The 576,716-nt window shown below is 39.4% G+C and overlaps 2 protein-coding genes, 1 long non-coding RNA gene, 1 other non-coding gene and 1 pseudogene across 11 annotated transcripts; 3 read left to right on the plus strand and 2 right to left on the minus strand.

The window, feature by feature from the left end:
* Positions 1-21,991: 21,991 nt before the first annotated feature.
* On the plus strand, positions 21,992-68,173 carry PODXL (podocalyxin like). The gene is made up of 9 exons (XM_074367876.1): positions 21,992-22,009; positions 22,121-22,793; positions 57,372-57,944; positions 58,867-59,087; positions 59,381-59,452; positions 62,065-62,212; positions 62,433-62,494; positions 62,762-62,929; positions 64,084-68,173. Exons 1-9 carry the CDS (start codon positions 21,992-21,994, stop codon positions 64,279-64,281), a joined length of 2,133 nt encoding a protein of 710 aa, XP_074223977.1. The 3' UTR covers positions 64,282-68,173.
* An 11,363-nt stretch (positions 68,174-79,536) lies between these two features.
* Positions 79,537-391,883, minus strand: MKLN1 (muskelin 1). 5 transcript variants are annotated; one of them, XR_012508086.1, is made up of 22 exons: positions 391,745-391,883; positions 371,648-371,771; positions 248,820-249,215; positions 208,287-208,356; positions 191,764-191,906; positions 190,372-190,460; positions 177,150-177,259; positions 176,360-176,552; positions 163,415-163,492; positions 158,692-158,757; positions 143,986-144,098; positions 135,081-135,293; positions 128,418-128,639; positions 125,482-125,611; positions 106,051-106,198; positions 104,994-105,108; positions 103,404-103,543; positions 95,678-95,780; positions 87,916-87,970; positions 82,243-82,405; positions 81,317-81,469; positions 79,749-79,886 (listed from the first exon to the last, which is right to left on the minus strand). XR_012508086.1 is itself a non-coding variant. In XM_074367050.1 (20 exons), the coding sequence occupies exons 3-20, from the start codon at positions 248,915-248,917 to the stop codon at positions 79,765-79,767; spliced, it is 2,208 nt and encodes a 735-aa protein (XP_074223151.1). In that variant the 5' UTR covers positions 248,918-249,215; positions 371,648-371,771; positions 391,745-391,883; the 3' UTR covers positions 79,537-79,764. The 5 variants fall into 5 exon arrangements, 3 of the variants coding, with proteins under 3 accessions (XP_074223151.1, XP_074223153.1, XP_045367011.1); XR_012508085.1 differs by lacking the exon at positions 81,317-81,469 and having other exon boundaries at positions 79,747-79,886; XM_074367050.1 differs by lacking the exons at positions 81,317-81,469; positions 82,243-82,405 and having other exon boundaries at positions 79,537-79,886.
* On the plus strand, positions 249,088-360,332 carry LOC123614681 (uncharacterized). Of its 4 annotated transcripts, XR_012508089.1 has the most exons (5): positions 249,088-249,220; positions 306,109-306,217; positions 335,819-335,931; positions 344,491-344,671; positions 347,670-355,515. It is a non-coding gene; the product is annotated as an uncharacterized LOC123614681 (long non-coding RNA). The 4 variants fall into 4 exon arrangements; XR_006722141.2 differs by lacking the exons at positions 344,491-344,671; positions 347,670-355,515 and adding an exon at positions 355,524-360,332; XR_012508087.1 differs by lacking the exon at positions 344,491-344,671.
* LOC123614716 (U6 spliceosomal RNA) lies at positions 273,785-273,891 on the minus strand. The gene has a single exon (XR_006722199.1). It is a non-coding gene; the product is annotated as a U6 spliceosomal RNA (small nuclear RNA).
* On the plus strand, positions 347,542-347,656 carry LOC123614720 (U6 spliceosomal RNA; annotated as a pseudogene).
* Positions 391,884-576,716: the final 184,833 nt, after the last annotated feature.

Below are 576,716 nucleotides of genomic sequence, written 5' to 3' on the forward strand. Positions count from 1 at the left end.
GGAGGGAGGGAAGGGGGCTCAAAGGGCCAGAACTGAAACCTAAAGGCGTCCCGGGATGGGTTGAGACGTCTGGACCAGGCTCTGATGGAGCTGAGAGCCTCTGCCCCCTCAGGGTGATGACAGCTCCGCTGTGTTTTCAAGAGGATGGGGGATGGGGCGGGACCAGGAGCCTGTGTCCTCATCATTCTGTTCCACTCACACCATGAGCACGTGGACTACTCACACACCACACTCTCACATTTCTGTGTGCACACCACGTGCACACATGCAGCACCAACACACCACGCCCAAACCCACACTGTACACATCTACACCCCCTCCAGCTTACACGTACTACATCCACACACTCCACACACCACATGCAGTACACCCGTGCACCCCCTGCACTCACACTGGGTACACACACACCACATACGCATATATACTGCTCACACCCCCCAGATGCACATATACACACTGTACACACCCAGACCCACACATGTACTAGATCCACACACTCACCCCACACACATACATTACACCCACACATCACACACACAATCGCCAACCCCACACACACTGCACCCACATATATGCCACACCACACACATGCGCACACACGCTGCACAATATGGGGACTGTGTCCCCAGTAAATGCAGGCGGGCAACTGACTCAAACAACATGAGAAAGTAAAACATAAAAAGCCTGCAAACTACTCTGGGGCTGTTTCTGGGCATTCAGACCCAAATAAGGTCTGGAGCACCTGGGTTTAGGGTGACTTGAGGGAACTCCCTGTCTCCATTTCCCATCAGAACCAGAGGGCCTGATGTCTGCCACCCAGGGAGAGACACGACAGGGCAGTGAGATGCCCCCTCCCCAGCTGGTGTCACAGCCCCTGGTCTGGCTCCCGCCCCCTGTTCATCCTCTGAGGCACTTTGGCACCTTCCTGTCTCCGAGAACCCTGTCCCCAGAGGGCCCTCTCTTGCCTTTGCTCGGATAAGCCAGGTTATCTGTCCATCTGCTGGCCACTGACCTGTTTATCTTCTTAGGACTCTCTTCCTGAAATAACCTGGGGTTATCTTAGCTGCCAGAGCAGGCAGCCCTGCCTGACAACCCCTCCCAGGGCGGGTGGCTGCTCATCACTAGCAGCTTTAAACGCCTTTCATGTAGGCCCAAATTCCACACATTATTCGGCCAAACTGGAGACCTGACTGAGAAGGGCCGGCACCTCCACCCCCATTGGATCCCCCAGCTGCAGCCTGGGCTCACAGGAGTGCAGGCGGCCTCTCTCTCTCCCGTCCCGGGATGAGGTGGTCCTGTTGCTCCCCGGGTCTCTCGCCCCAGCAGCTGGACACATCTACATGCAAGCCTGGTCGTCTCCGCAGAATTGGCAGGCACAAAGCCAAGCTCTTCCTCTGCCTTATTCCAAACCTCCCACCTCTCTCCCGTTTCTATCCATTCAGCCGTGTCAAAACTTCCCTAGACTTGGATTAAAATCTCGGGCACAGTCCTGTCCCTTCCCATCCTGGTGGTGCCCCTCACCAGTACCACAGCCCAAGCCCTGGCCCCCGCCCTTCCAGGAGCAAGTCCTCTGACAGCTCCCCTGGTTCTGGATTCCAAGCCTTCTACACACAGCTGCCGGACTCGCAATCTTGCATTGGCATCTCACCCTGCTACTGCCCTGCTCAAGAACCATCCAAGGCTCTCTGTTAATGGCTGCTTCAAGTCTAAATGTATTTGTCTGGCTCGCAAGGTAGACTCCACTTACCTGACAGTACATTCCACTACTCCAGTTAGTATCATCTCTGCTCCAGGTCAGGCTGAGCCCCTCACAGCCCCTACACAAGCAGGCTCTTTTGGGCCTCCACGCCTCTGCTGGAGCTGACCTGCTGACCAGCAATGCCCTTCAGTATCTTTTTCCCCTTGGCAAGATCCCCGCCAAGTCCCAGTTTTGCTAAGTTTTCTTCAGTGCTTTCCAGTCATTCATTTGTTCAGCCAACGTTAACTGAGCACTTACTACGAACAAGGTTTTCACTGACCAGCCTCCTCTCTGCGCTCCAACAGCACAAGTAACATCTGCCTCACACCTTTACACAGAATCCATCCCTTAAGGTCTTGCAGTGTGTCACCATTACAGGTCCGTAGCCCTCAACCATGTCATAAACTCCTTGAAGGCAGCAGCCCAGTCTCCCGCCCCAGGGCCTGGGGCTCCTAGACTTGGGAACTTCACACTCTGCAGGTGGTGGTGGTTCTGTTCCTGTTTGTAGGGCTAACACAGGATTGTCAGCTTTTTGTTTCATCAAATAAAACCATTTTTCTAAACCATTTTTTAAATCCAAGTATAGCTATTTTACAATGCTATGTTAGTTTCAAGGGTACAGCGGAGTGATTCCGTTAAATATGTATTCTTCTTCAGAGTCTTTTCCATTATAGGTTATTATAAGATATTGAGCATAGTTACCTGTGCTGTACAGTAGGACCTTGTTGTTTATCAATTTTTATATAGTAATGTGTATCTGTTAATCTCAAATTCCTAATTTATCCCCCCCCAAAAAAAACCATTTTTTAATTTGATGTCATAAACAAAAGCACGCTCTAACACTAACAAAGTAGCTCAGAAAAGTAGGAAGAACATAATCCCAGAATAAAAGACAATCCTTGAAATTGAGTAAGTTTAGCAGTATGGAAAAATTCACCGTGTTTTTCTTCTTGTTCATTTCAGAGCATAATCTCAGAATAAAAGGGACAGGCCTTTCAAAGGAATCAATTTAGCAAGCTGGAAAACTCATGATGTTTTCCTTCAGTTTGCAGAAGACAGGTGACTGTCAGCGTCCATCCCAGTGTTTGGGAGCCTCTGTCTACGGCCTCTCACCAGGTGAGCACAGCTCAAGTGAGCTGAATGAGGAGTTGATGTCTTTGGTTGTTGCCTGGAGAAGCCATTGTGAGTCTCTTCTCATAAGATCCAGCCTGCAGCCAGGGACAAGGCTGGCCTGGCAGTGGTGACCCCAAGCCCAGACTCCTATCCCTTTAGCTCTGTCTCAGACACATGGCCTGATTTTTTTCTCCTCTGTAGGCAGGTGGCTATTCTTGACACGAATTGCATCCCATTCTTGAGCAGTGAAGTGCTGGAGCCTCAGGGTAGGCAGGTAGGTTGGGGGCCTCTGGGGATGTTGGGCAGGAGCAGAAAGCAAATAGGCCACAGAACAGACACCCCACCCAGTGTCCTCACGGCTCCCAGCTGGTCAGGAGCAGAGTGGGGTGAGACTTCAGAGCCTCCGTCCCCATCCCCCTGGGATTCTGCTCTCTCCCTGCCCTGTCTCAGCCCAACTTGAAGAGAGAAATGCAACTGAAACTTTCCATTTCTCAGCCCTGGAGAACCCCCACCCCCATCCCAGGCACTTCCATAAAAAGCCATTGCTGCCTGGAGGGGATGGGGGAGAGGATTTTTCCAAAGGATGCATGTGTGTATTGTTGGGAGCAGCAAGCATTTTGGTGAACTCCAGGTCACTGCACAGCCTGACAAATGGCAGGAAGTTTGGGACTTGGGCCTGACATTTTTTGCACAAAGGCCCTCCAGCCCAGCCAGGTGAGCCGGGCCTGGGGACAGACACAGGGCCACCACCCGGCACTTCCTGCCCTTTGTTGGCCCAAGTGACAGCCTTCCCGGCGCTCAAAACAGCCTTTCTTTTGTGCCTGACTCCTGTTCTTTATTTATGGAGAGGAGCTTCTCGATATAGAAACGGGTGGGCCCCTAGTCGGCAGCAGGATATGGGAACACAGACTGGCAGGGTGCCCACCGCCGGGGGCAGGAGCGCCGAGTTCAAATAATGCGCCGTATACTCCCAATAATGAGCCTGTGTGCTGTGTGTATGAGGTGCTCTCAGGCTCCGCTGGCCCGCTTCAGGGCGTCAGGAGCCTGCCCGGCCACGAGCCCTCCTGCTGGTACCCCCTTTTGGTTCTCTGGCCTGTCTGCCTTTGCTTGATGTGCCTCAGGTCTGCCTGGCCTGCCTCTCCAAGTCAGTATGGGCTCCTAGAAGGAGGGGACGCCTCCTCTCCCCACAGGAAAACCTTTGTTGTCCATTTCCTCAGGGTTAGACTCTGCTTCCAGGAGCTGGCGTGTGTGTCTGTGAGCATGGTGCCCGTCGGACCCCTTTAGGCTCCCAGTCTTTTCTTCTTTGTTATCATTTATGACAGAATTCTTTCTAAAAGGAATCATGCACACCTGATGTCTCAGATAAAAGATGTTGAACAGATTTTGAGCTTTTCTTGGGAACTTGGGGTGTTGGTTAGGATCCCTGTGTGAGCAGTAGGAAAGACCCTGGGCCAGGCAGGACCAGGAGATCTGGGTGTCATTCCTCACCCTGCCTGGCTAGCTGTGCAACCTTGAGCAAGTTCCTTCACTTCTCTGGCTCTCAGAGGTTGGCCTGATGACACCAAGTGGTCATTTTAATTCTCATGTTCTGTGGTTCCGTTTGTTTTGTACCATGTGGTCATAGAGTGATGTCAATACAGACATTGTTTGGTGCAGCCACTATGGAAAACAGTGTGGAGATTCCTCAAAAGACTAGGAATAGACTTACCATATGACCCAGGAATCCCACTCCTGGGCTTGTATCCAGAAGGAAATCTACTTCAGGATGACACCTGCACCCCAATGTTCATAGCAGCACTATTTACAATAGCCAAGACATGGAAACAGCCTAAATGTCCATCAACAGGTGACTGGATAAAGAAGATGTGGTATATTTATACAATGGAATACTACTCAGCCGTAAAAACCGACAACATAATGCCATTTGCAGCAACATGGATGCTCCTGGAGAATGTCATTCTAAGTGAAGTAAGCCAGAAAGAGAAAGAAAAATACCAAAATGAGATCGCTCATATGTGGAATCTAAAAAACAAAAACAAAAATAAACAAACAAACAAACAAAAACAAAGCGTAAATACAGGACAGAAATAGACTCACAGACAGAGAATACAGACTTGTGGTTACCAGGGGGGTGGAGGGTGGAGAGGGATAGACTGGGATTTCAAAATTGTAGAATAGATAAACAAGATTACACTGTATAGCACAGGGAAATATACACAAAATGTTATGATAACTCACAGAGAAAAAAATGTGACAATGAGTGTGTATATGTCCATGAATGACTGAAAAATTGTGCTGAACACTGGAATTTGACACAACATTGTAGAATGATTATAAATCAATAAAAAATGTTCAAAAAAAATACAGACATTGTTGAGGTACATAATGCACTGTCCCACACAAGGAATCACAGCTGACTTTGAGTTCTCATAAATATTTTTGGTGGATTTCTTTCTTGTCTACCTTGTTTTGTTTTGTTGTTTCTAAAAAGATAGCCTAATGGCTAATTTTAGACCAACCCACCCATAGTACCAACTCTCTTTCAAGTTTGTGACTTCTTAATCTGCTGGAACTATGTGCAAATGAAGAGTTCACAGACACAGAGTAAATATACAAATACACAGGTTTGTATGTGTACTGTATGGCATATTTCTGACAAACCAATGAATTTTTTTTTCCTTCCCTGACTCTATTCCAGACGGATGAATTTATCAGAAAGGTAAAATCTGGAACAGTGAGGTACTACTATGCCTATTCCATCTCTCCCTACGGTGCCTTCAGGAAACATAATAGAAAGTTACTAAATTATTGCTGAACCAGATAACCTCCCCTTCTACTCGAAATTCAACTAGAATAAACGTCTACCTCATCCAAGTTTATTTCTGAGCTCAGGTGTGGGGAGCAGTCTGTCCAGGCCTCTGTGTATGTTTGACAGAATCCTGCTCCTCCTCCTCCTGCTTCCTACAAGGCGCAGCGTTCCCTCTCTTCCTTGTGGCCGCCTCCTTCCTCTCACGTGGAGCTGGGTCCAGCACTCCCCCAGAAGGAGAGGGATGAGGCACTAATTAGATTCTCCCCCTCCTCAGAGTGAGACGTGGAAACTCTGGACATTTTTGGAGGCCATGCAACTCCTAGGGAGGCAGAGCTCTAAAAATAATAATAATTAACATTTGCATCAACTTCAACCTTTCCAGGGCAATCCCACAGACTATATTTCACTGAGTCAACCCTCTGATCCTGAGGTATCGCCTCCCATTGCCCGGGTAACCGAGACCAGCTATGGCTGAGTGGTTCTGCAGGCTTAATTAATCGGAAAGCTGGGGCTTTTCCCAGCGTATCCCACTTCTTAGCTGGAGGGGTGGCAGGGATGGTGAGAGTTGGCGTGGGGGGTCGCCTTCTTGCAGATACCTATCTTTGAGTAGAGAGGGAAAGTGAGGAGGAGGTGGGAGGGAGGGAGCACAAGGTCCGAAGTAAGGCATGAACTTCCTCGTTAGAATAAGGCAGTTTCTGGTGGGTTCGGCCTGTTTCTTCCTCCTCAGGGAACACTGGGAAGAACTCGATTTGGGATCAGAGGATCAGAAGACTTGGGCAGGACCTTGAACTCTCCCCATCCTGGGGAAAGTTAAATATTCCGAGCTCCCCAGCAGTTCTCTCCTCTGCAAAAGGAGAATGATCATAGTGACACCAACCATAGCAATAATGCAACAACAGCAAGAACACGTGCTCCCATCCCTCCTCATTGGGTGAATGTGAGAGCAGGCAAGCCAAGCTCATGGAGATGCTCTTAGGATGGAAACCATAATACCCTGGCGGGTTGTCGTTGCTTTCATTCATTCCACAGATGTTTACTGAACATCCGCCGTGCTCTGGGCACTGAGGTAGGCCCTGAGGGTTCAGCAGTGACAATAACATGGCACCCATGACGTGTAGTGTATTGTGGTGGGTCAGCTACTATACCCCCACTGCCCTCTGCTTCAGTCCCTTTTGGCGGTGGAGCAGTGCGGACCACCTCTTCAGGCATCAGGGTCCTTATCCATGTGACCATTGTTGTAGGAATTGAGCAACCTCAGTCATATGAAGCATCTACAGCTGACACCACGCCTGTCACAGAAGGAATGAACGCTCCATAATCATTCCCTCCAAAAGTGCCCTTTAATGACCCACCTCTCTCTGAACAAGGAGATAGGATTTCTGTGCCCTGAGCTTAGTCACTGGCTGAAAGACTTCTGTTCAGCCGCTTCCCCCCTTCCCCAGCCCATCAATGCAATGCAGATGAAGGCAGAGCTCCGAACTCTTATGCATTCATTCAGCCTTGGGTGGGTGTGTGTGTACGCGCGCGCACGCTTTGTGCCTTAGCTCTCCAAATAGAACACAGTTCCTGGCAGGTAAGGACTGACTCAGCCAATCCCTTCTCTCCTGGCTCCAAATGGGACAGGCAGGCCGTCCATCTTACCAAGCTGGTGAGAAATCCCTTACAGCTCTAGTTCTATTGATTTTCTTTCTGGCTCGCCACTGAAGTGTGAAGTGTTCTGACAGCACGGCGAGGAAGTGTCAGGAAGTGCCTATGACATTTAAGGTGAAGACAGGATAATTTAATAATCTCAGGAACATTCACTGTGTTGTTTTTGCAGACAAAACCAGTCTGGGGAAAAAAAAAAAGGGCCACAAAGACTATTTTAATAACTGCCAGTATTTTCCCGGCTCCCTGCTCCCCAGGCCCTGCCCTCCTGCAGTCCCAGCCTATAACTAGGGTGCGTGCCATGTAAGCATACAGCTCTCCAGTCTGGCCAGCAACATCCTGCCCACCAGCCATGGTACCGGCCCCAGTGGCACCCTTGTGCTAATTAGGAAAGGGGCCCTGGGGTTCTGGGCAAGCGTCGCCCATACCAGCTGAACCTCCCCCCAACTCACAGTATCCCTCCAGGTTCCTGCCATCATGGCTGCTACTCTGAGCTGTTGAAGCTGACACCTTCAGTGCTGCTCCCTGCCCTTGATGGCTTCTGGCCATCGCCGCCTGGACCACTGATGCTTCCTGCTCTCCTGGGGCCTAGCAGAGATGTTACTCAGGTGTTTCTTTTCGGTTTTATTTTCTCTGTAATTCAGCCTCCTCTGCATGGGAGCTGGGCCACAGCACAGCCTTGGAAACAGATAATTGCTGGCCTCAGAACTGCATCTTCTCTTTGGCCTTGGCCCGTTGTTCTAGAACCTGAGTGACGGACATGATTCTCTCCTTCCTTAGGACGAGCTTCCTGCCAGGAGGTTCCTGGACTCTCATGCAGATAGAGGACTCAGAGTCTCGAGGGCTTTAGTTTAGTTGCCTTCCAGGCCTGCAGGCCCACCTATAGAGCCTCTATTGAATCCTTTCAGTGATAGATAGGCCCTCCTGGGGCATCCATTGCTTTCATTGCTAGAAAGTTCTTTCCGTGTTCATCTGACAAATCTTTATAGAAGCTATTCCTAAGTCCCAGACCCGGCCCTCGGTTCTGGGGACAAGCCAGACAGGGTCCCTGCTCATAGGGAGCTTAGGTTTAAGTTGGGGGAGGTGGGGTAGATAACACTTTGTATACAAGTGATGAAGAGATGGCTGAAGAGAACAGCTTGACAGTGAGGAAGCTTCAAGAGGCAGAGGGTGGTGCTTCTGGGGCTTCTCTGAGGAGGTGATTTTTGGGGTGGAGACCTGGGGACCAGAGGGGTCAGCCATGGTGATGGTGAGGGCAGGGGCTCTGAGGGCAGAGGAGTGAGCCTGGGAAGGAAGGCCAGTGGGGCTGAAGCGGGCACTGGGGATGGACCTTTGCGTCCACTCCATAAAGGAGGTAGGAGAGGAGGAAGGAAAGAAATGGGGACCTCCACCAGCAACACAAACCTTCTGTCATCGCCCCAACTCCCTTATATGCAGCCACTTCTCACCTGCTCCTTCTGCCCAGCCTGCCCTCCACCCCCTCTTCTGGCCCTGGCAAACTCCTCCTTAACCACTGAGATCCAGCTCAAAATTTCTCTCCTCCGAGAAGCTTGCCCAGACTCCCGCCAGTGGGCAGAGGCGCTGCTCCTTTCTGTCCTCTGCAAGGTTCAGCCCCTCTGCCGGCACTTCTCCCCCTCCTCAAGGTGGCAACTAAGGGGGTGGGCGTGGGAGGCCGACTCAGCCTGGCTCCGCCTCGCCAGCTGTGTTATATGATGTGGGGAATTCATCTCCCGGGGCTGCTCCAACAAAGGACCACAAACTGGGTGACTTAAAATCACAGAAATTTGTTGTCTCTTAGTTCTAGAGACTGGAAGTCGGAAATCAGGGTCTTGGAAATGTTGATTCTTTCTGGGAACTCTAGGGAAAACCTGTCCATGCCTCTCAGCTAGCTTCTGGTGACGGCTGGTGGCCTTGGCTTTCGTTGGCTGGTTGAAACCTGCCTACAATCTCTGCATCTTCACATGCCATCTTCTCCCTGTGTGTCTGTCTTCATGTGATGCTCTCCTCTCTCTCTCTTCTTAAAAGGACACCAGCCAGATGGGATTAAGGGCCCATCCTAATCCAGCGTGAACTCAACTCACCTAATTACATCCGCAATGACCCTATTTCCCAGTAAGACTGCATTCTCAGATACCAAGGGTGAGGACTTCCACAAATCTTTTGGAGGAACACAATTCAACCCTGGGTAACTTTAAACTGTTTCCTCTTCTCTAAAACATGTTTTTAAAAAAATCTTCCTCATAACATGAAGGTTAAATGAGCTAATGGGTGTCTAGGGTGTCCCATGGTACTTAATAAACATTCAAAAAGGTAGATGCTAATGTTAGTGATATGGCCGGTCCATTATGAGTTCTAGGTAGAGACCACATCTTATTCCTTTTTCTTTTTAGTTTTCAGTGTCTAGTACAAAGTTTGTGCTCATTTTTGCTGTCTGAATGAGCTGCTTCTATCTTAAAGGCAATATTAAAGTCAGAGGAGTGATTTTGAACATCCCTGTCCCCATCAAAGAAAATGCATTGGGAGAAGAATTAGGAGGTGGTTCAAACTCTCTCGAACAAGTTTTTAATGCGCTCTGGATGCTTAAAAGGTATCTCAGAGTGTATTAAATCATGAAATCCAAAAATGCCTCCAAATTATTATCTCAAAGTATCTTCAAATTATTCTCAAAAAGCCTCTTTTAAGTTCTATGAGGGGCAAGGAGAAATATTGTTAATTAATCTTTTACTTAATGCTTATCATAAGCAATATATCAGTCCTAGGGAAAATTTACGAGGCGGCAATGCTGTATTTTTAATGTGCTGCCTGTACATTTTATGGTTCATCGGAGCCCTTTGTGTCATCAATATGATTGGTACATTTATGTACATTTGTAAAACACTTTGGAGCATACTTTTATTATTTTAAGTGATTATAAAGGTTTATAGTTCTTTGCTCTTATGACATCTCCAGTCATATCTGTGGTTTTTGGTGCCAAGTCCTTGCTTCAGAATGTAACCTCCAACTGCAGCATGATTTTTATGGAGAAAATATGATCTGCTTTACAATGACTCACTTCAGGGGTTAGTTTCCAGGGGCAAAAAGTAGAGAAAAGTGATTAATTCTCTTTTAAAACATAATTCCATCCCATCTCCTCTCACTTCCCTATTCCTCACTCTCTGCCCCATGCTGTCTCTGGGTGCAGGCCGAATTAACTGAAGTAGGATGCATCTCAACCCATCCTAAAAGTGGGAGCTCTTTGTAAGTAGGGTTCCAGTCTTCTGTTACGTTCGTCTTGAGGTCCAGTTTCTATCAAAGTTTGTGCATGTAGTGGGCTTAGTAAATGTTGGATTTTAATTGATGGCCTGTTATATTATTGAATATCCCAGGCAAAGTCAATCTTTAAAAAAAGGATATGTAATATTTGCTAAGCATACTACATATTTTGTCTATAATATATATAGCTAAAATATTTGTATAACATGTACATAATGTATGTATGCATATAAATGCAATATATGTTATAGCTAAAACATGTTACTTTTTCCTTGCATATACATAAACTGTCTCTGGAAGAATGCAAAAGAAATGAGTGGCATTGCTTGTTGGCGGGTGGGGTATGAGTGGCTGGGGGAGCCGGTGAGGGGAGTAGTCACTATATTCCATTTACACTTTTTTTCTTTTTTTTTTTAGACTTTTTTTCTTAATTTCTGTTTTTTAAAAAAATTTTTTTTGGGGGGAGGAGATAATTAGGTTTATGTGGTTTTGTTTATTTATTTATTTTGATGGAGGGGCTGGGGATTGAACCCAGGACCTCATATATGCAAAGCATGCTCTCTACCACTGAGCCATACCTTCCTCCCAGTTTAGACTTTTTGAATATGTGAATTGTTCATTCGTGTCTGTAAACCATATCTAGATATGCATTTTTTGCCATTGTTGATGCTTCTCTTCATAAAGCCATAGGCTGTGTTTTTCAAGGGTTCAAATACAACTTCCCAGTTATATCATACACTCTACAAGTCTAGGATTATCACTCTCATTCCTTCTTTATCCTCCAGGATCCCAACTAAATGTGATGCTTGCCTAGGTCCCCAGAGTTGCTTGAGACATAAGCCGCCACCTTAGTGTTCATCATTTTTTCAATCAGCAAACATTGGTGGAGCTTCTTCTAGAATCTGGGGAGCCGACAATGGATATAAGGTGACATCTCCCTCCAAAGCAAGGGCAGAGGTGGGGGCAGGGGTGGGACAGACTCAGGTGCCACCATTTATCATAGTATGGCAAGAACCTAAAGGGGACATGAATACAGTGCCACAGGGGAGAAAAACTCAGAACACACGCTTCACAGATGGGGCACTTTTGAGCTAATTCTTGACAAATGGACGACGCTCAGGTAGAAACAGCTTTCAGTGGAAGGGTGCGTTTCTTCCGGCTAGCTGGGAGGAATGGTTAAGAGCATGTGCATTTGACTGCTCTGGTTTTGAAGCCCAGCTCTGCCACTTACTAGCTATCTGCCTCTGGGCAAGTTATTAAAGTTGTTTTCTTAAATGTAAAATAGGGAGAAAATAGTTCCTTCCATACAAGTTTGTTATAAATATTAAATAAGAGAATGCTTGCAAAGGACTTCAAAGCCTGGCACAAGGTAAGTGCTCAGCAAACCTTAGCTATAGTTATTAAACTTACCTGGTACAGGAAGAAAAACATATCTTTTTTTCTCACTTTTTAAAAATTGAAGTATAGTTGATTTACAATATTGTGTTAGTTTCAGGTGTACAGCATATTGATTCAGTTATATATATATATTTTTTCAGTTCTTTTCCATGATAGGTTATTAACGAGATACTGAATATAGTTCCCTGTGCTACAAGTAAATTCTTGTTGTTGATCTGTTTTATATATAGTACTGGATATCTGTTAATCTCAAACTTCTAATTTATCCCTTCTCCCAACTTTCCCCTTTGGTAATCATAAATTTGTTTTCTATGTCTGTGAGTCTGTTTGTAAATAAATTCATTTGTATTATTTTTAGATTCCACACATAAGTGATGTCATATGATATTTGTTTTTGTCCATCTTACTTCACTTAGTATGATATTCTCTAGGTCTATCCAAATTGCTGCAAATGGCAATATTTCATTCTTTTTTGTGGCTGAGTAATATTCCATTGTGTGTGTGTATACACATGTATATGTGTGTGTGTATATATATAAACACACATATATATATAAACACACACATATATATATATACACACATACACAGACAAACACATAACTTCTTTATCCAGTCATCTGTTAATGGACACTTAGGTTGCTTCCAAGTCTTTTACCCACTGTAAATAGTGCTGCTATGAACATTAGGGTGCATGTATCTCTTTGATTTAGAGGTTTTTCATCTTTTCCAGATATATGCCCTGGAGTAGTATTGTTGGATCATAGGGTAACTCTATTTTTTGTTTTTTAAGGACGCTTCATACTGTTTTCTATAGTGGCTGCACCAATTTATATTCCAACAGTGTAGGAGGGTTCCCTTTTCTTCACACCCTCTCCAGCATTTATTATTTGTAGACTTTTTGATGATGGCCATTCTGACTGGTGTGAGGTGATAGCTTATTGTAGTTTTGATTTGCATTAAGAAGAACACATCTTCAAGGACTGAGTCCCAGGTTAGAAATCTGGGGAGTCTCAGGCTCACTGACTCTCTGTGGCCCGATGAGTCCCCTTGTGTTCAGTGCCCTACAGTTCCAAGTAAAACCTTGCTGCCACAGGTGGATTTTTGGTTTCAAAAGTGGAGGGGATGAGTTAGTGGAGGAAATGAGGAGAGTGGTCTTGGGGAATGGTCCTCAGTGTCGAAGCGTAGGGTTTGGGGGCGTGGGGCATCCAGCAGGTGGGGGAAGCCTAAGAGCCTAGGCCTGAGTATGTGGTCGGAATAGTCAGAACACGGTCCTCAACAGCCGCAGAGACAGTGCAGTCTTTTGACCTGCAGGAGGTGACTGCTATTACAAAGGCCACTTTAGTCGTCAGAAGGTGAAAGGGGTGCTTTTTGTGGGAAGTGGGCCCCAGGGAAACGTTCTGACTAATCCTGGGCCCAGGCTTTCTTCTGAAGAGTCTGAACTATTTTACCAAGTAAGCTCCCAGTCCGGATAGAAGAACTCGGATACAAGAACGCCTCGGACACAGTGACTGTTAGACCCGTCCTGAGAGGTGAAGCAAGCTGTGAAATTCACTCTCCTGGGGCTCCCTGTGAAAGCAGGGAAGAACACTGCCTCATTCAGAATGAACTAGGTGCAGTCCTACCTTAGGACAGAGGGGCAGACCTCCGGGTCTTGACCCTCATACCCTCCTACATGCGTCACCCTCTCTGGGTCTAGGGGGCAGATCCAGGGCTCCGCTAAAAACAGCACAGAGAATGCGTCTACAGACTGTCCCCCAGTGGTTTGAGGATTTACAACAACCTGGAGGTGCTCCATGGTAGAACATGGTGTGTTCGTCCCTGGAGTTAAAATGATTTGCCACATCAACCTGTGTGCAAAGTCTGAGAGAGACTGAGCACATGATGAATAGTAAGAATAATGGTAATTAGTAATAGCTGTAAAGAATGTATTTCTCAAAGGTTTTCAACAATGTTTGCCTCTGGAGTTTTGAAGCATCTCTGAATAGGAGTTAGGGCAGATATCCCCCCCCCCAGCCCCGCCTCATTTTGCTGATAAGGAAACACTTCCTGATCAGGGAGTTTCCCCATATCATGAGTTAGATGATGGTAAAACAAAGAATAGAAATACAACTTTTTGTTTTTAAATTATCCTTGGAGTTTGATTCATTTATCCAACCAGTATTTCTCGAGCACCTCCTATGGCCAGGCACGGTACTAGGCCCTGGGAATGGACGAGTGAACACAGAGAGAGGTCCGTGGCCTCCTGGACCTTTGAGTGCCATCAGGAGGCCAGAACTACACAGAGAGAAATCAATCTAGAAATGCATGAACCATCCCTGCTGTGAAGGAAGAGGTATCAGGAAAGAACTTCTGAAGCGCTCGGATTCTCTGAACCTGGGATTTCATTCAAGCCTCTGAAGCTACTTAATTGTCAGGATTCTTCCCAGTGTGAGCTGTGGGCTCTGCAGTGTCTCCTGCTGCACAGAGGCAGATCCTACCACCCCAGCTGTGCACTCTGAGTGTGTAAGTGTTATCAAAATGCCCTGGTGATGGGGGAAGAACAATGCTTCAGAGGTTAATGAAGTCATGGGAACCTCCAGTGCTGCGTCCCAGCCCCGCCCTGTAGCTGTCGTTCGTCCATATCTGGCCAGCTTGTTTATCTTTGCAGGTCTGCAGCCCTGTCCCTGTGGGTCCTGGCAGGGCTCCTGTAGCTTTACTCACCTCTGGAGCAAGGAACAAGGACACCTGGACTTGATCTTTCCCCTAGATGGAAGGCCCCCAAATGGAGTGCATCCACCGAAAACAAAAGGAAACACGGGGTCAGGTAAACCTGGGTTTTGCAAATCAAGCTACCAAGAAGAGTGAATAAAAACCTTTAACAAATACCAACCAGTTAAGGCAGTTTGGAAGATCTTTGGGAATGAGAAGGGGAGAGTTGGGGAGCAGTGGCATAAAAACACTGGGAGCGGTACAGCAATTCTGACTTTCGCAGAGGGAGTGGGCAGCCCGTAGATATGAGGGATCCGGTGATTAAATGAAAAGTTCTTACACATGTTTAACTTCAATGCAGGGCATGGTCTGTGGCTCATGTGTATCGTATAATGAGGTTTCAGTAGCAGAAAATTGTCAGGCTGAGGCTGTGTCAATTTTTATTTGAGTTGTTTGGGCTTCTTTGGGGAGACAGGGGTGCGGGTTTTGACAAGTGTAGGAGGGGTTGTGTGGGTAAACCAATCATTTCTTGAATTGAGAAAAACACTCATCGCCTGGTATGAACTCATTGTGTGTTTTAGCTTGCTCCTAGGGGCAGATATGTCATCTTAACCCTGTTCATGAGACACAACAGGCAAAATTACAGTACAAGGAGGATCCCTATTCATTCACACATTTATTCACTCTCTGAGTAGTATAATAATTTCAGGAGTCGGGCTGCTGGGTTCGAATCCTGACTCCACTAAATAGCTGTGTGATCTTAGGCCAGTTACTTAATTTCCGTAAAAGCCTCAGATTCTTTATTAATAAAATGGGATTAATAACTGCATCTCACGAGTTTGTTGAAAAGACTAAGTGAGGTGACGCATGTAAAAGCCTGAGATCCGTGCCAGCACACGTGGGAAGGATCAGCAAACTCTAGATATTATTCACATTGCTTTTATTATCAGATGCCAACTTCAGCCATGTTAAGTGTAGAATTAACACACAAATAAAGAAAGTGAGCTTCTTTCCCTCCAGGAAAGAACTCACAGTGTATTTGTATATAACTAACAAAAAAAATACGTGAACTCAGCGAGTTAAGGTACTAACCCGAGGCAAGGGGAACCCAGAGGAGGAGATGATTATGATCTGAGAGGTGGGGGCCAGATCCCAATAGGCTGTATCAAATCTGAGCCTTCAAACACTGACAGGTGGAAAGTAGGTTAATTCCAGGCACAAGGAGAAGCAAAGGCAAAGACAGATTTGAGAGCAAAAGTGAGCGTCGGAGTTGAATCTAAAGAGCCTTCTCCCTCTCAGTGGGAGAAGATGGAAATGTTAGTTGGGGCCAAAATTTGGAGGCCTTGAATGCTGGGTTCGGGAATTTGAGCAACAGGAGAGCAGCCAAGAGCTTGAGCAAGTGAGGGATGGGATCTGTTATATCTGATTCCAAGGACAACACTCTGGTGGCAGGTGGAGTGGAAGCAGGGGAGGAGGTGGAGAGGTTACAAGATGCTGAGCTGGGTACAGAGGGGACCTAGACACAGCCCTTTCCTCAAGGTGCTCAGAGGTCACGGGGGAAATTAGACACATGCATGTCAACATCCAGGGAGGAGGGCCACAAAATAAAGCGACACCTACCTTCAGCGGATGCAGGGACAAAAAGGTTTTATTTCCTCATCTGCAAAATGGATTAATGGTAATGTATTTCCACCTCCAGACTGTATGATGATTAAATCACTTTAGGAAAGTAGTGTTTAACACGTGCCCAGAATACAGGCAAAGCCCTACGCAGTCCTACTCAAGCACACATTTTGGCCCTGGTCAGCCTCCAGGGTGGAAGAAGCTAACTGTATGCTGTTTTACTGCACCAGGCAGAGGAATGGTGGGGGGCGGCAGGGAGGAGGATCAGGGGCTACGTGGGTGATGAGACTAGAGAGCAGGTTGGGCGTACCTATCAGGAAGACTGAGAGGAAGCAGGTGCCTTGGGCTTCTTTTATTTCCAGTTAATTTAGGAATTGATTCTTATCTCCCTCCCTTAGTCCCTTCTCCATGGTACATCTCCTTTTGCTCCTGCTATGTGACCTGTGACTTTCTGAGTTGAGAGATCCACAGACTGTGACCCAGATGAATGTCATGAATGTGGATAATTCATGCCCAGGCCATGGGCTACGTTACAACAGTGGCTGGAGTTCTAGACTGGTTCTGGAACCAGTGCTGCTTACCAGCTGTGTGAGGACAAGTCGGCTCAACTCTCCAGGCCCCAGTTTTTTCCTAAGTGATGATGGCGTTGGGCCATGACCTCTAACATCCACTGAGCCCCCAGGGTTTCCCTGAATTTGAAGTGTTCAGGAATTCTGAAGATTACAGTTAGGTGCCAGGCCGTGTGCTGGGCGCCCTGATACAAGCAGTCCCATTGCTTTTGATGAGGAGGGACAGCCTGGTTTTGCAACCCACAGCCCTGGCTTGCATGGATGCAACCACAGTGGGAAAACCTCTCCACCCGCCGCTCTGGGGCACGACCCGCTCTTGTGATCCAGAATGTAGAGCTTCTGGGAGGGAGAATGTCTGCAGAGGAGCAGCGACAGGAAAGAACACAGAGTAATTGCCCTGTTGCCCCTGCTCCTCACAGGAGTGAAAGCACTAGGAAAGATGCAAGCAGTGAAGCAGCTCTATTAACACAAGAATATTCCCTTCCATTTGTTAAGTGTCCGCTAGGCATCATGAACTCCCTCACTTTTTCACTGTGATTCTGCAAGATTCATGCTATTACTTATTTTACAGAGGAGGAGGCTCTGGCTCAGAGAGGCTAAGTAAAAGCCCAAGGTCACACAGCTATTAAATTGCAGAACAGAGATTCAAATTCCAGCTGACTCACTCCAAGGCCATTCCTCATCTGCCATGCAGATAGCATCCCAACCCCATACTTTCAGCAACAAAGTTCCTTTGCCTGAGTAGTCCTTCTATCTCTGCTTCACATCTCATCTCCTGTGGTTTCTCCCTTTCCACTGGCTTCTTCCTCTCAGCTTGTAATCGTGGGTACCTCTCCAATTTTACAATGAACCAGTGCACACAAACCTTTCCCTCGATCCCACGTTTTCCCTCCTTCCTTTCACATCCACGCTCAATGGCTCTGTTTCCTCAGCTCCACACACTCCCCCAAGTTATTGCATGTCACTGAAATCACTCAGGGTAAAATTCCCAGTGACCTCATTGCCAGATTCAGTTGGTAGATTTCAGTCTTTGCAGCAGGTGACACAAGACCGCCTTCTTCTTACTAAAACATTCTCCTCCCTCTGTTTCCATGGCACCCTTCTCTCTCGGTTACCTCCTAGGCAGCTCCTCATTCCCCATCTCCCCTTCCTCAGCCTGTTCTGTGAGTGTTGAAAGGGTCTGCTTCCAGCTTCTCCCCTTCTCACCGCAGAGCTTCCTGGGCTACAGGAAGCCTTGGCTACAACCCCTGCCTGTGCACTGTTTCCTGTCCTGACCTCAGACTGAGCTTCCATGTCACAGACAGAACTTCTAGACATGGCCCCTGAGTGCCCCATGGGTCTTCAGGGTCAACATGTTCAAAATGGGACTCATCACTTTCTACTCCCAAACTTAACTTTTCTTATCTTCTCCACCTTAGTTAGTGACATTCAACTGTGGCACTCAGATAATCCACCCAGTAACCCAAATGGGAAACCTAGACTCCCAGACTCCCTCCATGGCTTCACGCCCTCAGCACGCCACACACAGCGCATGACACACCACGTCCACACTGATGGGTGACTAAATTCTATCAGTTTTGCCCCCCAAACATCTCTGGCATCAGGCCCCTCCTCTTTCTCACCGCCACTGTCTGAGCTCAGGCCCTTCAGGGACAGGTGCGTCAGCCTCCCAAAGCGCTGTGCTCACCCCTAGTCTCGCACCTGCCCACTGAGCCTTCAGCCCACTACAGCTGGAAGGATCTTGTTCTGGAAGGCTGGTCTTGTCTCCTGCAGCTTATTACCCTTTGGGGATTCTCCGTTGTCTAAGAATCTCACCCCATCCATCTCTCCAGCCTCATCTTCCATCACTGCCCACAAACCCTGCTCTCTGCTTAAGGCAAAACACCTGTCTGCAGTTCTCAGGTCCCCTCTTCCCTTTCACACATTGCTTTACCTGCCTAAAGTGCCTTTGCTTTCACTCCTCCCCTGGTGAAGTCCTGCTCCTGCTCTAAGACCCTGCTCAGGAGCCGTCCCTGACCTCCCGAGGCAAAGCTGAGCCTGTCCTGCTCTCTGCTTCCCCCGTGTCTGCTGGACCTCAGCTCTGCTTGTGTACAGGTACTGCTTCTCTCCTGAGAGGGTGGAGGCTGTGCTGCCCGCATTTGCATTCTCAGCGCTGTGCACAGAACCTGCCATAGGATGCTGTTAGAGTAGATATTGCTGAAGAAGAATAGGCAAGTGTATGACTTTGGGGAGAAGGTGCCCATCTTGAACCTCAGCTAATATTCATAGAATCACACAACTTGGCAATCAGAGATAAAGCCTGGCCTCGGAGATAAAATGCAACCACTTCTTTATTTAGCCTTTGGAATTGAATGCCTTCTTGGGGGAGGGCACCACTGTACTATTTACTGGGATTTAAAGATGAATGAATTACCACTCTGCGTCCACAAGGGACACAGAGGTCAGGGATTAGAAAACTGAAGTAAAAGCATGCTTGGCACCTTCTGAACAGGTGCTGTGGCCCAAGGATGTGTGCTTTTATTTTTTATTGGGAGGTGTGGTGGCTGGAGGCTCTGTCCCACCCCAGATGCAGATGTGGTGACTGGAGATTAAAGTCATTTGGGATGAGGATCAAGAGGACTTTATCAAACCTGTGTTTAAGGAAGAGGTCAGCAACATCACCAAATCCCACATGGGGCCAAGAATCATGACCCCTAAATTTGACTGACAGGGACCATGGGAAAAACCATTTTAAACCTTGAGCCGTAGGTTCCTGTGTAATATCTACCAGTTGGCATTCATGTTTGCATTCCGTATCTGTATCTGTATCTGTACCTATGATGTGATGTGCTGTTCTGAGTGGTCTGAGGAAGCAGAAGAATAATAGAGACCCCACGTTAAGAGATTGAAAGCATGTGTCAACGTCATAAAAGTTAAAGACTGAGGAACAGTCTTTACTCCAATAAATTGGAGAAGAAATTGGATGTGAAAACTAGATGAAATGTAGCGTCCTGGATAAGTTCTTGGACCAGAAAAAGTATATTAGCAAAAAGGGTTACAAAATTTGATTGAGGTCTAAAACTAGCAAGTAGTATTGAATTGATGTTAATTTTCTTATTTTGGTCATTGTGCCGTAGTCCAAGTTTTTTTAGATCCGAACCTTAAAGGAAGCAATGTAAAGGGGATACTGGAATTCTTTGTCCTCTTCTTGCAAGTCTCCGTAAGTCTAAAATTATTTCAAAGTAATATGTTAATACATTTAATTGTCTAATGCCCCAAAAAAAAAGTTGAAAGTCTTGGGGAGCTAATGCATGCATACTATAACCAAAATGTAATAAATCTCAGAAGGATTATGGACTAGCATCTACAGAGTGCTTTGGCTTTTGACTGTGAGCTCAAGTATTCTGGGCCGGTGAACTAGCTAGTGGCAGCACTGTGTTAAAGGGGGCCAAGGGCTCAGGCCACGTACCTGGGGCAGTTCTGTTCACTCACTGTATGTGATCTCTAAGCCTGGCGAGCCTCATTCCTGAAGACCCCACCTGCATAAGGTGGGGGGAGGGGGCGCTGCTGGATACTGGGGAGGGTACGGTGCAATTCTGATTTTGCTGAGCCTTCGGCTGCAAAGAGCTGAAAGAGCTGCCCGTTTCCTACGCCTAGGTGTCTGCTCTCATTTTAATTCTGCATGATCTGGTAATGGGACCAATCCCAAATTGTGTGCATGTGAAGTAGACACTCTCCCTTTGCAAAGTTAACCTGCTCATGTCTAGGTTTTTGGAGCAATTGATTGAGTGCAAAACACTGTTTATGTCAGAGAGCACACACTAAGAAAATTTTAAATCTCATTTTAAAAAAAGTGTATTGCTTGGTTTCAGAAAGAGAAACAAGCCTTCTGTTGGCATGGATATTAGAACAGTACTAAAAAACATCAAAGATAGCCACACACAAACACATCCCACAGTATTTATAGGGAACACCCTCTGTCCTTCCCAGGGGCGTGGAAAACGGGGCCAGAACGATCCTGCAGAAACTTCCTGATGCAAACCGGCAGGCCAGCCATCCCCAAGTCTGAGCCTGCTGCCGCGGAACCCCTGCCAGGGCTTCAGCGCTTCCTTCGTGGCTCCAAAGATGCTGTGCCTTTTGGACAGCGCCTGCGTGCAGCCCGCTTGAGGTCCTCGAGGAGTCTACTGTCCTTGGCACCGGGCTGAGCCTGGGGATAACCCCTCTTCCCTCCCAGACCCCTCAGGCAGAAAGACTCCAAATTATCAACCCAGGAGTCACGTGAGCCAAATCCTAGCCCCCGCCCCCAGAGTTAATCACCCCTCCTTCTCTGGGTCTGCTTCCCCTCCCCCTCCCGACTCCCGCCCCGGCGCCACCGGTGCGCCTCCTCCTCAGGGGTTTCCAGGATCTGCATCCTTAAGGACCTTTCTTAAACACAAAACAAAACAAAACAAAAGGACCCCCCCCCAAAAAAAACGAGGGTTACTTCTTTGTTCTTTCTGCTTATGAAATTCAATTCCCATCTCCATCCCAGGTTTGCAAATTTCTCCTATGACATGGAGCGCGAGCCACTTCATTCCTGGAGACTAGGTTCCTCGCCTTGTGTTAAGCGCTCGTCCTGCATTTTATCTTATTTAAGTCTCTTAGCAACCCTATGAGGTGAGTTATCTCCATATTACAGATGGAAAGAACCGAAGCACATGGAGTAACTTGGCCAGGGTTTTACAACTAATAGCTAGGCGCAGCTGGGTTTTGAGCTCCAAGCCCTAAGTCTTTATTATCTTTATTATCACTAGCTAATACTTTTTGAGCAATTACTATATGCCAGGCACCGCGCAAACTATTTCTCCACACTAGTTTTAGAAGCAGGTCTGCCAGTTACCAGTTATGTGATTTCGAGCAAGTTTCTTAAACCTTTTTCATTCAATTCCCCGTCTGCAAAATGAGGCCAAAAACATGGCTGTTGCAAAGAGTAAATGAATTAATATATGCAAAGCATTTAGAACGCAAACTGACACATATTAATCCCTCAAAAATTTGTCTTTTGGGGGGGTTATTTATTTTTGCCATCACCTCTATTCCCAGGTGAGGTCGGCTTGAGAAGTAAAGCAACTAATTAGTCCAGATTGCCCCGCGCACACCTTACATCACAGACTTGCTCAGAAGTCTTACAGGATGTGCACCCGCCCGCAGGTGAGTTGCACCTGGCAAGTGGGCGACGTGCTTCTCGGGCTTTGCAGCAGAACGCGCTGCAGCCAGGAGGCCAGGAATGCTCCTTAGTGAACACACAGCCATTGGCCCTAGCTTCAGATCTGTTTGGACAAGGACCTCGGCAGTGTAGGGGGTCCCGCCGGACACCCTCAGAGGCACCTATGGCGACACCTGCGCGCCCGGTGGGCAGAGGGCTACCCCGCGCCCGGAGCCCCCGCCGCCTCCCCTCCCAGCTCACACGCTCACACCCCCGTCCGCTCCGGGGCCGCCCGCCCGGAGCCCGGAGCCCGCCGTGCTCCCCCGCCCGCCGCGCGCCAGGGCGGAGTTTCCTCCTCTGCTCATTGTTCACTGCCCAGCGCCGCCCCGCCCCGCCCGCGCGCTCCTGGAGGAGGGGACGGGGCGGGTGCCGGCGCGGACGGGACCGGAGTCGCCGCAGTCGCCGGCCTGGCCGCAGCCGCGCAGATACCGCCGGTGACACAGCCACCCGCCGCTCCTCTGCCGCCTGGCTCTGCGCCTCAGCCGGTTTCTGCTGCAGCGGCCTCGAGGAGGGGCAGCCGGAGCGCGACTCGGGAGTCCCGGGTCACCGCCCGGCCGCCGAATCTACGGCCAGGCCTCCCCGAGAGGCGCCCACGCTCCCGCCGCCCGGCCGCCCGGCCCCTCAGCCAAGTCCGCAGCCACCTGCTCTGGGCCGGAGGCCAGGACACCATGCGCTCCGCGCCGGTGCTCTCGGCGTTGCTGCTGCTGCTCCCGTCGCTCTGGCAAAATGGTGAGTGGTGGCCCGAGCTCCGCCGGGACCCCCATCATGCTGGTGTGCCCCGGCGGGGCGGGCTGCTGGGAAACCTGCCGCGCCTCGTGGCAGGACCCGGAGCAGTCCCTCCGCGCACCACTAGCTGGGGCCATACGTGGATCTCTGATCTTGCACCATCCAAGCCCTTTCCCACCCCGAGAACGCCGCAGGTGTCGGGCCCCGAGCGGAGATTGTCCCGGTGTCCATCTGGGTGGAGCGGTGGTGGATTGTGCTGGGGCAAACAGAGGAGCGCCGGCGCTGAATGGGTTTGCCGGGAAAGGGTGGGCACTGTGGGTCTCCACGCTTCCGCGGGACCCCCAGAGTATGATCACCCTTTTTCTCCGTGTTGGAGTGGGTATGGGACGGTATTGTGTAGTCGTTAATTCTAGGCAAGGCGGCAGGCTGGAAGCTCATGAGGAAGTCCCTGAAGCAGGTGACCAACCTCCTCTAACGGCCCACGAGGGCTGCGTGTTTCGCATTCGGAGAGTTTTTTTTCCCTAGCAGCATGTGCGGACTTAGCCCATCTGAGCCCTTGTTGGGCTAGGTGGAGGGGGGTTGGAAGTAAGTGGACCTTCCACAGTCCCAGACTCACTTGAGTGGGCCCCTGCCTCCATTGCCACCAAAGGAACAGCACCCTTTTCAGTGCATGGCCAGGAAGGTGAAATTTCCCTCCAACCCCTTGGTAGAAACAGAACCTTCTCTCTCATGAAGCAGGCTTGGGCTGTGCCTTAGGAACAGTTTCTGTATTTTTTCTAAAGGTCAAAATCCGGGGCAACGGGTGGTGTCCCAAAGCCTCTAAGAAGAGCTGAGATGCATTTCTTTCTTGCCCGCCTGAGCAGGTGTCTTCGGGGAGAAAGAGTGATGTTCCCACTCTAGGACAGGAGGGCTGTGGTGACAGCCCAGACAAGGAAGGGACCCTGCTGCTGGCCAGTGCTGGCGTTTGGGACTAAACTCTTAGGGGGAGGATGGGATGGAATGGCAGTACAGTGTCTTCTCTACACCACAGGGAGCTCTGGTGGTGGGAAGGGGCTGGCGCTCAGAGAACAAGTAGGCTTGGTCATCCTCCGGTGGGCGGCCCTGACTCCACAGCCCGGCCTGAGAGGGACTGGCACAGCCAGTGGGTGAAGGGTGTGCACCCCTGGAGGAGGGATTGCAGTATGAGGAAAGATCAGAACAGCTCTGAGGATGGCAGTCACCGCAGTTGTTCACAACCTGCAGGGCTGAGAAGATGCTGGAATGTGGCTGCTGTCCTCAGCCCTGCTCCCTGGAGGGCAGTCAGACTTCAGTGTGGGCCCCCCATGCACCCTTTCTGCAAGGAGCCTCTTAGCAGCACCCAGAAGGGAGGTGGGCTGTTTCAGGAAGGTTGGGCTAGTCCCAGTGCTGCTGAGCTTACAGAGGCTGAGCTGGGAGGAGAGGGTGGGGGCTGTGGGATGACACCCTCCGGGTGTCCTGCCCTAAGAGAGGCTCTGGAAGAAAAGCCCCAAGCCCAGCTCACTGCCGGCTTCAAGGCTGGGACTGTCTTCCCTGGCGTCTGGGCACTGCCCAGAAACCCTGTCTCTTCCAGGAAGCTTTCCTCAGGCCTAGCACGGGGCAGGGCACATGGCAGGAGCTTGATGTGTGGTACATAAATGTAGTGAAGAAGGAAACAAATTTAACCCAGCAAATCACCTGGCCTTTCTTAGTCCGGGTGACTAATCCCTAAAACGCTATTACAATATGTGGTGAGAAAGGGAAGTGCTTTGAAAAGTTAAACTGGCAAAGGAAAACTACTAGGAAACTAACACTACTACTATTATTATTATGTTCATATGTCGAGGCCAGAAAAGGCTGAGAGGTGCAAGCTTGGTGTTTAGTGGCTGTGGTGGATTTTACACCCTCCTGTCGGGACTCAGGACTGCTCCATCTCTGCCTTTCTGAAGGTACAGCCGACTGGGAGGTAGTCACCTGGGATGGCAGACCCCAAACTGCTGGAATCCTGTGATTCAATTCTAAGCAAGGTTTATAGTGGAAGGAAGGAGTTATCCCCGACAGGGCCCTGGGAGCTTACATTCCCATATAGGTGGATCACACAGCCTGTGGCGTCAACAGCATTGAACCCAGGGCTGATGACCCATTAGATCCCTTTTTGGCACTTTTTGGTTTGATATCACTTGGTTGAACCACATGGCGAGTTGCACCTCTGAGCCTCAGTTTCCTTACCTGTAAGATAGAATGAAAGAGCAGAAGGGCCCGTAATTTAACCGTTAAAACATTTCTGGGCTTCTGCCAAAAGGACAGGCTGACTTAGTAGTCTCTTGGTCTGATCAAGTCATTTGATGGGTGAATCCTGGGCAGGGGAAAGGCAGCCCTTTCCCAAGGTGGTAGAAAACCCTCAAACTTTGGATCAGACAGACCTGCGTGCCTGTAGACCAGCTCGTGAGCCTCTTTGAGCCTCCATGAAATGGTAACAAATCTCCATGTTGCAAGTTGCTCTGAAGATAAGAGATAACATGTTAATGAGTTTGCTGTTGTGGTCAGAGCTTTAAAAAATCTTAGCAATTTTGATAAATAAAGCATGCATATTGAGTGCTTGATAGGTTTAAGGCGCCCCCCAGCATCACGATTCTGCCCTGTTTGTGGGTCAGTTGCTAAGTAGTCATAAAAACTAAAGCTTAAGTGCCACATGGTGTGGGAAAGGGAGGTGTATGTGAAAAAGCAGTACGGTTTGGGAAGGGGTGAGCCGGGCAGAGCTTCCTGTAGGAGGCAGTGAGGGGTGGTTATACATGGATTTTAAAGTAGAAGGGTCAGCATGGAGTGGGAGACCGTTCCTAGGGTGGCTGAGGCTGAATGCACTGCAGGATGTAGTGAAGACACAGCCCAGAAGCTGGGGGCATGGTGGGGGTTCTTGAAGTGGGGTCAGGGAGCTGCCGGGAGGCTTTGAGGAGGAGGTGAACTTAAAGAGCATTCCCTGGGATGGGGTTGGGGGTTGGTGGGTGTTCCTAGCCTGGCTCTACTTGGGCATGGCTTTGAGGCAGAAGTGAACAAGACATGGGTGGGGGCTACTGGGAGGAGACTGGTTTAAGCAGACTGAGAAGAGGAGGGATTGAGGAAGACGTTGGGAAGGGGTGAGGGTCAGGGCTGCAGGGTGTGGCCCCCGAGGGAGAGGCAGAGGAGTGGAGCCTGGCTTGCTCAGGAGGGTCCTCTGGGCCTCGCCCTGGACCTAGAGGAGGCAGGGTACCGAGATGGGGGAGAGGCACCTCCCACCCTGCATCTGCATTTTCCTCAGGAATCCAAGTTTAAAGGGAGAGGAGGGGCTCCTGCTGAGAGGTTTTGATACCTTTGCCCTTCAAAAGTTGAGAGCAGAGGGGACTCCACCTTGTTCGAATTCCTGGAGAGTTAACCCTCTCCATCCTCAGATACCAGCTCTGCTGAGAAGCCTTCCCTGGTTTCCTAGATGGAACACAGTTATGTTTCAGGGTCTTTGTGGGTGACTCCCCCACCACGGGGTGACCCCTTCAGGGCTGGGCCAGCAGCATAGTCATCTCTGTCCAGGGCCCGGTGCAGCACTGGGCACTGAGCAGTCGCTCAGGAAATGTTATCTGGACCGTGGACCTGAGGGGAACTGGTCCTAGCCCCTGGCTTCAGGCTCTCTGGAAGTGGTGAGCCTGAGGCCGCCTTACACCTTGGCGGTGATGTCAGCTATTGGGCTCTTTCTGCAGCAGCCAGAGTTTGGTGGGAGCCACCGTAGAGCGTCGGGGCTTCCAGGCTTGGGAATCCGGACCAGACCGGTGGCTCCTGTGAGGACAGCTCAGCTCCAGGCCCTCCGCTCCTAAGGGGAATGGGAGGAACCCTCTGGACTGCTCACTGCACTTTGAGCTGCATTTCTTGGGAGGGGTGTTAGGATTTAGATTGCCCCTTCCCTGGGAAGGGCTGGCTTCTTCACTCCTCGGGGGCCCTCTGCAGGTCTGCTGAGTGCAGGCCGAATGCACATCCTCCCAGATTACTGAAGGAAGGTGACCTTCCTCTGCCCTCCCCCTGTGCACTGGCCCAAGCCCGCCTGGGGCCTTCATCAGAGGCCGAGAGCTCTTTCCTCAGCTCACTTCCTATTTGTGCCCCACCAAGGTGTGATGCTCCACTGGGTGTGTGTGGTGGGGTTTTTCCTATCTCGACCTGTTCCCAGGGACACCAGTGAGGCTGTGGCGGTCTCTCTGCTTGTCGTGTGTCCTGTCCACTTTGTGGGGCTGTTAGGAGATCAGATGAGGTGGCAGATCTGGGATTGCGACTCTTCGGGCCTCATGGACTATAGGTAATCTCTTTAAGCAAAGCCTTCAAGAAAATCTACACGAAAGATATATTACGAGGAGCCTCTTTATATCTGCCACAATGTTGACCATAAGATTCTTTCAAGTAGGCAGCCCGTTGGATGTTCAAAATAGAATTCAGTTGGCAAATACTTCTAAATAACCTGGAAAATTATAGAACACAGAATTCTAGAGCTGGGAGCCTTCTGGAAATCATCTTCTACACCCCCTCATTTTTCAGATGAGGGGATGCAGACCAGGGGGAGTGTTCACTCACTCAAGTTCCTGGGTTCTCCGCATGACGGCTTCCCAGGGACAGGAGTGCAAGTGTATGCAGTAATAGGTACTAGTAACTGGACTCTGCCTCAGGGCTCACTCTCCCTTGGGCCCTGGAGAAACTCACTAAAACCCTGTTGAGAAATGGCTGCATGATGGTGACAACTTTGTACTGTGCTCAGGTTCTCTCCACACCCCTCCACCATCAGGGTCAACTGAGGCTTGGAGTCACTTTATTATGCAAGAGTTAAGCTCCATGTGTCGTGACTGTATGTATGTCTCCCGTTGCCTGTGAGCTTCTGTGGTGTCCACAGCCTGCAATCAGAAACTGGAGCAAAGAGATGGTGAGAAATGATTGTTTGAGGACCGGTGCACGAATAGAGCATCATTTGCAGATTCAGGAGAGGCCCCTCCCCACATGTCTCTACCCAATCCCTGTGTTGGCTCCAAGCCCCACCCTGGACCACCCTAGCAGTGGCCAGTACAGACCCCCGGCTTAGCTCAGCCACCTATCTTCCCGCTGTCCCCACCCCTTTCCCCGACACACACCAACACCACCCTCTCTTCCTTTGTAGCCTTATCCCCCACGGGTCAGCCACCTCCAACTTCCCTAGGGCCAGGGTGCAGGGTGGCACCCCGTCCGCCAATTGTCATGGCCGGAAGGCTGTGGGCCTCAGCCCAGGGGCAGAGAATGCTGAGGAATGGCTGAGCAAGGCTCGCCACGCAGCTCCAGGTTGGGGTGCGGGGGGCCCTCCCAGAGCCAGGCCCTGGGAGATGCACGGGCCTACCCGGGAGCCTCCAGTTGCCTGACCTCTAACCTTCCAGCTCCCAGACCCAGGTCAGCCTACAAGGGACACTTTGTAATCCTTCAACTAAGTGTAATAGGTGTGAGGCCGAAGCCACACCCCCTTCATAGAAAAAGTTCACGGAGCTCTATCCAGAGGGGTCCCTCTGTCCCCATCCAGTCTGACTCCTGTGCTAACCTGCTCTGAACGTGCTGCCTGGAGCTAGTCTCCAGCTAGGATAGCATGAGGTTGCATTAAACAGCTTCTGTCTCACAGATCATTCCATTTGGGGGAAACTGAGGCCCAGGCACCAGGGATCCAAGTAGATCACACAAGCAGCTCTTCTCCTAAAAGTCCACATGCCTCACTTGTGTGTTTCTCTCAGCTCTTTGCTGGAATGCTGCCTTTTCAGAGAGGCTTTCTGGACCCCTACACCCTGGTCTTCTCACCCCCAGTTATTTTCCCCAGACGGGCACTCATTTCTTTGTCGGTCTCTCCCCTGAGTAGACTGTAAGTTCTACGTGGGCAGGGACTTCTGTTGGTCAGTGCTGTCTGTAGCTGCAGCACCTGGATGTGGTAGACGGTCAGCAAGTATCTGCTGAATGAGCAAGGGAGTAGTGGGTAGGTGGCAGAGCTAACTAGCTCGGCTTGGCTGCCAGTTCTCTGTCTCCAACTGCAAGGATGGTAACCTGATTCCAGAAGAGAGGCAAGTGGCGGGAGGGGCTGGCCCCGCCCATGGAGGAATGGACACAAAGGCAGACGGGGAGCAGGGACTCTCTGAAGGAAGAGAGGTGTGGGAGGTGCGGTAGCCTCATGTCTGATTCTGTCCACAACCCTCCCCTTCAGGTGAAGGCTAGTGGGCTAAACAAGGCAAGTTATATCTCTGTCGTATAATAGAAGTTCAGAGGGCTGGTTTGGTGGTTCTGCCACTGTTTGCATGTTGCCTTATGGTCCAAGGTGGCTACTCAGGCTCCAGCTGTCGGGGAAGAAAGAACAAGAAGCCTGCAGCTCCTCTTTTGAGATTCCCTGCCAGAAACCCACACACACTACTTCCAGTTACATTCTATTTTCTAGAACTTAGTCCTGTGGCCACATGTAGCTGCAAGGGAAGCAGGAAAGAGCACTTTCCTAAGGGAAGAGTGAGTTTTATTTCAGGAACTCATATGCCTAACCAAAGTGGTTCGGTTATGAAGAGGTAAAGAATGGATATTGGAATTGGTCACTGGCAAATGCTACTGTAGACCTTCCCTGGTTTTCTCTGCAGGTGCCCTCAGTCCTTACCTTGCCAGTCAGATCAACTTAGCATCTGCACGAGTGAAAGAAACACTTGTGCTCCATGGCCTGAGGCTCTGCCACCTTCTGGCTCAGCTATTCCAGCTTGGCCCTTGTTTTCTGTGGCTCCAGCCTTTTGGTGCTGATGGAGCAGTTCCTTGTAATGCTCAGGGAAACCCGACTCCCTCCGTCTCCGATCCCTCAGTTTTGAGCTGCACCAGTGAGCCAGGTGCTCTGGGGACCTCCCATGATCAGGGCCTCAGCCAGGGCAGGTATGGAGCTCTATCCCTGGTTGGGGAAGAAGAATTTCTGTACCGCACCCTCCCCTTCCCACCTCAGCAGGGCAAGTACGGGGCAGAGGGAGATAGTAGGAGATACTGTTCTTAGGAGTTTGGTCGGATGGACACTTGTGAGAGCAGCAGTTGGAGGCCAGTGGCTTTTAAACCCAATGGAGATGTTCTGTGAGCTGTCTTAGGGGCCACTGAGAACTTGGGGTGCACACCTGGAGGGGAAAACTAAGAGTAGGCCAATCTGGAGAGTCCAATTCACATCCCACTCACTTCATGCAGCTCTGCTTTTATCTGTTCTGTATGGTCAGTCTCCCATAAGAATGCTTTTGAGAGAAGAGTTCTGCTGTCAAAGAGGATAGGCGTAAAGTTAATCTCCCGGCGTGATGCCCCAAGTCCCAGGCTTCGACTTTAGAAGCTTGGGTTTTGGTCTGAGCTCTGTCGGTTACAAGCCTTGTGATTTCAGACTCGTTCCTGGGCCTTTGTTTCCCCAGCTACAAAATGGGTATCACGCCTCCTTCAACAGTGAGGGTTAAATGCGATCATGTAAGTGGTGTGCCTGACACAGTTTAATTTTATTTCTTTAATTGGCTTCCACTCTAGCCCAGTGTGGGGTGTGATGAGACAGACCCTGCTACTGCCCCTCCCAAGCTGGCGCGTTCGCTGTGGCCTTGCTGGGCCGAGCCTTCTCCACTGTGGCCCTTTCCCATTAGTGACTGCCCCAAGCCAGGTCACTCAGGATGAAGGCCCCAGTTCTGGGGGTTAGTTCTAGACCATAGTCCCAGATGAGGGTGTCCAGGGTGGGCTTGACTAAGAAGGGGCTCCAATGGCCAGCCCCCACCTTCCTAGTTCCCACCCAGGTGCTTTTCATCCCAGCCCGAGGGGGCACTGCCCTTTACTTCTGGGCTTCAAGTCAAAACAGGCTTTCCCAAAGCCCTCCAGACCCTGGTCCTGGCTGCCCCCGAGGGTCTGCCCATCACACTGTGAAATGGAGTCTCCCGCCCCACAGCTCTTGTTCTTTCCTTTTTGTTTTTAATTTATTTAAATATAGTTGATTTATAATACTGTGTTAGTTTCAGGTATGCAGCTTCAGATTCTTTTCCATTACAGGTTATTACAAGATACTGAGTATAGTTCCCTGTGCTGTACAGAAGGACCTTGTTTATCTGTTTTATCTATAGTAGTTTGTATCTGCTAAGCCCAAACCCTTAATTTATCCCTCCACCCTGTTCTCCTTTGGCAACCAGAAGTTTGTTTTTTGTCTGTGAGCCTATTTCTGTTTTGTAAATAAGTTGATTTGTATTATTTTTTAAGATTCCACATGTAAGTAATTTCATATGATATTTGTCTTTCTCTTCTTGACACTTCTTTCAGTATGATAACCTCTACGTTCATCCATGTTGCTGCAAATAGCAATATTTCATTCTTTTTAATGGCTGAGTAGTATTCCTGTGTGTGTGTGTGTGTGTGTGTGTGTGTGTGTGTGTGTGTGTGTGTGTGTGTGTGTGTGTGTAATGCGATATATAGACCACATCTTCTTTATGCATTCGTCTGTTGGTGGACATTTGGATTGCTTCCATGTCTTGGCTATTGTGAATGGTCTGCGTTCTTTTTTCACTTGGATAAAGCTCCTCTGGCCGCCCCTGCTATACTACTCCTGTCCAGCATGTGGCTCTGAGTCTCTCCCTCTATAGCTTCCTCTCTCCTTGTCCAACCTCACCTGACTCTTGTACCAAATTCCCAGTGACACCGTCCAAGCCAGGCAATGAAGCATGATGTTAGTCTTTCTACAGCCAGCTCTACATTTTCCTTCTCCGAGAAGGGAAGGGAGGAGGGGAGGCCCATGGGGTAACAATCCAGCATCTAAGGTAAACCAGGAAACCAAATACTTCCTCACAAAGTGAGATTTGGGAGGAAGCTGGGAACTCCTCACAGAGCCGCATTCAGGCTTCTGCACAATAAACCCCAGCAGAGCATTGCCCTGTGCCTTGGTTTACCGAAATGGTAAATCCAGGCTAGCACTATATTGGCTTTTTTTTTTTTTTTTACAATTCAGTAAAACGAACTGTGTCCCAAACTCCAAAGAGAACACTAGCAGTCCTCAAGATATTAATAGTTATGTTCAATAAATGTTTGACAAGTGAGTAAAAAGTTGTTTTGTGAGTAAAAGAGAATGTTTGGGAAATGCTGTTCCCCTTCCTAGAAAGTCAATACGTATTAGGATCTCAAATGATCTAAGATGGCCCTTGTTACCTTTGTCTGACCCTGCGTTCCCCAAGCATACTTTAATCGTGGCACCCTTTTCTCCTTCCTCTTTTCCGCAGAACGTCCACTGGGGAGATACCGATGTGAAGGTAGTGACCAACTGTCCCAGTTTGCCCGGGACAGAGAGATCCTGGGATATGCAACTGTCAGAGCTAAAACCCAGACGGTCCTATGTAAAGACCCGGACCAGGTGGAAAAAGCATCAAACATAGAAACACACCTGGCGGCGTCTGGGGGGCGTTGCTAAGCAGGACCTTGATGTGACTAGCAGGCCCTCCTTCCTTGGGGGCTTTGTAGGAAACTGCCAGGAAGGTTGTGGCCACTAGGAGGGCTGCTTGTCCCTGAGTCTGTGCATGAGTGAGTGGCATTCGAGGCTAGTGACCCCTCCTTAGTGCTTAATGATGGTGGCGTTTCTTAGAAGTTGGAGGCATGATGAAGAGAACCTTGGCTTTGCATGTTTTTGACGTTTGGTCTCTCTGCTCCAATGGGGGCAGACGTGGTTTGCCGGTTACTTCTGGCTTCTTTCCTCTTGTGCCTCTGCCCCTGCTGCTTTGAGCCCCTGATCCTGATGGCATTGCATCTCTGTTTTTAATCCCGTCTGAGTCTGTCGCCCTGTCATCCTGCCCAGGCCTCAGAGGAGGGGACTCCAGAGGGTATTCTGAGAGCCAGCACCCGTGGAGGCTCACCAGATGCAGCGGTGCTCAGGGCTTTCTCCTCAGTGCTGGTTAAGCAGGGCGCGCTGAGATATGTGGATCTCATCCACCCTCAGGCTGTTGTTTTTCCGGGATTCAGGGGAGCCAAGCCCACTGGAGAGGGGCTGCATCTTGTTTGTTGGGTCACCAGCTTGCCTGTGCTTCCCAAGCTGCCTAAAGCACCCCTTCCCAGGTGAGTCAGTGATGGGCAGGGTCCCCTTGCTCAGGCATATGTACTCCTTTACCCCAGCTCTAGGGGATGCTGCTGAGTGGAGTGTGGCTGCATCCCTGCTGTCAGCCCACTCCCCAGCTCTCCCCTTCTCCTGAAGACCCCCAGGGAGCCACATAAAGTTGCTTCCTGCCCTGAGGTCACTCAGGTGTCAACTTCTCTGTGGTTATAGTGGGCCAGGACACTAGAGAGCTTGTGCCGTGGACAGCTGGGTCTGGGGAGAGGCAGGTGGGAACTGGTCCACGGGCTCTTGTTCCCCCTTGGCATCCTGGGAGGTTGCACGTAGGCGGGGAAACATTTTGGCTTTGCTCCTGAGCCTGGGGGGCATCTGGAAGTCTGGTCCTGACCACACACAGTCACATCTCTGAATTCCATGGGCACTTCGAGCAATTGGGTCAATACACCAGCTGTAACTGCCCCCGGGGTCTCCTGATAATTAAGCTGTGGGTATCTGTGTGTATGTGTGTGGGTGGGTGGCAGCGAGCATGAGGCAGATACCCAGGAGGGTCTGAGTTGGGTGCTGAATGAAGAGCAGGGAAGAAAAGAAAAAATGGCAGATGCTCTATCTGCCTGGGCCAGGCATCCTCCCTGGGGGCCTGTTTTCTCATCTGTGAGTGAGGGGCGGCTACTTAGTATTTCTCCGTGGTCTGAAAGGCCTGACTTGCCTGATGATCTTGGACCCCGAACTGCTGGCATAATGGGACTGGATTCAAGTGTGCAGGTCCAGCCAGGGGAGACTGGGGGGAGCCTAGACTTGATAGCACAATTTGAGCCACTGGGGGTGGCTGGAGATGGGGGAGGCTGTTCTCATCACAGTTGGTTGCTGGTGACAGCCAGCCAGTGACACTTCCGTAGAAAATGTATGCCTGTGTCCCATGGTGTCCCGGAGGCTTTCAGATTCTTGCTGGCCTAGCCCCTCTCTCCTCTTCACCTTACCACCTCAGATGCCTCCCCTCCCCACCCAATGGCCAGGATGGGGAGCAGGAGCTGGAGCCAGGAGCATATGGGCATATTTGCCCTCAGGATAGCCCACACTGGGAGTTGGACCACAGAGTTCTTGATACCAAGGGAGGTGTAACCTGCTGCCCAGCACTCTGACCATCTGTCTGCCCATCTCTCCTTTGTTGGAGTGGGATCTGTGATGTCTAGGGTGCCTCTGGCTCTGACATTATGACCCAGGGATGCAGAGAAAAATGATGTCTGCATGGCTTCTACAGCAGGGAACATACCCGGAGTAGTCGTGGAGGGCTGTGTCCTGACCCACAGCGGGCCCTGGCTTGGCTGTTCAGTAGCTCTCTGCCTCTCTCTGGCCCCTGCTTCCCCAGCCTGAGGGGTGAGTTTCAGCTCCTCTGCCGGTGGCATCTTTAGGTGTGATGCTACCACTATAAAAGCAGAGACCAGTGTATAAGGGACCAGCATCTCTGAAATCCCATGTTCCTGGGTGTGCCACACTCCAGAGCATTGCACCGATTTTCCAGATGGGAAATCCAAGTCAGGAGAATTATGGTGATTTACCCAGAGTCTAGTCTTGAGGCTTCAAGGAGCCCCTTCCACTTGAGAGATGCCTTAGTGCCTGGGGCCCCAGACATATTGGCATCTTGGCTTCTGCACCCACCTTGGAGCGGGTGGGTAGTGAGACTAGCAGTGAAGAGAATGTGGAAAGGTAGGGCCAGGGGTAAGTGAGGCCATGGACTTAAGGTGATGCCTCCCCTTCTCCACCCCTTTTGGAGCCCCAGGTCTGACTTCAGCATCAATCTTGTGTGATCCAAGCAAACCTAACCCCCTTTCCTAACCTGCAGAACCTCAGAGGGGAACATTTCATTTTGCTCCCAGTTTCTTCTGAAAACAGCTGTGAAATCACTGTGTGTGTGTGTGTGTGTGTGTGTGTGTGTGTGTGTGTGTGTGTGTGTGTGTGTGTTTTCACACCTTACATCCCCCCTTCTTGTCACATGGAGCCTCTTGGACTACTTCTGGAGGATGACTCTTTGGCCATTTGGACACCTGGCTCCAGCCCGGGATTCCTGATTCACTTCCCTAGGCGGAGCCCGTAGGAAACTGAGCTTCCTCCACCAGCTCTAAGGTCTCAAACACAGGAGCACGTCTTGGCTTTGTTTAAAAGGAACACTGGCTTTTAACTTGCCCTGCAGGCCTTGGGCGGGGGACATGGGAGCCAGCCCTCAGTTGTCTGGCCATATTCATTTAGGAGGTTTGTTTGTTCTTTTTAAGCAACACCCCCAACAGACCACCCCTTCCCCACTGGCAAGCAGAGCTCCTCTGCCTTCACACAGACCCTGAGAAATACAGATTCTGTGCCCTTCAGGGAGTGGTCTGCTTTCCCCCACTACCTCTCGGGGCCGCGCACAGAGTCTCGGGTGAAGGAGTTTGGGGCTTTACTTCACCCACTTTGTAGAGTCAGTGGGGCTTCAGATGGGAGCAGACTGACAGCCTCACTCCTCCCCCGCCCCCGAGCGCACACATTTCATCTAGAGACTGTGTGCTAACGTGGATTATGCTGCAGCAAGAAGGTTGCAGGTGTTATTCCTGGAAGGGGAGACTTCTCTCCAGGACAGGGGAAAAAAAAAAAGGGTATGGAAATCTGGAAAGCTACGCCTGCAGCCTTAACCTTCAGCTTCCAGCAGGCGGAAACCGGTCATTCCCTGGGAAAATCACAGGCCCCATTTCACAGCTTTCTCACTCGGCCATCCCACCGTCTGTGCGGGACTTCCCTCTGGCTCCTGGCCCTTGTTTGTTTTTGGCCAGGAGTGGAGACTGGTCCCTGGCGGAGGTTTCCAGGAGCGGCTGAGAAACCCGTACACATCTGGTTATTTTCACGGCTTTGGGAGGGGGAAGGTGGCGTGGGAATGACAACGTGCTCCGTCGGAAAAATATTTACTGAGGTTGTTTTTGAACTGACTGCTAAGGGAAGAGTTGGATGCCAAATGTGCTCCCGCTTTGGCTGTGGAAGCGTGTGCACCTCAGGACTTACTGAGCAGGGGTGCGCCTGGGGGAGAGAGGGCCCGCTGAGAGGCTGTGCTGGCAGGTGCCAACCCTGTGCGATGGTTTGTGGTTGTTGCGGGAGGAGAGGACCCCCACCCCCAAAGTCCTGCTCCTGCCCCCCAGCCTGCATCTCTTCCACAAGGAACATGATGAGGGCCCCTCCCCAGAGGGTGCGGGAGACCTAAATGGGATCCCCGGTAAGGCTGGCAGCTCACTCTGTCCCACACAACAGGCCTCGTCAGTGCTACTTACACGCTTACGAGTGATGAGGATACACTGTGTCTGATGGTGGCTGGTAGGAAATTTCTCCAGTTGAGGAGAGGACACACGTGTGCACCTGTGCCCTGGGCCTCAGACCTGACAGGCGCCTGCCCTCCTTTCCAGAGCTCTCGGCCCGAAAGGTTGTGTCTCCAGTGCACAGCAGGGTGTTGTCAGCTCACTTTCCCATCCAGCCAGACCTACCCTACCCCTCTGTAGATTTGGAGTGTTTTAACATTTCCCCCAATGCTTATATATTAAAAAAAAAAAAGTTCATTTTTTTCCAAGGTAGGTAGTTCTCTCTCTCCCTTGACCGACAAGGAGACCAAGGCCCCAGGAGGCCCCAGGCTCCTGCCCCAAGAGCTCGATCTTCCTGTGGAGGCTGCACGGACATCACACACATGGTCCTTGAAACTGATCTTAAAGATGAGCTGATGGCTCTCTGCCTCCCCCCGGGGTGCTGTCCTGTCATCCTGACCTTCATGTGGTAGCCCTTCCTGGCAGGTGATGTGAGCGCGGCCACCCGGGCATTGCCCCCACCCGCCCGCAGGCCAGTGGGTTGGCTGCTGCTGGGCCCGTTGCCCGCTCAGACAGATCTGGATTCACATGGTCGGCAGCAGGCGAAGGGATTAGGAGGCCCCGGGAAGGGTGTTGTTTTAAGGAAGTTAGTCTGTCTTTCCAGTACAGGAAGAGCCCCTTCCCTGGACAGGTTGGCCGCCCCCACACGAAGCCTGACACCTATCCCCAACCTCCTGTCAGTGTGCACACCCCTCTCATTAGGAAGAGCCGTGACAGGTGGCTCAGAGGCAGGAGTCTGGCCCCGGGCAGCCCCTCCATGTGGGTGGGGAGGGGAAGCAGAGCAGGGGCCTGGGGGCTCAGGTGGAGGCAGGGCAGGGATCTTGGGTGGCACAGTGGATGAATTCCAAGCTCTCCTCCTAGCCCTCTGCCTTCAGCATCAGAATTATAATAATGAGTAATCCAAAGAATGTGCTTAGAAGCTTCCTGTTACAGGGTGGGGGCGGGGTTGTGCCCTCTGACCCCACCTGGAGAGCTTCTGATGGGGGCGGGTAGGGGTGTGCAGCCAGCTCTGGCCTGAGCTTGTTGCTGGGAGGGCTTGCAGAGCTCCCTGGAGCCCCCTCTCTGTGAAGCGCCCTGTGCTGGCATGCAGGGCGAGGGTGTGGGGGTGTGGTGAGCGCAGCGCCATTTTACAGAGGGCCTCCTGGCTGCACACTCTGCTCCTGCCCCTCCACCTCTTCCCATCTGCTGGCACCGAAAGCTCACACCTGAGTGACAGCTAGCCAGCTGGGCAGTGGGTCTGGGATGACAGAGCTGAGGGGAGTGGCCCACACGGGGAGGGCCTGAGATTCTGCCTGGGTGTGGGACCTGGGCAGGGAGGAGGATACTCAGGAGATGGGCCTTGGGGGTCGCCCTCCTGTCACCTCCCTCCCCTCGCTCCGTGGGACCGGCCGCAGCAGCCCTGTCCACGCAGCTCCATGTGCAGGCTATGTCCCCCAGGGGTGTGAGCGGCGGTGTCCGAGCAACCCAGTGCCCATCAGCGGTAGGACGGATACAATACTGCAGTGAGCGGACAGTCCACAACAACATACACCCCACTAGGAATCACACAAACAGACTGCCAGGGGTATGAAGCCAGACCCAAAAGTCATACTGTGGGATTCCACTGACACAATTCAAAATGCTGCAAAACTAACCTGTAATATTTAACTCAGAGGAGAGGTGACCTTGAAGATGGGGAGTGACTGGAAGTGACCACAGGGAGGGCTTTGAGATGCGGTATTCTGATCCCATAATCCAAGCGTTGGTTACATGGCTGTGCTCCATCCACACCTGCGATGTGTGCAGTTTTTTGAGTGTGTAATTCTTCAGTGAAATGTTAAAATAATGAGGGAAGGGACTGTTCTCTGAGGACTTCCCGGTGGGACACAGCAGGAGCTACTGTGAACTCATGGCAGGAGACAGTCACCAGAGCCCCAGGCAGACAGTTCAGGTGGGCTGCCCAGAGAGAGGCTCTGTGGATGGGAGCAGTCAGCCCCCTGAGAAGAGGGTGGGAACTAAGTTAGGTGCACTGACCTGAGCGTCTGCTGTCCGTCTTGTACCCCGGCCCTGCTCCTGCCCCAAGCTGTCATGGGCCATTCTCTTGAGGGGCAGAGGGAGTACCACACCAGGTGGCCGCATCCCTGGGAGAGAGTCCACTGGTGCCCTGGTGCCATGCAGGTTCCAGGGCACGAGAGGCTGGCTGTGGTCCCTCCCCCAACGTCACTAGTAAATGGTCCCAGCCATAGGAAGAGGGGAGGGCACCTCTGTGTGACTGCCAGCCACACTCACCTCTCTGCTGTCTGTCATTGGACTGTGGTGCTCTTAGGTTTTTAAATCTATTCTTACTTTTAATTTGTTTTTTGAATAGGTAAGAATTTGGGCATATCCTCTTGCTTGTAATCTGAGTAGCAAATATTTTTCCCAGTTTGGTCTCTCGCCACTGGGTTTCTGAGAGCAGGCCAGTACAAGTTGGGCTCTTCAGGGACATTGCTGTTTAGAATAGGGTCCACAGCTGGATAAAAACCTAGGCTTCTAGCCCCAATCCCCGGAGGGATCATGTCCATCAGGGGTGGGCCAACCACAGCTCAGCCAGACTGCAGCCCGGCAGCCTGTGTCTGTGCATACAGTGTCATTGGGACACCTGGCAGCCTGTGTCTGTGCATACAGTGTCACTGGGACACAGACATGCCTGTTCATTCACACGCTGACTGTGGTTGCCTTCGGGCTACAATGCAGTTGAGTAGCTGGGAAAGAGACTGGTCTGCAAAGGTCTAAAATATTTACAGAAAATGTTTGCCAACCTCTGTTATACGTACCACGTCACAAGGTCATTATTCTACGAATGGGCAGCAAGGCTCACGACTTGTAGGCGTCTCGCCAAGTCGTAGTCCCCCGCCGAGAGCCAGCCCCTCTCCTGCTGTTCCTCCTCAGCTCCCCGCCCTGCAAAGGAGGCCACTTCTTAGTCAGACCAGTCCCCGCTCCCCCCACACCACTTGCCATGGTGTTGAACAGGTCAGATACAGTTTTCCACCTCAGTTTCTTAAGAACAGAAACTTGCAGAATTTTCCAACATGAATTGAGATCCCACAGAGGCACCCTGGCCCCCAGGTGATGGTCAGTGCATTTGAGTATGTGAGTGTCCCCACCTTCTTCAGCCAGAGTCAGACACTTAGAGACTCTTCCGTCTTCACCCACAGCCCTTAGGATGGGATGGGGACGCAGGCAGAAGTGAGGTAGCTTTGTTTCACCAAGGAGGAAGCCCAGGCTGAGAGAGAGGGGTGCGCCCAGCATTCTCCCCCTGGTCCCCTGCCCCCACCATGTGGCCCCTAACACTGGGCACTGGTCCTGAGGCCCAGCCGGCCTTAAACAGCCCTCCTAGAAGGGAGGCTCAGGCTGTCCAGGTTTTCCCTGCCAAGACTGGGGCTTGAGGTCACTGTCAGGCAGGACCCGAGGTCGCCAGCAGTAAGCTTCCCACTCCCTCACCTCTGCTCCAACTCTCTCCCAGGCTCCTCTGAGTTGGTGAGGAAACACTTCCTGGAGCCGGGCTTCACCCAGGCCTCCAGGTTGTCCTCCTTCCCCACGAAGATTCTGGTTTAACCCCTTGTCTGGAAACTCCCTTGACCACAGCCACCCAGGTGCTGTCATCTCCTCCACCCTCCCCTACATGTCTGGGCCTCACTGGGAAACTGGGGAAGAGCCTTGTGTCCACCGTCCCCAGTGTCAAGCCTGTACAGACGTGAGCATCCCAGAGGGAGAAGCCTGTTTTAGCATGGCTCTTTGGCAAGGGAAGATATGGCAGGGTCATGACTTGTGGCAAGTGGAGGCACCTTTCCCCTGTCCCTTGGAGGGTCGTCCTAGGTGACATTAGCTGAGCACTTTCCACGTGCACTCACTGCTCGCAGTGCTTAAAGGTGTGCGCCAGTTACTGTTATTACCGCCTGTTCACTTGTGAGGGCAGGGGAAACTGAGAAACAGAGCTAAGACACTTGCCCGGCACATAGCCAGTCCTGCGGTGGGACGGAACCTGAACCCTGGTATCTAGGCGGTCAGGCTTCCAAGTGCGTGCTCTTAACCATCACCCTGTCCTGCTTTCTTGGAGAAGGAAGAGGGGAAGAAGGGATCACACTGTGTGACTGGGCAGGGATGTGTGCATGTCGGAGCCGGGGACCCTTGGGCTCTGGGCCACACTCCGGGGTAGGGGACTGGAAGAAGGAGGAACTGATGGAGAAGAAGTGGGATGAGGGTCTCTGGCCACAGTGCCCTCCCCTGCAGGGAAAAGGTACCCAAGTGAAGCCTGCCTTTCTCCATGGCTGGGAGACACCACGCTGGACAGTGGCAGCCCTCTCCTGCCAGGGAAACGGCCAGACAGGGCCCCACCCTGGGAGCAAGGGTCAGGCAGGCCGGCTGAAACAAGCTGATAAGGGCAGAACAATTCCAGATTTGAAGAATGACCGGAACTATCTCCCCCGAGGGGGCAGCTCTGGGCCCCTCCAGAGCGTGATGCTGAGGAGCCAGGCCTGATAACCCCCTGGGGTGCCCTTCTGCTGGCCAGAGGCACCAGGAGGGCAGAGCTGCCAGGGCCCTGGGGAGGCGACAGGGCGGGTGGAGCGTGATCAGCCGTGGCCGCACTTGTCTGCCCGGCCGCTCGGCCTGACGGGGGCGATGGGGGCAGGTTGGGACGCTGCCATCAGGCGGACGTGGAAGGGTCCTCCCTGCTGTTTCTCGTCTCCTTGTTGACCCCCACCCAAGCCCCTCGGCTTAGTCAGCTCGAGCTGTCACAACAGGAAACAGACTGGGTGGTCTGGTCTACACAGCCGACGTTCTCGTCTCACCGCTCCAGAGGCGGGGAGTTCCCAGATCAGGGTGGCAGCATGGTTGGTTTCTGGTGAGGCCTCTCTTCCTGGCCGGTAGACGGCCACCTTCTGGCATGTCCTCATGTGGCAGAAAGAAGCAGTTCTGGTGACTTCCTCTTCTAAGGATATTAATCCCATCATGGGGCATCTAAATCTAGCTAGCCCCCAAGGCCCCACATCCTAAAACCATGGCATGGTGGGGGAGGGCTTCATGAATGGGCGGAGGGGTATAAGCCTTCAGTCCATAACACCCCTTATGCCAAGAAAGTTGACCAGGAGCATCTCTGGGGCCTAAGCAGGGTTCATTTGGAGGCATATAGAGAGCAGTCCCAGAGGTCATCATCCCCATTTTTCAGGTGGGGACCACTCCCCCTAAGAAATACGCACAGCAAATCCCTGGAACTGTGATTATCACCTTAGTTGGACAATGAGCCTTTGCAAACATAATTAAGCTAAGGACCTTGAGATGAGGTCATCCTGGATTATCTGGATGGGCCCTAAATTCCATGACGAGTTTCCTCATAAGAGACAGAGAGGAGGAGGCAGCAACGTGACCCAGTGGCAGAGATTGGAGCGAAGCTGCCAGCTAAAGAATGCCAACAGCTGCCAGAAGCTGGAAGCGGCAAGAAGGGTCCCCTTGGAGCCTCCAGACGGTGTAGTCCTGCCCACTCCTTGATTTCAGACTTCTGGCCTCCAGAGCTGTGAGAGAACAGATTTCTGTTGTTTTAAGCCACTCATTTTTGGGTAATTTGTTATGGCAGCCTGAGGAAACTGACATAGGACCCAAGGCCCAGAGAGAGTCTAGGCTTTCCCTGAGCCAAGGGAGGGTGGAGGTGAGGCAAGTACCCTCCCTGCTCCCCTCCCCAGGCGCCCAGCCCGGAGCTCTGACCCCCTCTCCCAGCTGCCGGCCTCTGTCCACAACTCCTGCTGATGCTGTTCATCCAGCTCAGGCTCCCCCACCCTCCCTGCCCCCTATCAGTGCCTACTTAGGACTTTTTTTGGGGGGAGTGGGATGAGGACTGGCTTCTTAAAGCTGCAGAGGACGAGCAATTATAAGGGTGCGTATAGAACTAATGAGATGCCCAGAGCAGAACACCAGGGCAGACAGCCTCCAAGGACAGGCCCCGCATTGAGGCAGAGGTGTGGGTCCAGAAGGACCTCTTGGTGGAAGGCAGGGAGTGCTCAGCTAAGCAAGAGGGAGGTTGCGGGATAGAGGGGGTGACCAGACTCTGCCAGACTTGTAAAGACCCACCTGGAATGAGGGGTGCTGACTTAAACCCCAGAAGCACAGAGGTGGGGACATAACATGGAGAGGGGAGCATCAAGTCTTTCAAAATGAGGGGGAAGTGGAGAGGGAGGGGAGCTGAATGCAGTGTAAAGAAAGGACATCTGATATAGTGGCCCTGGGGAGAAGTCCTGGCCAGGCCAGCAGTGGGCCTGGAGCCCCTCTTAGCTCCTAGGGCGGCCCCAGGTCTCTTACAGACCCAGGAGTTTGGGGTCTGCATCCTACCAAAGCTCCCCGCGTCCCACCCTATCCCTCTGTGGTCTCCTGCTACCACCCAGAAGGCTGGCAATAGATGTGCCAATCTCAGGTGGGCAGCAGGGTTTGGGGGCTGAGAAGGGTGGGCCCTAGAGAGCTGGGAGGGGCTCAGGTTTCCACCAGGCTGACCCCGAGGCAGCGTCACACCACACTAGCAGTGCCAGTCCAGGGCCTGCTCCTCCGAGGGAACGGGCTCAAGGAGCAGAGGTCACATGCTGGGAAAATGAGTTTCAGGGTCAGTCAGCTCTTAGCTGACTTGGAAAGGGAGACCCAAGGAAAGGCCTCCAAAGTGGCTGGCCCTGTTGTCACCACAAAAGCAGATTTACTGACGCACACGGTGTTGCGCTTGGGGAAGTGCCCGTGCGTCCTCGGGAACCTTAGAAATCACTTAGCCCGTGTCACAGATGTGCTGTCTGAGCCGAGGGAATCAGAGGCGGAACCAGGACTAGAAGGCTCGGTTCTGCCTTCCTCTGTGACGCCAATCCACGAAGGCATCAGCTTATCCTGCCTGGTTTTTGCCTTTGCGCTGTCCAACCCGCACCTTCCCTCCCCCCGAGAGCTTTTTGGTTTTATTTCTCTGGAGATAACTGACTTAGGGGTGGTGAGTGGAGGTAACAGAAGAAGAGGTGGACTCTGGGTGTCCAGGCTTGGATCCTCCCGTCTCTTTGCCTTCCTTCCATACGCCCTCTTCCTGGGGCATTCTTTAGAGTTTCCTTTCTCACTATTAATAGTCCAGAGTCAAGATGCCTCTCAAGGTCTGAAAACGGCCAGGAACAGGAGGAAGCAGGCCCTCGCTGAAGGCTGAGATCAGTGTTGAGAGCAGTGTTCTCCTCACCCCAGGGGAGAAGACTGAAGTCTGCCTTCTCCTCCCGCACCTGCCCCACCCCCTCCCTGGCCTCCGTTTTTCTTGACTTTTTCCAGCTCTGCGTCATCTAGTTATCCCTGTTTAACACCCTGAACTTGATCACCCCCATGCCGTGCACCACCTTTGCAGTCTAAGCATTTCATTCTTTGATCGTTATTTCTCCACCTTCCAATTCATTTGCTCAGGCACACCTAGACCATAATGCTTGAGCCCAGCGCAGCCAGGCTGATGAGCCCTGACTGCTTCATTGTCTGTCTGCCCCCGTCTGACTCTCTCCATCCTGTATTAATTACTCCCCCACTATAATCCCTACCTTACAGATGTCCTCAAGTCTCTTGCACCCTATCCTGCCATCACACTCATCTAGCAAAACCCATTCCCAGGTGAACTCCGCCTCCGCTTTTTCCTCGCCTACGCACAGGTAGCGGACCACTACTAGGGTAAAATCACACACTGGCCGATTGGATTAATTTTAAACTCATGATTACTGGCCCAGCTTGGCACCAAGTACTGCTTTGTAGTCTCCTTACTTCTCCAGTAGCGTGGTTCTCAAAATGTGGGCCTTAGGCTGGCAGCATCAGAATCATTTGGGAACTTGTTAACAGTGCAGATTCTCATGCTGCATCCCAGACCTGCTGAACCGGTATTTTAACAAGCCCCCCAGGTGATTCTGACGCTTGCTGGAGTTTGAAAACCACTTTTCTAGTAGGCTCACTTTCCCATTTTCAAGATGTATTCCATACTTTGTCTGTTCACGTAACTCCTCCTCCTCTCTTATGTCATCTAAGTCGATATAGCTGATCTCATCTAGACTTGGCTGAGAAAACTAAAGGTGCCAAATGGAAATGTGTGTTCCCATTAGCAACATTACCAGTGTGCTCATGTCTGTATCCATCTTCTTCCTTCCTTTTTCAAAGTCAGAAGTATCCAACCATCTGATGAAGGCTCGGTCCTCCGCAGGGGTGGGGGGTGGGCTGGAGGGTTGTGCCCTCTGGATCAACATTTGGGTATCTCCCTCTGCATCTTTTTTTTTTTTTTCCTTTTGGCTGTTCAATTTACTTATTTATTTATTATTTAACTGTAGTTGATTTACAATGATGTGTTAGTTTTTTTGCTTTTTTTTTTTTTTACAAATCCACATTTTTATTTATTTACTTTTCAATAAGTTTAAATCCTTGAGGGGTACAGCATCATACAGATTCTTGGCTGGAAGGTTGTTTCGGAATTTGGCGGGAACCATGCCACTGTTTCCATGAGCGAGAGTTACCTTTCCCCAGATTACTCTGGTTTTGTTCAGTTTGCCCCCAGGAGTTACTCTATTTTTCTTTGCTTTGTACACAAGCACATCTCTTGCCTAGATAGAATTGTTTCATGTCGAGCATAAACACTTTCAAATTTTAAGAAGAGCTATGTGTTCCCTCTGGTTCCAGAGATGGCCTTGGACCACAGCCTTCCAGACGTATTTGTTGTTTTAGAAGTCCTGTTTCCAGCAGGCGTCCACAGGCTCCAAGTGGCTCTGTGTTAGTTTCTGGTGTATAACGTAGTGATTCAGTTATACATAGAATTCTTTTTCATGATAGGTTGTTACAAGCTATTGAATATAAGTTCCCTGTGCTATGCAGTACGACCTTGTTGTTTACCTATTTTTTAAAAAAAATTTTTTATTGACGTGTAGTTGATTTTCAGTGTTAGTTTCAGGTGTCCAGCAAAGTGATTCAGTTATACATACATATACACACATATTTTCTTTTCATATTCTTTTCTATTATATGTTATTACAAGAAATTAAATATAGTTCCCTGTGCCATACGTATCTATTTTGTATATAGTAGTTTGTATCCCTCTGCATCTTAAGGAGAGGGAACAAAAGAAGCATTCTTATCAGCTCTCGGATCTTCTACCTTCCAAAAGAAAAGCAAAACTTTCTTGCCTATCCAGCTCCCTCCAGCAACTGCTGTGTTTCTCTGCTCCTTTTCGTAACTAACGTCTGATAAAAGGTTATCTACACACACAAGCTTTTTCCCTACCACTCACTCTTCAGTCAGCTTGTAGACTGGAAGATACGTGCATGTTTTATTTTTACCTGGTGACACCATACTCTTTTCTAACTTGTTTGTACCAATTGACGCGACTCCCTATTTTTGCTACGCCTTTTTATTATCTGACTTAAAAAATCTCGCCAGTCTCGTGGATATGAAATAATTCTTACTTGATTTTGCATTTCCCTAATTACTAACATTTTCAGAGGTCAATGGGCTATTTGTGCTACTTTTTCTGTGAAATACCTGTTTATTCTTTTGTCTTCTTTTGTGTTGGGTTATTATTTTCTTACATATAGAAGTTTTTTAGAAGTATGTTTTAGGTACTAATCTTTTATGACTACATAATGTTGCAATTGTCTTCTCTCAATTCTTTTTTGTTTCCCTTTTGGTTTCTTTTTTTTTTTTTCAAGTCTTTTATTTAAAAATAATTTTAGATTCACAGAAAAGTTGCAAAGATGATGAAGAGTTCCATATACCTTTCCTTCATCTTCTAATATGAACATCTTACATACCCATGTTACATTTATCACAACTAAGAAATTAACACTGGTACAATACTATTACCTAAACTACAGACTTCATTCATATTTTACCAGTATTTCTACTAGTGGTCTTTTTTTGTTCCAGAATACCACATTGCACTTAATCATTATATCTGTCTCATCTCTCCCAAATTATGGCAGTATCTCAGTTTTTTGGTTTGCTTGTTTGGTTGGTTCATAAGCTTGATGGTTTTTTAAGAGCACTAGCTGAGTATTTTGTAGAATGCCCTTCAGTTTGGGTGTGTCTGATGATTTTCATGGTTAGACGGGAGTTATGTATTTTTAGAAAGAAGATGACAGAGGCGAAGGGCCCTTTTCATCACATCTTATCCGGGGAAGTGATGACTGATCACTGGTCATGACTTACTGTCGTGATGTTAACCTTGATTATTTGGTTAAGATGATGTGTCTTCTAGGTTTCTCCGTTGTAACGTTACTCTTTGTCCCTTTCCATCCTAAGAGTCACTGAGACCAGCCCTGGTCAGAGAGGGGTGGGGGAGAATACCTCCTTCGTGGAGGTGGGAAGGGTATCTATGATTTCTTGAAATTTTTCTGTAAGGGTGATTTGTTCCTCTCCTCCATTTATTTATTAATCATTTGCCAGCATGGACTCATGGAGATTTATTTTATTCTTTGGTTTCCAATCCAATATTTCTAATTTTGTTGCTCAGATTGTACCAGGTTTGGCCTTTCAGGCTGGTTCCCACATCTTTTGGACATGCCCACTTTCTGTTTGTTTTCCTTTTTGTTTTTCTGAGCACTTCCTTACTTTCGGACATTGTAAGGTTTTCCAGGCTCATTTGGCATTTTCCCTGTGTCGGCCCTGGCATCATCTCTCCCAGGAGCTTGGGTTCGTTTTATTGGAGAATGGCTGGGTGTACTTGATGCTACTGGACTGTGGCTGTTTCCAGACCCTCCAGCGGACAGAGCTAGGAAGTACATGTTTGCATACTAACCCGCGCATGCTCACGAATCTGTATATTTCTTTATCTCAGTCTACAAATATAAAACATGAATTCATACTGGCATCTCTTGCTAATTAAGCATCACAGGGTTCATTTAGCCTCCTCCCCACCCACCTTGCTTATTTGTAACAAGATTCTTTCTCCAACAGTGAGAACTCTGGCTCGTGTTATTTATAATTTATTTACTTATTTGACCAACCCTAAAACACAAGTAAAGTAGGTTTAAAATTGATAACCCATACCCTCGTGAGAAACAGTTGTACCATTTAGAGCACGCTGTTTATTACATATAGTTCTTTGTCATTGCCCGTGCAGTATGCAGTCAAAAAACTATTTTCTAGTTACTTTGGTGAACTTGTTTCCCTCATCCCTCTAGTGAAGTTATGTTATACATTTGTAACATAGTTGAATTTATTTTCATAGTCCTCATTATATCCTGGGATTTTCTGAACATTTCAGTTAATTTTTTTTTTATTCCTTCTGAATTTGCACAAATTAAAGTTAATTCTTTAGGGGGTACTACAGGTTTCAACAAATCACCCCAGCACCATATGTGACAGTTCCATTGTCTTAAAAGTCACTTCTTCCCTGCTCCCTCAACTCCTGGTAACCACTGATTGGTTTTCTATCCCTATAGTTTTGCCTTTTCCATAAAATCATATAAATGAAATCAAAAACTGTAGGTAGCCTTTTGCCTTTGGTCACTTACAGTGTCTTTAAGATTCATCCATATTATGTGAACAGTGTCTTTAAGATTCATCCATATTATGTGAATCAATTCCTTTTTATTGCTAACTAGTCATTTTTTGGATGTATCACTTTGTTTATCCATCTACTTGTTGAAGGTTATCTTGTTTGTTTCCAGTTTTGGGCAATTATGAATAAAGCTGTTACAGACATTTGCATCTAGATTTTTGTGTGACCACAAGGTTTCAGTTCTTTTGGGTAAACACACAAGAATGGAATTGCTGGGTCACATGGTAGCTGTTTGCTTAACTTTAAAAGGAACTGCTAAACTATTTTCTGAAGTGGCTATACTGTTTTACATTCCAGCTAGCAATGTGTGAGTCTCTGTTTAGCATTTGCTGGGGTCAGTTTGTTTTTGGCCATTCTAATAAGTGCATTGCATTGTAGCTTTAATTTGCATTTACCTAATGACTAAAGATGTTGACATCATTTCATATGCTTTTTAGCCATTTGGCAATTTTTCCCTGTAGATATCTTGCCCATTTTAACAAACTGGGTTATCTTTTTGTTACTGAGTTTTAAGAAATGTTTTTTCTCTCCATTGTTAAACTGGCTAGAACTTCTAGTACAGTGTGCAGTAGAAGTGGTAAGAGAGGACATCCTTGTTGTGTTCTCAAATTTAAGGGCAAAGCATTCAATCTCTGTTAAGTATGATGTTAGCTGTAGGTTTATTTGGAGATACCAGTTATTAGGTTAGGAAAGTACTCTTGCATTCTTAGTTTGCTGAGAACTTTTTTTTTTATCATGAATGAATGATGAATTTTGTCAAATGATTTTTGTGCATATATTGAGATGATCATATGGTTTTTCTTATTTCATGGTTATTAAGATGAATTGCATCGATTGATCTTCAGATACTGAACTAGCCATGAGACAAACCTCACTTGATCACAATGTATTCTTCTAAAATATTTTACATATATATATATATATATATATATATATATATATATATATATATATATATATATATTTGATTAGTCATTAGGGAAATACAAATTAAAAGCACAATGAGATACTTCATACTTACTAAATGACTATGATGACAAAGACCATTACAATTGTTGGGGAGGATGTGGAGAAACTGGAACCCTCATACATTGCTGGTAGGTGTGTAATAATGGTGCAGCCACTTTGGAAAACAGTTCGACGGTTCCTAAAAATGCTACAGTTACCACGTGACCCAGAAATTCCCCTCCCAGGTATAACCCAAGACAGAAACCTGTGCAGAAACTTATACACAAATATTCATAACACTGTTTATAGTAGCCAAAAAGTGGAAACAACCCAAATGTTCAACTGATGAATGGTTAAACCAAATGTGGTCTATCCCTACAATGGACTAACATTCAGCAGTAAAAAGAAATAAAGAACTGACCCATGCTACAACGTGAGTGAACCGTAAAAACGTTATACTGAGTGAGAGAAGCCAGTCATGAAAAACACACACTGTGTGATGCCATTTATGTGAAATGTTCAGAAGAGGCAAACTCCACACAGAGACGGAGAGTAGTTGAGTGGTCATGTAAAGCATGGCTTTTCTTCTGCTCTGTCTTCAGTGTGAGGGTTTGTGCTAATCTAGTCAGGAGTTGGGCTGGGTTTCAACCTCGATGTACCCGAAGGCTGCACATTCCTCAGGTGACTGCTCTGCTTATCTCTCTGCTTGCCTGTGGGTCTTCCCTTTTTGCTGCTCCCAGTGAGTCTGTTTTTGGCAGCTCCCTGCAGCTATAATCCACTTATTTTTACCTCACACTTGCTAGCATTTTGAGTTAGTGGCAGAGTAAAAGGACATTCCCTGATGTTTTCCCAGGCACTGGGACCTGGGGCTTGCGGGTGTGGCCTTCACCAGTGTTCCTGTCTCTTTCCTACAAGTTACACTGGCCTTAGCACGCATTCCTGCCCTCTCCCAGGGGTAAAGAGCTTTTTTATTTTCTTGTTCCCTTTCCCAGCCGCAGTGGATTTCCACCACTTCCTTCAGGCTGTCCTTTTTTTACCTTTCTCCTGCAGTTGAATGCTTTTGTTTCCTAGCAGAAGTAGGGAGATGAATCTGGGCAGTGTTTCACTGATTGGCCATTTTCCTCCCCACTGTGGTGCGTTTCCCCAGCGCCCTCTGCCTATACGTTTTGCTGAGTTCTCCTGAAAAGTAAGGCTTTTTTTCCCACAAGGGATATGGGAGTATCTAGCGTTTCAGCAGTCAGTATTGTTTCTTCCCTCAGCCAGCCCCGCAGGGCAACTTTCTCAAGGTTCTCCCTGGGCATCCTTTTCCCTGGGCATCCTTTTCCCCGGGCATCCTTTTCCCCGGGCATCCTTCATAGCCACTGGTGGGGTTCTTGGTGGGGAGCAGGGGGGGCAGGGGGAGCCTACACGAAGGTGTGAACCTTTCAATGTCTGCAGCTCTCAGGTCTTCACACTTTCACACCAGAGCATGCTCAGCCTTTAGCAATTTATTAAACATTTTTACTCACAGACATAGAAAACAAACTTGTAATTACCAAGGGAGGAAGAGGGTGGGAAGGAATAAATTGGGAGTTTGAGATTTGCAGATACTAACTACTATATATAAAATAGATAAACAGCAAGTTTATGCTGTATAACACAGGAAACTACATTCAATATCTTGTGTTAACCTGTAATGAAAAAGAATATGAAAATGAATATATGCATGAATATGTATGACTAAAAATTATGCTGTACACCAGAAATTGACACAACATTGTAAACTGACTGTACTTCAATTTTTTTTTTTTTTGCTTTTGCTTTAATCTTCTTACTAAACTCAGCCCCACATGTCAAATGCTTGAGTCCAGGTTCTCCCAGGGGTTGCCTGTCTCCACTTTTCAGGCTAGTTGTTTGCCCATGACCTCACTTCTTCAATGGGTTCAAGAAAAGTCATTAATTTTCCCTGTTTCTCCAGCTTTTTTCTTGTTTAAGGGGAGGAGCAAAGTTCTTTCCAACTCTTTATTCTCATTGGCTTAAATGAAGTCCTATGGTTTCTTTTGATAAACAGATTATTCATTTTTGTGTGTATTCGGGAAGGGGGTGTAATTAGGTTTATTTATTTTTAGAGGAGGTACTGGGGATTGAACCCAGGACCTCATACATGCTAAGCATGCGCTCTACAACTTGAACTTTACCCTCCCCCAGGTTCTTCATTTTGATGAAGCCAAATCTATCCATCTTTTTCTTTGGTTTGTACTTTTCATGTTTTGTTGATTGACAATTGCATGTGCACTAATTCTTTTTACAGACACATGTTATGGCAGAACAGACTATGCCATAGAAAAGTTCACGAAGAGCTAGAATTATTTGATCCTTGAATCCACATTTGGAGTTTCTTTATGAGAAAAATAGTAACTTACCAATTCAGTTTCTTTATGAATATGGGACAAATTATCATTTCTATTTCTTCTTGAGTCACTCTGGTAAGTTGTATTTTCTTAGGAATCTTGTCTCTCATCTGCTTCAAATTTATTAGCATTTGCTCATAATGGCGTATACTATAAATATGTTATTGTTTTTATATCTCATATGTTACATTTAGGCTTTCTGGGTAATTTTTCCCTTTGGTCAACCTCAAGCCTGTACTATTTTATTAGCCTTTCAAAAAAATCCAATTTTTGACTTTGTTGATATTTGCTGTTGTCCTTTGGTTTCTCTTTCCTTGATTTCTGCTTTTATCTTATCTCATTTTTCCTATTTTTCTTTGGGTTTATTTTGCAGCTTTCCATGATCAAGTTGAAGAGTATATACAGGACCAGATCTGAGCAGGCCCTAAAGAAAGATGCATGTAAATTGCAGTGTGGCTCGCACCCCAGCACTCCTGTTCCCGCCACACCATCATCTTTCCCCCAACTCACACCTAAGGGCTCAAAGAGAGTTTTCTGTGATCAATTGTCTGAGGAATGAAGAAGCTAAGTTATGTTTATGTGTATAACGTGCTAGAGCCAGGCCAGAGTGGACTGCGTGGGGCAATGGCCCTTTTTAGAGGAGACCCTGAAGGATGGTGTAGAAAGAAATTTCTTCCAATGGGTACAACTTTGAAGAGTACATTTCATGGTTGTTTGTTTGTTTGCTTTTTGTTTTTGGTGGGGGGAGTGGGGAAGATGAGCTACACTGAGGTGAGGGTCTGACCAGATTCTTAGGCAGCAACTAATGATTTTAGGTAGATGGTTAGGAACTTAGAAGGAACAAGAATGGAGGATCAGTGCAAGGAATTTTATGCAAGAGGCATGTGTTTGGACTTCTTGTGATAGATCTGGAGTGTCAGAATTTTTGTCTCTCTCATTAGTCAGATGGACAAGGTGACCTTTTGTGCCTGTCAGTTAGTTTCTGTCTCCATCCACCTAGTGATTGCTCTGTGGGCTCCTGAGCAAGTGGCCACGATGTAGGTAGGCAACAAAACAGATGCACTCTGGGTCTGAATGTGTTTTCTCCACTTCCGTGATCTGTCAGCAGCATTGTCCCTGGACTTACAGAATGCATTATGTATCATCATGATATTTCAGAGAGCACAGGGCTTCACCAAGGAACTCATTCTAAGGCAAAATAAGTCGAGCATTAACCTTCTGAGATTTACTCCTGTTACTGTGATTCCTACATGCTGCTACATAATGAAGCAGAGAGGGAAATGGATGGAACCTGGGGATTCCCTGGGGTGCCTCCTAGTCCTCTTGTGTCTAGTCATAAAAGTAACTGGACAGACTTCTTACTGACAGCATCCCTAAAGACTCAGATCTTTCAGAAATGAAATCCGGTATCCAGTACTAATGGGGTCAGTGCTGCAATCTGAAGCAGCCTCTGCTCAGCAGTGGTGGGAGGGATGCTCAGCAGAGGAATTCAGGAAAAGAGTTCTGGGCACGGTTTCTGACTTATGCGTGATTCTCTAGCCATCTCAAGTGATTTTTATTAGCTAACTAATTATCTTTTTAATAAATTCACTTTGTGTTTAAAGCAGACAGGATTGATTTTAGTAGTTGAAATGAAGGATCCTGATTTTCATAGCGAAATAAGTGAAGGGGGAGGAACAGATTATGAGGTGACTGTGTCCTCCTCAAAATATATGTTCAAGTCCTGTTCCCTAATACCTGGTACTTGTGAATGTGACCTTATTTGGAAATAGGTCTTTGCAGATGTGGTCAAGTTACGAAGAGATCATACTGGATTAGGATGGGCCCTAAATGCAAGGGCTGGTGTTCCTGTAAGAGGAGAGACACAGAGGCCCAGGGAGGAAGGCCATGTGATGATGGAGCCAGAGATCGGCATGATCATCACTAAAAGCCAAGGAACCCTGAAGATTGCTAGGAAGAAGCAAGTAAAGATTCTCCCCTAGTGCCTTCAGGAGGAGTATGGCTCTGATGGTTTTAGATTTCTAGCCTCCAGAACCATGAGGGAATACATTGTTTTAAGCCACTGCGTTTTTTAAGCCACTCAGTTTGTGGTCATTTGTCACAGCCGCCTTGGGAAAGTACTCACACTTCATTCAGGGTGCCCTGAGTCTGTGAAAAGATTCAGTTCTGGGAACTGGACGTGTTCTCCACTGTGGTGACTCAACACAGGTCTCAGTTTGCTGGGCCTGGAGGTAGGACTTTAGTGGGCTGCCCATCCATTCTGATCCTAAAAAGCCACAAGGTTTTTAGCCGCTGTCCAGAATCCCCTTCATTAGACTATGCAGGTGACCCAGCTGGTCCTGCCGCCCACTGGTCCCCATCCCCAGTGAAAGCAGCAGCATCTCCTCCTAGCACACCTGGGTGATGGAGAGCAACCAGAACAGTCTCTCAGAACCTGCTACTAGTCCCCTCAACAAGGTCCCAGATTCAATCGAACTCCGCAACACCAGCAAGGATCAGATGCACTGGTATTTTATGAACCACTAAGGGGAAAAGAACACTGTCAAAGTATGACCTACAGTGATTTATAGTACATCCTCATCTCAGAGACATGAAAAGATGTGCATCTTAGAACTCACGAAATGTATTTCTCCGAGCCTTGGTGAAGGGCGTGTCATTTGTGCTCTCTTAAGGACCAAAGTGAGAGTGTGAGTGAGCAGATCACACGGGATAAACCACTCTAACACGTAACACGTCCGTCTCCCTAAGATTTTAGATTTCTTCCTGTTCATTATACCAGGGAATTTCTGGTACCTTTACTTAATATGTGGAGTACCACTGAGTCCGGGTTTCAGTCAGCCACCTAAGAAAACAACTAGAATGGCTAGCTGCTTGAGTGAGCATATTGATCCAGAATCCCTGGCAGGCCTACCCATATGGATAAATTCAGCTTGATACCAAATTGTGAGTATATCCCTTTGGAGTAGCGCCCCCATGTTGTGTAACCAGACATGTTTGCTGGAGCCTTTGCAGGCATTTTTTAGTGGGTACGTCTTTGTCTGGGTCAGACTCTGTATTTGTCTTTCTTGGCCTGTCTCGGACTGTCACTACAGGTTTGGAAAAAAATGAACAGTGGTGGAGATGCTGAGGGGATATGGCTCTCTGTGCCAGGGAGCTCAAGGCAGGTTACGGAGGGTTTTCAGGCTGGGTAGGAACGGCATCTCCAGACAGGAGAAGAGTGGTGGAGTCTTCTGACAAGTGAGTTCCACTGCAGATTGAGATTCATGGATGCTCCGATTGATTCATCTGCATCCTGTCACCATTCCACTTCTCAAGGTCCAATTTTTACATAAAAGACCTGCTTCAAAGTATGAATTAAAGTAACCCGGTAATTTGGCAACTCATGGGATCAAACCTGTGAGTTTGTCTTGTGGTCTCAGCTTTTCCGCTGCAAGCAGTTAAGAGATTCCTTTACTGGAACCACAGAAAAATCTCTGATTTTCAGTCTGTGCTTTGATAGGAGGATTTAGGAGTTAGAATTTGTCCTTCCCTTTCTTTAAGCCAGTAATTTTCAATGGTGGTGATTTTGTCTCCCCCAGAGGACATTTGGCAATATCTGGAGACATTCTTGGTTGTCACAGCTGGGGAGGGACATGTGTCATACTTGCACCTGGGGATAGAGACCAGGGATGCTGTTAAACAGCATGTGATGCGTAAGACAATCTCTCGTAACACAGAAGAATCCAGCCCCAGATGTCAACCATTTGGGGGTTGAGAAACCCTGTTTTAAACTATTCATCAGAGTAAGAGGTAACCACTGCGCTCCATATCCCTTAATTTTTCAAAAATGCTGATATTCCTCTCTGCAAACTGTTTTTTTTTTTTTGCCAGAATGATACTATGACATGATCAATTATAAGAAGTAGTTTTTTTTTATTGTTTCATGAACTACTAAGAAAGAAAAACCAGGGACAAAACATAACACTACATTGATTTTTTTTTTTAACATGCCATTTTTTTTTTAATGTGTGCCCTGCATGTCCTCCTGTGGCGACTCAACCCTGCCAGAGCCACTTTATGGGCACTTCATTCTAGGTAATAGGTGACAATGTGACTGCTTCCCCATAAGATGCCAGGGTAGTAAAGTCACGTCCCTTCATACTTGCAGAATTCCGATTGCCTTTAACCCCAGGAGGAAGGCCCAATAACTAATCCTTGAATTTCTGTTGCCTGCAACCACTCCTGATACAAGTTTCTGATTCTCAGTAGCAAAGTGTGTGTGTGTGCGTGCACGCTCACACATGTGAAAGATACTGGATATTGTCTAGCTTCTGGAGGAGCTGGGATTGCTGGAGACCACATTTAGGGCTACCTTTGGCATCATCCAGGTCAGGCTTATAGAATTTGTCTGAAGAGACCAGCACTGCTCACCAAGGCCAGCCACTGGGTGCCATGGCTTTGGCTGTGGACACTCGCTGTAGCATCACCTTCCCCCCGGCTCACCCTGGAGCGCGTGATCCCCCCGCGGCTGCCATCAGAGTCCTTGGAGTCTGCTGCCTCTTCACTCGCTGGCTGCTGATTCCTGGCACCTGAGTGCACGCTTGTGCTCTGGCCCCAGGGGAGGCTGGAAAAGCAAATATCTGGCATTTTCAGCATCTGTAATACGAGGCAAACCGTGCTTGCATCTGTCTTGCTGTGCGGGGAATTCCCCCAGCATAGGCAGATGTCCATCCTGACTGGCCCCGAAGAGTGGCAAGCATCTGCGAGGCCGGCTCCCGGCAGCTCTCCCTTCTGCTCATTCTGAAAACTGGGAATCTCTTCCCCTGTCTGAGTGCTTCAGCAAGTGGTTGATTCTCCAGATACAGTCTCGAATCCATCCTCTTTGGCTCTTGTGTCGATGACTTAATACCACCAACTGTTCATCCGTTTCATCTGGATGACTGTACAGCCTCTTTGCTTCCCGTCTCCACGCTCTTCCCCCTCCTAATCTCTGCTCCGCAAAGCAGCAGGAGGTACGTTTGTCAGTCACCCTATAAACGTCTTTCCTAAAAGGCCTTCAATGGCTTTTGGGGGGGGGTTAGAACAAAATCCCAAATCGTTATTTTTGGTATAAGGAGGGTGGTCTTATGTCTCGTTTCACCTAGGTACGATTTTTTAAGAGGGCTTCCTTTTATTCTCAAGAATGTGTGGTTTGGACCACACGTTACCGTCAGTTTACCGATAAGGCCCTGCATTTTCTGAGCTCTGCTTCCCGCCCGCCTCCCTTGTGAAACTGCTCTGGTGCTTGTCCTCTCTGAGCTCTTCTCCCTCCCTTGGGGACTTGCGGGTTCTTCCCTTCTGCCTGGTACACTTTTCCTCACACTTAACCACAGCCCTGTTGCGTGTAACCACCCCTTCCACGTCTTAATCGGTGTCTCTGAGATACCTTTCCTTACCTCCGCATCTGAACGGCCCCTCCCCCTGCTCTCTGTATCATTTCCTTGTTTATTTCCTCCATGGAGTCACCAGGATTTGACATTTAATTGTCTGTCTGTTGTTTAATCTCTGTCTCAGGCCCTAAGAACGTAAGCTCCCTGAGGGTATGGATTATATGTTTTACTTACCATTGTGTCCCAGGGCCACTTAACAGTGGCCCTCAGTCCATCACTAAAAGGTCTTCCTTCCTGATCCCTTGACAAGGTTAAGCTCCCATGCTAGACACAGTGAAAGCACTCCATGCTTTTCTTCCTTAGCACGTCCCACAATTGTTCTTAAATAGTAATTTGTGTAATTTCCCTTTGTCAGTTTCTCCTTCTAGATATACTTCGAGGAGAACAGAGGCATGTCCCTCTCAGGATGCTTAGAACAGGGCAGTTCAATACATGTTGAGTCTGAGTATTCTGCAAAAGCATGTGTCTGGGAGCTAGGGAGGAGGGGGCAGAGGTGATCTCGTCGGCCTCGCTCTGTGGTGGGTTGTGGAAGCTGCAAGGCGTGTTCCTGGTGGGGCGGGCGGGGAGGGCAGAGAGGCCACTGCAGCATCCCTCATGCAGCCAGACTAGTGGCTTAGTCCTCCTCTTCGGTGGGGTTTCCCTTGACTTCCTCTGCTTCCTTCTCAGCCTCCCTCTTAGAGGCTTCTTGAAGCCCAGAAAGATCTGGGCACATTGAGGACCAAGACCTTCAGCCAAGACAGATGGCAGGGGTGGGAGCCAGGCCTCTGGATCCTAGGGACGAGCTGGAGAAGTGTAGCGAGAACTTTCAGCTAATAACCCTAACTTGATTCGGTGTTATCTTTGTGAACAGCCTTGTCCAGTGATAATGGAGAAGTATCCCAAACAGATTCAGCATCCAGTGAGGGTCTAACCAAAACCGAAGGAGATAAAGTTTCATCATCCGTCGAAAAACCGCTGAATTTATCAGAGGCCAGTGGAAGCGTACCTGTAACATCCAACACCTCAGTCCAGCAACAGACGACTACAACAGCTAGTGACAAAGCAGACTCAGACAACACTACTAAATCCAAAACAACCACTGTCTCTATGAAGCCTGAAAACATAAGCAGCCAGAATGGAATTTCAATTGACACAACTGGATCTGGAACCCAGAGTAACCACAGTGTGACCACAAGCAGCATGACCACTAAGGAAGGAACTCAGACAGCCTCTGAACCTCAAAATCTAAGTAAACCCTCAGACACCACTACTGCTGTCACTTCCTTGACCACCCCTGCAAGCACTCCCCAGTCTAACATGGTCCCTGTGCCTTCGAAGCCCTCAGGGAACTCCTCCGAGGGACCGAAGGAAATTACTACAGCTGCTAGTTCAGGCCCAGTGGCGGGTCCCACCGTCACAACTCAGGGGATGCTGACCACATCAGGTAAGTAATGCCTTTTTTTTTTTTTTCAAGCAGAAAAACTTTCAAATACTTATGTTCTATATGGTTGCTCAGCTAGAAGATGGAGATTCACCCTGTGGGTTAAGTATCATGAACACGCGCCACCTACACTTAGCCTGTTTCCCGTTTCAGCGATGAGCAAAGGCAAGAGGGCTGTGTGTTCTGATGTGAGCTCAGTGTTTTGACTTGTCCAGTTGAACGTTTACTTTTCTTAAGTGCTGGTCTTAATCCTGTAAATTAATTTCAAAAGTCACTGATGGATCGTGTGCCTCAAGATCATGAGCCATGTCAGGTCTGTTGAGTCAGACTTTCTGGCGTGAACCTGAGAATCTGCATTGTGAGGCACTCCACAGGTAGTTTGGGTGCATGCTGGGTCAGCAGACGGCCACACTGGAAGAGCATGGTCATATCCTGCAGTAAGAGGAAGGGCTCCAAGTTGGATAAACCTGGATTCAGATCCCTGTTCTGTTGCTTGTTAGCACGTGATGTCAGGCAGTTCATCGAGCTCCTCTGAGCCTCAGTTTCCTTGTTTATAAAATAGGGATAATTATGGTACCTTCCTCATAGGGTTGTTGTGAGGATTAAGAAAGAAAGTAACCTTTGAAGCACTTAGGACCCTCACAAGAAGTAAGCGCTCAGTTAATGCCAGCTTCTGCTGCTGACATCATCATTCCTCTTCTTACTTCTCCCTTGCACTGGCTCATCCAGTCTGCGCCTCCTGTGAGATGCTACGGGACTGGCTTCATGTCTGCCTGTTCTTCCTCATAGCCTGCCTCCTTCAGCTGGTGGTCTAGGTAGGGGATAAGACTAAAGAACCTCAGAAAACTAAGAACGAGAGAGACTCTCCTTTTCTGTTAAAGGCACCACTCACCTTTTCTCATAACCTTCATTTTCCCAATTACAGTACCACAGGTTTCCTCACCCGGCACTCAGCACACCTCCAGCAACATGCCAGCTGTCACTGGGAGCTCTGCGGCTCTGCAGCCTACAGGCTCTTCACTGGGACCTGCGACCTCATCACCTGTCGCGGGACCCACAAGCTCCAACGCTCCGTTGATGCCAACTGCCTCACAAGGCTCCAGCACCCCTTCCATTGTCTCAGTAGTTTCAGTACGTGGGGCAAAGGTAAGAGAGCCCAGCCTGGGAGAGAAGGGACTCCGGGAAGAGCATTTATACTCCTCCCTTCCCAGGGTCCCTGGCGGGGCTGTGAGGAGCTATCGTCATTCACCCCTTGTCTCTGGCTTAGACAGTGGGATAGCCAATAACACACCTGGCTCAGAAACTCCAGCTGGCCACGCCCACAGCTTGCCCGGATCTCCCAGGGGAGGCAGGGAGGGAGGGAGAGAGGGAGGAGTCAAAGACAAGATCTAGTCAGGCTGAGCCTGACCATTAATATTAATCCCAGTGGCTTCTTGCAGATACAGTGCGAGTCTCCTGAAGCGCCAAAAGAGAAGATGCTCATCCTGAACCTCTCGACACCCATTAGCTGTGTGAGTACCGTGCTCATCTGAGCCCCACCCTGATGTACACCCCAAAATGTGCTTTAGCAGCAGGGTCACAGAAGGTAGAAGGGAATGAAGTGTTCTTTCTAGAAAGGAGCAGAGAGATGTGTTCATTTTCCTGCCATTGTTTTTTCCTAGTAGGACGTAGTCCCTTTCCATCTTCATGAGGGACAAAGCAAGGTTCAGACTTCACTAAGGGAAGCCCCGCCCACAGGGCTGCTGCAGGGCCAGAAGTACCAGCTCTCCTGGGCTTCCACGTCACAGTGTCTGAGAGCCTGGAGACCCCAGTCCTGGTTCGTGTTTGCTTCTAGCTCCGGGTGTGCCTTTGTTAAGTCGATCTCTTTGAGCTTCAGGGGCCTCAATTGAAAATGAAAGGCTTAGTCTGCCTAGCTCTCCCTGTTCTAATAGTCTGTGGTTTTATATATTTTTATATTTCCTGGTCCATGTTTTATATGATGGCCTCCCTCTAATCTGGGGGAACCATTGTCAACAGTTTCTTCTTCCAGGCAGGGTGATACGTGTTTGTACTGTTTGGGGGAGATGGTGTCAGCACGTGTGTGAATACATTTGCATAAAAGAAAGAGTAGCAGTGTGTCCACTGCCTTGAGACTGCCAGTCTCCCTAGGATTAAGGGCTTTAGTCCCAGGATGTCTGCTGCAGTGCTTAGTAAATAGCTGAGAGCGGAGTGCTGGTAATGGATGGCTCACTGCTGCCCTCTTCTGGTCAGTGGTTATTTTAGCAAACACCCCTAGAATTAGGACAGGATATGGTTTCTAAAGGATGGTGAACTTGGGTTTATAATTCTTTGAGGCCACGTGTAATTTCTGCAGTTGTTTTGAGTGTCCATCATGCTGGAATTTTCCATGTGAACTATAGAAAAGCATGCATTTAGACTGGGGTTTTAACATATGACCCAGTAATCCTGCTCCTGGGCATATATCCAGAAGGAACCCTACTTCAAAAAGACACCTGCACCCCAGTGTTCATAGCAGCAGTATTTACAATAGTCAAGACATGGAAACAGCCTAAATGTCCATCAACAGATGACTGGATAAAGAAGATGTGGTATATTTATGCAATGGAATACTATTCAGCCATAAAAACCAACAACATAACGCCATTTGCAGTAACATGGATGTTCCTGGAGAAAGTCATTCTAAGTGAAGTAAGCCAGAAAGAGAAAGAAAAATACCATATGAGATTGCTCATATGTGGAATCTAAAAAAAAAAAAACACACAAATACAAAACAGAAACACTCATAGACATAGAATACAAACTTGTGGTTGCCAAGGGGGCGGGGGGTGGGAAGGGACAGACTGGGAGTTCAAAATTTGTAGATACTGACAGACGTATGTAGACTAGATAAACAAGATTGTACAGGGAAATATATACAAGATCTTGTGGTAGCTCACAGCGAAAAAAAGTGACAGTGAATATATGTATGTTCATGTATAACTGAAATTGTGCTCTGCACTGGAATTTGACACAACATTGTAAAATGACTATAACTCAATTAGAAAATGTTTAAAAATAAAAATAGACTGGGGTGTTAAAAGGGAGCAGTGTTCCCCTGGGGTTGGGCTTATTGGACAAGGCAGGAATCAAATTGATGCTTGCCCAGGCTTTCCTCTGGCTCTCTTTTTGGCTGAAACTTGGCAGGGGTGTGTTTGGTCATGAGAAGCTTTTTTTTTTTTTTTTCATTTGTTATAAATGGAAAGAGGAAATCCCTGGCTCTTTACCTGATATCAGGCTGCGAAATTAGTAAGCCTAAGGAAATTCCAGGTAGAAACCCAAGGAATAGTTTGTGGGGCAGGCCATACCAAGAGTTCTTTTCTTCATCCTGGTATCCTTAACTCCAAAACTGGTCAGAGAAACATCAGTTTGGGGTGCCTCTGGATGACGTGGCAGGACTGGGTAAAAGCAGCCTGCACTTTGCTTCCTCACTCTCAGCCTTAAAGCCATGTCAGCCAGGCCATTTCTGTTTAGAAATGTAGAAAGCTTCCTTCTAAGATATTCTCATGTGCATCTTCAAGGTACTCCCAAGTTCCCCTCTTCAGTGATGGCCTCGCTTTTCTCCCTGTCAGCCTGTTTATGGTTTCAGTGTCTTAGCCCAGGGAACGGGTACACCTTTCAACTTTGGGATAGATAAACTTGATCTGAGAGTCAGGGCTACCCACCCCACCCCCATGAGGTTTCTGAACTCAGCACCAAAGGCTGGTGAATGGCAGGTTCAGGTGGGACTGGTGTCTTCCCCACTGGCAGTGCCTCCTCAGGGAGAGGTGGTAACAGGCAATCAGGTCATGATCCTTAAAGAGATTTGAGGGAGAAAGAAGCACTAGGGCGAATGGTATTGTTCAACCACGGACGAGATAAACGGTGGGAGGAGACCTGGGGATGAGATCGGCAAGGGGCAGAGGAGGCAGGGGCTGGCCCAGGAGGACAGCACATCACTCGCCACTCTGGCAGGCCTGGGACTGGCACCAGTTGAGGCTAGAGCAGGGAATATGTTCACATCTGACCTTAGCTGCGAAGGGCAGCCCCACAAGCCTTGGCTAATGTCATGATCCTTGAGAAATCACCTGTGGTCTCCCCACAACAGGAGGCAAGCCCTTTCAATGAGAAATTGGTCACACTTCTGTGCCAAGCGGCAAATGCCACCTTCAGCCTAGTTCAAGATGAGTGCTGTGTTCGGCTGGCACCTGTTATAGACTTCCCAGGAGTGCAAATCAAAGAAGTCACTATTCGCAGTGAGTTGAGGGCAAGGTGGGGATTGAGGCCAATGTGGGGTGGGAATAGGGCAGAGGGTGGCTGCTCAGGAGCCACAAGGATGGGTCAGTTGTCAACTCCCAGCCACCTGAGAGAGAGACACCACTCAGGAGATTGAGATACAGTATGTCCTCCTCTGTCCCTTACCATGTCACTCTGAGCTAGACCACTGAAGCCGCATCTCTCCCTCTCCCCCCTCAGAAAGATTCTCTCCCAAGGATGTGTATGAACTGCTGCACAATAAATGGGATGCGCTAAAAGGGGTAAGTGGATGCCCCACTGTGCTGGGACAGACTGAGTTAGGAGCCTGTCCCTCTGAAGTCCCTGGTTACCTTGCTCGACCGTCTCTCTCATTGTCAAGGAACCTCCAGTTTGCAAGTATCTAGAAGGTAGGAGGATAAGGGGGCAGCAGGGTGGTGGAACAGGCCCCACCAAACCCCAAGCAGAAGAGCTCAGACATGAATGGTAGTTCTGAGAGAGGGTGCCCCAGAACCTGTTCTCTGCCACGTAACTTTCTCCTCCTCGGCCAGGTGGGAGTTACTAACATGGCGTTGGGGGATCGAGGACCACCAGAAGAGACTGAGGACCGGTTCAGCATGCCCCTCATCATCACCATTGTCTGCATGGCATCCTTCTTGCTTCTGGTTGCGGCCCTCTATGGCTGCTGCCACCAGCGCCTCTCCCAGAGGAAGGACCAGGTGAGGACTTATTCCCCTGGCCAGGGAGCAGTCCGGGTCACTAGATGATGCTCACCCCATTGTTCCCATATTAGAGAGAAGTGAATGGGCCACGGACTCTTTCTGATAGGCATAGGCCGTCCCTTATAGGTAATGGAAACTTACATGGAAAATTAAAGAGGCAGCATTGTGGATGGGAAGAACGTGGGCTTTGGAGTCAGGAAGACCTGGTTTAAGCCCTAGCTCTGCCTCCTGTTATCTGGGTGGCCTTGAGCAAATCATATGGTCTCCGAGCTTCAGGTTTCTCATCTGCATAATGGGGATTATACCCACCTTGCAGAGCTGCTCTGAGGACCCACTGATAGAAATGGGCCTGAGCATGCCTGTCTGACCAGAAGTTCTTTCACTTCCCTCATTACAATTCCACGCAGACCCATGGTTCTACCCTGGCTGTACACTGGTGAGCTTGATGCTTAGCTTCCTCGCACACCAATTGAAACTGACTCTCTGGATTAGTATATTTGTTAAAACCTTCCCGGGGACTCTACTGTGCAACCCAGGTTGTATCTTGGGTAAAGATGGAGAGGAAGCACTATCTCCGGCAGCTCCTGTCTGCAGCAGAGATGGCTGTAGGTTCTGCTGTACCCATCTTGCTCAGGCTTAGGGAGGTCCTCAGTTACATGGCCTGATGAAAGTAATTTTCTTAAAGTTCTTCCCAATTCAATGCAGTGGGGTAAGGCAGGGGCCTGGAGTGTAAAGTTTGGTGGGAAGGTATGGAGGCAAGAGGAGAGTGGAGGACTGTGGAGAACAAACTCCATTTTCACTGACCTCATGGATTTGCCACCCGGGCAAAGGCAAGGTGCGCTGGGAATTTTAGGATGTTGGGCGAGTTCATAGACTAGCCCTGAGGCTGGCCAGTCATCAGGATGGCCTCTGGGAGCACCTACTACTCACATTAACCAAATTGGAGTTCCTGGATTATAGGTACAGCTGTTATATTAAAGCTATATTCCAGCTGCGGCCCTCTATGGCTGCTGTCACTAGCACCTCTCCCAGAGGAAGGACTAGGTGAGGACTTACTCACCTAGCCAGGGAGCAGTCCAGGTCACTAGATGACTCTCACTCCATTATTCCCTCAAAAATTACTCGTTTTTTCCTTGGGTCATCTCCTATAGCAACGACTAACAGAGGAGCTACAGACAGTGGAGAATGGTTACCATGACAATCCAACATTGGAAGTGATGGAGACCTCATCAGAGATGCAGGAGAAAAAGGTCGTCAACCTTAATGGGGAGCTGGGGGACAGCTGGATCGTCCCTCTGGACAACCTGACCAAGGATGACCTAGATGAGGAGGAAGACACACACCTCTAATCAGGTCTGCGGGCGGCCTCCAGCAGTGCACAGAGCTCCAGCTGAAGCACCTCAAGTGCCATTTGGATAGGGGAGGAAATCCTTCCCCTTTGAGGGAAAGACTGGGGAGGAGACAAGACTTGGAGGACTCCCTCCTTCCAGTCCCACAGGCCTTATTTTTCAAGTTGAACACATTCTGTCTAGAATCCTTCCGTAAAATAATCCACTAGTGCCTGAGCTCAGTGCTGCTGGGGGATCAGGAAAGAGCCATATTTAGAGATGAGCTAGTAGAATTCCTTCATTTCACAGACTGGCCTAAAGAGGGTAAAGTCAAGGTCACCCAGCCACTGGGTGACAAGAGTTAGGATGAAAACAAAGATTCCTTCGTTCGGTCCAGTGCTCATTCCCACCATGCCATGCTCTTGCAGTCACCTGTGCCCTCCCTCCAGAGCTGCCCTGGGCAGGGGGTGAAGCTGCCAGTCAGTGGATAGGATGGAGGGGAGAGCAGGGCCAGATCCTGTCTCAGTGGGATCTGATACTTGAAGGGATTGGTCCCCTTTTCTGTCTCCTATGCCAGCCTCGTCTGCCAGTGTCCCATCCTCTTTCTTCTCCATGCTCCCTTCGCTCAGTTTTTATTCCCACTCTGTCCCAGAGCCCCTGGGACGAACACAGGTCATTCATGACCTTGAACCCATTGTTCTGGATTCTAGTTTCCTGGCATTTGCTTAATGAGTTTAGGACTGAACCCCCCCCCCCCCAACACCAGTGTGAACAGGTCTCCCCAAGGGTCCATCTACAGGTGAAGAGAGAAGGGGACACCCTTAGTCCCAGGAAGGGCCCTGGCAAACCCCCCCAAGGCACTCCTTGAAGAGGCTCCCTGAGTGCTGCTTTGGCCTCCCGTTCCCAGCAGGGGCTAACATCCACAGGCAGCTACTGAAGGCAAAGTTTTGTTGTCACTGCTTAGCTGATACACTGGGGGTGAAGACCCAAGCTAGGGCATCCCCTTGAGATCCGGTGTGAAAGAGCAGCTTTAGGGCAGAGGTTCTTGGGGCCCAGTCAGCAGAGAGGTATCTTAACAGACAATCGATTAAAACAGCAGGAAGGAGAGGCTTTACTCTCCACTTCGTAGGGAACTCAGGGGCTTTGCAGGTCGCTGAGAGTGTTGTTGTTTTTAATCCAGCCTCTACTGCCAAAGGCCAAAGCTCAGTGTTGGGAGGCTTTTGGGTAGATTCCCATGTACCTGTGCCACAAGGTAAGACAGGCCTAGAACAGTGGTGCGTTAGGGGCAGCCCGAGGGGCTGGCCTTCCATTCCCAGCAACCTCTCACCGTCTGGGGACAGAGCTACGCCTTGCTGTGTCCCTTCCTCTGTATTCCCAGCGGGGCTGCCCAGTGCTCCTTCAGGTTCTGGTGGCATCTCAGGGAAACAAAATGCTGATGCTGCCCGGTGGAGGGGTTTTGAGGGCGCTCAGCAGGTAAACGGCACCTGAAGACTGGGCATAGTGAGATTTCCTCCAATTTTCTGAGAAGAGGGAATCCTGTATGGAATTTTGAACTTTGCCCATGGTCTCTATTGTTCTTGGACATAAATTCCCTAGAACCAACTACGAAGATAGGGAGAACTGCTTAGGAAAATGAAAATGGTCATTTCAGGGCAAAAAGCCAGATACTCCCCCCCCCCCCCCGCCCCAAATTTCATGACAGGCCCAGGCTGCAGTAGTTCTGATAAAATAGGCTATCTGCTTTGGGATAGGTTATTTTTTCAAAGGGGAGGAGCTTAGAGGGAAGACCAATGTCTATGTCCTTCCTTGGCCACCTGATTCCCTATTCGTAGCCTTTAGCCATTTGGTATCCAGGGGGAAAGGAAGGCCAGGGGTTCAAGTAGGGCCCCAGTGAGCGTCCCAAGAGCTGGGAAGATGCTAAGCTAAAAAGGGTCTAAAAGTATCTGCCCTGATTCTCTAGTCTCTAGTATTTGGAGGTTGGCAAGATGGAGTAATGCCAGTTTGGGGAAAAATAGAGGAAACCTTGTTTAACTGGGAAAAGATCTGTTTGCTTCTTTCTTACACACTGTTTGGGTCTTTCTAGCCAGTGGGATCATGGCCACGGTGGCAGAGGCCAGACTGGATTGTTACTCCTTTGCTGATTCTGGGTCACATTTCACCTGCCAGCTTTAGACAGACATGAACTGTGTCTCTGCAAACCAATCAAAGGCTGCAACCCCCAGGCCTCTCGGGGAGAGAGAGAAGACTGGCAAAGACAGAGAGTAAACACTGTGTTTGGTCCAGAGGAGTGACTGTGTCCCTGTCCAACGACAACCTTGAGAAGCTTTGGGCCAGTTCAGAGGTTCTTTTGGTATATCCGAATTATATTGCTCTAGCCTTTTAGGGCACCTTGCCTTGGCTTGCTTTTGCCACTAGACATCTGTGTCAAAGGCCACACAGCCACGTACCTGTCAAGGTCATCTTCCCACATCTTTACTGGGCTCTAATACTGTCTGGCAGTTCACACTAGGGCTGAGAGGAGAGAAGAGGAACACCGTCAGGAACTCAGCATGACTCAAACAGGTTGTGCCAAAGAGAGATGATAAAGTCTTTATTCCAGTCCCTGAACTGCATGAGAGGCCAGAAACCATGAGCCTGATGATTGGACAAAATCCAGCGGGAAGCACGCTGTCGTGAGTGGGGAGAGATGCAGCTGTGAAGAGGGTACAGAATAGTCTCTGCATCATAGGACAGGATATGGGTTTAATCTGGTCTGGACACAAGATTCTTCTTTCCCCTCTTAAAGAAAGCTAGCAGAAAGTTTATTTAAGCCACTTCAGGAGCTTTATCTTTTTGACAATATACTGGAGAAACTTTGAAAAACACATTCATGCTGAAATATATATATATTTTGATAATGCAAATACAACAGCCACATGTTAATCCACCCTGCACTTCTTTGAATATACTCTGGAGCAAGCTGAGAGATGGGTTTTTTTTCCCTCTAAACAGGAATGTAAATGTCTGTTTTACTAGAAATGACAAGTTTTTGTTTTTCTTTGTTGAAAAACGAAATACAAGAAAGGCTGATGATCACAGATATTTTAAATACAATCCTCACCTCTCCCCAGTAAAGTCCCATCACATTACAGTAAGGGTTGGAGTCCATATGCAGTGGTTGGAAAGTGACACTCTAGTCGTAGGGAGAGGGTTTTAGAACCTAATCTTTTTTTTTTTTTAACAGGAAAAGAACCTGAAGCCCAGAAAGATACAGTGACTTGGCCAAAATCACATGTTTAGTGACAGAAACAGGATTACAACCTGGGTTGGAAGACTGTCCAAATGCTGTGTGCCTCAGGAAAAATCAAGAAATTAAGGACTGTTAATGGAGGACAGGCACCAGAATGACACAAAGGCCAGAATTCCCTTCTCAGATCTCCTGCAGCAAGGCTAGGGAGAGCATGAAGCCAAGAATAGGCACCCTACTGGTCTCCTACGCTTCTGAGTTATTTAGGTCTAAGACTTAAATGAACAATTGTTTTCTACCAAGAAATAGTTTTGAATGAGCTTTTACCTATAGATTGTCTATTAATAGGACTAAGGATCAAAGGGAACAAGACAGGAAGGCAGAGGGGATGAGAGCAAAGCAGTGGCATATCTTTCATCACTGCCATTAGCTGATTCACTCAGGTTTGGTGAAAACCCAATACTGAGTGAAAGGAGGGGATTAGTATTTGCTGTGGGTCTTTTAAAAACTAGTGAATGTTAAAGAATTTGCCCAGGACACTGGGGAAGCATGTGTGTTAGTGGACAGGGGTCTAAAGTACACTGGAATTGAGAAACCTGTTTATAAAGACTACTTAATTGTTGACATTTTCTTACAAAAATATATTTTGTGAAATTGTTTACTATCAATTAAAGTGCTTTTGTGTAAGCTGGTTCAAGCTCTAGTATTTTGCTCTGACTGGGTTACATTCTTCACTTGTGCGCAAGGCTTGTCACTTGAAGCCCCTGAAGACATCAAGCGCTCCGGTGAGCGCAGTAACCCCTGCTGTTGTTACTCCTGCTTAACTGTGCAGGCCCAGAGGGTACAAGAGAAGCACGGAAGCTGAAAGGAAGGAAACAGGATCCTCAAGGTGATGATAGTTCTCCAGATTATATCCGGCTGCTCTGGTGAACATAAGTCAGAGGCTCTCATTTTCCCTCACAACTCTGTTTTATCAGTATTTTACCCTCTTCCTTCCCTCTGCTTCTGCCTCAGATACAACTATGAATCACCCACCACCAAAGATCCCAAGGGGGCTGCTGAAGCCTGATCAGGTATGAAAACACTGGCACAAAGACAATACAAAAATATAAGATATAAGCGAAGGATTCTTTTCTGCCCATAAAAGGATATTTACTTGTCAGAAGCCGCCTCTGCCTGTCCCGTCTAGACACACAGTGGAGATGAAGGAGGTTCAGGAAAGGTGATTCTGATTCTTTTCATGTCCTGAGGTGGTATCATCTACCTGTGTGTTTCTTCAGTGCTAGGGGAAAGCTTCCTCACGGCCAGCTCGCAGAAGGGCAACTGACAGGCGAATCTGGCCCACATTCATGGTTGCTGTACAGCTATCTCTTCTATTTGCCTGGCCTCTTAACAGTTTACAAAACATTTTTACACATTTTATTTAGGAATTGTCACCACTGTACCAATTGGGTAGAGAGATTAAGGATTCTCTTTGGGATCACACAGCTATTTAAATGGTACTGCTAGGCCTTGAATCTGTATCTTTTCTCTCTTCAGTCCTACATTCTTTTCTCAATACCACATTAATGCTTGAGTTCCAGTACTAACAAAGTACACTTCTAGCATGTAACTACTGTTAGAATATGATTTTCCCTTCATTCTGAAAGGCAGTGAACACCCTTAAGGGTGGGCCAGAGTTGGGCCACGGGTATTTTGAGGTTAGCTTCGAGAGCGTGCCGAGGGTACAGAAAGGAGCACAAGTGCTAGGAACTCAGGCAGGCCCCTGGCCACACTGTTCTAAGAGAGGGACTCATATTTACCATGACCACAAAGACCCAAGACTCCATTTCTCTTCCTGAATAGGTCATTCCCTCTGCTCCCTGCTCTGCCAACCCAAAGGCACTCTCAGTTGTCATGTTTAATTTGTACACCTCTGTCACTCATAGCCCCCCATCCTACAAGCTCCCTCCCAAACCACGTATTTCTTTTGTACCCCAAGGGAAAAAAGTAAATAAAGAATAAGACTGGGTACTATAATTAGCAGTACTGATAAATACTGAGATAACTAGTATTTTTCAACAACCTTGCATTTTATAGATTAAAAAGTTGGGATCCTAGCAAACAGGATCTGCTGCCAAGATTTACTTACAAGATGGAGAAAGTGAGGCAAGGGAGTCGAGACTGTCCAGTGCTTCACAGAAGTCACTGGCGAATCTGGAAATAAACCTAGGATTCCTGACTCCTGCCCTCTCCTTCAGAGGGCAGGTGTATAAAACATGCTATAGAGATTACCAAGTGTCCTAAACTCCCCTCTTGGGTTTTATCAACTATCAAAATTTCCTAGCACAGCAGTGGACAGATCCACAGATCACTTCTGTGGTCTTTAACTTCTGTAACTTTTCTCTTGTTCTTCCCTGTAATAAGAATGTTTCTGGAAAGGATGTAACTAGCCACCTTTGCTTTTCCTAGGTGGGAGAAGAGTCCCCGGTAGGTCTCCACACTCATTTGACGTGGGAGCAGCTGGCATCTCAACTGTGTTAAACACAAAGGCCTCTTTACTTACTGCCACCTTCCCACCAGATGACAAAGATAGCCAGGAGAGGAGGTGGTGATCCACATTTAGATCCTTTTGAGTTAATTCTCTGGAGGATTAACCCAGGAAAGGCCAATTCCTTACCTTATCACTGCACATCATGCTTTCCTGTTGTGAAAACAGAAATGTTACTTAGGAGCCATGCTCAAAGCACCTCTAGAAATGAAAGCTACGCAGTGAGATGGATTATTTCACCTGGAGAATGAGAAAACATAATCCTTATTTTGAATAAAATCAGTTGACAACTAATTCGCTGTAGAATGCAGGATCACATACAGAGCCAGCAAAGCGTGAGCCAGATCAGGAGATGGAAAGGGCCAGAAGGAGGGCTCCTTGTTACCGAGAGTCTATCTGCAAAGCTCACACAACTCAACCCTAACAGCCCATTATCTTCAGCATACTTCTGAATTCATTTTCTTTTCAAGGTTCAGCCCTTTCCCTTTCTTTGGGGACAGGGACCCACAATTTTCTGAAACTCTGCAACATCTCCAGATTCTCTCTACTATCTCTTCTACAATTAATTTCAGTTCAGTCTTTTCTTCTAGTTCCTAACCTGTAAGTATGTCCCCCTTAAAGAAAACCTGGGAAACACAAGTCCAAATTTACAAGACAGATAAAACAGGGCTGGTCAATAACAGTAGATTAAAAAAAAAAAACACTATCATTTAAAGAAATAACTTACCAGAGTCCTTTAAAAATGGAAACCTGCCCAGAAACTTTAAGATCCACTAGAACTTCTTTATTTTAGCACTGCTTCAGAGGAAAACAAGGCCCTTCTCCATGTATCATTTTCTGTCTTTGGAAGCCTGAATAAAACTCACCTTCCTGAGAGAAAAATACTAATTGCAAAGTATGTAAACATTTAAAAAGTTGACTTCAAAAGCAGTTTTATCAAACACAAGAGATATCTTGTATTGTCCATATATAACTTTTTATTAAGAAAATGAACAAAATACATTCTTTCTCCATATGTACATTACATACAACATAATTCTACAACTGCAATTGTTTAGCAGATCACTCATTTATTCACAAAGCAGTGTTAACACAGTCACCAAACCTGCGATCAGAACATTACTTTTACTGAAAAACAAAACCCTAAAAAGTCCACACAGACTAAAAAAATAAGATAAAACAGGATCATGAGGGGAATGGGGAAGACTGCAGAACACACTCAACATAGCCCAACAATAACTTAGAACAATGATGTCAGGAGATACCTGATGCCCCAAAGCACTTCTGTTTAACAGCTCCTACTAGGTCACGCCAGCTGTTCCAGACTTCCCTCATGATTTCCATTTCTGATTTAGGGACTTTGAGGATACAGCCCCAATCCCATTTTGCTACAGAAGAGGAGGGTAAAGGAAGCAGTAGAACCCTGAAAGGTTGCAGCTTTTCCTCTCACATTAAGAAAAGGACTCTCATGAAATAAAAAAACTCCTGAATCTTAGCTGGAAACCAGAGAAATACACTGTTTTGGAGAGACATTTGCTAAGCATGGTAAGGGAACCCTTGTTTCAAGGACTTATTTATATTTACGTTCATTTAGTCGGTTTCTCTTTTGCTTTTCTCTGCTTTTCCTTTGTCCTTTTTGGGTATGGATTTAATTATGGTTATATTAAAAAGTCCATCTAAACAGAAAGCTCTTCATGGGTATGAATATGCTCCCAATGTCCATAATGGTGCATAAAGGGCTTAAAAATTAAAATCAGTCTTAGAGATAAAATTGCCAATGACCTGAACTCCCTACAGCTTTTGGGTAATATCTTACACTGCAGTTAAGACTTAAAAGACACATACTAACAGAATTATTTTCAGATTGTTTGTCTAGAAAAGGGCAATGCTCTAAAGGAATACAGTAAGGGTAGGCACAATTGCTTGCACCCCAGTCTTCCACACTTGTGGTAAAAGACAATGAGGAATGGCTGTGTCAATTTTTTAAAAAAGCTTTTTCTGGCTTTGTGTTGGATAACAGAAGGAAGTCAGGAAAAATAAATGAGTCTCATCGGTTAAATAATAGTGGCTTTCCTTCTTTAGACTTAATAATTTCCTATATTTCTATGTTAAACATTTTTATAATCATATAACGAGTAAATGTTATTATTTAAAAGTCTTATAAAAGATGTTTAACTGAAAGTCTCTGACTTTCAGATGAGCTGGCTGCTATGTCATATTTCCAGTCCAGGAGATGTTCTAAGACAGAGAAGGAGCTATCCATAGCATTAATAAGCAGACCCAGAAAGACAGATTTTATTGACTTTGGATAGAACTGTATCTTCCCTCTCAATCTAATTTCCAGTCCAACTTTGGTTTTGAGGATCTATCTCTACCTAAAGGGATCTTAATTTCTGGCCAATGAGTACTAGTTATCTGTAAAAGAGTTGACTTGAAAAAAATTCTAACATTTTCCCCAAACTGCATACACACACACACCCACCTACCATCTTTCCATTGAAAAGATGGATTAGTGTTAGCAAAACCAACACAAGAAAAGGAGGCCCTAAAAGCTTTCCTGTACTCTCTTTCTGAGGCTGCAGATTCAGCTACACATAGATTTTGAAGTGGTGACATGGAATAAATCTTTGAAAAGAAAAACCTATCTCCATAAAAGGATCTGTTCACAGAAAAATGTCTCATTATTTTGCAATTCTAAATTGAGCTGAAGACTATACATAAAGGAAAATTAATACTATACTATCTAATCTGTTCAATTCAAACAACATTTTACACAAGTCAAAAAAGCAATAACACAACCATAGCCTCTCTTGGCCAGGCTAAATGTAATGCTTAAGAAAGTAAGTCCACTGTGATTTCTCTAAATGTTTGGTTTACAACTGAGGGAGAAAACAATTTACAACTGTCATCAAAATCATTTTTCTGGGAAAGGAAAATATCTCAAAAAGGAGACCAAGTGCATGATTTTTAAAAACACCTATCTTCCCTACAGAAGACTACTTATATTTAAAATTTTGGACTTTGATATCCTACTATCAAATTTGGGGTTGGGCACACAAGTACTTTGCATTCAGTGCTCTTACAAGTATAGCTAATCTGTATGTGTAAATTTAAGCTAAGCCTTTACAAAGGTGCAAGTACCCTAAAACTTCTAAAGTAGGCAATTAAAAAAATGTTAAATTGTACAACCCTGTCCTCAGTTGCCCCCTTTATCTTAAGGAGGTAAATACAACAACTATACGGCAACATGCTGAAACAGTCACTTGCCAAAATCTGATGGTATGGCCCTGATGGTATAAAATCCTCTTCTTTGTTGCCAAATGAATTTATAAAGCTCTACCAGTTGCAATGGAATTAAACTAATTCTAGATACCTTCTCTAATTTAATTAATCACCTTACCAGATGTGGAGGAAACCTAAAGAATAAATCAAAACTATTAAATTCTTCTAATGCCAAGCCCAGAACTCATGTAGTTCTTGGCAAAGTAGAATAAACAGAGACCCTTCGGATTATGTATAATTAATTTATTTTAAAACATGGAAACTAAATTTGATGTCAGTTCAATTCTGTATGGGTTAGAAGTTAAACACAAGATGACAATTTTTCTTCCATTATAAAGGGCTAGAAAATGAACACCAACCAAATGACACTAGCTAAACTGTAACAAAGGCTTTCTTGAGATTTGTTAACAAAGAAGGTAAGCTCAAAATTGGCTACTTGAGCAATTCCTTAATCAAGCACAGAGGCCTGTTCAGTATGTCACACAGTATTTTTCCTTCCTGCAAATTAACCTGGCATTCATTAAGCACTGAGTGAAACTGAAGAATGATGATCTTCTTAGGCTGGTATTCGTGTGGCAGACCACTCAGGTTATCAAAAACTAACTGCTGCGAATGCTAGCATCCCAGATGGTACAGAGCTGTGTTGCAAGAGCTTAAACCCGATGAAAAAGCAAGTCCCCTGGAGTCTAAAAACTGCAAGTAAAACTGTTTTATTGCTGGTTTTCCCTCTGGATCTGCATCAAGGAATTGGCTGTATGTAAGAAGCTGTTGAGGATCCAGAGCCCATTACACTGGGCTGCCTGTTTCAAGATCTCTATCAGCTATTTGGGAGACGGTGAGAAAAGCAACCAAGCAAGAAATGTTGCTTTCCAAAGACTATTCAGAATAACTGAGCTTTGATCCCTTTTGATAGTCTTCTCAGCACTGGATTAAATTAATTTAGGGTTAGAAATGAAGAGCTTTCTTCCTCATTGAGATTTGTGGACCTTCAAATCCATGAGCAAAAAGCACCTATTTTTTCTTCTCTGCCATACACTCAATTGTCCTGTCTAGCTCTGTTCCTGAGGTTCAATATCTGCAAGTGAGAATGCCACAGACAGGCAAGATAGGATACTGCATACAAATGTTTAATAGTTCATTGAGATTGTTTGAAGAGCAGATAAAAAGGAAGACAAAGTATTTTGTCATTCCAAATGATACTTTACAACTGGTCTACTTCCCTACTAAACACTCTCCCCTTCTTTTGTTCTTGACCCATAGCTCTCAGATAACATCCATATAACATTCTGTTTTCTATCAAGCTAGGCAGTGTTAGAAGACATGATAGTATATTTGTAAAACTTCTTTCTAAATAATGACTCTACTGTGGAAGATAAACTAGAACTAACCTTGATTTTCATGTTTTTAAGTTGACTTGGAATCCAGTTCAAGACCTGTAACTTTAAAGTACTACCTAATAGAGAAAGACATGGAGTGACACGATCTCCCACAAGGGCATTTCTCTCTGCACCACCAGAAAATCTGACTTACTATAGCCTCCAATGACTCCTTAGGTTAGGGCTATAAAATCTATCGTCAAAGGATTGTCTGGGAATAAGATTCAGTCATTCAGAATCTGAGCTAAATTCACATTCTTAAGGGGAAGAGACATTTATTAGACGGCACTATTTTTACTTAAGAAAAAAAAACGAATGAATACCAGCAATTTTATAGCAATCAAAGCTATTCCTGATGTTTTATCTCAGAAATTGAAAGTCAATTCTTAACACAAATTCCAACTTTAGTAGAAAATCAATGCTACTCAGAGGAGGTGGGAGTAGGAAAAAAAAAATCTAAAAAACAGAGAGAAAAGACAATAGGCAAATGAAAATTCTGGTGACATGCTGAATTTCATAAGCTCTACTATGAAACTTGCACATTATCAACAGTTTTATGACTGTACTTAGTGCCAGGGAAAGCAGCCAACACTGGCTCCTCCATTAAAGCTGCTACAGCCATATTACTATTCCTCTAATTAAAATGATTCAAGTAGTTTTATAGCAGTCTCTAAAGGTTGTAAATTCTTTAATAATGCACAATTTTTAATTTCACTAATCTGTTGTCATAAACAAAGATAAAAGAGTATGTTTGCCTTAGAATGATTTTGACCTTTTCTTTGCAAGCATTACAGCACTTGTAAGCAATGCCACACAAAAACCTAGGAAGGGTAGGGCTAAAAAAAAGCCCAGAATAAAGTCAGATTAGCTAAGAAAAATAATGGAAACACAATTCATAGTATTTGGTGGGTAGGAAGAAATCAAGGCATTATATGTAATTTAAAAATAATCTATAAATAAAATCTCTTAAGATAGCATTTTTGGGGAAAAATAAAAGAGCATTTGGTGGAGAAATCAATAAACTACAATAATAAGTCCTCTCCAACAAAACAAACACCGGTGACTTCATTCAGCTGGTCTACTTGGCTCCTAATTAATTATTTCAACAAACTTTGAAACTCCCACCTTCAAATGAAATACCTCTAGACTAGAAGCTTTGCATAGCCATATCATTTCATCATTAATCCACATCACAGGGAAATATAGGCCATAGTAAAAAATCACAAAAGAATAATGTTATTTGACTAAGAAGGACTACAAACCTTTTGCCCGAAAGAACCCAAAGATCTAATCTACAACTATGGTCTCATGCAGACCCTCTATATTACTCTGCTAATAACTATAAACTTCTTGTGAGGGAGCCTGACATCTCAGATCAAGGACTATTTCAAGAATTTAAAACTTAATGAAAGTTCAGGTCAATTTCTACAAAAGGATGAAACTGCGTCAGAACATGTATTTTTAAGAAAAGAAGGTTTACAAAAGATTTTTTTTTATAGTTACATAACTTTGTTTAGAGTACACATCGTAATGATCCCCTCCCATAGAAATCACTTCAAACCATAATTCTCACTTGCTTTGCAACATTCAGCCAGCTAAAGAGTTAACACAACATTCACCCAGGAAATAATCAAATGACCCACAATTACCCAATGAATTTCATATAGTGTTAAGAATAATTATAGGGTAACATCTTCATGTAATTACCAGGAAATTGAGTATAATTCAGAGAATAAAATCAGGAACATACTCCAATCTAACTGCTCTTTGATTCATTAAGCATCATTCTCAATCTCTTACCAAATGATTAAGTGCCTCAAACAAGTTTCTGTTTGTAAATTAGATTTTAAAACTGTTTTATTACATGAAACTCTATTAATGTATCTCTAAATAGTGCTTTTTTTTTTTTTAAATAGCACTTTTAAGGCAGATGTGAAGAAATCCACTGGAAAGATAAGCTGGCAAACCATTTATACTCAAAAGATGTATTTCACCAAAGAATGTAGTTTTATGATCTTAAACAAATCACCGAACTCTAAACCTAACAAGCCTTTCCATGGTAAATCAGTGAATTAACTTTCCAATGTTTTCTATCACTTTTTAATTAGACACAGACAAGTCAGTTTTAATGAAAACCAGGTCTAAAAAGACAATCTTGCTAAAGATCAATACTGTCAGCTTTACCATAGAGTTAGGCACCCAAGTCTGAATTCCTTTGCTTCATAAGAGATTGATATGTTTGAATTAATCAAGCTGGCCACAAGAGGTCTCTGTCATTCCACAAAATGCAAATACAGTTTAGAGGTATCTTGTAAATCAGATAATTTCTCATTAGGTACAAGCACTGAAAATAATGTTAGAGATCTAGTGTATTTCTAGTTTAAATGATTTCTAGTTTGATATTCTGGAATAATATATTCCATCAGGAAAAAGAAATGGGAATGAACTTGAAGCTAGGGATAATGAAATCGAGCAAATGGTATCCCACTAATACATCTAAGACCAAGTGTTTCAATCTGGGACTCACTAAACTAGAGTGAAAGAATATTTAAGTAGTAAAGCATAGCTACTTGGCTACCTACCAACAAGGCATCTAAATACCAAATTAGATTATTTAGATTATAATATACTGCTAGAATAGAATACTTGGAAATACATGTAGATTCTCACTAAATATATAAACAAGTTTCAAATCAGCGTTCTGATGTGAAATGTGAGTTAATGTTTCAGTATTGGTCTTGGATATAATGAAGCCCTACATTCTCCTGTAATCATAACCAGCAGTGCCCCATTAAAGCTCCACGGTACAAATTCCGACTTACTGTGTCAATAACCTCTTAAATACAGTCTATGTCACTTAAGCAATACTAAATGGTTTGCTATGACTCAACGCCATTTAAACATGTTAGTGAAAAAAAATTCTGTAAGTGAAGAAAAGGGGAAAAGTTCCACTTAAAGTGAGGAAAGATGAAATTAGAACAAACATATGTTTAGAAAACAACTAGTGGAGAGTCAGGGAAAAATAAAAACAAGCAAAATTATTGAGGTAAAGAACAGAGTTTCCTCCAAATATGGAGCCTAAGGAACGAACGAAAAAATGACCCAAAAAAGCACTATAAAAATAAATGTTGGAGGGCAGCACAAGTCCATTTGGTTATTGTTTTTAAAGTGCCAGAATTCACAGTAAGCAACACTAGAGATTTTACATTTAGAAACTCTTACCAAGTTCTTCCCTCTCGATTCTATGATTTGAACCTGTTTCCATAAAATGAGATTCAATAGGCTACAATATTAGCAATATTACTATTTTTTGTTCTTGACTGTCATTCAGGGAAGCCTTTTTATGAAACTATATGTATGTAATTAGATTCTACTTACTTGTAAAGTCAATTGGTTATTCTGCAGCTACACAGTTTGGTACTAATTGTATTATATACTATATCTTTCACAAGGTAATGAACATATCTATTTGTTTAATAAATCACTACTGATTGCTTTGGGATGCCTGGAAAGACAAGGAGCCCAAGATTCAAGCCTAGAACTAGGACAGATATATTTCTATCCATCCCCAAATATCATGAAACCATGCAATAAGGACAGACTGAAGAGGGATCTCAAAGTCTCATTCCTATACACGAGATGTTTCCAAAGTGCAAAGCAATTTCTTCTTTCTTTGGTGAGGCCTAATCTTGCTACTTTAAATTCTCTAAAGTCATTCACTTGTAAGAGTCACTGGACTGATGGACGTTTATTATACTTATTCTGTTTTAAGCATGGTGGGTATCAGTTGCATACAGCACACTTTTTGACCAAATGTAAGCACTGGTCAGGAATAGGTTTCCTATGTGACATTCCACAGCATCACATGTAATGATACATATTTTCATCCTTCAAAAACACAAAACAAAACGGAACGGTGGAAAAGCTCATCTGCCTTTTAGTTTAATTAAAAAAAAATACTTGCACCATTATTTTTTTTTTTTTCCATTAAAAAGAGCCTGGTCTGTGTGCTTAATGAAATGCCTGTCAGTTGTATTCCCCTGGACAACTTAGAAACCATTATTCTTTAAAATACAGAAGCAGATGTAGGGAGCCAACGTACATAGAAATAAACAAACGCATCGCTCTGGAAATCCATCCTCCCAAATGAAAATGCTACAAAGAGCTAGCACAAGGAAGAAATGGAAGCCCTGGTTCTGCACAGCCCTACCAGGGGAAAGAGTCATTTTCTTCCAAAATTGCTACAAAGATATCAAAGAACATATTAATCACTACTAAAATCGTCCTGCTGGTAATTTTGAGAATGGCTCTTAAAGGTTCTGAACTATATTCTCTCCTCAGTTTAAGGTTTCTGTGACTCAAAGCTTTGAATATCCACTATAAAATATACCATTACAGAAATACTATATACCAATCTCAGACGAGTGCCTGGATCAATCTTGGGTTTCACTTTTTAGTTCTATGACAAGAAGCATAAATTTGAGCCCTCTGTTCCTCCTATTGTTTAATGTAACACAAGACTCTAGTCAACAAAGACACATGTATCACTTAAACATATATTAATTGCCCTATAGAACTATATAGAATGAAGGAAAGAGGTAAACAAATGATACATACCACTTACAAGCAGTTGTGTGATGCGAGGTAAAGTGAAATGGGAAGGAAGGAGAAAGAAGAAAGGCCAAACAACCCAACAACAACAAAATCACAACTCCTGTAGCACTGAGTCTGTGAACAGTGCTTACCTGCCCCAATTTTATAAAAATGAAATAAGAATCAGAAAAGGGTATACTGCCTGATTATTCTTTTATACTCATGAATTCTTAAAAGTTAAAGTAAGAAAAAATATATATATATTTAAATGGAAAGTATATCAATTCACTTTATTAGCCTAATTTAGGAATGGGATGAGGACTACAGGGTTGAGGTCAGGTATGAAGGAAGAGGGTTAAAATTTGTGACAGCAAAGATCCCTTCAGAATTCTGGTGCAGTCCTTGTTCACTGCAGCCTAATTGTCAATTAACAGAGTTGAAATCCAAAATACTGAAAGCAGACTCCTGTGCTCCATTTCTGTCCACAGACTCTTCAGTCACAGTGTGATGAGGTCCACCAGGTTGCCTTTAGGAGGAGTCATGCTGTCAGGAAAGAAATTTACTAAGGTGTCAAAGAGCTGAGTTCTTTGAGCATAGGTGTGATCCACATCCGAAAAGCCTGGTGAAGGAGAGATACAAAGAAACTCATCTACTGTGTTTAAAACCCAACATGTAACAGAAAAGCTACCTGAGAAAACCAGCAATGTATAATGGTAAAACCAAAAACAAATCAGGCTTTAAAACCAGATAAACATGGGTCCTGATCCCAGTTTTACTATCCAGCAATAGTCTTAGGTAAGGGAATCAGCCTTTCTGCAACTTTTTCTTCAACTGTAAATCTGTGGTAATCCTGTTTACATCATAGGTTTATCGTGCAAATTAAATGCAATTATGTGAAAACTATCAAGGAGAGTGACTATTAACTTTAGTTACTTTAGTAATTAATATTGATTTCTGTTCTCTTCCCTACAAGCATTTCCCTCTTCTAGTATATTGAGGAACTTTCATTCCTCTCTTCTGACTTTTTAATGCTTTGATCACTAAAATTTTTTTAATAATAAAAATATAATCAAAATGAAAGAGGTCTTTAGAAAGTAGTGTAAAGTCATTAGGGCTCTGAGAGCTGGAAGTGGTTTCAGAGAACTGAGTGAAAACATACATGCTTGAGGTTAAGAAATATACTTATACGTAGAATGGTACCTGGCACATAGTAGATCCCCTATTTACAGTACTATGCATCAGGCTCTATGCTAGGCACACATGTGAAAAATAGAGCACAAAGAACTCCTTTTATCTAGATGAATATCAGACAGTGAAAGATACTCTTAAAAGGTGAAGACCGCTGAACTAAAGGATTTTTTTCCCCTTTAACCTCTAGTAAACACTTAATTTTCAAGTTCACCCCAGCCAAGGAAATATTCTGGGAGATACCTCTTTCCTTTAGTCATCTGGCATATTGCTCCCAGCACAAATGAAGAATGAAAATGAACAAACAAAAGTCCTTTTTTGATTTTCTCCATTCCTGAAATGGCTGAGGCATAAAGCCATATTGAGTGCCACCAGAGACAAATAGTGCCAGAAAGTTGTATATGCCATGATACTCAGTGAAGGCTATTTCAAATTGGACAATTTTCATTCAACTTAGAATACAGTTTTAGATGCAATCTGCCTTTTTAATCTTGTAAAGAACATGAACAGAAAAGAACGATGCCAAGGATACCAGTTTCCTGAAAGGAAAATAAACAATGCCTCAAGAAAGGTACATTCCTATTAATTAAAAAATATATATATTATTTTAAGTGTGAGGGCAAGTGTTTACTCCTTTGAGACTTAAGGTTTTAACAAAGCCTGCTATCATATCATAGAATTCGAAACACTCCAAAATGTAAACAAAGGTGACCTCTGAATGATGACATTATATTCTTTTCCTATTTTATGTTTTTCTGAGTTTTCTAAATTGTTTTATTTTCAACTTACTTTGAAAAATTTCAAACTCACAGTAAAGTTTCAAGATTAGTACAACAAACATTCATATACATACACCCTTACCTAGATTAGTCAACTGTTAACATTTGCCACATATGTTCTCATTTTCTCTTGCTCTCTATGTGTGTATATATGCCCCACTCATACTTTTTCTGTGGAACTATCCGGGACTAAATTGTAGACATCTTCACCCCTAAATATTTGAGTTCATTTCACCTATGAATAAGAACAGTCACTTAAATAACCACTATATATTCAATTTAAGAAATTTAACATATATGCACTAATCTTTTTTTAGTCATTTTCCCCACTAATCTGAAATTCAACCCATGATCACTGTCTTTTTAGTCTGGAATAGTTCCTCAGCCTCTCTTTGCTTTTTTTTGTTTTTTTTTTTTTTGTTTTTGTTTTTTTAAATGACACTGATATTTTCAAAGAGTACAGAACAGTTATGTTGTAGAATGTGTTAAATTGGGGTGTCTGATTGCTTCCTCACAATCAGATTCAGTTTATGCAGTTCTGGCAAGGATACTACGTAAGTGATGCTGTGTCCTTCCTAATGCATCATCTTAGGAGGCACATGGTATGAGTGTGCCCTAATACTGAAGATGTTAACTTTGATCATCTGGTTAAGCTGGTGTACGCCAGGTTTCTCCAGTGTAAATGTGTTCTTTTCTATCTTTGCAATTAATAGAATATTGATGAGAAGATAGTCCAAAGCTGTGGAAGATAGTCCTTTTCTCTAAAAGATCTGCACTCAATGATTTTAGCATTAACTGATGATTCTTGTTAAAACAATTATTATTTATGTGATGCTGATTTTCTAACTCTACAATTACTTCTAGATTTATTGGATGACATTAATTGTAAAGAAGAGCTTTTCCTTTTCCTCCCTTCATTTTATTTCTGTTTGTGTTAGTATGTATTCATGAATCCTTTTCTTGTTTCAAAAGGTTATATTCATTCCTGTCATTCATTTTAATACTCACATGGTGTCCCAGATTTGAGGGCTCTTTTGAGCTGGCTTCTATGTCTTTTTGAAATGTCCCCATTACTTTTTGAGTACTTCCTTCCTTTCTGGCACAAGTAAGATATCCAAGCTCATCTTTACACAACTCTGGAATCAGCCATTTTCCCCAGGAGCCCTAATTCCTTTCAGTGGTGAACAATATTTAGAAACCAAGATCAGTTGTGCTAATTGCCAGAGGTGGTGGTGTTTCTAGGCCTATACATATATGTATGCATATTATATACAAAATAAAATAATTAGTCTATGCTTTTATTGCTAATTCAATTTTTTAAAGAAACTCACAGGATTCTTCCTCTCTCTATCCCATTCCTTATTCATATCTCCTTTCTCCTACTAGGAAAACCAACTCCCAGCAATCTCATATTAATTCATTTGCTCAACCTAAAATACACACAAAACAAGTTCTAGAATTACTATACCCAAACCACTACCAACAAAACTCAAGATTTCCTTGCTTTTATGGTCATTAGAGTATATTTCACTGAGAACATATAGTCTAAGCTGTGCTTAAAGAGGTTTAATTCTCCTTTTCCTCCTACTATGTGAGCATGTTACTAATTTGATAAACATGTTTGTTTCTGTTTGTATTCAACTTTAGAGCTTTTCCCTTGTCTTATTTTATTTGTAAAAATGTCACGGTACATTATATTTTTAAGATAAAATATGGATTCTGTGATAGTACTCTATGAAAATAATTTCTTCATGAGATCAAATGATTTAGGAGGGAAGGAAACAAACACAGAATCCCTACTACTCACTAGGTTTTTTATGTGTATGACCACATTTCACTGTCACAGAGAACAACGAAGCAATTATCACAAACTCTAATTTAATGAGACAACTTAGAGAGATTCAGTAATTTAATAAGGTATCACAGTGAGTGAAGGAAGAGAATGGAGTGTGAGCCCATGTCTGTCTGACTCCAAAGGCCATTTATTTATTCTCATTAACTAATATTCATTGAGTGCTTATTAAATTGTATACAATGTGCTAAGTTCATTTAACCCTCAAGAAAACATCTATTTTTATTCACCATTTACCAATGAGGAACTTGAAATTTATACTATCCTTAGATGAATAGTTAAATTATGGTAGATCCTTACTATGAAATACTGTGTATCATTTAAGAATACAATAAATCTAGTACAGTTTCATGCAAACATCTCTAAGCCACATCATTAAATTTTAAAAAGTTATGTGGAGAATACATGTTTTTATACTACATAATGAATAAAACCAGAGCACACAAAAACATACATCTGAGCATGTGCATATATACAGTCTATCCTCATTATTCAGATTCTGTATGTATGCATTTGCCCACTCACTAAAATCTGTAACTTCAAAATCAGTATCTGTGGCACTTTTGTGGTCACTCAAATACATGCACAGAGTGGCAAAAAACTTGAGTCACCACATGCATATGTTCTCAACTGAGGTCAAACTAGGTAATGCTCTGCCTTCTTGTTTCAGCTCTCATACCAGAAACAAGCATCCTTTTCACAGTCTATTTGGTGTCATGTTCTTCACATCTTGTGCTTTTTGTTGGTGACTTCACTGCTTTAAATGACCCCCAAGTATAGTGCTGAAGTGCTGGCTAGTGTTCCTAAGTGCAAGAAGGTTGTGATGTCCCTTATGAAGAAAATACACGTGTTAGATAAGCTTTGTTCAGGAATGAGTTACAGGGCTGTTGGTTGTGAGTTCAATGTTGATGAATCAACAATATATAAATAAGGTGTCTTTCCACTTATATGTTGATCGGTTGACAAAAAGGCTGTGACAAGAGTCTCACAGGAATCTAATTCTGTATCTTCATAGGAGCTATGGGTCAGTATTTACCAACTTAGTGTTACAGGTGACTATACGGAATATTACTGTGAATAATGAGAGTCAACTGAATCTGTATGTCTGTGTGCATGGTTGTGTGTGTGTGTGTGTGTGTGTGTAAAGATCTTCCAGATGAGTGGTTACACTTGAGGGAAAGGGACAGAGATTGAGGGAAGTTATTCAAAGAGAATCTTAAACTTTATCTATTGTCAGTGTTTTTAAAAATATACATTAAAAATGGGTGGGGCTCCAGGAAACTCATCAACAGCAACATGACTACTTAAATGATAGAGCTAGGACAAAGAAGGTCATACTGATTCTAAACCTCATGTTCCTAATCACTGTTTCCCTCACTTCATTTTCAACATACAGCTGAACGAGGAACTTGTCACTCAGTAATGCAAACTGGTGAAGCTCCATGACAGGTAGTATAGTTAGTGATTAAGAGAATGAGCTCTGAAGCCATACTACTAAGCTGTGAATCTTGGTTTTGTTACTCACATAGCACTGTTCCTGGGCAAATTACTTTAGCCTCTCTGCATTCCAGTTTCTTCATATATAAAAGGTCATACTAGTGCTACTCCATAGGGTTACTATGGAGATTAAATGAGTTATAACATGTAGTGTTTAGAATAGTACCTGGCCCCTCAGTGAGTGCTCAATAAATATTAGCTATCACTTTATCACTACTACTATGACTAAAGACAATGACTGTTCTAAAAGAAAGTGACCTATTAGGAATATACTTTTAAGTTAACATCCTACACAGATTAGGTAGCTTTTCCTATTTATGGTAAAGAAGAAATAGCAAGAATTCTCATTTTCTTCCTAGACAGAAGTTTCTTTGTTTATTTCTAAAATAAACTCTATTACATAAAAAACACCTGTAAACATGTGACCTACAGACAGGAGTTTGAAGAAAGTATCTTGCTGAAATCTAAGTTTGGCAGATTAAGCAAAAGAATAAAAGCTAAAAGGGGACAGTGAATGATGTGAAATTCGTAAGGCTCCTCATTCACAAATGTCAACACAGTACCAAAGAGCACTGAACTTTAGACTTAAAATATTTTAAACATTTGTCTGAATTTATACTTGCACATCACACTGGACTATAAAACTTCTAAGGAGAGGTGTGAAGATCAAAAAAGGCATTATGTTTCTACAGACCAGATTTTCCCTGTCACATACCTTGCTGAAAATGTCCTCTTAAAATTAGCAAAATGTCTGAGTTCAAGTTAAAAAGTGCTGACAACCACCAGAAGCTCTAGGCTAAACATCCCCAAAGGTTATTTTTCTCTAAAGTCAGTCATTTTTCAAAACTAAGATGATATCAGCTGTTTATAAATCAGTTTCCATCTTTCTAATTCTTTAAATTACATATAACATTAGTAAATAATTTTATTCAATTTTACAAGATTAAGATAAACTGGGTTAATCCCAAAGGGCGTCCGAAAGTTTGGCTGAAGCAATTTTTTGGAATGAATAATTTATAAAATGAAATATTCAGTTATCTGTACATGAAGGGTGTATACATCTATACATAAAGTAACCTATTAGATTTCAGGGTGGGGTGGGTGTATAGCTCAATGGTAGAGCATATGCTTTTGGCATGTATGAGGTCCCAGTAGCTCCAACAAAAAAGAAAAAAAGATTAAAAAAAATAACCTATTAGATTTCAATTCTAAATGAAGTAAAGATAAAACAATCAGAAAATGAATGAGAATAAGATCCAGGTACTCTAAACAGGCATGAAACCTTGTGAAAAGTACTTTTTGCTTGTAAGTAATATATCAAATTTTTCCTTATAAAAAGAGTAATCAACCTGAATTTGTTCATTATCCAAATTCACCAAAGTTAGAAAGAAGATTACATTTTAAGGCAAGTAGTAACAGTAGTACCCTGTTGAACGGAGCACTTACTGAGGATTTTATTTTGCTGTCTTTCATAATTATTTAATTTTCTCAACAACTTGAGGTAAGTACTCTCATTACCTCCATTTTATAGGTGAGGAAGTAAATGATTAGAAAGGTGACTTGTTCTAAATCACTTTTAAAACTGGCAAGTAGCAGAGCTAGTATATGAACCTGGATTCTGATTCTTAACCACTATATTACACTCATCTCTTAATTACTAAACAAACTGCCTCTCTTTAGACAAGGCAGGAAACAAAATCCCACAGAAATTTTTCCCTTTTTATATTTTTTCTATTGTGTTTGTACTGATCTCAGTGTATCTGAGGTTTGTTTAGAATCCAAGTAAAACAAACTGTTCCTGAAAAATATATTACTAATAGTGAATAGGGCAAAAAAAGAAAGGAATTAAACTAAAGGTAAACTATTTGCTGACACCAGTCTAACATATTTAAATGACTGCCAAGAAATTCTTGTTCTAAAGCCTAAATATAAGTCAGCCAGAGACATTTTAGTCCTGTTCACCAATAAAATAGAAACAATGGCTCTGGATTGCAGTATCCACACACCTATCAAGGCACACAGTCATTCAAATGAATGTCTATGTGCAAGTTCCCAATTCATGTATCACTAAGTCTCTGTTTCAAATGGACAAAATTCAAAATGGTATGAACTTTCTAAAATAATTCTTATACCTAGATTCTCAACCTCAGGGTTGAGATTTTTAACAACCTGAAAATATTTTTTAAAAGCCTTTGAGTTTATGGAATAGTGGTAAACAATTATGTAAATTTTTAGGAGAACCTATCAGAGTTTTGTTTTATAGCACTCCACTCAGTCCTGCCCTGTGGAATCCTACACATTCTGGAATTAGAACTCAGGACTGGAGTTGCCTTGATCACTAGAGACATCTCAGTTACTTACTTACTACAGAAAAAGAAAGGGCAAGACCCCAAGAAACACTGCTAGTCTTTCCCATACCAGTGAAAAACACCAGAATTATATATCTGTTATTTTTCCTTTCAGGTATGCTTCACCTTTAAGAGACAAAAGGACAAACAATGAAAAAAATTAAACCGATATTCCAAAGTGTTATTTTATTTCAAAGATATAAGTATTACATTACATATGCTGGAAAATTTCAATACTGTTGCTCAGCTCCAAGGCAAGTAACAGTCCCAGCATTAATAAGATTAATAAGCAGTCACTATGTAACTGCATTTTATAAGGACAAGAGGAAAGCTGTAAATTCCCAAACTTCTGACTAAAGCTCCATATTCTGGAACTTCTACAGACTCCCTACTTTATTACAGTCTAGTTTAACTATTTTAATAATTCATTAATACTAAATGAGAGTACTACTAAGTGAACACTGATGCCCATATCTGGAATGTCTGAGTAACAGTTGAACAATTGATATCAACATACAAAAATTACCATCTTCAGGAAAGAGATAATTCATTTCTCTGCTCCCAAACATTCATTTCATTGCCCACCCCACCACCATTCTGTTGACACCACACAATTCCACAAAGAACAAACTAAGAGGAAAACAGTTCAACCAACAAGTGTTATCTCATGGTAAGTGTGTATCAGTAATACAGCTTGCATTACAATGCTATACAATTTTATTAACTTTGATCAGGCTCCTATTGCCATCAGTTTGCATAGTAACCCAGCAATTGGTGTAACGGGAACTGCAAACTGACTCAAACTGGTGACTGATGCTTGGAAAATAACCCTGTAGCAGGTTATCAGAAATTTTGCATTCTACCTTGAAACTTGCTTCATCTGTTTGGATGACATCTCATCTGATGTTTTATTTAAAAGAAATCAAAAGCCAACCTCCCGAATGCTAGGGCATATGGCCCAATAAACTACACAAGAATACTTACCTAGAGCTGTGAAATCTGAACCAGATTTGAACAGAGCTGAAGCTAGGAGCTGAAACTGTAAAAGAAAAATAGAAGCAAATTAGCTAGGTAAGCACATTGGAGAAAAATAATTTCTGTAATTTTGAACATTTATTAGCCACTGGATGTCTCTACATGTGTTGTGTAAGTTTATTCACCAGAAAGTGGCAAGAAGAACACAGTATCTAGATTAAAGAACATGCTGACTATTTTTCTGGACTACTATTACCATTTTCCAAAATACTAGACCAAGTCCCGGAATTATTTTATTTTAAAGATATATTAAAATACGTATTTATTAAGGAGTAACAGGTCAACTGAAATAAAAAATTTACTATCAACTGACCCAGCAATTCCACTCCTGAGTATACATCCAAAGAAAATGAAAACACTAATTTGAAAGATACATGCACCTCAATAGTCTCAGCAGCATTATTTATAAAGCTTGATATGGAAGCAAACTAAGTGTCTATCAACAGATGAATGGATAAAGATGTGGTGTATATATATATATATATATATAATGGGATACTATTTAGCCATAAAAAATGATGGAATTCTGCCATTTGCAACAAATGGATCAATCTGGAGGGTATTAAGCTTAGTGAAGTCAGACAGAGAAAGAAAAACACTGCATGCTATCATTTACAAGTGGGACCTAAAAAATAAACAAAAGAATGACTATAACAAAACAGAAACAGACTCACAGATACAGAGAACTAGGGGTTACCAGTGGGAAAGTGGAAGGGGGGAGGGGCAATATAAGGATAGGGGATTAAGAGGCACCAATTATAAAATAAACAAGTTACAAGGATACATTGTACAGTACAGGGAATTTAGCCAATATTTTATAATAACTTTAAATAAAGTATAACCTATAAAAATACTGAATCACTATGCTGTACATCTGAAACTAATATATTATAAATCAACTATACTTCAATTAAAAAAAAAAAGAAAAATAAAATAACTCATTTAGGCCTCTATCATGTACAGACTGGTGCCCTGTAAACAGTTACTGAACTTTTAGTAGATATGCATTCTCACTTCAAAAATAAGTATATGCTACTGTAAGATACCTGACATCTCTGCTGTACAAATCAAACTCTGAGGAAAAAGCATGGTTATTACATATAAGTCATTTCTAAATTACAACTTAGATTGGTATTCCACATGTACATGTCATGTATAATTATACTATTATATAATTATAAGGGCTTACCTTCATCACACTGAAAAAAATGTAATAAATGTTGATTAGATTCCCACGCTAGCCAGTTAGTTTAAGTTAGACAATGTAAATGAACAATAACAAAATAAAACAGGACAAAACTATTGCATTGCTGGTACTTAACAAATTGGTAAAAATATAAAAATTTAGGAGAACTATTTATATTTATCTTGAACGAGGATTCTGGAAAACAGGCAAGTTAAAGGAAGGAATAAGAATAGACAAAAGACTGTATAGCACAGGGAACGATGTTCAATATCTTGTAATAACCTTTAATGAAAAAGAACATGAAAATGAAAAACGTATGTATACGCATGACTGGGACACTGTGCTGTACACCAGAAACTGACACATTGTAACTGACAATACTTCAATTAAAAAAAAAAAAAAACAAATGAACAGAATCTCAGTGGAATTACTTGGCATTTTGCAAGGCTTGAGCGGTTGATACCACTGATTTCTCAGGATTTATTTTACACCTATGCTTGTAGTGTTTAAAATTTCAGGTATAAATCACCTGACTAATGATCCTTTGAATGTCAGAAACTGGACCAATATCAGTTAGAAGTAACTAAGTAAGAGTTAGAAAAAAAGGAAATGAAAGGAAGAGTTAAAAACATAATGGAAGTTCTTCATACATTCTGTATCAGTCTTCTGTCAGATATATCTACTGCAAATATTATTTAATCTGTGGCTTGCCTATTTTTTTTACAATGTCTTTTAATGAGTAGAAATTTTTTGCTAAAGTCCAATTTGTTAAGTTTTTTCTTTTATGATATGTGTCTTTTGTGTCATGTCCAAGAAAGCTTTGCTTATTCTGAGGTTGTAAAGATAATCTGTTTTCTTCTTAAAGCTTTATTGTTCTGGGTTTTATATTTAGATCCATAATCCAGATTAAGTTAATTTTTATGTAAAGAGTGAGACAGAGGTTGACATATCCAGTTATTTAGCACCATTGTTAAAAAGACTTTCTTTTCCCCATTAGATTTGGCATTCTGGTCAAAAAAGCCGACTGATGGCACATATGTGAGTCTATTTCTAAACTCTGTTCTGTTTTATTGATCTATTTGTATATTCTTAAGGCAGTACCACAGCACCTTGATTACTATGGCTTTATACAGAGTCCTGAAATCAGGTAATAAGTATGAAAACTCCAACTTTTTCTTTTTTCAAGATTGTTCTGGGTAGTCCAGAGCCTTCTGCATTTCCACTAAATTTTAGAATTAGTTTATTTCCTCAACAACAACAAAGAATCTGAAACTGGCTAGGATATTAACAGGAACTGCATTAAATTAAAAACCAATTTAAGGGGAAGGGGCATTTAAACAATTTTTAGTCTTTTAATTCATAAATGTGATTTATCTCTCCATTTATTTAGGTACTGTTTAATTTATTTCAATATACTTATTACTGCATATTTGATTATTTTTTGATAATATAAAGAAGTTTCAAAATTTCATTTTCTAAGTGTTCATTGCTAGTATAAAAATAATTGCTTTTTTACCCTATTGACTTTGTATTCTGCAACCTTGTTAAGTTCAATTATCTTAGTAATATTGTTTCATACACTGCATGGGATTTTCTATGTACACAATAATGTCATCTAAAGACACAAACAATTTTACTTCCTCTCTTCAAATTTATATGCTGTTTATTTCTTTTTCTTACCTTACTGCACTAGCTAGAACTTCTGGCACAATGCTGAACAGAGGTGTTGACAGCAGGTACCCTTTCCTTGTCATAATCTTAGGGAAAGAGTTTAATGTTTTACAGTTAAGTATGGTACTAGTTGTATGTTTTTCATAATGTCCTTTATGAAATTTCTTTATTTTTGCTTTAAGAATTTTTATCACGGGGGGAGGGTGTAGATCAGTGGTAGAGCACATACTTAGCATGCACGAGGTCCTGGGTTCAATCCCCAGTATCTCCATTAAAATAAATAAGTAAATAGATAAAGCTAAATACCTCCCCCGACCAAAACCAAAATAATAAATAAATAAAATTAAAAATACTATTTAAAAAAAAAAAGAATTTTTATCATGAATGGATATTACATCCTGCCACAAGCTTTTCATTACTTATTGAGATGATCTGTGATTTTTTTCCTTCATTCTGTCAATGTGGTGAATTATACTGATTTTCAAATGTTAAAGCAAACTTGTACTCCTAGGATAAACCCTCTCTTGGCCACTGTGCATTAATTAACCTTTTTATATATTGCTGGATTCAATTAGCTAAAATTTTCTTAAGAATTTCGTATCTGCATTCATGAGGCGTATTGGCCTATAATTTTTTTGCCTGTAATGTCTTTTTTGGGTTACTATATCAGAGTCAAGCTGTTTCATAAAAGGATTTAGAAAGTGTTCTATCTTCCTCTGATTTCTAAGAATCTATACAGAATTGGTATTTTATTTTCTTCCTTAAAGGGTTGACAGAATTTCCTGAAATAGCCATCCAGGCCTAAGAGTTTTCTTTGAAAGTTTTCCATCAAAAATTCAATCCCTGTCTGTAATTGATATGCAGTTTCTTAAGATTTCCAAATTCCTCTTGTGTCAGTTTTGGTACATTGCATCTTTCAAGAAATTTTTCCATTTTATCAAGTTTCTGAATTTGTTGACAAAATTGCTCATATCTTTGTGGTACCCTTTTAATGTATGTAGGGTCTGTAATTATTTTCCCTTTTCATTTGTGATATTGATAGTTTATGTTTTTTTAAGTCTTGCTAGAGGTTGACCAATTTTAGTCACCTTTTCAAAGAATTAACTTTTCACATTTTATATTTTTTTCTATTGTTTCCTATTTCACGAATTCCTATCTTCTACTATTTAGGATTTATTTGTTCCTCTTTTCTAACTTCTAAGATGAAAGATAAACTTTATTGGCTCTACATACAGAAGGATGGGGAGAAAACAATTGAATTTTAACAATCTAATTAAGTAAATAGCACTGATATGTACCAATCTAGAATTTTAACAGTTACTAAGTGATAGCACACAATCTGAATAAAATCAGACCTCTTCCCCAAACTTTAGACTTGAATATCCAACTATCACCTCAACACCTCAAGTTGGCGTTTCACAGGCATCTAAAACTAAACATATGCACAGCTAAACTCCTAATTCCAGTCAGGAGTCCCCACCTTCTCATTTCAGTTGATGGTAACTTCATCCTTCTAGTTTTTCAGGCTCAAAACTTTGGAGTCATTTCTTTCAAACCATTCATCCAATCTGTCATAAAATTCTATTCTACCTTTAAAATATATTGAGAATCTGATCTGTTTTACTTCTCATCATTTCTACTGCTACTACTTTGGGCTGAACGACAATCCCTCTTGCTTAGATTTCTACAACCTCCCTCATAGGTCTTTCTGCCTCCATCCTTGCTCCCTAGTCTATTCTCAATACAGTACTCAGAGTGATCTAAAATATATTGCAGATCATATCACTCCTCCGCATGCACAATAACCTGTATCAGCTCCTATTCAGTCAGAGTAAAGCCCAAAGTCCTAACAATGCTTATGAAGTCATTAACAATTTGTTCTGTCAACACCTACACTTACCTCTCTAACCTCATCTCTGACTACTCTCATTCTCCTTACTCTCTACTCCAGCCACAGTGGCTTCTGTGCTCTTCTAAACAAAGTCAAATGCTCCCATCCTAGGGTCTCTATTCTAGCCCTCCCTTTGCTAGGGATTATCTTCTCCAAATTATCTACTTAGATCACTCTCTCAAATCCTTCAAGTCTTAGTGCAAATCAGATTTCTAAATGAGGTCTATTATGATTATCCTATTTAATACTGTAACTGCCTGATTCTTACCCCTTATATTTCTTTATTCTTAATTTTCCTATAATTTAATTAATTCTAACATACTATATACTTTGCTTTTTAATTTTCCTATAATACTTATCAAATGCTAATGTACTACATAATTTGCTCATTTAATATGCTTATTGTTTCCACCCACTAGTACATAAGTATTTCCTGAGCAGGTATCTTCATTTAGTTCACTAATGTATCTCTCGCACCTAGAAGAATGCCTGGCATATTGTAGGGACTCAACACACGTCTGTTAAATAAATGACACCAGTACTATGGAAGCTCAGCAGAAAGAGAATTAATATAAAATGTGTAATACTGGCTGAAAACTTGTTTTTCTTGTTCTTTCTTTATTACAGAATCCACTTTGAAAATGGTAGAATTGGTTTAGGCATCCTCTTCCTGGCCCTTTTCTAGGAAAAAATATCATTTTCACAAGCTTTATTATAGGCTTATCACCAATTTAGAACCCATGTTCTGGAGACTGGAGGAAAGCAAAGAATTATTTGGCATATAGCTGATAGTCCACAATCATGTCCCCACTAACAGGGATAATGATAAAGATCATGATAACCACTCCCCTAAAAAAGAGGAGGAAAGTCTAAAAGCCACTTTAAGTTGCTGATAAAAATCATTGAATATAATTAAAATTTTGTAAAACATACATAGAGAATAAATAACAAGCCACTACAGAAAATAAGTATCAGTAAGACCTTTCTTGATAAGTGGAATGATTTCTTATAAGGAAAGCAAAGGCCTATATGTCTCATTAACAAATACTATAAGTAGATATATATACTAGAACTGTCACCAACAGATTTCTTTCCCAAAACAAAAGTGGTTCACACATTTTAAAACAAAATAAAAATCTTAAAGACCAGTAATTCTCAATTTTAGGTGTGTTTTCAGTTTTCTGTTATAAAAGAGCAGACAGAGAAGAATCTTAGAGTGACAATATTGTTTTGAAAAAGTTCTAAAGTGATTCTGATGTTGACATACACACACACAACATCATTTTTATTAACTTCTACTGAGGCTAAACAACTCTTGATATATTAAAGCTTTTAAGAAATGGAATGGAAGTCTGTGACATGTAAAATCATAAATTGATACTATTTAGAAAAGAGAAAATGAGAAAGTCACTACCAAAATTCTTCAAATGACTGAACTTGAGATACCTCTCTGCCCTGGTTTTTCCCATTAGCTTAGCTTTAAGAACAAACTGTCTGTTTTCTTTGGCCTATTTGCAGCTCACACAGCTGAAATTATTTACTCTGCAATACTTGTTTTGTTTTTAAAAAATAAGAGAAAAATGAGTGTTCTCCAATTACAGCAATTTTAGATAGACTATGGTGAAAACAAAAGAAAATCCATTTATAACTCTCAAACGCATAGTTTAACAAAATGAAAATTAATGGACTCTTCACAACTATGCTCAATTAATAAGCCATAACAGATTAAACCAAATATATTCTGCTACTTGGCAAACCTACGATAATTTTCCTTATTTTAGATAGTATCAAATTGACTGAAGACTCAATTCACGTCAAAAGACAATTAACTATCCCCTTTCAGGTGGTTTTCAAGTGTGTTCTGGTGATTCACTACCTAGTGAAGGATTGTAACCAATACTGAGTAAGAGAAACATGGCTTATTTTCATAGCAGGCAACTATGAAAGAGTATTTCTTTGTTTTGGTGCCAAGGACATGCAGGCTCTATTGCTTGAATGTAAAATGAACCTAGTGCCTGAAAGTCATTCAAAAATCTGAAACCTGTGTCAATGCTGAACAGAGAAAAACACTGCTTGAAGTTGCTATCACAAAGTCGAAGCAAAGCAACAGCTAACAGGGAAATAGATGTAAGGAATAGAACTACATATAATCACCAGTTCTGAGACTGTAAGGTAAAATGGATTGCAGTTCAGATGTTGCTAGATGAACTATGAACAAGAATAGTTGGCAAAAGGAAAAAATGACAAAAGGAATCTCAGAAGTTAGTAGGAAGAGAGGCTGTAAGACCATAAAACTCACTGCAGGTGTATTTACACACTGTGGCTAAGCAAATATGCCCTGGGAATATTAAATCTTCATTAACAGTTGCTTCCATCCCATGTTATGTAACAACAACAACAAACCCTGAAAAATAATGATTGATTACTAATTTCTCAAGCTTAGGGACTACTGATGAATAAAGTTAGCAGCCTATGGTCAAACCATACCACTGCAAAATTCATATAAACTAAGTTATCAAACCACCAAGGATTCTACTCCCACCAATCTCTCCTCACTTTCTCCTTACAAAAAAAGGAGTGTTCTTTCTTTTCTTTTAGGGGATTTTGGTGTATCGATAGAAAAAGTGTATGTAATCCTTAAGTAAAAAAAGCACAGTACTATGGAAGAAGTGAAAATTTCAATTTCCTTCCCAGTACAAAAACTAACATCTAAGTTAAAACTTTGTATCTAAGAATCCTTTTCTGAATGGATCATGGGTTCTTGTGAGACCTGAATCTTACAGAATTACATAGAAATATGTCCATTCAATTTTTATTTCATCTGCTCTGTACCATTTTTAAGATTTTAAGTGTTATACTTTCCTCATTCTCTTTTAAACACCCAACAGCAAAATCAACAAATGTAAGTTAGAAAGACATTGTAAAAAAAATGTTCAATTTCTGAAGTTTATTACCACATTTACCTCTTTTGTCTCTTCTGGGTCTGAATGATCCACAGTTATATAAAGATCGTTTTGTAAATATTTCAGAGCACTAAGGGGATCCATTTGGGCCTTTTCTTCAAACCTAGAAAATGTAAACAAGAATAATAATTGTCTGGAGTCATGAGAAAACATCAGAAATGTCTTTCAGACTTGGAGTGAAATACTGTGTCTGAGGAGATACCGTGGCTATCTAAAAAACCCTGTGTTTAAGAATCCATAAGTAAGAATACACATATATAGATAGTATACATGCAGAGCTCCCGGGGATGTAATGGCAATGCCTGTGGTGGTGTTAGAGACTGGATAAGAGCACTTCCCATCTTCCTGTTAAAACTATAAGCTAAGATTAAGTCAACTACAAAACATACTGAGTATGTCAAATATTTTACATAACAGAACTGCAAAAGAGCCAAATGTCTTTCATAAAAAAACAAGTAGACAGAATTAAAATACTTTCTTAGATTTGCATAATATACTTTCCACTGGAGGTACTTAACACTTTAGAAACCAAAATGAGTATGGTTTCTTCCAATGAGTATCACTTAACACTGATTAGCTATTTTAATGAGATTATTTTCCTGTTTCAGTCAGTAATAACAATAACAAAAACAACTGTAGCAGTCACTTATCATTTGTTATACGCTAGACACTGTATCAAGTATCTTACATATAACACTTCATTTACCCTCACAGTAACTCTAAGCTGACAAGTTTTATTATCATTTAAAAAAAAGCAATGAAGTTGGCCAAGATAAGACCTAGTAAGTGGGAGAAGCAGAATTAAACACAGGTCTCTCTGATTCCAAAGCTGAAAAGGAAACAAGTTTTCTTAAATTAAAAAAGTCTGCTTGGGATGATTTACCTATTTAAATAAAATAATTTCCTTTGTTATAGCATAATTACATATGGATTTATTTCTGATAAATTGGTATGCTTTTCAAAATATTATATAGAAAGAAAGAGAAGAAGGTATTTGATTTCATTTGGGAAAGGAAAATAGTGAAGAGCCTTTCACAATGGAGTTCAGCTGATGGCATCAATAATTTCCTATCTTTAGAACTAATCTCAGTGACAGGGTAACTGCAGGTGCAAAGACTAGCAAAAATTACAGTTTTCTTGTACCAGGTAGTACCCCTGATTGTCAGCCAACCTTACAATCCTCAGATGAGAGTCTCTTAGGTCATGTTATTCTACCATCACATCTACAATGGATTATATCAGAGTTTTGGCACCTGAGCCAAAAGCAATTGTCTCAAGCTTGATCAGCAATTTATAAAGTGGCCTGGCAGAATTCTTTCCAACAGAGATACTCTCTCTAGGGAATCCTCTCTAAGAAGATATTCCTTTAGAGAATCTGAATGTGAGATACAAATAAAAAGCATACAAACACAAAGACAGTAAGCAGAAGACATGAGATGGTAGATTTCTTCCTTTCCTATCCTTCTCTCCCTTCCTTCCTTCCTACCTAGCTACCTACTGAAGCCATGAGGGAAAGCAGAGTCAGGAAATAAGCAGTACAACAGGAGGAGAAGACAGAAGCAGAGAAAGGCTCGATTACAAGGAAAGCTACTACAGTAGCTCCAAGCTATCAGACTTGTTTCAGTACCCTAAACAATTCTCCATTATGCCTCACTGTTCAAGTGCTGAGGAAGTACCTTAATTCTCTGGATATTCTCATAATAAATTCTTTTTCACTGAGATATCCTAAGTATGTCTTTATCCTTCATAACCTGATAACTAACATACACCTACTCCTATTAAATAAGTCCAGCAAAGAGATCCATTTTCCTGGAAATTGTTTTCTCTTTCGTTTTTCTAAGCTTTTTTTTGGCCTGCAAACACATTACTGGACCTGTGCCTGTGGTCTAGAATTACATTTCAGCCAACAATTCTGCCCTCTACCTAAAGGAATAGGTAATAATCTAATAATCCTGTTAGATTTTTCTCCTTTTGCCCATTTCTACCCACCAAATCATCAATAAGTTCGGAAACCTCAATGCTATAGGAAAAAACAATGGCATTTTATTTACTGCATATAGCACCATTAAGAACAAAGACACTCTCTTGGCATCCAGTATACTTCTCTCCTTCCAAATTTATACTTTAGGTAAACAGTAGCAAATTTGGTGTTTTGCCCTTGAAATTAAAAGCATGCCATAATATTTCAGATTCCCAAAAACTGTCATTTCACCTGCCCACTAATATATTTTTAAAGGAGAAAAACAACTGCCAAAGATCAAAAATAATAATACTTCTCAGAATAGCTTGGCTATGGGAAAATGAATAATTCTATTTACTTCCAGAAGGAATGAAAATTAACTTTCTGGAGGGCAACTTATAATCCATCAATTCTACTGTTATCCTACAGGATTTTTGGATAGGGGTGTATATAGAAGTACATAATAATATTAACTACAGTGTTATTTACAATAGCAAATAAATTGGAAATAGTCTAAATATTGTAAAAAAAAAAAAGGATACTATTTACATAAATTACACAGAGCACAACACTATGCAGCCATTGTAATTGATTTGTACTTGCATTTATTAACACGGCAATATGTTTATAATACATCACTCACTAAATGAAATCAAATTCCAAGCAGGATAATCTCTATTTTTCAGGTAACAAACAAAAACTTATTTGTGTCCATATAGTTTGAAGGATATACACCAAAATATTGTTATTATTTCTAAGTGGTGGGATGAGGAATGATTCAATTCTTCTTGGTGGGGAGAGAGGCTTTTTTTTCTTTATTAATCATGCATTACTTTCCCAATTAAAAGTCGGAGGACGGGGGTGGGTATAGTTTAGTGGTAGAGTGCATGCTTAGCATGCACGAGGTCTTGGGTTCAATCCCCAGTACCTTCATTAAAAAAGTAACAATTAGAGCTTCCACTTAAGATGGCAGAGTGGTAGGAAGATGAGCTCACCTCTCCTCCCGACTACGATGAAACTACAACCGAATGCTGAACAACCATCGAGGAAAAGACTGGAACCTAGCAAAAAAAAGATCTTCTGCAACTGGAAACATAAAGAGGGAACCACAGCACGACGGTAGGAGGGGCATGCTCGTGATATAATTGGGCCCCATACTCCCTGGGTGGGCAACCCACAAGCTGAAGAACAGTTAAATCGCAGAGGTCCTCCCACAGGAGTGAGAGTTCTAAGCCCCATGTCAGGCTCCCCAGCCCAGGGTTCTGGCATTGGGAGGAGACCCCAGGACATCTGGTTTTGAAGGCTAGTGGGGCTTGGTGCCAGGAGCCCCCCAGGACTGGGGAAAACGGAGACTCCATTCGCTTGGGAAGTGTACGCGGAAACTTACGTGCACCAGGTCCAAGGACAGAGGCAGTGATTTCATAGGAACCTGCGCCAGGCCTGCCTGCCTTTTTTGGAGGGTCTCCTGGGGATGTACGGGAAGGCTATGGCTCACCCAGGGGACATAAAAGCTGATGGCCAACATTCCTGGAGTGTTAATCTACATGAGCTTTCCTGGAGGGCTGACATCTTGATTGGATCATTAGCATAAGACCTAGATCCACCCGACAGCCTGCAGGGAAGCCTCAGGCCAAACAACATACAGGGTGGGAACACAGCTACACTTCTCAGCAGACTTGCTAAGCCACAAAGGCCTCTAGACACGGCCTTACCCACCAGAGGTCCAGGACCAAGCTTCACCCAGCAGTGGGCAGGCACTGGCTCCTCCAGCCAGGAAACCTGCATAAGCCTCTAGTTCAGCCTCATCCACCAGGGGCAGATACTAGAAACAAGAAAACAACAATCCCAAAGCCTGTGGAAGGAATCCACAAAGACAGGCCATATTCTACACTGGGACTGGCTGGATCCTGACCCTTGGGTGACAAGAGGGGAGTGTACCACCAGGATGCATAGGACATCTCCCACAGAGGGCCACCTCTCCAAGGTCGGGAAACGTAACTAACTTACTTAAAAATAAGAACAAAAAGATAGACGATATGAGGCGGCAAAGGAGTATCTCCTAGGCCAAGGCACAAGATAAAATCCCAAAAGAAGAAATAAGTGATGAGGAGATAGGCAGTTTATCTCAGAAAGAGTTTAAAGTAATGATGGCCGAGATGTTCAGAGAACTCAAGAGGAGTACAGATGCATGAGCGAAGTCTTTAGCAAACAGTTGGAAAATACAAAGAATACCCAAACAGAGTTGAAGAATAAAATCACTTAAATGAAAAACACACTAGAAGAAACCAAGAATAGACTAAATGAGGCAGAAGAACGAATCAGTAAGCTAGAAGACAGATTAGTGGAAATCACTACTGCAGAACAGAAAAAAGAAAAAAGAATGAAAACAAAAGAGGATAATTTAACACAACTCTGGGACAACATGAAATGCACTAATATTTGCATTATAAGGGGTCCCAGAAAGAGAAGAGAGAGAGAAGGGACCTGAGAAAATTTTTCGAGAGATGATCACCGAAAACTTCCCCAACTTGGAAAAGGAAACAGTCACCCAAGTCCAGGAAGCTCAGACAGTACCACACAGGATTAACCCAAAGAGGAACACAGTCATCACATTGACAAAAATTAAGGATAGGTAGAAAATATTAAGATTAGCAAGAGAAAAGCAACGAATAACATACAAGGGAACTCCCATAAGGTTATCAGCTGATTTTTCAGCAGAAACTCTAAAGGCCAGAGAGGAGTGGCACGATATATTTAAAGTGATGAAAGAGGAAAACTTACAACCAAGAATACTCTATCCAGCAAAGCTCTTGTTCAGATTTGAGGGAGAAATCAAAAGCTTCACAGGTAAACAAAAGCTAAAAGAACTCAGCACCACCAAACCAGATTTACAACAAATGTTAAAGGACCTTCTCTAGTCATCAAACCATAAGAAAAGAGAACAAAAACAAGAAAGAGAGAGAAAAAAAAAAAGACTTATAAAAGATTACTTTGGCTGTTCGGGGTCTTTTGTGGTTCCTTATAAGTTTGGAATTGTTTGTTCTAGTTCTGTGAGGAATGTCGTATTTTGACAGGGGTTGCACTGGAACTGTGGATTGCTTTGGGTAGTGTGGCCATTTTGATAGTGTTGATTCTTCCAATCGAAGACCACAAGAAATCTTTCCATTTCTTTGTGTCATTTTGGTATTCGGAGTATAGATAACCTCCTTGGTTAAGTTTATATCTAGGTACTTTGTTGTTTTTAATGCAATGGAAACATTTATTCCAGTTATAAAATTCTGGTTTTTGAAGTGAAAAAAAAAGTGACTGAAGGGCCACAAATGGCAAGATATACTTCTTTCTTATGGGTGAGTTGTATTCCATTACATATACATATGCTGCATCTTCTTTATCTATTCAGCTATTGATGTGCACTTAGGATGCTTCCATATCTTGGCATTGTAAATAATGTTGCTGTTAATAGCACGGTTTATGTATCTTTTTGAGTTAATTCTTATTTTGTGGTTGGCTTTATTCCTTTGATAAGTATGAAAGTTTAAAAAGCTAAAGCTCTAAACGTTCTTAAAAACAATGAACAGTACATATATGTAAATTTTAAAATATACATGTAGTTAAAAAAAAAGAAAAAAAAAAAAGAAATGAGCTATCAAGCCATGAAAGAAACTTAAAAGACATATTACTAAATGAAAAAGAAGCCAGTGTGAAAAGGTTACAAACTGTATGATTCCAACCAAATGACATCCTGGAAAAGGCAAAGCTACAGAAACAATAAAAAGATCATGGTTTCCAGGGGCTTGGGGAGAGGGAGGGAGGAATGAATAGACGGAGCAAAAGGGATTTTTAGGGCAATGAAATTATTCTGTATGATACTATAGTGGTGGCTACATGTTATTATGCATTTGTCAAAACCCATAGAATGTGCAACATCAAGCGTGAACCCTAATGTAAACTATGGACTTTGGTTAATAATAATGCATCCATGTTGGTTCATCGATTTTACAAAATACGTCACACTGATGATGGATGTTGAGGGCAGGGGAGTATATAATGTGTGTGAGGGGGAGGGCTGTGTGCAAACTCTGTATTTTCTGCTCAATTCTGCTGTGAACCTGAAACTGCTCTAAAAAAATAAAGCCTACTAATAAAAAAAGAAAAAAGAATAATAATTTTTTAAAAAGAGGGGTGGGTATAGCTCAGCAGTAGAGCATGTGTTAGTATGCTCAAGATCCTGCATTCAATCTCCAGTACTTCCATAAAAAAAAAAGTCAGAGGAAAGCATTTGTAAGTTAAGTTTCAATTCTTAAACAGTCTCCTTTAATCTCTAATGGGCTTTTGGTCAGAAAAATTTTTTTAAAAGCACAACTTAATATTCCAACTACAGCTATTCTATCTGAAGGAAGGGAAAAAAAAACACTATGATTTCCCCAAATTTGTCTTAGCCTTTTAAAAAACAAAGTTTAACATTAAGTAAAGTACCAAGAAATAAAATTTTAGCAATATAAATATTAGCTGAAGGTACCTTAAATCTTGTTAATAAAAAGGAATTTATCTCTAGCCATCCAGCCAATGTGAAGATTCACACCCTTTCTTCTAAAGATTCTATAGGAAATACTCTTAATTATTCATAGTAATGCCAAAGTAACAGAAGTAACTAGCTTCTGTTATCAATACATCTCTCAAGCACAACTTGTAAAAGCAGAGTAAGAAATAAGTAAACATGATATGATAAAGAAACACAAATCTAGTTATACCTACACACAGATTTTAATGTATTTATATTTTGTATAAAATACAATTATATAATAAACATATAAACATACATATGTATGTATGCATGCATGCATGTGTGTGTGTGTGAGGTGGAGGTGGTGGTGGTGGTGGTGGTGGTGCAGTGGTAAACTTTGGAGTCAGAATCCTCAGGATCAAATCCTGTCTCTGTCATTTATGGTCGAGTGATGCTAGATGAGTTATACAACCCATTTAAAAATGTCTCCATTTCTTCTTTTATAAAAGAGATAATAATAGTATCTACCCCACTGGCTTATTGTGAGGATAACATACAGGATCTAGTACACAAAAATTGCTCAGTAAATGGTAGTTATTATCATCATTAAAAGCTAACCTTCCCTTTCTCCAAATTAAGTTTTTATTATAATCTATCAGTAACCAAGGGGACAGAGGTATTTTTCTACATTTTTCAGTAGCTTATCACCTGCTAAGGCTAAAAAGCAAACAGTGACCCAGGAGATGTATGAAAATGTTTGAGTATGTGATTTTGCAATTAAATGGCAAAGGTAATGATGTAAAACCATAACCATATTTGAAGTTGTATTCTGAAACATAAATTATAAAGGTATTATTTAGTCAACTGGATCGTCACATTCACTGTTAAGAGAGTCATCAACAGGCCAGGCATATGTAAGCAGTCTAAAACTGACACAATTTGTAGTGGTTAGGCCTTGAATCACTTGAAGGTAGGTTCATCAGCTTCAGAGAAATTTTTTTTATTATTTTAACAGTTGCAAAATTTCCTTGCTCTATCTTTAGTAATTTTTAGCATCAAGATCTATCTTCATTTTGTACTTCCCTTTGAAAGAAGAAAGCAAAAACAAAAATAACAAGACATTTACAAAAGTCATTATCTTCACAGTATTTACACTGTCATGTCACTAAATTTCCAAAGACAGTCATATCTCCAAAGTTTAGGTAATACCAACAATAGTTGACAATGCTAAATAAAAGTTCTCAGTGAACTATTTTTTATACCTGTGTTTTCTTATGAGGTACTTGCAATGCCTCAGTAAGTAATCTTTTGAAGGCCTACACAATTTCAGTGACCAGAAGTCATCTAATCTCATCTTTGGGGAGCAAGATTTTCCTGGATTTCCACCAAATAAATAATGAACCTATAATAAATAAAAGAAATCAGATTTTAAAAAATGTATGCATACTCAAGAAACTACAGAAGCCATAGTAAAATTCTTCATTCTGGTAGTAGTGTGTAATAAGTAACTTCTTTAGCTTTACCCATATTAAAAAAAACTAAAACATAATTACATTTCTAGCAAAGGCTTCTTCTGATTTTTCTCAAGTTTCCATTTTACTTTAAAGTAATGTGGCTACTTCCTTAGGTTACATCGTATATTAAAATAAATTGATTATCAAGGTTACACTGACAATGGAAGACATGAAACAAAAGCAATCATAGTTAAGAAGCTATTTCAAGATACAGAGTTTGCTTAGGACAACAAATAATGGGGATTATCAAATTAATCAAGTATTGATCATAATAACAAATGATATCTTTAAAAAAATTCACAAGTTGAATCACTGAAGGTCAACAATAACTAGAAACTTTAAAAATTTTAGCATCTTAATTTTGCTTTAGCCTTAAGGCCAAATATTAAGTGGCACATGTGATTTGTGAAGTAACTTTTTAAATATTATTCTATTATTCATTACCAAATAAGAAACATGAAAGGAATGCAATAATGATTTCACTATATTAATTATTGTTTTACTGATATTCTGTACTCGAAGTGTTAAAGCATTTCCTGAAATTTTGAAAACATTTATAATCAGTACTGTTATATAACATATGTATTATTTCCATTCTATAGACGGAAATTCATTTGTCCTTTAATTTGGGAGACTTTCAGAGAAAGGGCTTTCATTTATTCCGATGGTGTCTTTTACTTAAAGTTCTCAAATGACAGAGATCAAATAATCATGTATGGCCTAAACAGAAAGAATAAAGAATACAGGTTATATCAGTAATTTACTACATAATCTGAGCCTAATTATTAAACTATATGTAAAGTTTAAGGGAGAAATAGTTAAAGAAACCACTCTTGAACACTTAGTGACACTAAAACTTCAGAATTCAGGACTGTTTTCACAAGGCTGATGGAAAAGATATGTCAGTCACAGATAGGAAAAATAAAGACAAAAGACCTCTCACACAATGGGAAAATCTAAAATCAGGAAGTTATATACACCTTTTCATATCATGGAAAAAGGTATCCAAATGCTGAAAACTGTACACCTACTTGAATGTTCATATTGTAGAAACAATAGGCCATGCTATACATCAGATTTATGCAGCTAAGAAGCAGCAGCCATTGACCATTTTCAAAAGAAGAAAAGTGCCAGGAATTATGGACTATGCAAAAATGATTAATCTCTTAGGGAATTTTAGGGATAATATTGAATGTCTGCTACATATTCTAGTAAATGTCTGTTATGTATTATAATTTTTTATTCAAATTACTTAAAAATAATCAGAAAAAGATATATTTTGGGATTCCTTCAGATTGTACGTCATGGAAAGTCTACAGGTCAGTGTAGTTAAGATACCTTGTGTAATTCATCATATACAAGCTGATGGGCAAATCTTGGACATGGTTCTTCCTCCTGAAGACTTTTACTTGGATTGTCCTTTGCAGCTTGATCATTCTTATAGACACAAGACCTGCAAGACACTGCTTTTTAAGGCATTCTATCCTAGAAAATTAGCAGCACACCTAATGTTAATACAATTGTAGCAAACAAATTAATTGCACACCTAATTAACAACAGAAGAATTATAAATTTGTTTACATCAAATCTTAAATTTCTTGTCACTCTCACAAAATAATCTGAATTTGTTACAACTGAGTTCTGAAGTTCTTTAATGCCCATCAAAAACCTCACTTAAGAACAATCTACTTCATGTTATGAAACAGGAACAGCATAATGAAGGCCTACACCAAAGGTTCAAAGAGATGATATCCCATTTATCTGTTCACAATAAAAAAGCTAATAACAGACTGTTCTCATTTTTACTGTAAATAAATGTCTTGTTTAGAAAATAATAAATTCCTTAGTTGATGAACATCACCCTCCATTACTGAATGGAGGAAGTTCTCTGAAGTGCTGGAGAATATTTACTTATGCAGTAGTCACAGAACATTAGAGCTGGATCCTCTAGGTCAGTGTCTTCCAAAGCAAAATGTACAGTTCTGTGAGATGCTCTGTGACAAAAGGGCCCTGGTTTGAAATGCTACATAATACCCCCTATCCTGGTCTAGTCAAATTGCTTCATTTTATAAAAACTAAGACCTAGGAACATTAAAAATATATTGTTCTCAAGTTCACACATCTACTTAGTAGCAAAAGCTAGGCTAAAATACAATTCTCTTGATTCTCAGACCGGGAAACATCTGCTAATTGAATAACTCAGAGGTAAAGTCCATTTGCTGAACATGACTGTATACACAGGCTCTGACACTGACTTTTCTGCTCCCCAATATGGAAATTAAAATGTATGACATAAAAAATTAACACAAGCCTTCCATCTCTCTCTTCTTTTGAATAAACCAACATCTCAAATATATGTTACACTGAAACCGCAGCACAGACAAGAGCATCTTACCAACTATTCCTCACAATGTCATAAATCCAGAAAGAATTTCTGACATTCTCTTCCCTTTTTTCCTTGTCTTTGCTGAGTCCAGATAAGACATGTATTTCATTCAGTTCTGGATCAATGGTTGCTCTCTGTGTGAATCCTGTCATCGGAACTACAAATTGAAAGAGAAAATAAGGTGACAATATTGACATTAATTAACAGTTAGTAACCTCTCTACAAAAGATTAATACATCCTTACCCTGCTCTACCTGTGTCCATAGCACTTATCTCCTAACATACTACATAAATTTTATATTAAACAATAAACAATTGTTTATTGCCTCCTCTCAACTCAAGAATATAAGCTCTACAGGGGCAGAGTTTGCTTAGTTTACTGTTTCTAGTGCCTAAAACAGTGCTTGGTATATAACAGTTACCCAAGTATCTGCTGAACAAATAAATGAATGCTAACTACCAGAATGGAGCTAGAGGAAGGGAAGAGGTAGAAAAAGGTATGCAATGTAATCATTTTTATTGCGGGGAGGGGCAATAGCTGATTTATTATCTAGGTCAGTCCTAATTTAATAGCAGAGATAAAATATTCAAATTTTGACCTGGAAAAACAAAAAACTTGACAAAAGTGAAACACAGTTTTGTTTAATAAGGTCAGAGTCATCTAAAATATCTGCTCATGAAATACAATGAAATGACACAGTTTCTAAGAAAAATAAAATAAAATATGTGGGGATAAAACACGCCATTTTGTTTTTCTGAGTGGCTCAAACTCGCCAGAGTTAATGTTTTATTTTTTCAGAAATCCATCAAATGAGTGACGGTCATTCTGCATTATCCAGTAATTTGTGAAACACTGATATGGCAAATGCCAAGCTTCTCATTATTGTTACTTGGAAATATTAGTTGAAATATAATTTTATGATTCACAACATACTTGCCATAGATCTAAAACAATGCCATTGTTTCAAAATTACATTTCTTTTATACATGAGCAATTATTATATACTCAAAAAGCTAAACAAACATCAGGTTGAAGTAAAACACTTCAGTCAATACAGAATACTATTGGAGGAGATGCTAACCATACTGATATTCATTCATCTTCATCTACATTAGCAGGGTCAAATAACACAGTATTTATTTTTTCCCTGTTCACCTTAAATTCATTCATATTTTACATTCAAATTCAATAAATTTGTTTGGGATATTTTACAGACTATCCAAATGTACCCCACAGTAAACATATTAAAAAATTACACACACATATATAACACAATATGCAATTTATATGCATCAATATACAAATAAATTTAAATTTATATATACACACACCTACATCAACCTAATCTTAATAGTAACCCAACATTCATGCTATACAGTCTTTAGTGGTTACGTAAATCCTGTATTCCCTTAATAAGCCTTGGTAAACTTTCAAAAGTGCCTAGGTTCTGACCTCCGTTCCTCAGATAACCTTGGAAGAAAGAAAAGCAGTATAGAAATAAAAATTATTTTCATTAGTGGTAGACATGGAGGACATAAATGCCTAAATTTATTGCACTTAAATGTCTTCATCCCACTTCATCTTTAATACTGAGCCTTTGGATTAAGAATTCTATAACATGGGTTGACACACGATGGCTTGATCTGACCTTCCTGGGGTCAAATTAGGCTCATCCATTCATTAATGTTTTGTCTGTGGCTGATTTCACCCATAATAGCAGGGATGCAACGGCAACAATTACATCTGGCTCTTCATAGACAACATTTTCTAACCCCAATTTCGTAATCTTTTAAAATGCAAGTATCAGAAATGTATGGCTTATAAACTAATGCAACAAACTTCTTACCTTAAATAAGGACCCACTGAAGAAATGGAAATTTCTGGGTGGAGTGGAAATCAGTCAAGAGGAAAAGAAATTTTGAATTCTATAAAATGGAGCTGGAGTCACCAAGAGGAAATTAGGGGAATTTAAGTATTGGGTCGGGGGAGGCATGCAAAAATGTGGAAGAATTTAAGACCAAATTTTATAGGCTTCCTCTTCCATACTGTTACGTTTTGTCTAGAAGCAGCTTTGTAGCAGAAGAGAAAAATGACAAGCATTGCTTCTCAAAAACAAAAGCAGTAAGCAGGTTTACGATATTTAGGGAGGTAAGACTACCATGTTTATAAAATTTGTACTGTAAGAGTTATAAAAAATTACTTTGATTATAAAGCATACTAGAAAATATGTGCTTCACATTTCTTCGATCTTTCATATATAATATGCCTTTTATTCTGCATAATGTTGATTTTTGCCCCAAAGTTATACATTTAAATCTATTATTGGCTTTTAAAACAGCTTTACAAAATATCACTCACAAACCATACAATTCACCTATTTAAAGTATACAGCCTAATTTTTTTTTAGTATATTCACTGAAAAATCATCATCACAATCTAATTTTAGAACATTTTCATAACTCCAAAAAGGAACTCTATACTCATTAGCAGTCCGTCATTCCCCAACCCTCTTCATGTCTCCCCACAGGGCGGCTGCATCATTTAACATGACTGCCAGCAACTAGTGTGCAGTATGGATAGGCAAAGTGAGAGGCTCTTGAGATACACAGATCAAATGGGAGGCTGTTATGAGTGCAATGGGGTGGACTGGAAAAAAGTAGTAGGGAAATATCAATAAAGAAGCATTATTTCCATGAAATGGGTATCATCAGCACAGAAAATTATGTCATAAGTACTAAAAAAAAGTCTCTACACTAACTTAATAGAGACCAAGCTTGGAAAAGAAACTTGTGAAAAATAAGAATAAAAATGTTTCAATAAATTTTTTTTGGAGGTATCCAAATATTTTACTCTAAGAATATTCAAACATAAAATCTCTCAAGAACAACATTCCTATTAATCCTGAAGTTTACAGGCCTTTACAAATAAAGGTTTTATTGCATACTAAAGACAAGGAAAATGTCTATATACAAAATATATGTGTGTATGTAAATAGAAAAAATACGAGATATGAAAGAATACCAAATTGTAAATAATAGTTTCGGGGGTGGGGTGGGAGTTAGGATACTTTAACTTTCAATTACACAATATAAAAATTTCCAATATATATTGCCTTTATAGTTCTAAGAAGAAAAATCCAAACCAAAATATAGAAAAAAAAAATATCTGGGTATAAATACTGGAGACTTTTACTATTAAGTGAAACATTTTCACATACCTTTCCAAATTTCTCACAAACAAAATTCTACATTAATATTTGGAAGTTGTTAGATGGGAAGGGATTTCAGGTTTCAAAAGACAATTTTACTGGCACTAAAAAAAAAGCTTTAAAACTATTTTGCTGGCGTAATTATAAAACTAAAACTAAGTATTAAAAAGTATTTTTGATACTTTCTCTAAAAAATAAAAATGAGAACTTATATCTGAAGAGTTCCTAAAGATCAGGGAGTTAATTCAAACTTAAACTGAATATATCTATGTTAATGGCCTTTTGCTTAAATTTTACAAATTGTACTTAAGCATAATTCCTACTTCCACTCCATTCCACATACAGTAACAATTCAAAAAACATTTCAATAGAAAACGAACAAAAATAAAGTTTTTCATTATCTAACTTCAAAAGCAGTCTGAATTTCCCCAAGAAACTATTAAAAATGTCCATTTCTGTAATACTTTAAATTTGATTTATCTCCTTTGTAAACAGAAGGAAAAAACCCTATTTTTTATCTTAAATGAAGATTTTACACATTTTTACTAAAAAATTAAAATGTAAAAAATTACATATAATTACATATACTTAAAAGAATTATGGCCTAGCCCTAGTATGCATTCTAGAATTGAATTTTTACTACAAACAGAAGCTGCTTATGAAATCTAAGGTTGGGACTTTCTGTTTCAGATAGCAAACTAAACATTAACTACATTATCCCTCCTTTCCATAACCCCACTTGAATTGGCAAAAACAACACTATAGCAAAAAGAAAAATAAAAGCCAAAGAATAGGACTAGAAAAGAGGAAATTATGTCAAGAACATCAAGAGGTAAGAAATTTTCTGGAATCTTGGAAGATAGCAGTTGGGATTGTACTGACAGAAATCACAGCCAAGAAAAAGAGAACCCAACTCATCAGAGATAAAAGATGGAAAATTTCCAAATAAGTCATCAAATACAAAAAGTTGTAGACAATGAGAATGACTGCTGTGGAGAGCTTCTAATAAGGACACAGGGGCTTGAGTAAGAATAAGCGCAGAGCTTAAAGTAACTGCAAATCTTCACCACAGACATTAGGGGAGGATATAGGAGACAAAGCAGCTGTGCTTTGTTTTGATAATCATGTATGTCCCAACTTGCCTGCCTAGATTCAGTTTATTCACCCTATTAGAAAGCCTGCATGTACTATGCATTCATACAGAACCCTTGGTCAGTGTTTGATTTAAGGGAAAAATAGAAAAATAGACCTATACAATGCACAGGAAACCACTGTCAAAACTTTCTTAACTGATACAGTCCTTTATTCATAAATTTTAATGTTAAGACAGGAATCACACAACATATGAGGAAAAAAATTAGCAATCTAAAGAGAGGGGCCTGGATGAACAAATAGAACGGGGAAAGATAAATCACGGAAAGGAACAGAACTTAGAAGAAAAAACCCAAACTCACTATCCTTGTAGAGAGTAAAGAAAAACGTGTAAAACAAGAATAAGTTTTCATAAAAAGAAGCAGAGTATGAAAAGATGTTAAAAAGTAAAACTATGATTTAAAAAATCAAATGACAGAATGAAAACAAAATGGGCATAGTTAAAAACAAAGTCAGTGGTCTCAAGACAAAGTTGATAAATTATCAGAATATATAGCAAAAAGATATAGAAATTATGATAGCAAAGGGACACAGATAATAAAGCCATTGAAGTAAAAAAAAAAATTGTCTGAAAAGAACCCCAGAAGGCGAGGTGAAACAATGTAGAAGAAAAAAAAAAGAAAGAAAGAAAGAAAGAAAGAAAGAAAGAAAGAAAGAAAGAAAGAAAGAAAGAAAGAAAGAAAGAAAGAAAGAAAGAAAGAAAATTTCCCTGAACAGAAAAATAAGTAGGTATCCTGTTTGAAAGCGCCTTGGGCGCTAAGCATGGTTGTTGTTGTTGTTTTTAAGATTACATTTCTGTCTCTCTCTCTCTCTCTCTCTCTCTCTCTCTCTCTAAATATAGCTCCTAGTGAAACTTCAAAACATCAGGAATAAAAAAAAATTCTAAAAGCTTCTAGAGAGGGAAAAAGCAGGTTATTATCTACAGAGGAGTAAGTATCAAACTAACATTAGGCCTTTTATCAGTAACAAAGAATGCTAGAATACAATGGAGTAACAACTTCAAACTTCCTTGGAATATAAAAAGATATGGAACTAAAATTCTATTTCCAGTTAAACTAGCAATCTCAACAATGAGGGCAAAATAAAGGAATCTTTGGATTAGCAGAAATAATAAATAACATCAGTGACTGCATCTGAAAAAGTTCTTCGAGGAGCTATTCCAACAAAACAAGGAAGAGCCCTCAGGTTGATGGTGAAGTCTAGGAACAAAGGATCAATTTATCACTTCCATTTACTATCACCCTTCTATGCAAGGGTTTCTTAGCTTTAAACCCTTTGGCGGAAGTGAAAGGCAGTTTCCCTGGACTTGGAGGGGAGGGGAGGAAGAAATGAATTATTGAGAGTAGATGGTCAGTCCACATCTATTTTCATCAATTCTTAACTCCACTGGGGTTTCTGCACTGCCATAATGTTGTTCTTTTGATTCTGGCACTAGTGGTATGGGCTACTACTGCTAGTTTCTACAGTGAAGGAGCAAGAATTAACTCAAGGAGAGATAGCTTGTGTCTCATTTAAAGAGTTCCTGTAGGCCAGGGATGATTTCAGGGAAAGGAATCAGCAACCTGTGTTAAGTTTGCCACTTTGACAGAAAAACTTTTCATTTCATAGCATTTTACACTGTTTGAACTCTGCTTTATTGATTATGCACATTGCATTACTTCTGTAATAATTTCATAAAAATAAAAAATGGCTGAACAAAAATGGCATTATCAAAAACTGAAAAGGCTTAAAGGTCAAAACCAAGAAAGAAGCTTTCATTCTAACATATCATAACTATTAATACAGTCTTATGTATTAAATATCTTTCTAAGAAGAAAACAAGGCTATCTTTCAATTTAATAACCTCTAATGGGTAGTAGCTGTGGTGGGGGAAAGAATAAAAGATTTGCAACATATAATATTTTAACAGGCTTTAGAGTCAACTGCCAAAAAGCTTGACTGAATGCCAGGAGTCTTCACCAGGTTTTATAAAAACTGACTCACAAAGAAAAGTTAATCAAACAGATCAATAAACAAGATCATGTTAATCATAAACACAGTTTTAAAGGACACCTACTTGAGAAAACAGAGAATAAGAATTGTACAATAAACAACTATTACTGTCAACCTGTTATTTTTACAGTTTTTCCGGGAAACTACAATGATAATTGTTCAACTCTCCTGTTTTTTTCTTTAGCATCTTTAATACATGAAATAGGACAGCTAAAAGGGAAATCAAGTGAAATATTTTATCTGACAGTCTGAATCACATTTTTTTCTCTTTCTTTGATTTACATAAAAGGAGATTACCAAAATGTGTAACATAAGGGAACCCTATTGGGAGAATAAAAAGCTAACAAAAATATTTTTGAAATCATTTCAATTCCTGAGGAAGATACCTTTTTACCTTTTTGTACTGATTCATGAACTAATTTTTGCTTCATGACCCAATGCACACACATATCCTTTATTAATTACTTAAGACACAGAAAACAATTTTCAGAACTGCCACAGACCCTGTTTGGGGGAAGCATCCTAGGAACTTGTTTGGAAAACCCAGGAATTTTTGAAGAAAGCACTAACCATTCTGTCTCTGGACTGCTGTTCTAATCCCCAGATCCTGTACTTGAGCTGCAACATTTCCTGCCTCCAGCCAGCGCTGCTTGCTTCAGACTGGCCCCCACAATCCCAACTGGCAAGAGCCAATTCCTTAATATCCTGTTACTACTGTTTGTCCTGAACTCAGTGGTCTTTGTTTACTGACAGACTCCTTGGTTTGTCTCCAGCCTGAAGTCAAGTGGAGATTTTGTCAGCAACCAAGGACCACCCTGAATGGGCTTTTCCTCAAATTGCAGGGCTTGTCCCTATACTTGTTTACATATAGATATACACAACGCACCCCCCCGATTTTTTTTTCTGATTGTTGAATATATTGTGCAGTGTTTAATACACTGAACCCTTAAAAGCTGTCCATTTATCTTAATTTCAAAAATTTGAACTTCAGGCCAGCATATACTTGAGCTAAGTATTTGGTGAAATTTAAATGTGAATAAATAGCATAACTCCCCCCAACAACAATGCCACAGAAATAAAAAATTTAATAAAAAGTTTTCCACAAATACTCTATTTGTTGGGATACTTTTCAGCTTCAAGTAACAGAAAACCTGAATAATGATAGATTAAGCAGCTCATATAACAAATTTTTGCAGGTAGACACCTACAGGATAGCTCAGCAATTCAACCAAATCATGGTGCTAGATTAATGACCCTACAATTCTCCTGGCCTTCCACTCATCTCTGAAAGTTGCTAGTACCAGCTCTAAGGATCACATCCTTTTACAGGGCATTCAAACCAGGGAAAGAAATAACTCTTTCAGCATCTGTTTTCTTAGGGAAGATACTTTCCCCAAATGTCTTCCAGGAGACTTTCCTTATATCTCATTGGCCATAACTGTGTCACATGGGAGGCAGGGAAAGTGAAGTAATCTGGCAAAGGATAACAATGACTGTTTACTGTTTTAGGCTAATCACAATTCAACCCCTGGGCAACTTGGCATTAAACAAAATCATGACTTGGTTAATAAGAAAGGGCTGATGATTACAGGGTAGCAACCAACAATGTCTGCCACATTCTTAAATTCTAAATATGGAAAATGAGAACGTCTATTATGTATTTTTACTGAAGTATAGTTGATTTACAACATTGTATTACTTTCAGGTGTACAGCATGATTTGCGTTTTTTTGCAGATTATATTCCATCATAGGTCATTATATGACATTAGGTACAATATCCTGTGCTCTACAGTAAATTCTTGTTGCTTATCTATTATATATGTACGGTAGTTTGTATCTATTACTCCTATATTCCTGATTTATCCTTCCCCATTTCCCTATGCCTTTAAGTAACCATAAGTTTGTTTTCTACATTTGAGTCTGTTTCTGTTTTGTATATAGATTTGTATTATTTTTTAGATTTCACATACAAGCGACATCATATGATGTTTGTCTTTCCCTGTGTGACTTATTTCAGTACGCATTATATTCCCTAGGTCCATTCATGTCACTGCAAATGGTAATATTTCATTCTCTTTTTATGGCTGAGTAGTAATATTCCTTTGTGTATTGTACACACATTGTATGTATGTGTGTATACACACACACACACACACACACACACACACAGACACCTGCCATATCTTCTTAAGCCAATTATCTGTTGATGAGCACTTGGGTTGCTTCTATGTCTTGGCTATTGTAAATAGTGCTGCTATGAACATTGGGGTGCATGTATCTTTTTGAATTGAAGCTTTGTTTTTTCCAGACATATACCCAGGAGTGGAAATGCTGGACCATATGATAGTTCTGTTTTTAGTTTTTTAAGGAACCTCCATACTAGCTTACATGGATGGGTGGCTGCACCAATCTACATTCCCACCAACAGTATACGAGGGTTCTCTTTTCTCTAAATCCTCTCCAACATTTGTTATTTGTAGACTTTTTGATGATAGCCATTCTGACAGGTGAGAAGTGATATCTCATTGTGATTTACATTTCTCTAATAATTAGCAATGTTGAGCATCTTTTCATGTGCTTGTTAGCCATCTGAAATCTTCTTTGGAAAAATGTCTATTTAGGTCTACTCATTTTTTAATTGGTTTTATTATTTTTTTGATATTGAGTTGTATGAGTTGTTTGTATATTTTGAATATCAATCCCTTGTCAGTTGCATCATTTGTAAATATTTTTTCCCATTCTGTAGGTTGTCTTTTTGTTTTGTTGATGGTTTCCTTTGTTGTGTAAAAGCTTTTACATTTGATTAGGTCATATTTTTGTTTATTTTTGCTTTTATTTCTTTTGCCTTAATTGACCATAGGTGTGTGGGTTTACTTCTGGGCTCTGTTCCATTTAACTGTGTGTTTGTTTTTCTGAAAATACCATGCTGTTTTGATTAATGCAGCTTTGTAGTACAGACTGAAGTCTAGAAGAGTTGTTCTTCCAGCTTTGTTTTTTTTTCTCAGGATTGCTTTGGCAATTCTGGGTCTTTTGTGGTTCCATATAAATTTTAGAATTATTTTAGAACTTCTATCACTTTAACTGAACCCAGATTTCTACTACTCATTATTTACTTTTTGTAAAATTCCAACTAGGTTTTGACACTCAATAATATAGTATTTATTGATCTATCTCAGTTGTATTAAGTTACAAAGAATTAGTATCACTGAATAGATCAACCATAATTTATTTAACCAGTTACCTACTGGTGGATAATTAAAGTTGTTTCCAGATTTCTGAACTCTTGCAAACAATACTGCAATAAGTATCTCTGTACAGCTTATTTTTATGCATCTGCACAACTGTGTGAGTAGGATAAATTCCTGGGAAAAAAATGCTTGGTCAAAGAGTATATGTATTTAATACTTTAATAGATATCAACATTCAGTGAATGATCTTTTACTTTATATTTTAAAAATTATGAATGAAGCTGAACATCTATACAGAAGTAAATTTATCAGCTTTTTGAATTGTTTATTTTCTTTGAACTATCTATTCATATTGCTTGTCATTTTTCTACTAAACAATCATTCCTCTTTTAGTGATTTTTAGTCTTTTGTTTATACAGTAGGATATTAACCTTTGTCTTAGTTGCTAGTTTGTCATTTATTATTTAAGTATTTTTCCATAAGTAATTTTTTAATTTGCAAAGAAATCAAACTAAATCTTTTCCTTTATAACTTCTGGGTTTTGCACCATGTTTGGAAAGGTCTTCCAATTCTAAATTATTAAGAACAATTAGACATGTATTTTTATTTCTTAAGTATAAAACCTGAGTCTACTTAGAATTTTTTGTGATATACAGACATCAGAGTCCCAGATTTTACTTTTTGCTTATTGCCAAGTCTTAGGTAACATTTCAGTGTCATTTATCACATAATCTATTTTGCTTCTCTGATTGGAAGTGCCACTTTACCATATACTAAATTCTCACATGTACTTGGGGATATTCTACACTATCTGTTCTATTCCATCCCTTTAATCTGTACAGAACTGCAGCTTTATAAATATCTGGTAGTATTAATATTATTTCATTACCTTTCATTTTCAAAACAGCCTTTAGTGTTCTTGAATGCTTGTTTTTACAGGTGAACTTTTAATTTACATTTACTATCAAATGACCTAAATTTTATATTAAAAATATGAAATACTTTTATAAGTTTTTAACCAGCAAAAACACTCCTCCAAAGGTAAAAGGGGGAAGTTATAGAAAGTTACTATTACCAGTAATGTTGAGAAGAAAAAGAAGTACATAATCCAATTTTATCTGAATAATAGTATACCAAATATAAAATGCTAAATAGAAAGCAATGAATCCTAGTTACATTGAAAATAAGCAGTACCATTTCCTAGCTCAGTAGCTAATCTATTTTAATGATAGGAAATCATTAGCTTCAGAATGTTCTCTATACTGCTGAATTGGCCTTATTTAGTTAATTGGTAAAAGTCTAAAAGGGTCAAAAACATAAGGACTCATCACACACACATACATACTTGATTAAAAAAACAAACAGTATCAGTAAGCACAATAAGCACATTCCCAGGGTTGAAATGAAAATCAGTAAGATTTTGCTTTTAAGATTTTCATGAAATTATGTTTACAGACACACCAGATCTTGCAGACATAACTAATACAGCTCATATTTGTTATTTTCACAGCCTGATAAAAGCAGAAAGGAATGAAATTTAACCGTCAAAATTCTGGAGCTAGATGAAGCCTTAAAATCATCTGGTCAAATTAAATAACATTCATTAGTTCAAAGATCAACTGGTCAAATCCCCTCATTTTCAGGTGGATAGTCAAGTCCAGAGAAGTTATATAATTCTGGCAAAGTTACAGAAGGATAAGTGGCAGACCCTGATGAACAGAGCTGTTGATTCTGAATTCACTATTCTTTCAATTATACCAATCTGCCACTATGGTTAGAACAGAAGGGAATAAACAGTGGCAGATGTGGGAAAATACAGTTGATAGAATTTAAGGAACAAAACAAGTATACACACTTCTACTACAGAAGAGGGATTAGGTTGTGAGAGCTCTGTGTCATCAAGGCCCAACTTCGTACCTGGCAAATGGTGAAGACACAATATGTGTTTGTTACCTTGAATAATACAGATATGAGAAAGTAATTCCATTATAATAAACTGAATTTCTATGGTAAACTGTAAGTTCTGCTGGTGTGACAGGACTTCTAAACATAATTTTCAATTAGTGTTAAATTCAGAGTTTACATATGGGGAGTCTGCTAAGCTCCTTGTGTTCACAGACTTACTTCCAAAAGTTACTCAGAAAAAACCCCCAAATTTTAGATGTGCTGAATTTGGATGTAATTATGTATGTGTTAGACACAATACTAATAAATCCCTTCTTCCTCAACAGCTGCCAATTCACTGATTTAAATTATAATTTCCTTCTGAGGGAGACATAAAACTGTTATACTGTAGTTAAGAAATAAGAACTAATGTTTCTTTAGATCTTAAAATGTTAAATCTGAGTAATTTATTTAAGTAACTATAAATAGTAACCATTTAAGATTTTATAGTATCTGACACAATAAAAATTTACAAGAAGCAGCAATTTTACAATTAGATATACCATCTCTAATTAGTGATCTCACTAGTTCACACAAATTTCTTCTATGATTTCAAACAATCCAATTTGAAACTCACATAAAAGCAGTTTTAATCAAATAACCCACATTACTGAATCACAGATAAACATAGTAATTATATATTAAGTCCATCTTCAATTACAGTAATTAACCATAATAAAACAGCTTTTGAAGAACAGTTAATAAATAGAATGTTTAAATGAGCTACAGAGCATCCATGTAATGTAATAAAATTGGTGCTTTCTAAGAATATTTAATAATTTAGAAATTTAAATAGTACTGTTTTGTCCTTCAAAGGATTTTTAATGGCTTACAAAATAATTAACAATCTAGTAAGATAAAATTTAAATGGACTTTAAAAAAATCAAGTAAAAGTAATTCTACAGGAGGATAATACATATACCATAGTTCCAACATGAGGTTTTCTGATTGGACTAACTTAATCCAGTGGGGAAATTTTTAGGAGATCTAGGATACTGAAAAGACTGAATGCTCTTTAAGAAATCCTAAATAAAGTCTGAGCTTTTACAGGTTTTGAAAAGCAAAGTCAAGATTATACTGCCAGGTGAATACCTAGAATTGTGTTAACAATTAAAGATAGAACCATATGCTCTAATTCCTAACCTGGGTTTGAGGAATTAAAGAATTTCAGGAGACAATGATCTATAAGCCAAGATCTGAATGATGAGCCCAAGTACACTACATTTTGGAGGTGGGAGGAAAGAGTGATTCACGTAGGGAGAAGAATATGGGCAAAACTCCAAAGGCAAGAAAAAGTATACTATCAATGAAGAGTTAATATTTGGTGGTCATGAAACAAAGAATTGGTGGATACCAAGAATGGAGAACTAACGATGCTGAAGCATATCATAAAGGAATCTGTGAGTCAGGATGAATTTTAGATTTAATTGTGAGGGCAAAGAGAAACAGTAAAAAGATTTTAAGCAAGGAAGAAAAATCAGGGTTTAAAAAAGATTTTTTTAAAGATATTTTCTTATCTTATTAGTACTAATTAAAAGATAAGGTTGTCAATCTACTACTTTTTCCTCCCTATGTGCAACTATAAGCTTCATGAAGATAGAGCCCTTATTCACAGTTGTATCTCTAGTCCTTAGATCATTTTCTAGCACCTAGTAGTTACCAATAAAAAATCTTTTGAATAAATGTTAAAGTGTACGGTTCTGCACTTAACTGGTAACACAGAACAGCTGCATTCTGCTTGAAGTGTGAAGAATGGGTTGGGGGAGGGATGGGATACCCAGGAAGAAGACTAGAAACAAGGCCAAACAGGTATTGACAGCCCAAACTAGTGAAGTAGCAATGGGAAGAGAGAAAAGACAGGTAAAACTGACTTGATTTGATTACTGAATAGATCAGTGAACCTGTAGGTAGTATTGACATACTCTTGTGAAAACTGAGGTATCCGACAATACCAGCCCAGAGAGTCAATCCATTTCTACTCCTAGAGTAGCCATGAGTAGGAATACTATTTTCCTTAAAGTATAATTTGGATCACTTAAACACGTGCAAACTAAAGCTGAAGACATTAGGTAACTTGCCCAGGGAACTAAGGTTAGGGTCTGAAGAACCAGAACAGTGGGTCTCAATCCTCACCACTTATCAGAAACCCCTGGGGTAGGGGCAGGGGCTGGGCAAGGAAGATAGACAGAAACTGAAAAGGGGACTTAAGGAGGGGAGTACAAAAGAAGAAAAGGGGGGGATGGGAAAGAAGAGAGAGAAATGAGGAGCAGGAGGAAGTGACAGAAGTGAAGGAGGGAGTGAGGGAGATGGAAAAAAATAAGAAAAATAGAAAAATGAAAGTATTTCAGCTTCACTCTAATATGCCAATAGAGCTACTGAGAATTTCACAATTTCAAGTAATAACAGCAACAGTTTTAGGCAAGAAAAATTTCCAAGTAGTTCTAACCAGATTCTCAACTCTGGCATAAAAAATCCTCAGTTGAAGCACCTGATGCACATACAGCCTTTGGACAATGCAACTTACAGGCATATAGTCAAAATTAACCACTTGGAAAATGCACATTTAGACAAAACTTTAATCAGATTACGACCCTGGCATTAAATCTTTCAATAACTTCCTATTTAGGGAAAAAAAATCCAAATTTCCTCCATTTGTACAAGGCACTGAATGAATAATCAGATTCTCAACTATTTCTCTAACCTCATTTCACACCAACTTTCCCCATCCTCAGTCTGCACCAGTCCCTTCTGTTTCTGGAACACACTAGATTCTTTCCTGCTTTGAAATCTTTGTACATGTCTCTCTCTCAGTTCTCCACATGGTTCTTTCCTAACTCTTTACTTCTCATCTTGAAGTTTACCTCCTCAGAGCCAGTTTCCCAACCTACTCTATCTAAACGGGACCTCCTATGTTACTCATTTTTTTTCTTCACAGTACTTAGGAGACAACTGTAGGTCTCTCTTCACTAGAATGAGTCCTCTGGGAGCAGGAATCTTATCCCCTAGGCCCACAGCTATAGAACTAAACTTAATTGGCATACAGAAGGCACTGAAATATGTTGGGAGAAAGGAAGGGAGAAGGTCAAATTTAGATAGTAGTAGCTGATCAATAAATTATCAATGAACTTATTTGTGCTGTGGGATAATTCACCATAAATCAATTAAAAATTAAAGAACCCATAGTAAAATTACTGATTCTAATTTTATAAAAGTTGATTATAGCAGTGATTAAGGAATGAATTCAGTTGTCTTTTCTATTAATACCTCTAGTCCTTGGTAATAAAACCATAATGATAAAAAGAAAAACTACAATTTTGTGTAAGTTAAAAAACAGCAGAATATAAAATTATGCTAAATTTTAGAAAATAAATAATTTTAAAAAGATTAGAAGGAAATATATATATCAAAATGTTAATAGATTGTATTTGGATGGTTTGATATATATTCTTTTTTGCATGTTTCTATATTTTCCAAATTCTCTACAATGAGCATATTACTACTACCATAATCAAAACAAAACTGAACAAAAAGAACAATTATTATACTTTGCTGGCTCTAAAGCTAGTCATAACCATGAATGAAACATTATACTGACCAATTTTACAAATTACTAAATCATAACAACTCATTTTTTAAAACTTTCAAGTGATAGTCATTAAAGTTATTACTATCATGAACTTTTTGCTAAATCTTTACCACTATCACTCTGCCACTTTTTCCTTTTAATCTTGGGAAGTAGTATGGTGGGAAAAAATGCCTTCTTTGCACTAAAACTTCTAAATTCCAGCTCTGTCATTATCTAGTTGTGTATTACTGAATATAATACTTCACTGAGTTCAATTTTTCTAGGTAATAATACCACCAACCAGAGCTATTTATAAAGCTCCATGCTTAATGACTGGCATATAGTAGGGTCCAAATAAAGAGTAGCTACTATAATCCAACTGAGTGTCACCTACTAGCCAGATTATAAACACGTTGAGAGACCACGATCATCTGGTTCCACTGTATCCCTAGTCTAGCACTGAGCCAGCATGTAGTAGTTCTCAACACATACTTGTCAAACCAATTACTATCTTCACTAACTTTTCCAGGCAGAGCTGTGTTAGGATTGTAGGGAATTATTACTGCCCTCTTCCTAGTTATTTTAATGGGAAATTAGACTAAATCTTAAAAGCTAGAGGAAGCCACAGATTAAATCATATGGCAGTAGAAAATAAATGAGTAAACAAATAAGACAACTTTAGATAGGATAAGTAATGTTATTAGTCATTTCTTCTGATATTCCCTTCCATATTTTTACATAATGTGCTTAAGCTGCTACTTCTTGCTATAGTAGATGAAGAATTTTACTACATTGACACTATCCTCCCACTAAATTTTAACCCAGTTTTTAGTTAAATTGATTGTAGTTTTTGTATTATGATTAGGGAAATACTGCTTACTGTAGAGCCAAGAAAAATACTATGATGATGTCTCCTTTCCTAAAAAAATTTTTTTCCTATTATGTTCCTATCCTTAATCTTTTACAACAGACGTTATTTACTAATCAACATTTTTATTCCAAATGTTCAAATATAACTATTGCAGGATCCTCTTTTTCTCAGCATGTTTTCTTTCTAACTGCTTTTACTCCCTTTTGTCAGCATATATGATGTACTAATTTCCTAAAATATAGTCCTTAAAAGATCTATCATTTTTTAAATCTTCTGTGGCACATACTGTTGAATGCATGATCCAACAGCCATTTCCAAGCCACTTCCCCTGTGTACTAGATAAATGCTGGAAAAGCTAAATGCTTGCTTTTCTCAGACTCTCTTGAAGCCAGGTTTCATAGTCCTACTCAATGAAATATAAGTAGGGAGCTTTCTGGGTACATTTTATTCTCCTTCTTTTTTTCCTATCTGGAATGAAGGCATAGAGTTTCAGATGCTCCAGCCAACTTGCCACCATGAGGCTACAACCAGTTAAAAATAGAAAAACAAAAATTAAAAAGAACCTGAGGGCCTTCATGATATTTGAGTCACTACATCAGTCCCAGATTATCTACATCTGGATTTCTCGTGCTGTGAGAGAAAGTTTCCCTATTTAAGTCATTCTTCTCTGGGTTTTCTATTACTTGCAGACAAACACATACCATTGATAAACACAATACATTCTGAAAATAGAATTGTTTCCCTCTTGTTTCCTTGATGTTTTGGTTAGGAATAAATTTCAGGTTGATGATAATTTTCCCTCAGAATTTTTAAGACCTTGATTCCCTTTATAGTTTTCAAAGTTGCTTAGAATTTCTGTATCATTCTAAGACCTGTCACTTTGAATGTGACCTCATTTTACACTGGCAATTTTAAAAAATATTCCTTTTATGCCTGATAGGTGAAATTCCACAATGAACAATGATGTGCCTTCAGATTGAGAGGGTTTTTGTTTTTTTCTAAATTCAATGTATGGATTACCAAAGAGAGTCATTTACAATGTGAAGACCAATACTTCTCAGTTTGGGACTTTTCTGTTAATTCTTTGTTTTATAATCTAGTGTTCTCCGTTTTCCTTGTTCTCTATAGCTGGAGAAACTCTTATTGGTTCAGCATGGGATCTCCTGAGCTGATTTTCTAAGATCCTTATTTTCTCCACTTTCCCATCTCTCTTTGTCTACTTTTCAGGAGGTGTCTTATAACTCTTCTACTTTTTATTCTAACAAAATTTATTTTCCAAAAACTTTCTTAGTCTCTTATCTCTTACTACATCCTATTATTGTTTTATGTATGCAGTATCCTTTTCTATAACAAAAGTGATCTTGATCATTATTTTCATTTACTTGCATTCAGTGCACTAATCCAGATTTCTGTCTTCAAGTTTTTTTTTTGTTGTTGTTTTTTTTTTTTGGTCTCTCTCTTTCACGGTGAAGGTCCTAATACAGAAGAACTGATAGTTCACTAAGAGTGAAGAAATAAAATTTAATTTAAAACCCTATGTGTACAGTGGGTACCACTGTTGGGGGATTGGGCCAAGAAAGTAGCCACTGTATTGGGGACTAGGCAGTAAGATTAGACATTTTACTTTTGTGGGGGATATTCCCAAACAACAGTATCTGGAAATCTTTTCTCTAGGGCCACACATTTCCACCAGAGAATGTGATTCTAACCTTTTGCCAGGAGACATATGCCTAACGTCATGGGAGCAGGGAAATGGTTAGAAGTTCCACTATTCAGTATATAGACTTAATTCTCCTGTTTTCTACCCTGTTCCCTCTGCCTCTACAGAGCCTCTATCATTTCACTTCCCCAGAAAATAAAGCTCTGGCCTCTGCCTAGTAGGAAGTATGAGAGAAGGATCCTGAGGGTCAAACTACTTCACATGTACTTTTTTTTACTGTGGTGCTATCTTTTGTTTAAAAAGAAAAAACCTCCTAAATATAAACAACAATTAAAAAACATATATATGATCATTCAAAAGTCCACAAATGACAAATGCTGGAGAGGCTGTGAAGAAAAGGGAACCCTCCTACACTGCTGGTGGGAATGCAGTTTGGTGCAGCCACTGTGGAAAACAGGATGGAGATTCCTCAAAAGACTAGGAATAGACTTACCATATGACCCAGGAATCCCGCTCCTGGGCATATATCCAGAAGGAACCCTACTTCAAAAAGACACCTGCACCCCAATGTTCATAGCAGCACTATTTACAATAGCCAAGACATGGAAACAGCCTAAATGTCCAACAACAGATGACTGGATAAAGAAGATGTGGTATATTTATACAATGGAATACTATTCAGCCATAAAGACCGACAACATAATGCCATTTGCAGCAACATGGGTGTTCCTGGAGAATGTCATTCTAAGTGAAGCAAGCCAGAAAGAGAAAGAAAAATAACATATGAGATCGCTCATATGTGGAATCTTATAAAAAAGAACATAAATACAAAACAGAAACAGACTTATAGACATAGAATACAAACTTGTGGTTGCCAAAGGGGGGAGGTGGTGGTAAGGGATAGACTGGGAGTTCAAAATTTGTAGATATTGACAGGCATACACAGAATAGATAAACAAGATTATACTGCATAGCACAGGGAAATATATACAAGATCTTGTGGTAGCTCACAGAAAAAAAAAATGTCACAATGAATATATGTATGTTCATGTATAACTGAAAAATTGTGCTCTACACTGGAATTTGACACAAAATTATAAAATGACTATAACTCAATAAAAAAAAGTTTTAAAGAACATACATATGTGTATGCATACTTTTTTTTTTTTTTACATTATAGCTAAAAGGAAAAGCAAGCTGATCTGATTTCTGACTTTACTGCTCAAATTAGGTATTTTAAAACACTGGGCCTTAAAACAAATACCATTCTTCTGTGTATACTAATCACAGGCAAAGAGACTACTATATAGAGTAACTATGTAAATTATCACCCAAAATAAGACATTTTTGAGAGTGAGTGGGGCACTATTAATAATTATGGCAGGGCAATATGCATAAACTGGGATTATCTCAGACAAACTAGTCACCATATCATCAGGAGAATAACTTCTTGGATGCTGAGCTTGTAAACTCAAAGACATACTCTACTACACATGCCTAATATATATAAGTCACTATAGTGAAAACAGAAAGTGTAAAGGATCAGCAAATACAAGGTCATATAGTTTTTAAGATATTCATTTTTACAACCACCGCCAACAAGCACACATGTAAATAATTCCTTCTGAAATTCACATACTACTTTTCTCCTCAAAGAAATAATAATAATTCATATAGTATCTTTAAGTGGATAGAACTCAAAAATTTAGCTGGTAGAGTTTTCTCTCTCTTACTCAGAATTACTTCAATTAAACAAATGGGAAAAGGAAGTAGAACGGTTAGAAAGAAAAGAAAATGGACTATAGTCTTCTACCTAAAGTAAATAAGACATGTTAGAAGAATCACTAAATGCCTTTACCCATTCCAGAGTCTTTCTTGGTACCATCTGATATTATGTCTACATGATCAGAGTCCACATCATAACTAAAGAAATCATTCAAATAGGTCTTCGATCGCTGGCCACCAAACACGTATAAGCAACGATTTTTCTGAAAAACAAGATAAAAAGGGCAAGGAAGAAAAAAAGTAGTCATTTCCATGAATAATTCAGAATGATCATTTTAAAACTTAAATCTCTACAAAAGTAATTTTATGAGAGATTTCATGCAGTGGAGTACTACACTGGTGTAACGAGGAATGAGGAACCTCTACATACTGCAAGAGGTAATTGCAAGGATATCCTATTGAAACAGGAAAAAGCAAGGCATAGAATAATTGTTGCCTTTATGTAAGAAAGGAGAAAAAGAAAGATGTGTTGTGTTTGTTTCTTTCTTTAAAAAGAAACAAAGGAAATTAGTAAAAGACAGTTACATACATGGGAAGGAACAGAGCAGGAAGCCAGGGATAAAAACAAGATCTCTCTGAATGTATACTCACTTACGGTTCTGCCTTTAGATCTATGTGTATGTTTTTATTTAATTAGAAAACAAAATTAACTCAAAAGAAAAAAAAATGTCTGAAATTTGAAAAAAAAGTAAAACAAATAAACCTATCTGTATACCAAGACATGAGCACACAGAAAGACATGATCACACAGAGAGGTGGTATTTTTATTAATTTTAATTCTTGTTTTTTGTCTACCCATCCTTAGCAGGCTATATCCTAAACAAAACAATAATCAGAAAGCAATCTTAAACAGCATTCAGTGATTTTTTTTTTTTTTTTTTGGTTTGGTTTGCTATTCTGAAACTATTACAGGAAGTCAGAGCAAGTAGTATCATATCGTCATTAGGAAGCAGGATTTTAATCTTAAAAGATACATGAAAACAAAATCAAAGGTATTAAATTTCAGGGGATAAAAAAGAAAAATGATAGCACTGAGATTAAAGACATCAAATAATATAAAACAGATAAACAAATTTATACTGTATAGCACAGGGAACTATATTCAACATCTTGTGGTAACTTATGGCAAAAAAGAATATGAAAATGAATCTATGTATACTCATGTATGACTGAAGCATTGTGCTGTACACCAGAAATTGACACAACACTGTAAACTAACTATACTTCAATAAAAAAATATATATACTTAAAAAAATCAAATATATAAAAATCCATGAGTTCATAGTAATACTTAAAAAAAAAAACTAACTGGTAAACTTTGAAGCCTAAACCTATTAGTATGAAAAGGTGATAGAGGAAAAGAATCAAACATTTATATTATTATCCCATATGCTTTACATATTAGGATAGCTAATTAGTTAACAAATTAATTAGTTATAGTCCCTACTGAAATCTAAGCTATGACTCTCAGAGGCTGTTAAAGCCATTAGGTTAAAAGTTGACAGGAAAGTTTATAATTGATCAGTCAGGCTGATAACACTTAAACCCACTGGAACAATTTTAACATGACAACCATATATTAAATGCCTCTTGCTATTTTGCAGTCAGAACATCTGTAAAGTATTCTTACATCTCCTCTTTGGCCCTCCCAAAAAAGGAGAGTAAATCCAAAATCAAGCCTCTGGATGTAAGTATCAGCTCACAGGAAATATAGAGGACAGAGGATCATGTTAAATGACACTACGAGTATAAAATCAGCCGAACTGAGAATAAAGGAAATCCTAGAGCACACATGATTAACTGTCTTTAACAAATAAGTGCTACAGGGAACTACAGTTAATATCTTGTAATAACCTTTAATGGAAAAGAATATGAAAACGAATATATGTATATGCATGACTGGGACATTATATAGTACACCAGAAACTGACATATTGTAACTGATTGTACTTCAATTAAAAAAAAAAAACCCAAAACAAATCAGTGCTATACAGAGATCAAAAAATAGGAGAGGGGAGTACTGTTATGGATTAAAAGAAATTTAAGAGTAGTAACAACCAAATGCAATACACAGACCTTTTCTGGATTCTGGCTTGTATAAACCAACTATAAAAAGATATTTTTCAGTATTTCAAGAGACAAATGAATGCAGCATAAAATGAAAACAAACTGCTTTATTTTGGGCATCATAATGGTACTGTAATTATGTTTTTAAAAAGTCCTTACCTTTTAGTGATACACTATGGTATTTACAAGTGTAATGATATAATGTCTGGAATTTGCTTCAAAATACCCCAACACAATAAAATTAAAGAATAAACTTAAAAATCAAAGAAACATTAAAAAAAGAAATAAGATATAAATTGGTTAGAGACATGAAAAACGAATAGTGGAATAATGGTAACTGTTGAAACTGATAAATATGTATGTAGGAACTTATTATACTTTTCTTTCTACTTTGGCATATGTTAAAAATTATCCACAATAGATTTTTAAAGTTATGTTCACAGCAAGAAGCCCAAGTTTTCACTAAAACATTTGAGAAGGTTAAAGAAATATCTGTATGTTGGTTTTTGCTGATAAATTTTAATTCTAGTTCTATAAAGTCAATTCTTAATTCTCTGCACTTAATGGAGAGTACTAGAGGGGAAAATAAAAACAGATAAGAAAATTGATCTTACAGGTACTAAGAGAAAACAGTAAGTAGAAAGGTATAAGAAAGAGAAATAGCTACAATATCTATATAAACGGTGAAGTTAGTCATGAAAGTGCCTAGATTAGTATTAAGGTGATAACTACTTAAAAATTACTAGGTTGATAGGAAGAATCTTATAATTAGCAAACAGTTCACTGCTAAAGGTAGTTTTTATTGTTGTCTATCATTGCCAACACTAATCATTAATCTCTAACAAAAAATTCTGATCTTACTGAAGAATTGGATTTCACCACTTCTTTTCCTAGTGAGAGATCCATGACAAAATAACATAATTCAATGTACAATATTCTTACTGAGTGGAATAGCATGCAGTGTCCTATCCGAGACTGGATGTCCTCAGGCCCAGCATTACAGGAGTCTTCTCGAAGAAGTTTCCAGGTTTGGCACTGACAGTTGAAAGCAAATAACCCACTGAATTGTGGTTCACTGGCTCTGCTGTCGTCTACGCTGCCATTACAGGTTAAAATTCTACCACCAAAGGTGTAGATCATATGTTTTTCGGAGTCCATACACATCTATTAGAACAAGGCAACAGATTGAATAGTTTTAGATTGTTCCTATCATACGTGCTAAAATGAAACCAGTATGTGCATTTTTAGATTCTCAAAAAAAACTGACCATTTGTCTTAATAACACTAAACACCACCCCTGATTATGCACTCATATGTACTTATTAAAATACTGTTCACCACCTGTCAGAGATTCAGGATAGATATCTAAGGTTTCCATTTTTCCTAGTGAGAATAAAATACGTTAGGTTAAGGAGCTTTATGCTTTGTTTAAGCTGCATAACTCTAACCAAATCAACCAATAATACATTAGGTGCTGATTTATACCTTAGAGCGAATACTGATCATACTCTATGAGTAAACAGTAATCATACCCTCCTTATGAAAAAAAAAATTCTCTTCTTTCCATTCTAGGCAAGCATCCTATTCATCTTGCTACCATCTGATAGGATAGCAATATGTGAAGAAGAGTGATGCAGCTAAATTCATCCCCTTGCATTTATTTTACAAAATTCTTCACATTATGCTGCTACCAAATAGTAAAACAAACACACATTTGCAACAGCCTCACTTATGGAATGACGAATGTTGCCCCCTTTTAAAATGATACTATAAATTCAGTTTTCTTTGAGGTATATTATGCAATTCAAGTTCAAAAGCCAACCTTGATTCTTCCATTCTTTCAACTCACGGAGATTATTTTCACAAAAATATCTGAGAAAACAGCCATTTGTCACAAGACAATAAATAAGAATCAAAATCTATTTCAAAGAAAATGTTAAGTCCACTTTGGTAATTAGATGTTGAAACAAGTGTCATTTACATTTAAAGAATAAATCATGTACATAAAACATCTACTATTTTTTGCTAAAGCACAAATACTAGCCATTAAATGTTCCATTCTCTCCTCCCATCAGATTACTTCTTCTATTTATCTATCTTTTGTATTGTTTTTAATAAAAAACTATTTAAGTTATTATAAAGCTTATTTTAAAATTAATATTAAGTATTAAAAAGAAAGGATTCTAGCATCTCCTAATCTTTACCTACCACTAAAAAGTTCCACTCACTTGCCATGTCCCAGGTTTCTGGCAGGCTTCCAAAAATTAAGATGAAAATCTACAATTCCTTAAGGGTGAAATCTTAGGAAATATGATTGAAAAACCGAGTGACAAAGTTTTCATATCCCTGGTACTTGAAAGAAAAATGACTTTACTCTTTAATCTTACATGATTATATCATGAAAAGCAATCCATACATTGCTGAGGGACCCATACAATGTGAGTCTATTTACATTTTCATAAATTCACAGACTCATACTAACTTTGGCCAATATCTGTTATCCACCCCTATGGTTCTACTTCATATGGCTACAAAGGGAGTTTCTCTTTCTGTTGGGGGATATTTAAGTTTAATTTTGATAAGGCTATCCTCATTTATCATCAGGGATGAGGTATAAACATCTTTATCTTGGTAGCTCTTCCCAGCATACCAGACCAAATCAATTCAAAAAAGAAGGAAGATACTGTAGTAGTTTGATGATTCTTCCCTCATTTTAGAACAAACAGGACACAAAACAGAATCAATTTTATTTCTTCACTTTGTTTCTTCCCTGGGTAAGATATGCAGTTTCAATGAGGATCAATTATCAAATGGCAAGTTTTAATCACTCTAGGAAACCTTATGCTGTTCATCAGTTTATGGTTTCCTTTTAATTTTTAATCTCTGAAAAATGCTTCTGGAAATCCAGTAACTTAGCTAGGCTTAGGCTGGGTTCAAAATAATTTTCTCCTCACAAAATTTGAAGGTATGCCTATAAAGCCTTCTGAGCAGTGTTGCCCAACCCACCACCCTCCATCCTGCCAACTTCCAAAAATGCCTCATGCTACTCTGATCCCTGCTTACCTACAAAGATAATTAGTTCTCTCTCTGTGGCTTTCAGGATTTTCTCTTCTTCTTTGGTTCTGAAATTTTCATTAAGAAGTATCTAGGTAAGGATATTCTTTTCATTCATCCTGATCTGCACTTGGTATTTCTTTCATTCTGAAAACTATCTTCAGCTCTGGGAGTTTTCTTCATTTTCACCTGGAGTGATTTTTTGTTTGTTTTTTGGCCTCCATTCTCTTTCTAGAATTCCTATTAAGTAGATATCAGAACTTTAGGTCTTTTCCTCTGTTTCTTAACTCTTCTCTCATAATTTCCAGTCACTAATTTAGCAACCATTTAAGTTGAGTGTTTTAGAGCCACACTGCTTTTTAATCAATTTACTGAGATTTTTATTTTGCTATCAAATCTTTAATTTATAGCTTTTCTATATATTTCCTTTTCAGAGATGCTGAATTGCTCTAAAAATATCACTTAAATTTATCTTAAAAACTTCTTCAGTTCAAACTACTAGCTGTTTTCCTTCATTAATTCTTAATTCCTTGAGTTCAATATCTTATATCTCATAGTATTAACTATCTTCAAATATTTGGATTTTGGGGTTATTGTTTTAGCCTTCTTTGTATCTGAGAATCTCTATTCATCTGCCTCTTGCATATACGATAGTGTGCCTCACGGGGCTGGGTGGGGAGAGATGAGACAGGATGCGGTGAAGGGCTCTGTAGCAGCTCTCTAGCATCCCTTGAGTATGGCTCTATCTTTCCAGCTCCAATGTCCACACTCAACACTTGACCTGTGGACAGTTATCACAGTTCCCTGCTACTCAGTCAAACTGGAAAGTGCCCTGCTATTCTGTCTCCAATTAATCATCTAATGTTTGCCCCAGCTATACACTTTGAGACTAAAGTTGTTGCTACCTTATAGGCTGTGGTTGGATCTGATTCTATCTGCTTTCTACCTTACAGGAATTCTCCCAAATATTTTAAGTTCCCTAAGGGCATTAATGTATTCTCCTGTCCTTTCACAGGATGTGGGGCAGGAGGACAGTAAAAGTATATGTTTAGCCTGCCAATGATCCACGCTGACCCAGGGAGAAAGTCATTGAGCTGAGATCTCTAATCCTGTGACTAAAGTTTCTCCTGCCATGTCCTGACTAGCTCGTATCCCATTTTCTAGTAATTTCCTCAAAAAGTGTTTCTATTTGAAGGACAGTTTGGCTAGATATAAAATCCTTGGCTCACACTGTCTTTTCTTTGAATACCTTCTATATGTTACTCTACTGTCTCTTGGCGTTGAAGGCATTCGTATAAAAATCTGATATGAGTCCCATTTTACTTCTGGATCATTTTGTCTAGTTTCCCCCAAAATGGCCTCTTTATCTTTGAAATTCAATGTTACTATTATATATCTTAGAGTTCAACGCCTAGGTCAATTTTCCCTGAATATAGCATGTCATTTTGATATGTGGACTAGTCTTTTTTCAGGAAAGTTTTCTTGAATTTTATTTATAAATATTTGTTCTGCTCCACTGTTTTGGTTTTCTTCTTTAATGTTGCCAGCCAGTGATGTGTATGTTGACCCTCTTTTGCCTTTCTTCTCTATCTATAATTTTCTGGCTAATCCTTTTATCTTTATATCTGTTTTCTTCATCTGCTTTTCTTATTTCTATGCTATATGACCGTTATCTATTCTTCTTTATGCTCCTTGCAGCTTAGTCTTCATTTTTCAAAATGTTATTATATTTCTCTTCAATTTCTTTCCTGAGATTTACCAGGTCAAGTCTCACCTGTTCCTATTATTTGGCCATCTCATTTGCATTCTTTTTTTTTTTTTTGGTGGGGGCAGGTGGGAGGAGGCAATTAGGTTTATTTATCTATTTAATGGAGGTACCTGGGAACTTGTGCATGCCAAGCATGCACTGTACCACTTGAACTATACCCTCCCTCTCATCTGCATTCTTGAATTTATACCTTGTAGTTTTTTTCAGCATTTCAAACTTCATTTAGTCATTTAATTCACGTTAGAATACTTCTTTCATCTGCTGTTGCATGAAAGAAGTTTTTGCTATTTTTTTTCCTTTTATTGTTTTTATTTAGAGTACTTCTCTAAAGATCTGGTGTTTAGTGCTTCTTAGTTTTTCATATTTAAATGAGCTGAATTTCCCTGGACCAGTTAACACAAGGTTCCTATAGAATGATGACATTTATACTCAAGGAGTCCCTCCTCCGTTGCCACTAAACTGAATGGCTTCTTCAAAATACAGTGCTTCTGTGAAGCCATGTCTTCTCTAATTATGAACTTTATCTGGTTTAGGGGGCTTCTATCTTAAGCTTTGAGCATCCCTAGTCCCTTCAAAGGGCATGTAAAAGGAGCCACTGTCTCCATCCATCATGGTGTTTCCCTTAATTTTGGAAGATGGTGCTTTCTGACATCTACACCTATGGGCCTTGTGGGGCACTTTCCACATGTCATTTAACTTACTCCCCTCAGTGGTGCCCTGGGTTCAATTTCTGCTTTACTCATGACACTTCCCACTATGATGTATGTTTGCCAGGCTTTCTCTGCATTCCCAGTTCTCCCCCATTATACTGTTGTGTGCTTCAATACAGGTTCTGGGTATTACAGATGCTTTTGGCTAAATTTACAAGGAATCAGGTGTTGTGGGTTATCTTTGGCTCTTGGTTTTGCTGAATATGTAACTTGTGTTTTTTAAATCTTTTTGTTTGGTTCTCATTGCTCCTGAAAAAAATCACACAAAGCAACAAAATGGAAAGCTTCAGAACTAAGCTGCTACTATGTTCTGAGGAAATCCAGAAGTCCCTGAATTTTAATTTTTTAAATATGTTAAAATTCAAAATGGCAAAGTAACTTTTACATGCCTCTAGCTTTCTCATGTTCTTCTCAAATTTGAACGTAAACTGTCAAATCTTAAAGTGTCACAAACAATTCCAAGTAATTTCTGGAGTAAGTTCCAACTTCTATTTTTACTTGCAGTAAGTGGAATAAAATATGGAGACTTAAACAGACTGTGTTAATTGTTCAAGGTCACAGAAGTAGTTGTTGGCTGAAATAGTACTGAAAGTCTGGTTTCTTCACCCTTGTGTTCTGTTAATAACATCTAATGAATTGAACACCAAGCATTATTTAACAGAACCTAGGCTCCAAGGAACATTTTATCTTACCAAAGTCAAGAGAAACAAAGGCCACACACAAGAACAACTTATGTGCTGTACTCAGACTACCCCTAAGCTATTCTTTTTTCAATCTATAATAATAAAAACATAAACCTCTTTTGTAAAAGAAATTTGTAACCAGTTGGAAGCAAGAAAATAAACTGCTCCCCTAACAATGTTATCTGGTGATGTTCTGTTTTTAAAAGATCAGAACCATTTTAACTTTTTTGGAGCTATTTTCCACATGAACAACACTGAGGATGTAAACAGGGAAATGCAAAGCTTTGCAGAGCTCAGTTATGTAGAGCCAGCAGAAGTTCCAAATTCAATCTGCAGAGTACTTCAAAGCCTAATATTTTTGGTTTTCTACCCACTACTTACTTGATAGGCATGTAACTCACTTCTCTTTTCCCTACCTCTCCTATAAAACCCACTTAATATAAAGATGGCAGGAGGTTAGTCTTAAAGCAAAGAATTAACAAAAATTGGTAAAAAAACAATAAAAAAAGACTTCGGTTTTAACCCTAGATATTAGGCACAAGCTGGATTCTGTCATAATTCTAGCACCACCTCCCATTTGTCAAGTACTACATAATGCTTTGTTCATCAATACAGTGTTACAGATTTTTAAAGCTTTTTTCTTCCCTATACTCCAAAAAAACTCTGGACATGGGTTAAGCCAAGCAAAACTGCCTATAAAATTCAAAGTGGTTACTATTTTGTTTGAGATACTGACCTATACTGATACAAAATAAGTATTCAAAGACAAGTAACAATGATAATGACACCAGTGGGATGATGATGACAGCTATATGCATATTACAATCGTTTACAAGACTGCTAATATGTAGTCTCCTTGACTACAACATCATCATGTGACTTTTGTTGTACTTAAACTTCATCTAATATATGCCAAATTCTTATCTGTTTTATAGTGAGTTTGTGATTATATATAAAAGTAAATACATTTCACTTGTACTAGAAGAAAAGCTCTAGATTTCAAATTCTTGAACTCATTATAATTTTAAATCTTCCAGGAATGTAGAATAAAAATTTTTTAAAAGGGCAAGTTGTTATTATGATTTATGAATATCATAAAACAAAATTTGTTTTCCCTAATATATATTGCTCCATCTACTCTCTGAAGTTTTTATAAATTAACAACTGTGTTCTGAGATCTTAGTATTTTATCCTGCACCAAACAAGAGGAAAAAAAACTTAAGAATAACCTTATACCTACTGAAAACAACAATTCTTTTTATTATCTGTTACAGGTATTCACAGTGAAAATCACTAACAGACAACTCAGCATAACATGTAAAATAAACTCTAAGAGTAAGAGTCACTGAGCACTAATTAATTCCACCATATAGTTATCTGTGCACCAAACCTGATGATCAAACACCAATTTCGGTCCTCCATCAGCAGCAGTATCCTCACTGAGTAACATCCATGTGTTTGTGTCAATGTCATAACGATAGAAGTCACTTTTCAAAGATTTGCTGTTCCTCACAGAGGAATCCAAATAACGTCCCAATGTGTAGATTTGCCTTCGCTGAATGTCAATGCACATTTTATGACATGATCTAGCACTAGGACCATTCTGTGGAGAGCAAAAAAAAAAAGAGAGAGAGAGAGAGAGAGAAAATGGAAAAAAAATTCAAAGAATAAATAACAGAAACTAAAATTAAGTGCCCTCTTTCGTTGACTTCCACAAAAAGGTTTGCTCAAAAACTTATATCAAGTTTAATACTAGGCTTAAATCTCTAGTGGAAAATAAAATAAGCAGTAGGAGACACAAATGCTTAAATTCTACCAGGAAAGACGAGATGAACTATTCTGTACCTTATGACACTCTGTTTATAACAATATATGGATGCTACTGTATATTCCATTACATTTCAGTCATTTGTGCATAGAGCTTAATTCTTCCTCACATGTCAAGCTACTTAAAGACAGGTTTGGTCTTTCGAAATATTTTTGTATATCTCATCAGAATCTAGCATAAAATAGGCACTCCAGGAATATTTAAAATTTCATAATTGGAAGTAACCTTAAAAAATGTGTAGTTTAATGATCTCCTTTTTAAAATGAGATAATAAGCCCAGACAGGAGAGATATCCCCCTGAAAGCTAGTAAGCTAGTGACAGAAGCAGAGTGAGAGTCCAAGTCTTTCTGTTCTTCATCTACCCTTTACATTATATAAAACTGACTCTCCAGACAGAATAACTCAGCTACATTAAACAAGTAGGAAACAAAATGAAAAACATTATACTATCAACAAAAACTAATTAGTTGAGATCATTTGTATCACAGGAGTGAATAAAAGGTAAAAAAAATTGTAGTATAAGCCAAAAAAAGAGTTCATTAAAAAAAAAAAAAGGAATTCCAATTGGGTAGGACTGGATTAGTTAAAAGGGGGATAAAGAAAGGGAACTAATGTTTGTTAAATATCTCCTAAATTCTGTCTATATTATTACTATGTATGCATGTATGTATTTCAATTATCCTTGGAACAATTCTATAAGGAAATGTTATCACCATTTCACAGAGTCTAAGTAATTCTATAGTCACAAAACTAGGAAGTAAGATAGAGAATAAAAATAAGAATAGAGAGTAAGAGAAGTAAGCCCCAGTGTAATCAGGCCAAAAGCTATGCTCTTTCCACTATCCCAGATTGTTTTCTCCAGAAGGTAAGAGAAACAAAAGCAAAAATACACAAAATACAATGTGTGGGGTTATGACTGAGATGAAGAATTCCTGTTGCAGAAATAACAGAGTTGAAATATAAGGCAGAAATAGGAAGCCTGTGAATGACTGACAGAGGAGAACTAGATGTAATCTTGCAAGAAATACAGAACTATTACAGGTTTCTAGAGTAGAGTATCACATAAAAAAGTAGTATTACAGGAGGAGTAATCTAGCATTATTTAGATTAAATGAAGGAATAAAAATATTAGATAGGAAGAACAGTTTGACATTAGTGTTATTAATCCAGATATTAAGTTGCTTTGAATCTGTAATTTAGTATTCATACTATTATCTTAAAAATTATTTTAAAAGATTTTTGTGAAGGAAAATCTTTAGCAGATAGGGTAGAAATTTTATTTAAGGAAGTATTTACTCCATACTTAAATAATCTGAAAAATAAATATGGGGTAATATATATTAAATCTATGCCATATTTCCTAGAGTATGAAATCTGAAATTTTAATAGAATACCAGAACTTCTTGCTTCAGTTTAATTAGCACAAGTGCTATTAAAATGATGAGCAAATTATATCCTAAGAATAAAAAAGGGACAAGAATACAAAGCAAGAGAATAAAGCAGACAAAAGTAGAGAAAGTTAATAAAGTGTTTTTTGAAAGCTTAATAGATTATAAACCACTAGGTAAGACTAATTTTTTTAAAAGGGAGAGAAAATACAAATTACCAGTATCAGAAATGAAAGCAGTAGTATCATCACAAGCTTTCTAGATATTAAAAAGAAAACAAGGAACTACCATGAAAAACATAGGTAAAATTTGACTACATAGATAAAGTGGACATATTTCCTGAAAAAATTAAAACTCATTAAAATTGACACAAGATGAAAGAGAAAATCTGAGGTCATTATATCAGTTGAAAACTTGGATTTATAATTTAAAACCTTCCCACACAGAAAATGCCAGCTCCAGATATCTGAACTGGTAAATTTTATCAAATACTTATGGGAAAAATACTGTCAACTTTTTTCAGAAAACGGAGGAAGAAAAAGACCTCCATTTTTCATCTGTTTTGTAATCATTCCTAACTTACATACTTTATGAGGACAACATAGCAGTGAAGTGAAATATTACAGAGGAAGAGGAGAAACAATATATATGTAGTTAGTATACCTCATGAACAGACACAAAACTCGTCTTTAAAATATCAACTAGAATATGGCAATATATAAAAAGCATATTTCATAACTAAAGAGAGTTTATCTCAGAAATGCAAAGCCCATTTTACATTTGAAAACCAATCAAGGTAATTCACCACATTAAAAGACCAAAGGGAAAAAACATGATCTTATCAACATATATAGAAAAAACACTTGATAAAATTCAACAGATATTCATGAGGAAGAACTCACCAGACACTAGAAATAGAAATGAACTTCCTCAATCTGACAAACGATGTATGAAAATCCTAAATCTAATTTTTCACTTAATGGTGAAATCTGAAATGATTTCCTGCTAAGATCTGAAACAGAATAAGTATATCTATTCTCACCTCTCCTATTTAACATTTTACTGGAAATTCAATGTCAGTGCAATAAGGCATTAAAAAATAAAATAAAAAGTTATGATTAAAAAAAAGGTGGAAAGAAAGAAGTAAAACTGTCTCTATTCATAGATGACAGGACTGTTTAAAACATCTTAAGAAATCAACAAAGAACAGAACAGAAACTGTTAGAAATAATAAGCAGACTTAGAAAAGTGATGTGACACAAAGGCAATAATAAAGCACCAATTTACTTCAGTATATCAGCAACAAACAAATTGAAACTTTAAAAATTTTAAGTTTATAATACTGTGGAAAAACAAAATGCACTGGGATCCATTTAATGAAAACAAAAAAGACCTCTAACCTGCAAGCTCCATGTGCAGAGAGATAATGAATAAGACTGAAGTAAACGGAAATTTAACACTGTTCATGGATTAGAAGACTCACTATCATTAAGACATCAATTCTCTCCAAATTGATTTATAGATTCAACACCTTTCCAATCATAATTCCCACAGTTTCAGAAACTGACAATATGATTCTCAAATTTACATGAAGATGTAAAACACCTAGAAGAGTCAAAATAATTTTTAAACAGAAGAACAAAGAGGTGCTACATTACTTGACCTGAAGGAGTGACATACTGGAATATAAACAGACCAAAGGACAATGAAGCAGATTAGAGTGTGGAAAAAGAGACATATACTTATACGCTCAACTGATTTTTGACAAAGGTGCCAAAGCAATTCAACAGAGAAAGGAGATACAGAGCAACCAGAACTCTACACATTTCTGGAAGGTATACAAAATAGAACAACTACTTTGGGAGAAGTTTTAAAAATTTCTTCAGTGGATGCTAAAAGGGTGAAAGTTTGATGAGTAACAGAATATTTTCATAATCTCAAAATGTTTCCCTACAAATTACTTATTAATTATAGAGTGAGAAATCTGGTGAGCACCCTTCTTAACCAACTGATCAAAGCTAACATCAGACAAACTGACATAATGTGCAATCCTAATATGATAAACTGAGAAGGATCCAATGTCCTCCTCATGGCATTCTTGCTAAAAATGCTTCATCTATATATCCAATCCTAGGGAAACATCATAGACTCAGCTGAAGGATATTCTAGAAAACAACAGCCTTGCATTCTTCAAAAAATGTCAAGGTCAAGAAAGACAAGGAGAAGTCAAGGAACTGTTCCAAACTAAAGATGACTAAAGAAACATGATATTGAAGTGCAATGCATGAAAATGAATTGAGCCCTGGGTCAGGGATAGAGGTCAGGGGTAACAGTAAGACAACTATAAAGGACAGTACTGAGGCACAATTGGGATAACTGTCTATATGTGAATAGGGACTGTGGATTAAACTAAAGCAGCAGGTCTCAGTGCAGTCGGGTCTCTAAGACACTTCAGGGAATCCACAAAGTCAAGCTATTTTCAAAACAATACTAAGATAAAAAAAATTTATCTTTTCACTCTTATACTCTTATTCTCGTATGAGTATATTAATATCTTCCAGAGGGTACATGACTTTTGATATAGCAATAGACTGAATGTAGAAGCAGATATGAATCCAGCTGCCTTCTATTAAGTCACAGTTAAAGAGATTTAGGAAATCATAAAACAATGCTACTTGATAGTAGCTACTTGATGGTTGCCTCGAGAAAAAGCACCTATGCAATTGTTTGAGTTGCAAGCTGACCAAGCTGCATTTTTGATGAAATACTATGTTTATTTGAAAGAAAACTAACAATCCAAATATGGTTATTCAGACATTTTCTAAAAAATAAATGAACTAGACAAGGAAACCACCTAAAGGTCCACTGACAGATGACTGGATGAAGACGTGTGATATATGTGTGTGTGTGTGTGTATGTATGTATATGTGTGTGTGTGTGTGTTGTGTGTGTGTGTGTGTGTATACATATATATATATATATATAAAAAACTCAGCCATAAAAAAGGATGAAATAATGCCATTTTCAGCAATATGGATGAACATAGAGATTATCATATTGAGTTAAATAAGTCAGAGAGAGAAAGATAAACATCATATAATATCACTTTATATGCGGAATCTAAAAAAATGATACAAATTCTGTTTGCCAACCAAAAACAGACTCCCGGACATAGAAAACAAACTATGGTTACCAAAGGGGAAATGGCAGGGAGGGATAAATTAGTAGGAGTAGATAAACAACATGGACCTACTGTATAGCACAGGGAACTATATTTAATTTCTTCTAATAACATTTAATGGAAAAGACTCTGAAATGAAAAAATATGTATGTATATGTATAACTGAATCACTTTGTTGTACACCTGAAACTAACTAATGTAAATTAACTACATTTCAATTAAAAAAAAATGAAATGCGTTATCCTGAAGGAAAACAACTGACAAAATTTGTTGCCAATAATACAGGGCACATTTTTAAACAAAAATTAGAGTTGTAGAAAACTTCTACCTGCCACTGTGATCTTGACACTTTCCCAATACTTAAAAGACTTTTCTAATGAGATTGACAGTGATATTAATAAATGTGGTTTTGGGGGATAGTACATAATAAAATATGTCAGCAATTGGAAGATGTACATAACTCAGATATTTTTCAAGGGACCAATACATGAGTTAAAAAAAAAAAAAAAGCATGGGTAAAAGATACATTCAAAGAGCAACACAGACTAGTGGATTTTAATTTAACAGAATACAGAACATAAGCTGATAGGGCTTCAGAGTCTATAGTGCAATTACCTTTAAGAAACAAATACTTGTCAATTTGGGGGATAAGATCAAAAAAGAACATGTATTATCTAAAAAGGCTACTATCAAAATACTACTTTCTTTCCCAAGAATATCAATGTGAGGTCCAATTTTCTTCATATATTTCACACAAAACAACATGTTGCAAGAGATTAAATGCAAAAGCACATAAGAATCTAGCTGTCTTCTGTTAAGACACTGAAGAGATTTATAAAAATGCAAAATTAAAGAAAAATACAATTTGTTTTGAACCTACAAAAACGTATGTGCATGAACATTTAAAATAATTATTCTCTTTAAGAGCTGAGCCATTCTATTATCTTTCAATCTACTACATGTGCTATTAGATACATGTTTAATCTAAGTAAATTAATGTGAATTTTGCTTTTTTTTGTGATCAATATTTTTATAGATTATACTCCATTTAAAGTTATTACAAAAATAATGGTTATATTTTCCCATGCTGTATAATATATCCTTGTTGCTTATTTATTTTATACATAGTAATTTTGCCTTTTAATTGTATAGCATACTTTTAAAACATACGCACTGGGGTATCATCAAACAATAAAACTTGTACTTACTGGTACAGAAAACAAAATTAGATGTATGAAATTCTAACCGTTCAGTTTTGGAAGGAATGAGCATTTTGCTAGAGCCATATATTCCCATTCACTTCAATGATGGATCAACAAAAGGGTTTTAGATATTTAAATGAAGAAAGTAATAGTAAATTACAATAAATCTGAATTTCAGTACTGAATTACCACTTTACTTTATCTCTGTTGACTTCAAAATAATAAAAACAAAGTGTTCTCATCAAAATAACTTCTGTATTTTCCCAATACTAGTTTTAAATAATTATTAATTGCATTCTAGGTATTACTCACATGCAAATGGTAAAAAGGTAATAAATACCCATGCCCAGCTTCAAAAGTAGAACAATAATATTCAGCTTTGAGGCCCCCCTATAAACGATCTCCCTTTCCTGCCAAAGCAGCCACTCTCCTGAATTTTATATTTATCATTCCTTTGCTTTTCTCCAGTAGTAACTTTTCATTTAACTTACCTCACCTATTTACTCATTAAAGAGTAAGCATATGATTCATAACTTAAGGAATTCAGTCTCCACAGGGAAACAGAAATGTAAACCAATCACTACAGTAACCCATTCAAGGAATATAAGAGGTTAAGTGGACACACCAAAGGAAGCTTCTAATTCTGCATAGGGAAGTCAAGAAAGGTTTCATAGAGGAAGTAAAATCTGAACCGAGTTTTAAAGAATAAGTAGGCATTTACTAGGTAAAATCTGGGTGCATGGGAGGAGAAGCCTCCATTAATTCCATCAGGGAAAACACTATTCCAAAGAACACATATGAGAAAGTTGAATGATTCTAGCAACTGCATGTATGGCTAGCACATAAAGTCAAAAAAATGAGGCTAGAAAAACAGATGAGGACCAAATCATGATGAGAAATTTGAAGTTTTTACTTTAAGCAAAAGGAACTAAGGTAGATAAATTATTTTATTACTGTTGTTGTTGTTATTATTTACGCTTCCCTGTATCTATGCCTTTTGATAGTGCTGCCCATCACTCAATAGCTGCGGATTTGGTTACATGACTTCTTTTGGGAAAATGAGACAACAACAAATTTGATGGAGTGCTCATGTCTACTTTATCCCCCTTGTAGTCCAGCCCTGCATAAGAACAAGACTCAGCTAGCCAACAAGAAGGTGAAGGTGAGTGACCGACTATGTAGAACAGAGCCAAGTAGTCCCAGCTGAAGCTATCCTAGACTGGCTGACATCCAGCTGACTCCCAACACGAGTGAGCTCAGCCGAAACCAAAGAATCACCCAATCTATAGACTTGTGAGTAAAATAAATGCTTATTTTTACACGCCACTAAAATTTTGTAGGTGCTTGTCATGTAATATGTAAAATGCAGTAGATAACTGAAACAGGGACTGAAGCTAACCATAGGGTTTAAGCAAAGGTGTCATGTGGCCAGAATTTTTTTTAAGACTACTAATGAATGGAACTAGATCTGGAGATCAACAATGGAGGCAAAAAAGTTTAAGAAAGAAACCATTAAGTTGGAATTAGTGCCAAAAGGAATAGAGAAGAAGAGACATCTGAAATGCGATATTGGATGCTAGAATCAGTGGAACTTTGGCACCAATTAGATAAATTCAATAAAGAAAAGAGAAGATTTTAGGATGAATGCTAGGCTTCTTGTAAAAATAATTAGATACAATCAACCGAGATTTAAAATAGTTGAAGAGAAATGTTAGGTATCTTTTTAAGATTTGTCTTTATTTCTGTTGAGGATAGAAATGGTCATTTCAGAAAACAGTACTTTAATACTGAAGGGCAAAGGCCATTTTTACACGGATAATAAATAGAAATCAGAATTTTAAGATCTATTTGAAAAGATAAAAGCTACCTAAATGATTAATCACTAGAACACACTGAATAAGTAAGAATCCAGTTTTCTAAGATTAAAGATAAAGCCCTAGATTTACTGTGAAATGGCCTTCCTAGATTAAAATCAGTGGTTTTGAATTAGGTCTTTTCCACCCTTTTTCATTTGTGGCTACTACTGTTTTGTTATAGTTTATTTCTCACCTTGTAATGTGAAACTCCTTAGATGGAGAGAACAATAAAAATTTCTATAAAGATTTGAAAAAATAATATATGAACATGTTCCTTCTATCAGTGTATAATTATGCACTTATTTAATTCAAAGTTATAAATCCAAGCCATCCTATTCACTATGGAAATCCTTTATGTATATATGTATCAGTAGATTTACACAAGAATATGTACATACAATTTCAGTTAAAAATAAAATACATATTTTGTGAAAACTGATTAATATAGTCAAATAGTGAGGGGCCAAAATAGTGAGATAAGGAGGACACCAAAAGCACATTTTCCCAGAGAAATAAAAATAAGTGCTCAAAATAAGAGCAGAGTTTACAGGGACATGAGAAAAGACATAGTTACACAGTTATATTTTAACTAAAGTAGTTAAAAACTAAACTATATTAGATACCCATTCCTATTCATCTCTATAAAATAGATTTGTTCATGTATTAGTAGTTGATGAACCAGGTATAGAAGCTGGAATGCAAGAATACTTAACCTTGTTCACTACAAATCCTTCTATCACTGCTGACAGACATTAGAAAAGAATATAAATCATCCAGAAAAAGAAATGTATGTCCATAGCCTTATCATAATACAGGTGGATGAAAAGTCTGAGAACTTGCCTCTTTCTCAGTGTCTCTAGAGATACACGTCCACTGGTTCTCCTTCACACTGTATGCCCAGAAGTCAGCAAGATCTTGTGTTCCATCCCAGCCACCAAACAAATAAACGGTCTCTATGAAAATTAGAAAAATGTGTAAAAAATAAACTTAAGGACAAAATTTAATAATAGATAAGCAGATTTAGCCAGTTGCTTCTAAGATCATTTAAGAAGGTATATCTATCTAAGTAAACTTAAAAATGAGATTTTCAAACTAGTAACATTCCAAGATAAATACTACTATTTCCTAAACATGAGCATATGGAAAGGCTGCTGCTGGAGAAACACTATTTTGAGAGATTTATAAAAATAAAGATAAGTAGGAGGCATCCCCTATGATTCTGATTCCATAGGTCTTCAGTGGGTAAAAAGAGTTAGTACTTTTTAAACTGTCCACAGGGAATCCTGATGTGCAGCCAATTTAGTAGCTTCTATGTTACATCACAAAAAGTTTACATTTGCAGTTTCTTATCAATGCAACCTCAGATTGTTAAAAAAAAAAAAAAAGAAAGAAAAGGGAATCCCAGAGAAATATAGAGTGCAAAATAAAACATAAAGATGCCTAGCTATTTCTGGAAAAAAAAAACTTAAACATTAAAACCGTTTTCTATTACAATACCAAAAACAATGGTTAAAACTGGCTGTGAGTTAGAAAGTCAGATATCTTAAGAATAAAATGATGCGTAGCCTTGGTATTCCCATGGAAACTGGGGAAAATTTTTCCTAACATATTGTGGTAGGTTTAACTCCTAAGAAATCAACCTTTAAGTCATTCTAGGTATGTAAAGAATTTAGTTTCTTCTAACTCTTGGAATGTCTTTTATCTATCGACTTTATCACCATGACAAAACTTACTTTTTGCTCAGTGAGTAGTAAAAATCTTTATATATAACACTGGGTATCATCCACCTTTCTTTATAAAACAGCAGAGCCTTTCCTTTCTTCAAATATTTTCCCCTTTTGTAAATATCTTATGTCTACTGGTTGCACAAGTCTACCATTTTTTTTTTTAGTTAAACAAGACATTACAGGAAAACTGTTAAGCCATCTACTCACTAACTGAAATACCCTCGGCTACATATGTGGAGACTGTCATCTAAGTTATATCCTACCACGCAGGGTTAAAATTAAAAGTGCACCTGGAAATACCATAACACAATTTAAGAAAATTCTTGCCATTCATAGAGCTGTCCTATATGAGATTTTTGTTACATTTTCATATAATTTCAAACTCTAAGTGAATTTTCTAAGTAAAAGAACCTAAGGGAAATCAAAATAATGCTTCTGGGTAAGAACAGACTGGGTAATCATGTATAGGTTACTTAACTTCCCTGGGTCTTAGTTTTTTCATTTACAAAACTCACAGTGTTGTGGTGAAGTTCTTTAGATACAAGTTACATAAAAACATTCTGAAGACTATCAAGCATGAACAGCATTTCTACTTTTAAAATATATACACACATACGCAACTTTGCAGTTACTAAGTACCACAGATCCAGTAAAAACAGTATTACTGTATCTGTTTCCATGTCTAACTCAGCACCCAGGAAACTTTTGGCTCTGTACAAATAAGAAATAATGAAAATTATTTTAAACTATTAAAAACTGCCATATCTCAGACATATAAAATAATCCATTATCATTAGTTAAGTAACATTCTGTTTCCCAAATGGCACATGGTAATTAATGCCCAGATACTTAGAATTTTATATGAAAAAAATTAAAGAATTTTCATCTGGCTTAAAAATTATCTGCAAAGGTTTCACCATAAAGGCAATTAACACTGTTAAATTCTGAAGCCTGGAGTCGGACTGGGTATATAACTAAAATAGCAATTGACCTTTTGTTTTACAGTGTTTCTGGGCACCCTCTGGATAAGGTTACCCTGGTTCATTAACTTTAATAACCCTTCCTCTTGGGCTCTGGGTTCTCAATGTTCTTTCTGAAAAGCAGGTCTCTTTGTACACATAAATTCTCATAGCAAAGAAAACCCACATTTCCACAACAGCCTCATTGATAGCTGAGCAAAATAAAATCTGGCACAGAGCAAGCATCCCAGTGGAATTAATCCAAAATGTCATTCTTATTCGTGAATGCTTTCTGGTCCCAGCTAAAGTTTAGTAGTAAAACCGAATGAATCAGATGCAAACAGGACCTTTTACTATACCTGAATGAAATGCAAAAAAATTTAATTAAATCATCTAATTAAGTTAAATCATTCAGAGATAAAATATTATTTACAAACACCAGCAAAAATACTACTTAATGCATAAAGGATACTAAAAACTTTTAAAGATTATAGAAAATAATCAGAACTGTAGTGAGAAGAAAGCAGAAAAAAGAAAATGCTATTATTTACAACAGGGGAGCAGCTTGGTTTATGGGATGTCCATTCTCATGCTTATAGGTTATGTAACAATTCATGAACATCCCTGGGGCAGAACAATTGTCTTCAAGCATCACCCTTTTCTCCATATTTTCCTTTTAAAGGAGTATAGCTTATAGAGGGTATCTATTTCTCCCATACTCACAGGACTGTTCAGTCAGTATTTTTTGAGTACTAATATAAATTGCCAGGCACTTTAGAGAATAAAAAGAAAGAAGACATAGTCCCTGTCCTCAAGGGGCTTACAATCTAGCCAAAAATATAAAAGTACCTAAATCACCATAATGCAGTACAGACTAAGTGCTTTAGGGAAGGTAAAAAGCACCATGGGGACTCAAAAAAAGGAAGAGAATATACCAGACTGAGGGGATTCAGGAAAGACTTTATTGTGACAGTGGTACTGCACCTATGCATCAGAAGGTAGCTTTGTTGGCAGAATGAAGGACAGAGAAGAGGACTTTACAAGTAGAGTAAAAAGTATAACAAAGGTACAGAGACAGAAAGACACACAAGGGGTTTTAAAAGACACAGACTTAGATTTCCAGTCAAGATGGTGGAGTAGTACGACCACGAGCTCGCCTTTTTTCACAACTACAACAAAACCACAACTGACTGCTAAATAACCACTGGGGAAAAGAAGGCTAGAACCTAGCAGAAAAGATCTTCTTCAACTGGAAACATAAAGAGGAAACCTCAGCAGGATGGTAGGAAGGGCATGCTCATGATATAATCGGGTCCCATATCCCCTGGGTGTGCAACCCACAAGCTGAAGAATAATTAAGCCACAGAGGCCCTCATGTAGGAGTGAGAGTCTCGAGTCCCACATCAGGCTCCCCAGCCCGGGGTTCCACCATTGGAAGGAGGAGACCTCAGAACATCAGGTTTGGAGGCCGGGGAGGCTTAACCCCAGGAGCCCCAGGGGAAATACAGACTTCACTCTCTTGGGAAGCTTGCACAGAATCTCGCGTGCACCAGGGCCAAGGACAGAGGCAGTGACTTTATAGGACCTGGGCCAGATCTACCTCCTGGTTTTGGAAGGTTTCCTGGGGAGGCAGGGTCAGCTGTGGCTCACCCTGGGAACATAAGAGCTGGTGGTGGACATCTACAGGAGCTGGGAGTGTTCATCTACATGAGCTTTCCTGGAGGCTGGCATCTTGCTTGGGTCATTAGCACTAAGACCTAGCACCACCCAATAGCCTACAGGCTTAAGTGCTGGGAAGCCTAAGGTCAAACAAGATACTGGGTGGGAACACACAGCCCCACATGTCAACAGACTTCCTGAGCCACAGACTCCTCTAGACACGCCCTTAGATACCACCTTACCTACCAGAAGACCAGGACCAAGCTCCATGCAACAGTGGGCAGGCACAGATTCCTCTTGCCAGGAAACCTGGATAAGCCTCTAGTCCAGCCTCATCCACCAGGGGGCAGATACCAGAAGTAAGAAAACAACAATCCCAAAGCCTGCGGAAGGAATCCACAAACGCAGGCCAGACTCTACTCTGGAATCAGCTGGATCCTGGACCTTGGGTGAAAAGAGACCTTGGGTGACAAGAGAGGAGTGTACTGCTAGGATGTATAGGACATCTCCCTCAGAGATGTCCTACTTCTCCAAGGTCGAGAAATGTAACTAATCTACCTAAAAATACACACAGAAAGATAGACAGTATGAGTCGGCAGAGAAATATCTTCCTGACCAAGACACAGGATAAAGTTCCAGAAGAAGAAATAAATGATGAGGAGATAGGCAATCTATCTGAATTTAGGGTAATGATAGTGAAGATGTTCAGAGAACTCAGGAGGAGTATAGATACACAGAGCAAAGTTTTTAGCAAAAAGTTAGAAAATATAAAGAATACCCAAATGGAGTTGAAGAATACAATTACTGAAATGAATAACACACTAGAAGGAACCAAGAATATATCAAATGAGGCAGAAGAATGGATTACTGAGCTAGAAGACACATTAGTGGAAATCACTACTGCAGAACAGAAAGGAGAAAAAAGAATAAAGAGAAATGAGGATAGTTTAAGAAAACTCTGAGACAATATGAAGCACACTGATATTTGCATCATAGAGGTCCCAGAAAGAGAAGAGAGAGAGAAAGGGCTTGAGAAAATATTTGCAGAGATAATAGCCAAAAATTTCCCTAACCTGGAAATGAAAACAGTCACCCAAGTCCAGAAAGTGCAGAGAATTCTACACAGGATCAACCCAAAGAGGAACACACCAAGGCACACAGTTATCAAATTCACAAAAATTAAGGATAAGGAGAAAATATTAAAATCAACAAGAGAAAAGCAACCAATAGCATACAAGGGAACTCCTATAAGGTTATCAGCTGATTTTTCAGCAGAAATTCTACAGGCCTAAGAGGAGTGTCATGATATATTTTAAATGATGAAAGGGGAAAACTTACAACCAAGGATACGCTATCCAGCAAGGCTTTCATTCAGATTTGATGGAGAAATTAAAAGCTTCACAGATAAACAAAAGCTAAAAGAATTCAGCACCACCAAACCAGCTTTACAACAAATGTTAAAGGAACTTCTCTAGTCATCAAACCACAAGAAAAGAGATATGTACACCCCAATGTTCATAGCAGCACTATTGACAATAGTCAAGACATGGAAGCAACTTAAATGTCCATTAACAAATGACCAGATAAAGAAGTTGTGGTGTGTGTGTATATATACACACACACACACACACACAATGGAATACTACTTGGCATAAAAAAGGCTAAAATAATGCCGTTTGCAGCAACATGGATGGACCTGGAGATTGTCATACTAAGTAGGTCAGAAAGAGAAAGAAAAATACCACATGATAACACTTATACATAGAATCTAAAAAAAAAAAAGATGAATGAACTTATTTACAAAACAGAAACAGTCTCACAGACACAGAACACAAACTTCTGGTTACAGGATGGGGGAGGTGGTGGGGAAGGATAAATGGAGAGTTTGGGATTGCAGATACAAACTACCATATATAAAACAGATAAACAACAAAGACCTACCATATAGCACAGAGAACTATATACAATATCTTGCAGTAAACTCTAATGGGAAGGAATGTGAAAAGGAATGTATATATGTATAACTGAATCACTCTGCTATACATCAGAACTTAACACAATATTGTAAATAGACTACACTTCAATTTAATTAATTAATTAGTAAATAATAATAATAATAAAAGACATGGACTCTAAAATCAAGGAGATCTTGGATGGAACTGTCTCTTTATCACAACTGAGTGATCACTACCAAATTCCTTAACCACTGACTTCCAAAGCTCTAAAATGGCACACAGTGCCTATCTCACAAAGCTACTGTGAGAATTAAATAATGCATGCACAGCTGTGAAAATTGGGTGATGAATAAACACACTGTTTATTTTAAAAGAACAAAAAAGGTGGTGGAGTGGAGATAAGTTACAAAAATAGGTAGTGGCCAAATCACGGAGGGGGTTAAATGACAACAGAAAGGCTCTGACTTGACTTCACGGACAGTGTAGCAGCAAAAGATCTTACCTAGAGATGTGAAATGGTTAGATCTGAACTTGCAGCGTATAGGACTGACTAAAAAGGAGGAGCCAGAGAAAGAGAGGCACTGGAAGTAAAATAACCAATATCATAGTCTATGTTCAAGATGTCAAACCAATTTCATTCTAAGAGACTAAAGAAACAAATGATTGAGTCAATCAATCAGTCATTACTTAGGTCATGAAATTCAACCATATTCTTTGGTACAGGTCTTTTTTTGGTATCAATACTAAATAAACCCTACAACTACTTACTACCAGCAGTACTAATTTATACCTCTTATACACTTAAAAATGTAGAAATGTTAACATACCAGTGTCTTCATACCATTTTGCACAAAGCAGCAGTCTTTTTATTTTATGAGCTTGATTGCAGTATCTATCCTACTCTGATTCTTAAGGGAAAATCAGACTGTTCTGATTGTATAATCCTCCACAAGATGGCACACACATTTTTCCACATAGAAATAGTACAGAATGCATATACTATGTACTGACATAGCATGGGTCCAACCTCAGGTAAAATACATGTGTCAAAAAGAAGAGGCAGAAGAAGGGCTGTAAGTCTTGTAAAAGAGGTTAGCTTAATTCCTAGATTAATATAGACACCAAGGGAAAAACATGAAATTAAAAAAAAAACTTTTAAGAAACACAAACTTACATTCAGGATAAAAATGAAACTCTGTCACGATATTTAGTCTAGTCCTTCTGAAAGTGCAGTTAATAAGACCTTAGACTGACATGAGAAATTCTGAAGAGAGGGATAAATTAGAAGGGGAAAGATATTTTATGTGCTCTTTAACCTTACCTTCTTTAGCCATTTCCTTGAACTCTCATGACCCAGCAGATTATCAAATGGATTCATCTGTCTCTCTTTTTAAAAAGAGTTATATTCTTTTTAAAGCTCTACTTACAAAATTATCTAGAGACTGATCTTCTGGGTCAGTTCAACATATGGTTGTGCTTTCCCTGTTGTATATTCTGTGAGTATACTTTGTATTAGGGCTATATTTTAGAATTCTTTTCTGATAATTGTATGAAAGAAGAAGATTCATGTCATATGTAGCTGAAAAAATACAGTCATATGAATATATTTGTATTTAAAAACCAAAATCCATGTTTACCTTTCTTCAAAAGCTTATTTAAATAGTATCAAGGAAAACCATTAGGTACCATTAAAAAAATGAAAGCACTTACATATAATTGGTACAGAACAGTCAAAGGCTCAGATTTCCATAGAAGGGCTCTTTCAAGTTACAAGCAACTTCTTTTAGAGATACCAAATAATGGGATTTTGCCTGAGTCCTACCACCTATTCTGATTGAGAGAGCGGAAAAGGCTGGTACTGTAGGTTCTCAAAATTCACTGAGAGTTGCACAACTAAGAATTCTCTGATACAAAGGATATTTAAATTTTCACCTGGATAGACTTCCACCATGAAGCAAAATAGAAATGCCTTTTCTCTCTTTCTATTTGCCTCATTTTACCCAGAGTTGAAACCCAATTCAGAGTTGAAGAATCTAAGTGGAGAGGTGCCAGGTATAGGAACTATAATCAGTAAAACTGACATATTATCTAAGTAAGACAAAATTCTACATTCCTTCTCTACCATGGTATGAATGATAGAATCCACTTAAGATAGAAGAAAACTTTGAAAATCAAATAGTAAAATGTACGCCATCATGTACTTTTTAAAATGGTCATTCTATCCTTAGAGCTGTAGCAAAGTGAAAAAAAAAAACCTACAGACTGAAAAAGGAAAAGAAAATTTAGGGACTATTACATTTTTAATATTTAAGAAAACAAGATACATGAAATACTGGGAAACAATAATAGCTGTGAAATACAATACAGAAGCTGAAATGAACTCTATGAAGCTTTAGTCTAGTGAAGATGTTCTCAACTCCTTGAGGATCTGAATTTACGGATTCTATTCCAAAAAAATGTACATACAAACAAAATTTTGTATATAACTTTCACAGGTTAAGAGCCTTTGCTCAGGAAACCTTCAAAACGCATATTTAAAATAATGACTGGGCTTCTCTAAATCATATTTCACAACTTAACGCATCAACTTTATAAAGATGGAACTTCTAGGTTCTTTAAATTCTACTTGGGGAAAGTCACTCTACTACTAAACCTACCTAATCCTTATTGATAAAATTCTTAAAACGAATTAAAGTATTTTTTCTAAAAATTTAAGGTGTCCCTTCCTGTCCAAAACATCAATAAGGACAATATATATAAAAGATGAAACAAATATACCAAAATAATATTGGTTAGTTAGAATGAGGAATTGTGGGTGAGATTTCTTTTCCCCTCAACGCTGCTCTTCAACTTGTTTTAAACTGTTTTTCAAAAATTTTAAATTGTTTTAAAATATCTCCACCATGAGATTCTGTCAAAAACATAAACAAACAAAAACCAAAGATCTCTAGACTTACATAAAATTCTCTCAGTGGAACTAATCAGTATATATTTGTATATTAATATGCTGCATATAAAATATCTATTATATAAATAATATATACTGTACATATAAAAAACATAATTTCATTTAATTCTTAGAACAACTTAATGTATTGTTCCTATTTTTATCATTATTATAACTCATTCAAGATCAAACAAAAAGTCAGTGGTAAAGTCACATCCAGGTATGTCTAACACACACACACACACAAACACAATTCCTTCCCACAAACTCAACTTCCAACCACTGTATTTGATTGCTATATCAATAAGACTGGACTGGCAAGTTAACCTGATGGTAGCAGTTATAAGAAGGCATGATGAAATAAATACTTAAAGTATATGAAACCACCTTGGTAAATTATGCTATTAATAGTTTTACAATAGAAATAGAAGAATGTCTAGAGAAAAAATTCCAAAGATATCTAAGATTTTGCTCTTATACCCAAATTAAATTCAGAAAGCACCGTTACCCCCAAAATGCAAAGTCTATATTACATTTAATTTGCCTATGTAGATTCCAAGGTAATAATAACTACAGCTTTAAGGAAGTATAGTCTATACACTAGAAATGAACAAGCAGAATCACTAGAAAATTTAAATATATTAGAATATAACCAGTAATATTAATGCACCTCAGAAAAATACTGGCATTTTACAACAAATGACATCATGACTTGATCCATTCATCAAGGTTAAAGCAATATCAGAGTGCAGTTTCCAAGTAAATATTTTTCTTTCCACTTGAAGGAAAATGGATTTTAAAATTTTGACTCAATTTAACAATTATTTAGTACACACCTATTCCATACCAGGCTCTGGTACAATAAAAATAAATAACGCAAGATCCTCGTCTTTCCCCACCTCAATAAGACCATTGGGAATGGGAGGCAGAGAGGAGAAAGCTGAATAGAGAGGAATGGGATCCATAAAACCTACACAAGCAACTCTAAAACAACATGGAAATCATTGTAGTAAAAATAATAGTATAACACAGCGCTATGTAAATAGAGAGGAAAATGATTATTCTCCCTGGACCTGTCCTCTGAACCCTAAACTAATATATCTAATTTCTTACTTCCCATATCTACTTGGATGTCTAATTGGCATCTCAAACTTAACTGTCTAAAATCCAGTTGCTGAATAATCCACCATATTTAATCCTCTTGTTTTTATCCATCTTAGGGAATGGCTATACAAGTTTTCCAGCTAATCAGGTCAAAAGCTTGAGTCATCCTTTATTCCTTTCTCTAACACCTCATATCTAATCTAACAATAAATTCCATCAGCTTTATGTGACATCTTCAGAACACACCCAAAATCTGACCAATTTTCAATACTATGATTACCACCCTAGTAAAAGCCAATGCTCTATCACACTTCTCTAGTGAGCAACTGCTTCCTAAAAGGTCTCTCCACTTCTGCCCTTCATTCAATTTGTTTTGTTAAAATGCAATGTCAGTTCATAGCATTTCTCAGAATCTAGCAATATCCTCGATTATCTCACTCTGAAAAAAGGCCGAAAAGACTCAACACAATGGCTCCTCACACTTCTGACTTTATCGTCTACTACTCTCTCACCCACCTCAGATCTAGCAACAAATAGTCTGGGAAAAAACAAGAGTAGAAGAAAGGTAGGCAACAATTTACTTTATTACTTCAACAACAAATACCACTTACATAGAGCAAGTAATTTCATCTGAAATTTTATATGAATACCAGCAGTATTTACTAATCATGGAAAGTCAAAACTTAATAGAGAGATTTAACCAAAAAAAAAAAAATATATATATATATAGGTAATGAATCTTCCCAGTAAACTCCACAAAGGCAGACAGACAAGAATATTACACACCTTTTCAAGAATATCATGGGCCTCCTTAAAGCCTATTCATAAAGCCTCATTCAAGAAAACAAGGAAATACCAAAAGGATAGAGCACAGTGACAGAAAGAAAAGTAGATAGCAATGGTTAGCTGAAACAAAAGATTGGAAATGCCAGAGTACGAAAGTTATTTCATTTTTGAATGGTGTTTTAAAAAATTCTCTTGTTTTCTGTTGATATTGTAGATTCCTGGATTACCTATCCTTATAACCAGACACCTGTTTAAACTTAACCTAAACCACAGTTCGTGAGTCTTATGAAAGTTCAAAGCTTTTTCTGACTTGGTTAAGTTCTAGGGCATCCTTCCTTGTATTTCTCTCTGCTTCCAGACACCTGAATCCTCAGAAGCTGCACTTCTACTCCACCTCAATCTGGATCCCAAATCTAATTATATCACCTGTGTGCGTGCGTGTGTGTGTGTGTGTGCGTGTGTCTGTGTGTAAAGGAAGAATTCCGTAACAATAGGTTTTACACATCATCCATATTACTCATACAAAGGATCATCTGAATCTGCTTAAACCCTTTCAACTTTAATATTTTATGCAGTTACTACTGTTCCTACATTTTTAAGTGGTAATGACAACATACTGACAAAGCTCATTTGAGTTACAGACAACTTTATATTAACTGACTATCATGATTATTTAGTTTTATCAGACTTAAATTTTTCGTTCCTTTTAAAGGCTGAAAATCTAGTTTTATAATCACCCATGGGCCTAAATAAAGTTTGACCATCCAGCATTCAGAAAGTTTAGGGGTGGGGGGAAGCACTGAAACATACAAAATGGCTCTAAATTAAAAATCCCTCTACTGATGAATAAGTCCCTAAATTTCCTATGGTAGAAATATTTGCTTAAAAATATATTCACAAAGTACTTCTATTACTTTTTATAAACTAGTGCTCATACATTATCAAAAAAAAAAAACCAAACAGAATATACATTCTTTTCAAGTGCACATGGAACATTCTCTGGGACAGACCACATACTAGGACACAAAAACAAGCCTCAACAAATTTAAGAGGATAAAAATTATTTCAGGCAGCTTTTCTGACCACAATGGCATGAAATTAGAAATTAACCATGGAAAGAGGGATGAGAAAAAAACTAAACAACATGGAGACTAAACAACATGCTACGAAAAACCCAATGGGTCAATAATGAAATCAAAGAGGAAAGAATATACCACAGAAAAATCTCTTCAGCAAGTGGTGTTGGGAAAGCTGGACAGCTGCATATAAATCAATGAAGTCAGCATACTACCTCACATCATACACAAAAATAAACTCAAAATGGCCTCAAGACTTAAATATAATACAGGACACCATAAAACTCCTAGAAGGGAACATAAGCAAAACATTCTCTTACACAAATCACAGCAATGTTTTCCTAGGTCAGTCTCCCAAAGCAATAGAAACAAAAGCAAAACTAAACAAATGGGACCTAACCAAACTTACAAGCTTTTGAACAGGAAAGAGAATCACAAACAAAATGAAAAGACAGCCTACAGAATGGGAGAAAATATTTGCAGATGATGCAACTAACAAGGGATTAATTTCCAAAATATACGAACAACTCATACAACTCAGTAACAGAAAAATAAACAACTCATTCAAATAATGGACAGAAGACCCAAACAGACATTTCTCCAAAGAAGACATCCAGGTGACCAACAGGCACTTGAAAAAAGGCTCAACATCACTAATTATCAGAGAAATGCAAATAAAAAACTACAATGAGGTAACACCACATATTAGTCAGAAAGGCCATCAATAAAAAAATCTACAAATAATAAATGCTGGAGAGGGTGTGGAGAAAAGGGAACCCTACACTGTTGGTGGGAATGTATTTGGTGCAGCCACTATGGAAAACAGCATGGAGATTTCTTTAAGAAACAGAAATAGAGTTACCATGTGATCTAGCAATCCCACTCCTCGGCATATATTCAGAGAAATCTAATTCAAAAAGATACATGCACCCCAGTGCACACAGCAGCACTATTTACAACAGCCAAGACAGAAGCAACCTAAATGTCCACTGACAGATGAACGAAGATGATGTGGGGTGTGTGTGTGTACATATATATAAATATAGACATATAGATATAGATAGATCAGAGTACTACTCAGCCATAAAAAAGAATGAAATAATTCCACCTACAGCAATATGGATGGACCCAGAGATTATCATACTAAGTAAAGTAAATCAGACAGAAAAAGACAAATATCATATGATATCACTTATATGTACAATCTAAAGTGATACAAATGAATTTATATACAAAATAGAAACAGACTCACAGACATAGGAAACAAACCTATGGTTACCAAAGGGGAAACTGCAGGGAGGGATAAACTAGGACTTCGGGATTAGCAGATACAAACTACTATATATAAAATAAACCATGCTGTATACCAGAAACCAACACAACGTTGTAAATGAACTATACTTCAATAAAACACACGCACACAGACACATGCATAAAGATATTACAGAATAATATTTGGCCCTTTATCACTATATGCTGTAAATATTTTACTTCAAAGATCTCTAACCTGAAAAGCTAGATTTTAATCCTCAATAACTCTTTTCATACTAAGTTCTGTCAGGACATTTGCCTATCATTTGAATCTTTTTATTTTCCATTTTCAAATATCATGGATTACAAAAAAAGAGAAAAATTATTTTCTCTTTTCTTACACATGTACATTACCTTTCTTATATGGTCTATGTCCCATAATAAGCAACACATTAAGCACTATAAAAATTCCTTCTGCTCCCTGATAAGGTGAACTTTAAATGTAAAAGATAGCACATTATTTTCACATTTAAGGAAAATAGCATTTTGCCTAGAAAATTAAAGTAGTTTTTCAAACACTCTTCTTTGGTATTTTATTAGTAAATTAAAAAAAAAGAATTCAGTAAGATTTTCATTATGACTGAAAAGAAAATGAATGGCATTACTAATTCCACTGTATGTTCAAAAGAGGAAAAAAGCTACTACAATCTAAACACAAATTTTCATCTTTTTTCATACAGTATTTAACTTTTTTGGATTAAAAAAATCAATTTGCATATTTATCTGGTTCTTTAAGAAATAAGCATATGTGTATTTATTAAACCCTCAAGTAGAAAAAGATGCTTAAGACTACAACTGAGTCAAGCCTATTTCTGTGGGAAGGAAGGGGTTTGGGAGGAGGGGCTAAGATTAGGAAATCAAATTTCTCTGCCTTGAAATGAACCTTTTCCAAAGAGACTAATAATACTTCTAAACAAGCTCAAAGGTTATTATACAAACTTAGCAGTTAATTTTAAATAAAATAATACAATTTCTCTCATTACTTATAAAATATTTGTGAAAATACATTAATGGCTAGAAGATTATTACCTACATTGCAATAATTTTTATTAATTCTTTTATAATATGAGTCAAAAAACTATTCCTGAAACACTATTATAAACACAGTAATAGAATGAAGTTTTTATTATACTTGGAAAAAGTAAAATAATATTTGGATGGATACTGGCATTCTATGTGATAAAGTTTTCTAAAACCAAGCAATAAAATTATACTAAATTCTTGGTATTATCTGCTTTTCAAGATGGTAATTTGAAACCTATTATAATTTTATTATTACCCTCTAAATATAATGGTATTTAAGCTATTCTACGGTGTAGGAACCAAGGAAAATCTTTGGTATCAAGTTACAGAATAAAATTAAGAGGGCAGCAAAGGAAGACTAAAACAAATTATTTATAGGCTTGTGAATAGAATTAAGCAATTAATGGATCTACCAACACTTAGGCTACCTAATTTGAGAGTCTCTCCTTCTAAAAATACACCTTAATTCTCCTTTATTGCAACAATTCCCATATTACAACATTAAAATACAAATGCACTAAAATTCAGAAATACTGCACAAACACACATAAAACTACACACATACACAGCTATAAAGGGCTGCACATCACATTTCCTTTAGGTTATCTAATTTCGTTTGTGTAGCAGCCTCCCCTCCTCACATGTCATGGCATAGTTTAAGTTATATCTGTGGCAGATGCCCATTTTTTTTTGCTACTTGGTTATGGTTAGCAACATTTAACCTTCCTATGAATGGAAAGAAGTATATTTATGATTACCTGATATCTAAAGGTGTATAATTTTTCTTTAAATCACTTTTTGTTTTGTTTTGTTTTGTTTTGTTTTGTTTTTGGAGGGGGAGGCAATTAGGTTTATTTATTTATTTTTAACGGAGGTACTGGGGATTGAACTCAGGACCTCGTGCATGCTAAGCACGCACTCTACCACTGAGCCATACCCTCCCCTTTAAAGATGTATAATTTTTTAAATAATTTGCTTTCTATTGCAAGTATTCCTCACCTGTTTGAACATCAATAACCATTTGATGGCCTCCTCTCATTCCTGGTCGGTTATCTTCTCCATCACCTGAAGTAGAAACAATATTTTCTTTTTAAGGTAAAGCACAGAACAACTGCAAATCCAGAGTAATTTCATTCATAAGTCTGTAATGAGTAGTGAAAATAACACACTTATTTTTTCAATACTAAGAATAAGAGGACTCATAAAAGTAAAAATATGACATATAACTAAGTTTACAGCAATCATCTTATTCTTTTTTCTAATTGCAACTGGAAGCTATTTTCAATTTCTTTAGGACCAGTGCCATAAACTAGCAAAGACACAGGATATTTCAAAAAACATAAGATAAAAATCTCCACTAGGAGTGACAAAGTGAATATGGAAAATAAAAACAGAATTAGATCTCAGGTCTGTAATTCCAGGGATGGTTTATTAGTATAAAATGAGCAGTTTTAAAGTTCATAAAACTAGCTACTGAAAACTAAGATGCTATCAATTTTATATTAATGATAATTTCCTTACTGTATTAATTTTGTGACAATATTTCACAAATCAGTTCCCACATAATTTGCCAACTATTTTATTTGAGTACTGACTGACAAAATGTAAGATTCGCTTCTCTTTGATTCTTATTTACATCTTAAAGTTTAATAGAAAGAAGGTTTAAGTATAATCAGTGAAAAATTTAAACTTCTGTACAAGAAAAAAACTGTTCAACTTGTATCTAAACTAACTTTGTATCAAATCTTTCATAAATGAAGATATAACTTCATTTCAATGGTTCAACAGGTTACAGGATTTTTTTTTTTTTGAGTTGAGAATTTATTGAGTGCTTACTACGTCGGACACTGAACAAAGCTCTTTTTTTTTTTTTTTAAGATAGAATCTCTCTTTAATTCAGAATTAAAATAGATGCGTGCCTGGTATTATCAATAAATTTATCTAAGTGTTGCACATATTACCTTGACTTTTAACTTTTTTTAAAATTCCATCTGCTACTTTATTTTTTTTTACATTTTTTATTGAGTTATAGTCATTTTACAATGTTGTGTCAAATTCCAGTATAGAGCAATTTTTCAGTTATACATGAACATGCATATATTCATTGTAACATTTTTTTTCACTGTGAGCTACCACAAGATCTTGTATATATTTCCCTGTGCTATACAGTATAATCTTGTTTATCTAGTCCACATTTTGAAATCCCAGTCTGTCCCTTCCCACCCCCCGCCCCCTTGGCAACCACAAGTTTGTATTCTATGCCTATGAGTGTTTCTGTTTTGTATTTATGTTTTTTTTTTTTTTTAGATTCCACATATGAGTGATCTCATATGGTATTTTTCTTTCTCTTTCTGGCTTACTTCACTTAGAATGACATTCTCCAGAACACCCATGTTGCTGCAAATGGCATTATGTTGTCGGTCTTTATGGCTGAATAGTATTCCATTGTATAAATATACCACATCTTCTTTATCCAGTCATCTGTTGTTGGATATTTAGGCTGTTTCCATGTCTTGGCTATTGTAAATAATGCTGCTATGAACATTGGGGTGCAGGTGTCTTTTTGAAGTAGGGTTCCTTCTGGATATATGCCCAGGAGCAGGATTACTGGGTCATATGGTAAGTCTATTCCTAGTCTTTTGAGGAATCTCCATCCTGTTTTCCACAGTGGCTGCACCAAACTGCATTCCCACCAGCAGTGTAGGAGGGTTCCCTTTTCTCCACAGCCTCTCCAGCATTTGTCATTTGTGGACTTTTGAATGATGGCCATTCTGACTGGTGTGAGGTGATACCTCATTGTAGTTCTGATTTGCATTTCTATGATAATTAGTGATATTGAGCATTTTTTCATGTGCCTATTGATCATTTGTATTTCTTCATTGGAAATTGCTTGTTTAGGTCTTCTGCCCATTTTTGGATTGGGTTGTTTGTTTTTTTCTTATTAAGTCGTATGAGCTGCTTATATATTCTGGAGATCAAGACTTTGTAGGTTTCATTTGCAAAAATTTTCTCCCATTCCGTAGGTTGTCATTTTGTTTTACTTATGGTTTCCTTTGCTGGTTTATATAAAGTAAGTCATTAAATCCTGTAACCTGTTAAAAACTCTCACCAAAGTGGGTATAGAGGGAACATATCTTTTGTTTATTCTTGCTTTTATTTCTATTGCTTGGGCAGACTGCCCTAGGAGAATATTTTTGAGATGTATATCAGATAATGTTTTGCCTATGTTTTCTTCTAGGAGGTTTACTGTTATCTTGTCTTATGTTTAAGTCTTTGATCCATTTTGAGTTTATCTTTGTGTATGGTGTAAGGGCGTGTTCTAGCTTCACTGATTTACATGCTGCTGTCCAGTTTTCCCAACACCATTTGCTGAAGAGACTGTCCTTATTCCATTGTATATTCTCACCTCCTTTGTCGAAGATTAGTTGACCAAAAGTTTGTGGGTTCATTTCTGGGCTCTCTGTTCTGTTCCATTGGCCCATATGTCTGTTTTTGATTACTGTAGCTCTATAGTATTGTCTGAAGTCTGGGAGAGTTATTCCTCCAGCCTCTTTTTCTTCAGTAATGTTTTGGCAATTCTAGGTCTTTTGTGTTTCCATATAAATTTTATTATAATTTGTTCTAGTTCTGTGAAACATGTCCTGGGTAATTTGATAGGGACTGCATTAAATCTAGATTGCCTTGGGCAGTATGCCATTTTAACAATATTGATTCTTCTAATCCAGGAGCATGGGATATCTTTCCATTTTTTAAAGTCTTCTTTAATTTCCTTAATCAGTGTTTTATAGTTTTCCGTGTATAAGTCTTTCACCTCCTTGGTTAGATTTATTCCTAGGTATTTTATTACTTTGGGTGCTATTTTAAAGGGGATTGTTTCTTTACTTTCTTTTTCTGTTGATTCATCATTAGTGTAAAGAAATGAAACTAATTTTTGAACGTTAATCTTGTAACCTGCTACCTTGCTGAATTCTTCGATTATTTCTAGTAGTTTTTGTGGGGACTTTTTAGGGTTTTCTATATATAGTATCATGTCATCTGCATATAGTGACACTTTTACCTCTTCTTTTCCAATTTGGATCCCTTTTATTTCTCTCTCTTGCCTGACTGCTGTGGCTAGGACTTCCAAGACTATGTTGAATAGGAGTGGTGATAGTGGGCAGCCTTGTCTTGTTCCAGATTTTAGTGGGAAGCTTTTGAGTTTTTCACCGTTGAGTACTGTGCTGGTTGTAGGTTTGTCATATATAGCTTTTATTATGTTGAGATATGTTCCCTCTATACCCACTTTGGTGAGAGTTTTTAACAAGTTACAGGATTTAATGACTTCCTTGATATAAACCAGAAAACTTGAGGCTGTCTTTTTAAAAAATCTCCCATTAATTGAAATATATTACTTTAGCCACTAAGTTTTCCTGTATCAGTTTTCTCCTATATAAAATAGGGAACATCCAACTTTTTACTATTTCACATGGGTATTAGGAAAAAGACTGAAAAGTCAGTTTTTATATATAGTAAATAAGATGCAAAACTAAAGCTTTATTCAAGTGTTAATCTTTCAGAAGTTTCCTGCAAATTCTTTCTCCTATTTATTAGTTAGGTTTAGATTTTGCAGCTCATAATTGGTGAAGTTTCACCCTTTTCTTCCTTCTTCCCCTCAATCAATAAAGTCAGTACTGCCACTTCCAAGGACATACTAAGAAAACACTAAAATAAATTTATTGTCAATATGTTTGTATTTTATATTTTAATCTATTAGGTTTCAAATACAGAACTACAGTCTGTTTGCTACAACATACACTACTTTGAAGAAAATTACATCATGTGACTGATAAAATAGGAAAATGATCCTTATGTAACTCAGAGATTATGGAGGTTTCTAAGTAATTTTCTCCAGTATATTAATGTTTAAAACTATCAAAAGCAAGCTGTCTCACAATTAAAGAGAAGGCCTTAGCAATATATGAAGACCATAGGAAACAAGCTGAACATTCATAAAACTGCCTTCCTTTAGTACAAGTAGTTGCATTAAAGAATTGCTAACTTTCCACCATGTTAACCATCTTGTCAACAAAGCAGTGAGTGCAGATGAAGAAGTGACAGAAACTTCTCCTATATGAAAAAGTGGATTAATGAGGAATTTTACACCCCTGAATCAGATTTTACGTTCTGATAAAAATAGTCTTTATTAGAAGCAAATGTCCTCTAAGTCTATAGCTCAAAGAAAGAAGCATGAACCCTAGGGTTTAAGGCTCCAAAATCATTGTGATGCTCAATATAAATGCCTATAAAGATTTAACTGTACTAGTATTTATTTTTACTAGTATCTAGTTATAAAGTTCCACAGATTTAGAATGGTATGTCCCATTTCTACTTTTCTACTAAGCCTTATTAGCTTTAGTAAGCAATTTTGCAGAACTTAAGGTTTTTCAGGGACACATGTTTGGCATTACAAAAGCCTATAATTTTACAGTGTCTCTATATAAGCAGTTTATGATGGTATTCTGTGCAACAACTGCCCAGCCTTCTGATATAGCTATAAAGCAAAAAGGTTTAAAAGGAAGATTTAATATAATAAATTAACTCTGCCATCTAGTTGAGGAACCTATTCTCTGTTTTACACACCTGCTATTCATTAATAGAGTACTGTGAAACTTGAGCTACCTTGGAAAAAATGAAACTGGGACAATAAGGCAAAAGCACCCACAACCTAGAAAGTAGGACTCACCTTTGGTGCTTTTGGGAATGATTTGACTCCATCGTGGCTTATATTCCTGTTGACTGATATACTGATTGAACAAGCCATCTGCAAATATCAAAGAATGAGAAAGAATTATACCTTAACAGCTTACACTTTTAATATAGCAAAAAAGACCAAAATGTAGCAGCCTACATTAAAGATACTAGTATGTCACTAATATAATAGCACATTATCATAAAATACAGCATCACTTCAGCTTTCAAGCTGCCTCAAATATAAATAGCAAAGTACTAGCTGACACCATCATGTAGACAAATTGCTTGAGTGGCAGCTCATACTAAATCTACTAAGTTTTCCCCATTTTTGTCACTACTACATAAGAAAGCTAGAGAAGGATATCAGAGCTCCAACAACTTTGGTCTAGGCCTTTGTATCTTCAGGAAAAAGCAAAATTAATCCTTAAAAGTGAAAAATGCCATTTTTACAGTGTGAGTACAGAGATAAAAACTGGACAGAGATAAGAATACCAGTAATAGTTATATATTTACTGAATACTGAATGTTAGAATCTGTACTCTCTTATCTATCTGATTTAATTCTATAAATAACTTTATTAGGCATTATCACCTTCATTTTATAGATGTGGAAATGCCTATTTAGAGAAATTAATACATTTAACTCAAATCCCACAGCTCATAAGTGGTGGGGCTGGGACTCATCTCACTATGCTTTACTTATGCCTGAATCTGTTTCATCAATAAATTCATTATCTTCCTCTTAAGAGGAGTTGTTACACTACAGTAACTAGTTGTTACACTAGGAACTATGATGGTTATGGAGACTGAACTCCACACATAAATACATTCTACACTGAATTATTAAACCCTAATCCTGTGCCCCTCAACAAAGATTAGTTTAAGAATGGTGGGGAACCCAATTCTGGCTAATGAAACATGAGGATCTTCTGGGGGGACTTCAAGGAAATGTTTCCTTACTTTTAAATGGACGTACAGAGAAGAAAAATCTACTTATTCCTTTGGAAATTTTATTATTTGTATGTAATGTACACAACGGCTACAAGCCCTTTTGTAGAGGTATGAGAATAAAGTCAACTCTGTGATGATCAAAGGGCAGAGAGAGATACAGAAACTGGATCACTGAATTAACTAGCAATGAAATCTATCTTACCGCTGGACTTCTTGTTAAATGATATAATAAAATTTCCTTACTTTTCAAACTAGGGTTTTCCCTTACATGAGCCCAAACAGAGTATAATTTAGAGAGTTACTTTTACTGTAAATTCTGTCATTTGACTCTGATTTCAATCTGAACAAAGGATTCCCTATTGCTTCATTTAGTCACTGAAAGCAAATACTTTTCCAAAGAATTTATAAGTAAAACTGTATATTCTTTGTGACTTGTATTCTTGCCAGAGATTGTAATTTACAGAAACTTCTCTAATCTCTTTCTTTTCTGGGTAATTCGGAAGCTCAACTGTAACCATTTTCAAGTCTTTTCAGATAGCTTTAACTGAAAACCTCCATCCCATAAACTCATCTAGTTTCTTTTTTTAATTTGCCTGTGGGACTTTTAAAAATTATTGCAAAAAGAAAGTTCTAATATTCTTCTCCCCTTCTTAAATTAGCACTCATCAATTAGCATTTATATTTTAATTGTTAAATTAAGGGGAACAAGTATATTCACAACTTATTTTAGCGAGAGTGTTTCTATCAAATAATCTACTTTCCCATGGGCTTTTCTGACAATTCTTGCCCCATCCAGCCTTCTCTGGCCAATGTTCTTTTCTCATTACAAGAGATGGAATCCTTTTTTTTCCCCAGATAAAATATTGTGGGGCTCCTATTAGTAGAAATGATAAGATGATAGTAAAACTATTAATTGTAAATTTAGAATTATACAGAAATAAAACACAGAATTTAAATTTTATTACACTTGAGAAAGGCACATAAAACTTAATCTTTTTTTTAAAACCTTAAACAGAAAAGATTAAATTATTTAATATATACTGATTTTAAAACATTAATTATACATAATGGTTAACTGAAGAGGAGAGAGAAAGAAAACATAAAAGATGGGAATACACTGAGATGAGTAGAAAACTGAGGAAGACAGGCAAACTGCAGACATGAAAAATACAAAGCAAAAATAGAGAAAATTAGGCAAGTAATACATCTCACATTTTTAAAGAGTAAACAATTGCCACATTACTTAAGTCCCCTATACTAATTAGTCACACAAGTTTTTTGATAAGTCAAGTAAGTTCCTTGTCTGTCAAACTGGTGTTTAAGAGTTGGAAAGGGCCTGAGGTTCCTTCTAAATTTTGGCATACTAGGATCCCACCATTGTTAGAACCAATATATTTACTTAAACTGTGTGTGTCTGGCTGATTCTACCCTATTCATTTAGAAAAGTCTCCATCTCCTCTTTCCCCTTAAGTCTTCTGTGACTATTCTCAAAGAGGAATTACAATACACTGGAGGAAATTCTTTTAAGAGCTCCTAAGGTAGTCATCACAGGAACAATTAAAATCAGATGAAGAAGCCCCTCCTGGTATTAAAGCCATTCTAAACACTGGCGGTAAAATTAAATTCTGTAATTACTTCTTCAATCAATCTGATCCCCACTCTTAACTAACCTGAAAAGCTTACAAATACTCTACCCATCAAGATTTTTACAGTTTCTCTTCTATCAAACACAACTGTCCTATGAAAATACTGTCAGGAATTTTCTTTAAAAAAAAAAGCAAAACTCTTAAACATTATATAATTTTTGTAAAATCATTTTGTAAATACACACACAGACACACAGAGGGAAAAAATACAACACTGACTATATTAAAAAGTTAAAAGCGATTTTCCTTGGATGGCAGGATTAGGATAATCTTGATTTTTTTCTTTGAACTTATTTGTTTTCCCAATTTTTTTGCACTGAGTGCTACAGTTACCAGAAGAAAAGCCACAAAACAACTAGATACGTGGAACTCTTATCTACCTAAACTTTGGAAGAACTTTGTATCATACTGTTATTACTAATTTAAACTATTTTCATAGACTTTGTTACCCCTGAAATATCTCTTCACAGCTCACTAGACACATTTGCATTTTTATAAGCAGTGCTTTGTACACGGACATTAGCTTGTTTTAACAAGGACAAAGAGAGCTAAATATGCATAAGAGATTTACAATCAAGCACACAGAAGAAATTACTTCCAAAATTTAAAATATTAAGTACTACAAACTTAAAATATTAGAAATTATGATGATTTTACTCTAGATAGATAAAATTAATCCTCTTTTGAAGAGTGATAGTCAACAGCATAACATCAGACAGGCTCAATATATAATAAATGCTTAGAATGGAAAAAATGGCAGGAGGGTGGAGGGACTTTGCTAGCAACATGGTAGACATTTCCTTTGAGTCATCTTTATGTTACTAAGTTTCTCACATCAAAACAAACTGGGGGAGGGTATAGCTCAGTGGTAGAGTACATGCTTAGCATGCAGAATAAGGTCCTGGGTTCAATCCCCAGTACCTCCATTAAAATAAAAAAGTAAATTAAACAAACAAACAAACTGTTCCTAAAACTCCTACTTCCAATAAAGCATATTCCTAACACATAATGGCACCCTGACAAGTCATACTATTTAACAGAGTAGTCAAGCAAACATTAAAAAAAAATTTGAGGAATTTTTTAATCTGCCTCCCTCTGTATCAAATAAATTCCTTTTTCTTCAGTAGTCTAAAGTTCTCTTTGATATCTCTTACTCTTCCTTGGAGACTATTAGAAAACCTGAAGAGAGGGGTGGCAGGCAGGGTGGGGAGAAAGGAAAGAAAGAAAGAAAACCCAAAGAAAGTAACTCTTTAAAAATCTTACCAAAGAACAAAAGAGTTGACTTTCATTGTGTACCTACTATGTGCAAGACAACATAGAGGCTAACTCATTTACTCCTTAAAATAAATCTATGTAATGGTCATTATTAATTATAGCAAAGATGAGAAAATTAAGGTTCCGAGAAGTTAATAACATGTGCGGACTCTAAATAAAAAGGTATAGAGGAGGGGAGGGTATAGCTCAGTGGTAGAGTTTATGCCTAGCATGCAGGAGGTCCTGGGTTCAGTCCCCAGTACCTCCACTTAAAAAAAAAAAAAAAAGTATAAAGTCCAATTCCAAAGTTCAAAATCTTTTCTACTCTTCATAGACTGCACACGAATAAAGACTCACACATATAAATTACTAACACACAAATAATAATTTTTAAATTACAATCTAAAACACTATAGTAACAGACATGGCAAAATTTACCCGTTCAATAACACTTGAAAAAAAGCAAGACTCTGGGAAACAAAACTCATACCAGATCATTCTACTACAATAATGAAGAAATCCACTATGATAAAAGAGGCTAAAACTAAAGCAGTTGAAATATATCATTCATAATTTAAAGGAAAACATGTAATGCCTCTCTTAAATAAAGATCTACTGGCTACTATGGCTAAAGTTTACTTTCTATGTTTCATTTCTTCTCTAGAACACTGGTCTGCCACTACTCCAGATCACTTTCTTACTAGAGCGTTCCTGTCAGTTGGAAGTTGTTCCAGACAAGAAATGGCTCATTCGAGAAGTTAGCTGTTTAGCAAAAACCAAAATAAAACAAAACAGAACACCTGTTTCGGAGAAATCATGGCTTACCATAAGACACAAAAGCTAGAAACATAAATTCTAGTCCTCTCACATCTCTCTTACTACTTATTCAACTCTATTTAATTAACTTCTCAATATGCTTTCATTTATAATATTAAACCATCTAACAACTTCAAACAAAAAAGGACCTAAAGAAAAAACTATGTTGTACTTTGCAGAGAAACATGATAAATTAAAGATTAACCTCTATTATTATACATAGTACTGCCTCTTGCCAGGGAAAGTGGGTATCAATAAATAGCCCAGACCAGATCTGGAACAGGTTACATTTAGTAGCTATTTTCAATGAAATAACAAGTTTAAGAATCTTCTCTCATGCCTTCAAAAAGAAAAGTAATAATATAATGTTTTCTTGGTAAACACTAAGTTATTTCAAATCCATGAGACATGCTAAAAAAACTTAATTTTTTAATAGAACAAGTTAAATTTTTCAAAATCAGTCATAAGCTTGAAATCCTTGAGATGATCAGTAAAAATGCTACAAAACGTTAAAGCTGGGTAAAGGTTTTTCAACATACATTGCTTTCAGTATCTTGTTTTAATGTTAAAGAACTTCCTTAAACAAATCTAAAAACAAATGAAAAGGCAATACCTCTGCATCCCAAATAATTTTGCCATGTTCCTTATATTTCTAATTCTTGAAAGGTCTTGCCTTTTGTTTTGGTATACTTGCAGATATATTCTATATGATTCAGCAAAAAAAACAAAAACCAAAAACAAAAACCAAAACAAAACAAAACAAAAAAACCAGAGGGTTTCTACTGAAACAATGGCATTCTCATCTACAAAAACATGAGTACACCCATTACACTTTGAAAGTTTCAAAAACCAAGATGTAAGGCATTTAAACATGCCTGTGAACTACTTAAAGTTTAAAAAATTACTTCTGTATTTTAAGAAGTCCAACAGTTGCTAATATTTCTATATGTCTGTTTTTGACAAAAATCTAAAACAGGAAATCAGAAGGGTCTGACAAAGTACAACTATCCAAAAGAAATGAAAATATGACTTAAGAGAAAACACACGAAGACTTAGTTGCTAACAAATTTCAAACCATTTAAAGTCCTTAGGTCTAATACCATCTCATTTTCCCCCTATGATTATGACTATAATAAACAAACACATTTCATACAGTCCTAATTAGACACAAGCTGTTATTGTCTCTAATTGTGAATATTTTCTTTAAAAGTATATGATTTAAAAAAAAAAGGAAACTTAGGAAAGAAACTTTTATCAAAAGAAAAAAATAACGTTCAAACCTCATAAAAGATTTTTAAAAAGCAGATTGCAGTATTGCTGCCCATATCCAAACTTTTATCAACATCATTTCTCACGAAAGAGATTATATTGAAAGAAAAAAATTAAAAATTTATTTATAGGGATAGCATGAAAAAACTTTTGATAATTCAAGAATAATGGCTAGGTAAAACAGTTTAAAAAACTATATACCTGTGGTCTTATTTCTAGACTCATCATAAATAAAATATAAACACAGTGTGTTACTTCCAAATGAATAAATAAAAAAGTGAAAAAATTAAAAAGTAAAGAAAGGTAAGAGACAACAACCAAAAAGAAGAAATAAAGAACAGACATGACAAATAACATTAAGTAAAATGGTAGGTTTAAACCCATATATTTACCAGTAATTCAATCACGTAAATGCTATAAATGTTCAAATCAAAAGAAAGTAGATTTTAAGAAATTCCAGCTAAATTTACAGGGGATATTTCTTTGAAAAAAGGGTGCAGAAAATTTGAAAATAAAAGATGGAAAAAAGATACATTACATAAATACTTATCAAATGAAAGCAGATATATTAATGTAAGACAATCGATTTATGCCTTAAGGCTAAAAAAAATTCCTAGAGATAAAAACATACTTTAAGATAAAAGATTTCATTCAAAGTAAAAGAATTTAAATTTTGTATGCATCTAGAAACATTGCTTTAAGATACATAAAGCAAAAACTGACAGAACTATAAGAACAGAGAGACAATTCCATAATCATAGTAGGAAGCATTAACATAAGCATTTTCTTAGTAATTGAGAGAATCAGGCAGAAAATATTATTGGCAAAGCAGATTTATGCAACGTGATTAACAAACTGGACCAAACAGACATATATAATAAATTGCACCAACAATTAAAGAATTTGTTTTCTGTCCAAGTGCACCTGATATGTTTATAAAAACTGAACAGAGTGGGCCATATGGTCTTACCAAATTTCAAAGAACTGTAATGGTACAAAATATGTGCTCTGACCACTATGTGTTTATGTTAGAAATCAGTAACAAGGAAAAGAGCAAGAAAAATCTTTATGTATTTGGAAATTAAAAATTATATATTTCTATGTAACTATGCCTCACAAAAGAACTGCAGCATTTCATAATAAAATTACTGAACAAAAACAAAAATACTTCCTAGCACAACTAAAAAATAAGTAGAGACAAATTTATATACTTAAATGCAGTTATGGGAGAATAACAAAGTCTGAAAATTAATAAGCTAAGCATTCATCTCAATAAGTTATAAAAAGCACATTAACCTCAAAGAGATAAAGACAACATTAAACATTAAGTATAAATCAAGGACATAAAGTTTAACATGAAGAAACAAACCAGAAGTTGATTCCCTCAAAAGATCAGTGAACTTGATAAACTTACATGAAAGTGATGGGGGGGAAGAATTAATAAAAAACCAATATAAGAAATGAAAAAAGACATCACCAGAAATTCTACAAACATTAAACAGTTAATAAGCAAATATAAGGTATACTTTCATGGCCGTAAGTTTGAAATTTTAGATGAAACTGACAAATTACCAGAAAATGATAACTTGTTAAAGCTCAACCAACCAACCAAACTCTGAATAGTCCTACAACAAAGTTTAAAGAAATTCAATTGGTAGGCAAAGAATACTCCCCCAAGCAAATCCCAAGCAGCTAGTTCAATGGTAAATTCAACCAAGTATCTGAGAAAGAAATAATTCAAATCTTACATCTATTCAGAAAATTGGAAGAAAAAGTTAATTCCTCAACCCATTATGTGGACAGAGATACTAAACTTGAAGAACGTAAGAGAAAGAAATATTACAAGGTCAATCTTACTAATAATCATTGGAAGAATTCTAAGAAAACATTACTCAATCTAAATCCAAAATACGCCAAAAAATATATGACACAGTTAAGTATATATGAAGTATAACATCAGAAAATCAATTACTATGATTTCACATATTAGTAGAGTAGGAAAATCATATCATGAAAGGTAGATAAAAAGTGGCAAAATTCAGTATGTATTTATGGCATAAACTCTAAGCAATCTTGGAATCTGACATGGAATCTCCAAAGCCCCAGATCAAAGATATCTTTAACAATGAAATGCAGAAAGTATTTCTTTAGAGATCATGAACTACACAGGGGTATCCACTATAATTATGCCATGGCAAACTTTTATTAAATATTCTGGCTAAAAGATTAAACACAAGGGGGAAAGAGGTATCAGGGTTGGAAAGAAATATGTGTCATTACACTTAAGTACAGCTGACCCTTGAACAAGTTGGGTCTGAACTGTGCAGATCCACTTATACGTGGATTTTTTCCAATAAATATATTGGAAAATTTGGAAGAGATTTGTAACACTTTGAAAAAAACTCACAGAAGAACCATGTAGCCTAGAAATACAAAAAAAAAAAAAAAAAAACAAAAAAAAAACTAAGAAAGGGTTAGGTATGTCATGAATGCATCAAGTATACAGATACTAGTCTAGCCTTATATAGGTATAAGGTGAGTGCTATTTAGTAATAAAATTAATAATGTGTTAGTTTTCCTACTGTTTTATAACTCTGCTTTCAAAGAATTACATGACCATACAGTATGCCCACCCCTCTCCAGTATGCCTTCCTCTCTCTCTCAACTGCAGAAACTATGAGTCTATCGCCACAGGTTAATACTTTAAAAATGTAACAATGTTTCTAATACTGTATTATGAATATGATTAATACTGTATGCTATAAAAATTTTATAACCATTCATTAGCATATATGCTAAACTACTGTGACACAATTTTATCAATTACACTAGATTGTTATAAAGCATTCGTATTGCTGCTACTTCATTACCAACGCATGAATTGTTACACTAGTAAATAAAAATGAATTTTTTCACATTATCTCTTCATTTCTGATGTCCAGTGTTAGTACTACGTATAATACCCACATTTTGTGTCATTAAGACAATACTGATGTAGGTATTGATAATTTATCTTGTAAACAGACAATGTAAATTTATGATATCAATAAACACAGTATACAGTGTAAATGTATTTTCTCTTATGATTTTCTTAATAACACTTTTTTCTAGTTTATCATAGGAATATAGTCTATAATATATATAAAATACAAAACATGTGTTAATTGACTATGTTACCATTACCAGTAAGGCTTCCAGTTAATAGTAGGCTATTAGTAATTAAATTTTGGGGAAGTCAAAAGTTATATGTGGATTTTCAACTGCATAGTGGGTGGGTCAGGGGGGAGGAGAGGTTGGGGCCCCAACTCCCACGTTGTTCAAGAGTCAACTATATTTTAAACTGAATGAAAATGAAAACAACACAGCAAAATTTGTAAGATATAACTAAAGCAGTGCTTAAAGGGAAATTTTTAACACGAAATGCCTACATTAGAAAAGAAGAATCTCAAGTTAATGGCCTCAGCTCTTATACTAAGAAACTATGAAAAGAAGAGCAAATTAAAACCAAAGTATGTAGGAAAAAAAGGAAATAATAAAGATAAAGGCAGAAATCAATGAAATAGAGAGAAAAGACAAGAAAAAACAAAACAAAAAACTCGCAAGAGTTGTTTTCTTAAAATTGATAGATTTTTAGCCAGACTACTGAGAAATGAAAACAAAAATTACCAATATGAGGGAAAATGATATGACATAAGGTATTAGAAGGACAATAATGGAATACAAACAACTTTATGCCAATAAATTTACCAATTTAGACAAAATGGGCATATTCATAAAAAGACACAAACTACCAATACTTTTTCAAAAAGAAATACAGAATATAAATAGCCCGGTATCTATTAATACTAAATTTGTAGTTAAAAACCTTGCCACAAAGGTAACTCCAACAAGATTTGAGATCTCAAAAAAATTTTTTAAGGAGAGGGAATTAAGCCTACCATATAACTAACAACTACTGCATAAACCAAAGAATAGGAATAGGAAGGAAGAGGAAGGTAGAAGAGAAAAAAGAAAGAAGAGGAAAAGGGAAGAAGGGAGGAATGGAAACAAAGACCTCAAGTGTAAACTTTAGGACCACTTTATTAAACTTAATCCCTCCCTTTACCTCACACACAAAAAGCAAACTTTTATTTCATTAGCAAATAAGATAAATACTGCAAAAGGAGGTTTTCTTTAAGTATTTCCTGTTCTTAGGTGATTACTTTTGCCGATCATCACTGGAGTCTACCTTTTTCGCCTGGCATTGTCAGACAGGAAGCAGCAATGACTGGTTCAAGAATCACCTCTAATGAAATTAAATGTAAATGTAGGGATGTTTCTAGGCAAATAGGAAGCTTTAATAGGAGAAATAAGTACAGCCCAACACTTTCTCAAAATGTAGACCATACTTGAAGAAGGGCACACTAATATACCAAATATACTAAAAGTAGTTTTTGTTTCCTCCATTTATAAGAAACTTGGAAGATGCTTTTGATTCCCTAGACTTTCCTATATAACAGGCAGCTTTTTCTGCTATGCTTTCAATGGAGCAAAAGTCAAAGAACTCTGCAGTGTTTACTTCCTTATTTGTCCAACAAAATCATCATCAGTGAAGTCAGCAGCAAACCGAACAATCCTGGAAGGAATGTTTATTAACTAAACACTGTTCCAAGGCAGTGAGAAGTACAAAAAATATGAGTTGGCTGTAAGTCTCAAGAATAGGTAACACCAATTTCCTTAAACTCGGTTCCTTCCTAGAGTCAGAAGGATAACTCAAGTCTCTGCAGTAGCAGGGTTGCACATGATTTTAATAGCTTCTCTTTAATGAGTATATTGCTAAAGAGACAGTTTCAAAACCTAACAGTTTTTAATCTAACGATTATGTAAAGTTGCTAGTGGTTTTTGTTATTTTGTTGTTTACCTTAACAAAATATTAAATGTCTTGAAGATTTAAAACAAGACGCACAAAAAAAAAAAACCTCCATAAAATTACATGTGCCTTCTTTATCCTATAAGGTTAAAAAATACAGAATTCATTCTCAGAAACATACATACACACACATATATACTTTCACTAGTGGCATTTTGATGGTTTAGTAAGAGACTAATTATCCTATATGTTCCATGTGGGTATACTCCCAAGTATATTCTACTTCAAACATAGAAATCATTTATTTGCAAGTATCATCATCAATTAAGTAAGCAGTAATAATGTACAAGGCTGAGAGGTAGGTTTGTTATTATAACACAATGGATCTGGAAGCAATTAATTTTAAGTTAACTTTAAATTTATAAACTCAAGGAAAGTAGTACTTCAGTGGTAAAATAGTCAACCAACATAAAAAAATAAGAACCTAATAATAATGAACAATAGTAAAAGGGTTCAAATATATAAAAGCAGAGCACTGAGAAAGTTTATTATTCCTTATTTCTTTCTATAAAAAGAACAGAATTTCTATACACCTTGGTATCATTCCACAAGTTTCATATTGAGCATTAAGCTGCTTTCACTCATAATGCTTCTGACACCAAATGAATGGGTCTTCTCCTTACACCAAGCATTTCTCCTATTCCCTGACAAAAACTGGGCATCTAACAATTCAATTCTGATACTATCTACTTGGAGTTAGTGTCAGATCTCACAAGTTAAAAGGACTCAGTCCCACAAGACTATCACTTCAGATGCCAAATGCAAGTCCCAAGCCACTGTACTTCTGACCTACTGGCTATAAACTGGGAGTCTCCCCAACCCCCTCAGGTTTGATAATTTGCTATAGTAATCACAAAATTCAGAAAAGCACTTTACTTACTATCACTGGTTTATTATAAAGAATATAATTCAGGAACAGCCAAATAGAAGAAAGATGTAGGGCAAGGTACTGGGGGGGTGTGTATATGTGTGTGTGTATGTGGCTTCCATGCCTTCTGCAGGCATGCCATCCTCCCCTGCAACTTCATATGTTCACCAAACTGGAAGTTCTCTGAACTCCACTATTTAGGGATTTTTTTTGGAGGTTCCATTATGTAGGCATAATTGATTAAAACATTAGTTTATAGGTGATTGAATATCATCTCTGACTTTTCCCTCTCTCCAGAGGTCAGGAATGGGATTGGCAGTTTCAACCCTCTAATCACATCGTTTGGTCTTTCTGTAGATCTGAAGCTATCTAGGACCCCAGCCACCAGTCATCTCAGCATACAAAAGACCCTCCTACACTCCACAGATCCTGAGAGGTTTAGGAGCTATGTGCCAAGAAAAGAGAAAAGATTGAATTTTTTTTCTCATTACCACAAGCACCCATTCTGTCCTTTGTTACTATGAAAGTATAGGAAATTTTTTAAATGGATGCCATTCTACACAGCAACAACAGAGTTCCTTTTTTAAAAATAACATAACATACAAGACCTTAAAAATTCAATTGGTGTCATCCTCTAAAATATTTACTTTGGGAGATTATGTTATGTTCTAATATTGACATCTCTTTTGAAACCAGATTATAGGCCACCCAAGAAAATCAGCGATTATGTCACATCTACATCACACAGATGATATTTCCAATACAAATCTCCTCATTCATTGTAACAGTAAGCTAATAAAATTTTTTGGCTTATCCAATCACTCCCTACCTGCCCCAAAATTACACTATTTTTTAAAAATGACAATTTGCTATTAACAAAAATATGTAAAGGAGCATTAAAAGTCTTTTTCTAACATGGTTCAGTGACAGTCAATGTTAGCATTCCTAAGTGCATGATTTTCCAAGATGACAACTTAGATTTTGATATGTGAGTTCAAGTATGTTTGTTTTTTGTTTTTCAAGTCCCATTACATTATAGATCTGTCTTACATAAAAGCAGTGCCTAATTCAAGGAGCTAACATCTTTACAGAGTAAAAAGATGGGTAGAGGGATAGCGGGGAAGAAAGAAATAAACTAGTAACTGGCATTAACCTACATTCTTTAAAAAAAAAAAAAACTTTCTTGTATATACTTAAAATACAAATATACATGTTTATGACATACCATTTACAGCTTTTTCAATCAATTCTTCGCAAGCATCAAAATCACCCTTCAATACCAATTTATCGTGCAGATCTGTTAACATGGGATGCTCCAGGGCAATCTTGGTTTTCTTTTGCAGCGATTCAAAGGCCTCTGTATAGTTATGTTGTCTGAAGTGTTTTAGGCAAAGGCGAATGGCTTCCTGTTCACGGTACTACTGGAACACAAGAGAAGTTATGTAAAGAAGAGATTTGGTTAGTTACTACTGTAGGAAACAATAAGTGACAATTACTAACATTAAGTCAGTATTTACTAAGCATTAACTAAGCATACGAAGTATAATTAAGCATTGTACTAATGCTATTCATTAGTATCACGATTATTTCCATTATTAAATGGCAAAACTGAAGCTTAGTAAATTATGATAACTTGTCAAAGGTCACAAAGTATGTAGCAGAAAGATTTTAAAGAGATGAAGATATGAATTTACATACTATCTAGAGCACCTGATAACTTTTACAACTGTGGCCTCAGGTAAAATACTTAACCTCTCTGTGCTCCACTTCATCATATGTAAAATATGGATAATAATTGTACCTATCTCATAGAGTGGCAATGAGTAAATAAGTTAGAAAGGTGTTTAGAACTGACAAAACGTAAATGTTTAATAAGTGTTGATTAATCTTTATAATTATTATTACTACTGTTAATGTTTTAAGTTATTCTCAGTGAACACAATATATCGACACAATTCTCTCTTTAATGTATGCTACCTGAAACATAAAATCAGGATTTTAAAATACAGTCCTACCTTGCTATACCAGTTGAGACAAGGTTGTACTACATCGGGATCATCAATGCCACTAAGTTCAACATACCAGATGCTAAAGTTAAAGCTGGGTCCCCATGATAAGAGTGGAACTTTGAGGAGAAAAAGAGAAATAAAAAGGAAAAATTAACATAGTTCAAATAAATTTTTAGCGAAGTCAAGTCACTATTCAAGTCTATTAGGAGTCACTCAACAAATTTTCTGGATATCTTCTGTACACCCAGCACTGTACTATTAGGTTCTGGGGCTACAGTAGCAAAAAGAAACATGATTCAATGCCATCATGAGGTTGTTTTAATAATGAAAACACCAAAGATAAATTCAAACTGGGTCGTTTATCCTCCAAAAAACAGGCCTAGGAGACTAGAAAAATTTAGAAAGCAAATTTTACCAAATCCACAAGAAACAAATAATTACAAACAATATTAATTTAAACTATATTAGCATAGAAAGAGACTGAAAGTTCAATTACTTATCAAAGTGGCATAACCCTGAAAACAAAACCAGAAGAAAAAGGATTTAAGGCCAATCTCGGCTGAGTATATATTCAAAATTAAAAAAAAAAAAGTTGCAAAAAAATTCTACCAATTTATCACTGTAACTAAACAGTTCATTTGAGGAATGGAAGGACTGGTTCAGTAGAAGCAATATTAATGTAACTCACCATGTTAACAGAGGAACATATTTGATTACCTCAACAGATGCTAAGAGTAAACTAATAAAATTTACTTTAAAAAATCTCTTGTATTTCTGGTCAAGATAGTGGAGGAGTAGGACCAGAAGTTCGCCTCCTCTCAGGATCACAACAAAACCACAACTGACTGCTGAGTAACCATCAATAAAAAAAAGACAAAAAAGATCTTCAACTGGAAACATAAAGAGGAAACCTGGGATGAAAGGAGGGCATGCTCATGAGATAATAATAGGACCCCCTTACCCTGATGGGTGGGCAACCCACAAGCTGGAGAAAAATTACATTGCAGAGGCCCTCCCACAGGAGTGAGAGCTGTGAGCATCACGTCAGGCTCCCCAGCCTAGGGTTCTGAAACTGGGAGGAGGAGACCCCAGAACATCTGGTTTTGAAAGCCAGTGGGGCTTACTTGCAGAAGCTCCACAGTACAGAGACTTCACTTTCTTGGGAAGTGCACTAAGAATCTTGCATGCACCAGGACCAAAGGCAGAGGCACTGATTTCATAGGAACCCAGGCCAGACCTGCCTGCTGGTTTTGGAATGTCTCCTGGGGAGGTAGGGGGGCAGCTGCAGCTCATCCAGGGGACATAAAAGGCAGGGGTGGACATTCGAGGAATGTTCATTTACATGAGCTTTCCTGGAGACTGGCACCTTGCTTGGGTCACTGGTGCTAAGACATGGCCCCACTCAATAGTTTGTAGGTTTAAGTGCTGGGAAGCCTCAGGCCAAACAGTATACTCAGTGGGAATGCAGCCCCAACCATCAGCAGATTTCCTGAGCCCACAGCCACCTCTAGACACACCCCTAGACACAGCTCTGCCCACCAGAGGGCCAGGACCCAGCTCTATCCAGCAGTGGGCAGGTACCAACCCCTTCTGCCCGCTGCACAAGCCTCTCGTCCAGCCTTACCCACCAGAGGGAAGATACCAAAAGTAAGAAAAGAAAATTTCAACAGCCTGTGGAAGGAGCCTGCAAAGACAGGCCAGACTATCCTGGGATGAGCTGGACCCTGCCCCTTAGATGACAAATAGTGCCCTGCTGGAATGCATAAGAAGTCTCATACAACCTTGCTCTCCAAGGTTGAGCAACGAAACTAACCTACATAAAAATACAAATAGAAATTTAGACAAAATGAGATAGCAGAGGAATACATTCCAGGCAAAGGCACAAGATACAATCCCAGAAGAAAAAATAAATGATGAGGAGATAGGGAATCTATCCAAGAAAGAGTTTAGAGTAATGACTGTGCAGATCATCAGAGAACTCGGGAGAACAGATGAACAGAGTGAAGTTTTTAGCAAAAAGTAAGAAAATATAAAGAAGAACACCCAAAATAAGTTGAAGAATACAATTACTGAAATGAATAATACACTAGAAGGAGCCAAGAATAGACTACATGAGGCAGAAGAACAGATCAGTGAGCTAGAAGACAGAGTAGTTAAAATCACTACTGTAGAACAGAAAAAAGAAAAAAGAATGAAAAGAAATGAGGATGGTTTAAGAGACCTCTGGGACAACATGAAGCACACTAATATCTGCATTATAGAGATCCCAGAAAGAGAAGAGAGAGAGAAAAGACCTGAGAAAATATCTGAAGAGATAATAGCTGAAAACTTCCCTACATTGGGAAACAGTCACTCAAGTCCAGAAGTGCAGAGACCCATACAGGATTAACCTAAAGAGGAATATGCTGAGGCACACAGTAATCAAATTGACAATTAAAAATAAAGAGAAAATATTAAAATCAGCAAGAGAAAAGCAACAAATAACATACAGGAACTCCCATAAGATTATCAGCTGATTTTTCAGAAGAAACTCTACAGGCCAGAAAGGAGTGGCACAATATATTTAAAGTGATGAAAGAGAAAAACCTACAATCAAGAATATTCTACCCAGCAAGGTTTTCATTCAGATTTGATGGAGAAATCAAAAGCTTCACAGATAAGCAAAAGCTAAAGAATTCAGTACCACCAAACCACCTTTACAACAACTGTTAAAGGAACTTCTAGGTAGAAAAGAAAAGACCACAACTAGAAACAAGAAAATTACAAAATGGGAAAGCTCACTGGTAAAGGTAAACATTCAGTAAAGGTAGGAAATCATCCACACACAAACAGGGAAGTTGAAAGGCAAAAGTAGTAAAAATCATCTGTATATACAACAAGCAGTTAAAGGATACCTAAAACAATTAGATGTAAAATATGATATCAAAACCCATAATTGTGAGGGGAGGAGGGTATGAATCCAGGACATCTAAAATGCATTTGAAATTAAGAGATCAGCAACTTAAAACAATCATGTGTATATACAGACTTCTACACCAAAACCTCATGGTAACCCCAAATCAAAAATCTGTAATAGATATACACACAAAAAAGAAAGAGGAATCTAAATGTAAAGCTATAGTCATCAGACTACAAGAGAACAAAAAGAAGGAAAAAAGACCTACAAAAACAAATCTAAAACAACAAAATGGCAATAAGAACATACATATCAATAATTATCTTAAATTATTGGTAATTTAAGGTAAACCAACCAAAAGACAAATTACAGGCCAATATCACTTACGCATATAGATGCAAAAATCCTCAACAAAATACTAGTAAATTAACTCCAACAATGAATTAAAAGGATCATACACATGATCAAATGGGATTTATTCCAGGGATGTAAGGATTTTTCAATATCTGCAAATCAGTGTGATACACAACATTAACAAACTGAAGAATAAAAACCATATGATCATCTCATAGATGCAGAAAAAGCTTCTGATAAAATTCAACATGCATTTATGATAAAAATTCTCCAGAAAATGGGCACAGAGGAAACATACCTCAATATAATGAAGGCCATATATGACAAACCCACAGCTAACATCATACTTAATGGTGAAAAGATAAAAGCATTTCCTCTAAGATCAGGAACAAGACAAGGATGCCCACTCTTGTCACTTTTGTTCAACATAGTTTTGGAAGTGCTAGCCATAGCAATCAGAGAAGAAAAACAAATAAAAGGAATCCAAACTGGAAAAGAAGTAAAACTGTCACTGTCTGCAGATGAAATGATACTATATATAGAAAATCTTAAAGCTGCTACCAGAAAACTACTAGAGCTCATCAATGAATTTGGTAAAGTCCCAGGATATAAAGTTAATATATATAAATAAGCTGCATTTCTATATACCAACAAAATAGCAGGAAAAAAAATTAAGAAAATAACCCCACTTACCAACACATCAAAAAGAATAAAATACCTAGGAATAAACTTACCCAAGGAGGCAAAGGATCTGTACTCCGAAAACTGTAAGACAATGATGAAAGAAACTGAAGATGATACAAACAGATGGAAAGATACACCATGTTCTTGGACTGGAAATGTAAACATTGTTAAAACTGCCACACTACCCAGGGCAATATACAGACTCAATGCAATCCCTATCAAATTACCAATGGCACTTTTCAAAGAAGTAGAACAAAAAAATTTTTAATTTGTATGGAAACAGAAAAGACCTCAAATAGCCAAAATAATCTTGAGAAAGAAGAATGAAGCTGGGGGAATCATGCTCCCTGACTTCAGACTATACTACAAATCTTCAGTAATCAAAACAGTGTGATACTGGCACAAAAAAACAGACACACAGATCAATGGAACAGGGTAGAAAATCCAGAAATAAACTCATGCACCTATAGTTAATTAATCTATGACAAAGGAGATAAGAATACACAATGGAGAAAAGACAGCCTCTTCAATAAGTGATGCTGGGAAAACTGGACAGCTATGTGTTAAGAAAATGAAATTAGAACATTCTCTAATACTATTTACAAAAATAAACCCCAAATGGACTAAAGACCTAAATGTAAGACTGAATACTATAAAACTCCTAGAGGAAAACATGGGTAGAATACTCTTTGACATAAATCACAGCAATATTTTTTGGATCGGTCTCCTAGAGTAAAGGAAATAAAAGCAAAAATAAACAGGATGTAATTAAACTTACACTCTTTTGTACAGCAAAGTAAATCATAAACAAAATGAAAAGAAAACCTACAGAATGGGAGAAAATATTTGCAAATGACGTGACCAACAAGGGACTAATTTCCAAAATATACAAACAGCTCATACAGTTTAGTATCAAAACAAACAAACAAACAAACAACCCAAACAAAAAATGGGCACAAGACCTAAATAGACATTTCTCCAAAGAAGACACCCGGATGGCCAAAAGGCACATGAAAAGATGCTCAGTATCACTAATTATTAGAGAAATGCAATTCAAAACTACAATGAGGGATCACCTCACATTGGTCAGAAAGGCTATCATTAAAAAGTCCACAATAAATGCTGGAGAAGGTGTGGAGACAAAGGAACCCTCCTACACCACTGGTGGGAACGTAAATTGGTGCAGTCATTATGGAGGACAGTGTGGAAGTTCCTTAAAAAACTAAAGAGACTTACCATATTGTCCAGCAATCCCACTTCTGGGCATATATCCAGAGAAAACTCTAATTCGAAAAGACACATGCACCCCAATGCTCATAGCAGCATTATTTACAAAAGCCAAGGAAACAACCTAAATGTCCACTGACAGATGAATGGATAAAGAAGCTATGGTATATATACACAATGGAATACCACTCAGCCATCAAAAAAGAATAAAATAATGCCATTTGCAGCAACATGGATGGACATGGAGATTGTCATTTTAAGTGAAGTAAGCCAGAAAGAGGAAAAAATACCACATTACACCACTTATATGTTGAATCTAAAAAAAAGACACATGAACTTATTTACAAAACAGAAACAGATTCACAGATATAGAGAACAAACTTGTGGTGATCAGCAGGTAAAGGGGGTGGGAAAGGAGAAATTGCAAATTCAAGATTTGCAGATACTAACTACTATATATTAAATAGCAAGTTTATAGTGTACAGCAAAGGGAACTATATTCAGTATCCTGTGGTAACCTATAATGAAAAAGAATATCAAAATGAATATATGTATGTATATGTATGACTGAAACATTATGCTGTACACCAGAAATTGACACAACATTGTAAACTGACTACACTTCAATAAAAAAGAATGCAAACTTAAAAAACTCTTAATACATAAGAAATGAAGGCAAAAAAACCCCACTTCATTGCCTTGATTTTTTTTTTTTTTGGAAGTATGGTTGGTTGACTTATCATTATTGAGATATTAAGCATCAAAAATCTCAACAACAACAACAAAAACCCTAATGGAGAAACACTGAGTATTCCCATTGAAGTCAGGAACAAGATAAAGAGGCCCAATAATCTCTATTTAACAGTATATGGGAGATCTTAGCCAATGCAATAATGAAAAAAAAAAAGCAAATTAAGAAAAAATATTATCAAAGATGAAACAACTTATCTACCTAAAAAATTAAACAGATTTAACTGAAAAACTTTCAACGTCTGTATGCAAGGTAAGTATATGAAAATAACATTCCCTATACCTATAAAAACCAAGTAGAACATATAATGGAAAAAGTCTCCTTTATAATAGTAAAAAAAAGCTTAAAATATCTTCGAATAAACTTTAAAGTATGCAATATCTACTTAAGAAAATAAAAAATTTTACTTAAGAACTGAGTAAATGAAAGGTCCTAATAGTTTCTAGATGGGAAAACTCAATGTTGTAAACATGGTAATTCCCTTCAAATTAATTACAAATTTATTATAATCTCAAAATCCTTATGGTATATACCCTTTTTATTCTTGACATGTAGCTGGACAAGCTGATCTGAAAAAAAAATCAGAACAAGAATATCAAAAATTATAAAACAGTAAGAAAATAAACATACTAAAAAGATACAATAATTCTAAGTTTGATATTAGTGAAGGAAAAGGAAATAAAAATCACTGGAGCGGAAGAGTGTATCCAAAAAATCCCTCAAGGATCCAGAGGAATTCAACATAAGATGAAGATAACATTTCGTATTAGTAATGACAGGACAGAGTAGAAGTTTTTAATGTGTGATCCATGGGCTCCAGGGGAATCCTCACAACCATTTCAGGAGGTTCCATGTGGTCAAAACTATTTTTCATAATACAACTAGGACTTTATAACCTTTTTTTTCCCGACTGTACTGACATTTGCACTCATGGTGCCAAAGGTAAAACCGCTGACACCCTGGTAGCGCCACAAAAAGTAGTAGCATGCAGGTGTTCTCGTTTTCCTTAATATAGTATGAACTGAACTCTATTTCTCACCACCATATACCTGTAGTTAAAAAAAAAAAAAGGCAATTCATTTAAGAATGTCTCTGATGATATGTAAAATTAATTTTAATAAATCTCTATAATTAAGTACATATCTTTTCAATATTTTGCATGACAAAATAGAAAGGACACATAAAGCACTTCTGAAGCATACCAAAGTATGATGGCTGTCTCAAGATAAAGGACCTGTATAGCTGTCCGAGTTGTGAGCTGAAATAGGCATTGAGAGAGCCCAACAGGGTACTACTTTTTCTTAAAAGAAAGTCTGACAATCTATGATTATGTGGGAATTGGCCAGACATTTATTTGTCATTTCAAGGGTAACAAAATGAAGTATCTGCTGCCAAGGATAAAATTCAAGCTTCTGAGGAAAAACTAGAATTTCGGAAAATTGATATCCACCACAGTGAGCTTAACTACTTCCTAGTACTTAAGAGTTTTATGATGAGACTGGTGCTGAGATTAACAAGTGTAATTTTCTTTATATTATATAATGAAATGCCTCAACATTTGAAAGATCTGCATAACTCAGTGAACCATATTTTCTAAATGACCAATGAATGATATTACAAACTCATGCATGGCTAAAAGATTTGATTCAAAGTGCAAGACAGGCCAATAGATTCTAATATAACACTGACATGGTTCAGACTGAGTAATGCGACTATCATTAAGAAACTGACACTTTTCAAGCTTTGATTAAGTATCAAAACAGAATATTCACAATATCTGATATCAGGTCTACTGATTTCCAAGTCCACTGCTCTTTTCCAGCATATCAGACTCAATGAAGAGCTTTCCTATATTGTCATCTAAAGGAAAATACATGAATAAACACAGAAGCAGTATGAACCAGTCATTGGAATATATGAAGGACCTCTGCAATGTTTAATATGCCCTTCAGTTTACATATGCAAACAACAGAAATTTCAAAAGTTTTTTACCAACTAACACCAAATTATCATCACTATTTTGGTGTTGATTTCTTCAGTAGCAGTACCATTTAAAAAGTGTATCTCCTACATCACAGTAATACCCATCAAGTAGTAAAAAAGTCAGGATAAAACAGGATTTGAAACCCAAGGCCCCAAGAACACAGTCTTTAAGTGTAATCAGATGTATAATATTAGTTAAGAGATCTGAAATTTGTTCTCAAGTTCCAGGTCCAAGTTCAGTAAAATCAGGAGGAAAAAAAATCTTCCTATTGTATCTGTTCAAGTCTGTAAAATGTTTATTTATTAAATACCTTTAAGCAATTGTGGGAGGGAGATTAATTAGGAAGTCATCTCACAAGAACATCATATATTGGATGAATGAAGAGTATAGTTAATTTTTAACAGACTGAAGGCATATATACAGAATGAGCAGAATGATGCACAGTCATATGAAATTTTACCAATGATTTTTGGTGGCATTAACAACAATAATACTGCATATCAGACATACTCTGCATTATATGTCAGATATCTAAATGTGAATTGGAGTTCCAAAACTCCTAATACACATCCCAATGCTAAGAGTTTGTATCCTAGGATTCAACTACCACTTTTTCCCATGGGATAATCAGACAGATATGATCAGAATCAGTGCCTTTCATCCCTTTTCATAAAATGCCATGCATAGAAAATGATAAGACATTTAGTATACAAGAATACTGGGTTACAGGTTTCTGCTGCTCTAGGATTGAGGGGGATCAACATCTCCACACAATTAAACACATATGTGGTACATTCAATATGCTTTGGTGGCTCCTGCCTAGATGGCTAAACAGCCTCTTAGAAGATGCTAATAATTTTAAGATCAGGTTGTGGAAGATCTTAAAAAATTCAAGATTAACCATTCTGAAAGAGTGCAACTATTCTACTACAGAATTAATGAAATAAGTGCACAAAGCACTTACCACAGTAATTGGCACATGCTGAGTGCTCAATAAATGTTGGCTATTATTATGATCATTATTATTATTAGCTATTATTACTATATTAATTTCCTTCTTAACAACATACTTTTAAATGTCACCTTTCCACATGCTTTCATGAAGGGCCACCATCAGGGCACCTCCTCCGACCCCAAGACATGGTACTTATCCAGACTTCTAAATACTTCTGAGGATCCAGAATGCAGGCTGAATCTAGCCAAAGCTAAAGAATCTCTCTGAAGCTCCCACATCCATCCAAGGCTGCAAAAATTCAAAAAAATCCATAGAAATCTAAGCCATCCCATCTACCAAAACCCAAGACTACTCCAGAATCTAAGACTCAGTACCTCCTTTCTGCCTTCATGTCACCTAGATAATTTCCTGATACAACTGTTATCTTGCTATGAATCAAGACATAAACCTTTTTAGTTATCTATAACCAGTATCCTCATATATTACACTTTATGTTTTCAGTCATCTGATCTAATCTCCCACTAAAGAGATTTTCCCTTCCAAACCTTTAACTTCCTCTCTTGAATCTGATCTCCCAATTAACAACTCTCCTTCTTTACTAAATTTTCATTTTACTTATAGGCCTTACATGAAACCAAGTTTCTTCCTAAGGCCAACTCTCAACTTCCACACTAAGTCCTATCAAAGACCTCACTTCAACATGGGCTCCTTGGCTTCTTTTGTGTGGTGAACCCCTTCTGGCTCTTCAGTGAACCCTGTTATCCAACCCCTCTCAGATTTAAATGCAGAAAGGAAAATACAAAGGATCATAGAGCAAACCAATTGCATTGAAATACAGTTATACAAATAATGAAGAAACAGAATTATGATATAGAACATATATGCTTTTTAATTAACACATTAGACAAAAAGATCTAGTGGCAGGTCTAATAATTATCATAATTTCAAAGTTATATTTCCAGAGTATAAAGTGATGGGGGAAATTTATAACTTTTATCTGTGGCAAGTCACAGGTATTGCTAATATTACGGGTTATAGCGTATATTCATAATTGAAGGAAATGCTGAATACATTTGTTAGAGGTTAGAGAACATAAAGATGTTAACTTTTCCTCCATCAAGTTCACATAGCCACTGATTAATTCCTATAAACTCCTGTAAAATAAACTCAAAAAGTATATATACAATGTTTCTAATGAGGCAAGCAGTTTGCTTGGTGCTTCTGAAATTTGAGAAAACACAAGACAGAAACCCCTAGGGTTTCACAATCTACCTAAGGAAACAAAACTTACATATATCACATAGTAAGAGCACTGAACATTTGTAGAAAAACAGACTTAAATTTGTATCCCACCTCTACATTCTACTATAAGTAAGGACTTGGCCCAGTCATTTACATCTGCTTCTAAACTTCAGTTTCTTCATCTGTAAAGTAAGTATTATAATACCTGTTTCACAGAGTGTTAGGCAGATGGCTTCATAAACAATACCTATCATTATTACTTTAAAGCAATACAAGCACATATCCAAAAGCATATACCAAATGCTATGTCTTTGATGTATCACTTACTAGCTACACAGCCTGGGACACATCATTTGACTTCTACTCTCATTTTCCTCAACTAAAAGAGAAAAGATTTTTATCTTCCAGTATAATGTTCAAATGAGATACCACATGTAAAAGAACTTACAAACTATCGAAAACAATCAACACATAAGAAGTTGTAAATAATGACTGCTGAAATGACATGATGGTTCAAATTATATTTGTACATGTACTTTTTCTATAGTACTTAAAATACTACAGGTAAGAAGGCATGAAATCAAGAGCTTTATGAGTATAAGTAACAAAAAAGAGACATTCAAAATGAAATCATTTCTTTTATAAATATAATCTTAAATTAAAATTCAAAAGACTCATCCACAAACTACAAAAGAACTCAAGAAAATGTCCAATATAGTTACCTATCCTTAACAGAGAAGGTATTATCATACTCATTTTATACAAAAGGTAGCTTAAGAGGAAAGTAAAATTTACCTGTGCTATGGCACTATGGATTATACACAACAGATTTTAAAACCTAACCCCTGCAATCCAGTAAAAATGCAGACTTATTTTCCTTGTTAAGTTGTGAGCAAACTGACTTAACTTTGGCCGAAGCCAAATTTAATAAATAAGCTATATTCACTATAAATGAGAACGACCATATTTAGATGTCAGCGCATGATCTGGAGATTATCTGCTGGTGAGTTAAATCTTGCTTTTGTTCCCGTCCACTACTGTGAATGATTGAGGGCTGACTATATTTAGAAATTATGTTGTTTAAGGATAAACTTGTTTTTTAAATAAAGCAAGAGCTTTCAAATATATCACTGTAGAACATAAATGTAAAGTATTCAAATACATTTTTTCTTTTCAGAAGAATTCTAACAATTTATCCCAACCAGGTAAAGAAATATCTGTGCTGAATCACCACCAAAAGAAAGTTACACATCACTCAAGTGGTTTATTAAAATGATTTTTAAAGAAAATATCAAACTAAAAAAACTAAAGTTAACACAAGCTTTCAGTTTCAGTTTCCTTATATAATTTTTTTAAAAAGCTTATCAAGAAAATGCTGGGAAAAGGCTGGAAAATAAAAACACTGCAGAACACTATTTACATTTTTAACAGAAAAGTGAGAAATATGAATTTATCTGAATATTAATATCCTAAACATCAAATGAGTTAGTAAGTATCTTCAATCATTTGAAAAGCTCTAATTAACATTTTGCCTGAACGCCATAAAACTAACCCATGAGGGTCAAGTAAAAAAAAAACTTTACAATCAGAAGGCTGATGATAGAAAAGGCTGGAAAGAAGTGCAATTTCTTGTCTTCAGGCAGCTGAAATGTTTAACTGATCCATACGAGACCTCTGTTTTCTTCCAAATTTTTAAGGGAAGAAACCATTCAACTTCCTAACAGACTTTCATTCATACTTTTTCTAGTGAATAATACTAGAGGATTAAGAACTATAAAAGCAGTAGACATTTTCCTTCAAAGAAAATAATGACTATAGGAAATGCACCAAAAAGTTCAAATAAAAGAACTTTAAAGAGAGAGAATACTTCACTTTGCATGACTAAGCAATTAGAAGTTGAGTAAGTACTTTAAAACTATAAAATCTAAATTTATTGTATGAAAATATAAGGTATTTTCACTGCTTGTACATTTGAAATGTAAGATCACAGAATTGTTAAAGCTATGCAAGTCTGTAAGAAATGGGTGGTCTGCATACTGGGGAAAGAATTACTCATTAGTGCGAAAGAAGAAACAACCAAGAGTTAAATTTATTCAAAAAATTTGCTTGTTCATAAATTCTCATAGGTAAACAGGACATAGATTTTTATCTACAATTACTTATTATAGCAACAGAAACTATATTTATAAAAAGTAACATACCAAACAGCCCAATCCTACAACTAGTTTTCCCTCTTTCAGTAGTCTTCACTAAGACCTCAGATATTCTTTTTGCCTAGTGGAACTATTTGACTCAATGAAATGAACAGGCCAACTCTTAGACTGGTAAACAATGACAATGGAACTCTTCGTTCCAAAAGAGGAAGTTTTCTCCCAAATCAATACATGAGATTCTGGGTTTTATTATCATTCTTTAATCTTTAATCTCAATTTTAACATAATACTTTCAAAGGTATGAAATAAAGATGGAAATTAAAACCCAAGACTTCAACTTTCCTACCTTCTAAATAATACATCCTAAAGGAAAACAAATAACCTTAAAAACACTAGTTTTGAGGGGCATTACAAATACTTTAAGCTAAAACACTTGCTAAGTAAACAAATGCCTTAGGTAGCATTTTTCAAATAGTAGTTTGCAATCTATTAGCGGGTTATAAAATTAGTTTTATGTGTTTGACCAACATTTTCACACACACAAAATAAAATTTAAAGAAAAGAAAATAACCATAATATACTATCTTAAGTGATTCATCAGTATTTGGTTTTAGAATGTTACAACTTCAGAGCAACTGCTAACCCTTCCATAAAATAATCAAGGTAATCAAATCACTATATTTCATAACATTTTCTAAGAAACTTTCAAATGAGAAAATATTTAGAAATAATTGCCAATTATAGATTTATAAAGTAGGGGTCAAAGAGTAAACATTTTGGGTTTTATGGGCTCTGTGGTCTCTTTAACTACTCAACTTTGCCTTTGTAGTGCAAAAGCAGATACAGACATTACGCATGACAGTGTTCCCATAAAATTTTATTTAAAAAAAACGAGGACCTGCAAGATTTGGCCCACAGACTGTAGTTTGCTGATTGATGGTATAAAGGATTTATTTCTATTCCAGAAAGCTAAAAATCTTACCTATTTTAATGAATCGACAAGGAAACATCTGTTCATCAATTTTATGCTTCAAGGTAAATGTTTCTTTGTTATAATCATTCTTTAAGCCACTGTGGAAAAAAAATAAGGTTATCAAATTTAGTTTCATAATATAGCAAGCACACTAAAACAGAGATTAATATCATACTCAGATTTTAAGGTTCAATCAATGTTCAAAATATATGACAAAGACAAAGTAAAGAAGTAGTGAACATGAGAATATGGGATAAAACTTGTACATTCACATCAACTGCATTATAACTGTACTCTCTTAATTACATGAGGGTTAACGAAAAATGTTTGCTGTTCATTAAAGAGTGTGACTACAATGCATGAAAATGTGTGACAAGACTTAGTGTCCCTAATGTATAATTAAATATAACATAAAATATTCAAGCAGTAAGAAGAAAATTAAAAAACAATTCACACTCGTACGTTACAACTTAAGAGTCACTAAATATTGAATTTTTCAGAGAATTAACTTATTTAATTCTGACTGAGATGCCAATCTTCCTTTTATAGCTCAACAAATTTTCAGACAACCTTACTCTATTGGTTTAACAGCATCCACTTTATCTTATATAAAAATAAACCTATATAATCTCTCTATTTAAACAACTAGGACTGACACAAGTATTTATAGTGAAGTCACTTACCTTCAGGTTGCCTTATGTTCTGAAATACTTTCATGATTTAAATCAAATGCAGTCTAGATATAATATTTACTTATATAAAGTATTGTGCTAAAGGGACATACAATGTCACAAATACATTCTAAAATTACATGGCTTTATTTGTCCATTCTATTACCTATTTCCATTTTTTTATCATCTAGAGAGCAAATTAACACTTCTATTTCTGGTGGTCTATGCTGTCAAAACCCAAATTTACTGAGCACCTTCCAAGAGAAAGGCACTGTGCTAGGCATAATTACATACTTTCACTCTGTTTAGTCTCCAATTTATACTAAACTCCCAAAATAATACTTCTGGATTAGGGCAATCAATCAATGTTTTGGAAAGATTATATATTTTTATAGCAAAGGTTATAGCAAAGATTTTGATTATAACTTAGAAGTATCTCTGAAGTCATTAACAGTTCAAAAATAAGACTGAAAAACAAGAAGTAGAAAAATATCCCCAAATTTTACTCTTTCTTCTTTGGTAATAATATTAATTAGTATCTGGTGGATTATAAAAAGAGGGGAAAAAAGGTAATTCAAGCCACAATATTAAAAAATAAGGCACTAGAAATAAAATGGTAGAAATATTCTTTCTCTTTTGCAAGAAAAATCAAGTCAAGAAGATTTAGTTTAGTTTTAGTCTCTCTGTAGCTCTAAAGAAGACAACTCTTTCTCTCTTAATCATAACCCACCTGGACAATAGCTCTGTCATGTTTTCTTCATTCATTCCGCCAAAGACTTTAAATTTCTTCAAATTGCAGACATGAGTTTTCTCATATTTTCCAAATGTGATATTCTGGACAATAGCAGGCCTTTCAAGCTTCAGAATCAAGTACTACAAAAAGGAACAACCAAATTATACATTCCTCCATTTAAAACAAATGATTATGCAACTTTAGAAGTTAAAATTTGGTACAGTTAACAGAAGAATGTATAAGGTCATCCTGTCCATCCTATATATTTTTTTTTAATGCTAAAGGATAGTATGCAACAGCCAGGCTACCATTACATCACCACTTTTTCCCAGGAAATTATAACATCATGAACACTGCAGATGACAGAGGAAAGAAAGACTAGTGAGATAACTTCTAATCAAGGAATGGCATTCAATAAAAGATATACCAGACAATGAATAACCAAATGAAATAAAATTAGAATGAAAAAGTAACAATTACGTATTTTCACGGACTAAACTTCAATAACAAATTCAATGTTCGAAATCAGTGATAAAATTTTAAACCCAGGGAAAAAACCCAGAGATTTACTAATCACTCCTGCCAATTTTATACATTAAAAAACTCAGATCTACTATAGCTATGTCTAATGCAGCTCAGGTTCTTCTACTATGCACAGGAAAAAATGTTATCAGTTAGTCAGGGAACACATTTTACATTATGCAGAGTATTTTCAATTATAAAAATTAAGATTCAAACTACCACTGGTCAAATATATGGGGAAGAAGTTGTTAGGAAAACAACTCAGATATTATGTTGCAGTGGCTTCATGCTTCATAATAATGGGTAATACTCATGATAAAGGGAGACAGAATGAACTTGGTGGTCATGCTTCGTCCCATACACAAAAATTATCTCAAAAATGTATCAAAAGTAATCCAAAATCGATCCTTTATGATCAAATGTTAAGACGTAAACCTAAGAGCTAAAACCATAGAACTCTTAGACTAAAACAGAGGTAAATTTCCATGGCTCTGGATTTGACAATGAATTCTTAGATATGACTCCAAAAGTACAAGCAACAAAATATAAAATAAATTGGACTTCATCAAAATTAAGTTTTGTGCATCAAAGGACACTATCAAGAAAGTGAAAAGACAACCTACAGAATGGGAGAATATATTTGCAGATACATATTATATCTGATGAGAGTTTAGTATCCAGAATATACAATTCTTACAACTCAACAACAAAAAGACTGACAACTGAATTTAAAAGTGGACAAAGGACCTCAAGAGCCCTTTCTCCAAAGAGAAACAAATGGCCATTGGGCACATGAAAAGACATTCAACATCATTAGTCATCAGGAAAATGCAAACCAAAAACCACAGTGAAATACAACTTCACACATACCAGGATGGCTATTATCAAAACAAAAAAAATAACAAATGTTGTTAAGGAAACTGGAACTCTCATACATGGTGCAGACAATGTGGAATTAGTTTGGTGATTTCTCAAAAAAGTTAAACATAGAATTACTAAATGACCCAGAAGTTCTACTCCTAGTTATATAATAAAAAGAAGTGAGAAAGGTATTCAAACAAACACTTGTATATGAATGTTCAGAGCAGAACTATTCACAATGGCTAAAAGATAGAAACAACCCAAATGATCCATCAACTGATGAACTAGTGTCTACACAGTGAAATATTATTTAGCCATAAAAAGGAATGGAGTACTGATGCATGCTACAACATAGATGCACCTCAAAAACATGCTAAGTGAAAGTCAGACACAAAAGGTCATACATATATTGCATAATTCCACTTATATAAAATATTCAGAAGAGGTAAATCCATAGAGGCAGAAAGCAAATTAGTGGTTGTCAGGAACAAGGGTTAAGGGTAAAGGAGAGACTGCTTAATTGGTACCTGGTTTTATTATGGGGTGAAGAAAATATTCTGGAACTATGCAGAAGTGACAGTTGTACAATACTGTGAATATACTAAATGGCACTGAATTGTATACTTTAAAATGGTTAATTTTATGTTATCTCAATAAAAGAATGAAGTTGGTGGTGACATGAAAGATGATGATGATATAATCAGAGCTAATATCTTGTAGGTACTAACTCTCTTGTCTGGTACATTATTCAGATTTTTATGTGTATTACCTCATTTTAATAGGAGTGGGAGGAATAAGAGTAGTATTTTAACAATGGTAATTATCCTCATATTACAGATGAAGAAATTTTCGCTTAGAAAGGCTAAATAACTTACTATAGTTACACAGCTAAAATATGGCAGAGCTGAGATTAAAAATCATACAATCTGACTCTGGCTGACACTGTTGGCTGGCTGACTCAACTTCCATTCTCAATTCAATTGTTCCTAGCTACCTTCCAGGCAAGATTAGGTATATGGCAAAATTCTGGTCAATGAGATATGAGAAGTTTGTTGTGGGATAAGTTTTGCTTTTTGAAACAAATGCTAACTCTGTGCTATCTGAACAGTTATAGATGTAACATCCACCATGCAACAATGAAGAAAAAGATCAAGGGAATCGCAGAGACAGCCATCTGTGAGCCACTCAACTTTCACAAGCAAATCTAGTTTTCTTGTGGGTGACGGGAACAGAGACAGGGGTGGTGGGGGAGAAGAAACCCTATTTGTTTAACCCACTGTAATAGGACCTTCTATTATTTGAAACTAAAAGGATTCCTACTGATTCAGTGACTCCAAAATCAAAACTTCACTTAACCACGACACAATAACAACTGTCTAGGTTTATATAATGTTTACATTCTAAGTAGCTATTAAGATTTCTTTATTGTAGAAATTGCCATAGGAAAATTGAGACTGCTATTCTTAAGTTATTAATCCTTTTTATTCATATCAAATTAATAGGTGTGGTAATACAATTTTTGGTAATTCAAAGTTTCCTAAGAACACAGCTGTGTATTAGAGAACAAACTATACAGCTTGGCAAGGGAGTATTCACATCTCTTTGTCTTCCTCATTAACTCCCACTTCCTTCCATCTCTTTTTCTCTGTTGCAGTTTTTATTTTTTTAATTAATTTTTAATCAGTTTTTTTGGGGGAGGGAGGTAATTAAGTTTATTTATTTTTAATGGAGGTACTGGGGACTGAACCCAGGACCTTGTGCTTGTTAAGCATGTGTTCTACTGCTGAGTTCTTTCTATCCTCCCCTCATCTCTTTCTCGCTCTCATCTTTTTTTTTTTTAATTGCAGTACAGTCAGTTACAACGTTTCAATTTCTGGTGTGCAGCATAATGTCCCAGTCCTGCATATATATAACATATATTCACTTTCATATTCTTTTTCATTAAAGGTTATTATAAGATACTGAATATAGTTCCCTGCGCTATACAGAAGAAATTTGGGGGTTTTTTTTAATCTATTTTTATATATAGTGGCTAACATTTGTAAATCTCAAACTCCCAAATTTATTCCTTCCCACCCCCTTTCCTCCAATAATAATAAGATTGTTTACTACGTCTGCAAGTCTGTTTCTGTTCTGTAGATCGAGTTCATTGGTGTCCTCTTTTTTTTCTTTTTTTTAGATTTCACATATGTGTGATATCATACAGTATTTTTCTTTCTCTTTCTGGCTTACTTCACTTAGAATGACGATCTCTAGGTCTATCATGTTCCTGCAAATGGCATTATTTTATTCTTTTTAATGGCTGAGTAGTATTTCTGGTCATTCTTCGAATTCTGTTTAGAAGTTAGTTTTCCCTGACAACTGGTTAGTTAGGTATAGTGTTGTAACTAGTAAAAACAGGTCTTTTTAAAAATCTGTTGTACACCATCCATCACCCCATATATGACACCTCTAAATCCAACAGAAAGCATCTGTGTATGTATATATACAATCTTAATAGTAACCAAATAGGATTTTATTATTAAAATTTACACAAGCAAAACATAAACTCTCTAATCTGAAGTAAAGCACAATGATCTGATAAAAATACATCTTGAGTAAAAATTTTAATATTTAATCACATTATTGCTAAATTTTATAATTTCTATTTTTCAAACTCTTGTGCATCAATGCTGAGTAGTGTTACTATCAAACAGTGCTGTCCCATAGCTAAATACATTACCATTACTTTTAATTTGGAGAAATAACTGCTGTAGATTTAGTAATAACACTGTAAAAAAATTCATTAAGAATTAAGAATGAATATTTTAGAAAAACTATTTTAGAACCTCTACTATCAACCTTTAAATTCTATATACATGGGTATTAATATATTACTTTAAAAATAAAATGTAATAAACCACAATCTCTTTATCATACTAGGGGGTAGGGTCACAGAGGATCAAAGAACTATCTATCACACTTTTCTTAACTTAGCCACAGAACTAAGCAAACAATAAAAATTTTAATGTTCAAAACTTTTAACAATTTTAGCCTAGAGAGAATTTTCTCAATCTGAAAAACAATTTAAAAATCACTTCTAATCATATGAATATTGACAATTTATAGGAAATAAAGATGACATAAAGGAGAAAACATGATGGGAGAGCTAGTGATAGTAGGACTTGCTTTAGAGCTTTAGATGGGTCTATCAGTAAAAGTATCTCCAAGGAGCTGAGACTTACAGGATGGGGAAGAGTACATTAGATTCCTCAGGCTGCCATAATATAATACCACAAATTTGGTGGCTTAAAACAACAGAAATTTATTCTCTCACAGTTCTGGAGGCCAGAAGTCTGAAATCAAGATGTTAACAGGGCCATCTTCCCTCCTAAGACTTTGAGAGAAGTTTCTTCTTTGCCTCTACCAGTGACTAATAATTCCTGATATTCCTTGCTTATGGCAGCACAAATGCAATCTCTGCCTCCATCTTCACATGACCTTTTTCCTGTATCCCTTTTCATCTTCTCCTTTCCTGTGTCTAATAAAATTAGACACTTGTCATTGGATTTAGAGCTCAGTCTAATCTGGAATGATCTCATTCTGAGATTCTTAACTTTATCTGCTAAGACTTTTATTTCAGATAAGGTTACATTCTATGGTTACACATATCATTGGAGGGGAGGGGCACTATTAACCTACTAAACAGAGCCAGTAAGGCAAAAAGACTTACAAAAAAAGAGTCCTAGAAACTGTTAAAAGGCCCGCATGGTTGAAGCCTAGAAAGCAATGTGGAGAATGGTATTTGAGATTGAAGAGGCAGGCAGTCACTGTATCACGCATTATGAACACAATGGAATCTATTAAGCACAATGGAAAGCCAAGATTTAATTAACATCACACACACACACACACACACACACACACACACACACAGTCTGCTTTGTAGAGAATAAATTAGAGGAGCTGACAGGTCAGCTAGGATACAGTTACAATAATTCAGACAAGAAATGAGATGAAGGAGACTTGGACTAAGATGATGTAGAGATGGAGAGAATTAGACAGTTCTGACATATATTTTGGAGAAAGAATGAATGGAATTAAGTGATAGCAGGATATAGGGAGGGGAGGAGGTATCAAGGATGATGGTTTAGTTCCTGACTTGAATAACAGGGTAGATGAAATATCATTTATTCTAATGGGAAGAAATGACAAAGAACAGGCAACATGGAAATGATACTAGAAAAATCCAGATTATATATCTACATACATCTCAGGCTGTGTAATAAATCTCCCCAGTGTCCTAAAACAACAGTGAATTATAATTTCTCACGATTCTGTGGGTTCAAGGTCAGTAACATCTCCTGGACTCATTCATGCAGCTGCATCAGCTGGTGGGTTGGCTGAAGGACTGGACTTAGTTGAGGTGGTGGGTGGGGAGACTGGACTTAGCTAGGTTGTGCCTCTCTGTGTAACTTTTATTCTCAAGGAGCCTAGATGGGCTTTCTTCAGAGTAAGTAGTTTCAGAGTTCCAAGACAGAGAGAACAGAAGCTACAAGGCCCCTTGAGCCTTGCTTAGAAGTTGCAATAACATTTCTACAGAATTTTCCATTGGTTAAAACAAGTGACAAGACCAATCAAGATTTATAAGGCAGGGGAACAGACTTCACCTCCTACTGGGAGGAGCTGTAATGTATGAACATTATTAAGAAATTTGGCCTCTATTCTAGGAGAAGCAAAGAAACATAAAAGAGTTTTAAGATGTGGAACAACAATAATTCACAATATTCTTTCAGGATGACAAACTCTCAGAAAACTACAAATAGAAGAAAACTTTCTCAAACTGATATAAGATATCTATAAAATATCCATAGCTAGCATCATACTTAATGAAGATTCATAATTAATTGGGATATAAGAAAAGATGGAACTAAGGGGAGTCACAGAAGGAGAGAAAATATTTGCAAATCATGTATCTGATAAAGGACCTATATACATAACATATAAAGCCTATCAAAATTCAATAATAAGACAACCAAATACTAAAATGGACAAAACTTCTGAATAGACACTTCACCAAAGAAGATTTCGTGGGGCAAACAAACATGAAAAGATGGTCAATATCAATAATCATTTTTAAAATGCAAATTAAAACCACAAAGACCTGTACATTAATTTTCAATGTACCTTTATTTGTAATAGCCAAAAAACTGGAAAACAATTCAGTGCCCATCAACAGATAAGTACATAAACAAATTGTGATATGGCCATATGAGAGAATTCAGTTAGGCAACAAAAATGAACTACTGATGCAAACTATAGCATGGATGAATCTCAAAATAATCATTTTGAGTGAAATAAGTTAAACAAAAAATGCATACTGTATTTTTTCATTTAACATAATATCCTGGAAAATGCAACTGACTCTATAGTGAAAGAACAGTGGTTACCTTAAAGATGGGGGGTGGACATGAGTGGGAGGGATTAAAAGAAGACATGGAAAACTTTGGGGGTAGTAGATATGTTTAGTATTTTAAGAGTGTTGATATTTTCAAGAGTGTACATGTATGTCAAAATGTGTCAAATTGTACACTAAAAATATGAAGTTTATTGTATATCAATTATACCTTAACAGCTGTTTAAAAGTTGGCTTTAAAGAAAATGAATAAGCAAGTCACAGACTTGAAAATATTTGCAATACATAATTAACAAAGAACTTATATCTAGAATATATTATAAACAACTTCTACAACTCAGTAATAAAAAAGCAAACAAGCCCACTTTTTTAAATGAATAAAAGAATTCACAAAGAAGAGATAAACAAATAGCCAATAAACAAATGGAAAGAAGTGCTTAAAATCAAGAGTCATCAGGGAATTATAAATTAAAACCATTTCACACCAACAATAAGCACTAAAATTAAAATGTGTGTCAATGCCAAGTGTTGGTGAGGCTGTGAAGCAACTGGCAGTCTGATAATTTCATATAAAGTAACATACAGTTGACCCTTGAACGACATGTATTTGAACTGCAATGGGTCCGCTTACATGCAATTTTTTTCAATAAATATCTTGGAAATTTTTTTAAAGATTTGTGATCATTTGAAAAAACGTAGAAATCTGAAAAAACCTGAAAAACAGACAATTTGAAAAAAACCTAGAAATACCAGAAAAATTTATGTAAAAGATATACCATGAATGCATTAAATACACATAGATACTAGTCTATTTTATCATTTATTACCATAAAATATACACAAATTTATTATAAAAGTTAAAATTTATCAAAACTTACACACACAAACCCTTACAGACTATATACATGGCGCTATTTGCAGTTGAGAGAAATTTAAACAAATGTAAGGTTGCAGCATTAAAATTAACTATAGTATATACTATACAATAGTATTTATGAAATTATTATTATAATTTCATAGCCACCTCCTATTGCTATTGTAGTGAGCTCAAGTATTGAGATCATATGCTTAAAATATCATTTAATGCTAATCATCTCTATGTGAGCATCTCCAGTAAACTGCGTATCAGTAAAAAGTGATTTCTAGCGGTTCTCACATATTTTTTATTGTGTTTAGTGCAACACTGTAAACCTTGAATAAAACCATGAAACCCATACAAAGTGTCACTACTGATGCTGGAAGCACTTTCAAGAAGCGGAGAAAAATCAGGGCATTACATGAAAAAGGTGAATTGCTTGATTTGTACCGTAGATTGGGGTCTGCAGCTGCAGTTGCCCCCATTTCAAGATAAATGAATCTCACATAAGGACCATTATAAAAAAAAAAACCAGAAAAAGGAATCCCTGAAGCCGTCGCTACAGCTATGCCAGCAGGCACAAAAACCTTACAGTTTTTGTCAAATACCTTTTAATCTCATATCGAAAATGCAGCTTTTACGTGAGTGCAGGATTGCTAAAAGAAAGACACACCTATAGACTAATGATTTGAGAAAAAGCAAAGTCATTATATGACAATTCAAGGCAAAAGGAAGGTGAAAGATCTAAAGAACTGAATGCCAGGAAAGGATGGTTTGATAATTTCAGAAAGAGGTCTGGCTTCAAAAATGTCAAGTTAACAAGAGAAGCAGACTTCAGCCAACCAAAAGGCAGCAGATAAGTTCCCAGATGCCATTAAGAAATCATTGAGGCTTTTCTGCCTGAGCAGGTTTTTAATGCAGATGAATGTGTCATATTCTGGAAACAAAATGCCATGAAGGACATTTATTAGTGAGGAAGAGAAGTGAGCACAAGATTTAAGGCATGAAGGGATAGGTTAACTTTACTGTTCTGTGCAAATGCAGTGGGGTTTTATGATCAGGACTGCTTTTATCTATAAGGCTGCTAACCCTGAGCCTTGAAAGGGAAGGATAAACACCAGCTGCTCATTGTTTAGTTGTACAACAAGAAGACCTGGACAACGAGAACCCTTTTTCTAGATTAGTTCCATTGATGCTTTGTCACTGAAGACAGGAAGCACTTTGTCAGTAAGGGAGTGACTTTTAAAGTTCTTTTGATATTGGACAACACCTCTGGATATCCAGAACCTCATGCATGCAACATCAAAGGTGTCAAAGTGGTCTACCTGCTCCCAAACACAACGTCTCTAATTCAGCCTCTAGATCAAGGGGTCATAAGAACCTTTAAGGTTCATTACACACAGTCCTCTACTGAAAGGATTAGTAGCATTGTGGAAGAGAACCCTGATACAGAGAACATTATGAAAGTCTGAAAGGATTATGTGAAAGCCCTTAAGTCCAAAACAACACATTCTTGCTAGAGAAAACTGTGTCCAGATGTTATACATGATTTCACAGGATTTATGTCAGAGCCAATAAGGAAATCATGAAAAGATCATTGATATGGCAAAAAAGGTAGGGTGGAAGGTTTAAAACTATGGATCTTGGAGAAATACCACACAAGATGAATCAACAGAAGATGACTTGATGGAGTGTTTCCAAACCAGTGCCAGATGATGAGGAATAAGACACACAAGAACATGCAGGAGGTCCTGGGTTCAATCCCCAGTACCTCCATATAAATAAATAAACACAAACCTAATTACCTCCCCCTCTAAAATAAAAACAAACAAATAGAAGAAGCAGTGCCAAAAAACAAACTGACATTAGACAGTATGGGAAAAAGAAGGGTTCTGATTATTCAAGATTGCTTCAACTTCTTTTACAACATGAACCCTTCTATGTATGTATATGGACAGTGAAACTAAATCAAACAGTGGAAGAAGGACTGGTACTGTATAGAAACATTTTCAGAGAAATTTAAAAAGCAAAAAAGTCAGAAATTATGATGTCTTTGTGCCTGTCTCTCCTGCCTCCTCTTCCACCTTCTCCACCTCTTCCATCAAGGCCACTCTTGAGACAGCAAGACCAACTCCTCTCTCTCAGCCTACTCAACGTGCAGATGACAAGGATGAAGACCTTTATGATGATCCACTTCCATTTAATGAACAGTAAATAATCATCATGTTATACAATTAATAAATCTGTTGTATATGTGTGTCTTCGTGTGAAAATCTACTAAGTGTAAGCAAGAACTATGTAAGATGTTTTTGTGTTATCATCATCATTTAACTATTTATCATGTATAACATTATGTACAAGACTTGTATTAAGTGGATAGCCTATTCATACATAGGCTTAAGGTGAGTGACATTTTACATAAAATTAATGTGTTAGTCTTCTTACTGTTTTATAACTTTGCTTTCAAATAATTACATTACCATACAGTATGCCCCCCTCGCTCTTGTAACTGGAAAAACTGCCTATCAGTCTATCATCACAGGTGAGTGGTTTTTAAAAAAATGTTAACAGTGTTTCCAATACCATATTATGAATATGACTACAATAGTGTAAGCCATAAAAATTTAGTGACTCATTCATTAGTATATAGGGTAGGCTACCATGGAGCAACTGTATCAATTATACTAGGCCACCATAAAGCAATCATACTGTTGCTTCTTCATTACCACTGCATGAATAAACAAATATGAATTTCTTTTTCACATTTTGTCTTTTCATTTTTATGCCTAGTGTTAGTAATACATATAACATCTACAGTGTTTTGTATCATGTAAGACAACAATGATGTAGCTACTGATAGACAATTCATCCTGTAAACAAACAACATAAACATGATATTGATAAACTTAGTACAGTACCATAAATGTATTTTCTCTTCTTTATGATTTTCTTATTAACATTTTCTTTTGTAATTACCTATAATGGAAAAGAATCTGAAAAAGAATAGATTATATATATGTATAACTGAATCACTTTGCTGTACACCTAAAATGTTGTAAATCAACTATACTTGAATAAAAAAATAAAAATTAAAAAAAACATTTTCTTTCCTCTAGCTTACTTTATTGTAAGACTATAGTATATAATACATTAAACATACAAAATACATGTTAATCAACTGTTTATGTTATCAGTAATGCTTCTGATTAACAGTAGAAGATTAGTAATATTTTGGGGGAGTCAAAAGTTACTTACGGATTTTCAGCTGTGTGGGAGTTGGTACCCCTTCACGTTACTCACGGGTGAACTGCATCCCTACCTTATGATACAGTAATTCTATCTCTAGATATTTACCCCAAATAACTAAAAACGTGTTATTTTAAAAATTTTATAAAAGAATGTTTATGTAAGCTCTATTTATAATCACCAAAAACTGAAGCATTGCAAATGTCCATAAAAGTGAAAATGGATAAACAAACTTTGGTATATCCATAGAAAAGAATGTTACTCTGTAATGAGAAGAAATGAAATATTGATGCACACAATGGCATGGACAGACATTCAAAAAAATTCTGTGTATAAAAAGCCACATATAAAAGAATATAAAAATATATATTCTCACTCCATTTATATTAAATTTTAGAACTGGCAAAACTAACCTATGGCAAAAGAAATTCAAACAGCGGTTGTCTCTGAGTAGAGGGTGAGAGAGTTAAGGAGTCACTGGTAAGGAACAGAAAGGATCTTTCTGATGTGATAGAAATATTTTATATCTTGATAGGGGTATGAACTATATTGGTGTGTGCATTTTTCAAATGGATACTGTAAACTTAAGGTCCAGATATTTTACTACATGTAAATTACATTAAATAAAAATGTACTACTCAACACATAAAATGCTCTTTTCACAAACCTGGACAAAATAGCATAATGAAACTGGTATCCTGGTTCCACAGACTGAAATTACATTGAAATGCATATATTTTCTAAATGTTTCTTTGTCACTTTTCAACTAACTCTTATTCCTATAATATTCTTGTTATGGTTCATCAACAGAAAAGAATAACCTGAGTGCACTGCAAAAGTTATAACACACACATACACCCCAACTGTATTAAATAATCACTAAAGTTTCTTTGACCTGCTTAGATACAAAAGCAGAATGCCTGCTGTTTGTTAAACAACTTTAACTGCCCTTTCTAGCCCCAGAAAGCAAAGACTATTACTTAATATCATACTTTTGCTTAAATTACCTCAGAAGGAACTTATATATGATCTAATCTTTCTTAAAGCAATTATCAAGACATATTTAACCGCCTGTACATTTTAACCAACCCTGGGGTATTCCCCAGTCATCTTGAAAGACATGTTTTCTATGACAGTATCAGTAACTTCTGTAAAATATATGCGATGTGGGAGAAGGTTCAAATGAACGGATAAAAAGGCTGTGGTGTATATACATAATGGAATACCACTTAGCCATAAAAAAGAACAAAATAATGTCATTTGCAGCAACATGGATGGACCTGGAGACTGTCATTTTAAGCAAAAGTTAAGTCAGAGAAAGAGAAATATCATATGATATCACTTATATGTGGAATCTAAAAAAAGATACAAATTCTATTTACAAACCAAAACAGATGCAGAAAACAGAACTATGGTCAACAAAGGGGAAAGGTGGGGGAGGGATAAATTAGGAGTTTGGGATTAACAGATACAAACTACTATATATAAAATCGATAAACAACAAGGACCTACTGTATAGCAGAGGGAACTATATTCAGTTTCTTATAAAAACATATAATGGGAAAATATCTGAAAAGAAAAAATATATATGCATATATATATAACTGAATTACTCTGCTATACACCTGAAACTAACACTGTAAATCAACTACACTTCAATAATACAATATTTAAAAAAGAATCTTCAAATACTAAAAAAAACAAAATGAAAATGAGAATCAAAAGATAAAAGTATAATTTAAAATTTAAAAGAAATTTTTAAAATCACCTAAATTCCATTATCTTGCTGCAACCACCACCATTCTGATGATGATTCAGTTTAACTCTATGCACACACTCACAAAGACATACTTTACATAATTTGATATTACATCTGTTTTTTAAATAGGAATAACTTTTTTAAATGATTGTTTTATTTCTTTTTCCTCCTGCACCCCCTCCTCTCTTAAATAACTGATGCCAACAACCAGATGTGTATCCTTTCATATCTTTACCTGGGCTCATTGTTTCAAATACAAATATTCATATATACATACATACATATTGGTGAGGGAGGGAGAGTTGTTACTCAGGTAACAATAGTAGAATCTTATTACAGATGCTTCTCTGCATAATGTTTTTCTTGGAGGAATAGTGGAAATTCCTCCAAGTCAACTGGTATAAAGCCAGATTATTTTATTTAAATGACAGACAGTATTTCTTTATGTATTCCAACATTCTCCTATAGATGGGTACTCTTTTTCCCTCCTGAGCCAGAATCTGATTCAGTTACAGGGTAAGATAATAAATGTTTGTTCTTTAACTGCTAAGTTCTGTGATAATCTGCTATACAGCAATACATGACTTATACAGCATCCAAGGTCGAAAGGGCATCAACAGTTTTATTAATTAAGTAGTTAGGTCCAAGTAGTTAAGTCCTGAAACTTAGTAGTCATCTGAAAAAATAACCAACATATATTACAAGAAAAATATGTGTATTTCTACCTATCCCACTCATACTCCAATATGAGCTTTAGACAGTAGTGTTTAGGGTTCATTCACTCTAGGTGCCATTGTCAAAATATGCCATACATCTTAGGACCCATGCATACACATACAGTCCTTTCTCATTCTAGGAAAAAAAAGAGTAGCTGAGGGGCTTTGAGTTTGATTTCCACCTCTCTCTAGATAACTATACTAATAACTTCCTTATCTGCTTAAGCTGCATATACTAAATAGAATTAAAATTTCTTACTGACAAGTCATGTACTATAAGAATCAAATAGTATATCCTAACAACTGTGATGTCTTAGATTTGTGCAGTCTAATACACAGCCATTAGCCACCTGGGGCTACTTAATCTAAATTAAATTAAATAAAATTTAAAATTGCATTCCTCAGTTGCATTAGTTCAAGTACTCAATAACCACCTGTGGCTAGCAGCTGCCATATTTTACAATGCAGTTTACAGAATATTTTCATTACTGCAGAAAATTTACTGGAAACACTATCCTAGCGATTACTGAAATACAGAGTATTATCTACCTTTGCACTAAAAACGTCCTAAATGTTATACTTTGGCTTTCTATTTGTTGCTTAGATTTTTCTGTCCTCCCTCTCATGACACTTTGTCAGTTGTCAACCTGCTGTTAATGTGCCTATTTTTTAAGCTATGTCCACCATGCACAAAGCTGCTTCTGGTTGCTGAAACCAGAAGAAACAATTAACCAAACAGAATAACGCTATATCCAAAGCAGATTCTTAAGAAAAGGCCCTCAGGACCTAAAATTTCATCACAATGATTTTGATTTTTCAGAGTCCTCTTTTCCTTTCTTTCTAATCTTCAAAATATGGTAAATGAATTGGTAGTTACAGGACAGTTGTTCGTCATTATTCGTGGGTTCTGTACTTGAAAATTCACCTACTCACTAACATTTATTTGTAACATCAGAATCAATACTCGCAGTCATTCCTGGACGTGTACCAAGCAGTAAAAAATTTAAGTTGCCTGGTGCACATTCTCCTAGCTATGGTCAAACAAGGGACCCTGTACTTTCTTGTTTCAGCTCTCATAATAAAAATGTGTTCTTTTTGTGGTATATTTAGCACCACATTTTAAAATGTTTTTGTGCTTTCCTGTTGATATTTCACTGTCTAAAATGGTCCCCAGAGGCAATGAGTATATAGTTCAAGTCGTAGAGTACATGCTTAGTGTGCACAAGGTCCTAGGTTCAATCCCCAGTACTGACTCTAAAAATAAATAAATAAATAAACCTAATTACTTCCTCTCTCCCGCCCCACCAAAAAAGATTAAATGGTCCCCAAATTTAGTGTTAAAGTGCTGTCTAGTGTTTCTGAATGCAAGTTGTGATGTGCTTTACAGAGAAGGTAAGTGTATTATACACACTTCATTCAGGCAAGAGTTACAGTACTATTACTGGCTGTGAGTTCAATGCTAATGAATAAATGATACATTTAAAGTAAGGTATCTTTAAAACAGAAACACACATAAGGCAACATTATGTACTGACTGGTTGATGAAAATGTTGTGACAATATGCTTACAGGAACCTAATTTTATGAGTTACAATGAAAGATCCACGAGACTGACAAAATCTAAAAATCAGCCATAAAAATAATGGGGAGAGTACAATGCACAGCAACTTTCATACACTGCCAGTTAGAATATAAATTACACAGCCATTTAGTAAAAACAGTTTTGCATTACCAGATAAAAATTAAACATACATATCCTCTATGATCTGACAATTGTACACCTAGATATATACCCTAGAGAAACTCTTGTATGCGTGTACCAGGAAACAACCTACAAGAATGTTCACAGCACCCGGTTCCTAACAGCAAAAAAAAGTGATAAAAAAATCCAAAAGCCTACCAACTGAAAAGTGGATAAATATATTTCGGCATATTCATACACTGGAATACTAAACAGCAGTGAAAACTAACTGCAATTATACTCAGCAACATTATATCATAATGCTAAATAAACAAACAAAAGCTAGTCACAGAAGATGTATCATGGGTGATTCTATTTATATTTATATAAAGACAAAGTGATACAAAACTTAAATCACAGGGTATTTTATGAACATATACATATATAATACTGTGAGAATACATTTAACAAAATATGAAACAATAGGTAATGGGGTGGGATTAGAGGACAGATATAAGATGGGGCTCACAGGAAGCTTCAAAGGTTGTAGTAGTTTTCCATTTCTAAAGATGGTTGACAAGTAAATGGGTATTTGCTTTATTATTCTTTATATTATATATGTAAGTATATATCTTTGGATGTGTATTTTGCAATGAAACATTTAAAAACCAGGTGATCCAAAAAGGTTTATAAACAGCAAAACAAACAAGCAAACAAAAACAATTAAAAAGGAAAAATAAATACAGAGACTAGATTCCCAAGAATTACACTAGAATAAAAAAATTTTTTTATTTACCCATCTGCTTTCCCTATCAGAGCATTAACTTCCTCAAGGATATGGACACAATACATGTTAATGTTGAAATTATATAACTGAAAAATGATTATTTTTTAATTCAGATGACCTCAGACACCATTTGTCAAGGAAAAACTTGGCTCATGGTCCCAATGTCATTTAAATATACTACTTTAGTAAAATAACAAACTATATCAAGTTTGTTTCCCCTAAAAGGCAATTACTGAATCATTGGGTTAAAGTTCAATTTACCAACATCTCTTTAAACATTTACACAGTGACTTGAGTTTAGTGCAGTAAAAGTCACAACCTCTGCTCGGATCAGTACTCCGATCAGTTACTACTCAGAACACTAACAGCACCTTAACCCAGTTCTTTTTAGTTAACATTTTCCTCAGAACATATCAAGAAACAGTTTTGCATCATTAGTAATCCAGAAAACATATAACCTAGATTTTAAATGTTCCAGTAATCATAAGTATAGTCTATGCTGCATCAAATCCCACACTGTATTTGCCTATGAAATAAAAATTCTCCCAAAATTTAAACAAAGAGGAAATAAAAATTTATCTCACAATTTCAAAGAGTGAATAAACTATTAATGAACTCCAGATAACTGATATCAATTAAATGCCTGCCTATTTAAAATTTGACTTTTAAATGGTACCAGGAGCTATGCTTAATTTTACCTGGGGAGGGTAGTTGCTCTCTGACGACCACCTTGAAGATTGGTCATTTGGTTTATCCACTAAAATGTTCCTGAAATAAAGAAAAGGAAATTATAGTGATTAATTAAAGGAATAAGTGAACACAAATATGCAAAAAGAGGAATAATCTACTAGATGCTGAAATTAACACAAAGTTATATAATACCTGGAACTTGAACAAGAAGAGAAACAAAACAGAATAAAAAACATAGAAAATGCCTAGTAATTGTAAGATTTTAAAATATGATAAAGGTAGTATTTTAAACAACTGAGAAAAGCAAAAAATATATATACAGCTCTATTCACATCAAGTGAAAAAATGAACTACAGTTACATTTAGGAATTTGAGGTAAATAAAGTAATAAAATACCTAGTAGTAGATAAAATGCCATATAAATACATATAAAATCAATCTTTGGATCAAAAAGGTCTTTTAAGCCTAGTGTCAAAAGTAGAACTATGAGTGAAAAAAGGAACTGATATAAGTAACTTTGAAAGATGGTGCTTTCACTTGAAACTGTAAGACTAAAGACAAATAGAACCATCCATAAAAACTGTACTTTATTTGGTAAAGTTGTTTTTCAGAAGGATACAAGTTAATTCTGAAACACTTTATATGTATACCGGGGGTCGAACAATTAAGTAAATGGATGGTGGATGACAGGAGTTAAGCTTCTCACCGTGGAGTGGGAAGTTACAGAAAAGCAAAGAGAAGGAGGCTGGAATGAACCCAGTGGTTCTGAAACAGAGTCAGAGACATCAGTGTGAACTCATATTTAGCTTAATATAGATAGAAATAGATTCAGAAGTAATTATATGTGTGTGCATACACACACATGCACACTGACACAAATAATATTCCTAGTTCTGTTTACTTCCTAGCTCTGTTCACTACAGGGACTAGAAGCAGTGTTACCCCAGTAGCAGTGAGTACACCCAACACCAAATCTTGGTTTCTACACACCATAGTCCAGTAAAAGAAAACGGAGATTCTTGGAGAAGTAAATGATGCTAGGGTTAGAGCAGGGAATTCAGAAAATAAGCCTAGAGCATCTTGCAATGTTCAAAACAACAACAACAACAAAGGTAGGGGGCATGTCAAAGGGACACAGAGGAGCCAACATGAAAGAATGAAAGAATAAATGGGCAAGAATGAAGGAAGGAAAGGCCAAAACAATTTAAACAAAATAAATAATGTAGTATTGGATTAGAACCCAAAGTATAAACATCCCTGAATCCATACTGATATAACTGCAGTCTAACAATCAGAAAAACATCAGGCAAATTCAAATTAAGGACCAGTCAACAAAATATATGAGCAGTACTCCTCAAAACTCAATACAATGAAAAACAAGGAAAGACAAAAAATATTCATAGACCAGAGGAGAGTATGGAAGCAAGACAATTAAAAGTAATACCTTGGATGGAATCTTAGGTCAGAAAGAAGACATTACTGGGAAAACTAATGAAATCCAAACAAAAGGTGGAGTTTAGGTAATACTAATGTATCAGTGTTGGTATCCTGGTCATGACAAATGTACCATGGTCATATAAGATGTTAGCAGTAGGAGAAACTAGGTGAGGGGCATATGGGAACTCTGTACTACCTCAGCAATATTTCCGTAAATCTGAAATCAACCTAAAATTAAAAGGGTATTTTTAAAAAGTTGAATCTATACGTGTCACAGAAGAGGTACTTAATAAATGTCAAAAAGATAAGTGAATGAATTTCTTTTAAAGGCAGAACTAGAGGGGGTGGATATAGCTCAGTGATAGAGCGCACGCTTAGCATGCACGAGGTCCTGGATTCAATTCTCAATATGTCTATTAAATAAATAAATAAGTAAATAAGTAAACTTCCACACCACCCCCAACCAAAAGAAAAAAAAAAATCCATTGGCATAAACGCAGAACTAAAAGGAAAAGAATTACCTTTACACACACATCTCATAAAGGTAAAAACATTAATACATAAAATGACCTCAAACAAAAAAAGACAAACAACCAAATAGAAAAATATAGACAACATAAAACACAAAGGGTTAATTAAAATTTGAATATTTAAAGAGCACTTAAACATAAAAACCTCATATGAAAATGGGCAAAACCAAAACATTCAAAATGAGTAATAACCAAAATTAAGAGATTAAAACAAAAACATATATTAGCCCTATAAAATTGGACACTCTCAAAAAAAACATGTTTTAATCATAATCTCAGTTGTTGGCCAGAGCAGGTAAAATGGCACTCTCATATTTTGCTGGTAGAAATACAAATTGATATAACTTTTCATGAGATAATTCTGATATAATATATATCAAAAACATTTCAAGTATGTATATCATTTTAAGTAAAAAATGATAATGACAACAGCCATGACGACAACAATGATGTTGGCATCTAACATTTCTGAGCTTTTATGACATCCCAGACACTGGTCTAAGTGCTTTCCATATATAAACTATTATCTTCAACGTACAGATTAAGAAAATGAGAGAGATAAATGAATTTGCCTAAGTATACACACCTAAGAAGAATTTGACTAAGAAGTAAGGCAACCTGACTCCAAAGCCAATGTTCCTAATCACCACACTATACAGCCTTAGAATTATTCCACTTCTTGGAACTTAACCTAAAAAATAATCCAGGGGATGTAAATCATCCACATTCATCGTAGTACAATTTATAATAGCAAACCGTAAACAATCTAATTGTCTAACAACAAAGGATGCATTAAACAAATTAGGATATACCTGTGTTACAGAATACCACGTAATCATAATGTATTCTACAGCCTGACTTCGATGTTGTTGAAAATGTTCACTACATCGTGAGTGAAGGGAAAAAGTAGTTCACAAATACACATACAATGAATCAAGTGTTGTAAGTAATAATAATACCCATGCATGAGGAGAAAAGACAAAGAACATATACCAAATCGTTAGTGTTGTTTTCAATGGTGAGATTATGGTGACTTTTTTTCTCTTTGTGCTTTTTTGTACTTTTCAAATATTCTAAAATTAACTCATCTACATAATCAGAAAAAAGTGTGTTTCAGTAAGAATGAATTACCAAACAATAAAGATAAGAACTCTAAGTAAAGACTGCAGTACGGTTAAAAGCTAAAGCTAAAAAACTAAGGTTTAGTAAAAACAAAAAAACAAAAAAACAAAAAAAAACCACCTGACATTAATGTTATAAAGCATGAGATAAAATTTAATATATTGTTAACTATAATAAATTGGGACCACAAAAATCAAAAAGTGTAATAAATTTGGGGAGGGAGAGGTCAAATGACATATAGCTCCTAGTAATAATGTTCCTGAAATTGATTTAAAAAAAAGAGAGATTCAAGAATACAAAAGTTTAGAATAAAAACATACTACAGAAATTCTAAATTATCTGAGACAAAATATCAACAAAAAAAATAGCAAAAAGCAGGAAAAGATTAAATGAAAGCGGTACACATTAAAAACAGAAAATTTTAAATAAAATGACAATGTTAACCCCAAATTGAATACAGCCATACATATAAATGGCCTAAAATAACATAGTAATAAGATATCCTTTGGCCTGATTAAATAGTAGTAACATTACTATTACATGAAGGCAAACACACAATAACAAAGTGACTCATGACAGATAAAAGATATTTAAGGCATATGCAACCTTTGTAAAACTAGGGGGAATTTAAAGTATTAATGGGGATCAAAGAAGTCAACAGGTAAAGATTAAAACTAACAATTTAAAAAAAATATGAACTGGATGAAAACAGTAACTATAAAATAACAGAGTCCAAGCCATGACTGTGAGTTTTTAATGATTCTTTTTTTAAATGCAGTAAATATGGGAAGAAACTGACGAAAAGGGCAGATTAACATCTCTCAGCACCTAGAAAATAAACAAATATCTATATAATGTCAAAGTAATGATAAGGAATGATAGTATTATGAAGAAAAATAAGGCAAAGTAGGAGAGAAACACACCTGAATGACATGAGAGAGCTAGGCATGTCATAATCTAAAACATGACCAGATAGCTCACTAAATGCAAAGTCAAGGGAGCAAACAGTTGCAATATGTTGTGGTTTTGTGAATTCTGAAATGCCTATTAAATAGCCCATCAGAGATTCAGCAGTTGGATATCTGAGGCTGAAATTCAAGGGGAAATGCCAGGGTTGAAAACAATATATATTTAGAGACATCAGTATATCAAATACTAAAAAATTTAAAGCCATGACACTGTGTTAAATAACTCAGGGAGTAAAATGGAGCTAGAAGAGAAGCTGAATGACTGATTAAGCTCTGGGGGTCCATAATTTAGGGGGTCCAGAAGAGAAAGATCAAACAAAAGAGACTGAGAAGGGACAATGATGAAGAAAATGAAAACAGAGAAAGTGTATATGTGAAATGAAGAGAATATTTTAAGAACAAAGGAGTGAAAACCTATGTAAAATGCTTCTGAGAAGACAGAGACTGGGTGGTATTCATCCTCATATGCCTAACTTCAATCTTAAATGCTGCTAAACAGAAAGTGTTTAATAAATATTTGATAAATATGAACAAATAAACAACACTAAAAAGAAAAAGTTAATGTGGATCCATCAAAGCATAGAGTATATTAACCCTTATTTATTAACTGTAACTTGAAGCTTATACTAAGTTGGAATGAAGATAAGAGAAATATGTGCACCTGAAAATTATATAATGTTGTAAATCAACTATACTTAAAAACAAAAAGAAAAACAAAAACCAGCGAGAAAAGAAAAAAAAAATACAGACCAGAAATGGGATGAGGTCTAAGGGGATTTGAAAAGATAGAAGCTTGAAGATATTCTCGATGATTTCCAGTCCCAACATTAAGTCAACTATGAAGTACCTCTCCTAAGCCCAGAAAGTGACAAAAGGCCAGACCAGAACTTTAAGAATCATCACAAAGGCTTAGCCTTAGGAAGACCATGAGATCCATGGACGTCTCTTTCCCCAAGAGAAAGGCATCAACTCAATGAGCATTCCTATGACTATAATAGACTAGTCTCCCTGGCTCACAAAGAGCTTCAAGAGAGCTTTTATTCCTGAAGATGAGAATGTACCTGCCCTCTTAGCTGAGGACATCTAGTTGCTGAGAGGTGTCTCCTGGTGACCTACAGAGAACTAATGACATAGGAAATCGTATACCAAAAGCCACAAGACAAAGACTGCCAGACTGCCACACTGCCCACTATTTGAAGTAAGAGAAGCTTTACCCAATGAGTACACAATACAAAAAGTTTACATAAAAAAAATAAATGTACAAAAAGAACCAAGAAAGTTTATTTCAAAAAAAAAAAAAAAGAATAGTGAGGATAGATCATTTTATCAGCTTTTAAAACACTTTAAATCCTCTATAATTAAAAACAGTAGGGACTGGTATAGGAACAGACCAACAGCTGAGAAACAAAACCCGAGAAACTGAGCCTTGTTTAGATGAAATGAGCCTTGTTTGATGATGATGTTTTACTTCAATGGGAAATGATAGTTCACATTCAAATGATGCTTATATCCAACTGAATATTTGCAGGAAGAAAGTAAGTCAAGCCCTACCTAACATCATAAACAAAATTAATCCAAATTAAAGATTTACACATACATACATACATAAACACCTTAGGAAAAAAATTTAAGGGCCAATATGTACAACCAAAAGTGTTAGATCTTTTGGACAAGAAACACAGAAGCTGTAAAAGAAAAAAGTTACTTGATTATAAAAAAAACATTTAAATTTTGTACTGTAAAAAACACCATAATTAGATGAACAAAATGAAAAATGAGCAGAATGCATGTCAGTGAAAAGTCATTAAAATGGCTAGTAAACAACAACAAAAAATTTTTTTCTAAATCCCTGTATATGATTTGTGTCAGGGAAAACAATTAACATATCTTTTTTCACCCATCAAATTGAAATTAAATCCCCACTTAACAGGAAATCAAGGAGAAAATGTGAACATGTCCGTTACTCCAACCTTGATGGAAAGTCAATTTGCAACATCTATTAAAATTCTAAATGTACATATTCCTTCACCTAGCACTCTCAAAATCTAACCAATAAAACTAAAATCACCAATATACAAAATCTATGTATAGAGTCTCATACATGACACTGTTTAATGCAGCATATTTTTTGTAGTAGCAAGGAAATGATTAAATAAATTATAAAAATATATAACATGGAATATTATATTGCAATTATAAAGAATACTTCAGAACTACACCTGTTAACTTGGAGGATTTCTGAAATGTAAACTACAAAGAAGCATGTATGATTCTACTGTTGTAAAATCCCTATTATTTACATATATAAATATATTTTTATATATTAAATTAATAAGCATGTATGGTATGATCTAATATATATCAAATTATATAAAGCAAGCACAAATAAAAGCCAAAATGAAGCATAAATACCCTTCAGGGGTTTTACTTATTTTCTTACATTTGTCATATTCAGATATTTATAATAAACATTATTTATATAAACATTAAAAATTATTGTAAAAATATAATGGTTGAGATGACAACAAATTTTCCATACTTATGGCAAAATCACTACATTATCATCAGATGATCAAATGAGGCTCAAGTTCCCTTTTCTCTTTAAAGACAAAGGAGATGAAGAAGCAACTAATAAAGGCTTATTGCCTCTTAAAATTTTTAAGTGACAGATAATCCCTAAAAGCTTAAAGTCAACTGTAGATTGTTTCTAATTCTCCATCCTAGATGTTCCTTCCCACAACCCATTTCCACTCTCCTGCAAGGCAAAAGATAAACTAGTCGAGGGCAGTGACCATTAACATTAGCTCTTCATCAACAGTAGCACAGTCACTATGCTAGCATTCTACAAACATCCACAGCCTCTGCTGAAGGAGCAAACATAAGAGAGTGATATTTTGCACTTGTGACTCTCCCTTACAACTATCTCAAGGACAGCTAATCTAAGCTAGCTAGTGACCTATGATAGGGGGTAGAAAGGGTGAGTATGAAAATAAAATTATAAGAGAGAAAAATGTATAAGTGAACAGAATCAATGTAACAGAGAAAAGATATACAGAATAAGTATGAGATACAAGAGAAAGAAGTCAGTCAGTAGTAACATAAGAATGTAGCAGATATAAAATAGAAGAGATTCCAGGGAACAAGAGAGAATAGAAATCGATGGCTTTTCAGTTCTAGCTGCCAGGAGGTTCTGTTTCTGGCAACCAAACAATGTGATCAAAACACCCTTCTAGGTACTCCATGACTAATTTTAACATTTTAACTATTGTTGGGAAAAATAAATGACAAGCAAAAAAAAGGTTACAGAATACACAGTTTAGCATAGAAACTGTATGATCCAAATAATAGAGGATTAATCTACTAAGGTTAAGTTAAATATCTGCCATTCTAAAATATACATAAAATGCAAAATGCAGGTAACAACCAATGGAGAACTGGTCAAAAAGAACTAATAAGGGAGATGCACTGACAACTAAAATGGCCTCCTTTTTCCACCAGAGTTAATTTAATTTTAAAATGTACATTTTTAATTCCTATCAATGCAGAATGAAAACTGAAGATACTAAAAATGAGCCACATTAAGTCTCTTAGACATAGACTATAAAGGCAAAGTTGTAATTAAATTCTTCTACTAGGGCTATAAAAATTATAGTGAAACACATGGGCAATTGAAATATGGAATACAATGTTAAGTGTTTCCAAGCTATAGATCTCTATTTTGTAAATTTTTTACTGTATTATATCTATATATAATACCAATTAAATGTCAGGAGTAAACGATTCAAGTTCATCATGAGAAGATAATTTACTGGACATTTTAGGTTCAAGTCAGCAAATTAAAAAACCTTTTTTTGATTAAACATACTTAAATCCTAAGCCTGCTTGGCAGTACCTTTTAAACTGCTGTTCTTAAAAACAGTTAAAATAAACATAAAAAGCAGCACTTGGGCAAAAAAAAAAAAAAAAAAAAAAAAGAGCACTAAACATTTTTTTCTGCTAATGGATGCTCCAGATACTTACCAATAAATTCAGTTGATTTTAAAGCAAGAGTTTTGGATACTCAAAAGCTATCTCTAATTTTGATGTGAAGAAGTCAGTCAAGCAGAGTATGTACAAGAGCGTGGACGGATTCAACTTGGAAATATTTTCCTTTAGGTGGTTTTAAAACACGACTAAAACTTGTGCCCTTATGTTGAATGATGTAATAAAATGGATGTAGAAGAAATAAGCTTTGACTAGAAATCATTAAGACCATGGAGCTTGGAGACTATTTGGTTGGATAACATTAAGCACACTGCATAAACTCTCTGGGCTTTAATTCGTTTATCTGCAATGTGAAAGGAAAAGTTGAATTCCTTGGTGTCAAGTTTCTTCCAGCTCTAATTAGGGAAGTTGCATTGCACAACTCTATGAAACATCATTCATGAGGCCATGTTAACATTCTAGAATTCTATTAAAAGATTTCACATCCCTCATTCAAGGTATCATGTATAATCCTCCTCCTACACAGCAGTAGATAACAACACACAATCCATTGAGTATAACAGCGCTTCCATTATGTGTGAACACCCTGCTGGGGTAACACCATAAAAAAGTGCAAAAATAGGTGCCTGTGGCCAAGGAGATTACGATCTACTTTTTAATAAATAATAAATGTATACAGTTTAAAATTTAGGTGACACAAAAACATACAATAAAAAAACTAATTCAAAATGCAAAACAGAAATTAAGTAAATCAATTTTGAATATCCACAGCTGTAGAGCGTTAAAGAGTATACTACAAAAATTAGAGATCTTCCAAAAATCACTTGTACATACTGTAAAAGGTAAGACTAGCTTCCAAATACTTCCCAACTTTTACACCAAAAAGTCCCAATTTTTACACAAGAGCATGGTGAAGTGGGGGCCCTAACAATAAGCTGGAGTTAGTCAACAAATATTTACTGACCTCTATATGTCAGACATTGTGCTAGGCTCTGGAAATATAATGATATAAAAGATAGACAGGATCCCCACTTGTGATGCTAATGTTCAAATGAGAAGTAGCAGAAAGTAAGCAGATACAATTGTAAACAAGGTAATTAAAGACTGTGATAAATGCTATAAAATAGATAAACAGGAAGCTGCGCTAGGACAGGGGAGTTCTTTTACTTGGGGTGGTCCCCAAAATGCTAATTATGCTAATTATGCTAATTAGAAGGGTCCACTCATGTAAAAATGAAGGAAAGTTAATTCTTCACAAAGGAACTAACAAGTTCAAAATCATAGCAATAGGAAAGAATCTAACCATGTAAATCTGAGAACTGGATAGTCAGATAATGTCCTCACAGGCTATAAGGTAAATGCAAAGAAGGCAGGAAATCTCTAAGGGGGCCTGAGAACATTAATAAAATGCTGAGTTTAGACCCTAAGAGGATTTCAGAACAGTCCTACAAATATTCTCTTTTACAAAGACAGAAACGCAATCTGAACAGAAACTGCAGGGAACAGAAAATAAACTAAGCAAAGCATAAAGAATGACAACCCCTCAGGGAAGGTAAGATTCATATTCTACGTGGGCAGAGGTCCAAGCGACAGAACTCAAAGCTCAAAAACTACACTTGTCCATCCCTTCTGCCTACAGAAGTTCTTCCTTCCAAAACTACTGTAAAACAAAACTTGTTTAAGCACTAGAAACTTAAAATGAAAGCCCATACATATACATTTTAAAAGGATTAGCAAGGATAGACCAAGCAAATGCAAATAATAATAAAGCAGGGTTCAAGTTTAATTTCAGACAAGATGAAATTCAGAGCAAAATAAAACAGTACTTTGTAATAAAATATCATAGTTTACAATACACATTAATGCTAGATTTTACTAACAAAGTTTAAAAAGCACCAAAATACAAAACAAAACATCAGAATCAAAAAATAAGCCCCAAGTGAAAAGAATTCTATTAAACATTATTGGGTCAAAGGAGAAATACAAAACAAGTTGCAAAATTTCTACAAAATAATGCTAATAGCAATGTGATAGATGGTATAACAATATTTTCCAAGAGAACTTTATGTGATGACGAAAATTTTCTGTATCTGCATTGTCTAATACAAAAGCCACTAGACACATGTGGCTTACTGAGTATTTAACATGTGGCTAATGTGACTGAGAAACTGAATTTTTTAATTTAATTTAAAATCAATTTTAAGTTCCTATAAGCGTCTAGTAATACTGAATACTGCAGCTCTCAACAGTACAGCAAAAATTTATAAAGTGTATTAACTATGTCAATATAAAAGAAAAATCAACCATAAATACAGACAAAGATAGATGAAAAGTAGAGAAATAGAGAAAGACATACTGTGCTTTCAAAAAATAGCTGAAGAAGCTATATTAATATCAGGCAAAAGACTTAAGAACAAACAAAATCACCAGAAATAAGAAACGGCATTACATAATGAAAAGTGTGTCAGTTCTCTAAGACATAACAATCTTTAATTTGTCTGCACCCCCAAAAAGTGTCAAAATACTTGAGAGAAAAACTGACAGAAATGCAAGAAGAAAAAAACAAATCCACTATTATAACTGAAGACATCAACATCCTTCTATTAGTAATTGACAGATTCAGCAGGCAGAAACTCAGCAAGGATACAGTTGAATCTAACAGCACCATCAAAAAACTAGATCTAATTAATTATTATAGAAAATTTTATCCAAACAGCAGAATACACATTCTTCTCAAGCTTACACAGGAATATTCACCAAGAAAGACCATAAGACACACGTTAATAAATGTAAAAGAACAGGAAATTATACAAAGTATGCTCTCAGACCACAAAGGAATTAAACTTAATTAATTAAATTTAATCAGTAAATGAAACTTAATCAATAACAGAAAGGTGGAAAATCCCAAAATATCTGGAGTAAACAACACTCTTCTAAAAAAGATATGGGTCAAGGCACAATTTAAGTTTTAAGTTATATTGAATTAAATGAAAATTAAAACAAAACATCAAAATTTGAGTGATGCAGCCAAAGCAAAGCACTGAATATAGCACTGAATGCACATATTCGAAGAGAAGATAGATCTAAAATCAATCACCTAAGCTTCCACTTTAGGAGACTAAAGAAAGAAGAACAATTTAAGTATAAAGCAAACAGAGAAGATAAATAGTAAAAAAAAAAAAAAAAAAAAAAAAGCAAAAATCCATGAAACTGAAAATAGGAAATGAAAAGAGAAAATCAATGAAACCAAAAGCGGCCTATTTGAAAAACTAGTGAGTGACAAATTTCTAGCTATGCAATCAAGAAAAAAACCAGAAGACACAAATTATTAATATTAGAAATGAAACAGAGGTCATCACTACAAATCACTTGGATACTAAAAGGTTAATAAAATGTACTTAAATGATTACATTTCTATAAAACTGTAAGAGATGAAATGGACCAATTCCTTGAAAGACAAAACTACCAATACTCAAAGAGAAACAGATCTGAAAAGGCTGATAACTATTAACGAAATTAAATCAACAATTAATAATCCCCCCAAAAAGAAAGCACCAAACCCAGATGGTTTTACTAGTGAATTCTACTAAGCATTTAAAGAAAATGATACCAAGTCTCTATGATTTCTTCCAGAAACTAAAAGCAAAATGCAAAACGTCCTGTTGGTCAGGAAAGCATTACTCAACTACCAAAACCAGATAACATTACAAGAAAAACTCCAGCCCAATAACTTTTACAATATAGATACAAAAATTCTCAGAGGGGAGGGTATAGCTCAATTGATACAGTGCCTGCTTAGCATGCATGAGGCCCTGGGTTCAATCCCCAGTACCTCCATGAAAAAAACAAAACAAGAAAAAGAAGTAAATAAACCCAATTTCCACCCCCCAACAACAATAACAATAAACAAACAAACAAAAAACAATAAAACTAAAGTTCAAAAAAATATAAAAAATTCTCTCAAGAAAATCAAATCTAACAATGTATAAAAATAATTACACATCAAAATCAAATGGTATTTATTCCACATATGCAAGATTTATTCAACATTCAAAAATCAATTAATGAAATCCAGCACAACATGCTAAAGAAGAAAAGTTATATAATATCAACTAGATGCAGAAAAAGTATTTCAGAAAATCAACACCCATTCATAATTAAAAATCTCAGCAAATGAGAAGTAGAAAGGACCCTCCTCAAACCAATAAAGAACATCTAAAAACCTACAGCTAACATAATAGTGAGAAATTGTATTTTTCTCCCTAATATCAGGAACTAAGTGCTCTTATTCAACATCATTCTGGGAGTTTGAGCTAATGCAATGAGACTAAAAAAGGAAATAAAAGGTATACAGATTGAAAAGAAAGAGAAAACTGGCGTTGCTCACAGATGACATGATTGTCTATACAAAAAATCCCAAAGAATCAACAAAAATACTCCTGGAACTAATAAGCTATGATAGCAAGGCTGCAGGACAGAAGGTTAATACACAAAATATAGCTGCTTTCCTATATACCAGCAATAAACAATTATAATTTAAAAGTAAAAACACAATACCATTTATATTAGCACCTAAAAAATGAAGTCCTTGAGAATAAGTCTAACAAAATATGTATAAGATCTACATAAGGAAAATTGTAACCTCTAATAAAGAAATCAAAGAAAATCTAAATAAATAATGGAGAGATATTCTATTGTTCATGGATATACAGTTCAATATCGTTAACTGTCCCAACTTGATCTATACATTCAATCCAATCTCAAACAAATCCCAGAAAGCTATTTTGTGGATATGAACAAACTGATTCTAAAGTTTATATGGAAAGACAAAAGACCCAGAATAGCCAACACAATACAAAAGAAGCACAAAGTTAGAGAACTGACATTACCTGCCTTCAAGACTTATTTAGAGTTATACTGCTCAAGACAGTGTGGTAATGATGAAAGAACAGACATAGATCAATGGAAAATAATACAGACTTCAGAAAAACAGTCAAGTATCTTTGACAAAAGAGCATAGGGAATTCAATGGAGAAAAGACAATCCTTTTAACAAAAGGTGCTGTAACAACTGGGCATCCACATGGCAATAAATAAATAAATAAATAAATAAAGGCCATACACCTTTCACAAAACCTAATTCAAAACGAATCTTAAATCTAAATGTGAAACACAGAACTATAAAATTCCTAGAAGATAATATGGGAGAAAATTAGGTTACTTGGGTTTGATGATGACTTTAAGCACCAAAAGCACAATCCATGAAAGAAAAAAATTTATAAGCTGGACTTAATTAAAATTAAAAACTTCTACTGGGCAAGACATTGTTAAGAGAAACAAACAATAAGCCACAGATGAGGAGAAAATATTTGCAAAACACAGAAGTCTGTATCCAAACTCTACGAAGAACTCTTAAAAGTCAACAATAAGAAAACAAACAATCCAATTTAAAAACAGACAAAAATGTGAGCAGACACCCCAACTAAGAAGTATACTGATGGAAAATAAACATGTGAAAAGATGCTCAACATCACATATCATTAGAGAATTGCAAATTAAAACAGCAACGAGATATCACTACACACTCATTAGAATGGCTAAAATCCAAAAAACTGACAGTACCAAATAGAATTGAGGATTCAATTCCCATTGCTGGCAGGAATGCCAAAAGGTATAGTGATCATATCTCACTGTATGATCCAGCAAGCACACTTGTAGGTATTTACCCAAATGAACTGAAAACTTATGTCCAAACCAAAACTTTCACATGAATGTTTATAGCAGCTTTTATTCATAACTGCCAAAAACTGAAAGCAATCAATATGTCCTTCAACAGGTGAATGGATAAACTGTGATATATTCATATAATGGAATATTATTCAGAAATAAAAAGAAATAAGCCATCAAGTGATGGCATGACATGGAGGAATCTTACATGAAAGTTGTTAAATGAGAAAAAAAGTATATGAACATCTGGAAAAGACAAAACTATAGACAATAAAAAGATCAGGGTTTGCCAAGGGTTCAACAGAAGGAAAAGGAAGAACAGGTGAAACACAGGATTTTTAGGGTAGTGAAACTATTCTGCATAGTTCTATAACGGTGGATACATAATATTATGCATTTGTCAAAACCTATGAAACTCTACAACACTAAGAGTAAACCTTGAGGCATGCAAGTTAAAATTTTTTTCTTAGGAAGTTAAAGGCTTCCAAGAAAGAATGCAAACTGTGACAAAAGAATGTAACTATTACAAATTTTCAAACAACCCCACTGAAGGTAATGGGGGGTTTGACCTTTGTAAATAGATGGGAGTATATAAGACTAAAAGCAAAAGGAATTGTACATGAGTACTGTACTCTAGTTAACCAAGCTGAGTCCTACAAGATACAGATAAACAATTCTGATACCAGTATACATGTATCCTGTAACTGAACAATTAAAATGTTTGGCAAATAGTTACACCCAGGTTTCTAACTATTGGAGTGGAAATTTACAGATCACTGAGGGGAGGGGTCTAGAATTATCCATGTGGCAATGGATTAGATTAAGAGACATCAGTAGAAATTTATGTTTAATTTAATATAGACACTAATGGTTACAAATGGAAATGTTTATAGATATTTATAGATATGCATATATACAGGTAACTATACACAAATGTTTCTTTGCTTTGTCAGCTGAGAGGTATTAAAAGAAGCAAGGAGTATACCTAATAACCAGATCTTAGTTTCTTAATTGCTAATACCATTTTCCAATAAAAGGAACCAGGGTTCCATAAAGAAATGGGGCGGAAAATACACAAGATGAGTCTGGAGCAGCTTGTAGTACCAGAAAGTAAAGAAGTGCTTTAAAAAAAAGTCAGTTGGGTCCGGGAGAAGATGGCGGAGTAGAAGGACGCTCGCAGGTCACCCTCTCCCACAAATACACCAAGACCCACATCTACAGACCCACTCAGCCAACCAGAGCACCTGTGGAACTCCGACAGAACATCGCCCTCTTCAAAAGATAAAGACGCCAAAAATCTGGTAGGAGAAAAGGAAAAAAGAAAGAACAAAAGGCAAAGCAGTGCGGGACGGGACCCATGGGGAGGGAGCAGCAAAGGAGGACTGGCGCTCGCTCGCTGGGTCTCCCCTCTCCAACTGAGAGGCCAGCGGGACGGAGGGGGAGCCTCCGAGGCTCGGATCTGTACAGAGCAGCCCTTGACTAACAGAACTAAGTTAAACGGGCACAGAGCGTCCCCCCGACACCCAGCCTGAGACGCGGGCCGGCAGCCGCGGGCAGGGCCAGGCTGCCCAAGCCGGGCGGAGGACGGAAGTGGCTGCACAGAGGCAGCCCCGGGGGAACGCAAGGGGCTGCGCGCCTTGGCTGTGGGTGCACAGGGCAGAACAACCTGGGCCCTCCATAAAACAGCAAGGTTGATGTGCTCTCGGGGGAAGGGTGCACACCCCCATCTCTGAAAACCCGCGGAAAGTTTTCGGGGTAAGAGAGGCGGGGCTCAGGCACAACCGCCATATCCTCTGCGCTTAGCACTCAGGCGGGGGCGGGGGCAAAACCTGCATCCGCACTGAAGGGCTTAGCAGCCTCAAAGGCCAGACTGAGACTGGCCTGCAGCCGGGGGCAGATAGGATCCTTCCATCCTGGTCCCTCAGAGAACTTGCTCCACAAAGACAAACAAGGAGCTGGGTTCTGGCTTGGAGCAGGGACAAGGCTGTCCCTCGGTCTTCCCCGAGCCTACCTGTGGAGCGCCGACCAGGGCGGAGCGCGCAGCCACACAGAGAGCGGAACTACCGGCGGCTCAGGTAGAGGGAGAGCGGCCCCCCGCCCCCACCTTTCGGGCAGGAACACAGCCCCTGACCGAGGCGCTGGGAGGGGGCACGACCCGCCCTCCTACCTGGCCAGTCTGCAACATCTGACTGCGGCATCCGGAGGGGCAGCGACCCGCCCGCCCACAGCAGAGGAGAGCTACACCTGACCCAGAGTTAGGAAGAGGCGCGATCTGCTTGCTGACAGGTGCTGGGAGCAGCACAGAAGAGGGCGCCAACGGAGGGCCTCTGAAAACAGCAAGCTGAGCTTCCAAAACAGGACGAAGACAGAAAGACTTCACATTAAAAGCACACAGACTCCAGGAGAACACCGACAACCCCCCCCCCATTTTTTTTTAAATCTGTTTTTACCTGTTCTATTTTCTATTACTCTCTTAATCTTTACTTCTTAATTCATTTCTATTTCTCTTGGGTTTTGATGTCCTGCTATTGATTAGACACAAGTTTCAAATACATCTATTCATCTCCCCCCCCTTTTTTTGTAAAGGTTTTAAAAGGACGTCTCAACCCGATTAATACTCTGCTTCAACTCACTCTTCTATTATTCATTATACACTGTTTTCAAACCCTCTTTCTCCCTTCTTTTAAAATTCTTTCTCTCTCTCTCTTATTTTTTTTTCTTTTTTTCCTAAGTTCTATTCCTAAATAGGCATCAGATAGATAAAATCCTTAAGGACCAAAATAAACAACTGATACTCCATAAACCACAGTGCCAAAGAGGTATGAGCAAGATGAAGAAGCAGAAAAACCTTTCTCAATTAAAAGAACAAGAGAAATCCCCTGAAAGAAAGATCAACGAAATAGACATCGATAGCCTACTAGATCAAGATTTCAAAAAAGGAGTGATCGAATTTGCTGAAGGAATTAAAAGAGATAGTGTTTAGAGATATAAAATATGTCAAAAATGAAATTGAAGCTATAAAGAAGAGCCAAGTAGAATGGGTAAACTCATTGACAGAGATGAGGAATGATCTAATAGCTGTGCAAAGCCGACTAGATAATGCAGAGGAACGAATCAGTGATCTAGAAGACAGGGCAATAGAAAGCACCCATTCAGAAGAACTACAAGAGAAGCAAATAAAAAATAATGAAAATAGCATAAGGGACCTATGGGATAATATAAAGCGTCCCAATCTTCGCATAATAGGGGTCCCAGAAGGAGAAGAAAGATCAAAGGGGACTGAAAAGGTTTTTGAAGAAATCATGACTGAAAACTTCCCAAACTTAAAGAAGGAATCAGATATCCAAGTACAGGAAGCTCAGAGGGTCCCAAACAGGAAGAACCCAAATAGACCCACACCAAGACATATCATAATCAAGATGGCCAGAGTCAAGGATAAAGAAATGATTCTAAAGGCAGCAAGAGAAAAGCAAAGAGTAAGTTACAAGGGAACCCCCATAAGGTTCTCAGCTGATTTCTCTACACAAACACTACAGGCCAGAAGGGAGTGGCAAGATATATTCAAAGCCCTGAATGAAAAAAAAAGATGCAGCCTAGGATCCTTTATCCAGCAAGGCTATCCTTGAGGATAGAAGGAGAAATAAAGAGTTTCACAGACAAAAAAAAGCTGCAGGAGTTTAGCAACACTAAACCCATGCTAAAAGAAATACTGAAAGGGCTATTCTAAATAGAAAAGCGGCAGGATGCTACAGAAATGAGAAACACACAACTGGAAAGGTGGTAACTCATGAATTACAAATAAAGTAAACATGAAATTATAAAAGAAGACATACAAATCACTGAGAGTGGGAGAGGGAGGCAGGGAAATATAGAATATTTTTTTCTTTCTTTTTTAATTTTTTTTAACAGTAGGATGGGTTTGAGATCATGCTACTATCAGTTTAATAAAAACAGTTATAGTAATGGGTTGATAGATTTACAAAAAAGGGTAACCACAAGCCAAAAATTTACAAAGGAGTCACAAAAATTAAATAAAATCCATGATAATACAAAGGAAAATTACCAAACCACGAAAGGAAGAAGAAAGGAACAAAGAGGATATACCAATTCAACTGCAAAGATAAGTTCAAAATGGCAATAAACACACATCTATCATTAATTACTGTAAATGTTAATGGACTAAAAGCTCCAGTCAAAAGACACAGAGTGGCAGACTGGATAATAAAGCAAGAACCTTCAATATGCTGCATACAAGAAACCCACTTTAGGGAGAAGGACACATATAGATTGAGAGTGAAAGGATGGAAAAGGATATTCCACGCAAATGGAAAAGCCAAAAAAGCAGGTGTTGCAGTACTGATTTCAGACAAAATAGACTTTAAAACAAAGGCCATAAACAAAGATAAAGAAGGACATTTTATAATGATTAAAGGAGTGATACATGATGAGGATATTACACTCGTTAATATATATGCACCCAATATAGGAGCACCTAAGTACATACAAGAATTACTAACAGAGATAAAGGGGGATATTTATGGGAATACAATCATAGTTGGAGATTTTAACACTGCATTAACATCACTAGACACATCTTCCAGACAGAAGATAAACAAGGCAACAGAGAAATTAAATACTACAATAGAAAAACTAGATTTGGTGGATATTTTCAGAGCATTACACCCCAAAAAAATAGGATATACATTCTTTCAAGTGCACATGGAACATTTTCCAGGATTGATCATGTACTTGGGCACAAAAGAAACCTCAACAATTTTAAGAAGATAGAAATTATCTCAAGCATCTTTACTGACCACAATGCCATGAAACTGGAAATCAACAACAGAGAAACAAAGGAGAAAAAAAGGAAAGCATGGAGATTAAACAATATGTTATTGAAAAAACAATGGATCAATGAGGAAATCAAAGCTGAAATTAAAAAATACCTTGAGACAAATGATAATGAAAGCACAACCACTCAAAACCTATGGGACACAGCAAAGGCAGTGCTAAGAGGGAAGTTTATAGCGATACAGGCCTTCCTCAAAAAAGAAGAACAATCTCAAATAAACAATTTAACCCACCACCTGAATGAATTAGAAAAAGAAGAACAAAAAGCCCCAAAAAGCAGCAGAAGGAAGGAAATAATAAAGATCAGAGAGGAATTAAATACAATAGAGATTAACAAGACCATAGAAAAAAATCAACCAAACCAAAAGCTGGTTTTTTGAAAAAGTAAATAAAATCAACAAACCTCTGGCCAAACTCACAAAGAAGAAAAAAGAGAGAGCACAAATTAGCAAAATAAGAAAGGAAAATGGAGAAATTACAACAAACAAAATAGAAATACAGAATATCATACGAGAATATTATGACAAACTATATGGAACCAAACTGGATAACCTAGAGGAGATGGACAAGTTTCTGGAAACATACTGTCCACCAAAACTGAATCAAGAAGAATCTGAACACTTGAACAATCCGATCACTAGAAAGGAAATAGAAATAGCAATTAAAAACCTCCCTACAAATAAAAGTCCAGGACCGGACGGCTTCACCGGGGAATTCTACCAAACATACGAAGAAGAACTCATACCAGTCCTTCTCAAACTCTTCCAAACGATTGAAAAGGAGGGAATACTCCCAAACTCATTCTATGAAGCCACCATCACCCTGATACCAAAACCAGGCAAAGACACTACAAAAAAAGAGAATTATAGGCCAATATCACTGATGAACATAGACGCCAAAATCCTCACCAAAATTTTAGCAAATAGAATCCAACAACACATAAAAAAGATTATACATCATGACCAAGTGGGGTTCATCCCAGGGACACAAGGCTGGTTCAACATACGCAAATCAATCAGTGTAATACATCACATCAACAAGAGAAAGGACAAAAACCACATGATCATCTCAATCGATGCAGAAAAAGCATTTGATAAAATTCAACACCCATTTATGATAAAAACTCTCGCCAAAGTGGGTATAGAGGGAACATATCTCAACATCATAAAAGCTATATATGACAAACCTACAGCCAGCATAGTACTCAACGGTGAAAAACTCAAAAGCTTCCCACTAAAATCTGGGACAAGACAAGGATGCCCACTATCACCATTCCTATTCAACATAGTCCTGGAAGTCCTAGCCACAGCAGTCAGGCAAGAGAAAGAAATACAAGGGATCCAAATTGGAAAAGAAGAGGTAAAAGTGTCATTATATGCTGATGACATGTTACTATATATAGAAAACCCTAAAAGGTCCACACAAAAGCTACTAGAGCTGATTGAAGAATTCAGCAAGGTAGCAGGTTACAAAATTAATGTTCAAAAATCAGTTGCATTTCTTTACACTAACGATAAATCAACAGAAGAAGAAAGTAAAGAAACAATCCCCTTTAAAATAGCACCCAAAGTAATAAAAAACCTAGGAATAAATCTAACCAAGGAGGTGAAAGAATTATACACAGAAAACTATAAACCATTGAGGAAGGAAATTAAAGAAGACTTTAAAAAGTGGAAAGATATTCCATGCTCTTGGATTGGAAGAATCAATATTGTTAAAATGGTCACACTGCCCAAGGCAATCTACAGATTTAATGCAATCCCTATCCAATTACCCAGGACATATTTCACAGAACTAGAACAAATCATAATAAAATTCATATGGAACCATCAAAGACCTAGAATTGCCAAAGCATTACTGAAGAGAAAGAAAGAGGCTGGAGGAATAACTCTCCCAGACTTCAGACAATACTATAGAGCTACAGTCATCAAGACAGCATGGTATTGGTACCAAAACAGACATATAGACCAATGGAACAGAATAGAGAGCCCAGAAATGAACCCACAAACTTTTGGTCAACTCATCTTTGACAAAGGAGGCAAGAATATACATTGGAATAAAGACAGTCTCTTCAGCAAATGGTGTTGGGAAAACTGGACAGCAGCATGTAAAACAATGAAGCTAGAACACTCCCTTACACCATATACAAAAATCAACTCAAAATGGATTAAAGACTTAAACATAAGACAACATACAATAAACCTCCTAGAGGAAAACATAGGCAAAACATTATCTGACATACATCTCAAAAATTTTCTCCTAGAAGAAATAAAAGCAAGAATAAACAAATGGGACCTAATGAAACTTACAAGCTTCTGCACAGCAAAGGAAACCAGAAGTAAAACAAGAAGAAAACCTACGGAATATACAGTATAATCTTGTTTATCTAGTCCACATTTTGAAATCACAGTCTGTCCCTTCCCACCCCCCGCCCCCTTGGCAACCACAAGTTTGTATTCTATGCCTATGAGTGTTTCTGTTTTGTATTTATGTTTTTTTTTTTAGATTCCACATATGAGTGATCTCATATGGTATTTTTCTTTCTCTTTCTGGCTTACTTCACTTAGAATGACATTCTCCAGGAGCATCCATGTTGCTGCAAATGGCATTATGTTGTCGGTTTTTATGGCTGAGTAGTATTCCATTGTATAAATATACCACATCTTCTTTATCCAGTCACCTGTTGATGGACATTTAGGCTGTTTCCATGTCTTGCCTATTGTAAATAGTGCTGCTATGAACATTGGGGTGCAGGTGTCATCCTGAAGTAGATTTCCTTCTGGATACAAGCCCAGGAGTGGGATTCCTGGGTCATATGGTAAGTCTATTCCTAGTCTTTTGAGGAATCTCCACACTGTTTTCCATAGTGGCTGCACCAAACTGCATTCCCACCAGCAGTGTAGGAGGGTTCCCCTTTCTCCACAGCCTCTCCAGCATTTGTCATTTGTGGATTTTTGAATGACGGCCATTCTGACTGGTGTGAGGTGATACCTCATTGTAGTTTTGATTTGCATTTCTCTGATAATTAGTGATATTGAGCATTTTTTCATGTGCTTTTTGATCATTTGTATGTCTTCCTTGGAGAATTGCTTGTTTAGGTCTTCTGCCCATTTTTGGATTGAAAGAAACAGAAAGAAAAATACCAAAATGAGATCGCTCATATGTGGAATCTAAAAAACAAAAACAAAAACAAACAAACAAACAAAAACAAAGCGTAAATAAAGGACAGAAAGAGACTCACAGACAGAGAATACAGACTTGTGGTTACCAGGGGGGTGGAGTGTGGGAAGGGATAGACTGGGATTTCAAAATTGTAGAATAGACTACACTGTATAGCACAGGGAAATATACACAAAATGTTATGATAACTCACAGAGAAAAAAATGTGACAATGAGTGTGTATATGTCCATGAATAACTGAAAAATTGTGCTGAACACTGGAATTTGACACAACATTGTAAAATGATTATAAATCAATAAAAAATGTTAAAAAAAAAAAAAAGTCAGTTGATGGGAGTTATGTCAAAGAGGCACATAAGCCAAGGAAGAACTTTTAAAAACCAAAGCTGGAATAATTTGAGCAACAAAATAAACTAGTATTAGACTATAACCCAGAGAATAAACTTATATGTTAAACCCAAATTAATATAAATTATTGAATAAATTAATAAATGGGCAGAAGAATTCTGAATAAGTTATGTAGATATTCTACTCTAAAGGATGAGAGCATAATTCCTCAATCTATGTGTGGGCTCTATTGTGGGCTGCACATAGAAACTTCCTTCCAAAGAGTACAGTATGGAAAGAAGAAAAAGAAGTAACTTTATAGTAGAGAAACCTGACAAACACTACCTCAACCAGGTAATCAAGGTCAAAATCAACAGTGAAACATCATGCTTAATAGTATGTATGTAATGTGATGAAAATGGCACTTTATCTCTTCGATCTTTCCCCCAAACACCATAGTCTCTGCTTAATCATGTGTTTAAAATAAAAAAGAAAAACCACACACAAATTCCAAAAATACACACATATTCCACCCTGCAATATACCCGACGAGTACTCCGCAAATTGTCAAAGTCATCAAACAAAGAAAGGCAGAAAATGTCACAGCCAAGAGGAGCCTAGAAGACACGACATTAAATTTAAGTATGATAAGACCCTAGAATAGAAAAACCACATTAGATAAAAACTAAGATCTGAATAAACTATGAACGAGAGTAACAATAATGTATCAGTGTTGGTTCATTAACTGCAACAAATGTATCATACTAATATAATATGTAATTATATTAGTTATATAATTAATAATAGGAAAAGATGCTGGGGAGTATATGAGAACTCTCAGTACTATCTGCTCAGTATTTCTGTAAATCTAAAATTGCTCTAAAAAAATTAAGACTATGATTTAGGGAAAAAAGAAAGCAACTACAGTATACATATTAGAAAAGGAAAATTAAAAACTCTGAAGATGGTAAGATTACATAACCATAAAATGCCAAAGAATCAATGGAAAAAAATACTACAAAGAGGAGAATTTAACTGAAAAAAGTATATCAACTTAAAGCACAGAAATCAGAGCCTTCAAACTTAAAAGCACAAAGCAGTTAGATGATATAATGGAAGAAAAGACCCCACTTACTACAGCAACAAAATAAAATATTAGGCATACACTTAAAAAAGAAATGTGTAAAACCTATGAATAAAAATTTTAGACAATCCTAAAAGGCACATAAGTAAGCCTGAAATAAATGCAAAGGCATTACCATGTCCCTACATAGAAAGACTCATAAATATCATTATAAAGACATCAATTCTCTCCACGTTAATTTACAAATTTAATTATATCCAAAAATACGAACAACGTTTTTCCTGAAACTAGACAATAAAGGGGATAGAATTCACATAGATACTGAAGTTTATACAAAAAATTAAACCACCTCCAAAACCCTGAGAAAGTACAAAAGAGCAACAAGGGAGGACTAAACCCTACCAGATGTTAAAGCAAATTAGGAAGTCTATATGATTAAAACATTGGAGGATTCTATAAATAAATAGACATTTAGGAACAAAACAAATTATCAAAATAAAAATTCATAGAACTTAATAAATGATCAAGATAGCATCACAAATCAGCAGGAAAAATATGATATTTATAATAAGTGACAGTGAAATAACCAAATAGCCATTTAGAAACAACATGATTAGATTTATACCTCATTCAGTACACCAGGTTAAATTCCAAATGGATTAGAAAACTGGATTAGAATACTAAATTAAATACAAAAACATATAAACACTAGAAGAAAACACATGTAAATCTTTTACAACTTGACACTGAGAACACACTGCCTATATACAACTCAAAATCCAGGAAAAAAAAAATAAAACTTGACACATTCAACTAAATAGAAATAAAACTTTCAGAAAGAAAAAAATGAAACTGCCTCTATTTGCAGATGGCATGATTCGCCTACATGGAAAATCCAAAGGAATTTACCACAAACAAACAAATAAAAACTTCCCAGAACTTACGTTAGTTCAGCAATGTCACAGGATACAAGATAACACACAACAGACGATTGCAGAAGCAGAAACACAGATTTAGAGAACAAACTTGTGGTTGGGGGTTGGGGGGTGGTATAGGGGGTACAAACTATTGGGCGTAAGATAGGCTCAAGTATGTACTGTACAACATAGGGAATAGAGCCAATATTTAGTAACAACTGTAAGTGGAAAGCAACTTTTAAAAATTGTATTAGAAATTTTAAAAAAAAGTCAGTATCTTATATACATACTAACAATGAACAAGTGGAACTGAAAATTAAAACCACAAAACCATTTACAATGGCTTCAAAGGAAATAAAATAAATACAACAAAACATGTACAAGAGGCTTTCTGTCCTAAAATTACAAAAAGCTGATAAAAGAAATCAAAGACAACCTAAATCAATGGAAAGCCATATTATGTTCATGAATTGAAAGACTCAACATAGTAAAGATGACACAGGAAAAAATAATAGAATTGTAAAAGAACAGAAGCTACAATCTCATAAATCAAATATGAACTGGAAATAGTGGTATAAGCTCAAGATATTTTTTCTCTTAAAAAATATTTCCTAGTTAGTCGCCAAAAAGGGTCTAAAAGAAATGGCAATGCAGTAGTAATATGCATTCCTAGTTCCCAATTGTGAACTCTAAACATCATCCCTCATCGGGGCATGACAGACAGAGGACACTTTGCCAAGTCAAAAAGCATGAAAATAAGTAAAGATAAATGAGGTCATGTCAAAGGAACACAGGATGGGAAAGCCCCTAAAGAGGCTTCTATTTGCCAAAGATGGAACAATCTGGCATCAAAAAGAATGACTACTGAAATTTAAAAAAAAAAACAGAATGAATACATGAAAAGCCTAAGGTTCAAAAATGATTTTCTTTTTAAAAAAGAAAAAAATTAGACACCTCGAGGTGTCTAATATCAACCCATTACTCTGAAACTTGGTCATTAAAAGAAATTAAGCATTTATCATGTTTTTCCAACAAAACTTTATTTCAGAGCAACTAAAAAGCTCTAATATATGAGGAAGAATTCTACACACACAAAAAAATCCAGCTAACAAATGTGAAAGGAAGGACAGAATTAGAAAAATCCAGTATTGATACCTTTAACAAACTAGCTTATTTTACAGTTATCTTTGGAGATTAAAATCATTCATGAAAGGAGGGTAAGAAACTTTACAATAAAGATATCAGGTTGTCACCCCCAGACTTTGTGCCTCCTGAAGTGATACAATACAAAGTACATGGCACCACCTAGGGAGGAGTCTTAAAAAAAACAAAACAAAAAAAACCCCAAAAATTTAACCCAAATCTTTCCACATAACGCCCAATCCATACAAAATATGACAGAGAAATTAGTCAAATGCTATCACAAAGAAGTAACTAGACATATCCAGAATGCGGGAGCCTCTTCAGGATAAATAAAGTGATTTCTTCAACAAATCAATGGATGAAAGAAAAACAGCAGAACAGTAAGACTGTTTTTGATGAAAATAATTTTAAGGGCTATAACAACAAATACAATGAATGCTTGGATCTTGATTCAGACAAACTATAAGAAGGTAATTTTTTAACAAACAGAGAAAACTGAATATGAGCTGAGTATTACTAAAGAACTATGCTAAATCTGTTAGGTAAACCAATGGCATTGTGGTTATAAGAGAAATTGTCTCTAGCAGGGAAATTCAAAGATGGCCCCAAATGGCCCCTACCCTTCTGGTATTAATGCCCTTGTGTAATACCTCGTAACTTGCTTCTAACAAACAGAATATATAGTAAAAGTAATGGGATGTCATTTCTGGGACTAGGCCACAGAAAACTGTGACTTCAATCTGCTAGCATACTCTTCCTGCTTTCTCCATTGCTGGCTTGGATGAAGCAAAACACCATGTTGTGGAGGCCCACATGGCAACAAAAAGAGGGCAGCCTCTGGCCAACAGTTTTCAAGAAAAGGAGTTCTGCCAATACTCACACGAGCTTAAAAGCAGATTCTTCCCCACTCAAGACAACAGATGAAACCCCAGTCCTAGTCAACACTTTGATTTAGCTGCCTTAAAAGAAATCTAAAGTAGAGGTCCACCTAAGCTATTCCTGAAATCTTGACCTTATAAACTATGAAATAATAAATGTATTGCCTGAAGCTGCTAAGTTTGTGGTGATTGGTTATGGAGCAACCAATAACAAACACAATGCCCTCATCCAGATGCATACTGAAATATTAGAGTATAAAATAACTTACATTTATTGAAAAATACACCAGAAGAAAGAAAAAGAGGTGGTGGAAACAGACTGAAGGGGGGAAAAAAAAAGGCAGGCAAAATGTTGATAGTTGTTGGAAGTTGGAACATTAGTATTCATTTTTCTTTACTGCTGGATACAATGAGAAAATGTTTATTAAAAAGTTTCTGAAAGAATGAATGAATGACAGCAAATATACTCAACTCTTAGGAGTTTAGCTGTGTAGAGCAGCAGATAAATGGGAGATGTGTGGTTAAGGCAAAGATTTTTAAAGATTAATAAAAGTTGGTCTGATGGGCCCTGAATTGGGGGCGGGGGGGTCAAGGGTAAGAAACAAGTGGTTGATAATACAGGAAAGAAGAGTTAACAGAATGAACCAGATCCACATAGGATCTAAAGTATAAGAGTATAACTAATCTAAAATGATCTCTCCTATTTTAACACAAAAAAAGATAGAGGAAATAAACATCAATTTTACAGCACTTAAGTGTAACCTGGATATATAACAATTTTACTTTCATTGACAAAATGTTCATATTAAGTCTAAATGAACTCTAAAATTGTCTCACACTGTTAATGTGCTGTAGTCCTGTACAGAATATGACTGGATTTATAAAGATGTGGATTCTAAACTCAGTTCTAATGCTTACTTCATAAATGACCTTGATTAAGCTATTATACTCTTACTGGTCTCAGTCTGCTTTTGTAAGTTAATACTTACACGACACTTTGAAGAGTTGTTGTTGAGAATTATGGGATGTCAATGGCCTAGCAAATAGTAGGCCATCTACTTACCATCACCCAGAGCAAAACTCAATACAGCTTATATTACCAAGCACTTGAAAATGTTTAAGACTGTAGTAATTATCTCTAAGGACTCAAAGCACACTGGGAACATATATCTACATATACACTCCATACAAACAAAAGGCAGCAACTAGGGAAAAAAGAGAACGGCAAGAAAATAAACTAACATTCCTATATAGAAGAATGGTAAGAGAGAAAACTCTCACTAGCCAAAAACCAACTTGGAAAAAGCTAGCTAATGTGGTCTGGTGTCCCCCCAAAACAAAAAAAATCTGCTAAGACATTCATATAAAAATAGTTATCACTTGCTGAATATCTCAGAAGGTTTGAATCTTTTCTGGAATTAGACAATTAGCCCATTCAGAACATATTTCAAAACTAAGAATTGCCCCTAAAGCAAAGACTATAAAGTTGGACACAATTAGGGAAAGGTTTACTGCTGCTTAACATGCACTTTCTTCAAACCTCATACAAAATTACAATATATCCACAAAGGAATGAGAAAGATTTAAGATATCAAACTGTTTCCAAGCACCCTCAAAGGCTTCATTTATACTAAATAATTTTACAGAAATAATTACTACTATCTCCTGATTAAATCAAGTTATCAAAAAAATTCTTTGCTGGGCAGTAATTTAGCTTAATTCGAGTTACTGTATGCGTGATGAGGGGGGTGAGGGGGTATGTTTATTTTAAAAACCTGCTCTGTAATAACTCCATGCTATCCTGCACAAAAAAGACCTTAAGCATACAATCCCCTTGTTTGCATGAAAATAAATAAAAGGCTAGAGAAACTAAATGACTGATCCAAAATTACCAATTAATTGATGACAGAACTGGGACTATAGCCCAAATCTCCTTCCTTATGAGACATGAGGGAAGGGGGCAGGGCACAATCATTAAAAGAATGACACAGCAATTGAGGATAGGACATAAACTGGTTAGAACCAAGTTGGACCAAGATGGCAGAAGATTAGACTTCCAGTAGAACTTAAGCCTCATTAAAGGCTCTCTGTACTACATTAGCATGCTAAATGACACACCCACAGGTGCCATGACAGTTTCCAGACGACTATAAAAGGCCAAAAAGTGGGCAAAGGCCAAATTCCTAGAAATCCCCACCACTTCCACAAAACAGCTAGAATAATCCTCCCATTCATTCATACCCATAAAAACCAACCACCCCTACACCTCGTGGCCACACTTACCTTCTGAGACTGCCTGCACTCTGTCTATGGAGCGTGTATCTCCCTGAATAAATCCACTTTCACTTTACATTCTTTTCCGCACAAAGCAAGAACCTATATTCTCTGCCAACACTTGTTCAGCGTTCTCTTTATACTACAGTATTTCAATTTTTTTCATGTTTTCCTTTGTACCAGACCTAACTCCCCACCCCCCCACACCAGCTTAATGTAGCAATTTAAACTGTACCAAATGTGAGAGGTCAAACCAATATTAACTAATCCAAATCTGTTCATTTTGAGAGAATTCTCCTTTTATCCTCCTAACAGGTATCTCTGACCAAGGCCTAAGTTCTATGGCACAGTATTTTTCAAACTCTGTTTCTTACAGAGACTCCAGAAGATCTGAGTATAAAAAAAATTTTTTTTTTAATATTTTACACTAATCTTAAAATTATTTTAAAAATTAAAAAATATTATGGACCAAATATTACTACAACAGATACCACCCTCCAAAAAAACTTATTTACCTTGTTTTTATGCTAGCTTTGGAGTAAAATTTCTCCTGACGTTTATATGAACTTTTCAAAGTTTGTCACTGATTAATATACTATAATTACAAGCCAGTTTTTTTAAAAGTTCAGTTCTATATATGCCTGTTCATGTAAAATTCACAAATAGATTCACAGCTATAACATAATTAATAATTGGACATGGCTCTGAACTGTTTGGTTTTAATGTTCTACTCAAACATTAATAATACATCATATGGTAAGTCACATTTTGAATCACTGTAGCACAGAATTTAAATTTGAAGTGCTCATTACAGGAGATAATAAACTTTCCTCATTCAACATTTAGACCACCTACATTGTATCTTATACACCTAGAACTCTCAGTCTTTATCAAATTCAGAATGTTCATTGAGAATAGTTGATCCAATCAATAGTTCAAGCTATTGTGCCAACCAATATGCCACATGCCGACATGCCCCACATGCCAGCCAACATGTTTCCAAAGCACTGTCATCATTACAGTTCAGTGTCCATTTTTATAATCGTTAAAATATTTTATTGCATTTCTATCATTATAAGAATAGAAAATTAAAATACAAAAGCTTACTAGTAACATTAATTTAACTGAAACAATAATGGGCATCATCAGGTGATCCAAAAGAACATTTCAGACACTAAGTAGACTTAACTAGCTTAAACATAAATGAAATGGTGAGAAAAATAGTTAAAAGATAACATCAACAGCTCAAGTACAGGTGTGCCAATTATGGATTTATTCACTCTCACCTCCAAATTCACTCTTTTTGCCTACTCTTTGAAAATGAATTTGGGCCCTTTATTTTTCCTTTGCCAGCTGGCACAATGTTAAGCTTTGTCAGCAGAGAAGGGCAGGAGAGTCATCACAGGACATAGCGGGTATCTTTGCTTCCTCCCTAGTCAACTGAGTGGTGTTTTTGCTTCCTAGTTCAAGTATGCTTGCCCAAAAGGCTCCCACAGCACATGTAGCTTCTTCAGCTCTTAGCTCCCGCCGTACAGATGCTTCTCCTGTATCCTGCTTCTAGAGCATATGCGGCTCTCCCAAAGCCCAGCTCATGCCTGCATGCAAGTAGCTGCTCCAGGACCAAACTCTGATATCAGAATGTATTTTACTTGTGGGTACATTTTTTAGTCTTTTCACATTTAGCAGGCCTTTTCAAACTAATGACTTGAATCTTTCTTCAGCTCAGAAAATTTTTCTTCTTTTCTCTGGTATCTTTCTAGACCTATTAGGTAGAAGGCACTGAGCCACCACATCAAACTGTACTTTGCACAAAAAGATCCCACTGAGGAGTAAAAAGTGAAACCCAGCTTGAGTCCCACTTACCAAGTCCTGCATCCTGTTCAAAAAGCATCACTTTCTCATCAAACTATGTATTATGAAAATGAGAAAGAGGACTTTCTGGATCAAGGCAGGCTTCATGTCTCAAATTTTCACTATTTTCTTTATATTTTTCTTTTTGTTCTAGATTTCAGATCATTTGCTATGTGTATATATGTAGCTGTAAAACAAACAGATGTGTATGTACATAACTATGGAAAAATCATCATTTTTGTGGGAGCTCCATGATAAGTCTAGTATTTTGGATCTAGGTCCAAAAGAAGAGATTATTCTATGCCTGAGGGCATCAGGATTTTTAAAGGCTCCCCAAGTAATCTGAATGTTCAAACAAGATCGGGATCTCCTGCTGTCAGTTAATGGTACTCAGCTTTTTTGCTCAAACACTCCCTAAAATAACTTTGAAAATCTATGCATATTCTCACCATTTAAAATTGGCAAGCAAAATTCTTCATAGCTTATAATGATTGCAAAAGTTGTAATTTCCAGTGTACTTTAAATATTGTCAATTTAAATAAGGCTGTTATATATTTATTCTTTATATCACATCTATTTTTAAAAAGGTATAGGCTCAAAAATTTATATTATTCTTGCTTTTCCTTAAATTTCCCCCAGAGAATTTTAATTAATGTAATATTCCTTTATGCTACAGGGGTTTTTATATTTTATCCTATATGACTGCTCTGGAAAAAAAGAGTATAAATTAAACTTAACCTTTTTGGTTTTGATTATGAGACTCTAATTTTAAAACTTTCTTCTGGATACCATTATCAATATTATAAGTACACTACTGACCAAAACAATACAAATATATTACAAACTTTGACAGATAATAATTAACACATTTGCCCACTGTGGAACGGGTGCCCCTGAGGAAACACAACTGTCACTGAGATTTGGGTGACATGATGATCAATATGTTAAATACAGAGTAAAATGGTGTTAAAAATGATTCTCTGTTTTTTATAGTTATTTCATGCATATATGGATGAATATCACTGCTGGAATAAAATGGGATTTAGTATCAAGTTTATACCTATTTTTACTTTTATAGATGTATGCACTGAACATCTTACTTACATAAATTCATGGGAAGAGAAGGAATTTCTGTTAGTACTGTTAATTTTTTAACTACTTTCCAAATTATATGCCAAAAATCACATAATGAGTGATTATTAAAAATTATTTTTTATGATCTACCAACAGACAAGTTGATTAGGTCCTCCTTTTATTTTGTTTAAAAAAAAAGAATTGAGAGCCACCCATTTTACAAGAGGATTTTTCTAAGTCATTTGCTTTCTTAACTTCATTATGAACTTTTAAAACTGTCCTTTTGTTTGGCACTCTGGAGGTTTTTACACTCCACGGAATAGATGAGAAGCATGCCTCTTTTGCAATCATGAAACAGGATGTTGGAGGGCTAGAAGTCTTCAAAGTGCAGGCAAATCACCTGGGGTTCTTGTTAAAAATGCAGATTATACTCAGGAGGCCTGAGATCGGTCTGGGATTCTGTATTTCTAACAAGCACCTAGTAATGGCAATGCTGCTGGTGAGCAGGCCACACTTTTTGAGTAGCAAGGGTGTAAACCACAGGCAAATTCTCAGGCTGATCAATTTTTAAGAGAGAATACACAATAATAGTAAGACTCAGGAAACTGAATACCTTGAAACTATTTTGGCCTATGTAGCCCTTGAAGAGGCTACATGTACTCACGGAGATAAGCATGCTCCAATTTGAAGACTGCTGCTCAAATTAGACACTAAAAATTGAAATTACGGGCTTTTAAGAGTGTTTAAATTTTTAAATTTTAAACCATTGACTTTAGTCACATCATTTTTCTACTTAAAATTCTTTGATGGCTCCTCACTTTCCAAAAAATAAAATTCAAACTCACTGATGCGGGATTAAGATTCTTTGTGTTTATAATTGAACAAGCAAATCATATACACTCACATACAACCTCTACTTTTTTGTTTGTTTGTTTAAATGTAAAATGTAAAATTGTTAAAATAAAATAAAATTTAAAACTTTGGGCAATGTTCAAAGAAAAGGCATTTAAAAAATAAAAACCAACACAATCACTATATTACAGAAATAATCATTGTTAAGACTTTAGTAAATTTCTTTGCAGTGTTTTCCATATGCATAAGCATACAAATGGATGTGTCTGTTTATGTGTTTAAAGATAAATTGGAGCAAATCATTTAATAAGGCATTCTTTTTTTTTTTGACCTGGGGTTTTTTTTAATAGGCCACTGTATCTGAAGCATTTTCTCTGCAGCATTAAAAAATATTTTAAAACGTTTTCATGGCAACCTAACAGCCATCATAATTTAAGGATAGCTCAAAAAAAAAAAAAAAACTTGTATATTGAATCCAGTAAATCTCAGGGCAACATCTCTCTATCAATAATATTCGATACATGCTAGAAGATTAATTCGCAATTGATGCTTATCAAATATCACTGCCCTATATGCCCTGGAAAAGCAGGTAAGAATATCATAAAAATTTCAAAATTATCTTACGTTATTTTTTTAAAAGAATGAAATAAAATTTAAAGAGTTTTGTTTTCATTATACTTGAAATTTTTGCATAGAGTGGCAAGTTTCCTAAATGCACCTGTGTTTAAGTAAATACTTATTTTTCCTAATACGCAGAATGATAAAGGAAGTATAAGTAAATAGAGGGGAGGAGTTCACTGACATATAATGGGTAGAATAAATGTTAATTGTGCAGAGAGGAATATGGCAAGTGACTCTGGAACACTATCAGCCGAACTGCCTTCAATAAACAGTATCTTTCGTGACTGTAAATATGAAATAAATCTGAAAACTGAAAGATTTACTTAAAGCATTAAAAAGTGGTAAGTCTGGAGAGAAATATGCACAAGGATATGAGTCCACATATGTAATATCTAAGGAAGAAGTAAAATGACCCCAGTATCAAGTGCCTTGTATAACTATCTGGGAAAAGTCTACCTCCAAGCATCTTCCTGGTTCTAATATGCTACACTAATTCAACAAGTTCCATGTGTTAACCTAATTTCCCAAATAGGAGTTGCTGAATATGTACAAAGGTAAGGATAAATTCCTGAATTCAAGAAACTTGAAGAATGGTAAAGTAAATTAGATCTTACACAGAGGAAGTCATAGCTCATCTACCTCCTCAGGAAGACTCTCCTGAAGCCCAAGACAACAGTAAAAGCTCTGTCCTCCAAACCTCACTTCTAATTTCTGTTGCATTTACTGCTTTTATCATTCATCTGAACTTAGCTTTTACTACCCTCCACTGTAATAATATATTTATAAATAGTTCATCACCAGAAAATTCTCTTTCATAACTTCAAATAGGCCTGGTTATTATTCAGGAATTAGAGGCAGCCGACAATTTGTTTATGGCACACATAGCCAAAAATGTGAAAAGCCGTAATTGTGACTTAAATGCTACAATGTAATAATAAAAATATAAATAAAAAGCAAAGGTTTCTTTAACCTGCCACCGATAGTAGCGTTCTTGGTTGTAGAAAATGGAGATGTGATAGATGTCAGAGACAAACTTTCAGACTGAGATATTTGAATTTTCCAACGATCTGAAATTCTAAGGTCTAGAATAAACTATTCTGTCAAACCTGAAGTTATTTTCAGTTCTTTTAAAACCTATGCCTCAGTTTAATGAAAGACTTCATAAACAACTTGAGTTTCATAAATATCTCCTAGTCAATATTTTATATGCAAACAAACTATATAAACTTTAGGGAAAAAATACCAACTTTCAACCAACATCTCCACCACAAACTATCTAGCAAAGTGTGTGTGAACATAAGTATGTCTCCATGTGAGTACGTACACTGGAAGGTAGGATGATGGTAAAAGATGAAGACATGGAGCCAATCCATATACATGCATTCTGAACAAAACTAAAAGGAGATAAAGGACTAGCTCAGCTGTCATAGAAAGTTCTCAGAGTAACAGACTTGAAGTCAAGCGATCTGCTACCTAATTCCAGATGGTCAGTCTCCTTAAAGGGCTTCAATTCATATGCACTAATCAGTTTGACACTACTTCAATAACAGAGGGGGTGGGGGGAAATCAACCAACAATGCCTGGCAGTTCCTTAAACAGTTATACAGTTACCATACGTGACCTACAAATTCTACTCCTATGCATTTACCCAAGAGAAATGAAAATATATAACTAAACAAAAACTTGTACACAAATGTTTATAGCAGCATTATTCATAACAGACAAAAACATAGGTACAATCTAAATGTCCATTTTCTAATGATGGATAAACAAAATGTGGTACAGCTATACAACAGAAGACTATCTGCTGTAAAAAGGATGTAGTGCTGATACATGCTACAACATAAATGAACCTTGAAAACAGTATGCTAAATGAAAGAAGCCAATCACAAAAACTACATATTATATGATTTCATTTATATGAAATGCCTGGAATAGACAGATCTATAGAGATAGAAAGTAAATTCATGGTTGCTCAGAGATAGGAAAGTAAGTAGATAATAACAAAGGGTACAGTTGTTGAAATTACGAAAATGTTCTGAAAGTGACTCCAGTGATGGTTGCACACATCTGTGAACATGTTAAAAGCTACTAAATTGTACATTTTAAGTGGTTGAATGCGTGGAATGAGAATTACCAAACCAAAAAAATTATTATGTTAAAAAGTCAACTAACAAATACTTAAATTCAAGTAATTGGAGGAAATGACCCTTACCCTAAAATTAATCAAAGTACTGATACACTCTAGAACTATTAGCCAAATCAGATTCTGTAATAAACTAACCTTTAAAGTTCTCAAGGTCTCATCAGAACTGCCTATAACAATTTTAAATAACCTTAATAATAAACACTTCTTAAAATACCAAGATAGGTAGTAAGTTTTCTCTTCTTCCAAGTCCTTCCAGATGCAACATCCACACAGCAAGATAACTAATTTCACTTAAAATATTCTCTGAAATTGCTAAAAACTATGAAAACCATGAAAACTTACAGTATGGATTTAAAATTTACTGATTATTTAATATTTTGAACATGGCCAGTGTATGACTCCCTGTAGCTCCAGAACAAAACTGCATTAAAAAGAGAAAAATTGTCAAAAACGCTTCGTTGATTAACTTATCTATGCATTTAATAAACATCATGCTGGACTACAATGATGGGGGAAATTTCACAGTCTTTATGGAGCTAGTTGGTCTAGTTGCAGGAATAGGTATTAATCAAATAATTATACAAATAAATGCATAATTATAAACTGTATAAAGTGTTTTGTGAGAAGGGTATACATTTGTATGAAAGCATTTAACTGTAAGGGCAGGGGAAGTGGTGCCAGACTCATTGGGAGGACAGGGTAAGTCAGACTTTCCTATGAAAGTGACATTCTAGTTGACAGCTGAAGAATAAGTAGGAGTTAGGTTTTATTGCTCTTCTGATGAAACTACTTAAATCAAAAGGGAAAAAAGGGAACAAAGTGAGGAAGGGGAGAGAGGACATACTCAAGGATATTTAAAATAATTTAGCATTTCTATTTATATAAAACAACATGCCTCAACAACTATACTAAATATTGGTCACATTAAAGTAATATAAGGATATTTCTAAAGTATGAAATACTAATAATATTTACAAACCAAAAAATTTACATTAGCCCCAAGTATCTACCTTCTAAACAGTGTCTTCACGTAAATATTCCCATGAAAGTTTTTTAAAAAGGCAAATAATATAAAAATCACATTATAAGAAGGGAAAATAAATATATACTTATGGTAAAGATTAAACTTTCAATTTCCGTACCTCATAAACAAGTAAGCCTCAAAAGAGACAAAAAAACACTAAGCAAAATAATCTGGGGCTCAAGTGTTAAATCATGACACTAATATAACCTTGAGGAATTCATAAGCCTACAAAATATAACAGTCCATTCCATAAGAACTAAACACAGAAAGATTTCTGCTTCTGGATATGACAGAATAGCCTATAACAGACCAATATAACCTCCTACAACTAGAAAAGCTGTATAAAATACAAGCAAATGTTCTTAAGGTATCAGAGACTTTCTGAGGCAGCTAGGACTTGAGATGCTGAAGAACTTGTTAAAGAGAGCCCACATTCTGCGCAGCTTTCCCTCTCAGGACATTTCGCTTATTTCTTTAATGGGAAATAACAGGAAAAGTAACTGAGAAACTAGTAAAGGACAGTTAAGCAGAAAAGGCAGCAGAGCTTTTGGCAATTTCAAGGGGGTAGAGGGGCAAAACTTGGTAGCCAGGTCTTGCCATGACACTCAGGACCTGAGGGGTCAAGATCCTATAGAAAAAGGAGGTACAGAAGAACAAACCTGACACTGTGTACTGATTTTCCTCTAAAAGATTCTTAAACTGCACAGAGCAGGAGGCTAAAAAGACAAGCAAGGAGGAGCTTTTAGGATCCTCATGCTACTAGAAAGACAAAGCAGAAGAGGCCCTAGAAATATCCAGTATCTCATGTGGGTTCCCTGGCAGGCTACCAAAGTTATGAAAACTAGAGGTTTACAAAACCTAAAACCCAGCATCAAGTCAGTTCAGTTCTTGACTACTCAGGTGATCTGCCTCTATTTTATCTACCTGCCAGAAGATGGGTGAATCCTCTCTAAAGAAATGCTATATATCATTAGGCAACTAACTGTAATTTGTAATTGTACTTAAATTCTGATTATAATGTATGGTGTTTAATCAAAAGTTACTCCTCCAAATAATGGTAATAATAATAATAATTACCAGACACACCAAGATAAAATGTGTGATACAGACCTACAGATGATCCAGATATTGGAACTTACAGACACAGACTTTCAAGCAATTTGACTGATATGTTCTAGAAAATGGATAACAATATGGAGATTTTTCACCAGAGAATTAGAATTTATTTTTAGAAAGAGAGAATCAAATGAAAAGCCTAGCACTATACATTAGCTGCCATCAAGAATAAAATAGATGAGATTAAAAGTTGACTGAACATAGCTGAATAGAGAATTCATATACTGGAACACAGGGAAGTAAAACCTATCCAGAATTGAGAGAAACTGAGAGAAAAAAATTATTTAAAAAAGACACAAAAAAGCATAAAGGACATATGGGACAAGACAAAAGACATAATACAGATTTAACCAGAGTTGGAAAGAGAATTAGAAAAAGAAGAGGGTAGAAACAATATTTGAAGAATACCAAAATTTTTTCAGAACTGATGAAAGAGTCATGCTACAGATATGAGAGGAGCCAGAAACCCCGGAGTAAATACAAAGAAAATATACATTTTCAATACACAAAAAATACATTCTTTGGTGCTAATAGCTACATTTCTAAAATTAAAATCTAAAAAAACTCTCATATTTCCGAAGATGACTCCTGAATGACTGAAATAAAGCAGTCAGATCACCACAAACAGCTGAAATGTATCTTAGCTATATGTAGAACATCACAAAAGTTCCTGCATCAGTCCCCAAAAATCATTTATTAAAAACCTACTATATTCCCTAAAAGTTAATGCAAATAAGTTATTTTTCTATCTGCAAAAAAAAGAGAGAAATTTAAACATATTAAACCTTCCAGTATTTGATCAAGATAAGTATTTCTACATATAAGGAAACTGATGATGCTCAGACAAGAATCATACTTGCTAAAAGTCACAAAGATCCAATCCTAGAAGCCAGCTCTACAAATTCAATCTCTAGTCCTTCATCCACTTTCATGATACTTTTCCTCTAACTTGGCTATCTTTATTTTCCTAAAGTTCTAAGATTACCAGACTGAAAATATCAGAACTTTCAGTGGCCAGTAAGGTTTCCAAGTCAGGCCAGTGTCTAATCTCAGTTTAGGGAAAGGGAAAGAAAGGGAGGGATACAAAAAGCACTAGGGACCTTGTAATCAATAAATATTTGCTACTCCGTAGACAATTTCAACAAATGACTTTACTTAATATTAGACCTGCTTAAGAAGTACTTTAACATGATTGTCATTGCCAGTAAAGATACAGCAACTGCTGTTAGGATTTTAGGGCAAAGGTAAGGAAACTCAATTCCCTTCCTTACACTTCCTATCACACAAAGTTATAACATCTTTACTTGCTAACAGAAGTTCAGTGCCATCCTTACTTGCTAAAGGAAGTTCAGGCATGGCACACATCAATCCAGCAGACACAAAACTCTCAGACTCAAGCTCTGTAACACTCAGCTATACTCCTTCAAAAGAAAAAGTTCAGATTACTCTTCTATTATAATAGCTTAGTGCTTTAAAATAAAAACTATATCGCATAAATTAACATATTGATTAAGTATATTGTTAATGAAAGTGTCTGAAAGTTACATACACATTAAATACTAGTTTACAAATGTATTTGAGAAAATTGTAATAATAGATTTCTTCTATTTCAAATGGCTGCCTTCTAACTCCAAAACTAGTGCTCTTCAAATCTGGGTTCGGGAGACATAAGTCAAAGTTAAGTTGCCATCCCACTAGTCATTTTCTGCTTTTCTTACTTTTTTTTTTTTATCATAACTCAGATCCAAGTCTTATCCCTACAATATAAATTTAAGAAGTGAAATCCTGGAAGTAGTCTAACTTAAGGCCTGGAAAATGTCTCCACAGTTATTAGACCAAACAATGCCATTCCAATTCCCAACTATCTGTGATCCTAACTTGTGTACAGAAAAGCACTGATTATCTTCAGATTCAACAATCAGAAAATCAGAAGTCAAGTACCTAGGGCCACATTTCAACTCCAGCTGAAGGCTAGAATGTTTACCTGGCTCATTCTCACATTAAAAGTAGGATTCCAGCATCAAACAGGGACACAGCCATACAGCAGCCAACAATAGGCCACACTGGCCTGACCAGACCACAGGTCACTTGGCACCCTCACTGAACCAGATCCTACTGAAGGCCTGACTGTCAACCCTTGACCTGGAGAATAGGATAATGGGCTGGCAATCAAGAGAATTAGATTCTTCTAGTCACAGCTCCACTTTTAGATTTTTGACTGATTTGACTAGAGAATTTGATTTGACTAGAGAATAAAATTTGAGAAAATGTGAAGAATTTCTGAAACATAGGTGGAAAACTTTTGAGTATGCTTCATGTATCTAGCCACTTTATTTGTTGTTAACATAAAATATATTATTTGTAACTTGTTTTGTTTATAAATTCATTCCTGGACTTATAAGATGATGATCCAGGAGGACAACTAGAACTTTTCTTCAGGGTCTGCACAGATCTTAAAACTTTACTAAGCCCTTTCGTCTATCTGTATGTAACACTGGGGTTCGATCTGCTCCTTCTCTCAAAGATAAGACAAAAGATAGGTAAATACTGAATGAAAGTACTGTCAACCTTTCAGAAACAATTTGCCACAGAAAAACATACGGTAGTAAGGAAATGGAACTCTTTTTTAACACCTAAATGGGAATCCGGACCAAGCCTGTGTTGCAAGTCAAGTTCATTCAAGACAGACTACTCTGTTTATATTGGAGTTGCTGGGTCGGGAAACTGGTCTGCGTCTATATAAATCCATGTTCTGAGCCATGATATAATTGAATTCTTCTGTAATGTCCCTCCTGCCCACTCCCTATCTTTTTCAGCCGGAAAAAGATTACCCCCTGTAAATCCTAGAACGTCTCCCTAATTGCAAGGATTCAGACTCCACAACTTTCCAGCCTTCTGTGACTCACCAGTCCTCTGGAGCTCATCACTTTTAATGACCCGTCCAACGCCCCCCTTCCCTCAGGAACAGTCACTCTTCTTCTAAGCTTCACACTTTGTCCCGGCAGCAATCGACTAAACTGTCCCCCGTCTCCAGCCACCTCAGACGCCCTTAGACAGCTTCGCCAGTTTGCCTGCCGTCCGGACCCCGAAAGCTCGGGCTCCTGCCCCACCTCCCTGAGCCGCCCGCTCCCAAGCCCTCCTCAACCTCCAAATCCCGGCCGCAGCATCTCCCGGCTCCGGTTGTCCTACGTGCCGCGGCCCCGCCACACACCTCGCCCCTTCCCCCCAAGACCTCTCTCTCCGGACCCTAACCCCTCCCTGAGGCGGGGGCGGGCAACTCGCTCAGAGGCTGGAAGGAGACTCCGGAGGCCGCGCGTCCCCCTCACCAGGCCCCGCTTGGGCCTCTCGGCTCGGCTGCCCTCCACCGCCCCCCTGGCCCAGCCGTGTTTACACCGAAGAGTAGGGCAGCACGATCCCAGGGCCCGGCACTTACTCGGGAAGGTAGGTAGAGGAGAAGGAGCTCCACTTGTGTAGCGCGTAGGGCAAAAGCCGGCACTCGGGCGCCACAGCAACAGCCCCGCCAGCCGCCATCTTGTCAGCACCGTAGCGGCCGCCACCGACCGCCGGCCGCTCCGGGAGGAGGGGAGGGGCGTGGCTTGTTCTTAAAGGGCCCGCGGCCCTGCTTGGGCCGTCCGCTCTCCTCGTCTCGCATCGCTACCTCTGCTTGCAGCGGTGAGACGCGTGCGCGTCGGCGATTCTCCCTTGGGGGTCTTCGACGCTGAACTCTCCTGAATGACTGACCGGCCGCAACTCAGGCTGAAGTGTGAGCACCTGAGGGGTTCTCCCGAGGCGCTTGGAGAAGAGTGGCCGAAATAACTTTTCTTACAAGCTGAGGTAAGGAAAAGCCAAAAATATTATGAAAAGAAACAAACTGTAGTTATGGGCCAGGAAGGGAAAATGAGAAGACGAATTTGGAGAAGGGACGCCGTTGCGACTTTGGAAACCACTGCTCTCTCCAGTTTCTAAATTCTTTAAGGAAACAGCACTCAAGGGAATTGGAGTAGAATAGCTAATGACCTTTCCCTCTGGAGTTGTCCTGGTTTTAAATGTCTTGTCCCTTGTTCTAGAGCCACATGGCGACAGAAAAGGAAATGCTCATGTGTCCTCTCACCCTATTCAGTTTTCAGTCTGTGATGCCCTTCGTTGTAAGCATCTGTTATGAGCCCTCTCATACCATCTTGTGCAACTGATTTGCTCAGTGATGACATTTTCCCACAGACCAGAAAAATCCTTAAGGAGATGAGAAGTTGGGTGTCATCATTTTTCCAACTGGTAAATCTGCCCACTTTTAACTGACATATTTAGCCCAAAAGTTCTGAAAGAGTGAGAGACAGAGGGTTTGAAGAAAATGGCCACTGAGGGAGTAACAGCCCATGTGCTCTGAATGCCATATAGGCATCATATCAGCTTCTTATCAAAAAAGGAACACTTGCTCTAAACATCTAGCTGTTTTAGATAATGTTCCCATCACATACCTGTTGGTCAGGGTTGTGCATTTATTCCTCGGCTTAGCCACTGTACTACCAAAGTACACATCACTCATTGTCTAATAGGTTCTACCCCTGAAAGCCTGCACGGTATCTTCATCTCCCCTTGAGGGATAGAAAAACTCAAGCAAAGAGTTTCTCAGTGAATGACCAAGTGAATGGAAACACCACAGTACTATAATTGTATTCTTTTCCTGTTATAATCATTAACCAGCCCAAACTTCCTCACATCCTCTCCTGACTTCCTGTTTCCAAAGGGGAAAACTTAGTTGTGGCCTCCACTAGCATATCAGATCAAGAATGCCGAATAGGAAGTCCACAGTATTTAAACCTGTAAAATTACATGTGCTTTGTGTGTTGCAGCATGTTGGAAAATTATTTGTTTCTTGAGGGAATGCTATAATCCCAGTGACTCGAGTTGGGAGTCCAGAGACAGTGGGAGAGACTAGAGAAGATTACTTAGTCCCAAAGATGATTAGTGGTCATCTTTGGAGGTAAGAGTTACTTTTAAGGGGAGAAGATTAAAATGATGACTCAGTTCAATTAGTTTGGGGCTCTGAATTTGCTAATTACACCCTTTACCCTAAAATATGTCGAGTCCTTGTTCTTTTCCAAACATAGAGTTGTGGTCTCCGAGTCATCTTTTTTAAAAGTTCTTCCTAAGATGACTGTGACTTTCAGTGACTTTCTAAAACCTTTGAGTAACATTGAATGTCTTTAGCATAGGCCTTTCATATCTGGCCTTGATTACCTCTCCAACCTTCTCTCTCTTCTTTCGCCTTTGCACTTTATTCCAGCCACGCTAAACTAATACACTGAATTGGCTCCTATAAATTCTGTGCTCTCTCTCTGGTCTCCAAGGCTTAGTCTAAGCCAAGCCAGGAATACTATCCCCCCATTCTTCACCTGGCTAATTTCTACTCATTTTTTTTTTCCAGATTATTTCATTCTGGAAAATCAGTCCTCACCACCTATTTTGGGATTATGTGCCATTTTCTACATTTCCCTTGTCATCCTGAGTTTTCTTCCTTATCTTAGTAAGCATCGCCAATATATTTTAATTTCCTCTTTATTTCTCATTCTCTTTTTCTAAACTATAAGTCCCATGAAGATAGGAGTCATACATGTCTTGTTCACAGTTATATCCTTAGTCCTGTTAGAGCGCCCAGCATGTAGTAGATGTTCAATAAATGTTTATTGAAGGATGAGTGAATTGTGCTAAAAGAATACTTGAGTTGCAAAGGAAAAGAATGCCAGAACTTCTCAGACTGCAAAAATGTATCCCTGAGGTATGACTGCCATGGAAAATGTAAAGATGCAGGATAGCATGGCTTTCCTGCAGCACAGAGTTTACAAATGGGAAAATAATTTAAAGCGTTCACATATTAACATAAATACAAATAGATACGATACTGAGCCCAAAATTTGTGTAAATGTTAAGATAAAATAGAAGACTAAAGAAATTTCACAGTCTGCAAGAGTCTGCTAGCAGATCAGATCTCCTAAGGATACAATTTTACCTTCTCTCCTTTTGGGGCATTGCCTTAGGTGATGGGGTTTATTGTAACATACATGGGGGAAGACCTGGAAACTGTCAGCGGTCATTTAGTTCCTCATTTTCCCCCATACTTCAAAGATTAGGACATACTGATGGCCTCAGAGGGAACTGCACAAAGTATCATCATTATTCAGGGATCACTAGCTCTAGTAACCCAGTTATTTTGTCATCTCCTAAAAGAAATCATCTTTTACTCTCTGATGACATTTCAAAATGCTTCTCATAGCAAATACTTCCCAGAAAGAGTAACTAATTATATTTGGTTTGTCACCATTCACTATCTTTTCCTGTAAAAAAAAAATTATTGAGGGGCTGTGATATGCCAGGCCCTGTTCTAGATGCTAGGGAGACAGGGATAAACAGACAAGCCAGATAAGGGCCCTGCTTTCATGGAGATTACATTCTGGCAAGGCAACATATAATAAATATAATAAATAAGTCAACTACATAATTTTAGTCTGTGAATTTTAGGTGCTAAGAAGAGACTCCACCAGAGTAATATTTAGATTGGATGGTAAAGGAAAGTGTCTCTAAGAAGATAATATTTGAGCTAATACCTGCACAGTGAGTAAGTGCCAGCTATGTGAAGGCTGGATAAAGAACATTCTAGGAAGAGATAATAAGCAAGTGCAATGGGCCTGAGGCAGGAAGGGGGTTGGTGTGTTAAAGAATAAAGAATGTGACAGGAGCATAGTGATAGAGGGGGAGACTGGAATCAGAACAAGTAGGGCCCCAACAGTCATGGTGAGGAGCCATGACATACAAATGTGAAGGGGAGACCCTTGCTGGGGATTCAAGCCAAGGAGTAGCGTGATCCATTTTACATTTTGTAAAGATCTATTTCTGCAGAACAGAAAATGGGTTGGGAAGAGGCAAGAATTGAAGTGAGGAGACTTGACAGGAGGTTATAGTAGCCAGGTAAGAAATGATGGTGGCTTGCACTGGCAGAGGAGATGAAGAGAAGTGGTTGAATTGGGATATATTTTGAAAGTAAAGCCAATTAGACATGCTGGTGAGGGATGGAAGGCAGGAAGAAGAGGAAAGAATCGAGAATGACTCCTGGGTTTTGTGTTTGCACCACTGAGTATTTAGTGATGCTTTTATCGAGAGGGGAAGGTTTGGGGTTGGAACAGCTTTGAGGTAGAAGGAATCAAGAATTCTGATTTCAGTGTACTATATAGGGGATGCCTATTAGATATCCAAGCACAGCTGCCAAGCCTCCAATGTGGGTTCCTATGTTGGTCAGAGTCTTACATCAAACCACCTCGTGAGCATTTGACCTTCTTCATTTTTAACCAACCAGTGCTTGCTTTTGGGGGGGCTTAGGCACTGATTCCTGGGTCAGTCAATTTTTCTCTAAATAACAGAGTTACCATAGCTCTGGCTATAGCAGCTCTCGAAAGAAGAAACCATCTGTGGCAGCCTTCTGCAGAAGGGGCTGAGGGGTACAGAATAATCTAGGGAAAGAAATCTGAAGTATACATAGAAAATCTTGTTTTCAGTCCAGTTCTACTACTTTTCTAGCTATGAGACCTTGGGAAAGTCACTTAACTTCTCAGAGTCTCATTTTCCACCACTGTAAATTGGCATTAATAAAATCTAACTTGTCTACTTCACAGGGAGGTTTTAAATATCAAGTGAAGGAAGGGGGCATAGCTCGTCTGCTATAAGTTCTCATTTAATTCTCACAGAAACTCTAGGAAATATTATTACTCTCTTTTTAACAGGTGAGAAAAATAAGACTCAGAAAGGTTAAATAATTGTTATCTTTGGTGTTCCCCTCCAGAGGTAGGGTAAGGAAGGGAGTGAGGTTGGGGTATTCCTTCCCCTGACTTCCTGCTTGAAGGTCACAGTGGGCTGACTGGCCCTTTCAACCAAAGGTCACAGGTCCTCCCAAGTGGCCTCTCCACATAGCTCTCTCTGGTTCTGGGTTCTAGTAGTCATCCCCTCCCCTTGCTTCCTGTTGTTTCCCAGTACGTTCTCACATCTTTATAAATAGTCGTTTTATTAAACCTCTCAAATCGTCCAATTGGAGAATGCCATCTGTTTACAGCTGAGACCCTAACTGTTACAGTTACTTATCCAAGGAAATATAGCTAGTCAGTGACAGAGCCAGAATCTCTTTGGTTCAAAAGCCCATCCTGTTTGAGTACATCCCACTCTGCTCAGGTGGCAAGAGACTTAGTAAACTGTACAGTGCTATTCAAATATAAGATAATGTCAAATAATAAAGACCACCAGAGTTAAAAAGCAAAATAAATCCAGCTGGTTTTACTTATTTCCAGGCATACCAATTGACTGAGAGGGGAAAGAAGGTGTTTTTAATTTTTAGGAGGCGTTGTCATGGTTTGCTACACTAATTAAAGATTAAAACAAATACTCTGAATAGGCTGGAATAAATCCACAGCTTTGTACATGATGGTTAAAACAAGCTCCATATTTCATTGGTCAGGAAAAAGAAATCTTCAGATAGGTCCAATAAGGGTCTTGCTTTAGCTTACCAGGATCATTCAAAGGTCATGGTCTCTTTAACAGCTTTCAGCTGGTTAGGAGAGTTGAAGCACAATGCAGTACTCAAATGTGTTATGTCCAGTCAGGCTCTACCGTAAAAGGAAGAATTTCCCTTCATGATATTATTATGCAACAGATGAAGAAACTAATACACAAATATGTTAGATGTCATGTGTAAGGTCATTTACACAACAGGGCTGTTTGCAGATCTGAATCCAGAACCCAAGTACCTAATTCTTAGTCACTTTTTTTCCTAATGTAATTAGTGGGCACATTTTAGATCTACACCTACATTACTCTTCTTTAAAACCTCTGTAACTAGTACATAGTAGATCCTCTAGAAATATTTCCTGAATTGAATCTCTTAGTTCCTCCTGAATTTCTTCTCACTAATTGTCTTAGTCAGTTCAGGCTGCTATAACAAAAATATCATAGACTTGGTGTCCTTAAACAGCAAACATTCATTTCTCACAATTCTGGCAGCTGGGAAGTCCAAGATCAAGACATCAGTAGATTTGGTATCTGGTGAGAGCCCTCTTTCTGGTCAACCAACTTCTTGCTTCCACCCCAGCCCCCAAAATGTATGTCCTCACAGACAAAATACATGCATTCCATCCCAATAGCCCCCAAACTCTTAATTTATTTAGCATCAACTCTAAAGTCGAGAGTCTCATCTAAATCAGATACGAGTGAGACTCATTCTGAGGCAGAATTCCTCTCCAGCTATGAACCCATGAAACCAAACAGACTAGGATAGACATTCCCATTCTAAAAGAGAAAGAAGAAAGCAGGAAGGGGTGATGAGTCCTAAGCAAGTCCAAAACTTAGCAAAGCAAACTCCATGAGATCTTAAGGCTAGAGAACAATTCCTTTGGCTTGACGCTCTGCCTGCTGGACCCCCCAGGAGTGGTCCTGCCCCAGATACTCTTCCAGGCCAGAGACACATTCACCCAGGGCTCTATCAGGTGGTAGTCATGGCTCGAAGGCTCTCATTTTTTGTAATATGAACAGGCTGGGAATTTTCTAAATCTTTAAGTTCTGGTTCCTTTTTGCTTAGCAGTTCCATCATCAACTCATTTCTGTCTTCTTACATTTTGCTATAAGCAGTCAGGAGGAACCAAGCTGTTCCTTCAATGTTTTCCTTAGGAATCTCCTCAGCTAGATATCCAGTTTCATCACTTGCAGTTTTTTTCCTTCTGCAAAATACTACAACATGAATATAATTCAGCCAAGTCTGTGGTACTTTATAACAAGGATCACCCTGCCTCCAGTTTCCAATAACATGTTCCTCTTTTCTGTCTGAAACCAGGATGACCTTTACTGTTCATATTTCTATCAACAGTCTGTTCATGATTATTTATATTCTCTAAGAAGATGGAAGCATTCTCTCCAGCTCTCCCCTTCTCTTCCTGAGAGCTCACCTCTAGGAGAGAATTGCCTCCAGGAGTCCTTTCATAGCAATATTGACTTTTTCTAGCAGGCACCTCAGAAATCTTTCAGTCTCTGCCCATTACCCAGTTCCAAAGCTGCTTCCATATTTTTAGGTATCTATTACAGCAGCACTGCCACTTTTGTGTACCAATTTCTGTCTTAGTCAGCTTGGGCTGCTATAACAAAAATATCATATACTGGGCAGCTTAAACAACAGACATTTATTTCTCATACTTGGGAGGCTGGAAAGTCCAAGATCGAGACGCCAGTAGACTTGGTGTCTGGTGAGAGCCCTATTCCTAGATTTCAAGTGGCTGCCTTCTTGCCGTATTCTCACATGCCCAAGAAAGAAGGGTTCTGGTCTCTTCATCCCCTTATAAGGGCATTAATCCCATCAGGGGGCTCCACCTTCATGACCTCATCTAAACTTAATTACCTCTCAAAGGCCCTAAGCACATTCGGAATTAGGGCATCAACATACGAATTGGGGGTGGGGCACAAACATTCAATCCATAGCAATAATTTATGGCTATATTTTTAAAAAATGAAATGAGTTAGCTTAGGGATCATCTGTAGACCAGAAGACTGGAAGGAATTAAAGGCATAGGAGCTATGAGTCAATCTCTGATCAGTAAATTAAGAAAATCACCATGGGGATTAGAGGAGTGAATTTGGCCAGATAAAAATCCCATTGAATTTACCAGGAACTTACATGTATTATCTCAATTAATCTTCACAATAACCCTGCAGGTAAACTCAGATTCTTGGAGTTAAAACTCATATGTTTCCTCTCTATTATGCAATACTCAGGTGTATGTACTCCTAACGTTACCCCAGGATTTAGGATTCAGAAGACCAAGAGAAAGAATCTGGGGGTATTCCTAAGTCTTAACTTCTGCTTTCCCATGGTTTCCATATTAACTCATTTCAGCTTTGTCATTGTCATTTGAAAACATTTCTTTCAGCGCAACACTACCAAAAAGGAATAGATGAAAGCAAATACTGATGTTTTGTTTCCTAAGTAAGGGGATATTCCCTTTCTTTTCTAGGACAAAGGAACTTCAGCCTGGCCCCAGTGGGGCCTTTGCCCAAGTCACAGGTGAACATTGAGACTAGCCTCAGGTATGAAGCTCCAGTCTATCTTCTCCCAGGAGGTGGCAGCAGCAGCAGCTGCAGCCTTAGCCTGCCAGAGAAATCAGACAGAATTCACCCTTTCCCCTGTTGGCATCGAAACTTAGAAATTCCTGGTTCCAGAGAGCACTTTATCCCACCATTGGTGTGCTGAGCTTGGTTGGAGCTGGGGCACATAGAGTGCAGGAACTGGCAATGATTCCTCTCATAAGTGTCTAGTTTTTTTGGTAGACAGTTGGGTCTGAGCTGTGACCTTGAAGCATGTGTAAACGAGGACCAGGAAGTCCCTAGCCAGGAAAAAGAGCTTCAAAGAGAAACAGATAGTGACTTAAACACTTATATCCACACCGGCATAAATCCAGGGGACCCTAGCTCACAGTTTGGTGCCACATGAAGAATATAGATTTTGGACCCTGCCTCCCAGCTACCAGCCAGTTGACCTTGCCATTGAATCTGTCAGAGCTGCAATTTCCTCTTCCACCCATTGTAGACTAGATGATCTTTAAGCACCTGCTAATTCTTAAAGTAAAAGTTGGTACACTTTTATTTTCTGAATCAAGTAGGTTTGGGCCTTCACCCTTTCAGAATTTTTTAAATCCCAGACACAACAAAGCACGACTAGGTTCCAAGTTAATCCCAGGTGAGCACATATTGTGGCGAACACTGCCAGCTGCCTAGGCAGTGGGCAGGAATCCCAGGAAATGTCTGAACATTGCATAGCTATGGATGAACTGTCAACTGCTGGGGGTTGCTTTGCAAATTACCACATCTGAATGAAGCTGACAAAATAATATTCCAAAAAGCAATTAACACTGATTCCTGGTGTTCTTGGAACCAAAAGGCCTTTTGGGAAAAGTGAGAGTGGCTCAGAAAAAAAGCATCCTAGCCCTCTGGGTAGAAATGTTTGAAGTTAGGGGGATTCTTAAGTCAGGACCTTTCAGTGCTTTTGTCCCATCACCACAGGCAGGGCTCAACTTGGTCTCGGTGAACGAGGAGACGGAACTGGCTCCTCTCATTTCCCCCCTGCTCCATCCAGCCTGCTCTCACTTTCATTGGCTGGACTGCTTAAACTTTCATTCGTTCATTCAGTAAACACTTGTTAGGCACCTACTATGTACCAGGTGCTGACATACACCTAGCTATTAAGGAGCTCACAGTCAAGTAGTCAGATATTTAAAAGGTTAATACACAAAGCATTCAGAAAGAAGCATCAAATAAAGTGTAAGTTAACAATGGTGGTCATTGTGGTGGTTAGCAGTAGCATTATCTCCATTAGGCCACAGGCCAAATATCATACTTTCTAATTAAAGCTATCTCCAAAATCATCAGGAGACAATCCCATAGGTCTGTCAGGGCAATATTTTCCTCCTATTCCACAAGAAAGTTATCATATTAGAATCCCCTCCTACGTTAGGAAGCTTTGGCTCCAGAGGCCACTATAAATGGAAATAAGTATATACTATGGGGCATGAAAAGATCGAGCTGATTTGGGACAGCTTCCTCCTCTACCTTTTCCCCCTAAGCATATAGGTGAGGGGCAGGTTAAGTTTCAGTGTTACTGAAACAGATGGAACTGGAGAGGGAAATGAGAAATGACAGAAATAGAAGATCATGGTGATAGCAAATTCTAGATGGCTCCGCAGTAGAAAAGAACCAAATCCAGCTTGGAGAGCAGGCCAGAAAGTACAGGAATGCAGGGATATCCAGTAGGACAAGGGACTGAACTGAGCTATATATATAGTACAACAAAGTGGAAAAGAAGCAAACTATGTCTCCTGGTTCCCCATCTCAGCTCCATCTGAGGACATCAACAGAAGTTTGTCTTCAAAGAGATGCCAGATGCCCTCATAATGTTGGAATCAGCTCAAATCATTTCTCAAATGTAAATTTTTAAGGAGACCTTTCTCAGTATGTTGATAGTTTTGATTCGTTTTCCTCATGTGTATTTCCAAATAAGTTTGAAATGATCTCCTCCCCTCACCTCTACAATTTTTAGCAATGCCAGTTGCTAAATATAGTAGAACAAAGTTTGAGAGCCTCTGGCCTTTGACCTAATTTTACCCAATTGAATGTTTGGATCACTGCTCTCATAGCCCCCCATAATAACCACCTTTATAACGGGATTCTCTGATGAGCATAGTGTGCAGCCAAGTTAAGAACTTTTCCCCCTGAAGTCTTAGGAGAGTGGAAGCTGCCATTAACTGACAGCTGAGCTCTCCTCCTTCCTTTGGAATTTCTCCTACGAAGTCAGCCTCAAGAAACCAGACACTGCCATGACAGCTAGCTTGGACATCCAGTTTGTAAGGTTTCCATTTCAACTTTCCCACCTTATCTGCCAGGTCCAAATTAAAATGATTTGAGTGCTTAGAGTTGTAAACAGTAGTTAATCAGTATTTCAAAGAGAGTTGGTAACAGGTGATGGTGGCATAAATGCCCCATTCTAGAGATCCCATGTTCATCTCAAAAACAAACCTAAATGCTTTTCTTGTAATTCCCCACACTACTCTGTTGCCTCCTCCTTCTTTATTCATGTTTCTGCTCCCCTTCCTCTCCCTTCCTACCCACCTGTCTCTACTTGTTCTCTCGCCCTATTACTCTGTCTTATTCCTCTTACTCCTTTATCTGTCTTTACTCTCAGCATCTTCCTACTCCTTCTGCATCTGACTTCATTTCTTTTACTCTGTATTGTCTCCCCTTACCCACAACACACACCTCTCCCTATTTCATCCTCTTTCTCACTTGCAGGTGACTCCTTAATTGACTGTACTATAGAACAAAACCATTGTCAGATATTTATCATTATTACATAAGATATCTTCTTGTTAATATTACAAGCAGATAAGTTCTGAAATGTTATATTTTTCTAAGAAGAAAAAAAGACTTGCTCATAGCACTCCTTAAATACTAACTATAACAATTATTTTTCTTATAACTTCCTGTATTGACCCCTAATTACTTTTTTCATATAGTTTAGTGACCTTCAGTGGAAAAACGGTTCTCTGTTCTTCAGTAAGCCTGACAACAACAGCTGACATCAATGTAAAAAGAAAAGCAAGCTAAAAACAGTAGTTGAGTATATGCACCTTGAATTGCATATTCAGTTGCAAAATCATCATCATCATTATTACTGTAATTGCAGAGGGGAGGCATTTAAATAATTGTTCAAAGTGTCTTCTTGAGGAAATAACTAAATCAGGGCCAGCTGTCACAAACCAACCTACAATAATAATCCCGTATGTGCATCTTCAGTATTCATAGCAACTCTTCAGTAACAAATTTAAGCATTCATCTAATGTCCTGAACAACCTAGAAAATAACAAACCAAGCTTGATCAGATCCAGGATCTCATTTGGTAGTGACCTGTGTTTTTAAGCAGTGTCCCAGAACAACCTTAGAATCGTAAACCACAAAACAAAAATTGCACCATCAGTTCAATGGCAAACTGGGGTGTGTGGACCAGCATCTACCTGCTATGTTATGACAACAAATCTAGGTACACAAGTAGAGTCTGGGAACCAGGTAGGTGTATCAGTAGACAATGAAAGAATTTAGAAGTATCCACAAAGGTAGACATGTTTTATTGACTTGAAATTTGTAAACAAATGGGAACTGTGAGAAAAGAGTTTTTAGTTTACTTGTGAAATTACCAAAAAGTATTAGCGATTTTCTCTTCCCAAGATACAGCTGCAAAACGACTAATAGAAGTTAAGTGAGCCTGCACCAGGAACTGAATGTACCACTTCACTGGGAACAGAAAATGTTCCCCTGATAGAGGCTGTCCTCTCGGATTAGTACCTTCGGTGTTTTAAAGAGACTCAGCCAGACACAAATTTGGTGCATTTATAAAGAGCAGGAATCATGCTAACGCCTTTGCAAATTTTGCCCATATCTCAGTGCTTTTGAATCAAGTTTATATCTTAACTTCCACATTCCTGAAGAAACTCAGGAGACAGTGAAAGAGAATAAGAAAAAAAATTTCCTGTCGCATTGTTTTTTTTCATACTATCTACTGTGGTTTCCAATAGGAGTCTCCATAAAGGCCTGACCTGAGCAATTTAAGAAAGGTGATTGACCTGAGACTGCTTAAGAAAGCTGATAACTGCTCTGATCCAGCCTAACTAGGTTCTGAAAATCATACACCTGGTTGCAGTGGCGCAAGACTATTTGCATCCCCAGCTAAAATTAATTTGCCCACACGCAACCTCATCCTGTTTCAGTAATTTAAATATTTTCCACAAAAGTATCAGAAAGGTCACTGATTGACATTTTAAAAGTTGTTTCAAGGCACAATCTGTGTATTTTTTTAAATTGTAAAACACCACCATAACAAAAATAAATTCAAACTTCAAAACAGCTTATAGTGGAAAGAAGAAAAATCTCCTTTTCACTCTTACCCCAAGGTAAGCACCGATAACTATTTCTTGTGTATTTTTTCCATAAAAGCATATAAAATATATAAACCATTTTCCCACAAAGCAGACCATACAATATATCTTACCCTAGTGTGAGATAATAGAAAATATACACATTGAACTGTACCCCAGTTCCAGGCACAGAGCCCCTAAAACCCTCGTAAATTCCTAAGTAATAAGAGCACTTGGAGCATCTTTTATTCTAATATTTGGTCTTTAAACCTGCTTCCTGGCACAGAGTTCCTAAAATCCCTTTGAATTTCCTGGGGGGTGGTCCCCAGAAGGACCAAGCCAGGATCAGAAGCTTAGAATTTTCAGCCCTACCCCCCATTCTCTAGAGAGGGAAGAAAGGACTAGAAATGGAGTTAATAATTGATCATGCCTATGTGGTGAAGCCTCTACAAAAATCCCAATATTATGGGATTTGGAGAACCTCCAGACAGGTGAACACATCCACCTAACAGGAGGGTGAAGCACCCCAAGTCCATAGGCTCCTGTACTCAGACCCTCCCAGACCTTACCCTGTGTATCTCTTCATCTGGCTGTTCATCTGTATCCTTTACATTACCCTTTATTGTACTGATCAACATAAGTGTTTCCTTGAGTTCTATGAGCTGTTCTAGCAAATAATTCACTCTCCAAAGTGTAGGAGGCAATGGGAACCTCCAATTTGTAGCCAAGTCAGACAGAAGTTATGGGTAACCTGGAGACATACTGCTTAAGACTGGCATCTGAAGTAGGGGTGGCAAAATTTTGTGGGACTGAGCCCTTAACGTTTGGGATCTGACTATCTCCAGGTAGTGTCAAGATTGAATTAAATTGTTAGACACCCAGCTGGTGTCATAGAGAATTGCTTGGTTTGGAGAAAACTCCCACATGGTTGGTGTCAGAAGTGTTGTAAGTCTGGTGGTGTGAGAGTAAAGGAGAGATATACAGGAGGAAGAATAAGTTTTCCCTAAACACCTGTACCTTGCTTTATTTGTGTAATAATATATCAGACATATTTCCATGTCAGCACATAAAGATCTTCTAAGATCTTTTAATCATTGGATGTGCCATAATTTACTTAACCATTGCCCCCATTGGTGAACATTTAAATCATTTCCACTTACTGTTATTCTAAACAATGTTTCCATGAATATCTTTATAGATACATCATTGGGAATTTGTATGGCTCAATCTGTAGGATTAACTCCTATAAATGGAATTGCTAGGTCAAGATATATGTGCATTTAAAATTGGGTTAGGTGTTTCCAAATTGTAACCCCCAAATAGTTGTTCCAATCCACACTTCCATCAACAGTGTAAGTTCATTTATACCCTTGTCAAAACTGAGTTTTATCAAACTTTCAACTTTTTGTCAATCTGATGGGTAAAAATGGTATCACATGTTTATGATTTACACTTTTCTAAGCACTAATGAAGTTGTATTTTTTCCAAGTAGTTTTTGCCATTCTTGTTTTCTTTGTGAAATATTCTTTGCCCATTTTCCTGTTCATTTTTTCCTTCTAAAACTTTAAGATCTCTTTATATAATAAAGAAAGAAACCCTTTTTCTGTTGGTAACAATTTTTTTTCTTCTGTGCCATTTGTCTTTTGGCTCAGTTTATGGTGTTTTCTTCTTGATGTTGTCATATTTGTTTTGGCCATTAAAAAGTTTTAGTTAAGTGTTTTACACTAAAGCATTTATCAACACTTTCCTTTTTGTTTTCTGAGTTTTGTCTATGTTTTAAATATTAGCTCTCTTGCAAGATGGGTCTTTTTGCAGTTGCCTAAACTTTAATGCACCAGGGCATGATTTAAATTCCACTGCATCACATGGTACAGGTTAAAAAATTAGATTTTACTGTGGAAAGAGGAAGCTTACAATGTCAATGTCAAGGTCAAGGTCTTTAAGAGAAGGAAGGGCCTAGAGAGCCCATCCTCTTATTTTCCCTGGCTGACCTGCTGGTCTCCCAGAATGGTTTGTGTTCCAGAGAAGGGAATTCTACCCCTCTTTTGCTCTCCTTCTTGTATAAAGGAAGTTTGAGAGTAGCCTTTATCAGTGAAAGAAATAATCAGACTGTCTTGGCATGAGGCAGCCTGGGTTTTGGTGCCAGCTGTTTACCACAGTTGTCTGGGAAACACACACAAGCTGCCCAGCACCTAGACTTTTGGTCCCGTGGGATGTTACACAAGAGAAAGGAAACCAGGGGTCCCATGAGAAGCAGAGCTGTGTACAGTTCCTCAGGCTGAGAAAAGCCCCCTTGCTCAGCTCCAAACCCCCCATACCTGGTTTGAGCTAGCTCATTGTCCAGGCAACATAGAATGAGCCCCCAGATTCATTTAGAACAAGCCTGCTCTTTGCATCATTTAAGTCAGTAAAGAGTCAGGCAGTGGAGATGAGACTAACTCTTTTTACCCCCAACTTTTTATTTTGAAAATGTTCAAACTCACAAAATTCCAAAGAACAATACAATAAATGCCCCTATTCTCTTCACCTAGATTCACCAGTTAACATTTTGTCACCTTCGCTTTATCTTTTTCTGTAAATATACATATTTATCCATTGAAGCATTTGAAAGTAAGTTGAATACTTTACGATGGTTCATTCAAAATAATCCAGCATACATCTCCTAAGAATAAAGGTATTCTCCTACACAATTGCAATACTGTTTTCAGACCTAGGAAAATTAATGTTTCAATATCTTTAATTCCACATTCAGACTCCTCTAATTGTCCAAAATGTCTTTTAAAATCATCTTTTTTTGTTTGATCCAAGCTCCTAACAGGGTCCTAACGTTGCATTTGATTCCATCTCTTTAGTCCATTGCCCCAAGGTGAACATTTAGCAGTGCCTAGAGATACTTTTGATTGTCACAACTAGGGGTGCTACTGGCATCTAGAAGACAGAGGCCAGGGATGCTGCTAAACATCATAAAATATACAGGACAACCCCCTACAACAATTATCTAGACCAAAATGTCAATTAGTGCTGAGATTGAAAAACCTTGTTCCAGTTTATCTAGAACAGTCTCCTCACTTTTTGTTGTTGCTTTTCCTGACACTGACTTGTATCCAGGCCAGTTGTCATGTAGAATGTCCCACACTGGATTTTTCTGATTCTTTCTTCATGATTAGTTTCCATTTAAACAAATTTGGCAAGGATGTTAAATAGATCATTGTAACAGTTAGTTATTCCTGCATAGCAACCCACCCCAAAACTCAATGGCATGATATTAATAACCATTGGCTAGGTAGTTCTGCTGATCTGTACTGGGCTGGGCTCAGCTGATTTTGGTTACAGACTCATTCATGGATCTGCAGGTATTTGACAGATCGACTGGGGGCTGATATGACTAGGCTCTGCCCCATTCATTTATCACACTTAAGCAGGCTGGCACTGGTCTGTTCTCATGGAAGAGGCAGGGGTATGAAAGAGAGTGGAAGCGTGTCTCATCTGGCTTAGAACCAGCACTCTGTCACTTCAGCGGCATTATGTTGACCACCCTACACTCAAGTGGTGGAGAAATAAACTCTACCTCTTGAGGAGAGTTGCTGCAAAGTCACATTGCAAGGGATGTGGATAAGGGAGAGAAATAATTTGGACCTATTGCCATCAGTCTATCAAATTGATATTGTGTACCTCTTACTGCATGATATCAGAAGGTACGTATGTCAGGTTGTGCCACTGTTAGTGATGTTAATTAAGTGGTAACCTATGGAGCTCTCCTTTGAAAAGCACTGTCTTTCATTATGTGAAAGGTGATACTTTCGTGCTCCTGTGTCTATCCTGTTTGCCATTGTTTTAGCTTCCTAAGGCTGCTGTAACAAAGTACCCACACATTGGCTGGCTTAAAACAACAGAAATTTATTGTCTCACAGTTCTGGAGACTAGAAGTATGGAAACAATGTGTTGATAGGCTCCCTCTGAAACCTTAGGAGGGAATCCTTCCTTTCTTCCAGCTTCTGGTAGCCCCAGACATTCCTTGGCGTGTAGCTGCAGCACTTCAATTCGACCTGCATCTTCACATGGCATTTTCCATGTGTCTCTGTGTCTTCACATGACCATCTTATAAGGACACCAGTCATATTGCATTAGGATCCCATCCTACCCCAGTATGACCTTATCTAATTATATATAACTAATTATACCTGCAAGAAACCTATTTCCAAATAAGATCACACCCTAGGGCGCCGGGGTTGAGAAACAGTTCAGTCCATGATGCCCATCAACCTGTCACCCAAAGGTTTTGTCTTCCACTGATATTCCTTGATTGAATCAGTCATTACATTGAGGACTGCCTAACAGTATTTTTAAGTCTCATCATTTCTTCAGCTTTTATTAGCTGTCATTTTTCTGTAAAGAAGGTTTTGTTTTCCTATTTCTCCTAATTGCTTCTTTCCTATTTCCCTCCATTTTTTAAGTCACCTTGAGTATATGTCTTTTTCTTTTTATACAACCATCGTTTTTATACAGCATACAAACAAAATTTTGGTGATCAAATTGTTTCAAATTTAGCTAGTTAGAGCCTATAAACTACTTAAGAGTCAACTCTAAATGGAGAAAAGTATAGTAAGTATTTAAACTTGTATTGAATTTAAAATTCTTCTTTTTAAGATGTGACTATTCCCACTAATCTATCCCATGGGACCTACTTCTGCTGTCCTGGTAAGTCAGAGCTCATATTTTTCTCCCTGGGGAGACTATGTGATTGTGGTCCATGGCAAAAGTCTTATCATCATTTCTAAACTATAGGCATTAAAAAAAAAGCTGTCACTTATTAAGTATTCTGCTTTGCATACGTTATTTTCATTGTCATAATAGCTGTGCCTTAGTAATGTTACCGCATATTATAAATGAGAAATCTAAGGCTCAAAGTGAGATACTGGAAAGAGCATGGATTTTGCAAACTGATAGTATGAATGCTGGCTCTGTTACCCATTAAGGTATGTGATTCGGGGCCTCTGTAGGCTTTGGTTTCTCTGTACTATGAGGATAATGAAATTTTCCTCACAGGTTTGACCCAGCAGCTTACCTAACCTAGAGTAGGGGTTTATTAGTTCTTTTCTTTCCACATCCTGATGACAGGCCATGACTTCTAGGTCATGTTGGATAAATGACAGGGACACAGAGTCCACTAGCAATTAATCAGGAGTTAATTTTATTAATTCAGAGTCTGCTCATTAAGAATTAAAGATAGCTTGTCCTAAGTTTCAGCTAAAGTTTACTTTTAAATATCTTTGGGGAAAAAGACCAGTTTGCTAATCAATTTCTTAAACAATATTATGGGAAAGAGACCATCTCTATTCAATTTAAGAGAAACAACTTTAGGGGAGATCTTTCGCACCTTACGTGCACATTAGGAATCTCATTTACAAATCAGTCTTTAAAATATGTAGACTTAACTTTCTTTACGTGAAAACAGTGTATTCATTCATTCCACAAATAGTATTGAGCACATACTACATCTTATGCAATGTTCGAGGCACTTGGAATTCATCAGAAAATAAAACAACTATTCCTGCCCTTGTTTGCCTTCCAGCTGGGGGAGACAGGTGAAAAACAAATAAATTGGAAAACTATGTAGAGTATTAGAAGTACGTAAGTGCTACTGAGAAACATAAAGCAGGGGTATGCAGGAGGGGATTGCTATTTTAAATAAGGTTCTCATCATTTAAAAGGTGGTATTTGAACTAAGACTTGAAGGAGGTGAGGAAATTGATCATGTGGCTATCTGGCAGAACAGCAAATATGAAGGTCCTGGGGCCGGAGTATGCTTGGCCCTCTGGAGACACAGCAGGGAGGCCAGTGTGGCTGCAGTGCTATGAATGAGGGAAGTGTTTTATTTATCTAATGTTTAAATAGCCCTTACTAGGAGCTATTACTTACTATTTTAAGCACTGAAAAATATTAATTAATCCTCCCAACAACCATGTGAAGGCAGTACTGTTTTTCTCTTTTCCAAATGAGGAAACTGAGGCACAGGAAGGTAAAATAACTGCCCCCAAGTCACATAGCTATCAAATGATAGAGCTGGAACCATGTCTAGAGACTCTGGGTGCTCTTAAGCATGCTGTCCTGCCTTCTCGTTTCTAAGAGATGAAGTCCAGTGACTAGATCATCCCATAGGTCCTTAGAGGCTGTTGGTAAGGATTTGGGTTTTTGTTCTGAGTGATATGGATTTTGACCAGAAGAGTGATATATTTGTTTGTGTTGCTGTTCCAGAAATTTCCAAAGAATATTTATATACTTTAGGTGTGTATTACTCCTAGCATTTAACATGCTTATGTAAAGTCAAAAGGATTTCAACTTACGGGAACAAAGAAATTTTGATATGTACAATTTAGAGATGATATCCCATCAAACACCATTTGTGTGAGAGAAACCTCTTCTGTTTTTAAAGTCTCACAAGAACCTCTTTATTGTGTGGATCTAGCAACCTCTGTGTACCTGGCTGTGCTTTTGGGGGGCACCAAGGCAAAGTATTAACCAAAAAAAAAAAAAAAACCACTTTATTTTCCTACTTTGAAAGGGAAAAAAATGTATAGGAGGAAATGGTTATTTAAGATGTGTCCTATCTACATACCAAAGGTTAGTAGTGCTGCCTTCTTCGGGCTCAATATGTCAGCACCCTGCAGGGGGCCATCCGCCTTCACTGGGGCTCCATGACCCAAGTGTGTCCTGATCCAAGGGCAACTGCCCCTGAGAGTAGCTAAAGGACTCAGGCTTAAGCCACACAGCCTGCTCAAGGAGAATTTAGGAGCAGTGTGTGCAGTGTCAGCCTGGAGAGAAGAAAGCACTGGGAAGATTACACAGTCATCCAAGATTGATACTAATGATCATAATTACCACAATTTATTTAGCATTTACTATATGCCTAGCATCATGCCAAATGCTTTACAAGCATAAGCTATACAGTATCATCATGCCCATGTTATTATTAAAGAAACTAACGCTTAAAGAGATTTAGTAAACTGCCTAAGATCATACACAGCTGTGACTTAAGCACAGCTCTGCCTGTCTCCAAAATCCATGTTCAGACTCGTTTATTCTATGCTGCCTAGAAACATACTTCTCTATTCCTTAGACCACTGTCTTCCAGGAGGCGGTTGCAGTTCTGAATTTCCAACTGTATGTTGGACATAAGCACGGGTTTCAGCTTTAATCTTTCTTCTTCTGTTCCATATATCAGACACATCTTCTGTGCCTCATCAGATTCTCTTATCATCTCTTGTCATCATCTCTCAAGTCCTCAGTTACGTATTCTGTCGCAGCCACTGCTGCAGCTGACTTGCTTTGTTTGTGCCTTTGTAGTCCTGTTACCTCGTGCTGGGGCTGATCTGCCACTTTCCCAGCCGGGCCCTCCCGCTCTGAATACCACTGAGCAACAAGGCTCACCAGCTACACACGGTGAATTTCTGGCTTCTCTCCCTACTCCCCAACCAGGATTAAAAGCCATACCATTGGCTGTGGCTGGCTAAGACACTAACAATGGGAACATATGACATAGCCTAGAGGTATGAGGAAAGAAACTCCTGTGTGGTAAATTTTGATCAGTGGGAAATAGGAGATGGGAGGGAACCATGAAGATGGATTCTTCTTCCTTTCTCCTTCCCAAGAACTTACCTGAGCATGCTTTCGCCATACTGCATGTCCGAGATATTCTGCGTGGACATGCAGGCGTACCTGCTGCCTCTGCAGATTGTTCAACATCATCTTTCTTTGCTTCTCGTCTTTCTCAGTCTCTCTTCCCTTTTTCTCTCACTCTTATTGCCTGGGATTATATCTCCTAAATAAAACGTTAGCGTTAATTCTTGGTTTGAGTTCTATTTTTCTAGAAAACACAAGCTAAGATATTCAGATCCAGTTTCCCTCAATGGAACCACCACTTCCTAAATTCTTTGGTCTCAAAGCCAAACTTCCAAAAATGTATTCCAAAAGATAATAGCTGATAATAATATTGTCAATATTACTAGTATACTTGATATATTTCATGTATTCCTCTAAAAAGGTGCTGTTTATTTGGAAGAAAATAAAAATAAGTAAAAGGATCTTTGGTGGTAAAGAGGTTCTGAATCTGTAGCTCAAAACTAGCCTCAACCCTAAATCCACTTATCCCCCGAGGTTCTCACAACTAGCTTTTCCTTCCTTTCCAGTCTTGTCCTGGTTTGGGTCCCCATTAGTCTCACTTAGACTATTATAACACTTTCCCAATTTGTCTTTCTATTTCCACATTTTCCTACTTTTGATGCAATCTGAATACCATTGCCATCAAATAAATAGCCCTAAAAGCTGATTTTATCTTGCTCTCTCATGTTCAGAAACCTTCAGTAACTTCTTAGTGCCCATAAAATAATGTCTAAAGTTCCTTCTAAGACAAATCTTCACTCAAGGCCCTCCACAAACTGTCATGACCTACATTTTCAGCTTTAATGTCAATGATAGCGTTTCTCTATTTGAATTACACCACCAGCTATTCTGGGCTGCTTGCTTTGCCCAAACATGTGTTGTGCTTTTCTGAGACCACCATGCCTCTGCTACTGAACTGGACAACAGAAGTAGTTGTGGGTTTTGATAACCCCCTGGGAAGCATCAGGATGCTTGCCACACTTCCCAGGGATTTCTAATAGACTGGACACCTAATTAGGTATCAAGTTATTCTGCCATTCCAAACAATATCATTTAGTGCAGGAGCAGGCACCTAACCTAGGGCAATAAACTTAATGCTGATGTGATGGCTTGTCAAGGAAGCTCTGCCCAACTGCCTGTACTCCATAGTGAGCAGCCAAACCAGTAGACCCTTTAGAGGAGTTGAATATGAAATACAGAGAGGGAGTCAACAGTTAGCAATGGGGAGAAACTAAAAGATTCGCAGAGGGAAGGAAGAAAGCTGAGGAAACGTAGCAGCAGAAACCATGAAGCAACAGAAGTTGCGAGATAGAGAAAAGAATAGAAAGTACTTAGTAGCAAGGGCAGCAGAAGCAGAGAGTCACAATAATAGCAGATAGAGTACAAAGCAACATATATTCACGGCTGGAGAGCCCACGAGAGAACGCAACTGCTACAGCTGTGTGGTGTGCTGAATCATCTTCCAGTCCTCACCGTTACTACTTAACCTTAGATGGAGGCAACCTGAGTCTATCTCTGTTCTGGAAATTAAATTTTTGCCTCTCGGTGTCTGTATCAGTCAAGATCATGGCTGGAAACTGAAGGTACACTCAGCTAGGATTTTGAAAATAATTTGATGAAGACTCTGTTTACAAGGATGTAAGCATGGTTTCTGGAACTTAAGAGGAATATAGAGGCACCCAAGGACTGGCAGGAGTGGAAGCCCAGGGCTGAAGAGACAGGGAAGGAAATGGTGTTACGGGAGTCCTGAAGGAACTGGAACCGTGAAGGGGCAGAGCTGCTGCCAGAACCATGGTGCTAAAGCAGGAGGAAAGAAGAAATACCTCAACCTCTTTTTACTTCCACCCTGTCATACTTGCTGATGCCTCCCATTGGCCAAACCCTACAGTAAGCCAGAGGGCAGTGGGGCCCAGGTGAGTCATCTGTGGATAACAGGCTCCCGGGGCACCTGGCAGGGCAGAGGAGGATAGGAGGCCATCGTGGGCTGACTAGTGGCACCTTAAAAAAAAAAAATACATCCACATGCTACTCCCTCGAACCTGAGAAAATTATATGGCAAAAAATGTGATTAAGTTCAGGATCCTGAGTGGAGGACCAGATCCTGGTTTATGTGGGTGGGCCCTAAATGCAGTCACATGTAGCCTGATAAAAGAGAAGCAGGGGGAGTTTTGAGAAAGAAGAGGAGGAAGCAATGTGTCCACAGAATCAGGATTGGAGTGAAGTGGCCACAAGCCTGAGAAAGCCTGGAGCCATCAGCTGGAAGAGACAAGGAACAGACTCACCCCTAGAAGCCTTCAGAGGGACCCTGGCCCTGCCAAAACCTTAATTTCAGACGGCTGGCCTCCAGAACTGGAAGAAAATAAAATTCTTTCTTTTAAGTCATCCAGTTTGGTAATTTGTTACAGCGGTCACAGGAAACTAATACAGAGACCAAATGGAAACGACCAGCACAAAATCTCTTCGCCTACCAGTGACATCCCTGATTACCTTGGCTGGAAATTCGTTTGCCAACTTTTTTTTTGGACAACTCATATAATTCAAATTAAATTTTATAGTTAGCTCCCAAGTTATAGTTACTTTTCCATACAGCTATCTTTTCCTCCTAGCCAGATTATAACATTCTCCTTTGGAACAAGAACCTTGTCTTGCACATCTTTGTATCCCATGAAAATCCTAGCACAGTACTTTGAACAGAGTGCACATTCTGTAATTGGTAAATGAGAAAGAAAGCTTCCATTTGTCCATCTGTAAGTGGAAAATAACAATTTCCACCGACTTGCCTTTCAGAGATAATAATGGCAGTGTTTCCTGGAAACAATTTCTGTACCTGTAACAGAATGATACACCTGAAACACCCATTCCTGCTGGAGCAATTTCTTTAAAATCTTTTTTTTTTTTTTTAAGTTTTAGCACGTCCTCTATTTCATGTGGAGCTGAAACTGCTTGCAGTTTGACCTCAAGGAAGAAAAGGCAGGGGATAATTAAGAAAGTATAAGAGCAGAGTATTGGTGTTTTCTCAGGAACTTTGATTCATCCAATAAATATTTATCGAAAGACTATTATGTTAAAGTACAGTCCGTAGGCCACACACACACACAAACACAATACGGCATAATTCCAAGTAAGTAGTTTGTCACACAACATGCTGAATGCTTTTTACAAGAACAAAATGCTGTGGGACCAGAAAGAAAGAAATGATTAACCCTATTGATGGAAGGTTCCACCAAAGAAAGTCACTTTCAAGCTGGTCTCTTAGGACTTCATCATGCAGAGCCAAGTCAAGCGTATTCAGGGACCAAGAGAAATAACTTTCCCTGAGCTGTTGCCAAGCAAACCACACCCTCAGCTCAGCCCTATTGTATCCACAAAGACCTATTTTTATTCATTATCCTCATAGCTACTTTTTACGAGGGGAAGAGAATGCTGAGTACTTCCATGTTTTACACCTAGGTATTTTACGTGTCAAAGAAAGGAGATTATCGAGAGGGAAAGCAGAGTTTGACTTCTGACAGGCCCGATGATGACAAGTCCAAATAGCCATCCAAAAGTGAGTTCATGAAAACTCTTACCTTTCCTGAGCTTCTGCCTCTTTTCTGAAAACCGAGGAAGGCTATCCAGTGAGAGTGTGTGATACAGGGCATGAACTGCCCCAAGAAAAGCAGGTGAGGCATGAGAGCTCCCCCTGGTCTCACTGCCCCAAACCAGGAGGCACTTCTTTGTGGCAAAACTCCCTTAAAAGGGAATTATGGCTGAAGCCCTTTGTCCTCCCCTAGGCTGACCTTCAGATCACTCCTTGAGGAACAGCTCTGTCTGGGGCACCGCCCATCTGCTCTCCCAGCCCAGCCCTGCTAGGCCTCTGAGACCAGAACTGTACTGCTTATGAGTGGGAGGGGAAAACTGAGGAAAGCAGCCAGGAGAAAGGGGAAGACTGGCTTAAACCCACCAAAGGGCAAATGGGTTCCCATCCTGACCCTGTAGCTTCCACTGGAAAATGGGGAAGCCAGGCAACCAGATTCCAGCCTGAAAGTACACATCACTTGTCTTTGTTTTCTCAAGAAACTTCTACCTTCCGGCCCCTGCCAGGGAGCCGGCGGCATTTTCATGAAGCAGTAATAACAAGGACAGAGCGTTCTAGCCTGCTAGAGCCTGCTGGCTGGTCACTCTTTCCACTGCCTTTTGTTTTCATGCATCATTCCCTCACTTGCTTCTCAGATTCCTCAGGGCTTTGAAAAAGCCACAAATGCTCCACACAGTGACACCACCCAGCGGGCTGGCAGACATCGCTGACACGCACCCTGCCGTAAGCGATGGCACGTATGTAAGCCCCGACAGCTGGCACCCAGCCATACACCTAGTAAGGGTCAAGACAGCTTCTAAAAAGTGAACACTGTCCCCCTTCAGCCCAGCTGGCAAAGGTGGGTCTTTAAGTACTAGCCAGTGGACTAGTAAATCACATACCCCTGTTTTATTCAAAATGCATCTGCAAGGTACATTGAGCAGTGGTACTTCTCCACCCTTTCCTCAAAGATCTAAATTCAGCCAACACAGATGTTACCAAACAGTGCTAGCTCACATACAGACACATTGGATTGTGTACATGTACATACACTGAGCTGATGCTCTCAATAATATTCATGTTTCAGTATCACCTATGGCCTGTTTCAAACCATACTCTGGAGCTACCCTATCAGAATCTATGAAACTAGGGCCCAGATATGTGTGTTTTTAAAAACCTGACAGTGTTGGTTAGAATGTGGGACAAGAGAAATTCTCATATATCATTGATGAGTATAAAAAGTAGTTCAGCTGCTGTGGAGAATAATCTAAAGGGCAACCTAGTAAAGTTGAGAATATGCATATTCTGTTCTCTAACAATTTCTGTTCTAGATATATTCCCTAGAAGAACTCTCACACATAAGCCCAAGGAGGCATATCCCAGGACATTAATTACATCATGATTTGAAATAACAAAAAATTAGACATAACAAGTATCCACCCATAGAATAGATTCTAGAATTTTTTTTTTTTTTTAGTGTCAGTTGTTATTTGCCATATTTTTGGCATTTTTTTTTCTGGTTCTTTTATTTTTTTCCTTTTTCAGTTTTATCAGGTAGAATTATTATAGTTCAACTGCACGTACACATTATATTGCATGTAAGTACACATATACAGTATACTGCACATTTTTTTTAGTTTACATATATGTACTGATTATTGTTTCTAAGAACCGATTAAAGCTTTAGCTTTTTAAACTTACAAAAATATGGAACACTTCACGAATTTGCATGTCATCCTTGCTCAGGGGCCATGCTAATCTTCTCTGTATTGTTCCGATTTTACTATATGTGCTGCTGAAATGAGCATTAGATTCTAGAATATTTATACAATGGGACTATATTGCAGTACTATGTAGTATAATATTTCTATATTATGAAGAATGGACTAGCTCTACAAGTATTGCATGGATAAATCTTAAAAACAGAATGTTGGAAAAACAAGTTTCAGAAAAATATGTACACTCTTTATATACATATTTAAACACCCAAAGCATATACATTGTGCAGTAAAAGTGTGAAAACATATATGGGAAGGATCCCCATCATCTTCAAGAGATTGGTTACCTCTGGGGAGAGATGGGATGGAAGAGCCTATTTTTGTAACTAAAATATTTTATTTATATTTTTAAAATATTAAGCAAATATGGTGAGTTGTTATAATTTAGTAAGTCTGTATAATGGTTATATGTTCCACTAGTAACTCTGAAGATCATCCACAGCAGAGGGATCTCTTGAGATTTTTAGGATTCTCAAACACTGAAATTAAAATTTGTTTGTGGGTATGTCTCATAGGAGTGAACCTTCTGATCCTTTCTACTCTGTTTTTTCCAGACCTTGCCAACTTCTGATTGTCTCTTCATCCCCTGACCTCTGCTAGAGCTCTAATTATCTCTAGTGTTCACTTGTCAATTATGTGCTTCCCTGTACATTGCTGAAATGGGCTATTATTTACTCAATAGGTATATGTCTTATTTCTTGAATTAGGCTATGAGCTTCTTCAGAATAGGGACCATATTGTGTTCACTGTTGTATTTTCTATAGTATCTAACACAATGCCTTGTACAGAATAAGCAATGAAGCATCATGATTAAGAGTGTAGGATAAAACGAGTTCAGGAAAGTGGCAGGATATAAGAGCAATATACGAAAATCAATTCTATTTCTATGCATTAGCAATGAACAATCAGAAAATGAATTTCAATGCAATCCTATCCAGATCCTAGCACCTTTTCCCTTTCCTTCTTTCTTTCCTTCTTCCTTCCTTCCTTCCTTGCTTTCTTGCTTGCTTGCTTGCTTGCTTTCTTTTTCTTTCTTTCTTTCTGCAGAAATTGACAAGTTAATGGCACATTTCATATGGAAATATAACTCAGAATAACCAAAACACTCTTGAAGAGGAAGAACAAATTTGGAAGATGCACATTTCCTAATTTCAGAGCCTACAACAAAAGTACAATAATCAAGGCATATGGCACAAGGATACATGTATAGATCAATGAATCAAGTATCAAGAAATAAACCCTCACATTTATGGTTAATTGATTTTTTGACAAGGGCCCCAAGACAATTCAATAGGGAAAGAGCAGTTTTTTTAATAAATGGTGCTGGGACAACTGGATGTCCATATTCAAAAGAATGTAGTTGGACTATACTTTACACCATACAAATAAGCACTTAAAATGGATCATAGACCTAAATGTATGAGCTAAAACTATAAAACTCCTAGAAGAAAACAAAGTAAATCTCTATGACCTTGGATTTGGCAATGGTTTCTTAGATATGTCACCAAAAGCAGACGTAACAAAAGAAAAAAATAGATAAATTGGACTTCAAAATTAAAAACTTTTGTGCTTCACAAGACACCATCAATAAAGTCAAAGGGCAACCCACAGAATGGGAGAAAACCTTTGCAGATTGTATATTTGAGAAGGAACTTATATCCAGAATATATAAAAATTTATTACAGCTCAATAATAAAGAGACAACCCAGTTAAAACATAGTCAAGGAATTTGAATAAACATTCCTCCAAAGAATATACACAAATTGCCAATATGCACTAGAAGAGATACTCAAAATCATTAGTCATTAGGGAAATGTAGATCAAAACCCACCCACAATGAGATACCTCTTCACACCCACAAGGAGATGGCTATAATAAAAACAGACAATAATAAGTGTTGGTAAGGATATAGAGAAATTGGAACCCTTATATATTGTTGGTGGGCATATAAAATGATGCAACCCCTTTGGAAAACCATTTGACATTTTCTCAAAATGCTAAAAGTGGAGTTACTTATCAATTCCATTCCTAGGCATAAAAAGAAAAATAAAAACATACCTCCATACAAAAGTTTATACATGAACATTCAAAGAAGTATTATTTACAGCAAGAGGACAGCCATATGCAAGCCAAGGAGAGAGACCTTAGGAAAAACCAGACCTGCTGACAACTTGGTCTTAGACTTCTGGCCTCCAGCACTGTGAGAAAATAAATTTCTGTTGTTTAAGCCACCCAGTCTGTGGTATTTCTGTTATGGCAGCCATAGCTAACTAATACAGTGGTTCATTTGAGTATGTAACAATGATGTGGTATGTAAGAAAGGCCTATGCTTTGAATTATTGTATTTTACAGGGTGGCGTCTTCTAATCACTCATGTCATCAATTTGTAGAAATATGAGAGCTCTCCAGAAGATCAAGTACTGTATAGTAGTTACCATGCACATGTTACATAGAGCCCTGGCCTTTGAGAATGCCCTGTTCACCAACCCCAAAGAAGGTAAATACTTAGAAGATCTCTCCAGACCCATGGGATTTTCATAAATTAGTAGAGACTTGATCCAGATGTGTTTAAAACCAGGGAAAATGTCGTTTAAAATGATATTTAATTACTGAGGACTTTTAATAACATGGGGAAATTATTATAATATTAAATTAAAAATTCAGCATGCAAAATTGACATGTATAGATAGAATCACATTATCTATTTAACAATATGAATAGAATAAAGGCTGAGTAGAAATATAGGCAGTTAACAGTTTTTCTTTGTGGTGAGAAAATGGGTTATTCTTGTGGGTTTTTTTTCTTTATACTGCTCTTATTTGTGAATTTTCCAAAGTGAGCATGTATTCATTTTATAATCACAAAATATGCATATATTTTAAAGATTAAATACTGAGGCAGAGGATATAACCCAATGCTAGGATTGAGAGTCATCTCCAGGAGATCCAGTTCTAGGACTCACAGGACAGATCTGTTGGATCCCTGATGCCTACCTGTCCTTTTGGGATTTGGCCATAGGGTGTTGCCCCGCGCCTAGAAATTGTGCTCCTGCAGCGCCCTCCTGTCTAGAATAGTCTCTAAACGCTGTTCAGATCTCTAACTCCTGACTCTGAACTTAGGCTTTTCTATCTGGATTTATGTGGCCACCCTTCTTTCTCTACCAATGACTCAACCTAGCCTCTCCCTTCCTCTCCCTCCCTTTCTCCCAACCTTTTATATTCTGAGCCTACCCACACTGACACACTGACAGCTGTGTCCTTCCTGAGCAGAGTGGTTTAAAAGTAACAGGCACAAAGTGAGAGGAGGGGGACAAGAGAAGGGAAATACTGAGGGAAGTGCCCTGAGGTTTCCTTCCTTGTGGAAGGTGACACTCCTGGCCTCTGTCTACTCTTGTTCCTCCTCCTTGGAGGGGCTTAGTCTGCTTGGTGAATTATGAAGTATGCAGGGCATGTTCACCTTAGCTCCTCCTTTTTTCTACATAGGTATCTACCTGCCTACAGAGAAGGTGTCACCTTAGTCTGCTTCTCTGGGGGCAGGGTCCCCTTCCTACTCCTTCTCCCACTCCCAGGGTGAGAAGGCCTGTCCTGGTCAAATGTTACTTGTAGCAAGGTGAACAAGTCTACCTAATTCTGAAACTCATTTACTATTTAGTATCCCATTATCTCTCATCATAAACAGGCCTTAGCAGCAATCAAGGTGATGTTTTGGTCTCACTCTTTTGTTTCATTTCACATCTTGACCAGAACCCAGGATAGGGGTTGGGGGAAAGAATGGGAACTTCTCAGAGACCTAAAAAGGAAATAATACTTGTTAAGAGCCAACTATGTGCCCAGCACCAAGAAAGGAGATTTACATATATGTTCATTTACTTAATTCCTACAACCACCTCCAATAGTTTGCATTCTTTTCCCATTTCACATGAAAGGAAACTGAGGCTCAGAGACGTTAAGAACTTGCCCAAGTTCTCACAGCTAGCGAGTGGGCTGATGTCTCTCAGAATTCAAAGCCCAAACACTTAACACTGCATAAGACATTGTCCTTGGGTGCCACCAAGGCACTCCTCCGGGACTGAGGCAGCAATTTCAGCTTCGTTAACACTTCATCCTAACCATCTAAACTATCAATTTGAGCAGCATGCAAGGAAGGAAATCATGATACAACCAAAGGACAAGGAGTGAGGTGATTATAAAACTCGAGACCACAAAATATCAAGGAATTAGTTTTTCCCCAGATTTCTTGGGGACTTTTGTCCCCAGTGACCTCTCCTGCTCCCCAACTTGTGCTCTGCCTTCCCCAGTTATAAAATAGTTCAATAATACCCAGTCCTCCTTAAGTCAGGCCACATGTCATGCTTCCCTGAGACTGGCCTCAGCACAGTTGTCCTTTTCCCCCACTTGCTATTAAAAAACAAATGGATGTTATGTTGCTTTGGGTAGCATATGGAGTAAAAATAATTATCATGAATAATGAATCGGCTTAACAGTATATGAAAACCAGAAGTAGGGAAGTGATGAACAGAAAATGATATTAAAATGCCAGCCATAGGGGCTGACCCTTTAAACAGACAAGCTGAAGAAGATGTTTTGATGTGACCCCTGAAGGGCAGTCAGCTGGCAGGCTGCACCACAGTCATAGTCACTGAGAGGGCCAACAACTCCCCAGATGCTGAGGGACCAGGAGCATTTCCAGGAGCTCAAACCACTGCTACTTTCTGTTCATCTTCCCAACAAAAGCTCAGCAAGTGCAAGGGCACCCCACAGACCACTAAGCACATTCCCAATTGTCCTCTAGGGAAATTTGATGCTGAAAAATGGACCTTTTCCAAAGTAGTGGTTCAAGCCAGATGAGGAATTACAGAGAAGACAGCCTTCCATGGGTAAATACCCTGCCTCCAAATCCCCAATGTCTTCATTAGGGAACTGAAAACACAGGCACACCAGCCGGTCTCAACTGCTTTGAAGCACTGTGGCACAGTGGAAAGAGCAATGCTGTAGGGCTGGCAACAAGAGACTAGTCTTCTAGTCCCCAGCTCTGCCAGGTTTTAGCTGGGTGACCTTGGCAAAGGTACTTAACTTCTCTGGGCCTCACTTTCCTCATTTGTTAAATGAGGTTTAATTAAACTATGATGTCTTCTGGTTCTGAAACCTTACCTTTCAGCTTTACATTTGCATCTTACATTTAAAGAAATTTAAAGGGGGTTCTTGGGTATTGTGTTTCTCAGAGATCTTGCCTTTTCAGTATTCTTCATTGGCTTTCCTTCCACAAGATTAAATCTAAAGTCTTCAGCATGACATTCAAGGTTCTTTGAGATCGACCCATGCCTATCTATCCAGCCACCCTCCTCTCACCCCTACCAATCATGTATTTTTATACTCTGGCAATACTGGACTATTTGTACTCCCCCATAATACTTGTCCTGCAATTTCAAATATTTATTGAGAACGTACTCTGTGCTAGACACTTACATCAGTAATCCTTTGCACACACTGTTCACTTTGCTTTTACTGCCTTATATTAAGGTAGAGTTTGCTGCTGTAACAAACGAGCTATGTAATATCAATAGATTAACACAATAGAAGGTTATTTGTTAGTCATATAACAGTTCAGTGTGGCAAGCCGCCTTCCATCCAGGGTTCTTCTATTTTGCAGCTCTGCCGTCCTCTGAACTTCAGAGTCCTTTACTTCCAGAGCTAACAGCTGGGAAAGAGAAGGGAAAAAAAGGCACACTACTTCTTAACCTGGTCCAGAAATGATGTACGCCACTTCTGCTCACATACCATTAGTGATAACTGGTCACCTGGTTCCACCTAGATGTACAGGGGGCTGGAAATTGGTTGGGGCACTTCCCGGAAAAAGCGGATGCTGTGGGAGGGGAGCATAAGTCTTTGATGGTCAACTAGACATCTCATACCCTTCCTTGATTTGTGTACTTGGCAAAGTCTTATTCATCCTTTAAACTTCAGTCCAAGTGCTACCTCCTTTGTGAAATCTTCTCTGACCTACGTAGGCAGATCTAGGTCCTCCTTTTCCTATGCCTCACTGCACTTTTCACATTTCTCCATTGTGACAATTAACATAATATACAGGGTGGGTTTGCATGCCAGTCTGCTCAGCTGGACTGTGAGCCTTGATGGCAAGAATATTCTCTTTCCATTTTTGTTTTTGGAAATCTTAACATAACCTGCTAAATAGTAGTTTTACGATGATATTTAATGAATTAGTGAATATTATCATTATAATAAAGTCATATAATAAATAAAGTCAATGAATGGACGAATACCCTAAGGAAAAGAAGCTGGTTTTTACAGAGGAACAAAGACCTCAGTTAAAAAAAGAAAGAAAGAAAGAAAACTACCGGTAATTTAAGATTATCCAAAATTCTAAAAGGAAAATAAGCTTTCTGTACAAATGTTATAATTATAATTTGTATTTTGCATTATTATTTACGTAGAATCTGTCTCTTTCCTAAGCTCCATGAGGGTAGGGACCATATACATACTGTTCTTTGCTCTGATTCCAGCATCTAGCACACTGGCACATAGCAAGTATTTCAGAAAGAATGAATACTCAGTAAATATTTCAGAAAGAATGAATGGATAAAGAAACAAGTGAAGACAGCACCCTTAATCCCATGAGCCATATAATAAAGTGTATAGCTTATATGACGAGGGACGTGTGGATGGGGCAGTGAAAACTTACACAACTAGAAAAACAGAACAGAGTGCACACCAGGACCTTACCATCATTACCTTGTACAATCCATGTCATCATCTTATATAAGAAGATGAACAAACGTTAGTGGAGGAAGCTAAAAGTCTCAATGGGAATAGTTGTCTGTGAGTAAATGAGGAGAAATGGATGTCTCTAAAATGGCTGCACTATGAAATCGCCTTTGTAAATTGGTTAATGAGAGAAGCAGGAAGCAAGAGTACAGACTATTACAGAGTAGTGACAACTGTGAAAAATACATTGATTCAGAAAAGACAAAAACTTGTTTTTCACAGTCTTTGAAGAGGTATGGAGACAGTTCTTCAAATGTTTATAACACATTTATTCTCCTCCTAGGTCCTATGTGACAAAATTTGGTTTAGATATGGCAGTTGATTTCCAGTGGATTATTTGCCAGACTTTGTCATGGGAACCATCTTACGAGAAGGGCAAAGTGCAAACGTGTAAGCAACTTCCAGTTAGAACCTCTGCATGGGCTTGGCCCAAGTATCTTGAAATGCTGAGAAGTCCTTAATATAAATAAGTAAGTGTGCAGCGTAGACTGATTTGTGGTGGTAACAAGGTTGATGCTGATGTTGACAGGTGGACTTTTTCCAGAAACTGACCAAGATGTTGATGGTAGGTCTAGGCATTAGGTGACCTGAAAATAGGACAGTTCATTTATTTTGCACATCCCTGATGATATGCAAGCATACAACTATTAGTCTGCCCTGAGGAGCTATCTGTCTCCCCTTGTGCCAGAACCTGCTATGAGCTGGGCATGCAGCTAGACTATACTTCCTAGCCTCTCTTAAAGTTCGGCAGAACCATGTGACAGAGTTCTGGCTAATATAACGTGGATGGAAGTGATGGGTACCAGTACCACGTCTGGCCCATAAAAAACCTCCTGTGCATTACTCGGCAGGCTCTTTCCCCTGCTGGCTAAATGGAGAGGATTTCGAGAACCTAGAGAAAGCTAGAGCCATGGGTTGGAAGAAGTCCCTGAATCTCTGCATAGGATTAACCACCACATTCTACACTTCTCCACCCCTACCAATCTATGTTGTACTATGACAAGAACAATATTATTTTTATTGGGCCAAACCACTGAGATTTTGAAGTCATTTGTAGTAACAATTAGCCTATCTTGACTAATACAACCCTATTTCCCAACTTCTCTCCTGGTCACAAGTAGAAGGAGAGACTAGGCTGAATTTCGGGAGTCTCAGTCCACAGCTTCAGAGGACTGAGACAAAGGAAGATATCAGAGACAAAGCTCAGAGTCAGGGAATATTGTGTTTAGTGGGATTCTGGAGTTAATTTTAAAGCTTAGACATTCCCATGGAGCTGAAGCCATGAATGCGAGCCTCTGCTTATCTAAACAGTCCCTTCTGGACATTTTCATACTCTTGGGAGAACAGTGAATAACCATCTCCCCACCACAGTTATCATATGAACTTCCAATATAGTCTGTTTGATTTAATATGCTTGGGGTCTAGTCAGATAGTAGCATATTTAAAACCTGTCTTGCTTTTGCTTTTGCTTTTTGCTAAACATGGTAATTAAGAAGAAGAAAAAATAAATTAGTAAGTAGCTCTGTGTTTAGAAGTATATTCTAAAAGAGATTGTGCAAGGTTTGGTTGAGCACAATACTAATGGACAATTATGGGGGAGCCAACCAAGCATTGTGGCAAAAAATGAGGTCTTTGGGTGCTTGCCTGAAGATGTTATTGGGAAACTTTTATTTACTTACCAGGCTTTGAAAATTAAATTCTTCTTCAAGTAGCCTCGGGTGTTAAGGACAATAAATAGAAATGTGCTGATTGAAAACATTTTTAAAAACGACTTGTTACAGCCTTTAAAATTACAAGGAATAAATACAGTTTAAAACAGGATATTCCAAATTTATTTGGCCTGCCTGACAGAAACACCAAGCTTAAAAGCTGGATTCTATAGGTCATCTTTGTACAGATGCTCTATCAAATGAAATTTGGCAGGGACTTGTGACAGCGGCCCTAGAAAATGCTAGATAGCTTCTTTCTGTAAACTTGAGCTCATTATAAGAAAGGGGAAATTGATCTCTCTATCTTGGGAATGCCAAGAGAAAGGGATGAACTCAGAGATAGTCAGGACCTAGGGGGAGGAAGAGGTAAGAGATTTAGGAGAAAGTCTCATTTTTTGGAAGAGTCCCTTAGGGCTGACATGAAAGAGGCAGTCTTTGTATAGTACTTTTCTCTTCAAGAAGTAAATTCTACTGCCCTGTTTTCAAGGGGTACAAACTAAGCCAAGATGATCCTCATCTCTTCCTAAATCTTCTATCCCCTTTCCCAAGGCATTCCATTCCTTTTTCTTCCCATCTAAAATCCCTGGCTACAATTAGATAGCCAGGTGTAGAACTGGTACCTCTTGAAGCTCATCACCAGAACTATGTCAAAATCAATAGAAATCCAGCAGCGGAACAGGTGGGCTTAAGGAAATGCTGCTAAGGTATGTTTAGGGAACTGAGTATCCCACAAGATAGGATCTATTGATCAACACAAAGGATGTGTGACCTTATATATCTGCTAACCCGAGCCCTCTGGATTTGACAGGGGTTCTTAAGCAGGGACTGGTGTGGCCATACAGAGCTATATTATGTGAGTGCTTCCCAACCCCTTTTCTCAATGATCAGATTCATTTTTCCCCCCCAAAGTTATATGCTTTGAAAGATTTTTATCTATTAAATAAGTCACATTTATAATGAAAATATATTAAGTATTTATTAGTTACCAGGTATTGTATTAATGAGTGCTTTACACATATTACCTAAAATCCTCAAGTAGTCTGAAAAAAAAACAAAACAAATGATTAGCCCCATTTTACAGGTCAGTAAACTGAGGCCCAGAAACACCAAGTAAATAGCCCAAGTCTTATTGCTAGAAATGAAATTCTGATTGGCCTTACCTCTACACCTACATTCTTTCTAGTAGACTTTCTCTACCCTATATAGACAACACGCAAATCAACCAAAACTTCTTATTGCAAAGATGGTCTTTACAATGAATTAGTGTGGCATAATCTCCCCTATCTTCCAGCCCCCTGTTTCTGCCAAAAAGAAAGATATTTTCCATTACTTAGTCAACCTGTTCAGTATTTATTGTAAGTAAATATACAATGTCTTCTAGGCTTTTTTAAAGTATTAGACATGGTTCAAGAAATTCTATTACTACCCTTATAGAATTCTGAGATCCCAGAAAACCCCAAAAGGAAACTGGAGCTGGCAGTTCAAAACAAATGGAAGTTGGACAGAGGGAGTTCAGAACACAAGTCCAGGCACAGACCTCCTCATCTGGGATTCTCCCAGCCCTTTGATTTATTGAGTATTCAGTGACATGCCATTGGCTGTCATGAGGCAAGGAATCCTTCAGGAACACAAAATGTGTTGGGAACAGAGGGAGTCATTGAAACATGCCAATCTAGGATGAGTGGTAAAAGAACCCCTTCTTTTAAAAAAAGGAAAATAAGTGAGGAGAGAGAGAGACATGGAGACAGGCAGAAGAAAGAGGAGGAAGGAAGAGGAAAGAAGAAAAAAAGGGAGGGTATATATAAAGAGGAGGGAAAAAAAGAAGAGAAAAGGAAAAGGATGTATGATCCTTTACACTGTTTGTTCTTGTAACTACTGGTAGGGTCGTCATCACCAAATACAGTGATCCTCAATGGAGGCAAGTTTAAGTATTGCTAGATTGGCTGGCAGTGTTATTGTTGAAGAACTATTTCCTCAAAGGGATCTTCCACCGCCTCCCTGATCCAACATGTAACTTGGAAGCCAGAATCTTTAAAAATTACAGAATAATTGGAGAAAAAGGATATTACTAATTACAATAGGAAAATGAAAATTGTTAGTCCAGTATCCCAAGGTTAAGTTCTGTCCTGCTATGCAGAAAATTCACAACTCCTCTGTCTTTGTGCTAGCTGAAAAACAAAATAACAAAAACAAACATAAAGAACAAGAAATAGTAACCAAAAAACCCCATCTGGTTATCCAGAGACCTTGAGCAGAGTTTAACTGACTTGGATATTTAATCATTGTAAAATAAAAATATTTATTTGGAGATTTAAAAATAATTCATTTTCCTTAGAAACCCAAATTTTTGCTTTTAATAATGAAATCCTTTAACCTAGTTGCCTATATTTTCAATGAATTAGTTATTTAGTTGATAGTAGCTAGAAGATAAGAGGTAAACATCAACTGAAGGAACAGATGCGTATTTATCCCTTACTCTAAAATTTAAATAGTACTCAAGAAGCAACTAAAATCTATCTATTCTGCATCCAAAGAAAATGTTCTTCCTTAATTGTTTATTCTAGAGTCTAAAGTGGTTTTGGTAGAGGGGGAGGAATGGAAAGTGAAGGGAGAGTTATTTTTAAATGCCATAAAAAGTCTTCTGTATCTGAACTCCCAAAGTGTTCTGACTGTCTTTAATAAGTGTTAGCAAAAAGATCTACTTATCCATAGTTAAATTCTGGCTAATGTCCAGTTTCAGAGTACCTTCTTCTGGGCCCAGAGAAAAAAAACAGTCTCTGCTAGACTTCATATTCCAGAATTTTCTGCCTTGATTGACCATCCTTAGGGATAAACTTGAACTCCTGCATCTACTCCATAAAGAGGATAAAGCCTCAGTCTTAATCCGCTTATCCTTTATGCAGGATAAAGGCTGTCTCCTAGGTGCCAGGCAACAACTCAGAGTGCCTTTATCTGAACATTCAAAGTAGAGATAATAATTTTAAAAGAGTGCAAGTAGTCAAGTTCCCATTTTTAAAAACTCATTTTTGAACAGGCTATCATCACCTTAACCCAATGATCAGTATTAGCTTCATTAGTAGTGCAACAACCAGACATTATACACAGCCTAATATGATATAGTAGGAAGTATATAGCATTACCCTATGAAGAAGTCTTACCAAAATGTTTAGCATGATTCCTATCAAGCCTTTAGATCTAACTTCAAGCTTACAAGAAATAACAGAGGACAGAAGAACAAGTTTAACAACACTATGAGAAAGCAATCAGACAAACCCAGCAGGTGGGACAGTCTGTAGGACAACTAGCCCAGAATTGTTAAGAAGTCAATGTCATGAAAATAAAATATTTGTGGGTGTGGTGTCAGGAGACAGGTCTAGATTGGGAGCCTTAAGAACATAACAACCAAATGAAATCTGTGGATCTTATTTCAATTAACCACCGTTAAAAGATTTTTGGTGGGGGTGTGAAATGGGGAGTTATTCTGAAAGTGTATAGAGTTTGTTTGGCATAATGAAGAAGTTCTGGAAATAGTGTTGGTAATTGCACAACATTGTGGATGTACTTAATGCCACTGAATTGGACACATAAAAATGGTAAATTTTACAATATTTTGTGTATTTTACCATGTGTTTTTTAAAAAGACATTATGCAAACAAACAGGAAATATTTGAATGTGAGTGGGTATTTAATGCTATTGAGAAATTATATAAATCATGTGAAGTGTGAAAATGGAATTGTTTACCTAACAAAGATGTATTTATTATTCAGAGATGAATGTTGTAATATTTAAGGGAGAAATGTATATATATATATGTATATATATATATGTATTCATAATTTGCTTTAAATTACTTCAGCAGAAAAAAAAGAAAAAGGAAAAATGGAGAATATATGGCAAAATTTTAGCAATTATTTGATCTAGGTGATGGACATTGGATGTTCATTATCCTATTCTGATTCCTGCCATATATATATATACATTAGAATTTTGCAGAGGAGAGAGGAATCGTGGACAAATCACCTTTCTGTAAAAATAATACTATGACCGGAGTTCTGAATTGGAAATATAAGTTACTGTGAGGTGATGCTCTCTGGAAGGCCAGACTTTCCAGGGTAAGCAGGTGGGTGGTGCATGATGAGTGTCAGTGGTTAGAATCATATAACTCTAACAGAGGCGTTGCTGCCAAAACACGGCCTCAGCAACCCACTTACAGATTTGAGACTCGAGGACAGAATTTTGGATGAAATAGAAAAGGCAGCTTTATTTCTTTGCCAGGCAAAGAAGGTCACAGTGGGCTAATGCCTCTAAGACTGTGAGCCTGCTGGGGAGAAAAGATAGGGAGTTTTACAGTAAAATTTCAAGAGCTCAGGGGGCAGAACTGTTTTCCATAGAGATCATATACAGGGTATCAAATTGTTGCAAAGTTCTTCTTGTTTTCCCTGTGCTGGATATGAAGTTTACCTCTGGCTTTGGGACTCTTCTAATATTCTTGCACCTGTAACAAAGGGTGCTTAGGAAGGGGATCTGTGGAAAGGTGCTCTTGAGGAAGAACTTGTGTAGTTCAAAGTCAGGTTGGTAAGTGCATCTAGCATTTCAAGCAGGCTGAGGCATGTGACTGCTTGCTGCAGGCTGAGACCTGTACTTTGAACAACAGAATACAAAGAAACCATAAGGGGCTAAAAATAACTGCAAACATATGCAGTTGGGTCAAGTTATGATCAACAAGATGCACAAAACATACAACTGCCATTTCTGAGGGTGTTGTGTCAAGAGGAGGGCTCTGGGGTCAAAAGCAGGGCATTGAGCATGATCCTTGCATGCAGCACCACAAGGGGGTTGGGCAGACCACCCAAGCCTCCCTCCTCTCCAGTCTAACCCTGGTCAGCAAGAGCATGAGAAAAACTCTTTAAACCATTATGCAGTTAAGCAGTTACAAACACCATTACCAATATCAAATGGTCACTGATGATTACAATAGGGTCCTGTTCCGTTACAGTGTTACATATAAAAAAGCAGCCAAAAAGAAAGTTCAAAACAGTGAAGAAAAAGTTTCAACCCCAAACCAGAGTGCCAGAATTCTTCACAGAGAATCATTGCTCTCAGCTATAACTGGCTCCCCAGCTCCCCCCACATCCTCCCTTGGGGTTTGGGCTGCTTAATTGCACTGAAAGTTCAAACCCTTGTAGTTCTGGTAGCTAAACAGAGAGAAAAAGAACTGTTTTCATCAAAGGCACCCTGTAGATCATTTCTCTTTTACAAATCAATGCACCAGAAAGCAAGTCGCTAGGTTGTGTCTCTTCTATATAGGTTTAAAGTTCATCTCCATCCTTATTCTTCTTTGTGAATAGAACTTTAGTGTACCCTGATTAGAAGTGCACTCGGAAGAGAAGGGAAGAAGACTTTGAAAAAAAGAACCACTCAAGGCACTAATACAGTTAAGCTCTGGGAATTAAAATGCATGGCTTCTCCTGTCCAAAATACCTGATAACATGTGCAAAGCACTTCATTTATACCAACCATTGTAATCTATAAAATGCAAATTGCTTAAATAATTCTGCAGTTTCTTTATGGGTCAAAAGCTTACTGGAAATCTTGAAATGAGCAGCTTCTTCTAATGGGTTTTGGGTTTGCAAGGAACTATAAAACATTCTTACTCACCAAGGCATTCGACTCAGGTTTGGGTTGACCCTTTCTTTTTGGCTACCCACATCTCTACTTATTGTTTGTTTTTATTTTTGTTTGGAGGGGAGGTAATTGGGTTCATTTATTTACTTATTTTAGTGGTGGTCGAGGGATTGAACCCAGGACCTCGTGTGTGCTATGCATGCGCTCTACCACTGAGCTGTGCTCTCCCTCGGCTACCTACATCTCTATATCTCTGAGAGGAATCTTCCTCCAACTACAGAGCATCAAGGAGAGAAACATCAACCCTCTCCCTAACCTCTCCCTCCTCTTCTGTAAGAGGAGACAGTACTCTGATTGCAGGCATAGATCCACACTTACAGTAAGTAGGGTCATTGGGCCTTCTGCCTCCCCCTTCCTCTCCCCACTCTCTCCCTTCCCTCTTCCCTTTCCTCCTTCGACGTATCCTCAGTGTTAGGAAGGCAGTTCTCCCACACACAATGAAGTTCAGCTATTTGGTTCTCCTCTATTCTTGCAAATGCTCTTGATTGCTTTATCATCACACCCAGAGAAAGGAATTAAAATTGCAAGACTCAGGTTTGGGCTTAGGGCAAGGAAAAATGCCCCCTTAAATCTTCTGTTTTGGCTGTGAGATCTAGACCAGTTTAACAGAGAGCTCTGCACCAATATTTTAGGTGCAATCTGATTAATAAAATGTTATAATACTATTGACTAATGTCAGGAGTAAGGGTGGTACCTGGGTTAAGCCTGGGTTTAGGCATTCTTCTATCCATTGGTCTAAAAATACTTTTCTTTCTTTCTTTCTGTCTGCCTGTCTATCTATCTATCTATCCATCCATCCATCCATTTGTACATCTACCTATCATCCACCTCTGTATGTATCTAACAGCTTTATTGAGATATATATCACATACTATACGAATCACCCACTTAAAATGTACAGCTCAACATTTTTAGTATATTTACAGTTGTGCAAACATAACCACAATCAATTTTAGAATATTTTATCACCCCCCCAAAGAAACATTGTACCCATTAGCAGTCACTCCCCCATTTCCTCCTAACCTCCTCCATCAAACCTCAGTGAATTGACAATTGCTACTCTATTTTCTGTCTGTATAGATTTACTTTCCTGGACATTGCATATAAACAGAATCAGGCTACTTTCATGTAGTATAGTGTTTTCAAAGTTTATCCATGTTGCAGTACTTCATTCCTTTTTATAATATCCAAATAATATCCGTTGTATGGATATGCCGTATTTTATTTAACCATTCATAAGCTGATAGACATTTGGGTTGCTTCTAAGTTTAGACTACTATGAATAATGCTGCTATGACCACTCGTGTAGTTTTTGTGTGGACATGTTTTCATTTATTTTGGTTGTAGATCTAGGAGTGGAGTTGCTGACTTATATTGCAACTCTCTGTATATGTTTAATCTTTTGAGAAGCTTTCAGACAGACATCCAAAGTGGTGTATCATTTTAAAATCCCACCAGCAACATATGAATATTCTCTCCACATCCTTACCAACCCTTATTGCTATCTGTCTTTTTGATTATAGCCATCTTAGGAGGTACCTCATTTTGATTTTGATTTACTTTTCCCTGATGGCGAATGATTTTGAGCATCTTTTCATATGCTTATTGGTTGGCCTTTTGTACATCTTCCTTGAAGGAATGTCTATGCAAATTTTTTGTCCATCTTAAAATTGGGTTGTCTTTTTATTGTTTAGTTGTAAGAGTTCTTTATATATTCTAGACACAATCTGTCTATTTTTTCTTTTGTTACCTATGCCTTTGGTATCATATCAAAGAAGTCATAGCCAAATCCAAAGTTGTGAAGCTTTGTCCTGTTTTCTTCTTAAAGTGTATAGTTATTTTTATATGTTGCTAGATTCAGTTTGCTAGTATAATGTTGAGAATGTTTTACATTTATATTCATAAGAAATTTTGTACTCTATTTTTTTCTGTGATGTTTGGCTTTGGTCTCAGTATAATACTGGCCTCAAAGAATGAGTTAGGAAGTATTACTTCCTCTTCTATTTTTTGAAAGAGTTTGTGAAGAATTTGTATTAATTCTTTAAATTCTGGTAAAACTCAACAGTTAATTCATCTGGGCCTGGGCTTTTCTTTTGGGAAGTTTTAAATTCCTAACTCAGTCACTTTGTTACAGGTTTATTATCATTTTCTTTTCCTTCATCAGTTTGAGTAGTTTTTGTCTTTCAAAGAATTGGTTGATTTTATCCAAGTTATCTAATTTATTGGCATTCAGTTGTTCATAGTATTCCTTTTCTTTTCTTTTCTTTTTTTTAAGTATAATTCCTTTTATTTCTGTAGGGTCTGTAGTAATGTTCCCCTTTAATTTTAGTAATTTGAGTCTTCTTCCTTTTGTTTCTTGGTCAGTTAACAAAAGGTTTGTCAATTTTGTTGATCTCTTTGAAGAGCCAGCTTTTGGGTTTGTTCATACCCTCTAGTGTTTTTCTTATCCTCTGTTTCATTACTTTCCACTCTAATCTACTATTTCCTTCCATCTGCTTGGTTTGGGTTTAGTTTACTCTTTTCCCCCTTTGTTTCTTAAAGTGGAAGGATAGGTTATTTATTTGAGAACTTTCTTTTCTTCTCTTTTTTCTGTAATAAAGGCATCTACAGCTATAAATTTCCTTCTAGGAACTGCTTTGGCACATTTCATAAATTTTGCTATATTTTATTTCCATTTTCATTCATCTTATAGCATTTTCTAATTTCCTTTGTAGTTTCTTATTTGACCTATTGGTTATTTAGGAGTGAATTGTTTAATATTCACATATTTTTTAATTTACCAAATTTCCTTATCTTATTGATTCTGATTTATTTCCATTGTGGTCAGAAGTCATGTTTTGTATAACTTCAAACCTTTTAAATTTATCAGGACTTGTTTTATAACCTAGGATATAGTCTATCCTGGAGAATAGTCTGTATTCATCTGTGAAGAATGTGTATTCTGCTGTTGGTGGTTGGAGTACTTTATTATAGATGTCTGTTAGTTCCAATTGGTTTATAGTTTTGTTACAAACTGAATAATACATTGTTATAATTATTAATTAATATAATTTTATGTCATTTTTAAAATTTGAGAAAAGAAAGGAGAGCAAGTTATATTTAGGATTTGCTATATCAAACCTCTTATTTACCAATTCTTGTTCCCTTCATTTGTTCCTGTAGATTTGAGTTACTATCTTCTATCTAACTCATTTCTTACTCTAACATAGCATTGTTCCCAATCACCTCTTTTGTGCTATCATTGACAAATACGTTGTTTTATACAATTGCTTTTTAGATCATTTCAAAGAAAAAGGAAAAGAAATATGCATTGATATAATGTCTTTTATAATTACATAATCATATTTCCCAATGTTCTTTGTTTTTCTGTGTGGAATTGAATTACTGACTGGGGTTACTTGTGTTCAGCTGGAATAACTTCCTTGTTTCTTGTTTCTTATAACTCAGTTATATAGCAATGGAGTCTCTCAGGTTTTGCTTATTTGGTAATGTCTTTATTGCACTTACATTTTTGAGAAGTAGTTTTACTGGATAAAATATTTTTAATTGACAAGAATTTTTGCCTCTAGTACTTTGAGTATGCCATCTCACTGCTTTCTAGTCACCATTATTTCTAGTGAGAAGTCAGCTGTTAGTGTTATTTGGGTTCCCTTGTATATGATGACTTGTTTTTTCCTTGCTGCTTTCAAGATTTTCTCTTTCAGCATTTTTACTATGATGTGTCTGAATGTAGATTTCTTTCTGTTTATTCTACTTGGGATTAGTTGACCTTCTTGGATGTGTACATTAATGTTTTTCATTAGATTTCAGAAGTTTTCAGCCATTATTTCTTCAAATATTTTTTTCTGCTCCTCTCTTTCTCTCTTATTCTGGTACTCCCGTTATGCATATGAGAATGTGCTTAATAGTATCTCACATTTCTCTGAGGTTCTGTTCATATTTCTTCATCCTTTCTCTTTGTTTTTGAGATTAAATAATATCTATCTGTCTGTCTGTCTGTCTGTCTGTCTATTTATCTATATTTCAAGTTTCCTGATTCTTTCTTCTGCCATTTGAAATATACTATTGAACCCCTCTAATGAATTTTTTTCTATTGCTCTTTTCAAGTTCAGAATACCCATTAGGTTCTTTTAAAAATAATGACAATCTCCATCTCTTTATTGATTATCTTATGAGAGATTATCATTATACCTTCTTGTGCTTCTTTAAGCATGATTTCCTTTAGTTCTTTGAATATATTTATAATAGCTTCTTTGAAGTCTTTGTCTGCTAAGCTGACTATCTGGGCCTTCTCACAGGGAGTTTCAGTTAACTGCTTTTTTCCTCCTGTATATGGGCCACATCACACTTTCTTGTTTCTTTACATATCTCATAAGTTTTTGGCTGAAAACTGAACATTCTAGATAATTTATTGTAGCAGTTTTGGATATTGGTCCCTTCAACCTTATTGTTTACTTTTGAACTTATAAGCTTATTGCTGTAGTTTGCATCTTTATTTCTTTAGTTACTTAGCTAGCCTATTAATAAAGTCTATTTCCCTGAAGTGTGAAACCTCTGATGTTGTTCCTCAGAAGGTGCATGTTTGGTCATGTGCACAGTCATCCTGGGATGACAGTGATTTTAACAGTTCTCGTTGACTGTCTCTATCCCTGATCTCTCTGCTAAGTTGTCTGTCTGTGTTGGTATGATCCCTAGATATTAGTCTCCATTAGTTGCTGGCAAATCACTATTGTTTTCAATAATGCCCTGTCGCATACATTGCTACACAGTCTGATCCAATTAATTTCAAGCCCCTTTACAGAGGTAGTTTTTGAGGCCAATCTTTGAGATTTGTTCTGGCCCTAGTGGGGCTCTTCTTAGCTATCTTTTTCTCTGGTTCTCTCTAGTAAATTAGCTAGTCTACAGTAAGTCTTGTTCTCATAGAGCTAGCAGCTTCCTCTTAATTGCTTATCATCAAAATCTCTGTTGTTTTCCAAGGTTCTTTTTAGCTTGAACTTCCCCAAGTTCTGTTCTGTTCAAAATAAAGTTTGTTCCCATGTAGAGAGCTTTTGAGTTCTCTGTTCTTATCACTTGCCTCTTCCCTTGGGCAAAATATGTAAGACTCTGCTCGTAAACTGAAGGGGGAGGGAGAGTGACCCACTTCTCTTGGGGTGATACCCTTCTTCTACAAGCAGGGCATTGGGTCGGAGTAGTAGCCTTTGATCTTCTTGGTGTTCATCTTTCTATATGGAACAATTTTACTAGCTTTATTTATTTTTTAATTCTTTGTTTGTTTATTTGGGGGGGAATAATTAGGTTTATTTATTTATTTTTTTAATGGAGGTACTGTACTGAGGATTGAACCCAGGACCTTGTGCATGCTAAGCATACACTACCACTGAGCTATACCCTCCCTCTGCATTAAACCTTTTCTTGACTGCTAACATTTTTCTAAACAGTTCAGAAATAAGAGCTAGGTAAAGACTAAATTGGAGGTGAATTTAGAGGTAAAGATACTGGTAGATCATCCCTGACCATTGTAGGAGGCTTTGAGAACCACTTCCCTTGCTCATTCCAAGCACAGAATACCAGCAGATACTGATAAAAATAAACTACTACACTAGGACACAAAGGTACTAAATCTTGGCCTTCATCCTGATTTTCTGGATGACCCAGAGTAAGCCAGTCAACCTTTTCTGAGCTCCAGTTCCCAGGAATAGCATATTGTGTTTATTTCAGCACTGGTTTCCAAATAGGGCATATAGTTTAGATTGTGTTTATGGTGGCATGATTTTCACTAAATCTTCCCCATTCTTTTTCCCTGATGTTTCTTGTGACTGACATTATGCATCTGGGAAATATCTGCCTGGGCTTTGAGAGTTATTGCTACTTTGGATTTGAAAACTCCAGACTGAGTCTCGTCCAATAAGCATCATATTCTAAACACCTAACTTGTTGGATTAAGAGAGGAAGTCAAGGCTTATCTCTATTATCACTAAATGTTTTAATTTGTGAAAGAAAAGGTGGTAGGAAACTTGGAATTTCCAGCTCTGATCTTCTGGTCATAGTCTACCGTTCCAAGCCAGAATTATGTCTCATCCTCCTCGGGCACTATCATTTTTGGTTACTTAAAATTTTTGTTGTTGTTGTTTTGGAGTTTTTTTTAGGGGGGGAATAATTAAGTTTTGTTATGTATTTTTAAAATTTATTTTTTATTTATTTTATTTTTAGTGGAGGTACTGGGGATTCAACCCAGGATCTTGTGCATGCTAAGCATACACTCTACCACTGAACAATACTCCTCCCATTTTTGTTTACTTAAAATGAAGTTGCTTCCTAGACAGTTCATCTCTCAGATATCCTTGGAACAAAGTTTGCCTCCAGTAGGAACTTTACAAGGGCCTGCGACCCTGACTTAATAAACACTGCCACAAGAAATATTCGAATACTTTGGAGATCAAGATTAATAAGTCCCATCAGTCATTAAGATGGTTAAAATCAGTCTCTCCAGAGATTAGGCTTAACAAGCTCACCCACAGGATGAGGACTCTTTGGCCAAAAAACCCCAGATCCAAAATGAGAGTGACTGGCCAAACCAAGATCGTGCCAGTTTTCTTACCTGCAGCAGCCAAACTTATTGTCCTGACTGGTAGGCAGAGTTTTCACAGTACAATAAAGTTGTTAAAAACATTTGGGGCCCAGTAGGGAGCCACTGCTTAATGGTTATAGAGTTTTTGTTTTGGTTGATGGTTAAGTTTTGGAAATAGATAGTGGTGATGATTACACACGATTATGAATATACTTAATGCTACTGAATTGTACATTTAAAAATTGTCAAAAAAGTCAACTTCATGTTATGTATATCCTAACACACACACACACACACACACACACACACACACACACACACACACAACACTTGGGGCTCTGCTGCTACTGGCTCTGTCCAGAATGTTCCTCAAATTGTTTAATAAAAATATCTAACCTGAGGCTTTGCCAGCACCCGAGTTTCCAAAAGATTTCTTGAGTATTACTGCCATCAGCATGGCAAATGGAAAAAAAAAATTAACTTCCCATATCTCTGCCTGTTTTCCCAGAAACTTGGAAATAATATGTAGCTACTGAGAGTCCGGGGGTGCAGAAAGGCTTAAGATGGGTGTATGTATACTTGGAGTTAGCCTGAGTTGGCATCTACTTTCATGTGCCCTTGTTAAGTGGTACCTGAAATAACTAGCAGGATCATTAAGTGGCTTACCCTAATCCTTCTAAATTGTTAGACTTAATCTAGAATTATGACGATACAACCCCAATTAACTGCCAATAGTTTTGAACATCCTTTTCTGATTGACTATGTATTTTTCCTGTTTATCTGTTAGCCTGCTGCAGCCTTGTGACCCAAGGCTCTGGAATGGATCAGCCCTCCTACTCACTCCCTCCTGCGCACACCACGTCTCCATGGAAACAGCTTGTCAGGCCCTGCTTGGCTGCAGGTTCTGAAGACCTCTCATCAGCAGCCTCAGTCCTGCACAGATTCAGTCGTAATAAGGCAGGCTTCTGAGTAGGAACTTGTATTAGGAGGCCCAATGTCTCTAGCTGGTAGGGTCTGGAATTGTCCTTAAGCCTCCTTTGGGGTGCACCTGGGGAGTCCCCAGTGCCACTGAGTTGCCCTGACCTCCCACCACCGGTATTCAGGCAAATGGCAGGGTTTCTGCATCAGCCTGAACTCGTGTCTCCTTACATTAAGTCTTCTCCACCCATCATCTTTCCCCACTCACCAAAACTGAGAGTCACTCTGAGCTCTTCAGGCCCCTCCTATGGCTGATCACCAAGGTCGGTGCAATGCTTTCATATCTCTCAGACTCATCTTTCCTGCTTACCTATTGCCTCTGCTACATTATTTCTTCTTCAGTTACTACAAGATCCTCCAACCTGATCTTCCAACTCCTATATTTGCTCTCCTTGCATCCAATCTCCACATTACAACCAGTGAGAAAACTTCCAAAAAACAGGTCTGACACATGCTTCCCCGACAGAAAATCAGGTAGTAGTTCCCATTGCCCTCATGATAGATTTCAAACACTCTTACATACACACAAGATTACTCCTTTACAATCTGACCCCTGCTTACCTCTCCAGAATCATCTCTTACCTCCTCTCCTGAAAATTCTGATCTTGGCCACACCAAACCACTTTATTTCTCCAATGAGCCACCTGTTCTCTCGTCCCTCCGTGACTTTGCACTGCTGCCCTTTCTACCTGGAGTGTCCTTTCTCCATGTGCCACCCTCCATGAGCCTTTCACATTCTTGGGGAAGCTTTCCCAATTCTCACATCTTATGTGCCTGTTCTAGGTTTTCCTAGAACTCCTATGCTTACTGCCTTTCTACTGAACTGTCAACTCCCTGAAGGCAAGGAGTGTGCCAACTGCTAGCTCAGTGCCTAATATATTCACTCAAATGTCTGTTGTATATGTGGAAGAATAAAGGATAAGCCTCTGGAGTAAAAATGTCGCTACATGCTAATTATAAGTACATCCTTTCCCCAGAGTCTTCTGTTGTTGGGCATTGTTCATCTACCAGATTGGACCAGGAGTTTGCTATTCCACCAGGACATTTTGACTTGAACCGCTGGCCATTGTCCTTGGGGATTCTTCTACAAATGAGTCGGTTGCCCCAGCTCAGCTCTGGCTAGTCCTGATTGCCTCCTTTTGTAAGTCACTGGTTAGGTCCTTGCCGGCCTCATGGCTGAACCCGTGTGGCCTCAGTTAGCAGCTGGATGGCAATTCCTAAGAACTGAGATAGTAACTCAGCCCTTCTCTCATTGCCCAGGGAAGATTCCTTTCTCATTGGTTATGCAATGTCACCCAGGCTATGTTTTCCTTAGTGGAGTCCAGTATTTGGAATCATAGTAAGAGAAGAAAATGGCAGTTAATCTCAGGAATAGATAAGATCTGTCATGTTTCTCCAGGAGAGGTCTGTCTGTCTTTCTTTCTTTCTTTCTTTCTTTTTTTTTTTTTTTTTGATGGGTAATGGGTAGGTGAGAGAAATGATAAGGAATCTGTATTCATATATAAAGAAATAAACCAAGGGAGGAGTTGGATGTATACGGATGATTTCTCCTGGAGAGTTCAATGGATTATCTGGGGAAGAAGCCAAAATACGAGGGCCCTCTTACCAGCAGTAGGTGCCCAACCATGTATGTAAAAGAGTGTTCAGCCTTCAGCCCTGTTCCATTCATTTTTTCCTAAAACAACACACTCTCATCTTCCAGAAATGAGAAACCAACCAACTTTTCACTGTGGACCTGGCTGAGATGAAAAAATAATGGATTTTGCCTTAAGCTGGGTTCCCTTGCTTCCAGTGTAAGGCTTAAACACACAGAGAGGAGTAAAGACTCCAGAAAGAGAAGGCAGCAAGGCAAAGGCACAATCTCACCTTCTCCCCTGCAGTAAGAAAGGAAAAGATCCATTAGATGAGAAAATGTATGTGAAAGCACTTAGCACAGTGCTTGGCAAGTGGATAGGATTCAATAGTATTGACTCTTTTTGTTTTATCTATGCTCAGTGTAGGGACTCATAAAGCAGATTTTGAGTGGGAAGAATATAGGGGGAACCAGTGGGAGTGAAAGAATATTCTCTACCTGGATGATAATTTTCCCATTAGAATTTCCTTCCTTTGACTGTATTGAAAAACAAACACCAATTAGAGGCAAAACACATTGTCTCCAGACATTTCTATTTTACTTTTAATAGTTGATTATATTCTTTCTTTTTTTTACTTCTTTCTTTCTTTCTTACAGGCAGTAATGGAGAGAACTTAAAGGCAATAAACATCACAGATGAGGGAGAAAGTACAAATTTTCTATTTCTCTAAGATAGACAAAAATCTACCAGTCTAAATTGGAATACTATCACTTGTAACTTCTACTATATAAATAAATAATTTTCACAAGCATAAGGTTCTAGTAGAGATGAGACAGCTAATATAGAGACCAAGGAACAACTTGGTCATTTGCCTCAGTACTGAAGTGGTTTCTTTATTTTTTTAAATCGTTTTTTATTGTAGTTGATTTACAATATTAGTTTCAGGTGTACAGCAAAGTGATTCAGTTATATATATACATGCATATGTATTTTTCCTTTCCAGATTCTTTTCCATTATATGTTATTACAAGAAATTGAATATAGTTCCTTGTGCTATACAATAGGTCCTTGTTATTTATCTACTTTATATATAGTAATGTGTGTCTGTTAATCCCCAACCCCTAATTTATCCCTCCCCGCCCTTACCCCTTGGGTAACCATAGTTTTGTTTTCTATGCCTGTGAGTCTGTTTTTGGTATGTAAATAGAATTTGTATCATTTTTTAAGATTCCACATATAAGTGATTTCTTATGATGTTTGTCTTTCTCTGTCTGACTTAACTTCACTCAATATGATAATCTCTAGGTCCATCCATGTTGCTGCAAATGACATTATTTCATTCTTTCTTATGGCTGAGTAATATTTCATTGTGTGTATATACCACATCTTCTTTATCTAATCATCTGCTGATGGACATTGAGGTTGTTTCCACGTCTTAGCTATTGTAAGTAGTGCTGCTGTGAACATTGAGGTGCATGTGTCTTTTCAAATTATAGTTTTCTCCAGATATATGCCTAGGAGTGGGGTTGCTGGATCATAGGGTAAGTCTCTTTTTAGTTTTTTAAGGAACCTTCATACTGTCCTCCTTAGTGGCTGCACCAATTTACATTCCGACCAACAGTGTAGGAGGGTTCCTTTTTCTCCACACCGTCTCCAGCATTTATTATTTATAGACTTTTTAATGATGGCAATTCTGACTGGTGTGAGGTGATAGTGAGGTGGTTTCTTAATTGGACGTGTTAGGAATGGTAGATCTCGTCTGTTGACAACATAGAAAGTGGCAGTTGAGGAGGCAAAGGGAAAACAGAAATCATAAGCATTTTTATACATTATAAAGTTCTTAATAGGCAGCTTCTAACTCTACTTTGTGTATGTTTCATACTACCAAACCTAGAACAGCACACATAGTATTTGTAAATGCTCAATAACTGGTTGTTTAAACAAAACCAAGCTAGAAGCAAAACATAATAAAACAAACAAAACTGGTACTTGAGGATCCAAAGAAGTTATTTTTTCAGGGGGGAAGGTAATTAGGTTTTTATTTATTCTTGTAAATTTTTTAAATGGAGGTACTGGGGATTGAACCCAGGACCTCATGTATACTAAGCAGGCGCTCTACCACTGAGCTAAACCATCCCCTCCAAAACTGGTACTTGTTAACACCAGTCAGCTATGTCCTATGCTAGGTTCAGTCCTTACTGCCTCTATTTTTAGGAACCATGTCACAACAGGTATAGGGGCTTGATCAGATTAGCAAGAAAATTAATGTTAACCTAGAGTCTAAGATTCCTAACTCCAAAATGAATAGACAAATTAAGATTAAAAAAGACTTTTATTAGGGCAAAGAGATTCTCTTTAATATTTTAATAAAGATCTTTTACAACTTAATAATTAAAACAGAAAGACCCCAATAGAAAAAAATGGCAAAGGATACAAACTAACAAATCATAAAAAGAGATCTCTGTCGCAATGGAAGAAATACTTGATCATTAATCAGGCTGTGCCTAAAATGCGGGTTCAGAGATCTCTGGTAAGATGGGCTAGACTAGACCTCAGAGCCAAGGTTAAAGATAAAAGAGCCTTTTCCTTGCCCTAATCCCAATATGAGTCTTGCAGTTTTAATACCCTCCACTGGGAGTGAAGTCATGAGAAAGCCAAGAGCACTGGGAAGAGTAGATCAGTGTTGTCTGGGCCTCACAGATAGTTTTCAGCAGCTGAGGAGGAGGAATGCATAGGGCAGCATCCCAGAGTTCCTCGGGGACAGAGTCAAGCTTTGTCTGGCTCTGTGCAGAGCCCCTGTTGTCTTGCTCCTCAAAGTGTGATTCGTGGGCAGCAGCAGGGACATCTCCAGGGAACTTATGAAAATGCAGAACCTCGAGCCCTGTTTCCAGGCCTCTTGAACCAGAATCTGCATTTTAGTAAGCTTCCCAGATGACATACACCCACAGTGAAGCTTGAGAAGCATTGCCTTTGGGGGGTGTCTGCCTCAGGGTCTGCTCATAGCAGGTGCTCAGTAAGTGCCTGCTGATTGAATGAAAGAATGGACACGGTGATCTCTGGGGTCCCTTGTAAAGTAAATCGTCTGACTTACTGAAAACCAGTCACTATCCAGTTGAGCAAAGTATCAACCATTTTACAAAAGGCTTTAAGTAAGATTAATGAATTAATAATGATGTTTTGGTGTTGAAATTTTCTACAGTGAACTTAGAGGTTCTTACTTGTATCATTAGTATCACTTCACGAGGCTTCTTTTTATATCTAGAAGGTACCAACAAGGCATAAATCCTTTTTTCCCCCTCTGTGGTCCACCTCTCACAAAAAGGAAAGAATTGGCAATGTAAAATCAGATAAGTAGAAATGAGAATAAGTCTGAAAATGCTGGAGAAAAGAGTGCCCACCAATGTAAGGACATTGCCCTTTTACTTGCCTTTCCAGAGAATTAAGGACCCCTGTGCTGTCCTACGAGCTGACACAGGCAAAGGTACAAAATCTGGCCATTAAAGTGCATCTGAAGCAACTGGGTGCACCACCACCATCATCTTTAGTTCTACTTGGTGTCTGTTACCTCTTTACTGAGCAGACCATCTTAATGGTGACGCAGTCCCTAGCTTCAAGATTGTCCCCAGACCTTGTGCTGCCAGAAAACCAGTTACAAGAAGGGAGACGAAAGGGATCCAGAGGATGGAGAAGCATTCTGTGTTCCACTAATGAGTGAGGTGACTCATGGCTGACTCAGACCAACGAAGACAAGCCTGGGAGAGGGGAGGCGGTGGGGGCAGATCTCAAAGGAGCCCTGCCAAAACGTTCAAATAGGAGCTAGGAGGCCAGGGACGCGGTGTTATTTAGAGAGCTGCCTGCAGCTCTGGCCTTGAAGGGAGGAGAGGATCCTGAAAACAGAGGAAGAAAATTGCATTTGAGGCCAAAATCTGAGTTGTGAATCTGTAGCTTTCTGTACTTTGACAAATACATAACATTCTCTGGTGACATTGACCTGCTCTTTGGCAAATCTCAGAGTACTAACTCAATAGGAATTAATTGTCATCAGGTTCCTGGGGAGTAGAGGTGAATCAGGTACCACCCTCTATTTTTCTAATGATCTCAATGAGGAAAATAAGCCTCTTTCTTTAGTATTTTACATTTGGAGAACACTGCTTATAGATAAATTAAAAAAAAACTTGAACATATGACTAAAGCATTGTCTCTCTTATTAATGGCTAATTGAGATTTTGAGTTTGGAGATTCCAAAGTCAAATATTGTTATGAAAGTTTATAACTGTATTATTGCATATGGACTGTACTGAAATGATATGTGCCACCACACACTATATCTAGGTCCCTTAAAGAGCATGCATTTATGAGATGGCTGGATGTAGGTATAGACTAATTGGGTGACATGGTTTTTCTCTGTGCTAAATAACCCACACAGAGATCAAACCCTTGATCTCAGCCTCATTAAGACAATGCAAACCAACTGAGCTATCTAAAAATAATCTTGGTTGATTACATATTTATATGTGATTTGATGACTATTGTCACAAATGTACTTCACCAGAATGGCACCATGATGGAAGAGACAGTGATTTTTAACAGCTTGGCCACCTGTGAACTTTAAGATGAAAAATAATTTGCTCCAAAAGCAAAATTTTTTAACTTTGCCTGCTCCCAACAGACAGCAATGGCATTGGACGTGGTTGTTTTAGTCTTGGCCAACTAGTTTTCTATTACTAGCAGCTTTACTGTATTTAATTTGGGGTGTTTTGCAACATTATTAAGCCCAGTATGTCAGACAATTGCAAAAGCAATGAGAATATTGAATGTGCTATTAAGAAGAGGTTTACGATTATGATGAAAATAAAAATGAAAATGAAAGAGATTAGCAAAATGAATGTTACGAATGGTAAGAAAAATCACCAGTGTTGCATGTGGGTAAAAGATGGATCATTAGTCAATAGGGGTGATTCTGAAAGACAAAGAGAGATTCAAAACGTGAAAACTGCTGGCTGGGTGTATGCAATGAACATCAATTAGCAAAAAATGAGGAAAAGTAATCAAAGAAATGGAAACAATTCGGAGTGTGTGATTAGAGACCTGGCATCAGTTTTGAATGCCTATAATCCAAATATTAATTCAGGTAAGGGCTAAAAATATATTCAAGTATTTAACAGCCAGGTGTAGTAAAAGTTCTCATCCTGGAACCTTTACTAAAAAGCAGTGGTACTTCCATAGATTCAAGATCTGTTAGATCTATGTAACATTAAATTCCCTGTGGAAACTGCTAAGAAGTTATTTATGTCACTTAGCAAAGCCCAGCAAAGGCTGCCTTGACCACCTCTTAGTTTATATGGACTGGTCTATTTTGGATAAGGATGCTCAGTAGAATGGATATTAGCAAGGAAATAAGAATGCTTCCCAGCTGTAAAGCTTTGAAGGACCATCAAACTCCTTTTTGATAGAAATGTATCTTTCTAAGCTTAAATCACTAGTAGCAGTTTTGTCTTATAGTCTCTTAGAATTTACCTTTTTTGTAAGGAATCTAAATGTGAATATCCATTCCTCTGTACATATTTTGGATCTTGCTTTTTTATTTAACATTGGATAGTGGGATTTTCCTTTAGTTTTTGGTTAATTCTTTAACGTTGTCTCTTAATGGCAGCTTGGTTATTCCATTTCCTTACTGTCATTTGATCCACCTTTTGCTGAACTCATAAGAATGCTATGATATTAATATCATTTGGCATAAACTTTTATGTTTCTCTGATTATTTCATTAGGATAATTAGTAGAATAAAGTTACTGGGCTACAGTGTTTTGAGCATGTATAATGTTCTAATATATTTCTAAATTTTTCTTCAAATTTTGCCAACTGATGACCCTTTCAGAAAAATACCAGTGTTCCTGTTTCCATGTATCTTTGTCAGTACTAGGTACTATTTTTCTTTTACCTCTACTCATTTTGAGGAGAAAAAAATATTTTTAATGTTTATCTGTTATTGATATCTCTTTCTATGATTTTTAATGCATGTCCTTCGCCAATTTTTCTAGGAATACTTTCCTTTTAATTATTGATTTGTAATCATTCTTTATATATTAAGGATAGTTCCCTCCCACTAATTTTTTATTAGCTTTTTAACTTTATTTATATCACCACCATTGTTTTTCATCTCTAAAGATAATATCAGTTATAGTTAATTCACAAGGCTGATGGAAAAACTAAATAAGAAAATACTTGTGAAAATGCTATAAAGCATAAAGCATTTATTTATCACATACATCCAATGTTGATGCTATCCAGAAGTCAAGAGGCTTGGCCTACAAGTCTAATATGAATTTGTAGACAAAGTCCTATTCTTGGCTCTGACAGTTCCTACAAAACAACAAATTATTTTCTATCTTTTGTACCATAGTTATTAGGAATGTTATATAGTAAAACAAAGATGGCAGATATAAAAGCACTCTGAGACTTTTAGATGAATCCATATAAAACCAAGCTGTTGCACTATTATTCATTTACTTTTTTTTTGGAAAAAGACAGGTAATTGAGTACAAGCCCATTATAACAGGAAAGACACCATATTCATCACTATTGTTACCTTGGGTTCATAAGTTATGCCCTGCTCACCTTCCCAAATAGGCATTTTCTCAAGTTTTTCTTTATTCGAAAACAAAAAGAAGTTCATTGGAGAAAAACTTTTCTCTAATAGAAAGTTTTTTCTATAGTTTTTTAATTAATTAATTAAACAATATTGAAATGCACATGAGGAGAAGTCTCCCTCCCAGTGATGTCTCCGTCCTTCCTCTGCTCCCACCCTGGTCCTTATGGTTTCTTGTGTATCCTTCCAGTGTTTCTGCATACATATGCAAGCAAATGCAAATAAACACTGTCATTACAATTCCTCTTTTCAGTCACAAAAATAGCATAGTATGTACATTATTTTCCACCTTGCTTTTTTAACCTAACAATATATTTTGAATGGGAGCCCTTCAATAAGAAGACATTTAATGTAAACAAGAGACATGTATTGGCATTCAACAAGAAAGTTTTAAAATTCCTGACTTGATTCTATCACCATAATAGAAGCTCAGAATTGGACAGTGTGGTAGAAGTTTTGCTAGTCAGTCATCAAACCCATTTCCTCTTTTTCCTGGGCATAGGACTGTATTTTAAGCCCCACTTGCAGACAGGTGTGGCCATGTGATTGAATTCTACTGGATAGAAAGCATATGAGCAGAGCTGACGTGTACATGTACCACTTCTAGGTCCAGCCCTTAAAAACCTCCTCCCTACCCCAATGGTCAGTTTAATACATTTCAACCAGCCTGAATTATTGGAGAATACTTATATGGGGCTAAAGCTTATCACCCTTTAACTTGTGCCAATTTGTGACTGTCATTCACAGTCACGCAAAATAAGTCTGAACCCTCTTCAAGATAGCCTTTCAGTTATTTGATGATACCTTTTTCTCATGCCCTCCAAGACAAACCCTCTGGTCTCTAAGCTAAACAGTCTAATGTTTTAAATTGGTCTTCTTAGGTTATAGTTACTAAAGCTCTTATCACCATTTTTACCTTCTCTGGGCACATTTGGGTCTGTCATTGTTCCCCATTCAATGGGTACTCAAGACAGAATGCCAAATTGTTGGCAACACTGACCAGCCCATGAGGGTACCAATTGCCTCTCTTAGTCAGGGCTCCCTGCTTCAATTAATGTAGCTGAATATTATCACAGCCTCTGAGGTGGCTATACCACCTATTGACTCATTTTGAGCTTGTGGTCAAGCATCCTACCCCTTTTCTCTCCTCTTCCTGGTCCCCAACGTACACGTTAATTTGCTAGATGACCTTAAACAAATCACTTCTCTGGGACTCATTTTTCATGTGAAAAATGAGGGGGTTGTACCGGATGATTTCTGAGCTGTTTTTCCTTCCCATTCTAATATTCTTAGAGTTTAAAACAGGAAGTCTGGGAGAGCTCACGTTGTACTTTTACGTAGATTCTTTCACCCATAACCAGTATGAGAGTGTAAATCTGCCTGGAAACATTAAGCCTGTCAAACAACTTGAAGCTCCACAGGTTAATTTTTCTCAGCTGTATTAAGCTTATTTTTACACATATGTGGATGTTGTGTGGTAGATTGTATATATACACTAAGGTGATGGTCTATGCTGATCTATAGAGGTCAAGGAGAGAGAAAATAAGGCAGAGGCAGAAATAAAACAGCGAGAGCATGAGGGGAATCAGGGTGTGATTTTCTCTGAAGGAACCCTCCATCACTATTTTAACCCAAGGGAGAGAGACCATGAAAAAGGAATATATATTTCACTCAGCAGAAAGCCTGGTTTGATGGCTTGTCAATTTCCTCATCTCACTTCACATACTGTCTAAATGTATATCTCCATACCCCTTGCCCTTGGCCACCTTCCTATAAAGCAGACATCTTAACATGATTTTAGCTGACTAATTCCTCCTGGTATTTCTGCCTGTTAGTCCTTGATCCATGCCTAAGGGGCTGGATCCTCTTCCCATCCTAGACCAAGATTCTACGCATTATTATTTGACCTCTTTTGAAAAACTCATTGCCAGCTTTATAACCCGATCTGGGCACACTCCCCATTGGGGCCCGCATTTCCTGTGGATGATGCATTGGTTTCCTAGGTGACGGCAGGAAGGAATAGACCTGTTAGCTTGCAGCTTCTGACTCACTCACTGCAATGGACGTCACAGGATCGTGGCTGAACAAGTGGATGCTGATAAAAGCATGTGCTTAAGCAGGGCACTGATGGTTAAAACCATCCTGTTGTACCAGCTCTCCCTCCCACCAAGCAAGCCGACAGACTGACATAAATACCAGATGTGGAAAAACGAGCAACAGATTTGAAACCTCTATGAACTATAGAAAGGCACAGTGGAGTCCTATTTACAACCCCAGTATTTTGTTCTTTTCCCTGTTTAGAATTTCTGGAATGTGGAAGTACCAGGATTCTGTAATGAAATGTCAGATGGAGGCTGAAGAAGAGTGGGTGGAGACAAGCCAAAAACTCGCCAGAAGACTGTTTACCAAGGTGACATCTCTTTTTAATCTTTTACATTTGTTCCCTGAGAGGAGTAAGTGAACTTACAATGGACTAACAAATTATCTGAGTCCACAAGGAAAAATGCATTCTGTTGGGCAAACTTCATGAAGCCTAGAAGCAAGGAGAGTGTCACACGCACTTACACACACACACACACACACACACACACACACACGAGAGAGAGAGAGAAAGAGAGAGAGAGAGAGAGAAAGAGAGAGAGAGAGAGAGAGAGAGAGAGAGAGAGAGAGAGAGATTAGCTTTACCTCTTCTGCTATTAACTGATCCCAGTAACGTACAAGTCAAAGAAGACTGCCTGGAATAAAAAACATGAAGAGCTCCTTTGTCCTTCACATCTGAACTACAGGAGACTGAATGGATTCTTTCGATTCTTGAATTCTTTAAATGACCAACAAACCTAAAGGTTCCCTACTGGAGATAATGCATCTTGTTTTCCACAGAGCCTTGAGGGATGCTTTAAATAGCATCAGCAAGCATCCGAATGAATTAGACAGCAAATGTAGGTTAGCTTTATTTAGACAGATAAAGACACGCAGAGAAAGTTGTCTGGTTCAAGGGCAGTGCAGCCTGACACAACAGCATTTCTCAGAGGAGGGGAAATTGCTTTGGGAGGGAGATGTATTTCGGGCAAAGAGTAAAGTTCCTTGGATCACCATGGGAATTGATGCTAAATTCTTCAGTACAGAGGAGCAGGAATTAGGAATGGCCTGCCACTCGGTGAAGGAAAGATCTATAGATTTAAAATGTAAAACAGAACTTGGCATCTTCTTTTCTCTTTCCCATTCCTTGGGCACACCATCAGGAAGGACATGCTTCCCAAAATGCAAGCTGAGGTAGGGAGTTTATGAGACTCCTCTAAGTGGGACTTGAATCCCTCAGCAAGTTCTGAATCAGGAAATACATCCAGATGGAGGTCCCCTGGAGCTGTGGAAGTCCAGAAAGCAGGGAAACTGGCAAATTTGGAGGCATTCATTCACTAAACAAAAATGTTGATGCTTGGGGGAAAGTTGCAGCCAGTAGCCATTATCTTGTAATAACTTTTAAAGAAAATAATCTGTAAAAATACTAAATCACAGTGCAGTACACCTAAAACTAATGTAATATTGTAAGTCAACTATATTTAATTTTTAAAAAAGTTGCAGTCAGTGAGTTTTTTTTTTTTATTTTACTCTCCCCCTCCCTGCAACTCTTAGATTATTTTCTGAAAATGATCTCCTTAAGGAAGGCAGTTGGTCTAGAAAAAATATACAACTTTCTGTGATGTTTATGGTTTCTTCTCTTTCTAGCTTTTTGCTGGTTTCTTCTCAATTGAAAAACCGAAATGATATTTGATGTCAGCTTTGTAACCCCATCAGTAATTCATTTGCAAAAGAAAAAACTATTTAATTAGTAAATTATATTATTTGAAATAAATTATATTTAAAATATGCAATGATTTTGTGAGTAAACCAATTCATACCTAATACGTTGTTATGTATTTATGTTCCTAAAGTAACACTGAATTTAGATTTGTTAAAAAAAATTCAGAAGATCTAAAAATTTAGATTTGCATTGATTTCCATTTCCCCCAAATCTAATTTTTTAAATGTTTTCTTTTTTAAGGATCTAATAACTTCCAAAAACTATACACCTCTATATATCCCCAAGGCAGGTATCATAGGGGAAGTATGTTATAAACCTGTCATGAAGCAAAATTTTAACTTCATTTTGAATTCAGTGTTTATGCCCATTTCTTCATACTTACCATTCATTGACTCTTCTCATTTCTTCCTTCCTTCAGCAATTATTACTGGGTACCTACTATGTGCAAACAGAGTGAGCATCAGACCTACTTGGTTCGCTTCTTCATTACCTGGTGCTTTCTCTCCCTTGTCAATTCCTCTCAACTCTTTCCACCCCAAGCCCATTCATGAATTACCTGGTAAATTAGCATATGGACTAATAATTCATCCAATTAGGAAGTACTGTTTTGCGTTGTAACCAACACCCACAAAACTTCCTTAATTCACTGCCCCAAACCCCATATGCTTTTTTTTTTTTGAGGTATAGTTGAAGTTCAATATTATGTAAGTTTCAGGTGTGTAATATGATTCACAAGTTTTAAAGATTATATTCCATTTATAGTTATTATAAAATGTTGGCTATATTCCTTGTATTATACAATATATCCTGGTAGCTTATTTATTTTATGCAAAGTAGTTTATACCTTCTCCATATGCTTTTAACTATTTGTGAGATCCGCAAATCAGTTAATCACTTGAAGCCATTATACTTCTAAGAATGTGATGGAAAGCCAATTCCTATATTTATAGATTCAAAAGACTCATACGAGAACCGATGCCAAGCTTATTTCAGTGTTACATTAACTTTTTATAAAACCCCCTCACCTAAAGTCAATCCTATACATTTTTTCATTTGTGTAGTTACAAGAACCTAATCAAAAGGAAAACTACTCTTTTACTTCCTTTTGATAAAGAGACTAATATTTCCACATGAATGGAAATGAAAAAACTTAATAACATACCTGGGATCTATATTTTTTGCTCTGACATCTTCAATCACTTCACTATCATTGAAGTATCTTTATCAAAATTTCTTGATTTGCACTAATAAGGAGACTTTTTAACTGTTCTTCAGTAAGTCAATTTCAGAACTTGTTTTTAGTATTTTTTAAGTGCAGGAGGTAAGAAACAACTTGTGCGTGGAGGTAGAAGGCAAAGTTATAATCAGTCACCGATCCAAATAAGATATGATGAATATAACTTTAAAAAATTACAGCAATTTTTTGTTTGTGTTTTTCTGCGTTCTCCATGTTTGCTGCAGTAAATATTATTTCAGTGATTTTAATGGTGCTGTAAAGAAGAAAATATTGTAATAGTGTTTAACCAAGTAAAATAAGAATCCCACATCTTATTTTATTTTGTGACATTTGTGGCTCTTCAGCATGACATTGGCATTCTTCCTCTTCTGATGTAACTTCCTTCTCTGTTTCATTCTGTTTTGGTCGAGGTTATTTCAACCTCTCCCTTCTCTGAGCAGTCTCGGCTTGTCTCTGAGATCCCAAGCTGTCACTTTGTTTCCTGAATATTCACTTCTGTTTTCTGCAGCAACACCTGCAGATAAATATCTAGCCGGCCATCCAAATGGACATACTCCCACACACTCTCAAACACGTACGTCCACAGACACAGGTATGCACACGCATGCTCAACTCCTCCACCCTCCCCAGGCAGCTCAAACCACTCCAGCTGTTTCCTGACCTTGGCCACAAAAGCAGCAGCAGAGCTTCTAATGTCAGTTCTCTGACGGGAACCGGCACTAATAATGCTGCTGCTGCCAAGGAAGAATTTAAGTCGCCTAGACTGAGGAGAAGACGGCTGTACAGAGTAAAGATGGTAGAGCCAGAGGCTTTGGGCTGCGTATAGTGATCAGAGTGGGAGCAACAACAGTCGGGGTTCCTTTACCTGGAGTGCCATGCCCTCACTGTCTGTTGACAGCCATGTACTGATATTTTAAGTCTAGGTTCAAGTATCTTTCTGAATCTTTTCTTAACAGGCTGACTGTCCCCTCCTCTGTGCCCATACCTCCACTGTTCCTTGTTTAGTCAGATGCTTATCTTTCCCCTGCAAACCCATTATATGGAAACTTTTAAAGGCATGACCTTGGCTGATTCATCTTTTATCTTAGCACCTAGCACATAGCAGGCATTCAGTACACGTTGGATGGAAGAATGGAATCCACCGCTTCCCACCCATGAGTGAAAGTGGCAAGTGACTTTTGGTGGAAGGGGAAGGAGAAGGGTGTCCTAATGGTATCCCTTCTCCTCTTTAAAGTTAACATTGGAAGTGAAGAGGCCAGTGTGATGGTGTGAGGATGACCCTCCACATGTGAAAATAATTTAGCAACAAGCAGAGCAGCTGCCTCGTCTTCTTCCCTATCCCTGGAATTTTTTCAGGTAACCTTTGAAAAACCTGCAAGTGTGAATGAGAAGAAACTGTTCTATCAAGGAAGGTTGTATCAGCAATGGAAAAATGTGGCGCATATATGTTAAACTGATGAGTACGATTAATGCTCCAGAGTGAAATGTTCCAATGTTTAAAATGTTTTAACATCAAGGGAGGGTAAGGATGAGACAGAACTGTGTTGGGTTCTTTACGTGCATGACCTCTTTTTAATTCTCACAAAGAGATCTTATCTTCATTTTGTAAGTGAAGAAAGTGAGGCTTGGAACGGATTAAAAATTGGGACTCCATCTTCGTACTAATACTCAGCAGAGCCTAAATTACAGCCCAAGTTTGTCAGACTCCAAAATCCTTTCTTCACTACTGTTGGTTCCTCTCAAGAGCTATTTTTAAAATATTGATATTAAGTTTTCAGAGAGGCTGAATATGTATTAAGCACTGATGATGGGCCACACGAGGCAGGGCTGCACGGGGGTAGGTGCTAAACCATCCACTATTCAAGGAGCTGAGTAGCTAGTGCAGGAAGCTGACACATAAATATGGAGGAGGAAATAAGGGCTACGGTGCAGGGCATGGTCATGGGCTGCTTGAGAACTGGGGCTTGGTCCTGGCTGTGCATGGAGGGCAAGGAATGTTCCACAGAACACAGGAAAATGGCATTTTGAGAAGACTTCTAGGAGCCTGAGGAGGGCTCAGCAGGAGTTAGGACCCTGCAGAATAAGGAAGAGAACATATTACAGAATCAGGGTGGAAAGTTCAGCGAGGTCAGTGTATGGTTGGAATAGTGGAGTGGAAAGGTGGGTTGGAGCCAGACTATGGAAGGCTTTGAACAGGAGTCTGAACTTGGAATGAGGAATTATTGAAGATTTTTGAGTAGGGGAAACATCTGAAAGTATTGCTGAATCCATCCTGACACCTAATCACCTAATCACAAGTACACAAAGCAGAAAGATACAGAAAATCAATGTTCTTAATCAAGACTCGGAAAAAAAAAAAAAAAAAAAGGCCCACTTACTTCTGAGGAAACAGCAAATGAAGGAATATGCGCCTGAATCGCCAGCTCAAACCCAACCTGCTCTCTGATGTGCTGGCCAAGAATTATCCCATTCACTTGATTTATAAGACTTCCTCATCAACAAAAAGACCTGGAGCACTAAATACAATCCCTCTCTCCCCTCAAAGAAAAAATACCTGCAGGGAAATGAAAATTCCCTTCACTTCCTTCCTTTCCTCTGAAGCCAGCCCCTGATGATTGCTTAACGGTTCTGTCACCCCAATACACCAGACAAACAGCCCAGAAATGGGAACTGGATCTTGATGGCTTAATTGAGTTAAAAGGAAAAGGGTAGATCATCTAAAAGCCTCTCAATGGTTTCAGAGTGGCTCTCACGTCTCTGAAAGCCCGGTGGCGGTTCTCAGTTTGTCGGAGAGGGAGGAGCTGAATGAATTTCCTAGCACAGAATTCAAAAGCCCTGGAAGTCAGCACTTCTGAGCGGCTGCAGAAAGGTCTTGTTTACATTTTTCTCTTGGGCTGAAACCCATCTATTTAAACTTTAACCAGAGGCAATTATAAAACCATGGTGAGCCAGAGATGGCAGCCTGCACAAGACGGGGAGACAGATGCCAACAGTCTGGCATTGAAGGAGGAAAGAGGGAATATTTTGAGAAGGGAAGAAATACAAAGAAGGTTTTGGAAACAAAAGGTGTCATCTAGGCAGCTGCTCTTCAGAAGACTAGGGAGAGAAGTAGTGGGAGAGGGTAAGAAAGAAGGCAGGAGAAGGGGGCGGGGAAGACAGACCCTCTGCTGGACTAGGTGGGTGGGGCTGGGGCTGTCACCAACCCACCAGTTCAAAAGTCCCACCTGTAAAAGCCGACTGCTGCAGCCCCTGCTCTTTACACCTTTTTTCCCTCTTGGGTCAAAAGTGCATTAATCCAGGGAGTCAGCGGCTCTGAGAGGCCTGCCTGGAGCAGACACACCCAGCTGCCAGGACACAGGCTGCCTTCCCCGAAGGCCAAGCCTCCTCTTCAGTTCAGGCTTTCCTGGCAAAGGCCCACTTTGGAGCTGATGAGCAGTCCAGTGACGTCAGAGGAAATACCCCACTTGACAAAGGACCCTGCACCAGTTGCCAAAAAACTGAACTCAGTAGCATGCCCTGATCTGGGTCCTAGGATTTGGTGAGTCCTAAGAACAAACTCCAAGAGAAATAGCTGTTGCTCCAAAGTACACATATTCATTCTGGATTTGAGATGTCCGTGGACCTGACATTGACATTAGGGCCAGTTTTATTTATTTATTTACCTTTTTAGGGCCAATTTTAGATTCATATACAAATGTGGGGAAATCAACAAGATACCAATGTGCCCCCCCCCCGGTCCTCCCCCTCATCTCTCTGTGGAAAGGAGCCTGACGTTCTACCACTAGATATTCATTCCTATGAGTTTCTTCACTTTTTGGTTTTGAATGTCCTTATTAAGATTCAAATGCAGTACGCAGAAGAGAGCCCTTGCCTCAGATGTAATCAGCTGATTTTTTAGCAGGAATTCACTTTCTATCATTTCCAACCAGATTAGAATTTAGGGCCCTGTGGGAGGAAGATCCAGGACCAGCAGAATCTTGCAGATAGAGAACGGGCAGAAGCCTTGGAAATTATGAGCGGGGAAGCCGGTGGGAGTCAGGGAAGAGGCCAGAGAGGACTGAAACCCGCCCCTCAACTTAAGTCAGGGTTCATGTAAGCAGCTGAAAGCCAAGCTCAGCCTAACTTTTTGTGAAACGTTCTTCTCTGCTAACCCAGCTCTTTCTTAGCAGGGAAGGCCATTTGGGGCACAGCCAGAGGGTGACAGGGAAAGTCAGAGAATTTGCAGATACTTGGGGCCATGGCCACGTCTCCCAGGGCAAAGAGGCCACGGTCTTGGGCTTCTCTCCAGACCAGTTTGCTACTCTCACCGGAAGATCTGTCCTACACCTCTGAACGGCACTCCCAAATCCAGCCAATCATCTAAAAAATTCATGATGCTGTTCATAAGGGCCTGGGTGGAGAATGTGGGGATGGCTCCCTGCAAACTCACCCTGATTAGGGACAGATCTCGGGATAATATAATTGCTTATGTGTGTGGGTGGGGGTGGGGGTAGAGGGCACTTTATAAGAGGAATATAACATAGTGTGACGTTTTATTTTTATTAAACATATGGTGAAATTTTATTTCTTAAGGTTTGTATGAGTAGAAATTACACCCTTACCGCTAGAGAGAGAGGTATGATTCTAATGTCTTCTGCAGGAAGTAGCCTGTGAACACACGACTGCTAGCAGATATCCCCAGAGCTGCACAGAAATTTCAAAGGGATACACACGTTTTCCAGCACCCACCAGAGGGTGTTATACCTCAAAGAAGATATTTTGTAAAATCACACATGAGATTTTCAAAGGAAATCGAGGGGGGACTGTACATAAACTAGACAGGAAGTATCATATAGTGGTTAAAAGCATGGGTCCAGGAGCCAGGCTTTCTGGGTTCAGATCCCAGTGCTACCACTTGTTAGCTGTGTGACCTTGAGCAAGTCACTTAACCTCTCTGGGCCTTAGTTTCCTCATCCATAAAATTCAGACACAAGTAGCTCTCAGTTCATAGGGTTATTGTAAGGATGAAATGAATTCATATTTAAAGGGTTAAATGAATTAATCTTTAAAAGCACTTAGAACAGTGTTTATCACAGTAAAAACTATTTGTTACATGTAAAAAGTTACATAATCAAATCTCCAGGCCTGGAAACCTCAGTTGGTTCTAGGATTGAGCCTGTCTCCAAGAAGGCCTTTGGTTGGCTCTTACCTGCACCTACCCTCCCACCATCCCAGCATGAGGAGACAGAAGAAAGATACCCTGGAACCCTTCTCGTCCAGGCTTTCCTTTGACCTCTAGGCTAGGCACTTCTCTTCCACCCTGAAGTCTTGCAGTGTGCATGCCTGGGGGCCAAGCCAGAACCAGTAATGGAGAGCCCTGTCCGGTGCTTGGCCAGAAATGGGAATTCCTCACTGCAAACCCCTCAGGCCCTTGGCAGGCTCTATGCTTGTGCTGTCACTAAAGGCTGCCCCAAGCCAGGTTGACAGAACACAAGGAAAAGCCCTAATTGAGAAAGGTAAGAATAGCAGAGAAACCAGCAGGTGGTAGGAAGAAGGAGCATGGCAAGAGGAAACCCAACACACAAGGGAAAAAGCAGAAAAGCTGAAGTGCAAGGAAACTTTTTTTTTTGTCTGTCTATTTTTGACCAAGGAAAAACACAAACACAAGAGAATAAACTAAGCAAGTAGAATCAGTCTGAGCCTGCAAAGGGAGGGAACAGGCAGCAGAACTGCAAATCCATGCTAATTCCTTCACCGTCCCTCCGGTGACCTGCAAGCGTGGCTCCAGGGCCATTTGTACCCTGGCCTAATAATGATTTCATTTCACAGACTTCCTTCCACTTTTTCTTTCTTAACAGAGTCCATCATAGCTCTGTTTTGGGAAGTAGAAACAGTATCTATCTTTAGGAAATTTAACTGCCAAAAAAGCTCCAGTAAATAATTGAGAAGTAAAGAATAGTCGGTGTGACCAGGACAAATATCAAATCACAAATACTTGAAATTCTTCCCTTTCCAGGCCCTAAGTAGAGAAGTGCCTTTGTTTGCTGAATTGGCTCACAGACGACTTGGCTTTTGGGTGTTGTGTAGGATGTTGAATGGGGAGGAAAAACCAGAGGAAGGTCGAATATTTGTTAAGTGCCTACTATGTAACAGGCATTCTGCTAGATGCTGGAAATTCAAGAGTGAACAAAACAGACAGGTCCCTATCCTCATAAAGTTAACACTTTTGGTTTTTTTACTTTTAAAAAATTGTAGTAAATTACACATAAAATAAAATTTGCCATCTTAACTATTTTTAAGTGTATAGTTCAACAGTGTTAAGTATGTTTACGCTGTGGTGCAAACAATCTCTAGAATTTTTCCATCTCTCAAAACTGAAACTCTATGCTCATTAAGCAACTCCCATTTCCCCTTCCTCTACGTCTGGGTGACCAACATTCTACTTTCTGTTTCTAAGAATCTGATTACTCTAGATTCCTCATATAAGTGGAATCATACAGTATTTGCCTTTTTGTGACCGGTTTATTTCCCTTAGCATGATATCCTCAAGGTTCACCCATGTTTAGCATGTGTTGACATTTCTTTCCTTTTCAAGGTGAATAATATTCCATTGTATTATAGACCACATTTTGTTTATCCATTCATCCACTGATGGACACTTGGGTTGATTCCATCTCTTGGCTATTGTGAATAATGCTGTTATGAACATGGCTGAAAAATATCTCTTTGAACCAATGCTCTTTCAAGGAGCTTATCCCATCATATTTGGATTATTTATTTACCCATTAGTTGGCCCAACTAGATGGTTAGCTGCACAGGGACCTATGTTATTAAGCACTGCATTCCAACTTCCTGTACAGTGCTGGCACATAGTAGGAACTCAATAAATATTTGTTGAACAAAATAATTTATTTTTACACTTCTTATTCACTACTGCTGCAGCTGGCTGTTTTACATATTTTAATAAATAAGTTTTGCAATTTTAATGAAGGCTATTTTCATTATATTTACATACTAAGCTAGTTTAGATAAGGTGGTTAGTATTAAAAAATCCAAATCTCAATCAAAATTCACTTTCTAGGTGAAATGCTATTGACAATTCCTTCCCACTCACTTTGCTTAGAATCAACCCTTGCTGCTCTTATCCCTCTCCTTCTTTTTCTTTCTTTTCATTAATTCATAGCACTGTGTAGATCTTGAAGACCTCATTACAGGTCTCCTCAACTCATGGGACATCCTGTCGAATAGAGCTAGGTATGAGCCTAGAGTTTGGTTTCCTCAGCTCAAAAACTTGCATTGAGAGGCATTTTGCATAAGGCACAGCATGAACTAAGCACAGCCCTACCTCTGGAGGAACTCTGTCTTGTAGTTCTGTTTGGTTATTCTTGGCCGTAATTAAGTAAGAGGCCTCAGTTTTCTCAGATGTAAAAAATGACATTTACCTCCATTCTCCATTATCCAAATGACAAACACAGACACAACTCTAACTTTTACAAAGTATGAGGAGCTGAAAGACATTGTGAAAATTCTGAGTAGTATTGTATTTGATGATAACTATATGTAGTACCAGCAGTTTTAGAAGCTAGTTCTGTAATCCTTTACACAATAGACACTTAGAATTACGATTTCTGGTCAAGGTTGCATTACTGTACATAAGTCTTTGAGGTACTTGCTGAGCTCCAAATGCAAAGCAATGGTTTTTTTAAAATGTACAAGAGAAAAATTAAAAGACATAGTTGGCCCCAAATATAAAGTTTTCTATAGACCAAAAATGCGAAGCAACGAATGGGACTGAAGACATGGGCCTGTTGGGTTCCAGGTCTGAAAGGAGGCAGAAAATGCTACAATGGGGCTTCTGCAGAGGAGAGGAGACTAAAAGTGATCTGCATGGAGTGAGGGAAGTGGGTGAGAACCAGATTAGATTCATTGCTTGAAACTGTGGACTAGATTGAGAACCCCCATCCCCATACAAACTGGCTTGTTAAAGAGGCTAAAAAAAAGGCTGACCACTGCCTAATGATGGGCTTTACATGAGGGAATGATGAGGCAGGAAGACAGGGCACAGGACAGGACATTGGAAATGACCTCTATGACTGACCCTAAGGCATCGCCATTATCACAGTAAGGGAAAAGAATAGATAAGCCCTCTTTGTTCAGATAATATGATTGTCTATAAAGAAAATCAAACAGACTATACTGAAAAAAATAGTAGAACTAAAAAGACAATTCAGCAAGGTTCCTGGGTATAAGATCAACATACAAAATTCAACTGCAATCCTGTATCTCAGTATTTACTCAAAATAACATGTAATAGCAAACAAAATACACCATTCTTAATGCCAATAAACAATAAAGTGCTTAGGAATAAATATAACCTAAGAGGTGGATTTTTATGTATAAATAAAATATGGATTTTATGCATAAAAGATTTTTATAGAAAAAGTTAACTAAGATTTGAATAAGTGGAGACATACCACATTCATGAGTTTGAATATTCATTATAATGAAGATGTCAGTTCTCCTAAAGTTAATGTTTAATTGAAATGCAAACCTAATTAAAAAAAATCCCAACCTGCTTATGTAACATGGGACAATGATCATGAAACTCATGTGGAAGAGTAAAGGGTCAAACTTATTATAGTAGTTGGGGATACCTTTGGCTGCAAGTAAAAGAATATAAAACTTAAAGTGGCTTAAATAATAAGAGGTTTATTATTTCACATCACAGGATGTCAACTGATAGGTGGAGCCCATATTTGTTAATTCAGCAGCACAGTGATATCATGGGACCTGGGACCTTTTCTTCTGTCTGCTTAGCCATTCTCAGCATGCTGGACTCCACTTGTCCCCTCAGAGTGGCAAGATGGCTGCCCCAGTTGCAGACATCATTTTTCTCCAAATCTATGTAAAGGTAGGAAGGGCAAGGCTTTTTCCTGTGTATCTTTTTAAGTGAGAAGAAAACTTACCTATCCCATCCCATCACTTCTCTAGCTCAATTCCACGCAGGTCTCAGTAGAAAGAGATGCAACACATGCTTATGGCTAAACCAATTCTAATGGAATAAAATTATTTTAATGGGCTTAGACTAATTATTATGGGATAAAGTTCATGACACCTGAAAACAATTTAGGTTCAAGTTAGAAAAGAGAAAGAGACAATATCCTTTGGTCAGGTAACCAATTGAAAAACTCAAGGCAATTTTGAAAGAAAAATCAGAGAGTTTGCCCTCCCAAATATCAAAATTTAAAATCAGAGGTGGCATAACAAATTAGGAGTGAAAAGATGAACTATTTAATAAATATGTGTTGGAATAATTATATGTGTATTTTCTATTTCATATCACAAGAAATTTAAGTTGGTTTAAAGATCTAAATGAGAATAGTCAAATTTTACACTTTTAGGAAAAATATGAGATTATTTTTATACCCTTGGGATAGAAACATGTATTAAATGAAGTACAAAATCATAAAACTTAAAGGAAAAGATTGATACATTTAACTAATTTAAAATTAAAAGAATTAATTAACAAAGTGAAAAGACAGTCTTAGACTGGGAGAAGATATTTTCCCAGACATAAAACCATCAAGGTATTAGTATTCAAAAATTATAAAGAACTCCTACACAGCGAAAAGGAAAAGAAACACCTTGAAAGAAAAATTGACAAAAGATACAAACAGGTCAATTTACAGAAGAGAAACTCTAATGACCAATAAATGTAAAAGAAGATGTGGAATCTAATTATAAATTAAGGGAGAATGAAATAAAATAATTAAAAGTTACTATTTCATAGCCATAACTAGGCAAATAATTTAAATTCTGAAAATATCAAAAGTTAGCTTGATGTGGGGAAACAAGACTCTTAGAAAGCAAAATGAGAATATATATTAGTATAAATCCTAAGACCCAGCAATTCTTCTCTTAGGTATACTGCCTAGATAAATGGTTTTCAACCAGGAGTGATTTTGCTCCCCACGAAACACATTTGAGGACATTTCTGGTTGTCATACCTGAGTGTGGGAGTTGGGGTGCTACTAGTAACTAGTAGGTAAAGGTGAGGGAAAAAGCTAAATATTCTACCCCACAACATAGAATTACCCAGTCCAACATGTCAATAATGCCAAAGTTGAGAAATCCTGGCCTAGAAAAACTTTCACATGGTGTAAACCAGGAGACTGGTATTTAAACGTTAATTGCAGCATCATTTGTTACAACAAACAAGAACAAGAACAAACTAAAAACAACCTACACATCAATAATGCAGGAGGATGCAAAAGTAACTTGAATATATTCAAACAAAGGAATAATGTACAACAGTTACAACTAATGAGTTCATTCTTCAGGTTGCAACATGAATAAATCTAAAAAATAATGACTAGAAAAGCATTGCAGAATGTATACAGTGTGATTTTGTATTTTCCATTTTACAAATACAAAGCAATACCATATTTGTTTATGAATATATACATATAATAAAAAAGTATAAAAACATGCATGGGAATGATTTATAGTAACTTGATGATAGTGATTACTTTTGGGAAAAGAGGAAAGGAGAAAAATAGAGAAATGAATGGGTTTTGGGCTAGGCAACAGGCTTCAAGTTGTACTTATAAGACTTCTTGCAAAAAAACAAAAACAAAACCAAAAAAAAGAAAAAACAAACCCCAAGGTCCTAAAGCAAATAAATCAGCAATTAAGATTTGTTGAGTGTTTTATACATAGATGTTTGTTCAATATGTTCAATATTTTTCTGTTTGTTGGAAATATTTTGTAATGGCAAGATTTTAAAATATTTTAAGAGCTGCATTTGCAAGAATGAGTATTTGTTCTATGTCTCAAGAGCATGGAGTTGGTGGAGGAAGCCAGTGTTTCCAGAAGAAACTGTGCCACTCCGAAGGAAAATCAGAGAAGGGGAAAGTGACCCCTGAATAAAGAGGAGTCTATTCATCAAAAGACCCTCTTCCAGGGACTCTTGGCAGGAAGAGAGTTGGCTTTCCTGCTGCGCCAGTGATTGGTAGGCTATACCTCTGTCCATGGTCCTATTCCTCTGCCTCAAACAAGCTTAGAAGAATTCAGAGGGAGGTTTAGATTTGCCTCGTAGGGAGGTATTGAAGTGTTCTAGCTAGAGCTGAGAAGCTGAGAGAAGAGAAAATATTGTGGGTACAGCAGGTCTTGAGTATTTGGAAAGAAGTTCTGACTGTCTGCAGTAGATGCTGCCAGCAGAGGGAATCCTACTGGACAGCTATTCTTTGTAATAATGATGAGAAGTGTCTTATCAGAGGAGTTAGCTCACTTGTGCTGAGGTCTGCTCCGTAAGAATGTTACTGTCATCTCCCTAACATTTCATATTTTTAAAGAAAGACTTTCTCATTTCTAAGGCTTTTCTAATTTCTTTCCAACACTCTTGTAAGACTAGTCAATATCTAGCTTCTGCTTTTACAGAGATGAGGAGAGACTAGCAGAATTTCTCCAAAAACAGATTCTTTCTATTAACCAATGTTTTTACTTAAGCCACTGGGGATAAATAAACAGTGAGAGTAGCTCAACCGAGAAAGATATTTTATGGGCATCCCAGAATAATCACCTATCTCTCTTTGAAAGAGAAACAACATTTCTTGAGATCCCAGGAGGTGTCTGGCACTACATGAAGTGATATGAGTATGAGAGTGCAGAACATAATGTTTGGGAACATAATGTTCCTCTGGGGACTTAAAAATTAATGCAGATACAAAACTGTTAAAAAATACAAGAGTTAGTTGTAATAAATTATGGGAAAACAAAATGAAAGGTGTAGGGGGCAAAAATCTCAAGCATAGTGATAAACTAGGGAACATGAAAGCAGAATATGATGAGCTAATTAACCTCAGGAGAACACAGGCTCGCACTGAGGGCAGAATACAAGATACCCTGTGAAGTCGATTTTGCAGGCTCAATTACTTGTCCACACACACACACAAAATCAATGGCTGTTTCTGATGGGCCAGTGGCAAAAAAATATTTACTCTTGTTTTCTACAGAAGGAGTCCAAACCATCCAGCATAAATAAAGTGTTTAGGAAAACATATATGGGTTGGCAAACTTTTAATCTACAAAACTAGAGATCTAGTTCTGAGTGATGGTTCTAATGGAAATAGATGCAACTGGGTTTGTAGATGCTGATTCTTATCAGCAACCAGAAATGGTGCTAAAAGCTCAATTTGGCCTACTTTAGGTTCCCTGGGTAAGTGAGTGGGGAAATTTTCATTAGGCTATTTGTTATATTCAGGAGAGGGTATAAAGCAATACAGGAACACCGTGATATGTAGGTAAGAAAATATCTTCATAGAAATATGTGGTCTAGCCTAGGACAACGTTTCTCCACCAAGGTGATGGAAAGTACTTGGATATGCAGAGACCTAACTGGTCCTCAAACTGAGCTTTCTCAATCACTACAGCTTTCCTGTTTTAACAGCTTCGACTTTGCTAACTTATTGACGCTAAGAGAGTGAGTTTTCTATACTGATGGCCAGCTTCTGATCTGAGCTCTCACATGGTCACTGCAACTTTGTTTACTTTTATACTTACCCTTTCATGTGTTCTAGTATTATGGTAATATAAAATGATAAAAACGTCTAGAAATTTTTATTTATTGTGTAAGGCAAAAAATTACACAGTCACTTCAACATGAATATCTAATAGACATCTCAACTTGAACATGGCCAAAAGAGAACTCTTGATTTTTTTCCCTTGACCTTTTTGTATCAAATAACAAGTAAACAAAGAGTGAACAGTGCTTTTCTCATAAACAAGATGTCTAGCAAGAGATGATTGCTGGTGTTGGTTCCGCTGCTCAACTATACCATCAAGGACCTAGGCAGTTTCTGGGTTTTTTGCTTTTTTTTTTTTTTTTTTTTTTTTTTTTTTTTTTTTTTTTGGTACTTCACCATTCTTAACATCATTGAGTCTTTTGTCTTGTACTCACAAGAAGTCTGCCATGACTCCAGGCATTGGGATGGTGTTCAAGATAGCCATATCTATCCCCAGAAGGATTTCACTTAGGTCTTATTAGCCAGAAATGAATCACCCCTAGCTGCAAAGAAGATGGGGAAATTGAATATCTAGCAAAAGAGAATGGAATTATTATGATTGAATTACACCACTCATGATTCATCACTTAGGTCCAGACATATTGTCAACCTCAACAAAGTCAAGGAGGAAGGAGGCAGAAAGGAATGGCTTTTGGGGGAAGGAATTAACACACTCTGCCACACTTGTTATCCCAGCCTTCACAGCTTATTCCCAGTCTCAGTAAATAGCATCACCATCCACCCAGTGCCTAAGCCAATAAGAGGAGAGAACTTTGATTCCCTTCTTTCTTGTATGTCCCACATACAAACCACCAGAAAGTTCTTGTTGACTTCACCTCCCATATATACCCCCCTCCAATCTATTCTCCCTTTCTTCGCTGCTGCTATCCTGGTCCAAGTCACCACTGTTCACCTGAGTTACTGCAGTTGTCTCCTGAAGATCTCTGTACTTTCATTCTTGCCCTCTGCAATTCATTGCCCAAACAGAAAATCACTTCCCTGCTTAAAACCTCCTATTGGCTTCCTGTCTCACCTAAAATCCAAATTCCTTCCTACGACTTTCCATGCCTAACAGATCTAGGCTCTCTCTACTTGTCCAACTTCATCTTGTACCACTTTTCTGTTTGCCACTGAGTTCCAGCCATCTAGACTTTCTTTCTCTTCCTCAAACTCAAATTTGTTACCATCTTGGGAACTTTTGGAACCATGTGTTCTCTCTATCTAGAATGCTCTTCATTTTAGTCTTTTCACAACCACCTCTTCCTTGTCATTTAGATTACTGTTCAAGTGTCTTCTCTTTAAAGAGGTCTTCCCTGGACCCAAATTAAAATAGCCACCTAGTCATTCATTTCATCCTATTTTGCTTCACTGATATGCACCTATCCCCATCTAACATTTTCTTGTTTACCTCCTTTTGTATTGTGTAATAAAATACAGCTATTTCTTTATTTTCTAACTCCTCCACACTAGAATATAAGCTTTATGAGAGCAGAAACCTTGTCTGTTGTCTTCACTGCTATATTCCTAGCGCCCAGATCAAGGCACATGGTAGACTCTCATCAACTATTTCTGAAAGAAAGAATAAATGAAGGGAAAGATTTTAAAGTAGAAACTTTAGTGATAAAAATAGCACCTGTGAAATATGATCAGCATCCTTTGAGTTATCCTTTATAGAACAAAATCACTTTGTTAAAGGATATAAAATGTGTTATGCTTTAAAGATATCACAATTAATAAGCAACACTAATTTATTCCATCAAGCCTCTTTCCTCCTGTGTCTTCTTTCCAAAGCTAAACACACCACATGTACTCTTTTTTTTTTTCCTGTTTGTTAACTTAAAAATCGGGTTTTTTAAATTGAAGTATGGTTGAACTAACAATGTTGTGTTACTTTTATAGTGATTCAGTTATACATAAACATATTCTTTTTCATTATAGGTTATTACAAGACACTGAATATAGCTCCCTGTGCTATACAGTTTATCTGAAGGTCCTTGTTGTTTATCTATTTTATATATAGTAATTTGTATCTGCTAATCCCAAACTCCTAAATATACTCTTAATCATAGAGCTCTATTAACACAGTTATTAAATGCCTTCTCCACTGACTTCTTTCCTTTTGCCTAATAGTATAATTATATTTTCTCACCATTTTCTGAAGGTCTGGGACTGTTGGAAAGAAACATTTGGGGAACATCTTCCTGTCCTTTAATTTTGGCCAGGATTTCAAGAAGGGAAAAACCCAATGTTCTTAGAAAAAGAGAAATTCTTAGCATCTGAAAACTTCTGTCTTATTTTTCTGATGGTTTTACACTTCTGTGTATGTTTTTTCTAAAGACTAAAACCATTTCCACTTGCTTCACCAGAAAACCAGATTTTTCATCAGGCTGTTTTCCAGGTAAAATGCTAAAATCAGAGAACTTCATATGCAGTCTTCCTTCATCTTCCTTTCTATGATCCACTCAGCCCTTTCCACACCATCTCAATCTTGAGGTGACCCTCTGCAGGCACAGGCTTCTGGATCAGCGACCGGCTAGGCCCATGGTTCAGCCTGCGTTCTAGACCTCCCATGCAACTGGCAGGCCATGGCCCACTGAAATTGTGCAAGGAAACTTTGCAGAGTTCACATTTACACTAGGGGCACAGCATCCTAGTGATGCTGATCCAGTATATTCCAAAATGTCCCCATGTTTAGAAACATCTTCAAATACTGCTCATAAATTACACTCAAAGAATCCCTGGGTTTTTGAACTTCCAGACTTGTCAACAGAAGATAACAAAAAGCTTCTCAGTTTCAAAGGTCTTCAGTGAATATATTAAAAACAAGAATAAACTGTTCCTCTGTATTCATCGCACTCTCAACCCCTCTTCCTTCCTCACCTGTCATCACCATCCTCCCTCTACACACACCCGTGTCCAGCTCTACGCCTACACATTACAATCTCCTGAACACTGACAGGCCTCTGAAACATAACATGGCCCAAAACAGCCTTGCAACATTTGTGTTCATGCATCAGTAAAAAATGTGGGGACCCAAAGTAGGTACATTAAAAAATAAACCAAGCTCTTATATATATTTTTTAAACAAAAAATAAATAAATAAAATAAAATAATAAATTCTTTGATTCAATACGGTTGGGAATCTATTTTCAGATCATATCTCAGGTTAACTGGGTAACTCTATTTCCTTATGGCTGTCTGAATTTTACAGATAGCTTCCCAAGATTACCAGCCCTGGTTATGCAAACACTAATCTAGGTACTGCTGCGAAGGGATTTTGCAAATGTGATTAAAGTCTCAAGTCAGTTTACTTCGAGTTATGGAGATGATCCAGGTGGGTTTGGCCTAATTGGGTGAGCCCTGTAAAAGAAGAGTTTTCCTCAGTTGGTAGCATAAGAGGAAGTCAGAGATTTGAAATGTGAGAAAGATTTCCAGGGTGATTGCTGGCTTGGAAGACAGAGAAGACCAGTGAGAAGGAATGTGTGAGGCCTCTAGAAGCCAGAAGGAAAACAGGGACCCAAGTGCTTCAGTCATAAGGAACTGGGATCTGCCAGCCATCTGAATGAGCTTGGAAGCAGTTCTTCCCTAGAGCCTCCAGATAAGAGGCCAGTCTGAATAACATCTTAATTTCTGCCTGTGGGACCTCAGGCCGAGAACCCAGCCAAACCTACCCAGTCTTCTGACCTACAGGACAGTGAGCTAATTGATAAAATGTTCTGACCCCCTAAATTTGTGGTAATTTGCTACAAAGCAGCAGAAAATTTAACAATGCATCCCTTTGGTTTTCACATCTCTAAATAAAAGTAACAATGTCTGGCTTGTCCAAGAAGCACTCAGAAAATAAATATTAAGATTACTTATTTAATATGCTTTAAGTTAAACAGAAGTATGTTAAATTATTTCCAAGAGGCTTTTTTTTTTTTTTTTTTTTTTACTAATTATAATACCCATTTAGGTTCAATCCAGGGTGGTTGGACTTTTTAATCCTAGTTAGTTTCATTCATTGCAGTTGCAGGACAGGGCTAACTTCAGAAGCTATGCCATATGGGTTTAGAGTGTGGAATTGTTGCTTCAGGGGGACGTGATTTAACCTGCAGTGTTTTCACTTCACAAAACAATGTACTGCATTTTATAGATGCTCTACTAGATACCACATCTACATGTCAAATATAGGGAATTTTTTTTTTCTTAGCTATAGTTTCCTCTCTAAAAATCTTGATCTTCACCTTGGCAAATATGTTGAAATTCGGCAAGCTATGTTCTGATCTTGAGAAAATGATGAGAGAAGAGGCAAAAACTGATCATACCTGTTTTAATAAATTGATCACTGAGATAAAATAAAACCAAAAAGTGGAGCAAGAACATTCCGACCACACAATCATTCCCTAAGTAAACAGAGATACGAATGGCGCTGAGCCTGCTAACCCAGATTTCTCCTCTTGAGAATGATAGGTAACCATGGAGTTTTCTGATGAGCACAACCCCAGGACCAGATCTAATTTAAACAAACTGATCTGGAGAAGAGGAAGAGAAAGGAGGTAATATTAAGTAAGAGAGAGGTTATATACTGGGTGCGGACATTCCACTTTGGGAGAGACTTTATATACAAAATGAGAAGTATAGCTTGGTAGTTAAAAGCTGGTATAGTGTGGTGGTTAAAAGCTGCACTACCCTAGGCAAGTTACTTAAATTCCCTGAGCCTCAGTTTCCTTGTGTCTAGATGCGGATAGTTTTTCAACGTTCTTAGCACCTGGCCTAAGACATGGAGTCCTTAATAAATGGTGGCTGCATTAGGATCATGTAAGCTCATCTTTCCGCCCTTGTGCAAGAATCCTGGATAATCATCTCTGTTCTAATGGATGCTAATAGCCGTGCTGGCTAGTCCGAGGCATCACGCTCAAAGAGAAAGAATACAGGCCAGTGTCCAGGCCAGAAGTCTAACACAAACACTTCCTAAGGGCAGGAAGAGACAGAGAGAGCAGGTCTGGCTAGGGGAAGCTGATTCCCCAGGCAAGGGCAGGGTACTTATTTGAGCCACGGAAGGAAGGACCTATAGGCAAAGATCCACAATAAAAATCTTTTTCTAAAACAATATAATATTCTGGTCCAATCAGTTGACAATGATTTGGTCATTGAAGATCATATTTTTCCAACAGGGTCCATTTTCTTGGCTTTCCTAAGTCATTAATTATGACCATGTTTTCCCAAATGTGGAAATTCCCCTTGCGCAGATGCCACTGCTGGCCAACCCTTCTTTCCTGACAAGTCTCCACAGCACAAAAATATTTTTGTTTTCCCCAATTGCCCACAGGGAAAATTTCCTCACTCTTTTTTTCCCCTCCTCCCTTAAAGCCCTCTGGCAATTTCCAGGAATCTAAGTAAACCAGAATCACTTAGATCACTGGAGGGCCTTTGAGATGTTCTACTTCTAACATAGCAAAAAAAAAAAAAATCCTGAGCTTTAAATTTAACATTATTAAAACAATCTTAAATTAAGAGGGCTTTTTTTTTTTTTAATAGCCAAAGGCAATGCCACTGAAGTCAAAATACCTCCCACTCAGGCCTGAGAATATGGCTCTGGGACTTGGGAGCTTAAATTATAAACAGAGGTGATCATCTTTGTATCTGGGTCAAATGCCATTATGTGAAATGTGCTTCATACACATTAAAACCCTACAGAAATGTAGGCATTTGGCACCAAAGTGGGTATACAATGTGAATAGGGAGTGATTATTCAAATCATAAAAATTTGTTAGACAATTTACCCTGGTTACCTGTTCATCTTCTAGGTTTACCAATGTGCTTTGTGTATGACTGACGACAGCATAGGTACCCCGGAGATATTTTGTTCTTTTCAGAACATTCATCAAGAAGTATTTCTGTGCCAGAAACTAAATTTAGTTGGTGGGAGAGGGCAGTAGAGTGATGAATCAGACTGGGTATCTGCCCTCAAGCTCTTTATAATCTAGTAAAGAAGGTATGATGTACGTACTAGCTCGGTGGTTCTCAGCCAGTGACAGTTTTGCTTCCCCTCCACCCCCGCTGTACTCCTGGGACATTTAGCAATGTCTGGAGACATTTTTGATTATCAGAACTAGAAGTGGGGGTGCTACTGGCATCTAATGGAAAGAGGCAAAAGATGCTGCTAAACATTCTACAATGCACAGGAGTACCTTGCACAAGAAGGACTATTTGATCCAAAATGCTAGCAGTACCAAGCTTGAGAAACTCTGTACCAGCTATATTACCTAGAAAAAAGGGCCAGTTGATTGATTGATTAACTGATTGATTGATAGACTGATTTGATGATTGTTGGTGTTGATCCACAAGGTAAATGACTTTCACCCTACAATCCTAGTCATTTTGAATTTGTGTGTATACCTAACCCATTATAACTGTTAAATGTCTTTTGAATGAAAGAGTAAATTTAGACAGGTGATGAATAAATCATGAGATAAAGCGTCACTAGGCAAAATGAATGATAATTTAGAGTGAATTGTTAACTTAAGAGGACAAACTTTTTCTAGCATGATGCCAAGCATATAGTAACTGCTCAGTGAATATGAACTGAATATATTCAGATAACCTTGCAATACTCATTTTTACTCATACTTAAAGTGCACAATATTCAAGAATCTTATCATTAAAGCAGTCCTAGCAGTAGCTTTTCTTCTTGGAAATACTTCACTACAGGTGGCTTGAGTGGCATTGTGTACCATAAAGGAATATGACTATATATTTTTATAATACAGCATTCAAAATTTTCACTAATTTAAATTGATCCTTTCTCTAATGTGCCTAATTAGCAAATGTTAATGACATATGAAACTTCAAACATCAAAACATAGAGCTGGCCACTTAATGAATTTAGGGAAGGAGGAAGAAGTGTTATGAAGTATAGCCTTGACTCCTTTACACAGAATGTGGCTCCTGCTCTTTATCTACAATAAAAGTAAAAACAAGTAGCTTAGGCATGAACTTTGAACCTACTGCTTGAGTTACAAGTATCAATAGTAAGAGAATAGTGAAGTGCCACTCACTCTCAATGAAATTATATCTTTAAATTAGAACATGTCAGTGGAAAAATATGATTTAATTTACTAAAATTATTTACACTATTTTTTGTATGGAAAAAGAATCAGGTGGTCTAATATTCCAGAGTTTATGAGATAAACAGAGCTTTCTTATTACATGAAAACTTTGTACTTGTGATTAAGCAATTACCTTCAGTTGTGATATGCAGGTTACCAAGGAAATATATTGGCTTGCCTCTTCCACCTATTTGACCTGCATTTTCTCAATGTAAGTTGGTGAGTAAGTCAGGAAATGGCATCTAATTTTGTATTAGCATTAGTCAAATGTAAGTAGGAGGGGAGTGCGAACATAAAAATTTTAAATAGAAATAACTGGTATAATCTGCCATTTGGATAATCAGTATCAATGCTCTCTGAATTTAATTCTCAGATAATGGAGACTGCAATATCCTCAACTTTTGCAACATAAAGGAGCAAAATTTCCTTTGAGTTTGAAATTTTCCAGCTAAGTCTTTGCCCAAGCGTGAGTTTAATGAGGTATGTTTAGGAGTAAGGGAGGGGATATTTTATATTTTCCTTTTCATAAAGAAACAATTGTAAAAAGTTACTTCACCTCTGCAAAAGAAAGAATCTTATGGGGATACGTTTAGTATTAAATAAATGAAGTTAAAAGTGACACTTTTTTTTAAAACATCAAATATTATAAAATTAAAAGACTAAACCTTGGCTCAGGGAAATATTTAGTATGCTCAGAAAAAGAGGCATAACCAGTAAAAATGGGCCTTGATGTGACATATAAAGGCCTCCCTATTATTCTATAGTTTTATTTATAATGAAAAACGATACCTTCTTTGTTCTTCCTGCAGGGGAAGTAGGTTTGGTTAAGCAAGAATAATGTTCTTAGGAGGGTTCTTGATCAAGATGGGAAGATAAACAACTAGAATAGCCAAACTAATTTGTACTAGTTAAATATCAACCCTGATTATTTTATATGGTCATGAGAGTCAGTGTAATATTGATTCATAGAACAAAAGCATTATGGAAACATATCTTGTTGTAATATGTTTTAGATGCAGCGGAATTGAGGGTAACATTGCAGATATGTAGAAGAATAAAAATATCTTCTAATTTCTACTGAACTCACATTCTTATAATTGCTTTTGGACTGATAATTCTTCCTCTCTTCACTTCCTTTCATCACTTTTCAGATGAACTATATATTTTTAAAAGTCGACTTTTGGGTCTCTTTAGGCCATCATCAATAAGACAATGTTTAGCTGTCTGAATGCAAGTTTTTGTTTTTAATTCTAAGATATCTGTTATTCTCATGTCTGGAATGATATTCTTGTAACATCTATGACAATTATTTTTAGGTGATGGGATGTGGGGTGGTTTTTATTTTCTTACTTGTATTTTTTTGTGTTGTTTGAATTTTTTCAATAGTTTTTTTTTTTACAATTCATTAAGATAATAATCATTTATTTAAAGAAACCTCTCCATTCTGTTTACTTAGCCAAAATTATAGGTCACAGTCTTCTATCCTCTCTATTAGCTAATTGACTTTCTAAATTTGCTTCCCCAAAACTCAACACTACTTTCATCATTACAAATCATCTTGAAAGAATCTCCCTTGCATGGAAACACAAAAGATCCCGAATAATCAAAACAGTCTTGAGAAAGAAGAACGGAGCTGGAGGAATCATGCTCCCTGACTTCAGACTATAATACAAAACTTCAGTAATCAAACAGTATGGTACTGAAACAAAGACAGACACATAGATCAATGGAACAGGATAGAAACTCCAGAAATAAACCCATGCACTTATGGTCAATTAATCTACAACAAAGAGGCAAGTATATACAATGGAGATAACACAGTCTCTTCAATAAGTGGTGCTGGGAAAACTGGACAGCTATGTGTAAAAGAATGAAATCAGAACATTGTCTAACACCATATACAAAAATTAATTCAAAATGGATTAAAGACCTAAATGTAAGAATGGACACTGTAAAACTCCTAGAGGAAAACATAGGCAGAACACTCTTTGACAGCAATATTTTTTGGATCTGTTTCCTAGAGTAATGGAACTAAAAGCAAAAATAAACAAATGGGACCTAATTAAACTTAAAAGCTTTTGCACAGCAAATGAAACCATAAACAAAACAAAAAGATAACCTACAGACTGGGAGAAAATATTTGCAAATGACGTGACCTACAAGGGACTAATTTCCAAAATATACAAACAGCTCATACAGCTTACTAAAAAATAAAATTAAAAAAGATCCAATCAAAAAGTGGGCAGAAGACCTAAATAGACATTTCTCCAAAGAAGACATCCAGATGGCCAACATGCACATGAATAGATGCTCAGTATCTCTAATTATTAGAGAAATGCAAATCAAAATTACAATGAGGTATCACCTCACACCATCATTAAAAAGTCTATAAATAATAAATGCTGGAGACTGTGTGGAGGAGGAACCTTCCTACACTACTGGTGGGAATGTAAATTGGTGCAGCCACTATGGAGGACAGTATGGAGGTTCCCTAAAAAACTAAAAAGAGACTTACTGTATGATCAAGCAATCCCACTCCTGGGCATATATCTGGAGAAAACTGTAATTTGAAAATACACATGCACCCCAATGTTCACATTAGCACTATTTACAATAGCCAAGACATGGAAACAACCTCAATGTCCATCGACAGATGAATGGATAAAGAAGATGTGGTACATATATACAATGGAATATTGTTAAGCCATAAAAAGAATGAAATAATGCTATTTGCAGCAACATGGATAGACCTTGAGATTATCATATTAAGTGAAGTAAGTCAGTCAGAGAATGACAAATATCATATGATATCATTTTTATGCAGAATCTTAAAAAAGATATGAATTTTACTTACAAAGCAGAAATAGATTCACAGACACAGGGAACAAATTATGGTCACCAAAGGGGAGAGATGGAGAAGGGATAAACTAGGTGTTTGGGATTAGAAGATACACACTACTATATATAAAATAGATAAACAACGAGGACCTACTGTAGAGCTGAGGGAATTCTATTCAATTTCTTGTAATAAGCTATAATGGAAAAGAATCTGAAAATAAATGTGTGTGTGTTTGTGTGTGTGTGTGTGTGTGTGTGTGTGTATACACATATATATATAACTGAATCACTATGCTGTACACCTGAAACTAACCTTATAAATCAACTACATTTCAATAAAATTAAAATTTTAAAAAAAATCTCCCATATGGCCAATGTGAAGAGGCAGGATATCTAACTGTTTCCACTAGGGACACTATCTTTGAAGGATTTTCTTGTTATTTTTGTCCTTTGTTTTGTCACACCTAGTTGTTTCAGAATACTGCTGAACTCTCCGATTTCCTTTGAAAGGAATGTCATTATATATACAATTTAGGCAACTTGGGAACACATTGCTCAATTTAGATAGTATTTGTAAATGTTGGAAAGATCCCTGGATAAGATAATCTCAGAAATTTTCTTTTGTTGTATGGATGTCAGATTGACAAAAGGGGATGAATTAGGAAGAGACCCAGGAAACACTGTGGTACTGAGGCTTATACATTCTTTACAGTTTCCCTTTTCAAGGTCTCTCATGGTGTGATTGATAACCATGGACCAATAAGCTCTCCAAAATGTCTTTAAGTCAAATGGTTCAGTCTCTTTACATTCCTCACGGACCTTAAAGGATTATATTTACTCGAGACTGGGAGATCCTGGATCGGTAGCAGAAATTCAAAAATAGTTGATATCTTAAAGAGTGGCAGAATTAGGAATAATTCTTTTTTCCTTTTTCCTTTTTGGCCTTGTGGTTTTAATGCTTTTTGTGCTCTAACTACTCATCTATCAGTTTAAAAGTGAAAAGAAGTAGGACGGTTTCCGTCACTGGAAAATTTCAAGGTCAGGCTGGATGACTATAAGATAGGTATGCTCTAGGAGAGACATACATTTAAAGAAAACTTGATTAATGTGACCTTTCAAGTTCCTTTCATTTTAAAATTCTGTGCTCTGAAGTTCACCCTCTAAACTTACAGTGGTGATGCACCATATTGCAAGAATAAAGAGTCTCTTCCGGCTACTTGGTCGTGAACTTGCAGCTTCTGTGTGAATTAAACAAGAGATAGAGTCGTTGGGAAAATATTCCTAGGAGACTCGGAGCTGTCCAGCAGTTGAAGTCCCAGCTAATGAGACTTACAGCAGTTTGGAGCAGAGATTCAGCTATGTGTTCATGTATTCAGTATGCTTACATGTATATAGAGGTATATGCTTACCCAGCCCCACCCCAAGGAGATTTTTCCTGCTTTCTGTATTGCTTTTAATTTTAAATGAGGTCAATGGTCTTTTAAATTATGTAGGAAAAAAGAAAATAATAATATACAGAGAGATAGAAGAGTTGAAGAAGAAGGAAGGTAAAAATAGGACTATTACACTGTACAAGCAGTCTTTCAGCTTGTTAATTTAAGCTTTTTAGACACACACACAATGTGTAAACATGCCCTATAAGTATATGGGTTCAATTCTATAGCAGCTTTATTATGTTTTGCAATCAGTAATACAGTCACTGTAGCACACCATTCAAAAAAAAAAAAAATGAATGTGTCAAGTTTTAGCTTACAAATACTTTCCAGAGTGTACAACTTAAAAAATTTTAAAGTAAACTTGGCCCTAAAAGGCTGCCGTCTTTTTCCCTTTGCAAGTGGCACTCACTTTGATGAATCCCCATTTGACTGAGGTTTTGAAGAATGATATAAAAATCTATAAGCATGTTTATAATTTTCTTACAAGTGGCTGGATACCATCTCTCTTTTTCTTATGTTTTCATCTAAAAGGGGGGGAAATCAATGTTTCTACAGACATCCTAGATTTGAGAAGAAAGGACATTGGGAAAACATCTCATCCAGTTCCCATGTGTTAGACAATTAAAAAGTAACCCAATTTTATAGGTGAAACAACTGAATGTGGAGAGTCTAGTTGCTCCATAATAATTTTTAATAATTTTTAAACTTACAGAGTAATACATTTTCATTGTAGAAGATTTCAGAAATACAAAAATATACACATAAAAAAAGAAAATCAAAGTTATCCTAGTGTAACCACTAACATTCTGATGTATAATCAAAATACATATGTATGATCATATACATATTTTATGCTCACTATTTCTTTAAGAAAAAAAGGGCAAGGTGAAAGAGCTGTTGGTCCATCGAATCCTAACCTGAAATTATAGTCCATGTATTTTAACCATCTTCTTAATGTCTCTTCTACCCCTGGGCTCAATCTGACAATAGATTATAAATGAAATGCCAGATTTCCTATTTAGAAAGTAGCAGAGGGTTGTAGGCAATTCTTTACCTTTCTTTTCCTGAAAAGAGACCCAAGAAATTGTAAGGGAAATATGAGACTGCAAAAAATGGCTTTATTTTTGTGAGGTAACATTGGAGGTCCCCACGTTGACAGCTGCAAAGGCAGTCACATGTTTAATGGAACCAAGAGCCCTACAAAGGAAGAAGTTAACTTTAGCTTAAAAAATCCTTTTATCCTCCATGATTTTGATGGCTTTAAATTTGTCACCTGAATGCGATATTAACATAATCGTCTGCATTTCAGCTAATGAATGCACCTGCTTCTAAGACTTTATTTTAGCAGTTTTAATGAGCTCTTCAAAAGAGTTTGCCTGGACTTACAGCATAGCTAGAGAAATAGCAGCTGTAAGCAACTAACAACACATTCAGTATTTGAATCAAGCTCTGTGAAGTTGTTAAACTTGAGAAGGAGTATCTATCCATCTGTCTGTGATAAGGGAAATGAAGCTGAGATGTAGGTGTGCCATTTGGAAAAAAACAATAGAGTAAGTGGGGTTGGCCAGAGATGGTTATTCCCTGCTTGGCTGTAATGTATGGAACTCAAGCAATTCACTTTAGCTTTCTAAATCCCAGTTTCTCATCTGTATGATAATGGTACTTGTCTTATAAGCTTGTTTTAAAGATCAAATGCCTCACTTGCTGTAAGCACATCATAATGTTAAATTTTATTATAATTATTATATTTTTTATTAAGTAGATGTGAACTTAAGGTAGATCAGGCCAATTCTATTTGATTGGCTGTTAAGTTGTAAGATGGCTCTTAGGCAAATAACTGCTCATTGGGACCTATTGTAAGAAAAAACCCAAACTAATCTCTCTTAGTTAAGTAATCATAAAGTCCATTTCAATGCTGAATCATCAACACCCTGGAATAAAGATGCCACAAATTTTGATCTCCCTCTCCCTCTCCCTCTCTCTCTCTCTCTCTCACTCTCTCTGTCTTTGTCTCTTTCTGGAAAACAGGGAGCGCAAAGGTGGGTGAGACAGCTGTTAAGAAAATGGAAAATTCTCCTATTCCTATTTTATTTTATTTTATTTTAATAAAAGTGAGACAATTACTCTGGCTGGGAGGGATGTAATTTATTCTCCAGATTTTCTTTTCCCCATTATACCCTTCTGGCCAACAGTATCCCCTCAATAATTGCAGCTAGTACCTGATAACTGCTTGCATCCCCACATTTCAAAAGATCCACTTTATCCAGACTTGCATGAAGCATCTTTCCAAAAGACATTCAGTTCTTTTCTTAGACCGTAGCTTCGTAATGTGAGAAAACAACCCCAAGGGAGCTCATTTCCAGCTGCCCTTTGACTGTACTTTGCTGCGGAAGGCAAGCTGGCCTCACACTGATGAGGACGTGTGGTCTATGGCCTGGCTACTCACAGAGTGGTCCTCCGAAGGGCACCACTGAAGGGCAGCATCAGCATCACCTGGGAACCAGTTGGAATTATAGAGTCTCAGGCCCCATCCTTCCTTGATCTACTGAATCAGAACCTACAGCTTAAACAGATTTCCAGGTGATTCATGTGCACATTTAGGTTAAGAAGCACTGGTTCAAGAGATCTGCCTGAGATTGCTTTTTTTCAGCAACAGAACTCACCATCTCCTGTTCCAAAGTTGTATCCATTCACTTTCCACTTCCAATCTCTAAACAGACTTCTCTGCAGTGCTCCTGGGCAAACTATCTCTGTTTTGGATGAGTTCCCAACCAGTGGGTCTTGTAGTGATCCGCATTTCTATGGTTCAGGTGGTCAAACATGTATATAGCACAGCCTCCCACTAGCCACACCATACCCATTCCCTTCCAAGTCATCTTGCCCTCCTTATTCCCACAGCTGTAGTGTTACCACGTTCATAAATTATTGTTAAAGAAGGAAATTAACCAAAAGAAAAAAATTGTCTCTATAAACCTGCATAGTTTAGAGCTAAAGAATATGTTAAAATTTTCCATTGTGGAAATTTCCCAGCTACTGGGCTCTTCAGATTTTTTTTTTTTTTCCAGAGCTGCAAGCAAAGAATGGAAATTTCCAATTGCAGCATCAAGGGCTGCTGTTCTGCTGACTGTCTTGCTCAGCCGGGGTCATCTGCTTCTCTAAGATATCAAGGAATGCCAAGGTAGGTCTGAGAGAACACACACACTTCCTCTGCAGGAAGGAAGGAATGTCTTTGTGCTGCCTGCAAGCTGTGATGAGGAGAGGGGTAGGAAAGGTGACATGCCCTGCTCCATCCACCTGAGTGTAAATTTTGTTGATTGGTAACCATCTATCAGCAGCTTATCCTATTTGACATCTTTCCAATGGCAGCTGGCTGGCAGGTCTTTTGTTTTTGAAGAAATCCCTAAGGTGGGTGGGAGATACAGAGAAAGGAAAGGAACCAACAGATGTTGCGATCTACTTTTCTAAGCATCCCACCAGGTATTTTATATGTTATATCACTTAAACCTTCTGTGGCCCACCCAGGGTTAAATTCTAATTTTCTGCACACCAAGTTTTTTTTTTTTTAGTACGGTCAGTTACAAGGTGTCAATTTCTGGTGTACAGCACAATGTCCCAGTCATGCGTATACATCTGCACACCAAATTTTGAAAGCTTCATTTGTCCTTCCTTAGGTAGCCTTACCTCTCCCCTACCCTCCCAGAAACTGGTCATCTGTAAGCATCCTCAAGGTTTTGCCCTCAGCTCTTCAATAATGTCAACAGCTTAGTTCTTCCCTTAGACTGTAGCTTTTTCACTGGATCTAAGTGAAGTAGATTTCCCTTCACAGCTGGTCCTGATGTCCAAGTCAACAGATGTCTGATAGTTCCCTGAATTCTGTCATGTTCCTCCCCATGCACTGCTGTTACTACGACACAAGTCTGATGATGGCAGCTCCATGGAAGGCCACGTGTAAATGTGTCAGCTTCTTGCAAACAAGGCCAAGCACCCTGACTGGCTCTAGGCCAGAATGTTCTCAAACCTAGGTTGTGTGGCTTTATCCAAAAGGTTTTGGAGTTTTGCTTTTGTTTTTAATGTTTTGCCTTTTTTTTTTTAAGTTTTGGGGGACTCTGAATAACTCTAAGGAGCAAGGGCTACTCATGTTTACTCTCTTCTTACTGACAGCCCATGGTACCATAAAAAGAACAGTTAAGGATTCCTGACATCATTGTTGCTATTTAATACTTAACATTATTTATTAGGGCAAGTTTGATAATAATGAAATAAATTTTTAAATTTTTTAAAATAAAAAATTTTTAAAGTAATAAAAGTAATAAATTTAAAAAAATCATCACATGGCTAGTGAGTTTTTAAGAGACTTTTTTCCATCTTTTCAATCACATCCATATCTATAGATAGCAATGTTGCCTTTGAAAACAGTGACCAATTTTAATACCACCTGATAATGGAAGTGGGAGTGGGAATGGTCAGCAAGAATATTATAGGTCTGTAGTTGCAGAGGCTAACATTTAGTTTAGGTTACTTCTATGATAGTGGTTTTCCTTATCCCCTTAACTCATTAAAACCAAGTCTGATGCCCTGGGGAAATTCATCAAGATAGTATTTTAATATGGGTCTGGGTCTCATCTGATATGCTGTCACATTTCTGACAGGCTTCCTTCCACTCCTCTGCATCTGTCATTAGCAAGAAGACATTGGTCCTCTTAGCTGAAGACAGTGATGATTCATATCTTTGGGTGGGGCTGAACAGACGTATGATGAATACTCCTTTCCACGTTAGGCCACTGAGACAACTTTGTTATTTTAAATTTATGGTTGGAATGCGTGCAGGTTTAGATGCTGATTGATTGATTTCAATCACAGCCCCAGTTCTCTCCCTCCTGGTTCCCTGCCCCCTTGTAATGTGACTTTGCAGCTTCTCCCCACCCTTGTTAGAGTCTGTCTCCCCCCGCTTTGAATCTGGGCTGGCCATTTGACTTGCTTTGGCCACTGGAATGTAACTCAAGCTGTGGTATACCAGTTCCAAGCCTAAGTCTCAAGTGCGTGCTTCCACTTTCTTGGAAACTGCCACTGCTATGTGAATAAGCTCCAGCTAGCCTCCTGGAGGATGAGAGATCGTGTGGCATAGAGATGAGTAATCCTAGCTGAGGCCAGCCCAGCCCAGCCCGCCCAGAGCTAACATACCAGCTGACCACAAATGCATGAGCAAACCCACCAAGATCAGCCAGGCCCAGGCTAGATTAACAGAACCATCTAGCCAACTCATGGTCCCATGAGAAACAGTAAATGGTAGTTATTTTAAACCACTAAGTTTTAAGCAATAATATTCATATAAGTTATGAAGCAATAAGTAACTAATACAGATAACCAATTCCATTCTTTGGTTTTTTCCCCCCTGGCTTTCAGGAAGCTCAGAGTCAAATTTGAAGTCCAGTCACAGAATCTGTGTTCATTCATTTATTCATGTTTATTGTACCTTTTATGGCTAACATATTTGTAATCTTCTCTCTCCTCGGTAGTGAATTTTAAAAATTTAATAACCTACTGTTTGCCATGTTGGTTCTAAAACCAAATCAACCCCCTGTTTTAAATATTTGGGTGGTTTTTACTTATCAGATTGGAAGAGATGACTCTAGAGCAAGACTGGCAAACATTTTCTATAAAGAGCCAACTAGTAAATATTTTAGGCTTTGCAGGCCATAGTCTCTGTCACAACTACTCAACTCCCCCACTGTAGTGCTAATGCAGCTCTAGACTGTGTGTAAACAAATGGGCATGGCTGTGTTCCCAAAAAGCCTAATTATAAAAACTGGCAGTGGATCAGATTTGGCCCTTAGGCCACAGTTTGCTAACCCCTGATCTAAAGCAATCTATGTTACTGTGCAAAAACATCTTCACCTATAACCACGATCCTATCAATGTTATTGTAATTCATCTCAATTACTTTGGAAAAAAAAAACAGATAAATTAAGTGAATTTATTTCCTCCATCAGAAAACAAGAAGGGACTGACTATAAAGCAATGCCATATAGACTAACAGAATTTGTACTAAGGCAAGTACTATAGTGAACAACTTAAAACTTCCTAGCCACTTATTCCATGACTCTGTATTTAGTTAATGCTAAAGGCCGGGGTGACACAAGTGATGTCTCATTTGTTTGTTTCATTTCCCAGCCTCTAATCTTAACTACTCATTTAACAAATGCATGCTGTCTGTCACAAGGAGGATGGGGCTCCTTTCGTACTTGCCTACTTGGAGCTCCCTGAATGTATTGTGCTATTTCACGCCTCTCTAGCTCTGCACACAATGTTCCTTCTGCCTGGAACACACTTAGCCCTCTTCTCTTACTGGCTAACGCCCACTCGCTGATCAGAACTCAGCTCAATGATACTGCCTCTTGGAAGACTTCCCTGAGTGCACCTCCACCTCCTCGCCCTCAGCCTCCATCCAGTCCACACACTCAGTCTCGCATTTATTCTACTAAGTTAATAATTAAAATTGTTAAAAATGCTTGTATGGTGCCAGGCACTTACTACATATCAGACAATATTAAATATAGCCATTTAACTGCAATTATCAGTATACTTGCCTGTTTCTCCAATCCAATCATACATTCAAAGATGTTTATCAAATACCTCACAACTCTTGTGCTAGGCAAAAAAGATAAATAAAACACAAGACTATACTACAGAGTATAAGCCCACTGAGGGCACATTGTGTCTTATTTGTCTTAACTTCTCAACATCTAGCATGTCCAGAGCAGAGATTTTAAATTAATATTAGATTAATGAATGAATGAAAATAGCTAGCACAGAGTACATAATATGTGCTTGGCAGTGTTCTAAGCTCTTTATACATCTAATCTCATTTAATTTTCATAACGACTTTCTGGGGTGGCTAGTATACTTATCATCATTTCATATATGGGGAATTGGAGGTGTAGAGAATTTTTAAGTAACTTGCCCAAGGTCACACCGCTAGGTGTGACAGAGCTGGTTCCAGAGCCCACGTTCACAACCACTGGATGAAATGAGAGCTTGAGTGACTCAGCATAAACCCATTGGCACTCTTGGAAAAATAATTCAAAAGATGCATCTTTGAGGACATGTGTGGTCTGGTGGTACCAGGTATGTGCTTGGACTAGGACTCAGAATCATGTTCACATTTGCCCTCAGATGCTCAGTATAAGCGACCAACGTTGTTAGAGATGTTGATAGTGCCTCCAAAGTGCACCTTCGCATTTACTCACACAACGTTACACAGCATTGGAACTCCAAGCTGATTTCTTCCACCACCTTCTCCTCCTCTCAAGTGGGTATGTCCCTTCCATACACAGCTGGTCCCTCTGAGTGTAGAACAAATGTGCCTAATCTCCTGCCTCCAGGCAGTTTTCTTCAGAATCCCTCTTTACTCCCTTTGCAATTAGGTAAATAAGAGGAGGCAAAAAGGCAACTTGATGGTGGCCTCCACCGATGGCTTAGAGGGCCTAACAAAGATGTGCCAGGGCCAGGACTAGTGCTCACAAGCCTCCAGTTCTCAGTTTGAGGCACAGCAGAGGCCTATAAGAATATTTGACGATTCAAGAATTGGCTCTTACAAGCAACCATGTGACACTGCTGAGCCGTGCGAGACTGTTCCTGCAAGACATGACATGGTATAAGAAGATCTTCTCTTCCCCTTTCTCCTCTACCGGCTCTCCTCCCAGTTAGAAATTAATCATGGGACTTTCCAGGAAAGCACTGATGGCCTGGCTGGAAGACTTGAGAAACATCCAGTTGACCAGTGTTCCTGGGCACCTACAAACACATTTTTCAGCACTTTGGTAGAATTTATAGCATCTTATTTTTTAATTAAGGGAATCCAGAGTTACTGTATTTATAGCCCATTTCATACAATTTAACACTTTGTTCTCTGCTTGTTTCCTTATATAAAACTTGTATTTTTCTAATCTAGATCATGAACACATGGAGGGCAGGGATCATGTCTTGACTTCTTTTGAATCCTCTGACCAAACACAGAATGGAAGAGTGCAATACCGGTGGTCAAAGGGGAATGACCACAGGAGGATATCTGAAGTCCTAGGTAGCTTCTCTGCCTCTGCCCCCTTCAGCTGGGAATAAGGGCTGAAGGAAGCACATAAGCCTCTGAAAAGCAATTTCCTCATCTTAAGACTGCCCCACTTACCTTACCAGTTTGTTGGGAGGATCAAATAAGATAACGTATGTGAAAGTATCTTGCAAATCAAGATTTGCTAGCTATTGAAATGTGAGAAATCTTCAGTAGAAGCACTTAGTAAATATCTGATTGATTTTTAACGATAAGTTACTATCTTTCCTTCTCCCCTCTATTCAGTTCCTTTAGGGGTTTTATTTCTTAGGATTTAATTTTATCTGAGTGGCAAAGCCACTCCACATCTTCTTGAAACTGTGTAAAATGTCCCCTAGTGTATTTCACCTGGTAGTTACTTTAAAATTTAATTGAAATCTAAGCAAACCAACCAAAAAGTCACAAAGCATGCCATGGTCACATCTATCACATAGGGCTCCTAGATCAATGCATTTGTAACCCCCTAGGATTTCAGAACCTTTCTGTGCTACATCAATGCCCTCAAATTGTACCCAAGGCAAGGATTACGTATGTTTCTCTATTCTAGCATGTGCTTCAGATATGAGAGTGACAGAGCATCACTCTAAGCCCAGGCCAGCTGAGAAGAAAATGAAAAACGTGACACCTTGTATGAGAAATTTTTACAAAGAGATGACACTATGAAACTGACTTTTAGAGTTATTCACTTATCTATATTCTTTCTTTTCTATTTGTTCTTAGCAGAGGAGATGATCCCTCTGCAGTAACAGAATTCTATATGATACATTAGAAAAATCTTTCAAACATGATTATTCCTCAAATGTTTCTGGAAGATATAGTTTAGTTGTAGATTTTTCTACTCACTTAACTGGAGAAAAAAAATGGAGACACTGAGACATAAAATGAGTTGTATATTCTGGGGATTAGCTTATAGAGATTTCTGACTTCTCATCTAATACTCTGGGTCTAACAACATGAAAGTAAAAATAACTAGAGAACTGATGACTTGTTTCTGGTAAGTATTGTCATCTCTTCCTGAAATTTTTCAATTTTAGTGTTTTCAATTAATTCATGAAAGCTATGCAAGCTGATTTTTTCCCCCAGGTTTAATTATACAGTGTCAACTGCAGGGTTGAAATATTTTGTTGGCATATTGAATCCAGACCAGTTTTGAACTCCATTGATGAAGATATTTATGATTCTCTTTTTATAGGCCATAAAAAGAGGAATCTCTTTTTCAGAATCAAGCAATGTAGAATAGTTTTCAGAAACTTCATTTACTTTCTTTTCAAAACTTAAAAAAAAAATTATTTTAATGGAAGTACTGGGGATTGAACCCAAACCTCATTCATGCTGAGCATGCACTCTACCACTGAGCTATAGACACACTCCCCCTCACCAACTTTTTGTTATAGAAAATGTCAAACATACCCCGCAGGAGAAAGAATAGTAAAAATGCACCCACCTTCCATTCTTATGAACCTGTCAGTCATCCAGCTTCAACATATGGTCAATCTTGTGAAGCCTGATATTTAATCAGCATTAGTAGCCAGTCAAATTAAATTCACACTAGATGCCTATAAATCTTAATGATCAAATGTGACAGCATGTTTATTGATATATATTTTCCTAAAATAATTTTATTTTCATCAGATACTTTTCTTTCTCAATCTCAAATCTCTCTCATTTCTCTGGGGCTGAAGTGAGCCCAGCTCCTTTTATGGTCAATACTAGAGGAAAAATACTTAAGAAGAGGAAGCAATAGTAGATTTTAAATTAATTAATCTGTTAATTATTCTCTTCCTATAACACTGTGCCTTGCTCTCTTTGCCTAAAATCTTACAGGCAAAGAGTTACCATGGGAAAGGAAACACTTCTAGCAACAGATCTGATACTTTGTCCCTTTGCCCCAACACTATGTAACAGGTGGCAGAATGAGAAGGTCACTCCATTCTTGATACTAAAGGCAGAGAGAGTCTCAGGGACAAATATTACAATCCAGATGTTTTAAGGTGGAGACTTTCTTGTATGTAATAGGTTAACTTATTTATGTGAATATATATATATATATATATATATATATATATATATATATATATATATATAAAGTTTTTGCAGAGTACAAATAGTTTGCTCTATAAAATTATTACTCTAAGATTTATCAAAATGTATACCAATTTGTAGCCAAATCATACCCACAGGAAATCTAAAATAATAATAATTTTTAAAAAGACATAAATTAGAATGATGAAATTGAGTAGAAGTTATATGGCTTTAACAAAACTTTGATTTCTTCTTTTATACAGTTCCCATGGTAAAAACAGTAAAATTCCTACCTAGATGTTAACACACAACCATTTGCTCAATTTTGGGATCCTTTGATTGCTCTTGGGAACAAACGTACTGCTGTGGCATGAGGTGGAAGGCATAATTTGGAGCCAGATGAGAGAAAAAAAGCTCCTTTAACAAGTAATATATTCATGTAAATGTAAAAGTATCAAAAAAAGGCTTAATAATTTCACCAAGTAATCTAAAGCTAAATTTCATAGGCAAGTTCCTTGCAGAACTGTCAAAAACTTTGTACAGCTCAAGCCCTCCAAAGAAAAAGGTTTTAAAACTTTTAAACCAAATGCATTGGGGATAGCAAGCCACAAAGTATAATGCAGTGTTACTCATTATTGTTATTTGCTTTATTATTCATGGTGACTTGTTTTGCATTCAGTAAAGACTCAGAGAAGTGTAATGGTGAATACTTTTCATAATTCATTCCCATGTGAACTTTTAGAGTCCAGGATAATAGCTTTCCTTTGTGCTTCAGTAGTTAGACTCTGAAAGGAATCTGGAAAGTGCTGCACACAGAGGTGGCGCTCAGTCAGAACTGGGCTCATCTCCAGCTCTGCTTAAGAGAGTTCCTTGCTATCTACGTGCTGTCTACGTGTGATATTGAAGGGAGTGAGGAAAAAACTTCCTTAATGAGTGCATTGTGCCAATGACCTTACTTCACTATGGAAGAAATAAATTGCATTTCTTCCTCAGCATGTTCACAATGAATCTCTGCGATACAGGGATATGGTTACTCAGTCAGAAAAAAAGCATGTATTTATTGAAGGGAAGTAAGCACTTTCAACGTAACAGATAGGGGGAAAAAACTTTTAAAAAAGGATCAAGCCAGTGAACCTAAGGAAAGCAAGGGGACGGGGAGGAGAAACAACAATAAGGTATAATAAGTTTTCTTATTCTTAATTAATAAAAAGGAATGAATAAAAATAAGTGTGTCACTAAAAATTTGAATGAGTTGCATTTCCCTTTCAAAAAACAAACTTTCAGATAACGCTCCAAACCCAAAATTAAGCTATGTATAAGAAACTTACTTCAAATAAAGTAACAAAGGAAGTTTGAAGATAAATAATTGGGCAGACATATGTCAGGCCAATCCAGAAACATAAATAGCAATATTAATATCAAATTCCAGGCCCAAAGCTAATATTACATAGGCACAAGAGGATGGAATGATTAAAGGCACTGTAGCAAAGATTGCTAAGATGCCTATGCAATGTCCATTCCTTGTCAGCCTTCCTAACAAAACCTCGATTTAATTTGTCATAGCAATGTATCCAGACACAAATTATTTTTCCCATCCTCTTTTACAATTAGGGGTGGACAATAAGTTGTAAGCAGAAGTTTGTGAGTGGGGCCTGTTGAAGTCTAATTCAGCTGGAAGCTATTCCTTTCTGCCTTCTTCTTTTTCCTTCTGACTGGGATATGTATGTGATGGCTGGAGCTGCAGGAACCATCTTGCAACCATGACTGGGAGAACAAACACCACTTACTAAAGGTAACAAAACAGAAAAACAAATGGAGCTTGTATTCCAGATGACCATGGAACCACTCTACCAGCCCTGAACTTCTTTTACTGTCATGTTTAAGAAAAATACATTTCTATTTATTTAAGCCACTATTATTTCAGTATCATTTTTATGCAGCCAGCTCAATTTCCTGTGGTATGGATATAAACATGAAAAAATATAATAGTTGTAAGCTATTAAGAACTAAAAAACAGTGCAAATTTTTTAACAAACCAAAACTACTAGAAAGACAAGCATAATTTGATAAAAATTACAGCCTTAGCAGTAGGTAGCCACCTCTTTCAAAATTTGATATATGAAGTCAAAAGCAAGTAAGACTAGAATGATATAATCTATAAGCTTATTATATATGCATGTATGTAAGAGTATATATGTGTGCTTAGTATATAGTATAAAAACCCATAAATTTATACCTTACAAAAAGAGAATATGCAATCTTTTTATATGTGTATGGAACACTTACAAAATCAATCATGTACTTGGCCATCAAAGTTGAAAGCATATTGTGGTTTGGGTACAGAAGAAAGGTGATGGAACCAGACAGTTTGTTCTCCAGCTTGCTGGCTGTGTGACCTTGGGCGAGTTACTTAACCTTTCTGGGCTTTGTGCTTTTGTCTCTAGAGTTAGGGTCATAACAGATAGAAAGTTATCTTTTATGAATATTATTATCCCTCTGGGCCTAGCATTTTCCAGCTTGATGTCCATTTACCTGCATAAAGCTGTTAATACCATTTGTAACTAACTCTAGGCAGAGGTGCCAGGCCATCAGATGGCTGTCACTGTTTCCGTTGGGAGGGTCAGGGCAGGATAGAAGGTTAACATTTCCCCGTTTGGCCTCCACTGAGCAGTGAACACAACGCCGTCTAGCACAGTATTCCAGAGCACCAAAAGAATGTTAAATGGATGAATTGTTACTTGCAGGAAAAGAAACAGGCACCATGTTTCCAATTATTCTTCATTTCAGACAACAACTAGCTGTTTCCGTTGGCTGGCACAGTAGCTGAATGGGGAACACTATTGAGTAAACTCTGCTGAAAAAGGATGAATGTGGGCCAGTGAATTTTTATGACACAGCCCCAGCTTTATTTTTGCCTATTGCTGGCAAGCTAATGAGAGGGACATTAGGAAACAATTGACAAGAATTTCATAAATAAGGCTTAAAGGACAAGAAGTATCTATGGTCCCCCAAATATAAACTTTTTGTACCAACAAGGATTATTTGTGACATAAGGCAGAACCTCTAAATTTAGCTATTGGATACAAAAAGAAAAAACATATCAATTTTTTTTAAAAAACCTCACAAAATAAAACATTTTTTAATCACAAAAGCAAAATATTGAAGTATTTATAGTATTTTTAAATAGGTCAAAAAAAGGATTTTCATGAGCAAGTACAGTAATATATGAAAATACATGACTATATTAATGGTATTATAAATACAACAGAAAATACAATTAATTGTATATTATAATAATTATTTCATATAAGTAAATTATAAACATACAGGCTATATAAATTATAAGTATTGAATATGTTTATATATTTTAATAAAATTAAATTTAATGGACATACTACATAAATGAGAGACTTAAAAGTTTTATCCCTGAACTTAGAGGGAAAGCAGAAATGAACTGAAGATAGTAAGTTTCTTAACACATTTCAGGTCACAAGCCATTGATAAACTATCTGATGTCAACTGGGAATGAACGGGGTATTCATTCCTTTGCTTTTGGGGACCTGTAATAGCATCAGCAGAGTAATATTTATGTGTTTGCATATTTTTCTATGGTTTTATCTCAAACATGTTGATGTACAGATAGGTAAACTGAGGGTGGTTAATTTTTTGGTCCAAAATATTTCCTACCTCTCTAGCTGTTGCTAATTTCTCTCAGCATTATCTTAGTGTATCAAATCTTCACCAGTCTTCACTCTTTGCTCTCTTGAAAAAAAGGTTTTGTGTGATTGCAAAATCAGCTCCCATTTTTCTGCTGAGAATGACCTTCTCGCCAACTTCTGCACTCATAAATATCCTTTCTCAGCTTTTGCTTAAGCTGTTGTCATTCACAGAAGCTCCATCTTCTTTCCATGTGTAAGAGAACATCAGACTCAGGAAGAAGTTTTTTTTCCAACTATGGGGGTTCAGACTTAGATACAATTCAAACCATGTATTGCTTCCCAAATGAAGATATATATAGGGTGCCCATTTATCATGGTGGAAGACAGACTGGGGAGGAGAGACAGAGAAACAAAAACAGAGAGGAGAGAAGCAGAGAACAGACTTCCTCTGTTTGAATTGTCCTAGAAGCTCAGAATCTGTACTCCTTCTGTAACCCGGTTGATTAGCACAATCCTATCAGGACTACATGAATTTTTTAAAAATTCAGCTTGAGATAGTAATATATATTTACTGGATGGAACTGAGAAAATCAGTGTTACGAACTACATTAAAATAATGTTTTTTTTTATTTTTTTGTGTTTTTTTTTGGTTTAGAAGATTTTTTTTAACAGAATTTTTTGGGAGAGTAATTAGATTTCATTTATTCATTTACTTTTTTCTTAATGGAGGTAATGGGGCTTAAATCCAGACTCTTGTGCATGCTAGGCATGTGCTCTACCACTGAGCTATACCCTCCCCCGGATAATTTTTTTGGTCCCCAAAATTGTCCTCCTAAAATGTATATGAGTCTATCTAATCATGTAAGCACAGGGTCATCTTGCATTCCTGCCTTCTCCCAACACATGGAAAACAGATAACTTTATGCTGCCCTCATCCCCGAGATAGGAAGAGATGCCACAAAGTAATTTTAAAAGATAGAGAAGGATTAAGAAAAACAAAGAAGTGCTCGCTTTGGTAGCACATGTACTAAAATTGGAAAGATACAGAGAAGAAGAGAAGATTAGCGTGGTCCCTTCATAAGGATGATATGCAAATTCGTGAAGTGTTCCATATTTTTCTTTTTACAATAGCCAAGACATGGAAAGAACCTAAATGTCCATCAGCAGATGACTGGATAAAGAAGATGTGGTATATTTATACAATGGAATACTATTCAGCCATAAAAAGAATGAAATAATGCCATTTGCAGCAAATGAATGTTCCTGGAGAATGTCATTCTAAGTGAAGTAAGCCAGAAAGAGAAAGAAAAATACCATATGAGATCGCTCACATGTGGAATTAAAAAAAAAAAAGAACATAAATACAAAACAGAAACAGACTCATAGACATAGAATACAAACTTGTGGTTGCCAAGGGGGCAGGGGGTGGGAAGGGACAGACTGGGATTTCAAAATTTGTAGATACTGACAGGCATATGTAGACTAGATAAACAAGATTATACTGTATAGCACAGAGAAATATATACAAGATCTTGTGGTATCTCACAGCAAAAAAAAAAAAAATGTGACATGAATACATTTATGTTCATGTATAACTGAAAAATTGTGCTCTACACTGGAATTTGACACAACATTGTAAAATGACTATAACTCAATAAAATAAATAAATAAATAAAAATAAACACACAGCATACAAAAAAAAAAAAGAAAAAAGGAAAAAGAAAAAGAAAACAAAGAAAGGGTTCTGAGGGAAATGCAACATATGAAATCAGGAATCTTTCTTTCCATGTAATTTATAAAGCTTTTGTTTTTTGGATCTTTCTTATCTCCTGATACTTGTTTTCTCTTCACCAGGCAAGGAAACCCAATTTTGCCTATTAAGAATGCCATCTGCCTCTCTGAAAAAAGATAGACAGGGTAGGGAGTGGTGATGAGGGGAAATATGGGAGATTAAAAATCTTTAAGTTTGAAGAAGAGGGAAAATGAAAACTGAAAAAAATAAATTTAATTGTCAGTTTCTTCCTCAAACATCACTTCAGGTTACGAGATAATTTGCAATAAAGACCATTTTTTTTTTTTTACAAACCTAATTCATATCATCATTCTAGACTCTGATGTGTCCCTCTTCCATTTATTGGTCAATAAAGAGATTCACCTCACCCAGAATCCAGTCATTTAAAATGAGTCACAATACATGACTCAAGATTAAATAGCAACAGTATATTTCATCATATTAAATTTAATGTTTCCTTCAAGATTGGCTTGTAGGTTAGTTTCTCCCCCAATCCCAGGCAGCTCAAGATTTTTGTTATACTCTATCTGTTGCATGATTACTCTGCTGCCTCTGTGTGTGTGTGTGTGTGTGTGTGTGAATAAAATATAATGTGTACACACACAGTGTTTGAATAGTGCTATAATTATAAGCAGAAGTTTAAAGAAAATATTGATTTCACCAATTCACCAAGGAAAAGACAAACTAACTAAAACAAATACCATATTACAGAATAATCTGACTTTCATTTTTAAAATCCAGTAAGTTTTACTCAAATTTTATAAATTTAACTCAGCCATTCCTCATATGCTAGGAGTTGAAATCTCCCTCATACATTTGAAATATTTATCATAGATGTCAAACATTACACAGAGATTTATGGTGAAACTAATACTGTGGATCAAATATAAGTGGCTGCTCCCCAATTGCATTTGACAGCATTTCTTTTAGTGGTTTCTGAAGAATCTTAACAACAGGTTTGCCTAAGTCAGAGTCTTTCTTGCCCCAGTTACTATAGGAGACATTTCTATGGCCATTTGTGGTGTTCAAGATAGGCAGACTTGAATTCATATTCTTTAACTTTGCTGGGTCATCAAGTATGCTCACTGATAAATTAATCCTTGTTCACCTATATTAATCAGCCCCAAAGCAAATCCTTTAACGGTTCTTCATTTCTTCCAGTCAAAGATGAAAGGCTCACAATCTTAGATCTTGCATTCATAGCCTTTCTCCACTGGTCCCAATTTACCCTTCTACCACATCCCTTCTGTGCTGGTCTCGCTTGCCTATTCATTGTTCCCCAAATGTACCCCGTACCTTTCTACCTTCAGGCATTGATGCAAGTTGTTCTTACCTGGAATATTTTCTTCCTTTTGCTTAACAAACCCAAGCCTACTCATTCTTTTTTGTAAAATTTGTATATTTTAATTAAACAAAATAATGCACGACTACATTCTCTTTAGGAAAGTATTCAAACAATATGGAAGTATATGTACAGCAAAAACTGAAAGTCCTTGTGAATTTTAGCCCTTCCCTCCCCTCCCCCACCACCTGCTGACCACACTCCCTCCTCCCATTTTGCTGGTATCTTTCCAACAATTTCTCTCTGCATTTAATATACACATATAGTTTTTGTTTGCTTCATTTTTAGATAAGTGGATTCAAACTACTCTGTTCTGTAGCTAGCTTCCTCCTCTTTAAGACCTATATAAAATCTCCTGTTCCCTGAAGGCCCCCCACCCCCACCCCACTGCTTTAGCATCCTCCTTGGTCTCTCATTACTCTGCTTTGAACTTTTAATTCTTGGTACCCATGGCACTCTATTGGCTTCTCATCCATCTCTTTATGGCATCGACTGTTTAAACTATATTATGTGTGAGTCTTATCACTGGAATGTAAAGTCTTTGAGGGCAGGAACTTATCTTCATCTTTTGTGGTGTTTAGAACTGTATTAGGCACAAAGTATGTATTCAAAACTATTTTATTGAGGTAAGTGAACTTCAGGGTCCCCATTTCCTGACCTAAGTGAGAAAGCTCCGCTTAAGTGGAGAGAAAAGTAAAAAATGTACTGTAATGAAGTACTTTACAGTTTTAATGGTCTCTCCTAAGAATTCTCCTAATCTGTTCTACATGATGGGTTGGCAGATTTCTACGAATCAACTGAGAAGCCCAGTAACTTTGTGAGAAGTCAGAGACCCCAGGCGAACTATTCCTTCTCTGATACCTCAGACCAAGGACAGCTCCACCAGTTAAAACACTCTTACAGCAAAGGGGCGTTTACAGCACAGGCTGATAGGGGAAGGAGTTGTGAGGGAAGCACAGACTAAGGAAAACACACTCTCTCAGACTTACGGTTTTAAAATTTCAACTCTCACTGGACCACTTCTCCACTGGAATTACTCACTGGCATAACAGCCACAACAATTCAAAAAGCCTTTCACTCCTCCTTTTAACATAAAAGCTGTAAAGTCACACTTGACATTCCTTTTAAAAATGTTATTCTCTCAGCTCACAGAGAAGGCGAAATAACTAGTAAAACATAGCTTCTGTTTCATTTTAAAACACTGTCTCTTCAACAAGTTACTTAATACCTTTGTGCCTCAGTTCCTTTATCTATAAAATGGATATAACAATAGTGCCTACTTTATTGGATACTGAGCATTAAAATGAGATAATCAAGTACAATAGGTAGCAAAGTCTGGCTTATAGTACGTTCTCAAAAATATTCGCTATGATGAGGATGATCATGTTATGACTTCTAACATCTATGTCAGGAGTTTCCTACAAGGAACTTCAGCCAAAGAAGGCAGACAAGAATACTGCTGAGATATGATAGTGGTGAACATTATGAGTGACATGTCTTGGAAAATTCTTTTCAACTCCTTCACTCTCATTACAACAAATTTGCTTAGAATCTTTATAAAACTGACTGTTGCTTGAAATAAATGGGTTATTAAATGGAAAATCTCTTTTTGTTAAAATTTCCTCTGAAATAGCATTAGTCATAACTGGATTTTACATTCCTTTTGACATCTTATATATCTTCTATTAATAGTCTCAATTCTTTAGTCCAAATAACCAGTTGAAAACATGTAACTTAATATTTAATAACTAAGGATTTGTTTTATCAAAAAAAGTTGCTCTTGGTTCCAAAGGAGAGCTTCTAAGTCCTTCAGTGGAGGCTGTTAATGAAGACAGGTAAAATTATTTCAGTTAATAAGTAAATACTTAGAATACTGCAGATATCCAAAATATTTAAAATACTTCAAATTGATAATTTCAAGGTCTCTAATAGTTATTGAGACACTGTGGAATACAGTGAGAAAATCTAAAGCGATGAGCTGGTTAATTCAGACACAAAGGCACTCGTCATCAATTAATTGAGAGTTTCAGGTTGAAATACTCAATTATTCAATTGCTTACTTCACCTGGGCAATGTCTACATAATAAATTAACCTAGTCTATCTTCATAATTAACATGTGTTCATCAGTGTAAAGGCTAAGGGTATAGGGCTTGAGACCAGAAAGATTCCAACTTGGTAACCTCCTAGATGCGTGAGCTTGGGCAAGTTGTTTAGCTTAAGCCTCAGTTTTTTCATTCCTAAAATACAAGTAACATTTATTTTGCTGATTTATAAGGATAAACTGAGGTAATACATATAAGGAGCTTACCTGACACTTAGTAGGTAGATATTGTATTATTTCTTTTTTTAACCACTTCAGTGTCTAAGCTGTGATAGTAAAACAAGTAAATACACACTGTATCAGATGGTGATAAGCACTGTGTAGAAAAGCAAAGTAAGAACCTTAAATGTCTACCAGTGGGGGAAGAGGTAGCTAAAATAAGAAAAAAAGGAAGGAAACATGGATAAGGAGGCTTAGCCTCACTCCGTGCATGTAAGTATCAAGAGGCACAGGGCAGACTGTGTTCTTTCTGCCGCTGTTGTTTCATGATTGTGACCATCACAACCAGGAGGACACAGTCTGAAATCATGCAGGCAAGTGGAGGAGTGGAAGCAGTCAGGAGTGAGGAGGTGGGGGAGCTAAGAAACTCAGAGTAACCGCTGATACCTGACCACGCAGTCCAGAGGATGAGCTCACTTGTACCAGCTCAGTTTCTTTTGATCGTTAAAAAATGATTATTTTAAAAAATAACATAGCCACATTACAGAAAGGATATAACCTAAATACAGAAAATCTGAAAGATTTAGAAAAAAAAATAAGCCTATAATCCCATTAGCCTAATGTATTTAATATCTGCACTTGGGTTCATTTCCTCATAGTCTTTTTTCGTTTGCATATTTAAAGATAGCTGAAATCATACTGTATACAATTGTGGCTCCTGTTCTCTTAAATATAACATTTCGTAAGCATTTTCCTTGTTGCTAACCAGCTTTTTATAACTATTCTTTTTTTTATAACTATTCTTTTAACAGTGAATAATATATCATTAAGTAAATGAACAGTAATTTACTTAATTTAACTCTCTTCTTATATTGTTAGATGTTTAGAATTTTTCCAATTTCTTGATATTACAAATATTATATCAATATGTATTTTCCTGTATATCTTGTTTTTCATAGTTTAGATTATCTTCTTAGAATTGATTTTCAGAATTTCCAAAACATAAAATGTTCCAGGACATCACCATTTTATGACTCTTCATATTTACTGCCAAATTGCTTTTTTCAAAGGGATTATATCAATTTACAGTCCCCAAGATGGTGGGGAAGAGAAACAAACCTCACTGCAACCCTTGAAAACACTGGATTATTTCATTATTAATCTGATTTTACTGCTTCAGTTTGCAGGCTGTGATGTAAACCAGTAAATACATAGTATATCAGAGGGTGATAAGTGGTTTGGTGAACAGCAAAGTGGGGAGAGAGAAAGTGCCAAAGAGGGGAGAAAGGTTGGTGGTTGCTGTTTTGTATAGGATGATCAGGAAAAGTCTTTCTAAAAAGGTGGTATTTAAGTAAAAGCTAAGAAAGTGAGGGAGTAAGATATGAGAATGGTCTGAGGAAAGAGGATTTCAGGCAGAGAAAACACCAAGAAAGGCTCTAAGTATTGGAGGAACAGCAAGAGGGCTAGTGCGGCTCCCATATACAGAGAATAGGGGGTCATGGAAGGAGATGAGATCAAAGGGAAAATAGGCAGCTAGGATACATATGGCTTTGTCCCACATTGTGAGGATTCCCACCCCCACCCCACCCCCAAGTAGGAAAGGGAGGCATTGAAGGGTTTTGGGAAGAGGTGAGTCAGGAACTGACTTGTGTTTTGTATGATTAGCTGATTGGTTCAGAATGGATTAAATATGCTCAAAATCAAACAGCACTTTCCCAGCAAACCTCCTCATTCTCAGCATCTCCATCAATGCTCTCACCCATCAATGCTCTCACTCATCAATGCTCTCACTCATCAGTGCTCAAAACCACAGTCATCTTTTGCATCTCAAAACTAGTCATCAACAACCCCTGTCAATTTTCCCTCCAAAATGTCTCTTGCATCTGCCTTCTCTAGCCACCATTCCCAGTACCAGAACCCTACAATGACCGTTTTCTAACTGATCCCCCAGCCTTCTTTTTTTTCTGCTCACCACTCATGCTACTCAGTGCCATCAGAGCAATAATTCTAGCAAAGCTGATCATTCATGGGTCTGCTCTTTATCTTTGCGGCCCCTTCGCCACCAAGTAAGGTCCAAATTCTTCAGAATGGAATTCAAGCTCTACCACAATCTGATTCTAATCTAGTGGTCAAAGTTTATCTACCATTATTATTCAGAATCAACTGTGCTTTCCTGTCTAACAAGTTTCCTGAACCAGCTCTGCATTTCCTTACCATACACCTTTGCTTACATTATCTTCCCTCTCCCTCCTCCCACCCCTCCCCAACCTCTCCATACCTTCTGTTTAGAACACCTTTCCTTTCCAGCCCCACCCAGAAATCCTACTCATAGTTCCAGGACCACCCCAACCATCACTTTCTTCACCCCGATCTTCTTGGCTGGAATTATGCTTATTTCCTCTGTGCTCCCATAAATTCTACTCCATTACCCATACATTCTATATCATATTATACCATAGTTTTGTGAATATGCTTTCTTTCCTACTAGATGATAAGTTCCTTGAGGATCCATGTCTTGCTTATTCTTGTAACGCCTACAGCTTATAAAATGCCTTGAACCTACTAGATATCCAGTAAATACCTGTGGAACTTAGATTCTTTAAGGCCTTGTTGCTAATTTGTTGTTGAAACAGAACTAGAATTCAGGTCATGTGATTCCCAGCTCCATATACCTTCCCCAATACCATTCTATCTTTCTGACTTCTTTCTGTGGCTCATTGTCATCCCATCTGAAGTACATTTGAAACAGCTAAGGAATTTTAAGGAAGGATGACTAAACAAAAAACAAATGCTGAAATTTATTTTTCATGTAGCTATTTAAGCCAAAGTGAACCTAATTTAAGGGCACTAAAATTTTGACTCTGAATTAAAAAATAAAAATTTAAAAAACATGGTATTTATAGGTCTAGAAACTTTTTGCTACTTAGCATTTGATTTTTGAGCTGAACTTAATCTTTTAGGAGTCAAATTGCTATGTTTCTTGGTATGCTGTAAACCTGTAGATTGGGGAAAAAAGAAAAAAAAAATGTGTGTGATTTTGCTTAACAGCAGGCAGCAATTTCTAGATCCTAAGAACATGAAAGGGTTTAAACATTTGGGATGAGACCCTGAGACAAAGCGTAGTTCCCAATTCTCCCAATTCTCCCCTGGCCTTCCCATCTTGGAAAAATAGCTCAAGGAGCTAGTGTTCTAAACTGGGATTCCCCTTTGATATTTTAAATTAAATAAGTAAATTATACTCATGATACATGTTATACATGAGTATATATAAAATGAGAATAAAACTGTTATAATATTTACAATATAGCAATAGCTAGTCTTAGTATGCACATATGAAAATTATTTTTGAGTGATGAACACTGATGCCTTAGGAAAAGCAAGATCTGACTGAGTTAAAACACATATTTTAGAGAATGACTTAAAGTAGTGGGGCGAGGGGGAGAAAAGGAATGACTTTCTCTCCTAAACTGTTTTGCTGCCTTCTCTTCATTGCAACTTAGAAGAGAGCAGCATTGCTGTAAAGAATGTCCCATTGAGGTTTTCACAAATTCAAATGAAATGGGATGAAATTAAAGCCTTACATTTTACAGGGAAAAAGAATGAAATGGAAGCACTCGTTCATCTCCCTCTGCTCCATCTCCCTCTGAGCATTACAGCAGTGACTGACCTGTGGATCTGACGTGAATTGTAATGTGGGATCATAGAAATGAAAGTAACCTCTGAAGTAGTTTCATCTACCTTCCATCTTTGGCAAGTAAGCCCCAAACTGTTACAAAGAGTTAGTATTTCAGAAACTTTCCCCTAGGCAATTTTCCCCAAATCCAACCTACATTCTACCTTACAGGATGGCAGGAACAATTTTTCTTGTGCGCTACAGTGGAGACGTGAAAACAGCTTTTTGCCATAGCTAATCATCATAACCATTTCTGCATCACATGGGTTATTTTTCTGGACTATGGGGAGACAGCCTAGAATAATAGGTAAGAATTCAGGCTTAGAGACAGACAGATTTGTGCTTAAGCCACAGCTGTATCATCACAGGCAATTTACTTAAGTTTCTCTAAGCCTCAATTTCCTCACCCATAATGTAGGGATGATAATACAGTCCAGCTGATCAAATTACTGTGAAGAATAGTCTAGAATAAGTGCTAGAATAAATCCAATAGAAATATAATGCAAGCCACAAATGTGAGTCGCATATGTAATGTAAAATTTTCTCGTAGCCCCATTAAGAAACATAAAAAGAAACAGGTGAAATTAATTTTAGTAATATATGTTACTCAACATATCCAAAACATCATTTCAACACGTAAAAAATATTAGTGAGATATTTTATGTTCTCTTTTTGGTACTAAGTCATCAAAATCCAATGTGTATTTTACACATATGGTTTGTTTCAACTCAAACTAACAACATTTAAGCACTTAATAAGCCACCTGTGGCCAGTGGTTACTGTAGTGGAGAGTCCAGGTTTTGACAAAAGCTATAAAGCATTTAGCATTATGCTAGGTGTGTAGTGAATGCTAAAAGGTTGGGGCTGCTATTATTTTTCTTAATATTATTCTTAGAGAACTCTGTAATCTTCTCAAAGCCTTCACTTCTCCAGACTGACCCTAGCTATGATGCTCTTAGGAGTACCTGGGGAGACTGGGTTACTCAAGCCAAGCACTTCAGTTACTTCAAAGGCAACTTCCTCATGGCTAATCCCCATCTATCATATGGAGGGGGTCACAAAAAGTGGCATCTGCATGGAGAATGACCTTCAATACTGACACATTAAACCCCAAGAAGTAGGCACCACCACTAATCTGCTACCTTCTCATACAAATAGTACAGGATAGGACATCTGCTAAAGCAACCACTTGTTCCTATGATTTTCCCCTTGTAAGTAGTGAGGTGCTATGCAGTACATTGTACTCAAAAGTTGATTTGCTAAGTTAAACATACAGTTAGAATATGATCCAGCAATTTCAGTGGTATAACCAAGAAAATTATAAGACTTATGTCTGTACAAAAACTTGTAAACAAATGTACACAGCAGCATTATTCATAATGGCAAAGAAGTGGAAACAACCCAGATGTCCATCAACTGATGAATGGATAAACAAAATGTGATAAATCCATACAATGGAATATTATTCAGTAATGAAAAGAAATGAAGTACTAATTCATGCTACAGCATGGACAAACCTTGAAACCACGTTGCTCAGTGAAAGAAGTCAGACACAAAAGGCCACATATTGTGTGATTCCATTTATGTGAAATATCCACCATGGGCAAATCCATAGAGAGAAAAAACAGATTCTTGGTTTCCAAGGGCTAGGGAGAGGGGAGAATTGAGAGTGACTGCTAACAGGTATAGAGTTTCTGTCCGGAGTGATGGAAATATTTTGGAATCAGATAATGGCAATGGTTGTACATCACTGTGAATATACTAAAAACCACTGAATCGCTAAAAAAAGAAAGTTGATTTGTTGTCCGAGGGAAGCATGGTCAGATACACAGTACTGCCAGAGCCCCAGAATAGAGAAGTATTTGTAAGACTTTAAAAATAGAAGAGATCACCCATGTCCAAAATATTATTTGATAGGATATCATTTTTAACTACAGCATGCATAATATCAAGCCCTTCTCACCTTTTCATAAATGTAAATTGTTTTACATTTTAACATTAAGCATATTAACTACTAAGAGGGCACAAACTTCAAGGACACACGCATATACATAAACATAAATGCATGTAAATGTGTCAGAACCTTCTGAAAGACTGTACCTGTCATTCTTTTGTTTGGAGCTCTCCCACCACTCCCATCTCACCCTCAGGATGGCCCCACACCCCCCAGTGCCACCTGCCTACTGTGTGGCAGCAGAGTACAACAGTGAAGGCATGGGCCAGACACAGCCAGACAGCCCCAGTTAAAGTCCAGGTCTCACTGCTCACTAGCTCTGTGACTTTGAGCACCCTTCCTAACTTTTCTGTGGCTCAGTTTCCCTTTACAACAGGGATGATAAGAGTGCCCAGGCTTGTTGCAAGGATTAACAGAATTAACATATAAAGTACTTAACAAGAATGCCTGGCCTGTATACTACTCAAAGCAATCTACAGATTTAATGTGATCCCTATCAAATTACCCAGGACATTTTTTCACAGAACTAGAATAAATAATTCTAAAATTTATATGAAATCAAAAAAGACCCAGAATTGCCAAAGTAATACTGAGGAAAAACAACAAAGCTAGAGGCATAACCCTCCCAGACTTCAGACACGCTACAAAGCTGCTGTAATCACAACAGCACAGTATTGGCACAAAACAGACAAAATGGCACAAAATGGATCAATGAAACAGAAAAGAGAGCTCAGAAAGAAACTGACACACCTACGGTCAATTAATCTTCAACAAAGGAGGCAAAAATATACAATGAAGAAAAAGTCTTTCTGACAAGTGGTATTGGGAAAGCTGGACAGCCATATGTAAATCAATAAAATTAGAATGCTCCCTCGCACCATACACAAAAATAAACTCAAAATGGCTTAAGACTTAAACATAAGACAAGACACTATAAACCTCCTAGAAGGGAACACAGGTAAAACATTCTCTAATATAAACTGTGGCAATGTTCTCCTAGGGCAGTCTACCGAGGCAATAGAAATAAAAGCAAAAATAAATAAATAGGACCTATTTGAACTTATAAGCTTTTGCACAGCAAAGGAAGTAATAAACAAAATGAAAAGATAACCTACAGAATGGGAGAAAATATTTGCAAATGATGTGACTGACATGGGTTTAATTTCCAGAATATACAAACAGCTCATAAAACTCAATAAAAAGAAACAAACAACCCAATCCAAAAATGGGCAGAAGACCTAAACAAACATTTCTCCAATGAAGAAATAGCCAATAGGCACATGAAAAAATGCTCAATATTCTAATTATCAGAGAAATGCAAATCAAAACTACAATGAGGTTATCACCTCACACTGGTCAGAATGGCCATCATTAAAAAGTTCACAAATGATAAGTGCTGGAGAGGGTGTGAAGAAAAGGGACTCTTCCTATGCTGTTGGTAGAAATGTAGTTTGGTGCAGCCATTATGGAAAACATTATGGAGAATCCTTAAAGAACTGAAAATAGATTTACCCTGTGATCCAGCAATCCCACTCCTGGGCATATATCCAGAGGGAACTCTAATTTGAAAAGATACATGCATCCCAATGTTCATAGCGGCACTGTTTACAATAGCCAAGACATGGAAACAAATATCCAACCACAGATGACTGGATAAAGAAGATGTGGTATATATACACAATGGAGTACTACTCAGCTGTAAAAAAAAGAATAAAATAATGCCATTTGTAGCAACATGGATGGACCTGGAGATTGTCATACTAAGTGAAGTAAGCCAGAAAGAGAAAAATACCATATGATATCACTTATATGTGGAATCTTAAAAAAATGGACACAAATGATCTTATTGACAAAACAGAGACAGACTCACAGACATAGAAAACAAACTTATGGTTACCACGGGGGAAGTGGGGTAGGGAGGGATAAATTGGGAGTTCAGGATTTGCAGATACTGACTACTATATATAAAACAGATAAACAACAAGGTCCTACTGTATAGCATTGAGAACTATATTCAGTATATATGTAATAGCTTATAATGAAAAAGAATATGAAAAGAAATATGTATATATGTGTAAGTGAATCACTATGCTGTACATCAAAAATTAATACAACATTGTAAATCGACTATACTTCAATAAAAATTAATTTTGAAAAGTGTGCCTGGTCTGTGGTAGATGCTTTATAAGTATTTTATAAATAAAAATAAATAAGTATTCTAAAATCCGTCCCCACAGCATGCCAGCCTTGCTTAAACATGCTTCCCCTCTGTCTGGAACACCCCACGATAGCTCCTCCCCTCTTTTCTTTCAGTACTTCATTCAAATATCATGTCAGCAACCCTGATCACTCTATCCTTGTCCCTTGCTTGTTTCTGTTTGTAGCACTGATCACTTTCTAAAATTCAATACGATAATTTGCTTTTGTATCTTTTTTGTGGTCCATCAACTCCTAATGGAATGCAGGAATCTTACCTGTTTGCTCTTCAGCCCTAAGCATCTAGGACAGTGTCTGCTGCAGAGAAGGCGCTCTACCATGTTTTCTGAATGAACGAAGGGACAATAGTTACTTCGGGGCAGTGGCCCTGGGGATGGGAATGAGGTATACTTTTCCTGAACACTTCTTTCACCATTTTATATTTTACCACGTGCTTATGTTCTTTTCATAACAATGAAAAGTGAGAAATAAAATACTGGAAATAAAAGAGGATGTGAACCCATAGCAAAAAAAGTAAGACTTCAGGCATCCATGACCAGAGGAGAATTCCACAGGAAAGTGTAAGGTTGCTCCTGCAAATCACCTCTAGACTTTAGCCCTGTGTAGAAAGTGGAATCACACCTCAGAAATGGCACACAGCGCTAACCTTGAAGCACAGCATGTACACAGGTTAGCAGAAAGTCTTAATAAGATCTTTTGTATTGTGCAATATGTGTTCTGTACCTATGGGTACAATGAGAAATTTTTCCATGACCAAAGGCCTGTTTCCAGGCACAGTAAACAGATGCATTTGCTGAAGGTTATTTGCCCTCTTCCACCCCTGCACCCCTGCCTGCACTGGACAGGCAGGTGGCCACAGTGTATGGGATCCCTTGGGCAGCGACAGACAGTCTGTCTCCACAGCCTGCGAATAGTGGTCTTCCTCATTCCCTCAGGCCTTCTGGAAACCCGATAAGGTTACAGGATCCCACATAAGAGTTGGACTTCAAGTGAACTGTTCTGTAAACTTATCCCAATCAGTTGGAGGTAAAACTGTCTTCAGGGTCCCCCGACTTCTCTATTCCATTTCTCCCTTTCCTCCCCCTGTGTTACCACCTCTCTGCTCTCTCCTATCAGGAGAAAAACAACTGATGAGTCATTAGCTTCTTGAATAATGTGTTACCTCTACCATGAAGTTTTGTATTTAAAAAGTAGTCAAGAGGGAAGAAATAATGATGATGATGTTCATAACGATATTAATAATACAATGATGATGATGTTAATGAGAGCTGATGATAGCAGATATTGCTTATTGAATATTACTGTTAGCCAGATATTCTGCTAAAAAGTGGATACAATTTACATCATTTAGTCCTCCAATAATCCAATGAGGTAGGTATTGTCATACCCACATTATAGATGAGGAATGAAAAGTCACATAATTAGTAAATGGCAGACAGAGAGTTTAGAAGAACTATCTAAAATTGTTTGCTCTAAGGAATTTCTACATATTATTCAAATGAATGGATTCTAAGGTGGAAACTTGACCCTGTAGGGAGGGAGCTGAGGAGAGTCAATGACAGCACCCTGCAATAGCAATGAAATTGACCTTTGAGGCTTGAAACTGCAAACTATTCACTGTATCTATGACTGCCTGGGTTCAAATCCTAACCCTGACACTCAAGATTACCTGAGGCAAGTCACATAATCTCTATGCTTAAGATACTTGTCAGAATTCAATAAGATGCGGGGGAGGGTATAGGTCAAGTGGTAGAGCACATGCTTAGCATACACAAGGTCCTGGGTTCAATCCCCAGTACCTCCTCCAAAAAATTAATTAAAAAAAAAAAAAGAATTCAATGAGATAATGTCAATGAAGTGCTTGCAATAGTATGAGTATATATATATGCACATACATGGAATTCCGATGGTGTATATTTTGATTGCTATACATTCCTGCAAGTGGAATAGTTTATTTCTAGCTTTCAAATAACAGAAGTGCTTGTTTACCTGATTTTATAATGTAGTTGTTGGTCTATCTTCTTCAGGCTTTTTCTTGAAAACATAGCATAATAATAGAATCTCAAAGGGAGATACCTCAAGTACCATTTCCCTAACACAACAATTATTTTTATCTTTGCATATTGCCTTCAAGTTTTGCTAATTCTGAGAAGCTACATGGAGAGGGAACTATATTGAATTAAATTTCGATTTTTATTTTGCTGTCACAAATTAGCTGTATGACCTCAGGGAAGTTACATAATTGCCCTTTGCCTTAGTTTCCCAAAGTATAAAGTGAAGAGATCAGACTAGATGGTCTTTAAGATCCTTCTAGCTCCAACAGTGTATGCTTTTATAATCCATAATCTACTTTCATTTTTGCTTTCATGGTTCATATGGTATTATTTATACAAAGTACATGTAAGTAATGTTTGCAAAGTTACTTAACTTTCCAAACTATGTCTGGGAAATAAGGCTTTGCATCTAATGAGTTCTGCAAAGGTAAGGTATGACTGAAACTCCCAGGAATTTCAAAAGTAGCTACCAAATTACCAAAAAGCTATAAAAATTAGTATCTTAATACATTCATTAAACGTATGTTTGCAACTGAAGTATATAGGCCATTCCACATATTAATGTGTAAGTAAGACGTTTAGTTTGATAAGGCCATTCTAATCTTTGTTGATACATAGTTATTAATTCATAATGTTAATTTTAAAATATGACATCAGTGTAGTTTTTCCATGTGGTATTCTTTTTTTTCTTTTTCTTTCCTTTTCTTTTATTTCTTTCCTTTATTGAAATATAGCCATGTGATATGCTTAATTTTTAAAGTTTCTCTAGAAGAAAATCAAAGAGGGGAAAACAAAGAAAAAAATAGGATTGACTCTGACTTAGATCGTATTGGCAGAAACACGTCATTATAAACGTCTCCAAGTATTAATGGGATGAAGCAGCCACTCTCCTGCACTGCTGCTTGGTGTGTAACCTGGTGTAACCTTTCTAGAGGCGATTTGACAATACTAATCAAGCTTAAATACGCTCCTACCCTCTGGCCAGGTAATTGCACTTACAGGAATTTGTACTAAAGAAATAACAAGTGCAAAAGGCTTTACTGCATAGTTATATATACCTATAAACAACTGAAACCAATCTAAATGTCCAGAAATAGAAGAATGGCTAAATAACTGATATTACACATATATTCAAGGTATGTATATATGACTATATGTAATTATGATATATATATATATATATATATACACACACACATATGTGCATAGACATTTTTTTCTGCCTCAGCCAGATCATAATACAGATACCAGGGCTGCTCATTGCTACTGGCTTAATCACTGTTTCCAGGTCTTTTCAGTGAACAGAGGAGCTGGGAATATGTCTATGTATAAACACATGGATCATAAGTTTATATCACTGACTTTCAATTCAAATTCGGAACTACAGGGTTTTTATCCAACCTCTTCTCTTTTACATCTATATCTCCTTCTTTTCATGCTGAGAGTCTTGATTCTCAAGGACACCGAGTGTGGTAGAATTAGAATATCCCATAATTAATATTTACTTATTCCATATTACTCAGAATACCAATGTTGACATTACCACCAATAATTCAATCACCAAAACCTGATAAAAGTGTTTTTGTAATTCATTTTGTCCTTAGAGTATATCCTACTAGGGAAATGTAGTCAAATTACTGTGTCTTAAAGTTGTTTGAAACAGTGCTCTGTATGCCAGCAACTGGATACAGTTAGGCTTTTCAAAAGTTAGAAATTATGTATTAAAAATTAATATTTTTATAACGATGTAAAATATTTAAAATATTCCAAAGTCAAATCTACAAAATGAGGTAAATTCAAAAAAATCTAGCTTCTATCCTCATCCCTTCCATTTTATTCCCTTCCCTCTCTTACAGGTAACTAATATTTTGTGCCATTTATCCTTCCATTGTTTGTTTTTCAATATAAGAGAATATATACGTATACATATATGTGTGTGTATGTATATATGCATGTGTATATATGTATGTAAATATACATTTATATTCATTTTTACATAATGGCAGCATCCTAGATTGAGTTTTCTCCCCCTTGCTATTTTACTTACAATATATCCTAGCTATTAACCCATTGAAATATTTCCTAAAGATCCCTAATACCATTTTATAAGTGCGAAGAATTCCATTGTGTGATTATACCATACTTTGTTCAATCAGTCCTCTATTAATGGACACTTGGGTTGTTTCCAGGCTTTTGATATTATAAATAATTTCTATCTTATGGTTTTATATTATATTTATATATACTCATCTTAAACATAACTAGATCTGAACTGTGTGGAATTCTACAAGATGAGCCTAGACCATCTTATTATACCAACTAGCTGAAGCACGATCAAAGACTACTAGGGTCATGTCAAAAGTCAGGAGCCAAACTGAAGATGCTAACACAGGCCAAATAAGGGATAATTTAAGTCTTAATAAGCATAATAAATGTGTTGAAACAAATTAAATGTTTCAATTAATAAGTCTGAATGACAATTAAAAACAAAAAAACATAAAAAGCAAAAAGCACAAAACATCTATTTGGCCAGTATTGGCACATGCCAGAAAATCAACTCAAGGAATAATAGGATTAAAATATCACGATTTTGAATCCTTAAGAAACAAATGATTCCAGGTAATATTATAAAAGAAGAGATCACAGGGAAATATACACAAAATGTTATGATAACTCACAGAGGAAAAAATGTGACAATGAGTGTGTATATGTCCATGAATGACTGAAAAATTGTGCTGAACACTGGAATTTGACACAACATTGTAAAATGATTATGGATCAATAAAAAATGTTAAAAAAAAAAAAGAAGAGATCATTACACATTATGCATCTCCTAATGGCAAAACACATCATTACCTATGAAGTAGTCTTGCAAAAAAAAATCTGAATCTGTTAAACCTGTAGATAGTTGCAGGAAATACAGAGGACAGAGAAGCATGTGAAACTATACATTGGGGATGCAATGAGAAAAATCCTAGGTTGTGGGCAAGTTCTATAGGACAAAACTTAGTTTCTTTAACAAATAAATCGCAAGAAAAAAAATTAAGTGGAAACCCATATATATTTAACAAGACTTAACAGACATGTCAACCAGGCTCATCATGTGAACCTTATTTGGATCCTGCTTCAAACAACCTATAAATTATGACATTTGTGAGATAACTGGAAATCTGAACAATGACTGAATTATTTCATTTTATTAAGGTATTCATTATTATAATTAGTTTGGATGTGATAATGGTTATGTTTTAATAGGCCTTGTCTTTTAAAAATCCATATTGAAGTATTTGTGGATGAGATGATACAATTTCTGGACTTGCTTTAAAATAAAATGAGTGAAGAAGAAGAAGAGGGAATTGATAAGTTGGTTGGTCATCAAGGTTGATGGGTACATAAGGTTCTTTATGCTCTCTGTCTACTTTTGTTTAAGTTTTAAATTTTCTATAATAAAACATTAATATACATTTGTACATAATGGGCTTGTGTGTGTGTATATGTGTAAACACTCATCATAAGGAATAAAACAAAATATTAATGGTGATTATCTCTGGATGATATAATTATGGGTGATTTGGTAATTTTTATTTTCTTGTTTTTACTGTACTGTATATTCTATATTTTTATACTGTACATATAGTCTATATAAATAGGAAAAATATTTTAAAAGGAAAATCTTTTAATGTTTAACAATACCATTTCACAACTCAACTAGAATTCACTTCTGACACAATAATAAAATAACTTTGTACTTTTAAAATATAATTAGGCAAGGCAAATTACTTAATATTTAATTATATTTAGTTTTGAATGGGTACAGATAATAGTTCATGAAAATACAATGCTAAGGTAAAGTTTAAAGTTTAAAAAAATTCTCTCATTTGGTATAACGGGGTAATCTTAAATTTATAGCTTAGGAGTAAGCGGTTAAATTTTTTTCCTCCTTCTTACATAACACAAAAACAACTGATTCAGTTTGGCACAAACTTTCTCCTCCAAAGTCACCTTTGTGCTGAAATTCAGCACCTTGAGTTTCAGTCAAATAACTTGCAGATGAGAAAAGTTTTCCTAATAAAATTTTCTTGTAACTTTACTACCATGTTAGTTCCTGGCAACTTGGGAGAGTCCTTTTTTCATAATTAAGTGCATCAGAAGAATGCGTCTCTCTCCTACTTTCTCCTATGCAGAGAGAGCAAACAGTTTAAATCATTCCTTTTGTGTCGCTGAAATGTAAGGCCATGACAGTAGATACAATTAAGAAAAAGACAGTTAATAGGTATTTTTAGCATATTAATAGTTAATACAAGGTACTGCAGGATTTGTCATTCAATTATGAGAAAATTAGTCTTTTGATATCAGGAAAAAATTTAAAAAACCAACTTATAAATAAAATTTTATTTTGTAATTACATATAGACATATTCTATGTTCTATAATCAGATAGCTGTCCCTTCTTCATTTATTTTGAAATAAAGACTTTCCATTTATCTAATTTTCTTCTTTTGTTCACAAGTAATTTTCTCTAAAGAAGCCATAGTCAGCTCCTGTTATGAAATACATGAACAGATTAGCACTTAAGAAACATTTTGTTCTGAATGTAGACTTTAAAGCAAAGTCATTGGTAGATGTAATTATTCATTTAGAAGTGAAATTTTCTGATTTAACAACTGATCACAGGCAGATAATGTCGATTTGGGTTCATTTGTCCATTGGAGGTTCCATGCGTAATTAATTATACACTTTATATAATTCAACCTTCACTTGCAACTATGTGCCAAGCTTTGTGCTAAGCATTTTCATAGTTAATCTTAATTATTTACTATGATAACCCTGTGAAATAGTTATTTTGGAAAGAGGTTAAGTTGCTTGCTCAAGATCACACGGTAATCTAATTGATTGTAAATCATGTGTTAACCACTTTTAAGTTACGAACACTGGTGACTGAGAACATGTGTAGCAGTCTTTGGTGCTTAGTGTGGAGCCTTGGTCTAGAAAGTAAGTCAAGTCAGCTCAAAGGCTGATATTTTTCTGCCTCATTGTGAAAACAGGGTTCTCTATCTCCCAGACACATTGGAAGATGTGCAGGAGGTGCAGTGTGCTTCATATCATTCAAACATGGAGCCAGCTAGGATGGACAAGGTCTCATGAAGAAGACGACTAAGAGGCATCAAGGAGAAGGGACAGGGCAACCTGTCCACAGCAGCAGAGCAGTACTAGCTTTCTGCCTTGATCTTTTAACAAATTTAAGAAGGCTCAGACATCTTTAAGCCTGGGAATAAATAGTCTTTCAATTTAGTGACCAACAAACTGAAGGTCAACCTGAGAAAGTTGATTCTTGACATATTTCCAACCAGGTTCACTCGTTTCATCCCAATGGATTCAAAATTAAGAATTAAAAACCTCAGCGTTAGTAAATCATATGTTCGAAATACTGACAGTTCTAGTTAGACGTACATCCCAAGTGCCAACAGAGCCCGCTTTATTTGTTTACTCTTAACTTCATGTAGAACTGTTTGTTCGGAATGTAGTCTTTTTAAAAGCCATTCACCTCCAGGCTTAGTTAAAGAACAGAATATGTGAGAAAAGAATTTTCCAACTTTTGTTGACTCAGTAATGAAGAGGAAAAATATGTTTATAAGAATTTGGCTACTTGGTGACTCAAAAAAATTGATCTAAGAAACTTGAAATTTCACATGTTAAATGCTAAATCCAATTATGAATTTCAAACCCAATTTTCCAAAGCATATCCTTGTTCTAGCTTATTAATACTACAGAATCATTCTGATTGGCATCCAATTATTAACTGTCTCTATAAGGTTGTACTAGAAGTTACTACTAGGAATGTTTTATTTGCGGATATGTAAATACAAGTTATGTAACACCTTATAAGTGGACGTGAACTAAAAGATCTTAAAAATAAATAGGAACAACAAAAATAAAACATGACTAACCCTCCTGCCACCATCAAAAAATTGTTTCCAAGGACATGAAGCCAAGAAAATAGAAATCTGTAAACACAAGGCCAAGATAATCAGTTGCATCTCCTAGGTCTCCATACATGACAAAATAAAGCATTAAAAACCAAACAGAACCAAAAAACCCCACCTGCTTTGAAGGAGAGAATGTCAAAGAACATGGATGGACCTTTTCTGCCCCTCCGCCTACCACAGAAATCCCTGCCAGTTGATGATTTTTAAATTACTGAATCTCCAAAAATTATGGGAGAAGGATGTCTTAAAAATGCAGTAGACTCAATCACATAGGTCATATCCACATTAGTTGAAGTCGTAATTATGGAAGGAAGAGTAATCTACTTCATTCATTTTAATAACCAATTCTTTCTCAGATTTACCACAGAGCCAACTCAACCTAATTATTAAGGTACAATAATAGTGGATTAAACTACTTTTCAATCCAAGAATTTTTATTATGGAGAGAAGGCTTGGACAATTTAAGCAATTATGTGCTTCATTTCTCCTTTTCTGTGTCTCCATTCTCACTTTTGTATCAAGTATTAAATTTAACTCACTTCATTCTTAATGTTTCACATCTTGTCATCTTCATTTAGAAAAACTCAAACTAAATTTTAAAAGGCTGCGGGGTAAGAGTTGGTGGCTAGTTTCTATGTGTAACAAACCATAATCTCTAGAGCCCAGACGGCTGACCTGGAGAACCAGAGACCAAATTCTGGTTGCCCTGAAAAACCTTGCACACACAACTAGTGCGTATTCTAGATTTTACCATACCTCTCCCAAAACACTTCACGGATGCCTGACCTACACAACCTCTCTTTGTATATAGGAACACACCATTTATTTTCATTTGGATGGAATATTGCTAAAGAACAAGGTCACTTGAAAGAAAGCTGAACTCAGAGTCAGAATTGAAGTGTGAGTTCCAGTTCTTCAGGGGACCTGTTAAAGGCGCTTTCGTGCAGTGGGTAAGTGTGTGCCTGCTGAGGCCAGAATGGGTAGGTGCAAATCCAGGTTTTTCCACTTTCTAGCTATGTGACCCCAGGCAAATTATTTAAGTCTTGTGCCTCAGTTTTCTCATTTGTAAAATGGTAATAATATTGATCATGACCTTATAGAGTTTTTGTGAAGGCTAAATATCTTAATGGGACTTAGAACAAGAGCCTCAGGTAGCCTAAGCACTCAAGAAATGTCGGCAATTATTATTACTTGCTGCGTGACCTTGGGGAATTCACCTAACCTCTATGATACTCTATTTCATCTTATGCTCAAAAGGGGATCACAACTTCATATGGTCTTTATGAAGACCAAATAAACTCATGCAATGTATGTGACAGTCATTTTGAAAACATAACAAGTATTGGACAACTCCTTCAACCAAGCTGAGTTAATTCCTTTTTGCTCTGTGCCCTGTAATACTTCACACACACACACACACACACACACACACACACCTGCTGTAGCACTTATCACATTGTATCATAAGAATTTGCTTATCTAACAGTGGACAGTGCATCCTCTGATTCACCTCTGCACCCTCAGCACATTAGATATACCTGGCACAGGACAGGTACTCAATAAATATTTATTTAAATGAATATTGTCCAAACAACTGAGCAGGAATTCTCAAGGCCTCTACCAGGAAGGACGGCTTATCATTTTTTGTCCTTAGTAGACCACCCAGAAATGTGCTTGTTTTTCCTCAGTCACAATGGATTGGGATTCTGTCATTTCAAATGCAGCTTGTGTGGTTGCATCCACTCATTCTTTTCCCTTAGTAAATAGTTATTGAGCACCTATTGTGTGCCAGGCCCTGTGCTGTACCACACGTGGCAAATGCCCAGGCTAATTTAGTGCCTGCATACTATACTGAAAGAACCTATTTACAATAGAATCATTTATGACTGGAGATAATAAGCTCCTTGATTTAATTACTTCATTAGAGTGGTAGAATCTCAAGGAAAGAATGATTTTCTAGTGGTGGGAATCCTTATAGAATAATAAGTTAAAGTCAGGGATTTGACTGCCTAAGTTAAAATCCTTGCTCTGCAAACAACGTATAAGACCTTGGGCAAGTTACTTAACTCCTCTAAGCCTCACTTTCCTTATCTCTAAGATGGAGTTAGCAGGATTGATGTGAGTATTACAAAAACCCAAATTAATCACTTATTTTGGGACTTGCCATATAGTAAGCATTCAATATGTGTTTGTTATTGTGATTTAACCCAACCCCTCACCCCAGTGTTTGAACTTCCATCACAAATGTATTCAGGACATGGGGCATGAATGCCCAGCTTCTGCTTGAATACCATCAGGGTTAGGGAAATTACAACATTCACCAGTTGTCCACTCAGTTACTGGGCAAATGTAATTGTTGATGAATTCTAATGGATTGTGATATACATGCTTACATCTTCCACTCACAGGTCTTCAGTCTGTCATTTGAGGTTACCCAGAAGAGATCTAACCTTTCCTCTGCAGGACAGCCCCTCTAACTTTGGAAGGTAACCACAAATGTTAGCTCTCCCCCTCCTCCTCACACACCCACACACAATCTTAGCTCCTTTAATCATTTCTGATACGACACTGATTACAAGACCCCATGTTATCTTTTTTTACTCTTCTTGAATACTCTTCTGTTTATCAATGTCTCTCTTAAAGACTGAAGATGAGAATTCATAAATAAGAACAAATCTGGTCTAATCACCAGAGAACTACTTCCCAACTTGAACACTATATTTCTATTAAAACAACAAAAGACTGATTTTTTTGGAAGTTACATCACACGTTTGACTCATCATCTACTCACAATCAACAGGAGACTCTAAATCTTCCTACGTGAGCAATTGTAAGTCACCTCGCCCCCAACCTGTACTTGTACAATTGAATTTTGGGATCTTTGAGTACTTTATATTTGTCCCCATTAAACTTTATGTTGTTAGATGTGATTCATTATTACATTTTGGATAAGATGGAAAGAGGGGAATTCTGATTGTATCATCCAACTTATTTGTTATCCTTTCTAGTTTTATGTCATCTGTACATTTGTTCAGCCTGCCATCCATGTAATCATCTTAGCCATCAATCAAAGTGTTAAGGGGGAGTTTGCACACCACACTTGTATTAGAATCCTAGAGGCCTGAGTGTGCATCAGCCTTATAAAATTTTTTAAAAAGATACCATTCATTCAATCAACAAATATTTATTGGGTGCCTAGCCTACCATGTACCAGTTACAATTCCAAGCGCTGAGCATATAGAGGTGAACAAAACAAATTCTTTGCACTCATGAAGCTTACATTCTAGTTTGGAGATAGATATTAAGCAAATAAGAAGATAAATAAGTAATAATTTTTTAAACGAAAAACTAAAGCAGGTGAGGGGCTAGGGAAGGTTGACGGTGGGAATGGGGGAAGGAGTTGCCCATGCTCAGTGTAGCTAAAGCAGAGCTGTTTTTGAAGTTTGACTGCACTGCTCACGCCCTGCAATCTTAGGGTGCATCAGGCCCCAAAGGTGTCCCAAAGTGGGCAACAAGTCTTTCTGACTTCTTAAGACTCACTTTTTCCTATGTGGAGTCATATAAGGAAACATTGAAAGAACAATGATGAAAAATTCAAATAGTCATGAAACAAAAAAGAACATTTGAAACGACATAATACCTCAAGAGACATCACAACATTCCTTCATATGCATAGGCTACTCAAACATTGTGAAATCAGCAAGACTAGCAGGGAAGCTGGTCTTCTGATGAAGACCCCAGAGAAAGAATTTTGAAATTAATGCTATAGAAGTATCATGTATGGTTAAAAATGAAATAATGGAGGAAAAAACGGAAAAGTGAGCACTTACCTTATTCCAATCCCCATGTTCTCAAGTATGGAGTGAGTTATGAATCCAGTATGTTGTGGAAAGTCAGGAGGATGGAATGCTTGGGTGACCCAAAACACAGCTCAGAGAGTCTGAATACTGAACTCTGGAAAATAAGCCCAGAAGGAACAGATTTGAAATCTACCTCTAGTAACTACTCTCTGCTCATGATTCTAATATTGATAAATTCTTCGAAATAGTTTTAGATAATTTTCAAGCCTCTTTGATGTTGAGGGACTTGGTAAATCTATGTTTTGTAAAATCCTAATTGCATTCCCTGATTGGAAATGTGTTTTATGTTCTTACGTTCTTATAGTGATACTATTTTTGTTCACTGAGCATCTATTTTGTACCAAATATTTTGTTGGTGCTAGGAATACAAAGGTCAATAGGATAAATATGGTTCCTGCTTACAGAGACCTTCCAGTAAAGCTTGCAGTAGAGGGCAAGAGATAAACAGGAAAGGCAGCTCTGATAAAGGAGTGTATTGGGGAGAGAACAATAGTGAGAGCTCTGGGAAGGACTCTTACCCAGACTTGGAGAATTGGAACTTAGGGACTGCTACACAGAGACTTACATGGTGTGAAGGAGTTTGTCAGATAAAGAGGTGGGGCAGGTGTGTTTCAGTGGAGGGCACAGAGGATGCACATTTTGAAGGTGACAGAAGTGGCTGAGTATCTGAGTGCTGAAACTAGTTCAGGATAGCTGAGACAGAATAGTCAGAGATGAGACTGGAAAAGTAAACAGGACCGATTTACACAGAGCTTTACAAGCCGTGCCGTAGAGGAAGCACAGCCTACTGAAATTCGTGGTGGCTTGAATGCTGGAGTTTTGAAGGGGCAGAAGTCAAAACTGCTGCTCAGATTTTTGGCTTGAACAGCTGTGGTGGACAGTGCTATTACTCCCTAAGAAAGCTAAAATCATTTTTGTATTTTGAGAGGAAAAGGGGAGGAGTCCAGCCTTGGTCGTGTTTGGTTTGGGATGTCTGGGGAACACTGACAGGATACAAGTAGGCAGTTTGATCTTGAAGTCTGAGAATACAGGTTCAGGAAGCATCAGGGTACAATCGGCAATGATAGAATCCACATGGATGAAAGAGATACACTGGGCCCTAGAGTGTCAGGGAAGTGAAAAAACAAAGGAGAGGACCCGGAGGAAACCCAAAGCTTAGAAGATGGGCAGAGAAACGATCCCTGGAAAAAAGAGAGAGGGAGAAGGTGAAGGCAGATGGCCAGAAGGAAAACAAGAAGTGTGAGGTATTGCAGAGGACACGGGAAAAGTACATTTCAACAAGGAGGTTAATGCTGTCATGAGATCAAGTAAGAAAAGAGTGAGAAGCACCATGGAGGGAGCACCAAGGAGGTGTTTGGCCAGTTCAGTGAGCGCAGCATCAGTGGAGGTAGAAGATAGGTCACAGCAAGTTGAGGAATAAATGGAACCAGTGAATGGAGACAACTGTTTCAAACAATTCGCCTTAAAAGTGGAAGATATAATCCCTAGATTTTCTTCCCAAAGGTAGGGAAATGGGCCACCGTGAAGACTCCCTCGCCACCTTGACATTAGCTCAGTTGACCACATGGTGATGGTCTGGGTAGGCATGGCCTGTGTGTGGGGGGCTGTGGTCTCTTAACCGGTGATGGGTGTAGCTAAAACTGTACAGTGAACTAAATCTGCCTTTCCTGCTCTCCTCCTAACTCTTCTCCCACACCTGACCCTTCCCTAAGCCTCTAAAGTACTTCCTGGGCCCAAGGCCACTGCGGTGCGTGAATGTACACCTGAACCCTCTGCACAGACCACCCATGAAATGACCTTCATAGGTAAAAACCTGATCAGACACAACCATCACACTCACCTATTGCCACAGCTCATGTACTGGGACCAGTCAGAGGGAGGGAGAGGAGTGTGGTCAACTTGGAGCCTGGAGCAGATTGCTGGCCCCACAGCTGGCCAGGCAGCTCTCTATGCAGGGGCCAGTCTCTGACCACAAAATCCAGAAGCCAAAATAAATGAGTCTGGTGGAAAACAGATGACCACAATGCAAGCAACACTGAAGATTGGTCCTAGGGAGTGAAGGTGCGTCAGGACATAACGGATGCGCACTGTAAGCGGTTTGGATGAGAGCGGAGGAGCAGGGAGCAGTCCAAGAACAGGCACCAAGGACTAGAAGTGGGCTGAAGCTGTCATACACACAGAGGCCAGGCACAGCCATGCTGGGCAGGCGGCTCTCTCACCACCCAATCTGTTATCCGGCGTCCTTCCACTGCGCTCATGTTTGCACACACTCATGACACGAAGTGAAGTTTCTGACATTCACAACAATTCTCAAAATCTTACTTCCTCAACCTTTCTTACAGTAACCTGTATTCCAAGAGGAAGCTAGGAACGCTCTGGCTTGGATGGTGCTAACGTGGGGTACAGAGGCCATGGCGGGAACTAACCTGAAAAGCTTGCAGGGATAGCGATCCCGAGCCTTGGGACCAGGAGCTGAAGTCAAGGTTTGATATAGTTCATTTAGGCCCTAAATCAATAGCAAAACTGACTGCATGGCTTGGGTAAATGAAACGTTATTTCTAAATTGCAATCATTCCAGGATATCTGTGTTCTCTAAAATCCTTCCAGGATATCTGTGTTCTCTAAAATGCACACGATGACTGAGCTGAAAGGCTTAACTGTCTTCAGTTTGTGATTACAGCACAGAGAGGAGAGAAAGAACAGTGGTAAACATCTCAGATGAAGACAGTATTTTTATCTGGTGCACAGGCTAGCTAAGCTGCACAAAGTGAGTTTTCAGCCGAAGATTTTTTTTTTTTTGCACTTTACTCCACTCAATAATCATTTACTCACTGGATATTGCTTAAGGGGCAGAGTTTTCATCTAATTCTCATTTAAAGAGATTGAAAAGGAAAAACTAACTAATAATACCTCATTTGTGTATAGTGCTTGTCTCTCAAAGAAGACATTGTAACCTGTTTTATACTGTCTAATTTGCAGCAACAACACTTTTATAATGTAAATACTACTAAGGGCTATTATCATCTTACAAATTATGCATGAAAGAAACCGAGGCATGCGGGAGAGAAATGACTAGTTCAATGTCACTTCCATTTTAGAGGTGTAGTAGCTGGTTTCGTTTTCTTTTTTTAAACAATGAAGCCATGCTTTAGATAAGCCTATTTATTAAGATGTACTTTGCCCTTAAATTTTAAGATGAAAAATACCTTGCTTAAAGGAAATCACAAAGACCAAAATGTTCACTCTGTTCTACAGATCGAATTTCTCTCCCAAATGTAGATGAAAACCAATCAGTTCCTGACAGCCACCTCTGATTTTAATCAGCACAGTTCTCACCATCTTATGCCACACATATTACGAGTTGTTTGTGATATGCATTATGCTGCAGCCATCTTGTCATCTCAACTGGATTTGGGAAGTACTATTACATGTGCTAATGCTGCATGTATGTAAAGTCACTGACACTTATATGTTTGTACTAGCTTCCATTCGGGGGTGGGTAACATTTTTCTGATCTTTTCATGTATTCATTTACTCACTCATTCATTTATTCACACTCTCAAGCATTCATCCATCGATCCAGCAAACACTGATTGAGTGCCCAAAATGTGCAAACACTACTCTGGATGTAAAAGATGAAAATAGGAAGAAGACAAAATCACTGATGTCAGGAAACTCCTAGCCCAATGAGGGAGCCAGAAGAGCAAACAACTGTAGTTCAGTGTGGTGGGTGTGGAGACGGAGGGCACATGGAAACAGTCTGGGGAGCACAGCGAGGGGACTGATCTCTATCTGAGAGAGTGAGGAAGGCCTCTTAGATCTGAGCACGCCAAGAAGAAGGGGATTTGGGTGTTGCAGGTAGAGGGTGCAGCATGAGCAAAAGCACATATAAGAGCACCTGATGCATCTGGCGAACTCCAGGGAACATGCTGTAACAGGAGGTTCTTCAATATTCCACAACTGGTTCTATTTCATAATTTGGCCCACCAATTAAAGAACCTCCCACTTTCTTGACAACAGAGGGGTGCTCATTACTTTACGCCTAGCTGATTTTGAGGCCCATAACATTCTCAGGGAGTCTGAGTATGCTGGGAAAAAGCTAGATGCCGATAATTTTGACACCCCATTACATTTTTGATCAGGACCCACTTCAGAAGCAAACTTCATGTCAGAAATCTTTGGTTATTAGAATCTTTATTACTCGTGATTTCATGACTGGTATACCTGCAGTCCCTGGCAATGAGATCCTTATAGAGGTTGTATTAAAGATGGTCACTGAGATTAAGAAGATTCCTGGTATTTCTCCAATTATGTATGATTTAACATCAAAAGCCCCCAGGAACTACTGAGTAGGAGTAATAAACTTCTTATTATACTAAAAAAATTTTTTTCATAATCCAGGTCCTGGATGTCACCATAAATAATTTTATAAAGGGAAATATGTGGTCCTTCGGTTGTCTTCAGTTATAGAAGTAAAAACACATTCTACCAAAGTACTTTTTGAAACTCTGACTATTTGAGGAATGTCACATAGGTTACAGCACAAAATCAAAGCTTTGGGTTGCTCTACTCAAAGTTTGTATTCTTTATATTTCATCTCCAGGGGGTGGCAGGTAAGAACAGCCTATCTACTCATCGAATATATGTAGTTGATTACTTAGTCCACCTCCAATATGGTCTTAGTATAAAATTTCTATATGGAAATACTTTCAAATACAGCATTTTCAAATGTACTACATGGGTTGGGTCAGATTTTTCCTGTTTACCTCTTCCCCACCATTCAGATTTAGTGCTGCCCAGCCTCCAAAAGCATGACAGCCAGCCTTATAGGCTTCTTACCAGCACCCCCACACACTGGCAAGATGTTTTTGGAAATAGTCTCTGAAAATCCTACACTCAAGTCCCTGCAGGGACAGATCTTCCCTGAAGCCTCTGAGAAATCCTGTGTGAAGGCCGTCATGAACCAGGTCAGCAATAGATAAAATGCAACCGCTACAGAGAACTCACATAGAACTTTCTCTAGACTAACCTTACTGCCTTGGTAATTCTACTCTCAACTCCCTCATTGCTTCAGAAAAGCTTTGCACCACCAAATCAAATCCTTGTTTCTATTTGGAGATTTTTAGGAGACTCTAAGGGTTCAAAATAACTAATCTATTACGGTTCCTGACCAACTATGGAGTCCTCTCTAAGACATCATTTCTTCATTCATCTACTACTTCACCCATTCAATGAACATCATTGAATGAGCTTCCTCATTTCTGTCTCCGATTCTTTCACTGAAAACACATCTGTGAAGACTGAGGTGACCTCTGTGTTGTCAAATCCAATGGTTAGCTGTCTACCCTCATCCTATTGACCTCTCAACAGTTTTTTGTCACTGGTGATCACTCTCTTTTGCTTTAAACATTTTCTTCACTTTGCTTCCATTACACCACACTGGCTTTCCTTCTACCTCCTTGTTTGTTCCCTCTTTTGCTGAGTCCTTCCTGATTTCTGAATGCTGGGAGCCCCCTTGGGCTTGGTCTACAATTGCTCATCCAGTCCATTGCTTTAAATACCATATCTCTTGCCCTAATGTCTGACTTAGAAGCTGAAGAGGGTTTCTTTTCCTAGAGGCACTGAAGGAGGAAATAAATTGACTGAGGAGAGAGGATCCTTAGGGGAATAGGATGGGAAGAGGCACCAAAGTGTGAAAGGCAAACTGTGTTCAGAGAAAAGAGGGAAGTCTGGTGTGGGCTGAAAATAACTAGTAAGGTAGGTTGTAGCCATGCCAAGAAGAACCTTGATTTATAGCTAAGGAGCCTGAGCTTTACACTGAAGATGGTAAGTAATTATCAGAGGTATCAGAGGTTCCTAAATAGGGAAGAGATGTGATCATTCATATTGAAAATATAAGTAAACTTTAGTAGCATGATGATGGCTGAACTAGAGTAAGGGGGAAACTGGAGCCAGGAGAGCCAATTAGAAAGTCACTGTAATAGTCTAAGGAAGGGATTATGGTCTGAATCACCATAGCAGCAGTGGGATGAAAAGTAGTGACAAATCCAAGGGAGATTTAGAAGTAGCATTGAGGACATAGCTATTGATTAGATAGGCATTTGGGAGTAGGGGAGAAAGGCCAAGGTTGAAGTGTAATTACGTTAAGCTAAACAGGAGAAGGAGAGCAAGAGTGGGGAGAGGGAATGATGAGGAGCATATTAAGTTTGCAGTGATTGTTGGGTATCCAATGGCAAATGAAAGACACGTCTGCAGATCAGGAGAGAAGTCTGAACTGAATATATAGGCTCAGAAGTCAGTGCCCAGGAGTAGCTAAGTCCTTAGAATGGATGGGACATCCTGAGGAGTGCAAACAGTGAGAAGAGTGCCAAGAACAAGAACCTGAAAAAAAAAAAAAAAAAAAAGAGAAAGCATGCAGGCAGCTGTCAGAGGAAGAGGAGCCAGTGAAGGAGACTAGGAAGGAGCAGGAAGATAGCATGAGAACGGGATAGAGGTCTGCAAGTAAAGGGAGAACAGACCTTCCAAGAGGAAATGATCAACAGTTCTCCCTAGGGTAGGATGAATGCTAAGATTAAGTTTGCTAATTTGATTTGATGAGCACAGCTTCTAGAGTGTTAGAAGTCAGAATGGAATGGATTGAGTGAAGACTCCCCTTGGAAGTTTGGCTGTGGGGGAAGAAGGTAATGGAAGGAAGAAAATGAAGTTGGGCAAGATGTAGAAATTTTTTTTTTTATGGGATAGAAGTTTTTAGTACAAGAGATGGCCAGCTAGTTTCTGCTTAAACATCTTTGTGAGCTCACTACCCAACAAAACAAACTCGTTGCATTTTTGACCAGCAGTTAGTCATACAATGAAGTTCAGCATATGTTTGTTGAGTGCCTGCTATGTCTAAAGCATTGGACTTGGTATTTCAGTGCCTAAAATGTTATGCAAGACATGGTCATGTTTATTGATGTGGATTTAAAATGTAGAAAACTCACAAAGAAGAAACTCAGTTTAAGTCCACTATTGAGATATTACCGCTATTAATCTTTTTCTGTGTAACTTTCCAGTCTTTTTTCTGAGCAAATATATTTAAAAAACAAATCACCAGCATTCTCTGATATCATGACATCTTCCATAATCTACTTTTTAGTGGATGCATATATTTTATCATAGAAATAGATTATAACTTGTAGGATACTTCTTTTTGGATACTTAGATTATCTCCAAGTGTTCAATATTATAAAGAAGACATGCTCTACTAAATATTCTTCTACATCAAAATTTGTGTTTCTGATTATTTTCTTAGCATAAAGTCTTAAAAATGAAATTACTATGTTAAAAGGTTTGCATATATTAAGTTATTTTTAATACACAATACCAAACTGTTCTCTAGAATGCTTGAACCAAATTACATGCCCAATATTCTATGAAGGTCCTATTTCCTGGAATCTTTATCAGTGCAAGTTATCATTTTAAAGTTCTTGACAATTTGTTAGGCACAAAGACGTCTGGTTTTACTTTATATTTCTTTGATTACTAATAAGACTAGACCTTCTTCATTGTAATTAACCAACTGAATTCTTTTTTTTCTTTTTGCGTTTCATGTCTTTACCCACACTTCTTTTGAGAAGTTGTATTTTTCTTACAAGTTTGTAAGAGCTCTTTATATATTAATGACACTACCAGTTATCATAGTATCTTTATATATCTATATGTATCTGTATAGCTGCAAAAATTCTAGAATCTCATTTATCTTTTAATTTTGTATGTGATACTGTTTTATCTACATAAACTACAAAGTTTTAAGTATTCAAATCTATAGTTTTTTTTAATAAACCATAAAACTTTACTTTCTTGCTCAGGTTTTTAATCTTCCTAAGGTCAAGAATACTTCTATCACTTTCATCTTTTCAACACATATCACTGGTCACTTTTCACATTTATCTCTTTAATCCATCTGATACTTTTCTACTCCTTCTTATTCATGTTTGTTCTATCCTTTTGAATCAGAGAGGATGCTTTGGTTTCAAGAAAAAGAATATTTAACTCAAATTGGCTTAAAAAAATATTGAATTTATTGGCTCCCATAAGTAGAAAAGTTCAAAGGCTTCAGGCCATGTTTGACCAGGTGGCTCACACAATGTGGAGAAGGCCTAATGTGGAGAGGACTTGATGGTTCCCTCTTCATTTCTTTGCTTTAGTCCCTGGTGATAGCTCCGTTCTCAGTAGAATCTCCCATTATGGTCCCAAGATGGTGTCCAAGAACTCCCAGGTTACATGCTTCTGCATTCACTTCCAGAGGAAGTGTCTTTGTCTTAGTATTCCCACAAAAGTCCTGACATTCTCACTCTTTGATTGGACTGATTTAGGTCACATGCTAATACATGCAGTCACTGGGGCCAAGGGAATGAAATTCACTGACTGACTTAGTCTGGACCACATATCCCACCAGCTGGAGATAAGAGTTGGAGTCAGCTTTCCCAAAACTACATGGATGTTGTAAAGAATGGAGCAGCTGGGAAAGGAGGATGCATGTGAGAAGACAACTAAGGTAAGGACTACATCTTTAAGTATCCAGATCATTGCTTTTTATTATTGATAAATCCTCTGCCATTTGAAAACATTTGTTCTACCACCATTCATGTGGTAGAAAGTAGTTAAAATTGTGAAAAGACGTAGTCCCTTCTTTAGGCACTAAACCTTTTACATTCAAGCTGCATAAGGACCACATGAGCACATCACTGTTTCTAAAAGTCTCATCATGCACGGTTGGAACAGTTTCCCCCATGACCAATTCATCTATAGGTTCTCTGAATTTCTTCTTTAAAACAGGTTCCATAGACCCAATAGAAATAGACCATAGCTCCAACTCTTCCCTTAATTCATTCTGGTAAAGTCTCTGTCTCCTGGATACTTTGTTTTCTGGTTACTTATTTGGACTATTTGTTTTCTTTCTTTTTTTTGTTTTTAACTAAAGATCTTACTTATACCAGTTTGCAATGTCTTTTCCTGGTTTGCAACCTGAGACCTATATCTTGACCTAGATGTCCCCTTAGAGGAGCCCTCCACAGGGTTAACTAGAGCTAACTAAGTTGGACCTTGGAGCACCTTGGTCACAGTGGTGATCCAGAAGAGACAGGACACAATAGTACCCACATGCTGTGTACCAGGCACAGTTCAAAAAGTCCCACCCAGGGCAAGCCATTATCTATCTGACCCTATGAATGGGATTAGTGCCCTTAGAAAAGATAGGAAAGATGATTTTCTCTCTCTGTGGATACAGCAAGAAGGTGGTCATCTGCACAAGATATCAAATCTGCTGGCACCTTGATCTTGGACTTACTAGCTTCCAGAAGTGAGAATTAAACATTTTTTAAGTCATCCAGTCTAGGGTATTAGTTATAGCAGCTCCAACTGACAAAGACATCATCCTTCCCCATTCTGTGACATTCCTGTACAGTGATTTGGATTCTGTGAGCGAGCAACTGTCTCATTTTACCCCTTCCTAGAGGTTTTGACCACAGTTTTCCTCTCTTGTCTCTGACCTGTCTCTAATGTTTGCTACTCTTCTGTCTTCAGTAGTGCTCATCCACTCACGACTGCTCCCTCTATAGGGCGACACACTTCTGGTTGTGGCCTCCAACTGCTTTCTGATTCTTTCCTACCTTTGGTCATCACCAGTAGCACTGCCACTTTCAGAACACAAAATGGACCCGATTGATAATGGCACAGCTAAGTGAATAAAATTCCACATTTTCTCTCTCCTGAGACCAATTTATAGTATGATACACCATCACTTAATTACTGTTTTTAGAGTCCTTCCCCCAAAACACTGCCATGTTAAATATATCTATTGAAGATACAGTCTGATTTTAGAATTATTAAAAATGTATGGGGAAAACCTTATACCTGAGCATCTAGGAAATGCTATAGTTGAATGATTCTGGTTTTTAGCTAACTGTTAACATTAGACATTCGGCCCCATTCAGTAGCACTACCCCTTCTTGTTATTCTTACTCTACACATAAGCAAAAAACATACAAAAAATGTTGTCTTCGATCCTTTTCCCAGAGCCTAGTTGTCTCTGGATGGTAAGCCCTCTGGCACTACTTTCACAGCTCTGAGTCCTTCCTTAGAGTGAGGCTTTGTTATAGTCCTCTCCTCTTAGCTTTTTCTGAACATGTCCTTTAAAAATATGAGCTTATCAGAACACTTCCTGAGCGTTGATCTTTTTCAGATGCCCCCTTTTCTTCACTGAAATCACTGGCTTTACGAAAATTTAAATTTCAAGTCCTTTTATTCCTTGGGAGCTTTCTTCCCTAGTTCCTGGTCAGATAGAGCCTCATGTCCATATTTTCTCTTAACCTTCTCAAGTCTTCTTTGTATCTGGTTAGGAAATGCAGAATTGCCTTCTCTGGGTACTACAAATTCAAGGATACTGTGGTCACTTACTTTAAGTTGTCTGTCACTTCCACTTCACTGACACATTCTTCTTAGCTGGTTAGAATTAAGCATAGAATAGTACCTCTTCAATAAGCAATTAGTTTGAATTTAAGTCATGCCAACTTTATTTGATGCTCACTTTTCAGTGGAATGAGCTTGTCAGTAGATGTTGAAGTACTCCATTCCCCCTATATTGTGCCCCTGTGCCATTAATTTTGTCATTTGTATTGGGAAAGCATTATTGATGTTGCCATAACAGGAGTACAAGGCCTGTTAGAACTAGCTGACAACACCAGTGGAGAAAGATCATGAGCCCAGACTGGAGTGGGGAGCCCTCCCCAGGGCATGGGCTTTGAATACAGAAGCTGGCTTGCATTAGGGCAGCTGGGCTGTGCAAGACCTGATATCTCTCACCAAGGTGAGGTTCAAGAAGTTATTAATACCAAAACGTCCAGCATTGGAGGGAAAGGTACAGGTGTACCATAGTTTAAGGAGATTACAGCAGGGGTGTGGACAAGGGAACAGAGCCCTCTAGGCAAGATGACTGGTCACTGATAAGCTAAACAAGACATCAGAATCATGGTCTAGAAGGAAAGGGTTTAGGAGAATAGCCCAAATCTATAGGGAGCCTAGATGCAAGGCAGAATGGTTGGAACTGAAGGTGTGGAGGTCAAGGTGGAAGGCCCAGAATTGGACAGACGCAGAGCAGGAGGCATAATGGGAGGGATCTACTGGTGTCCAAAGCTCACAGCTGACCTGACTGGAAGGAAGCAGGATGCTGGGGCTGACACTGATGACACACTTTCCCCCCAGTCAGAACTGGCATGTAAACTTTGGGGAGGGTGGAGAGCCAGACGGTCCAGCAGCTGGTCCCTAGGGAAGGCAAAGGCAGGACAACCAGCCAGCTGCCTTACTATAAGCTCCTGTGACAATGTCACTACTGCTTTTATTTTCACCCAAGTCTTCTCTACCAGGCATCAACCTCCAGGTTTGTGGGTTTTCATTTGTATTCATCAGTTCATGACTCACAGGGTTACTCTGCGTTGCGTTTAATTGTGTGCTTCTTTTTGAACAAATTATATACCTTCATATTGGTATAATACAACAGCTACTGTTTACTGACTGCTTGCCATGTGCAGGAACTCTGCGAACTGACTTACATATACTACATCTTGTTTAATTACCACAGCACCTCCGCAGGAGGTGGGAATTATTATGCCCATTTTAAAAAGAGGAAACTGAAGCTCGTATGGTTTATTTAATCAGCATAAAGTTACATACCTGAGACACAAAAGAGCTTGGATTTAAACTTAGTTTTGTCTAACTACCTATCTGTTGCTTAAATGACTCCATTTATACTGTAATATATCCAAACAATTCTAACACCTAGCAGCCATTATATATTTCATCTATCTTATCTATTTATTTTTCTATTCTCTTCTATCTCTAAATGCCTAACAGTACTGCACTATGTAAAAGTGATCATTAATAAATACTTACTAAATGAATTACTGCAGTTTTAAAATGTGATTAGAATTACGATGTCCTCTCTGGATTTGGATATTTATATAGTCCCTTAGCAAGAATTCTCCGGTTTGCTCTATAGAAACACCACATTCCTGCACATTCATTCATATTATGGACGAGAAAGGGCCAAATGTTAAATGAATACTGAACGAGGAGACATACTTTATTCCTAAATAAGTCAGATGTAAGCAAATGTATATTCAAATAAATTTGAGAACTTAAAATAAAGGATATTTATGAAACAGATTATTTTCTTTAGGAGTCCAAATCTGAAAAGCTTTCTCACGACATGATCTTCTTGTTTGTGTAAATCAGAGGTTGCCAAACTAGTGCCCATGGGCCAAATCCCTGTTTTTGCATGGTATGGGAGCTAAAAATGGCTTTCACATTGTTAAGTAGCTGAAAAAGATCAAAAGAAGAATGATATTTCATGACATGTGAAAATTATATGAAATTCAAATCTCATTTTCCAGAAATAAAGTTTAACTGGAAATACAGCCAAAGTCATTCATTTACGTATTGTCTGTGGCTGCTTTTGTACTACAATGGCTGAGCTAGTAGTTGGGACAGAGACCGTATGGCCCACAAAGCCTAAAATATTTCCCTTTACAGAAAAATTTGCTAGCCTCTGGTCTCACTAAATAATACAGGATGTCATAACATTTTAAATATTGTTTAACTGACATCTGTTATTTTGGTTTCTAACTCAAGGACACTGGACCAAGGGTCACAATGTCTCTTTTGGCATGTAGAAGGTTTCCATGGTCTCAGGACAAAGTCAAACCCTTTTCTCCCTTGGCATCCTCTACATTCTCTCCTCATAGCAGCAGCACCTTTCTGCAGAAACAAGAACAGACTGAGAGGCTGGTGGTTTCTCTAAGAGGTTTCTCTAATATCTCTTCCTGCCAAAAGTCATCTTTCTCTTTGATGGGGAAGCTGGGGCTGGGCATCCTTATGAGTGGTTACAGTGTATGACAGAACTGTAGTGGCACCGAAATGGGATCTCCAGACTCCATCAACTGATTCAAGGTGGTATGATGGGGTCACATAGGCGAGGAAAAGCAAATTGTTCTTTTTGTCATCACCCAGGACCTAAATAAAGACAAAAATGACTCAGAATGACGAGACACAGGTGAATATTACTTATCAAAATGTCTTCAGGAGGCAACGTGGCACTGTGAGAGCTCAATCAATGTGCTAGCTCAAGAGTAAGACCCAGGGAGTGGAACCTCCTTACTTCTCCTGAGATCAAGTTTGGTTTGAGGTCAAGTTCAAGGGAATATGCCTTATCTATATATTTTTTTGAAACACAAAAAATACATTCTATTGTCTTTCTGTATCTCCTCCTCTCTCTCTCTTCTGTATCTTTGACTGTCTCCAATTTAACAAAAATGTACTGATCATTGGTTATATGTGTGAAACACAATGCAAAGCCCTGTATACAAAAATAAGTCAAATAATCTCAACTCTCAAGGAGCTTAGAGTTTATGAGAGGAACAAGTTATAAGGATCTTCCTGGACCTTTTGGTAGCATTTAACATGAGTTGATCCTCCTTAATATCACATTCCGACCCATATCACATTCCTCTCTTGGTTTCTTTGGCCCCATAGTCTCCTGGTTTTATTATTCTGGTTTCTGATTCTTGGTCTCCATTGCCAGCTCTTTCTTTTCTATCCAGTCTCTAAAGGATCAGACTTTAGTCATGGGCCTGCTTGTCTTTTGATTATATCTGCCCTCCTTAGGCAATCTTCTCCCAAATTTATAAATCCTGTTCTTGCAACTCTTCTGGGCTTCCAACCCATATCACAAACCTGCAGTAGACATCTCCACTTAGACAGAACTTTGGATCTTCCCCTGAAATTTTGATACTGTCCAAGGATTCTCCATCTCAGTAACTGACACCTCTGTTAATTCACTGGATCCTGGAAGAAATCTTAAGTCAATTATGACACTATCTCCCTCTCCAAAACTTAACATTTCCATTTAATTGTCAAGTCCTTTAAAATAACTCAATTCTGATTATTTCTCTTCCTAAGCTTGCCACCACCCTAGACCAGGAAACCATCATCTCTTACATGAACCACTGAAATACCTTCCCAGCTGGTCTCTCCACATCTGCCCTTGCCCTGCTCTATTTTATCTTTTCACAGTTAGCGTTTTTCAGGCAAAAAAAAAAAAGTCTTTAAAAAGAAACACAATGCAAGCAAAATACACATGTTGTTCCTCTTCTTAATTTTTCTTTACTTAGTAACTTATCATGAAGATCTTTTCACATCAGTACACCTAGAACTGCCTCACAATGTTTAACAGCTGTCTACCATTCACTTGTATAACTATACCATAATTTATTTAACCATTTCTCTATTGATGGACATGTAGGCTGTTTTTGGTCTTTATCTACCATAAATAATGCTTCAGTGAAGATACTAGAAGAGTCATTCTTCAATACGTGTGAGTATATCTATTGGCTAAATGTAGAAACGTGGAGTTGCTAAATCAAAGGCTTTGTACTTTTAGAAATCTGAAAAATACTGCCAGGCTGCTCTCCTTAGAGGTTGTACCAATTTTCATCCTATTGACAATGTGAAAAAGTGCCCGCTCCCCAGCCTGGACAACCAAGTATGCTATTAAACTTATTGATTTGTGAACCTGATATGTAAAAAATACATCTCATTGCAGTTATAATTTGCATATCTCTTACTATGAGAAGGGTCAGCATTGTTACATATTTGAAGGATCCATTTCTATTTTCTTGACTGTGATCTATTTGTCATACCCTTTGCCCATTCTCCCAGAGTTCAGATGTTTTTCTTATTGATTTGTAGGAGTGCTTTGATTTTTTTCTTAAATAATCTAATTTCCAGATTCTTTAGAATCCTAGTATTTTTTAAAAGTCACAGTTTGGTCAATTTTTCCCTAATAATAAGTAATCCTCAAATGTTAACTCCTTGATAGGCGAGCCCACATGAAAAGCTCAATGTAGAGGTTATGAATTGATTTGCAGAAGTCCTGACTTCCTAAAAACAGGTTGACAAGACTGCCTTATACCTACACCTATACTATTTCACTTACTTTTCCTAACAGCCCTATGAGGCATGTATTATTATTATTAACCATAAAGTAAATCTCAGAGAACGTGAATGCCCAGGATCACATAGCTAATGACTCTTCCACTTCTGGAGGCTTAAAAGATTAATAATCCATCATCACTGGCCATTCCTCAACCACACCAGGCTTTGACCCTTGATGTCTCTAATTTTTAATAATCAATTGACCTTCTTTTTTGCCTTCTACAAACACTCAATGAAAACATTTTTAAGTACTTACCATGTTCCAGGAATTCTCACGGGGTTTACACTTTAGAGGAGTTCTCAATTATAAGCAACGCAATCAAACAGTAATAAAGTTTTACTACGATGAAAAAAATACATAGGATGGTTGGGAAGGTGAACAAGGAAGCATACTTTTGGCAGGGAGGTAAGAGAGGTCCTCTTTGAGGAGGTGACATTTAAGCAGAGATCAGAATAATCAAAAGTGTATTCCAGGAAAAGGAAATATCTGGGATAAGTCCTTTAAAAACTAGAGCAAATCCAATGTGTCTGAGGAATAGAAAAGAGGTCAGTGTGACTGGAGTTGGAGGAGAGTGGTTGGAGATGAGATTAATGAGATGGTCTGGGATGCCATATAAGGCTTTGTCGGTCATCAAAGGAGTCTGGACTTTATTTCAAGTGCAATCAGGAGACATGGAAGGATTCTAAGGTAGAAGCAAAATGATCTGATTTATGTTTTATGATTTATGTGATTCTAGCTGGGCTGTGGAGAATGGAGGCAAGGGTAGAAACAGGAAAACCAATTAGAAGCTATCACAGGAGTCCAGGAGATGGTGTTTGTATTAGGGTGATGGCAGTGGAGATTGAAAGAGACAGATTTTGGAAATGTTGACTTAGAAACTCTTCATAGAGTGGACATGAGAACTGAGGAAAAGCTCGCATGTCTATGAGCTTTTTGACTTGCGCATCTGTTGGGTAGTAATGCCATTCAATTTGAAGAAGGCGGAAAGAATCTAGAATTTTGTATTACTATATTATTGCCTTCTTTCCTTATGCATCCTTAACTTCAAAGACCATGATTTTCTCTTCCCAATACTTTTATTTTTCCTTCCCTACTTGGCCTTTAGTCCTTCTTATCAAAAAAAAAAAAAAATTTCCTCTAGCTACCACCTCTATTCCTATCCACTCCTCAATCCACTACAATCTGATTACTATCCCCATTATCCTAATAAACTTGCCAAAACACTACATTGACCTCCTTGTTGCTAAAACCAAGGACTTTCAGTCTATTTTTCTTGATCTTTCTCTAGCATTTAATACTGTTGACAGTTTCTCCCTTGACTTCTCTGAAACTACTTGTTCCTGGTCCTCCTACCTTTCTGGACGTTCTTTCCTGTATCTTTGTTTCCTCACCTTTTAAACGTTGTCATTTTCATAGGGTTCCAGAGTAGGTCTTTTCTCTTCTTACTCTATTTTTTCTCTTGGGAATTTCATCTACTTCTGTGGACTGTCACTTATTCTGATGATTCCAGCATAGATCTCTCTCTTGAGTTCTAGACTGCCCCGTTCTTTTATATAGTAGATAGTTTCACTTTGATATCCCATGGACACTTCAAACTCAGTGTGTTTCAAATTAAACTAATCACCTTCCCTCCTGAATTTATATTTGCTCCTGAAGTCCCCATCTTGGTGAATGATACCACTATCTTCTCATTTACCTGAGCCATAAATCTCCACCTATTCCTTCATCCTGCAGATATAATGAATAATAAAATTCAGTTGGTTCTATGTCCTTAATATTTCTTGAATCCTTCTCCTCCCTCCATTTCCTTTCTTGTTGCCTTAGCTTAGATGTCCATCATTTCTTTCCTATAATGCTAAAACAACCTCCAAACTAGTCTCCCTGCTTACTCACACTAATAAATTCTCCAAACTGGAGTGATCTTCATGCAATGGATATTTGGTCACCTCACTATGCTCCTTAAAATTAATCACCGGTTCTTGACTGGCCTTAGGATAAGGTGAAACTTCTTAGAAAGACATACAAGACTTTTCATAATACAAGACCTGCTGATCTTTCTGGGTTCTGCCATGCATTCATACAAGACAGAATCTACAACTTGCTGGGACTGTCCTTCACCTTCAACTCTCTGGGGGCACCTTTTTACCTCTAGGACTTTACACACAGTACTTTCTTTGCCTGGACTACATTTCTCTTTAACTTGCCCACTTGTCTGGATTCCTTCTCTTTTTATTCAGAACTCCTCTCTGAATTCGTCTTCTATAATTAGGGACCATGATTATGCCCAGTAAAGGTTAAGTACCCTTCCAATGACTTCCCCTGTTGACAACACCTCACTGTTCTGTGATCAACTGTGTACTCCTATATCTTCATTAAACCATGAGGTCCTTCCGAGAAGACTGTCTTATTCATCTTTGTACTCCCAGTTGCTAGCACAGAACCTGACACATAGCAGGCACTCAATAATGAATAAATAAAGTGGAAGAGTTGGGTTTCAAAGTCAGATCTTTTCTCTTTGGCACAAATCTCACATAGCTTCATGCTACTTCTTAACATCTTGAATCTGAAAATTTCAAAAATCTGTACCTATATTTTTGCCTGTCACTAATTAAAATATACGCAAATAGATGATTAACTCTATGAGGATTCAGTTGATCATTTATTTCTTGAATAGCCCTTCCTCAACATTTCATCGATTTGCTCAGCAAAGTACTTCGGCTTAACTAAATCTAAAATGACTGAAAGATATTTCGACACACTTTTATATCCTTTCTACTTCTTATCCTGTTGCTTCTGCAACACCACCAAGCAAGCAGAGAGTGAATACATTGGGAGTCTGGTCGATTTTATTTGATTGTCTGGGAACTGACACTAAAAAGTGATGTAGCAACAGCAAATCATTTCCCATTATCATTTCCTCCCAGGTCTCTATGGATAGGTATTAAAGTTTCAGTGTCAAAATTTATCATTGCAAAATTCAGCTAAAATTAAAATTTTTATGTAGTGAGTTCAATATAATCACAGAATTTTGTAAATGGAAGGAATCTTACAGATTCTTCAGCCCAGCACTTTTGTTAAGCTTCCACGAGGAAACAGACATCCAAAGACATCCAGTCTATAGCATTTCCTAGCTTTTAGTCAGCTGATCTTTCCTTAATGCCTTATATACCCTATTAATTTCCATCTATGCAAATTATCTACATCAGAACCTATCTATTCACATAGAGCTTATCTTATCTTTATGATACTGATTTTGTGATATCTTTGTTATAAAGAGGAAAGAACTGAAAGAAAAAAAAAAAAAAGCAAGGCTGTCTTATCCAGGGACAAAGGAGAATTGGTAAAACAGACAATCAGTACAAAGAGGTAGGCTCCTATTTGTAGTGTAGCCTCGTAATCATATTATTTTCTCTGAGTGCCCAGTGCTCACCCAAGTTTACTTGTGCTCCTGAGGCCTGGATTCCATTTAATTCTATGCCTTATTTAGTCTAAATGATTTCCCCAGCTTCAGTGTGTATTTTTTGAGTGATATTTTAGAAATATCAGACTTAAATCATCTCTCAACTTGAGTTTGTTTTAGTTCTAATGCTGAGGAATGAAGATTCTGGGTAAAAGAAATAAAGATGATGGGTTTTTCTAGGCTTTACATTTAAAGAATGGGTTTCTCAAATGGCAACTGGCAGTCTATTCTGTTCCTCAAATGATGACGTTTTCCATGGGAATTAGAATTTAATTGGGATAATTTGTTTTCACGGAAAGCACAGATTTCTTTCCAAGAGGATCAGTTTGATAATGTTTTACCAGCTAGAGCTACGAGACCAAATATAAACCAGTTTGGAGAAACAGGAAGTGAACCTGGCTGGTCTAGTCTGCATGTCCCTGGCTGTGACGCACATACAGAAATCAAATTAGGAAAACAAGATATGTGGGTGTGAGGCAATCGATAATAATCCAGGATGCTACAACACAAGCAAGAACGCCTTTAACCAAATGCCATTCATTTTAATAACACCCTGAGAAGTTTGATTTCCACATAACATGCTAGTGATTAGAGAGCAGGATGAGCTTGAGTTCCCTAGCAACAGCATGTGCTTTTGAGACAGTCATTAGCCTTTCAGTTAATCCCGCCAACCCCTTACTGCTAATGTACGACAGACATTAAAAAAAAAATGTTGCAGAAAGTGCTTTGAAATTTCCAGGAGTGAAATGGAGAAGAAGAATAATTTTTTAAGAAATTATCCCGGGAATTGCACTCAGGTAAAAGAAGTAATGTTCCTATGTGCCCAGCCTGTCTCTATGTTCATGGCTCTCAGTTCTGTTTCTGAATTCCCTCTGGGTAAAGGGCAGCAGAGGTGAAATTGTTCAGGGTTTAAGGCAGTCCCCTTCATCCAACATAAAATACAGTCTCAAAGTGGGGTGAATGGTGGGGTGGGCAGTTTTGTGTAGAGTGGAGGCTGACAGAGGGTAGGGTGGGAGGGACCCTAAGGCATAATTTTCTTTCTCCTTTAAGAAGAATAAATTACCCTGGTTGAAAGAGCTTGGGGAAGGAGGGTGGTGAAGCTATTTTCCCTATTGATTGTTTAATTGCACCAGAGGCTGTTTGTCCGAGGCCACTGGCCAAGAGCATTATTTTCGTGGCTAAAGTGAGATCGGGCAGGTTTCCATCCCCTTCCCTAGTTTTAAACAAGACAACCCAGAAAGCGCACCTAGGCTCTAGGACTGTGGTGTATGTTGACTCTCGCTATTCAGCGGTATCCTTAAATCTCCAGGGCTGATGGTTCTCAAACCCTGAATCATTGCTTCTAGCTCCGTCCTGGGTTCAGGATGCACATCTCCTGTGTGTAGCCTGGGTCAACTGCGGGGCGTTATTCGAATGGTAATTATTGCCGCTGGTCATCCTTGTTATGGCCTGGGTCCCTTTCAGCTGGACACTGGGCTCCTTCAGTTTGGCCGAGGTGATTCCTAGTTCTCCCCGCCTCCCCACCTAAACCCCCTGCGCGCTCCCTTCCCAAGGCGACCACCTGCGCCGCCCCACTTACCATCTGCCCCGCGGGGAGGGCCCCCGGGGTAGCGGAGCCCTCCCTGCTCCCGGGCGGCTCTGGGGTAACTCGGTGTTTGCCTCCAGCCCTTCGCTACCGGAGAGATCAGGTTCCTCCCCTCCTCCCCCTCCAGCTCCGGCCGCCGCCGCCGCCGCCTCCTTCTTGCATGACACAGCAGAACCGCAGCTGCTGCAGCAAGTCCCAATCATCCGCCCAGGAAGCGCCGCAACCGGGGCTCGGGAGGGGCGGAGGGGGAACCAAGCAGGGGCCACTGTCGAGGGGGATTCTTGCCCCCACTTTGCACCACACACTCCTTTCCCAGCCCAGGGGCACCGGAACAAAATCAGGTTAAAGCCGACCAGGCCGAGCCCTGGAGGAATGCTGGGGTCTGGCGTCAGAAGGGATGGGACCAGAGACAAGGGTGTTGGAGGAGACCCCAGTTGAGGCAGGACACTGCAGGTAAAGAAGGGGAAGAAGAGGCCGAGAAGTCGAGGGCCAGACTGTGAAGGAGAATAAAGGAGGTCAAAGAGAGGTAAGGAGGTTGAGTTGCTGAGAAGGGAGACCGAGCTGGGAAGGGGAGGAGGGGAAGGTGGAGTGGGAGGGAGTATTTGGGGAGGCCTGAGCTAAGAATTGGGAGGCAAGGACAGAAAGGGGGGAAAGGAATGGAAGAATTAGGTGTTAGATGGGAAGGTAAATATTGGGGGACATATTAAAGAATCAAAAGGGATGTAGTGTTGATCATGCATCATGGCTGATGAGGGAAACTGATGAGGTGGAAAGAGATACAGCCAAGGCAAAGCCAAAAGAAAGGATGATCTTCCGTCCCACTCTTCAGCTTCCTGTGAAGTTTTTCATAATTCAGCCAATCCAACAGGGAGTTCTCTTTATAAATAGAAAAACATGAACTAAGACATAGAACGTTTAGCTTAGATTTACAGGATAAATTCCATGGTCCACACAAACTTTAAGGCAGAGATTTGGGTTTGGGGGGTGGGATTCAATAGCACCACTCAAAACTGATGTTACAGTTTCCACACATCACTAGACTTGACTGAGTCTTTCAAAGTGTTTGTTAAATGCTTCAGTGAAATCCTAGAAATGATGGCACAATTAATGGTTCAAAATATAAAAAGGCACACACTTTTCACTTTTCATGCACAACGTATACATATATATATGTAAATCTATATGTAATTTCTAGTGTCTAGCACGTACACTGTGATTAAGGGGAAAATGTGTTTTTCTGATTATTTGATTTGCCATCAAACACAAGACTATGCATTTTACAGCAGATCAGCTGCTTCTTACCATTTGAAAGAATGTGGTCAGAAAAGTAATGCAAAAACTGCCACTTTGGTTTTGTCTGTACCTTCCAGGTCATATCTTCGTACCTCACTTCCTGACACAAACAAGTTTTTACTGTTGTCAGCAACAAAGCCCTAATATAGCTGCGGAAGAGAAAAACTGCATTGCATTTGCCTCCTGCAAGCATCATCAACACAGTTACCGGAGGAATGTAATTCCAGAAAAGCTTTAAAGCTGGTGTGATGGTAATTATGTATCAAATGCCTGATTCTATTTCTGTTATTATTGTTTTGTCATTTCTGATCTACCCAAGAGCTGGCTGAACTCGCAGAGGGATAAATCCAGTTTTTCTTTTTGCCTTGGTAAAATTTAATCAGACCTGATAGAAAACTCATTGCTCTTGGGGAAAATAAAGTAGGAGCCACGAAATGTCATTTTAACAGAGCGTGGGTTTTGTGACTGTAGGAAAGGATTTAAGGACGCTCCTTCTGTTCGCTTTCCTATGTCATGAGCAAAGGCTACACGCACGCACAGACGCCACATCTCCCGGATGCTGTGGCTCCCTTATCTGGGCTTCTGCAGCGCCAGAAGCCCCTCCGGGATGCTGCGAGGGGCTCTCGGTGGGTGGTGGTACGAACGCTGCGGCCGCCGCCGCCGCCGCCGCCAGTCCTGCCGCTGCTGTTGTTGCTGCTGCAGTCACGTGGGAGCCCCTTTAAGTTTCCATAGAGAGGCCTCTCCGGTGTCACATGATGGACATGATATAATGAAACAACATTGTGGAGAGGAAAGCATTAGGGGAGCCCACGGCTACAAAAACAAGTGAGTGAGAAGAGGTGGGAGGAAGAGAAACTACGCCACCTCCCCTGCAGCCGAGCCGCACGCAGCAGCAGCCCGCGGGAAGTGGTCGACGCCGGGGGGAAGGGAGACCGGGTCCCCAGCCCCAGCCGGGGGACCCCGCCGCCCACCGCCGAGAGAACAACTTTTAGCCGGCAGCCTCGGCCAGCCCTGCACCTGTCTCCGAAGCCTCCATCGCTCCTCGTGATGATCAAAGGGAAATTCTAGAAGAAATGCTCTACAAATATACATGCGCATCATTTTCCCCCTTGCGTCTCGCTCTGGAGGAGGAGAAAGGGATTTAAGCAGCAGCTTGTGTTCAGCCCCAAGGTAAGTTCTGGAGGGTGGGGAAAGCCGCCCCAGCAGGACTTTGGGATGGGAATTTTGTACTCCGTTTGGACCTCTCGAGGTGAACGAGGCGTCCCCTCCCTGCTGGCGAGGCGGAGGGCTCGATGGTCCAGCAGAAACATTTCCACTGTGGACTCTTGTTATTTCCTCTTTCGCACGCCCTGCGGTCCCACCCTGGGACTCCCCGGGGCCCCTCGCCTCCCCCCGGAAGGGGCGGCTGGTCCCGGCCGGGATGTTCGCGAGCCTGGCGAGGAAAGGTAGGGGTTGTGGCGTTACCCGGGAATGCCGAGGCGATTTCGCCATGTTTGTGTTGCTAAGAGCACTTTTTTCCCCTTTGAGGTGGCTTGATGCCACATGGCTCCTCCGGAGCTGCTGCCGGGTTGAGAGTGTGTATTTTTTTTTTTTCAATGTCCGCATTCCAGCTAATGTTGCGCAGATAAAATTCAAACTTGAGGTAAACAGAAGAGGAGGAGGAGGAGGAGGAGAGGAGGGAGGGAGAGGGGGGGAGACTGTTTCCATTTCGAGATCCCACCTCTTCACTCCGCGGAGAGTAACATCCCAAACCTTGAGAGCACTCGCTTCTTTCTCCCACCTACCCCACCTTTGCTGTCGACCAGAAATAAGGCGGCGGGGTAGGGGAGGTGCTCATAGAGGACACGGCGTCTGGGTTTTAAAGGAAAAACAGCCCCTGGCACCTAGGCCTTTGGCTACCTCCCCCGTTCCGCCAGGAGGGACGGAGGATGCCCGTGCTGTGTTCTGGAGCTAGGGAGCTGGAGGACCGCGCTCCCGGGCGGGGCCGGAGGTGCGTGTCCCCCTCTCACTCCCTTTTACTTTAAGGAACCGAATGGCACCGTTCCCACCCTACTCCAGGCGCAGGTTCCAGAAGGCGGGCTGGGTGGGTCTCCGGGTTTCCAGAGGGCAGGTTGCGTAGCAGGTGTGTGGTGGGCATTTCTGTTTTCTAAGTCTTGCATGTGGTGGGACGACGTGGGGAGTCTTACAGCGAGTGGATGGGCAGAGCTGCGTCTTTTTTGTTGTTTTTTTTTTTGTTTTGGATTAGGGAGAAAAGTCAAGACTTCCCTTTCCCCCCTCCCGCGCGCCCTCCGTTTTAAATATCTGATTCAGCTCGAAGCTAGGCTGAAGGGTGAGTGGGGATGTGTACGGGTGAGGGTGAGCTTCGTCATATGGAAAACTAAGCTTCTGACAGCTTGTGGCCACCCCCCTGCCGGGACGGAGGATGTGGGGTAGGGGGTCCGAGAGAGGTGACGTTCCACTCGGTGGGAGCAGCTCCAGGTCCCGAAGTGCGCAAGGGTCCCTGGCGGTGTCGCCTGGGCCGGGAGAAGGAGGCGGCCACGTGAGGAGGGTCTGCGGAAGCGCTGGAGCCGAGAGATGGGGGTGAAGTGCGTAGCGGAGTCGTGGCGGGGGCTGACACGCAGCAGCCGTGGGCGGCGGGCGGAGGAAGAGCGGAGACTCCCGTGGGCTCGACCCCAGGGCCGTGGCGACGATTTTATTCCGAGCGGCGACTGGAGCCTCCCACGCAGGGCCGGCGTCCCGGCCGCGGGTGGGTGCGCACGCCCGGGCCCTTTCCCGGGAGACTGTTTCCGGGCGGGGTCCCGGGCCCAGAGCGAGGGCTGTAAACAGGGTGGTGCCCTCTGCCCTCCCGGCCCCGGCTGGCCGGGACGTTTGGCCGCCGGCGCCCGGGGCGGCAGAGGCGCGGCCGCGGCGCTGGGCAGTGGCGGCGGGGGCGCGCTTGCTCCCCGCTGCCCCCGCGCGCCCCCGCCGCCGCCGGGCCGGCCGGCCCTCTCTGTTTTTGTTTTGATGGAACCCGCGTGCAGCTGGCGCGTGTCGAGTCACGTGCCGTGGGCGGGAGGGGGCTGGGGCGCGGGAGGCGAGGGCGCGGTGACGCACGCGTCCGGAGGGCCGGGCGCCCGAGGGGGCTGCCACCCCAGGGGCGAGGGAGCGTGTGCCCCAGACAGATCCCGATCGCGCCGGATGTCAAGGCCGCGTCTGGTGGGGTTCGTGGGAGTTGATCCTCGGTGAGCACTATACGGACGTGGGTGTAAATCCCACGGCACTTTGAGTTGGTCGTCACAGCATGTAGGCGAGCTTAGTCCATCCGGGCAGTGGGGAGGGGGCGGGGGGCGGGCCGGCTTGGGCTGGTTCGGTTAGAAATCGAACAGACTTTGTCGGCCTGTCTTATCTGTGGGCATATAGAGACCTATATATGTGGTTCTTAATTTTGGCTGCATGTTATAAGCAACGTCCGATGCCCGGCCCAACTCCAGACCAGTTGAACACAAATTCAAATAGGGCCTGAACATAGTGTATTTTTAAAAGACTTCCCTAAGTATTTTTGATGTACGGCGAGGGATAAGAGTTTATAGAAGTAACCAGCTTGCTGGAATAATTGTGAAGCCATCCATCTTTAGGTACAGAATAGCTGAAATGTCACTAGACAGGGTCACTATGTGCTGGCTTTGTGGTTACACAGACATGGAAATACTGGATGAAATATTGTTAACCCCCTACCCCCCCATTTTACAGTTGGCAATATTGAAGCTCAGGAAGTTGAGTAAGAGTTGGTCAGTGACAATCCTAAGTAGTACCCAGGGAGACTGACTCCAGAACCCGTTCTTTCAATCATTATGTATGCTGTGTTGGAAATCTGCCTTTACCTAAGGGCCACCACGTATTTGTGCCAATAGGAATAGTTTGTGTTTGCCTAAGGACCAGCCAGTTTATACACATGTATTTATATATGTTTTTTTATCTGGAGACTTTTGTTTATATCAAAGGGAGGAGAATCACTTGACGAAGTCTCTAAGGCCTACTTACATTTTCAAGAAGTTTACTGTGAAGAGAGGAGAGAGGATCCCAGTAATTTGAAGTAAGCTTATTCCATGGAAGTTTTTGTTTTTGTTTTGAGACTTGAACATATGTGTTAAGTGAAGGGAAGAGTCCAGAAGATGCACAGCGACAGAAGTCCTTAAGGTTGCTGGATATTATATAATTTGGGGGGGGGGAGTCATAGGCTAGGTGTAACAGAAAGTGCGAGACAATATACAGAGTAGCAGAAGTTCTACCATGAAAATGTAGGAGAAAAAAAAACTACTCTGGTCTGAAGTACAGAAGCCTTGCTTCTGCAACCCCCTTCTTCCTTTGATTTATTTCATTTGCCTCTCCTTCAGACAAACTCTCAGTGGGAATATTTAGATATAGGGGTAATCCATTTATTTTGAAAATGTAATCATTGATGTATTCGCTAAAGATATACCAAGTAAAACTCACAGGCAACTGAAGTTTTTTCCCTGAAAACAAAGGATTCCAATTACAATGTTTTCGTGACCAGTGCTTATTATTAAATGGTATTGTGTCACAAAGAAATGTTTTTGCTGCTAATGATTGCTATCTAATATTGCTATGGCAGATGTAGGCAAATTACTTACCAAGTTTTCGAGATTGTTTTTCATGTTGCTTACAGCTTTAGTGACGAAAGCTTATAGATCTATGAGGGCAAGGCTGACATAAGCTCTCTAGCCCCATCTCCTTCCCTCCACTGTCACCCTGTTGACCAGCAAAGATACTTCAATCCAGCATTGCCAAACCACTTGTGGTTCCTTTGCACACCTCTCTGCCTTCTCCTACGGTACCTTTTTCAGGAAATTTCTCTTGATTTCTCCTCGGAAGACGTTTAAAATGTCCTATGTCACCTCTACGTAGGCCTTGTACCTACTTGTCTTCACTGCATTTTTCACAGCGTACATTGTTTTTCTTTATACATTGGATGTCGCTACTAAATTGAGCTCATAAGAGGTGGGAATGGTGATTGTTTATTTGTGTATCACTGGCACACAGTAGGCGCTTAAGTTTATTGTGTTGGTCTAAACTGAATTTGAGTTGCATTATTTGTGTTGATCACTCATCTTCGTTCTTAACTGTCCTCACCTCTGCTGCTAGCTACTAGGCTAAAAGCACACATCTTTGCACAGAGAATACAGGGTACTACTAGCACTAATTTAGTACTAGTAAAAGAAATAGGAAGGAAGGGACAAAACGTAATCAGTCTCTCACTTGTTTCCCAATTTCATTCTCAATTGGCCAATTGGACAATGTTTATTTTCTTGGTTACTCACGTATGCTGGGAGAGATGCTCAGCATTATCATTTTTCAACTTACTTAAGAAGGAAGGAGTGGACCGATGAACGTACCTTTTATGTGTAGTAGCAGAGAACAGATGCATCATCACGTTTCTTTATGCTGTAATTTTCAGATTTAGTATTGCAGAGAGATTTGTAGAGCAGCACTGTCCCATAGAGCTTTCTGGGAGGAGAGAAATGATTTATAATATATTTATAATGACTTACGAGTGATATCCACTGGCCACTTGAGGCTAGTAAGCCCTTTGAATGTGGCTAGTGTGACATAGGAACTGAACTTCCAAATGATTTAAATGTAAATAGTGACGAGTGGCTGTTGGCCACTGCGTTGGACAGCACAGTTATAGAGGATTTGCTTATGTTTAAGTCTAGTATTTGATAGGTAAACATTAGATTGTGCTTTTAAAGGAAAAAATCTTGATTCATTTTTCTGGGGCTTACCACTACACTTCCTGTTCATAGGCTATAAAGTGTTTACAGGCTGATATTTTTGATCTATGTGAGGCCTTTATATTGTAGAGCATCTGTCTGTGTGTTCTGTGAGCTTTTCATGTAGTTCATGTGGTCTCCCACTTTAAGGAGCAGAGTGGAGTGATTATGAGTAATTACGACTTTGAGTAATTATTTTAAAAATCAAATGGATTTGATCCCTTGGTGCATAAACTAATTGGAAGCCCCACGAGCTTAATCAATATTTCTCTAAGATGTATTGTGAAGAGCAGGCGCCGTGTTCATCTTGTGGGCCATAGTATCCCCAGTGTCCTCGTATGGTACCTGACACATAGCAAGTGCTCAGAAATATTTGTCGTGTGAATGTTGAAATAATTTAACCCCTCTAATTCAGTTTCAGAGGGTGTGTTGTGGACCTGAAGAGAAAGCCAAGGGTCAGTAACTACACTGAATTTACAGTTCTTCTGAGGAATGCAATCTGTCTGCATTATCCTTAACTCCGTGAGTTTGATTTCTTTCCTGTAAGATACGTAGCAGGAATTATTACCCTTATTTGGTGACAGATTGAAAAATAAAGTCACAAGAAGATTTGGTGGTCAGGTCACACACGAGAGGTTGGAAGTGTAAATCGTATTGAAGTCGTTTCTGTTGCTTTGTGCACTTGTCTGATTCTCCTTCAGAGAAATAAAGTCATGCACTGAACTCTTTTAGTTAGAAAATTCAGCTTGCAAAATCGAAGGTAATTATGTATGTTAATAGAGTCTGAAAAGAGCACTGAAAATATCTCTCATATGGCATGACATTGAGAAAACAGCTTCTATAAGAGAAACAGGAATGGAAACGTTTATTTCTTAAACTTCTAAATCTCAGGCTGTGGTAATCCTAACACCCAAGTGATAAACTTCTCAAAGAGGGTATTTTAAAGTGTAAATAGAAACAGATGTTTAGTCATGCAGATAACCACTACTAGACTTTGAAATATTTATATAAAAAGGTATGAGATACATCAAACATCTGTTTAGAACCTGAGCCCTAAGGCTGAAAATTGTAGATTGCATTTCACGTGGTGGATCCTGTATGGGTGGGTTGATGACGCAGCCCCATATGTGGTCTGGTACTTACAGGAGATGATGCAGACTCTCCTGCCAGTGCTGTGCGTCAGACTTACCTAGTTTGTGGTGGTATGTGTGGCTGGATTATAGGTTTGTCCTCATTCCTAGGACACAGGCTAGCTTCCTGTCTTTCTGCCACGATGTGTTCCAGAAATGAAAACGAATTTTAAACTAGAGTAAGTAAAACATAATTGAAAGTATGAATCTGTTCTCTTTAAAAAAAAAATCATATAATACATTCCAAGATAAAATGTGAAGGTTTATTTTAGGGGGAGGAGTGGCGGTTACTTTCTTTTTTAGCAGTTTCTGGTCTCTTAGTCTTATGATCGTTTTCCAAATCCCTTTGGTGCGAACCTCTTTGGTGGTGGTGGTGGTGGTGAGCAGCCCCAAAACCAAAAACAAACTATCAGCCATGTGTCCCATAAATTCCTGCTGTTGCCCTCAAAACCGAACCAAAGACAATCATTACAAGACAAAACCAACCCTGCTGTCAGCAACAGAAGTTAACCCACCAGCCCACCCAGCCGAATAAGAAAGCCTATGAGATTTGAGTTGTTGCTTTTGTGGAGAGGTCAGTAATGTGAAGTCTTTTTTTAGGCACTAAATGTGAATTACTCGTAACAGAAAAATTTTACCTGCCTGTCTAACTATATTTATTGTGCAGTAGATCAAGATGTAATCAACCTAGAAGATCCTTGAAGGCTTGTTAAAACCCAGATTGCTGGACCCCACCCCACAGTTTCTGACTCCATACGTCTAGAGTGGGCCTAATAATCTGCATTTCTTGCAAGTTTCTAGGCAATGCTGATGTTGCTGGTCAGAGGACTGCATTTTGAGAACCATTGGATTTGATCATCTGAAGTTCTATAATTCTGTGCCTGTTTTCTTCCTCTTTTAAAGTTGCAGCACCTGTCCTTTGATTTCTGCAACATTATTTCATTTAAAGATTGCTCTATGGCAAACTGAGGTTTAAAGGTTAAAATGGATTGAATTAATTTTGAGAATTTCTTCAGAATTTCGTATATTTTGCAAAAAGTTTGAGTCTGTTAAAACTCAGATTGAAATTCTTACCCAATGGTAAAAGTCTCCAGGTAATATTTATTGAAGTATTTCTGATGTTATTAAATGGCAAAACTGTCTGCTGCTTCCTAAACCTAAATGTTGTATAAAATCTAAGTGCCTTTTAATACAGCTACAGGGTGTGATGCAGCACATTAGATAATTGTGAACTCACTAAATAAATGGTTTTTATGAGACATAGTTCTTTTCCTTGTTAAAACTGGTCTGTGGGTCCATAGTGGGTTCTGATAGCGTTGACCCGGGTGTTGTCCTCTGAAGATAACTGCCTCAAAGAAATCTCCTGGTTGCAGGAATGAGATGCCCATCAGGAGAGGAAGAGTAAGCTAGGGCAGGGCCATTCCCTATGTTGAGGACTTCGGGGAACAGTGGAGGCTCTGCACTTCATAAATGAAGAGGCTCTGGGGCTGAAATCTGGTAGGAAGGCAATGGAGATACCAGGAGGCATCTTAAAGCAGCCCTTGCAGAGTAAGCACACTGTTCTTACCCAGAGTGAATGTTTACTTTGCCAGGTTGGGGCCAGGAGTTGGGGAGAAGACTCAGGGAGGGGTTGATGGAGATGCCAAGGTCTTCTAACAGGTGGTGTTCTGAAAGCATTCCACATTAAACTTGACTCCCAGGTGCCAAGAGTGAGATGGACTCAAGGTTAAGGTGGGTTGAAGTGAGGTTTGACAGCACATTTTAATATGAGTGAATTCTTTGGATAAGAAAGAATAGTAAGATTTTGGGGGAAAATATAATCTTATCTGAAAACAAGGAAATAAAAAAAGAAATGGGTGAGGAGTAAGGAATGGGACGGTAAAATTAAAGATTGTAAGTATTTAATGGTCTAAAATGTTTTGTGGTTATGGCAAGATTAGTTAATAGTCCAGGCTTCTTTTGTTTGAAAATAAATTAATTAATGAATTTTCCTTTTTATTTCCAGTGAATCCTTCAGATCATCACCATATGCTATTATTTGACTTACATCAAATGCCTTTCCAAAGTTATGCCCAGAACTCATGCAGTGCTTACATTTTTAGATTGCTTTATGATCGTTAACTAGTTTAAATCAAATTCCTGGAAGGCACACTCAATGCTTATTACTGGATGTGTTTTATGGATTAGGAAACAAATCATTTGTGTAGCACAGGCCGCAAACCTGGGCTGAAGCCAAAAAAATCTCCCTGCTTTTCACATCTACTGGTTTTAATTTTATCTTGAAATTCTCCGTTTTCTAACTTCTTTTATAAAATGGTTGAACCTTAAATCCTAGGGTTGATTTAGCATCTGTAGAATTGATTTTAGACTGTATTTCATGGATATAGCCTTAGATTTTGATCCACTGTTGATTTCTTTGAAAAAAAGAACTATGTGTGATTTGCTACTCAGATCTGCAGTCACTTCTTGACTCAAATATCTGTGACATAATCTTCATAACTAAATCTGTGAAACTGTTTTGAATTCTTTAGACTTGACAATTTGAGGCTGGGGTTGGCAGTCTGGATGACAGGAGTGCTGGGGAAGGCCCATGGGCCAGTTTTCACTGAGCAGCTGGAGGGAAGGAGGTGCTGCTGTGTGATCGCCTCCCTCCGTCTTTCTTAGAGTTTGTCACCCCACCCCCCACCCCCAGTAACTTTAAAAAGCTTCCTGTGCTTTTGGGAGTTAAGGTACTTATATTTTTCTTTTGTTTAATCACACTGGCACTTGGTAACATCTGTCTCTGTCTTTGCCTTCCTGACTTCCAGCTTCTGACATTTCTGTTTCTCTGACAGCTAGGCGGCTGGCTTCTGATTGGCCAAAGCTCCCTGTGGATGTCCTTTGCAGTCCTCCCTCCACACTCTTCTTCCTTTTCCTGCTAGTTCTCTTTCTGTGCTATGGCCAATCTTACTTAGTTTGGTGGAAGGAATATTGAGGTAGAGTAATGTTAATATCTCTGATAACGATTGATGGGTACCTGCCTCTTTGCATGCTGTGCTGGAGACTCTATTTTTTTCACTGGATTTTAGTTCCCACTCGCTGTAGAACTGTGGGAGGGTCTCCAAGTCTGTGCTGTAGGCTGCTCATCTGTAAAATGAGGGTTTGTAGTAAGGTGTTTCTGGCTCTAATTTCGTGCTGCAATTGCATTTATTCACATTGTGGTACGGTTGGAAATCCTCACAGGAGTGCTTTAGCTTTTTGAAAGATATGTGAATTAAGACTGGTCTCAGTGTAGGGGTGTTGCTTCTGAGTCCCAGGATCAGGAGACCCAGGACTCCTTGGATCAGACTGTCTGCAGTATGTCTGGCCCTTTTTTCCCTCCAGGAGTTAGGGATGGGTGTCAGGTGCACCCTTCTCCGCCCGTGCGTGTTATCTACATCAGAAGCCTCGAGAACTAATTGAACCTGAACACTCCGCTTAAGAACACTCCACACCTCAGTTTGGAAGATTCTGCTGCTTCTCATCTCTGTGATAGAGGCACAGGGTGGTATTTAGACCACTAGGGGAGTTTCTGGGAACCTGCTTAATACTTCTATTAATTCTTGAACAACTCGTTAAAAGTTCTATCCCAGATCTCTCTCTTGCAAAATTGTACATAGTCTGTGACCTTGCGTGCTTGTTTCCTATTTCCAGGGGAATTTTTGTTAGTGCTGAGTCTTTTCGTAATGTTCACAGCTACGCCAAGCTACTTACCTGTTTGTTGTCAAGGCCATTGACAACTGTTTTGCTTTCTGCTTTTATACTGATGTATCATGCATTCATGGCACGTATCTGTCCATTTTCTAAAAATCTATGATGATCTTAATTTGTTTCTTTATGTTTCCAGAAAGATTAATCATTGCTATGCTAGGAACACTTAGTTGATCAGCTTTGTCCTTAGTACCACTAATATTCCTTCAGCTTTTCCTAACTTTTAGCTTTTCAAAATTGTGTAATACATACTTTTTATAGGCTCTTCCCAAAAGAGTTTATGATGACTTTGCAGTCTTTAGTGATTATTGCCTGAAAATACAGGTACTTGATAGCAACAAGTGGGAAGTATTTTTAAATATAATGCCATTCAGAGCCTTTCTTTGGATTTTATCTTTGAAATCTGTGGTCTACCTTTTGCTTTTTAATTAGTTGATGAAAAGTTACTGTACTTGCAGGCTTCTCTTCTTTTCATGGAAAAAGATATCAAAATCCCCCTTTGCTCCCACTTTTAAAGGATTCAGAATTAAGATTCTTTCTGCCATTAATTTAATTCTTCTGAAAAGGAACATAGGAGTTTGTTCTTTGCTGTGCGTATATCTTTGTTCCTATAACTAGCAGTTTGGAACAAGGACTTTATGAGCTTACTGCATCAAACCCTTTCATATCAGCTGCAGAAAATCTTTTCAAGATACATATTTTTCAGTAATAGGAGATCCTTTGAGATTCTAAACAAACAAATATTTCAACAACAGATTTGCTTTAAAAAGATTTCTGAGGCGATTGTCTGTCTGAGAAATCATGCCTTACATGTTAGCTGCAGAGCGTTTGCTTGTGTGTGGGGAACGTTTTGGTGGCATGATATCCTGGGCTCATTCTGTGTCCGTGGTCCCAGGCCCTTGACCGAGGAAGTCTCAAGTGGTTGAGGGACGACCACGGTGGCATCCTGAGGATCTGACTGGAAATGCCCTCCCTCTGACTGTATTTTGTTGTTGTCTTTGGACAGTACCAGTTGTTTGAAAGCACTGAATTGCATTTGTATAAATATACATACATAGTACTTGCTAAAACATCTTTTTGGATCATTGTGCTCTTTCAGAGTTAAGAGATCCAAGCTCTGGAAAGATGACTCACCAGGAACATGTCAGGTCCTGGACATTCCCGGTAAACAGTCTAGTGTATTTTGGATCATGGCTCTTTCTGTATTACTGTTCGTGCATTGGAATCCTCCTAATCCTCAACGTGGTGTCTAGGAGCAGGCACAAGTAAACACGTCCTCTCTGGACATACTTTCTGTCCAAAACTGAATGAAGGAAAACAAACAAGAACACTTAAAGGTATCTGCAGTCTGTCTGAAGGCTGTGGATGCTGGTGCCCTATGGCCTTGAGTTACTGACAAGCTATTCCTCTCCTTGTTTATTCTCCTTTCTTTCCATGTTCTTTACTCCCTCAAGTTCCTTCCTGTGCACCCTGCCCTGCACCCTGCCCTCCTCCCCACCCTGGAAAAACAAAACAAAACAGGTTCTTTTCTGTTTCTCCTGCTCTTCTTCCTTTCCCTTTTGCCTTTCCCATTCCTAGTATGGATACACCAGTCACACCCTACAGTTCCCACAGGCATTTTTTTATCCTGACAAATGGCAGCCCAGAGCCAGAGACAGGTTTTACTCTTGACAAGATTTCATGCTGATGCAGACTATTCCTAAAGAGTTTTGTATGTTTATATATCAGATGCCAAGCTGAATGGGAAATACATGTGAAATTCTTTCAGATATTTAAATAGGCATTCAAGAAGGTGTCAGATTGAAGTTTAAATTTTGTGCTAAAGGACATTCTGCTCAAATTTACATAAGAGTAATCATGCAGATAATAAATTTCAGGACTCTTTGTATTCATGACATTTTTGGTAAGCAAAGATGTGGTTTTGGTTACAATAATGTTTTTTAAATTGCTTAAGCTCTAGCAAAGTTTGGTATTAAAAGTGACAGAGTCAAATCTGTGCTAAACACACGACTATTACTTATGCCACTGTCAAGAATCAGAGTATTTTACACCTCTAAGGGGCTTCAGAGCTAACTTAATTTAATCTTTTTATTTTATAGATGAGACAGTTTACTTAATTTTAAACTCCTGGTTTGTGGCATAGCCAACCACAATTAGGTCTTCCACTTCCCTGTCCACTCTGCTTTTTTTTTTGAGGTGGGGGCAGAAAGTTAAATTTATGAAATTTAGAGGTAACAAGAGCAGAGAAGCCTGGAAAGAGTATGTGACTTCTAAACCTGGCTTGACTTTAATTCGCTAGTTATGAGGTGTTGGACTGGGGGTTAACCTCTCTGGATCTCACTTTTATGGAGGGTTGAACTTTAAGATCTCTTCCAGGTCTGTGACTTGTGATCAAGTGAGAAAAATGAAATAGATTTAGAATTTTCCTATTTTGCATTTGTGCAGTCTCAATCTGAGTGTTGTTTCAAGAAGAATCATTCCTACTTTTTAGTGGGTATCATTTGTATTTCTTCTTGTTAGTGAATCAGCTTTTCCAAAGTGTATTGTTAGACACCGCTTGTTGTTTTAGTCAACATGATAGATGCCTCTGGCATCACCTTGATTAACTGAAGTAAACACACGTTCAGAGGTCACTCCCCGCTAGTTTCAAACTGGTGGAAGAGTACCATGCAGGAATAGTCCAGAGACAGATGACTGAGAGGTGCTTTTTTTTTTTTTTCCAGATTGTTGACAGTTTCTTACAGTGTTCAAGAGTAACGTCATATAAATATAATGTAAGAGAATCGGCTATTCTGACTCCTAGAGTTGCCTTATTTTGGGATAGTGGAACAGGTTTTTCCGTTCTCAGTAGGATAATCTGCCATTGTTTGTGTCGGACAGTAGACAGTTGTGGCAATCTGGGAAGGGTAGGAAGGATGAGATGAGTTTAACATACTGGAGAAAAAGCTGAGGAGACCAGAGAAGCTTTTCTAAGACCAACTGAGCTTTGAGACCTTTGCCTCATTGCTTAGCAGAGGTTCCTATGCCCGTCTTTGTTTAAAGAAATCCATTCCTTCAGTAAACACTTTCTGAATACCCATCATGTGCATCGCATTGATCTGGGTGCTGTGGGAATTACAAAAGAATTATTCATCCAGAGCTTCTTCCTCTAGGTGTTTACTCTCTAACTAGGTCCCCAGTGGTTAGGTCATGAAATGATGCAGCAGGTGTCCGGGTACCCCAAAGAGTGGTCTAGACAAGGAGAGAGAAGGGAGGACTCAAGCTGTAGGAGAAGACCCCAGGGAGCCATGACACTTGAACAGTTTGAAGGAACAATAGTTAATAATAGCTGAAGAACTTGTTTTAATTTTCTCTTGGGAGAGAATACAAGGGATGCAGTTGGGTTGGGCTGGGACATAGGTCTGGGATTGGGAAATGACGATTGTATATTTTAAGGTGGCAAATGAGGGCCCTATGGAAGTACCAGAGCCCTTGTAATCTCTTTTTTTTGTTGTTGTTATTTAAAATTTCAAACCTTTAGAAAAGTACTATGAACATTTATATACCATCTCCTAGATTAATTTTGCCATACTTGTCTCATGCTCTGTGTTTGTATGTGTTTTGAATCAAATGTGGTATATATATTTGTATTACTTTGTTTAACCACTTGAATATAAATTGCAGATACTATGACATTTCACCTCTAAATACCTGCTAAAGAAGACTTTCTTCTGTGTAATTGCAATACAGTTATCACACCCAACAAATTTTGCATTGATATAATAACATGGTCTAGTATATAGATAATATTTAAATTTGGGATTGGGCTGTGTGTTTATTTTTTTAAATCAGGTGGACTTGTCTGGCACAATGTATGAATGGGTGGAGCAAGAGACTAGGGCCACGGAAACTAGTTTGTACATATTTAAAAAGTCATATATAGCCATAAAGATACAGGGAGCTCATTATAGTCTGATATGTTATAATCTTGAAGATACAATCTTAAATAAGAATGAGCATAGAAGAGTGTGGAAAAGAATTTATAAATAGTTGTGGATAGATAGATAGATAGAACGAACATCTCTGGAAGGATAAAAACCGAACTATAACATTTCATGCCTTTAAGAGAAGGAAGTAGGTAGCTGGGGGGCAGGGAGACTTTTCCCTGAATACTCGTTTTCACCTTTTGAATTTTGGACATAGAATTTCTTCAAAAATAAATAGTAAATAAGTAAGCATAGACTTACGTTGATGCTGTTATGAGCTTTGTAGGGTGTAGGACAATACTTCTCTTTATGTCCTAAAGAAATTTGGAGAATGAGACCTGAATCAAATGTGGAGGAAATGTTTTATCTTTTAAATTTTGAAGGGAAATTTAATGTTTGTGTCACTTAATGGAAAAGGATCTTCATGTTACAAGAAGGTACTTTTTTTTTTTTTTTTTTCCAGGAACTGCTGGTGTGGAGGGGAGGGACTTGATGGGGATTTGATATCCAGAAAGTTAGAATTCCATAGAGGAAAGCACAAAGGAAGATATGGTAGGAGTTTGCTTATTCCTCCTGGAGTAAAAGATAATTTTTTCTTCCTCTAAGAATGAGAAAGAAGAAGAGAGTTTTGTAGTTTGTTTCAGTAGAAAAGTATAAAAGATGGCAAATAGGACTCAGAATTTACATTGTGTGTATTCTTGTCTATCTTTGATGATAGAAGATAAGTACATTTAAAAGCTGCTAAGAGAAAATGAACATTTCAGGATAATGGCTGTCTGATCTTTAAAATACTAGAAATCTATGTAATTAGCAAATTATTTCCATTTGATAGTAATTTGGTCATTTTGTGGGATAATTTTTATGTGATTATATGGTGAACTTGTGTGATATTTATGCTTAAAAATTACTCTTTCGAAGTGTTTTGAGTATGTTGCAGGAGAGGTTAAAGTTAATTTCGGAGTTGACTCAGCTACGTTGTTTTCTTTCTGTTTTTGTATGATTAACATAAAGTTATTGATTGGTACTTAGTGCTGGTTCTCTTGAAGACCAGTGTTTATTAATCAGTGAGTGTTGAATTGCTCCCAGTGTCCATTAGGCATCCTGTGGTTAATGGAGACAGATGGTCTGCCCTTGATAGATGCTTCTGGAAAGTTAACATTTCAACAGTGCTCGTAAATTCCTGCCAGGGAGGGAAGCCACTGACTGCTCAGGCAAGCCTTCAGGAGGAGGGGAACCTGTGCTGTCTGAATGGGCATCTGGGGTGTGACTTGTAGGTGAAGAAATCTGATTTTATAAATTCATTCAGAGTTGAAGGGGGCTGTGAGACTGTATGATGATACCTGCGCTAAGCAAGCTTACAGGAGATTGCATATCCCGGTGAGGGAACTTGCAGTGGGAGATGTACTGGGGTCACTTGTAGACTGGTCGAAAGGATAAAATTTGGATCATAACCTTAATTGGTGAACATCGAAGTAAGGTAGGGAAGAATGGGATATTTTCACGTGATATTTTCATTAAGTCATAAGAATTTGATGGAGGACTTTTTTTTTTTTTTTTTTTTTTTTAACTCCAGGGGCTATTCTGCCTGAAAAACTGGGGCTTAAAAATTAGAGCATCTTCACTCTACAGTGTAGTGCTGGATAAGCATGATGAATTCTTCTCTGTTGTCTTTGTAATTAGTTACTAAAAGCCCCATTACCCTGTGGCAGGTATGTTACAATACAAAGGAGAAATAAATGTAATAATAATAATGAGTGCTTACCATGTGTTGGGCACTTTGCTAAATTTTTCTATTATCCCATTAGTCCCACAACAGCCCTAGGAAATGGATACTATTATCATTCCCTCTTTATAGAAAATCAAAACTTAGGAAAGCTCAGGGCTTGGAGCCCAAGTAGTGCCAGGTAGCCTGACTCTAGAGAAGCTTGTGTTCTTAGTGTGATAGAATTTCTTTTGCACATTTCAGCTTCTTTCCAGTTGTGTTTTCCTTAGGATATAGCCTGATCACTTTGAGACATCTTATCTCCCAAATGAACACTTAGAAAATACAGTTATTGTTAAATATTTAAGCACTAACTGTTAGCGTAGTTTCTTTTTGGAGATTGCTGATCTTAAGCTCTTTTATGGTGATTCTGAGTAGTACTTTCATTTAGAGGATGGACCGTTAAAAATGAAGAAAGTTGCAAAAAACTCAAGGGTAATGCAAAGGAAAACTATTTTTACTTAGATTCAGTTATTGTTTATATTTCCCCCATTTGCTTTATCATTTGTGCATGTTTTCTTGCTCTGTATTTATGTATGTATGTGTTTGTATATATATATTTTTTCTGAATCATTTGAGGATGTTCCATGTATTATGGCTCTTTACCCCTAAGTATTTTAGTGTGTTTCCTAAGAATGGGGATTTTCACTTACACAAGTTACTGTTTCATACATTTATATTGTTAAAATATTTTCATCTAATCTGCTACCTGTAATCGCAGTTTTGCCAGTTGACCTAATAAAGTCCTTTATAACGTTTTCCCGCCTGTGATATGAGATCCTGTATAGGGTTATATATCATTTATTTTTCATATCTGTTTAATACCCTTTCATCTGGATTATTTCTACAGTTTGTCTTTTATTAGATGGACTTTTTTGAAGAATGTACTGCCTTTTAAAAAAATAATAGAAAGTTCGTCATTTTGTGTTCGTCTGAAGTTGCCTCATCATTAGACGCAGGTTATACATTCTCAACCAGATCTTCCTTTTCCCCCTCCTTATTTATTAAGTTTATTCTCTTTCAAAGTCAGGAAATTACCACTGATACAATAGGATTATCTAAGTACAGACCTTAGTCAGATTCCATCAGTTATTCCCCAAGTGTCTTTATAGTCAGAAAATCCCGGGCCATACGTTACATCTGCTCTCCTTTCATCTGGAACTGTTTCTCCGTATTTCCTTGTGTTTCCTGGTACTGATCATTTTGAAGAGTGCTAGCCAGTTATTACTAGCATGTCCTTCACTTTTGATTTGTTTGAAGTTTCCTTATGTTCGGATTCAGATTTTGCACTTTGGGCAGAAATGCTGCACAGGGGACATTGTGTTCTTCTCAGTGCCCCATATTCAGTTCACCCCAGTGTCTGTTGGTCCCACTCCTTGGCATGCTGACTTTGATCCTTAGGTTATAGCTCAGTCTCCCAGATTTGATCAGTGTAAAGTTACTCTTCCCCCCTTTTTAGACAGTAACTATCTTGTGGAGTAATGTTTTTACTTGATAACCTATTACTTCTCAAACTTTTTACTTGTAGGCTTTAGAATCCATGGATGATTCTTGCCTGAATCAGTTAGTCTTGTGATGGTTGCCCAGTAGTGATTTAAAATTTCTCCATTCCCTCTTCATTTATTTATTGGCTTTTTTCTACAAAGAGTGTTCCCTTATCTCTTATTTGTTTTTTAAATACCAGCTTAGACTCATGGATTCTTACTTTATTCTTATCTTATTATCCTTTCTAATTTTGAAGCTCAGATTGTCCTAGATCTGGCCGATGGGAGCCTCTCCACGCCAGCTCCCACGTTCTTCTGGCACATCCCTGCTGTCTTCTGACACATCCTCACTTTCTGGCACAGAACGGTCCTCCTTGTGTATTTCTTGTGTCTCAGCCCTGGAAGTGGCCGTTTCCCCAAGGAGCTCTGTATGAAAGTGCCTATTTCTCCATATCCTGGCCGAGAGTGACTCTTCATTACTATTTAACTTTACCATCTGATAAGTGAGAAATAGCATCTCAATGTTGTTTTAATTTGTATTTCTTTTATTAGTGAAATTGAGCATCTTTTCATATGTTTAAGGGATATACATGTATCTATATATGTATATGTATGTATGTGTATATGTATGTCTGTGTATTCATGTCCTTTGCCCATTTTTCTGTCAAGTTACTAGGCTTTATTTCCTCAATTTTAAGTGCTCTTTGTGTGCTTTGGATATCAGCCCTTTATTTGTGATATGATGCAGATATTTTCTCTCATTTTATTTATTGTATTTGGTTAATGACTTTTTGCCATATAGAAAAATTTTGTTAATTTGATTACATAAAAATTTTTTATCAGTCTTTTCTTTTATTCTTCCTGATTCTGAGTCATAGTTAGCGCGCCCTTCCTTATATCAAGGTTAGAGGAGAATTCACCCAATAGTACTGGTAGGGCTTCATTACTTTACATTTAGATCCCTGATTGGAGTCTAAAGTATGGCTCTAATTATATCTGTTTCCAAATGGCTAATCAGTTGTTTCAACCATTTATTAAAAAGTCAGTTTTTGCCACAGTGATTTTTAGATGCCCCCTTTAGCATGTACAGTACTGTAAAGTTCTGTGTGTACTTTGGTCTGTTTTCGAACTTTCTGTACTACACTGACTTATCCATCTACTCATGGGCCAGTAGCACACTTCATTAAGAAGCTTTATTGTATAATCTAATGTCTGGGAGGACTAGTCTTCCACTCTACTGTTTGCTATTTTCCTGGCTGTTATTGCATGTGTATTTTTAATACGAGGTTCGGTATCAATTTTCTAGCTTCATTAAAAAGAATTACTCGTATATTTATGGGATTGCATTAAATTGATAAGCTAATTTACAGCAAACTGACATTTTTATGATGTTGGCTTGGTTCTTTTCCCCAATAAGAAATGTCTTTCTATTTGTTAAAGTCTTCACTCGTATTTTTTTAGGAATGTTTTAAAGTTATCCTCAGGTGGGTTTTACACATTTGTTGTTAAATTTATTCTTAAATATTGTACTTTCTTTGTGAAACTTACTTTTTTTTCATTTGTTATGGTGATCTGAACAGGTCAGTACATGTATGTCCATTGTTCAAAGACATTCAAAACTTTTGTTTTGTATTGTAAGTATCATAAAAATTAATTCTAAACAAAAAGTATATCCATGTGTCCATTAATACAGGGAATATAAAGATAGCAAAGTCATGATTTCTCCCTTAAATAACTTAAATATAGTTTTGGAAGTCAGCTATATGTTTATTTATATACGTTAGAAAATAAGAGAATTTCTTTGATAGGCAGATTCTGAATTGAGCCTAAAAGAAAAGTGTTGAATTTGTAGGGAGAATCAAAGAAGAACATTTCATGTGAGAAGAGCATAGGCTAAAGATGCAGGGTTTTACCACGTCGTGTGAGGTCAGTAAAGTAAGTGGCCTCAGATTGAAAAAGTGTGTTTGTATTTAAAGATAAAGTAAGCGCAGTTAGTGGAAGACCTTGAGGACCCAGAGATTTTAGATTTGATCCACTCGGCAGCAGGAAGGCCTTCTGCATGAGTAATCTATTGCTATGTAACAGATTACCCCCAAAATTTAGTGTTTTTGAACACCAATAAGCATTTAGAGTCTCTTAACAAGTAGGTCAGGGATTTGGGAACAGGGAACTCTTGCCACATTCTGTTTCTTAAAAGCAAGTGAGTAAATTCAGCACACATTCAAGGGGAGAAGGATTAGTTCCCACCAGGGAGTGTCAGAGGAAGGGAGTGTCCGAGAATCTGGGAACAGACTTTAAAACCACCATACTATTTGTGTTCTGAAGAAAAAGAGCGATAGTATGATTTTGAAAAGGAAAAATACCATGGCATCTAGCAGACGGTTAATCTGGTAGGAGTGTCAAAGATGAAGTGAAGAAAGGGAGAAATAGTAGGTAGATCCTAGTGAAATAATCCAGCAGCATAGTAGTGATGGAGTGAGTTGGGGGTCAGGATAGAGGAGGGGCAGGATGCATATGAGGGATGCAGCATCAGGGTGAGGGAGGAAGACATGAGTGAAAAAATGGTCTTGAGGTTTTCAGATCTGCAGAATGATCAGGCATTTCCATAATAACTGGAACAAGAAACCAATTTTGAGGAGATAAGGGTGCTCATTTGGCTTTAGACATTCAAGAGGAAATACCTGAGCAGTTGAAACATGAACCAGGGCTCATGTTGAAATGTCTCGTCCAAGAGGGAGATTTCACATTTGTCATCCCAGAAGTGAGGGTTAAATTCTTCATGGGACGAGTATGCAGAAAGGCCAGAACACTGAGGACCATGCCTCCGGGGGAAGCCGTGGATTGGAGTATGATTAGGAAAGCTAGATCCGTCGCATTAGAGAAAGAGCCAGCTGTGTTCCTGGCAGGAGCGACAAAGGTGGAGTGATCATGAGCTTCAGATATTGCAGAATTCGAAGGGAATAATGTTTGAAATGAATGCATTTGCCTGTAAGATTATTAAAGGTAACAGCAGTTTAAATGGAGTAGAACAATTTTGGAAATTGGATTATAACATTTAATTCGATGATTAACTTTTTTAAAAAAAAGTGCCTGAAGTGGGAGGATGAGTGGCTGGTGTGCCTTTCCTCACTTAGACTTTGAGATCTTACATCCTTCTTGCCTTCTTTTAGTACCACCAAGCCTCCCTGGGTTGGAACTTCTGCTCAGTGCTTGCACTGAGGGCTGGAGTAGGATTTTACCTCATTTGTGTTCAGGGACTCTCAACTGTGAGTGAAATCAACTTACTTCATGATTTTATTTTTACGTCACGTTCTGTTTTTAACTGTTCTTACCTATGTTCTTCCCCCTCCTCTCTTCCTTTCCCTCCGCCCGGTTAGTATGACTTCGAGATCAGGTCTGAGATGAGGGATCACTTGTTTTTCCGTTTCCTTACCGCCCAACTTCAAACACGATTCCATTATTTGTATGCTTTGTTAGTTGAACTTGCAGGGATGATTAGTAAATAGGATTAAAATAGTTACTGACAAATGTAAATACTAAATTGAAAGATGATTTTGTATTCTTTTATGTTGTGTATCTGTATTTAATCATTTTTCAAATTAGTAAAATAATTGTCAGTAAGATGGAGAAAAAATAACAAAATATTTTAAAAATTACTTTCTGTGAACTAATGCATTTCAAGATTTCTATAAGGATTTGAGATTAGATGAACCAAAGAATTATGTGGTAAAACACTGATAAAGGCAGAAATTAAATCTGAGTTTTCTGTATTACATGGTGTGATGATAATTATTTCTTTTTTTTTTTTCTGATAGGGTTATTTTTCTCTTAAGGATAAACTTCTAAAAACATAAAGAAACTAAACCAGTATATCAGTAGTAACTATGATTCCAAATTAAAGGGTAGTCTTTATGCTGTGAAAAAAAGAACTATTGCTAATAAATTCTTTTCAGCACAAAAAGATATGACTGCATTCGGTAACATCATCTCTGAATAACTAGGGCAGTGTTAAATGGTGTAGCCTAGTTCTGCCGTGTGCACAGAAGGTGGGCACAGGAAGAGCTGAAAGGGGTCAGGGGAGAGGAGAAGGACCAGCAGGAGGGAAGGAAGCTGAAGAGACTGGCGTGGAGAGCCCGGATACGAAGTGACTTGAAGGAGGCATGCAAAGGGAAGCACGGGCTCTAAACGTGTCAATTCTGCCATGATGTTTCTTCCATACGTTTTTCATTACATGTGTTAGGTTTTTATTGTGTCAGTCATGGTGAGAGAGTGAGAAGGAGTGTCTTAGGAGATTGCTGATTTTGTTGTTTGTCTTCACAATTAAATGCCTCCATATATTTGTGAGGATTGGTCTCATGACTTCTATTTGTACTTGGGCAGCTGACAAAAAGTTGATGTGGTTAATTGATGTATTTTCCTTTTCCTGTCTCCCACACGTCCTCTCCCCTCCTCTTTCCCTTATGTTCTGTGAGACTCACTTTGGGCACAATCAGCCCTAGAATCTTCCATCAGTGGCCTCTTCCATACCCAGTGCCCCGCAGTTGCTGGGTTGTCCTCCTCTGTGCCCCTCGACTCCAGAATGTCCTGGGAACCCCGCTATCACTGGGCTTCTCCAGTGTGTGTGGAAATGTCTGTTGATGTGTTTCTTTTCCCTACTGGATGGTGAACTCCTTAGCGGGAAGGGTCGAGTCCTACTCATCTGTGTATCCCCACTTCTAGTAAGTGTTAGTGGAATGAACAAATGAACGATTTCTCACACCTTGAAGTGGACACACTCACCATGGGCGGTCAGTGTTGCATTGGAGTCGTGGAGCTTTGCATTGGGAGATGTGGTGACTAGAGAGATAGACAGACCTCGTGAGTCTTAGAGCATCTGGGGTGGACTGGAAAATGGGGTAGAGTTCCTGGTCTTGAGTTGCTCCTCCGAGTAGGTGTCAGTGATGGCTTGGGAGCAGGAGCCTGGTGAGCAAGGCAATTACCAGATTGTGGCTTTTAACTTCAAATACTGTAGTCAGATTATTTGAATAGTATTTTGTTTTGTGAGATTCTTAAAAATGAATGGTTATATGTTTTTCATTTTTAAATACATGTTTTCTTTCTCCTTTCCTATTTATGATTAGGACTGAAACTATAAATTCAGTCAAAAGAAGTGTTTTCCTTCGGAAATCTATGCTATAAATCTGTCAACTTAGTTCTGTAAACTATCTCAGGTAAATTCTTAATTGGACAAATACACCAGATAACATTACGTGAATAACTATATTAATTCAATTAATTACACAAGTAATTCTCCACTTCTGGCAAATGCTTGATTCTGTTCTTAAAGGCTTAAATTCAAAACAGGAATAGTTTTATGTCATGAGGAACCTGGTACATTTGCTGAACACCAAGAAACCTTTTAAAAGCACATCTTCATTAAGTTCAAAGCAAAGAGATTTGACCCCTTTAGAATAATACAACTGGAGACAGAACTGCATAGAGGCTGAAGGGTTGTAAAAAGAGGGTGGAGTCTGGGATCAGGACGACCAGGATTTGAATCCTGGCTCAGTTACTTGCCAGCTGGGTGACCTTGCTCAAGCTGCTTAAGCCCTCTGAAATTCAGTTTCTTCAGCTATAGGATAACAGTAGCATCCACCTCACAGAGTTGTGAAGACTGAATGAGTCAGCTGAAGCATTTGCAACCAGTACAGCACCTGACACATGGCAACTATAATATATATTTTTTTAGCCTGTAAATGTTTTTCTGAATCCTTGAATCCTCTATCCTGTGCCAGTGAAAGACGTTTTTCTTTAAAGATCTGAGTGATGACAATGACATAACCGGGGTTGCTGAGTGGATGAGCCTGACAAAGTAAAAGAAGTCATTTACAGAATGGTTATTTCTAGAACTCGGGACCTTCATGGGAGTAAGCCCGTGGGCTTTGGTGGTGTTAGAAGGCCGTGCTTATCTCTGCATCTTTGTTCAGTGTTTTGATTTGAAAGCTCTGAGAGCATCACTGAATTTTTGAGTTCCATCTGCATTCTGTGACCAATTGTTAGAGAGACCCAAAGCCTGAAGTTTGTGTTGACTTTAGAAAGTCATTCTCTGAAGCCCTTTTTGGAATGAGTTTAAAGAAAGAAGAGTACCGAAAGCCAGGTTCAGTCTTACAGCGGATGCTTGGAAAAGGATAAGTGGTTCTCTGGGACCATTAAAGCGGATCAGATTACCTTCTAAAGTAATGATGAAAACAAAGAATAAATCAGAGGGACTATATAAAACACCCTAAATCCTTCCTTCAGGCAAATGATACCAAATTGTCAAGGTTAGATAATTATTTTCTTTTTTCTTTTTCCTTGAAGATTGACAGAATTAGAAACTTTGCAACCCCCATCAGTGGTACACTTAAGTGTTTAGTATCCAGGTGATTAGGAAGTGTGGAATCTCTTCAAGGCTCTCCTCTTGTTCTGACTGCATAAATTTAAATGCAACTAATTAATGTCTGTAGTGAAAATTTTCTCATTGTGAAAGTCATGGATAAAGCGGGCATTTGCCTACCTAGAGTCAGGGACTTAAGCTGTAATCTCATGTTTATGCCTTATTGTTTTGTTCAGATATAAAGGAGAGAACAATGCTCAAGATACGGCAAAGGTATTTTTAAAGTATACAATTTGTGTGACCCTTGCTGAGTCAGGTGAGTGGGTGATGCTGGGTAGTGAGAGCTATAGAAAAAACTGACGTCTAGTGAGGACCCATGCCAAACAGAGCAGGATGGGGCTGAGAATATGCTTGAGGGGAGGGCAGTCTCTGGAAAGGGGACATCCGCTTAATTAGGTGTTGAGTCCAGTGGCTGAGGAGAAAACTTTTGACCTGAGAGGACTAGGTCTGGGGCCCAGAGGGAAAAGGACTCACTCGCTTTACCTAGAGACTTGAGAGAAGAGCTCAGCCTGTGTCGGGAGTGGAGGTAGAGTGGCCTGACTGACTCCCAGGAATTCCCCCTCCGACCTGAGGGAAAATGAAATCGTGCAAGGCCTTAGGAGAGTCCTTTTAACGTTCCAGACCTACCATGAAATTGCGTACTGTGAGATTATTGTGCTTAAAACTTAAGTCAAACAGATAGCATTTGTATTGTATTCCCAAGACTCATGAGGAGTAAATATTTTTGATGTATTTGAACAGACTCTCAGTCTGTTATTCACTAAGGAGTACCAAGTAGGGGATTCTTGTTAGCAGACAAGAGAGAGCAGGATACGATGTCTTCACGGAACAGAACTCCGACGCATTTAATTCACATAAGGTGACAAAACCCAAGTGTGAGTTGGGATGGGGAGAATCCTTTTTTACACAGCATTTGATCCTTAAAGATTACCCTCTCTCATGTTGCCATCTCTCCGAACATGCCTGGATTTGGCCCACTTAAACTGCAGTAGGTCCAGGAAGGGCAGAGCCTGGAGTTCACTCATTCATTTGGGAAGGAAGCCCAGTAAAATCAGTAGAGTATAGAACCTGAAGGTATGATAGTATTATATGATAGTCCTTAGTGTATTGGAATCCTGAAGACTGGGATAGCTTTGAAGTATAGAGGCCACATGACTCTAGTTTAATTATTTTCTAGTTGTTGTCTTCATTTTCTGCACTTTTGTTAGGTTTTATAAAACTTAGAAGACCATTCGCTATTTTAAATTGGAGCAGGAATTATTTGATAGTAGGCAACACCTCAGCTAACTTTCTCATTCAGGATCTGTTTAGTCAACAGATAACTCTTGACACATACTAAATACAGTTGCACTGCACGCTTTGGGTGGATACTACAATGAAATCAGGGGTGGGCAGACATTATTCTCAAGTTGTCTGATCTAACAGGAGAGGAAGATGGACTGAGGGTTGGGAACTTGGGTTCTGCAGTCAGACCCAGCCTGGGTTCAGATTCTGGTTTTGACATGAACTAGATGTGTAACCTTAGAGAAAGTTGCTCAGTCTCTCTAAGCCAAACCTTCCAAGGTTATACATCTAGTACATGTCAACACCAGGATCTGTATAGTGGTACCTATTTCATAGGAGTGCTGCAGATAATGGTTGTAAACTTAGGAAGTCCTCTGTAAACATTGGCAAGGACACACAGATGAAGAGAATGCTGCCCTGTGAGTCTAGGACATTATGACTTTGATGGAAGTTCAGTGTTAGAGAAATGACTTGGGGAATTGATCTGTATGGAAGCAGTCACCCTGACAGTATGACACTGAATGACACTGCCAGAGGCAAACACAAGAAATAACAGGACAGACCACAGAATCTTATTTTTTAAGATCCACGAAAGTGGGCTAGCGATTATATTTCTTATTTTCTTTGCTGTTTTGTTTTATTACTTTGTGGTAACTCAGATGTTAAGGGAGTTGAATCAGACTGATACAAATATGAAGATAACCTATCAGTTCTTTTAATACACAGCCTGTTGTGTACACCAGTCATGGGTTCCAGCCCTAGGTCTACTTTTTCATTACTGAAAATAAAACAGACTGAGGAGCCATCTCAGTAGTTAGCTCTCAGACTCAGGGGTTTGGCTGACTAGGAAAGATAGATGGCTATAAATGTTGGAGGATTTTCACGCACAGTGAATGAAACTACTAAATATTAATTTGGTAAATGATAAAGAAGTGGTGGACATGGATTTTTTAGCCCACTGGATGTTCAGACATTATGATCTCAACTTACTTAAATATCTCTAAATGTTTAATATCACCGATTACCCTGTCATGTGCTTTATTCTTAAAAGAATTATCTAAATTTGATACATGCAAAAGGTTATATCATTCTATAAATGAATAGAGTATTATCAATACATTGAAGCTACTGTGTGAGGAGCAGCTTAACTGGTTTAACGCATTACTATAGCTTACTAAACATATATTGGTCAGTAATTAAATATTTCTTAAATATTAAAGGCCACTCTTTGTCTCCTGCCAAGCGTCTGGTGTGGGGTTGGGGCCTTTGTTGGCCAGTGGGTTCGATATTTGGGAAAAAGAGCTGAACACAGACCAGAGGGGCGTGAGGACGAACTGGAACTCGCCAGCATTGGTGTCTGTTCGGACATCTAACCAAGAAGAGAGAACCAACTGCTGCCTGCAGTCCCTCCTTCTCCATCTGAACTAAATTCCTCTTTTGCCCAACTCTGACCAGAGCTATTTCTGTCCGGGGATTCTGGGAAATGTAGTTTGGTCTCAGTCAAGTTGCTGCAGTACAAACCACCGTGTATTACGGTACTTGTTTGTCGTGTTGTGAACAAGAGAAACATTCAGAATTATTTCTGCTTGGAAGATGTCAGAGGAGTTATTTTAAGATAATCAGAATAGTTTAAAAATAGAATTGATTATATCACTGTTTTCTTTTCAGTTGAACCATATCTTTATTTTCAAAGCCATGAAATAACTTAAAACAGGAGTAGTATGAGCTTACCTTCTTCCATTGAGAGAGTATTCTTTTAATTTGATAAGTAAGTTGAAGCTTGAGCTAAAAAAACTTTTTTTGGAAAAAATTATCCAATACAGTGCCATTTACTGATAAGTAATTGACTTCCTGGTTGTTGAAGATCACTACTAAATTTTACTTATTGATAAGTCAAGAACTTCACTTTTAATCATGCCTAACTCATAAGACATATTACAGGGGGACTGTCTCTAAATCAAGTATTTGTAAAGAACCAAAAATAACTAGAAAGGAAAAAAAAGAGTCAGAAAAGATTTTTTTTTAATCCCTAGACTTTATTCTACATCTATATCTGCGTGTGTAATGAGTCACAATTTGTCCATTTACTGGATATCATTTGGAGGAGGAAAATTTTTTTATTTTTGAAAAGAATAGGATTATTTTAGAAATGTGATGGAATGAACATCGGCTTTAAAATCAGGCAAGCAGTGGTTTGTCTTTTGGGCCTATTTTTCTTATGATCTGCCAGGCAATGTCCAAAGAACTTTATATGTACTGAATCATTAAATATTCACGAAAACCTGATGAGGCATTTTGCAAATGAGGAAAGCAGGGCTCACAGAACAGTTAAGTGTTGGTGCTTATCTCGTTGTTTTTCAGTTGTTTATTTGTTTTTCTAATACAGAGTGACTCTTTGCAGGGAAGGCCTTATTCGTATGTGTTTTCCCAGCACCTGGTATAGGTTCATGTGCCTCCAATTCAGCTGGTGAATATGCGATTTATTGATTTTTTTTCCTTCTATGAAATGAAAAACAATAGCTACAACAAGAACAATAGAAAATTAACTTGTTTAGATAAAATATATTTTCTTTGAGTGAAAAAATTTGTAATTTAAGAAGAGTATTATACCGTGGGAAACCCAAGATTCTAGTCTCTACTTGGCCACTTTTAAATTTAATTTTAATCTCAGTTGTACATGCACAGAATTCAAAGAGTCTGGGAGTTGTACATGGGTTCTTACGAAACTCTGCCGTCTACCAGCCTTTACCACCACCCTAGTCTCTGGTCTGTGGACTTAAACTCTGAGACCTAACTTTTGTTATTTACCTTGAGATCTCTTAATAGTATGTTGCCTTTTTTTACAGTTTTTAATTTTTCAGTCTTAGGCATTACCTTTGACTTCTTACGGTAGAGGAAGAGGATTTATCTTTCTTATGCACGCACCCTCACTCTATGTGCAGAAACTCCCTCCGTTCTCATTATAATTAAATTTTGAGTAATAATCAGTGTTTACATTATTATGACTATGAAAACATTAATCACAGCTGAGGCTTTTAATCCATGGTTACTTCTTCTTTCCAGTGCAGCTTTTTGTTTTCCATAGTGTTAGTAATCATCTTTTTTAAAGACGATTTGTTTGCTTAGATTTTATGTATTTGTCACTTGTTCCGCCCTAAACTCTTCCCCAGATGTCTAAATATAGTTTGGATACATGGCCTTGGCTCAGTTGTTCAGCTTTTCTGCTAAAATATTTTGTCATTTATGGTATGAAAGGTCCAGATGACATGAAAACTTAATGCTACTTGTATCTCTAAAACCTTATTGTTGCATAAAATAGACATCTGGGTATTTTGTGCGGATCACATCCTCAGTGGACCGCGTGGCGGCCGGCACACAGCCTTCCTCTCCGACCCGGTGATCTTTTCTCGGGTTAGCTGAAGTGTCTCTGCTGCTTTCCAGAGTGGCCGTGGTCTCAGGGTCTGGCTGGAAGTGGAGCCCCACTTGTGTGTGACCAAGGCTGCTTGTCAGCAAGAGCTGTGTCAAGTTACATAATGAGCTAGCAGTACCCTCAGTCCAGCCAGATCAGAGATTCTTTGATTAGGGAAATTTACTTGAGTCTTTTGACAGGTTCATAGTGAATAGTCATGGAGAAGCAGAGTGGATGAAGTTGCTGGGGTGAAACAAAAACTAAATGGCATAGACGATATGAGCAAACATTAATTAAAATTTTTTTTGAAACAAAAATAAAATGGAAAAAATGCTCATCAGTAGCTTCTGAAGTTGTTATCAGAAATAATGTTGGAGACATAAGCATGAATGATCCAATGACTCGTAGCTTCGTAAATATTTTGTTTGCATCAGTCATAGACCTGGTATGCTTGTGATTAGTGTCATAGATGTTATTTTGGGGGATGTCATGATTACTTCATGGGTGTGTAGAAGGAAAGCTAGAGGACAGAAAGAGTCTGTCCTACTTTGATAATTTGCTACAGAAGCTGTCATTCTAGATGGCTAGCACTAGGAGGCCACAGAGACCACGATTCTGAGGGACTTAGGTTCTTGAATCTTTCCTCTTGGAGTTGAGAAAGAAACCGAGGGTAAACCAGTTGACATGCTGTAAAAACTTCTTAAAATTTAAGATCAGATAAAGTAAGTTAAGAATTAGTTATCCTGTTTTTCAAAATGCAGTAATAAATGAGTCTAAAACATGCACTACTACTTCTTTACACACTTGTGACATTGTCTGTAAATAAATAAGCAAACTATGTATACTTACATATATATTTTTAAAAATTGTATTTCTCTGGTGGTTAGTTCTTGAACCTCTGCATCCAGGCCCTGACTCCCTTAGGCTTGGATGATTTCAGTAGCTTCCTAAATGATCACATTTTTTGGTCTCATTTTCCTCCAGTCTATTCTATTTATTGAAAACAAGAGTTCAGAAATAGTTTAGGTCACATGTGTCCTCTGGCTAGAAACCTTTGGTAGTTTCAAGTGGTTATTTCAGATCCAGGCCTGTGTGTTCATTCATTCAACAGATACGTCTGGGCACCTTTATACAGCAAGACAGACACTCAGGGGTTCTGCCCTCACGGGCTTTATATTTGCTGTGCATTTTCTTAGCATTCTTCACAGAGTCTCTCTTGCAGCTAAACAAACATACCTATTCACTCCTGAAGTTTGACCCTTGAGCCTTTAAACATAATCAACTTCTCCATCATTTCATAATCCTCTTCTCTCAGAACTGCCTCTGGTTACTCAAATTTTCATCTCCCTCCATTACTCTGTCATCTCCCAGCCTTTGTGGCACTTTGTTCACAATGTATTAGTTCCATCTATTTTTAGTTTTTCTCTATTAAAGTTAAAAAGTTTAAATGTGTTTATGATGTTGATTAAGAACAAGGTGGTCTTTTATTTGTATTTCCTCTAGTGCTAAATATAATATTCTAAAAAAGGGAAATACTACCTTAATGACTGTAGCACATCCTGCTAATGACTTTCCCCGAGACCTCTCACCACTCTCTTCTCTTCTAACAAAACTTCACTTTTCTTCTCAAGAATCCACTCTTGTCTACATGTCCATGTGCTTTGGGGAAGGGGGGCTGGGGCCCCAGCCTCTAGCTGTCATGAAGGCTCTAGTCTTGCAGTCGGTTGGTTTGAGCATGAGCCTGTGACCTAGTTCTGGTCCCTGAGACAGAAGGGGAGTCTGGAGGCTTCAAGAAAGGTTTTCCTCCTTGAGAGAGAAGGGTTACGAGGGACGTTCTGTCACCTGTGGGTCGAGCACCAGCGGAGCTGGTCCAAGCCCCAGTTGCCACACCAAGGATGGAAGAGTAGAAAAGCAGGTGGAATTGTTCCTTGGCCGGCACGACTGAGCCATCCTTTTTTGGGATTGCTTGTTGTGTGAGGATAATAAAGCTTGGTAGTGTGAGGATTTTCTCTTATTTGCAGACAAGAGCATCTGGTTAACTCCTCCCCCTTCAATCTCGGATTAGACTCTCCAGTGACTTACAGTTCCCTGCACGTTTCCTGTCGTGGACTTGCCACACCAGTCGTGACGGACTGTTTACTTGTCGGTACCACAAGCTCTGTGAGAGCAGGAACTTTTTCTTCCTCACTGTTGTGCCCTTAGGAACTAGCCTGGTGCCTGGTAACTGATAAGTTTTTAATATCTATATTTATTCATATTATCCTGGAAGTAGACACAGGGTTTCTGGGGCGGGGACAGGTTATTACTTACATCAATAACCTAAGACAAGAAACTCCGAGTGTGTAACCTTGGAATGTTTCCACAACCCTGGTTTCATCATCCTTCTGAACAGAAACACATACCTCGGGGAAGATCAGTCTTTCATTATGTATTTAGTCCTATTTTAAGTTCTAAGGCCTTTTCTTTAACCCAGGTCCCAGTACATTTTCCCAGAAAGCTCTAACTGTGCAGAAGTACAAAAATGCTCGCGTCCTGACAGTGACAGAATAGGTGCTCAATAAACTACTTGTTAAATGTTGAACAAATTAAAAGAATAAATTTAACCCAGCTGGGGCAGGGATTAGGGGCTTTACTGGGGCAGTCGGGGGAAAGTGTAGCAGAATCATCTGGGGGAATTTTTCTCTCAACAGTATACTTCCCACCCCCAGACTCTGACCTGCTTCTGTTACTGTCATATTCCTTAGGCATTTGGATTTTTGTGGCCAGAAAGGAGGTGAGAACCTGGACATAGCCTGCCATGTGTTTGAATCCCCTCTGTAGCCTTTCTGATTAAAGTTAGTAATGGAACCTTTTGTCTCGACACCTGATACCAAGGCTGCCTTGTCAGCATTTATGTTCATTCCAAACGATTCTTTTGTTTTGTGTTTTTCACATGGATTTTGTGGGACTTTTTAAAGGGTGTTTCTTTTTTATTGATAGCTTGCCTTTTATTCAGAGAGTTTGAGGCAACTCTACAGCAAAAATACATAAAATGAAAAAGCATATAAACAGAAAATCAGAACTAAGAAAAAGATTGGAGACATGTTGATTGATTTAAATTCAGATTTAATTCTTTTCCTTTTGAGGTATCATTGACATATATTCTATCAACTCCAGGGGTTCACCATGATGACTCGATATTTATATATATTGGGTAATTAGCTTTATTTTTTTATTTTATGTTTAGAGGAGGTACTGTGGATTGAACCCAGACCTTGTGCATGCTAAGCACACGTTCTACCACTTGACCTATACCCTCCACTGATACTTGTATATATTGAGGAGTGATCATAACCATAAGTCTAGTTAACATCTGTCACTAGACAGTTAGATTTTTTTTCTTGCAATGAAAACTTTTAAGACTCATTCTCTTAGCAACTTCCAAATATGCATTACAGTATTACTAACTATAGTTGTCATGCTGTCAGTTACATCCCCAGAGCTTATTTATTTTATAACTGGAAGTTTGTACCTCTTGCCCACCCCCAGTGCCTCACCTGTGGTAACCACCAATCTGTTCTCTGTATCTATGAGCTTGGTTTTTGTTTTTGTTGTTAGATTCCACATATACGTGAGATCATATGGTGTTTGTTTTTCTCTGTCTGACTTACTTCACCGGTATGATGCCCTCAGGGTCCATCCATGTTGTCAGAAATGACAAAATTTCATTCTATTTTATGGCTGAATAATATTATGTTGTCTATATATACCACATTTTTTAATCCATTTATTCATCAGTGGACACTTAGGTTGTTTACATATCTTGGCTATTGCAGATAATGCTGCAGTGAACACAGGGTGCAGATATCTTTCTGAGTTAATGTTTTCATTTCCTTCAGATGAATACCCAGTGGCTCTCATTTTTGTTGTTGCCTGCTGGAAAATGGCAGACATCAGTTATGTTCATGGTTCTGAACATTTTCATTTAAGTCACAGACCCCTGTGATGAAATCCGTGCATCCTCTTCTGAGAAGAGTTGAACACACACACACAGATTCAACTTTGCTATAATTTTGGGCCCATCTTTCCCCCATGAAAACTTTTGTTATCAGAGAGGACAAACTATACCCATTTCTTAGGAAGGAAGAAAATATTCTTAGTACTAGTTTCTAAAAAAATGATTTCTATAATAAAATATTTCAAACACAGAAAAATAAACAGCAAATAAAAAATAAGTTATCGAATATTATCAGTTTTATAATATTTGCTTTAGTTTTGTTAAGTAATAAAATACCACAGACAAAATAGAAACTTCCTGTTTAGCATTTTTCACCTTATTCTCCTCTCTTCTTCCTTAGCAGAAACCACTATCTTGAATTTAGTTTTCTAACATTTCCACATGTATTTTATACTCAGTGCCTTTGTATACATCTGTAGCTTTAGAAATATATGTACACATACATATATACTTATATATAACATTACTTTTTATGATTTCAAATTTTATATGATTGTTTTACTGTCTGTGGTCTTCTGCAACTTTTTTTTTACCTAACATTTTTTTCTTTACTGTGGTAAAAAAAACACGTGAGATCTTCCTTCTGAACAAATTTTTAAGTGTATAAGCACAGCGTTGTACAGCAGATTTCTAGAACTTCTTCATCGTGCATGGCTGAAACTCTGTGCCCACTGAGTATCACCTCCTCCTTCCGCCTTCCCCCTAGTCCCTGGCAACCACTGTTGTACTTTCTCTGCTTCCATGAGTTTGAGTACTTTAGCCACCTTATTATATTAGTGGAATCATGCAGTATTTGTTGTTCTGCACCTGGCTTATTTCGCTTAACGTAATGTCCTCAGGGTTCATCCATGTCACATATGACAAGACTTCCTTCTTTTGTGGCTGGGTAATATTCCATTGTACGTATACACCCCATTTTCTTTATCCATTCATCCGTTGATGAACAGTTAGGTTGTTTCCACCTTTTGACTATTGTGAATAATGTCGCAGTGAACATGGGAGTACAGAGATATCTCTGTGAGATCTCGATTTCAATTCTTTTGAATGAATATCCAAAGGTAGGATTGCTGGATCACTTAATAAGTTCTATTTTTAACTTTTAAGGAGCCACCATATAGGTTTCCATAGGAATTGTACCATTTCACATACCCACCAGTCGCACACAAGGATTCCAGTTTACCCACATCCTTGCCAACCATTGTTAGTTCTGCTTTTTGAAATAATGGTCATCCTAACAGGTGTGAGGTGATACTTCATTGTGGCTTTGACTTACATTTCCCTCATTAGTAGTGTTGAACATTTTTTCATATACCTGTTGGCCATTTGTATGTCTTCTTTGAGGAAAAGTCTATTTAAATAAGTGGTTACTTGATTTTTTTTGCTACTGAGTTGTAGAAGATCCTTATTCATTTTGGATATTAACCTCTTATTGTATATATATTTGCAAATATTTTTTCTTATTCTGTGGATTTTCCATCTGTTGATTATTCCTTTGGCTGTACGGAAGCTAACATTGTTTTTTAAAAATAACAATTATTCATCTTTGGTACTTATAGCTGTCCTTGATTCTTTTAACTATATGTAGTATTTCATTATAAGACTATACCACCATATGTTTCTCCATTCTTCCCTTAATTCATGGTTGAGTTGTTTCCAGGTTTTTGCTGTTACAAACAATGCTAACAAATACTCTTAACACATGCCTCCTTGTGTACATGTGCCAGTTCTCAAGTGCACAAATTCAGAAGTGCAATTGCTTGGGAAGACATACTAGCTTTTTTATCTTTACGATATATTGCCAAATTGTTCTCCAAAGTGGCTGAATCTGTTAAAAAATCTTTTTATTATGATATGATATTTTGCCAGTCTGGTGTGAATCATCTCTTGTAGTGTTAAATTGCATTGTACTGAGTTTCGACATTTTGTGTTTATTTTCCACTCAGATTTCCTTTCCACTAATTGGCTATCCACAATTTTTTCTATTTTTAAAAATTAATCTGTTTATGTTTACTTCTTGATTTTTAGGAGTTTTTCATGTATTCTGTAAATTAACGATTTATTGGTTTTTAAACTATCTTTTCTCAGTCCGTGGCTTGATTTTTCATTTTGTTTAAAGACTCTTTTACTGTTTAGAATTTTTAAAAAATTTAACATAGTAATATTTATCAGTGTTTTACTTTATAATTACTCCTTTTAATATCTTATTTTTAAAAGCATTCATTATAGCAAGGATTTTTGTTTTTCTAAAAGTGTCTTTTTTTTTTTTTTACATTGAAGTCTTTAATTAGCCTGAAAATGTTTCTCTGTGGTGTGAAACATGGATTTAATTTTATTTCCTTACAGATGATCTATGTCTTACACCATTGTTCAATAGTCCATCCTTTTCCTGCCGATTTGTGGTACTACCGCTATTACATACCAAATTTCCAAACATATGTCTTTTTCTGGGTGTTCTATTGCTTTTGTTTGTCTGTACTATTTTACTTACTATGGTTTAATGTCTTGACATTTTGGAGAAGCATGTTGCCTGTTTTCTTCAAGTTTGTGAAGGCTATTCTTGACTTTCTTTTTCTTAAGAATTTTAGGACCAACTTATCATGGTCCATGAAAAACCCTGTGGAGAGTTTAATTAGAATCAAATTGAAATTTGATTTAAGGATATTTATTAGGTCTTCCATCCACAAACGTGTATTTTTTTCGTTTCCTCAACTCTGCTTTTCTCCATAAAGCTCTTGAAACTTTGTTAGATTTATTATTAGAAATTAATTATTAGAAAGCTTATAGCTAACTTTAGTTGTCTTCCTTCCCTCCCCTCCCCTTCCCTCCCCTTCCCTCCCTTTCCCTTCCCTTCCGTTCCTCCCTTCATTTTGATTTTTGTATATCTTGCAAAATGACCACAGTAGTTCAGTTCACATTCATCACCATACATACACAATTTTTTTCTTGTGATGAGAACTTTCCAGATCCATTCTGTTAGCTACTTTCAAATACACAATATAGTATTATTCACTATAGTGACCATGCTGTACATTATATCCTTATAATTTACTCATTTTATACCTGTAAATTTGTACCTTTTGATCCCCTTTACCTTTTGCCCACCCCCCATCTGTACCTCAGGCAACTAGCAATCTGTTTTCTTTATCCTGTGAACTGAGATTTTTTTTAAGTTGCCATTTTAAATGGTAGCTTTTCCTAATTAAATTACAAAGTGTTTTTTTTTTTTTTGACTTACAGGAATTATATTAATTTTTTTGTATATTGACCTTATATCCGTCAACACTGATAACTTGTTTTTGTATTACTTTTAATAGCTTGCCTTCATAATTCTTTATATAAATAATTATCACTTGGAGATAAGGACAATTTTGTCACTTTATTTAAAATTTTATATCTCATTTTAATTTCTTCTATTACATTGACTAGGACCTCTCCTCTGTGCTATTGAATAGAAATGCTGGTTATAGTCTTCTTGGTCTAATTTCCTGGATTTTGAAGGAAATATTTGTATCATTTAATCATTAAGTATGATTTTGTTGTAAGTTTTTGATGAAGCTAAGGAAGTTCTATTCTTTATATGCTAGGGTTATTATTATTTTTCAATCATGAAGTTTGGTCAAGAATTTTTAAAAAATATATTCATTCTCTAAGGACAAATCTGACCTTGGATGAACTTTCTACTTAGTTCCTATGAATCCTGATACAAGTGGAAAGTCAACCATATTACTAAGCAGCATTACTTATAGTAAAATCAACCTTTATTTGGTAAATGTATTTGGACTAGGAGGAACTATACCCAAACTCTTAAATTCTTGGTTAGAAGCAATAGTTTTGAGTTTCCCTGGGACCTCTTTTCAGAGATGGGTATGAACTTTGTGGGGACCCTGGAAGCTGTGGCTGGGACCATTATTTGAGGTATTGGGACATAAGGCTTCTAAGCTAGTGCGACTTTGCACCCACCCTGTGATTCTCGTTTCCTTGTACCTGAGCTGTCATCTGAACGCCTACGAGAATAGTTCCTGGTTGTCCATGTGGACTCCTGGGAGGACTCTTCCTATGAAAAGAGGCACCTGAAACCTCCCTACTGGCATGCTGTGTTTTCTTTTTATGCTTTCTGAGTAAATGGCTGCTATGTGTGCCCTTTGGTAATTGGGTAGCTTAGAATGTGTAGCTAGAAGTCCCACATGGGCAGTGCACAGGGCATTCAAACAAAATACAGAATTAAGTTTACTGGGGCTGACCTGAGTTTATAACTCTCACTTAGAACCTTCGATTTCTAGTTTTCACCTATTGGAAAACTCATATTTGCATTGATTATAAATTAATATTATAAATTTAAATTTATAATATATACTATATTGTTTAATTTTTTTTGTTTTAGATTTGGTGTATGTTTACCAACTCAAAAATGATTCTTCTACTAAAAAAAGTTTGATAACTAATGTTTTAGACCTGTATGGTTAAATGGGTAGGTATTTGCCCTTCTAATAGGGCTTTTAAAATTAAAATTAAATTAAAAATTCAGTTTCTTGGTTGCACTAGCCTCATTTCAAGTGCTCAGTAGTCACATGTGGCTGGTGGCTACCTTACTGGACAGTATAGATATAGAACATTTTCATCATCATAGAAAGTTATGTTAGACAGACTTCCTAGGCTTTATTTTTTATTTATCCAGATTATCTGTAAACTTTATATTTTTACTGTAAATGTTTATAGGCTTTAAGAAACTGCTGGATGAACCAATCAAGATATGACTCAGAGACAGTATTGAAAACCCCAGTGTGCTATCATAATAATCTGCTAGAGAAATGGTTCTCAGATTTGCATGACAGGACAAATTCTATTTCTCCTGAGACTTACCATTGCATCATGGCTATTGTGAATTTTGTAATTGATTGGTTTTCTCTTTTTGCTTTATCAACCAGTTAGTGTAAGGCCAAATTTATGGTTTAATTTAAGTAACCTCCTGGCCTACGTAATTGCATGCTGCTTTTTCTTGTTTGAATTTTATATTTATAAAATACAATTTTATTGTAATGTGTGCATTTTTATGTTGTATAAATTCTTTGAGAAAAGAGGTGGAGCATAAAAATAGTAATAAATAAGTACCTTCAAGATTTCGATTGATATGTCACTTACTACTTTATTCACTTATTAAGAGCCACTTATTACTGAACTTCATTGTTGAAAATAAGTGAAGGAGCTAAAAATAGTTCTTGGCTGATAGTGATTAATAATACCCATGCATGTGATCTGGGCTGCTTTACAAATGAAATGATTTAGAATGTACACCTGTCATAAACTGAGTTTAATTCATTTTTCTAAAGTGTTTTTATATTTCAAAATAATGTTTGAAGAATTGTCGTACCAAAATACCTTGTTAAAAATTTCATGCTTCTTAGTATTGTTAGGGAGGTTCAACCAAGAATCTATTTGAGTATTCAAACTGATTAACCGAGTTTAAACAGAGGGTAAAGTGCTATTTTGTTTCTTTATGGAATCTTCTGTATTTTTTGGATAACAGAGTTTAATTCTGGGCACTTATGCCTTCGCAGTGTACTTTTCTTTTAAATTTTTATTCTGGAACTTAGAAGCAGGCCAGCATTATATATGCCTCTTACATTCTGTAGCTTTCCTTGCTTCTGAAAACACTTAAAGCAACTTACCCATTTCAGCAAGTAACTTTATAAAAAATAAAACCAACCTCACCTAAAAGAAGTTGAAGAATTAAGTATTCCCATCTGTCAGTGTTGAGAGACTTGGGCAATATATTTGATTTCACGTTTTCTAGTTGCTCAAGTGAGAAAAAGAAACACGGAGTTATATAGTTGTCCTGTACCGACAACCGGAAGCATATAAACATCTGCAGAAACCAAACATTTCCTGGAACTAAACTCGAGCAGAAATTGATCACGTGAATCTTTGTTTAAAGAACCTTGTGAAAAATATCTTCAACCACAGTTATGTAAAAGACCCAGGAGTGCAGCTCACGTGGACCTACCTGGCTCCCCGGAGTCGGAGGAGTCTGCGGGAACCGGCCCGGGAGGCGCATGCGCCGGCGCGGGGCCGGGCGGGGGCGGGGGCTCCGGGAGCGCGGGGCCCCGCCCCGCTGCTGGGCGGAAACCCACTAAGGGGGCGGTGGGGGGAGGGTAGGGAGTCATACTGTTGGTAGCGCCGTCAGTTTTCCCTCTAAAGATTAGGCGCCGTCAGCGTGGCTTTTGTATCGGTGCTGAGTTTATTCTGTCCATGCTCAAGTTCTCTGACGAATACCTTGAGTGGAGATATTTTATTTTGTAGATTAATGTGAAGCTTTGAAGGACGCAAAGGCTTTTCATGGAATTTCAAGAGCTGGGCTTGTATTTTTCCCCATTCAGAAGTCTAGTTCATGTCAGGGTGAAGGACAACAATGGAATCTTTTTTTCCCCCCAAGGAGCTTATGCTCTTTAATTTAAGTTATCATAACAGAGTAACTTAAGACTTCACAACTTACGTGACATGGAAGGAATAACTTTGGCCTGAAGTATGTAAGGGCCAAATATAACAAACTATTCATCTTTTCCATGGAAAACTTCAGTATGGTCATCATAGCGGAGTTTCTTTAAAGAATACTTGTATCCCTTGGACCTGCTAGGGTGAGTTAACTTAAAAAAAAAAAAAAAGAATTTAGACCCTTTAGCTTGTCCTGTAGGCATAAATTGACCTTTATGTGTTTACCAGATACAACAGTTTTAATATAGGTGTTAATTAGCTGCTCATTTTGGTAAAAACTAACCACATGCTTCTTAAGATTGAGTCATACCTAGCCAGCATGTTAGAAGATGTGGGTACTGGGCTTTAGGAAGGCGTCTTGGGGGGTTTTGAAGTCTGATGATGTATACCTGTCATACAGGGTTATTACAAGAATTATGTCTGATAACATTGATAAAATGCCTGGAACACAGCAGGTTCTTAATAAATGTTCATCATCCTCTCATGTTATTGATAAAGGCCATATATACAGTTCTTTTAAAAATTTTATACTGGGTCATATAAATATATGCTTTTAGTCATGTTCAGATCTATCCTGTTGTTAGCAGTGTTGTTCTATATTGATACTTAAGAAAAGCACTAATAACATGTATTGAAAGTGTATAGTTTCTCATTAGATTGTAGGTTGATGATAATTCAAGAAATAATGCAAATGGTTTTGAATTTCTTTGTGAAACAAGACAAGGTTTAACACTGTTCAAGAGTAGAATAATTGTATCAGAATTCAGCTTGCTCCAGTTTTATCTGTGAAATTTAATTTATCCTATAAAGATACTGCATTGATAAAATATTCCTATTCAGCTTCCACTAAGAACCAAGTGGAGGCTTGGAGTCTGGGGATTAGGAGTAGAAGTGTGTGTTGGCTGGTGCAGCCTAGCCTGTAAGAATCATGGGACTCTTGGAAGACAGGCTTTACTCATGAAAAGGACCCTGGAAACATTTGGCTATAGGCTGAGAAATGTTTTTGGGAGCGTTAAAGCCTTGACAGATATACCTGAGAAGTTTAAAGAAGAACCTTGTAAAAAGAAAGCAGCCATAACTAGACCCACAGTCACTGTTCTTCCTACCATCCAGTTTAAGCCTCTGCATGGCTGCATGGTCTCCCTACAAACAGTGCAGCAAATAATGTTAACAGGAATAGCTCCAGAGCAACTGGCAAGACAGTGCTCCCAGGCAAGCATTAGTAAATAAACATATCTCTCCCCAAAGGAGGAAGCAGTTGGATAGTTGCAGTTTAAGTTGAGGGAGTTGGTATTGATAATTGAGACCCACGTGTCATATTTTAAAATATTTTACTTACTTTTTAAAATTAGTAACATTTCACATAATACAGGAAAACTAAAATTTCTAGGAAATATGACATCAATGATGAAATTACATTAAGACTTTTTGTGCAAGTTACTTTGCAGAATTTAATTGTAACTGCATGGTCCATGCTCTCCAGGAGCTTGCTGTTAAGAACAGTAGGATCTGGAGATTTAAACTGTCCACCCATGATATTATTTGCAGCCATTTTTTAGTTTAATAAATATGTATTAGAAATCTGTTATGTGCCAGGCACTGTCTTGCTACCAGAGTGATACAGTATTGAACAAAACAAGAAATTCTTCCCTGAAAGAGCTTAAATTCTATAAGGGGAAAGAGAGAAAGGAAAAAGAACAGTGACTTATACTCTGAATGATAAGGGAAAGCGTTGGTGAGTTTTGAGCAGAGGAGTGGCGTGATGTGATTTTGTTTTATCGATATGACTCTGGCCTTTTGGTCTGAAAATACTGTGCAGTGAGATAAGGCAAGAATCAACTGGGAGGCTCTTGGAGTAATCCAGATGGAGATGGAGGCTCAGATGACAGTAGTTGTGATGGAAGAAAGGAGACGTAGGCAGAATTTAGATACATTTTAAAAATAGAGCCAACAGGAGATGCTAATGGGTCGACGATGGGGTATGAGGGAAAGAGAAAAGTCATAGATGACTTCGAGTGTTGAACTGTCATTTGGCAACATGGGGAATGCTGTAGGAGCGTCAGTCTTAGGAGGGAACATCAGGAGTTTGTCATGGGGCGATGATAAGTGTGAAATGTCTATTAGACATCCAGAGGGAGTCAAGTAGGCAGCTGAAAATATGAGCCTGGAGTTCAGGGAAGAGGTTTAGGCTCTTACAGGTGGTATTTAAAGTGATGAGACCCACTGAGATGACCAAGGGGAGGGAGTACAGTTAGAATAGAATTCTGAGAACTCAGAGCCCTGGGTCACTCTAACATTAAGAGGCTGAGATCATGAGGAGAAGTCTAAGAAGAAATGGCCATGAAAGAGGAGGAGAGCCAGCAGTGTGGTGTCCTGGAAACCAAGCAAAGCATGTGTTTAAAGAAACAAGGGATCCTGTCTCTGGGGATAACAGTGGTACCTGCCTCTCAAAGGGTGATTGTGATGAACTGTTTAAGTGGATGAGATAAACTCATTAAAGTGCCCTGCCTCAGTGCCTGGCTGCTCGGTCGTTCAATGTGGAAGTCATTTGGTGGCTTAACAGCAGTTTCAGGGGAGCAGTGGGGACAAAAGCTGGGTTGGAATGAGTTCAGGTGAAAATGGGAAGAAAGAATTGGAGATAGTAGATACAGTCAGCTCTTTTGAGTATTTCTATGAAACTGGATTAGAGAAATGGAGAGTTAATTCATGGGAATGTGGGGTCAAGAGAAAGTGTGTGTGTGTATGTGTGTGTGCCTGTCTGTCTGTCTGTCTGTTTCTTTTAAATTAGGAGAATGTACAGGCTGTTTATAGGTTGATGAGATTCATCCTACGTAGAGGGGGAAATTGATGATGTTGTTGGATTTGGGATAATGAATTGTTTTGGTCACAGGTTGCCTGAAATAACTAGATTGTCCTTTGTCCCTTTATCCTCTCCTTCTCAGTCTTTCATTCATTCATCCATCACATATTTACTGAAGGTTCACAATGTGCCAAGGATCAAGCCAGGGGCTGAGTAAACGGGTGATCAAGGGGTGAATCAAACAGGAGCGATCCCTATGCTCTCTGGGGGAGCTTTTACCATCTGGTGGTAAAAACATCAGATAAATATATACAGATTTCAATGAATGCTTCGTAAGAAAAATATAGAGAAAATGTGTTGGTATAATTTAGATTAGGGGGAGAGTGCATTAGAAGACCTCTCACATAGGAAGGATGGTCATGACTGAGAAGGAAAGCATTCCAAGCAGAGGGAGCAGAGAATGCAAAGTCCTGGAGCAGGGGAGAACTTGATACTTTAGGGGATTTGAGGGGTGGCCATTGTGGCCCAAGAGGTAGGAAGGGACTGGGTCGTACAGAGCTTTGGAGACCTTTTAAGATTTTTATATACTAGGAGCAGTGGGAAGGCATTGATGAGCTTTTAGGTGAGAAGGGACATGGCAATTTTGCATTGGGGGAAAAACCCACCTGTGCTGCATTGAGTCATGGTAGATGGACTGGAGGGGTCAAGAGTGGAAAAGACCAGCAGTTTAGGCAAAAAGTGTCTGTAAAATAGTTGGAGAGATGTTTACATCTGAGATGTTTACAATTTTGTTTTAAGACAGAGTTGAGAATACCCTTTATTTAGCAAAATTTACTTTGAGCTTAGCAGGTTTCTCAGCACCTGCGAAGAGAGCCTTTTTTTTTTTTGTTAAAAATAGTATCAGTACAGAAAAGTCAGATGAAGATGTCAGTGATTTCAGATTATTTAACATAAAATAACACTTTAAAAAAGATTCTGGTACTTTGTGAAAAATTTGAAATAATAAACTTGTTTTCAAACTTTTTTCCAGAAAAAATACCAGTGACACAATATTTAGAGACAGACTCTTTAAGAAAATGGATTAAACTACATGAATATATACTGAGAATAATCAATATAATTATATTTTAAGTGTTCATATAATATAAAGAAACCTTCAAATTTTTGCCTTAATGTAGTGATTGTGCATTATTTTTAATTTTTAGAATAGAACCAATATAATAAAAACAGTTTATTCATTAGTAAATATTTCAAAAGTTCCCCTTTTCACTTTGAAAAATATCTTAAGTTTGTATGATAAATTATATGATCAGAGATAGAGGATCTCTGCCAGTTGAAGGCTCAGACTGGTAAAAAAGCGATCAAGTTACAGTACAGGATGCATATTTTATTGTGTTAATTTAGGCTTCCTCTTAAAGAGCTTTTTTAAAACAGAAGGGCAGTTGTAATACCAAGTATTGCTATATCAGGTCACCCACAACTCCAGGGCTGTGAATTAATTTCTGAGCCCTGACTTAAAAAAAAAAAAAAGAAAAGAAGAAACAGAAGTTACTTCCTACCTAGAGAGTCCACTCCTGAGAGTTCTATCTCGGTTGTAACTCCAGTTTTCCTTCTTACACTGGCATTTGATTTATACTTTTCAGGGTGAGAAGAGTTTGGATATTTCACCGTCTGGAGTTTCTCTGCCTCGCTGATGATTTAAGCTCAAGCCTGCCAGTTTATGGGAGATGATAGAAAACACCCTGTGACCTCTGAGTAAGTAGATGCTGCTGAGTTTTGTGTTTTACTGCTTTAAAAAAAAAAGGAAAATTTTATAACTCTAAAGTTTGTAATATTAGGCACTTTAATTGGGTTCTTTAAATTTTGTTGTTGAGTAATGATGGCAATTATTATAACTCCAATAAGTGAATATTTTGAAATAATGGGATTCTGGAAGAAATTAATCCCCTGATGATAAAAAAAAATTAATGAAAACATTTTCCATGCATATGTGTTAGTTTTTAAAAAAGAAACATATAGAGGACCTAACTGTATATATTAAAAATTTAAGAGCACTCTCCTTAGTGCTTTATTTCACTTTTATATTATGAATGTAAAAATACTGGTAGAGCAACTGTTAATGAAATTTTTAAATGCAGCTATATCTATACAAAAATTATGTTTTATCACAGAATGTATTTTGGTTAACTTGAAATAAATACTGGTTTGTTTCATGGAAATAGAATGTTAAAAATTCTTTCTATTTGAAAATAATGATTCCCCTGCCTCCCCGCAAATACAGGTGAGATCACAAAATCTCTCTGATTTAACTTTCTTAATTAAAGAGACTTAGAGAGAAGGGCATTCATCCTTTCTAATCAAAACTTCTGAGTGACATTTACAGAGTTGAGCCAGGTATTTTGATATAAATTGTTTTCCAAAATGAAAGCTACTGGTTATCTTGTTATATCCATTGAATCTGTTTTGACAAAACTAGGAAACTGTGAGGTTGTACCAGGGCCTTGTTTTGGAATACTAAGGTAAAAACAATTAATAAATATACAAGATGCTCCCCACTACAGTGGGGTTATTTAATTTTAGTCTATATCTGTGCTTTCCAGTTTGGTATCCAATGGCCACACATAGCTGTTGACATTTGAAATGTGGCTGGTCCCAGTTGGGATGTGCTGTGCATGAAATACACACCACATTTCAAAGACTTAGTATGAAAAAATGACTGTAAATATTTTATTAATAATTTTTATATGAATCATGTTGAAATAATATTTTAGATATATTGGGTGAAACAAAACATTATTAAAATTAATTTCACTTGTTTTCTTTCACTTTTTTTTTAATGTGGCTGCTAGACAAATGTAAATTACTTGTGGCTTATATTTGCAATGGACGGGACTAGCCTGTATCATACACAGTCAGCAGCTTAAGTCATATGTTACTCAATGTTCTGTAGGCCCGGAACCTTCTGGGTTGTGTATGGATCAATGAATATAAATCTGTATTGTTTCAAGAGTATGATTCTTTGATTCATCAGCTATTTACTGAGTACCTCCCATATGCCAGGCAGTATTCTAGGCACTGATGTTATGGTAGTGAACAAAAAACAAACTTCCTGCCTTCATGGAGTTAACGTTCTGTTAGAGAAATACAGACTGAAAATATGATTAAGTAAAATATATAATCTATTTGAAGGCAGTAAGCGCTTCGGAGAAAATGGAAGGATGGGGTTCAGTTGTAAATAGAGTGTTCAGGAAAGGCCTCAGGGAACAGGTGATATTTGAGCAAAGACTTGGAGAAAGTGAGAGAGAGAGCCCTGTACATATTTGAGGGAAGAGTGTTCTAGGCAGAGGGAATAGCAAATGTGAAGACCTTGAGGCAGGAGTGTGCCTGGCTTGTTTGAACGGTAGAAGGAGGCAGGTGACTGATCGTTTGGAGTGAAATGAGTAATGGAGAGAGAAGGAGATGGAAGGTGAGCAGTGTTGTTGCCTAGGCAGACACAGAGGTAACCCCTAGGGAACTGGGCCAGAAATAGAAATTTTAAAAACTAAGCAAAAACATCAGAGGCTACACTTCATGGGGGAAGACAGATTCTATACTTTAAGTTGAAGCAACTTAGAAAAGTGAGGTCTGTCACCTGATGACTAGCTGAATAAAATGTGATACATCCATGTAATGTAATACTATTTGGCAATGAAAATGAGGTGCTGGTAGATGCTACAACATGAGTGAACCTTGAAAACAGGCTAAGTGAAAAAAGACAATCGCAAAAGGTCACATATTGAATGATTCCATTTATATGAAATGCCAACAGTGTACAATTCCATTTATAGTAGCATCCGAAAGACCAAAATACTGTGGAATAAATTTAATGAGAGAAGTGTAAGTCCTATGTACTGAAAACTACAAAATTTTCTTGAGAGAAATGAAAGTCTACCTAAGTAAGTGGGAATATATATACCATGTTTATAGGTTGGAAGACTCAGTATTGTTAATGCGGCAGTTTTCTCCAGATTCATCTGGGGGTTCAACAAAGTCATTGCGAAAATCTCAGGCAGGACTTTTGTAGAAGAATATTTATTGGCAAACAGATTCTAAAACTTATATAGGAATGCAAAAAATCTAGAATGGTCAAAGTGACTTTAAAAAAGAAGAAATTTACAGGACTTACACTAACCTGTTTTCAAAACTTACCATAAAGCTACAGTAATAAAAAACAGCGTGAAACTTGCATATGGAAATACATATAAATCAGTGGAACAAAGTATCTAGAAATAGAAACATATGTGGTCAGTTACTTTTCAACAACGGTGCTAATAAGATAATCCAGTAAGGACAGCATAGTCTTTCAACAAACAGTGCTGCAACAGTCCACATGAAGTAAAGTACCTAGACTTTAACCTTACGACATACACAAAGATGAACTTAAAATAGATCACAGACCAACACGTAAAGAAGAAAACATAGCGGGAAGTCTTGTGTCTTGGGTTAGACAAAGATTTAGTTAATAGGATATAAAAAGCATAAGTATAAAAGAAAAAAAAATGATAAATTGGACTTCATCAGAATTGAAGTTTTGTTTTTCAAGAGAACACTGTTAAGAAAATGAAAAATCAGGCCACATACTATGAGAAAATATAAAACATATGTCTGATAAAGGATTTGTATGTAGAAAATACATAAAGAACTCTTGAAGCTCAATCATAGTATAGCAATCCAGTTTAAATTTTGGATAGAGATTTCACCAAAGAAGATGTATGAATGGGAAATAAACTCTTGAAAAGAGTTTTAACATCATTAGTCATTAGGGAAATGCAAATTAAAGTCATAATAAGATACTGCTGTGCATTCAGTGTAGTGGCTAAAAATTAAAGAGACTCTGATAGCCCATATGTTGACAAGGATGTGGAAAAACCAGAATCCTCACACATTGCTAATGGGAATATAAATGGTACAGCCCTGTTGAAAAACAGTTTGGCAGTTTCTTAAAAAGTTCAATCCAGCAATTCCATTCCTAAGTATGAAGTCAGGAGATATAACAGCATATGTCTAGACAAAGACTTGTATACAGTGTTCATAGTAACTTTTATTTGTGATTGCCAGAACCCAGAAATAATGTTGTGTCCATCAGCAGATGAATAGGTACACAAATTGTGGCAAATCCATACAATGGAATGCTACTTAGCAATCAAGAGGAATGGACTGTCATATATACAGTGGCATGGAAGAATCTCAAAATAATTATGCTGTAAGAAAAAAGCCAGATCTCCCCACCCCAAAGCACCATACTGTTAGATTCCATTTAATTGAAATTCTAGAAAATGCAAGCTAATCTATAGTGAAGAGAACAGATCCATGGTTGCCTGAGGATGGCTTGAGAGGAAGGAGGGAGAAATGGATTCCCAAGGGAGGGGCACAGTGAAACATTGGAGGTGATGTATTTATTTGTTATCTTGATTATGCACAATAGTTTCATGAGTGTATACTTATGTCAGAATTCAATACATTTTGTACTTCAAATATATGCAACTTCTTATATATCAGTTACACCTCAATAAGGTTGTAAAAAATTGTGTCCATTCAAAAACCAAGCATATGCTTGTAGCAGCTTATTCACAATAGATAAAAACTGGAAACAGTTCAAATCTATCAACTGGTGAATGCATAAATAAAATATGTGGTATCCATACGATAGAATATTATTCAGCCATGAAAAAGAACGAAGTCCTAATTCATGCTACATACTACAGGGATGAACCTCAGAAACATTATGCCAATTGAAAGAAGCCAGAAACAAAGGACTGTATATTGTACGCTACTATTTATATGAGATCTTTAGAAAAAGTGAAGTCATAGATCAGATCAGTAGTTGCCTGCAGCCAAAGTTGGGAGCAGAGATTGACTGTAAACAGGTACAAGGGATCTGTTGGGATGAAGGAAGTATTCTTGTTGATAGTTGTGCAGCTGTATATGTATAAATTTACTAAAACTCATCTAATTGTACAATTAAAATGGATGACTTTCATGGCATGTAAATTATATCTCAGTGAAACCACTAACAAATGGGTGGCCACTCAAAATTTTAAATTCTTTTTAAGAGGGCCGTTTAAGAAATGAGACAGTATTGCTGATTTCATTGTGCTATATTTCTTTGGAATACTTAGTGAGACCTATTTAATTAATTTCTATGTCAAATGTTCTTTGGATTCTAATTGTGGAACAGAAATCATTATTTGTCTTTCCCAGAATTTAGTGACCAATAGCAGCTTTTTTTCCCTTACACGTGAACATTGGTTTAGAATGATTGGTTTCATGTTTAATAATTATTAACACCCCCCCACTGGAAGAAATGGTAGTTTCTTAGATTGATAATCTGTTTGTGCACAGTAGTTCAAATGTGTAGCTTACCCTCCACCTCCTAGTTTTTCGGGAAGGAAATTGATCACAGCTCAAGATCTTTCCTTTTTTCAGATACAGAGAGGTATACCTGTCTAGGCCCTGGGTGCCTGCCCATCTGTTCCCAACCCCATATATATGGAGATGGCGGGTAATCTGGAATAAGGTCCTTGGGGTTGGGAGATAGAGTGCAACCGAGAGAAGTCCCTCTGGGGTCCCTCTCAGAGGGGTCCAGCCACGTTTTGCACAGGAATAGGGATCAGGATCTCTAGGGGCATGGGGCTTCATCCCTTTGCTCCTACAAGTCCTCATAGATAAAATAGGAGATTGAATTTTACCTCCTTAGATAAAAGAAGGTGTCTTTGAGGTAGAAAAATGACCAAATTTTAATGAAAAAAATTAAAACAACCCTAAAATATCTTGCCCATGATTCTGTCTAAGCCTATGCAAATAGAAAAAAAGTATTCTGGAAACTTTTTTTTTGCCTGAAATTCATTTCAGCCATTTTCCCAAATAAAGTACCAGCTGTTTAACCAAAAAAATTTTTTCTTTTTCTCCCCCTAAAGCAAGTCCTTTATTCAACAAAGATTTATGGGACACTCCTATTTGTCAGGCATGCCGAAGACAAGATGTACCTGCAAGGATAAAAGAAGCATGGGGTTTGGGGTTTGGGGGCTGATACCTGACCCGCCTCCTAGGGATGAGGGGCTTTCAGAGAGGGGTTGGGGAAGCTTTGGAGGGAGAATGAGAAAGCTGAGGTTTGAAGGATGAATAAGACTTGGCTGTTAGCCAGGTTGGGAGGAAGTTGGTGAGGACCTCAAAACTGTGTCATTGGGTTTAAAGAAGAAAGAGTAGGGTCAGGAGATGCAGTGTGTAGGAGTGATGTGACATTGTGACCGGCAGAATTTGAAGAATGTGGGAGAAAAAGGCATCAGGGATTAGCCCAACTTTGGTCTTGGCCATCTCAACAAGTGTGATACCATTCCCTGAGGTGGGAATGCAAGGCACCCAGGGGGTTTTATTGTGTTTTGCTTGTTGATTTGGGAAACCAAGAAGTCACTCCAGAGGTTTTATCAGAGGAGCGCAGCTATTTGCAAACACTTGGTTGAACTTTAAAGGTGACACTCTTTGACCCATTATCCATCCAGGAGAACATACACGAAGCGTTAGGAAGGAAAGTGAAAACAGATGTGGCCTTGGTGGTCTGTGTGTGTGCAGCATCTTCTCATTTACAGGTAAAATCACCGTTATAAACTTCAGGGCAATTATAGCGGGATAATTCTTACACATGAAAACCTATCACATCTAAGAATTTAGTAATTCCTTTTGATTACTTTTTTCTACTTGACCTCTTGTCTCCATATTTTTATTATTTATAAAGTACACTGTTTATACTTCTTTGGAACAAAGATTGAAAAGATAAATTTTAGAATAGACTGTCCAATTCTTCATACGTATTAGCTCATTTAACTTTTAAAATAATCCTGTAAATGAGATACTTTTAATCATATTACTTCATGATAAAGATTAATAATAAAGGTATTTGGAACTCATCAGGTTTAAAATTTTTTTTGATATCCCCTTAACACAAAGCATAGATTCTTATTCATATCTATTGACATTAGCAGGTAAATGAGGATGACAGTGTATTATTTTGGAAGTTCAAATGATTTCTGCCTTGACCTTTTGAAAGAAGTACACTGGTAACAAGTTGATCCATGATACACAAAATAATACCCTATTTTTATACTTTTTGAGAATATTGAAAAATTATGTGGAAAATAACTCCTCTGTCTTCTGAAAAATTTTGCCCATTATTCACTTTCCTGTCTTTTTATGTAATCATAAATATATTAAACCAAAAATACTGTAAACAGTTGCTTTCAAATTACGTCAAAATAGAAGTTAAAATTATGTTTTACCTAATGCTTCCAACTTACCTTTTAATAATATGTGATCAGATCATGCTTTAAATGTATTGTTTGTTGAGGTACCTTGAGGAAGTAAGTTGTTTAACCTCAGTTAGGCTGTTTCCTTGTCTGTAAAATGCAGACCACGAAGTATGTGTTCCAGTGCTGAAATAACTTCTTGGGTGTGAGTGCCAGTGCGAACAGGCAGTTTCCTTTTGTGCCACAAGAGGGCGTGCCTATGTTGTCGCTAACCTGAGGTGAGGTCTGAATTCGAAGATGTGGCTGAAAAGTTAGGGACAAGTGGATTGCTGGGAAAATGTGAAAGAAAAAGTTTTTTTTTGACAGTGTTAAGGGAAAGAGTTACTCGAAACATACAATGATGCAAAGGAAAGGATTGTGAATAAGATTCCTTTAAAATATGGGAGCTTTTGCCAACATAGACCATTATAGATTTCTATTCCCAGTCAACAACCTTTTTTTGGGGGGTGGGGGGTCTGTATCTGAGACTTCTATTTATTTGTTTGCCTCTTTCTTTACAACTGTGTCTATAAATCTTTTATATCAGACATAGAACCCAAAGTTTAGTTTCTTAGTAGTGGCCCTGAATAAATGATACTGGTTAAAGAGAAATTGGATTGTTTGTTCTCAGTGCCTTGGGTATGTACAAAATGTCTTTGCCCCAAGTTAGTAAATTAGGGAAATTTGAATTTTCCCATCCTGCCTTCATCCATGCACTTTTATTCCTCTGTTTGAGTTTCTGAATTCTTTGAAAATGTTTTGCTGTCATACATATCTCAGAAAGTTGGGAGGGGACAAGGAAGACCATTCTGTGAACCAACCCCAGGGATGTAGAACTAATTTTAATATACAGTGAAATTTAAAAATTTGACAAGAAAAGAGCTAAACAAATAGAGTGATGCTGGCACTGGTGGAGTTAGTCTGATAAATTTAGGGAAATTGTTTCAGCTCGGCTGTGTGAATTATTTCATGTGTTCTTTGATTTAAATTATCCAGGTAGTTCCTTTATTATGCTTGTATTTTTATTATAAATACAAAAATCACGAGCATGTTTTGTTTTACATCATTGTAATTATACTTTAACACTTTTTGGATTAGAAAATGTTCTGAATTTAGAAAGAACAATCCATAGGCATCTCCTTTTAACTCTGAATCCTACTTTGAGAAGTTTTCTCTGGGGTTTGTTCCTGCTGACACTGTCCACATTCACAGTCATACTGCCCTGGCTCAAATACCTGAATTTGGTATTTATCATTCTCATGAATGTTTTTTAACACTTTTACTAAATATCGATGTATTCCTAAACATAAAATTGTGGTACATTTTTTTACCCTCTTAACAAGTTTCTAAGTATACGTACGTTACTGTTAACTGGAAGCACACTGTTGTACAGCACATCTTTAGAGCTTTTTCATCTTGCACAACGGAAACTTCATGCACCTGAACAGTGAGTCCTCATTTTTCCCGACAACCGTCATCCTACTTCAAGCTTCTGTGAGTTTGTGTGTTGTAGATACCTCATGTAAATGGAAGTCACGTAGTATTTGTCTTTCTGTGATTGGCTTATTTCACTTAGCATAATGTCCTCAACATTCATCTGCGTTGTCCCATATGACAGGATTTCCCTCTTTTTGAAGGTCGATTAGTGTTCCATTGTAAGTATATATATACGTTTTCTTTATCCATCCATCCATCAGTGGACATTTAGGTTGTTTCCACTTCTTAGCTCCAGTAAATGTGAGTCCAAACATCTATGTGAGATCCTAATTTCAGTTGTTTGGGGTAAATATCCAGATGTGGAGTTGCTGGATCGTGTGATAGTTCCATTTTTAGTATTTTAAGGAACCTCCATACTGTTTTCCATAGTAGTTACCCCAGTTTACATCCCCACCAGTAGTACACAAGGGTTCCAGTTTATTCACATCCTTGCCAACACTTGTTTTGTGTGTGTGTGTGTGTTTAAATTTAATTTTATTGCCATTCTAACAGGTGTGAGGTGACATTTCGTTGTACATTTGCATTCTGATGATTAGTGATGTTGAGCATCTTTTCATGTACCTGTTGGCTGTGTGTATGTCTTCTTTGGGGAAAAGCCTATTCAAGTCCTTTGCCCATTTTTAATCATTTTACTTATTTATCTTTTTGAGTCTCTATTTATTTATTTATGGTATAGAGTTGTAGGGGTCCTTACATATAATGGTTATTAACACTTTATCACATATGTAGTTTGTAAATACTTTCTCTCATTCTGTAGATTTCCTTTTCACTCTGTTAGATGGTTGTCTTTGCTGTGCCTTAGCTTTTTAGTATAATGTACAGATACCTGTCCATTTTTGCTTTTGTTGAAAGACCATTGTCAGGAAGCTTTTCCCCTTTGTTTTCTTCTAGGAGTTTTAGTTTTGGGTCTTAACATTTAAGTTTTTAATCCGTCTTGAGTCAACTTTTGTACATGACGTAAGATAAGGTCCAAGGTCTTTTGCATGTAAATACCCAGTTTTCCCAACATTTGTTAAAGAGATTGTCCTTTCCTTCTTGCGTATTTTTAGCACCCTTATTGAAGCTCAGTTGACCACATATGTGTGGACTTTCTGGGCTTTCTCTTCTGTTCCATTGGTCTACATGTCTGTCTGTATGCCAGTACCAGTTTGAGAAGAGTTAGCTTTAATACTTTAGCTGTCCAGTATAATTCACCCGTTGGTCCTGTGCTTTTCTTTGTTGGGAAGTCAACCTCCTTACCACTCTGTTCAGATTTTCTATTCCTTTGGATTTGGTCTTGGTGGGTTGCATGTTTCTAGGAATATTTTTGTTTCTTCTGGGTTGTCCAGTTTGTTGATATGGAATTATTCATACGAGTCTCCTGTAATCCTTTTTGTTTCTGTGACATCGGTTGTTGTGTCTCCTCTTTCATTTCTGATTTTGAGTCTTTTTTCTTAGTCTAGCTAAATGTCAATGTTGCTGATTTTTTTTTTTTAAAAACCAGCTCTTAGTTTTGTTTTTTCCTATTGTTTTTCTGTTCTCTATTTTGTTTATTTCTGCTCTGATTTTTATTATTTCCTCCCTTCTGCCAACGTTGGGCTTAATTTGTTCTTCTTTTTCTAGTTCCTTGAGATGTAATGCTAGCTTGTGTATATGGAATCTTTCTTCTTTTTTAATGTGGGTGTTTACCATTATAATATATATTTTGCTGCATCCCATAAGTTTTGGTATGTTGTGTTTTTGTTTTTATTTGTCTCAAAATATTTTCTAATTTCCTTTTCAATTTCTTCTGTGACCATTGGATGTTCAAGACTGTTGTTTCATTTCCACACACTTGTGAATTCTCCAGTTTTCCTTCTGCTATTGACTAGAGTTTTGTTCCACTGTCGTCAGAAAAGATACTTGGTATGATTTCAGTCTTCTTAAATTTGTGTCATGCATGTTTTCAAACAAGATATAAATTGTGTCTGTTGAAACAGAGTTCCAGGGAAAGCCAACTCTGAGAAGGAGATTAACATGCAGAAGTTTATTAAGGAGATTTTAGGATTAACACCCGTGAAGAAGAAGGAAGCCGGATTGGGCAGAGAGAAAGTGGGCTGTAGTGTAGTCACGAGAAAGGCCTCAGCTGATCCCAGAGGAAACGTGGAAGGTGGGATAGCCCAGCCCTTCTGAATTGTCCTGGGTTGGGGTGAGGAGGGGCCAGGCGTTTGTGGTCTCACACTAACCAGTTGTTGGATGCAGGCTGCCCCAGTGAGGGGACCTGACTTTGGCCAGGTGACTCTTTTCAGCTGAGGGCCGTCAGCCTGCAGCAATCCCCAGAGATAGGGGAATAAACCCCAATAAGCTCAGGAGAGACCTGAGCAGCCCATCTCAGCATCGCTCAGTACATACTGAGCCTCATCAGAGCTTGCATTTTTGATCCAGTGTTATGTTTTCAAGATTTATTCACACTAATATCTATAGCCTTAGTCACCCATTTAAATTGTTTTTAGAATTTTATAAATATGTCATGTTTTAAAAATACATTTTACTATTGACATTTGAGTTTTGTAATTTTTCACTTTTGAAAAATGTAGCTGTGAGCATTTTCTTACATCTCCTTAGTGCACGTACTTAGTTCATCTGGGGTATCTAACCAGAAAAGTCCTGGGTCTTAGCATACGCACTACTTCAAACTGAGTAGTTGTGATGAAATTGCACTCTCAAGCGGGTGTACCTTGCTCCGTGTTCTCATAAACACGCGGCATTGTCAGACTTTAATTTTGTCAACTTGATAGTTAGGAAATGGTGTCTCATTGTGGATTTAATTAGGATTCTGTTGGTTACTAGTGAGTGTGAGAATTTATGTGTTTATTAGCTTCTTGGGTTTCTTCTGTGAAGTGCGTATCCCAGTTCTGTGCCCATTTTCGCTATTGGTTTCCTTTTCTTACTAATTTAAACAATCTTTGTATATTTTTCTTACCCATTCTGTATTATCTGTATGTGTACAGTTATCTTCTCCTGGTTTTGGGCTTGATTGTTCATGTTTTAAATAAAGTCTTCTGTTGAATCAGAGTTTCCTTTTGATGCAGTCAAGTTTAATCACCCCTTTCCTTTTGGCATTATTTGTGTCTTGGAAAAATTCTTTCTGAGGTCATATAAAAACATTCTCCTCTGTTTTCTACTAAAAGTTTTATTAAAGTTTTGCTTTTCACAGTTTCACCTGCAATCCATCTAAAACGGAGTTGTATGTATGTTGTGAGGTGCAGACCCTCATTTCACTTCCCCACGGACAGCCAGTTTCCCTAGCGGTATTAGTCACCAGTGCATCTTTTCTCCCCTGGTGTGCAGTCTCTTTCTGTCACAACAAGTTTCCATCTACATAGGTCAGTTTTGATTTTATATTTTTTTCCTACTTCATTTCTACACTTTATTAAGTCTTTATTTCTTTATTGTGTCTTCTTGTCTGGTAAGGTAAGTCCTCCCATCTCCGTGGTCTTTTTTAAAAATTGGCCCTTCCTTTGGCTTTTGCTCTAATATATGCATTTTAGAATTATATCCCGTAGATTGAGTTCATGCATTGACTTTATAGATTAATTTGAGGAAAATTTACTTCTCTGCAGAACAGATGTTTCCTGTCAGTGTCTTTTTTGGGGGGGGTAATTTGGTTTATTGATTTAATTTTTTTTAAATGGAGGTACTGGGGATTGAACCTGGGACATCATGCATACTAGACATGCTCTCTCTACCACTTGAGCTGTACCCTCCCCCTGATGTCTTCTTCAGTATCTGTGTTTAGGTATCTTTTCTGCAAACATAGTTTTTTATACCTTACCTTTTTACTAAATACTGACATTTTGCATGTTAATAAATACATTTCTTCAACCAGTTTTAAGGACTACGTAACCATCCATTACTTGGCTAGACAGCAGGGTACTTAACCATGCCCCGTTGACATTTAGATTAACACAGTTCACAGTGACTATTCTTGAACTAACATCTTTCCCATGACAAAATTATGTATAAATATTCACTTATGTTCTATTCTAGTAAAGCTAAGATACGTTACATAATTAAGCATTTATCCAGAATGGGTTCAGGTGTAAGATATGAGAAGAACGTCTGACAGTCTCCCCACACGACTGGCCAGTAGTCACACACTTTGTCCTTTTGGTCTGACTTTGCCATTTCCGTTTCACTTCAGGGAACTATCAGAGGTGCCCGTGCCTAGCAGGCCCTCAATAAATGTTTGAATAAGTGACCCAGTTTTTAATATTTGTTTTATTTTCAGATGTGTTCTTTCCATTGGTCTGTCTGTCAACTCCAGATCCACACAACACCATTTTAATTACTAGACCTGGTAGAACAGTGATCTGTCATCATTACTATTATTATTTTTCACATTCCCCCCAGGCTATTCCTGCATCATTTTTCTTTTAGATAAACTTTAAATAATAGGTCACTTTCCATCTGCAACTGTTAACGATTTTGATTGACAGCGTGTTAGTTTTCTAAAAAAAATCTAAAGGCATTTATATTTTAATTTTCTGGCCTAATGAGTACTGCATATTCATCTAACTTATGAATTCTGGAACTTTTTGGTTGGAGAGGATAAATCCCCAGATTTCTTTTTTGATTAAAATTCAAGGCAATTAAAGAAATCCACTGCAGCAGACAGAATCATGCCACATGTTTGTTCTGTAGACAAATGTTTTTCTACACGGAGCAGCAGGTCAGAGCCTTTGCATCCTCCTCCCTGCAGAACACAGCACATGTGTGCCCTGACCGGACAGAGTCTTGAAAATAGATAATATTTATGTAATCTTGGGTCAAAGAAGTCTTTCAATGGCCTTTCTCCCACAAATCCATAAAAGACTTCTGTGCCTTTATTTCTTCTCTGATTTAACCTTTATGGCAAGGAAATAGGGCACCGAGCCTGCAGGGCATGGTGGGGAAGTCTGCAGAACTCTCTTTCACACCTGCTTGGATGCTGGCAGTGCTGTTTGCGAAGTGAAGGTTGAAGGCTGGTTTGTCGTGTGTTTTCACAGAGCGCTGATGGCTCCAGGCCAACCCATTTAGTCTTTGTCTTTTTTCTTGCATAAAATGGCCTGTTTTTCACTTCCAGTGGGGGTGTTAGGCACTCAGAGAAGTCTGTTCCTGCTTCACATGCACACCATCTGTGGTCCTTGGCATCTCTGACAGGGTCCCAAATTGGCCAAAGAGTCTATGGGTCAGCATCCGGAATGGTCAGTGTCCTGTCCTGTGTTTGTGCCTGTTGGCCCCTGTGGCCAGTGCTGCAGTGCCCCCCTGCAGGACCCCACGTCGGTGCCGTGGACTGTGTTCTGAAGAGTTTAAATGAACTCTTCATCTAGAATACTTTTAGGAAAGGTGCAAAGATAGTACAGAGAGTTCCCGTAGGTCCCTCACCTGGTTACTCCAATTGCTAACTGTTACATTATCATGTTACATTTGTCACAGTTAAGGAGCACACATGGATTCATTACTATTAGCTAAAATCCACACTTTATTCACATTTCACTAGTTTTCCCCTAATATCCTTTTTCTTCCACCCAGCATATCACATTCCGTTTTGTTGTCATGTCTCCCTCATTTCCTCTGGCCTGTGACAGTTTCTTAGCTTTCCCTTGTTTTTGATGACACCCGTTTTGAGGAATACTGATCAGTTTTGTGAAACATTTGGATTTCTCTCATAGTTTTCCGGTTGTTCTCCCGGGGCTCTGGGTTTTTCAGAGGAAGAACCACTGAGGTGAAGTGACATGCTTATTACATGGTGTGCAGGGCGCATGCCCTGACCCTGACTGACCCCTCATGGTGCTGCCCTTGGTCACCTGGCCAGGGTGGGGCTTGCCAGCTTCCTCCACTGGAGATGTGTTTCCCTCCCTTCCATACTCAGCTCTTTGGAAGCAAGACAGTAAGCACAGTGTAGTCTCCATTTAAGAGATGCTTTTAGTTGTCTTATCTGTCTGGACCCTGTTATATTTAAAGCACGCCTATTATTATTATTTTTTTTGTACTCTGAATGTATAGATCTTGTGTTTAAAGCCTTGAAAATCAATAGAAGTTGCCTAGGCCTAAGAAGGATTTGAAGCGGTCAATAGCAGTCTGTCTTCCTGTCCTCACGTGTTTGGCTTATTGGTTTTATTTAAAAATCTTCATATCCTGTGTGCCACATCCTTGTGCTACACGGGCTGCTCCATTCTAACCTTAGGAATTCAGATTACAGATTGTTTGTTGTGTTGCTTGTGGGGTGAAATTCTCAATGAATTTGATTTTTTTGCCTGATTAGTCTTTTGCATTCACATGTCTTTACATTTTCACTTAAGTCCGTTTCTAAAGAAGAGTGAAGAATATTTTATTATTTTAGTGTATAATAGGAATGTTCTTGAAATTATATATATATATATAAACATTATGGTGTTTTGTTCATTAAATCATCACTGTATGTGTTCTTAGGGAACTTAGTGTTTCAAAAAAAAACCTTGTGATAACTTTGTGATGCTGAAAATGACCAATTTGGCACATCCACATCTGCAGACACTTAATGTCACCCACAGGTGCAAACGTTTCGTTAAGGTGAACTGGTTAAAGTATATTCGGAACGTTAGAATTTCATGTTCGTTCTTTCTTCTTATTGTGAACCTATTTAAGAAATTGTTTTCAGTGTGCTGGAGTATTTTGTCTTTTAAGTCCATCTCAGAATCCAGTACCAGAGGGGAAAGTTTGAAAAGTACACTTGAAGAGGGCTTTTGCTTAACTTCATGGTCACTCGGCATGACAGCTCAGAAGCAGAATAATGTTTTTAATCAACCGCAGGGGAAGTCCTTTCCCTGGCCCCAGTTCTACTTTCAGTCAGTCAGAAGAGTCTTCCATTGGTGCAGGGGATTCCCACATGGTCTATAATAAGTCTCCTTTGAAGCTTTCGTGTGTGTGTGTGTGTGTGTGTGTGTGTATGTGTGTGTGTGTGTGTGTGTGTGTGGAAGGGAGGACAGGACTGCATGCCTTTTCTGTCTCAGTTGCAAGTGCCAGTTCAGCATACCGCTACTTTGTTTTAATATTACTCATTCTTTTTTTCTGAGTATAGATGTGCAAGAATGAGAAAGGCTAATCTTTGTAAAATGAAATATAAAAAATTAATTTGTTCTCAGGTAGGTTAAAGGCCTATTAAATATAAGATCTTTGACTATATGCTGGCTCTTTTTTCTGCAATAAGTAAAGAAAATTCTGTACAGAGCATTGGAGACAGGAGGCCCCCCACCTCACCTGCCTTTCGCTGCCCCAGCCGGCCTTTCCCTGGTGAGCTGCGGGCCTCTTGTCCTTTGTGCTCAGGGTCAGGCTGATGTTCACTGCTTGGACCTGGCAGGCATGAGTCCTGCAGTTACTGTCAGGTCAAATTCTAAGGACGGGAAGTCACCTTCAAAAAGGTGATAAATATCGAGCCACTTTGGGGATGCTGTACCGGGATGAAGAGCCATGTCATAGCATGTTGTGATTCACACAGTGAATGTATCTTCATCTCTCTCTTGCCCGAGGCTAACATTCATTCATCCAGAAAACGTTCCATGCTCGTTTTGAGCCAGGCTCTGTGATGAGGTGGGGGCCTCATCACAGAAATAAAATACAGAAATAAAAAGGTCCAGCGCCGTCCTTAGTAAGCTTCCAGTCTAGTGAAATAAACAGTGCATTGTGGTAACATCCCTGATACAGAAGTGCCTGGGGAAGCCTGCAATCCAGACACTCAAGGCAGATCACTCTGGAGGAAGTGACAGATGACCTAGGTTTGGGAGGATGGATACAAGTAAACTGAGAGAGGATGGAGGTTGTGATACAGGAAGGAGAGAACGAGCCCGAGGGTATGTCGGGCTCTCGAGGTGCTCCTGGGGGAGGCTGCTGCCTATTCATTCAAAGCCTCTGGTGTCTAGAGACTGAAAACAAGCTGCAAACTGCAGGGTGTTAGGGCCTGCTTGAGGCTGGGGTTTGTTAAAGGAAACTTTCAGAGGGTTGAGTTATGAGCACTTGTGAGCATTTTATTACAGTTTGTAATGCAAGAGAAGAGGTCCCCGGTAGGTGAGATTCACTCTTGGCAGGAACATTTTACAGGAATATAGAATGATTAAATCATCATTGAAAAGAACGTCTGGTTAAAGATCCTTGGACTCTAAATAGTAGTTGACAGTCAACTCGGTGGGTTTTAGTTGAGTTCCCCAGGGCAAACCTCCATCTTCTTAAAGTTCATTAGAAAATTGCGTAGAAAAAAGCATTTTATCTGGAATACCATTGATGTCTTTCCACTAGGTTGTTGTGAGTGTTATAGTAGGCAACTTGGTTCCGTTCCAGACCAGGTTTGGGGCAGTTTTTATTATGGGTTCAGGGTCACAATGGAGTGCTATCAAGTTTTCTGCTGGTGAATAGATTTTGTAACCCAAGCTGAAGAGAATTTGGATTTTTATTCTAAGGGCAGGAGGGAGCCTCTGAGGTAGTGGAGGCTGGAGCAGCGGGGGTAGAAGTTAGAGGCACATTCTATCCAGGGGAATGACGATGAGAGCTTTGAGTTCAGTCTGTCTCTCCCTCCACCTGGAGCAGCTGAGACAGGAGCAGCGCTGGGGAGTGGAGGTGGGGACTGGTAGTTGCTTTTCCTCCAGAAGAGTCGGTTTTAACTTTGTAAATGTAAGTGATGATTGTTCTTACCGCAGTAGAAGAAAAGATAGTGGTGGTAAGATGATGAGAAAACATTAGAGGAAGAGCTCAGGGAAGGCGGGGAGTCGAGAACCCTCCTAGTGGGTGATGGGGCTGCTCTGTCTTCAGCCCTCTCCGTCCACAGGCTGGATCCCATCTCTGTCCTGAGACACCAGAAGCAGTTTCAGAGCCAGGGTATCCCCTTGGCCTCAAGGCTGTTCTCAGTATTTCTGCCCTAATTTGCTGTCATTGCATAAAATTCTGTCCTTCCTCAGAAATCCGCAGGCTGAACCTACTGCTTCCGCCTCCTTCAGTGGATCTGCTGTGGTTAAAACAGACCCTTCAGAGGTGCCCTTGCCCCAGGTGGCACACCTGTTGGCATGTGGTGATCTGTGCTGTGTTTCCTTGTCACTGGTTAAAGATGTCATGGTGTCATTCTGTGCATGGATATAGCGAGGTTGCAAGAACTGTCAGGGAACCTGAACTTGGGGTAGGTCTTGGTGGTTTGCAGGCTCAAGCCTGCGTTCTCCTTTGGCAAGTGTCTTTGTGTGGTCTTACTGTTCCAGTGCTTTCTCTGGTCTCTCATTGTAAAGTTTAATCACTATCATGTCAACATATTGCCATAAAAATAAAGCCTCCACAATTACCTGATACGGATTGTACGGGCGCATTTGAGAATGTGCATTTCTCTTCTAAACTTGATGTGACTAGGGCAACCTTAACTTTCATTCCTGTTAGAAACATAGATTCAAAATCAATAATTATTCCTTTTTTTAAAAATTGTCATCCAGGTTGCACAGATATCTGCCTCTAAGAACTGAGGAGGACCTACTTGGTGGGAGCAAGGGCTGTGAGTCATACCTGCAGGCTTGGCACCGAGCTCATTTGCGCCTCTTCATTCAGTCAGGAGGTTTCCTAGGCAACCGTTTATGCAGCAATTAAAAGATGAGGCGTTGAGAGGTATGTACTTGGACATTTTAATCCTCAGATGCAATCTCTGTCAGATTGAGACCTCAGTTTTCATTGCTTTCATTTAAAATAAGTAAATGAAAAAACTTAATAATTAATTATGGGAAAACACTGTTAAGCTTTATATATGTTTTGTGCTTTATCTTCTTAACACTCTTTCTCTGATGGGAATATTTGTACATATTTATGCTGGCTCGTTCGGGAAAGCAGAATGGAAGCTACTGCTTGAAGTGATTCCATTTAGCTACGAAGTTACTTGGAAAAACAGATTTCGTCTCACGTGCCTGTATCTGACTTTGTTGTGTTATCAGTAGGATTTCAGCAGTCTACTGATGAGCGGACACAGGAAGGGAAGTCTGTTAATCGTCTGTTCCTTCTTTCAGTGCTCACGCTTGAATTTCCATCTGTTCTGATGTTTTAGCTCCTTCAGTCAACCTTAGATTGTGCGGAAGTGCCCTGCTCTGTGGCTCGAGGGAAACGGCAAGGCGTGTCTGTGATTAGGAGTGAGGGGCTCTTTCAGCAACTAGATGCAACCTCGATCCCTCTAAGTCTTCACTCTCATCCTTTTTATGTTGGTTTCTCTGTGGATGTCCACGAGCATATGACAGACATTTCCTCTGTGAAACACTCCCAGACTTTGTTTAACGCGGACTTGCGTTAAATTCCATCGTAAGGAATAGGGTGGTTTCTTTTCATGCACCAGTGAAAGAGGAAAGTCCTACTACTTACGTGACAGACTCGTTTACAGTGGCATTCGAGGTATTTCAGCACCAGAATATTAAAGTATTAGTGGTGCTGATTTTGAGTAGGATTTTGCCATGATCCTAGATCAGGTGCCCTGTGGAAATGTTAAACCAAGGTACAGTGTAGAAATTGGCTTTTTGAGGGAAGTCACCTCCCTACTCAGCGCCTCTGGGCTTTATGAGCTTTTAGCCTCAATAACTGGAATTTTCCTTTGGCTGCCTCAGTTGATTCCCTTGTATCGCCAACAACACTGAGACTCTCCTCCTGCAGAAACGTGGCAGATTAAGTAGGGGAACTTTGTCAGTATGGTTTTTCACCTAGGTCTGTGGAAGAAATTATAACAAATCCTGGTCTAGAGCCCAGCCCCTGGGCTTTTTTTTTCTGCTGTAGCAAAAGTGAAAATTTACTAATTCTTAAGAGTGAATATGTATATGTTAGTTAATTCTTAAGTCCATTTTGACACGGACTTGGGACTGAGGATGCTGCTGTGCCCTTAATTTTAACTTCTTTCATTTACTCACATGTTTGAAATGGCAGGCTGTCATTTGTGAACTGCCTTAAGTTATTTTTAAAAAGGAGGGTTATAAACAAGATAATGCTTTGGCTTATTGTTTTTATTATTTTTTAATACCTACATTTTTACATTTTTTGTGAAATGAAAATTAATTTATTGATTGATTCATGCATTCATTTACTGAATGACTCCTACTTGCCAGTCACTGTACTAGGCACTGGAGATACACAGACTAGTCTTTTATATTAAAGGTGCTAACAAGTACAAGAGGAGAGACATGCAAATAAATACTGTTACAAGAATAACACATTTTTGGTTTTTTTAATTGAAGTGTAGTCAGTTTACAATGTTGTGTGAATTTCTGGTGCACAGTGTAATGTTTCAGTCATACCTATACATACATGTATTCCTTTTCATATTCTTTTTCATTGTAGGTTACTGTAAGATACTGAATATAGTTCCCTGTGCTGTGCAGTGGAAACATGTTGTTTGTCTATTTTGTATATAGTGGTCAGTATCTGCAAGTCTCAAACTCCCAATAGCACGTGCTTCTGTAGCACTTACTTGCATGACAGGCACTGTTCTGAGTGCATTCTAGGCATTAACTTTAACTCATGAATTGATACAAGGGTGACGTTTTTACTGTTATTTTCTCTGTTTTACGCATGGATAAGTGAGGGCTCAGAGAGGTTAAGTGCTTGTCCCCGGTCACAGAGCTTGTTCTGGTTGGCAGTCACATGTAGTCAGTGCGGTGACGGAGCTGTCCGTGGAGAGCTCTGGCAGAACAGGGGGCATCCGGTTGGGAAAACGGGGGATGGAGGTGTGGTATCAGTGACGTTTTCCCAAAGGAGGCAGTACCTGAACAAGTCTGCTCAGAGGAGCGGAAGAGCCAAATTTCTCCACCAGCTACTTCTTTAGTTACATAAAATTCTGCATCATAAATGAGTTCACAGGTTCAATCAGTGACAAAATACAGGAGGAGGAGATAGTAAAAATATACCAGATTCCCGCATCTTCAGTTTAAATGACAGGGAAAAAGATTTCCAATTTTGAGGCAAACCTTTCTTTCCAGTTGGTATAGGTATGGTAAAACTTGGTGTTTAAAAAACTAATAGAAATATTAATTTACTTATACCCTGTAAGCAAGTGGATTAAATGTGTGACCCCTTTGAATGTTCTAAAATGAATTCCCAATCACTGAAGATTTTATCTTGGGAAACCTGTGGTAATCTATAGAAATTGTCTACTACAAGAATCTATTTTGTATAAATGCAGGGCAAAGATTGGTTTACATCTTTCAGATTAAAGATTGGCAGGAACTACCTGATTGGGTTTATTAGTTTTATCATTACAGAGGTGGAAAACTACAGAAAGTGGGCTGCTGGCACTCACGCTGGCCCGGCTGCATTCAGTCTTGGCTCTTCCACCTTCCTGCCCATCCCTTACTCTTTTGAGCATCAGCTATGTGTATGACCTTCCTTCCCCTCCGCCTCCCCAGAACTCTGACCTGCTGACTTCCTCATTGCTCGCACGCGTCACTGATGACTGCCTCATCGTTCTCCACCCTGCCCCAGCTTCGCTGGGTGACTACCTCTTCCCTGACTGCATGGGTTTTGGGGCTTGTCACCAGTGATCATCTTCCCAACTCCCCACAACTCCCCACTTCTAGACCGTTACTCATGGCTCAGACCAGTGACTCAGAAATCTCCTCTTTGACCACACCCTCCTGTCCAGCCACCTTGTCCCACAGAGTTACACCCTATACCTCTCTTCTGATCTCACTGAGACCTCTGGGTGGCTGAGTCCTTTGCTCTGTACCCATTGCTAGTTTCTTCCTGTCTTTATTTCCCTCTTTATCCACTTAGAATTTAGAATCCAGGATTTAAATCACTTTCTGGCCAAAGGCTTCCGCTTCCTGACCTTTTTGTCCTTTTGCTTGCACCCGGGCTGCTGAGCAGTGTTGGAAAAAAATCATACAACGAGGTAGGTCAGTACCTGTTCACATAAATTCACGTGACTGCCCGGCACTGCCCAGCATTTGCAGTCTTGAGATTCTGGTTGGCGGTCATTATGATTCTTCATGGTACCTGTTCCTAAGTTAGTCCATTCTTCAAACTTACCTTACTTTTCCCTGCTTACTCTTGTCAGAGAATGCACTCCTGCAGCGGGGCTCTCTGTCCCTCCTGCCACTGAGCCTCCTCTGTCCCTTGGCACCCATGACTGGATGACCTCCTGGTTTTCCTTCTGCCTTTCATACCATCTCTGTTGGGTTCATTTCCATCAAACTGACTTCTGTCGTAAGGTGAGTACAGAAGTCTGTTTTCTCTCTTAAGTCCTGTAAAACATTTTGTGCTTCTGCTGGAGGAAACTGGAATTTACTGTAGGGCTGCAGGTCTCTAACTCTCTTGGGCTGTGTGTGACCACTCACGTGGCCACAGGACTTCACTCTGTGACCTCAGCCAGATGCAGTGCCAAGCTATATACGGTAAACCACCTACCTCCCTTGGCTGCTGAATGGTTCTGCACTTTGCAGAAATGGTCCCCTAGGGTTTATTCTGCGTATGTGCAAGGGTAATTTTGATTAGCATCTTTCAGATTAGAAATGGGCAAGAGTTTCTCAGATAGATCAGTTTTATTATTAGTGTTCTAAAAGCATTGTCTTTGGCGTAGCTCACCTTTGCAGATAATCGAGGTGCAGCGAGGTGTGAGTTTGGCCCCCACTTCCACCGAGTGAACCTCAGCCCTGTTCTCGTTCACACCCCCGTGTGCCGGTTCTCTAAGCCCCTGTTGGAGGGTTGCTGCCCACTCTCCTGCTGCTCCCCCGCGCTGCCTCTGTGCTGCTCCTCACTCCTCTCATCATTTATTCCCCCGTCCTCTTCTTTTGTGTCATCTCTTTGGTTGGCTTTCACATAAAAATAGGAACATTTGGTAGACATTATTATTGATTTATTAGTTATTTAGTTCCAGGGCTGGGCATTTGGGGATGCAGAGATTATGAGAATGACCTAGCGCTGCCCTTGTGGTGATCCTAGGGAGAGACACCTAAAAGTGCGATTCCAGGACATCGTAACAAAGACGGTTGAAGTCTGTGCTAAGCAATACATTTACATAATTTCACATAATCTGTCAAAAATCCTGTAAGGTTGCCGATACTCTCGTGATTCTACAGAGGCTCCAGGGATTGACGTCATTTGCTCAAGGTCGCTTCAACAGCAGGTCACATGCAAAGCCAAGCCGGAGCTTTGCTGCCCAAACAGAATCTAAGCGTGGGCTGCAACGCTCAGGCTTTTATTTAACTGTAAAGGCAGTTTTTCTGCTCTCCCACACTGTCTCTTTCAAAGGCTGACCATAAACAGTGGAATTCATGATTCAGTAATAGACTGTTTGCATAGTGAGTACTGGCTTTAAGTTCGTGGCGAGACGTTGGAGAACGAAGGAGCTGAACATCATGTGTAGGAGGGTTTTCTTCCTCCATCGGTTTCAGGACAGTTGCTCGATGGCAGAGTCCTTGCTCTGCCTGAAAATTATCCTCCCTTCATTCCGTTTACGGTGTGCTTGTTGTCACCGTGGTCCTCATGTGTAACACATACTCACCAAAAGTACTTTGCTTGCTCCTCTGTTACCTGCTCGTTGCCAGCGTCAGACTTCTGCCTTAACATACTTCACCAGAGGTTTGAAGTTTTAAGTGCCTTACATCTTAAAGAGATAAAAAGATAGATCATCTGTCATAGAGGGTAGACAGGAACCCTTTAAAGATCATGGTAGTGGATAATTTCGTCCAGTTTTATCTACTCAGTTAGCTGGAAATGAGCCCTTCTGCCTCCTTCTGAGGAGCCTGAGCTGCTCGTGTTCTGGGCTGGGCCCGGTGGTTCTCACATGCCCGGGCCTCCCTGCCTCCTGGAGAGCTCCTGTGTGCCGACGGTCAGGTCATAGCTCCTGCCTCTCTCCCCGCTTGACTTGTTTCGTTTTAGTTGTTTTACTCTTGAGAAGCAATTCACAGATTATTCTGAGAGACTGTTGTATAAGAACTGTGTATGAATTTGTTCAGTAGATGAGTACTGAGCATTACTGCCAGCCAGGCACTGCCCTGAGGGCCAGGGACGGAGCAGGGCACCAAGCACCACCTCTGCCCACTGGGAGCCTTTCTTCTGGGGTGGGAGGCACCCAGGGAACCGATGAACACGTGCTATGATGCCAGATGGTGGTGGATGCTGTGAAGGAAGTGAAGCCAGTAAAGGGTTGGGGGCGGGGGGTGACGCAGGCTTGCTGCTTTATTCGCCACGTCCCGGGCCTCTCTGAGGGAAGTGACAGTTAGCTAAGGGCAGAAGTGCCATAGGTGGGCGGCTTAATGACAGACATTTACTTCTTGCACTTCTGAAGGCCGGAAGTCTGAGATCAGGGTCAGGATGGGTAGGAGCTTGGTGAGGACTCTCTTCCTGGTTTCTGACGGCTGCCTTCTTGCTGTGTCCTTGCAGGACGGAGAGGAAGATCATTTCTCTTGTGTCTCTCTTTTTTTTTAAGGACACGAATCCCAATCCTGAGGGCTCCACCCTCATGACCTCATCACCACCTGCAGAAACCATCACAGTGGGGACTGGGGCTTCAGCATTTGAATCCTGGGGGACACAAACATTCAGTCCACAGCACTGAGTGAAGTGAGGAAGAGCATTCCAGACACAGGGGACTGTAAGTTCAAAGACACTGAGATGAAACTATGGTTGGCTTGTCAGAGGCAGCTCTGTCAGAGCAGAACAGGCAGCAGAGGAAAGAGCATTTGGAAATGAATTTGGAGAGGGACCAGGGTCCAGTCCACGTAAGGCTGATTAGTAGGCTGTGGTGGGCAATGTAGATTTGATTCCCAGGCACCAGGAGCCTTTCTGAACAGGGGAAAGATGTGTTAGGACTTTTAACTTCAAAAGGTCACTTTGGATGCTGTGAGGCTGAGGGTCAAAAGTAGAGGCTGCTGTGGTCCAGGTGAGAGGTGGTGCAGCTGCGACAGGCTGGGCGCTCAGTCTGGACTGGGGAAGAGGTGGTGGGACTGGGGACACTGAAGGTACAGCTGGTACCATTGTTCATAGATCATTTGTGGGGTGTGAACGAAAGAAGAGCCAAGGATAACTCTTGAGATTTTTCGACTGAGCAACTAGGTGAAGGAAGGTACCGTTCCCCGAGCTGGGGAGAATCAGGTTGGTGGGGCCCGATGCTGGTATGAGAAAAGATTTTATTGTCCAGTGTGTTTTGGAAACAGGCTCCTAGAGCATGAGTGGGACAACTGGAGTGAACATGGCAGAATACTGGAAAGGGGCTAAAGAAAATCATTCTTCTTTATTTCCCTATTTTTTTCCTCTTAACTACCAACATTCCCACCAAGGGTTACTGTAGGTTGGCATACCTAGAAAAAACAGTTAATTCAGTCCAGCCATTTGTCAGTTTATTCAAACAACTGGTTTGACACTTTAATTGACCACAATCATAGTGATTGCACTCATTGTTCAGATAGAGTCAACCAGCGGTTTGGTTGAAGCCAGAGCAATCAAGGGCGCAGACTTTCTGAGGAATTTTCTCACCACTGCAGAGCAGGAAGAAGGCGTTTGCCCTCAGTGCTAGATTCTGGTAGAATGCTAAGCAGGAGGTCCTTAGGGAATATGGGTAGGAAACAGCAGAACAAGATGAAGAAATACCAGCAGAAAATAACTTGAGAGCAGCGGGTAGATCAGCGGCCGAGTCGGAACACACAGCGCTGGACAGGACGCACATTCAGACTCTCCAGTGAGGCGGTTCTGTCGTGGGCCCTCCCAGGCTGTGGGGCAAATTCTGAAGCACCACTCAGGCTGGGTAGAGGACAGAGCTTAGTCAGGGACAAAGGAAAGGCTCACAGGGCCTGGTTGAGAAGAGTAGGAAGGAAGGGGGTCCACCAGGGCCCATCATCCCTCGGAGGGGTGTGCAGGGCCAGCGGAGGTCTGGGTGTGAGTGATGGTGTGCTGGCCCCTCCCTGCACCTGTCCTTAAGGTGAGAAGAGGGCTCCACTCCAATCACTCTATTTTAAAATAGATTTGGGTATTTTTTGTGGTTGTTTTTTGAGGTGAAGTGAAGTTCATAACATACAGTTAGCCATTTCAAAGTGAACAGTGGTGTTTAATACATGAATGTTGTGCAACCACCACCTCTGTCCAGTTCTGAAACATTTTCATCACCTCAAAAGAAGCCTCTGTGTCCGTTAAGCAGTCATTAAGCCCTGTTTCCTCTCTTCCTAGCCCTGGCGAGCACCTTCACCCTTTTTTTGTGGGGCACAAGGAACACAGCTTTGTTAGTGGGTGAATACACAAGCTGCCTCGGCCTAGGGAGTCTGGATTTGGGACGCTGTCTGTTCACAGGCATGGTGTGGGCACATCAGCTGCCCATGGCACTGGGGACCCAGGGGCCCGTGAAAGCTGCAGTGGTCCCCAGAACTCAGAGGAGGAAGCACTGGGCCTGAGGGAAAAGCGAGCGTGTTGAGATGACCCAGAGGGTTAACCCCACCTCAAGGCAGTTCTGTTCCTTCCAGTGCAGCTCTGAACAAGCCCAGCTGAAGGTACCATGCGGAATGTCACCTCCAGCGCCGCCATTCGGTTGTTGAGGGCATGGAGAAATTATGTAAAGGGATGAGAACGTTGAGTCATTAACGTGTTCTTTCAAACTGGAATCAGTAAGACCCGAAGGTCTTGAGACTTGGGCCATATCTCTTCTCAATTTAAAACGCCATTGTCCCAGCTGTACCAGAACCAGATGTCAAAAACCTCATAGTAACATTTCTAGGATACCTAGTGCGCTAAGTGAATGGAGTGGAGAAAGAGACATGAAGTAGAAGGGATTTTTTGTTCTTCCCTTTGTCGTTCTGCTGTGGACTGTTTGTTTGTGTCCCCCTCCCCCAAGTTCATGTATTGAAGCCCTCACCCCCAGTGTGATGGCATTTGGAGCTGGAGCCTTTGGAAGGCGGTTAGTTTAGACAAGGTCACGAGAGTGGTGTCCCTGCGAGGGATTAGTGTCCTTGTTAAGAAGAGGAAGAGAGACCAGAGCTTGCTCCCCAACCCTCACCCCCATGTGAGGGCACAGTGAAAAGGGGGTCATCCCCAAACTGGGAGGACAGCTCTCACCAGACCCAGCCACGCGGCACCCTGATCCTGGACTTACAGCCTCCAGAACTGTAAGAAAACAATTTCTGTTGTTTAAGCCACCCAGTCTGTGGAATTTGTTTGGAGGCTCAAGCTAAGAAGGCACCTTCCCTTCCTATTTATTTGTTTGATAAGCTATACATGCCAGTTGTACAAAACTGAGTAATTAAATCCAAACACTGCAGCTGCACATAGAGTTTAAGTAAAAGTCTCTCTTCTTCGCTCCAATTGTAAGACCTTTCTCTGAGGTAGCCTTCTAACAGTTTGAAGTTTATTCTTCCAGACCCATGCCATCTAATAAGGTGGCCATTTGCCACTTGTGGCTATTTAAATTTAAATTAATTATAATTAAATATAATTGAACATCCAGTTCCTCGGTCATACTGGCCGTCTTTCAAGTGCTCAGTGGCCATGTATGACTGGGTGCTACCATGTTGGACAGTGCAGGTGGAGAACATTCCAGTCATCGCAGAATGTACTGCTGAACCGTTTTAGGTAAATTCTGTTCATATACAAACACGTATATATACACATACACATATATATGTGCAGCTGGCATAATATTGTACATATGCTTCTGCAGTTTGTTTCCTCCACGCAACAGAGAAACTGTTAATTTAGTGTGATCCACACGTAACATCATGCCAGGAACTTTTAAAAACAGAGTGCATGATCAAACATAGACTTTTAGTAAATCAAAGCGATTTTAATTTCAGATTTTAAAGGTAGTTGCAACGTATCTTTAATGCTTGTTCCAACTTTAAAGAAATTATTTTTAGAAATAGTGCACTCCACCTTGGGTACACAAAGAAAGAAGACTCAGGAGAGGTAGCTTGAGTTTAATCTACCGTGCTTCGCCTATGTGCTCACACCACCCCTTGCCTTGTTCCTGTCTGATAGCAGGGGTTGTAATCTTCCTCTGTTTATCCACAATTCAGTGGCCCAGGACTGTCCAAAATGGTAGTTACTAGGCACATATGATTATTTTAAATTAAATTAAATGAAACTAAACTAAAAATTCAGTTTCTTCATTGTACCAGCCACGTTTCAGCTGTCTATTAGCCACATGTGGCTGGTATATGGGTGTTGGACAGTGTGGGTACTAAACAGTGCCATTTTGCAGCAGGTTCATTTGGGCAGCTCTGCACTAGAAGCTTTTTTCAAATAGCTTTCCTATAAATGCAGTGATTTTTCCACGGGTAATGGGTGGGGGACTCTACCTAAGAGGACATGCCAGAATTTCTGGGGGTAGGCGGAGAGCTTGGACTTTGATGCCCTCCCCACTCAAGATTTTAATCCTTTCCTTTGAAGACACATGTTCCTCTAGCTATTTGTTGAGAATCAGTGCTCCACAGGAAGTTGATTGTGGGAGAGAAAATTGGTACCAGGAGCTTGTCAAGGTTAGACTGTTACTTTGTGATAATTGGTGATGCACACACCCTGTTAAATAGCACCTGTGTATACAGTAAATGTCACTGTTTAATTTAGAATAGAAAGTGTTTAGTAAATTAGGTACAGTGAGTGCTGACAAAAATATGTTTAAGCTTTTTAAAATGGGAAAAGAATAGAATATTGGAAATGCGTCCATTTGTGAAAAACAGGATGTATTATGTTGACATTTAGAAAATACATAATCTGGACAAATTCACAGGAAACAGTAAGAATAGTTCCTTCTGGGAAGGGAAAAGGAATAAGGGAACAGAAATAGAACAAAGTAACTTTTCCACTATATACTGTTTTCTTTATGTACCTTGTAACTGTGCTTTTATTAGTTTAAAAAAAATCAGTCAGTGAAGTAATTAAGGAAAAAGTAAAACACATCCTTAAAATGTGCATAGATTGTTTAGGAGGTAAGGGTCATGTGGGATGGAAAGAATTAAACAGTTGAGTAAGAGCAGAGGGCTGGCCAGAGGTTTTAGGTGACCATCTGATGGCCCCACGTGAGGCCTCTTGGCACACCAGGACCCAGAGTTGGCACACCATTTCTTACAGGCTAGTTAAATTTTACAGCAATTAATTATTTTTATTACATTTAACTTAATACATTTTAGAAGAAAAAAGATTCCAAATACAGATTTTTTTTTCCGTGCAAGCTTTCTTAACACTTAGGGAACACACCTTAGGAAATGCTTATTTAAACTCTTGGAAATAATTAGCCCAGAATGATCTGGTCTAGGGCACTCTGCCTCAGCCCGTCTTTCAAGAAGATGAATATGGGTGTTAATTGTGTTTAATTTGAATAGTGATGCACTACAGTTTATTCAGCACATAGCACCCCACATAGAAGCCACATGTGGGCTGAGTATGGACTTAATAGTCCACGCTGTGCCTTCTGCTCCCCATTCTTTGCTTACAAATGCTGTCAGTGATCAAGAGGTGGCAAGTGACCAAGGGCCAGCAGTGTGGGGCATGGACAGTGGGGATAGAGCTGCTTTCTTCCGCCTTCAAGCCCCTGTCTTTCAGCTTCCAGGAGTCTACGACATCAAAAACAGAGCACCCATATAGTAAAAATCAAGTGCTGATTTTTGAAAACAGAACCCTGCAATTCAGCAAAATTGGTCTTTTTCTATTAAAGCAAGTTGCTAGGATCAGTGCTTTTTCAGGAAAGAAAACTAAGGGGAAAATAACTAGTTAGGGGAAAACTGCATCCTAAACTGCATATGTTACAAAGAAGATCTCATTTGTTGTGGAGTTTGAAGGCACAGCTTCCCAAGGGCAAGGGTAATTTTCAAAATACTGAACAGTCAGTACAGCCTAGGAATCCAGACATTCAGAGCGGATGCCAGTCTTAAATCACTGGTGCGGCTGCACAGGGCGGACGTGACTCCTGCCGAAAGAGGAAGCCTCTCGAGGTGGGAGACGAACGCTTCCTGGGTGTTGTGGCAGAGCCTGCCGGCTGTCCTCCAGTGTCCACAGCCCCCTCATTGTAGAATCACTGGAGCCCTCTTTCACGGCTGGGGTGTTTGGCAGCTCTATGGCCATGAGACTAAATTCTGGTGGGTGGGAAGTATGTTATCATGTGATCCTTTCTGGAACCTTCCTTAAGGAACAGCATGGGTCCCTCTTGCCCTTTCTTTATTTGTGCCTTTCCCAGTCTGCTCTCTGGAGCGTGGATGCCCCGTCTTGGACCATGAGGTCGGGTCCCTTGTGGCAGAGGAACAGAATAGATGGAGTCCCACACTTGCCTTCCTGGACTTTTTCCTGAGAAAGAAAGAAACTTCTCTGGTTTAAACCGCTGATACTTTGGGCTTCCTGTCACTCTCAGCCAAACCTAATTCTCACCAGTGTTGGTCCCTGATCTGCAAGGCAGATTCAGTTTTATCTTGTGTAAAACTTCCTAATCGTCCCGTGGGCTAGGTGTTCGTGTTCTCACTTAGTGGTTTAGGAGACTGAGGTTAAATAAAAATTAAGTGACTTGCCCAAAGACACCCAGCTAGAGCCAGCATTTGAACCCATGTCTGGTTTTTTCTGACATCAGATCACAAAAGCTTAATCCTTGCTTTAGTAACTAACACGAAACACAGAGAAGGGTATGTGGTGCATGGTTTTGTAACATTCACGCTTTGGCAGAGCCCCAATTTTGTGGATTTTTTAAAAAGACGTTAGGTTTTTCAGAGAAATTCATTTGTGGCTTTTTGAAAGTGACAAACATGTTAACTGTTTTTCAGTCAATAATACTTATCAGAAAAACTTTTTTTTTTAAATTTCAAAGAAACCTGTGTTGTTCCTCTAATTTGCAGTATTTGCTTAATTGTCATTTGCTCATTGGGACATTTCTATGAAAAGAGAATAGGTTATATCTATGTGGAGGAAAATCGGGGATTTTTTTTTTAAGCATTCTCTTTACTCTGCAACAACTCCCGACCATTCCCCATCCTTGTTGTGTGATAACAGAGAAATTAGGATGGTTGTGGAATGAAGTTTATGGGTTACTTGGATAGTCACCTGGGGGCAGCCTCTGCAGCCAGCAACTCTGCGGTGTGGACACAGAGCGGAAACCTGGGCTGTGCTGCTTGGGGCCAGGGTGGAATGGGCAGCCTGGCAGCTGATGCCTGGAGGGCAAGTGGGGCCCAGTAGGTCCAGGGAGTCTGGTGAACTGGGTCCAGTGCAAACATCCACTTGGCAGCAGAACCTGCAGTAGAGACAGGGATCTTGACCTGCTGCCCAGGCTCCTGTTGCTGCCCTGGGTGCCGCTTCAGGTCCACTCAGTCATTGCAGAACGGACGTTTAATTGGTTAGAGCAGTAGTCTCTGAGTGTATCACTGGAAACACTGGATCTGCATGTTTTGCTGTATAAGAAAGGATTCTGTGGCAAATGAGTTTGGGAAAATGCTGTGTTCTAATCGCTCTCCTGGGAATTCACAGTGCACACATAGCGTTATAAAAGTCTAAGATGTTAAGAAATGTATTTAACTTTATAAAACAGTTTCTGAAACTTACTTGAAAATAGAGGTTGTATCTTTTAAAAATTTAACGTCCTATGGAACTACTTTGTGATTCTTTTTAAGTTAATAATGGTTCTGGAAATTGCTGTCTGAGAAGATTGAGTTCCTGAGAAAATGCAAAATTTGAATCTAGCAACATGGGACTTTTCTTGGTGTCCTATTTGCTCTCATTTGCCAGGCCATATTCTTTAAAGTTCAGTGCATCTCTGCTTGTGTACATTCACAGGAGCTAAACCTTAAGGCTTGAAAGGCCCTTTGAGGTCATCTAATTTGGCTTTCTCCTTTGCTAGTTGAAGAAACAGGATTTAGAAAGATTAAGTCACTTGCCAAAGGCCACACAGCTGATACATGAGGACACCGGGGCCAAGATTTCTTCATGTGCCATTAGTCAGTTCCTGGTGGAAATTACTTGAGGAAGTTCCTTATTTTTAAGACTTTTTTTTAATGCTATCTCCAGGTTGGGCTGGGATAAGAGTAAAAGAGTAGATGCTTGATTCCCTGCCCAGGCTTTGGGAGAGGTAAAGAGAGCAGGTGAGAGAGCGCCCGCCGGAGCACAGGTGGCAGTCAGTAAAGGGAGTTCTGCAGAGGAAAGCCAGAGCCCGGGTCAGGATTGGGATCAGGATCAGGAATGTTCTGGAAAGTCATTCTGTTTGTGTGACTAAGAATGATAAGAGAAGCCTTCTTTTCGAGTCACTTCCTCATGGCTCCTACACAATGAACAAACGAACAACTCAACAGACAGTATTGTAGCCGTTGTGGTTTATAGAATGGCGGCTGCTTGAGCCCATTGGGAAGTGTCTGTGAGCTCAAAGGTAACACTCGTCTGCTTTTCATGGAGTTAAGGGTTTGGGAAGAAGGACTTCGAGGATTTTTTTTTTTTTTAACAAGGCCCAGGGTATTGACATCATTAGGGTCCAAATTATTTTGCTTTGATTGAGATTTTCTTTCTTTCATGGTGAAGTTGGTAGACCTCGCCCGTTGATTGCTCTGCAAAACTGGATCCTTTCGTTGTTGTGAGAGTTTCTTTTCCGATTTTGTTTATTAAGTGTCAGAATATCACCTGTCATAAACTTTTTGTGGAGTAATCTTGAGTATTTTTCTTATGTTTTATGAAATACTGTCTGTAGTCTTACAATGAAACAACTCTATTTATCTGTTATAACCAAAGCTTTCCGTTTGTGTGTCCCCTTTTGAAGGTGCTACATTCAGAGTGAAACCTGTACATCTGACCTCAACATGTAAAGATGTTAAGTTTTCTTTCTGATAGCCCAGAAGAAGAGAAAAATCATAAGGCTATATAGCATTGCTGTGTTTCTTTTAAGTAAGTCGGGAAAATTCCTATAATGCAAACTCTGGGACATCATTTCTAAACCCTGTTGTAGTGTCTCATCTCCTGTAAAGAATTGAAAAGATTTGCTGCAGTAAAAAGAGACACTAGCAACCAACGTTTACTGAAACTCTGAAACGTTAAATAAAACCAAACATGCAAAGATGACAGAATGAGTCTTATTTCTGAAAGTAGTAGTTTTCTTCGCATGGCTATGGACCTGATGGCTTTTAATAAGTAATAATGAGCATTTTTGATTTTACATATATATCTATATATATGCATTTATTTTTAGAGCAGTTTTAGGTACAGGGATGTCCCATCTACTCCCTTCCTTGCCCATCCCATCCTCCATCATCAACATCCCCCATCAGAGCTGGTACATTTGTTTCAGTTGGTGAACAGATCATAATCACCTAAAGTCTTGGTGTTGTACATTCTGTGGGTTTGGACCAATGTATAGTGATGTGTATCCATCATTACAGTATCATATAGAGGATTTTAACCATCCTAAAAATCCTCTGTGCTCCACCAGTTCATCCCCCTGACCTGCAGCTTTGGCAACCACTGATCTTTTAACAATATCCATAGTTGTGCCTTTTGCAGAATGTCATATAGTTGGAATCATATGATATGTAGGCAGTAGCTATATTTTGAGTCAGGCAATTTTTCTCTTATTTATGCCTCAGGGTCCAGCATTTTAGAGGCTTTTTTGAGGCAGAAAACTTGTTTGACTTTTGTCAAGTGATTTTTGTGAGAATTTTACAATTTGGATAGAAAAGTTGTTGTTGTTGTTGTTGTTTTTGTATTTGACTGTTAACTTTACTTCTGTTAAACTGGAGCCAGGGGTTGATGAACACACGGGGCTGCTTTTGCTGCTGCTTTTTCACAGGCTGGTCCCTCTGCCTGGTGTGCTCGCTCGCGCTCACGCGTGGAATGCCTCGTCAGCTCTCCTAGACATCTTTGAAAACCTTGTTGGGGCTATACCTGCTTGTGATTCCTTATTCCACCCATTTCTGTCCAGACAGACCTTCCTCTAGTGTCTTTGTCCACAGTTTAGTTATTGCACTTTTTGACTCCAGTGTAACTTTTGACTTACATGTCTGTGTCCCTTTCTAGACGCCGACTTCCTTGGGGACAGGGCTTGGGTCTTCATGTCTGGAACCTGGGTGGGGCTGAGCACGGGGTCTGGAACGTACTAGGTCTTTAGTGGTTACATAAACTGAACTGAACTTCTCTATGTAATAAAATTGTGTTTTAGAGGTTTTTTTTCATTATATCAAAGTGATTTTATCTTTTTGGATTAGAATGAACTTACTATCTGAATTGAAAAAATTCATGATAGTATTCTTCTGAATTACTTTTATGAGTCTAGCGGAGTCTTCGGTCATCACAAAAAGACCACTGATATTTTATTTTGGTATGTTATTGTATAAATATCTCTAGATTGTGTGTTGCTAATTCTGGGTTAAACCTGAGGCTCTAGAGTTTATTTATCTGTTGCTAGAAGATTTCAAAAGAAACTAAGTTGGGAATCTTCTGTGCTTTGTAAACATGTATCTTCAGGTCCTCAGGGTATGAGGTGTTTTCTTAGATTGAGGTCGCCTGGGAGAGGCGTGGATGCCTGTGCATGTAGTTTATTTGGAAGGTGAGAAAAACACTGGAAGCACTGATGGTGTGTTACCAAGCTCGTCACCACCATGGGCAGCTGGAGCCCTGCTCTGCTGGGACTATGGGAGGCAGTGTAGGGCATCTGCCTCAGTGGATCCCAGCAGAGGCTGTAGAAGCTGGGTCATTGACACATCACCTCTGGTCGGCCCCTGATTGAGGGCCAAAGGAGGGCACCGGCATTTATTTCTGATACCCTGCCTGCCCTGTGGGCCCCTGTCCGAGCCCGAGGCACAGCTCTATGGGCAGAGAGATGCAGCGACGACAGGCCTGGCCAGGGTAGCAGCAAGCCCAGAGACGAGCCTGGGAACGTGGATGGGGGCAGGTGGTGCCTGGTGCAGACAGGGCTGTGTGGCTACTTATTTGACAGTTCAGCCTTAGTGTTTTGAATCATGAAATGTCCAGATAGAGAGAAATAAGCACAATATTTTCCCCTGTTTGAACTAAGATCATTCCTCCTATGGAAGGGAGGTTTATGAAAGGTCATTTTGAGTAGGCTCTGCTTGAACTTTGTACCTGACTGCTCCTTCTGGCTTTGAATTGCCCTGTTATAAAGTTGTCCTTATACTGAGTAGATGTCTGCCTGCTGGTGACTTTGGCCAGTGTCCTGGATTTTGGAGCAAGGTGCAAACCCCACTGCATGTGCTGGTTTTGTACATTCTCACTCAGTCTTCATGACGAGCCTGGCAGGTGGGCGTCATGTCATCTTCCCTTTTACAGATAAGGTGGCTGAGAGTCAGAAACTGAAGGTCCTGAATGTTTTTAGAAACTAGATGATTTGCCAGAGTCATGACGTACCAAGTAGTGGCTGGCTGTGTCTCCAGTGGCCCTTCAGCGTGGGAAGGGGAGCAGGATGACACTTGATAGAACAAGATCCAGGACCCTCACTGCTTCACCTCCATTTGTTCAGCACAGGCCTCAAAGTCAGGTGGGAGGTAGGGACTTGTCATATGCATACCTGCTCCCTTACTCCACATATTGGAAAATGTCACCCTCAGATAGTGGTTTCTCATGGCAGCTGGTTAATTGTAATCTGTCAACTGGGGCCTCTTGGTGTATGGCACTCACTGAGTCTCTGTAGGGAAATCAAGTGACATTCAGACTCTGCAGACACACATGCTGGGTCTCTGTGCATCATGCAGAGTAAAGACTCAAAAAATATTTGTTGACTTTTGAAGCATCAGATGGTGACCTGTGAAGTCGAAAGATAGGGGGTAAGTGTTGGAGTGCCAGCCACACACCATGCACAGCCTGCACCTGGCTGAGGGGTCCTGAGGCGGGATTGGAGTGAGGCAGCACAGCCAGAGTCGAAACAGGTGATCAGTAATTGAAAGGGGGAGGCAAAGTCATATGGTAAAAGCCCGGTTGAGTGTTAAACATGAAGGACAAAACTATCAATGGGACACAGGGGTGAGGAGGTAAGGTCAGAGACCAGAAGGAATTGGAATTAAGAGTAGATTCCAATGCAAGAAGCCATTCTGGACGAGAGACACAGGATGGAGGCTGTATAGTAAGGTTTAACCTGAGCAAACCCCACACCTAGCTTTTCCACTTCCAGGTATATACCCTAGAGAAACTTTGGAACATGTGCATAAAGAGACAAGTGCAGGAAGACACCACGATTTAACTTTTGTGGATGCAGAAATAAGTGGTAAAAATAGGAAGACATCCATGGATAAACACTAAGTTTAGAACAATGGTTTGAGCTGATCACATTTTTTTCTCGTTAATACGTGATTCGATAGCCCCAAATCGTCTTCAGAGGTGGCACTATCTAGAATCCTATTCTCAGTAATAAATAACAGGTTTTGGGTTTTGAGCATATGTGTGCTAGTTGGGCTGATAGAAACTGGCTGGTAGGGCTGGAAGGACTTCTCTGCTTTGTGGACGATGTAGCTGAGAGGCAGGGACAGAAATCCAGGTAGCTAGTGATGGGACTGGGAGTAAGAATCAGGCTTTATTGGCTGCTTGCTCACTACTCCCTGCTCCCTAATGAAGGATCTTTTCTGTAAATTCATGTCACTGTCACTGGTGTCCTTAACCCTTTTCTGTATCCTCCATTACAGCACTTCAGAGAACTCTGGTACTTTAAGGTATAATTTCTAAACCATGGCAATTGCATAGATCACCAAATCTTAGTGAATTTTTCTTCTGTTAAAATATATTAGGGTCATTCCACATTTCTTTTCTTCCCTCCAAGATGTTTTTGTAAGTAAGCCCCAACATTATATGGATCAGATCACTTGCTCTGAAAAATCTTTGTAGGATAAATTCTTAAAAGTTGTCAATGATTAAATAATTTTAAATAGGAAAAGTTTTAATAATCCTGAGCCCTCAAGCTGACATTCATTTATACTAGCACAACACTAAGTTCAACTAGACACTGATACAAGTGCTTCAGGGAGTAGCATCATTACCATAACATGACATAAAAAGACACAGTGTTCTCTGGAATACCGCTCTTTGTCCACTTTTCTTGAGCTCTTTCCTAGCTATTGCACACACAGGGTTGAAGACCACAGTCAGAAACAAAACATCATGATTCCGTGACAAGATACCTCTTAAATTCTGTTTAATGCAAAGCAGTCAAATAGTATATAGACAAAATAAATCAATGGAAACAATGCAGTTTTGAAGGTTAAATGCCTGAAGTTATCAATGTGGTGAATTAACAAACCCCAAGCATTATGAAATGAGAACTTACATACAGCATGCTCCAGCTCTAAAACCACAGTGATGTCCACTGCGGACTCTTGTCCTTTGGTGTGTAGCTGGCCTTCTGGTGCTCCATACACAGATAGCAGTATTTCTTAAATGCTGAGAAATGCTGCATACCAAAAATTGGGGTATTGAAAGAAACTGCCTGTGAAGTTGAGCTCCCTTAACTCAGCTTGGGAGTACGGGTGTGTTTGAAATGGAAACAGGTTTGTGTGTGTGTTGGTCATGTTAATGGAAAAAAGAGAAAAGCAAATAAAAACAATTTCTTAAAGATATGCATGCAGGTAAATTCTTCTTTGCTTTTCTCCTGCCTTTCTCTTCAGCTCTGAGACTTACATAGTTTAATTTCATTCAAAACCACTGAGTTTAAAAAAATTAATTAATTTTTAAAAAATTGAAGTATAGTCAGTTACAATGTGTCAATTTTTGGTGTATAAGTATAATGTCCCAGTCATGCATGTATATACATATATTCATTTTCATTAAAGGTTATTACAAGATATTGAATATGGTTCCCTGTGCTATACAGAAGTTTTTTTTTATCTATTTTTGTATATAGTGGTTAACGTTTGCAGATCTCTAACTCCCAAATTTATCCCTTTCCACCTCCTTTCCTCGGTAACCATCAGATTGTTTACTATGTATGCGAGTCTGTTTCTGTTTTGTAGATGAGTTCATTTGTGTCCTCTTTTTTTTTTCTTTTTTCTTTTTCTTTTTTTTTAGATTCCACATATGAGTGATATCATATGGTATTTTTCTTTCTCTTTCTGGCTTACTTCTCTTAGAATGGTGATCTCTCGGTCCATCTATGTTGCTGCAAATAGCATTATTTTATTCTTTTTTATGGATGAATAGTATTCCATCGTATAAATATACCACAGCTTCTTTCTCCAGTCATCTGTCAATGGACATTTAGGTTGCTTCCATGACTTGGCTATTGTATATAGTGCTGCTAGGAACACTGGGGTGAGCTTTTACTTCTTATAAGTTATTATGCTTTTTGTCGCAAGAATGAGTGATCAGTAGATTACTTAGCTAGCTTATAATCAGTGGTAAATTATGTCCAACATCCTATTTGTGGATAATGAGCATCCTTTGGTATTCTGTAGTCTCCTGTTCTAGGTGTGCTTAAAACTTAGGTGACTACTTATAGCCAAAGAAATCATCCCTTAGCTGGCTCTGCCTGGATAAGTTGAAATATATCACTGGGATATTTCTAGTTGATTCAGTGTACTATTCCTCTGATGCCTAAACTAGTTTTGGGTATAATTCTGTCTGCACTTGGGGAATGGTGATCTATATAATTTGAATTAGTAGTAACAGTAATTTTCAGGACATAAACTTTACAAAAGTAAAAAAAATTATGCGACATATTTGATAGTAAAATTTTCTGTGTCATGAATAAGAATGGAAAACTGCGTTGACATTTTTTCAGTCACACTATCAGAAAGTGGTGTTCCCAAATTTCTTCTCCCCTTTTTTTCTCCCTTTTGTCAGCAGATGGCGTCTTACTGTTTCCTGTTTCTTTTCTGCTCTCTTTGCCTTTTTATTCCTTCCCTACCTCCTCCCCTCCACCGACATTTGTCACAAGAATAGATGCTGTTATTTAAAAAGTCTGATTGTGACATGTTGTCTTTTCAGAAGGACAAGAAGGAAATGAGGAAACAGGTTTTCATTGCCTAAGGCATAATACAACTGGTTAATTTTCTCTGCTAATATATTTGTTACAGGAACACCCGTTTTCCTTTAGAAGCAGATGTTAGGTTTTATTTTAACAGTTAAGTTTGCCTTTATATTTCTATCATGTTGCTTTGCATGTAGATGACTCCTTTTTTCTGTTTTAGGTAGATGGGCACTGTTTGTTAAGTTTTAGGTACCAGACTATATTCCAAAGAAAAATTCTTTGATGTACATACAAATAGATTAAAATACATTTTAGCTTATTTGGGAGTTAAACTGATGTGACAGTGCTCTAGACAGTGCGCTAGTCATCATGAACATGAAGTAAACATAAAGACTTAGTATCGGGTAAAGACAACTTAATGAAAGATTGTTAATGACTGGAACGGGGTTTAATTAATATGTATTGTAAAACCAGACTGCGTGTGGGACAGTGTGTTTGAGTTAATTAAATATTCTAAGGAATCCTGTGGACCCCACATGCCTTATCCCTTTTCCTAGCCTTTCTCCATCACTAAATATTTATTGCATGTTTCCAGAATGAGTATGACATAAACAAGTATATGAAACTGTCTCTGCTGTCAAGAATACACTCTTATTGAAAGCGATTTCCTGCTTTGGGAAGAATACTAGGGTGAGCCTGGTTAAGCTTTCTTATCTTATCTTATCTCTCATCTCTGCTTGTCTAAATCCAGGTTTCAACTCAGTGGTGTCTTCTTCATGATTATCTTAATTCTGCTTCCACCCCTCTCCACTCACCTGCCCCACCTCCAAAAAAAGTGACCTCAGCCTCCTCTGAACACCATTAGCATTTGTGTAAGCCCTTTTCTTGGCCTTGCCACTTACTGCTTTGGAGTCTGTACTTACAGTTGCTGAACTTAAAGCATCTGGATGCCCAGTAGTTCTCAGCCCAAAACCCTGCATAGAAGTGCTGTTCACTAATTTGTTGAATGCTTATTGGATATTAACTTTATAAGGGCGTGGGCTCTTAGAATCAGTCAGACCTGGGTTTGAGACTTAGCTCTGCTGTTTACTAGCTCTGTGATTTTGGCCAAGCCTTAACCTCTCTGAATTTCAGTTTTCTCATCTGCAAGCTGGGGGTGATAATGACTTACATGATAGAGATGCTGTTAAGATAAAAAGCAACAGTGTAGGTAAAACACAGTGTCTGGCACATGGTACCTGCTCAGTAAATCTTGGTGTGTCTCCACATGTCTTCCAAGGACACACACACATATATACATACACACATGGTGAGTGTACAAGATGCTGGACAGCAAAAGAAAGTCAGAACCACACAGGTCCTATGCCCATGTTGGTTAAAGAAGAGATAAAGCCATACAAGGTAGAAAAAAATGGTACTATTTAGACAATAGATATGGAGTGCCAGTGGAAGTTCACTTCTTTCTCCCAGAGGAAGAACGGCTGTGGTTTCCAAACCAAATGTAAAAAGTAGCAGTTGTGCACAAAGTAGAAGATGAGTAGGGTTGAATGGGTGGAGCTGAAGTCTAGAGAGGCAGATAGATATTTTTAAATGTTTGTCTTTTCAAAAGTCATTGTACAGTAGAACTTTCTGGTCAAAGACTGAGATTAGAGATGGATATCCCTACTGATCTGCTAAGTAGTTTTCTCAGAAACTTGCCAAGTGCCTAAATGTGTTCTCAGATGGCCTGCTCTGTTTGGCATAAGTGTGGTAGTTGCCAGCAGGAATGTTGGAAATGACAAAATAGCTTGGCAGCAACTTTACCAGCATTGGAATTTTGGTGGTTTATAGCATTGTATTGGGTATATTTCCCATGGATGTGGAGAAAAGGAAAACTAACTTGATAACTGTCCCTAAAGATGCCAGCAAGAAGCTTTTCAGCTTAATAGTGAAAGAATCACATACAATACAAAATAGCTCCCTAGTCCTTTCTGGGTATACAAATCTTCCTTAGTGCTTGGAAGCAGATAGGGAATAAAAGAGGAAAGTAATACTAGACCATGCCCCTGCCCCAAACCAAATGTTTTACGCTTGTTGAGCTTTGTATCATCCAAATTCAAGACCTGAATCTCCAGTCTACACTCTGTGACGTTAACATTAGTGATCCCAGTTGGCACAAAGATGTATTGCTCAGACTAGTGAATCAGTAAGTAATGGAATCAGCTTTTACTCTCCATTCATATTTTGAAAATCTTCACAATGAGGAAAGCTTCCAATACCCACAAATATCAATTTGTCTCTAAGTAGGTGCCACTGTGACTGCAAAGTGTCCTCAGGGAAGTTTATTTTTATTGAAGTATATTTGATTTACAATATTGTGTTAGTTTTCTGCTGTACAGCATAGTGGCTCAGACATATATATTCTTTGTCATATTCTTTTTCAGTATAGGTTATTACTAGATATTGAATATAGTTCCCTGTGCTATACAGTGGGACCTTGTTGTTTATCTATTTTATATGTAGTAGTTTGTATCTGCTAATCCCAACTCCTAATTTATCCCTCCCACTCCCTTTCCCTTTGGTAACCAAAGATTTGTTTCCTATGTCTGTGAGTCTATTTCTGTTTTGTAAATAAGTTCATTTGTATCATTTTTTAGATTCCACATATAAGTGATATTACATGGTATTTGTCTTTCTCTTTCTGATTTACTTCACCTAGTATGATAATCTCTAGTTCCATCCATCTTGCTGCAAATAGCATTATTTCACTGTTTTTTTTATGGCTGAGTAATATTCCATTGTTCTAAGAGTGGCTTGAGTGCAGTTGAGTTGCATAGTTCACCCCCTCCTTTCCTCAACCCCTGCTTAGCTCTGCTGCTCCAGGGAGAACCTACAGGAGCTGGAGAGGGTGCTGTGCTGTCAGTGGAGGGCAAGAGAGGATGCCAATCCCATCTACTCTAGAGCTATAAAATAGGTGAAAAATTTCTATATAGAAATACATTCAGCAGAAATTGCATTTGAGGACACGGACTTCTTTAGATTTGGGGGGTGGCTGATTTATCTTACAGTAATGAGGTTCTACTGATCTACTCGTGCTGTAGCCAGGAAGGAGCTAGTCTCTCCTGACCAGTCACCTCTCCTTCCCCACCTTCAAATGTTCTCCATTTCTTTTGCTGTTTAAATAGGAAATCAAGGTGCTGGAATCCCCTAGAATTATGGGCATAAAGGTTGTGAGTGTATGAATGGGTCAGGGCTTTGCTCTTCATGGAATCCTAACTCTGTCCCCTCCCGGTTTTGGAGAAATCAGCCCCAGCAGTTGATTGACTCCCACCAGCGCTCCCCCCCATCTATTTACAACTACTTCTGACATTTATGACGTGCTTACTTGGAGTGAGATGCTTTTCTAGAAGACCATTAAACGTCTTCATTTTAATTTGCCTAACAACCCTAGAAGGTATAACTCCCATTTTCACATCTGAGGAAATTGTGGCATATGGGGTTTGACCAAGAGCCTGCAGCTAGTGAGTGGAAGAATCTGAATGAGAACCTAAATTGTTGATGACTAAGCCCTGGAAGGTGGGTGCTGAGTTCTCACTTTGCCAATGCCTGTTTCCTCTTGGGTCTGTTTCTTAAATGTATTTCCTTCACCTGAAAAAAAAATCAGTGTAGACTATTGCAGTCCAGAGTATCCTTCCATCTAAAAAAACTCTGTGGTCCTACTCAAAAATGGTTTTGAAACTGTGGAGAGCGCAGAACGGCAGCAGTGCCCCGGGAAGTGTAGCTCCATGTGGGGAGATAGCCAGTGACCGCTCTTGTGAATGGCTGGTTCTCAGGCTCTCTACAGTTTGCTGAAGGGGCTTGCAAATATTTCAGAAGATCCTAGTGTTGAAGAAAATCATACAGAATTTAAAAGAGGTTGCAGACAGGAGGAAAGCAACCTTTGTACAAATTTTAAATAAAACAAGAGATTCTGGAAGCCAGATGAATGATTTGTGAGCTTTTATAAAACTATACAGTATTAGTAGGTCCAGTATGAATTCACTAAACAACAATGTAAAACTGACTTTGTTTCCTTTTGTGAAAGAGTTCACATATTAAGGTATACTGTTGACATATCTCGTCTTGATTTTACTAAAGTGTTTGACCAAGAATTCATAGAAGACAGTGATGGGTTGATTAGGTCAACACAGGCTTCCTTTTTTATCCCCGGCATCCCCTCCCCCCCATATTCTCACCCTTACTCCATACCTATTGGAAGGGAATTATTGAGAAAAGGGCCTAGGAAACCATATGTTAAAAAAGCTTCTCCAGGTCTCCTGCAGCTGTTCCATAGACTGGTGTTTGAGAAAAACTATCAGAAGTTTTCAAACTTTTTGTGGGGGCAAGAAATCCTTTCATCAAATGAAATGAACCTCTACCATATAAAACAGACTGTGACATTTACTAATACTGTAAATGTTTTTGGGCTTTACATTTACAGTGTTTACTGGAGAGTCAGTAAGAACAATGACGCTATTAAGATATAACGAAAAAAATCTAAATCAGATGTTGATAACAACGGTCTCATAGCTGTAGTCACATTATCAGCTGTGTTTAATAAACTTGAATACTTTGCTTTAAATGCATAATACTTAAAAAATCTATTCTCATAGATAATTACTTGCAAATTATAACAAGAGTGTTTCTGTTTCTGTTTTGTTTTTAAATAACTTGCCTTGGGATCCCAGGATGTTTTTCAGTTCAGCCCATTAAGGTAGAGGAATACTTGTTTCAAAACCATAACCCTGTAACTAAACTTACGGAAACAATTGCTCACATTCCTTATCATAAATCTAAAGTCATACAGGAAACATCTAATTCTTAGAATAAATATTTGCCTTCCCTCAAGTAGGGTATTATCAGAAGGACTTTCTACTGTGATGAAAGCAAGGCCATAGTGACACCCCCAGTGCCTCGCCCGCGTCTGATGACAACCCACACTGGGCAGGGTTTGTATTCATGTGCTTGCTTGAATGGCCCCTTGAGAGCAGACCCTGCACAGCGGTGTTTTTCCTGTGACCGGGCTGGAGGTTCAACTTCCCTTTCCAGTGTCACACTTACAAGAGGTCCATGTGTGCACCTAGCCGGGGAGCTTAAAACAGGGATCACCTGGATCTCCTAGGCAGGATCATGGGTGCACAACCCTGTGTATCCTCAGTGGGTGAAAAGTTTGCCTATAAACCATTTCAGTGTCATTTAAAAAAAACTATAGCTTTTAAAATGTCTAACATGTATTTGAACATTAGAAACAGATGGTGGTGTATCATTGGGGCACTTCCATAGGAGTCTTTTCAAAATCATTAGTCTGATATTGACTGGATGCTGGTTTATGTTGGGAGAAACGTTTGGTTCCCTGTGGAATACAGAGAGAGAGTTGGGGACAACTAGCTTGTGCAGAGGAGAAAAATACTACAATTCAGAAAGTGAGTTTGTGTGCACAAAGAACGAACGAAGTCACTTTGAATACAAATGGAAGCGGGGTGACCTTCTTTTGGCCAGGACAACAGGGAAGGCTTCCTGGAAGAGAAGACTTTTGGGGAGGTCCTTGAGGATGCATAAGACTTGGGCATGAGAATATTCGGGAGAAGTGATGATGTTCTAGGGCACTTCATCTTTTGGGAGAGTACAATTTTAGAGGAAAACAATGCAGACATCACTACCCTCAAACAGATTACCTTCATTAATGTATTGGCTCTATATACATTAAAAACATAATTCGTTCTTAATAAACTCAAAAAAGGATCATTTTCATTTATTTAAATATGCCTGGGGTTTCTTTTAAATCATTACTGTCAGACAGTGATTTACTTGTTCCTTAGACCTTTCCAGTGATACTTTGCCCAACTTGTCTGCCACTTTAAGACCCACCTGCAGCATAAATTTGCCCTAAAGCTGACACCTGTAAGAATTATAGCCACTCATTCATTCATTTGTTCACCCATGCCGGTATATTGAGCACCTATTTATGCCCAAGATCCTGGAGAGTTCTAGGCACCCAGCAGTGAACAAGTCCAAACTGGACAGGTGAATTAGATGCCTGGAAACCACCTGAAGTTCTTATCATTAAACTGTATGTAAAAAGATAACAGTGCAACTTTTTCTACAAACTGATAACAGCATAGTGTACACCTCCCAGAGCTTTTCCATTTTAACAGGGATCAAAGCTTTGCCTCGAACTGCTTCTAATCAGGCAGTATGTGAGGGGAACTGTGGTTTTAGCTTTGGGACTTTTCCAGCTTATGTGGTTTTTTAAGCAGCAGGGTTGGTACTGTCCCATCTGTACTTTAAGGTGGGGACTAGCTCTGATAATACTCTTCTCAGGAAAGTAGCTTAAAGAAAACCCTACTGCACAAGGAAAATCAATTCAAAAATCAATACGACAGAAAAGAGTTCTTGTTACAGTTTTGCCTTTTTGAGGGGCCAGAGAGCTGAGCGCAGAGAGAGGGAGTACAGCTTAGTGCAGGTGCACAGACAGAGCACCCCGCGCTTGGTCCTTGGGCAAGTCATTACCCTCTCCATGCAGCCTGTAAATAAGGATGAGGGTGACAATAGTACCCACCTCAAAGGATTGTTGAGGGTCAGATAAGTTAATATATTCAGAACATTTAAAATTGTTCCTGCCACAGAGGAAACATTGAAGTTGGCCATTATTGCCTGTACCTATGTGTGTTTGCGGTTTCTTGGTTTTCTGAGACTATATAGGAGATAAAAAGCAAGAGTGGACAAGAAGATAGTTCAAGCGAGGATGGCTGATTCCTTCTTTCCCTTCCTTACCCTTCCCACCCTCCCACCCCTACAGACCCGAGAGTTGTTTGTCTTGTAAGGCGGCAACATCATCTTTGAATGCATGACCTTGAAAATTTCTGATTAAGTCGTTCTGGGCAAAGCTCTAATGGTTGGAAAATGAATCAGGCCTCCCACACATACCTGCTCAGCCAAGAATTTGTTTGCCCCAGGAACCGTGGGTGGGCGGGAATGGAAGCGAGCACACACCCAGGCTTATGTGAACTCTCTGTTCTGGCTAGAGAGCGCGCTGTCACCCTTCTCCCTCCGCTCACCAGCGCTCTCCGGTCTTTTCATTCTCAATTCCAGAGACACGGATCTTTTTTACTTTTTAAAACATGCTTTTTCTCCCTCCTTTCCCCAACTCCAGGGTAACTTCTACCCACCCCTCTCGGTGTGTTTGTTCTCTAACGTTTGGCTGTTTATTTGTCCCTTGTTGCTGCACTTGGGCAAATTTCTCCCAGTCCCAGGAAGGCAGCATGCAGCATGAGATGATGAGCTGTAGGGCTCCCTGCATGGCTCCTGAGTTTTAGGGTCTCTGGCAAGGTCCTCTGGAAATGTCCTGGAATTTCCTGTTGGTCCTGGTAACCGGGGGTAGAGGCCCCCTCTCCTGCCTTTGCACTGGGGCGGATCACAGGTGCTGTCTACTGTCTGCATTCTGGGGAGACTGGTGAGGGGGTTCGGCACAGCACTGCAGAGGGGCTTGTTTTCCTGTTCCTGTGAAGTGTGCCAGCCCAGGACACGTGGTCTGCGGGACCTTCAGTCACTGGTTCACGGCTTGTTTCACATTTTTCTTTTTAGCCTATTTTACGTTTGATCCCATTGTCCTGGTACAGTCTTGTCATTAGAGCAGGTGTGTTCTTTTCTGAGTGTGGCAGCAAGTGAGTACTGGGTCCTCTTCTGTGGGAGGCTCTGGGATGGGGGTGGAAAGAAGCCTTCTCAGGCCCTGGGAAATCTTCTCTGTGAGAGCTAAGCTTAGAAAGTGACTTAAGCTCTCTGAGCCTGTGTACCCACGCCTCCCCTCCTTTTAGTTAAGTCTGCCCAGGGGTTGCTCTGGAGGTGAATGTGAGACTGCGTGGGACGTAGGGGACGTAGCCAGCTCTCTGCCACCACTCCTCTCCCTCTGCTTCCTCCTCGGATTGTGGAGCCCAGGCTTGTTGGAAAGACAGGAGGCACTGGGCAAATTCTTCCATTTCTAGCAAGCTGACTGGTATTTGGGGGCTTTTGCCGTCAGTCAGGATCTAGGTGGGTCTCCCCAAAAGAAGCACCCTTCCCCCTCGTGGCTGCTGGCTGAGGGATGTGGGGCAGCACAAACCCACTTTGAGTTTTGCCACTTTATTTCCCCTCCAGTTTGCTCACATGTAAGGAAGAATGGGCAAAATTAAAAATAAAAAAGATTCTGCTTTGAAAATTATACCCTATCTCCAAACAGCCTCAAATCAAGAGTAACCACCAGACATCCTGTTCCTCAGCGTGTTTGCTGGTCGAGCGTTGCTGTGCTCAGGGCTCTGCACGGGCATTTTTCACCTTGCAGCAGGCCCGTGTCCTCTGTCACTCAGCCCAGGACACCTCTTACTGCCGCTGTAAAGTTGTCGGAAAAAAGAAATCAGTTTTATCAAAGCTGCATCTGGCCAGTTTGCTGCCCCATCCTGCCCTTTTCCACTTTACAAATCTAGCAAATTTTTGGTAAAAAGATATGTTAATATAAGTTTATCTGATTGTATTACTGGATGTTAGGCCAGAAGACTTCTGTGAGCCCTCTGAAACATGTATCTCAAAGCTATTTTTTTAAGTCTCATGAAGTGCAGTTTAAAGGTCTTCATTTACTCCTGGCCTCTGCCGTTCTCACCGTGGAGAAGGTCCACTGTGCTTCCCTGTGTAGCAAGGAAACGGGCAGCTGCTCGTATGCAAATGCCTCGCCACCCACCGCAAGGGGGCCGGCCAGTGTCAGCCTGGTACACACCACCGGGATGGGCCAGGTTGTCGCCTGCAGAGCCCAGACCCGTTCTGTTGCCACCCGGGGCAGCAGCACAGGAAAGAAAGTGGGACTAAAGGAAGCGGGCTGTCAGGGGTGGGGGGCAAGCATGGGAATGTGTTCACAGTCATACGTGAGCGGAGAGGGGAGAGGGGAAGGCGTCAGGGCTGACTCAGAGCCAGGCTCTGCAGGACAGATTGCTGGTCTCAGGTGTGGGCTCACCTGTCGTTTGTTCTTTGGGAGAGGTACTGGGGTGCTTTATGGAAATCCTCCCAAATGGTAATTGATTACTGGCAATGGCTCTGTAGTTCCCAGATGTACTCACCTGTCTGTCACCCACCCTGGGATGTCCCAGTCAGAACGGCTTTCATGTAGTGACCAGAGCGCATATACTTGTCATGTTTTGAGAATTGCCAGTGGTGGGGTAAAAAGCAGGCTACTTGGGTATAGATTCTTAGGAAAATGAGAAGTAATGGTAAAGGCTTGCATGAAATAAGAGAAGACTGAGAACACAGTTCCCTTTCTAGAATGCAGAGTTTTAACTTAAAGGCTCACAGAGTATTGTTGGGGTGTCTGGTCCGTGGTGGGCCCTGTACTTGCTACTGTCACTAAAGTGATACACTTATTCCACACTTGAGGGAAATGCCACGGGCACATTTTCTGCAGGCTTCCCAGTAACCATGAAAGATTGATCTTTATATGCAAACTTTTGGCAAAATTATTTGTATTACTAAATAGCATATGTATATATGTGTATGTACATAAATGAAAGCAAAATATTGGGACTATTTCTAAACAGCTATTAACAATAATTAGATAAAAATTACACATAAAATGATAAACCCTAATGAATGCCACAGAAATTCGTGCCTTTCTACCTAGAACAGGGTTCATTCAAACTAAGTTCCCTTCCAGTGTCAGAATTCCTTGTACAACGTACATAAGAGGTAATGATTTAGGCATCACCCTCCTCTTCCTTCCTTCACTTTTCAGCTGATGTGTGCTCTGTCCAGTTCACCAAGGTAGCACTGTGAAAACACAGATAAGTACCATAGTTCTGCCCTCAGAGGCCCCCAGTCTAAGAACATGTACAGCAGAGTGAGGTGGTGCAGGGAAGGGGTGTGTGAAGTCACCTGGATGAGAGCAGGCTCTCAGCCTGTTCGGACAGACAGCGCAGAATTCACAGAGGAGGTTATGTGGAAGCTGAGACATCAGGTCCGAAGGGGTACCTAGAAATGAAAGCGCATCCTCGGCACGGCCCTTCTGCTGCGTGAGAGTCGTGAAGGCCTGTCTGGGGAATGGCATGCAGGCGGGCGTAGCTGGGTCTGATGCTGGGGAGGAGCAGGGTGGAGGATGAGGCTGTATCTCATAGTGAGGGGAGTTCACTACTTTGGGAAAAAAAGTTCTATGGCTGAGAAGTGTATTTTGTTACAGAATGTTTCCTTGTATTGTGCCAAGTGTGTCTCCTTTTCTGTTTCACCCTTGGGTTCAGGTTGCAGGAGCAGCACAGAGTGAGCCTCTCTGCTCCTGCCACCTGCCTTTATAGGTAGGTGGTTTTACTTTGAATCTTGCCCCAAGCTGTGTATATATTTGTTTACCCTTCTTAATAGGTTTTGGTTAGTAGTTTATTTCCTCACTACAACCCAGAGAGCATTCCAGTTGGCCCTTTCAGAGTCTACAGACAGTTGATTGTGATCTCCAGGATTGATCTCAGCTCTCCCAAGGAGCTGTACCCTCGTGTCTGTTGGCCTTCTTTCTGCCAAGTTCCTCTCTCCATGGTTTTACAGGATCCCAGGAGGCGGGGCAATTGGGGGTGGTAGGCCGGCGTGTCCTCTGCTTCTTTCCCATCACACCATCTCCTTCTAGTCATCTTAGGGCTTTAGAGAAGCAGAAAGTAGGCCCTTTTTACACACGTGCTGGGGATCCTTGTCCTTGTGGAACAGTGGAACAGTATTTTTTTCTTTTTTTTTTTTTTGTTTTACAATCTTATCACTATTGTCTCATACTTTAGAAGCAAACTAAAAAGAAATACATACATGTGAGATGTTAATAAAATGGGTTAGGATTGAACTAAAATAGCTCAGAAGGATTGAGAGAGGCATGTTACAGCTCAGGTCACATTTTCACATGAATTATCTGTAATTAGAAAATATCAGTTATGTTCTGAATGAGGGATCTGGCCATGTGTGTAGTGTGAGACCCCTGTCTGAAAGCACAGGGACTGAATGGGTCCTAGAGAGCAATTCTAGGCTAACTGTCGGTTGAAGCCAGTAATGTCGGTACCTTTAAGCAGTCATCAGTCGTCCACTCTTACCCCGGATAAAAATCCTGCGCTTTCCTAGCCAATGCCATGGTTGTCTATGGATCAGCCTCTTTACGAGAAAAGGATGGGATGGAAAAGGCTCAGTAATTTTGGTTCTCCCACACCCTCGCCTAATGCTGAAGCCAGGAGCTTACCTAGAGCTTTGTGGGGACCATTCTTCCACGTGGGGAGAACATGAGTGAAGGAAAGGGAGAGTGAAAAGAGAACCTTACGTGGTTCAGGTATAAGTGTCAGATCTAATGAGTTAGCTAAGGATGCCGCAGGAAAGACTGTTTATTGCTTGGATTTAATTATCCTACACCATGGAGGGCACTTTCTTATTTTCCACATGAGTAAAACAACTAGTCTTAAATGCACTTGTTTCAGTCTGTAGCAGTGGTACTTACAAAAGGGCTGGTGGGGAGAGGGGTAGGAGGGGGAGGTGATGAATGTTCTACCACCATTGTACTCAAATTGTGGTCCACAGACCAGCAGCATCAGCATCACCAGAGAGCCTACTAGAAATGCAGAATCTCAGGCCCCCACCCAGAGCATCTGGATCAGAATCTGCATTTTAACAACCCCCCTGGCAATCCCTGTGCACATTGCAGTTCGAAAAGGATGCTCTGGGCGATGACAGTACCGGATTCACCACGAGCGATTTGCCTCTCGGCACGCTTTAAGAAAAGCTGAACGAATGAGGTGTATCAGCCAGAAGTATTAAATGGTGAGAATCACAATTTAATTTTCTTTGTCACCGTTGGCTAAACAGCTACGTTCTGTTCGGGGAGGACAGGGTTCTGTTTACCACACAGATGACGTGCCCCATGGCCTGATGACAGCAGGTGAGGAGCTGCTTCCCTGCCCCAGGGTGAACAGGTTTCCATGGTGACAGTTATGTGCTGTGATCTCCCCGTATCCTCCGCCGCCCCCGTTATCCAACAGAGCAGAGAATAAAAAGAATTATTAGTAGAATTTATCATGTCCATTTTTGACTTTACGTTACGTTATCATCATGGGTTTCTCAGGGGGAAAGTCTGAGCAGAGAGGCGTGGCTTCCTTAGTGCTGTGCGACTATTCTTTCTGGGCTAAACTCAAACTGGCATAGCCGACAGATGTCAGGGTTGGACCCTAGTGGCCTAAGCCTGGTTTTAAGAAGAATACTTGTGTTTGGTGTTTATCCCATTGTACATCAGCAGATGTTCCAGCGGGAAATCTCTGTGTTAAGCAGTCATTAACTACCATGGCCACATGTATTCAGTGATCTTTCTCCTTACTTAGAGAAGCCTTCCATTTTCAGAGTAAATGAAAAATGCTCTTGGACAGTGGTGACCAGTATCACAGGTACTTGAATGTTCAACTCCTTTACAGTGTGATGCAGTGATTTTTTTTTGTCTGTTTGATCTTTTCCACCATCTGTGATGATCATATATGACTTCTAAAAACCTACTAATTTTCTTTTGTAACATTAATAACGGAAACAAACAACCAACCATTCAGTAATAAAAGGATTAAGACTGCTAAAATCAGCCGTTAGGGGAGTTAAGAGTTAAAAGCCACGCTTTTCTAGGGCATTTCCTTAAAGTTCCATGAAGAGTTCATCAGCTTTTTGGAAGCACTGCTGTGTGTTACTGCTACGCTCTAGTCCAAGCCCCTGTGATCCTTGTCTGGACTGTTTCAGGAGCGCAGTAAGTGGTCCTGCTGCTTCCTCCCTTGCTTTCTCTTCACTCTGTTCTCAGCGCAGCAGCCAGAGCATATCTGCCTCTGCCCCACACACCTTGGTTGTATTGCAGGGCACTCAGATTAAAAGCCAAAGGCTTTCTGGTGCCCTAAGAAGCCCGTTTTTTTACCTCCCTGACCCCACATCCTGCTACCATCTCCCATGCATACCCCACATCAGACAGGCCACACTTCTGTCTCAGGGCCTTTGCACTTCCTGATCCTTGTGTCTGGAGCTGTCTTTCCCAAGATGTCCACATGACTTTCTTTCCAGACGTCTCTCAGGTCTCTGCTCATATATCAACTTCTCAGTAAAGCTTTCCTTGACCACCCTATTTAAAATTTAACGCCCCTCCCCACGACATACTTTGTATTTTACAGGTGTGCCTCATTTTTATTGTGCTTTGCTTTATTGTGCCGTACTTCTCTGTGCTTTGCAGATACTGTGTTTTTACGAATTGAAGGTATGTGGCAATTCTGTGTTGTCAGATGATGGTTAGCATTTTTTAGCAATAAGTTATTTTTAAATTAAAATATGTATTTTTTGACATAATGTTACGGCACTGGAAGACTACAGTATAGTGTAAACATAACTTTTCTATGCACTGGGAAGCCAGAAAATGCGTGTGACTTACTTTATTGTGCTGGTGGTCTGGACCCAAACCCGCAGTGGCTCAGAGATAGGCCTGTACTTAATGTATCTTCATTGTTTGCCTCCTAGAATATTACCTCCTTGAGAAGTAAAGGTTTTGTCTTGTTCATGTGTAGTCCACAGCACCTGGACCATGCCTGGCTTATTCGAGGTGCACACTGTTTGTTGAATGCATGAGTGAAGTTGGCCCTCTCCAACCCCGTGACTAGATATGAGTTTAGAGTCAAGGATATTGGGAGACATCTTCCTACCAATTTTGTTCTCATTCTTGTTACATAAGAGGACTGAAATGTTAGGAGAACATCTTTAAAATGTTAACCACAGCTGTGAGCCATTTAAAACGTTCTACGCAGTGAGTTAGGAGATTCCAGTTAGTTGTTGATTTGTAAGGCAAATGGGAGGATAACACAGTCAGTACACACCAGGTCTCCTGTGTGCCAAGCAGGCATGCCCTGGGGGCAGGAGGAGGTGCAGTGCACGGGGCTTCCTTCAGGCAGCTTCACCTTTGCTTGCTGTCGGCCCCTTGTTCATGACAGCATCCCGCAGCAAACTCAGAGCCTTCTGTGCCCCGCTCCGAAGACCACCGCTTTGGGAATGTGTGCGCATGTGTGCGTGCATGTTTGTTTTCCAGCGTTGTCTCATCAAGGGCTTCCTTTGGCCGCGATTTATGTTTTCCTTTTTGTTTATAGCGTCTCTTAGTAACCCAGTGCCACAAGTCCTTTCTGCAGAGTTGCTACGCAAATGTATCTTGAACTTTGTGCCATTTCTCTTTTAGTATCTTAAGATTTATTTTGGCCACAGAAGTCTAGGAAACAATAAAGTTACAGAAGTGCCTATCTAATTATTGGCACCCCATGGGTCAGAGGCCACATGAGGGAGGGCGGAGCCCATTCAGTGGAGCCATATGGTCTGCCTGGCAGAATCATCCCTGTTTTGGTGATGGGTACAGGAGATTCTCTAATGGCCCAAAGTCATCGTGCATTCAATAAAATATCTCTTTGAGTGTCCACCCTTGTGGAAGGTGCTACTAAAATGAGCAGAGTGTTCACCCTTATGGAGCTTCTCACAGTCTAGTGAGAGAGATGACTATGAATTAAATAATCACAAAAATGTGTAGTTATAAACTGTGGTAAGTACTACAAAGGAGAAGATCAAGATGCTATGGGAGCTTAAAATAAAGGAATTTGTCTTAGTCTGGGGGTCACAAGACGTGTGAGTGAGGATCTGCAGGTCCTAGACAGCTGCGTGTGCTTTGAGTGGAAGGGCTGAGCTTGTGCGTTAACTTGCAGGTGAAGGAAACGAGGTGTGTAAAATCTGAGGCATTGAGGGATCTGTGCATCCAGAGAGTAAAAGGAGATCAGTGAGGCTGAAGTGTGAATGTGACAGGGAGGGTGAGCACGGAGGATGCTGGAGGGGTGAGCAGGGCCAGAGCAAGGCCTGAGAGTCCACACCCGGATACTTAATCAGAAGACCCAAGCAGAGCATTCAAGGAGTGGAAGTAGGTCTGGGCCATGACCTGTTTTCTATTTTCAAATGTTTACTCTGGACACTTGGTGGATCATGGACTGGAAGGGAGGAAGTGGAAGCTGGGAAAACAGCAGGAAGCGTTTTGTGTTTTGTCTAGGAGAATGATGTTAGCAGCTTGGACGAGGATGGTGGGAGTGGAGGAGACAGGAGAACATGTGTCTGGAGCCGAGAATATTGGAAGCCGTTAGCATCTGGATTGTGATTGCTCTGACATGCTCACTCAGCAGTCTTCTGCTTATTTGCCTTGATCTTTAACCTGCCTTATATATGGGATTTCAGGAAATTGGTCAAGCTAGATGGAGCAAGTGTCCAGGCTGTCTGACCATCATATTTTCCACTGGAAACGAATACATAGGCTTTGTGGTTTATGTATCAATCTCTTACGGTCTTTGTTGGCTTGAATTAGTATTGATAAACAAGACAATTCCTGGAACCTTAGTGACATAGACTTTTGGAGCCAGCAGAGTGAGGGACAGAACCTAGACAGTTGTGAATTCCTGGAGGTAAATGTCACCTGGTGGAGACTCTCTGAACAGCTACCTTTCCTAGGCAGCACCCTCTTTTTTTGATGAATGCTTTTCCATTACTATGTTTTTTTAATTTTAAATAAATCTATAATGGCTATATTCACCAATTGTTTCTATTTTTAGGATAGCAGTTGTTTTCACCCAGTGGGGAAAGGTGCTGCCACTGAGAAAAGAGTTTCAGAGGGAATGTAGTTTGAAAGGCATATTAAATGTGGACGGATTCAGACTTAAGGAGAATCTTAGTCTACATTGTTTGCCTATGCATCCACCTTTTTATTATGCCATGTTGATTTCTTTTGAAGTCATAAAATATTTGTTTTCCAAATCTCCTATTTTCGATACGTATAGTAGTATTGTTTTAATAATTCCATTCAGGAACTCAGTAAAAATTTAGGTAGCTGAGATAATTGACTAAGTTTAATGAAACCCTTCTGGTACTCTCAAGTCTGGAAGATGTCAGACAATGATATAAAACATATGGGTGCATTTGTGGCTACTCACTAACAGTATTTTTCTCTTCTTTTGCAGGAGAAAGTGGAAAAAACAGAGGTACTTTTAATGGAACAGAATAAACCACTGAACAGGTAACTGAAATTATTAGGGGTTGCGTGCACATTAATTAAACAAGTTAATGTTTATGAAGTCCTTAGAAGTTTACCTGACACATAGTAAATACAACGTAAGTGTTTGCTATCATTAAGTTCCTTTAAATGTACCTGAGCCCAAAACAAACCAGTCATACAGCCAAAAACTACCCAACAAAAACAAACCCTTTTGCTCCTAAAGCAAGTGTGAGCATCACTGGTAAGTTCTGACATGCTCTCTGTGTGATCTGTTGATAGTGGCCTGAGAAACTTAATTTCTTAATCTTTGAGCACCCTTAAGTATTTGGCTACCCATTCATTTTTGTTTTTTAGCACTCATTCATGATGACATATATATAAGCGTCATAATCAATTTCAATTTTGAAACAAAACAAGCTTCTTTAAAATTCTTGAAGATTTACTTCCTTTTCATTTGAGGAAATGGCTTAGTTTCCAGGTAGCCACTGAAATGACCTGTGGATAGTTAGTAAAGGTGGAGAGGGTGGGGTTAAGACCAGCACTCATGTTTTCTGGTGATGCCAGTTATTACTCGGAATAAGAACTTTCAAACTATTGACTCTTCCTATGCACTAACTTCACGTCATAAAACTGTCGGTATTACTAAGACCTAGTGACACATTCAGTGGACATTGATACGGGGCGTGTAATGTGCCAAGAACTGTGCGGGGCCTTGAGATGGCAGGGCTGAACATGTCGCCTGATTCCTTACCTTCACTGTTCTTAATGGGACTACAGAATGATAATTTAGTGAAGTACTGAACAAGCCAGGACCCATTCAGAACTTCTGGAAATGATAATTCACTCTTCTAAGATAGTTAAGAACTTAAGTTTTAAATGGTGTAGGTTTGCAGCTTGATTTGTTAGATGAGAGAGATACATTTGGTGCTGGTTTAAGTCTAGTACTGGAAAAACAAGAAGCTAAAATCTATTGCTTATCTGTTTTAAACCCCTAATCATAAAATACCATAGTGACTTCTGTGCAATGCTAGCAAAATTCTTGTTGATTTCGGAGGCAAGTTTATTTATAAAGTAATCATAATTATATACATCTAAGTCTACTCAGTATGTACAACGAATTTTGATGGTTGCAATGTGCAAAATGGTTCTTTTAAACAAAGATAAACCAATATTCACCTGTCTTTGAGGAATATTTCTAATGTTTATAGGCAATAAATGAGACAGCATAGCCTAGTTTTGTGTTAAAAAGATCTCATTTGAGTGGTCATAGAAGTTTTCTAAATATTTTGTACTGAAGCCGAGCCAAAGTTCATTTGGTTCTTTGAGTATGTTCTAATTTTAGTAATGATTAATGAAGCCTTTCTGTACAATTACGAATATAGCATATTTGGCAAAAACTTAGCCTGATATTATAGTATAGTATTATAATGCTTAACCAAGTATTATAGATGAACACATTCCTATATTTTACAATTACTTCAAATGCCATATAACACAATTTGGATTGCTTCGTTTCTTGTAGTACCTAGGGTTTGAAAATACCATGAGAAGAGAATGTAGCAGACTTTGACAGCTAAGTAGATGTTAAGGTGTATTTGTCAAAATCCTTTGAAAAAATCATTATCTAGGATTTTGTTTTGATTCCTCTTTCTTTCTTTCTTTTTTCTTTCTTTTTTTTTTTACTTTATAAGGCAATTTTAATTGAATCATAAAGTACTTTTTCCCATTAAGTAAACAGAACATGCACAATAATAAAATTCTCTGATGTTTTCTTCTTAGTCTTGAGTTAAGGGACACCGACTCCTTCCTGGACATTTGTCTGTTCCTCTGTTCTTCCTTCTTTTACTTACTAATTTCTTTGAAGATTAATTAAATCAGTGCAGTATTCTACAGCCACGTGCATTTATAGCATTTGGGTTAGGACACAGTTAATGCACTGTCTTTGCCTGGAGGCGGCCCTGGAGAGGTGCAGGTGATGCGGTGGTACTTCTCTGGCAGTCAGACTCTCCCAGCTCCCACCTCATGTTGCCGTCACGGCTGAGACTGCTCTAACCTTGACCTTGTATTTACCATTACAGCTGGTTCTTTTCATTCCTTTCCATTCTCTTTCCTCTTGCCTTTTGAGACATCTACTACTTGTTCTTACACCTCGCTGATTATTTCTTCCAAGGGTCCTGATTAGCGACCCTAGAGCTTTGGTGCGAGTCCTGGGTCTTCCCTCTGTCCTGCTCCATTCCTGGCTGTGAACTTGCAGCATTAGCACAGCATAGGCAGGGGCAGGTGCTTGGCAAGCAGTGTGAGAGAGGGTTCAAATAAATACTTCAAAACTACTTGACTTGAGTCTCTACTTTTTGAAAAAATTAAAAAACCATAAAAAGGCTTTAACTGGAATGTTTGTTGTTATTGTTATTTGGAAGGAATTCTAAGAGTGAATTCTAGTTCTTCCTAGCCTGCTCTTGTTTACCTCTGGTAACACAGTGCATGCCTGGAAGCCAGTAGAAAAACAGCAGAATGTGTCCGTCAGTCCCTTTGCTTTGAGAGTATTAACAGAAGTGGTACCTGAACCCTCACCCCCGCCACGGCTCCATTCATAGGCATTTGTCTCCCCCGCCCCATTTTGGAAGGTCAACCACAAATTATAGGACAAGATTGTACAGCTTCAGGAAATGGCAGAAATGAAAAGGATATTACTGATGGTTCAAGGGGACAAATTATGACAGAAATCTCGACAGTGTTTGGGAACATAAAATACTTGTGAGTTTAATAACCCCAAACAAGAATAACATGTATTTTTTAAAGTGTTTCATACTTGTCCAATTTTTCTGGCTGTTTCCCTTCATTCATTTTCGGTGAGAGGAGACTGAAGTGAAAATAGAAACTATTATTAGTCCTTTTTTTACGGCACCTGGATTGATTGTGAAAAGTGTGAGAAGTCACATCAGGCAGCCAAGCACTTCTTTTAAAAGCGTGGGTAAAAGGAAAAGAAGACGGCAAAAGTAAACAGCGCGCTGTGAGATAGTGCATTACGGGGTTGCTTGCTAGTTTTGATTTCAGAGCTTAACAGCACGAAAGTCGAAGTATTCACGTTGTCATGAAATAAGGTACGTGGAGTGCTTGGTTCAGTGTAGTGCTCAGGATGCGCGGCTGTTGTTGCTATGAACAGAGATACTCAATGGCACTCTCAAGAAATTCTTTTAGTCATGTTTCGTATCGTTCCGGATGGATTTGTTTTGACCTGTCCTGTTTTCTGTGTTATAATTTATACGGCAAAGGAAGCAGTGAGGTTAATAGCATTTATTGAGTATTTCCTTTGTGCTGAGCATTGGGTGAAGAGAGTCAGGGTAGATAACTGTCCTCATCCCAGTTTTACAGGACGTGTCTGATTAGAAGATTCTCGTCAATAGGTGGCAGAGACCACAGTCTCCCCAAAACCAAATGCTAGTTGTCTTTAAATAATCTTGCAACAATATTTAAAGGTTTGAAAAGCTTCTGGCTTTACATTGTTGATTAGCAGTGATAGCCATGCAAGGAAAATACTTCTTATTAAAAGAGGAGATTTTAACAGAATAAAAAAATAACTCAGTTTTTCCTGAGTTCATAGCATTACTTTAATCTTCTTGATGTTAAAGATTTTCAAGTAAGTATTTGCAATTTGCAGTCTACCGTTTAGTCCTTTTGGTAGAATTAGCGTAATATTTAAAAGGTTTTTGAGGTAATATTCCCTTTTAAAGTATGTGTAATCAATGTGCTTCATATATTTCCTTAATATTTGCTGCTTTCAGTTGTACATGATACATCCTGCTATTTCAGTAGGAAATGGATCTTTTAGGCAGAGAGATTCCAAAAGATTTCAGTATTTTGAATATGTCTAAGTCAATAATTGGAAGAAAATAAATCTAGTACCTCTGATTGAAGGGGCAAATAAATGTATATCCATAATCAATTTTCAGTTTACCACCTCAGTGGAAGGGAACATTAACATGGGTAATCAGAAGTTTTCAGCAACCAACTCAGCCAGCTTTTTTGGTTAAACAAAGAAATAAAGGCTTGCTTCTCTTAAAAAGTTTTCTTTTTGTGGCAACTTGCTTTTTTGTTCACTTTTGCTTTGGGTTCTATGTTTTCTGGTGCACAGCAGCCAGCAGTGGATTTGGAAATGGCTCAATATGTATTTGTGAAAGAGAGGGATACCCCCATATATTTTAAAATACATTATAAATGTTGTGAAAAGTTAGAATTAATACATGATTTTTATTATGAACTTTATTACATTTCCGTAGTATTACAATTCATTTGCCTATTCTTAAAGCTATAAATGTCCAGGATACATCAGGTTAACACTTGAATCTGTCTTAACAAGCCCTCCTGTCTACCATCCCCCACTATTTCCATTTTTTTTAAAGGTGGAATTAGTATAGAATGAAGATCAAAGATATTTGAAAGGGAAAAATAAGTCACAAAATAATAAATTTAAGCATTTGAATTTGGCACTGAAAAGAAGGTTAGAGGACATTTACTTTAACCGTTTAAACTTACAGAGAAGGAGACTGAGTTTCTGAGAGCTTATGGGACTTGAGTGAGGACACAGAGCTATTAAAGGGCAGAACCAACCCTGACAGGTGGATAGCACTTCTGCAGCCAGAACTTGCAGTTTTTTTCAGCTTCATTGAGGTATAATTGACAAATGATGTTATAAAGTGTTTAAAATGTACAACATGATGATTGATAAACCTACATGATGAAAGGATTCCCCTCACTTTAATAATTTTCAAAAATTAATATTAAGCCTCAGTCTGTTTTGTGTTTTGCTCTTTGTTTTTTAGACACACGACCTGGAAAGTGTGCGTCTTAGCAAAAGGTAGTGGAAAGCAAAGCCCACTCATACCAGGTGCACCGTTTTTTCCACTCGGCTACCCTGGGGGCAGCCTGCTGGGTGCAGAGAGGAAAGGAAGAGGCCCGGTCTTCACCTCAGTGAGAATGAAGGTTTTATGGGATAATTTTTAAACGTGGAACCACTTCCTTTTCTAACAATAGTTGCTCCCTGAGAAGTTCCCCGTGTCTCTCAGCTGCATGTACCCCTGTCCAACGCAGAGAACAATACCCCACATCCCTGTGTTCTAGGGGGCCTCTGGCAGATCCCCTCAATAAACACTCCTGTCTAGAATATTAGCGTCCACATGATTTTTTAGAAAAGCAGTTCTCGTGTTGTCCATTAACTTAGTAGTGCGCTGAGCTTGCTGCGGCCCCAGCTTTACGTTTGACTTCCTTCCCCAACCCCATAAATCGTTCGGCTTCACAATTTAAAAAATCTGATTCTCAGAAGCAGGTACTGCTTTCATCTGGATGAGACCAGATAAATGCTCTTGGTTCCAAGTACACTTCATGAAACAGGGTAGACAGGGCAGGAAAATAAGCATCATCACCAAAAAAAACCCCCATGTGTAATACCACTAGTAAAAAGTGTTATGTTTGTAAAGTGCAGACCTTACCACTCTTTTATCCAAAAGTATATCTTTCTTAGAAGCTGATTGACTGGGTTGGTAGATACTTGAATCATCTTTTTTTTCTAACTACTGAAAATGTACCCTCTAACCCATGTGAAAAGTATTGGTTTTAGACACTGTGAATACTTGGTAGGAGTAAACAGTTTACTCTGACCTGGAAAAACAGGAACCTAAATATACCTAAAAATAACCTAAAAATTATGGTAAATAGTAAAATCATATTTCTAGCTTCTAGTATGACATTGACACGGGCATATACACAGTTACTGTTCAGTTAGAAATTTTATTTTGGCAGCACTCCACCTTATATACATTTTTTAAAAAGAATGTTAAGCCATTGCCTTACTTTTGATGGACTCCTTGGAAGAATGTATGTGTAACAGAGTGTGGTGAAACACTGTGTCACATGTACTTAAGGCTCAGATTTTGTCTTAGTTACCTGAGTATTTCATTGCACTTTGAAGGAATCCTGAATTGTTCTAATAATTTAATCCTCCACATCACAATGTACGATGCTTCATTATGCATTAGTTTCTATAATTTTTAAACTTGAAAGATAATTATGTTTGTTTTGCCACAAGGCGCTTTCATGAGAACACTTTCAAATTGTGTAGCCAGGTGTAGTTGTCGGGCAAAGAAAGACTTACCTGTTTCCTTTTTGTTCCAGGATTCATTGGCACTGGCTGTTTTAATTCAGATTATATAAGAGGAGGAATAGTACTTTGTTCTTTCAATATGTGGAAGCTCGGCGTTTAAACAGCCCTGTATTAGTTCTTAGGTAACTAGGAAAGGTAACCGTGCTACCAAGAATAGTGCTGATTTTTACTTAATCATCTTACTGTATAACCTGAAGATGACGGTGGGAAGATTGGAGGAAAAGAAATCTTTGGTACATAGTTCTTTCGCATTTTTCTGGAATACAGTGGTTCACTTTTGCCACAGTGTGTATTACACTTGTGATTTCTTTAGATCCTATTTGAAACCAATGAGGAAAGTAACACAAGTGGGTACAGAGAAAGGGGGGGTACCCCTGTGAGCACTGTATCACCCAGACTCTCAGTGACCACTGAGCTGCAGGAGTCATTGGTTTGTGGAGATAGATGTGGAAGATGTGTCAGAAATGATTGGCTAATATAAAAGTTTAAGTTCATTCTCAGCACCTGAGAATGAATTCTTTTAAACTTTTAAATAAAAGGGGGTTAGATTCATTACAGAAAAGTATTCTTAATGTGTTTTCTAAGGAGGGGAGAAGGGATGAACTGATTTGCTGGGAAGCGTGCTGAGAAAGCGTCCAGGGTATCAACGTGTAAAAGAGGGGAACTGTCTCTGGCGTAGACTGTGGCTCGTCCTTTAGTAGCAGGAGAAATGAGGATAGACAGCAGAGCCTGGGCGTTGGTGTCAAGGGTGTAAATTTGCCCTTGGGTTCCAGTTTCCCTCGTGTGCGTGTTGCCGCCTTCCTCCGCGGTGCTGGTCTGGCTCTCCATTATGGATGACTGTGCCATTAACTGCTGAGGAAACGATACATTAAGAGTAAAGACTCTGGATCCAGACTTCCTGGGTTCAGATACCAGCTTTGCCTCTGAGGCAACTGACTTAATTTCTCAATTTCTTCATTTGTAAAACATGGATAATATTAGTGTTTGCCTTTATGGGGTTCTTGAGAGGCTCAGATGAGTTAATGGCAAGTGAAGTCATTACACTCTCAGGCACACAGTAAGCACTCAGTATCTGTTAGTTATTATTATAGTATGTGACCCTATTTAATTTTTTTTAAAAATAATTCCATCCTCTCTCCATAACCCATGTAGAGAGAATAGACATTTAACTGGATGAATGAGTGAATAGTGATTTGCACGGTGTCTTTAGAATTATTGATTGATCGGTAATGTAAATGCATCTTGGTTTGTGGGTACATTTCTAAGATAAGGCCATGTAAGCACAGCACTGATTAAATTACAGCCACGCATGCTCCTCCCACCTCATCTCAGACATGGTCCTTAATCTTCTTTCTAATAAACCATTTTTTTTCCTGGGACTCAGGGAAAGGATTGTGTTTTACATCCTGAAAAAGAACACACAACACACACATAAATGAAACAGTTACTTTATGGAACAATAGTTGTCCTAAATGCAGAGAGTCTTGTTTTCTGTTTTATTCTCTTGTTTCATTTTTGTAAAAGCACTGCTTGCTGTGCATTGAAATTATTTCACAACCCACTAATGAACCACCCTACAGTTTGAAAAACACCATGTTAAACCAGTTTGCCTCTTGTCCAGAACTAAAGTGAGTATACCTTTGATTATAACCAGTGTTCCTTTCCTTTTCATTCTCTTTCCTAACTTCCCTTGATGGTGGAACTGGGATTCAGCAGCTTTAAACACATACACACACACACTCACACACACTCTTAAATGCCACCAACCTATTTAATAAGGCCAGAGTTCGTGTGGTCATTTAAAGGGATTTTAAATATTACTACATTTCAGATTCACTTTTAGTACATTTGTAATATTAAAAATGAATAAAGCTCATATCACTATAAGATAGGATCCAATAATCATTTTCAGGAAACAGTCTAAGATTTAGGTATTATAATAGTAACAAATTTTTCAGATTGTGATACCTGACTTCCCCTCTGCCTCACTCCTCAGTTAAATAAGGCGATAAGAGTGCCATGCAGAAAAGTGCCTTTGTTGGTAGATCAGAACTCTGGACAGCTTTGGTATCCTGAGCTTGTCCGTAGACTTCAGTGTGTTCCTTCTTTGGCCAGCACCGTTTGTTGGGGACACTTACTGCCTAGAGCTGTTCATGCTCTGTGACCATGAAGCTGAGCCCTGATTCTGTTCTCATCAACTGAGTCACCAGCCAAACCAAATAACAACTTCTTTAAAAAGCTGACAACCAAATCCTGACCAAGTTTACCACACAAGACCTTCCCAGATTATAAACACTTGATCTGCACACATTCCAGTCCCACACACCACCAGTCGCTTGCCTTTGGTCAGCCTCCCACACCCCCTGCTCCACACAGCTGGCTTCTGTGCTGGCTTCAGTGCTGTGTCTAATCCAACCCCTTTTCCATCGAACTGGTAGAACTCTGAATATTAAACATTCTCTCCTTTTCCTGCCCTCCTCCCCCTTTCAGGTTGTAGTCTTTGTTAATTCCATATATACTTCTTTACCATATTTTCCCTGTATTTCAAGTCAATCCTTTTTTCTGAGCTTTCTTTCTCTCTTCCCTCTTTGTTCAGTTTTGGAGAGCCCCTAGTGGTGCTCGTCACAGCTGGTAAGTTAAGAGTAGGAATGCGATTATTATCAAGAGAAAAGAACACGGTATGTTTGGAGGTAAAGTAAGGCATAATAACCAGTGTCATCCACTTTCAGATTTCTTAGGTATCTTAGTCTGGTCCACTCTCTTCTGATTATACCTTCTTACACATCTGGGTATAGAAAAATAAAAATCATTTTTAGTTTATTTTATTCCTTATGTCATTGTTAGCACTGCAACAATTACAATATACATTTCATCTCAGATACATAGTGTTGTACTACAGATACGTTATGAGTGAAATAAGCTTTTGTGGAAAGACCTCTGGGTACAAACTGTCATTAGTATCATTCCTAAGGGAAAAGTGGCACCGGTTCTAACCCACCTGCATAAGTACATTTGGGGGATGTAACCAGGTACTTGAGGTCTACTTAATCATTATTTCTCTTAACCACGCTTCTGTTCATGGAAAAAAAGATTGGCTATCTTAAAATCATCTATGTACTACTAGAGTGCCTCCACAGTTAGTTTCAATAATAAATTAAAATGGAAATCATAGAAAAATTCAGAGTCTTCTGAAACTAAGAATATGCATAAGTAAGGATTTTGAAATGACAGATCGCTTTGATCACTTCTACGTTTATGACACGGTCTCGTACACAGAGTTCACTACTTTTAAACAGTATATTTATTCTGAGGGACAGCTGAATGCAGTGTTGAGGCCTTTCCCTGATTCAAGTTGGTGGTCCCATGTGACCCAGGACAGCCCCTTCACTCTGTCCGTTTTCTCACATGTACACTTGAAGAGTGATGGCTTTGGCTGGTGAAACATATTATCTGTCTTAAGAGTGGGAAACAGCAGTCAGAAAAATGTTTAAAAAGAAAAGGCTATTAGATTTTCCTGTTAGCAGAATTTTAGAAGTACTGGGTCTTCATGAAGTCATTTCAGTCTTCGTCCTCTGCTGACCTGGTGTTATATCTTTTTAAATAATGGTTATTTAATAACCCTTTAAATTCATTCCTCATTTATAATCTCAGGGTAATATCTCTTTTTGGCTTGAGTTTTAGTATGTAGTCTGAAACTTACTGTACCATAGATGGGAAGCTAAAGGCCGCTGGTAAGTGTGAAGTCATGGCAAGGGGTATTGTACGTCATGAGGATGTTCTTATTCATCTAAAATGCATTATCTTTTGACAATCACAAAACAATTTTGTGTTTATAAAATGACCTTGAACGTGCAGATATGGTAAGGGTATTGTTGCCAAAGAGATACAAATAGAGATTATAATTTTTCTATTAGGGTCCACGTATGTAACAGAATTCCTAAGCTTAATATAGTCAGCAGCATTTGAAATAGGACTTGGCATGACTTTTAAAAAAATTTATTTATGCCCAACTTTGAGACACGAAAACATACATAGAAAAAATGATAAAGTATAAATTTTAAAAAATCATCAAGATCTGAGGAAAGATAAAACAGAGCCCTTGGGTTTTGGCAGCGTTGCCTCAGTAGCCACCCTGGGGATGAGATGAGTAAGCGGGCCCGTCAGGAGGGCCTTTGCATCCTGTAGCCCACCACATCAACCAAAGACGCCCCGCTTTCATTTAGGGCCTGTGTTGGGCGCTCATCGAAGACTTCATTGGGTGGAGTAAGGGGGGTTCTAGTGCTAACCTACAGCTTGGGAACAGCAGCCCTGACAGATGCAAATTTTACCTGTTAGACAAAATATCTGGAATACCAAATACGTTAGACCAGCTCATAGTAAAAAGTTAACTCTATGAGGTCAGCTTCCTTGTAGCCCTGTCTGTGTTGGGATGTCAGAGTGTGTAGTCATCCCGAGACAGAGGGGAGCACTTGGAATACACTGTTTTCGGGGGCAAGGGGAAGGGAGGGATAACTTAGGAATTTGGGAATTGCAGATACAAGCTACTATATATAAAATAAACACCAAGAACCTACAGTATAGCTTAGTATATCAATTTTTGTAATAAACTATAATGAAAAAGAATATGTATAACTGAGTCACTATACTATACACCAGAAACTAACACAACATTGTAAATCAATTATACGTCAATGAAATAAATAAATAAATAAATACACTATTTTTTAGGTTGGGCTCCCCTCATCCAAAAGTTTTTCTTAGGAACTCTGTGCATATTGGAGGAAAAGATAAAACTCTTTTTATCTTTTTATTAAAGTAAAACATAATTTTCATACTTGTTGGTGATGTTCAAATAACATCTTTCTATACATATTATAACGATGAGCCCCCTCCCTGCCTGCCCCACCACCTGCCCAGCACTTTGGGCTGAAGCGAACTGACTGGTTAAAATGGAGAACAGATGATGGAAAACAACTTTGAGTTTTCTGAAACTTCACACACTCTTACCTTGGATAAAGGAACCAAGACCAAGAAATATGGAAAAATTACATCATTTTAAACACATTTCTGACAGTGCTTCTCAGATTCCTTTTAGAAAGTCTTTTATGTTCAGAGGATAATGTGGGTGGAGGTGGGCACACAGGGCCAATGTGAAATCTTAGGTAGAGAAATCTTAGGTAGAGAAATCTTAGGTAGAGAATGCGTTGTTGGCAGGTGCCTGCTGTTCGACGTGGACTCTGAGTTGGGGTGTTTATACCCTTCTGAAGAAGGGGGTTTTATTTTTGGTGAGACTTCTATGGCAAAGAAAACGGTCTATAAAGTTCTTGATGTGGTGCCTGCAACATGGTAAGCAGTCCATACACATTAGCGTCCTCTCTGCTCATCTTCCTCCTCTGGTTTTTACCAGCATGCTTTTTGTTTTCCATCTTGTAATATAATGTTCGTATTCAACCTTGAGTACTGAGTTTTTCCAGCTTCTGCGGCTTGAGCTTTTGTCTCCAGTGGAGACAGTGATGCGGATGGGGAAGAGAGGCCAGGTGAACCCAGACAGGCTCTCCTTTTCCCTGGAGTTGAAGCCTCAGGACTGAGGCAGTGTTAGCATCCTTATTGCTCCTGATCTCAGCAGGAGTCAGACAAAATAACTGAATGAAAAGAGAAGATGGCAGCGGCTGTACTTAACTGTTCAGTTCCACTGACAAGAAAAAACATCCACCAAGTTTAAAGTATTTTAAGAAAAACCTCAAATACTTGTTTAACATGCAGATTCCTGGGCTACACCTCAGAGATTCTGAGTCAACCTTAGGTCGTTCTGATGCACGGGGTCTATGAACTGCATGTTGAAAACCCCTAATTCCAAGAAGATCAATTACACCATTGCTCCATTATTCTGGGTTTTTAATTTCTTGGTCGATCATCAGTATAGCATAAAGATTACATTTCTTTTGAGAATCTTTACCACTCCTTGGTAATTCTGAGCCTCAAACCATGGCTCAGAATTCTTGGCTTAAAAATATGTGTACTGTGCCCATACTTCTGTATAACTCTCAGGCAGTCATGTAACAGAAAGACTTTGGCAGTGGCGTGAGATTTATTTGCAAATTGCAGTGTCGACATAATTCTTTCTTCATTCACATTGCCTGGTGAGGGAGTCCTATCTCACTGTGGTTTGTCCTCCCCGTGGTTTCCGTAGTGTTAGGGAGAATGCTACAGAAAAACGAACCCTGTCTAGTTTTGACTCACTCAGATGTGGTGTGTCTTTCGTCTTTCGTCTTTCGTCTTTATGAGATGGAATATGAGAGGCATGCCCCGAAGGTGGCAAATCAGACTTCCACACGCGTTGCCTTCACTTAGCCAATAGCTTGCTCAGAACGTGTATATTATGATGTGCAGTTTCATTCATCAAGGGGATTTTGGGCTCCAGCAGCAAATATCCTCGAGTCTTGGGTGACTCCTGGACTTTGGGCTTTGAACTGACTCCTCCATAGACGCAAGAAGGGGCATCTGGCTGTGAGAAGAATGAATGGGAATCGAGGTAAGGAGAAATTAGAGAAATCATTCCCTTTCTTTTTCTTTGGGTAGATTTGAGATTTTAGAAAAATTAGTTCTCTGTTTGAGAAGAACTCGGAACTATTTGTCGTGAGTTTTTCCCTCTGCTTTATGTATTACCCTGTGTATCATCATCCCTTTGATGTGAAATCCACCCTCGTCAAAATGTAGTTTCATTTTCAAATATTTAAGTATAGGATTCCGTTTTTCTTTCTGTGCCTGAAATTTTTAAAAAGAAATATCTATAGTTGCTAAGATACTAATTACACATGGGTTCCTCGTTCAGAACTGAAGTCTTGTATATTTTAGGAAGGACGCTTTAAAAGTTGGGTAGAGAAAGATCGGTGTTTGCATTTGATTTATGAAACAGTGATGTTACAAGTGTGTCCGACTTTTTCCGATATTAAAGGTCAGATTTTTGAGACATGCTACTTAATTTGTTCTGAGGAAGGAGCTCTGAGGTCTCTCCCCCTGCTGCTCCTCCAGGTTTTCTGCTGGGGGGACCAGCTCTGTCTCTCCTAAGGCAGGGGGTTCAGTCTGTGTACATTCAGTGCCGTGGCATTTTTCTTGAAGAAGTGACTAAGGCTTCTTGGATGAATTCTCTCTTTGAAAGAGGTGGTAGGATTGCATCAGAAAGGCATTTACAGTAAATGGCTCCCCCTCCTTCCTGTAATGACCACAAATGAAAGAATGCATTAATTCTTGTTTTGAGGAAATAAGAGTTGTAGAGTGCTATAAAAAAACTCCCTTGTCATCATTAATTAACTGGATTTGAATGTTAAAAAATTTTACAATCAGAATGACTTCATGCTATCTAAATAAATGTCACAGAGATACAGCTTTTTACTCTGTATTCTACATGAAGTAACCAATTATCTTGAATTCAAAAAGAGGAAATAATGTTGAATATGGCTATAGTTAATGGCATAAACCTAAACTAATTTCCTCGGAGTCATCTTCCATGTTACATTGATGCCCTTCTAAGGTATGTTGCTGACTTTGTCCTTCAGGATTTGATTCTTTCTCGTGGACCACGGAGGCTGGAAGTAAACTCCCATAGGTCATCACCCAGGAGTTCTCATGGGAACAGTGCCGCCCCCTGGAGGGCATAGTAGAAATTTGGGGTGATGTTGAGCTCTACAATGAAGGGTGCTGAAAGGGTGGGAGTCAGATTTTAAACGTCCCACAGTGGAAAAGACAAAGAATTGTCCTGTGTCCCACACACATTTCAACTATCCTCTTGGGTATTTATGTAGTGAAAGTTAATTTATAATTATCCGAGTCTAGACCTAAATTCATTTTACATAAAAACACAAAGATAACTTTCATGCACTTTTAATAAAACAATATACTCAGTTTCATTCTGTGGTCCAGCTATATACCTCTCCTTTTTGGTTTTCTTGTACTTTCGATATGGAAAACTTATGATTTGACTTCTCTTTACCCAGGTTTCTTCTTTTAAGTAAGTGAAAAGCATTTACTTCATTTCATAGTTAATTGGATCTGAAAATTACTTGCATATTGAAATATGTAGTATTGTTATAGATTGCTTTTTCTTCTTGTTTCTCCTTTACGTTAACATTTACAGTGTTATGATGATGTTTTTAAAATTATGTGTATACTGGTTAATACTTATCAATGAATTTTATCTCAGAATAGTAAATAGGGCATTACAGAATATTTTGGTTATAAAAAGAAGGCTTTGAGACTGGTGGGGGTTTGAGCCGGGAAGAACAGCATGCAAATCACCCAGATGGGAGGGACGTTTATCTTCTATGTGAAGTTCTCCAGGGAAGATTTCACATGTACTCATTAATATGTTTTAATATCTTGAAGTCTTCACATTAAGCTAGTTCTTATTAGTACTGTCCAGGAGTCTTCATTATGTCACTCTAAAAGCACAGCCTTTAGTTTCTCCCTGTAGGAAAGGACAGTTTTGGAGAGGTCATCCAAAGCTAGCAGAGGAGTTAAAAACAGACTCAGATTTTCTTGAAACAGTGGGGCATTGTGGCACTGTCTCCTTTCCATGACTATGTTCGACATGTGCTGTTTTAAACTTCCAACTGTGCAGTACATACAGCACATCTTAGGTAAGGAATTGTCTGTGTCTCAGGACTACATCATCAGAGTCAGGGTACCCAGGCACATGCACACAGTGTTCACTGATACTTATTTTTTAGGGGCCTTATTTGTAATTCCATAGACATTTTCCCCTTGGACTGTTATTTCTTGTCCATGTTTTGATTGTCGTTTGTTTTTATGTGGATGTAATTATTGTTTCTCAGGTATTTTTAGGGACACTAATAAGAGTTGTTTGGGGGGTTCTTTATAAAGTATCTTCACTCTTTGGAATTTTCTGTTTTCTTCTAGGGTCTTTTTGTTGTTTATCTTGATTTTCCACTTTCATGTTGTAGACTTTCTTTAAATACACATTTGTCCCTGACTGTTCGTTCGTGTGAAGGTGAGGTGGCCTTACTGCCGCCAGGGCTCTGTCTGTGTGGGCGCGTCTTACCCCCGACAGCTTCCCTTCGGTGGCACTGAGCCAGCCCTCGTGTTGGAGAGTTGCTAAGTGTCAGAGTGATGAAGAGGGCTTGAATTCGGGGTTCTCAGAACCACACTAGCTGTTTAGCTCTCACCAGACATTGTGTTTAATTTCCTAAGAGAATCATTTCCCTTTTAAGTTTTGGTTCTTGCCTGGGGGCCTGTAAGGTTTGTTGTTTCTCATAAGGCTAGGAATTCGGCCTGGAAGTAACAGTTGTTGACAGTTAGACTTGAGCTAATCTTCTCCTTTCTACCCTTTTTGTCCTTCCTGGCCCCTCTTGTGCTTTTCCTGAGTCTGGAGTCTCTTCGAGGTTTCGCTGGGTCAGTCAGTCACGTCCGCCCTCAGCAGCAACCCTCTTAGACGGTCTCCGGGGCCGTCAGCTGCCTCTGCTCTGCTCCACCAGTCAGTCTTCCTCATCGATTCTATGGCTTCCAGGTTCTCGTTGGAATCTCTCAGGTCCACGGTAGTCTTTTAACTGTGGTGGGTGTATATACTTCCTTGTAACTGCAATGGGACTTTTCATGCACCCTGACCACCATTTTGAAGTGGTGTCTGGGTTCAGGCTTGACAACAGAGCTCCACAGCAGAGATTTACTGCACACAGTTCTGGAGGCTGGCGTGTAGACAGCCGTCTCCTCGCGGTGCCCTCACGTGGTAGAAGGGGCGGGGAACTCTCTGGGGTCTCGTTCATAGGAGCACTCACCCCATTCCTGATGGCTCAGCTTTCACCAGCACCTCACAAAAGCCCCATCTCCTCATATTGTCAGATTAAAATTTCAACCTGTGAATTTGGGTTGGGGGGACAGAAACAGTCAGTCTGAAGCAAATGAGAAGCCCTTTAATTTGTCGATTTCTCAGAAGTCCATCTGAAGAATTAAATCAGAAAGGCATTTAGCCAGGGAGAAGTTTATTTGAGGGCACAGTAACTATAGTGGGTATTGGGGTTTGGAGACCAACTGTCAGAACACGTTGACTGGGAAGAAACAATGAGCTGACGTTGCTGTACAAAGATTTACACTTTGCAGCCACGCAGGCGTCTACAGTCACTTGTCACAGAACGCCCTGCGATGCTCTTCTAGCTTTGTTGCTGGAAGGAAAGATGGATCTTGTAAAACATCCAACTTAGTCATTAAAAAAAAAATCTATAAAAGTAGTGGTAGTTGTTCCTGGTCTTTAATACAAATGTGCATATGCATAAGTATTTTAACTTCTTTTCTCCCTTCCCATTTCCTTTGTGAAAAAAACCTCCAAATTCTTATTGATCATCCTTTTCTTATATTTGTTGCATAGTTCCTGAAAATGTATAGTAGATACCATGAAGATGGGAAAAAAATCAGATGGTCACTAATTAGTCCTCTAACTTCCTCACACAAGGGGTATCTGTCCATTTGTATCTCAGAAGAAATTCTGAATTGTTTTTTTTCTGATCTTCTTGTTCCCTCATTTTACTTGGAAAAAGTAGCTCTTTTTCCCTGCGAAAAACCCCCGGGGATCTTCCCCAGAGGTCTTCCACAGTTGCCCCAACATGATTGAACCTAACGTAGAATCTTCTCGGGCCTCTCCCGATCTCCAGAACGACATTGGGAGCCCAGATCTGTCTCTAGAATGTGCAAAGTAGTACTGTTGTTGCATGTTAATTATTCTTTGCGTAAATAGGAGTAATTGAGGGTAATGAAGACTCTCTGGAATCTGACCTCTGTGTTCTGTAAGTAGCTCACCACTTTGGAGCCTTCTGGAGAGTTCCAGGTCAAAGAGCAGGCCCTCTGAGGCCAGGCCCCTGAAAGCAGACGTGGAGAGTGCTGCAACGACCTGCGCTCTGCGGATGCGAGCTCCCAGAACATGCTTGTCATCTTATTTTCCGTATTGGCCAGAGCAAATATCATCAGCCTTTTCCAGGTTCCTTTCTGTCCAAATCCTCCTTTTCCCTTTTACTCCCCATAATCTGCTGGAGGTGAGGAATGTGTTGAATGCGGCTTGCCAGGTGTCTACTGGAGAATGATGGGCCTGAGAAGGATATGTTGACTAAGAATTTCGAGCACTCCCATGCTCGTCCTGGGACCTGGCATATGGGTTGACTGCTACTATTGGATGATGGGGAAACCAGCAAGTTTTATCTTTTCCTCTGGAGGAAATACCTTGTATGGACGGTCCCAAAGAAGTGAGACAGCCTTGGTGAAATGCTGTGATGTTAAGTATACTCGTGTGACCAAACGCCAGTTAACGTACAGGACATTTCTTCACCTAGGTTTCTTCATGCCCCATCCAGTCACCCTCCACCCCGCTGGCATACGCTTTCTGATTTCTATCACTGTAGGATACTTCTTCCTGTTCTGGAACTTCATCTTAATGGAATCTCAGATCATTTACTTTTTTCATATCTGGTTTCCTTCACACAGCAGTTTTATGTTCATATGTCATTCATTCTTCCTTTATTGCTGGGCAGTATTCTGTTGTATGAATGGACCCAATCCTGTGACCCATCCTTCCGGTGCTGAGTGTTCGGATTGTTTTCACCTTTTGTCTGTTATGCATATTAAGCTACTGAAATGAGTTCTCTCTCTCTCATACTCATCCCTTTTTGTATTTGAACTTGATTGCTAGGCCATACAGTAGGTGTATGTTTACCCTTGTAAGACACTTCCAAGCAGTTTTCCAAAGTAGTTGTACCGTTTTATACTCCAGCCAGCAGTGGATGAGGGTTCCAGGTGCTCCAATTCCTTCTTAACAGTTGTGTATTCTTGGTTTTTCTAATTTTAGCCTTCATGCTGGATAGCAGGTGGTATCTTTTTGTGGTTTTTTAATTTCCATTTCCTTGATGACTAACATGTTCTTATTGGCCTGGGTCAGTGAGCACTGTGGAACTGTTCGCAAGTAGTAACATTTTTTACTTTTATAATAAAAATCCAGAAGAAAAAGAAATCTTTTTTAAAAGAAGAAATTAAAAAGCAAAAGTCTATCACTGTCCTGTGGTTTAGATACCTCACTATTCGTAGCAGACTCTGCAGTTGGTTGAACTGGTCAGATTTCACTGTTAATTCCCATTCTCTCCCCAAAAGATGCAGAATTAAAGGCTTTTCTTTTGAGCTCCTTGGGAGATCTATGCCCTGAAAATATAACAGATGCTTCATATTAACTTCTAGAATAACTTCTGTTGCTACAAAAATATTTTATGAGGGAAGATTCTTTGAGCTCCCATCTTACTCTCCTCCTACTCTGCTCTGAGCTCAAGTCAGACACCAGAGCCACTCACTGGAAATACCACCTCCCCTCGCCTGTGTTTGGACTTGTACTGTTGTGCTCAGCTTTTGGCCCCCGTTTTTGCTTTCTCTAGCAATTTCCTGGCCAGAGCAGGAGCTAGAGCTGAGTCTGGGAGTGATGACAGCGATGGATCTGTTTGCCGACCTGCGCTTCCCCCTGCAGCTCTGGAAGGAGGGACGTGTGCGACCCTCACTGTAATCCGTGCCACGTTAGCAAGACTGACGGTACCCGAAGGCAAAATCCAGCTCAGAACAAACACGAAGGTTGTCAATGTGCTATTAATGGTGTTGAAATATGTTGTTTTGGTTATGCCTACAAACCGAGTTTGACTGTAGACTGAAGTGTGAGCTTTTCATGCACTGCCTGTCAGGCGATGGCTGTGGTAGTCTGTATGAAGAAGCGTCTGTCTTTGTGGTACCATGACGTGGTTAAGCCGTACGGAAGATCGATGTTACTACAGCTGACTCAGCTGGTCTTCCTGTGTTGAAGATGGGCTCCTTGTGAGGTCTGCTCTGTGTCATTGGGCTTTCCTTTATGTTCTCAGTGTTGCTGGGTGAATGCCACTGAGGCACAGAGCGGGGCATGATTGACGTCTGGGAGGTGACCTTCTGCTGAGTGGGAGTTCCCTCCCTGCCATCCGTCCAGGGCCTCTCTCACCTCCCAGCAGCTCCCGCACATTCCTGGCTCTCACTCCTCACTCTCTGTAGCTGCCACCCCCCTGGGCACGAGAAAACAGGCACCAAGAGGTGAGCTCACTCAGGTTCCGGTCCTAATCAACACACTTCATCTGCACCCGCCCCATTTTCTCTGCCTCCTGTTTCAATGGTGAAGCCCTTCCCTGTATCTAAGACTCTGGACCTCATCCCCTCTCACTTCCACAGAGACTTTCTCTCCTTGACCTACCATTTGCCATTGACTTTATTCTACAAGCATGTAACCTGCTCAAGTCTTACCAACTAAAAAAAAAAAAAAAAAACAAAAAAAAAAAACGCACACACGCACCAGCCTCCAGTACTGCCTTCCCTTTTGGTTGCTTCTCCAGTCACTTCTCCCTCCAGGGCCAAACTTCTTGGAAGGATTGTGTGTGTTTGCTGCCTCCATTTCTTCACCCCTGCCCCTCCTCCAGCTGCTCCAGTGTGGCTTTTGCTCCTGTGACCAAACTGATGCTGCTCTGGCGAAAGCCAGTGGTCACCGTTCCATTCTTCTGTTGCCTTGTTTCTCAGAGACATTTAGATTCATGACTCCCAAGACCTGTCTGTGGTGATGGTGTTTGAGGTCCTCTCCTTTCTGGCCTCCAGGACCCTGCCCTGCCCCTCAGTCTTCTTCTCCTCCTTGCCCTTTGCACACTCTTTCTGTCCATCTCTAAGCTCCATACTTTGTATTCGAATACCAGCTGGACATTCCCACTTTGATATCTTGCTAGGGCCTCGTAGCCAAGAGATTCCAAACAGATCAAGAGACCTGAGCCTGAAACCTGTGACTTACTGACCCTTCTCTCTCCTCATCTTCCAAATCTACAATGAAACCACATCTGATAAAAATTCCCCATATGGACCGTTCTCAGACCCATCTACTCTGCCTCCAGTGTGCTCTTCTAGGTTACTGTCACCTTTGACGTAAATTACTGCATTTTTAGCGTCCTCCCTCCCTGCTACTGGCGCTCCTCCCCAGTCCATCATCCTGACTGCATTCAGACTGATGTGTCTAAAAAGCATCCTCATCATGTCACTTCTCTGCTTCAGCTGTCACCCCTTTCTGTGATACCCTGTACCCAATGTGATCGGAGCCCCTGTGGGGTGTGTGCTCTCACCCTGTGCATAAACAAGTCACCAAACACTAGAACTCAGAGGGAGATGGAGAAGAGTTATTTCCCACTCCACGAAGCAGAAAATGAAAATCCCAACAGGACATCACTCATCGCTGCCCTTCAAGGTTCCTGATCATGGGCTTCATACCCCTCCCACCCCTCCCAGCCTTCCCCCACTCCCCTGTTGGTGCATCCCAGCCCCAGCTGCTCCCACCTGTCCTCCTTCTACTCCATTTGCCTCCCACCCCCCATCTTCAGAGCAGCTCAGCTCTTTGCTGAATGTTCTGATCCTTAAGTTTCACCCCTGGCTTGTCTTAGTTTGGGTTCCCCTCAAAGCGGATTTTGAACAAGGAGATAGTCTGGGCTGACTCCACTATGTAAGAGCTAGATAACCTCTCTGTGACTCAGTTTTCTCATCTTTAAAATCTGACTTTATAAGGTGGTAGTGGAATTTAAATTAATTTGCACGTGGAGAGTGCTTTTAAAACTCTGATGCATAGGAGTAGTCAGTCAAGTTTGCTGCAGTGATAACAATGACTACTTGAATTACTAAAAATGTCACTTCTTACAGGTTTCCATCCTCAACTTATCTAGACCAGATTGGAGCCCCCTCTTAGGGGTACCAATAACATCCTATGCCTCTTTTAAATGGTAATTGCTAGTTTGATGAAGGAAAGGTGATGACATCCTGTTTACCTCTCAGTGCCTAGCCCAATGCCTGGAATATAGTATATGGTATGTACTGTGCACTCAATAAATATTTTTGAATGGAATTAATCAAATGACTTACAGAAAGAATATTCTAATTATGCTATGCTTCTTATCTTTAATAAGCTGCCTTAAAAAATAAAACACACCTATTAAACAGTAAAACGTGACAAACAAAGCATAACCACGCTCCAGGGGTTTGACTTTAAATCCAGCATCATTGAGTGACCCTGGGCAAACCCTCTGGGTGTCTGTGTCCCTGGAGCAGCTCTACCTAAGGGCCTTGGTCCAGATCCAGAATCCTTTAATTCTCTGACAGTGGTGCACAGTAAGGATAGACTCAGGGTTTCCCTCATAGTTACGTTCTTTGCTGTTAGCTGATGGGAAAAGGTCATCTTGTTGCTTGGGCTTGCAGGTCCTTTCCTAGTTGTGGGGAGTTTTTCAGTCTGGCTATGATGAGAGGGTCTCAAAGAACCACAGAGAGGTCGGCTATGTTCTCTTCAAGTTGAACATAATGAATGTCCCTTCTTATTTTCACTTTTGACCTTCTGTATTTCTGACCTGACTTCTATAATTTTATTTAAAGAACCTAGTATCAGAAATAAGGTCTATTTTGTTTTGCTGAGTGTGCCTTTGACATCCTTTAAATTTTCTTTCCTGCCAATTCAGAAGGCTTATTCAGAACATCTAACTCTGATGACTTCTTTCTTTATTCCTTTCTTTAACAGTGTACACACACACATTTTAAAATTGTGATAAAATATGTACAGTGTAAAATTTATGATCTTAACCATTTTTAAGCATTAAGACTTAAATATAAGACAAAATACTATAAAACTCTTTAAAGAAGACATAGGCAAAACATTCTATGACATAAATCTTAGCAATGTTCTCCTAGGGCAGTCTACCCAGGCAATAGAAATAAAGCAAAATTAATGAATGGGACCTAATTAAACTCATTAGTAAATTAAACTCATGCTTTTGCACAGCAAAGGAAACCATAAGTAAAACAAAACGACAACCAATGGAATGGGAGAAAATATTTATGAATGATGCAACTGACAAAGGCTTAATTTCCAGAATATATAAACAGCTCAACAGCTTAATAAGAAAAAAACAAACAACTCAATCCAAAACAGGCAGAAGACCTAAACAAGCATTTCTCCCATAAAGACATACAAATGGCCAATAGGCACGTGAAAAAAAACGCTCAGTATCGCTAATTATCAGAGAAATACATATCAAAACTACAATGAGGTATCATCTCACACCAGTCAGAATGGCCATCATTCAAAAGTCCACAAACGATAAATGCTGGAGAGGGTTTGGAGAAGAGGGAACCCTCCTACACTGCTGGTGGCAATGTAGTTTGGTGCAGCTGTTATGCAAAACAGTATGGAGATTCCTCAAAAAAACTAAAAATAGACTTACCACATGATCCAGCAGTCCCACTCCTGGGCATACATCTGGAGGAAACTCTTAAGGGTACAGTTAAGTGGCATTAAGTACATTCATGTTATTGAACAGCCATCACCACCGCCCATCTCCAGAACTCTTTCATCTGGCAAAGAAACTGCATACCCATTAAATACTCTCTCACCATTCCCCCTTCTCCACAGTGCCTGGCAAGCAAAATTCTTTCTGTCTCTACAAATTTGATTTTTTCTGGAACCTCATATAAGCAAACTCATACAGTATGTGTCTTTTTGTGACTGGCTTATTTCACTTAGCATGATGTCCTCAAGACTCAACTATGTTGTAGCAAGTGTCATAATTCCTTTTTAAGGCTGAATAGTACTCTGTTGTATGTGTCGACCACATTTTGATTATCCATTCATCTATTAGTGGGCATTTGGGTTGCTTCTCTTTTTGGCTATTGTTAATAATGCTGCTAAGAGCATAGGTATACAAGTAACTCTTTGAGACTCTTTTAATTATTTTGGATCTCATGATTTCTTGAATTTTCTTTCTTGATGCTTCTGTTGTTTTCATGGACTCTTGTTTTCCTCTTTTGGCCATTTACCACCCCTCCCCCACCAGCTTCTTTGCCATTTTCCTAATAATGTCCCCCGTCCAGATTCTTGTGCTTCAGTGTGGCACTCACAGAGCTGCTGCTATGTGGAGAAGACAGTTTGGCAGCTAAGAAATATTAATTGTTCCCACGTCCTACACACCCACCAATTCCTGATATTTTCTGAAGACATACCAGTGGTTCCTAAACTTAAAAAAAAAAAAAAAAAGTCCTAGTGATAGGGCAGATTTTTTTGTGGCTATTGACATTGTGTATTTTGAAATTTAACTATTAATTGTAGCACTTCCAGATGTATCAGTCCTACAGTTGTGATACTGATATCTATTTATTTTTCCTCATGAAAACAGTATATGACAATCACAGAAAACTTGTATAGAAAAAATATTAACGCACAGTAAGCGCTATCTAAAGGCAGCCACTGTTAACATCTTGATGCCTGTTTCTCTGCTCTTTTTAATGTGAATTTTTACCTATTTAAGATCATACTGTTTTGCACCTCTTTTTTGCACTTAATAATAAAATGGAAGCATTCTCTTGTTAGGTCTTTGTAAATACTTTATTTTATATGACTAAGAAATGTTTATAGAGTGTTCATTAAGTTAAATAATATTTCTTCAATTATAAAAATCATGTTTCTTACAGAAAATGTCAAATACCTCACTATTACAAAGAGGCAATGAAAAATCTTAAGTCCTTTGGCCACCCCTTCTTAAGCTTTTTAAATGTATTCTTTTCCAGTTTCTTTTTTAGATCGGCTTCTCTGCACCCCTCGCCATTGGTCTGTCCCTCCCTCCTTCCCTCCTTCTTAGTTTGCTTTCTTAAGTAGCAACATTGATGTCATACATATATGTACAATTTTATTTACAGCATTTTCACCATGGTTTGTAATTTCCAGTGTCATTAAGTATTCTCCCAAAACCATTATTTAAACATAAGAATTTGCTGTAATTTATTTAGTCACGTGCCTGCCTCCACCTTTGGATGTCGAAGCTGTTTCCAGTTTTGTGTTATTGTCGGTGATTGTATGTATGTCCTTGTCTGGTTATCTTCCTTTGTATCTGTGATTGTTTCTTCAGGAGGTATTTATAGGCGTGTTATCAGTCAAAGCAGGTTTAAGGCTTGTAAAAAGATGTTGCTGATTTCCTGGAATTCACCTACCTTCACTTGCTTGGCTCTTCTTGCTGTCCATCTTTGTGAATTTGATCGGTGAAAAGAATCTTGGTGTTTGCTAGTGAAATTCAACACTTTTTCGTGTTAATTGACCTTTTATATTTTGGAGTGAGTAGTCTGTTAATATCTTTTATGTTTTACATTTGTAATAATATAAAGTATGTTATCCTGTTGCAAGTCTTCTGTTTTTTATTTATCTTTTCAGTTTTGTCTGCTGCTTTAAGAGCCGCAGATTTTAATGTTTTAATGTTGTCAGATTGATTCGATTACCTCTCCTTTCGTTACTCTTTTCATTGCTTTTATAAGGCTAAGACTTCTCTTACTATCTCAAATTCAGAAATACTTTCCTCTAATTGTTTCTTTTTTTACCCTATTTACATTTTAATTTAATCTCCATGAAGTGGGAGCTAATTGTATTTTTTCTAGAATATTATCTCACTCTTATGTTTGTCCAGAATCCCTGTAAAACTGTGATGTGAACCAAAACAAGTGCTTTTCCTTATTTCTGTGCCTTGATTTCCCCACTGGGAATAATGAGGCTGTGACATACCTGTGGGAGGGAGGAGCCAGGAGGAGGGACTGGTTTCATGTCAGAAGCTTCACCCCTCAGTCCAGAACTTGCCCTGCCTCTTCCCAGCTTGGGAAATACGAGACCCCTCCCAGGCTGTGGGGGACAGAGACAGCAGCAGTAATAAGGGTCGGGGGCCGGCTATTAGGGACTAGGGAGCCCAGAGTGAGCCTCTCTAAGTCTTGACCTTATTTCAGTCTTCCACGCCTGAAATAAGCTACTGGGGCTCAGCTTGTTGGAGACTAACTTGATTATAGATGTAAGGCAGCATGTGGTGACAAAGAGCCCTAGCCTAAGAAAGTCAGAAATCTTGGTCCAGTTTCAGCTGTCAGTCAACTCTCTGTGTAACATAGGGAAGTCTCTTCTCTAATTTCCTGATTTATAGAACAGGGAATTGAGATGAACACTCTCTGAGATTTGTTCTCAACAAATTATGGTCCCGGCAAGTGGCAGAGCTGGGTTGTGCTACGAATCTGTTGGGGGACATTTCTCAGTAACTAGTTCATCTTTCCTTGTTATTTCAGTCAACCAGTATGATACCAAGTCTGGTATCTATCACACTATCACGTAATGCTCCACCTCGGACAACTTGCGCTTCTTGCCTTCCCTAACTGTTCTTAGTCTACCTCCAGCCTCCCTTCTGAAAGGCTTCTGTCTTCCCTAAGAATCTTTTTAAGAATTAGAGGTAGATGACCTAGTAATGAAGAAATACTCAGAACTCATTCTTGTCGCTGACCTTGCCTGACCCCTTGCCCAGAGCTGTGACATTAATTTTTTTTAAAGGCTGAAATAAAAATACGAAAAGCACTTGGACAAATGTGAAGCCTTAAAGTGATAAAAGTAATAGCTATGAGGTACAAATACCTGCTCTCAACCACGCTAATTGTTTTTTATTGGTATTAATAAATTATTGAGAAACAAAAAGCCGTAGGCCAAACCTTGTAAATTTCAAGCTGTTTATGTTAACCAACTCTGTTTTAGAAAACTAGCACTGTGTCTTAAGAGACAATGTCTTAAGTAGTTTTTGTATGGTAAAGTCATCAATCAGCTAATCCATTATACTTACTAAAGTGTTTTAATATTTATCTCCCACTTTTTGATTTCCAGAGTGAGTGAAATACCTCAGATGAAAATTTCTATGGTGTTGACATTTTCCTCTTGAGAATGTGTTTGCTGAAATAAAATACAGTTGAAATCTGTACAACTTGTCTAAAGTCTGGGCAAACCCATTTTTTTCCTCTGTGCTCTAGGAACACTCAGTACTGTATATTAAACAGAGCGTAAGCAGTTATACATGGCTGCAACCGATATTCTGTATGATTACAATTATGCACTTTTTCATCTTCAATAACATGAAAAATAGCCTTTAAAATGAATATGATGATCTTCACAGAAACAGTTTCTTTATTAATTAAACTTTTGTTTTTCATCGTCCATTGCTTTGATCTCATAATATTTTTAAAAATGTCCTGAGGGCTTATTTTCAAGGCTTGCAAGTGAATTTTTATTTCTCAAAAGCCGTAATACATTCACGGCTCGATGAATCCCAAAGACAGTATTTTTAAACTCCTGTTAAGTTTGTTTTTCTTAGTGTGCTAGTCTCCTGCATAATTTTCTTTGCTCTACGGGTCACATGATTCCTCCCGTCCATAACACACGCACTTAGAATTTTCACTTCCTGATTGAGCCATCAAGATTATGTAAAATGTAAATCAGTCTAAAATACCTAAGAGCAGGAATTTTAAGGGGAAAATGCTGTTTTCTTTTTCTGTTTCATTATTGATACCTAAAAAAATTGGAGTGTTTTCCTGTTTGTATTTGGAAACTGGAGACTGTTAGTTTTTTTTTTTTTTTTTTTTTTTTGGTCCCTTCCCTTTCAGATTGCATCAGACTTTGCTTTCATTATAAAAATAAAGTACCAACTAGATAGACCGTAGGAGCGGTGTAGTTGCAGGACTGAAACCAGAATGGTTCCGATTCCTGAGAGAGCTGTTCACTTACTTACTATTCTTTTCATGATCTGAATGAAGAGTACAGCATCTCTCACAAGGTAACGCTTTGATATTTCAGAGTTGTAAGTGGCCATTTAGCCCTTCTGCTGCCTGATACAAATGAAAGTAATTTCTAGCAGGCTGGGTGACACTTGTTTTATCATGGATCTTAAAACCCCTCACATTTTCTCAAAGCAATTTTGAAGTTGTCATAGTAACAGCATGATTTTTGGAGGGTCTTCCTAGTAGTTCTTTCGCGAGAGTTAATTAATTTTATTAACTCTGTATGTTTTTCTTTTTATTCTTCTCTGACAAACAAGGGCCATAATTGCTCAAATATGTATTTCGCGTTCTTTATTTCTTGGTGACTCGAGTCTGAGGACTTGACGTTTTGCAAGTTGTTTCAGGAAAGGAACAAGAATGTTATCAATTGATTTCAGATAAGTTAAACTTTAGTTTTTAATTACTTCTCTGTAAAATTGCACTGTCATTGTCAGACCAAAATTTAGTTTTATTTAAGAGTTGAGTTACGGGAGATGTTCCCTCAAATTTAATTGTGGCTTACACAATTAAATTGTGTTACAACTATGCTCTTTTTTAAAATAAATTCTTCTAGATCTAGAATAAGAATTAAGGGACACAGAAGAGAAATGTGTCAGATTTACAGGAGAAAATTATTTCTTTAAAAATACAATGCTCAGCTACAACACCAAAATCCTGTTCCACTAAAGAGAGAGAAACGGACAACTCTGACTTCGTCAACATTAAAAATGCTGCAACAATATTCTCTGAAACTGTAAAATATGCTAAAATAAATTATTCTCTAGGAAAGTTTGTGGGGAATTTTTTTTACTGGGAGAAAGTAGGTCAGGATCTTCTGTTAGTAAATCTCTGTGGCAGAAATTCTTGCCAATATGGCGAGTGGTGAGAAAAGAAGCCCTTCTCTTGGGCAGGGAGAGGGTCAGAAAAAAGAATGGTCTGTACTAGGTCTGGATGCCAGGACTTAAAAAAGGTATCAGATGTTCGATGCGTTTGTTTTCTTGTAAAACTGATCAGAGAGATATGACATGTGTCAAAGGTATCACGTGAGTTCTGTGGCTTTAATGCTAATGCCAGTGCCCCTACTGTTGTGTGGAGCATTTGTTTAACCAGGGGCGATTCAAGACAGCCGGGTGGCAGCGTGTGCAGCCAACAGCAGTAAAGGTGCTAATACACATCCAGTGATGTCAGGAGTTACAAGACAGCGGTTTCAAAACACTGCAGTAAACAAGGTCAAAGTGTCCCGTTTTGCTGGAGGAAGGTTTGTTTTTATGAGCTGGACAGTACATGGATGAAGTAATTTTTCAAAACAAACATCAAATTTACATGTGGGGTTTTTCCCCCCACTTTTTAGATTCTAAAAAATTAACCAGATGAGGCTTAGTAAGGGTTATATTTTTAAACAGAATGATACTTTTCCCCTGTTTTCTAAAAAATTGATTCTCTATGATTTCCACAGAGGAAATGAAACTACTTCCGATATATAGGACTCTTAAATGCAGTTTTAGACAGCAGGGTAGGACCTGTCACACGGCAAATGCCCGTCACAATCACGAGTAAAATACTCCGTCTAATTTTGTATCTTTCGGTCTTACTTAGGCGTCTAAGTATGAGAAAGCTGGTGGCGCAGAATACTGCTGATTGCGTGGTTCTCGGTCTTAATGCATTTTCCAACCTTGAACCTGAGAATGCCAGAGGCTCGAGTCTCTGGACGCTCGTCGGAGCGGTTATCCTCCGGTGGCCTGGTTCCTGAAGTAACAAGTGGGTGTCCCAGGCGTGTGTGTGGTAATAACAGCAGTGGTGCCACGTGGCGCCCAGAGGTCACCTCGCTCTGTCCGGGGTATTCCTGATCCTCGCGTAGGCTCCCGAGAGGAACTGGGCCGGGGGCATCCCGAGAGGCGCAGGCAGCGTGGAGTTCCACAGCAAACCTGGACGGAAGCGTAAACATGGCTTATAAAGTGAAAGCAGGGGCCTTGAGGAAGGAATTACCCTCGTCCCGTTCCCGACCTGCTTACTGTGCTGGAAAACGAAGTAAGTTTTGTTTGTTTCTTTGTTAGTCAGTCTTTCCTACATGTTTTTTCTTGCTAACATTATTAGACACTCGATATCTGGCAAATGCCAAGGTTGTTTTTTTTTTTTCTTCCCTCCCCTTCACTGGGAAGTAGGAGATGAAGTTTGTTAAATAGCTAATTGCTGCTTTTATCTTTTCTCTCTTCCTGGATCTAGCGTGCTGGCTGGCTTGTTAGAGATAGTCAGAGACTGCAGTTTATTATCAATGAGAAAACAAAAAGTTCTTTTTCCACCCCCCCCTCCTTAAATGGTTCAAGAACTTTGCCATTAATTAAATGACAGCGACACAGACAAGGCTTTTTACGTGATGCAGCCCGGAGCACATCTAGCAAAACAGCTCCAGTTCACTGCGCTTACCTACACTGGGAAGCAGGAAGGGTGCGTGTCCAAGACACGAACGAAGACGGGCTGTCCCCGTGGGGACCTGCGGACACCGGGTGGGAGTGGTCCTGGACACGGGGCTGTAATTTTATAACCAGTCAGGAAGTGGAAAGGAGCTGAAGAGTACAAATTATTTAATGATGTTGGAAAAAATAAATTTAATATAAAATGAGATTAAATATATAAAGACTGAACCTTATCAACAGGAACTGAGCTTTCCCTTTAAGTTCCAAAGTTTCATGCCTTGCAGGTTTATGGAAAATGTTTAATAACTTAAAAAAATAATTAAGAGGCTTCATCACCTACCCAGGAGATCGTGTGACATCAGCCTAATTCTGACACTTGGCCCTGTCTTCCGTTTTCGCTTGTTCTGTTTTTCATGCTGATCCTGTCTCCAGAGATGTTACGTGGCTTGGTAAATTTTTCATACAAAGTTCTGTGGTTTTGAAAATGCAAAAAATAGAAATGCAGAGTGGTTTTTTGATTTGAAATTAAGTTATCCTTCATAAAATGGACTGCTTTTACTTGGAATTTTCTTGACTTTTCTCAACTTAAACAGCGACACTTTGAAGGTAGAAGGGGGCAGCATGACTGTAGTGTGGCACTGGAAAGCAGAAATCAGGGGACTTATTTCTAAATCCAGTGTGGAATACTGTGTGACTTTCAGCTAGGGCTTCTGTGCCCTGGGAGTTCACAGTTTATCTCAGAGTGCTGATGGGACTTGAGGTGTCTGTGTTTCATTTGAAACATTCCAGGCTCTCGGTAAGAATGTCTGCGATGTATTAATTTAGCAAACATGTTTAGGTACCTTCTTTCTGTATAGCATTGTGCCCAGAGCTGTAGTTTTTCACAGTTAAATTTACAGAGATTTGGTTTGTCAATCAAAGATTGAGAGCAGTTTGAAACGAACAGAGAGCATTACCATTGAAATGGTTTGTTAAAGATGGTGCCAAGTGAGCAGGGCTGTCCCCTTGTGAGCTGCCCCTCCTAATTAAAGGGGAAGGTGGCTGCCATCTGTCTTCTTTCATTCAAGGCAGTAGGGGGTCTAGGGTGGAAGGAAGCAACCCCCCCTTTTATTTTTCTCCCACTCTTTTTTATAGTCGGCTTTCTCCCTAGTCAGTGACCCAGAAGGTCATTGATGATCTGTCTATCTCAGAATGAATAGTAACATAAGCATGCAAGGCACTTGCAAAAAAAAGAAGTTTATAAAGTGCATTTATCCACTTAGAATTCTGCTTGAATTATGTCTGAGAGGGTTGTAATCTCTGGGTTGGTGTCTTTGCCTGTTTTGTTACTGAGGGCGCTACTGGCTGGGAAAGTGGGGAGTTTTGCTGATTTTGTTTTTTCATGAAAAATTTTTTACACTCCACTGGGCATAATCAGAAGATGGCAGCATGTAGCTATCCATTGGGAATGTAGAGGAATATTATTCTTATCAAAACCAAGGACACCTGTTAATCATTTTACACACACACACACACACACACTCACACACCCCATCTCACAGGAAATCAAGGGCAAGGATGTTAACAGTTGTCTGAGTTACTCAGTGCAGCTTTTTGGACCAATCTTTGAAATAATTCACATTGTCCTTCAGTTAAGCAATCAGCCTTTTAGACTCTTCCTCATGAGAATAGGTTATTAGAGAATTTAGTTATAGTGTGGGGCCATGACTTTAAAAACTTTTGAGACATAGAGTACTCTAACAGAATGACTGAGCTTTCTTGCCTCAGTTTCCATCTCTTCAAACAGAAGAAATATGTGCTGCTTTTACAAGTGTTTAAGAGAATATGAAATAATACTTCCTGTCTTTGATACAAACTTTATTACAACTGAAAAATTCTAAAATCTTTGGTTATTTTTATTTTCAGTTTTCATATACTTAAGCAAAGCATCAACAGTTATCTAAAAAGATTCAATCCTTAACACGTTATGTTAAGCTCCCCCAAGCAGTGGATATGGACTTTCCAGAATATGCTGATTTTTAGAGCTCTTAGTGATGTCGAAATGTGTTTCTTAAACCCATAACAATATGTTTGGAAAGCCCAAGTGTGACAGTCATTGTCTGTAATTTTATTTAGGGGTTTTGGGGGTTTTTTTTCAAATTTGTGTTCAACTTGTAAAGAGTTTTCTTGAAAGCTAAGATGTGCTTATGTTGTTGAATCTGGGAGGAGTGATGTGTACATTCTGGAGACACTGACATCAGTTTGTATGACAGGATGATACCTGAAAAGTGGCTTCCTAATCACTGAATGGTACACAGTGCTGAACAGGCAGGTCTTTTTGGCTCTTTCATGTAATTTAGATACTTCAATAACTATCCTTTTTAAGGTGTGATTTATATTAATTCAGTTTTACCCATCAGCACTTACTTCAGAGGGACTAAATAAACAATTAAATGATGTGCAGGAATGAAGTGTGACTCTGAACTAATGTAATTAATACTTTAACTTACGTAGCAAAAGACACATAGACATGCAGAAGGATGTTGCCTCCTTCAAGTACTGAGTTAGCTGGGAAGAGCTTACGCTTCTACTACAGGGATGCCATCTTTGCCAAGGATACATTTAGAACTCTGTTTGTCATTGCCTTAAGAGCCTTCCCTCCTTTTTAAAAATTATCCACAGTGGTTAAGAGTTCTTTGGTGGTAGGAAGGAGCCACTAGTTAGGTCTGATGAAAAGGTTTATGATCCAATAACTGATTTGAGTTGTTGATTCATGTAAACATTTACTGAGCCACTGACTTACATTCCAGCAGTCAGTCGTGATTCAGAAACGAGCATGTCAGGGGCCTGGCCCTCCAGGGGGATAATTTAGTGGGATAAATGGCATATAAAGAGGTAATACCACAGACTGACACAGTGTTGCCAGAGCCGGGGGGCGGGGGGAGGTTGCAGGGGTGGGGGTTGTGGAATAAAAATAAAATGTGATGGAAAAAATGAGAATTGTTGTCTGCATGATTTATAAAATGGCTTATATAATAGAATTTTGGAAATGAAAGCCCTGAAAAATCTTTTCTATTTTAAGGATGAGGAGATTGGAATTTATTTCTGAAATTCTTTAATTCTCAGCCAGTTGAAAGCCTTATAAGAAAAGGTGTTCATTCTGTAATAGACATTTTTTTTTTAACCAAAAGAAGTGGCTTTATAAAAGGTCAGGTCTAAAAAAGATTTTGGACATTGTTAAAATAACGCTGTATTCTCCAAAGGAGAATGATCTTAACTTATATGTTAAAATAGAGTACTTTTGACATACTAAATATACCAAAGCATTACATGCCAGATTGATTGCTGAGAATAGCTGTCTAGCTTGTGGGAGACAGTGAACTTGGAGCTTGTCTGCATCCTAAGTATATGGTGGGAGAGAAAAGGCCTCCTCACGTCCTCTTTTGTGTTTTATTCCACGGGGACAGAATTTCTGTCCTGCAGCCAGTGGTGGATCTCCTCGTGGATAAGTTCACCTAACAGTTGTTTGCGGAGTGTCGCTCTAGGCCAGGCACTGTTCTGGCTGCTGAGCAGAAGTTCAGCTGGTTGACTGCAGGCCCCGGAGGCTGGGGCGTCCTGAGGAGGACCCTGTAGGTCTGCACACTCAGCTGCCGTTTCCTGGGTGCCTTTCCTGAGCATGCCATTGTGGGCCCGGGTGTGATGCTGTCCGCTGAGAGCTTGGAGCTAAGGTTCTGTGCACGGATCATGTTAGGAGACACAGAGAGAAGAGAGAGAAAATGTATAGAAGTAGAGAGAGAAACACATCACACATTTGTAGGAAAGAAAAATCTTCTGTGGCTGGGCAGTCAAGAAATGCATGGTGGATGGATGAGTATTTGGCCGGACATTGAAAGAGAGGTGGTGTTGGTCTTGAGGACTAGGAGGGAGCATGTCCCAGCCCAAGGACACTTGAGCAGAGGGACAGAAAGGGATGAGAGGGACTGGTGCACTGAGTGGGCAGTGGCTAATTTGCGGTTTCCGGAGACAGTGAGTGTAAAAGTGACCAAGGGGAAGAGAAGGCAGCAAAGGTCTATTGAGGCTGGACCCACGAAGGCCATGAAGGGCATGTGACTGAACAATTTAAACTTAATGCTGAGTCACTGGAGCAGTTGAAGCATCTCGGTCAGGAGAGTGACAGAAGGCTCTCTCCTGTAAGAAGCCTCTGATATCAGTGTGTGGGGTGGCCTGGGCAGTGCGAAGACCAGAGCAGGGGAGCCCCGTGAGGATGTTGTGATGGTTCAGGAGGGAGGTGCCAAGGGCCTGAGTGAAGGAGAAAACTGATTGGCTTGTGGGGAGGAGGATGGAGGCAGAATTACTCTAGATGTTTGAACTCAGGTGCCGTTTATTATTTCTGTGTCATTTGCCAGGCGTTTCACGTGCAGTATCTCATCCAGTCTTATCCTCTGCCTGTGGGGATCCTATTGTCCTTATTTCAGAGATGAGAAAACTAAGGCCTAGGAAAAGATTTGTCTACAGTTGTACAGCTAATAGGACACAGAGCGGCACGTCCCAGGCATCTCTGGCTTACATACCTGCGTTCCTTCTACTGTACTAGGTTTTGAAAGGAGCAGATGTGAAACAGAAGATGATCTCTGTTCATTTTGTATGTACTCACTTTAGGTGCTGGTAAGATGCCCATCAGGCGCCTGGAGACGTGGAACTGAATCTCAAGGACAAAGTTGGGAAGATCGGAGGTAGGGGTTTAAGAATCCACTGCAAGCTCGTTTATTTGGCACATACTTGTTGAGTGTCCTTACGGACCAGCACTGCACAGCCGTGGGAACACAGTAGTAAAGGAGAGACTCGTGGTCTTACTTCACAGAACCACAGGCTCACGAGGGAGGCTCCATACTGTGGGTTGACTGTAGTGCAGAGGGGAGTGCTGATTTGCTACAGAAACACCCAACCACGTCTGGGGACGGGGAAGTCTCTTAAGTTGTAGTACTTAACATGACATGCACATGATGAGTGCTAAGATAGAAAGTGAGAAAAAGGCATATTCTGGGGAGGAGAACTAGAATGCACCAAGACCCAGAGGAAGAGAGAAACACAGTACATCTGAAGAGCGGGAAATTATGTGGGACTGGAACGGAGGAAACTGGAGATAAGACTGGGGAGGCGGGCAGCAGCTAGATCAAGAAATGCCCCGGAAGCTGTGTTAGGGGATCTGGTCATCCTTTTAAGGACATAGGAAAGTATTCATGAATTTTAAGCACTGGGGTGACGTGAGTTGACTCATGTTTTAGACAGACCGCTCTGTTAGAGAATAGACTTTAGGCAGGCAAGTACTGAAAGCAGGAAAACTGGTCAGGAGACCACTGGAAGAGAGGATGCTGGTGAGAGGTGATGGTGATTCGGATAGAGAAGAGAGACTAGCTGATGTTTAAGGTAGACATTTTGGAATTTGTAGATTGGTTGAATATGGAAGATGAAGAAGAAAGAGAAATAAAAGTTAACATGTAAATTTCTGACTTGACAGCTGGGTTGTTGCTGGTACTTTGCTGGGGGACGTGGTGGGAGGATCAGATGTGGGGTTTAGGATGATCAGGTTTGGTTATCCTGAGTAACAATGGTGTCCTCAGTAATGAGTAAAGGGAGAACAGGGATTGGAGGTTGTGGTCAGAGAAGGATGTCTGAATGTGCTGTTTCTGAAGTGAGGCAGCTCAAATGACCATCAAAAAACAAGGTCGTAAGAGTGGGCAGGCCAAGTGAAGGGGAGAGCTGGCTACGGGAGATGAGGAGGCTGAGGAACTAACAGACGCGTGCTGGGTGGGTTTTCACATGGAGGTTGAAGTCACAGGTTGCTGGCAGGACTTGGAGTGGAGAGGGTCAGCATGTAGGTCAGTCACTACCTGTTGAGAAGGTGTGGAGGCTGGGCACTGAGATGTGCACTGAAAATGTGATTTCCTGGACTGCATGCACAGTGTCAGAGAGAGAAGAGGAGCCAGAACCCGGGGGTGGGGGGAGAAGGAACGGGACCTGGGACTTACCCCTAAGAGGAGCTAAGGGGTGGGAGGGGACCACGGAGGAGTTTTCAGAGAAGGAAACAGGGAATTTCGGAGTCGTAGAAGGCCAGCGGAGGTCGGTACAGGGGGAGAGGAAGTGTTGAACGGTGCTGAGGAGGGGGAGCTGTAAGAGGCCTTCGGATTGCTGAGCCCAGGGTCATGCGTGCCTTTAAGGGAGAGGTTCTTTGAGGTGATAGAGATGGGAGGGGCCCGTCAGGGGTGAAGGAGTGAGCAGAAGTCAGTAGGTACAAGCAGCAAGTATAACCTACACCTGAAACAAATTTTAGGTTGAAAGAAAAGACAGAGAGGCTCATGGTAGCTTGAGGTTGTAGCATCTAATATTGAGTCCTACTGGTTTATATTTTTTGACAGTCTTCCAATATTCTCTGCTGTGTGTCCTTGGTCAAATTATTTTCCCTTTCTGTGCTTCATTTGTAAAATGAGAAACTGCCTCATAGGGTTGTTGTGAGGATTAAATGAGTTGTTAAGCAGCACCTTGCGCATGGTGAGTCCTATATGAATGATACTAGTGAAAACAAAGTAGGAAACATGTATATCAACAGTCACTTTTCAGGCCCTTTTCCCTGAGTGTTCACAATAATTCTGTCATGTAAGTGGGAGTGACCTCATTCACTCCCACTTCCACTACAGAGGCCTGGGCAGTTGGAAGTAACGCATTTTAGATTGTGCTGCTGATGAGCGGTAGGACTGGGAGATGGAGCTCCCTCGGCCTGACTTGGGATTGATGGTCCTCTCACTGGACCATGGTGTGTCCTTGGGCTGTTGCGGAAGGACGTTGGCCTTGGAGCCTTCCGTGGCAAGAAGCCGAGGCGCACCTGAACGTGGGGTGTGCGTGACCCCCGCCCTGTTCGTCCCGCTCATTTGTCTCACCTGTCTGGCCCTTACAGGTGCTGAGCTTGCAGCCCTTGTTCTAAAGGCTTGTTCTTTCCGTGGACTGGAATGCATTTTCCTGACTCTTCCTGCTGTTCAGATGCCACCTTCTAGATCTGCTTTAACTTAGAATTCATCTCTAAAAAAATGGATGCCTCATTGGAATTTCTCGCCTTTCATCTATTCTCAGAAAGTGAAGGTGCCGTGCATCCTAGAGGCTTTTCCTGTAGCGAAGTGCCATCTGAGTCGCATCTCTTTTGAAAGGATAGTATGATGGTTAATTTTATGTGTCAAAACTGGGTAGGTCAGATATTTGGTGAAACATGAGTCTAGAAGGTATAAAAATACCTGTCGAAGGTATTTTTTCGCTGAGATTAACATTTCAATCAGTTGATGCCGAGGTAAGCAAATTATCCTCCATCATGTGTGTGGGTCTCGTCCAATCAGTTGATGGCCTTAAGAGAAAAAGATTGCTGTCTCCCAGGGAGGAAGGAATTCTGCCTTCAGACTGTGCACCACCATCTCTTCCGTGGGTCACCAGCCTGCCCTACAGATTTCAATTCCTTAAAATCAGTCTCTCAGTCTCTCTCCTTCGCACACACACACACGCACACACACACCCCTAGTGGCTGTCTTTCTCTGGAGAACTCTAATACAAACAGGAAGATACGGAAACTTAAATTGTGCAGTGGCTGTTGCTATTAGCAAAGATCCGCATCAGGCCTCTCTAGGCGTTCTCGGTGTACATGCATTTTGCTTGTTGCATAGTTGAGGAAAGTGAATTACAGAAGGGGTGTGGTGCTGGCCCTGTGATGCCAAAAGGAGACAGGAGAGCCAAAGAAAGAGCTCTGTTTCCTCGGGTGAGGCTCGGCTGCTTTCTTGTTATTCAGCGCTCGCGTTATTATTAGCAGGGTAATAAAGTTACTGGCTTTGCCATGCATAATAATTGCTCACATTTATAGACTGTTTTCTGTATGTCAAGGTCCATTCTAATTGCTTTACAGATGCTAGTGATTTTAATCCTTACCCAGTGCGATAGGGACTAATATTAACCCCTTTTTATAGATTTTAAACCCTGAGTGCCAGTGAGTAACATGGTCACTGCTGTACAGCAAGCGAGGGAGCCCGGCCAGGGGCCGGGGCCACCTTGCTCCAGGGCCGTGCCTCTCACCCTCCTGCTTTACTGCTTCTCAGCTTGAGATGTCCTGTAGACAGCCTTCCATCTCCCTTTGGAGCCGTTGTCCAGAACATAGTGGTGCTTTGGTTTAGCGTTTAGAAGAGAAAATGCTGTAAGTTATTCTTCAAGAGGCCTTCCTATTCCTGGATATTTTCTTGCTACCTCCTTGAGAAACAGAAAACATTCCCATTACAGCAACAACGTGGACATCTTTCTGGGGTGTATTTTTGGCAACTAGACTTTCCTGTCTAGCCTGGGGACACTGGTGGCCACTGAATTTGCCAGAAATCATACAGAAATGTGATAAAGTGGTGATGTGGCTGAGTTCCTCGTCCAGCAGTCTGGGGTGTGTTCTGGGGAGGATGATAGCAAACTCCCTTGTGTGTGTCCCTCAATTCTCCAAGGAAATAACCATCATAACCACCATTTGTGGGGCCTTTTGTGCTTCAAGGACTGTTTGAAACACTTCACAAACAAAATCTCATGGAATCGTCTCAGTATCATCATCACATTTTACATATAAAGAAAACAGTGAGTGGGGAGGGAAAGAACATTTCTAGGGCAGGTGGCAGAGCAGGATGTACGCTTGGTATCTGTCAGTGTTCTCCATCACTCCGTACCTCCCTGGTGCCCATGCTGGACCGTAAGCTCCCTGAGGGCAGAAACTTTTTCTCACTGAGTTCAGCATCTCCCAAGAACAGGGCCCGACATGTCGTGGGTTCTTCATGCATGTTTGTTGAGTGACTGATGGAGCCACTGATCACTACCAGTAGCCCTGGGGCCGGGGAGAGAGAGCACCGACCTGTGAGGGTATTAAGGACGCTTGTGGATTTAGCCCTCAGGCACCTGCTCGAGGATGTTTCCTCCTCTAACAGCAGGTCAGCCCAGGCTTCAGTCAGTACTCCACGGCTCTGTCAATGATGCTCCTTCCCCCAGAATCTACGTGTTCCTGTGTGCATCCTGTCATTAGCATTCAGGACTCATCTTCGATAGTTTATATGCCACACTGGTCTAGGATGACATCTAAGTAAGACTGTGCTTTTAACGAATCATCAAACTATGTATTTTTAAAACATTGCTGAAGTTCTCTGCTTCTTCCGTTACTCCACATGCCTCTTTGTCTCTCTTTCTTTCTGTGTTTCTCTAACTCTTCCTTGTGTGTGCGCACATGCACCCACACACCGCTTAGTCTGTCACCGATCTCAGAAACAGATCTCCTTTCTTTTTTTAGAGAAATACACGGTGTACATGGAAAATCACTTTGTAAAGTGAAACCATGTGATTTATATTTATATTTTGTCTCACTTTTTCCCCTCAAAGTTCCTTTCCTTTGCCTCTCATAAGTGGAAGCTAGATATTGTATTCAGTACTATTTATATAAACTTATTTCCTCTTGGAAATAGTAAATTATGATGACATTGACCAAAAAATTACTGTTAATATAAGAAGGCTTGGAATTTATATCCAACTCAAGGCCATGCAAGAGTGCAGATTCACTCAGTAAAAACTCATTAACAGCCTGCTTTGTGTTGGACTGCCTGTCCTCTTAGCTTTGGAAAGCTTCAAAGTAGGGCAGTTTATGTTTAGGAATGACCAGTCAAAATAGCAAGACAGATACAGGCAAGAATGGAGTTCTTTAAAGTTTAAGTAGTCGGGTGGGGTGTAGTGTGCACATCAAAACAGAACACCATCTTATTGGAGCTCTCAGGTTAAAAATGCTCCTTCCTCAACCTTCTCAGATTCACATTTTTTGCTGGCATTCCTTTTTTTTGAATCTCTAGTCTAAATTGTTTATTCTTTTTTTTAGTAAGGAGGAAGAAAAAGTTCTCCTTAAGAATTCATTAGAAATTAAAACTAATCTCAGCATTTAGTATTCTTTAGAACATGGCAAAGACAGGTTTGAAAGGGCAGGGCTCAGTTTGATCAGCCCTGGAAGAGGAGGGCGGGCAGTAGTCCTGGCCAGCACGACTTCGCCATGATGGGAAGTGGTGTTGGTTTAATTGTAGGTCTTTCATTCCCTTCCTTGCCAAGCCCAGTGACTTCTGTTATAACATGTGGCAACTTCTCCCTTGCAGACTAACTCAGTCCAAGTTGCCATAATAGTTAGGACCAGCTACAAAGACATTTCTTCCCCTAAACCCATGCCAAATCTAAAACTATCTTCTCCTCCCTGGCCATTCAAATAGATCCAGCTCCTATTTGAAAAGCATAGGAAATGCACAGGCCTCTTTCTGCCTCATTGCCTGTTCGAACAGTTAAATAAACAAGGCGCATCATGCCTACTGCCACTTTGAGCCTGGTCACTTCTAAAACTGCGATACTGTGTTCACTTTGAGATTTGCAACTTAGATGCTCTAGAAAGAAGAAAGCGTATTTTAAGTCTGTCTAAGACAAACCAGTGCTGTCAGTGCTGATGGAGGTAAGAAGAAACAGTCTGAGATCATGGGCCTTCCAAAGGTGGGGCTCTGAGCTGCTCCCGGGGACTCAGCCCCGAGAGGCCCAAGCCGGGCAGGGCAGGGCCACGTTCGCAGCCTTGGCGGCCTTGGATTGTCTACCTGTGAAACATACAATACTAACCAAGTAACGTCAGTCAGTCCATTTTGTTTTTAAAAAAGAAAGCCTAGAAAAGTAGGAGAAAGATTCATGATAAATAAATTTATTCTGACTTCTCATCCTGATCACTTTTTTTCCTTAGCATTTGATCCTTGTATTACGTACGTGTTTCATTCATCATTGTAAAAGTAATTATATTCCTTACCCAACTTTATTGGTGTACGTTAATTTCTTCATACTTCTAGCAAGATTCACTTTCCTTCACTGCTTAGTTTGTCTTGACATGTAACTTTTCAACACAGTTCATTTTTGTGGGTTGTATTTCTGTCTTCTTAGTCTGTTGATTAGTTTATATTTACAAAAGGTTATATGTAACATATAAGTAAGCTCTGAAGCACAATTTTTAAAGATGCATTGCAATTTAAGAACTGGAACATCACAATTACTTCTGGATCTCTCGGTGTACTTCCCACTGTTCTCTGGCTTCCTCACGATCCTGAAATTTGTGTTTACAATTTTCTTGATTTTTTTTTTAACAAATATATAAATTTTGTCATGTAAATGTGCATTGCTGACAGTATTCTGAGATACGTAAAAGTGGTGTCACACCATGTGTAGTTTTTTGCAGCTTATGTTTTTCCTCCATGTTATGTTCTGAAATTCATCCATGTTATTCGAGGTACAGCGGCAGCTCTTCCATATACATTGTGTAATATTCCAGTGTGTGTGAATATGTCACAGTTTACCCATTATCTTGTTTATGGGGAGAGGGGAGAAAAAGGAGTTCTGTTTCATACACATTGACTTTTTTTTATTCCCACATGTGGACTTTGAGATACCAGATTCCAGTGGAGATGTCGAGTTGGTCAGTAGATATTGAAGTCTGTAATTCAGGGGAGAGGTCTGAGATGGAGATACCAGTCAGTATGCAGGTGGCATCTAAGGCGTTGTTCCTCAAGCTGTTTCTAGAATGCTTATTTAACCCATCGATTGAGATTTTTATTTTAAAAAAATTTTTTTATTTCTTAAAGCTGTATCTTTCTGTTTCTTTTTTTTTTTCCCCGATCTGCCTGGTCACTTTGCCGAAAATATGAGCCTCAAAAAAAAAAAAAAAAAAAATAGGGGAAAATGTTTGGCAAACTCTGAAGGGCTAATAAGATTAGGTATTATTATTATTACCTTCCTCATGGAGTTTTGTGCAGTCCAGATAAAAATCTACATGTAAATTTGCTTTGGGAACTGAAAAGAAATACACAATTACTGGTTTTGATTTTAATACTTTGTTAAGTTTTAGCCAATAGCTAACGTTCACCTAGTGGTTACTTTACATGAATTAACGCACCTTATCTTCACAACAGCTGTAACAAGTAGATACCATACTGCTTACTCATATTTTACAGATGAGAAAACTAAAGCTCAGAAGTGGTAAATCCAGGATTTGAATCCACAGAGTTGGCTTCTAAAAGCTGTTCTTTTAGCTAATATGTGAGACTGCCTCTCTTGTCAAGGAGACAACCACTTACCTGGTTCCCTCAGCTTCAAAAGTTTTAGGGTCACACTTCAGCGCGGCCACCCCGAACCAGCTACAGAGCGGCACTCGAGGCCGGGGGCCCTGGCAGAGGGCCTCGTCTGCACTGGCTTAGCTTCACCACTGGATTGGCCTCAGACCTCACAGGGCACTGAACCGCCTACCAAGTGTCCACTCTGTGCCCATTTAAAATGATGCACTTGATTTAAGTTCCTTGCCTGAAGCCACCCAGTGAGTCAGTAGTGGGCCAGGGACTGCAGTGCGGGTCTCCTGCCTTTCAAGCACCACATTTGTTTTGTGTTAATAAACCATATTTCTCCGGGGGATCTGGCAGAAATTTAAAAGTGCTTAATTTTACTGCAATAAATACTAAGCATCCTTTTTAAAGCATGGAAACCAAGCCCCAGGCAGGGAAAACAGAATTTGCTCTCAAGGCCTTTGACAAACTCACATTGGCACTAGGATGAGATCACAGACCACTGGCCTTGATCCCGTCTCCCGCTGGGGCTGGCTGGAGGGGTCAGGACCTCTGCTGTGGCCACAAGGCCATCGCTGGACTCTTGCAGATGAAGCTGGAACACACCCCGTCCTACCCACAGAGTCAGCATGTCACAGCCGATTGCCATCAAGGGGGTGTGATAGGGAAGGTTACATTCCTGGGACACTGTGACACAGGTCAGGATCCAGCTGAATTACCCAGAGGTCAGGACCGACACCTCTCTGCCTTTCTTGCTGTGTGACGGGTGCAGTTAGCTTCCTATGTTTGCGAACGGGCCATATTTTCTAAAGCCATGTCAGTCAGGAAAAAGTTGTAGGCATCCAGGAGAAGGGAGAAGAAAATCTGAATTATGACTTGAATGCAGAGAACTCAGGGAGCGATTTATTACTTTTATCATCACAAGAGTCTAGACGCACTGTAGAGCCTCAGCCAGTAATACATTTTGATAAATTGATAGAAAAAAACTGAGAGTAAGGTTTCAGCAAGATGAAAGCTGAATTTCCAAGGCTGGTCTGATTGTGGTTCAGATGGGAGCTGGGTTGGAACGTGGAGACCCACGAGGTTAAGGTGCGCAGGGCGTGCATTGTTTAATTCTCATAATTCCCTTGGCAGCCACGGGTGATGGGCGTTGATGTTCGTCTCTGCCCTGACAGAAGGGCTTTTAGGCCATTGTGGCAGAAACGGACCCGATTAGAGCTGCGCTCAGCTCAGCAGGTTTCATTTCCTTTCGGTAACTGTTCCTAGGCAAGAAGCTTCAAAACGACAATGATCTGTTTGGACTTGTCTGTGTTCACACTTTCCCTGCGGTGCACGTGATTTTGTTGCCACTTCCTGCAGCTCCTGTCTGTTGCGAGCCTGAGCAGTGAGCAGCCTGGCGGCCGGGGAGGTCAGGTGAAGCAGTGTGCACAGCCCCTAAGGCCTGGGGCTGCATCTCGACCCTCTGGGTCAAGGGCTGTGTGAGCCTGGGCAAGTCCTTCTCAGTCCTCTGTTGATTATGGTGCCCGTCGTACCGTCATAGGATACGTTGTATGAGGAAGAACAGCGTGGGTGCTCCCCCCGGAGCCAGGTGATAGGCGGGTTCATGAGAACCCTCTCGGTGACACACGTGCCTTCCTAGCCTTCAGGTCTGACCTGTGCTCTGCCCCCAGGGACCCTGCTCATTATTGGTAAATGATTTCTTCACTGAGAGGCATCCTTTACCAGAAGCTGCATTTTTATGTGGGTAGTAAAAATGAGAAGAATTGCTTGAATTAGTTCTCCCTTCACATAAATATATCCAAAGCTAAAATTGGGCTTTGTGTTTCCAAGACATGTTGAACAGACAGAAAGGGAAGAAATGCTGGACTTTTACCACAGTTCTTAAACTGTCCACTTAGAGAAGCACAGCTCTGTATTTACGAACAGGTAACCTGAAAAGTCAGTAAGCAGAATGCATTAGTGGCTGTTACACAGATAAAACATGAAAGCTCTAGGAGTGAATTAGTCCTCATTTCTGTGCCTTCATGGTCATACATAATAATTTTAATTTCATGTTAAAAGATCTCTTGGGGTTATTATGAGATTTGATGAGATAATATTTACAAAGAATTTTTAATGCTATAAATGAAAAATCTGGTGAAACTGTGGAAGTACTCCTGTTTGCTGAAACCAGTGTAGTTGCTTTGGAACATTGGTCTCCCTTCCTTCCCTCCTTCCCTTCCTTCTCTTCCTACTTCTCTTTCTTCCCTTTCCTTCCTGCCCCTCCCCTTCCCTCTTCCCATCCATCCCACAGTGTTTGTACAAGGATAACACAGACGCTAATCCTACCTTCATGGAATTTACAGATGAGTGGAAGAAACAGTCAGCATACGAGCGCACAGAGGCAACTGCAGGTTATGATGGGCTATGAAGAAAAAAAGCATGTACTGTGAAGGGTCTAAATAAAACCTGGTGTGTGTTGCCTCTCTGTGCACGTATTGGAAACTAAGGAGAAGAATGGCAGAGCTGTTCTGTTGTTAACTTATTGGAGGGTAGATTTATAAGCATGAAGACTTTGGTTTTATAAAGCTACCTACCACAGAATCACTCTTGGTGATGAATATTTTGAGTTTGTTTTCATATAAATAAAGGGTGGAGAGATAGATCAATAGATGATAGATAGGAAGAAAGGTAGTTTTTCCTAACAGGCACAAATGACAGTCTGTGAAAACTGATTTCTCACATGTGCATTATAGGATTGGATGACGACTGTTGGTTGAGTCATAATAAACTGGAGGAGAATCTTGCATTTATTTATTTTACAGATGAGTTTAGAGCAAGGATATACATATTCTCTGCCATTTTTAGGAGAGGAATTTGGAAAGGGAGAGCTCATGTCTCCAGTGTTTACGATAGCTGCATGTTCCTAAAGAAAATTCATGGGGCATTCCCACCAGTGACCTTAGACTGCAAGCAGGGACCAGGTCTGCTTTTCATGGTAAGATTCAGCAGGCAATACAGCGTGGAAGGAAAGCCACCATTCCCGCCGAGGACGGCCACCCTGGCTGGCGGATCTGCCAGCTCAGGCTTAACTTCTAAACGTGGATACCTTTGCACATGTGCTGGGAGCGGCTGAGCTCAGCACACTTCCTGCTTCCTGTCACTTGAAGAGAGGGCTGTAGAGCTCAGATTCTCCCCGGTCCTCACCCCTAAAGCAAGCAAAGACAGTGCCCTTAGTTCAGGTCACTTGTCTGGGGTTTAAATGCTCAGGATCCGCCTTTGAGTCCCCTGAGGACAAACCTTGTCTCCTAACTTCTTTGGCCCTTCTGACGAAAAGCTGCCAGGATTTTAAAACCAACTAATTTTTAAAAGATTTCTTAAACAGAGGAGACAATAAGAGCAGAAACCTATTAAATCTGAAAGTTATCTTTAAAATTACCTTTTCTTATTAGGAATAGAACACTAGATCCTTGAAAATTTGTTATGTTTGGGACTGATTCCATGTTTAAGTAATTTAAAAATCAATACCTCGTGTTAACAGTTCGCTTCACTGTCCATATCACCACCATCATCTCCGTAAGGTTCTAGGTCTTTCGTAAACAAATTAAAACATGGTGCTTTCTTTATGACATGAGTTAAATCTAGATCCCAGTGATATTTGGCACCTTCCAAATACCCAGATGGGCACAGCGTTTGCCTTGGAGTGAAGACGTGCATGGGGTTTTAATCACATCATGTTTTATTTTTTCTCTTTTAAATATGGCCTTTTCAATAGTTGCTTCTTAATGAGTGACTGATTGTTTACTGTGGTTTATAACCAGGAATTTGAACATTAAAAAATCATCCTAATCAAAGTACAGATGGAAAAAATTTTTCTTCTCTGTCTCTCATCTTTTATATTAGAATAAAAATAATTTGTCTTCCTTTTGGAAACTGAATAAGAAATCCCATCATTCTCTTCTTGAGCACTTCAGTTTAATAAATCAGTTCAGAGGAAATTTAATTATAGCTCTTAAGCTATGAAAAGTTCTTATAAAATAAAAACAAGGGTAAGGCTAGAATAAGTTTCACCTCTTGAGGATAACCGTCATTTGGAAGAAATGTAGTTAAAAAGTAATTTTCTCCACTGTTTAGTCACTGGACATACTTGGATTTTTTAAACAGCAGGAACCAGACACAGAGTTTGTTATCTAGCCAGGTAAGATCATTTGAGTCCAAAGACCAGATTCCAAAACAGGCCTCGGATAAACACAGAGGACAAGAGATTTTGAGGACAACCCGAAGGCGGAAGGGTGTATCCTACTGTGGGGGGTCTGCAATGAGAGTTTTGGGTCAGAACTATACATACCCTTTGAAAGAGAGTAAATCTTCATAGCAGATTATTCTCTTGAAACAAGATTGGCTTGATGACCACAGGAAAGTTATGCTTCGGAGTGCTCATCTAATTAAGAAAGAGCTTATAAAAGGGGCCAAGTGGCTCGGAGGTGTTGTTCCTTCAGCTGAACTTCTTTTCCTAATGTGAACACAGATGTCATAGGAGCAGGTGTTTCCACCGCCCTCTGCGTGTTGTGCTGTTATAACCCCACCTCCAAGACGACCCTTTGGCCCCTGGTTTCCCAGCTTCAATGGTCCCAAAGGACCCCGAGCACGATGGCTTCAGGCCAGGATTGGGGTTTGGTGAAAGTTGTTAATGCTCCAGAGGCAGAGGACTGAACTCGGGACAAATGTCTGGCAACAGAAAGCTGTTCTCTGCTCTGTGAAGGCGGTGGGATGATGCTTGCAGATCCTGCCTGCAGATTGCCCTGTATGTCTCAAGTCAGCGTCGCATTTATAATGGAAATAAATGATCCGACACCCATGTGGCTAAATATAATTTATAATTTTCATGTAAGGCTGAAACATGAAAGATCATGCTTTTCAAACTGCTGTGATGATTTACACAGACAGCTCATCTTAGATAATGGTGAGTTAAGCCTGCCAGCGTCGGAACACTTTTCACCCATTTGTTCTAACACCTGCAGCTGGGTTCTAAATGCGCATGTTTAATTGCTTGAACTTAAATTATAAAATCCCTAAAGGATGTTTTTAATCCTGGAAAATAAGACAAATCTCTTGCAAGAACTGTCTGCCTGCCCGCTCTCCTGAGCTCCTTGCATGTCTCAGGACATGCACGCCAGCCCCTCTTAGAAGAGGTCTGCTTTGAGATAAAGGAAGTTCAGCTCGTCAGGGACAACGCGGAGGTCTGAACCATGAGCACAGTCACTACAGGCATTCACTGGGGAGTCCATTCTGTCAGAAACAAGCTTAATGCAGGAGCTGTAGTTTATCCAGATTTCTTGAAGGTGATGATTAGCGTGGTCAAAGGTCTGTTTTATCAGCCCACAGACTGCCTTTATGTTTAAGCTTCAGCCAGTCACCTCTGCTCCTGCTGACCCTCTGCAGCCACAGGAGATGCCAGCAAGAGAGGAAAATGGCCCTGCAACAGAATAGGGCGCTCTTGGCTTGCGCCTTGTTATTTGTCCCTCCAGCGGTTCCTTGCTGTTGTGACGTCAAGGCTGCCATTCAGAGCAGAGAAAAAGGAAGCCGTGGCCTCTCTTCGCATCAGTAGCCCGGACGAGCGGTTGCTTCTCAGGCATCCACAACGCGCTCTGTCTGGCAGAGCCATGCATTCCATGCCTGGGTGACCTGGTTAAATGGAGGAAACCAAATGCTCTCTGCTGAATGCTCTCCAAAACAAGCATTCCACCCCGAGCTTCACTGCTCTGAGGACTGTAAATGGAACGGCGGCATTGCTCTGCATCACCTGCCTGCGCATTTCAGCCTCTGTTTAGTCTTAAAAGAGAGCGTATGGTTCTCAGCAGCCTTCATTAACACACACCCTGCAGCAGCAGAATTACGCCACCTCTGGGGTCAGCACCTCAGAATCCTTTTTGGAAAACCAGTGCTGTGTTAAAAATCTTTGGGGATCATAGTCAGAAGTTCAGAACTGCTGAACTGCCACCTCTTCTTCCCATCCCACTTCTGCTCACCCCGTTCCCCAGTTTCACATTTCTGAATTCTAGAAAGCCTCTTGTATTTACTCACATGTTAGTTTAGCCCGGTACGTTGTTGAGCTGGTGCAGCCTCTGCGTGCATATGAAAAAGCACCTCTGCTGTAAGGTGGAGACCACAGGCTCTGAATTTTTCCTAATGAAGAGTAACGTACCTCTTGATTTTCAGAGAGAAGGAGCTATTTCAAAGTATCACAGAACCACTCTCTCTTTAGGAACAAACCAAGATCCCTACGGCAGACGGCCGTCCCACGAGGCTGGGAGCTCACCAGTCAGTTCTGATCACTTTCTCACCTGGCTCTGAGTTTGCCGATTTAAGACTCAGTCTTCTGAGGTTATGCCTTCTAGGGTTTCTCTGGCGTGGGAGACAATGTTATTTTATTAGATTCTTGGAGGTGGACATGATAGTCACTAGAAAAAGCTCAGCAACCGCACTTTCTTTTCCAGAGTTGTCTTGGTTAAGTCAGTAATACGCTTTTGAGGTTTTATGTTACAAATCCCATTAAATCTTTCTCAGAATAGCTCTTCTCTGAACCCTTGATTGAAGGATATTTGCAGAAACCAAAACCATTTAATTTTATACACAGTTGTATATTCACTTTATGTCAGGAAAGATTTTGATACACAGTGGGGCCTTTTTAAAGGGAAAAAAGTAGAGATCTTCAGGTAGCTGGGTAAAGATAGAATTAATGGAGCGAGTCTTGTTAAGTTAGGATTTACACTGAGAGTTTACTAGACCACTGTCTGTTTTTGCCTAGACAGGGAGGCTTGCCCAGAGGCTGCCTCGTGCCATATAAATTTCACATCATAGGTACAGGGGCGGGACAGGGACGTTGAACTGATGAACGTACCTTCTGTGTGGGTGCTTTGGACTAGGTAAGCCCAAGAACCTTGAAATGAGAGGAAACCCAGGACAAGACTTTCCATTCGCAGGCTGGAGAATTAGTCTTTTTATTGTTCACTACTGTTTGTGTTTCGGTAATCTTTTTATTCTTCCTTTTTTCTATTATTACCATTTCAAGAGGTCCTCATAACTGGTACCAGAAAACTATTACTTTTAGAGAATTGACTTAAAACCGAATCAAATATTTAAAGCAAACATGAAATTTTTTTTAAAAGATTTTATTGGGATTAAGTCTTGAAAAGTTAAAAAAAGAAGTTAGATCTCAGTTCATTTCACATTATATAACAGAAATTTGGGCTATGATGCATCAGTATACATTTCTGAGGCCAAAGACTAAATGTTGACTTCTGTGGCACAGTCTTGACAAGGGTGATTTTTCTTATCAGCATTAATTTCCCCAAGGACCTCTCTTAATCTTTTGATATACAAACCATTCTCTTGAAGAGCCTGCCTCTCATGTAATCGTCTCTGTTGACTTTTGCTTCCTCAATTGTTAACTGTTCAAACTCTCTTTGATCCTTATTTGTCTATGACTGTGTGTGACTCAGGCAGTTCCCCGGCGTCACTTTCATCAACTGTGTGTAAAACCTGCAGTTTCATGTTACGAGCGAACTACATTGTGGTTGCATTTTTATTCTGTGACGCTGACCAAGCAAGGAAGTGAGCAGGAGGAGATGCTGCTGTTCATGAGGACCAAGCAAGCATTAAGTGACTGCTCTGTTTGTCAGGGTGGTTTATATGATGATGACCTGTGCTTCCTCGTGCAGCCTGGGACTCAGAATGATCATTCAGGTGATTAGAGACGCCTCCCCGCCTCGCCGCCGTAGTGCAGTACGTTTAAAGCACTCAGTATGGCTTAGTGGGCTTCAGAATCAACCACACGCAGATCTGTGTGCCATGCCTGGTACTTAACTAGGTTTTATAACGTTAGGCAGGTTATTCACAGAACCTCAGATTCTTGGTGTGTAACGTAGAGTCATGAAACCAACCTTGCGGAGTGGTTGTGGGGCTTAGAGCCCATGTATGTCAAACTCCTGGATAGTGTATAGTGCACGCAGCTCAAGAAATCATCCCTGTTAGGGTGGCTTGTGCAGTGCTGTACATTTTATGAGATTTTCACATTCAATTCAGGCTGAAGAACTTAAACTTTAGTAAAGTCACTAAGATTTTGAAGCTGTGCGTTGACCTGAGGAGACTAAATTTTGGAAGATTATATTTGGTGACTGTGTATGTCATGGATTAGATCATGGAATTTGATAGCCATTTTCTTAATGCGGTAGATGAGAACACCACGGCCCAAGGAAATTACATAACTTTCTCAGGACCACATGGTTTTTATCTGGCGGAGCCAAACCCCAAACCCAGTCTTCCCACTCCTTACTGTGTTTTTCCACCACACAGTTGCTCGTTGGCAAGTGAACCAATTAAAAAGGCCGTCGTACTTGTCCAGGAGCGGAGTGATAAAGGTCCGGCTTATTTACCAGAGGTGGGAACGGGAGGGAGAGGACAAAGGCAGCAGTCATGGAAACAAGTGCTGATTAGACTTGGCGGCTGACAGACTTAGCTCTGTTCCAGGAGGAAGGGAGTCAAGGGCCCAAGCTTCCAAGCCTGGTTGGGTGGCCATCGCAAACTAAAATAAGTGGAGTTTGTTGGTGGTGGTGTTTCTGGCGCGTTTAAAGGGACTGCACCCTGTCCGGGTGGAAATATGTAGGATTGAAGGTAGGAAAAGGTGCCTGTGCTGAAGGAATAAATTTGAGACTCTTAACACGAAAGAAGGGGCGTTGAAACCATTGTACTGTAGAGAAGTGTATGCACCCCTGTGTGTGTGTGCCTGGTGGGGCTGTGGTTTAAACTGGATTTGGTGACACACTCCCATTTCAAGCCTGAGCCACATTATAACTACTGCCTAGTTATAATTACAAGCTGCTACACCTTCCTCAAGAGAGAAGAGCCGTTCCCACAGACTCTTCTGTGTCTGTGTGTTTGTTTTGTTGGATGGCACTGAGAGACAGACTTTGCTGGGCCCTGTTTGGTAAACAAATCTGTTCATGCACACTTTCTTCTATCATTGTATGTGTACACTGTCCCTGCTTTTTCCACCAGGCACACGGAAGCCTAGGAATTTAGAAGCTTGTTTTTTTTTTTTTCTTTAAAAGTGCGCAGGCATCAAAGAAGAATGTGCACATGCATTTAAAATGTGCACATCTACCCTGTGTAAATTTTTGACTCTTCACAATTCTAAGTCTGGGCCCTGAACTCCGTAAGAACACCGCAGCGCAGTACACACACAGTACCCCTGGGAGGCGTCCTCACAGCTGCCACAAGATCATTGATCGAACTCAGTAGAGAAAGCTCTTTTCACCCTTAACGTTCCTTCTATGCACCATAAGTGGGATGAGTCACCCAAGATGATAAAGCATAAACCTGGTTTTTCCAAGAAGAGATGATTCGTCCTGTTCTTAGATTAGAATATGAACTTAGAATAAAATATATCCATACAGTCACTTACTACCTGTAGTTTTTTGCATGTTTTATGTAATATTCCAGCCAAGCGCAAGCTTTTATGACAGGAAGTATGTGAATGGTTGTGACAGGAGTAAATAACATTTGATTTTATGATTACAGTACAGGAAGTAACTTTTCACACCAAATAAATCTTTGGAGGGCAAAAAGTGCCGGCTTATAAATTTAACGTACACAAATTTCCTAGAATCTTTGCTCTCTTAAGTGAAATTAAAACCGGAATGTGGTCTTATTTCTTTCTCTCCTTAACTTTTCTTGTCAACAAATATCTTTGTGTTAACTTTCAGGTACTTTGGTGTGACCCATATGACATGGGAGCATTAGAAAAAATTCCAAGTGAAAATAATAAGGCCAAACTTTATAGAGTAATAGCATGAGAAGCTTGAATACTCTAAATAGGAAAGTGCTTTCTCTTTGAGGAGTAAATGACCATATTATCAATTACCATCGAAACCAAGGAGGCCCCAGTTTCCAGTTCGTCTGGTTTCCAACTTCCACAGGCACGTTAAGGGAAGATAGTAGGTTTAACATCAGGTCTGCGTATGAGCAAGTTGACAGAGAAAAGAAAGGATTGGGTAGAATTTCAGTTATGTTCATCACTGGAGAACTTTAACAGCGGCTTTGTTTTCCCCTGACTTTGAAAAAAAAAAGAAAGAAAGAAAGAAAAGATTGCTTTCTACATCTTTTTTTCTTCTTAAAGCCAGAGGAATTTTGTAGTGAGAAGGAAATGTCTAACTGACACATTTCTGAGGACTCATATTGCACATGCATGCGTCCCATGAATGAATGGATGCCTAACAGTCAGATCAAAATAGCCGAGAAGTGCTGTGCAATCCAGGCAATCTCACAGCCCCGAGGCAGGTTGTGTCAGCGGCGGGGCAGCTGCTGATGGAGGTTCCAGCCTGAACTCTGACAGGGAGCCTCGCTTCACCCTACTGATTGAAAATGTCATCTCTAGATCCTGGCCACCTCTAAAACTCAGTACCACAACTTTTGCAAAGAAGTAGTTTGCAGATTATACGAAACTGTTCTCAGAGAACAAACTGATATGTTAGTTGTCACTAGTTTTCTTGAAATTCTGCAGAGAATATATTTGCGCGTGGCATGAGTAAAAATCTGCCTGGCGTAGTAGTTTTCAGGGCACTTTGTAAGTGCAGTTTACTTAACACACACCACAGCCTGGTGTGACCCACAGACGTGCTGATGGAAGGCTCTGAGCAGAGTGGTCAAGGTCAAGTTCCCTGGCTTTGAATCCTGGCTCCACCACCTACTGACTGTGTGCCCCTGGTCAAGCCCTTAAATTCCCTGGGGCTCAGTTTCCTTATCTGTAGGATGGGAATAATAAAAGAATTTAGCTTGCAGGGTTGCTGTGAGGATTAAATGAGTAGATCCCTGTAGGCTTTTGGCAGTAGTGCCCAGATGGGCCCTGTAGTCAATTTGCTGTTAACACGGACGATTAAGCCGCTTAAAGAGGTTGGATGATCCGAATCAGGCAAAGCATAGCCCAGGCAAGAGCCGGAAATGGAACACAAGGCCTCCCGACCTCCCAGGTGAGGCCACACCCCCTCTTTTTTATAGAAGTGCCACTAAAAAGTACACTCCTTCTCATGGTTTAGAAGGAAACTGAGTAAACGTTCAGCACAAAGAACAAGTTGTGGCAGGGTTTGGTTTGGTTTTGGGGGGTTGGGGGGACAGTGGGTCTAGAGGTCTGGAGAACAAACACCTACTCTATAAACTTGGACTCGCATGGTGTCCACAGCGTAGCAAATTACAGCAAGACCTGGATAGTGCCTGTAATTTAACCACATTCTAAATACCCAGCCTTAGAAATGGTCCCCTCTGCCTCCACCATTACTGGAGCTCCCAGAGGGCAACGTCGGCCACGTGTTGTTGGGCTCATGTTCTCTCTGCTGCACCCCAAGCATGTCATTTTTATGTTCTTTATTCTGTTTTGCCCTACTTTTCCTTTCTTTTTTTAAAACCTCTGCATTAGCCACCCAGGACTTAAGAGGAACTTTCATGTAAAGCACGATCTGAAATGGGAACAAATTTACAGAAGCTTTGAAAACTGCGAACATGTGTGTGAACATGACACAGTGGGAAGGGGAAATGAGATATTCTAATAGCTAAGGAGTGTTCTGGCCTCTGATCATTCACCAAGCTTGATATCAATACGATTTTGAGATAAATGGTGCTCCATGTAGGATTCCTGTTCTTTTGACATTATGTGGGGTGTTCTGTTTCCACCGAGCCATGAGGTCTTGGGACCACTCATAAGGTGTTGGGAGTGAAGACAGAGGGATGGATGAGTGTTGTGCAGCGTAGTTGATTTGAATTAAATTCTTAAGGACAGTTATGGATGCTGTATTTACTCATCCTCAATGTGAAGATTGTACTCATACCATGCAAATGGTTTCCATACTCTTCTTTTGAAAAAAAATACCACATTTGTGAAAATTTCCTTCCACAGTATAAAACACAGGGTTTTATTACAATTTTTACATATATCCTTTATGTTTATCTCGAATGTTCAAAAATGAGAACTACAAAGCAGAGGTACAAGCAGCAGAGGATCACCACATCGGAAATCACAGGCTTCGTGGCGCCCTGTAACAGACACATCACGTGAACGCACTGGATCTGTTTGTTTTTATTCTTCAGTCCCGTTAAGTGGAAGCTTGAGTTTTTCTCCTCCTGCCTTCATGACCCCCCGCCACCAGGCCCCACCATTCCCACCCAAGGTAGAAGCACATTAACAGCCTCAAAATAAAGGAAAGTCTTTTTTAAAGCTCTTTTAGCAAAACGTCCCTTCAGAAAATGAGCTCCGTTGCATTGATGCTCTGTAAGGAGGGATGAAGGCAACTTTTCTTACTCAGTTTGCCCAGTTGTCAAGAAATTCTGCTGTTCCTTGATATAAGTGATCAGGTTTGGTTAAAGCCAAGAGAAATTGAAAAGGTCATATTTTAGCCCTTCATGGTCAGTTTTCAAAGGGTGCGTTGGTGTGAAAACCACGTGGTCACTGCTAATGTGACAGGTTCTTAAAAATAAGTGTCTTTCTGCCACCGTCACAGACAAACCTAAAAAAGTTCCCTCTTCTCCCAGGCCCTGGGGATGGCACTCAGAGACTGCGTCTTTGGTGTCTCAGTGCCCAGTTGGGGAAGGTGATTTCTGTATTTGAAATCTGGGGGACAAAGGAAAATAACTCTCTTTCCTTGAAGGGTTAATTCTCTAAACAGCTTCAGATTGGTTCGCTTGAATCTTAACATTACTTTTCTGGTCACGCTCACTGAAGGTCTAAGCATTTGTGAAATGTCTTTTTTTTTTCCCCCCCGTTCTCCTGATGGCTGTTCTCTTTTGGCTGTCTTAATTACAGAGGGGTTGAGAAACCAAATTAAAATTAGGCGTGGCTGGTAAACAGTGATCACATTGCATGCTTCTAGCTTTGCTTGTTGGAGTTACTTCTCCGCCCTGTGTTGCTTTCCTCCCCATTTTTTTTCTCCAAAGGAAATATCATAAGCTCTTTTAGAAATACTCACAGGAAGTGAGTATCTGTATGCTGGTTCCTCGCCAGTAGCTGAGCGTTGACAGGTGGAGAGTCCTGCTGCCGTCCTCCCAGATTTCTCTGAACGTTTGCACCAGAGCAGGGCAGTAGTCAGGGTGTGCAGACCACGGGGTTTCTGTGCACCGAAGGAGTTACAAGAGGAAATTGGTCATCACGCGTCATCTTGGTGGATGGTGATTCAGGGAGCTGTGATGAGGGGTCAGCGAGCCACGTGGCCACCGTCTCTGAGGTTTCGGCTCCCTTCTCAGAGGGGAGGCTGTCGTCTAAAAATTAATGCTCCCTCCACTGCCAGCAACGATTCTTTTGCAGTGAATCACTTCCAGAAATGAATAGCCACAGTTTTTTGGAATGAATGTTGTGAAATCCCTCGTTTTATGATGGCAGGTTTTCAGTTGGTGGTTTTATCAGAGAGAATTTCTCAAGATCAAAACGAAACCTCCTCTTTAAAAGGAAAGAAAGTACTCTCGATACAGAAAGCAAAAGTATTTCCGGTCTCCTCCTGATGAGTCGTCACAGATGATCTCTGTACCTGTATTTAGAGATACGTGTCTATATATTTGCCTGAATGTGAAAGTCCTTGGAATTACAGATTCCTCTCCGGGAGCTGGTGATCTCCCATGCAGAAGGTCTCTAACTACAAGAAACGTTATGTGCGGTGAGTAGGTGGTAGATTGCGAAGATTGTTGCTAATCCTGTGTTCATCGTTTTGAGTTATGGACTCAGAGGACCTCTAGCAAGCTTTTAAATACTTCTCTTTTTATGATTTAATGGATGGAACTGCAGGACTCATAGAAGCCTGTGAAAGGTGTTTCAGAATGTGGATCAGTTGAACAATCATTGAATCTTTTGAATATACTAGTCTCTTTGAGGAAGAAAGGATGTTTTACAGAAAGAAGCAGTTTGTGGGGGGCTTTAAGAGGTACAGTTACTGCACTTCTGTATTTAAAGTATCACTCCATCCTCTTGTGTAAAAGAAATGAATGGCTACACGGTCTCCATAGAGAAAAAGTTATGCGAGCTCTTTTTAAAGGAAGAAACTTCATGCACGTGTTACTCCCAGCTGGATTTCTGTCCCCTTGATTACTGACAAGGGAGGACTATCCCATGAAGAAGACTCACCTCCTGGCGGTGTCTGCGGTGTGGCTCATCCAGAGCCCGGTGGGCTCTCCATACGTTACTGGCAGCACTTCCATGCAGGGGGCAAAGAGACGGAATCCAGTTACTGGAAACAGTGAGCGCAGTTTCAGAAATTGTTCTGTCTCCTGAGTAGCGAAGTTGTTTGACCTACTGACTCATTTCATCGGAATTGGGGAAAACAACCTGGTGTGGTTTTCATTGTTATTCCTGGAGGATTCCAAAATCCGTGTGTCTGCAAATAAGATGCGCTGGAGAAAGGTAATGCTGCCACTTGCTCTTTCTGCTTGCCTGTTCTCCTAATGGAATCCATTCCCTCAATTCCAGGACAGGTTCAGCCTGTGCTTGGGGATCCTTTGTGTGGCTGTTCAGTGGTGAGTACAGATGACAGCAATTTCTGATTGTTACTAGTTCTTGCTTCTCAATTTCTAAAAGGTACTTCATCGAAGGAAAAGCTTTAAAGGGCATTTATTCCTGGCACTACATTTTATCTTGATCTGTAGAAAATACTCTAGGTGTAGTGATAATTATAAAAGACAACATAACTCATAGACAACAGTGGAAGTTAAGAGTTTAATATGTACTTTGATAGATTAGATTTTGGCGGTTTATTGACATGAAGGCAGTTTTGATTTTGACATATTTATGTTAAATGATTCTTCTGTAATGTTATTTAAAACACACATATGGAAGATAACAGCATATGTTAGCAAAAATAATATAATCACTAATAGTTCATGAAAGGCATATATTTGTGGCTAGTGACATAATATTTATGTGCAGAGAAACTTTTAAATCCATGATGTTTTGGTTTTAAACCAATGTTATCGAGTAAGCTAAAGGTATCAAAAGAGGCCAAAAAAAGCATATTGAGCTTGGATAAAAGTAGAAGCTGAGGTGTTGGAGTGATTGGTATTCGAAGCGTGAAATTATGTCCTCTGTGTTATTTCATCTGTGCTGGGGGCCTCCACATCACACCCTCAGGTTTATGTTCCTCACCAGTGCAGTGGGAGTTCCTCATTCCCGTTGGACACGGCTGAGTAGAAAGTTGACTCGGTCACGCTAGCACTGTTTATTCCCTTTACTGCTTCGTGTCTGAACGCCTTAAGAGGCAGTGTTCTTAAACCTTCCAGGGTGCTGGGCCCCCCTGAGATTGTGAGAGAAGCTGTGAGTCCTCTTACCACACTCGGACACAGATGCTTGCCCGCATTCTCAGGGCACTTGCAGCCCCAGTGAAGCTCATCTGCGGTCCCGGGTTAGGATGCCAGCTGAGAGCTGGACCTCACCGTGACGGGCATCCCCTCGGTTCCTAGCAAACGCTCAGATCTAAAAGAGAAGGCATCCAAGTCGAAAAGAAGTCATTCTCTGTGGTTGCTAGGTGGGGGTGCAAAGCTGGAGAAAAGGAGGAAGGGTGGAGAAATTATGTGACTAATATTAAATAAATAAAGAGAACCATTTTACCAGAACGTCCAAACAGATAGCCCAGGATTCCTAAATGTCTGACTTTCTATATTTGTAAGTACATTGTGAATTCCAGTAGAGGCTTTAAAGATTTTAACATTAAACAATTGGGGCGAGTTTTCCTTATACATAATGAAATCTCTCTGTTTTTTCTTTTTTCTTTTCCATTGTGTATATTACCAAATTAGGTAGGACTGCAAACCATCTGAACCCCAGCAATATAGATGATAATAGTTGTAACAAACTGGAGAAGTGATTCTGCATGAGCAGAAGAAAATGATTGGGGATAGATGCAAGGTGGTTCCATTGAGTATAACAAAAATGCTGTTTAAATAAATGTAGCCCTTGTTGCCCGTGAGCGAATGAACTAAATTTAAGTCAGTACTATAAGGCAGTTGTGGAAAAAAAAAAAAAGGCAGGATTGTTGGGTGTATTAAAAGGAGTATGACATAAAAGGGTAAGAAAATAAGACTTGCATTAGTCAGACCCATTATTCTGTCCAGTCTGAGTCACATTTGAAAAAAGATTTGGGGTAATTGTGAAGAGCAACAGAAAGTCATACACCCTTCTAGCAAAAGATAAAGTAACTGAAGCCTCTAGTCCCAAAAAGGCTAAAGGATTTCTTGCTAATGACCTTTAAGTAGTAACAGCCTGATTTATCTTTGTAACACACTGCCTGCTTTCAGTAAATAGCAGTGCTTTAAATGGCTGTCCTATGTAGGGACATTTGTAATACTTCTGTGATAGCTTTGGCAAGAGTATTATATTCAAATAAAACTGAAGAGATGTTGTCAGGACATAGGTATATAATAAGTACACTTCTTTGTTTATTAATAGATAAAAGTAGACTATCTCGAATGGCTGAAGAAAGTTATGAAATCTTTGTTTGGGATCTCTTTCAAGACGAGAACAGGTAATTCTGTTTTAGAAGGTGGAAACCTTTATTAATTCATTCATCAAACTCCGAGGGCCTACTTCGCTAGATGCTCACAATCTGGAAGAGGAGGCAAAGGAAGAAAAACAGATACACAATGTATGGTGGGTGCTATGACCACATAAAAACAGCATGCCGCGGCACCTCATGATCCCAGGCTGCCACCCATGAGTCTGCCTGAGCGAGGTAGTGTCTCAATTAACTCTTAAGGGACAGCCATCAAAGAGTCAGCCGGGCCAAGGGGCAAGCATTGTGATGAGGGGTTCAAGCAGAAGGAACAGCACCTGCAGAGGCTTAGAGCTATAGGTTTGGTGGAGGGAGGGTGTGGGGAAAGGAATGATGAGAGAGGATGAGGCCGGCAGAGTCATGGATAACACAGGTCCTGAAGGTGTCCACCCAGGAGGGGAATGAGGCCAGATGTACACTTCACAGAGATCATATGGGCTTCCTTGGAGAGAGTGAAGAGTGTGTGTGGGGGGGGGGGCAGGGGACGGAGTCAGGAAGGGGGCTAGGAGACCGGAGAGAAAGAAAGCTGTTCCAGTCGCCCAGTGAGGAGAAGACCAGGACACTGACGGCAGTGATTCAAGAGAGGTTAGCGAGGTGAAAAAAGGGAAAAGGTGAAGTCAGGATAGTGGCGTGGGCTGTTAAGTGGTACCATTCACCACTTAACAAACTAAGAGAGGAAAAGCAGGTTTAGGGGAAGATCAGGCGGCATTTGCACGTGTGAGAGCGCACATGGACGGAGCAAGCAGAGACGTAAGAGCCTGAGCCAGTGTGAAGGGGGTTTGTGTGGGTTTGGACCTTGAAGTGTAGGGTAGCAACAATAATTCAGTCATTTCTGGTGTTTGCTTGTGTGAAGATCTGCCTCTAAAGCAGCGAGTCACTGTTCCAAAATTTTTGTTTCATATTTAGAATTTTTTTCTGGCTAACTTGTAATGAAACTTCTCTTAAAAAGTAGAATAAGCTGAAGAAGAAATAAAAATTACCTCTGATCCCATCACCCAAAGCTCTGTTAATATTTGTGTGTATTTCCTTCCAGTATTTTCCTGGACACACACACACACACACACAGTTGCAAAATCAGCATCATTCTATATAGGCATTTTTATATCCCATGTTAAATGTGCATTTTCCCCATGTGCTTAAAAATGCTTTAAAAACATTTTTGATGGTGCATTATTCTCTAATTTGGGAGTGTCCAGTTTCCTTCCATTTTTTAAAAGCCATTTTTACATAATAATAATTATTCTTTCTTTAGTATAAAACTTTCAGTTGTATCTTGGTTAGAATTTTTCTGAGTTTTTAAAGTTGAAGTATGGTTGATTTACAATATTTTATTAGTTTCAGGTATAAAACATAGTGATTCAAAATCTTTGTAGAGTATATACTTCATTTAAAGTTATTATAAAATAATGGCTATATTTCCCTGCACTGCATTATATATCCTTACTGCTTATCTATTTAATATGAGGTGGTTTCTTAACCTTATACCCCTATCTTGCCCCCACTTTCCCTCTCCCCCACTAGTATCCGCTAGTTTGTTTTCTGTATCTGTGAGTCTGTTTCTGTTTTGTTATATACATTCATTTTATGTTTTAGATTCCACATATACGTGATAACATAGAGTATTTGACTTATCTCACTAAGCATAATACTGTATAGGTCCATCCATATTGCTGCTAATGGCAAAATTCCATTCTTCTTTATGGCTGAGTAGTATTCCGTGTGTGTATGTGTGTGTGTGTGTGTGTGTGTGTGTGTGTGTGTGTGTGTGTGACATCTTCTTTATCCATTCATCTGTTGATGGACACTTGGGTTGCTTCCATATATTGGCTACTGTAAATAATACTGCTGTGAACATAGGGGTGGAGGTACCTTTTCCAAATAGTGTTTTCATTTTTGAAGGGATGTATACCCATGAGTGGGATTCTTGGATCATATGGTAGTTATGGTTTTAGTTTTTTGAGGAATCTTCACACTGCTTTCCATCGTGATTATACCAGTTTACATTCCCACCAACAGTGTACTAGGGCTCCCTTGTCTCCACATCCTCACCAGCATTTGTTATTTGTAAACTTTTTGATGGATAGCTATTCTGAAGTGATATTTAATTGTGGTTTTGATTTGCATTTCTCTAATAACTAACAGTGTTGAACATCCTTTCATTTGCCTGTTTGCCATCTGTATGTCTTCTTTGGAAAATGTCTATTCAGTTCTTTTGCCCTTTTTTAAATCAAGTTTTTTTTTTTTTGATGTTTAGTTATATGAACTGTTCATATATTTTGGATATTAACCCCTTATAAGTCTTATCATTTGCAAATATTGTCTCCCATTTAGTAGGTTGTCTTTTTGTTTTGCCGATGGTTTCCTTTGCTATGACAATAATTATCCTTTTAAATACATGAATCTTGGACATATTTTAAATAATTTCCTTAGGATGGGTTCCTTGCAGTGAATTTATTAAGTCAAAGGAGCTGAACTCTTAGATTCTTGATACCCTTTACCTATTTGTTTTCTAGAAAATTTGTACCAAGTTATACACATTCTAGCAATGGATGAAATAACCTGTCTCACCAAATCTTTATCAGTACTGAGTGTTATCTTTTTTTCATTTTAATCTTTAGACAAAAATGTTACATTATTTTTGGTTCATTTATTCAGCACTTACTTGCTGAGTACCCACTCTGTGCCAGGTATGTGGCATTTTTTAATGGCTATCAGTAAAGTTCAACTTCTCTATATGTTCATTAGTCCACTGTTTTCCTTTTGTAAATGTTCTGTTCATGTTCATTATCAACATTTCTTTTGGGGTATAAGTGTTCTATAATTTACTTGAACTCTTTTATAATGTATTCAGTCTTCTGTGTGTGTGTGATAATTTGCAACAAATATTTTTTGCAGCTTTTATTTTTGCCTATGATTTTTCCTTAAGATACAGAACCTTTACATTTTATTTAGCTGAATAAATGATTTTTGTCTGTTTTTTTTTCTTCTTTTGTGACTTCTGTTACCTTGGGCTTAGAAATTCCTTCCCACCCAGAAGCTAGAAAATATTCATCTAATTAAGTTTTTAAAAAATTTTTATATAAAACTCACCAAATTAGAAGTGAGGTATGAGAGAAAGCTCCAAATGGAATTTTTTTCCATGTAGTAAATCCCCCGATGTTGTGTGTCAAGTCATCTCTTTCCCCAAGTAATTTCTGCTGCATCTTTTATTTTGTGTTTCAAGCCCTTGTGCTGTTATATCTGGCTGTAGGAGTCCATGGACTGGGAGGGATATTAACACCCGAGTGAAGGCTATGGTGATACTTTTTCCAACATCTTATTATAAAAAATCTCAAGCATACAGTGAAGTTGAAAGAATTTTACTGTGAACCCCCATATATACACCACCTAGATTCTATAATTAATGTTTTACCACTTCTTCCTTTATCGTCTGTTTTTTAGATAATAATTTTAAAGTTCCTGAATCATTCTTTGAACTCAGACATGGACTATCAAAGACATTTTTTCTCATTCTGGCTTTTCTCTAGTGTGTAGGTTTGATTTCCCAGAAATTTTTACCAATTTATATTAATACAGTAAAATAGTGAACGTCATTGTAGATAACAAGAGAAACTGCTTGGTTTGTTTTGGTCATTTAATTTTATGAATATGGTTTGACTTTTCAGAGTTACGATGATTATTCACATATGATTTTGTTTTTCAAACATAATTCTGTTAAGGGCTCTGTCCTGCACTGCAGTACAGTTGCCTTTTGTTCTTTTGGCTGGCACTGAAGAGGACACTGAAGGAAAGGGCAGAAAGGCCACATGGTAGGCACTGAGAAGCTCGTGGAAGTCTGTGCTGGCTGGGCCTCGTCAGAGCAGGCAAGACCTCTGGCTGGGCCACAGTGGGCTTTGAAAGAAGACTTGCCAGGATCAGGCTACTTAGCCAAGTGACTGCCACCAGGCTCTGCCACATAAGCCCTTAGAATGAGGCTGCTTTGCCCAGGGCAGCCTACTGACCCTATCGATGCTTGGCCGTGAGTGTCCCTGGTTCGTGGTGAGTGATCAAGTCGAATAAATCTTAGGTCAAGGAGCTTAGCCACCTCTTTCCAGCCTAAATGATGATTACCCTACATTCCCATGAGATCTGGGGGCTTGATGACATCCCAGCTTACAGATGGCTTTGCAGCTGTGTCTCAACAAGAATTTGATCTACTGCATCTGCCTCTTGGTGCAGCGTGCAGCTAGGCTGGTGGAAAAACACACAGCCTGCATTGAGAGACTCGCCCTTGGTCACCACTAGAAATTAACCATGGTGTAGTTTTAGTACTGTTTTTCTCCCCTATCCAAACCTCAGTTTCCTGTCTGTAAAATAAGTTGATTTTTATTAGGTTATATAGATTTTCTTCTTTATCCCAAACGTGTGACTTTAATGTAGAACACTGACTATAGGTCAGTATTCACCCCTTTCTCAGAAATCTGGGAAGACAGTTTTTTCAGTTTCTCTGAACAATATATCGCAGGCTGTTAAGGCCATGGATGAAGTTCACCAGACTGGATCTAGGGCTAGCAGTTTAGCGCCTTTAGCGCCTGTGAAAGGAATGAGAGGACATTCCTGAGATGGGGACTCAGAGGACGAAGCCTCACTCACAGGAAGCTTGGCTTATTAGCTGATGAGCTGCTTACTGAGCACGGTCCCGCCTTGACCTTGACCTCGGGGAGACTCACCCTGTGGTCAGTTGTCTCCCTTGCTCTGAATTCTCTGCTCTCAGGGAACAATGTGATAATTATCTTACAAGTCTAGCCAATAAATGCTTTGAAATTGAAGGATAGCTCTACTGAAAAAACTTCACACAATCTAAATGGATATTCTTGTAACATCAGATTCAGAAGAGGCATCCTATTCAAGTGAATGGAATTCAGGGGAAAAGTTAAGTAACCTGAGTTTTTCTCTTGCCACTGTCGCCTCTCACTTTTATGCTCTAGCAAGAGTCAGCTTGTTGCTTCCCAAACCCGCTGTGCTGTTTCGTGTTACCCTGCCTTTGAAAACGCAGCTGCCCCAGCCTTGCTCTGCTGTCCACCTCCCTACACCGCCCAGCACTGGGAAGCTGACCCAGACGTGTCCCACCACGCTAACCTCTCCCAGCCCAGTGCTTTTGCATTACAGATGCACAGATACTAAAGTATCAAGTTTATTTGGCTTTCATTAACTTGCCAGGAGCGAGGGAGGGTAGTTACAAAGTTACCTGTTATTTTCCATGCTATTAAAATGTATAGAAGCCTGATGTAGGAACCTACTCTTTCCACCAGTCATCACCATGCAGTGCATATAGGGTTTGTGTATCATCTTCTAAATCCACAGCTAGTTTTAAAATCTAGCTTGCAGGCTAGGTCTGCAGGAAATAAGATTGTGAGATCATAAATGCTGTGGAGAGAGTATAAAGTTATTTACCAGGTCCCATAATGTTAGCACTGGAAATCCAAAGGAAGCCACTGTTTTATAAGCTGAGTTGTACCTGTTTGGAACCTAGTATCTCCAAATGGGGTTAACATGTCAAAACTATAAGTAGCTTTAAAATGAGTATAAATTAAAGCATAAAAAAAGTTTTTAAACATAAAATTAAGTTTGGGTATATTCACAGGCAATGGGGTTATGTAACAAGTTAGGAAAATAAAGTATTTGGGGTACATCCTTAACTTTTTTTTTAGTATCTTTTCACACTTTCTTTTTTAAACAATTTTTATTGAAGTGTAGTTGATTTACAGTGTTAGTTTCAGGTGTACAGCAAAGTGATTCAGTTATATGTATACATACATTATGTATTTTCAGATTCTTTTCCCATATATGTCATTACAAGAAATTGTATATGGTTCCCTGTGCTGTACAGTAGGTCCCTGTTGTTTATCTACTTTATATATAGTAATGTGTGTCTGTTAATCCCCAGCCCTAATTTTATCCCTCCCCACCGTTTCCCCTTTGGTAACCGTGGTTTGTTTTCTATGTCAACGAGTCTGTTTTTGGTTTGTAAATAGAATTTGTAGTGTTTTTTTTTAGGTTCCACATGTAAATGATATCATATGATATTTGTCTTTCTCTGGTTGACTTACTTCACTCAATGTGATAATCTCTAGGTCCATCCATGTTGCTGCAAATGGCATTATTTCATTCTTTCTCACTGCTGAGTAATACTCCATTACACACACACACACACACACACACACACCCCACATCTTTACTGAGTCATTTGTTGAGTACATCCTTAACTTTTAAGATAGATGTCTTGAAGAGAAAACTCTAATGAAATATACTACAGTGTTACTCTCAGGGATTAAAAAGACAACAGAGGGCACAGAAGCCATGTTTTAAATAGATCAGGGATATTTTTCAGTATGGAATTTTCATGTACTGATTTAACTCCAAGCCCTGTCATATGAAACTGAAATATCACCACTGTGATGATAAAGTGTCAGTTAGCTGTGACTTAATATGTACCAATCACAACTAACCCAGGATTCTAGGTCACTGCAGTTCTGTTTCCTGTGGCCTCCATGTTCCGGAGTCAGGATTAACAGGGATAATTCGTTTCTTCGTTCAAGTCTCTAGTTTTTCATTCATGTAAACACTAGGTGAGAGTAGACCTGATCCAACACAGATGCAAGAGATCGGTAATGATGATGATAATGGTGATGATGATGATGATGATAATGATAATAATAATAATAATAATAAATAGTAGCTGACAGTGTTAGCTGAGCACCATATGCCAGGCAGTGGCCAAGTGCTTTACTTGGTTATCTGTTTCAATACATAATCCTATGTGACAGGTAACTATTATTAGACCCATTTTACAGGTGGAATACTGAGGCTTGGAGAAGTTAAGTCACTTCTCCCAAGATTACACAGCTAGTAAGTAGAGGATCCAAGATTCAAAGCACAGCCAGCTGGCTCCTAAGCCCAAGCTTTTAATTTGTATACTATTTAATTGCCATAAGAGACTCATATTTTGGAGGTATTTTTATCCTTTGGGGCCACTCAGTTTCATTTAGTCAATTACCTTTTGTAGGGGTTTTAATGTGCTAGGGAGGATGGATGCAGCCCCCAAAGCTGAGCATTTTCATGCCTTGCCTTGTTCTGATCAGCTGGTTCCAGCTTGTCGTTAACGGTGCATGTTACCACAACCCGCGCCGACAGCTCCAGTGAATGCGCGCTGGTGGTTGTAAGAGAGTTATATGTCCAAAAAAGGTAATTAACACGGCAACTATCCCAAGTACCAAAAAAAAAGCCAACTTGGCATGGCCCATGGTGGAATCACCTTTCTTCTCTTGTTGGAAATGAACAGAAGCTCATGAATGTTGTGCCTTCTGGTAATTTCAGGCCCCGTAATTTAAGTGTACTGTAGGACCCGGAAACCTGACGTCTTGTGACACTGTTGTTGCTTGGTTGATTACGTAGTGCCTTGTTCAAGGAAAGCTGCTTTCCTGCTAATACAGCGCAAAAGCCCTTCATGCATTGGTCTCATCTTTTGGCATTACCCCACGCTCACCCCTGTTTGATGGTCTCTGGTCCAGCCAGATGAAGCTGGTCTGCTTGCCCTCTGCACAGAAGCTCTTTCCTCCCGTCTCTTCCTAGTCAACCACTACTGTTCCCTTCAGATGAAACCTCCTCCAGGCAGCCTTCCCTGACTTCTCAAGATTGGGTCACGTGCCCCTGAGTGCTTCTACAGCACCCTCTGCTTACCTTTTTGTGCATGCATCATATTAACTTTGAACTTCCTGTTTCTTGTCTGCCTTCTCTGACTCACACTGGCCCCATAAGAGCAGGAATTAATATTGTTTACTTTTGGATAAACACCCTGACACACAAGACAGTGCCTGACACATGGCAGATGCTCAACAAATGTTTGAATGAGGGGAAGGTAGAAATGACATACTTGGTGGTGATGGACACTAATATAGACCATGTCTAGTGTTTATAGTTTATAAGATACGTTCCTGATGTTACCTCACTGAATCCTCATCGCCAGTCTGGGAAATCAGTTTCTGTATCCCCATCGCATAGACATGGAAGCATCAGCTTGCCCCAGTGCATATATACACGGTTAGTAGGAGGGAAAGCCGGGACTTGAGCTCAGATACTCTGACCTCAGCTCTTAACATACTATGTGAATATTCCAAGGCCAGTTGTAATATAGGCATTAGAGTCTGTAGCAAAAGCGATGTGTTGTTCTTGTCCTAACCAAGTAGATTCAGATGGGGAATCAACAGGTTTTAACTTCTCTCTCTGTCCTCCTTGGCATCTCCTGCCCTCCACCTCCATTTCCAGTGAAAGGCTTACAGTGACTTGAGATGGAGCCTTTCCAAGGTCCAAGGTGTGGACGAGGAATCTTTCTGTACACAGACCAGGCTGGCTGCTGCCCTAGTCGGGCGATGAGTCTTGGGGAGGAGAGATCTTTTGGAAAAATGGAGAACTGTGGGGGTTCTGGTAAAATCCTTGTGCAAATTGGGTAAGTAAGATCATGGTGTGATAGGCATTCAGAACTGAGCCAGGTGGAGGTGTGTGTGTCTGCGCAAGAAGGTGAGCAAGAGGATGTGTGTGTGTGTGTGTGTCGGGGGGCTGGTTCAGTTGGCAAGTAAGAAGCTTAAAGAGGTTGCTGGCTGGAATGGGCTGTGTAATTAACCCATTGAACAGATCTTAACATCACACTGGGGTGTTCTACAGAGGCCTGCAGCGGGGTGGGGTGCAAGCAAGTGAGCTGGCAACATCTGAGACACACAGAGCTCAGTATGAATGACTCACCTGGAATGCAGGGCCTGCGTCATTTCCCCAAGCAGGTAACCTGCAAAATACAGCAGAGTCAAAGGGTGAAAGGGGGAGATTTGGGGCAGCGTTTCCTAGACTTTAGAAGTTCAGGATTTAATACTCAGCACTGCTCTGTTCTAGGTGGTCCTGGGAATGTTGTCAAAGGGAGGAATTTTAAATTTCGCTTAGCAATTAATTTTGCCGCTGCAGTAGAACATGAGAAAAAGTTCATAAATCCCTTCAGCAGTGGCTTGGAGTGTCATTTATGAATTTCTCCTTTTATACGTGTTTATCTGCAGTAAGAAGCTATCCCAGCATCTATTATGGTTTTATTGGGAGGTGGGCAAGCTCAGGATGAGATGGAGATGTGGTTAGAGGTACCTTCTGCAGGACGTCAGAGATCAGAGCAAGTCAGGGAGGTCCAGGTGGGCTGGCGTGTGTGTCTCAGCTCTGAGAGAGTGAACAAGAGGACAGGGGGTGGGGTGCTGGTTCGGTTGGCAAGTCAGAGGCTGTAGAGAGGTTGTTCTTTCATTCCACAAAGATTTCTTGAGCAGCCACTGTGTGCCAGGCGCTGGTCAGCACTGAGAAGGGGATGATGGTGATCCCTGTCGTCATGGAACTGGGGTAAATGCGCAGAAAAGCAGTCCATTGAAACTCAGGCAACGTGAGACGAGGGAAAAGGTGTTCTGTGACGAAAGGGGGCCTTCCTTTCAAGTGGTTCTCTGACATGATTTCCAAGGTGAGAGCTGCAGGACGAGAAGGAATGTGTTGGAAGACTTGGGGGGGAGGTTCCAAGTACAGAGAACAGCACGTTTAAAGACTCTGGAGTGGGGGATGAATCTGGCCTTTGAGGATCAAGAGGAAGGCAGGTGTGGCCTGGGCGCAGGTGAGGGGGCAGGTGTGGCCCGGGCGCGGCCCCTTGGAGGCCTTCAGCTCGGTCCGTCCCTGCTCTGGAAGGGAAGGCGTCTGTCTCAGAGGTCTCAGGGAAGCTCTCGAAAACCTTCGGGAGTGCCCCCTGCCCAGGCAGCCCAGGCTCTTAGGAGAGCCCTTGTCCCCAGGAGTTTGCCGGCCACTTTCCTCTTCTGTTGCTGTCACTGTTGAGGGGGATAAACAAGCATAGGCAACAAAAGCAGATTGTAGTGAAACCAGTAGTCACATCAGGTGCCAAAAGCATGGGAATGTGCCCAAGAGACGGTAAAGGGGCTCTAAATGGAACTGGTTTTCAAACAGGTGATCTGCCTGCCCTGCTGTGGGGCACACGGCGCGTCTTGTGAGCGGGGACCACAGCCAGGCAACAGGGTCGCAGCAGAAATGTGGGTCAGTTCTGCACAGTGAAACCTGCGTTGTTGGCCCCCAGAGTTCTGGGACAGGTCATCCGCCAAGTAGGTGGGACACTGTCCTGGGGGGCTGTCCTCGGGGGCCCCCTTGCTGACATTAGACCCCCTCCAGTCTGGTTCTCCCCAGCGAGCAGCCCAGAGGCCCCCTGCTTCGCGAGCCCCTCTCCGGAGCCCTGTGTAGGGAGGAAGGGGCTCAGCTTCCTCCAGCTGCTTGTCCCCCAACCCTGTCTCTGTGAGTTCCGTGAACCACCTCTTCCCCCATTTAGAAGGAGTGAACTTTGAACTTGAGGAGTCAGGTGGGGCCAGGAGGAGGAGGGCGCTGGGAAGTGTTGTATAAACACTGGTCCTGATCCTCCTCAGCTTTTACTACCTGTAGGGACAGGTGGACGCGGAGAAGCTGCTGGCGGGAAGGGCTGGCTGTTCTCGAGTCTGTGGGTTGTGCAATAGCGCAGAAGAGCTTTGAAGCTGCGGGAGGAGGTCAGGCAGCCCGTTCATGAGGCCAGTTACGCAGCCGTTTCCCTTCACGAGACCTCGTGTGCTTGAGTATCCTTAGGGATCCAGCATTTAGCAGGATCTCTGGCCTGAGTCGTTATGGCCAGTCTGTACTGAAAGTAAGGGATTGTTTTTAAAAAGGACTCTACTTCCAAAGTTTGCCTGAGATGCCAGGCTGCAGCAGGTGTCTTCAGTGCCTGTTTTTGAACAGAACCTTGGTACATTCTCGTCTGTAACCTTGTGCTCCTGTCCGTGAGAAAGAAAACAAGTGAGAATATCCCGCCTTCTGTACCCAGTTACGAAGTGGAGGTAGACGGTGATGTAATCGGTTCTGTGGACCAGGCTGTGCTGAGCTTGCGTCTGGGACAGTGACCAGACGGACGGGAGGAGAAGTGAAAGGTATTTTTAGCCCGTCAGGGCTGCTTTGAGACGCGGGTTTCTCCCCCACCCCACTCATCCCTGCAGAGAGATCGGGTGCCAGGCGAGCGCATTTGCCCCTATACGGTATGGAGAAAACATTTTACTTCTGTATTAATTATTCTTGAGAATATTCATGAGGACTGGTGGGCCACCGATTTGATAGAGCAGCTTTGAAACCCACACTGTTCAGCCCGCATCTGTGACGTTACAGGAGCCTCTCAGAGGGCTCCGTGTCCCTCCTGGCCCAGGGACCAGCCCTTTCCCTCCAAAGCGTGGTGTTTCCCCGGAAATCGGGGCCGAGAGGCACAGTGCACGCTTCTTCTCTTTTCCTCTGTTGGGGCGATGCAGGCAAGCATGAAAGTTCTGATGTTGAGAATATGACCGACCTCTACAAGTAGGGTCTTAAAATTTTGGGGGAGCCACTGTACACCGCTGGCAGTGCTAAAACAGGTGAAAGCTTTAGCAAGGGCATAAATCAAGCACAACCTAAGTGGTAAAAAGAGGGGACCCTGTCTGGGACACACAGGCTGTCTCTAGAATCACGCTTGCAGGCTGAAGGGCTTCTGTACGCAGTAAGAAGTCAGTCAGGTTCCGTACGAGGGCTTTTGCCTCTTTGGTAAACTTCTGCTTAGCAGGCCATTGCTTTGACTGAGGGCTGGTCAGCCCCTCCCAGCCGTCCGAGCAAGTGCCAGTAAGAGCATAGAAGACACCACGTGCTGTGTGGACAGAGCCCCGGGGGGAGGGACTAGGAGGCGGGATTCTTGTCTCTTCCCTCCAGCTCTCCCCTCTCACCGTGTCCATCCCAGCCCGTGAGCACAAGGGACCCTGGGAGGTCCCTGGGTCTCTCTCTCCCCTGCGCCTACCCCGTTGATAAGATGAGGCACACAGGCCCTGAAGTCCAGCTTCCTGGGTCTGCATCCCAGCTCTTCCACTTGCTCACTGTGTGACTCAGGGCATATTAATGTTACTTAATGTCTGGGTGCCTCAGTTTCCTCACCTGTAAAATGGAAATGGTACCCACCTCACAGGCTACCGTGAGGCCTGAATGGGTTAAAATAATGTGGGGTACTGGCAAGGTGGTTTGCCTTTTTCGGGATGAATCTCGAACACTGGTTCCAGTGATCGAGTCTGTTGCTTTCTCCTCCCTCTTCAGGCAGATAGAAACAGCCAAACATGCTCATGAGAGCCAGTCAGAACAGGTGAGGACAAGGAAGTCAGAGGGGCTGGTTAGGGTCTCGGTGCCCTCCCGACGATGGGGCCGCTGCCCCTGTGTCCGCCTCCTTCCCGGGCGCAGCCCCTGCCTCCCTCCCTCAGCCCCACGCAGAGCACAGGCCCCAGCAGCTCCCGCGGAGGGCACGGGGCCTCAGGTGGGCAGCGTTGCTGACCTGGAGACTGCTCCGCACCCCCAGCCCCGGGCCTGCTGAGGTCCTGGCGGCCTGTGCCGGTGTCCTGCAGTTTCAAGAGTTGTTGTCTGACTGGGTCATGGGAGCCAAGCTCTTTCCTAGCTGGTTCTCCTTGATGAAAGCTCCTTCACTGGGACTTTTCTTTGTCCTCAATCTGCATTGTTGCACACTCCCAGCACACTTCTCTGAGGGCTCAGCTGGCTACCCCTAAAATAGCCAGCAAGAGACAAGAACACTTGGTTTCGTGCTGCCCACCCCCCAACCTCAGAACTGATGCTCCATGGCTTCTGCAGAGGCTCTCAGTGGGAGAAAAGTTTCGCTCATGGGGCAAGTTCAGAGAGCCTGCGCCTCCTTTCCAGAATTCACTTGGTGGCTCAACCCTGCCACTGAAGAGAACCCCATTCTCTTAAGTTTGGGTGTCTCCATCCAATTTCCACTGGGAATTACATTTGAAAGGCTACTCTGGGTTGGAGTTTCCCTGCTAGAGAATTGGGGGCTGGCATGGGGCATCTGTGGATCCGAGGGGAGCTAAGCAGGTGAGCAGTCCAGGAAGAGAGAGCCAGGATGAGGGCCGATGAAGTTGTGCTCATCGTCTTGTAAGTCACAAACCTGAAGTTTTGTCAGATCTCTGGATAAAGAGAGAACCACTCTGAGTGGGTAAGTGCCTTTGCACTTGGCAGGAAACTAAACCGAGAGTAGTAAATATTCTTCATCACTCAAAATTGTTAGTCCAGAAAACCTAGAAAAGACCAGCCACTTCTGGTGGTCAAAACCAAGTGCACCCAATTTTTTGCAAACAAACCTGGAAACTCGGTTCACCCTGGAGGGCCCGACGCTGGAATGGCTGTGTGCGTCTGCCCCCTTGTGGCCATCACTGGCAGTGTGTGTGTAAGCTGTTGCTGGATCCTCTCTGCGAAATATATTAAAGGTTTTTAAGAAGAACTTTTCTCAGTCACTCTCTCTCTACACATGTCACTCTTATCTCCAGGGCTTAACCATTCTGCTTTTACATTTGTCTAATCAGAAATTTTCCCTCTTTTGACTCCAGAGTCACTACTTTCCAATAAGCTCTTCCACTGGCCTCTCAACTGATCTTTTAAAAATGTAAATCTGATTGCTTTCCCTTACTCAAAGCCCTTTAATGGCTCCTCTTTTTCCAGGGTCCAGTGTGTCTCTCAGAAGATACCCAAGCCCTGCTCCTCTGCCCGGGACTGCGTCTTTGCCTGTGTTCCTCTCTCTTCCTTGTCTGTTCACCCGCTAACACCTGCTCCTTCTTGGGATTCACCTCAGGTATCACCTCCTCCAGGGAGCCCTCTGCATTCCATTCGATAGTGTAATGTACTGATGTAATGTGATGTAATGTAATACAACAAGAGAGGGAGGGAGGGAGGGAGGAGACGCGACGGAACTGAGCACACTGCATTATAACCAGGTGCTTTTGTTCCTCTCCCACAAGACAAAGCTACTTGAAGGCCTTTTCTCTCTGTATCACAGTTCCGGCGTATCACTGTCACTCACTACTTATAGAAGGACTAAAGGGAGGCAGGATAAAGGCATGCGGAGTCCCAGATCACCGGGTGTCGCTCTTGGGCTTGGGCTCGGTGGAGCTTGGGAAAGAACTGAGCTAGTAAGCTGGAGGACCCAAGAGGGCAGGCGCCACCTGTCCATGCGGATGGAGAGAAGCCTGGTCACCTCGCTGAGCGGTGCTGGCCAGCCTCTCCCTTCGCTGCCCTCCTGCCAAGTCCGTCGTCTCTGAGTGTGCCTCAACCATGGCAGAGTCCCAGATTCTTTACCCTAGCACCCCAGACTCCACGGCATGACCCACCCACCGAGACTGCACACTTTTTCTGTTATGTGCCCTAAGCCCCATCCAGGCTCCAGGACTGTAGAACTACTTGCTGATGGACTTAATTATTCAACATGCTATGTGGCAAAAGCACATCCTAAAATGTTCTTTAAGATGCGTGTTAAATCAACTATACTTCAATTAAAAAAAAAAACAGAAAAAAAGATGCATGTTACTGATTGCCTGTGGGCGTAAGTCCCTGTGGAGAGGAGACACTGCTCTGTGCCCTCAAGGAAGTGACAGTCCACCTGCAGAGAAGACAGAAGCACGCGGGCCACATCAGGGAATGGGACAGCAGAAGTGAACGCATCACAAGGCAGCATGTGATGAATTGGCAAACGGATGGCTCAAGAACGTGGTGTTGATGGGACAAGATAATGTACGTCAAAGTGCCTTCCCCCCCAACACTGCTGATTCCAGCCAGCCTGCCGCCCGCTGGCCTCTCACGCGCAGGTCATAACTCTGTTTGTACAACGTAGGTGCAGAGCTTTTCATACTGAGGCCCTGGCCCATCTCCCAGCCTTGTGTGCCCCCCATCCTTGGACCCAAAGCGGCAGAGACACTGAAGGCCACGTGCTGTTTGGTTTCTGTAGAGCACACGTTCCCTGAACCGCTCTCCCTGCCCACCCCTTCCTTGTCCAGCCTTGTCCCTCCTTTAAAACTCTCCTCTTCCTTTAAAATCCATCCAGTTTCTCAGGAAAGCCTGCTCAGCCTGCAGGCCGAGCCTCTTTCATGCGATGAAGGGCAATGCTCACGCGCTTCTCTCCGAGCACCTGATGTGGAGCACATGTCCCTTAAGCGTTTGTAGTTGGCGGAAAGGCCTTACCACATTAAAGGGGCCAGTAAACATCAGTTGACTTAACACGGTCAAGACATAAGTGCTGTGAGGGCTGCAGAGGGTGACCTGCCCAAGTGGTCCTGGAAGGCCCCTCAGAGCAAGAAGGGGATATTGAAGGGAACTTTAAAGGTTTTATACATTTAAAAGGGGCAGAGAATGAGAAGAATCCCAGTTGGGGTAGCTCAGTGTCTGTAGCTGCCGGCAACCCAACCAGTCTTTTAAAACAGAAACAGACCAGAGGGATGGAGCCCTGCGGGACACGGCAGTGGGGCAGCTTACTTTAGGGAGAGCAGTGAGTTTACCTAAAGGAAGGAGAGAGAATGCCCTGGAGGTGAGATGGACTTAGGATGGGGGAAGACGTCAAATGCCCGGGGTGTCTTGCAGGCTGTGGGTGCCATTTATTACTTTTGAAAACCATGGTGACTTGATATCAGAGTGGTGTGGAAAGTGGGAGCTGCCCTGTGGCTCTGCCTTCATTTGATACCACAGCCCTGAGCCCAGGTGATGGCCAAGATGCTAAGGACCCAGATGTGAACCCCCTCTGCTGCACCGCGCCTCACCTCAAAGGGCCAGACCTTCCGTGAACAAAGGCTTTCCTTCCAGCAGTGCCCTTGACCCGGCTCTGGGCTGTTGATTCTTTGGGTCCATTCAGCTCTGTCCTGTCCCTCTATCCTCGTGACTGGCAGTGACCCGGAAGGTGGCAGCACCCCCGCAGCAGGTGGCCTGCAGAGCTGAGTCACCGCCCCGGGAACGGTGCCCTGTGAGGCCGGCTCAGGCAACCCGGGAGCTCTCTGCCGTCCGGCTCGGCCGGGCCACCAGGGCGCCGAGAGCCAACGAGAAATGGGTTCTTCATGTACCCAGAGTGTTGCCGAGATGATGAGAAAGTGAAATAAAGACAGTTGAAGACCAAAAAGGAGACTGTCCTAATGCTGGTTTCCAGCTGGTGTCTTTAGCAAAGTAGTAGAGTTTTTCTTAATTATACTTATGGGCCATGGTGGTTTTAGCTGAACATACCAAAAAATTACACATTTGCAGATGTCTTTAAAAAAGGAATGAAGAGGATTTTATTTTGTTTTTTTTTTACTGTTTTTTAAAATATTTTATTCATTTATTTTTGTGGGTTTTTTTTTTTTAAATTTTGTTTTGGGGGAGGTAATTAGGTTTATTTATTTATTCATTAATTTTTAATGGAGGTACTGGGGATTGAACCCAGGACCACCTCGTGCATGCTAAGCACACACTTTTACCCCTGAGCTACATCCTCCCCAAGAGGATTTTTAAGTGATGTTTTAAGATTCTGTTTGACCTCATGAGTTAGGAAAGTTTAAGGAATAAAATGATGTGAAGAGATATCCAAGCTGTCAATATTCTCAAAAATGATTAAACAAGATTTAGGGTTTTTTTTTTTTTAAGCTTTTAAAATTATTCGCAGATAATTCTGGTGGGTGTTGTTTTTTTTTTTAAATGATCATGCTTGCATTTCATCCCAGAGAAGATAAAAATGTAGTGTTGCTTTTGAAAGGAGGATTGTATTTTTTTTTCTTTTTTTTAATCTGGCTTATTTACTGCAGCAATGAATAGAGATGACTTCTGTCTAAAAAACAAGTTAACCATGATCTCCCTCCTTGCCTGGCAAAATAAGCCTTTATCAAGTAACAAAAGAAGTGCAGGTCTGACCACCAAGGCGTCGTTTCAGCGGATTAGGATTTTTCCAAAAGGCAAAACAGAAAGCTCCCTACATTTTCACAAGCGAACAGTAACTCTTAGGAAATACTCCCAGCTTACTCAGTTCCTATGAGGCCATAAAAAGTCTGGTGACAATTAATCAGACAGTTGCCTGAATACAGATGCCACATGCAATGAGCTGTGTTGACGCCACTTTCAGAATTGGAGAAAATAGAATCACATCTCTTTCTTTTTGGGTGTGGATATTTTTTGACCAAAAAAAAAAAAAAAAAAGCTTAATTTTTTTTTTTTTTTTTTTTAACTTTCACATGATGTGCCCAGTTATTCTCTACAGCTGAAGTGTCCCTGAAGGCAAAACCCCAGTCATCCTCTTGAGCAAACTGTCCTGGCCACTGGCTGTACCTGCGTGCTCTGTGACCGCATGGGGCAGTTTTCAGCGAGTCTGTGGATTTCCACCGCTTGCTTGCCAAAGATGCTGTGAACTGTGACTTGGAAGTTGGGATTTCTCTGTTACTTTGTTTGTTTACCTTCTCTGAGGCACACAAAAAAAATATGGACGGTTAAAAGTGTTCCCAGTCTTTCTAAGGCAGGAAGAACTGAGGCACATTCTGCTTCTAGAAACCAGAACCACACCCTGATTCCTACAGCCTGGATAATTTCAGGTCAATAAAGGCCAAATCGAAGTGCATTTGGAAGGTCGAGGTCAGTTGATTCTAGAATCCATTCCAGTCGAAAGAATCTCTAGACTCACTGTTTTCAGGCATGTGGTTTGGGGAAAGAGGATTTTAAAAAAAGAGGGTAGCTTTATTGTCTATTTTTTGACCTACGTGGGGAGAGAGAACTGACCTGCTTTGGGGAAGAGGTTGCCAAACCACCCACCCCAGTGACCATACATGAAGATGAATGAGCATCCAGCCCCGAATGCAGCCTCCTCGCGGTAAGGAAGCTGGTGTAGGGCCCCGCATGACGGCCTGGAAGCCCCGAGTGCCGGGGGCTCTTGAGACGCACTCAGGCCCTGAGGAGTTAAAAAGGCAGAGACAGCCCGTCAACGAGTGCCCGCCTGGGCACGGATTTGTTTATCCTGCCCTTCTGAAGTCAGAGCCAACATTCTTCATGGTTTTGAATGATTCAGAATGTTTCTCTCTTGGCAGGGCCGCTTTCCACACACGGGCTTACGACTAAAGCCCCTTCAGGGCCGGGCAGAGCGGAGACCGGCCTCACACTTCGTGGCGCGTCGCAGAACTGGCTTAGTTTAGAGCAGAAGGGAGGCTGTGGCACAGCGTGCTCGTGTCCGAGGTGAAGAGACTGGACAGGGGGCCTTGGTGGGCCAGAGGCCCGGCAGCCGGAGGGAGAGGCCAGCGGGAGCCCGGCCGCCCTCCTCTGACCACACAGCTCCTGTCCAGGCCTTGGGAGGAGGCTCCCGCTGCCCTCAGAGGAATGCTTGGAAGATGACTTAGGTCAGAAAGGAGAACCTCATTTTTACAAAATGAAACGAATCAGTTATTTTTTTGTCACAGGCAGCTTTTCCCAAAATCTCCTTTGTCAGTGTGGTGAATTTATTAGCTCCTGGGCTTCCAGAAGGAAGAATAACATTTCTGTCTGTGTGCCAGGTGGGAGGCTTGGTATACCCTCTGCGCTCTCTCCCTTCTTCTTTTTCTTTTTTTGGATGAAAATTAGCTTACTTCACGCTAGTTCTCAATAAAACAAACGTTGACTCCTTCCCACAGGAGACAGAGTTGAGCAATGTTCTGAGAACACACTGTGCTCCTTGGGGCACTGAGTGAATACGATGTTTAGAAGATGCTCTGGAAGCTTGCGAGTGCCTCTTGGGACTAGAGTGAAGGCGGGGCGGGGGACGGGCAGAGGAGCCTGGCGGCTGGAGGAGCAGTGACTCACCCCTTCCTGCCTGGCCGAGGATTCCAGGCCACGAGAAGCCACGGGAAGGGGCTCTGCTCCCTGTGAGCCACGGCGTGAAGCAGTGACCCCTGCTGGATGCCTGCGCCACCGTCTCATGAAAACAGTAGAAGAGGATATGCCAGGTTCCTGGTTCTCCACCAGCGGCTTCCCCAAGCCCTCAGGAGGACCGTGCTGCCTGTGTCTACATAAGGACAGCACCCTGAACCAAGAGACGGAGTCGTTCGCCTGAGGAGGAAGGTTCCAGTCCACAGGGCTCCCCGTGGGCAGGAGCCACAGGGTCTTTCTGGGTGGCTGGAGAGCACCCTGTAGTATTGCTTTGCATGATCTTTATGTAACTAAAGCTGTCACAGGTGCCAAGGTAAGCATCTCTGACGCCATCTTTTCACGGGAGGAACTGTCCCCAAGTCCCAGCAGCAGTGAATGCCTCTCCCAGTCCTCCCAGCCCAGGGAGACAGCTCAGGAGGGGAATCAGCTTGTGTTTAGCTTCCAGCAATGATTTGAAGGCTAGATAACAATGTTTCCCTCCCCACCCCCCATGCCGTCTTCATTTTTAAGATAGGCAGTTTATTTTAAAAAGAACCAGAAAGGGGAAGCATGTCCCGGGCATCGCGCCCCAGGGCTGGGCCCTCTCTGGGCTGCACAGGAGGGAGCCCCCAGGAGAGGCCAGGGAGGTGGTAGAACTTAATGTCCACCTCAGATTTTTTACAGTTCTGACTTTGTCATGGTTGTATGCACTTAAAAAATTATAATCCAGCCAATGTTACAAATTTAAGCCATGAGTTAAAATTTTCCTAGCAGAAAGTTACACGGTGAGCTGGAGAAATGGAATAGAAATCCACGGGTGGTTCTCTTCAAGGTTTTATATTTGCGTTGGACTCGAAGGCCCCTCACCCACCATGTGAGGTGAAGGCACTGGGGTGGAGGGTGTGGAGCTGCCCTGGTCCCTGCCGTCAGAGGGTCCTTCCTGTGCTCCCCCAGCTGATGGAACCTTATCCCGGGACACGGGTGCCCCGGCTTCTAAAGGAGTTGGGGTCTGGGAACTGGGCTCGAGTTGAGCAGAAGGGCATTTTACAGGATGTCAGTTAATCTGTTCTCCGTATCTCCAGCCAGAACCGCATTCCAGACAAATGGGTATCTGTAGCCCCTGCTCATCAAGGCATCCTGAGAAAGGGGCTCTCAGCCTCTCTGGGGCTCCCAGCAGGAGGCCGCCACCCCCATTTCTTCTTGCTCACACCTCTGTGGACGTGGAGCCTAGGAGGCCCTGAGACAGCTCATTATCCTGACCCCAAAGTCTGCTCCCTCAGCTGCGGGCCTTACAGCGCCTAGAGCTTCCCCCGTCCTGGTACCCATCCCATCGTCAAAATAACTGTCCACTCGTCTGTACCCGCTGCTGGCCTGCCCAGCCCGTGAGGACCGGTGCCCTGTCTAGTTCACTTGGTGTCTCCAGCATAGTGCTTCCCGCATAGTAAGTCTTAGCAAACATCAGTTTCTTCTGCTCTTCACAAATTTCGTGTGTTTTCTCATCTTCTGCCATCCTGGATCTCAGTTACCTTTCAGTGTGTGTGTGTGTGTGAGCACATGTGTGCGTGGAGTAGAGGGAGACAGACATGAGCTCACTTGCTCTCACACACACCCGCTGTGTTGTCTCACATCCCTTGCAGTCTAATTTTCCAAAGTCTCCAGATGCAGGCCTTCCCCTGTTCTCACTGATTTTATCTCCCTGCTGCTTTTAACATGATGCTGGCATCCCCTCCCTGAAGCCCTCCCGTTTTGCCTCCTGCCCAGGCCACCCCTGTGGAGCCCAGCCCAGGTCCCCTTCCTCTCCGTTCCACAGTTAGATCGTAAGGTCACGTGCCAGGGCGTCCATGTCACCTACTTACGTGTTTTTCTAGTCGTGTCTGGCCCAGGACCAGGCTCTTAGGAGGCAATCAGTGAACCCCTGCTGACTGATTTTTAACAGCTCTGTCTTTATCAGTGGTGCTGAGGAATGACGCGCGGCCCTGCCGCAGTGCTGTTGGTCATCCCCTCCACGGGAGGTGTGCCTGTCCCAGCGTGCAGCCCCCGCCGCACCCCAGCCCCGACACCTGCTGTTTTCCTGAGGAGCCCTTGTTACGGGCCGTCATTATCTGTTTGTTCACTGACACTGGACTTAATCTGCCTTGTTCAGTCTCGTGTCCTCTGAGCCGCATTCCGCTCCTGGTACGTCGTAAATGTGGTGAATTCGTGGTGCGTGAACAGATGATTGGACGTGGTTGAAATGTTCTCAACCCAGTTTCAAATTGTATCTCTTTCCCTGGACTCTGGACTCCTGGTGGTGATGTCCCTTGGCTCATAGGCTTTCCCTCCAGAGAAGCCCCCTGACCCACAGCTGCCATGTGCTGGTGCCCAGTATTACTTCAGTCTTTCACACTAGTTTTAGCACGTTGATTGCGATGCCTTCAGAAATTTTGTTATCTAGAATGTTCGGTGAGCCACCCCCTCACGGGAATGTGGAAGTGGTTGACATGCACTGAAGAGCTATGTGCCATGTGTCTTACTGGAATTAGTTATGTGTTCTCAGCTCTGAGAGTTAACATTTCTACTTCCACTTTATAAAGGAAGAAACTAAAGCTCAAAAGGGTTAAGTGGCTCGTCCAAGCTGTGCAACAAGGGACAAGAGGGAAAACCTGAATCCTGGTCTTTCTGATCGCAGAGCTTCTACTGCCTGTCTGTCTGTTCCCAGTCTAAATGGGCCATTAACGGGAGGGTGCCTGAAAGCACCTGACGTTTAAAAGGCGGCACAGAGTACTTAACTCAGATAAGCTAATGCTCATGAGGAAAGGCAGAGATAAAGAAAAGAGATCTTTTTGTAGATTGATTCTGAGCAGAGATTGACAGAGGTCAGCTTCTGAGACCTTTAAGAGGATGACCTCTGAGCACCTAAGAAGACCGCCTTTGGGGGCCCCTGTGGCGGAGGGCTGCCAGTGGAGAGCAGAAGTGGACCCCGACCCCTTCCTGAGAAAGCGGCCAGAAGCCCATTAGTGAACCCTGCTCGCTGGCTGTCACTCTCCCCTTTGGTGATGGGCTGGGTGCCAGCCTCAGCCTGTACTTTGGTTAGAACCACTGCAGAAGGCACAGATTTCCAGTGCTTGTGGAAGGGAGAGGGAGGGCAGGGATGTTAGGAGGAAGCTGAAAATGCATCTGTCAAACCTACATCGTCATGGTTGAGAAACCCTGTCACCAACTCACAGTTTTCGTGACCCAACCTTCTTGTGCCCTGGTCTTCCCACCCATTGAGTATGCCCGCACAGCTAAGTCTTAGGAGGCTGTGGGCACGGGTCACGGAGCACTTCCGAGGTCCTTGGATAAGTGACAGCACGGATGGAGGAAGCATGCCACAGGATTAGATTTTGTCGCGTGCTTTCACAGGAAACGGTTCACTGAAGGAGGACTTCTAGCAGCTTTAACAAACTATTCCAAATACTTTTTCCAAATACTGAAAAGCTCCCAGAAAACAGCAGACTGGCATTCCCCACAGCCTGATGCAGGTCTCAGTTACTGTTAGAAGGGGAAAGGGCTCCTCTCTGACCTTCACTTTTATGATCAGACAGTTTTGGAAACATGCTGTCATTTCATAACAGTGTTTAAATAGCCCATAGTCGTGTGTGACTTAGTGGCTGCACATAGGCTTGAATTTTGTGTTTACCTTGATAGACCTTCCTTCCCATTTACACTTCTCTGCTTGAATTGTTTAGATTTGTTTTCCTGTTGTTAAGACAGTATTGGATACACCTACTGCTTTTCTCAACCGGTTCTCTTGCTGGCTAAGATCCTCTTGAATTCCAGCACCAACGCTTAAGAGCCTTTGTAACATGTTATGTCCCTGTTTGACAGCGTCTTGAAGGACCTGAGCAGAGTCACTGCACGTGTTCGGTCGCACGTGGGCTTAGAGGTCACACCGTGAACTACACTTGGTTTTCTTCCCGGTGGGTTCTGATGCAGCTGTTCATGAGCACGGCCCACTCTGGCCTGGGCTGTGTTTAAGTTCCTTTTCCAAGGGGGTGTGATCGTTAGCTTAAAGGTTTCAGTAAGCGGTCACTTGACAGGACAGCCTTCCCCGCGTTACACTCCTCAGTCGCTCTGTCTCTCGCTGGGTGAACTGTGCGTGTTCGAGGGTCAGGCCTCCCAGGAGCCGAGCAGGTGCCGTGTGTGGATGGCTCCAGCGTCATTTCCCTTGAACGGCCAGTTTTCAGGAACAAAGACCTCTACGACCTGGGCTTCCGCTCCCATGATGTGGTGGAAGGTGCATTCCGGCTGTAAAGTTAGACCACATAGGGGAGAGTGTCACGGGCTCCGGTTCCAGGTAGCCCTGGGTCTGATTCAGAAGCAGCAAGGGAAGGTTGCACTTGCAGACCAGTGCTGCCCTCTGCTGGCCCGCTGCCACAGCGGGAGGCTCCAGAACCAACTTTGAAAAGAGAAACCTCCTCACATCTTACGTGCAGGCTGCTTTCATGCCTGTCTTCCGTGATTGGAGCTATAAGGTCAAGACCATGTTTTATTTCGTAAGACACCTTGCTGGGCAAGCCTTGATGAGCTGCCAAATGCACGGCCTGGTGTCGGTGGACAGTTTCCTTAGCAGCAGTCACACCAGTGACAGAGAGAACTTTCCCAACCTGCAGGTCTTAAGCAGGAAAGAGAAAATGCTCTTTATTTCTCCTTTTAAAAAATTCATCTCTCTCACACTGGGTGGGGTAACAGGAGAAAACAACTGACTTGGCTTCCTCTGTTGCTCTGGGATATTTCTTAAGGGTTTACTCACCTTGTCGTTTAAATTCCAGGTGCTGCTCTTCTGCACAGATGCCCCCCAAGGACTGTCTGGGCCTGGAGAATACCTGTCAGCAGGTTGCTTTGACACCCTATGTAAGTAGAGGCTTGTGCTCGGAAATCAGTCTCAAGGGAGCTTCGTTTTATTTTTTTGTTCCTGGATGATTCCTCAGTAAACTTTGTAAGAACGGTCATCGGTGTCTGATCTCTATTCCTTTCCTCTTAAACGCTCACCTTCCGATTAACAATCAGAAAAGGTCTCTGTACCATGAGCTCCTGCTGAAAAGCAAGGGTGTGTGGATCCCATACTGGGGTCTCAGACTGGGAAGAGGAGAGGGAGGCAGGAAACAGTAAAGCTCCTCATGCAGTTAATTCAGTTGGAGACGCCGTTTGTCGATCCAAGGGCATCTTTTCAGGGTTTAGTAGCCGTCGGGCTCCCCTGGGGTTGGCGGCAGTGGAGGGTTAGGGTACCACGTCCAGTGCAAGGTGTGAACGCGGGGTAGGAGCCGTGGCAGATCTCTCAGCCACGTCTCTGTTGCAACGTGCTGAAGGAAAGCGCATCTATTATTTCTGTCATCGTAACCATCGTTTACTGAATGCGTGCACGTGCTATGTCTAGTTCTACTTGCTTTTTCTTACGTGTCTTATTTAATTCTCCCAGTGACCTTCTGCAGTAGGTCCTGTCATTACCCTGGTTTCCCAGATGAGGAGCCCGAGGCACAGAGTCAAATAACTTCCCTCAGGCGGTGCGGGGAGCAAGTTCCAGAACTTGACCTTCTGGCTCCAGAAGTCTGCAGTGGACAGTCTCACTGAACTGCCTCTTAGAAACAGGAAGCTCCGGAGGATGAGCTGCCAGGCTCTATTTGGAGGCGGTATTTTTAGCACTGTCATGATCACCTGCAGGGGCTGTTGCACGGGTCACTACGCTTTTTTGAGCTTCTATAAGATTAGTGGGGAAACCAGGCTTGAGAGAACATGTGACCTGCTTACAGTCACAGCGCAAGTCAGAGTGTGGCTGAAGGTCCAAGTTGCCTCCCTCCTCCTCCTGGGGGGTTGTTAGGGACTCCTGCTGCTGATCAGGACCAGAGCTGGTTTTAAGGGTTTGCTCAACATGCTTCTTGATGAAACCCTGCAGCTCAGAGCTAGTTTTTGTGTTTGGAGTTCTATGTGAAGATTAGCCCTTCCAGTTTCTATAAAGCACCAAGCAGCAAAGAATGATGACTGAGAGCCTGGATGTGGAATTGAGCAAAGCAGGGTTTGATCCTGCTCTTGCCATTCATAAGCTTTATGACCAAGAGCAAGTTCCCATACCCTCTCTCAGTCTCTGCTCCTTCATCTGAAAAACAGAGACAACGCCACCAGCCTTGTTAGGTGGTTGTGAACGAAAAGAAAACGCACACAGAGCATGTAGCACAGTGTCTGGCACTAAGTCTTCCAAAAACAGAAGCAATCATTAGTTTTCAGAGTACCCTTCCATCCACTTCTCAGTTCATTCTGGCCTTCACCCTGAAAAGGCACTTCGAAGTCCTGCTCCGTCTAATAAAACAAAGGACATTTGTGGAGTGCTTTAAAAATTACAGGTGTTCTGTTTTACTGAATCCCACATGCCCCTAAAAACCACTGCGGTATACAAGTTTGTATCTTCATTCTCTGTATATCGGCATGCTAAGGCTCAGCAAAATTAAATGATTGACCAAATCATTTAATCCCATAACTAGCGAATAGCACAGCCAGGGCGTCAACTTAGAGCCACAGCTGCAAAACCTGCTCTACTTACTCACCTGCCTCCTGTAAGAAAGTATTCATTAAAGGCATGTACGTTAACAGAATGGCTTCCAACTGGTAGTATGCAGCACCGTCCAACCAGTAACAGTTGCATCTTCAGTCCGGTGGAAATAATCAGGGGAGGACTCCGTCTCCTGATGCCTGTAACATTTTGAAGCTGCCTTCTTAAAGAAGTGTCACAGTCACATGCAGTTTCCTTGTGAAATCCTCAAGCCCCAAGGGACGTTAATCGTAATCCAGTTTTCTCCTGCAGGAACAGACTGGCATTTCACTTCGAGGAGAACAGTATGTTTCCACCGTTCCACTTTTGCCACACAGGAGTTACAGGTGTGGTTTGTATTGATCCCCATCTCAGGCTCTACCTTTCCTATCAGATTTGGAAGGAAAAAAAAAATACAAAGACGGGCAACTTGCTCAGAAACAGCAGAAAGCATGGCAGCGCAGGTTGGATTTTGAAATGGAAACACATTCTTGTGGCTTGCGGGCTGAGAGACACTAAGGAAGGATTTTGTTCTCAAAGGTGATTGTTTCAATGCTGGAGATGGAGAGTTTAACAGTTTTAAGTGTGTGTTCTGTGTGTAAGGAAGAGTTGTTAAAAAATAGCATTCCTTTCAAATGACACAATACCTTAAAATTATTGATAGTTAAAAATAGAAACGCCCTGACTTACAGAAATGGAGCCCTGCCGTATCGTGGCCTGGAAAGACAGAACAATCAAGTCGATTGTTGGAGACTGGAGGATATGGAGGAGTAGAAACATGCTCATGTACACTGAGTAAACTCTTTGCTTGTGGTTGAATGTCGCTGAGAGACTCAACAAAGTCAGCAGATACCATCTGCTGTCGTCCGTCCTGGAAGGAGAACGAACACGCCCCTGTTAACTAATCAGCTGCTTTTTCCCACCTCCCTACTCGGCAACAGTGCAGTTTTTCCCCACGTTAATTTGATAGCCAGTCTCCCCATGCAGACCTCTTTTCAGGAAACTGGCCTCTTGCTTTAGAAGACTGTAAACAAACAGAGGCCCAGACTCAAGATCTGTATCTCTGTGTTTTGTTTAAGTCATTTAACAGTCACCAACTATGGACCTCAGTTTACAACCTCAAGGGCGTACAAACTTCGGGGAAGTATATTAGTGACCGAGCCCTAATACCGAGTATTTTGCTTGATACTCTTTGTCTGCTGAAAATGCCTCCTCACGTGAAGAGACATAGATGGGAAAGAAAATACCTACCTTCGTTCTTCTGCTGAAGTTTTTGAAAAGCATCCTTAAAGGATGATGCGCAAAACTTACCGTACCTATTCATTTCTGCTAGAGGGGAACACAACAGTGTGGTTGTGTACATAGTTCGTGTATGTGCGTGTGACATATACTTCATGTATGAGGTACATGTATCTTATCAGACATAAGTAAAAGGAAGAAATTCATTCTTCAGGAAAAAATTTTCCCCATAACTGAAGTGTCAATCATTTGAAAATAAAACTTCTCAGTGGCAGCAGGCAAAAGCTGTGACTAGTCATTTGTAAAAGAAACAAGCAGACCTTTTTGTTCTGGATTTTAGACTTTGTAACTGATGGGAATAATCTGGCTGCATCTTGCAAACTTCAGAGACTGATGTTGTCAGTTACAGCAGCATATCCAGAAGGATGCAGTGGGCCCCTGAATTAATCACAAAATTAGTGAAAGAGTTATTCGAGAGTGCCAGTGATTTCTTGTGTCTCCGCACTTTTTCAGGTTTAAATGCTTGAATTTACTACCCAGTGGAGATATTTTACTGCCTGTCGCTTGACAAAGTGTGTGTATTTCTCTGCAGTTAGTGAACTGCTGCATCTTCGAGGAATCGATTGCCACGCATCTCGGAATCCCATAGCGTTCTAGTCCTTTGTTCACAAAGCTAGCCTAGTGTGGTAGGCACGCGCAGCGGTGCTTTTCCACTGTGAAGGATGCATCTGTGTGGGGATCTCCTGATGAAGGGAGAAGTGGCCGAGCCCATCAGGTGTAAGAACGTGAATTAGACCTGAGCTGAGCACCCCGCCCCTCCCGGCTTATGAGCGTCCTGTGAGCCCACTGGAAGTCGTCAACCACAGGCCCGTTGTAATTGGATGTTCTTCCCACACTCATTTCGAGATTGTAAACGAGAGCGACATCGGAGGGAAGTCAAAAGGAGGCGTGAAGTCTCTTAATTTATGTAAGCAAAGAGAACAGACTGAGTTAATGGCACAGCCAGGATTAGAGTCCCTTCTCAAAAGGTGATGCTGTCATGATAAAACCAAAAGAAGGTGAGGGGATATTTTAGGTTAAAAGAAACCAAAGAGACTTAGTGAGTGAACGTTGATGGGATCTGGGTTCGAAAACAATTTCCAAACTACAAGGACATTTTTTTTTTTTTGGAGAGGGTGGGAAAAGTTGGATATAGGGTAGATGTTAGATGATACTAAGGAATTGTTCGTTGTCTTAGGTATGAGTGAGATACTGTGATTATATAGAAGAATGGCCTCATTT

Source organism: Camelus bactrianus, chromosome 7 (assembly GCF_048773025.1).
Source record: "Camelus bactrianus isolate YW-2024 breed Bactrian camel chromosome 7, ASM4877302v1, whole genome shotgun sequence".
NCBI lineage: Eukaryota > Metazoa > Chordata > Mammalia > Artiodactyla > Camelidae > Camelus > Camelus bactrianus.

Excerpts from the sequence above, each read along its gene's own strand:
- PODXL (XM_074367876.1), top strand. Across the intron at positions 22,794-57,371 it reads CCCGTCGCTCTGGCAAAATG|CCTTGTCCAGTGATAATGGA; the intron begins GTGAGTGGTGGC and ends CTTTGTGAACAG. Across the intron at positions 59,453-62,064 it reads TCTCGACACCCATTAGCTGT|GAGGCAAGCCCTTTCAATGA; the intron begins GTGAGTACCGTG and ends TCCCCACAACAG.
- MKLN1 (XM_074367050.1), bottom strand. The coding sequence starts at position 248,917 with ATGGCGGCTGGCGGGGCTGTTGCTGTGGCGCCCGAGTGCCGGCTTTTG. Across the intron at positions 128,640-135,080 it reads AATTGGTGTTTGATCATCAG|ATGTGTATGGACTCCGAAAA; the intron begins GTTTGGTGCACA and ends TTGTTCTAATAG. Across the intron at positions 79,887-87,915 it reads TTCAGATTTCACAGCTCTAG|GCTTTTCGGATGTGGATCAC; the intron begins GTAAGTATTCTT and ends CTCCTTCACCAG.